This window comes from Ovis canadensis, chromosome 15 (assembly GCF_042477335.2).
Source record: "Ovis canadensis isolate MfBH-ARS-UI-01 breed Bighorn chromosome 15, ARS-UI_OviCan_v2, whole genome shotgun sequence".
In the NCBI taxonomy this organism is placed as follows: domain Eukaryota; kingdom Metazoa; phylum Chordata; class Mammalia; order Artiodactyla; family Bovidae; genus Ovis; species Ovis canadensis.
In genome coordinates, this window is record NC_091259.1 from 35,863,614 (window position 1) to 36,339,562 (window position 475,949).

At 50.2% G+C, this 475,949-nt stretch overlaps 2 protein-coding genes, 1 non-coding gene and 1 pseudogene across 12 annotated transcripts; 3 read left to right on the forward strand and 1 right to left on the reverse strand.

The window, feature by feature from the left end:
* Positions 1-5,254: 5,254 nt before the first annotated feature.
* CEP164 (centrosomal protein 164) lies at positions 5,255-75,441 on the forward strand. 10 transcript variants are annotated; one of them, XM_069555477.1, is made up of 35 exons: positions 5,306-5,439; positions 9,374-9,496; positions 11,692-12,022; positions 13,687-13,789; positions 17,782-17,893; positions 27,437-27,641; positions 35,414-35,569; positions 35,948-36,082; positions 36,704-36,781; positions 46,141-46,509; positions 47,429-47,509; positions 49,656-49,739; positions 54,044-54,129; positions 55,080-55,247; positions 55,958-56,095; positions 57,874-58,011; positions 61,519-61,728; positions 63,690-63,821; positions 63,939-64,155; positions 65,067-65,144; positions 65,377-65,508; positions 65,812-65,934; positions 67,084-67,227; positions 67,659-67,742; positions 67,853-67,921; positions 68,201-68,376; positions 68,717-68,843; positions 69,245-69,273; positions 69,718-69,925; positions 70,875-70,982; positions 71,581-71,695; positions 72,030-72,371; positions 73,089-73,155; positions 73,840-73,962; positions 74,113-75,441. In XM_069555477.1, exons 4-35 carry the CDS (start codon positions 13,708-13,710, stop codon positions 74,207-74,209), a joined length of 4,413 nt encoding a protein of 1,470 aa, XP_069411578.1. In that variant the 5' UTR covers positions 5,306-5,439; positions 9,374-9,496; positions 11,692-12,022; positions 13,687-13,707; the 3' UTR covers positions 74,210-75,441. The 10 variants fall into 10 exon arrangements, 9 of the variants coding, with proteins under 9 accessions (XP_069411577.1, XP_069411579.1, XP_069411576.1 ...); XM_069555476.1 differs by lacking the exon at positions 11,692-12,022 and having other exon boundaries at positions 5,255-5,439; XM_069555478.1 differs by lacking the exon at positions 11,692-12,022 and having other exon boundaries at positions 5,255-5,439; positions 35,957-36,082.
* A 20,664-nt stretch (positions 75,442-96,105) lies between these two features.
* On the reverse strand, positions 96,106-458,099 carry DSCAML1 (DS cell adhesion molecule like 1). The gene is made up of 33 exons (XM_069553443.1): positions 457,917-458,099; positions 440,588-440,905; positions 436,052-436,198; positions 192,953-193,099; positions 185,543-185,821; positions 181,571-181,846; positions 180,060-180,356; positions 178,143-178,415; positions 168,964-169,242; positions 168,439-168,558; positions 167,343-167,519; positions 146,827-147,026; positions 146,177-146,273; positions 145,439-145,567; positions 138,234-138,401; positions 136,981-137,051; positions 132,555-132,795; positions 129,138-129,284; positions 126,229-126,384; positions 118,174-118,313; positions 111,351-111,504; positions 109,051-109,168; positions 108,513-108,676; positions 107,990-108,088; positions 107,100-107,288; positions 106,440-106,727; positions 104,613-104,768; positions 102,597-102,627; positions 102,330-102,448; positions 101,876-102,028; positions 101,060-101,254; positions 98,971-99,282; positions 96,106-97,145 (listed from the first exon to the last, which is right to left on the reverse strand). The coding sequence occupies exons 1-33, from the start codon at positions 457,960-457,962 to the stop codon at positions 96,670-96,672; spliced, it is 6,162 nt and encodes a 2,053-aa protein (XP_069409544.1). The 5' UTR covers positions 457,963-458,099; the 3' UTR covers positions 96,106-96,669.
* Positions 289,509-289,581, forward strand: TRNAE-UUC (transfer RNA glutamic acid (anticodon UUC)). The gene has a single exon. It is a non-coding gene; the product is annotated as a tRNA-Glu (tRNA).
* Positions 389,504-390,418, forward strand: LOC138420979 (PDZ and LIM domain protein 7 pseudogene; annotated as a pseudogene).
* Positions 458,100-475,949: the final 17,850 nt, after the last annotated feature.

Here is a 475,949-nt window from a genome sequence, read left to right on the forward strand (position 1 = left end):
GATACCATCATCATTAATTTTTTTTGCCTCTCACACTGGTAATATTTGATGTTGGTGAAGGTATTGGTTGGACTGTAAATTACTCCATTTTTAGAGAGAAATTTGGCAATGTTGGTAAAAACATAAAAAGTGTGAACTCTGAGCAGTGTCACTTCTAGAATCCTATCCAACAAAAATCCAACAGTATCAGCACTATGTACAACATCAAAACTCTGGAAGCAAAAAATTGATTATCAATAGGGACTTGAGACATTCAATCAATGGAATCTTATATAACCATTATAAGGAGTGGAGTAACTTCTATGAGCTCACCCTGGAATATGTTTATGACATGTTCAGTTGTTTGACATTGTAGAATAATATGTATCTTTGATCTCATTTCTGTAAAAATTAGCATGTATGCACATGTGCATATACATGTTTGCACATAAATTTACATCTGCATAGACATTAAAATGTCTTCAGCAAAGGTGGGGACTGAAATGTCAACAGTGGTTTCCTCTGTCTGAAGTGTGGGATTCTTTCCTTCCTTCTTTTGCTCACTCGTTCATTCAGCAAATTTGTTTAATGCCTACTATATGCTAAGCACTGTTTTAGGCACTGTGGACACAATAAATAAAATGGACAGAATCCCTATCCTCATGTAGCTTATGCATTCTAAGGTAGGAAGACAGACAAGAAATAAAAATTATAGCATTTCAGATGGTGCTATGTGCTTTGAAGATAAAGCAGAGAAGGAAGATGGAGAAGCAGTTTGAAATTTTATTTTTTTTAAGGTTATTACTTTATTTATTGGCCCCCCAGCATGCAGGATCTTACTTCCTTGACCAGGGATTGAACCCACACCCCCAACAGTGGAAGCAAGCATGGAGTCTTAACCACTGGATCACCAGGGAAGTCTCCAGTTTGTCATGTTATTTATTTCTTTAAAAAAATATTTATTTATTTGGTGGCACCATCTTAGTTGCAGCAGGCAGGATCTTTGGTAGGGGCATCTGGGATCTAGTTCCCTGACCGGGGGTTGAACCCAAGCTTCCTGCACTAGGAGGATGGACTCTTAGCCTCTAGGCCACCAGGGAAGTCCCCTCAGTTTGCAACTTTAAGTAAGGTGGATCAAAAGTGTAGAGGAAAATTTTTCACCTCTCTACATACTTTTTGAAAAGAAAAAGGTAGAATTGAATGTTTTTCTTATTATAAAGATGGTTTTCTGTATATTACAATAAACAGTATGAAAAGAGAAGAAAAAGTTCTAACAGTGGAGTTTCTGACTTGGGAGTGTGGCATAACACATGAGAATAATTTGTTTTTTTCTCCTCCATCTTTTTAAAAAAAATCATTCCTAAATGTTCATTCCTGACTGCAAAGGATAATTTACAATGTGTGAAATTCTGTTTCGCTTCCTCACTCATTGGATATATTATAGTAAGTCCCCTACATGTGAACCTCCAAGTTGTGAACTTACAGAGATGAGAATGTGAAGACCTGATGGAATTGGAGGCCAGGAGAAAGGACAGGAGGAGAGACAAGAGGAAGAAAAAGAACCAAAGAGATTTGTGACACAGGAAATGGTAAGAGAAGTTTGTTTCTTTGAGGAGGCACTTGGATTTTGAGGCACCAGATCTAAATGTAGAATGGTACACAAAGTTTATAGCAGTCATTCCGAATGCAGTCTGGTGCCACCATGTTATCTGTGATGAGACCGGTGTCACCATGTTATCTGTGATGAGAGAAAAAAAAAAAAGAGATACTACCCAGATGCTTGCTGCTCAGAAGAAAAGCTACAACAAACCTAGACAGTGTATTAAAAAGCAGAGACATTACTTTGCCAACAAAGGACTGTATGGTCAAAGCTATGGTTTTTCCACTAGTCATGTACAGATGTGAGAGTTGGACCATAAAGAAGGCTGAGCACCAAAGAATTGATGCTTTTGAACTGTGGTGTTGGAGAAGACTCTTGAGAGTCCCTTGGACAGCAGGGAGATCAAACCAGTCAATCCTAAAGGAAATCAGCCCTGAATATTCACTGGAAGGACTGATGCTGAAGCTGAAGCTCCAATACTGTGGCCACCTGGTGTGAAGAGCCAGCACATTAGAAAAGACCCCGAGGCTGGGAAAGATTGAAGGCGGGAGGAGAGGGGGACGACAGAGGATGAGATGGTTGGATGGCATCACCGACTCCATGGACATAAGTTTGAGTGAAATGTGGGAGATGGTGAAGGACAGGGAAACCTGGTGAGCTGCAGTCCGTGGGGTCGCAAAAAGTTGGACACGACTGAGTGACTGAACAGCCACTACCTAGACATTACTGGATTGTTTCTTCAAGAGAGTAGATAGAATTGAGTTCAGCAAGGAACCAGAAGCTGTGCCATCAGTGTCCGGTGTGACTCAGATTGCAGCTTGCCCTCTGTCTCCTATTGCTGATGACCCTTTAGCTCTACCAGCTCCCACCTCTGTCTCTCCTCTAGTCAGTAACTCTTGCTAGTTCACTCGATGCCAGCTCCTATATGCCAGCTGTTGTATTTTACTACTGTACTTTTTCAAGGTGCGATGACAGTAAAAATGTTTTATTTTTTGTCTTTTTATGTGCATATTATTTGTGTGAAAATTATTATAAACCCATTACAATACTATATTACAGTACTATACAGCTGATTCTGTTACTTAGGTACCTAGGCTAATTTTGTTGGACTTCAGAACAAATTGGGCTTACGAATGGGCTCTCAGAACTCATTCATATGTAGGGGACTTACTGTACTGGCATATCAATTGAGGTGTCATTTTTGTTATTTTCCCCCAAAGACTTGCTTTGTTAATTGTGTTTGCCTAAGGGCATTTAAAAATTAGTTTGCATTTCTGAGTACAAATCTACAGGGAAACCTGATAGAATGCAAATTGCTTATCTGTGTGGCGTAACCTCATTAATTCTATAGTAACCCTTATTTTATTAGCTTTCCCCATGAGAGAGCAAGTGACACAAGCTAAGGAACAAAAGTTAAGAATTTTGATGACAATTAATGTCAGCTAGATTAATTGCGAGTTCTTGGATGCAGGGACCAAATCTATGAATGATTTATTGAACCCCAGTTTTGTGCAAGGACCGTGGTGGATGAACTGGTGGGTTCTCAGAGTCTCTTCCCAGTCCATCCCTTGGCCTCTCTCTCAGACTTTTTTTTGGACTGTGCTGGGTCTTCACTGCGGTGCTCAGGCCTTCTCTAATTTCAGTGAGCAGAGGCTATTCTCTATTTGTGTATAGGGGCTTCTCATTGTGGTGACTTCTCTTGTTGCAGGGCACTGGGCTCTACAGTGGGCTTCAGTGGTTGTGAGACTTTTAAGGAGTGTGGAGAAGAAGAGGGAGCCATGATCTGTCATCTACAGTCAGAAAAATAAAAAGGAGTATAGGCAGGACTGCCACGGGAAAGACTTGAAGTTAAACACGAGGAATACATTCTGGATATCTGCTTTGGTATCCACAAGAACACTGGTCTGAGTTCCTCCTTCTGGGATCAGGCCCTGAGTGGTGCTGGGACTAGATTCTGGGCTTAACAGGAGCCAGATGCATCTCCCCTAGGAAGGCTGTGAGGATTTGCTCCAGGTGATCCATCTTTCTCACCAAACAAGTCACTTCACTTTTTTCGCTCCCTGGTTTTCCCATTTGTCTTGCTGATCATTGAACCCAGGGTAGCCAAGGCAAAGCTGAAAGAAGATGTAAGGAGCCATAGGAACCGCAGACATTCTTTATTCAGTGGCAAGGCAGACATGCTTTACTCTCTAACGGCTGATTCAGCAGCAAGAACTCAACTCACCCACCAGAGCTTTTCAGGCGGTGCTTATATAGGACAGCCAAGCAAGTGCACCACAATGTGCCGGGGGCGGGGGGGGGGGCACGCTCGCAGTGCCACACGTGACCTCAGCTGTAGGACATGAGTGGAGTGGGACGAGAGAGCCTGACCACCACTCAGTTCAGTTGCTCAGTCGTGTCCGACTCTTTGCAACCCCATGAATCGCAGCACGCCAGGCCTTCCTGTCCATCACCAACTCCCGGACTCACGTCCATCAAGTCAGTGATGCCATCCAGCCATCTCATCCTCTGTCGTCCCCTTCTCCTCCTGCCCTCAATCCCTCCCAGCATCAGAGTCTTTTCCAATGAGTCAACTCTTCACATGAGGTGGCCGAAGTACTGGAGTTTCAGCTTTAGCATCATTCCTTCCAAAGAAAGTCCACGGCTGCTCTCCTTCAGAATGGACTGGTTGGATCTCCTTGCCGTCCAAGGGACTCTCAAGAGTCTTCTCCAACACCCCAGTTCAAAAGCATCAATTCTTGACCACCGCTACCTGGCCAATTGTTCTTTCCCTACACCATTGATGTCGTGGCCAGCGCTGGGCTTGTCCTAAACTTCCTCAGAGGTTAAGGACATGTAAGAGAAAGGAAGATGTGCCCTTGTGAAAACAAAACTAAAGGCTTTGAAATTATATTAGTAGTAACCCTTCTGCTAGACAGGGTGTGTGGAGGGGCTACACATTATGTCACTTCATCTTAAACAGACTATTTTAAATAGTTAAGACAGATATTATTATCCTCTTCTTGCAGACATGCAAACTGAGCCCTGAGCTCCAATAAAAAGATGGGTTGCTGCTGCTAAGTCGCCTCAGTCATGTCCGACTCTGTGCGATCCCATCGATGGCAGCCCACCAGGCTCCCCCGTCCCTGGGATTCTCTAGGCAAGAACACTGGAGTGGGTTGCCATTTCCTTCTCCAATGCATGAAAGTGAAAAGTGAAAGTGAAGTCGCTCAGTCGTGTCCGACTCTTAGCGACCCCATGGATTGCAGCCCACCAGGCTCCTCCATCCGTTGGATTTTCCAGGCAAGAGTACTGGAGTGGGGTGCCATTGCCTTCTCCGAAAGATGGGTAGTGGTCTCTTAATTCATGAGTAGCACGTGAGAGTCTTTTGTTTATTAAAGCCTGTAGGTTGATTATTGAGGACCAGTGTATTATTCACCTGATGTTAATTATACTACTAAAAATGATGACAAAAAATTACCTTAGTTAATACACGTTACTGTCGATACTATGAATGATCCTTGCCTGCTCAGGAAGAAATTCCCCTCATGTCTAAATTCAGAATCCTCTTTTAAACTCACTTTTTAAATCCATCTACTATATTGGCCTACATCTCCCATCATACAACGGGAAACGTGCAGAACGCCGCCGTGATTCGACGGGACCTTTAACCAATCTGATGCTAGGCTCTCATTCAGCGACCTATTGACTCCAGGTAGAGGCGGTACCCTTAGTTGCTAGGCTGGTACCCTTTCCGGAAGTGGTTGTTGGCCGCTGCAGGGCAACACCCCGGCGTCCCTGGAAGCGGGAGCCGGGGTGGTGCTGGGGAAACCGCGTAGAGCCGGGAGCTAGCGCCCTGGGCCTCCCGGGGTGGGGGCCAGGTGAGGACGCCCTTGCGGGAGAGGTTGGTTGGCGGGGAACGGAGGGAAGCGGGAGAATCGAGGCACATTCGTGTGCCACCCAGCGGGATGTGCACGAGTGTGGGCGGGAACTGAAGGAAGAAGTGAGGATGGAGCGGCCTGATCAGTGCGGCTGTATCCAAAATCCGAGGGGCGGAAGGGCCTGGGCTGGAGTGCTGGCGGGGCAGTGAGAGCGGGCCCTGGGCCACGAGTGTCAGCTGGCGGGGCCTCTAGCTTGTTTGTCCTGTTCACAGTTTTTGTGTAAGGCCGGCCTTCTAAACCCTGCTTGAGTACTTCTCTCTTGGGGAAGCTTCCCCCATGTCCGAATCCGGGCAGGCCCAACCTTCTGCCGTCTTTCGGTCAGCTGGGGAAGATAGTAAGTTTTTTGCTTTTTTCTTTCTTTGCATTAATTAAAAAATCCACCTTCTCCCTCTGGAACTGCCCTCCTCACTTGCCTTCTAAGACTCCTTTCTCTCTGGTTTCCTAGCCCCCGCCCCCATCAGCCTTCGCAAAGCCCCTACTTTCTACCCACCACATTCCGTCTTGGGGCTATTTCACCCAGAGTTTCAATTACCATTTGTTTAACGGTTACTCCCCAATTGTCTCCCATCAGACCTCTTTTCTTGAGATCCACTTGCTTACTGATTATCCCCAGCTGAATGCTGACCCAGCCTTCCTGGTCCCTCAGATCTGCTCCTCCTTTGTAGCTCCTGTCTCAGTGAAGGACTTCACCCCTTCACTCACTCAGCCACATCTGCACTTGTAATTCATTCGTCTAGAATATGCTGCCAACATTTGTTGGACATTTCCTATATCTAGGCCGTATGCTAGGTGGGGCTATTGGGCAAGGCACAGCAGTGAACAGATGATCACAATATACTGGCCTAAGTGCTGATTGTCCTCTTGTTTCTCCCTCACTTACTGCAGACATCAGGTACTACTATTCTGCCTCCTACAACACCTAGAATCTGGCCCTTTTCATTCTCACAGCTACTGACTTCGTTTATCATTTCTTGCCTGTGTTTTCAGGATAACTTTCTAAGTGCTTTCTCTGCTTCTGTTCTTGCCCTTCTCCAATTAGTTTTACACAGCTGTCAGAATCATCTCTCTAAACTACAGATCTGATCAGGCCGGTCTCCTTTGTGAAATCCTGTGATGGCTCCTTGTTATGTCAAGATGCAGCCACAATCCTCCCAAGCCATTTATCATGTGTCCCTTGCCTTCCATTGTACGTCTTTCTCCTGCCATTGTCCCTTGTGCGCTGGTCACCCTGCTTGAACTATTATAAAGAAAGCTCACCACCGAAAAAGAATATTTCCTGGAGAAGGCCCTGAGGAAAACATGGAAGACAGTAGAGTTGATTATGCAGTGGTGATAAGCACAGAGGCTTTCCTAGTGCCTCAGTGGTAAAGAATCTGTCTGCTGACGTAGGAGACGTGGGTTTGATCCCTGGGTCCAGAAGATTCCCTGGAGAAGGAAATGGCAATCCACTCCAGTTTTCTTGCCTGGGAAATACCATGGAGAGGGGAACCTGGCGGGCTACAGTCTATGGGGTCACAAAACAGTCGGACACGACTTAGTGACTAAACAAAAACAACAAGTGAGCACAGATTTGGGAACATCTTTGGCTTTGAATCCCAGCCCTGCCATGTACCAGCTGGGCAAGTTGCCTCAGTTCCTTCATCTGTAAAATGGGAGATATAACTAGGTCTAAAAGGGTGTTTTTTAAGAGCTCAAGACTTTGGAGTCAGATAGACATGGATGCATGCATGTTTTGCTGTGCCACTTACTAGCTGTGAAACCTTGAGCAAGTTCAAGTTTTTTTAAATTTGCTTATCCTCAGATTACTTTTTTGAAAAATAAGAGATTATAAAAATCTCTATTTAGCAGAGAGGATGCGGTGAGATGATGTATACACAGCACTAGTACAGTTCTTGGAACATAGAAAGTATTCAGTGAATATAAGCTTTTGTTGTCTTCATTAATTCTCTGCACCTGCCACATACTCTCTTCTGCCTCTTTGCCTTTGTACAAGCTGTGTCTTTTGTCTCCAGATAACCTTACTCCCTCATCCTGATGAGCTCCTGCTTAACTTTCCAAAGCCATCTCTATGGTCCTCGGCAGTGTTTTTCCTGATCTCCCAAAGTAGGATAGGTCGCCGTTGCCTTTGTGTCCTGTTGCATTTTCTGTTACTTCCCTTAATGCGGCTAACACACTGCATAATCGTGTGTCTACATATGTGGCTTCACAGCTAGCTTGAGCTGAAGTGTTCCCAGCTTTGTAGCCCTGACGGCACAGTGCCTGACCAGTCAATCAGTGGTTATTGGATGTCTGAAGGGCTTTAGTTTATACTCCCCAGTGCTAGATCTGTCCTCTGGAGCAATGTAGACCATGCCCTTTAAATAAGTGAATGGTGAGACGGTTGGATGGCGTCACCGACTCAATGGATGTGAGTCTGAGCAAACTCCAGGAGGTGGGGAAGGACAGGGCAGCCTGGCGTGCTGCAGTTCATAGGGTTGCAAAGAGTCAGACACGACTTACTGACTGAACAACAATAACAACTAACATTTATTGAGATTTTACTATGTTTTGAGTATTTTACATATATTGAGTCACTTAGTCCTCATAACCCTTCTGGATAGACATGGTAGATAACCCCATTTTACAGGTGAGGAAACTGAGGCAACTTGCCCAGGTGGTAAGTGATAGAGCCGGGATTCAAAGCCAAGAATGCTCCCAAGCCTGTGCTCATTACCACTACCTAATCAGCTCTAATGGCTTCAGCGTTCTCCCCAGTGCCTTCTCCAGTAAATCTTCTCTCTTCTGGTAGTGAACTTTCCTTATAATTGTTGAAGCAGGGTGGAAGAAATGACACTCGGGGAGCCCTAAGTACGCATATGCATGTGTGTGCTGGGTGAGTATGCAGGTGTGCAGAACTTTTTGGCTTTGCCTGTTAAATTAGACCACATGCATGGGAAGGTAACCACGACGTGGGGAGACTGGGAACCAATGGCATGTGCTGAAGGGAAGGGAGCTGGGAAAACTTGACTTGGAGTAGAGACGCCTTGGGTGCTCTCTGTGGGTCCAGAGGGTGGAACAGGACAAATGGGAGGAAGTTTCTTAGAAACAGATTTTGGCTTAAGGTGAGAGAGACCGTTTACTAGTTAAGAATGATCCAACCGTGGAATTGGCAGTAATATCAGTAATACTGCTAAATTTATTTAGCGTATTTTGTGTATCAGGGACTGTGCTAGGCACAAGTATTGTTTCATCTTCAGACAGCCTTGTGAAATTTATTTAGCATATTTTGTGTATCAGGGACTGTGCTAGGTACAAGTATTGTTTCATCTTCAAACAGCCCTGTGAAGTAGATTATCATGGCTGTATGAGTTATGCGCATGAGGTTATTGAGGCTTAGAGAAGGGGAAGTACCTTGCCTAAGGTCAAACAGCTGGTAGGCAAGGGAGATGGGATTTAATTCGCGTGTTTCTGGCCCCCGAACTGGTGCTTCGACCATTAATGCTGTCTGACACAAAGCACAGAGGAGAAATTTGGCATGGGAAGGGCAGTGGGACCAAAGCTCTTGGGGTTTTCTTCTGGCTTTTGAGATTCCTCGGTTGTCTGTTAGTAGTTTAGAGCAGTGACCGGGCTTCTGCCTTTACATAGCTTATTTTAGGCTTGGTTGCAAAAGGCAAAAGGAGGCAGAGGCATGGCCTCAGACGTCTTTGGTTTAACAGGAGAGATAGAACACATTCCCATGAAAAAGGTCATGTGGAAAATAATATGCCTGTGAACACAAGAAAACCTGTGTGCTTTGTGCTGAAGTGGTTGTAAGTTGACAGGAGAGGCTGAGGTTAGTCAGGGAGGGCTTCCTGGAGGAGGTATATGAGCCATTCCTTTTTTTTTTTTTTGGTAGATTCTGGGATTGGCAGGAGATGGATGAGGACAGTTGGGTGAGCCTCCCCCAAAGCTCTGTGGCTCACAGTGAGTGCCAGGCTTGGTGGCACGCCCATGTCATCAGGTTTCATCTGCTCGGTTGGTAAGTGCTGCACGGAGTGCAGTGTTGATGGTCCTGAAGCCTCGTGAGGGGGCCAAGGTTGACAGCGCTGTCCCTCGGGGTCTCGGGCTTGGTGGGAAACGTTAGGACACGTGTCGTGTGTTTGCTGGAGCTGACCTCAGGGCTGCTTTCTTAGACCTCTCATCTCACCCCCTCTTGCCCAGGTTATCATCAGCTCTCGTCTAGATTGGCTCATGGTTTCCTTCCTAATCTCTCTGCAGCTACTCTGATTTTCTTCTTTCCAACCTGGCCTCCGTTCCTGTCTGTATTTCCAGTGGCTCCTGGAGTAACCTCCTTCAAAATGTGTATCTGGAAACACCTTTCCTCACTTCCAGCTCTCTGGACCTTCCAGGCCGAGTTCTCGGCGTGGCCTGGCTGCTACCCACCTGCCCAACATCGTCTCCGACAACCCTTCTCCTCGCCTAGTGTTCTTTCCTGTTGGAGCTTTGCACCTGCTGCTGCTTTTGTTAGAACACCTTTTCCTCCTCTTTGTCTGGTGACTGCCTATTCATTCTTCACTTCTCAGCACGGGCTTCGTCTAAATCAGGCACATTTCCTTCAGAGCTCCTCCCCAGTTAAAGCTATACGCTTTCCTATGACTGGTTTGTCTCCTTGCCTCACTAAACCAGTTCCAGGGGAGTAGCAGCTGAATCTGTTTTTAATTGCCTCTCCAGTGCCCAGCAATAAATAAATATTGGATTGGCCAAAAAGTTCATTTGGATTTTTCTGCAGGATATTAAGGGAAAATCCAAACACACATTTTGGGCTGACCCAGTATTTCTGGAATGAATAAATGATCTCCAGCTGCCATTGACGAATATGGTTTCTCTTCCACTACCTTCCTCAATCCTGCAGTTCCTGTTCTTTTTGCCCTGGCCTTGCCTACCTCTTTCCTGAAGCCAGGAAATAGACCACCCACATTTTAATTTTTTTTTTTTCCAGCAGAAGATTTGTTTGACATTTGAGTGATTCAGGAATTTAGATTTTCCACATTCTTCCCAAACTTTATAAATAGTTAAACACAGACAGTTTTGTAAGTAGCTAATGAGGCATTTTGCCAGGAAGACAAGAGATTTTACCTGCCCCCTCTTTCTGGAGATGGCACGTGTCTAGGGATAGGGAAGTCTGTTAAAGGCAGAACTTCTCAGATTCCTTGAGTTAGTTGGTGCAGTGCAGAATTCATCACTGCCTGTTGAATTGAATAAGGTACAGCCTGATGTTTAGGCCATTGTGATTCCTCCACCCCCAGAGATCTTTTCCCTTTTTCTTTCTCTCTCCTCCCTGACTCAGAGGATTAAAGATTCTGAGATCTCTTTAAGCCCCCAGCCTGTGGACCACGTTCTACTGCCCTGGTTCTTGGTACTTTCCTGCTTTGCTTTTTTCCGTATCAGGGCCCTACTTATGGCAGACTGCATGTGGGGGCATTACAAGCATTACATCCACAGGTGTTACGTGTTCTTAGGGGAGGGAGAGCGCGTCTCACTTGGGCTTAAGTACTGCGGGAAAGAATGCTTCTTTCTTTAGCCTTTCTTCCTGAGGCACTAAGTTACTGCTTGGAGGTGTCGTGGTGGGAATCAGGGGTGGCAGAAGGCTGGCTCCGTTGGGTCCAGTGATGGACAAAGGGAAGTATCTTTTTTAAAAGGCATTTTTTATCTATTTTTGGCTGCGCTGAGTCTTCGTTGCTGCTCCTGGGCTTTCTCTCGTTGTGATGAGCAGGGGCTACTCTACAGTTGCCGTGCGTGGACTTCTCATTGCAGTGGCTCCTGTTGCGGGGAACGGGCTATAGGGCACGTGGTCTTCAGTGGTTGTGGCCCTTGGGCTTAGTTGCCCCGCGGCATGTGGGATCTTGCCAGACGAGGGGGTCGAACCTGTGTCCCCGGCATTGGCAGGTGGATTCTTCTCCACTGTACCACCAGGGAAGTCTGGGAACCATCTTTTGTGAGTCCTATCACAAGACACCTCCCATGTCCATCTCTCACCTGCCAGGGTGCAGTGGGGGCCACGGAATGGTCCTTCAGATCCTTTGCGTTTATCAGGGGCCCCCTCCAGGGATCTTGGAGCAGATTCAGAGTCACTGACCTGGCTGTTTCCTGAGCATTCTTCACGAGCTGTATCCCAGCCTCCTTTCTGTTGACCAGGTCTTTCTGCTTACTCCCCTGTCATGCTTGCTGCCCCAGGTGAACAGTGCCCGTTTCTGAAGAGGCGGCTGCAGGAGACGTCAGAAAGTTCCTCCAGTCTCCTCCCTTTGGTCACAGCAGGGCGGCTGACGGTGCCTTAGTGGAGGAGGCCCTCCGAAGGGGCTGTCTACACGTGCTACAGGCTGACTTGTCCAGGCATCTTCAGGCTTCAGTGTGCGAGCTCCCACAGGGGACTGGTGCTGTGACCTGGGGTCCTGAGGTTGTTGAAGGAGCAGGAATGCGAAGGGAGGAACAGGTGTGGAGCCGCACCAGCCTGTCAGTTGAAGAATGTGATACTGCCCCCTCCCTGAGCTAAAAACCTTGCATTCAGGTTGGTTCCTTTCCACTCTTCTGCCCCCGCCCCGCCCCCATCCTGGTCCTGTTGACAGCTTAGGTGAACAGGTGTCGGATTCGTGATCTCCAAAGAAGATTTAACTTGGGGACCAGGGACCAGGAACTTTTGTGTAGTAGAGTTTCACTGAAGTGAAAAGGGACTTCGAAAGCTTCTGACATAGACATCAGAAGAGGGATGGAGAAAGCCCCCCCTTGCTAGTCTATGCAAGGGGGTTATATACTTTTTAAAATTAGTTATTACGATAAATCAGAAGAATGTCTCAAGGTTGTAAAGATCTTACTAGACCCACTCCCATAATTTACATTTTAAGATAACAGGATTAGCCAGAAGGGTTTCAGGAAGGAGAAACTGTCCTCAAGCAGGATACATTGATATATAATTCTTAGTTACAGAGTTTAAACTGAGTTTTTTGTTGTGTAATCATCAGTTCCAGGCTTAAAGAAAAAAAGTGTTTTAGGTGCCTAAGACCAAGAAATGTAGAGAAAAAAAGTGTTTGTCCTTTCTTCCTCCTTGAGAATTCCAGACCCCTATCTCCTCTTCGAGAGCCCCAGACACCCCTCTCCTCCTCAGGAACCCCGGGCTTCGTATCAACCTGCCTAGGAATTGACTCTCTCACGTTAAACCTAACATCATATCATCCCTTGTGTCTGTCCCTTTTTCTCCATTCCCACTGATTCTGCCCTAGTTTAAGCCCTCATCATCTTTCCCAGGGACCATAGCCTCTTTAGTGATTTTCCTGACGCTAGTCTCTCATCTCTCCAATCCGGCCAGGACACTCCTGCCAAAGTTCTCATCTTGGAAAAAAAAAAAAAAGGGCCACTCTGTGTCACTTTCTCCCACCAAAGCCCTCAGTGACTCCCTTTTGCTACAGGGCAGAGTCGAGGCCCTTCAGCATCGTCCACCAAGCTCTCCATGACCATGACTGGGCCTGGCTTCCCCGCGGTCCCTGCCGTGCATGCTGGCATTGGCGCTGCATAATGCCTTGCCTCAAAGGCTGTTCCCTCTGCCTGGGTTCTTCCCTCTGTCCTCAGAACTCTTGTCAGCCTTCTGAACCCAGTTCCTTAACAAAGTCTTCCTTCATCCCTGCACTGGGAGTGTGTGACTTCTTCCTTAATACTCCCCAGAGCAGGATTTTTTTTTTCTCTTCTGCCTGCTACTTCTGGTGAAGCTGTGTGCCTGCCTCCACTAGACTGTAAGCCCCCTGAGGGCTTTGCTGAATGTCAGTAGGAATGTGCAAAGAGGGCCACAGGTTGAGACAGCCTGCGCTCACCAGGGGACATTGGTGTATGGGGGTGCGTGTGCTGCCAGTTATTTTGCTGTTTAGGGTTTTCTAGCAGGGCTCGTAGACTGTTAGTTGTTACTCGTCTTTGTGGGCAAATGTATGAAGTCAAACCCTTGAGAGAGTTGGGTTTCCAGAACTTTTGTGGTCCATGGAGTCTTCAGCAAGGCTTTGGGGGAGGTGTGTCTCCAGGAACTTTCCCGGGTACAAGGGTTGTAAGTTCTGAGCTGTTGGTTCCCTGCTCCACTCTCCCCGGTGTCTGGAGAAACCTCCTATTTGGCCCAGGTGCCCCAAGACCAGCTCCAATTTCTCCCCTTCTAAGTTAGGGCACTGATTTTTCTCTTTGGGTTGGGGGATCTAGGCGTTGGAGCCCAGACTGATCATGGCTGGCAGACCCATCCGCATAGGAGACCAGCTGGTTCTGGAGGAAGACTATGATGAGAACTACATCCCCAGCGAGCATGGTAAGAGGCCCCAGGGGTGTCGTGATAGTTCTGTGAGGGTAATTGTTTCTGATTTAATTTTCGTCCTTGTAGTGCAGAGGAGGGAACGTGCACAGGGCTGCTCAGGGCTGCTCAGTATATTTGGGTTAGATCTGGGGCTGGCCTCACCTGGCCTGAAGCTTGCTTTTGTAAATAAAGTTTTATTAGGAAACGGCCACACTTCCTTGTTTATGTGTTGTGTATGGCTGCTTTCACACTGTAGGGGCAGTATTGAGTCGTTGTGACCAGAGACTGTGCAACCCACAGAACCTAAAATATTTACTGTTTGGTCTTTTATGGAAAAAGTTTGGTGACCTCGGGTCAGATCAGTGATTAATTTTAAATGAAAATATGGTTAAGAAATGAAGTGAAGTTGCTCAGTCGTGTCCGACTCTTTGCGACCCCATGGACTGTAGCCTACTACGTTCCTCTGTCCATGGGATTTTCCAGGCAAGAGTACTGGAGTGGGTTGCCATTTCCTTCTCCAGAGGATCTTCCTGGCCCAGGGATCGAACCCAGGTCTCCTGCGCTGTAGGCAGACGCTTTACTGTCTGAACCACCAGTTCAGTTCAAGAAGTTATGGTTAAGAAGATATCATAAAATACAGTATGTGCTGAGGCTAGGGGAAACTCAGTTTCTTAAAGTGTGTTAGTTGCTCAGTCTGTCCAACTCTTTGCAACCCATGGACTGTAGCCCTCCAGGCTCCTCTGTCCTGAAATTTTCCAGGCAAGAATATTGGAGTGGGTTGCCATGTCCTCCTCCAGGGGATCTTCCAAACCCAGGGATTGAACCCGGGTCTCCTGCACTGCAGGCAGACTCTTTACAGTCTGAGCCACCAGGAAGTGGTTGTGTTTTTTAAAAACAACACTAGCATTATTAGTAACAATAACAACAACATTTATTGAGTGCTACCATGTGCCAGTCTCTCTACAAAAGAACTTTACATGTTATTTCCTTTTCAACCCTCGTAGCAACTCCATGATTGAGGCACTATTATTATCCCATTTTACAGATGAGGAAACCAAGACACCAAAAGGTTAAGTCACTTCCCAGTAGTCACACAGTTTACTACAGGGCAGTTAGGACCCACACACAGGTCTTCTAGTTCCAGGGCCCTCACTGTGAAACACTAGGCTGTTTTGATGGGTGAAGATTTCTTTGAATTTCTGCTGAGTTGCAGACCTGGACACACAGATTTTGCTTATAGTTCAGATAGTTTGTAAGCCAGTTTGGGGGAAGAACTGTTGGATCTGTGGATCCCACATTAGGATAGGATAGGATTTGTTATAGCATAGGATTATTGTTTGCTTGCCATGTAGAAATTTAAATTAAAAAAATTGTTTTTTTGCCTACTCTGTGTGACACCTGGGATCTTAGTTCCCAACCAAGGACTGAACCTGCACCCCCTGCAACAGAAGCACGAGGTCTTAACCACAGGATCGCTAGGGGTAGTCCTGCCATATAGAAATTTTTAATCTTTGTGTTAAATATATAAGCCAGTTCTCATATGGCCCCTGAATTTTGATCATAGTTAGAAAAGCTCCCCTGCTCTCAGGTTTTCCTCGGGTTCGTCTCCACACCGTTCACTGAATAGCTCATCCTTTGCCCACTGGTTGAGTGCTGCGTGTGTATGAGGGTCTACTTTCTCTCCTATTCTTTGAGGCTGTCTGTTCATACAGAGCTGTGTTCTGAATTACTGAGGCTCGGTTATAAGCCTTCCAGTGTCTAGTAAGGCTGAAATGCCCTTCTTTTTCTTCTTCTTTTTTCAAAGTTTTCTTGGTTATCTTGTCTGCTTTATCTCCTCATGGATTTTATAATCACCCTATCTTTCTGGGGAGGGCTGTGTATTAGGGGACTGTTAGTAGAAAAAAATTAGAGAAAATTGTGTTAAATTTATGAATGAGCCTGTGGAGGATTGCCATCTCTGCAGTTAAGTTATACATCCAGGTCAACCTGGGGGTTACTATCAAAGAACATCTGTTCCTTTCCGTTTGCATCTTTTTTGTTTTGTTCAGGGGTAACTGGAAGTTTTCTTCATTTTGATTTTGCACACTTCTTGCTCAGTTCTTTTTTTTTTTTTGCCGGGGGGGTAGGGGGCGGGGTGCTGTGCTATATGGCTTGTGGGATCTTAGTTCCTCAACCAGGGATTGAACCCACATCTCCTGCTTTGAAAGTATGGAGTCTTAACCACTGATCATCAGGGAAGTCCCCTCAGTTTGTTTCTTAAATATTTTATTCTTTTTGGTTTGCTATTGTGAAAGGGGTCTAACTTTTTTTCGGGATTTTTATTAAAAAAACCTCTCTTCTGCTCAGTCACATGCAGACATCCTGAGTTCGAGCCCCCGTTTTCTGTTCCTGGGCTTGCAGCCGCTTCCTAGTCTGCCTCCCTGCTTCTCCTCCTCCGCCTCCAGTCTGTGCTCCACTTAGCGCCAGAGTGAACGCGCAGTGTGAAGCAGATCCTATCAGGGCTCTGCTTTTCATAATCTTCCATATAATCTTGCATTGTACTCAGCACAGTGCCCTTAGTGGGATGTGCAGGACTCTGTATGACCCGGCCCTGCCTCCTGGCCAGGCTGACTCACTGCCTGCCTTTCCCTCCCTCTACTGGTCACATGGCCTTTCTGACCATGCCCAGACAGGTCAGGCTGCTACGTGTTGCAGGCCCTTTGAACCTACTCTTCTGCCTGAGAGCTCATTTCTCGGTGTTTTGCACGCCTGGCTTCTTTGCTTCCCACAGAATTGGTTAAGCGTCACCATTCTGAGAGATTTTTGGCCCATTCATTCTAAAGGAGTGCCCCTCTACCTCAACATTCTCAGTCTCATACCTCACTTACTGCCTTCATTATGTTTATCAGAAGCTTTAATTCCTTGTATATTTATCTGTTTATGTCATTCCTGGCTGTTTCTTCTACCAGCATGTAAGCTCCATAGGGACAGAGGCCATTTCTCTTGTAGTCTTGGCACATGGTGACTGGCACATAGAAGGCACTCAGAAGATATTTGTGAAATTAATGAACACACAGTCCTTGGCTAGCTATATTTCAGCTGGTCCTTTTTGCCTTTCCTAGTCCCTGGGTATGTCAGCATCCAAAATCCTCCACTGAGGTGACCCACAAAATGAAAGTCACTCAGCTGTCTCTGACTTTTTGCAACCCCATGGACTATAGAGTCCATGGAATTCTCCAAGCCAGAATACTGGAGTGGATAGCCTTTCCCTTCTCCAGGGGATCTTCCGAAACCAGGGATTGAACCCAGGTCTCCTACATTGCAGGTGGATTCTTTACCATTTGAGCCACAAGGGAAGCCCAGGAATACTGGAATGGGTAGCCTATCCCTTCTCCAGTGGATCTTCCTGACCCAGGAATCAAACGGGTCTCCTGCATTGCAGGTGGATTCTTTACCACCTGAGCTACCAGGGAAGCCCAAAAAGGATAGGATAAAGGGTAGAGGTGAATAGCCAGATGAAGAGGTACATAGGGCAAGACCTGAGAGGGTCCCAAGTGCTGGAGCTCCTGTCCTGGTGGAGCTGGGATGTGATACTCTACTGGCACGTGGAAGTGTTGGGAGCTCTTTGAACCCGAGTTTAGGGATTTTTATGGAGGCTTCATCATGTAGGTATGATCGCCTACTAACTCATTTTATAGCCCCTCCCTAGAGAATGGAGGCAGTGAGACTGAAAGTTCCAAGCTTCTACTCATGACTGGTCTTCCTGGTGACCAGGTTGCACCCAGGAGCCCACCCAGAGTCACCTCACTGGGACGGAAGACCCTCCCATCACTCAGGAAATTGCACAAGATGTAGGAGCTCAGTGTCAGGAACTAGGGCCAGAGACCAAGTATTAGCTGGAACAGGGGCAGAGAGCAGTATATCTCTCTCATTATCTCCCAAGACTGATTGTGATTTTTCCTTCTTTGTACCCACCCCCTCCCACCCCCATCTCTCTTACCTTGCCACCTCCCTGCCCCTCCTTGCAGAAATTCTTGAATTTGCCAGAGAGATTGGTATTGACCCCATAAAGGAACCACAGCTGATGTGGCTAGCGCGGGAGGGCATTGTGGCCCCACTGCCTGTGGAGTGGAAACCATGGTGAGTTCAGCGTGGGTGTGGTCCTCTGGCTTGGCCTGTGTGGCAGAGGGGGGAGATCAGCTTTAACTGGCTACCTTTTTTTGTTTTTAATGTTCATTTTTATTTATTTATTTTGCTGTATCAGGTCTTAGTTGTGGGTCTTTAATCTTAGTTGTGGCGTGTGGGATCTGGTTCCTTGACCAGGGATTGAACCTGGGCCCCCCTGCTTTGGGAGCATGGAGTCTTAGCCACTGGACCACCAGGGAAATCCTTTGGCCACCTTTTGAAGCCTGTCCTGCATAGAATTGGAAACAGCAGTGGGCCATCCCTCTGCTGAGCTGCCTGATGCTTTGGGCCAGAGCCCAGGTCACCTTTCTTTTTTTTCCCAAAGAATGTTCAAACTACTGCACAGTTACTCATTTCATATGCTAGCAAAGTAATGCCCAAAATTCTCCAAGTTAGGCTTCAATAGTACATGAACCAAGAACTTCCACATGTTCAAACTGGATTTAGAAAAGGCAGAGGAACCAGAGATCAAATTGCCAACATCTGTTGGATCATAGAAAAGGTAAGGGAATTCCAGAAAAAACATCTACTTCATTGACTACACTAAAACCTTTGACTGTGTGGATCACAAAAAACTGTGGACAATTCTTAGAGATAGAAATACCTGGACCACCTTACCTGCCTTCTGAGAAATCTGTGTGCAGTTCAAGAAGCAGCACTTAAAACTGGACACGGGACTATGGACTGGTTCCAAATTGGAAAAGGAGTACGTCCAGGCTGTATATTGTCACCCTGCTTGTTCAACTTACATGCAGAGTACATCATGCGAAATGCTGGGCTAGATGAAGCACAAGCTGGAGTCAAGATTGCCGGGAGAAACATCAATAACCTCAGATATGCAGATGATACCACTCTTATGGCAGAAAGCAAAGAGGAACTAAAGAGCCTCTTGATGAAAGTGAAAGAGGAGAGTGAAAAAGCTGGTTTGAAATTCAGCATTCAAAAAAAGAAGATCATGGCATCCAGTCCCATCAGTTCTGTTCAGTCGCTCAGTCGTGTCCGACTCTTTGCGACCCCGTGGACTGCAGCACGCCAGCCCTTCCTATCCGTCACCAACTCCCAGAGCTTACTCAAATTCATGTCTATCGCGTTGGTAATGCCATCCAACCATCTCATTTTCTGTCGACCCCTTCTCCTCCCGCCTTCAATCTTTCCCAGCATCAGGGTCTTTTCCAATGAGTCACTTCTTAGCATCAGGTGACCAAAGTATTGGAGCTTCAGCATCAGTCCTTCCAGTGAATATTCAGGACTGATTTCCTTTAGGATTGACTGGTTTGATCTCCTTGCAGTCCATGGGACTCTCAACACCACAGTTTAGGAGCATCAGTTCTTCGACACTCAGCTTTCTTTATAGTCCAACTCTCACATCCATACATGACTACTGGAAAAACCATAGCTTTGACTAGATGGACAATGTAATGTCTCTGCTTTATAATATGCTGTGTAGGTTGGTCATAGCTTTTCTTCCAGGGAGCAAGCGTCTTTTAATTTTATGGCTGCAATCACCATCTGCAGTGATTTTGGAGCCCAGAAAAATAAAGTCTGACACTGTTTCCATTGTTTCCCTATCTGTTTGCCATGAAGTGATGTGACCAGATGCCATGATCTTAGTTTTCTGAATGTTGAGTTTTAAGCCAACTTTTTCGCTCTCCTCTTTCTCTCTCAAGAGGCTCTTTAGTTCTTTGCTTTCTGCCATAAGGGTGGTATCATCTGCATATCTGAGGTTATTGATATTTCTCCCAGCAATCTTGATTCCAGCTTGTCCTTCATCCAGCTTGGCATTTCGAATGATGTACTCTGCATACAAGTTAAATAAGCAGGGTGACAATATACAGCCTTGATGTACTCCTTTCCCAATTTGGAGCCAGTCTGTTGTTCCATGTCCAATTCTAACTGTTGCTTCTTGACCTGCACACAGATTTCTCAAGAGGCAGGTCAGGTGGTCTGGCATTCCCATCTCTTTAAGAATTTTCCACAGTGTGTTGTGATCCACACAGTCAAAGGCTTTGGCATAGTCAATAAAGCAGAAATAGATGTGTTTTTGGAACTCTCTTGCTTTTTCAATGATCCAGCAGATGCCAGTCCCATCTCTTCATGGTAAATAGATGAGGAAACAAGGGGAACAGTGAGAGACTTTATTTTCTTGGGTTCCAAAATCACTACAGATGGTGACTGCAGCCATGAAATTAAAAGATGCTTGCTCCTTGGAAGAAAAGCTATGCCAAATCTTAACAGTGTGTTAAAAAGAGACATTACTTTGCTGACAAAGGTCTGTATAGTCAAAGCTATGGTTTTTCCAGTAGTCATGTACAGATACGAGAGTTGGACCATAAAGAAGGCTGAGCACTGAAGAATTGATGCTTTCGAACTGTAACGTTGGAGAAGAACTGTGATGCTGGAGAGTCCTGTGGACTGCAAGATCAGAACTGTGATGCTGGAGAGTCCTGTGGACTGCAAGATCAAACCAGTCAATCCTAAAGGAAATCAACCCTGAATATTCACTGGAAGGACTGATGCTGAAACTCCTATACTCTGGCCACCTGATGTGAAGAACTGACTCAGTAGAAAAGACCCATGATGCTGGGAAAGATTGAAGGCAGGAGGAGAAGGGGCATCAGAGAATGAGATGTCTGGATGGCATCACCGATTCAATGGACATGAGTTTCAGCAAACTCCGAGAGATGGGGAAGGACAGGGAAGCCTGGTGTGCTGCAGTCCATGGAGTTGCAGAGTTGGACACGACTGAGCGACTGAACAACAGCAACCAGCCTACCTTTCTGGTCCCGGAGGGTCTCAGTGCAGACTTCCAGGGTCCCAGGATCTCAGCTGCTGCCCTGCATCAAGCTCTCGAGCGCCACCATCTGTTTCAGCACACGGAGGAGGTATCACTGTTACTCTTTGCTGACTGAGATGGAGAGTGGCAATACTGGGACCTCATCAGCGTGTCCAGAGTGGATGCTGGTGTTGGAGAGGTTTGCGTGTGGTGACACAGACCGGCAGTGGCTTCTGTCTCCCTGGACTGCCCAACCCTGAACTGTGTGACCTGTTCATGAATGGGTCCAGGTTTCCAGTTTCAGTTTGAGCTCTGAATTGTGAGGAGCAGGCATCACTTTGGTCATCTCGGGTGAACAGAGGTTGACGGTGAGGATCAGACTGGCTGAGGTGGGGCAGCCACTGCCATCCACCTCTGTCTCCCACATCCTCCCCCCAAACCAGGATTTTCACTCTTGGAGATCCAGCTCTGTCTTCCTCGTGTACACAGAGCTCTCTCTACGCTGCCTCCCTACAGTAAGTGACCCAGGTTTTTTACTAAAGGATGGGATTTCCTTTGTCCCATACTAGCCCTCAGATGCCCCGGAGGGGTTGTGTCTTCTGCTGGGATTGTGCAGTTGTGTGTACAGGGTGTGATGATTCTCTTCTTTCCTGAACCACTGAATGCATTGGCTGTGCTTCAGAAGGACTGCAGTTGTAGCCTCACTCATCGCCGCCTCAGAGGCCTAATCCTTCCAGCTTCTTCTTGCGTGGCAGGTTCCCTGTTCTCTGGACCTTTTTAGCCGCTTTTCCTTGGACCTTCTCCAGTTTATGACATCTTTCTTGTAGGAAAGCCGTCAGCACTATGCGTGGTATTCCAGGTGCTGGGGCTTCATGGTTGTATTTGTAGGGTCGTGGTTTCTGCTGGTCTCCAGTCTCCATCATGTTAGCCACATTTGCCTCATCATTAATCTCTCTATTCTTTTTCTTTCTTTCTTTTATTTTTTTTTAAAAATGTATTTATTTGGCTGTGCTGGGTCTTAGTTGCGGCGTGTGGGATCTTTATTGCTACATGCGAACTCTTAGTTGTGGCATGTGGGATCTGGTTCCCTGACCAGGAATTGAACCCAGGCCCCCTGCACTGGGGGCATGGAGTCTTAGCCAGTGGACCACCAGGGAAGTCCCAGATCTGAAATGTTCTCACCACAAAAAAGGAAAGGTGATTATGGAGGTAGTGAGGTGTTAACTAACCCTGCTGTGGTGATCATTTCATAGTAAAGAAGTTTATCAAATCATCATGCTTTATACTGAAAAAATTATCTCATTTCTATAAACTTATTTCTACTTCCTACTTAAAAGGAACCTTATGTATATGTGTCCTCTTTCACCCTTACACCCAGTCCCGTGAGTAATTGCTGTCACTTGGGAAATTCCTTCCAGGTCTCGATTCTCTGTTGTCTTCCTTTGGTCTGTCTGTCTACCTTTACACAAATACCATGCTGTCTGGGTTCAGTCAGTCAGTTCAGTCGCTCAGTCGTGTCTGACTCTGCGACCCCATGAATCACAGCACGCCAGGCCTCCCTGTCCATCACCAACTCCCGGAGTTCACTCAAACTCACGTCCATCGAGTCAGTGATGCCATCCAGCCATCTCATCCTCGATCGTCCCCTTCTCCTCCTGCCCCCAATCCCTTCCAGCATCAGAGTCTTTTCCAATGAGTCAACTCTTCACATGAGGTGGCCAAAGTACTGGAGTTTCAGCTTTAGCATCAGTCCTTCCAAAGAAATCCCAGGGCTGATCTCCTTCAGAATGGACTGGTTGGATCTCCTTGTAGTCCAAGGGACTTTCAAGAATCTTCTCCAACACCACAGTTCAAAAGCATCAATTCTTCAGCATTCAGCTTTCTTCACAGTCCAACTCTCACATCCATACATGACCACTGGAAAAACCATAGCCTTGACTAGACGGACCTTTGTTGGCAAAGTAATGTCTCTGCTTTTCAGTATTGTCTGGGTTACTGTAGCTTTGTTATACATCTTAATATCATTTAGAGTAAATTCTGCAACTTTTTTCTTCTTTTTCAAAGTTGTATTCTAGGTCCCTTGCATTTCTGTATGAATTTTAGAATCAGCTTGTCAATTTCTATAAAAAATCCTGTTTAGGGTTTTGACTGAAATTGCACTGAGTCTATAAATCAGTTTGAGAGGACTGACATCTTAAACAATATTGAGTTTTCCAACCCATGAACACGGTCTGTTTCCATTTATTTAGGCTTTCTTTAATATTGCTAAGAAATCTTTTCTAGTTTTTAGTTTACACATCTTGCTCATATTTTGTCAGATTTATCTCCTTTTTTGATGCTTCTGTAAATGGTATCTTGTATTTATTTTTGTCTTCGAAGTATAGTTGATTTATGATGTATTAATTCTGTACAGCAAAGTGATTCAGTTATAAATATACATCCATTCTTTTTCATATTCTTTTCCATTATGTTTATAAATGTTATCTTTTAAAATGTCAATTTCCAAGTGTTGGTTGCATTCATATAAAATAAAATTGATTTTTGTTTACTGATCTTCTAGCCTGCAACCTTGCTAAACTTACGTTAGTTCTAGTAGCTTTTTTTGTAGATTCTATAGAATTTTCTACACAGATAGTATGTCTTCTGGGAATGAAGACATTTTTTCATCTTCTTTTCTAACCTGGACACCTTATATTTCTATTCCTTGCCTTATTGCACTGCCTGGAACCTTTAATATAGTTGAATAGAAATGGTGACGGTGACCATTTTAGGCTTATCTCTGTTCTTAAGGGAAAGCATTCCTCTTAAGTCTTTCGCCATTGAGTGTGACATTAGCCAGTGTTAACTGTAGGGTTTTCTAAATGTCGTGTGTCAGGATGAAGTTCCCTTGTATTCCTAGCTTGTTGAGTGTAAATCCGAAATGGATATCGAATTTTGTCAAATATTTTTTCCTGCATCTATATATGCATCTGCATATACAGAAGAATCATGATTTTTCTATATTGGTCTGCTAATACGGTCAATTGATTGGCTTTCAATTGTTAGATCGACCTTGCTTTCTTGGGGTAAACTGCTTGATAATGGTTACATATTATTGGATTTCATTTATTAAAATTTTGTTAAGTATCTTTTCTCCAAAATGATAGCTTGAAGGAGATGAGATAGAGTTGGGTATTTTTTGAATTATTGATTTCCAATTTTATTTGTTCGTTATTCTATTCTTTGTTACATGCTGTTCCAGAATTCTTTTCTGGCTCAGTAATTGATCCTGCTTACCTAAATGTTTTATGTGTGCTTGATAAGAATGTGGTCTCTCATTTTTTAGAATGAAGTATAGTGATTTTCAGTTTTGTGTTAGTTTCTGGTATACAGCAAAATGATTCAGTTATGTATATATGTATATGTGTGTGTATTTATATATATATGTATAAGAAATATTTTTTATGTCCTTTTCCATTATGGCTTACTACAGAATATTGAATACAGTTCCTTGAGCTAAACACTAGGACCTTATTGTATCTGTTAATACAAACTCCTAATTTGTTCTTCCCCATCCCCTTTGGTAACCATAAGCTTATTTCCTGTCTGTGAGTCTGTTTCTGTTTCTTAAATGTCCTTTTTATCAAGCATGCTAAATGTGTTGATCTTCCTGTGTCCTGAGTAATTGTTGTCTGGTCTCGCTCTTCCCCACCCAGGGGTTGATCCGGGGCCCTGACTGTGAAAGTGCTGAGTTCTACCCACTGGACCACAAGGGAATTTCCTGGACTCACTCTTGAATAATGGTTTAGTTGCGTACAGATTTGTCAAACAGCCCTTTGACAATATTGTATATTGTGTACCATGATCTTCTGTCTGCTGGGTTTGCTAATAAGACATGTTTTTTGGCTTTATTAGTTGTTCCTCTGTAGGTAATCAGTTTTTTCCCCCTCTGGTTGTTTTCATTTTGTTTTTAATCTTTGGTGTCCTGTAATTTCACTACAGTAAATCTAGGTGTGGATTCACTTTTATTTACTGTGTACAGGAATTGGAATGCTTTCTTACTCTGAGGACTCATGTCTCTCTTCAGTTTTGAAAACTTCTCAACCATTATCATTTTCTTTTCTAGAACTCTTACTATAAATATATTAGACCTAGTTATTTTTATCCACCATGTCTCTTAACTTCTGTTTCATATTTAAAAACTGACTTTATAATTTTCTTTAGCATATATATTTCCCAAGTCACTGTTTGTTTCCTCTATGTCAAATCTGCTGCTTAATCAACGTGTTTTTGTTTGTTTGTTTTTGAATTTAATGACTACGAATTCCTACAAGTTCTCTTATGTTCTTTTCTTTTTTAAATTTTATTTTTCGTTTTGGCTGCAGTGGACCTTTGTTGTGGCATGCCCGCTTCTCCAGTTGTGGTGTGTGGGTTAGTTGTGGCATGTGGGATCTTAGTTCCCTGGCCAGGGATTGAGCCCAGGCGCCCGGCATTAGGAGCGTGGAGTCTTAACCACTGGACCACCAGGGAGGTCCCCTTAAGTTCTTTTCAATGTGTGTAGGTTTATTTATTTATTTTTAAAGAGTTCTGTTCTTTCATTATGGATTCTCCTCCTTTTATCCCTCGGATAATTTAAAATATTGTTATTTCTAGTCTTCTTTTGGTGGTTCTACTCTCAGTTCTTTTCATTGTGTTACTGATTTTCCCTCATGGTGAAGTGTCTCCTCACATGGTTTGTAATTATTCCTTGTGCATTTTGTGAATTCATTTTCTGCAGCGGTTTATTTTCTGTGAGTGTCTCATTCCTGGGTTGTTGAGTAGCCTTGCAGTGGTTTCTGCCAAGGATTTTTTAGTGCTTTAGGACTAAATTTTTACATTAATTTCCTGGGCCTGGCATTTTCTCACCACATTTGGACTCTATGTACGTATGTCTTGGGGTTTCAGTCTTTCATTAAATTTTATTTTCCCCACCTAGAACCTGGAGTGGGCGGTGTGCTGCTCTGCTACTTCCGTGCCCCACTAGGGCTTTTTATTCATGGCGAGAACAGCCTGAAGAGCCCCAGATATGTGTAGGGTCTCAGTTTTAGTTTCCAAACTTACGACCCCCTAAGGCCACATTTTGTTCTAGATTGGCATTTAAACTCAAGTTCCCTGGGCCTATATCCAGGCCAGATCCCTACCTGTCCGTTCATGCACTTATTACTCAGATTTCATGCTTTCTTTCTGTTTCTGGCCTCTGAGAATTTCTCTTTCTGTTGGCTATGTGAATAACATGCTATGAACATTGGTGTACAAATAACCTGTTTGAATTCCTGCTTTCAATTTTTTTGGATGTACACCTAGAGGTAGAATTGCTGGTTTATATGGTAATTCATATTTTTAATATGGTGCTATATCTTTAAAATTTATCTTTGTTTTTGCCTGTACTGGGTCTTCGTTGCTGTGCGCAGGCATTCTTTGGTTGCAGAGAGCAGGGGCTACTCTAGTTGTGGTGCGCAGGCACCTCATTGCGGTGGCTTCTCTTGTTGCGGGGCACGGGTTTTAGAGTGCAGGGGCTTCAGTAGGTGTGGCACAGGGCTTAGTTGTTCTGTGGCATGTGAGATCCTCCTGAACCAGGGATTGAACCCGTGTCCCCTGCATTGGCAGGCAGATTCTTAACCACTGGACCACCAGGGAACTTCGGTAATTCTAACTTTTTGAGGAGCTGTTATACTGTTGTTCACTTTGGCCGTACCATTTTACGTTCCCACCAGTAGTGTACGGGAGTTCCAGTTTCTCTACATCCTCGCCAGCGCTTGTTATTTTCTGCTCTTTTGATAATAGTTGTGTTAATGGGTGTGAAGTGGCATTTCATGGTGGTTTTAATTTTCATTTCCCTAATGTTGAGTGATGTTGAACATCTTCTCATGTGCTTCTTGGCCAAGACAAGGTCAAGTTTCATAAGGAGCCCGATTAGGATTGTATTGGATTTATATATTAATTTGAGGATTATTGTCATGTTTACAGACTTGAATCCTATTCAGGAACACGGGGTGTCTTACCAGTTGTTCCCCACCCCCACCCCCCGAATTTTCAGTGAAACTTGATGAAGGTCTTGCACACAATTTATTCCTGGGTATTTTATCTTTCACGTTGATTGCTATTGTGATGGGTTTTTTCCTATTAGCTGTCCTAATGGATTACCGATAATGGTGGATGGGATGAATGACTTATTTTAGACTTATTTTTGCCATGCTGAAACAGATTCTTGAGGCCCACCTACATTATTTTCTTTTATTATTGATTGACCACACTAACTTGGATTGTTGCCTCTTATGTGTTTAGAGTCTTTTGCAAAATCAGAACTTTCACAACATATTTTTTTCTTTAGATCATTTATGAAAATATTAAGCAACGTCTATCCTAGAATTTGTCTCCAAGACATCATAGCGTTTGTATTTATCCATCTGAAATCAAGTTTTCCTTCTTTAGTCTAGCATGAATTCTCGGGAAACCTAATGATTAAACATCTCCATGTGAGAAGTCCTTAATATCCTATTTGGTTGTTTCTATCTAACCTAACTCCTTATTCTTAGCCACATCTAGCCAGTTTTGTGTTAATTCTTTCTTCTCTTCTTCTTCCTCTCTCCCTCTTTCCCTCTCCCCACAATTCTTCCCTCTTCTCTGCTTCCTTGTTGTTTTTCTTTTTTCCTGCGTAGCTTTGGACCTGAGCAGGGACTAACTTGTGACCTCTGCTCATCCCCCAGCCAGGACATCACAGGTGATATTTACTATTTCAATTTTGCCAACGGGCAGTCCACGTGGGACCACCCCTGTGATGAACACTATCGGAACTTGGTGATCCAAGAGCGGGGCAAGCTGTCAACTCCTGGGGCCACTAAGAAGAAAGAAAAGAAAAAGAAAAAGGAAAAGAAAAACAAGAAGGATAAAGAGACCTCCAAGAGTCCCCTGGTGAGTTAGTGGGTGCCAGCTCCCAGAGAGACCAGGCCTGAAACCTGAGGGGGTATTGGGAACCTCTGGCTGTTTATAGCTGGGCGATTAAGACCAACAACAATAGTAATTTTGTGATAGTACATCATCTGAATTGTATCTGTTTTCTGGCAGATTTTCCTTTTAGCTTCTAGAACTAGTGCTTACTATTGCTAAGCAGTTTCTGCCCCCCTCCCTATTGGGAGGCATATATAACATAACGGGGGTCAGTGAGCGAGTGCCTGACTGGGGACAGGGTTTTGCAGTGGTCTGAGAACTGATGCCGTCTGCCTCTATGGAGAGCCGGGTCTCAGGGAGCAGTCGGCAGAGGGCAGAGAGCCTAGAGGAGCAAGTGCCTCCGCTCTCCTTTCCAAGCCAGGCCTGCCCCGAGTGGGTTCATTGTGTGTCCTAGTGGTACGGATTCTTGGATGTCTCATGGGCCATAATTCAGTTGTCAGAACACCAGTGGCTTCAAGATCCAAAAAGAAAAGTCTGAGACTTCATCTGCTCCCGTGGATGGTCTTTGCGGCCGATGTCCTTGGTTCGTGGTGGACACCGACGTTTGATTGCGGTGCCCTCAGCTTATTCCCCAAGCAGCTTTCTCACTCAAGACTTGAAAATACTCTTTCCCATTACTGTCTTGTGTCCCTCCAGGTGTGAGGCAGGTGGGCCACGCTGAGGAGAGGGAGGGGCTTGGGAACCCCAGTCAGCCCGGCAGGAAGCACTGGGAATACCTTCTCAACCCTCTCAGTGGTCGAGTTGATTTGCTCTCTTGTTTATGGTCATTATTGACCACCGGCGCCAGGTGCTTGCTTCTCAGCAAAAATTCCCCCATTTGCCTTCCTTCCCAAGGTGTCAGTTCTGGTGTTGGATGGTTGCTGATGAATTTATCCTTTTTATCATTTCCAAGCTCTACCGATAGGCTTCCTCCATACCCCCACCCCCACCCCATATTACTAGTCATGGTTCTAAGAAATAAGATAGCAAACCCATTTCTTCTGGTGGAGAAAAGAGGACATGTCATTTCCAAAGAGGCTGAATTTTCTAATGGCAAGTATTTGCAAGGTAAAAGATGGATAATGGGCTTTTCACTAATCTCATACTATTTTAGTTTCTTTTCTTTTTTTTCTTTTTTTGGTCGCGAGGCTTGTGGGATCTTAGTTCCCTGAGCAGGGATGGAGCCCACTCCCCTTGCACTGAAAGTGTGCAAGTGGTCTTAACCACTGGACCATTGGGGAGTTCCTGTCGGGGCCTATTTTAGATGACAGTCGGCATCTGGCTAGTCTCTGACATGGCTGCAGGTGAGAGAGGGAATTAAGTGAGGGTTCTGTGCTGGAGAGTTGGGTAATAGACCTAGTTCTGGGTATTTGACTGAGTTCCTGGAGCTCCCTGTTACAAAGGATTCCTCCTGTGGTTCAAGAGCTTAGGGCAAGTGGACAGGCCTGGGCTGCCAGTCTGGATCTTAGGGCTCAGGACAGGTGCCTGAAACCTGAGTTTTTTTGGGGCAGACCTGACCAGGTGGGTGATCTGGGCTCAGGTAGCTTGAGCTCTCTGGAGGAGAGCTGGGTGGAGTTTAGTGTGAGCATTTGAAGACTGTGGTTGATCTTTTAGGAATTTTTCTCTCTTTCTTTATGGCTGTACTAGGTCTTCGTTGCTGAATGTGGGCGTTCTTGGAGGCTACCCTCCGTCACAGTGCATAAGCTTCTCTTTGTGGTGGCTTCTCCACCACAGATGTGCACGCTCAGTAGTTGGCGACACATGGGCTGAGTTGCTCTGTGCCATGTGGGATCTTCCTGGACCAGGGATTGAACCCATGTCCCTGCACTGGCAGGTGGCTTCTTAACCACTGGACCATTAGGGAAGTCCCTAGGGTTTTTTTTTTCCTACCCTAAGATTCCCTGACTGTGTGGACCTCTCTTGAGCAGCACCAGCTCATTTGGTAGAAGACCTAGTCTGAGTGTTCAAGGCTCAGCTCGCTGCTCATGTTTCCCCTCTTCCTTCCCTTCTTAGATTATTTCTGATAGTCCTTGATAAGAGTGGTAGATTTTTATGAAATTAACCAGTGACAGAATTGAGAGCTTGATGGTACTTCCCGGATAACCTAGTTGGAGATTTTCAGACTTTTTGTTGGTAGTGATGCCATCTTCACATCAGTTCCTCTATGGAGGGCCAGTGTCTAAAGAAGCGGAGCTGCTCTGGTTGAACCTGGGAGTGGGGGTCTGGGTGATGCTCCTCCCCCACCACATACCCACTGTGGTGGCCCCAAGGTGCCATGTGGAGCAAGGTTCCTGAGCCGTGGATCTTGTCAAGTCTCTTCTTTGTAGATAAGGAAGCTAGAGCCCAGAAAACAACAAAGCCCAAGGGAGTGTTTAGCTTTTCTTCCCTCTTTGGTTTGTGTTTTTACTGTGAATGGAGGGTGGGTTTCTGCTAAGGGTTTGCCAGCAGCTGTGGTAGCCAGTGGAAGTCAGCAGTGCTTCGTCTTCGTTTTCTCTGCCTCTTTATATACCCATCTAGGAAACACAGCCTGAGCAGGGCCTTCTGCCTTCTTCCTCCTTTCTCCGTGGCCCGTCCCCTCTCCCAGCACCTGGGCTGGCTGATCTGGACCTAGATCAAGAGACACAGGCTAGAACTGAGGGCTCCCTTAAGAAAGGGAAGAGCCCATGTGTGCTGGGTGACAACCCCAGGCCTCTCACGGGCTCCCTGCCCAGCAAGCTGCAGCCACTCTTCAAAGGCCAAGCTTCCCGAACCCACCAGATCTTTGCCGATGTGGAGAAAATCTTAGGCAGGGCCCCAGCCCACTGCAGAACAGAATTAGATGACCAGCAGGGTCTGGAGAAACCCCAGCCGCTGACAGAGAAAATCTACCTGGGGTTTTCAGACCCTGAAATAGAAGAGCTGGAGATGAGGAGCAGACAGCTGAAACCTGTCACGCAGGGCCCTGACAACACTGGGCCCTTCCAGAGCAGGCAGGATGCGCTAGAGAGCAAGACGAAGGCCGCTGTCCACGCGAAGCTGTCGGAGGCCCTCAAGGGCCCGCAGCTGAGAAGGGAGGAGCACAGGCACAGCGCGGCCAAACGGAGCTCCACTGGCCCTGGGGGGGACAAGGGCCAGAGCCCCGCTCCCTCACCATCCCCCGAGGAGGCCCCCTCGCTGTCCCTTTGTTCTTCTGACCCCATGCTGCTTGCTGGGAAGGGCAAGTTCTTGTTAGACAGCAGCCCAGCTGAAGACCAGAGCTGGCAGGGCGTTTCTGGGGAAGCAGGGAGCATGGGCAGAGGCAGGAGGAGAAGAGAGCCCCCAGGACTGTGGATGGGGCAGGTGTCCAAGCTTGTCCACGAGAACGCCTCCAGGAGCGGCAAGGAAACCGAGCCTGATGACCCTGAGGCTCCAGGGGCCTCAGCTGGAGGTCCACCCCAGGGGCTGTTGCTAATACCCCCTGATACCCTAGCCTCAGAACTGGTCCAAAGTGCCCCTGCAGGGAGTGCTCCTGGGGGGCCTCCTGCCGTTGAGGAGAGCCCACCCCCAGGCTCTCCAGAGCCCCCTCAAGAGGACAGGAGGGCGAGTGCCTGTGAGCCTGACTTGGAGAGCAGCAGCAGCAGCAGCAGCCTGGCCTCTCACCTTGGCTCGGAGGTCCTGGGGGAGGTGACCAACTTCCCGTGGGACCTGCAGATCCCGCGGGGATCTGAGTGGGGCGTGGGTGAGTCAGGCCCTGGGCCCACAGAGCGGCACCCCAGCGCCTTCCTGGCGCCCCAGCTGCTCCCCATGCAGAGCTCCGCTGAGGAGTGCTCAGAGAGCGAAGACTACTCTGAGGACCAGAGGTTCTACCAGCACATCCTGCAGATGGTCAAGATCTCCCGGCGGCTAGAGGGCCTGGGGCTGCCCGAGAGCGCACAGGAGATGCCGGGCCAAGACCTGGCCAGCGTGATCTGCTGCCTGGCCACCGAGTCTTCCAGGCTGTCTAGTGAGGGTGAGCACGAGGCCGTCAGAGCCACGGACTCCGGGCTTCTGCCTTGGGGGCCGGAGCCGCGGGAGCATCCTCCAGAAGTGGACGTTGCCCCGGCCGTGCAGGAGGCCTCTCGTCTCCTGCCAGGCAGCAGCCCCCTCAGGCAGGGGCTGGTCGAGCTGAGTTCCAGCAGAGGGCTTGCGGCAGAGCCAGGCAAGATGCAGCTTCTCGACCAGGTAGGCTTCTCAGAGAGCACCACGGCCTTCAGGCCCACTGAACTCGGCAGGGAGGGAGCAGGCTGTGCTGACAGTCTTAACCCAGCCATCAGGTCAGCTTTCCTGGTGCCTGTCCTTCCTCGGTGACCAGGGAGCCCTTAGCCACCCGGGATGGCCATCTTGTGGGATGACATGCATTTCCTGTTTCTTCTACCCCATCACCTACAAGATGGGGGCGGAGGGTGTCTGGGCTTCACTTCCCTTGATCTGACCGTAATTCACGGGTGCTTTACATGCCCTGAAGATGGTCTGTTTTGAGGGTGAGTAAGGTGGCACAGGTCATGGCGTTCATGCAGGATGTGGGTACTGTTCCAGGATTCGGGACGCCTTTCCCATCAGCTGACAGTATAGAGAGGTCCTCCCCAGCAGACACCCTGCCCCCAGCCTCTGAACTTAGTCCCTTCTCAGAATCACACAGAATTAGTGAGTTGCAGTGCTTAGGGTCACAGAGACTCAGACGTGAAGTGACTTAGCACAGAGAGTTAATACCGTCCTATGGTGTGCTCACTTGCTCAGTTGTGTCCGATTCTTGGCGATCCCCTGGGCTGTAGCCCACCAGACTCCTCTGTCCATGGAATTTTCCCAGCAAGAATACTGGAGTGGGTTGCCATTCCCTACTCCTGACCCAGGAATCGAACTTGAGCTTCTCACGTCTCCTGCACTGACATGCAGGTTCTTTACCACTAGCGCCACCTGAGAGGTGAGGCTGAAGCCCGGACTCTCTTCTGCTCAGTGGCTGCTGCTGCTCCTTCCTTCCCAGGGTTTCCAGAACCATGTGAATAGCCTGTGTCAGATTTGCACAGACCACTTCCTCCCCTAGTGGGATCTACCAAAGAGTGGGCTTGCCCTGTCATTCGGGGCCCTTTGTCCCTTTAAAGAGTCACCACCTTCTTCATTCAGAAGTCAAATAGGATCACAGACCATGGGGTTTATCTGCATTTCCCTGGCTTCTTTTGCTATTGCCCAGCTGTGGCTTTACTCAGTTGTTACCTCAGTTCCTAATTGCTGTCATGCCTGGGTTCTCCATTAGCTCTAATAACCCCTGTAGCACTATAAACATCAGATAAGCTGCAGATTATCCTGCAAAGTTTTAATTAGCCCAATGGTGGCAAGTTTATCCGTTCTGAAGGACAATGCCACGCACAGCTCTTAGCCAAAGTTAATGGCCATCTATAGAAGCTGATCAGCTAGGAGCCAGGGATGTATAATTTCCCTACTAACTGCTGATGTGGTAAGGGCCTGGGAGAACAAAGCCCTCAGCGGGCATGTCCCCCTCCCTCAGGCCCCCAGCACGTTAGCAAATTAGCCATGTCAGGAGTCTGTAATTTTCCATAAATACGATGTGGGAAGAATTTTGCTCACTGATCTGCTGGGTGGGCTGGGCGGCTGGGAGGAGCCAGTCAGGTTTCCGCACAGTGCACCGCAGAGCAGCTCTCCTGGGCTCCTTTTCCGCCACAGCCAGGAGGCAGTGTGAGATACTGGCTGAGACACTGCCCTGCTTTTTATATCGACTCCTGTGGTTGCTGGCCTCGCGATTTGGGGCAGGCAGAGGCCTTGACCTCACCAATCTCCATTTGCTCTTGTGGGGACTGGGGCCTCAGATGGTTTTGAGAGTGGAATGAGACAGGTGCTTTTACCCAGGAGCCCAAGGGCTCAGGCAATGTTGGCCAGTTTTATTATTTTCGGCTCCTTTTCTGCCTCGAGAAGATACCCTGCAAACAGGCTAGATGACTGGCAATTTCTTTGGGTTGGCCAAAAAGTTGGGCTTTTTCCATAAAATGATACAGAAAACCCCAAACGAACTTTTAACCAACCCAATACAAAGATTTCGGGGGTGGGGGTGGCAGTGGGCCGTCTCATGTCGCCTTTCAGCTGGGAGTCTAATGCCCTTCCCGGGCACAAACAGATTGTGTTTCGGACCTACCCAATGGTCTGGCCTCAGACCCAGCCACAGGTAAGAAGATAGGCCACCTGAACCTCTCATCTTGACCCTCTCAGGTTCCTCTTTCTCTTTTCAGTCACTGTGGGATTAGAGAGGAATGGAATTTTTGTTTTAGACACATTTTAAGTTTAAGAAATGGATTTTGAGGAGCTCATTGTAAACCGTAACCAAAATGCTCTCCTGCCTCAGTTTCTAAGCCCAGATCATTGTAATACTAATCTGTCATGATAGCAATTCCATAGCACTGGGGTAGCCCAGGCCACACACATGCGCTGGGGTAGCCCAGGCCGCGCACACATGCTCTGGGGGAACCTGGACCTCACACACGTGCGCTGGGGTAGCCCAGGCCGCGCACACATGCTCTGGGGCAACCTGGACCTCACACACGTGCGCTGGGGTAGCCCGGGCCGCGCACACATGCTCTGGGGGAACCTGGACCTCACACACGTGCGCTGGGGTAGCCCAGGCCGCGCACACATGCTCTGGGGGAACCTGGACCTCACACACGTGCGCTGGGGTAGCCCGGGCCGCGCACACATGCTCTGGGGGAACCTGGACCTCACACACGTGCGCTGGGGTAGCCCGGGCCGCGCACACATGCTTGTTACATTCAGTATCTCATTTGAAGTTCTCAGCAGACCTTAAGTAGCATGCACATATCATCTGTGACTTGCAGATGAGTAAACCGAGAATCCAGGATTCTGTGAGTGGCCCAAGTCTCACAGATTCTGCCATCCTCTGGTGTCTCTCCCCAGTCCTCACCAGCGTGAAGCCTGCCATCCCGAGAACAGGATAGAGGAGCAGGCGCTGTAGTCCTCTGGCTGATCTCTCTCCAGCCTCTTTGCTCCTCAGTGGGGAGCAGAAAGAGTTCTTCTGTTTCTCACATTTTTTTTTTCCTTTTTTTGGCCACGCAGTGTGGCATGTGGGACCTTAGTTTCCTGAGCAGGAACTGAACCCATGCCCCCTGCAGTAGAAGCATGGGGCCCTAACCACGGGACCGCCAGGGAATTACCCTCATGAGTGTTTTTCAGAGTGAATATTTATTTTAATCAAAGTAATACATGCCCATATTAAACAATGCCAAGACAAGCCAAAAGGTGCAAAACAAAATATAGCAGTTCTCCGGTGTGGGTACCCCTCCCACCTCCACCATGGCAATGCCTTTATTCTGGTGTCCGCTTCCATATTTGCAAATGACATGCTTAGGCGGCCTTTTCTTGATTCGTCAGTTTTCAGCTTTATGTATTGAGTCTTCTCATGCTGGGAGATGAGGCTTTTGTCTCTGCTCCCCACCCCCTCCCCAGCTTCCTCTGTGGCTTCAGAAGGGAGAGTAGGGCCCTGGGCAGCTTCTCCAGACGTGGAAGAGCTGCTTGCTGGGAGATAGCAGCAGAGTTACGAGAATCTGGAAACCAGCCCGTGATTCTCACGTGGTTGGCACAATGCTGACTTCTGGATGTTGTGTTTCATTAGCAGCCTCTGAACGGAGGTGGTTTAAATTTGAGCGGGCAGGACTTAGATGTTTTATTTTTACACCCATCTCCACACTTAGAGCCCTGTGGTTGCTTGGGTTTCTAACAGGATGTTTTCTGTTGCCCAGGCCCTGGGCTCCTCGTTAGCCCCCGTCCACATTCCTCTTGGGGGCCTGGCCCCGTTAAGGGGCCTGGTGGATGCCCCGGCCTCTGCTCTTCGTGGACCTCAGAGTGTGAGCCTGGGGAGCTCGGTGGAGTCCAGTCAGCTCGGAGAACTCTTGCTGGTAAATGCTTTTTCTCTGTGTACGGTGTAGTTGGTTACCGTGGGGCCTCCATGTTCCTTGCTAGGAGCCGTGGCCCGTTGAGAAATAGAGGGCACAGGCTGAGTCCTCAACACTCATATGGTGTGGAAGAAGGTGAGTCACACCTGGGTGATGCTGAACATGGGTGCACCATGGAGGATGGTCAGAGAGACTCAGGGCTCATTTCCCAGTCCCTGCGGCCTGGGCAGTAGGAGCTGGGCAGGGAGGGACCAGTGTGAGCTGGAGCTGCTGGGTCAGCTTCTCAGACGTGGTGGCCTCGCTCTAGGCGCCATCTTGACGGACGTGAAAGCATGCTGAGGGTCTTCCCGCTAAGTGCCCTGACCTTCCTTCCTTTTGGAGCCGTCACAGGGTCTCAAGCCTTCTGCTTATGCAAAAGGTCTCCTGGGCTCCATCCACGAGGACAAGAACGCTCTCAGCCTCTTGGCTTTAGGGGAGGAGACCAACGAGGAGGATGAAGCAGAGAGAGACAACCAGGTAAGAGCGAATCCTTTTCTTGGCCTGAAAATCCTCTGGGCCGTTAAAAAAACATTTTTTAAAAAAATTGTGGTCAACTATATACACCGTGAAAGTTACCATTTTAACCACTTTTAAGTGTACAGTTCAGTGGCCTTAACTACCCTCACAGTGTTATACAGTCTTCATCACCATCTGTCTCCAAATCTTGTTCATAATCCCAGAGACGCTCTGTACCCCCCAGTCCCTGATCTGCTCCCTGTCTCTGTGGATTTGCCTGCTCTAGATATTTCATATACTTGGCATCATACTGTCTTTGTCCTCTTGTGTGTCTGTCTTCCTTCATATAGCGTAGTGTTTTGTAGCATGTGTGACTGGATAGTATTTCGTTGTATGAAATTACCACATTCCATTCAGCCGTTCATCTGTTGGTGGGTGCTTGAGCTGTTTTAACCTTCTGGTTTAACCTCTGTGCTACTTTGAAAATCAGTGAAAGCAGTTTTCCAGCCCACGGCTTCATTGTTTGCCCAGCCTGTATCCCTGCTGGGTCTGACCCAGGAAGTGGAGCTCTTGCACCTGTGAGGAGCTTCTGGTCCTGCACCCGGGGCTGACCAGTTTCCTTGTGATCCTTTTCATTTTCAGAGTGTCCGCAGCTCAAGTGAGCTTCTTAGGAACCTGCACCTGGACATCGGGGCGCTGGGGGGTGACTTTGAGTATGAGGTAAGAGCCTGAAGCACCTGCAGACAGACGTCTCAGCCTGGCAGGCTCCCCCCTTCCTTCCTAAGCCTTTCTTCTCAGGGAGACATATTTGGAAAGAGAATTCTTTAGTCCCCGTCCTGTCCAGATGGGGTTCCTAGGGTTGGGGGAAGTACAAGCGGGGAAAGGAATTCATCCATTTATACATTTATCAAAGAACTGCCATTTATCAGCTCTTTCTATGTGAGGCACTTCACTCTCAGCCGTACAAGCCTCAGTTAGCTGTGATTCCTGCCCTCGAAGAGTTTATAGTCTCATAAAAGACCCAGAACACAAGAGTAGAATGCAGGGAGTCCATCCGGGGAGTAAACCGCAGTGCTGTTGGGGGGCAGAATTTGGGGGTGTCCCGTCTGGAAAGGCTGTAGTGAGAATCTGACACCTGAGGTGAGCCAGGAAGAACGGTAGCATGGCTGGGTGTACAGAGGCGAGCGGTGAGGAGAGAGCCTGCTGCAGGGCACTGAATGGGCAGAGGCAGGAGGGGAGGACGAGGGCCATTCTTTCACCTGGAGCTCAGGCACATGTGGCGGAGGGTCGGGAGGTGGGGCTGTGGAGGTGGGTTGGGCTGGGTCATGGAAGGCCTGAGTGCTGGGTGAGAAGCTGGGACTGAATTACACAGGCGTTGGGAGCCATCGGAGGGTGTGAATGGAAGTGTAATGCCATCTGGATTCATTCTTTTTTTTTTTTAATTAAAAAATTTTTTTTATTTGGCTGTGTTCGATCTTGGTTGTAGCACTCAGGATCTTCAGACTTCATTGTGGTATGCAGGCTCTTTAGTTTCAGCACGTGGGATGTAGTTCCCAACCAGGGATCAAACCCGGGCTCCCTGAATTGGGAGTCTTAGCCACTGGACTGCCAGGGAAGTCCCGCCATCCAGATTCTTAACGTCCATTGAGTGCTGGCTGTGGGGCAGCCGTGTGCTGGACTCTGTGGGCGACCCGAACACTGGTAAGGTGTGGTCCAGGGTGGCCTCCAGGCGTGTGCGGTCAGAGAGGAAGGTTGCTGGGTACTCTGGTGAGCCCTCAGTATGTGCTGAATAAATGAATATTTAGGAAGTTTTCAAGCAGGGGAGGGTGTGTAAAGAGCTCTAGCACAGCTACGCTGTTCAGAATTTATTTATTTATTTGGTTGCACCAGGTCTTGGTTGTGGCACAGGGAATCTTTTAGTTGAGGCGTGCGGAATCTAGTTCCCTGATCAGAGATTGAACGGGGGCCCCTGCACTGGGAGAGCAGAGGCTTAGCCACCAGGCCATCAGGGAAGTCCTTAGAGGGGAGAGAAATTACCTGCCGAGAGATCAGGGAGAACTTGGAAGAGACGACATTTGACCTGGATCTTGAAGAGAAATAGTTAAGTTTTAGACGTGGGAGTGGAAGGGATGTTTTAGGCAAGTGAACAGCTTGGACAAAGACGCAAGGCCTGGGAACCACAGACTGTGGACGGGAAGAGCTTCCAGGCTGTGCCCCCAGCAGTTGTGTTGCTTCTCATCTCTTTCCTCGGTCTGGCCTCCACTCCCACCAGAATGTTCTTTAAAATGAACAGACAAAACCTAAACTCATCATGTCATTGTAATAGCTAAAGCCTCCAATGCAGTTTTCTACTGAAAAAGGCACATTGCCTACTATTTGTTCTTGGCCTACTGTCTAATTTAGTAATTTTTTGACAATTAAGCTTTCTCTAAAGGTCCGTCTAGTCAAGGCTATGGTTTTTCCAGCGGTCACATATGGATGTGAGAGTCAGACTGTAAAGAAAGCTGAGTGCCAAAGAATTGATGGTTTTGAACTATGATGTTTGAGAAGACTCTTAAGAGTCCCCTGGACTGTGGGGAGATCCAGCCAGTCCATCCTAAAGGAGATCAGTCCTGGGTGTCCATTGGAAGGACTGATGCAAAAGCTGAAACTCCAATACTTTGGCCACCTGATGTGAAGAGTTGACTCATTGGAAAAGACCCTGATGCTGGGAGGCATTGGGGGCAGGAGGAGAAGGGGATGACAGAGGATGAGGTGGCTGGATGGCATCACCCACTTGATGGACATGAATCTGAGTGAACTCCAGGAGTTGGTGATGGACAGGGAGGCCTGGCGTGCTGTGATTCATGGAGTCGCAGAGTTGGACACGACTGAGCGACTGGGCACCCTTCAGTTCAGTTCAGTTCAAAGTATTCAAACAACCAATACATCATGAAGTCAGCAACTCAGATTTCCCCAAACATTGAAATATTGATTGCCAGGTCAGTTAAACTTTCCATAAAGTAGAAAATTCTCTTAGACTTTAAATACTTTCAAATGAAGAGATCACTCACATTTATTAGAATGGTCATAAAACTGACCAATGAAACAATAGTGTGTGTATCATGGATTTCACTGTTTCCTTATTATCTTGTGTGTATCATGGATTTCACTGTTTCCTTATTATCTTTTAGTATTATATCCTTATCATCCCTTTTCACGCCCTTACTGTTTCTGACTTTTGCTTTGTTGTCGTCAGCTCTCCTCGAGAGCCAGGGGAAGGTCTCAGGCTGGCAGAGACTGAGGATGCTCGCTGACCCCTGAGGTGTTGTTTAGCCTCTCAGTTGTGCTCGACTCTTTGCCCCCATGGACTGCAGCATTTCAGGCTTCGCTGTCCTTCACCATCTTCTGGAGGTTGCTTAAATTTTTGTCCTGAGATGTAGGTGGGCTTTTTCAGCTGACCCCACTCTAGCCATTAGGTGGGTCCCATTTTATACTTAGGCTGTCTGGCTTTATTTTTTAAGGTTACTTTTGGCTGTGCTGGGTCTTCGTTGCAGGGTGCAGGGGTTTCTCTAGTTGTGGCATGCAGGCTTATAGTTGCCCCACAACATGTGGGATCTTAGTTCCCCAACCAGGGTTCGAACCCATGTCCCTTGATTTGGAAGGCGGATTCTTAACCCTTGGACCACCTGGGGAGTCCCCGAGCTGTCTCTGTTGCCTCAGAAACTGTCTCCGTTTTGGGCTCTGCTCAATCATGTATGCTTTGATTATGACTATGACGCTTTCTGCCATGTGTGACACTTTTTTCTGAGTGTCATCAACCTAATTTGGGTGTACTTTGAAACTCTTCCTTTCAAGTGGGGCATGGTCTGTTGGCATTAAATCCATAGCCTTCTGTCTCTTTGATGCTTTTGAAATGATAACTTTTTTTGTTCTCATTTGCCATTAAGATGTTACGATGCTGTTGGAAGCAGTAGGTCAGGTTCTGAGCCTGGAAGGATGACCATGAATAGGAATACAGTGTCAGGAGGACTCACTGGCTTTTGGAGAAAGGGCAGTCTCCCCGAGACCGAGCAAATCGAGAGTAAAGATTCTGGCCTATTCATGCCTGTGTGTCCTTCACCTGGCTTGTTGTGGTACTTAGGAAATACATGGGTGTATTTTGCTGAGCAGTTGAGAGGATGAAGGGCTTCCCTGGTGAAGAATTCTGGTGAAGATTCTGGTGAAGAATCCACTGCAGTGCAGGAGACCCCAGTTCGATTCCTGGGTTGGGAAGAGTCACTGGAGAAGGGATAGGCTACCCACTCCAGTATTCTGGCTTGGAGAATTCCATGGACAGAGGAGCCTTGTAGCTAAGTCCATGGGGTCGCGAAGAGTCAGACACAACTGAGTGACTTTCACTTTCTCTTGAGAGGATGAATAGGTGAGTGATTGAGCCACGCTGGGACCGGAGGATATGCTGGCAGGTCTCACTGTGCTTCTTTCTTCCCTGGGTTTTCCCAGGTTCTGGCTAGAGTGGATACTTGGTCCCTGCTTCAGCTGGTGAATTGAAAATCCCCATATGGACCTATGATAATGTACTATGACTTGGAAGAGTTAATTTTTACTTTATAATATAAATGTCAACAAAAAAAGGGATTTTCTTCTTTGACATGTCCTGGATTTTCATACGCTTCCCTTCTGATCTTTATGTGCTTCTTTGAAGGAGTGGGAGTTTTTAAGCGCATTTTTTTTTATAACCTCTTTAATATAAATAGGCAACTCAGTGTGATGAGGGGAAATGTCTGGAGTGGGAGGTGTTACATACACTCCCCACCTCTGTCTCTAGTGTCCCAGCAGATTTCGTTCTTTTTGCCACATGGAGTGTTGGAATCCTGTGTTCTAGCCTCAGGCAGGAATTGGGGCTTTGCGTGGTGGGGAAAGTTCGTGTTGGGGATGAATGGGAGTTTCAGGACAGACAAAGCTGTCTCTGATTGCCATACCCTTTAAAATGGCTTTTGTCCCAGTTTATTGGTAGGGCTCAGACGGTAAAGAATCTGCCTGCAGTGCAGGAGACCCAGGTTTGATCCCTGGGTCAGGAAGATCCCCTTGAGAATGAAATGGCAACCCACTCCAGTATTCCTACCTGGAGAATCCCATGGACAGAGGAGCCGGGCAGGCTACGCTCCATGGGGTTGCAGAGAGTTGGACACAACTTGGTGGCTGAACAGCAGTAGTGTAGACCGTGGGTCCTCTGAGCTGCCTACCTCTTCCAGCTCTCGGGCATCTCAGGCTGCCCGAGATGGAGAGCTTATCCTATAGTTTGTTCTACCCTGTCTCGCTGTGAGCAGTCACTTTGCTCATGATTCCATGAGAGGGCAGTAGGGTGGCGAGAATGCCTCTCTCTCTCCATCCCCCTCCTCTCCTGTCTTCAGCTTAAACCCATTTCTAGTCTATTACAGAATCAAAAGCACTAGGTTCCTGGAACAGACGCTAAGAATGGAAGGGAGTGAAAGAGGGGAGGCTGAAGGGTAGGCGAGCAGGCAGCAGGTGGCCTTGTGGAGCTGGTGAAAAGCCCATCAGCAGATCAAAGGGGAGGGAGGGAGCTGCGCTTAGAAATAACAGGATGATGTCAGTGTGATTGGAAAGCGCTAACCACACCACCGGGGAGCAGTGCAAAGAGCTGGGTGGGAATGAGATGTGGGAAAGAAACCAGACTGACGTTTGGCTTGGTGGGGGTCTCCCCAGCACGGGATCAGTGCAAGGATGTGGTATTCAGCTCCCTCATTCCCCATCCTTGAGCCCCCGTGTAGATTGTAGGGCCCCTGCCTTTGTGTTCTGGGCTGCAGGAGGGGGACTGTGGTGTGGGAGACCTCAGAGCTTTTGGAGGGGTATGTTCAATATTCATGAACCGATTCTTACAGGCACTCTCCTGCACTCTCCCCCACCCCCCTTTATGCAGATGGCAAGATCTTTTTGGAATAAACAGCAGGAATGTGCCTTGAGACACTCAAGGACCAGGGGCTGTGACAGGAGGAGACAGAAGGAGCGCGAGCATGGTTGAACTGGGAGTAGGGCCACGCTGGGGGTGTGTCCCCGTTCTCACCCATAGGACGCTGGTGCAGGGGGCCATGTGCAGGGGCCTGGGCGTGCGTCCTGGGTGGGGCCTCAGGCCGTGGGCCCCGAGGTGGGGTGAGGAGCAGGGGTGGAGAAGAGCATGGAGGTGGCTGGGTTTTCCAGACACTCAGCTCCCGTTCATCCATTTGTGGATAATCCACAACAGATGCCTCTACCATCTTCCCCCACAAGATGTCCCTCCGCCAGCCCTGTCACTGCAGTTAGTTGACATGGGCACGGGGAATGCAAGTTCATTTATTTTAATGTTAGCCATGTTTTAATATTTTACTATTTCGATAGACAGAATAGGTTCAGCTCTGTCATGAAACGCTCTTCGTTTGAAGGCTTGAGAGTGGCGTAGCCTGGGCCTGACATTCTTGCCGTCTGGCCGTATTCTCTCATGTGTAAGAATGGGAATCTCCACGTGGATCTGGTGTCCTCTGGTTTTTGATAGCGTACTTGTTTTTCCATCATTGTGAATATCCATAGTTGACTTTTGTCTAGCTATTTTCCATCTCATAACCACCGTGACAAATATAATCTGATCTCTGTATAGCTTTGTAAAGTAGGTACCACTTTACAGAGTAGGAATTCCTCTCTCTGTGTTGACGCACTTAATCATTTTTAAAAATTGCATCCCAAACACTGACTGAGCAATTTGTATGTGCCAGAAGGCACTGAGGATATTAGGGAGCTGATGTGGTGGGGGTCACAGGCAAGGAAGTCAGCCGTTATAGTACAGTAGCGGTTGTGCAAAAGGGTGGGGCAGGCTGAATTCAGGAAGGCTTCCTGGAAGAGGTGATGCTGTCAGGACCAGTGGGAGCTTGTCAGGGTAGATTCTGTGTGTATGTTAAGGATACGCATGGCAGAGCAGGGAAATAGCGTGATGTTTGTTTGCAGGCAGGATGTGTGTGGCTTCAGATGACCTCAGAGGAGCAGGCAGGGCTGGGTGAGAAGGGCTGTGAGCCGTGCGAGGAGACGTGAACTTGTGGTCCGATACCCTCTCTGTCCTCCGATCAGAGGTCTATTGCCCATCTTTCATCAGGAGATGAGCATGGCCAGGGAGGATTGGTCCTGCTCACTGGGCCAGACACCTTTCACTCCCCCCAAGACACCCCCACATTCTTCTCCTCCGTAAGATTTTTCATTAATTTTTGTTGGATTATAGTTGCTTTACAGTGTTGTGTTTGTTTCCGCCGTACGGCAGAGTGAATTGGCTCTGTGTTTACATGGACTCCCTCCCTTGGATTTGCCTCCCATTTAGGCCACCGCGGAGCACTGAGCTGTGCTGTGCAGCACGCCCCTGTTCCCTGTGCTGTGCAGTGGGTCCTCATTAGTTGCCTGCTGTTTACGTAGTATCAATAGAGTATATATGTCAGTCCCAACCCCCACTCCCTGCTTGGTATCCATACGTTTGTCCTCTGTGTCTGTCTCTCTTTCTGCTTTGCAAAGAAGACTACCTATACCCTTTTTCTAGATTATACATAAATGCATTAATATACACTGTTTGTTTTTCTCTTTCTGACTGACTGCACTCTGTGTAACAGTCTCTGGGTCCGTCCACGTCTCTGCATATGGCGCGGTTTCATTCCTTTCATGGCTGAGTAATAGAGAGTCCGTGATAGACACGTGCCACACCTTTTTTACCCACATCCTCCGTGAGCCCGCGACCAGTCACCGCATGCTGGCCACTGCTGAGAGCTGGCCGCTGTGGGGACACTGAGGTGAGGAGGCCTGGCCTTGCCCTGCAGATGCCTCTCAAAGAGGAGGGAGGAGCCGACTGTGCGGACTTCCTCCACGCTGCAGTTGGGGTGTTGGGAGGGCGGGCAGCACTGGAGGGCACCGTGCTTTGGTGCGGCCAGGGCATGAGGGAAGCCCACCCCTTCTCTGTTCAGCCTTCGCTTCCCTCCCTGGGTACAGGCTGGGGCTGATGACAGCAGCAGCACCGTGTCCCATGCCCTCTGCTTCCGGCAGTCAAGGCTCATAGCCAGGGCCACCAGGGATGTTTCACTTTTCTCCAGACCCAGCTGAAGTCCTTGAGGGCAGGATAGGTCTTCATATTTGGGACCCCATGGCAGGGTTGAGAAGAGGCTCAGTGATTGAACGTGTGGGTCTCATCATAAAACATGAGGTTTCAAGAGCTCCCTGGTGGTCTAGTGCCTAAGAGTGCACGTGCTCCCAACACACGGGGCCTCGGTTTGATCCCTGGTCAGGGAACTAAGATCCTACTTGCCACAACTAAGAGTTCACATGCTGCAATTTAAAAAAATTGAAAAAGATCTTGCATGCTGCAATGAAGATGCAAGATCCTGCCTGCCACAGTAAGACTGGTACAGCCAAATAAGCACACGAAAAAATGAGTTAGCGTTTACAGAGCGCTTGCAGTGTCCAGGTACAGTTCTCTGCTCTTTACTCATTTGATGAGCATTAACTCATTTAATCTTCCCTACAATCCCATGAGATAGGCCTTAGGATACCCCCTCATTTTAGGGGGAGAAACTGAGGCACAGAAAATTTAGTTTGCACGAGGTCCCTGGAAGCATGGAGCCAAGATTTGAAACCTGGGTGTTCTGTCCCCCGAAGGTGGGCTCTGAAGGCGCTCTGCTGCTTCTCTCTCTTAACCATCCTTGGAAAGTTTGGGTGGGCTGGTTGGTCGGCTGCCAGACCCACAGTGGGTGGTCACAGCTCTGAGTTCAGTGGATCCTTTAACAGACGGCATGGGTGAATGCTGGATTTGGGGCTTCTCCTTGGCCCTCTGTACTTTGGTTATCGGGCTTCTTGTTGGAGTCTCCAGAGTCAGCGGTTAAGAGGTCTCAAAAGTCCCTGCCTATAAGCTGTTCTCACTGACGGCCCAAGTGTCAGGCCAGATGTTTTCTGGGAGGAGGTCTTCTCTGCCTGAGCCCAGGAGGGATCGCTGGCTGTGCTTCCAAGGGTGGGGGTTCCTTTTCTTCTTGTGGCAGCTCTTAGCGTTTTCCTAGGCCTCGTCTCTAGGTCTTTCCCATGGGCTTTGTGAGTGAGAAGCAGGGTGGGCAGCTGTAGAGGGGTGCTGCTCCCATCTCCTGTGAGGAGACCCTGCAGAGGGGACCTTGGTGGACTGACGGCCTACAGCTCCTGCACCTTTGATCTGCCCCGGCTCGTGCCAAGGCTCGGCTTGTTGACGGCGTCGGTGGTGGTGCAGCAGGCCCCAGAGCAGGGCCATTCTGCCTGATGACTGCGGGACTCTCCACAGGGCTGGAGACCCTCTCAGACCTGGGCTGTGGCCCGAGGCTCTCCTCCTCCGGCCCCCTCCTTCCCTTTCTCCTGCCACAGATCTCAGACCTGTGTTGCCAGGCCTCTCCCCACCTTCCGTGTCCTCTTATGGGCGTTTCCCCCCGTCAGTCTCCTACACACCTCACCCCATCTGGCACCTCTTGCCCAGAGGACTCACTTGAGAGTCCTCCAGCAGAGGAGCCTGGCTCCCGGGCTGCTTGTGTGGCCTCCTGGTGGCAGGTGGGAGGGTGGTGCTTTAGGGAGAGAGCTACCCTCATTGCTATGGAGAAGGGGCACCCTCTCGATATTTCTTCCCTGCTACCTTTTAAAAATGAAAAACACAAGCTCTGGACTTTTCTCTCATGCGGTTCTCTGTTATCATTATCGGAAACAAGTATTGACTTCTGAGCCTGCAATCTTATGGTTTGGCCAGTGGGACTAGAATGAGACAGATTTATTACTTGAGGATGTGATGGGTTGTCACAGAGTCAGGCACTGTCCAGCGCCCTGGATTCCAAGCCCTTCAGTGGAGGGGCGTCAGGTTGGGTGTATCCAAGTTCACATGGAAGTTCAGAGTCAGTGGATCTGGGCTGGAGCCAGGAGTCTGTTTTTAAAAGCTTTTGAGGTATGGGATAACCACTGGTTTCAGAACTGCAGGCCTCAGGGAACAATGGCAGTTCTGTTTTATCAAGTCTCCAAACTCCTTGCGTTAATTCCTGACATCTTCCCTTCTGACGCTGTTGGCTGCTCCTTAGGAGTCTCCAAGAGCAAGCCAGCCAGAGGAGAAGGACGTTTCTCTTGATTCCGATGCTGCCGGCCCCCTTACTTCAGGCAAGCCCTTCAGCCAAGGTGCAGACAGCAGCCTGAGCAGTGCTGATGGCAAAGAGCAACAGCGAGGAGAGGCAAGTTGGCCCCCAGAAAAAGGAAAGAATGAGAAGAAGGATCCTGGGACGTCCGGAAGTGTGGTGGACCCCGGAGGTGATCAGGCTGCCAATACCACTAAAAAAGAGGCACCAGAGAACCTGGTGGGCACAGGAGAGGAGGGTTCCAGGAAGGAAGAGGCAGCAGAGGAGCCAACGGAGGAGGCCTCTGTCCCGAAAGAGAGCGGATCAGAGGCGAGTGAAGTAAGTCACTCGGTCCCGCGGGCAGTTGCTGGCTCCAGCCCTCTCTGCTCTCTTGAGCCCAGAGCACATTTCTCTCTTTTCATCTTTATTACTGAGTCAGAAGCTTCATTTGCAGACCCTGCAATGGGCTGTCAACATCAGCCAGAACCCTTAATTGTGACAAATATGCCCAGACCCAGCAGGCAGTAAAATTCTGAATGAAACTCCATACCTGCTGGCACTAGAAATTCAGAGCAGACATTTGCTCTTCCACGGGCACCCTCCTGGGATATTCATGCTCTTCTGGGCTCCCACTTACTTCCTCTCGCCATTTCCCACCTCCCTCTCCTACTTCTTGACATCAGTTTTGAGTTATTCCTGGTTGCATCTTATGTCCCTATAAAGAGAGGAGGCATTGAGGGAGGTCGGGGGCGGGGGGCACATTTGGGCGTGTCCTGCCCCAGCACTGGTCAGTCAGGTTACAGGAAGTCTTGCTTGGCAAGATGAGGCCAGTGACCCAGATGGACAGACATAGGAGCCAGGGGCGAGAGCATTTGGTGTCTTCATTTTCCAACCCTCAGTCCTGCTCCTCCTCCAGGGGGATCGTGAGGGAATTCATTAAAGAGCTTTTCACTGCTTTCTGGAAAAGATGCTCTCGTCATGTTTTTCTAGGAGAGCAGCAGACTTCTCCACCGCTGACTTTCTAACCACCTCCCACTCTGCTTCACTTGGCTGTCCCTCCACGTCTAGAGTGTTGCCCCTACTGGGCTGCCCAGCCTGAATGGGCTGGGGGCTGGGAATGGGAAGGTCCACAGGCCTCTTTCAGGTTTTCCAGAGGAGGTGGATTTCAGTTTGGGTTCAGCCCTGTGTGGGTGCTGTGGAGGCTGGTAACGACCCTCTGTCTTCTGCTCTGGGGACTTCTCTGTGTCTGTTTTCCCAGGAGTCGGAGATCAGTGAACCCGGGAAGCAACTACAGCTCTCAGACTCTGCTGCTTCTGACCCCAGGTCCTTCCTTGGCTTGGTGAGTCTGAGTCTGAGATGGGAGTTGGGGGTGGGGCGGTGGGCAGCAGAGTAGTGATAAAGAACATAGATATGCGAGTTACTGTGGTTAAATAATTTGCTGAGCATCTCACAGCTTGTAAGTGGGGAAGTTAGGACTCAAACTTGGGTCTTGTCTAACTCCATTTCCTCAGCTCGCCCTACCAAGGATAACACTGCCTACTTTTTAGGTTTGTTGTGAGAAGAAGGTGGGGTAAAGCGTATATACATTATTAGCATATGAATATTGAACAAGTATAGTTGTTATTACTACTACTGCTACTGCTGCATGAACTGCCTGTGAGATCATATGAGATCATGGCCTCTGGGCTCTTAACAAGAGCATCGTATGAGTGTAGGAGATTGGAGACTGTGTGTATATGTGTTTATGGGATCACTGAACTGTGGCAAGGAAGGACCAGTCCTCAGGCTCTGACCAAGAAGTGTGTTGAAGTGTGGTCATTTCCAAAGTGAAGACTCCTCTGGAATGCCATTATCCACGGTGTCTTTGTTCCAGCCCTTTCACCTTCCACTGAGCCTCCCGAATCCTGGCTTCACTTGCCAGGTTTGTATCTAAGGGGAGTAGTCTGGGGTGCTTTTTGGCAGAGAGTTTCTTCCAGAAATCATGCTCCATCTGTTTGGAGGAGGCAGATCAAAGGGAAGGGATTAGTGGGAGAGGGTCAGGGATGAGCAGTAGTGATACGAGGGGGTGCAGAGGAATTAGGAGGCTGTGTGCGCTCAAGCCCCTCGCTGAGCCATGGGCTTAAGGAGCCAGATGGCAGCTGCATTGAGTGGAGTAGAACTCACGCTGAAAGGAAAATGTCATCCACAAAGAAAACCCACAAGCTAGGAAGGGGAGGCAAAGTCACTGTTGGCGGAAACCATCACGAAGAGTCACCGTGCCACAGAGCTCTCTGAAGCAAGGGCCCTGGCCCTTCTCGGGGAGTCGCCCTGTGGAGAAGTGTGTCCGTCAGCATTTTTCTTCTTTACGGGAGTGGGTGGAGGAGGAAGCCACGGCCAGCAGGACCAGACCTTGGCTGGGCGTCCTGCCATTCATCAGGGCTGATGACAGAACTGTCCCTGTTAGCGTGCTGTCGGGTAGCAATCCATCACCTAGCCCAGAGGGGCTCCTGGGTTCGGAGGGGGCGGGGTCCTGGCTCTGCAGCAGCCAGAGGGCAGCGGGGAGCTGGCACCTGCGTGGGCCCTTGCTGCCCATCCCAAAGAGAAGCCAGTGGAGAAAGTGGTGCTGATCCATCCCCATTGTCCAGAGGGGCACCTGTATGGGAAGGGGAAAGAACCCGCTGGGAGGGGCCTGGCAAGCCCTGTTTCCTACCTGCCCACGGATCTTCTGGGCACTTAGGCCTCCTGTCAGGCGCCAGGAGGGAGAGACAGCTGGAAAGTGACATGCTTTGCAGCACATGTCAGGCAAAGAGCTTGGGCTCTGGAGTCGGCCCAGGACACATCTGACCCCCGGCCCTGCTGCTTAACAGATGCATGACCTTGGGCAAGTTACATGGGCTCTCAAACGGCTTCCTACTCTGTGAGATAAAAATAAGAGGACAGTCTCATTGGGTTACTTTCTTCCCCTGTAATTTGATTATGAAAAATTTCAACCGTATGGAAAAATTAAAAGAATTTTATAGCGAATACCTACATTCTTACCCCCTAGAGTCTTCAGTGAGCAGTATACCGTAGTTGCTTTACCCCATACCTTTCCATCCAGTCGCAGAGTTATTTTGAAGGAAAGCGAAAGTGTTAGTCACTCTGTCGTGTCCTCCTCTTTGTGACTCCATGGGCTGTAGCCCCTCCAGGCTCCTCTGTCCATAAGATTCTCCAGGCAAGAATGCTGGAATGGGTTGTCATTTTCTGCTCCAGGGGATCTTCCTGACCCAGGGATCAAACCTGGGTCTCCTGCATTGTAGGCAGATTCTTTACTGTCTGAGCCACCAGGGAAGCCCAGTGTTATTTTAAAGATGAGGTTAGTGAGTAGGTGTTGGAATGCTTGGCACGGTGTCTGGCACGTGGTAGGCGTCTTTCGGGAAGGTGGGGGTGGAGGAGAGGCCCTGATCTCTGGTGGGCACTGACTGTGATGAGGGGAGAGCTGACCTTCCTGTCTCCACCATCTCTAGGACTTCGGTTTCCTCAGCCAGATCTCAGAGCACCTGCTGAATGTGGACGTGCACTCCTCTGTCCTGGATGGAGCCCACTGGGAGGTGAGTCTCTCTGGGGCTGGGCTGGGGCCTCATTTTGGGGGATAATCAAGAGCTGAGGCTTGCCCATCCCAGGGTGCATTTCTGGGAGTTCTCTCCCTTCTGATTCATCAAGGCAAGGCCCTGACTGTGCCTGCGATGGGGCATTCATGCTCGGTTGCTGCCGTGAATTAAGGGCCCCCTGACTCCCTGTTTTTGTCTCTTCATCTATTCATTTAGCACCTGAGGGCTGACCATTTGAAACTGTGCAAAAAAGCACTGTGCAGCTTGTGGACTTCAGGGCACTTCCTAACCTGGCCCATTCAACCTCTGCAGTCATGTCCTCAGCCCACTTGCCATGCCCTGGCTGTGCCCACCACTCACCATTCCCCGGGGCCACACTGTCCACTGCTTCACCACCCTGCCTGCCAGCTGCCTCCCCTTGTGCCCTGAGAGCTCTTTCTTGGTCTCGGAGGCCCACCTGTGACGTCCCCTCCTGCATGCAGGATGACTCGGTCCTTCCCTCTGCTTCCCTTAGTGCCGCTGTTTCTGTTTTCTGGTTCTCTGTCTCCCCTGCCAGATGTAAGCTCTGGGCAGGCGTGGGTGTCATTGAACCCAGAGTAGGGGAGAAAGAGGACTCAGACACAGGTCCTATCCGCAAGGAGCTTGAAGCCAACGTCATTTTTTAATTTTTTCTTTTAGTATTGAAGGATGGTTTAATATTATGAATCTTCTAAATATATTTCATGATATCTGTGAATCAGAGGATAAAGCCTTCTGATCACTTTGAGATCAAAAGGTATTTGACAAAAATTTAATACTGATTTCTAAAAATAATAGCATTAAGGAAGCCATTTATTTAACATGACTAAAATTTTTTTTATTTTTTCAAAACAAGCACCAATATCATGGTGAAACACTAGCAAATATTTGCTAACAAAACTGACAAGGGATTAATCTCTAAAATATACAAAACAGCTCATGTAGCTCAACAACCAAAAAAATCAAACAACCCAATCAAAAAATGGGCAGAAGACCTAAACAGACATTTCTTCAAAGAAGACAGACAGATGGTCAACAAATACATGAAAAGGTACTCGGTATCATTAATTATTAGAGAAATGCAAATCAAAACTACAATGAGGTATCACTTCAGACTGGCTGGAATGGCCATTCGAAAAAAAATCTGTAAAACATAAATGCCAGCATCACTTTCGCCTCCTCTGTGGGATTATTGAGAGGAGAGAGGTTCTGACATGCGGTCTCTGCAGGTTTGAGGGGGCATTTGGTTTGGGTGAAACAAACAAAGTATTTAATGTGAATCAAGCCTGGGAGCCCTTAGTGAAGCCAGTCCTGAGTCGGGGTAGAGTTGTGAGTCCGGTTGATTGGAGCCTGACATGTTCCTCTCAGCTCTGGCTGATAAGCCTTCCCGGGCCACTGCTTAGCCACCGGGTCCCTGCTGGACACTGGATCTCTTCCCCTCACTGCCTGCCCACCATTTGCCGCACTGGAGGTCTGTAAAGGCACAGACAAGGCCAGGTGGTGTTCGTCAGGAAGGGTTTGGAGCAGGTGATTGGTGAGGTACCTTTGGCAGCAGGTTAAGTGGGAAAGTTACCTAGTTGGCCAGGCAAGGTGATTTTCCATTGCTCTGACTCTAAAATCTGGCCCATATTAGAATCCTTAAGTGAAAGAAAGTGAAAGTCACTCGGTCATGTCCGACTCAGTCATGTCCAACTCTTTGTGACCCCGTGGACTACACAGTCTGTGGAATTCTCTAGGCCAGAATACTGGAGTGGGTAGCCTTTCCCTTCTCCAGGGGATCTTCCCAACCCTGGGATCGAACCCAGATCTCCCGCATTGCAGGCGGATTCTTTACCAGCTGAGCCACAAGGCAAAAAAAAAACAGATTTCCTTGGGAGGCTTTTAAAAAGAGTGGACCACCAGGGAAGTCCCTGTGATTTACTTAAAGTGAAGACTGAATCGTGAACGAAAACAGAACCCCAGAGCTGAGTTTAGGTTAGGGAAGGGGTGTCCTGAGCAGTCTTAGGCCAGAGGCTTAGAACAGGCATGTGTCTCCTCGTTCTGAAGAATGCCGATGTGCCTTATGGCCTTGTCTGGTTCCTTTGACTCCCTTTCTGGGGCAGAAAGTTCTAGGGAGCAAGTAAAACTCTGCTCAAAGGGCCTCTGTGTGGGTACTTGCCCAAGGTGTCCCCTTTTCTCTGCCTCAGGGCTGGTTGAGTCTCTAGCAGAAAGGTGAATCAAGAAGGAAACAGACATTGTCCGCAGCTCATCCTTTCTGATTCAGGGCTCAGCCCTTCAATATTTATTACGACCACTGTACTTTGTTACCCATCTTATATTTTAGTTTGTGAAATAGATTGGCCTGTGGGAGGGGGGTGCTCTCTGCTGAGTGTGGTGTGATCTGTAGGGAAGACAAGTTGCAAGTTGAGCCCTGGAAGGGGAGGAGGCAGGGCGGGAGAAGGACGCCCGCCCCGCCATTGTCTGTGGGCTCTGCCCGGCTGATGCGATCAGGAATGGCAGCGCTGGCAGGGAGCCCTTCTGCTGCAGGCACCGGGAGGCACTCCCAGGCAGCGTTTCTATTTTTAATGTAATTTGGGGGAGCTGGCTTTTAGTTCAGACCCTGCCCTTCCTCACCCATCCAGATGGCAGAGTCGGCCACAGCTGCCGGGGCTCAGGCTGCCAGTGGAGAGGCGTGGGGGGCTGCGGGCACGGGGGTGGGGACACGGAGGTGTGCCAGCCTGGCCGGAACCCCGCCGGAGAAGATGGAGTGGGCTGTCTCCAGCCCCACCTCTCCTGTTAACCCTCGTGTCCCGGAACAGACGGGGCCCCTGCGAGTGTGGCAGGAGGAGTGCAGGTCCTAGGATGGGGACTGGCACTGGCGAAGCTGGGTTTCTTTCTTTCTTTTTTTTTTTTTTTTTTTACCCCCAGGCTGGGGGAGAGGGGGAGGAGTGTGAGGAGAGCTGTGTTTGTGGCTTGCCTTTTTTGGGCCAGAGTTGGGCCCCACTAGAAGCCCTGTGCACTGTGGCTCACTATCTCATTTTTTAAAAAATAATTTTATTCATTTACCTTTGGCTGTGCTGGGTCTTCACTGCTGTGCGGGCTCTTCTCTTGTTGTGGCGAGAGGGGCCCCTCTCTAGCTGCAGGCTCTGGGCTTCTCATTGTGGTGACTTCTCCTGTTGCATGTAGCACGGGCTCTAGGGCGCGGGGGCTTCAGAAGTTGCGGCTCCCGGGCCCTAGGGCACAGTCTCAATAGTTGTGGCGCACAGGCTTAGTTACTCTGGGTGTGTGGGATCTTCCCGGTTCAGGGACGGAACCTGTGTCTCCTGCACTGGCAGACGAATTCTTTACCACTGAGCCACCCGACCTGGGGATCGAACCCATGTCTCTTCTCCTCCACTGCAGGCGAATTCTTTACCATGGAGCCACCAGGGAAACCCAAGGGAAGCTCTGCGATCCCATTTTGCAGTGGAGGAGGTGCTGGAACTAAGGGTTAAGTCCAGGCTGACAGCACTGCTCCACCCCTGTAACCTTACCCCTGCAGAAAATTGGTGAATGTATTAAGAGCAGTCCTTTTCACCAGCTTGCTAACTTTGCCCAGAAACCCAAACTTTAAAACGAGGTTTGGGCTGACTCTTTTCGTTTCTTTTTTGCACTGTCTGGCAGGTATAATTCCTGAGTAGGAAGAGGGCATCATTGTCTACTGAGGGCACCTGGGTGTCGGGGATCTCAGAATGGTGCAAAGGAGCTCTCCGTCTTCCTCCCTTCAGGTTGCCCTCGCAGTGCCCTTCTCATCTGGAGTATAGCTGTCTCTCGTTTTACCACGTCTCCATCTCTCCGGGATCCTTCCTCTTTGATGCCCTTTGTCTGCTGTCCCCAGTCCTGCTCACTGAATTTCAGCATTCCTGATGACCGGTGGCTCTGGTGGTCGGGGGCCCGTGGATTTGGGTTGTTCACGGACGTCTCTGCTTTCTCTCTGCAGCTGGCAGTGAATGTTTCCACCTGCAGGAGGCAGGATTTTCTTTTTCTTGTGTGTCCTCCTTCAGCCTGTGGCTTCTGACTCTGCCTGCAGTGGCTGTGTTGTCTGACTCATCCTCCCCAGGGCAGCAAGGCCAGCCCTGGGAGCAGCTGTGAGCCTCGGGGCTTAGCCAGAGCTGCAGGGGCTTCACTGTACAGCAGACAGGCCTTCTCTTCTGCATTCCAAGTGGCCCTCCCTCACCAAGAGCCACCTCTCAGTGGCCCCTCCTGGCATGGGCGTCAGTATAGACCCCCCACCCCAGTGAGCACTTTCCAATGCTACTTGTCTGCAGGCCCAGAGGTTGGGAAGAGAAGACAAGGATGCCAGCCAGTCCAGCCAAGAGGCGCTGCAGAGCAAGCGGTCCGGAGGCTCAGAGAGGTACCGTGCATGGGAGGCGGCCTCTGGGGACTTTGGGATGGCGTGGACTTGGGGCCAGAATTCCTGCCTTTGGTCTACGTGTCTGTGTGCTCCTGGCTGAAGGCAGGTGAGGAACTGAGTGGATGGCCTTGCAGAGTTTGTGTGTGTGTGCGCGTCACGCAGACCAAGACAGAAGTGGGAGGTATTGCCGCAGCGTTTGGTGGGACTTTGTGTCCACAGCACCGTTGTGGGCCAGGGCTCTGTCCTCTTCACTCGATTGGATGCAGCCTCGTGTGTCCTTGGTCATGGGTCAGGGCTGGATACTCTGCTGGAGGTCTGGGGGACCATGCTAGAGGATCGGTGCTGCAGCTTAGAGCTCTGAGCCAGGCCTAGCCACTTCAGAAATGGCTGCAGCTGTGTGTGTGTGTGTGTGTGTGTGTGTGTCTGTGTGATTGAGAGACAGGGGCTTCCAGCTTCTCAGGCCTGGGCCCATGAAAGAGACGGGTTGCCACCCTGGCAGGGGAAGGGGGTGGTCATTCTACTTTTTGAACCTTTGAAAGCTATCAGCATTTTTACTTCCTCAAAGCTACGGCTTCATGCATTTTCTAGAGTGACCATTTGAGCCTGGCTTCTGTTTTTCTCCCTCTTTCTGCTCAATTCTTCCATCACTTCCCCAACTCTCAGACCCCAGAGATGGTGGGGATAGATACACCTGTGAGTGTGGCCAGATGTCACTCCTGGGCCACGCAAATGCAGCCCATGGTCCTGGGAGGGCTGAGTCCAGTGCAGGCAGAGCGCAAGCACAGTAGGGAGCTTCTCTGTCCTGCTTTTCTGGCTGTGTTGCCCTCCATGGAGGTGGGGCCAGGACTGGGGTCCAGCCCGGAGGAGGCATGGACCTGGGTCCACGTCCTCCACTCTGCAGTTCTGCTGCTGCTGTCTGAGTGGAGGCCCTGATTCTGCTCTCTGCTCAGGTTATCTCCCCCTCTTCTGCGTGGGGAGCGGCTCCAGAGTCTCCTTCACAGCCGGGCCACCGACGCAGGGCCTCCACAGGCCCCAGAGGGGCAGCCTGAGCAGAAGGAGGCAGCAGAGCCTGAGGAGGGCTCTCTGGGAAGCCCTCCACCCTCTGTTTCCCTGCAGAGGTAAGGGGCGGCTGGAAGCCTCCCAGGGTTGTGGGGCAGTGGGTCTGGAGAGGTGGGGCGAGCAGGGGGCAGGTTTGCAGCCTAAGCAGCAGCAGTGGAGGTTTCTGGTTAGTGCTTTACACGAACTGAGGGAGGAACTCTGCCTCTTCCTAGTCTGCAGCCTGTAGCTACAATCGGGGTGCACAGGCTGGTTAGGGGAACTTAGAAACTCTGGCACAGGAGGTGTCTCTTCTGACCCAGCTGCCCCCTGCCAGGGCCTAGGGCAGAGTCTGCTGTCACCCGGGCTGGGCCGTTCCTGCCGGGGAGTGGCCATGTCTCCCGGTCCCCACCTGCCAGCCACCTTCTTCCCCATGATCATCCCACCGCTAGTCATTCAGCAAGTCCAGCGGGTGGAGGGAGCCCTGCTAGTGCTGGGCCCCAGGTCAGGGAGGTGCAGTGCCCCGGGCTTCCCGCAGGAAGAGAAGGATGCTGGCCTTAGAGCCCACCTGGCTGAATTGAGTCACTGGGGAGGCAGAGCAGCAGCACCCCGGAGCCCCTGCTGTGTGGGGAGGTGGGGAGTAGAGCTGAGACCCGAGGCCTGAGACGGCACGTGTTGCTGGGGCTGCCTCCTCCCTTGTCCCCATCAGAGCCCTTGGACCCCAAGTGGGGTACACCTGGAGCCTCTCACCTTCCTCTGGCTTTAACGCAGTTCCTTCCTTGTTGCTGTCAAGGGAGGCGCTCCCAAGCCCACCTGCCGCCCACCAGAGGGGCGAGGAATGGCGTCCCCAGGCCGAGGGGCCGGATCCTGGGCAGGAAGAGCCCGAGGAGAAGGTGGCGGTCAGCCCCACCCCGCCAGGCTCTCCAGAGGTGTAAGGGCCAGTTTCCATGTCTGCCCCTGTCCTCCATTGTGTAGATTGCTTTAGTGCCCATCTCGTCTTGGGTGGTGGGGAGAGTGGCCCTGGCTCAAGGAGTGGAGTGGGAGGAAAGTGAGTGTACCCTTGGTTCTGTGTGCACCCTTGACCCCTAAGCAGCCCCCAGGGCTCCCCTCATCAGCACCTAGGGTATGAGGCTGGAAGCGAGGGGGCAGAGTACCTTCTGGGTCCTTAGCAGAAACCTGGTCAACCACATTTTCCGCTCTATCAAGCCCTGTTTTCCTTTAAAAAATTATTGAGGTATTTGTGTACCTGGTTGTATGTACGCATGAATTGTACAAGTCAATGAATGTTTATATACATATGCACCATGTCACAGGCTTCCCTGGTGGCTCAAGACAGTAAATAATCTGCCTACAATGCAGGAGACCTGGGTTCAACTCCTGGGTCAGGCAGATCCCCTGGGGAAGGGAATGGCTACCCACTCCAGTATCCTTGCCTGTAGAATTCCATGGACAGAGGAGCCTGGTGGGCTGCAGTCCATGGGTTGCAAAGAGTTGGGCATGACTGAGTGACTAACACGTTTCACACACCGTATCACAGCCTCCCAGATCTTTGAGAACACTTCCGTCCCTCCTGTAAGCTTCCTTGGGCTCCTTTCCTCTTAGTCCCCCTGCCCCAGGCCACCACTCTCCTCACTTGTCACATAGATTAGTTTTTCCTGTTCCCAACTTCATTTGAATGGAATTATCCAGGACGCAATATAGCTCTTCTGTGCCTGGGTTCACAGCTCACCTGCATTGTTACACTTCTGAAACTTAGAAACCTTTTAGCTCTTCTCCCCCTCTTTCACCTCTTTTACAGATGAGGAAACTGAGGTTCAGAGGGGTGAAGGGATTTGCCCAAGGTCACATTGCTAGTTGATTGTGGAATTAGATCTAGATTCTAGTCTCTGGAGCCCTTGACTTCTGTCTCTTGGTCCGCAGCCACTGTGTCTTTTCCCTGCATGGTGTCAGGGTTTCAGGGTGATAGTTTTTCCTGCCTGTGAGCTGAGCAGTACAGAAGGATTAAGAGTCTTCAGGATTGGGGCTGATTGTTGAGCAGAGACAGGTTCACGCACTGATTACTCACAGCAAGTGTCTCCAAGGGCTGGCGGGACCCAAGAACGCATGTTCTCCTGTAGTGCTGAAGGAGTGATGTGGAGAAGGTCTGGCCCCCTTTTCAGGTGGTGGTCCAGCCCACCGTGACAGCGCTGCCCCTGAGGAACGACAGGGCTTTCCCTGATCTCCTTGGTGGCTGTGGACAGCCAGATCAGGGTGCTTACGATGAGGACAGGAGGTGAGCGGGCTTCAGAAACAGGACCCTCTGGGCAGAGGTCTGGGGTCAGAGGGTTTTCCCAGGGCCTCTGGGAGAGAAGTTGTGCAGTGAGGCTCCTCCCGGCCGCCCAGGCTGACAAGACTTCCTCTCTGTGTCTCCTCCCGTCCCTGCGAGGCTGTCCCCGCTGGGCCGCCCTCTCCTTGACCCCACAGTTTCAGTTTACACGGTGCTCTTAGGAGATGTCTTCTGCTCCTTTCCTGGAGTCTTCTCAGGCTCGAGAACTTCCTTGCAATTGACCTTTACAGCTGCCTTAAGAATGGATTTGTTCTCTGGGTTTCTCAGGGGAGTGACTCTGTGCCTCATTTGTATCCATGGAATTTTAATTTGCAGAGGTGACTGAGTGACAACACGAAGAGGCCGATGCCACTGAAAGAAGAATTTATTCCTTATATTTCCAGAGAGAAGAGGGCATGCCATGCCAGGCGGGGCCACGTGGGGAAGGACCAGAGTTGGTCAGGAGGGGAAAGAAGCGAGAAGGAAGAGCATGACCCGGAGCTGTTATTGGGGTTTTCGTGGGAAGCAATGGGTGAGGCGGGGTGAGTACTTGAGCGAGTGTGGGGGTGAAGTTTGGATAATTTTGGATGGCTTTGGGCTCTGGCATGGTCTCTGGTTGCCTGGGGCTCGGTCCTGGGTGATCTGGGGCATGGGAAATAGATTAGGAGATGGTAGGGTGGGTTTGCTTAGGAAAGACATATCCCTGTGCTCTCTATAAGGATTGCCTGGTCTGGGGAGGGGCACCCTCTCCTTGACCAGCCAACTTCTTCAGATATTGTAACACTGTAAAATATAGAGAATAAAAAACATGATTGGGAGGGTCTGTCACCTACATGGATGTTGGCAAGCTGAATCAGGAGGAGTTTGGAGCACAGACAGGTCAGAGTGCAGGCGGGTCCAGCAAGCAGCGACTGCTGTGTGGGCTCTATGGCTGGAAGGCCTGGGTCTGGGAAATAAGCATATCTTTCCCTCTGTCTTCCCAGCATCCTTCTTGAAGTGTTTGTAGAGAGAGAAGGCAAATGGGTTAAAACCACTGCGCTGAAGAGAGAGACTCGCAGACAGAGAGTGAACTTATGGTTGCGGAGAAGGGATAGTTAAGAGAGTTTGGGATGGACAGGTACATGCTGCTATATTTACAATGAATAACCAGCAAGGACCTACTGTATAGCACAAGAAGCTCTGCTCAGTGTTATATGGCAGCCTGGATGGGAGGGGAGTTTAGGGGAGTATGGCTGAGTCCTTTTGCTGTCCACCTGAAACTGTCACAGCACTGTTGATTGATTATACCGCAATATAAAATGGGCTTCCCTTGTGGCTCAGACAGTGAAGAATCTGCCTGCAATGCAGGAGACGTGGGTTTGATCCCTGGGTCAGGAAGATCCTCTGGAGAAGGGAGGCTACCCACTCCAGTGTTCTTGCCTGGAGAATAGAAGAACCTGGTCGGCACAGTCTGTGGGGTCGCAAAGAGTCGGACACAACTGAGGGACTAACTAACACTTCAATGTAAAATAAAAAGTAAAAAAAAAAAACACAAACTACTGGGTTGAAAATTAGTGGAGACAGAATCCCTGATAGTGATCTGAGTTTTAGTGGTGGCACGGCCCTGTCAGGACTGTGGGTACCACAGCCCTCTTCCCTCTCCTCCCTCCCTGCCCGTCCCTCCTCGTTTTCCCTCATATATCTCAGAGTAACTCGGCTGGCAGCCTGAAACGACATTCTGCTGAGCCTCCTCTTGGCCACTCGCTGCTGGAAACTGGGTCTCACTGATGGTGATACCTGAGGAGTGGCCTAGAAATCAGACCTGCCTCTTTTCCTGGAGGCTTTGACTTCCCAGGCATGTCATAGATCTTTCAGGCTCACTGTTGACAGTGTTGGACCTAAGCTGGGAGTTTGGGATACTCAGTCTTGAAAACAGGGACACGGTGAAGAGGCCCGCTGAAAAGCAGCCCCAATCTGCCTGCATGCCAGGCGTGCAGGCAGGGTCAGCGGTGCGTGCAGCCTGGGTGCGTGCTGTCACGCCGGCTGGTGCTCCGTCTCTCCGCAGCATCTGTCCCTAGGGCCCCACATAGCTCTGCAGCCCACAGGGGAGGGAGACATTAAAAGGTACTATCTCAGGGAAAAAAAAGATGTTTTCAGCTCAGGTTGGAAATGAGTTGGAGGGTTGATGAGGCGGAGAGCTGCGGTGGTGGCAGGGTTGGGGGGAGGCTCTTTCCCGGGCGGGATTCTCAGAGGAGGTGGTGGCTACATCTTACATCTGCATCAGTCTGGGCTGTGTCAGGGGACTGAGAGGAAGTGGGAATTGAAAGGAGGGAGATGGGCTTGGGAGCAGAAGGGGACTGAAGACAGAGCTCAGGACCATTTCTGGTCCGAGTCACGATTTTAGGAAGGATCTTAATGGTATTTCAGAGACTTCGGTAGCCTTTTGTCTGTTTCCTCGGTCTCTGGCCTCAAGGGGCTGGAAGGGAATTCCAGAGCCCTCGTTTCCTTCTGCTGTGCTAGTCTGATCCCACCCTCTGCCTTCCATCTGCTGCAGAGCGGGGGTTGAGGGCGGAGGGTGTTCTGCATCCCCTGCAGGCTGGCTCCCCTTCTCGAACTCTGGCCCCACCCCTCCTTGATTCAGACCCTGCCTGCGTGCTGCTGTGGTCCACTTGGCCACGGGGCCAGGCCTGCCACAGGCTGAGCATCGCAGGAGAAGGTGGTGCTTCGGTGGCCAGACCAATTTCTAATGTAAGATTTAAGGACCTGGGCCTGCACGCGCGCCCTTGGCTTTAGGAAAGCCACTCTGGGAAGCAAAATACTTTATCCTACTTACGTTTAAGGACCTGGGCCTGCACGCGCGCCCTTGGCTTTAGGAAAGCCACTCTGGGAAGCAAAATACTTTATCCTACTTACGTTTCCATTGCTTAAAGTGTTTTTGGGTTTACTCTTTGGCTATTTCCTTCAAGAGCCAAAATGTGCTCAACAGAACAGCCTTCATGACTTTGTAGACATCTCTTTAACCAATCCCATTGTTCCTTATCTCACCACCTGCCTTTTGCATCCCAGTTAGAGTTCCTTTTACCCATTTCCACACGGTGAAGTCACTCTAAGCAGATGAAGCTGTGGCAGTGTTGAGGTACCCATTTCCACGTGGTGAATTCACTCTAAGCAGATGAAGCTGTGGCAGTGTTGAGAAACAGAGCCTGGCCTTTCAGATGTGCTGCTGCTGCTCTCTCTGGCTTAGGGAAGGGTCTCCTGCCTGGCTCCCTTGGCATTGTGGAAAGAGGTTGTGCACTCCTGGGCCTCCAAGGACTATTCTGGGCCTCAGGGCTAGGAGACATGCTGCTGCTTCTCCTGCCGACTCATAAGCATTGACCTCTGTTCAGTTTTGAGAGTCAGGGAGTAGCCTCTGGGGACTTCCTAAACTGCCGGCATGACCCTCAAGTAACAGGGAGAACCCTGGTAGGAGATGGAACCAGGGCCATGAATCCACTCGGGAGGAGTCCACAAGGGACAGAAGTTTGCCCTCTTCTCCTCCCGCCAGCCCCTGAGCCATGTCTCGGGGTGTTTACTCAGGCCACAACCTACCCAGTCCCCTGAGAGCCTCCTATGCGTCACCCCGCTCCTTAGGCACTCAGGCCCTCCCTCACACAGCCACAGTGGGGCTTACTGTATAGAGCAGGGGTCTCCAACCTCCAGGATCTAATGCCTGATGACCTGAGGTGGAGCTGATACAGTAGTAATAGAAATAAAGTGCCCAGTAAATGTAACGCCCGTGAATCATCGCCAGACCATCCCCGCACCCCTGGTTTGTGGAAGAATTGTCTTGCATGAAACCAGCTCCTGATGCCAAAAAGGTTGGGGGCCACTGCTGTGGAACAGATGCTGCCCTTGTGTTCGAGAGGGTAGCCTTGCTGCTCGCCCTCGGGTGACCTGACGTGCATGTACGACTCCTGACCAGGGGCCCTCCGTTACGGCTCCGTGTGGGATGTTCGGTATCTGTATAAACCCTGGTGCCAGAAGGTGGGTGAACAGTAGACCGAGTGAAACGCTGCTCCTGCCCTTGGCAGGCGATCTGCAGAGCCCGCAGCTCCCTGGGAGCAGCTCTCAGAGGCCGCGCTGGAGGCCACGAAAGAGGCGGTGGCCCAAGAACTCGAGCAAGAACAGACACGGCTCCTGGAGTCCAAGCGAGAGAAGATGCAGCGACTGCGGGAGAAGCTGTGGCAGGAGGAGGAGGCGGAGGCCCTGCAACTTCACCAGCAGAAAGAGAAGGCGCTCAGGTCCTGCCGCCCCCCGGCCCAGCCACCCTGGCTGCCACTGGGATGCCCGGCCCCTCCAGAATGACTCCTCTGTGGCCCGGGTGGAGGAGGGGTGTGGGCTCCCTGGCCGAGACCCGTGCCCAACACAGGCTCTGCTGACCAGAGTCCATCCTATGTCACCCCTCCCGGATCCCCCTGCCAGAGAGCACCCCAAAGAATAGATGGTCCCAGGCATCCTCCTCTTCCAGCCGCCTGGAACTTGGGGTAGGGGGCCTCCCCAAACAGAGTGCTACTCAGCTTACCTCGAGAGGCAGTGCCTAGGAAGAAATACTGGTGATGTCTCCCTACCAGGCTCCTCTCTCTCCCTGGCCACCCTGGGCTGTGCTGACTGCTTTCTGTCCCTTCCTGAACCCCCCAACTTCAAAGCGGCCTCCTATAGCCTTCCTAAATTGCAGTGAAAACCAGCCTGTTGAAAAGTATCTGACTCAGGGCCTGAAACCTGATAGTTGCTCAATAAAGCTGGTTCTTGGCTGTATTTTCAGTTGAAATCAGTACAGTGTTAGTGGTCTTGACCAAGTGATTTCTCTGTGGGCAGTGCCTTGCCTGGCTCTCTTCAAAGTAGTAATGAGAACCCTGTTTCTATTTACACATGAGCCTTTTTGAGAGGTAGGGTCTCCTCTCTACTGGGAAATTACCACTTGGTAGAAAGTTCTGGAAGCCACAACTGACCTTGTAGCAAATATTTCTTGAATGAGAAGGCAGGCAGGCAGATGCTTAGTTTCTTTAGTTATAAAACAGAGTTTGGTTGTAAGATGAAGAGAGGAGAGCATTGTAAAATGCAGGACTTAACTGCTAAAGACCCTTCCATTCTGTGGCAATATGTGTAAAATTTAGCCTTGGGACAAAGAGAAAGGGTTTCTGGGGGAATCTAGCAGGAAGAATCTTTAAATTTTCTGTCATTACGGAAGAGAGCAGTGGTGTTGATAGCTGAAAATAGAAAACTATCTGAAGTCTTTTCTGGCTCTGGAATTCACTGCAGAAGCTTTTCCGAGAGATTGTCTTCTGAATCATGTTTTTCTCAGGCTTGAACTCCCTGAGTGTGCAGCACTGGTCACGTGACAGCCCCTGGTCACGTGGGGGCCACGCAAGGGTTGTCTGCTTGGGATGAGGTAGTCACCACCTCGGTCTGTGAATAAGGGACCCCTCACAGATAATTTGCTTGTAGTTTGGGCCTGGGTGATACTGCCCAAATTCAACCAGCATTTATGGAGTCCCTACTTCCATTTCTGTTACTGTGCTTGGCACTTGGGAGATAGCAGATTTTAAGACAAGATTCCTTCTCTGGAGATGTTCCCATACTTGTAAGGAAAACACATATACAAAGGCTGAATTATGGTGTGATGTTATGCATGGCAGGGAGCGGCATGGATAAGAAAGGTCCTCATATAAAGTGTGATGGGAGCTGAAAGGGGATTGATGAGCTTGGAGAGAGTTGGAAAGGCTTCTCCGAGAGGAGGGAGTTGGGTGTTGAACATGGAACATGGGTTCGTCAGGTAGGAAATGGGATTCTCAATGGGAGAGCTGGCTTGAACAAAGGCCAGGAGGCAGGGAGGAGTATGGTGGGGTTTGGAGATGCTGGCTCATGTGATGTGGCCAGAGCTGGGTTGGGGTCAGACAGAATCCGACCTTAAGTAAATGCCTCCCACCTGGTTGCAGAGGAGAACCTTTGGCAGAAATGCTATTTTGGGATTATGGAGCTTGTGATCTGCTTCCTGTGGCAAAGGGCAGGTGGAGTTCATAGCCCCTCTCGCCCTGGGAGGTATTAAAGGCAGCAGGACCCAGAAGCTAAGGTTAGGCTTGTCCTTAAGACGTAGGAAGCTTCACAAGCAGGCTCCAGGCTTTTGGAGGCTGAGAGCCAGGGGTTAGGTGTAGAAAGGGGAAGGCCTTGTGGTCCCGCCAGCAAACTTGTCTTTGCCTTGCAGTTCCCTGAAGGAGCAGCTGCAGAGAGCCACCGAGGAGGAGGAGACCCGGATGAGAGAGCAGGAGCGCCAGAGGCTGTCCCAGCTCCGCGCCCAGGTGCAGTCCAGCTCGGAGGCCGATGAGGACCAAATCAGGTGAGTGCGGACTGTGGGCTGCCTGGCCTCCCCGGAGGCTCACCCCTCTTGGCACCCCCCACCTCACCCCGACCAACACAAGTGCCCAGACCCACCCCCACGTCCTTTTCTGCCCAGGGCCGAGCAAGAGGCTTCCCTGCAGAGGCTGCGAGAAGAGCTGGAGTCTCTGCAGAAGGCCGAGAGGGCCAGCTTGGAAGAGAGAAGCAGGCAGACCCTGGAGCAGCTCAGGGAAGAGACGGAGGCTTCAGAGAAGAGAGAGCAGGCTGCCCTGAAGGTGGAGAAGGAGAGGGCCTTGCAGCAGCTGAGGGAGCAGCTGGAAGGGGAGAGGAAAGAAGTGAGTGCCCCTCTCCACCCCTGTGTGTCCCTGGGGAGGGCTGCGTGCTGAGGAAGAACAAGAGCCAGCCTTGGCGCCCAGGGGAGCCAGCAGCGCGGGGTCTGTGTGGAAGGGCATGGCAAGGGCCGGCCGTCTGGGCCCATGTAGAGCCCGCTCGACTCAGAGCAGATGCTGCCCTGGTCTCCACGGTGGGGTCCAGAGGGCCCCCTCCAGGGCCTGTTGGGAGTTGTCAGCAGCAGAGAAGAAGTTTGAAGGGAAAGGACCCGGGGGTTTGGGAAGACTCCATGACTGAAGGAGTTGAAACCAGACCAGAGGCCTTGAGACGGAGGTGCAGTGTCCCCGTCCTTGTCCCTGAGGGCAGCTGTGATGACCTCTCGTCTCTCCTTCCCTCCCCTGCCTCAGAGTGAGAGGCTGGCTCACTCAGGGGAGTTTGTTCTTTATCCTTACTCACTATCCCTCCCATCCAGTGGTCTGTCTCTAGGTAGTAGGCCAAGTGGAACTGGTGTTCTATTTTGGTTCTGGGTGGAGTGTCAGTTCCCAGACCAAGGGAACCTACGGGGGAGGTCACTGTGTTGCACGTGCTCAGGGAGACGGTGCTGAGCCTCCAGGCCTCCTGGCCTTTATTCACAGGCAGGAGTGTGGCCTGTGTGCGGTGGTTTGGCCCAGAGGCCGGAGAGTGGAAGGGCCATGGCCGAGCCTCACTGAAGCTTTCCCTCCACGTCGGCCTCCACGTCCCCGTTTGCTTGCAGACTTGAGGGACAGCTGTTTTGGAGGAATACAGATGTGCCTGTGGTTCCCCTTGGCCCCTGAGCTCGAGGGCCTTGGGGATGGTCTTCCTGGCTCTTCCTCTCCCCAGAGTCAGAGCCTGGCCAGCCTGCCCTGGTCCTCACAGGCCCTGTGTTGCACCCTAGGCAGCGGCAGCGCTGGAGAGGGAGCACAGAGAGGAGCTGGAGCGGCTCTCCTCCTCGCTGGAGGCCAAGCACAGGGAGGTGAGGGGCGGCGGCCCTGCCTGCCCGGCACAGCCTGGTGTGCTGGGCCCCGGGCTCTGAGCCTTCACGGCTGGCTGGTCGGCAGAACTCCACCCCAATCCCGGCCCTGCCACTAGCTTCCCTCTCCTGCAGCCCCGGGGGCTGGGGGCTGGGTCCCTGGGAAGCGAGTTGCCGGCGGCCACTCTGTAGGGCCCTCTGAGGGTCACGCTCCCCGGTGCGGGCGCCTCCTCAGGTGGTCTCCAGCCTCCAGAAGAAGATGCAGGAAGCTCACCAGAGAGAGGAGGCCCAGCTGCAGGAGAGCCTTGGGCGGGCGGAGCAGCGAGCCCATCACAAGGCGTACCAGGTGCTGGAGTACGAACAGGAGGTGCGTGCCGGTCTGCTCCTTTCGCCCTAGGGGCCCGGAGTCGTGGGCGGCCGGCCAAGCCGTCCTGGCCCGAGGGGCCTCTGCTTTGCTTTGGACGGCTCAGCTGGGGCTCTGTTTTTGTGCCTTAGTTCCCTGGAGGCCAAGTCCTTCTCCACCCTGTGCCCTGTACGTGAGTGGAGTGGGAGGGGGTGCTGGGTGTGGCCACGTGTGAATGTAGGGGGAGGTGGGCGTGTGTTGCACACGTGTGTGAGTCCTTCAAGTGCCTCAGTCCTGCATGTCGCATCTCTGCCTCCTGCCCGGCAGCTCAGTGGCCTCCTGAGAGAGAAGCGCCAGGAGGTGGAGCGGGAGCACGAGCGGAAGATGGACAGGATGAAGGAGGAGCACCAGCAGGTGGTGGCTGAGGCCAGGCAGCAGTACGAGGCCGAGGTGACTGGGCCACCTCCCCTGGCGCATGCGTGTGTGTGCGCGCACACACACCCACTTCCACCCACCCACCCCTTGGGGTCCTTCCCAGATGTCCGGAGGGCCTTGGAAGGAGTCAGGTGTGGTGGGAAGTGTTCTTCCCTGGCCCCCAGCAGTGGTGAAATTCAGTTTTGTACTAAAGCATTACGGGAAGCCTGCTCCTCCCCGCCATCAGGCTGCACTTTGCTCTCCTGTTAATAACAGCCAAGGTGCACTGAGCTTATACGCTGTGCCGGGTGCATCCTGAGCTCTTCGCACGTTAACCTCATTTAGTCTTCACAATACCCTTGGGTGGGGGGCATCCGTACTATCCTCCTCTCCATTTTAAAAAGAGGAAACTGAGACTTGAGCTTAAGCAACTCCCTTAAGCCTCCCTGGCTGATAAGTAAAGGAGCTAGGATTCAAGCCACGGCTATCTGACTCCAGAGCCTTCGACTTTTAACCACCAACGCTGTGCCTCCAGGCCTACAGAAATTCCAGGACTCCCGGAAATAGATTGGCAAGAGCCAACCACTATTTAGATATTACCTGCCCATCTTCAGTCTCTGGCTTGGAGGGGAAAGTTCAGTGACTAAGTGGACCCGATGGCACGCTCACGTTGGGGTAAACAACTGGGAGGGCTGGTGGCTGACTTTAGCCCAGAGCTGGATGGGCTTCTGTCCCCAGTTTCTAGGCTTCGCCTCCAGAAACTTGAACCAGTATCCCAGACTCTGCACCAGGGCAGAAATAGCAGCCCAGAGGAAAATGTAGTTGACTCCTTTCCTAAACCAATTCTGCCCTTGTTGAAGAATAATGACATTTTAGTAATAACCCCTTCCCTTAAGGAAGGAAGGCTGTGTGTGTGGGGAGTGGTAAGAGAGGCAGGTGTCCACACCAGGGATTTCTCAGGACATCTGTCCAGTGTTGTTTCAGCAGCAGAGAGGGGGTTGCAGGCGTTCTGGGGATGAGACCACGTGGTCCTGGGCACTATCTCCAGGAGCCGGCCTTAGAGGCCTGGTGGGGTCCCTGATCTTACTGACCTGAGGCGGCAGGGCAGGGGGTAGGGGGCAGCTCTGGTTGAAGGGTTGGGAAGGGCTGCCGTGGTTTCCCACCAACGGCCCCACCCTCTGTCAGGAGAGGAAGCAGCGGGCTGAGCTCCTGGGGCACCTGACGGGAGAGCTGGAGCGCCTGCACAGGGCCCATGAGCGAGAGCTGGAGTCGGCGAGGCAGGAGCAGGACAGGCAGCTGGAGGACCTGCGGCGGCGGCACCGGGAGCAGGTGGGCACCGGGCTGACGGTGCTTGGGGCCCACCCTCCCCAACCCCTCCCCAACCCCTCCCCCCAGGGTAGAAGAGTGCTGGGGGCCGGCACTGCCACAGCGGTGGGGTGGAGCCTGACGGCTTCAGGGGTGGGGAGGTCTCTCGCTGGCCATCCCCAAGCTGGGGCATCCTTGCTCTTTTGGTTTCTGGGCCAAGGAGCATCCCCAGGACTAGAAGAAGCAGAGGTCAGTGCACCTCGGGCCTTGGGGTTGGTGTCTTTGCCTATGCTCACCATTCCCCCTGAAATAAGCAAGGGGTGATGCTCTGCTGGGGGAGCCCAGCCCAGCTTGGAGCACGTGGTATGGGGCACACTCGCGAACTCCTCCTGGCCCTCAGCTCGGGCCTGGGCACTGGCTGCACGCCTGTCTTTCTCTACGTACACTCCGTGCAGGAAAGGAAGCTCCAAGATTTAGAGGTGGAACTTGAAACCAGAACCAAGGATGTCAAGGCCCGATTGGCTCAGCTGGATGTCCAGGTGCGGGAGTAGGGGCAGAGGACAGGCTCTCGGGTACTCTTGACCTGGAAGTCCGCTCCCCCAGGGGAGGCCGGAGTCGGCCTGACGGCCAGACCTTCTGTGCTCCGCAGAAGGAGGCGGCCCGAAAAGAGAAGCAGCAGCTCCTCGATGCGCAGAGGCAGGTCGCGCTGGAGAGCGAGGTTCGTCTGCTGCTTCTCCTGTCCTCCCTTGTTGCACTTCCTTCCGCCCCCAGCCCCCCTGGTCTGTCGGGGAATTGGGTTCCAAACTCTGTTGGCTAGCATCCCATGGATAGCCTCTCTGTGGGAGACTAGCTCGGGCAACCCTGGGGGGCGGGGCTGCTGAGGGGAGGGGCCTGGCCCAGCCTCTCCCCCAGTGCTTCCCCGTTGTCTGCTCTGTGACTCCCCCGTCCACTCCCTCCCACGTCTCCAGGTCCTTCTGTCTTTCCTTCTGCCCCCCAGGAAGCCACAGCCACCCATCAACACCTGGAGGAGGCAAAGAAGGAGCACGCCCACCTGCTGGAGTCAAACCGGCAGCTCCGAAGAATCCTCGAGGAGCTTCAGGCCCGCAAGTTGGAGCTGGAGTCCCAGGTGGAGCTGCTGCAGGCCCAGAGTCAGAGGCTGCAGAAGCATGTCAGGTGGTCTGGACCCCTGCGCTCTGCCACCCCTGTGCCTCCCGCCTGCCTTCTGACCTCTGCCGCTTGGGGGCTCTGTCTCTTCATGGCCCAGTTAGCAGGCAGAGGTGGAGCCAGACGGAGGGGCTGTGTTTTGCAGGGACTTAGCGGGGGCGTTAAGAGGCTGGGACTAGCCCGGGTCCCCCGGTTCTGGGGTCCCTGCCCCAGCATCTTTGGCAGGATTGAAAGGGTGGAGGTGGTTCTGCCCCTTCCCCGCTAGGAGTCCTGAAAGGTGCTGCCAGGCCTGCTACAACATGTGACCCTGCCTCACCAACTCCCCCCACTCCCCAATTTCCCATCACAGCGACCTGGAGGTCCAGGCTCAGAAGCAGCAGGACTTGTTGAAAGAGCTGGAGGTAAAGGACAGTAACGCTTCCCCACATTTGGAGCCCAGTCTCCTCCTTGAGGACCTGAGGAGATCCCCCCGGACGGTGAGCTTCTCTTGGAAGGGTCAGGGTGGCTGGAGTTGGGCAGGGCTCCACGAGGGGCGGGGCTCTCGGAGGGGTTGAGGTCCAGGAGGGATGGGGCTGCATCGGGGGGAGAGTGGGTAGGAGGGCCCCTGGGCGGGGGGGGCTCCAGGAAGGGTCCTGACTGTTCTGCCCAGGACTTTTTAGTCTCCTATTACCATTCCTAGCCCTACTTCTGCATCAGTCAAATTATATCTGTAAGTGACTGGTGCTCGGTGGCTGGCAGAACCATCATCTGGGCCTCTAGGAGGGACTTCGGGGTCTATTGAGCCTGTAGTTACCTGATGTTGTTACATTCAGTGGGCGTTTTCTACTGCGTGTGTCTTAGAACCAGACTAAAGAGGTATCCTTCTCTCTCTTCCCAGAGCAAGGAGACTGACCTATCCTTGGACAGGTGCGTTCCAATAACCTGTCCTGTTTTGGGTTGAGGATCCAGGAATGGTTGAGTGAGGACGTGTGTCAGGGCCGGGGACTGACCTGGACCCATGGTCTCCAGTGGGGCTTGGTTCGAGGATAGGGGCTGGGGCACTGAGGAGTCTTCTGTGACAAGCCAGGAAGGTGCCCAGGGTGATCACTGACACAGCACGCTGGCATGGACTGACCTTGCACGAGGGTCAGGCTGATGGGAGGGTCTGGCCGTCTCTGGAGGCTTCAGGTGCGGCTCCTGTCAGGGTCTGGGTGGGAGGACTGGCATGCACAGTGCCCGTGCCGCATGCCATGGGTCTTGAGCAGCGGTGTCCCCACCCTCTCCTAGCCCTGCGGTCTGTGCTCAGGCTGGACACCTGAGCAGGAGTCCATAGTGCGTGTGTCCCCGCTCCACCCCTGCCCTGTTCTGCAGCGCTCGGCACTACCTCTCTGCTGAAGGGGTGGCTCTCCGCAATGCCAAAGAGTTCCTCGTGCGACAGTCACGCTCCATGCGGAGGCGGCAGACAGCTCTGAAGGCTGCCCAGCAGCACTGGCGCCAGGAGCTGGCCAGCGCTCAGGAGGCGGCCAAAGACCCACCAGGCACCAAGGCCCTGGAGGACATGTGCAAGGACCTGGAGGAGGTCAGGAGCCCCGGGGGGACTCAGCCACGCTGGGGAGGCCGGGGGCAGGAAGCTGGCCCTCCCTTTGGGCTTGCCCTCAGTAGATCATGCCCAGGTAGGCGCAGAGTCACTGGACAAGTCTAGGGAGACCAGACAGGAGGAGATGGAGGTTATGGATTGCCACAAGGATGGAAGCTCCTTACACTCACTTGGCAGTGCAGAATGCTTTCTCTATTAGGAAGTCATTTGGGCCTCACAGTAACCAGAGACAATGTACAGGGTTGTAGTGGTGTTCCCATTTTTTAGAAGTTCCACATTGCTTGGCCATTCCATCACACTCAAGACTTTACTCATAAGTGAAAATCTTTTGAGCACACTCAGCATAAGCCGAATTCCCTGTTTTCTTTCTCTGAGAGCCTAATTTGTAATGAAAAGGACATGTCTTCATGGTTATTAGTGGGATCACACATCTCTTTGCCATGTGAGGATCTTGGCAGATTATGCCTGGTCCCTTAGAGTTCTGATGATGCTCAGAGCTGGTGAGGGATTGCGGGCCCTGTGGCCCCTAAGTCTGGCTGGGGGGCAGCAGAGGGTCAAAGGTCAGTACCTTTGGAGGGGCAGCCTTCCAGGGGCATCTGCATTCCACCCGCAGGGCCTGGAACTGCTCTGCTGAATCCCTCCTGTTGAGGATGGGGGTAGTAATGGTAGTTGGAACAGTGATGATAATAATAACCATTTGTTTAATAGTAACTGTTTTGAGAATTTTATTAGGTGTGGGCATAGTGCAGGGCATGTATCATGTTATCTCTTCTAATCTTCAAGACCCTATGAGAAGTTTTTTTTTTTAAGATGAATATCCAGAGTTCGGTAATTTAAGCTCACCCAGATCACCCAGCCAACAAACGGCAGAGCAGGGGGGACTCCTCTATGTGCCGGTGTGGTTAGTCACCGTCTTCCTCCTTCGCTGCAGGAGACCAGGCATCTGGATGAGATGAAGTCAGCCATGCGGAAAGGCCACGACCTCCTGAAGAAGAAGGAGGAGAAGCTGCATCAGCTGGAGTCCTCTCTCCAGGAAGAGGTGCAGCCCAGCCTGGCCCCAGCCTCCCTCTTCTGTTCCTGGGATTCGGTGGGGGTTCTTGGGTCCCGTGTCAGGGTAGCTTAGGTCCAGGATTGGCAGTAGGCTTGGGGATTCTGAGCTGCTGAAAGTGGCTGGGACTTCAGCTTTGACTGTCAAGCACATTTGGGGGTTTGGGTCTGTGCTGAGACATCCTGAGCAGACTTGGATCCTCTTGCTGAAGGTTCTCAGGAGAGGACTGGTCCTGCCCTGGTGCCCGAGGAGAGGTGTGCCTTGAGGGCCAGGAATAGAGGCTCCTTGGTTTCGCTACCTTCCCTGGGCCTCGTAGGCTTTCCTCTGGATGCCTGAGATATGGGTGCAGCAGGAGCTGGAAAGAAACTGTGGGGAGTGTTTACTTGGGTGAGGGTGGGGGCCTGCCTGACCCTGGTGGCCTTACTGGCTATATCTCCAGTGGCTGAGTTCTCTCAGCCTCACCTGCAAGGCAGCCTGTGCCTCCCCCAGAACTTGGGACCCAAAGAGCCTATCCACCAAGTCCTCAGCTGTCACGAGGGCAGGAAGCACAGAGCAGGTGCCGCCCTCAACTGCTGTGTCTTCCCACCAGGCTTCGGATGAGGACACGCTGAGAGGACCCCCCACGAAGAAGGTGGTGACCTTTGACCTTAGCGACCTGGAAGATGGGAGCAGTGACAGTTCTGACTCCTGCCCCCTGCCTCGCTGTGAGTGGGCTGGGGGAGGACCAGAGATGCAGCCCCTCCCCACAGCCCAGCAAGAGAGGGCCCCCTTGCTGTGCCAGTGTCTGGAGCAAGTGGTCAGCAAATGCCCTGGCAGGAGTGAGCTGGCTGGGTTTGCAGGGCCCAGAGGCTCGGGGGACTCGCAGCAAGAGGAGCGTCCCTCTTGGCCTTTCCCGGAGGGCCTCTCCCTATAGACGCTCTGAAACACTGAAGCTGTGGGGCTTTTGTTGAGAGGAACAGGGGAAGGGGTAGGAATGTGGGCCAGTAGGGTGCAGTACCAGCCAGGCTGTTCTCCACCCTCCGCCTCTTCCCTTTGCAGTCAACCTGGCCCCAAGCCCCACCTTCCCCAACAAGATCCACTACCTGAGCAGCTCCCTGCAGAGCATCAGCAGCCAGCTCAACGGGGTGCTCGGTGTCCTGGGCAGCCTCAACGCCCAGCCGCCACCGCTCTTCTCCATGCCCGTGCCGCTCCCCACCCAGGCCTCCAGGAGCACCCCGGCTCCCCCCAACCCCTCCCTGGCCCGGGGCTCAGCCTCATCCCTGGCTCAGCCCACATCTGCCCAGTGGACCTGGGACCCGGGGCTGGGCCCCAGGCTCTCTTCCTCTGCGGCTCAGACCGTGGACGACTTCCTGGTGGAGAAGTGGCGCAAGTATTTTCCAAGTAAGCCTCCCTCCGGGCTGTGCACAGTTCTGGCTCAGCCTCCCCGCCTCCCTCCTCTGCCTGCCCCTCACCCCCAGCTTTGGCATGGCCCCCGGACTCTCAGGGTCCCTGGGAGGACCTTGCTGCTCGCCCTCTGGGTCAAGGACAGGTTACCTGATGGGGCCTTTATGATGGATTCTAGAGCTCAGCTGAACCTGAGGAGGTCACTTGTCAGAGTTGTGATCACTGCCATCTTGAGTGTTCTACATTATGGGCCCGGCGTTTTATATATGGTTTTTCACTGAGTCCTTATAATCATCCTCTGAGGTTATTTCACACTTTCATCCCCATTTTACAGATGGGGAAACAGACTCAGAGGTTAAGTAATATCCTCCAGGGTACCCAGGGAGCAAGCAACAGACTGGATTTTGACCCCATGTCTGTGACTCCGGGGTTTGTAACCCTTTGGCTATATGTGGCTTCCTCTGGTCTCATGGCCCTGCTGAGGAATGTGAAAATCCATAAAAACAGTTATTTGAAGGAATAGCTTCTAATTTCAGTTTTAGAAATAAGTAGGACAGTTTCTGGGTACCATCTCTCTCACCTCCAACCTCAGAAGCTTTTCCTGTCTTTGGTTTGGGGCACTGCCGTTGCAGTTTCTGGGCTGGGGGCGGCAAGAGGGGGCTGGCTTGGCTAAACTGCTGCTCATTTCTGACTGCTTCCCTCACACTTTTCCAGCTGGCATCCCATTCCTCAACAGTGGTCCTGCCCCCTTGGAAAACAGGCTGGGCTATGTGTCTGCCAGGTAAGCCTCCCTGTGGGCTCAGGGTGGAGCCACTCCATTCAGCTGCAGCTCCCAGGGCAGGTGGGACCTGGTGAAGGGACCAGAAGGCCCTATCACGTCACCCAGACATTAGGCAGGTCCCCCAGGCCATGAAGCTGCTGAGGTCCCAGTGGGGCCAGGCTGGCCTTACCTGAGCCAGCCCCATGAGGAAACTGCCCAGTGGCACCCTGGGGAGAAATGGGATCTGGCTGTGGAGTGAGGCGTTCGTCTCTGCCCTGAGCTCTTTGTCTGCTGTGCACAGCTCCATTCTTCCCCCAGACCTGCTGAGCAACATCTGGAGGGAGTGGGGGCTCCCTGTGGGGGAGATAGATGGGCAATTATTGAAACCTGTTATTAATTTCCCCTTCATCTTATTCCTTGCCAAATGTACCCCCCCTTGATGTGTCCCTGCAGGGCCCCAACCATAAGCACAGCCCCTCTCACCCTTTGGCCAGCTTGGGAGCTGATGCTGGGAAGGTATTTGAGTTGATAGAGAGGAAAGTGTTTACTGATGAGATTGGCTGGGCACAGGCAGACATGGGAGCCCTGAAGTCAGGTGCATTCACCCAGGGTAGAGGCTTCACCCTCTTCCCTTCTGGAAATAGATGCTCCTCACCCCAGAGGGGCACTCTTGCCATGCTCCTGCCTCCTCTCCCCTCCCCGCAGTGAGCAGCTCCGCCTCCTGCAGCGTCCCTATTCCCGAGCCCCTCAGGTGGGCACCTCCAACTTGCAGGACCTGATCGCGGCTAACCGAAAGTGGCTAGAACATTACAAGAACGACCCCAAGTTGTATCCTTTTACCTGCCTCCCAAACCCTGATCCCTTCCCGCTCTAACTGCCAGGGCAGGTGGGGGTGTCCCAGGAGGGTCCCGTCTGGTCCATGACTCCTCCCCAACAGTGCTCAGCTGACTGTGGAGTTCTCCTTCACCTTGTGGCCAGACCTCTCTTCTCCTTGGTGCCCAAGCCAGCAGCTGGTTCCAGCCTCCTACAGCTGGACCTGGATGGGAACAACAGACTGAAAGTCTATCACTACTGAGGCGCTGAGCCGGGGGGCAGCCTGGCCTCTCCTGCACCCAGACCATGTGCCCTACTTGCTGCCTGCACGTTACTCCCTGATAAAGCATCCTCCTGGCCCCTCTCTGTGCTGCTTGCCTCACTTGGAACTTAGAGGAGCCCCGGGGCACCAGGGGAAACAGAGGGTGTGACCAGGAACAGTAAGCCACCCCTAGACTGTAGCATCTCAGGCTGCCCTGTGTGGCCTGTGCGTGAGCCTTGCGACACTGATGTGGGGCAGAGGTGGCGCTGGGGGAGCTCCTGCTTCAGAGGCCAGGGGACTCCATTGGAGTGGAGTCGGTCTCTTGGACCTATGGGGCCCGCTTGGAGCTCCCAGGGTCACATATGTGGTCCCTCACTCCCCAGAACAAAGCCCCCCCGCCCCCCCCCCCCGGGCATGTTTGTCCTCTGGGACCAGGGCTCGCCTTTCTAATACCTCAGCCCTGTAGATCAAGCCTTTTTTTTTTTTTAACGTCCCCTCTCCTGAGCACTCTGTCTCACCTTTTGACTTATCTCAGGATTGGGCCCAGAGCCCTGTGGGCGGTGGCTGGCCCCAGAAGTTTTGCCACTTGTCTTCCCTCTGCTGGTCCTGGGCTTTCCTCAGGGGCTGTCCTCAGGAGCACTTCCTTCCCCCCGCCCTGGGGCTCCTCCCCAGAGCATCCCAGCTACATTCTCAGGTCTCAGGAAGCCGGTGAGCCACAGAAGAGACTGGGAGGGCTCACCATGGCTTCCTCTTCCTGGAGCACTCGGGTGTATATGTGCGTTATATCCGTCCGTCTTTTCCACCTGTGCCGTCCCTGCCGCCCCTTCTCAGAGCCTGGAGACTTGTTCTGAAGGAGGTGAGGGGCTGGGCCCATGCCTGCCGTCTGGCACAGCACCCTGCCACCCTTCCCACGTCAGCGGGCTCCTTGAGGGGACATGCAGGCAGTGCTTAACATCTGCCCCATCGTTTAAATAAAATGCCCCCCACCTTTTCTTGTCTTGAAAGCGGTGGGGGTTCCCCTGCCTCTCCACCTCTCATTTCTTTGGATAAGGAACTGAGATCCCATTGGCTTGTTTACCCCCAGGTACTTTTTTGGCATCAGTCTACCGCATAGGATATCCACTTTTGTTCATCTGTGTGCTTTGGGACTAGCTCATGTGCTGCAACCAACTTTGGTGACAATCCTGTGTTTTCTACATCAATTAAATCTCTGCAGGTCCATTTGCTACACAGTAGCTGTGTGAACGTGTCTCCTTTCGAAGGCCTTTGCTTCCTTCTGCTTAAGGGTAGAGGGAAGGAAATGAATATTCACAGAATACCCAGGGCTCCCCTGGTGGCTCAGTGATAAAGAACCTGCCTGCCGGTGCAGGAGACACAGCCTGGATCCCTGGTCTAGGAAGACCCCACATGCTGCAGAGCGGCTAAGCCTGTGAGCCACAGTTCCTGAGCCTGTGCTTTGCAACGAGAAGTCACCGCAACGAGAAGCCCATGCACAGCAACGAAGACCCAGCAAAGCCACGCATACAATATTTTTCAAAAAGAATACCACAGTATCGAACCTAGTCACAACAAATCTGTTTCGTAGTTTCAGCTCCATTTCTGTGAGTGAGAAAACCAGGGCCTGAAGTCCTGGAGTTGAACTCCTGGGGTTTAAATGCCTGAAGCTCCCTACAAGAACGGAGCCTTATACCTCGTGGCTGTGTCCTTAGAGCACCCTGCCCCCTGGAGCAGTGCTGGGGGCACTCAGCCCCCAGCTGGGTTCTCCCTTATCACACCCTAGCTCCACCTACCAGCTGGAGACTCACCATGCCATTTCCCAGGGGCTACTTGACCCTGTTTCTTCACGCAAAGGTGAGCTCCCTGAAGTTCTAAGCTGGCAAAGTCAGGTGGTTTTTTTTCCTGCTCCAGTGGTGTGAATAGCCTATGTGGTCTTGGATTTATAGCAACAAAATTGCCAGAAGAACCAGCTGAGAAAGTTGCATTTCATGGACTTGCAAAAGAAAACCAACTTAAAGACAAACATACAAAGGTACCAAGCCTTTTGAGTCTGAGCTGCTCTGAGGATGGGAGGGAGAAAGGTGCTGAGAGGAGCCTGCAGATAACTTGTTCAGTCCACTCTAATCTCACAGCGGAGGAGGTGGCCCAGAGAGATTCTGGGAGAGGCCAAAAGTACAGTTGGTGCAGCAGAGGTGAGACCAGACCTGAGCAGTCCTGACTGGGGCTTCAGGAAAGAGGGTTTTAAAAAGGATATTTATTTTGAACAGCCTCTGCATTCACATGGCTTCGTATTTAACTGGTACAAAAGTCAGTTCATCCCTGGGCCATCTTGAAGGTAACAAATATACCAGTTCTTTCTGGAGATTTTATGCAAATAGAAAAAAAAAAAAAAGGAAACTGCTCTTACTTCCCTTTTACAGGTGGGATAAGGGTCATTCCTACTGTGGGGATCAGACAGTTTCCCAGAGCTCTTCTGTGATAGGTTTATTTCCTTTTTTTCTTAAGGGAGACCCATTAGGCATGATTATAGCCCCTCTACCATGGAAGCTTCCACACAAAATGGCTGTATGGGGAGTGGGGAAATAACCCTAGCCTTAGGACACCTGGGTTGACTTTTCGCTCTGACATTTACAAGCTCTGTGACCTCAACAGGTCCTTTCTGGGCTCATGTCTTCCTTGGTCAAAAGCTTGAAGCCTGAATGCACAGTCCAGGGATGAAGCAGGGTGGCTGTCTTAGATTTGGTGACTGAGAGGTCTGCCCTGGGTGGGGAGCTGCCTCATCCAGTGGCCTAACTCAGAGCTGGGGTGGGCAGGGGTGCTGGCAGCTGTTGCTGCCTGTTCCTCCAGCGGCTTCTTTGGGGAAGGCAGGGAAGTGATGGTTTAAACAAAAATAGCACCCGCCCTCAGCGGTGTTGATGAACTGGAACATCTCCTCATTCCTCCTTTCCTCCTGCACCTCCAGTCCTCCTCTCCTGCCTCCCTGATTGGCTTTGCCACCTCCAGCAGGTACATACACAGAGGGCCCAGGGAAGGGGAGGGTAATGCCATTTTTCATCATGGGGGAGAAGGGCATCTGCTCTTGAGGGGTCCTGCTCAGGTTTAAATGCAGTGGAAGTGTGAATCAAAAGGTTCACTTTATCCTCTCTGTGCCTTGAGTCTCATATCTTTAAAATGAGGTTAAATAGCAAAATCTAGCCAAACTGAACAACAAAACACTAAACAACCCAACTCAAAAATGGGCAGAAGACCTAAAGAGACATTTCTACAAAGATGCTCATTATCACTAAGTATTAAGAGAAATACAAACCAAATCTACCATGAGGTACCACCTCACATCAGTCAGAATGGTCACCACTAAAAAGTCTACAAATAGCAGATGTTGGAGGGGGGTGTGGAGAAAAAGGAACCCTCCTACACTGTTGGTGGGAATGTAAACTGGTGCAGTCAGTATGGAAAATAGTACGGTGGTTCCTCAAAAAAACTAGAAATAGAGTTGCTGTATGATCCAGCAGTCCCACTCCTGGGCATATATCCAGACGAAACTATAATTCAAAAAGATAACAGGCACCCTTATGTTCACAGCAGCACTATTCACAATAGCCAAGAGATGGGGACAACCTAATATCCATCAACAGATGAATGGATAAAGAAGATGTGGTGCCTATATACAATGGATACTACTCAGCCACAGAAACAGTGAGATAATTTCGTTTGCAGCAACATGAATAGATGTAGAGGTTATCATACTAAATGAAGTCAGTAAGCAAAAGGCAAATACCATGTGATATCACTTATATGTAGACTCTAAAATATGACACAGTTGAACTTATCTATGAAACAGAAACAGACTCACAGAGCAGATTTGTGGGATTGGGAGTTTGGGATTACAGATGCAAATGAGTATATATAGGATAGATAAGTAGCAGGGTCCTACTATGTAGCACAGGAACTATGTTCAATATTCTGTTTTAAACCATAACAGAAAAGAATTTGAGAAATATATAGCTCAGTCACTTTGCTGGATAGCAGAAATTAACATTGTAAATCAACTATTAAAATTTAAAAATAAAAAAAAATTAAAAAATAGGAGTATCTAGCCCATAAAGTTGTTACGGGAATTAAAGAAGTTAATCCATGTAAAGTTCTCAGAACAGTGTTCAACACATAGTAAGGGGAATGATGTCACCAACATGGTGAATAGGGTATTCCTGACTCCCCCATTCACAATAGCAACTATCAACTATTCATGGATAAGGGACTACTGAGAGAATCCTAGAACCTGGGAGCAAGGCTGAAGCACCCTCTGTACCACAAAGACCCAGGCATATTGCCTTAGAGGGGGTGAGGGGAACAGCTCTACACACTGACCACACTGCCCCTCCCCTAAGCTGGCACAGCCCCACACGGAGAGGTCTCCCCTGAGACTACGGTTCTTCCAGAGGGAAAGAGCCCGGGGATGACATCCAGCACCTCCAGCACTGTGGGTCAGTTCATGGGAGTCCTCGCTCTGGTTTCACCCCACTGGGGTCACAGGAGACTGCAAGGCTCAGCCACTGGGAATCCGATGGAGAAGGTGGAGGGGCTTCCAGTACTGGGTCTTGGCAGATCACATTTGTACCTGCAGAGACCAATTATAGTCCCAACCTGTGGCTTTGCTCATCTGCAGAGCAAATCAATGGTGCCACATGGCCAGGGAACTTGGCAGAGTGCATGCAGGTCTGCGTGACTCAGGTCCTCAAAAGAGGAGTTCCACCAGCCCCGGAGCCTGGTCAGCTCACTTCAAGATGGAAGAGTTGAGTTATATAGTCCTACCAGCTGTGGAGTGCCTCTCAGCCTGTCCCAGCCAGAAAGCCTGGAAAAATCTGGGAGTTGTCTGAAGTGGGCCTCCCAGTTGCACCCAGGCAGGAGAACAGACATAGCCTTACCTGCTGCCAATTTGTTTTATGCCCATTAAGAAGAAGGGCTGCTTGAGAACACCTGAAAACTGCTATGTAATCCATCAATGCTTGAGCCCAGAGGCAGGTGGGCAGAGCTGATCACCCCTAGAGCAAGGGTAGTAGCCCTGGTCAGGCCAGGGAACTTGGGGCACAGGTTGGTTTCAGTCAAGACCACAGACAGCCTTCCCGGCCTTGGAGCTGTCCTCCCAAGAACAGCTGGGTAGAGAAACTGATATTGCTAAATGCAGCCATTGGCCCACCTGACCAGGGAATCCCCCCAGAGAGAGGCTGCATAGAGCCCATCCAACAGTCCTGCTTACAGTGTCACTTGGACAAAGAGCACAGCCCGTGGCTTTCCCTGTCTTAAGAGCAAAGCTACTGGCCTTACCTGATAATGATATCCAGTGCACAACTTTTGCCTGATTTGGGTCCCCAAATGAGGAGCCATGCAGGCCCTGGGTCCCATTCCTCTGTCCCATGAGGGCAAGGGAAGCTAAGCTATAGCCCCACCAACTGCTAAGTATAGTACCCAGCCCCACCATGTAGGAAGCCTGACAAGAGAATTCAGGCAACCGCAGAGCCTATCCTACAGGCTCCTTTGGCTAGAGAACCATGCCAGCAGTCTTATCCAACTGTTCTTAGCCAGTGGCACCTCCTCCCCCAGTTTCAGAGCTTAAACAGTTGCCTCAAACAGGAATAGATCCTATTAGCAGGCCCCACCTGCCCAAGGACATTACCAACAGATATATCCAGAGCTAAACTGAGCTGACAGGTGAATTGTCTCTGCCAAGACAAATCTGCAAAGACTGGGAGACCTTACTCATGTGGGAAGATAGCAACATACATAATCAAGGATCATTAGCAGATAAGTATGAGACCAAAGGAAACTAATAAAGTTCTAAAAACAGACCTTAGAGAAATGGAGATCTATATTCTGTCAGACAAAGAATTCAGAATAATGTTCTTAAAGGAGTTTAGTGAGCTACAAGAATACACGATGACTAAATGGAATTAGGAAAACAATGCATGAACCCAACAAATTCAGCAAAGAAACAGAAACCATCAAAAACAAAGGAATCAGAGCTGAAAAATATAATGGAAGAATTCAATGTAGAGTAAAAAAAAAAAGAAAAAAAAGCAGACAGCATTCAGAAGAATCAGTAACCTGGAAGGTAAGAAATTTGAAACTATACAGTCAGAGAAGGAAAAAGAAAGTGAAGAAAGCCTATGGAACTTATGGGACTCAATAAAAAGAAAAAATATCCACATTATGGGAATTCTGGAATGATAAAAAGAAATGGATAGAAGGTATATTTTAAGCAATAATGGCTGAAAACTTCCCAAACCTGGGGATAGAAATAGCCAGATCCAAGAGAACTTCAAATAGGTTGAACCTGAATAGGGCTGCAGTGAGACACATTATAATTAAATTGTCAAAAGTCAAATAATTTTTAAAGCAGCAAGAGAAAAGTTATGTATAAGGGGAGACTGTTTGCAAATTTCTCCACATAAAATTTTTAGGTCAGAAAAGAATGAGATAATATATTTAAAATATTGAAAGGAAAAAAAAACCCTGTCAACCAAGAGTACTGTATTAGATGAAACTGTCCTTCAGAAATGGAAGGATAAAGACTTTCCTGAACAAACAAAAGCTGAGGGAATTCACCATTAGCCCTTGCCCTATAAGAAAAGTTAAAAGGAATTCTTTGAGTGGAAATTAAAGGACTCTAGTTAGCATCATAAACAGTAAATATACAGTCAGATTCAGTAATAGTAGTGTGTAATTCACAACTCTAGTTTAAAAGTTAGAAAACAAATGTAGTAATAACCATTTTAACAATATCTTTTAGTTATACAATATAGAAACATGTAAATTGCAACATCAATACTCTAAAATGTGAGGGGAAGAAGTAAAACTGGCAAGCTTTGAAATTCTATTGAAGTAATCAGTTTAAAACAGAATGTTACCACTGCTATATTTAACCAATAAGGACCTACGGTATAGCACAGGGAATGTTGCTCAATACACTTTAATAATCTAAATGGGAAAAGGATTTGAAAAATAGGTACGTGTATATGTATCACTGAATCACCTTGCTGTATACCTGAAATTAAAACATTGTTAATCAGCTATACTTTAATATAAAAATGTAAAGAAATAGGGAATTACGATTTTAAGATATTTTGTTTAAGCCTCATGGTAACCACAGGGAAAAACCTGTAGTAATTATACACAAGAACGTGATAAAGAAGTCAAAACATTTTGATACCAGAAGACATCAAAACACACAAAAAGACAGCAGGATAAGAAACAATGAACAATAGATCTAGAAAATGAAATGGCAGCAGTAGTCCTTATTTATCATCAATTACTTTAAATGTAAACAGATTGAACTCTTCAGTTAGAAGACACAGAATGACTGAATGGGAAAAAAAAGATCCAAAGATGTGCTGCCTTCAGGAGAATCATTTTAGCCTTAAAGCCATATGGACTAAGAGTAAAGGGATGGAAAAATGTTTCAAACAGATTGTAAGAACAACAACAAAGTAGGGGTAACTATACTTAAATCAGACAAAACAGACTTTAAAAGTGATAAAGAGACAAAAATCATTATATAATGATCAGAGGGCCAGTATATCAAGAAGATAAAGTAATTGGAAATATTTATGTGCCCAACACTGGAGCACATAAACACATAAAGCAAAAGTTAAGAGCTAAAAGGAGAAATAAACAGCAATATAGTAATAGTTGGGGTCTTTAATACCCCACTCTCAACAATGGATAGATCATCTAGACAGAGAATTAGTAACAGTGAATTTGAATAAGACTAGCCCAAGTGAACCTAACAGACATATACAGATGTTCTGCTGGACAATAGAATATACATCCTTCTCAAGTGCACATGAAGATTTTCTAGGATAGGCCACGTATTAGGTCACAAAACAAGTCTCAGAAAATTCATGAAGACGGAAATCATACCAAGTATTTTCACTGACCACAACGGTATGAAACTAGAAATCAGTAAGAGGAGGAAAATGGAAAATTCACAAATACATTGAAATTTGCCAACACTCTTCTAAACAACTATGGATCAAAGAAGAAATTAAAAGGGAAATAAGAGTACCTTGAGACAAATGAAACTAGAAACACAATGTATCAAAAACTTATGCAAGGCAACAAAAGCAATTCTAAGGAGGAAATTCATAACAATAAATGCCTACATTAAGATGCAAAAAAAAAAAAAAGAATCCAAAGAAACAACTTTATGCTTACTGTAAAGGGGGCATTGCAGAGCTGTCCAGTGAAAGGTCCATTCAAAGGTGAAACGTGCTGGCTTGGGAAGTGATGCATTCTCTATCAGGAGGTAAAGCATGTGAAGGCCAGATAATCCTTACTTTTTGCAGAAGAGATTCAAGATTTGGGTGGAAGTCTGAACTAGGTAAACTTGAAGGCATTTTTGAATCCTGAGAGTCAATGATTCTTAGAGACACTAAAACCAAACATGGATTACACCTCCAGGGTAACACACATCTGACAGCTGTTGCCCTTTCTTCCTAGGAGTATTCCTGCCACTGCCCAGAAGATATGGATTCTAGGAGGAAAGACAGAGCCCTGATTCTCTCTCACCCTCATCCTGCAATCCTGCAATTGGTTCTCTCATCCTCAATCCTCCCCTTTCTAAAGTCATCAGCTGCTGTTCCCCAACACTTCGCCTGCATAGGTGTGGATGAAGCAGAGATGGCTTTTGTGGAGATGTTCTTCATCTGAGTTATGGAAGGAAGGTTTCTATGGGGGGTCAAGTTCCTCCTCATCTTCTGCGTAGGTTAAGATGGTGCTTGCCATTGTAAAGGTAAGCTCTGAAATCTCAGTGACTTAACACAAGTCAGTTGTCTTGCCCATAGGAAGTCCGGTTAGCATTGGTGGGGGTGGGGGGGCACAATCTGCATAGATGGATAGGAACCCAGGCTGATTGAGGCTCTGCCACCCATAGTAAGTGGTTTCTGCTATCGATAGTAAGTGGCTTCTGAGCTCACCTTGACATCCAGTTGGAGAAAAGTGATGGGAGGCCAAGTCAGGCCTGAAAATAGCATGCATCACTTCTACCACATTCCACTGGACAGAACGTAGTCTTAGGGCCCCACCCAGAAGTCAGGGAACTAGGAACTGTAGTCACCAGCAGACTTCCCAGCACCTATGCAGAGTGTGATTGTGTGTGTGTATAGTTGGACAAGCAAGAGGCTTTGGCAGACAGCTAGCTGTCTATGATATATTCTCTTCCCCCAGGCTTCCATTTGCAGGATTCTGACAGTTTGGACACATGGCAGATAGAGAGCCTTTTGAACATTAGAAGAGATCCACTGGCCCTTTGCACCCCCAGTTCTTAGCTCAGTGGTAGGGCATAAGAAGGGTTTCAGGGTGTTTGGTGAGTAAATGGATGTTTGAATATCATTTTTTGGCTACAAATACTTAATCAGATGTCTGGCAGAAAACCACTGGGCAGTTCTTCAAAAATTAAACACAGAATTACCATTTGATCCAGCAATTCTACTTAGTTGTATACCCAAAAGAATTGAAAGCAGGGATTTAAATAATCAGTTATACACCAATGTTCATAGCAGCAGTATTCACAGTTAACAAAAGGAAACAACTCAAGTGTCCATCAATAAGTGAAGGGGACAAAAAGTGTAATATATACACACAATGGAATGTTATTTGGCCTTAAAAAGGAATGAAATTTTGATACATGCTTCAACATGGGGGAACCAGGTAAACATTATGCCAATTAAAAAAAAAACAGACAAAAAGACAAACACTCTGATTCCACTTACATGTTTTTTCTGGATTAGTCACATTAATAGAAATGAACACAGAATGGTGGTTACCAGAGGCTGGGTGAAGGGAAAAGCAGAACTAGTGCTTAACAGGTATAGAGTTTTTCTTTGGGAAGATGAAAAAGTTCTGGAATTGGAGAGTGGTGATGCACAACATTGTAAGTGTATTTAATGCCACTGAACTGTACATCTAAAGATGGTTAAAATGATCCAAGAAGAAAACTGGACAATTCACAGATATGTGAAGATTAACCAACATGCTGAGCAACGAATGGGTCAATGAAGAAGTCAAATGAGAAATTAAAAAATGCCTTGAGGCAAATGAAATGGAAATATACCCAAATTTACAGAATGCAGCAAAAGCAGTTGTAAGAGGGAAGTTCAGAGAGATAAATGCCTACCTCAAGAAATGAGAAAAATCTCAGTACAATCTAAATTTACACCTAAAGGAACCAGAAAATGAACAAATGAAGACCAAAGTTAGTGGAAGGAAGGAAATAAAGATCAAAGTAGAACGAAATAAAATAGAGACAAAAAGACAACAGAAAAGAGCTGGTTCTCTGAAAAGAAAACAAGAAAGGGCTCAAATAAATACAATCAGGAATGAATGGAGGTATTACAACTGATGCCACAGAACAGAGGATCTTAAGAGACTAATATGAACAATTACATGCCAAATTGGACAACCAAGACAAAATGGATATATTCCTAGAAACAAATACAAACTTTCAAGGCTGAATCATGGAGAAACAAAACTTAAATAGACCAATTACTAGAAAGGAGATTGAATCAGGAATTAAATGATACCACCTGAATGGTAGAAAGCAAAGAGGAACTAAATAGCCTCTTGAAGAAGGTGAAGTAGGTGCGTGAAAAAGCTGGCTTAAAACTCAACATTCAGAAAACTAAGATTATGGCATCTGGTCTCATTGCTTCAAGGCATATAGGTGGGGAAAAAATGAAAACAGTGGCAGATTTTATTTTCCTGGGCTCCAAAATCACTGCAGATGGTGACTGCAGCCATGAAATTAAAAGACACTTGCCCCTTGGAAGAAAAGCTGTGACAAACCTAGACAGTGTATTAAAAAGCAGAGACATCACTTGAATGACAATGGTCTGTACAGTCAAAGTTAGGATTTTTCCAGTAGTTGTGTACAGATATGAGAGCTGAATGATAAAGAAGGCTGAGTGCTGAAGAATTGATGCTTTCAAACTGTGGTGTTGGATAAGACTCTTGAGGATCCCTTGGACAGCAAAGAGATCAAACCAGTCAATCCTAAAGAAAATCAACCATAAATATTTATGTGAAGGGCTGATGCTAGAGCTCCAATACTTTGACCACCTGATGCGAAGAGGCTGACTCATTGGAAAAGACCCTGATGCTGGGAAAGATTGAGGGCAAGAGAAGAAGGGGGTGACAGAGGATGAGATGGTTGGATGGCATCACCAACTCAATGGACGAGTTTGAGCAAACCCTAGGAGATACCAAAGGACAGGGAAGCCTGGCATGATGCAGTCCATGGAGTCACAAAGAGTTGGACATGACTTAGTGACTGAACAATAACAACAAACTAAAGTCCAGGACCAGATGGTTCCCTGGTGAATTCTACTGAACCTTCTTATAAGAATTAATACCAATCCTTCTCAAAAATCTTCCAAAAAATAGAAAAGAAGGGAACAATTCCAAACTCATTGTTAGGCCAGCTTTACCCCACTACCAAAACCAGGTGAGTACACCACAAGAAAATTACAGGGCAAAACTCCTGATGAATATAGATGCAAAAATCCAACAAAGTATTAGCAAAAGAATTCAACAGTACATTGAAAGAATCCTACATCACAATCAAGTGAGATTTATTCCAGGGATTCAAGGATGGTTCAACATCTGCAAATCAGTCAACATTATACACCACATTAACACAGTAAATTCTTGGGCTTCCCTTGTGGCTCAGCTGGTGAAGAATCTGCCTGAAATGCAGGAGACCTGGGCTTGATCCCTAGGTTGGGAAGATCCCCTGGAGAAGGGAAAGGCTACCCACTCCAGTATTCTGGCCTGGAGAATTCCATGGACTGTATAGTCCATGGGGCTGCAAAGAGTCAGACACGACTGAGCAACTGTCACTTTAACACATTAAAGGATAAGAGTCATATGATCATCAATAGATGTAGGAAAAGCATTTGACAAAATCCAACATTCATTTATGATAAAAATTCTCAGTAAAGTGGGTATGCAGGGAATATACTGCAACACAGTAAAAGCCATATATGACAAACCCACAGTTAACAAAATAGTGATAAGTTGAAAGCTTTTCCTCTAAGATGAGGAACAAGACAAGGATGCCCATTCTCTCCACTTTTATTCAATATAGTGTGGAAGTCCTATGCAGAGCAATTAGGCAAGAAAAAGAAATAAAAGGCACCCAAATTGGAAAGGAAGAAGTAAAACTGTCCTTCTTTGTAGATGAGATGATTTCATATATAGAAAACCCTAAAGACTCTGCCAAAATAAAACCTGTTAGAATAAACAATTCAGTAAAGTTTCAGGATATAATCAATATACAAAATCTGTTATGTTCACATACACTATTAACAAACTATCAGAAAGAGAAATCAGAAGGCAACCTCATTTACAATTGCATCAAAAAGAATAAAATACCTAGGAATAAACTTAACCAAGGAGGTGAAAGACCTGTACTCTGGAAACTACAAGACACTGATGAAAGAAATTGAAGACATAAATGGAAAGATATTCTATTTGGAATACGGATCGGAAGAATACTGTTAAAATGTTAATACTATCCAAAGAGACTTAAAGATTTAATGTAATCCCTATCAAAATTCCAGTAGCATTTTTTCACAGAAATAGAACCAACCACCAACCCTAAAATTTGTGTAGAATCACAAAAGATACCAAAGAGTCAAATCAATCTTGAAAAATAAGGACAAAGCTGGAGACAACACCCTCCCTGACGTCAACCTATATTTCAAAGCTATAGTAATAAAAACAGAATGGCATAAAAATAGACACATGGATCACTGGGCCAGAATAGAGAGCCCAAAAATAAACCCACACAGACATGCTCAATTAATTTATGACAATGGCACCAAGAACACATGATGGGGTGCCGGGAGCCAGTGTGAGGAACCCCGCCCATGGCAATAGGTCATGAGGAAGGAGGCTTGGCATACACAAAGGCGTGATCAAGCCTCAGGAAAACCCCTGTTCCCGAACATCTACCCCCAAAACCACAGTCTATCCACTTTACTGTTTCGTGCTCTCGCCTACACTTCTGACTTTATGGGGGGCTGTTCCCCACCGGTTCTCTCGGAGAAGGAGTAAACGTGCAGCTCCAAGTCAATAAAAATTCCTGGGCGTGACAAGAGTGTTTCAACTTACGAACTCCTCTGAAGGTTATCTAGCCTGCCTGTATAGGTTCTTCCGGCCACATGTGATTGTTTACAGCCTCCCAACCTGAGAGGCACGAGATGTTTTAGACTTAATAAAGGCAAATTCTTTTGGGAAATTGTCAGTATAGTGGGTTGGTTAGGAATTATATCCGTGAAGGGTTTTTCATTTGTTGTGCCAATAACTGTTGCTAATTCCCTGCCCTGGGTGGGACAAGGGTATCTCAAGTCAAACCTCTCTGCTGGCAAACTAGCTTGTGTGACAGGATTATCCATACTCCTGCCTCTATGCACATGATTGTTTACTACCTCTCAACCATAAACAGCACAGAGTTTGAGTATTTTGAGAGTCTTAATTAGCATAGGGCTTTTCTCATTGTCGAGTCCATGATTGCCGCCAGGCCTCCATATACTTAGGCACCTGGGGATATATTAATCAATGTATTTGGAATATAGAAAAGGAAATATAGTAATTTTTAAGGTTAACAATATTAGACTTTTTGAGTTAATGAATTTTCTGTTTTGTAATAGATCACTGTACTTTGTTATAAATCACTGTGTCCTTGCTATGTAAAAATGTAACTTTATCACTATCTTAAGACTAAATAGATCTTAAGGGGAGCATTGGTGAAAGGATTTTCATTTGTTGGGCTGATGTTTGCTGCTAAATCTCCATATTCCCTGCCCTTATTTCTCCTATATGCTAGTTATATTCATTATAAGTATTAACCTTTAAGATTAATCATGTTAACCTTGGGTTAAATAAATTCCTTTCTTGATTGTAACTCACTACACCCTCACCCTATAGGAATGCAACTTTATTCGGAGGGTGGTGCCTGGTTTAAGAAAAAACACCATTGGAAAAAATAAGTTTTTTGGTTATCAGAAAGAAAGGGTCATAAAATGTCAGCAGGCCTCATGGCCAGAAGATGATGTAAAACCCCTAAGATCTTTTTTTATGTAAAGCACCTGATTTTGATAAAGGTCAGGACTGCTGACCCCCACATGACTCTGTATTCATCCCTATGTGTAACAAAAGGTATATAAGCAAACCCCAAAATAAAGAAATCGGATCAGTTCCCAGAAAGACTGATTCCCCCATGTCGTTCTTTCTTGCTCCCCATTTTTCTGGCTGAATTCCCATCTGGAGCGTGGGTGCTCGCCGTGTCTACTTACTTGTCCCGGCTTTCAAACCCATGCGAGGAGGAGCACCTTCTGATATTCAAGTGGCACCGGTGGCCCAATGTAGATGGTGCAAATTCCTTGTCTTGGAATTTTATTGGTATCCCACATAAACCAAGTTATTCAGCCTCTTTTTCTCTCCTACTATTTTCTGGCCAAATTCCCATCTGGTTCATGGGTACCCACCAAGCCTGCTAATTTTGCCTGGGCTTCTGATCAGACCAGGGGTGGGGGGGCCTCAGTGCCTCCTCTCCTTCAGGAGAACAGGAAGACGCCTGCGGCCTATGTAGGTGGTGATTGGTATTCCATGTAAACCAAGTTACTTGGCCTCTTTTTCTCTGCTAATTTTCGAATCCCTCTCTATCTGTAATTAAATAAGTTATCTCCAAGGACGCTGACTCCATCCCCACCTTCGAATCACCCTGGATCCATTGGGGCTGGACCCCGGCAATGGGGAAATGACAGTCTCATAAATAAATGTTGGGAAAACTGGACAGCCATATGCAACAGAATGAACCTTGACCACTGTCTTATACCATACACAAAAAATTAACTCAAAATGAGTTAGAGACTTAAATGGAAGACTTGAAATCATAAAACTCCTACAAGAAAGCATAGGCAGCAAGCTCCTTGATTTCATTTTTGGTGATAATTTTTTTGGATCTGACTTCAAAGGGAAGCCAATAAAAGCAAAAATTAAAAAGTGGGATTGTGTTGTTGTTCAGTCGCTCAGTCGTGTCCAACTCTTTGCGACCCCATGGAGTGCAGCACACCAGGCTTCCCTGTCCTTCACCATCTCCTGGAGCTTGCTCAAACTCATGTCCATTAAGTCCGTAATGCCATCCAACCATCTCATCCTCTGTCATCGTCCCCTTCTCCTTTCTTCAACTTTTTCCAACTTCAGGGCTTTTCTGATTATATCAAAATAAAAAGTGGGATTACATCAAAGTAAAATGTTGCTACACAGCAAAGGGAACCTTAACAGAATGAAAAGGCAACCTACTAAATGGGAGAAAATATTTGCAAATCATATACCTGATAAGGGGTTAATATCCAAAATAGAGAACTCATACATATTGAATGAAAAAATCTGATTTAAAATGGGTTAGATTCAATGCTATGTGGCAGTATGGGAGTTTGAAGGAGAATGGATACATGTATATGCATGGCTGAGTCGCTTTGATGTCCACTTGGAACTATTACATTGTTAATCATCTATACTCTAATATAAAATAAAGTTTTAAAAAATGGGCAGGAAAATCTGAATATTTTTCTAAAGGACACACATAGATGGCCAACAGGTACATGAAAATATGCTCAGCGTCATTAATGAGAGAAATAAAAATAAAAATAAAAATCACAATAAGACAGCACAGCACACTCATCAGAATGGCTATTATCAAAAAGAAATAACAAGTGTTGGTAAGGATATGGAGAAAAGTATACTCTTGTACACTGTTAATGGGACTTTAAATTGGTATAGCCACTATGGAAAACAGTACAGAGTTTCCTCAAAAAAATTAAAAATTGAGCTATCACACAGTCCAACAAGTCTACCTCTATGTGTTTATCCAAAGAAAATGGAAAACACTAATTTGAAAATATATCTATATCCCCATGCTCCTTGTAGCATTATTTACAGTAGCTAGGACATGGAAGCAACCTAAGCGTCCACTAATGCTAAATAAAGGAGATGCAACATACACAGTGGGACACTATTCAATATCATAGAAAGCATAGAATCTCACCATTTGTGATGATATGAATGCATCTTGAGGACATTACGTGAGAAAGTCAGAGAAAGACAAATACTGTATGGCATCACTTATGCATGGACTATTAAAGCAACAGCAACAAAACCCTAAAACTCTAAGCTCATAGATACAGACAACAGGATAATGGTTGCCAGAGGTGGGGCTTGGGGAGGTGGTGGTGGAGTGGGCTAAATGGATGAAAGGGGGTCAAAAAAGTATAAACTTCAGTCATAAAATAAGTAAGGCATGGGGATATAACATACAGCATGGTAACTATAGCTAATAATACTGTATTGACAGCTGAAAGAGTAGATCTTAAAAGTCACAAGAAAAAAATCTGGTAACTCTGTATTGAGACAGATATTAGCTAGACTTATTGTGGTGATCATTTCAGTGTATACAAATATCAAATCATATACATACAATATTATATGTCAACTATACCGCAATAAAAATAAATATGCTCTTCATCTTAAAAAGTTAAGTATGGAATTACCATTTGATCCAGCAGTTCCACCCCTAGTTATCTGCCTAGAAGAACTGAAAGCAGGGAGCCAAGCAAGTACTCATATACCAGTGCTTACAGCAGCAGTATTCACAGACAAAAGGAAGCAACCCAAGTGTCCATCAAGAAGTGAACGGGATAAAAGTGTGTTATACACATGCAATGGTACATTATTCAGTCTTAAAAATGAATGACTTTCTTTCTGGCCGCTCTGCACAGCACGAAGAACTTCCCCAACTGGGGATCAAACCTGTGCTCCTCTGCAGTGGAAGCATGGAGTCTTAACCACTACGCTGCCAAGGAAGTCCAAAAGGAATGAAATTGTGATACGTGTTACAACATGGATGAACCTTGAAAACGTGATGAGATAAGCCAGTTGAAAGGACAAATGTGTGATGCCGCTGACATGAGGTATCCAGAGTAGTCAAGTTATTAATATTAGAAAGTAGAATGGTGGTTGCCAGGGGCTGGGGGAGGGGAAAATGAGGAATTCGTGTTTAATAGGTACAGAGTTTTTGTTTGGGAAGATGAAAAAAGTTCTGGAAATGAATAATGGTGATGATTACACCGCAAGGTGAATATACTTAACGCTACTGAATTGTGCACTTAAAAATGGCTTAAAATGTTAAGGAAACAACCTCATTTACCACTGCATCAAAAAAATAAAATATCTACCAATAAATCTACCTAAGGAGGCAAGAGACCTGTAGTCTGAAAAAGTATAAGATGCTGATAAAGGAACTAGAAGAAAACAGAAGACAACATATACCATATTCTTGGACTGGAAGGAAAAACATTGTCAAAATATACTACCCAAGGCAATCTACACATTCAGTGAAATTCCTACCCAGTTACCAATGGCATTTTTCACAGAACTAGAATAAAACATTTTAAAATTTGTATGGAAACTCAAAAGACCCTGAATAGCCAAAGCAATTCTGAGAAAGAAAAATGGAGCTGGGGGAATCAGGCTCCCTGACATTAGACTATATTACAAAGCTACAGTAATCAAAACAGTATGATATTGGCATAAATCAGAAATATAGATCAATGGAACAAGGTACAAAGTCCAGAAAAAAACCCACACATCTATGGTTAATTAATTATGACACAGGAGGCAAGACGCAATCTTTTCTCTGGAGAAAAGACGATCTCTTCAATAAGTGGTGCTGGGAAAACTGAAAAATTACATGTAAAAGAATGAAAATTAGAACACCCTCTAACACCATACACAAAAATAAACCCAAAATGGATTAAAGACTTAAATGTAAGATCGGATACTATAAAACTCTTACAGGAAAACATAGGAAGAACACTTCTGACTAAATCGTAGCAAAATCTTCAGATCCACCTTCTAATGAGAATAAAAACAAAAATAAACAAAGAGGACCTAATTAAACTTAGAAGCTTCTGCACAGCAAAGGAAACCACAAACAAAAAGACAATCCATAGGAGAAAATACTTGCAAACGAAACGACTGACAAAGGATTGATCTCCAAAATATATGAACAGTTCATGTAGCTCAATATTAAAAAAAAAACAACCAGATCAAAAAATGGGCAGAAGACCTAAGTAGACATTTCTCCAAAGAAGACATATAGATGGTCAAAAAAAAAAAAAAAAGTGAAAAGATGCTCAACATCACTAAATATTAGAGAAACACAAATTAAAACTACAATAAGGTTATCACCTCACACTGATCAGAATGGTCATCAGAAAGTCAAGGTACAATAAATGCTGGGGCAGGTGTGCAGAAAGGGGAGCCCACCCACACTATTGGTGGGGATATAAATTGATAGTCACTATGGAGACCAGTATGGAGGTTCCTTAAAAAACAGAGCTACCATGTGATCCAGCAATCCCACCCTCGGGCATATATCCAGAGAAAAGCAAAATCTCCCAGTGTTCACTGCAGCACTACTGGCAAGAGCCAAGACATAGAAGCAACCTAAATGTCCATCGTCAGAGGACATATACGCAATGGAATATTACTCAGTCACAAGCAAGAAGGAAATACTGCCACTTGCAGAGACATGGGTGCACCTAGAGATTATTATACTAAGTGACATCAAAAACAAATATGATATCACCTATATGTGGAATAAAAAATGATACAAGTGAACTTATTTACAAAACAGGAACAGATTCACAGACTTTGAAAACAAACTTATGGTTACCAAAGAGAAAAGGTAGGTGGAGGGATAAATTAGGAGTTTGGGATTAAAATATGCACACCACTATATATAAAATAATCAATGAGGACCTACTGTAGAACACTTCCCTCATAGCTCAGTTGGAATAGGCCTGCAATGCAGGACACCTGGGTTTGATTCCTGGGATAGGAAGATCCCCTGGAGGAGGAAATGGCAACCCACTCCAGTATTCTTGCCTGGAGAATCCCAGGGACTGGGCAGCCTGGTGGGCTGCCGTCTCTGGGGTCGCACAGAGTTGGATACAACTGAAGTGACTTAGCAGCAGCATATGGGAAAATAATCTAAAAAAGGATGAATGTGTGTACATCTGAATCACTTTGCTGTTCACCTGAAACACAACATTGTAAATCAATTATACTCTAATATAAAATAAAATTAAAAAAATTAAAAATGGTTAAAATGGTAAATGTTAGGTTGTATCTTTTTCCACATGTACAAAAAATACAAATGCCTGGGTTGCATGTCCACAAATTGTGATTCAGTTGGAATTGGTGAATTCTGGGTTGCTTGTTTTTTCTTTTTAACAAGCTTCTCAGGTGAATCTGATGTGCAACTAAGACCCACAGGTCTAGCTCTGGTTTTTAGCAGAAGGGAGAGAGCAGGGGCATGCTCTCTCAGAAGCCCTTCTAGAGGAGGGCTTCTTGAATTCTAGGGCACGTATGAATCCTCTAGGGATTTTGCTAAACTATATTCTCATCCAGTGGTTCAAGGGCGGGGCCTGAGATTTCACATTTCTAACACGCTCTTAGGTGATGCTGCTGGTCCGTGGACCACAATTTGAGTATCTAGATTCTAGAGACACATGGTGGCCTTATCTGTGGTAGAGATCATGGAGATCTGAAAAGGAACTAGAAATATTTAAGACAGCTGCTCCAGACAAAGTTCAGTGATGTGGAGCTGGGGATGTGTGAGCAGGGGGTGATCTGAGGAATGAACTAGCTCCTGCGTACCCATCCTACCAGGCAACCTTGCGGTTTAGCTGAAAAACCCATCAAAGGTAGAAATAATCAACTTACAAAACTGTGTGGATTTTGCCCAAGTCTGTCTGAATTTCCAGGACTTGTGTTTCTTAGTAAGTGGCCCAACTCCACTGAGCACAAGTGAAGCTGGCTCGTGCTTCATTGTCTCATGCCTCTTTAAGCCCTTTTCCTCCTACATGGTCCACCCTGGTCCCAGGCCTTCCCCAAGAGACCCCCCCACCCAGAGCCAAATCTCTCCCCTCCTATTGCTGTCCCCTGCCAGAGTCAGTCCATCAGAGATGCTCCTTCACTCCCGCCCACCCAGTGCGTTGCATTGGTTCTCGTCTCTGAATGGCTCATGAACAGTTCCACAGTGGCCACCTTCCTGCCAGTAAGTCCAGCTGGGTCCCCTGGACCTGGCGGACTGTTCACCAGGCATCATCCTCAGCGTAGAACTGAAACTCAGTCTCTGAACAGTGGAACACAGGGCAGGGCGGCTCACTGATTAAGGACTCAGCTCTTGAGTTTGAACCTCATCTCCATCCTTCCCTGCTCCTCTGACTTTGGATAACTTACTCAGCCCTCCAGGGCTCCAGCTTTCTCGCCTGCCTGGTGGAGATCGTGATGCCTACTTCCCTAACCTGCCGTGAATTTATTAGCCCGCCCTCAGCGAGAATTCGGGGCTTGATCACTGTGCCTACAGTTTGGGAGGTGACCTGCAGATGGCATGTGCAGCCCTGGTAGGCAGCCCTGTCCTCCAGTCACGCAAGGAGCCTGGAGGGCCTTTTCTCACAAATGCCGACATCAGCTGGTTCCCCCACCCCCTGGTGGATCCTGTGGGCCTGAAACAGAGTCTCCCCAAGGGTCTAGAAGTCACCCAGGAACACATAACCTTTGCCTTCTCCCCTCTTTCATGCTAACAGCATGAGCTACCTGACATGTAGCTACCCAGGGCTGGAGTTCCTGTGTCTGCATTTGCGAGAGCTCAGGAAATGTTTGAGGAATGAGCTGTTTTTTGGAAAGCGCTTCTATTCAAGGTTATGCATCCCAGGGGAGGCTCTCTGGTGGCCCAGACTGACGGATACTACTCCTACCCTGCACAAACCTTCCTTTCCTCCCTCCCCACCCACCCCTGGGGTCCCCTTCTCACTTCCTCCTCTGGAGGGAAGGGCAGTGGGACCAGCAAGGCCCAGACTCACCTTCCTTCCAGATTCGGGGTCCACAAGTCAGCCATGACTTGGGGTGCTGAGTGCAGGACCTTCCTGTGCACTTCTGAGGGGCCCTTCCTTCTCACCCAGGGGGCCGGGCCACCATGGAGGGAGACTTCCAGAAGCCTTGGCGTCTTCTGGGTCTATGCCCTCCCCTCGCCTATCCAAACTCTTATGTACTCTGGCCCAGCTTACATGCTCTTTGACCCTCTCTGCGCGTCTGCACGTGGGCGTGATTGCTTCCACCTGAATCTAACTCTACGTAACTCCTCTGACAGTAGCTGTGGCGCCTGGTATGCTCACTGGCCTCATTCTCGCTGGCTGAACCCTGTTCCCCTCCTTGTGAGCCCTTTTCACCTCTTGGACCTCTGATGACCTCACTCCTTCTCCCTTTGGGCTCATCTTGCCCTAACAAGAGTTAGCTGAGAACTTCAAGCTTTGGCTGGTCCCTGCCAGGATAACACAATCTCTCCCTCCCAGTTTAGAGGCACCGTTTACACAACTTAACAGCCCACTAGCTGTTAGAGTAGCTTTGTTCACCTGGCTACACTGCATTCTCCCAAAGGGCAGAAGCCAGTAAATACAGTCCCCTATCCCCATATCGGTTCCCCAGTGCTCTCACCGAGGTTGCCTCATTTTACCGACAAGTGAACTGTGGTTCAGAGAGGTTTAGGAAACCAAAGACACACAGCTGGTCCCTTGTAGGGCCCAGCACAGAACAGAGAATGGAACAGGTGCCCAAGGAGGCAGCTTGGCTAATGGAAAGCTTTTTAAAAAGTTTAACGTGCTGAGCTTAAGCTGGGCTTCTCAAAGTCTCTCCCCCTAGAGACCGAAGGCCTGTAGAGGGGCCTCTTGTCCCTGCCTCCTCACTGACCCTTGCCAGATGGGAAAAAAGCCACCACATAGAAACATAACCTTTATTGCACACGGCGCTGGGTCTTTTTTCATAGAAAAAGGTATTAACACATAAGCATCTGCAAATTGAAGCAACTCCTGGTTTTTTTTTTTTGGAACAGTAAAATCGCATGCAGTGTCTCTGAGTTGGGATCTTGGTCTTTGTCAAAACCACCTAGATCGGAGGGAGGGTGAGTAGGAGGGAAAAACTGCTGAGTCTTTGTGCCTCTGTCTCAAAATAAGGTGAGAGAAATATATAGATATATAGCTCATCGCTGTGCTCCTATCTCTCTATATAGGTATATATCTCTCCACACAGATTTTGTGGGGTGGGGGGATTTGACGTGTACTGTCAAATTCTTTGTGCCCTGGCTTCATGGAGAAGAAGAAAATAGTTTGATTTGTACAAAAGAGTTCTATGTACAGGCGTTCATGACTCGGGGGGTTGTTTTCTCCTTGTTGGTGGGTTTTTGTCAGTTTGATATAAATAATGCAGGAAATCAGCCAAGTTGTTGTGTGAGGGCCGGAGGTGCAGACAGGTCCAGGCTCGTGGCTGCCCTTCCGGCTGCGCCCCTACACCAGGGTGTAGGACTTGGAGTAGGCCCCGGCCCCCTGCTTCTGAGACCTCCCCACCCCCGACGTGCTCATCTCAAGAAGTGAGTCCCTGGAGCCCCCCATTTTGGTGTGTGGGCCCCCGGCCCGCGGAGGCTCGGTGCTGGGGGCCGGAGGGGCGGTGCTGGGGGGCGCCGGGGGCTCGGCGGGGGTGGGACCGGGGGCTGCGGGGGCCGGGCCGGCGGGGGGTGCCGGCATGGCCAGAGTCCTCTGAGGTAAGGTGGCGGTGGAGGCGGCCGTGGGGGCCCCGGGGTGCGGAAGGCCCAGGGGCTTGCTGGCAGGGTCCAGGGTCAGGTGGCGAGCCTGGGGGTGGTAGGTTCGAGTCACGTTCCTGATGGAGGCCTCGCGGGGCGGGACCACGGGGCAGGGCTCACGCCCCTCTGCCTTTCGGAAGAAGGCCTCCGACTTGGCGTACAGGGGCAGGTTACAGTAGTCACCTGGAAGGGAGGAAGTGCGCTGTGTCAGCGGCAGACACCTCTTGGAAGCAGCCTGTTCCCCCACCCCCAGCCCTCAATCAGTCCCTCCACCCATGGGCAGTAACCAGTCAAGGAAAGATCAGTCACTTGGCCTCTCTGAGCCTTGGTTTCCTCATCTATGAAATGGGGATAATCTCATCTCCCTACAGTAATTCTGTGAGGAGGGAATGAGACAAAGTAGGGAAAAGGCTCCTTATTGGAATTAACCAGAAAAATCGCTCCATGAAGGCCATGCACCACCATCCACAGAATCCAGAAAGAGCTATCAATCAGTCAATCCTGCCCATGTTGGGGCTGGGTGAGGTTTCCAGTGTTGAGTCAAATTTCCTGTGTTGGGCTTCCCTGGTGTCTCTGACGGTAAGGAATCTGCCTGCAGTGCAGAAGACCCAGGTTCAATCCCTGGGTCGGGAGGATCCCCTGGAGAAGGAAATGGCAACCCATTCCAGTATTCTTGCCTGGAGAATTCCATGGACAGAGGAGCCTGGATAGCTATAGTCAGTCCATGGGGGTCACAAAGAGTTGGACACAACTGAGCGACTAACACACAGGGAAAAGGCTGCAATACAGAGGCACAGTATTGCTCAACAGATTGATCCCTATTGTTAATTGTTCACTATAACTGATCAGCTTCAGCTGCGGGTGGGCTCATTTTTTAAACATTGTCATCCTAAAAGCTCTGGCTGTTAGAAAGCTTTCCTATACCCTGAGAAGGAAAGGAATGTCACTTCTTGTCAATTCCCCACATTCAACCTGATTCTGTCCGCTGAGGGCCACCAGAGCAGGCCTCCCCCCTCTCCCAAGCCTCCTTTCAGATGTCTGAGTCCGCTTCGTTTCTGCATCCCTCTCCTCCGTCCTCCTCCTCCAGGCAGAATGTTCCTCCTTTCTCACAGTGCCTCCATAGGACACGCTTCCAGGACCCCACATCCTGATCCCTCCCCACTGTGAGCACCCTGTGCACAGGCCCCTCTCCTGTCCACTATGCCAGGCACTCTTCAGGTCATTTCATTTAGACCCCGCAGACCCCTGGATACATTAATACCTGCTTGGATTTTGCAAATGAGGAAACTGAGGTTCAGAGAGATTAAGTAATTTACCCAAATTCACAGAGCTGGATGGGGAGGGGGAGTCGTAAAGGGCTGCTGGACTCCTAGGTCTCTATTCTTTCTGTTAACCTGTGCTCTTCTCTAGATGACCCTGAACCCCTAGTTCTGCGTGGCCCCTTAGCAAGGCCAGTGCCGGGCAGACCAGACTGCCTGGTTTGACAGCCTGTGCCTTGCATATGGCCCTGATGTCTACTGGTGGGCACCCTTGCTTCCCTCCCCCTGGTTATCCTAGACCTGCCCTGCTGACCTCAGAGGGCATATACTCTGGCCAGGGCCCTGGAATCAGATGTTCCCTGTCAGGCTGGGTCACTGCCCACCATGAGGTTTGACCACCATGGACGTAGCTGCCAGGATTGCTCCTTAACTCTGTGCCAGGCACGTACATCATTTTTAATGCTCATTATAACAATGCAAAGTATATGCTCTCGTTTGCATTTCAAAAACAATAAAATTAAGACCAGAGAGGTTCCATGACTTGCCTGAGGTCACAGAGGTATTAAGCATTTGAGACAGAATGTGAACCCAGATCTGCTTGCTCCCAAGTCCTTGCTCTCTGCACTATACCCCACTGCCAAGGAGCCGTGCTGGGCGGGTGGGTAGGGTGCAGGCAGGGCTAGGTTCTAGCCTAGGCTCAGGGGGTTGGAAGGTGGGGACACAGCAAGGGAGGTGGTCTGAGCACTCACTCTTGTTGGCCCGGTGAGGGATGGGCACAGCCACGTTCTTCCCCCGGTCAGCGTCCTGGGGCTTGGGTGGGGAGGCGGTGAAGCGGCAGATGCCGGGCTCTGAGGGTGTGCTCATGGATGTCATGCTGTCCGCATTCTCGTTGGTGCCCGTGGTCATCTGGTCAGAGGAGCTGTCGGAGATGAAGCATTCGGTGATCTCAAACTTGGCGTGCTGCAGTTGCTCCTCCAGCTTGGCGTGCTCGTAGGCCCGGGCCAGCTCCTCGTAGGTGGAAGAGGCACTCTCAGTGGACACCATGCTGTTCCGTCCTTTGTCTTGGGAGATGGCGGGCACAAAGTTAAAAGGGAATGAGTGGCGCCCCCATATTCATTGCAGCATTATTTACAAGAGCCAGGACACGGAGGCACCTGTGTGTCCATGAGTGGGTAAAGAGACTAAAAAGACACACACATAATTGCACACAGTGAGATACAGTGTTCATTCATAAAAAAGGCAGTCTTGCCATTTGAGAAGATATGCATGGACCTCAAAGGCATCATGCTCAGTGAAATAAACCAAAGAAAGAAAAACACAGCTTGATAGCACTTATATATGTACGGACTCTAACAACACCCCAAAATAACAACAAACAAAACCCCTAAGCTCACAGTTACAGAGAATAGATTAGTGGTTGCCAGAGGTGGTGGCAGGGGGCGGGAGTTGGGGGAGATGGGTGAAGGTGGTCAAGAGGTACAAACGTCCAGTTATAAAATAAGCAAGTCATGGGAATATGAGGTACAGGATGATAACTACCGTTAATCACACTGTATTGAATATTTGAAAGTTACTAAGAGAGTAGTTCTTTAAAGTCCTCATTATAAGAAAAAAACCTGTAATTGTATGTGGTAAAGGATGTTAACTACACTTATTGTGGCGATCATTTTGCACTGTATACAAATATCGGATCATTATGTTGTACACCTGAAACTAAATGTATAAGTTATATAAGTTATAGCTCAATAAAAAATAAAGTGGGCTTATGGGGAGAGGGTGTAAATGAGACCAGGTTGAGCAGTTACCTTAACCATAACCCCAGTAGCCATCTGAAAGCCTGACTACGGAGTGGATGAGGCTCACATGACCCTGCTCTCTCTCCCTGTGAAGGTAGTGGTGGTGGCAAACGTGGGATAATAAAGAACAGACTTTTAGACTATGTGGGAGAAGGTGAGGGTGGGGTGATTTGAGAGAATAGCATTGAAACATGTACATTACCATATGTAGAACACATGACCAGTGCAAGTTCGATGTATGCAGCAGGGCACTCAAAGCCGGTGCTCTGGGACAACTCAGAGGGAGGAAGGGAGGTGAGAGGGGGGTTCAGGATGGGGGACACGTGTACCCGTGGGCGATTCATATCAATATATGGCAAAACCCGCCACAATATTGTAAACTAATTAGCTTCCAATTAAAATTAATTAAAAAAGTGGGATCGTTGACTAACAAAAAGCGAAACATCTTTCATTCTTTTTGAAGTCTATTTATTTATGGCTGTGCTGGGTCTTTGTTGCTGTGCAGGCAAGTGAGGGCTATTCTCTAGTTGCGATGTGTGGACTTCTCATTGTGGTGGCTTCTCTTGTTGTGGAGCACAGGCTCTAGGGTGCTCAGGCTTCAGTAGCTGCAACAAAATAGTTGTGGCACGTGGGCTTTGTTGCTCTGCAGCATGTGGGATCTTCCAAGATCAGGGATGGAACTCGTGTTTCCTGCATTGGCAGGTGGATTCTTTATGCCTGAGCCACCAGGGAAGCCCACCCACAGCTTTTGTTCTTGATAATAAGCATCACCCTCTGGGCAAGCCTTAACCTCTTCTCCAACAAACATCATGTACACCATTTTCTCCATCATCTTTTGGGAGAGCAAAGTGAAATCCTTGACAAGCAGAGCTGTTAGGTCAAGAGTTTTTGTTATAGCCACAGGGTAAGTCAGTGACCAGCTGGAAATGAAACTGACTGGTCCCTTGGACTCCATGAGCTGGTGGGTAGGAGTGGGGAAAATAGAAGATAGGGAATGGGGGAGCCTGAGGAGAGTGAGCAGGAACCAGGTCCCTGGGCTTACCTGTGTCCTGGGAGAGGCTGGCACTGTAGCTGTCACTCTCGGTGACAGTAACACCATGCTGGGAGCCCACAGTGCGCCAGTCGGAGGTCAGGGTACGGGCAGGGGTGGAGGCCTGACACTTGGTCAGAGTCCACTGGCTTGAGTACCGGTTCCGGGTGCTGTGGGCTGACTTCACATTCTTTCTGGAGACTGGATCTGCACAGAGGAAGCAAGAGCTAGCACCCTCCAGCTGTAGCCACTCAGGCTTGGGCAGCTGGCACTTACCAGAAAGGGTGGCAGGGAGCAAGGGAAGAGGCAGGAGCAGCCGCAGAAGCTCCCTTGGGAAAGCTGAGTGTGCTGCCTTTCCTGAACACAGAGCTATCCACAGAGGAGGAGGGCAGCACTGTCAGGGATACGGGCAGTGGGCAGCACCCCAGTCCTCCCTGGCCACCCCATCTTTTCTACAGCCTGGGAAGAATGTAACCTCCTCTCCTGCTGCCTCGTGACTGTCCATTCATTCCCTACAGGCCTGTATGTATCCTGTCCTTACGTCCAGAGTCTCAGTGAAAAATGCAGAGGCCCTTGGAGAGAAAGAACCACTAACCCTCTCAAGATTTCTAGGGAGAGAAAGTGAGGCCCAGAGAGATAAGGTGAGTGATATGCCCAAGGCCACAGCTAGTGGGTCTGTAATCAAGGTTTCTAGATTCTACTTCCAGTGCTCTTTCCATTCTTCCATGCTGCTCCTCTCCTTTAAAAAAAAAAAGTCACCTCTGCATTAGGCTGTGCCCAAGAAACCTCATCTGGGAGGTGGGCTGTCTCCCTGGGGATGGTGCTTACTGGTGCCAGGCCGGATGTCAGACATGTCGATCAGGGGTCCTGAGCTCTGGATGAGGGCTGGGTGGTGCAAGGAGACTCCAGTGCAGAAACTCTGAGGATTGACAGCCTGGCTGAACTCGGCATCGGTCACAGGGATGGTGGCCTTGTCATCTCCTGGAGGAAGAAGCACAATCAGCAGGAGGCCTTCTGTTTGGGCACCATCTTTGCTTCCCAAATTTTCTTTGTCTTTATCTGACATTGAACACAATAAAGGTCAGGTGAGGTCTCCCCATGAACAGAGGAGGCAACCCAGTCCTTAAGAGAAGCTGCAGTGAGTTCTGAGGTTGTGGAGTTGTTGACTGGGCTGCTTCTAGAACCTTGGGCACTGTCTGAGGACTGGTGGTCGCCCTTCATGAGATGTGGCCTGGGAAAGCCCCCTCAGCAGGACACAGAGCTCGTGGCCCCTGTCACTCACCCAGCTGCTTGATGCCCTCCTTGTCCTCGATGAGCAGCTGGACCCTGGGGATGTCAATGTGTAGCCGTGGGCCCTGGGGTGGCCCCTTCACGGGGGTGTCAAAGCTTCGGTTGTTCTTGCTGTGGGGAGAAGGGCTGGAGGTGTGTGACAAGGCAGGCACAAGGGGTTGGGGGAGAGGTTTTTCAGGATAGTGGGGTCTTAGAAGCCTCTACCCTGGGTGAGGGGAGGGAAATAGGAGGAGAGAGGAAGTAGTGGTGTGACACCCACCTTATCAACATTTCTGCCAAACTCTTTGCATCTGCAAAACAGTAGAGAGAGGGGACTGAGTGAGAATGGGGTCTGAGCAGGATCAGAATTGGAAGAGGTATGGGGAGCAAGGTGAGAGAATTCCCTAAAATGGGGCCAGGGCTGGTTTCTTGGGAAGAAATGTAAGGACCTTGGAGACAATCCAAAACATGGTAAGGTCTCACTGCTCCCAATTCAGGATTCGACTCAGGTCTGTTTTCCTTTTCTCAGACTTTTATCTAATAGGGAGACAGTATATAAAGTATTCCATCTGCTTCCTGAACTGACTCTAATCAAACAAGACATCAGAGCAGGTTGGAAATAGGCATCAGTGGTAGATCTATCCTCAGTTATCTGTTGGAGAGAGGAGCGAGTTGGGGATGAAGTACAGGTGGTCAGTGGGCACTTCTAGATGACATCAACCAAGAAGGTTTATTTCCATCTCTAGGGCATCTGTCCCCAAAAGTACATGGATGGATTTGAAGGTCACAGTTTTATCTCAGGCATGCATGAGCTAAGTTGCTTCAGTTGTGTTGAACTCTTGGCAACCCTATGAACCACAGCCCACCAGGCTCCTCAGTCCATGGGATTCTTCAGGCAAGAATATTGGAGTGGGTTGCCATGCCCTTATCCAGGGGATTTTCCTGACACAGGGATCGAACTGGTATCTCTTATGTCTCCTACACTGGCAGGTGGGTTCTTTATCACTGAGCCACTCAGGGAGCCTGTTCTATCTCATAGGGACCCTGAATAGATTTGGGACTCTAAGGTTAGGAATCGACAAGAAAGGAGAAACAAAGGACATGGGTAATCTACTAGACCTCTGATAACTGAGAATGACTGGTTAGAGTGAATCTAGCTTTATGAATACATTCAACCATCTATCTAGCCACCCATTCATCCAGTGATCCACCCACCAGGAGTTGGGTAGATAAATGGATGGTTCAGTGAGTGGCTGATGGCTTTTAAATGGTTGGATGGATGGATGATTGGATGTTTGATGGGCTTCCCAATGAATACCAACCATTCATCCATTCAGCTATCAACCCATCCAAGCATCTATCCAACCATTCACCTAATTATCCATTCATCTATTCAACCATTCATCCAATCAGCCATTCATACAACCATACAATCATCTACCCATTTTATCATCCATCTGTTCTTCAAATATTCATCCATCCTCCATTGAGCCAACCATCTAGTGATTCAACTATCAGTCCATCAGACATCCAATCATCCATCCATCCAACCACTTAACAACTATCAACCACCCAATGAACCATCCTTTTATCTACCCAGCTCCTAAATACCCTAGGCAGCCTTAGTTATTGCCTCTTTTGTGCTTTTATTGTGCCTTGGCTGTGAACTCTATAAGGGCATGGGCTGCTCTTTCTCATTCATTTTTATATCTCTAATGTCCGGCAGTATCTACAATATAGCAGATACTCAATAAATATTTTCCAAATACGTGAACAGACATTTATTTAGAAACTTGTTGGTCTTGGGCAAATCAAGCCCATTCATGCCAGACTGTGGTATCAGGTGTTGTGACAGGGGAGGATACTAAAAATATTTAACACTTGACAAGGCATGGAAACAGCTCAGTCAAAGCTGAGCAAGGTCCTAGAGACCACGTGCATGTCTTTAGTGGCTGGGCCCTAGGAAAGTTGCAGAGGTCCTATATGAGAGAATGGAGCATCCAGGGCGGAAGGGAACAACATCTATTTACCAGCCAGCTATGGAATTGTTCACATGTCTTAACCAGCAACATGGTTTTACCAGTGTGGACCGCTAAAAGTCAACCTGGTGAGGGCAGGCACAAAGTCTTGGGGACACAGAGGAAGAAGCAGTGAACAGCTAAGGAGATTTCAGAAGTGACAGCTGGAGTGAGTGCTCCCTTCAAGGGGACACAGACACCCTCTCTCATCCAGACAGTGCTCCAGGCCAGTGCAGAGTGGCCAGCGCAGCTGAGGAAGCACAAAGAAACTCCCCTACCTCGGAGCCGCTTCAGCCGCTTCTCTTTCCTCTTCTTGCGAACGATGAAGAGCAGTGCCACCCCCAGTGTGGCCAGGATGACCGGGCAGCCGATGGTGAACAGCTTCTTCACGTCATCCCCCTCGCCTTCTGCAGACTTGATGGGCGGGATGGTGCCTGAACGGGGGTGAGGAGGGGAGTCAGATGTCCCCAGGAGTCGAGCGTTATGCAGAGTCTCGTGGGCAACATAGCCCTTGGACCTCTCCTGCTGCCTTTGGTCTTCCTCCGATCTCTGCTTCGCAGTTCAGAGCCCCAACTCTCCCCTCTGCTTCCCCCAGGTTCTGGTCCCATCAGGACAGCCATGAATGGTTGTGTAGTTTTTATATTGCATATGATATTAAAGACTCCTAGGCCTGCTTTAGAATCATCCTGAACCCTTTCAGAGATAGTCTCCTGCCTGTTGGAGTTCAGTATTCATTTCTAGAGGGTAGCTGATGGGCTTAGATTCCCACATCCAGCTGGTAAGGTTGAGGGATGGTGATGATGAGGATCACAGGAGACAGAAGTCAGGGCAGTGGGATCCTGTGTTCTCTTTCCCAGATGGGGGCAAAAGCCACTCAACACCCCACAGTCTCTCCCTGCCCCCTCTCCCCCATGGGTGATATCTGCTAACCCTGGGGGCTGCTAGGAGATATGATAAGTTCTCCCACTGACAGAGCCTTCTGCCAAGCCCTGATGTTTACTTGTTTCAAAACCTCAGCTAAGAGTCATCTTCTTCACGAAGTCTTCCTTCTTTGAGCAAATACCCTGAAGATGCCACTTTTATTCTGTTTCCTTAACACACAGGTAGATTCAGTTAAGCTTGTGACAGCTGGTCCCCATGAATTCAGCCTTCTATGTGCCTTAAACATGTGATGCATGACTGTGAGGTATCCACATGTGGCCGACACCAGTTGGTGCTCATCAAAACACCCGTGGGCTCAGCTACATTCCCCAGACTTCCTGGCAGTTAGGTTAGAGCCATGTTACTAGTTACGCACAACAGAATGCGAATAGAAATGATGAGTGTCTGTCACCCCCTGGCCAGGGCAGTTGGGAACTGCGGTGTCTTTTCTGTCTCTCTCTTGCTCGTGACCTTGGAAGCTGCATGTTCAAGATGGCATAGCTAACATGGCTAAATGGTGGTGGCCAGCCAACCCTCACAAGATGTTATGAGAGTGAGAAATCTTCATTGGATCAAGCTATGAAGCTTTTAGTGTTCGTTACTGCAGCATAGGTTACCCCATCCTGGCTAATGTACCATCTTAGCAGAGTGTTCTTATAGAGCAGGACATCAACTACCTCTCTGCCTCCTCTCATCTCTTTAAGGCAATGGAGAGCAAGGGTTGCACCTTCAAAGACCCTCTATTTTTTTTTTTTTTTCAATTTTATTATTTATTTGGCTTGCTGGGTCTTAGTTGTGGTATGTGAACTCTTAGGTGCGGCATGTGGGATCTAGTTCTCTGACCAGGATAGAAGCTGGCCCCATCTCCCTGCATTGGGAGCGTGGAGTCTTAGCTGCTGGACCACCAGGGAAGTCCCAAAGATCCCCGGTCTTCAGTGTTACTGAAGTCAGTGTTACTAACCTGATGCCTGCCTATCCATCTGTGTGGTCACAGGTGCATCTACCCACTTATCTGCCTACCTGTCTGCTGCTCCTTTTGCCTGTCCTTTGCTTGATTACTCACCCATCTGCCTTTGTCCCTGACTAGAGTCATACCTCTTTGCAATTTGCTGTCTATCTCTTTACGTGTCTGCCTCTTGGCCAGCTTCCCCAGCAGCAGCCCCCGCCTGCCCTTGCCGACTCACTGCCATCGTAGTCCAGGGTGGCAAACTGGGCAGTCTCGTTGCCGCAGCCAGCGCTGTTGCAAGCCCTCATGCGCAGCTCGTACCACGTGGCCTCCCGCAGCTCGGTCAGAAACACCTCCCCGGAGCTGTTGGCGCGCAGGCCCTGCCAGGCCCAGGTGCCCTTGGGCCGGTACTCCAGCATGATGGCAGTGATGGGGCAGCCCCCGTTGTTCCAGCCCTGCAGGTTAAGCCGAGCATGCGTGGAGTTGATGTGGGTGAAGAGGTGCTGGTCTTTGCTGAAGGAGGGCTCTGGGGGGCCAGAGGGAGAGACAGAGGTTAGAGAGACTGGGAAGGATTTCCCTGGGGTGGCTTGGGACCGGGGGATCGGTGGGAGGTGTGGATGGGAGTAGGGATGCTCCAGGGGACAGAAGGGGAGTAAGAAGAGAAGAGGGAGAGAGACAAGGAGAGCAAGGCCTGGCCCAGGAGGAAGACAGAGGAAGGAAAAAGGAAGAGGTGAGCCATCTGTCTGCCACCCCCTGCAGGGAAGTGGGGCCAATTTTTCCTACTATGATTCATCCAGATGCTGCAGCGATGGAACTAGGTGGGGTCTCCCTGGAGTCTCTGTGCTTCCTGTGCCCTTCTACCCCATCCCAGCACTTGCCACCCTGTCCTGGGCCTTACCCCGCCCGTGGGTCTTGGCCTCGATGATCTCACTGATGCGCCCGGAGCCCACGCTGTTCTTGGCCGCCAGCTTCACCTTGTACCACGTGCCGCACTTGAGGCTGTCCAGCCTGAAGGACCGCTCACTCGAGCTGACGAACACATCCTTCCACTCCTCACTGTTGTCCACCGAGTACTGTAGCACGAAGCCTGGCCGGGAGGTTTGCCTGGCTCAGGAGGGGCAGCGTGGGGCCTGGGGTCCCTCAACAGCTGTCATGGGACTGGGCTCTGCAGGGGGCCAGCAGGGGGAACTTTTGGCCGTTAGGATGGGGTGGATGCCAATTAGATGCAAAAGTGGAAGGATCTTGGGTGAGTTGTAGGACTCGCTCCCATTGGCTCTTGTGTTAGGGTTTAGAAGCCAGGATGGGGAGGGGAGCAGAAACCGGAGCCGTGAGACTTCAAAGGGGTCCTATTGAGACCCTGCTACTCTGTGTACGGTCCCCTGGCCCCAAAGCATCACTTGGGAGCTTGTTAGACATGCAGATTCTCAGCTCCCCCGAATCAGAATCTGTGTTCTTACAAGATCCCCTGGTGATTCATATGCATATTTAAGTTTAAGTATCTAGAACATTTGTTGATTTTATAGGTTTGGAAACTAAGACCCAGAGAAGAAAACAGACTTCCTCAGGTTCACACAGCTCACCATTGGCAATGCGGGGGTGGGTGTTCTAAAGTCCAGCTGTCTAGGCTGGTATATTTTCCATGGCGCTTAGGTAACTCCCCCGTGGTCCAAACCACCCCTCCTCCCATCACTTCTAAAGCCTTATGAGGACAAGCAGTGGGAGTAAGTGAAACAATTCCTCTGCCCCTGGCCCGGAATTCTCCGCACTCCTCCTCCAGGCCCCCCTCACCTCGGATGGAGCTGCCCCCATTGTCACCCGGAATCCAGGTCAGAGTGATGGACGAAGCCGAGGTTTTGGAGACAGTGAGACGGGGCTGGTCCGGGGGAACTGTGAGGGGAGAGTCAGGAGCCCACAAAGGGTTAACCTCTGATGATGGGGGATAGGGGTGCCCTCTTGCTTCCTCCCCAATGCCTACTCATTCTCCCCTCTACCCCTCCTGCCTCCTCTCCCACGTGGCCCCTCTGATCCACCAAGGGTCTGTCTCCCTGGTGGCTGGTCTTTTTTATTTAACAACTCCTCTGTCTCTGTCTTTCTCTCTCTGTCTCTCTCTTGATGGAATTCCTCCCACTTAGCTATCCCTGTCCCCACCAGAGCCCCGCCCACCTCGTAGAGTCTCAACTCTCAGAGCCCCGCCCACCTCAGGGTCTCACCTCTCAAGTCCCGCCCACTTCGCAGGGTCCTACCTCTCAGAGCCCCGCCCACTTCACAGGGTCCCACCTCTCAGAGCCCCGCCCACCTCGCAGGCTCTCACCTTGCACCAGAAGGTTGACAATGATGGTGTCGAAGCCACCAGTGTTGGTGGCCGTGCACGTGTAGTAGCCTGAGTCCTCAGCCTTCACTGCGCGCAGCAGCAACGTGCCATTGGTGTGGATGAGCCGGTGCCCGTCCATGGACACGGGGATGGCCGAGTCCTCACTGTGGGGGGTGGGGACGGCTTATGGCAGGCATCCCCTCCCAGAGCCTCCCCCAGGTTTGCAAGCAGTTAGAGCTGGGAGCAGTAAGGCACTGGCTCCAGGACCCTAGATTCTTGGGTTTTCACTCAGCGCTTCCTGGGGATATCTAGTAACCATGGCCTCTTCAACCACCCAGGGAAGGGAGATCCATGGCAGCCGACAGGGGCAGCCAGGGAGGCCAGGCTAGCACGAGGGTGTAGCCATGTACCCAGCAAGGGCCTCCCCAGGGCTGGAGATGACTGAGTCAGCCGGAAGGGAGGGACATTAGTTCTCTTCATGGCTCTTCTGCAGTGCCCATCTTTGGGGGTCACCATCCCTAAAGGGTCCTGCACACACCTGTCCTTGGTCCACTTCACCGCAGGGGCTGGGTCTCCCACTGAATTGCAAGGTAGCCGCACATCTCTCATCCAGGGTGTTGTCACGGTGCCCCCGAAAGAAATGATCTTTGCTGGGGCTAGAGGGAAGAGAGGATGAGAAGGACCCCATGTTTTCATTTTCATTTTCAGAGGGGAAATCGTTCATTCAGCAAACATTTATCAGATACCTGTTTGGACCAGGTATCATAGGAGGCTCTGAGGAGCCACAGAATGAATACAATCTAGTCCCTGTCTTCGAGTTGCTTACCATCCAAGAGGGAGACAGACACTTCAGATCATTAGAGTGAAAAATACTATGGTGGGGTGGGTACAATAGCCCTGAGAGCAGGAAGGAGGAATGGAGGAGGTGAAGAAGGCCTGGGGTGACTTCTGCAATCGGAAGCTTGGACTTGAATCTTGAAAGCAAAGAAGGAATTCACTAGCTACCAGGGGATAAGAATGGGGGGAAGGGATAGTCAGGGGATTTGGGATCAACATGTACACACCGCTGTATTTAAAATGGATAACCAACAAGGACCTACTGTATAGCACAGGGAACTCTGGTCAGTGTTATGTGGCAGCCTGGATGGGAAGGGAGTTTGGTGGAGAATGGATACATGTATATATTTGGCTGGGTCACCTTGCTGTCCACCTGAAACTATCACAACATTGTTAATGGACTGTAAGCAGAAAAGGAAGGTGTGTCGGAAGGGGGAACAGAACTGAGAGAGGCATGGGGGCCTGAAACCCATGGTGAGTGGGAGGGGCTCCAGCCTCCGGGGTGATCCAAGCCCAGGATGAGTGAAGAGAGGGCAGCAGAGTAGGGGTCGGAGCAGTGAGCGGGAGGAGAAGCTTCTGGGGCTCTGTTGGCACCTCGAGGAGGCTGGGCTTCCTCCTAACGTCACGAGGAGGGTCACAAGGAAGTAGTGACATGTTCAAAGTGGAGTTTTAGAGGAACCCCCAGCTGCCTGCCAAGGATGTTTGATGGCGCTCTAGAGACACTGTTCTAGAGCCAGTTCTGCCCTGTGGCTGGGGTTGGTCCTGGGACCTCTCAGTGGGGTGTGTGTGTGTGTGTCTTATGTCTGTGTCTGTGTGTGTGTCTGTGGCGGGGGTGGGGTGGGGGTCCCAGGTCCTTTCCCTCCTGGAAGGAGATAAGTTCAGGAGAAGGGGTTGGCTGCACTGCTGGGAGGAGGGATCAGGGGAGGGAGGAAACTTGAGACTTTGTAGAAAGAGCCCCCAGGTGGAGCCAGAAGGGCTGGCCCACCACTCTGCTGTGTTTGAGGGCTGTGCCACTCCGCCTCAGAGTGTCTCCTGGAAAATGGGATGACAACCCTCACGTCAGGGCAGCTGCAGGCCCTCCATTCAGTGCCCGCTGACTCCGAGTTTGAGGCGGGGAGGGCTGACGCCTCTTGTATCTCATCCAGAGGAAGCCGGTTACCCCAGGAGTTGGGCTGGGCTGAGGCAGGCACCAGCCGTCCGAGTCCTAGGCTTGGGGCCTCAGGGTTATAGACACAGGTGGCTGTGGGAGGAGGCAGGGCCAGGAGGGAGGGCCCAGGGAGGCCCAGAGTCAAGGTAGAAGCTGGAAGTCTTAGGCTTGTGTGGCTAAATCCAGTGCCCCAGGGTTGGCATGGGGGAGCCTGGCAGCTCTGTGAGGTGGCCTCTGTCTTCGTCTTGGGTTAAGGCCTCAGAACTATCACTGCCTGTAGAGTAGGGGTACACATGCCCCCATGCCACACTTATGCCCAGGTCAGGGGTTCAGTGGGGCACGCTTGAGAGCAATCATGTTCTTATTCACCCCATACACCCCAACCAGCCCACAGCCTCCTTTGAGGCATGCCCTCTGTAACGTCTGTGATCAGTGGGCTCATGTCAGCCTGAGATGACCAGGGTTTGGAACAAGGGGGCTGTCTTTGCAGCCCTCTGCTCCATGGAAGCAGCATACCCCACCTCCGTCCCCTCTGGAGGAGCTGAGCTGGGGGTAGGGCTAACACCCCTTTCTTTCACCCCCAGAGAAGAGTCTGGAGTGGGGGACCAGGGTACATTCTGCTGGGCACCCTGACTAGTGGCGTGGCCTCGAGGCTGTTGTGAGCCTTTCTGGGAGTCAGGGGGCAGCAGAGGCCCAGTCTTGATGGGTGCAGGAGGGAGGCAAGAGGCCAGCCAGCTCCTTACAGCCAGGCCACAGACAGGGTGGAGGGAGACTACTCGTGTTGGGGAGAACCATCATTCTAGAAGGGGCCTTCTGGCTGTTTCTGCCCTCAACCCTCGCCCCAGGCTGCTCACCCTTGCCAGCAGGCTCGATGGTCACCTTCTCGCTGCTGTTGCCCCGGCCGGCGGAGGTGACGGCGGCCACCCACAGCAGGTACTGCTGCCCGCGATTTAGGTGGGCAATCCGGTAGAAGAGCTGCTCCGGACTCGTCTCATACTCGCTGGGCGCCTGCAGGGCAGAGGCAAACGCGTACTAAGAGCCAAGGCCCCTGGGTCTCCACCTCCACCCTTCCTGGGGGACCTGGGCTCAGTGGGGGCGATGGCCAGGGAGATGGGCGGTGGAAACAGGATCCTGCCTAGTTGGCCCTTTCTGATTTTGGAGCAACACTGAACAGCTTGCCCTAGACTTGACCCTGGGCTCGGCCCTGGGCACTGATGGGCCGGCTCTGGCGGTTTGCTGGGTCAGTTTCAGTTCGCCTCTTGGACTGATCCAGTCGCTGGCTGCGATGGCTTCAGGCCAGGAAATGTGAGTGTTTCCGGTGGGTGAGAGATGGCGGGAGACAGGAGAAGGGAGAATGGAGGGTAGGCGTGCAGTCCCAGGAAAACCCTGAGGAAAGGGTCTCTGAGAAGAAGCTAAATGACTGCGTTTGCCTTATTAGGGTTGTAGACAGGCTCCCCCAGCCTGTCCCCACTCAGAGTCACCTCTCGGCCCTACTGCCTAATGTCTCCTTCATTCCTACCACCTGTTATCACCACCCCCCCCCTCCATTCTGGGGGAGGAAGGGGAGGGAGAGAGAACTATAAGAGCTTCATGGGGCAGCACTTTATTAATGATTATTAGTGGTATAGATCACTGTATATATTTGTAGGTTATATAAATCTATAAAAATTTTTTTAACCAAATGACAGTTTTGACAAGTTGCCAACAAAACAATATCGGATCCCAGTGGTTTTACCAGTTGCTTTGATGAAAAGATTATGTTGCCTTGGAAACCAGAGGCTCAGATATTGAAATGAATTTGAGAAGGAGCTTTTGATAAGCGCTAGTTTGCAGACCTCCTGTCAGCCCCTTCCCTGGTGCAGGCGGGATGGGGCTGACTTTCATTCCATTTTATTTTTTGGTCAGCCGCGGGGAAGGGAAAGCAGGACAGCACCAGGGCCTCTTTGAAATCAGGGCGGAAGTCTAGGGAGGGGGAGCAGCCCCTGGAACAGATGGGGGGCCCCGAGGCCAGAGGGAGCTAATAATTAGTTATTTTTGCAGTCAGGGGATGTTGCACACGCATGCCCCCATGCACACACTCTCATGCACACGGACGTGTAGACACATTCAAGCACATGTTGAGGGACAGATCTCCAGACAGACATGGGGTCACAGAGGGACATTCTTTGCCACCCATGGGAGGGCTGAGGGGCCCAGTGACTTGTAACAGGAGAAAACATCCTTTCTGGTCCCAGACCATCTGTAAGAAGATGCTCAGGAGAGGGCACAGGCATCCCCGCCATACACACAGAGCTCACTGGCAGACCCCTCCTGCTGTCTCTCTTGTGGGGAGCTGGCCTTGGGCCCAGGAGCTCCCTGAAAGCCACCTTGAGCCCTGGTAGCTGGGAAGTCTTTTCGGGGTGCAGCGCTCGGGGACCGTGTGGGTATCTGCAGGTCATATCTGAGCACGAGGCAGGGCAATAAGGTGGCTTTGATGCCTGCCTGCCTTTCTTACCATATGGACCCCAGTGTCTCTCACGGCTCCTGGGGCCTCAGTTTTCCCTCCTGCAAACTAAGGAAGCAATCCAGCTCTGCCTGCCCTGACTGGTCGCAGTGAGGACACCTGAGGCAAGGGGTGCACAAGTCCTTTGTAAGTGGGGGCATGGTCTTCTCCTCTGTAAATGGGGGCATGTGTTTCTGTGAGGGTGGAAGTGTGTGTGCACGTGTAGAGAAAAGTTAAGTATACTTGCTTGTGTCTGTCAGTGTGTACCTGACTGTACATTTGTGTCTACACAGGGCAGGAAAGCTTTGGCTTCCCCTTGAAGGTATTAGCATCTTACCCAGGTCCTGGGTGCCTTCCTTTTCACCCCCCTAATCTCCTGAAATCACTTTCAAAAACATACAACTACACTCCAAAATAAAATCACAGTAATCAAAGGTAAAAGGTTAAAAAAAAAAAAAAGGTAAACCTATGCAAGGAGAAACTATAGATTAATTATTTACCCATCTTTCTAATCAAAAAATAAAAAAATAGAAAATCACAAATAGAAAAGTCATAACTAAAGTGATTTATAAATTTGAGTTATATGAAAAGAAAACCTATGGTATAATAAAAACTAGAATAAAAAGGCAAGCAATGAGCTGGCAAACACCTGCAACCTATATGAGCAAAAATGGTTATTATCTTTAATATGGAAAGAGCACTTACAAATCAATAAGAAGAAAACCATGGTCTACCCAAATAAAAAATGTAGAAAGGACATGAATTGACAATGATCCAAAGATGCAAAAAGCCAAAAATCACATAACACACAACAATAATCAGCCTAACTAGTTTAGAATCCAACTGACAGAAAATGAAAAATATATAATATCTTAGATTAGCATGTGCACAAGGGAAAAATATATGCTACTCATAATGCAGGTGGAAGTGTAAGTTGGTACAAACTTTCTGAAGAGTAGTTTGCAAATGTGCATGCAAACCTCAAAAATATTTATACTTTTTGTGATCTATGGATGCCTATAAAAATTTATCCTGAGAAAATAATAAAACAATGAGCATAAGGACTTTTATGAAGAATTCTCCAAGAAAAATTATTTATAATGGTGAAAACTGAAAATAGATTAAACATAGAACAATTCAGGGACTGGTTAAATAGATTATGTATATACAGGCACTCAAGATAATATTTTAAAAGAATATTTGATGTCAACTCTATCTCAATAAAAAGAATATTTAATGGTGTAGAAAAGTGCCTACATTTACTACATGAAAAATGGAGATTATATAACATTTTATACACTTTTATCTTAATTTTATAAAAACCAAAACAAAACCATAGTGTACATGCAGGTCAAGGACTGGAAGATTATACCCCAACTTATTGCCAGTGGTTATCTTTAGAGAGTGAGAATGCAAGTAATTTTTATTTTCTTCTCTATTCTTCTATATGTTTATAGAATTTTCTACAATAAAATTGTATTATTTTGATAATCAGAAAAAAACAGCAAATGTATTAAACTGGAAACATTTCTAACAGGACTCAGTGCAGCTCTGGCTAGCCTTGGCCAGCCCCAGGGTGGAATTCCTGGTATCTTGCACCTTATGCAGTTTCCCACCTCTATTCTGAGAATTCTGCACACACAAGATCACGCATTCCAGTATGTATGCACACACTCAGACTCAGACACACGTGCATCTGCCTCTCATCCCACAATCATTCCCACAGTCTTGCTTCATCCCATGTACATGAGTGTGTCCTCAATCCTGGAGCTCTTTCATAAATGAATTTGTGATGCAGTTGCTTGGAACCTGGAGTATATTTCCGTAAAACGATCGCATCCCATAACTGCAGGTGGTGGTTAGGTTCCCTGGCTCCTTGTTCAGCCCAGTCCTTGCTTTGCAACATGGCTGAACTGAGTTCTCATCACGCCAGCACATCTGCCCCCCACCGGCAGGAGAGAGGTGGTTCCTCCATGCTTGGGACATGAAGGGGAAGAAGGGAGGGTCCCCGGATCTGCAGTAGCAGGAGGAGGGCATGGGGACCAGGGGCTCTGCTGTGGAGCCTGGGAGAGGTGTCCCCACCAGTGGATTGGGGCTCTTGGAGACTGAGTTAACGAGGACGCTCTGCTCCCAGACACCAATCCCTTTGAAAGACTTCATTATCAGAGGAGGTAATGCGCATACAGACCCAAGCTGGAGAAGGAGTTCCCACCCTCTCAAAACTTTATGAAGGGAAATTTGCCCAATGTCTAAGACTTCACCATTGCTAGGCTGCTAGCAATTCATTCATCAAATGTATGTCCTGGACAAGGATGTTCCAGGCACAGTGTTCTACGGCTGGGGACCTGAAGATGAAAAGATGCCGCCCTTGTCCTCACAGGGCCCCGCAGACCAGTGCGGGAGACAGGTGAGTGAGCGGGCAACTGCCGTTTAACACATTCAGCATGTGCTAGAGGATGAAGAACATGCCGTGGCTGGTAGGATCAGTAGGGGCAGAGGTGCAGGGGTGTGAAAGGCAGAGCAGGTGTCCAGAATGGTGACCAGCCTAGTGTAAAAAGAGCCTGGAAGGTATGTGTGTACTGGGGGGAGGGGCGGGGTGGGGCAAAGAGGGGCAGAAAACACAGCTGAACACGTTAACTGGAAAACTGTCACACACACACCCCCCCCCACAACGACAGAGTTTTTAACCTAACATCTGCAGACCCCATGACCCAGCAGTTCCTTTCACAGGCCCAACAGGAATATATACACAAGAGCACCAAGAGACATGGAGTTCACAATAGCACCAACTGCAGTAGCCCCAAACGGAAAACTATTCAAATGCCTGTCAGTGGAGAATTATAAATAAACTGAGATATATACATGTAATTGAAAACTATACAGAAGTGAGAGTGAATAATCTCTAACCACACACAACAATATGGATGAAATTCACAAATTCAAACTAATGTTGGGTCAAAGAAGTCAGGCAGATTTTATATATATATATAATCCCAGGGACGGGGGAGCCTGGTGGGAGGCCATCTATTGGGTCGCACAGAGTCGGACACAACTGAAGCAACTTAGCAGCATATATATATATATATATATATATATATATAAATAAAAATATATAAAATGCACGCATGTATACATACATATAATGCACGCATGTAAACACACATATAATGCACGCATGTATGTGTACATATAATGCATGCATGTATACACACATAATGCATCACATAAAATGCACGCGTGTATGCACACATATAATGCACACATGTATACACACATAATGCACATATGTATACGCACATATAATGCACGCGTGTATGTGCACATAAAATGCACGCATGTATGCACACATACACGCATGTTGTGCACACATAATGCACGCGTGTATGCACACATATAATGCACACGTGTATACACACAATGCACATGTGTATATGCACATATAATGCACGTGTGTATACACACACATAATGCACGTGTGTATACACACATAATGCACGCGTGTATACACACATATAATGCACGTGTGTATGCGCACATATAATGCACACGTGTATACACACATATAATGCACGCAGATATATAATGCATGCATCCATGCGTGCTCAGTCACTTCAGTCATGTCCAACACTTTGAGACCCCATGGACTGGAGCCTGCCAGGCTCCTCTGTCCATGGGATTCTCCAGGCAAGAGTATTGGAATGAGTTTCCATGTCCTGCTCCAGGGGATATTCCTAACCCAGGGATCAAAACCAAATCTCCTGCATTGCAGGCAGATTCTTTACCCACGAAGCCAACTGGGAAGCCCATATATATTGTGTATTTGTACTTCATATCGTATTCACCTGAAGTCAGGATGATGGTTATACCTGTAGGGGGAGGGTTTCTGGGGTGTTGCCCTATTTCCTGCTCTGGGAATCCCCCCACTCAGTGCCTGGAAGTGCTATGAAAATTCATGGAGCTGTACAGGCATCATATGTGTACTTTCCTGCATGTGAAATAGTGACGGTGAGGATGGAGAGGAGGGGGCGGAGTCACTGAAAAGACATTACTGGGCTTCTCCTCTGGGAATAGAGCTATGGCCTCACTGGCGAGGAGTGGGGCTGCCTATGGCTCAGAGGGTAATTCAGAAAGACCACAGGAAAGCGGAGAGCGGGGGACGAGATGATGACACAATTACCGAGCAATTTCAGGGCGGCTTTCTGGGCTGTCAGAAGCTTGTCTGCAGGTGCTGGGGCTGCTGTCACATCACTAGTTGCTGAAGGAGAGAGCAGCCGGCCTTCTCCTGCTCCCTGATCTCCCCCATCCTGAGTACATCTCTCAACAGTACTCACGCCCCCACCCCCGGGAGCATCCCCTCTGCTCCCCTCACTAGCCTGGAAGCATCCCAAGGGCACGTGTTTCTTTGCACTTGCTCTCACAACTAGAACAGGTATACTACAGATCAGCCACCAGCAGAACTCTGTGACTGAGTGGCTGGAGATAAGGAAAGGGGCAGAGGGGAAGATGCCTGTTATGGGATGTGGGTGCATGGCCACCTGCATGAGATGAGAACCTGGATGAGAACCTGCCCTCATCCTATCCTCCCTCTTAGCAGCCCTTGGTGGAGGGCAGGGGCCAGCCCCCCGCACTGTGCCCCAGTGCCAGGAGGCTCCTTACTTTAAACTCCCAGGTTTGGGAAGGCAGCGCCCAGAGAGAGATGCCCTGGTCTTCCCCCAGCTGTCCCCCGTCTTTTCCCCTCTTTAACTGGATCCATGCTGAGCGGGCCACTTGGGGCAGACCTTCAGCAGCCCTCTAAGCCCAGACTGGCCATGCTGAAAAGCTGAGTCACCTCCAAAAGCCATGGGCTAGCAAGTGCTCAGTCCAGAGCTCTGGGATCTGCTAGGAGCTTCCTTGGTCAGCCAGACCAGAAGAGCTGAGGCCCTGTCCTCCCTCTCCCACCTGCTTGAAGAAGACCCCTACTCAAATAAGCCTCCAGGGCTTGTGATAATCTTGCAGTCCCTGGAACAGAGGACTGACCCAAGATGGACTTGGGTAAGGCTTCAACCACTCTTGGGTGACCAGTGCCCATACTTATCCATGAATCAAGTCGAAACACAGATATAAGCAGCCCCAGGATTTGGCCCAGAAGCAGCTGATCTATAGGGTACTTTCCTTTTCCCCTGCCCTGCTCAACATTCAGCCCTGGGCCCACTTACCGGCTGGCCAGACCCGGGGCTGGAGCAGAAGATGGTGTACTTGCGGATCACCCCGTTGGGCTTGGTTGGGGGGAGCCACGACACGACCACACTGCTGGCGGATGAAGGAACAGCCTTGATGCCAGCAGGGGGACCTGGAACTGAGCAGGGGGAAGGTGGGGTCAGTTCAGCGAACGGAGGAACAAAGCCTTTAGGAAACAATGACAAGGTGGAGAGAGTAAGGCAGATTAATCTGGGAGAGCTCCCTAAAGGAGGCATTTTTGAGCTCTGGTTTAAAGGAGGAGGTTCTAGCATGGCAAACAGGTGAGAGGATAAAGGTGATCATTAGGGGCTTGGAACAAAATCTCTGAGATGGAGGCATTGGGAGCAGCCAGCTGCAGAACTCTTTGGCCAGAACCAAGAACTTAAGATACACAGGAAAGAAACAGAGCCCATAATGAATTCATCTTGATCCCAGTGGTCCTAACCTGATCCCCTAGCCAATGCTCTACTAACTAAGCTTGTATTTAGGCCAGATATACTGGTCACTTTGCTCTTTTTGGCCTGTGAGCTCCTTGAGGCTGGGGACTCTAGAGACTCACAGAGCAGGCCTCCTCCTGAGGGTCAAAGGTCAGTGGTCAGCCAGTGGGTGACTATGCTTCCTGCCATGTACTCGGGATACTGCCCTTGGGGTGCTAGGCAGGCTCCTTCTCTTTTCAGGAGGGAAAATCTACTTTAGAATTGGCTGAGAAACCCATCCCAAGTGGATCTGAGCCATATGGATCTGAGCCATGTGACCTCCCCTTGCTCCCGTGCTGGGCCTGCCTGGCCTGGCTGGGACCCCAGGGCCTGGAGCCTAGCAGCATCCTGTTTCCAGCCCATACTCTCCTTCATCTTTTCCTTGTATTGCTGTAACTTGTCTTCTCTCCTGGGAGCTTTCATGCTCCTTTGAAGGTTGTGATGGTATCCTATTCAACTTATTTTATCTCTCTGAGCCTCAGTTTCTCCATCTATATGGACATAAGAACCACATTAAAGGTTTGTAGTGAGAATCAGTGCTAATTAAGATAAAGCACCTGGCAGGGTGCCTAACACAGAAGAGACTCAATAAATCGTAACAGTACTTTTGCACTCCCTTCCTGCGCTGTCAGCTTTTAACACCTACCACAATTTTTAAAAAAGCTAATAAGTGGTCAACAATTCTAGGTTAAATAAAATAATTAGAAACAGCATCATCCATCCAGGGGCCTGAGCCCAGAAGCTGGCAGTCATCCTTGACTCTGCCATTCCTCACTACTACAGCCTTGCCATTTACTTCTGCTAGAGGTCTCTGCTGTTCTGGGACGCAGGGGGTGGGTGTCTATGGATGGCCACTGGGGCACCTGCCCTGCTCAAGTCTTCTCTGTCCTTGCACACTTCTTACCAGTAATTAACAGAAATATGTTGGAATCTCCCACCGTGATTGTAGATTTATCTATTTATCCTTGTTGTTCTGTTGGGTTTTGTTTTTGTGTATTTTGAGGTTATGTTATTAGGTTCGTAAAAATTTACAACTGTTTTATTTGCCTGGTAAATTAAGTCTTTTATCGTAACAAAAGTGTCCTTCTAAGAATGATTTTTGCCTTAAAGCATACTATATCTGATATTAATATTCCAGTTTTCTCTTAGTTTTGTATGGTACATCTTTTATCTTTTTCCATGCTTAACTTTTCTACACCTTTATGTTTTGATGTCTCCTAAAAACAGCACATATTTGAGTTTTGCTAAACTGCTAGCCAGTCTGGCAGTCTTTATCTTTTAACTGGAGAATTTAGCCAATTTATCTTACTACTGATACATTTGAGTTTAACTATCCCACCTTACTGACTATTTTCTATTTGTCCCAGTTCAGTTCAGTTCAGTCGCTCAGTCATGTCCGACTCTTTGCGACCCCATGAATCGCAGCACACCAGGCCTCCCTGTCCATCATCAACTCCCGGAGTTCACTCAAACTCACGTCCATCGAGTCAATGATGCCATCCAGCCATCTCATCCTCTGTCGTCCCCTTCTCCTCCTGCCCCCAATCCCTCCCAGCATCAGAGTCTTTTCCGATGAGTCAATTCTTCGCATGAGGTGGCCAAAGTACTGGAGTTTCAGCTTTAGCATCATTCCTTCCAAAGAAATCCCAGGGCTGATCTCCTTCAGAATGGACTGGTTGGATCTCCTTGCCCACCTACTGTTTTACTTTCTACTGTCCTTTGTGCCCTCCTTTGGACTGTGCATTAAAAGAAACTCTGTTTCCCCCTTCTATTTGCTATTATGCACTTTCATAACTTTTAGATTATGTGAGTCTCTGACTTACCAAAGTCTAGTAACTGTGGCTTTTCTTCACAGATAATGCAAGGACTTGGAATTTCCATTTACTGTCTCTCAATTTACATGCCATTGTTATATATTTTAATTCTGTAAATATTGGGACACCCCTTTCAAGGTAATTATATCATCATCATTTTATGCAATCAATATTGATTTCAATTTACCCATATATCCACCATTAATTGCTCTTCTTTCCTTTCTTCCCACATCACTGAGCTCCTATCCGGGATCCTTTTCCTTCTAGTTAAAGAATACCCTTTAGTATTTCTTTCAGGGCAGCTATGTTGGTGATAAGTTCTCTCAGTTTTTTTTTTTTTTTTGTCTGAAAACGCCTTGATTTCACCTTAATCTTGAAAAATATTTTTAAAAGGTATAAAGTCACAGGTTAATAAGTACTTTTTTTTTTCATACATACTTTAAATATCTCATTGTGTTGTTTGCTGGCTTCCGCTGTTTCTGATAAGTTAGCGGACAGTCTTATTTTTGCTCCTTTGAAGGTGACTGGTTTTTTCATCCTCTGGTGGCTTTTAAGATTTTTCTCTATTTGTTTATTTTTCAGTAGCTTTATTATGATAAGCCTGGGTGTGGACTTTAAGTTATTCCTTGTGAAGGTGGTAGAGCTTCTTGCATTTGGGCTTGATATGGTTCACAGCTTTGAAAAGTTTGCAGACGCTTTATCTTCTCGTCCATTTTCTTTATCCTCTTTGGGCTATCTTCTCACATCTTCTATGTCCTTGATATTCAGAATGTGGTCCATGGACTAGCAGCAGTGTCTCCTGGGAGCATGTTAGAAATGCAGAATCTCAGGTTGCACCCTAGACCCACTAAATCAGAATCTAAATTTTAGCATGATTCCTCAAGTGATTTGTATGCACAGTAAAGGTTGGAAATCATTGCTCTATGTCTTATTCGCTCTTTTATTTTCCATTCATTCGTCCTTTTGTGCTTCATTGGATATTATCTTCTGACCTGTCTTCTAGTTCACTAGTTATCTCTTTAGCTGTGTCTAATTTGTTATTAAGCCCATCTAGTGAGTTCTTAATTTCAGATATTAGTAGTTTTTGTTTCTAGATTTTTTTATTTCACAGCTTCCAATGCTCTTAAAATTTAATGAAACCCATTTGGAACTCTTGCAGAGCGGCTGCTTTTGTCTTTTTCTGCTGGCGTTTATTCACATTGTCCCCATTGTTTTTATGGTATGCCAGACACACTATTTGCAAAGTTGTTTGTGGAAATAATTTGAGGTCTCAGATGATATAATCGTCCTAAAGAGAGAATTCATGTTTGCGTCCAACAGGCACCTTCACTCTGGGACACTAGCAACCTGAGGTCACCTCATTCTAATTTCTAGGACTGAGAGGATCTGAGGCTGAGCTGTTTACTTTTGGTCCACTTTTAGAGTTCTGCCCTTCATGATCTCAGCTCAAAGCAGGCTGGGGTGGGGAGCAGAGGAGGGTCTGCGCAGTAGCAGGCCCTGGCCTCCAGTGCATGTCTTTCTGGCACTGCTCAGCTTCTCAGTCACTGCCTCTAGACTCAGCAAGCATCCCCCGGGGGAGCAGCTGTCCCAAATACCAAGATCACCTCCTGGGCCTCTATTCTCCCCTGGATCCTGGCCCAGTAACTCTTCACTTTCCTGCCAGCTCTCTGATTACCATCAAGCAAGTATGTAAAAATATTTTATTCAGATTTCCTAGTGTCATCAACAAGGAGGAGAGTGGACTGGAGTTACACTCTCTACCATTCCTGGAAGTGGAACCCTTTGATATGTTTCCCTAAACCTGCCCCTCCTCCCTTCATCCTCATTGCTGCTGCCCTTCCACACACCTTCCTTTTCTTTTCCTGGAGGCCCACAGGTTCTAAGAGGCCTCTCCCAACCCGGTCCTTATCCCCTATTCCCTTCCCATGACCAATCCTCAGTGCTTCTACAAGAGTTATCATCTAGTTCATGCCTCTTCCTCAGTTACAAACCTTTAAAGTGGTCCTAAGTCAAACCCAACTTTGCACTCTGAGGCCATATAGATAGGTCTGGTATTCACAGGGCAGATGAGCAGCAGGCAAGAGGTTTCGAGCTAAAGAACTGAGTATAGCCAAGCCAGCCTGAAACCAAGCTCAGACTGAGAGATCTGGACTTAAGAAGTGAGCTTGAATTGATATGCTTGCATTTTATCTTGCTTTTCTCTAAATTCCCTGTCAATTTTTTTTTCCTTTGGCAAAATCCTGAGGGGGCCTGGTGGGGGTGGTGTGTGGGAAGTTGCAGTGTCTTCTGATTAGGATATTTGTCCAAGGTGCCATGGCAGAGTTGGAACTAGAACATGGATCTGTCTGCTTTCCAAGTCAGCTGAGTAATAACTATGACTGCTACCTACAAACTGCAGAACCTGGTAGCAGTGGAGCAGTAAAGGTGGGGTGGGCTCGCTCGTCTGCCTACTCCTCTGCCAACTCCTCTGCCATCATTTCTCCCTAATCCTTGCAAACAGAGTCTCACTCTTGCTTGGGTCACCCATGCTCCTCCACCCTTCAGAGAAAGCCGTCTCCATCACCCACACCAGAGGATTTATCATGCTTAGAGTAAGTCAGCCATGATAATTCCATTCTCCTCTCAGTGACTGGCTTCGCGAGAGGCATATTGCCCTGCTGTTGTTGATGGGAAATGAGCATAAGTCTGCTGAGGGGGTTTCTGGGAAAGGTTTCTTTTACTCCCAAGAGACGCACGCCCATAGGAAGAGACTGCTTCTCTCTGAACTCTGTCTTGTCTGGCGTGATGCCTGGAGCTGCAGGCATCTTGAAATCATGGGAGGAACAGCTGACAGGCTGAGGATGGCAGAGCAGAAAAGATGGGAACCAGTGAGTTACCCAACCCCAGAGCTGCCCTACTCGAGACTTCTTGTTATGTGCGATAATAAATGTGCTTATTGCGTCAATCTTTTTTTAGTTGCCTTACTCACAACCAGAAGCTTCCTAACTGACACAAATGGTATGATGGAAAGTTAGAGGCTGGGGAGGCAGGAAAGCTCTCCTTTGCCACCCGTCAGTTTTGTGACCTGCAGCAAGTTGTTTTAGCTCTCAAGGCCTCCGTTTTCTCATCTCTAAAATGGAAATAATACCCTCCCCAAAGGGCTATTGGAAGGTTGCTGCTGCTGCTCAGATGTGAGTCGTGTCTGACTCTTTGCAACTCCATGGACTGTAGCCCGCCAGGCTCCTCTGTCCATGGGATTCTCCTGGCAAGAATACTGGAGTGGGCTGCCACTTCCTCCTCCAGGGGATCTTCCCAACCCAGGAATCAAACCTGCATCTCTTACACCGGGAGGCAAATTCTTTACCATTACCATTCTTTGCCACCCAGGAAGCCAGGTGCTGGAAAGTTAAATCACGCTTATGATGGCATATCACACACATGTCAAGTTATGACCATTGTCCTGGATGAGATCTCATCTGACAGTGGGTTCCTTTCGGCTTAGGCTTCCCCCAAGGGCACCTGGGTCCACCGGAAGTAGTCATTTCATTGCCAGCTCTGGGTAAACCAACTACCATTTGCCAGCACCTGACATTTTAGAAAGGATTCTATGGTTAGGCTGTTTCTTACATCTAGATGAGGCGAACCAGCTGACAGGTTTTATCATGAGGAAACTGAGGGGCAGAGAGGTTAGTGTCTTGCCAACAAGTGGCAGGGCTGGGGTACCCATATCTGCTCCCCCCACCCCATGAAGCTGCCACCTTAGGAGCCTGGCCCCTGCTGTGTGTGCCCCTGTGACTCCATAGGCAGCTCTGGGGTGGGGGGGACAGCTTCTTGGAGGGAGGGTTATGCTCCTCGACTTTGGGTTCCCTCCTGGGTCTCACCTTGGTCAGTCAAACACGTGGAGATGCTTCTAACTCAGGCCTTTGGAATTGTCATGGTTATTTAGTCACTAAGTCATGTCCAACTCTTCCGCAACCCCGTGAACCATAGCCCACCAGGCTCCTCTGTCCCTGGAATTTCCCAAGCAAGATTACCAGAGTGGGTTGCTATTTCCTTCTCCAGGGGATCTTCCTGACCTGGGGATTGAACCCAAGTCTCTTGATTGGCAGGTGGATTCTTTTTCCACTGAGCCTCCTGGGCAGCCCCTTGCATCAGAATAGGATGCAAGAAAGTCTGGAGGTCTGGGTGATTGATTTCTAGAGGCCAGAAGGTGCCAGTGTGTATGTGTGTCCCTGAGGCCCTTGAAAGGGGGCAGGCTCCGAGCACCATCCCCGGTAGGTCTCCACACAAGAGCAGGTGGCTCTGCCTGGAGCTGTCCCAGGAAACCTTGATGCGGGGATTAATGACAGGAAAAGTAGGGCAGGCAGGTTGGTAAATATTTAATTGCTAAGAGCTTAAGTGGGGGGAGGGGGCTGATCTGGTGGAAAGGGAGGGACTGAGGGAGAGTGGGGAGCATTAATCACAGCTAGTCCCGTCACCAAGTCACCAAGCTGGTCTGCACTGGGAGAGGTCCACTATCACTCCCAGCCTGAGCTGCCCCTCTGTAACTCCTCTCACCCCTCCAGCTCCTTCTGCCAAATAGGACCTAGACCACAGGACCACAGGTCTCTGTATCCTTTGAAAAAACCAAGGCTGAATTGGAAAGAGACCAAAATGCCAGCCTTCGTTACTGTTTATGAAGCACCCACTGGATGCAAGGCATGTCATATCAATTGACTCTTTAACCACATTGCACCTGGCTAAGGAGAATTAGAATCAACTAAGTGTTGGGGTTGGTGGGGTGAGGAAGGAAGTGGAAGAGGAGCCCAGAGCTGCAAAGGGTCACATATGGTACCTCCTCTCCCCAGTGAGGCCCCTTGAGGGGTACAACTCTGACCTGGGTGGGAAGTCTGACCCTTGTCTGGACCTGATCCCTCCTGGGCTGACTCAGCTCCCAGCCTCTCCCCATCTGGCTAAATCACTCTACCCTGGGGGTTTGGCTCCTTATCTCCCTTTTCTTCCAGGGGCGGGGCTTTGAGATCACAGATCCAAATGCAGGCACATCCCAGTCCTGAGAGTGTCCCCCCCAATCACACACCCATCAGAGTCTAGGGCCTGGCCCATTCACTCTGGGGCCTCTGTAGCATGATCACCAAGTCCCTAACCTGGGTGATGTTCCCATTCCTGGCATCCCCAACCATCTGTATCCAGAGAAGACCATGCTGAACCCTGCAGGGGAGCAGATGCCACAAAGAGGATGCTCTTGGGATGGGGGTGGGAGGAGAGGCTGTGTCTAGCCTCTGACCCCAGTGCTGCAGGGGGAAAGGGTTATGGTGGCTTGTATGTTTAGGCATGAGTCCTGGGGCACTTCACCACCACCTGTGGTAAGCTGTACTCTTCCAAAGCAGCGCTCCCAGAATTCTCAGTCACCCTTGTTGTTCAGTTGCTACGTAGTGTCTGACACTTTGAAACACCATAGACTGCAGCATGCCAGGCTTCCTTGTCTTTCACTGTCTCCCAGAGTTTGCTCAAGTTCATGTCCACTGAGTTGGTGATGCTATCTAACCATCTCATCCTCTGCCACCCTCTCTCCTTTTGCCTTCAATCTTTCCCAGCATCATGGTCTTTTCCAATGAGTCACTCTATAGAGAATTAAGGGATAGGAGAAAGGACGGGGCTCTGCTCTCCCCCTTAACTGTGGGTGGGGTGAGCAGTGGAAGGCTGGAGCAACAAGCCCTGGGAGCTGGCCCCGAGTGCCGGGGCTGGGTGGGAGGAGCGCACTCACCGTCCTCCTTGGTCTGGATGTAGAGCACACTGCTGCGCACGCCATCCCCGGCCTGGGTGTAGGCCAGCACCTGCACGCTGTAGTTGGTGAACTTCTCCATGCCTCGCAGCTCCACCCGCTCCCGTGTCGTGGTGATGTTCTGCATCTCGCCCCACTCTGCCGGACATGAGCATCCTCTGAGTGTGGCCCAGGCTGGCCAGGCCAGGCCACGGTCCCCCAGCCACTGCCCCTCCACCAGCCTGGGCTCGGACCTTGACTCCATGGTGGTGGCAACGAGGGGGACCTTTCACCTCAAGGTCATGGTTGCAGACTTGCGACACTGCTCCTAGGCTGTATCTCTCCCCAAGTGGCCCAACCAGGGTGACCCACAAATGCCAGCTGGGCCTCAGCCCCTAGTCAACCCTGTACCAAATTCAACTTAATACTCTCTCTATAAAATACTTCTACCTCTCTATCTCTCCGAACCTCACTTCCCTGTCCTCCACCCACCCCTCTCTCCATGTGAGGGACCCCAGGAGTGACTTGAACCCAGAAGGAGCCTTGGCCAGGTGGACAGTTGGCAGCTGTTTCTCTTGGCTGCCCAGCACCTCTGAGAAATGGAGTATTTCCTGCCATATCAGTAAAGAAGGATTTCACAATCATCATTCTAGCCCTCCAAACCCTTGAATCCCTGAGCCCTATGGGCACTCAGGAAAGAGAAGAATACCTGGGTGACATGGCAGATAGGTTGTAGCCACTCCCTACAGTAAACACTGAGGAGCTCAGGATGTGAAAAAATGCAGGATAGGGAGCTGCATATGAAAGGAATGATTTCCCTGAGTTCAGACTCTTGCATCTTCCCATACACAGAAAAGGGCTAAATTCCTTAACTTGGAATGTCTGGCTTTCTTTCATTCACAAAAATACTTTTGACCTTCAGACTACCTGGCCTTTGTGGCAAAACTTCTATATTACCTCCCCCCACCTCCTTGGAGCAGTTCTCTCAGGGCTACTTGAGATGCTATCTCCCAGGCTTGAAGTCCTGAAAATTCCCACCCGAAATATTAATAACTCTCAACTTTCAGGTTGTGACCGCTCTTGAAGTAGACACCTCCTCGGGTTCTTGGCTCTCACAGGCAACAGATCCAGGTGGTGTGACCTGTGACAGGCTGGGCATACCTGGACTGGCACCCTGAACTCTTGAGAGGGTAAATGGTTAAGTCCCCATTCCCTTCCCCCCACATCAAGGACATCTTGTCTGCAAAGAACCCGTAGAGAGAACATAGGTGAGGCTGCTGGAGTGACAGCCGTGGCCGGGAGGGCCAGGCCTTCCTCGGGCTCAGCGAGGACCCGTCACCCTGGATCTGCGAAGAACTTGCTGTAGACACTGAGGAGCTTAGGGAGAGCATCCCGTGGGACAGCAGGGTCTCAGGAGGAGGAAAGAGGCTTCTGCGCTGACAACCGTCCCCCTGAGACTACTGGGAATTTTTAGAAAACAGCCCCAGACACCAGCTGAGGACAGGCCGTGTGGAAGACAAGTGCCAGCAAACCCACCCTGGCGCCTCGCGAGGGACCCGGGGCAGGCAGAGGCCTGGTCTTGGGCCTAGCCGCAGAACGGCCACAGTTTGCCAGGGTCCAGAGGGTGAGGACTCCAGGCCCAGCCTGAGGGGACTCTGGGTCAGTGGAGGAGGGCCTCAGAGGCCCAAGAAGTGGGACTTCCCTTTTCCAGGAGGTCAGAAACCAGAGGGGACCTGTCTAGGATTAGAGCCAGAGAAAGACGCAAGAGGAGGGCAGCCTGGCCGTCAATTCTGGGGCCTTTGGAGACTAGCGAAGCTGATGCCTTCCTCACCTGAGGGCTGAACTGGGGAGCCACAGGGTTCGAAAAGGGGGAGCGAGTTCTGGAAAATGAGGACCCTTCGGTTTTGTGGCTCAGCACAGATAAGATGAGGCCATCTCATCGCATAAGGCCCGGGAAGACCTGCCGGCCTCCGCACTCCTAGAGGAGAAGGTGGAGGCGTGGCAGGGAGAGAGAATTCCTATCAGCAGTGCCTCTGTGCAGACCAGAACCTGGGTGGGGGCCTGGGAGGACAGCTGGCCCAGGGGGCTGGCTGTGAGCTGGAGTCCCAGATCCTCCAGGAGAGAAGGAACGGGCCAGGCGACCAGTGGCAGAAGGCTCAGGATATGGCGAGGCAAACTCACGTCCACAGTTTGGGATGCTGGGCCTCTAGCTTGTGTGACTTCCTGGTCCAGGGCTCTGCTGCACCAGTGGGCAGGGGCTGCTGTGTCTGCGGGGCTACGCTGGCCCCTACCGTGGGAAGGCACCCAAAGGGCTGGGCCACTGTCTTGGCTCTCCTCCCTCTGCCGTTCCTTCCCCCAGCTCCACTGTGCATGCTTCCCCGCTCGTCTCCAGGTCCTGGGCAGCTCAGCTGCACAGAACACAGGCCTCGCCATCCATCTGGCCAAGGGACCCTGCTTCCTCCTCTTGCCCCTCAGTCCTAGGAGGTGACAGCTACCTGCTGGTGCTAGTCCCCGGGGCCCTAGCTTCCCTCCACACTCCTCCGAATGCAGCACCTTCATGAAAGTCTCAGTTGCCCCGTTTGAGTATACCACCTGTTTCCTGACTGACATGGCCACAAAGTCCTCGTACCAACACATTCTATCAGAAAAGCCAATGTGTCCCTCTCACCCCTTAAGCCACTGCCCAACATCCTGCTGAACAGGGGCAGCTGGTGTCTGTCCCCAGCAGAAAGGTGACCATGCACACCACCTCTCACTCTGGTCCCTGGCTCTGGCACGGGAATAACAGGTGCAGGGGAGAGGCTGGACCTCCGCTTGACATCCCACGGGAAGATGCTCAGCTCTAAGTGTGGGCCTCCAGCAACCCCTGGCCTCTCACCCCATGAGCCGGCCACCACCCCCAGTAGACTCACCCCCGTCAACGTAGAGGGACCAGAAGATGACCCGATAGCCTTTGAGGACGCCATTGAGAGTGCTGCGTGGGGGCTCCGACCAGGAGATGACAGCCACGTCGGAAGTGATGGACAGGGCCCGGACGTTCTCAGGGGGCTGGCTGGGAACTGTGGAGGGGAGAGCCAAAGGGCCTGGTCAGGGAGGTACAGGACAACACGCACGTGCAGGCAGGACCCTGCAGCCCGGCCAGAGGAACCTCGGGTCACACAAGTGGGAGGCCCTCCTGACTCAATGAGTCTCGAGAGTTTGGGCTGGTGGCTGCAAAGGGAAACCAGTCTCCTTCCCTGAAAATCTGGGTGAATAGAGATCTTTCCAGCTTGGTTCCTGGGCTCTGGCTGGCATGTTCCTGATTCTGGGTAAGTGCTCAGGGAAGAAGGTGACACACTCCAGGCATAGCCCTGGGGGTTCGCCAGTGGGCACCGTAGCCCAGGGAGCCCACCTCCACTGCACGTAACCGAATGTGGAAGACCAAGCCTGCCCTGGGGGGGAATCTGTAACTGGCGCTCTTACCTGATGGCTGCCAGCCATGTGTGTCCCTGCCCCTGCGCCAAACTGAAGGGAAGGAAAAGAAGGAAAGAAGCTCTCAAATAACCCTGAGGCAGGACACAAGAGGGCCCTCAGACACCTTTAGGACTTCTGGAATCACTGCACTTTTGTCCCTTGTCCCTGCACCCAACACACCGAAATGCGCTGGGTGAGGGAAAACACTAAGACCAGCCTGGGTGGCCCACCCTGCCTTTAACCCTCTGCATCTGAGAACTTCACCTAAGTCCCAGCCTCTGGGGGTGGCCCAGCTGCAGCTCGCCCGTCTGAGACGAGAGACAGGAGCAACACCAGGCCCCAAGGAGCCACCTGGGCCAGGGACAACTCTGGTGGCACTTCCACTGGTTTCCGAGGAGCTCGGGGCAAAAGGGAAGGCCACGTCTGCTTCGCTCTGAGTGGGAGAAAGGAGGCACAGGCTGGATGGGAGGTAATTAGATCCCATTGCCCCACAAGAGGCAACTCTAATTTTTATGAGCATTTAAATGATAATACATCATCCTAACGATCCTCTCTGAGAATGATTATTGTTTCATATTACTTAGGTGTAAAAATATAAGCACCATGTAATTAGGGACCCAGTGTAATAAACTAATACAGATCGCCCGTTCGAACAAAATGAAGGTAATATAATTATGGAAAAGACACTATTGCTAAGGCAGGGGCCCTTGAATACCCCAGGAGGAGTGCTAATATTGCCAGGAAACGATCAGGATCTGACAGGCTAACGAGGGCCTTAATTAAGTATGAAAAACTGCTGAGCAAATGCTGCTGGAAACTTTCTTCCCCCTCTCCTCCTTTGTTTGGAAAATGTCTCCACAGCCCATGCTGGTCTCTCCCTGTTGGTGATACCAGACCCCCTGTAGCCCCCTCAAAAGCAAGGGATGTGGGGCCCTGATGGAAGCAAGGGTGGGCCTGCCCGGGTTGGGATGGCCCTGGAGGATGGTGTTTGGTCAGGTGTGCTGATGTGGACTTGGGGCAGCTGTTCCCCCTGGAGGTGACTTCCCTGAGCATCCTGCATCCATGTCGTTTGGTCTTGCATCCAGCCTCGCTCCCAAGCAAGAGGGTAACAACAGGGTGAAGCAGAAAAGAGTATGGGATTCAGGGTCAGGTCTGGATTTTGACCTGGGCTCTTCTTCATCAGATGGGCAATTCTGGACAGGTTCTTAACCTCCGTGAGTCTTGGGTCCTTTTATGGGCAATAACCTGGCTGTTAGTGCTCAGGTTCTCACAGGTGCTCCTTGCACAAGCAGCATCAGCATCACCTAGGAATTTATTAGACATGCACATTTTTGGCTCCCACCCCAGACCTGCTCAAACAGAGCTCTGGGGGAGGGCCCAGCAATCTGTTTACAACCCTCTGATGTGCGCTCAGGTTTGAGAATCACTGTGTCAGAGTACTGCTTGGGATGGCACCGCTGGTACTTAATGGTGACAGGCTGGTCTTCCTCTATCCAGCCAGGCCTGTGGCCAGCAGCGGGCGGTGGGGGATGGGCTGGTGAGGATGTGGGTTGGTGGAGGGGGTGAGGGAGCGGATGGTGTGTCGCTCAGGTGCTTCTCTGGACCTCTCTGCATTCTATGCACCTTTCCCTGCTTCTGTGTTCTCCCTTTCCCCCAGGGGCTCAGTGCACTGACATCTGCTCCCTCTCATAGCCTAGCTTGAGCCCCAGAGCAATTAAATGGGAATCTCTGGGGATGAGGCCAGGCATCAGGATGTTTAAACTCCGCAGATAATTCCAACTTGTAGCCAAAGTTAAGAACAACTGATATGAGTTAATCTACTGATGTTAACCTTCTGGTGTTTCTGATGCATCCTCCCTCCCAAGGGTGTCTGCGTTTTCAGAGAGAATGAGGTAGGGAGAGGACACTGCTTAGCAAAAGGAATGACTCTCTAATGGTAGAATTCTGGGTAGAATGGTAGAATTCCATGGGGCAATGGCACCATGTTTCCAGGGCAGTCAGTTCTCTCCCTTTGCTGGGGGAAGGCTCACACTCAGTGACAGGTTTTAATCTCATATCTTGGTCTTAGGCTGGGGTATCACTAAGGAAGCTCTATGTATTCTGCTCTTTGGAGGGCTGTGTCCAGCCTGGCTCCATCTCCTGGGGTGGGTATCAAGGGTCATGTCTCCTTTCGTTTCCTAGCACAAGCTCAGGTAACAGTGGGCTCTTCTCTGTGCTTGGAGAGCAGGCACGCTCCTGCTGCCTCTCAACCCTCTCCTCCTGAGAAACCAGGCCCCATCATTCACTCAAAGTTGGAGTCCTCTCCAATCCTCAAAGAATTCAGTTTTAGAAACTGGGCTCCAAATCCTCTGTCCACGGACCTTGGGACTTTGTCACTCCACAGCCTCGTCTCAGGTCCCTAAAACAGATGGTGGGCAGCTTCTAGCTCAGAAGTACAGAGGTAACTTGGCTTCTGCCCCTTTTCCAACCTGGAGGGCCTATAGGAGGAGAAACAGGACCCAGGGTGTAGAGGAAAGAGCTTGGGGAGAGAGATCGCTGAGAGGCCAGGATGAGGCAGGAGGGAAAGGTGGAGGGAGAACATGGATGGAGAGTCAGAGATGCACAGACAGGCACTCAGACAGACCAGCAGCTCAATAGTGAGACCGATGGGCAGAGCATTAGAAAGCGATGGATAGAGAGCCAGCCAACGGATGGAGAGGCCCGGAGGCCTAAATGGACCAAGCATCCCTTGAGAAGCCAATGGGTGAGAGGAGATAGAGGGGTCCACAGGATGATGGGGCCCAGGAGCAGGGAAGGGCCCCCAGCCCTCCCTGGCAGCCCTGTGGCTCTGCCCACAGCTGAGATCTGTACCCACGACCCTCTACTGGTGCCCTCACCGTCCTCCAGGGTGGTGGCATTGATCTCGCTGGATGAGGGCCCCGTGCCAGCCCGATTGAAGGCCTGGACCACCACGCCATATTGGGCGAACTTCTTGAGGTTGTCCAGGGTGTAGACCTCGCTGTCCCCAGTGGCCTTCATCTCCACGATGCTGTACTGCCCGTTGCTGCCCGGGCTGTTTTCTCTGTAGCCGATCTGGTAGCCACGGATGACGCCGTTCTGCAGCTCCTTCTTGGGTGCCTGTGAGTGTGGGGTCGGAGGGTGGTGGGGGGAGACCAAGACACAGTGACATTCTGAGGGGATGCTCTTAAACCCAAAGGCAGGTCATGTCACTCGCTTGCTCCCAAGCCTTCCAAGGCTCCCATCTCACCCAAAGTCAAGGCCAAAGGAAAAGCAACCCAAGTGTGCACAGACAGGTGAATGGATACAGACGATGTGGTCCATACATGCAACGTGATATTATTCGGCCTTAAAAAGGAATGAAACTTTGATAAACTCTACAGCATGGATGAACCTCGAAAATACATTAAGTGACATAAACCAGACACAAAAGGAGCAATACTGCATGACGCTTCTCGGAGGTGCCCAGAGTTCCCAAATTTATAGAAACAGAAAGTAGAACAGAGGTTACTGGGGGCTAGGATGGCTGGGCCAGCAGAGTTTCTGTTTGGGATCACGAGAAAGTTCTAGAGATGGACAGTGGTGACGGCTGCTCAACGCTGTAAGTGTATAATGCCACTGACCTCTACCTATGAGCATGGTTAAAATGATCTGTTTTATGTACATAAAATGGTATGGTACCACAAGTTAAAAAATAAGAGTCCTTGACTTTGATGCGAGCCCAGCCCCTCTTGGAACGGGACTGCCCTTGACATCCTGGCCAGCGGCTGGGGTGCGTGGAGAGCCCAGGCCTAAAGCCGGCTTCCGGATGGAGGGACAGAGATGGAGTGACAAGGAGGGTGACGGGGGGACCTCGGAGCTCTGCGGGAATGAAGGGCTGATCCCAAGGGGGTAGGCCAAGGGAGAAGACTCCACTGGCGTTAGTCTTGGGGTGGAAAATACACTCTCACCCCCAGCAGGAACCCTGATACACAACCAGCCACACACACAGGTGTTCTGAGAGAGAAAACATCAACAGGGAAACAGAGACACAGACATTCTCACTATGATCGCACACACACACAGAGGATCTTGATACGTCCCCTTACATCTGAACCATGCACGCACACATCCAGACCCATCAAAGCAAACATCCCAGTACACACCTACCCACGGCCAGAAACATACAGACTCACAAACAGAAACCAGCTCCTTTAAAGAGGGGACATGCCCATCTATATACTGAGAGAGAGCACACACACCAGTACATAGAAAAACAGCTTGAATCAGGGTTTTAAAGACGATGCAGTTAATTTAAAAGCCCACCTTTTACTGTACTAAAAAATAGTGTGATCAAAAACAATTAAGTTAGTAAAACAGCTCATTTTTTAAAATTCAATGAATGTTTTAAATGAACTGCATTTTTCAGCTCACTGTTAACTCAATATAATGAAGTTTTAAATTTAACTTAATTGTTTTGAACTCACTAACTAGGTGTGTGTGTATTTAATTGACTTGACTTTTTGCTGATGCCTGAATAATGTTTCTCTCTGCACTTGGACAGTCCTGTTTGCTAGTTGGTAAGAGGGAGAATTTCTGAATGTGGGTGTTGTATCTACACACTCAGGCTTCCCAGGTGGCTAAGTGGTAAAGAATCCACTTGCCAGTACAGGAGAGGAGGGTTCAATCCCTGGTGGGGAAGATTCCCCTGGAGAAGGAAATGGCAACCCCCTCCAGTATTCTTGCCAGGGAGATCCCATGGACAGAAGAGCCTGGCAGGCTACAGTCCATTGGTTCACAAAGTCAGACACGATTTAGTGATTAAACAACAGATAATCTACACACTCACACACTCAGGCACTTATTATAGACACAAACATATCTTCAGAGTGTTCTTGTCCTCACACTGACATATACTGTATTACACATCTGTGCAATATACAGATATATACAGTGATGTATACAGCAGTGCACAGTGACACACACCTACACACCCAGAGCCGCCTGTACCACAATATTCACATCAACATATACTGGCAGAGGCCTTGGGTAGGCATTCAGGCATACCTTGCTACATACATATAGATATTCACACATTTTTACAAATCTTGACATATCTTCCCTCCCTCCCTCTCTCTCCCTTCTCCCTGTACAGCCCCACCCCCTTAAACAGGCACACTCAGGATTTAAATCAATCTTAACAATATTTCTCTGAAGCATTAAGAAATCAATAGAGCTGATTGCAAATTTATGTCATAAAGCAGTGGTGATCCATCTCAAGGAAAGAGTCTTAAAATGAAGTGACTTATCTTTCAAGTGAATCTTTATTTTTCATTAATCTGTTTCTTGGTGTTAAAAAAAATTCCCTTGAGAAGTCAGCCCCAAAATTTATTGATAGGCTGGTTTATTCTGAAGTTCTAACTTTCTAATCAATTTTATTTTTCATTATGAGACTTTGGAGAAATAAATCTGATTCTAAATTTTTATCGACCTCCGGGTTGGAGCTTTGTAGCCAAATGTCTCAGAGGTTTACACACTTATTCATTCCCACCTCCTCCTCCAGGCTTCCTTGGAGTATTCTTAGGAAATGGATGCAGAGTCAGGATGCAGATAAGACTCGGGGTCTAGACTCCAGGCTTCACTCCCAGTTTCTGAGGGAAGCTCTGGCAACCAGATCTGAACCTGGAGGGAACCAGGGCTCCAGGTATCTATCTACCAGGAGGGCTGGTACCCAGGGAGGACCAACTGCCCGGCCTCTGTCCCACTTTTGTCCTGGTTATTTCTCTGGGGCGGGAAGGAACCAGGCTCTGCTGCCGCGTGTGTGTGTGTGTGTGTGTGCGTGTATGCGTGTGTGTGTGTATGTGTGTGTGAGTGTGTGTCTGTGTGTGTGTCTCTGTGTGTGTGTGTGTGTGTGTGTGTGCATGCCAAGACATACAGTCTTTTTTCCCTTGTTTTTTTTTTTTAAAGAATTGTTTAATTTTTTGGCCACATCACACAGCATGTGGGATCTTAGTTCCTTGATCACGGACTGAACCCGGATCCCTTGCAGTGGAGGTGTGACGTCTTAACCCCTGGACCACCAAGGAGGTCCCAAACATACAGTTTTTTTTAGGGAAAATACTACTAGACCCTTTTGAATCTCTCTGAATCTCAAGCCTACCTTTATGAAGGGACCAGGAGGAGGACTAAAGTGCCTGGACTTTTTCTACCAGGAGTTAGAGTCAGAAAATGACCTTGGCCTCAGAGCCCAGATGTAGATGAGGTAGCCCCCTAAACCCTGCTGTTCAAGAAGAAGAGCATGAATGGGCCTCAGGAAACTCTGTGTTCCTGACCTCTGGACAGTGGGCTTCTGCGGGCGATATGGCTCCAGACTATGTGCAGTGAAGCTCTGCACCTGGCATGGCTTGAATGACCACGGCGGTCACCTTGCGTGGCCTCCTCTGATAGGAAGGAGAAATATCTCTTCTGTCCATTCCACAGGAACAGATAAGTTAGTGCAAGAAAACACCCCAACACTGGAAAATGCAGCAGGAAGCCATCAGAATGGGCAGCCCTTCTGCGCCCATGCCAGGGATGTGGTGATGAGGCCAGGGTTTCCCAGGAAAGCGTTCCTCAGTCATGCTCAAGGTTATGCTGTTCCTCTGCCCTGCTGTGGAACTGCCTCTAATATTTCCCATCAGTGACAGTCTTCGGATACCTTCTAGATCTGCAAGTTTCTTCCCCTTAGAAATGGCTGTGGCACGTAATGGTTTGTTTTCTCTACCGCTCCCCCTCTCCCAGAGTTAGGGAGGGCAGTTATTTTTCCATCCTGATTTTACAGAGGAGGAAATCAAGAAAAGACCAAGCTCCCTGTTGAAGTCTTGACCATGAGAACACAGGGTATGGTTTCACCCTACTTCCCAGCTCTAGTCACAGGGCCAAGACAAGGGTGAGACCCTGTCATTTCATCTCCTGTTATCCATAGAGCCCCTTTGAAATGTACAAATCAATTCCAGCTCTAGATATATTACAACCTGTGGGGTTTGTAGGACAGACCAGCATGGTAAAAGAATCATCTTCTCTCCTTGACACTGACAAATTCTTCATCCCACTCCAAGCACAGGCCTCCATCAGAAAGCCATGGTGGAGAAGGGAGTGGGGATCGGTGGGGGACCAGTTCCTCTATCCTCCTCTCTTTCCACTCCTTCAACCTCACGTATTTAGCAATAAACAGGCATGGGCATTGCAAGACACCAGACACTAGCAAGTCTGTTGGGGCTTCATTTGAAGATTAAGGATGGGGAAGGGAGAGAGGCATTTAGGGGAAATGCTTTTGACTTTGCTTACCTTCCAGGTCACTTGGATGCTCTGTGAGGTCACTGGCTGCAAGGTCACATCCATGGGAGGCCCATCAGGAGCTGGGGTGGGGTCAGGAGAAACAATGTTATGAGTCACATCTTGGAAGAAAAGAGCCCTATGCCCTCGGTCCCATCCTTAAGCTGGAGGGCTGCTGCAGAGAAAGAAAAAGCTTGTCTAAGGCAGCAGAGAACTTCTGTTTGAGTCCCTCTTAAGATGATCATAGGGTTTAAATTTCCTACTCATTCTCCATAATTTGCTGAAAACATAGCAAATAATGACTATTAAGTATGACTCCACATTCAGCAGGTTGGCAAATTTTTTTTTAAAGTTTGATAGTACAAAGTGCAGACCAAAATATGAAGTGGCAGGAACTCTTATACACTAACCATGGGAGAGAAAGTTGGTGCAACACTTTGGAAAACATTTTGGCTTTTTTTTTTTCCTTTCAGTTAAAGGGAGAAGTTTGTCCATCTGCTAAGTCTGTAATTCTGCAACTGTTTCTATTCCTTGGATGGGGAATGAAAATAGCCAAATCATGCAGCTATACTGAAGCTCACAAAAAGAATCTAGACTACAACAAGGAAAACACAAGAGAATATATGAAGTATTATTTCATGCATACATTCTATTAGAACAGGCAAAACTAAACTGTATGGCTATATGTACATATACTAGTGAAATGTATGAAAAAGAAAACAAGGAAGCTGGGATGTTTGTTACTTCAGGGGAAAGGATGGGGTTGTGGTTGAGAAGAGGTATATAGAAGGCCTCTGGGAAGTGATAATGAGTGTTGGTTATACTAGTTTTTGCTTTATTATTATTATTATGTGTAAACTGCACAGGTATATGTACTTTTAGGTATTAATTTCTATTTTGCAATGACAATAAGGGAAATCTCTCTTAAATTTTCAGGAAAACTTCATGACAAAAGTCACAGGAGATAATCCAGGGCACTGGTACCCCCATCCTTCGCAGATCTGTCCTTGCCAGACAGGCTGGGGCCAGTGGAGTGGAAGCAGAACCATGGACAGCTCCTGGGAGCATTGCGTCTAGAACCCCATTTGGAAAAGGTCAGGCATAAGAGTCTCCTGATCCACAGGGAGACACAAACACACACCTTGGAATCTCCCCCCTCTCTTCTTCTAATTGCAAATCCGCTGCCAATGGACAGGGTGGGTGAGGGCCCCAGATGTCCCTGATCTCTGAGCCCATGGGCAGGGGTGACAGGGCGAGGTGCTCACCAGCCTCCTCAGTGCTGATGGTGAGCTCCTTGCTCGGCTCGCTGCGGCCAATCTTGTTGAAGGAGTACATGCGGATGCTATACACGGAGGCCGGATGCAAGTCCACGATGTTGGCCTGGTTGATGGTTGGGGAGATGTTGCGTGTGGACTGCTTGAAGTCCCAGGAATCTGGAGAGAGGACACCCACTTCTAACCTCAGCCAGACAAACTCCAGGACCCCTCTCCAGCCTCAAGCAGCAGCAACATCCTAATCTCAACCTAGATGCCCAGAGAGGTCCTGTTTACAGAGATGGCAGCAAGAGAATTTCAGAGAGAACTGTTCTGTTCCATGAAGTTCAAGAGATCAAGGGATACCTGAGGATGGGAACAGGAAGTCCACTGCTTGGGGAATCAGGAAGCTTAACCCTTCTCTACCCAGGGCCGCCTGGTAAACTCAGACCTCAGGTGAGATGTTTCCTATGGCCCCTGCCAAGGTCACCAATGCTTGCTATCTCTTAAGGTCTCATTGGCCAATGCCCTTTTCCTGGTCTCTCACACCACATCAGTGATGTGTTGTAACTGTGAGACAGCACCTCCACCCACGATTCCAGTGCAAGTGGGGAAGCCAGGTCTTATCCCCCTTTCTCCTCCTCTGTGTGTGCTTCTGTATTTCTTTTTCCTGCGCATTTGTGTGGTGGTGGTCTTGAACCTAGGCTGTTGAGGGGAATAAACCAAGTGGCAGAGTCCCTAGGCAAACCCCTTCCTCTCTCACCAGCAAGAGAATGGTCTCTGAATCTCTAGAGTCAGAAGCCAACAAAGCGATGAGCATGTTCCCAATTCATCCAGGGGGACTGGCAGCCCATTCCAGGGCTAATGTTTAGCGAAACTGTAGAATGTGAAAGATACCCGATAAATACCACTCAGGGATACTGTGACAGGAAACATTCTGCATCTCCAGAGGAACCCAGTCATTCATTCAATGCATTTTTTCCTGTGCACCTACCAGGGGATTCCAGAGAGAAATGGAAGGGGTTGCAGTTACAGCAATGTCTCAGCTAGTACCTTCCAAACCCAGAATTCATAACCAGATTACATGATTGGCACTTTGCTTTGAAAAGACAAAAAAAAAAGGCAAAGCACAAGGAAACTAGCTGATAGTGAGGCTTAAAAATCTTCCCAGGGCATGTCCTGATGTGACTATTCAGTCTAATTTTTCATGTCTTTTAAATCCACAGTAGAGGATTCTGAAAATTGTCAGTAGAAAAGATTAAATTATATTCACTACAGTCTAATCCCTGAATCAGGGAGGGAGGATGGCATATTCCAGAATTTTTTAGGAAGACTCTTTTTTAAGCTAATGCCTGGTAAACCAGGGGCATCAGTTCACCCAAAGAGACTATCCCATCCCCCAGGTTCTGGCTAATTGAGGTCTTGATGCTTTTCGAAACATCTCTTTCAGCCACACCAGCTTGGCATCTGTGAAGAGCACTGGCCCAGTTCCCCATCTGCAGTTTTGCATTTAATTCTTTGGTTTCATGAGCCAAAGTCACAAATGGCAGACTGTGGATGCTCAGAAAAACTGTTTATTCTCCTTGTCTTTTCAAAACACCCCAACTGCCCGAAAGTCACTGGGGATGGGAGGTTAAGCCAGAGTCTCAAACATGCAGACTCCTTCCTGCCGAGGGTACTACTTTGGTTTGGGAGGAAATGGGTTAGTAATGCGGAGACAGGTGTTCACTTCTCTCTGTGGCATCCTGGGAACTGGTGCCAGCTCACACATCATATTTGATTTGCCCATGTTTATAGGAGAGGGACAGCGATCATGAGTCAGTGCATTCATTTTTGATGAGTGCAGGCAGAGGAAGGAGACCCAAATGATGTGTCTGAAAACTAAGAGGCTAAAAAAAGAGGTGCTAATATTTACCAAGCACTTGTGATGTGCCAGGTGCAGTGATGACACCATTTACTCCTCATACCTTTCTATGACGTCAGCACCATGTCTCCATTGTACAGGTGACGCTGATGTCATCAAGTCCGATTTCTCACTTGGCCTTCCAGGTATGTTCAACACTTAAACCCGTCCCTTCCCCAAACACTCTTCTCTTGGGTGCCTATTAAAACTGTCTCTAGCTTTTCCTAGGGAGTCCCTGGTAGCTCAGCTGGTAAAGAATCCACCTGAAATGCAGGAGACTCTGGTTCAATTCCTGGGTTGGGAAGATCTGCTGGAGAAGAGAACGGCTACCCACTCTAGTATTTTGGCCTGGAGAAACTCCATGGACTGTATAGTCAATGGGGTCACAAAGAATCACACGCAACTGAGCGAATTTCACTTTCTAGCTTTTCCTAATCTCTTGGGTTATCTCTTCACTTTGCAGGTACATCTTTCTTACCTTGTGGTTCAAGTTCTTCAAGGCTCCATCCTATGTTCTCCTCTCACTCCATACATTTTTCCCACCCCTGGATTCTATTTCCGTCTACACACAGAGAAGCTCCCTGAAGGCAGGAACCTTATATACAACTTTGCCCATCTCACCCACTTGGCACACGCTGGGCACTTAAAACCTACTGTTGGTTTTAGATCAGAGCCCACTTTGTGGTCCTGGATGTTGGACTTGTGGTTCCTCCACATTTTGCAGTCACAGTAAATACCCTTTGCTTTCCCCTTGCTTGCCTCCTCCCTAGCTGCCAGTCATAGGAAGACTGGGGGGTCCCAGAGAGGGGCCCCCTTTTTTCTGCTATTGCCAGTGATTTGCAGGTGGATTTGTCCTTGTGTTCCCAGATCCCCTTTGATGTTGGCACAAAACAGCTCTCTCCCCACAGCCCCTGCAGGCTCATGCATCAGAGTCAAATTTGGAGGTCTCTCGCTGATTTTCCAAACTTGATCGCTGCCATCTCTCTGACCTGAATAGCTGAAATCAGTGGCCCTATTTTCTTCCCTTTCCTTTTCAGCTCTCAGAGTACTGAGCTGGCTTTGGTGAATATTGTCTCTTTTAATATTCCCTTTCATATGAGCCTGGCTTACCCAGATTAACATATTTCATTAAGGGCTCTCTCTCCCTTTCTTCATCAAAGGGTTTATGATGCAAAATATTCTTCTTAAAAAATAAGGAAGCGGCTGGGGAGATGTCAGTGCCTTCTAGTCAGTGGGCTGCTTGCTGGGAGGGGACCTGGGGGCTTTGGTATTTCAGGAGACACATTCACTGTGGAAGGGAGAGCGTTTGGACAAAAGCCACATCTGGAGCATTCAGCTGCCTGTGCTGGGGAAACAAGTCCACCCTGCGTCTCTGATTTCCTCCTTGCATCACAGCTCTGAGCCCACCGCGGTGATCTCCACTGCACCAAGAAGGGGTTTCCTGGATCACCGCAACCACTCACCACATCCCAACACCAGACCCTCTGGCAGCCCCACTCCCACACAACGCCATGCTGCATGGGGCTGGCTCAGCCCATGATGGCTGATGGCTCCCACCATGAGGCTGCCTTCAGGGCCATCCTCAAAGAACCCATCCCTGCTCCTTGCTTGGAAAACAGGGGCGAAATGTGGTATCTGCATTTTTAAATCTGCGCAGCGCTGTCTGATAGATTTGTGTGGACGGTGCTATTTATCATTCAGCATTCATGTATTATTACTCTGCTGCCTAGGGCCAGGAGAAGTCAGCGTGAGCACGATGGCTTAGAAAGGGCAGACGTGGTAATTTCCCTGGGAAAATTAGCATGATGAGCAACATGGCAGAAAACCTGGCAAAGACGCAGTTGTGACAAAGAAAGGGGGTCAGGGACAGATGTTCCAGCCACAGGAGGGTGCGGTCTGGGGCAAGAGGGAGAGGGAAGGGACAGGAGTCACAGCGCGGGGACCTGTGCGCCAGGCTCTGTGTTAGGCATGGGCACATAAATCTTCACTCTCACATATTTCTCGCAGCCACCTTGGATTATGCGCCGTTGTCTGTACTGACAGAGATGCACAAAGACCTTAAGTAGCTTGCTAAAGATCACACAACCCTGACACTTGGTCAACCCAAGTCTTCTGCTTTGAAACTTGTTCTTGTTCTACTATTCTCCATGCAGGCAGAAGATCTACTTAGACACACACACACACACACACGCACACACACGCCCCTCCTTTCTTTGAGTCACCCATCCGTTCCCTAGGATACCTTTTTCAGTTGTCACGTAATTTAGTTTGTGGTATATTACATGTGATTGGAGAGTGCTTTGTAATGGTCCTGAAAGTACCTGCGTGCGTGTGTGTGTGTGTGTGTGCGCGCGCGCGCTCAAGTGTGTGTACATCTCTATATTCTCACTGCAGCTGCATTATCAGCTCCAAGGGCAATGCTCTGTCTCCTGGTTCTTTCTCTTTTCTACCACATGGCTGAAGCATGACTCTGCTACAGAATTACTGGCACTCAGTACATGCTGCTGACTGACAGACACACATTTCAGCCTGCAAGTCCCACAGGACTATAAATTGCCACACGAGCTATTTCAGTTAGAAGGGGGAGAGGAACTACGGCCCCATGCTAGCTGCTTTCTCTTCAGTCCTCAAGACAATCCCACAAGACAGGCATTCTATTTCCACCTCTCAGATGAGGAAGCGATGCTGTGTTCACGGCCTCTGCCTGACTCCAGTGGTAACGCTCACCAGTTCCCATGGGACTCCTTTTCCTCGATACCAGCACAGATGCCTGTCTGAGTGGCATGGCCCAGAGTAGGCCAACTTGAAGACCGGAGAAAGGACCAGCCCAGCTTCTCTGGGCTCTTGATCCTGTGATTTTTTTTTTTTTTTTTACAGGTGCAAAGCTCCTGTGGATGGGAGAGTCTGAGGCTGAGTTTCATTACCCTCCCCTCTCCCTTCTGTCCATCCTGGTACCCCAGTGCTGGGGTGGGTATGATGGTTCCTTCTCTTTCAGGAGAGCCAGACAGGGTTGGGGGAAGATGTGGATGAGCTCTGAAAATAGCATCTTCCCTGCCCATCTCTCCTCTGCACAGCTCTCCAGATGTGTGATGTTCTCAGTTTTGCCTGGCTGAGCAGCGCCCCAGGAAAGGTTTCCACACATTAGAAGGTGGTCAGTGGAGGAGGGGGACGGTGGGCAATGGGGCAGCATGGGGGAGGAGGGCAGGGAGGCAGTCCCAATGAGCAGTAGGGGAGGGGCCCGAGTGACAGCCTGGGCATCCACTCCCCCAACAGGAACGGAGCCCTGCCAGCTACATCAACCAGGCAGGGAGATGCTGGCTATGGACAGACCTGCCCTTTCTTGTCTGGCTCCTAGGAAGCTTGTATCCAGCCTTGGGAAGCCCTGAGATGTGAGATGAGCCCAGCGAGCTTCCTCTCCTCTCTGTGCCCTCTGCCTGCACCACTGCCCAGCCCCTGCTTATCACCTGTCCCAGCTACAGGACAGTGGCAGCCTGCTCACTCACTTCTTGGACACCCCTCCTCCCCACTGACGCCTGATGACCCCTGCCAAGGTGCTTAAGTCTCTCACTAGGATCTTAGACATGGCTAGTGGTTTTCAATGACCTTCCCCAAGGAAATAAAAGCTTAGTCCACAGGCCCCCTCCCAACCTGGAGCCCAGAGCACTTTTTAGTCTAATAAGACTAAAAACCCAGAAACTGGGTCTGTGTGCTTAGTCATTCAGGCATGTCCACCTCTCTGTGGCCCCTTGGACTGTAGCCTGCCAGGCTGTTCTGTCCATAGGATTCTCCAGGCAAGAATACTAGAGTGGGTTGCCGTTTCCTCCTCCAGGGGATCCTCCTGACCCAGGGATCGAACCCACGTCTCCTGCACTGGCAGGCGGATTCCTCACCACTAGCGCCAGTGGGTCTGTGAACCCTCTGCCAGACCCTCCACTCCCCGGAGTGCCCTGCACTTGCTGGGGTTCGGCCCTGTCCCTCTCCCTGAGTCTAGGCCCTGTTAGCTCCCCATCTTCTCCCAAATCAAGGCAGCGTCTGCAAGGACGGGAGAGATGCTGCTCTGACGACCCCTGTTGTGCAGCGCCCCCTTCCCTCTGTGGCCCTCCTTCTGCACTGACAGTGACCTAGGGAGGTCTGGCTCTGAGCTGACTTTTCTCCCCAATTAGACTGTAATCTTCTGAGGGAAGGGCTCCTTCCTGTAGAAACCTGCATCAGGAATGATGAACCCAGTGCCCTGGACGGAGCGGCTTCTCAAGAGGTAAACACAGCTGTGCATGCCATCCTGGGGCTAACACTTTGGTGGAGCGGACAGTCAGCCAGCCAATGACTGTGTGCTGTGCTAAGGAGGAGAGGAAGGGTCTGGAAGGCTTTTGAGGAAACAAAACCTTGGATCTATGCTGAGGCCTGGAAGATGAGTTGGAGTTGGTGGGAGAAGGGCGGTTGGGGAGGCTTCAGTTTTCTGGATTTGCTTTCTGTGTTTTATTTTAAAATTATTTTGAAAGGCTTATATGGGCTTATGGTCTTGAATTCTGAAAGTATGAAAGGACCCAAGAGGAGGGGTATGTTTCTCCTTCTCTCACCTGCACTGAAGCCACCCTGAGGCCCTTTCTGGGGCAGACCCCTGTCGCTTGTACCTTTTAGAAATAGTCACACAGATACAAACGTGATCACCTACGGCTTGGCCTCTTATCCAGGTCATCTGTCCCCTCCTTGCCATTCTTGCCACTTGATTGTGGGTCCCTGGTTTCCCCAGAGACACAGAGGTCCATTGTTCACTTTGCTCTAAGTGGCTTCACAGTAGAAGGCAACCTCTTAGAAGCTATTAATAGAGTCCCAAGGGAGGGGTTTTGGAGGGCTTCTAAGAAGAAACTTAGATCTAAACTTTCCAGGGACTCCTACCTCCCCAGTGACTCATTCTTGGGAAAAGACCAGCTTCTCTGACTCCCAAGCAACCCCATCATCCCAAACCCGGAGTGCCTAGATGATCCAGTGAAATTGTGATGTCTCTGACCCCACAGATACAGCCAGTAGCTCCTGGCTCAGGGCCTTTTAAGTTGCTTTAAATGAGACCACCCTATGGATCTGCCCAGGGTCAGTCCTGGGAAGAATGGACTGACATTTCCTCCCTATCAACTGGAGAGGTCCTTCCATCTGCCCCCTGGTTTCCTAACCCGACCAATGTCCCTCCCTTTGGAAGACACAGGGCTTGTGTGTCTGTCTGAGATGGGCAGCCCTGACAGCCAGGGGCCGTCCCACTGGAAGGACACTGTCCAGGCAGGTGGTGCAAGGCGCCATGGTGGGCCGAGCCCTCACCTACCTGTTTTGTTCTTGTACTCAATATCAAAGCCTGTGATAATGCTGTTCCCGTCGAATCGCTGGGTCCAGCGCAGGTTCATGCTCCGGGCCTTCACTTCTCGGATTTCCAGCTCTGGGGGGTCAGGGGGCTCTGGGGAGTGGCAAGGGAGGGGGCAGGGGTGAGGATGGCAGCAGAGAGCTCAGCCTCCTGCTGACCCTCTGCAGAGATCAAGGGATCTGTGCTGGGAGGACTGGTGACACAAGGGTCTGTCTGAGGGTCCTGAGCCCTGGAGTTTGGGCAAGGCAGCATGAGGGTGGAGGGGCTTGGCAGCAGGGCGCAGAGGCAGAGGCGGGCGTGCTGGGTCTCCGCTCTGTTCCCCTCTCTTCCTCAGCCCCTTCTGGAGGGACCCCTCACAGCTGATGGCCTGGTTCCCTCCATGCAGAGCTCCCAGGTTTTCCATCTCGACTTTCCCTCCTCACACCTCCCCCAGGGTCCCGGCCCACAAAGCCAGGTCCCCCACTTCTGGGGGCAACAGTGTGCTCCATGGGGGCTACAGCCATCACAGACCTCGCTGTCTGCAGTGTCCTGGAAGGACCCTATGGCACCACTCTGGGCAAGAGGGAGAGTGGACTGAGGCTTTTTTCCAGAGCTGTTTCCTGTCACCTCCCCTGGGTGTGGAGTGTCCCCCACTCTTGCGGGGAGTTGGCAATGAGCACCGGGGCCCAGAGGAGGGGGCTGGGCCGTGGGGCAGGTGGGTACCTTGCACAGTGAGCTGGATCAGGCCCCGGTCCTCCCCATATGAGTTGATGGCATGGCAGCTGAAGAACACAGAGTCCCCACGGTCAGCAGGCTTGAGCTGGGAGGCAGGCAGAAGGGCGGAAGGTACGGAGAGAGGAAGGAATGAGGAGAGTCTTTTACAGCCCATCTGCTGAAGGGGGCCCATCTAGTGGGGGATCAGCAAGACCACCTTCTTCTCGGAGGGGACCCACCCAGGGTTTGTCAAGAGCAAACCTCTTCCCAGAAAGTTCAATGGATGGAAGTGTGGAAGAGTCTGGGCAGGGAGAGGTCAAGGGGTTCTAGGAGGCGGGGAGGCTGGGGGTCCATGAGAGAGGGGGCGCTGAGGGGTCCCAGGATGGAGGGAGGATCCCAGGGGTCCAGGAAGGAGGGGAGAGGGAGGGCGTGGCTGAGGATCCCATACATTTAAAGTGCAGAGTTGTCAGAAAGGAGACAGGATGAGGCTCAAGGCGTTGGCTGGTGGGTGAAGGAGGGAAATAGGTAGGAAAGGAGAGGTATTTTTCGGGGTGGGGCTCCCAGACTCCTGTTTACTTCTTTTGGATTCAGATGCAATAGCTGTGGGCTCCCCACTTTCTGAGAGTTGGGTTCCCCCTGAGACGGGCATGGGTGCTTACCTTCAGCGTGGAGACAACCTCATCGCCGTTGTCCTTGGTGGCGATGGCATACCGCATGACGCGGTCGGGGTCGATGACCGTGTCCCCTTTCTCCCATCGTATAATGATGGGCCGCTCGCCTCGTGCTGTGCAGTTGAGCTCCTTGGCGTGGCCCTTGATGGCGATGGTGGTGTTGGGGTGGGAGGTGATCATGGCTGGGACTGGGGAAGGAAGGAGGTGCAGGAGGTCCCAGTGAGTGGGGAAAGCCAGCCCTGGGAGGGCACTTGCCCTGCGCAGAGGCCCCGCCACTGGCTGCCCCGCCCCCTGGCTGCCCCGCCCCCTGGCTGCCCTGCTCCCTGGATGACCCGCCCCTTGAATGACCCCACCCCGTGGCTGCCCCGACCCCGTGGCTGCCGCTCTCCCAGGAGCACGTCATCCACGGATTGTTGTTTAGCTGCTCAGTGGTGTCTGACTGTTCTGCAACCCCACAAACTGTAGCCCGCCAGGCTCATCTGTCCATGGGACTTCCCAGGCAAGAATACTGGAGTGGGTTGCCATTTCCCTCTCCAGGGGACCTTCCCAGCCCAGAGATGGAACCAGAGTCTCCTGCATTGGCAGCTGGATTCTTTACCACTGAGCCTCTAGAGAAGCCCCATCTGCCCTAGGGAGAGGGTCTAATAATGGTTGGAGGTGGGTACAGAAAACCTCACTGCCTGTCCCCTTCTCCCCGCCCACCCATGACCTGAGCAGCCTCTGTCTTCATCAGGGGTTCTGATATTCCATGGACCCCTTCTCAAATCAGTCTATCTGTCTATTCATTCATTCACTTTAAGGCAATAAACAGAATCCTTTGAAATGTATATCATACATAAAATGACAAAGGAAACCAGATACACCAAAGTATGGTTATACAAATAACATTCAAAAGCAAACTTTTGATATAGTTCATCACATAATATATATTCTTCACTATTCTTTATGAAATAAGTTCTAGTGGTGAGTTATATTAGAACAATTTCATAACAGTGATGAGTATGAATGATATTTTCAGATATCTGCCACAGCTGTGATGCAAAAATACCTATTAATGACAGTCACAGGTGCCGCTACCACTGTGGTTTGTTGCTTATGGTTCAGAATGGAAGTACAAAATTTCAGTTAGAAGTTAGTGAAAAACAAATGCCATTTTACCCCAGCCCCAATTCATGGATCCCTTGAACTGGATCCACGCACCTTCGACAGGGAGGCCTGTGACCCCAGATGACATGCCTGAGGTCTCTGCCTTGTGTCCTTGGCTCAAGCTCTCACAGAGGTCAGCTGGTTTAGCCCCTGCTTCTAGACAGCAGGGCCCTCCCAGGCAGCTGAGAAACTCCCCAGTTCTTCCCAACAAAATGCAACAGAAAACCCTGGCCAGCAGCATCATAATTAAATCCTACAAGCGCATTAAGAGGTTCCCCCACTCCACCCGTCACCACTGACCTGAAAATAATCGTCATGAAACAATCAAGGCCCTGGCTGGCCATCAGGAGAGCCTCCCACTACCGTGAGCAGAGGCCTCTCATTCTTGACCCTCCTCTGAGCCTGAGCATCAGCAGCAGGAGGAAGGTGGGGCAGAGGGAAAGACGGTCTCGGCCCCAGGATCCTTGTCTCCTGGGAGGAGGGGGTAAGGGGGGCAGAGGTAGAGACCTGCTTAAGCAACATGAACATGAAGAAAACCTGAGTTTTTCAGGGAGGTATTAGGAGAAATTGATTTTGACGAAGGAGCATCTGCAAGGGCATCACCCAGCCATTCAACAAACACTGATGGTGCACCTACTAGGCAACAGGGCTACACTGGGTTTTGGAGCTATGGTGAGCGGGACGAACCTGACCTCTGGGAGCTTCGCTGCAGTGGTGAGAACAGACAGCACAACAGCAGCTCCAGGAAAGGTTGCTAAGCACTGTGCTAGGAGAACTGCTCACCGTCTGACGTGCAGTGATACAAATGGGGAGAGCAGAGGCAAGGGAACCCTTGGGGGTGGAAACTGCTGGAACAAAGGCCCAGAGGCAACGATGTGCAGGGCAGTTCCCAGAGAGGTAGGAGATCCAATACAGCTGGAGGACCGTCCCTGTCCTTGCCATTTCCTCACCAATTTCCCAGGAGACCTTGCTTCTTAGAGTACAAGTCCCCAGGACTCTCTTCCTAGGAGGACCCATGAGCCACGCTAGAGCACATTAGGGGGCGCTGCATTCTCCACCCCTGCCATTAGGGGAGGCCCTCTGCTCACACTGAGCATCCTCCCCTCACTGGCCTGCTTGGGTTATGGCACACGAGGAACCTGTCTTCTCTCTCTTTATGCTCCTCACCCTGCGGACTCCCCTCTGGGTACTGCATCCCTGATCCACTGCAGTGGCTGCCCCTTCCTTTCCCTCCTAGCATCCTCAGGAGTTCTCTGCCCTCCAGTTTTTTTTTTTTTTTTGGCTGGGCATGCAGGATCTTAGTTCTCTGACCAGGGATGGAACCCAGGACCCCTGCAGTGGAAGCTCAGAGTCCTAACCACTGGACCATCAGGGAATTCCTTCCTCTCCAGTTTTAAACACCTACTCAGACAACATTCTTGCCAGCATACTCTCCAGGGTCATCTGACTTCTAAGGACACGCAAGCCTTTGGAGAAAGAAATGAAGGCAAGGCGCTGTAATGGTGTGACCTGGGATGCTAGTCAGTGCATGAGGGGACATCTGGAACCAGTGTGGGGGGTGAAGGGTGGTTTCAGGTGGCCCCTGAAGTCACCATGCAGCCAGCCGCCTCCTCTACCTTCTCTCACATGGGGCTGGATCCTGAAGGCAGTCCTGGTCCCCCGGCCCCTACACCAACATCTTAGCACAATCCTCAGCCCTGGCTCATCAAATAATGAAGCAGATAAATTTTATAATGCACGGCATTACACCAAGATATACAATAAAACTCGGAAGACAAATAACGAGGTGCAAGTTATAATGAAGAAAAAGCCTGCAGTCAGAGACATGCGAGTATGAATTATTGACTAAGGTTTTACACTCTCAAGGATGTGCGGAGGAATATTTTTCCATCAAAGATTTGCATAATTCACTCGTATAAACCTGGGTGGAATATAGAGTAAGATTTTACATCAACAAGTCGGGCCTTGCATTGCAGAAGCCTCCATTTTTCCTGAAGGATTAAAATGCCGGGATGTGGGGGTGGGGAGGGGCCTTAGGGCTGTTTCTGCTTCTCAGACGTGAATGGCCAGAGCCTGTGACCTGGCACCCCTGGGAGGCCTGAGCCCTGAGAGGCTCAGCCCCTTAGGCAAGAGGGCCTAGCCCCTAGGCAAGGGGAATCCCTGCTATCAAGAAGCTGCTGCTGAAACTGAAGAGGAGGCCAGGGGATGTTCATGACAAGGCGTGTGTGTCTGTGTGTCTGTGTGTGTGTGTCTGTGTGTCTGTGTGTGTGTGTCTGTGTGTGTCTGTGTGTGTGTCTGTGTGTGTGCGTGTGTGTGTGTGTGTTGCTCTCCAGGTGGGGCTGCACCCGCCTGTCCAGGGCCTGTATGTGAATTACAAAGGCATTCCTCTGGCTGGTTGCCCCATGGTGCCAGGAGCCACAGCTTGGCCAGCAGAGTAGGAACTGGGTTCCAGACTCTACCTGTCCCTTAGGCTATGCACCTTTGAGCAGTGCACAGCCTGTGCGTCCATACATGCCAGTCCTGCCTCACAGAGTCTTCCCATGCAGGCTTGTTAAGAGACAGACACAGAGACAATCAGAGACAACAAGACCTCAAGAGCCTAACTGGTCCTTCAGCCCTGAGCATTAACGGCACCTGCGGTCAGGGGTGGGCTCTCTTCACCATTGTTATGGCAAAGAGCAGCACACAACAGCCCCAGTGTTCTCAGAGCCCCACAGCTCAGGGCAGGTTCAGGGGAGCCCGTCTGTCAAGAAGAAGAGACTGTTTCTGTGGACTCCCCCAGCTTGAAGAGCTCAGGGGCCAAGTGGATGCATTTCTACCCAGCTATGAGGTCTTTAACACAGGCAACTTGACTTCTCCAAGCCTCAGACTCACCATCTGTGATGTGGAGACAAGGGTGTTAATCCCGCAGAGCTGTTATGGGGGCAATCAATCAGGGTTTGTATATATGAAGTGCTTGCCATGTAGCAACTCCTCAAGAAACCTGGATACTGTTCCCACCCTAAGGGTCTCATGTCCCTCTCCTGTTCTGAGAAAGGCATCAGATAAATACATGCACACCTTAAGATGTCACTTGCCAGCTATTTTACAGAATCACAAAGTCTTAGAATTGCAGAACCCAGATAGCAGTCACTATAGCAGCCACTAGCCACAGGGCTCTTGGCCATTAGAAACATGGCCGGTCCAAAGTAGGTTGTGCTGTGATGTAAAGTGTATCCTGGATTTCAAAAACACAGGAAGAAAAGAAAAAGAATGTAAAACAGCTCCTTAATAATTTTATGTTGATCACACGTTAATATTTTAGATATACTGGGTTACATAAAATATACAATCACAGTGAATCTCACCTGTTTCTTTTTATTTTTTGAACATGTGACAACTAGAAGATTTTAAATTATATAGCCAGCTTGCATTTTGTTTCTACTGAAGGGCATGGGTATAGATGATCCATGGGCTTCCCTGGTGGCTCAGATGGTAAAGAACGACCCTGCAATGTGGGAGATGTGGATTCGATCCCTGGGTTGGGTGATCCCCTTGAGAAGGGAATGGCAACCCACTCCAGTAGTCTTGGCTAGAGAATTCCCATGCACAGAGGAGCCTGGTGGGCTACAGTCCCTGGGGTCGCAGAGTTGGGCACAACTGAGTGACTAAGTACACAGATGATCTACACAGACCCTTCCTTTTACAAATGAAGAAACTGAGCTAAAGGCAAAGGAGAAAAGGAAAGGTATACCCATCTGAATGCAGAGTTCCAAAGAATAGCAAGGAGAGATAAGAAAGCCTTCCTCAGCAATCAGTGCAAAGAAACAGAGGAAAACAATAGAATGGGAAAGACTAGAGGTCTCTTCAAGAAAATTAGAGATACCAAGGGAATATTTCATGCAAAGATGGGCTCGATAAAGGACAGAAATGGTATGGACCTAACAGAAGCAGAAGATATTAAGAAGAGGTGGCAAGAATACATGGAAGAACTGTACAAAAAAGGTCTTCATGACGCAGATAACCACGATGGTTTAGATGGTTCAGATAACCACCTAGAGCCAGACATCTGGGAATGTGAAGTCAAGTGGGCCTTAGAAAGCATCACAACAAAGCTAGTGGAGGTGATGGAATTCCAGTTGAGCTGTTTCAAATCCTGAAAGATGATGCTGTGAAAGTGCTGCACGCAATATGCCAGAAAATTTGGAAAACTCAGCAGTAGCCACAGGACTGGAAAAGGTCAGTTTTCATTCCAATCACAAAGAAAGGCAATGCCAAAGAATGCTCAAACTACTGCACAATTGCACTCATCTCACATGCTAGTAAAGTAATGCTCAAAATTCTCCAAGCCAGGCTTCAGCGATACATGAACTGTGAACTTCCAGATGTTCAAGCTGGTTTTAGAAAAGGCAGAGGAACCAGAGATCAAATTGCCAACAACCTCTGGATCATGGAAAAAGCAAGAGAGTTCCAGAAAAACATCTATTTCTGCTTTATTGACTATGCCAAAGCCTTTGACTGTGTGGATCACAATAAACTGTGGAAAATTCTGAAAGAGATGGGAATACCAGACCATCTGACCTGCCTCTTGAGAAACCTGTATGCAGGTCAGGAAGCAACAGTTAGAGCTGGACATGGAACAACAGACTGGTTCCAAACAGGGAAAGGAGTACGTCAAGGCTGTATATTGTCACCCTGCTTATTTAACTTCTATGCAGAGTACATTATGAGAAACGCTGGACTAGAAGAAGCACCAGCTGGAATCAAGATTGCCAGGAGAAATATCAATAACCTCAGATATGCAGATGACACCACCCTTATGGCAGAAAGTGAAGAGGAACTAAAAAGCCTCTTGATGAAAGTGAAAGTGGAGAGTGAAAAAGTTGGCTTAAAGCTCAACATTCAGAAAACGAAGATCATGGCATTTGGTCCCATCACTTCATGGGAAATAGATGGGGAAACAGTGGAAACAGTGTCAGACTTTATTTTTGGGGGCTCCAAAATCACTGCAGATGGTGACTGCAGCCATGAAATTAAGACCCTTACTCCTTGGAAGAAAAGTTATGACCAACCTAGATAGCATATTGAAAAGCAGAGACATTACTTTTCCAACAAAGGTTCATCTAGTCAAGGCTATGGTTTTTCCAGTGGTCATGTATGGATGTGAGAGTTGGACTTTGAAGAAAGCTGAGTGCCAAAGAATTGATGCTTTTGAACTGTGGTGTTGGAGAAGACTCTTGAGAGTCCCTTGGACTGCAAGGAGATCCAACCAGTCCATTCTGAAGGAGATCAGCCCTGGGATTTCTTTGGAAGGAATGATGCTAAAGCTGAAACTCCAATACTTTGGCCACCTCATGTGAAGAGTTGACTCATTGGAAAAGACTCTGATGCTGGGAGGGATTGGGAGCAGGAGGAGAAGGGGACGACCGAGGATGAGATGGCTGGATGGCATCACTGACTCTATGGACGTGAGTCTGAGTGAACTCCGGGAGTTGGTGATGGACAAGAAGGCCTGGCATGCTGAGATTCATGGGGTTGCAAAGAGTCAGACACAATTGAGCGACTGAACTGAACTGAACCCACTCCAGTATTCTTAGGCTTCCCTTGTGGCTCAGATGGTAAATAACTTACCTGCAATGTGGGAGACCTGGGTTCAATCCCCGGGTTGGGAAGATCGCCTGGAGACGGGAAAGGCTACCCACTCCAGTATTCTGGCCTGGAGGATTCCATGGACTGTGTAGTCCATGGGGTCACAAAGAGTCAGACATGACTGAACAACTTTCACTTTCAATCTCCACTATTAGAGATATTAGGGAAGAGATGATTCTTAACACATGAAGCTCTGTTACTAATGGTGGAAGGTGAGCTGATGCCATGAAAACTAGTGCTCAGGTCTTCAGAACATAGAATGGCAAGCTCCAGATCACTTGTGAAGCATCATGTCTTGTTCTGGGCTCTCTACTTGACGGAGGACATTGACAAGCTGGAGTGTGATCAGGAAGACTGACTTCATGCAGTTTGAAGGGAGGCCGAAAACAGCAGCTCTTTACAAAGGGAGAAGGCAGGCTTCTTGTTTGGCCCAAGAAGCAGTTTTCCAGGGGTGTTTGCTGTTTAGGGAAAGGGCTGCAGCAGAGGCAGTCGGCTCCCCACACTAGACCGCCTAGGCAGCACAGAGAAGATTCCAGTGAGACCTGGAGAGATGCTCATGCTTTGGGCCTCCGTGGATGTCCAGGTTTCAGGAGAGATGAAAGGTGGTGGGCAGTCTGGCTCACTGGGCAAGCTCTTCTTGCTTATAGGGGTCTGCAGCCCCTCGTCCTGGGCAAGAAACAGGGGACTTGCCTCCTCTTTCCTGCCTGTCAACCACAGACAGGACTCTGCTGCTGCGCCCCTCCTCCCAGGCCCTGTCCAGGTCTCCCAGGTCCTGGATGCCCTCCTGAGTCACACATTGGGGGCCTCCGCCTTTGTGGCTGCTGCACTTAATGAGGCAGCCCCCTAACAGAGCGGAGCCCAGGGCGACAGTTGCCCCGCCCCATCTGCTCTCCAGTCCCCTGGTCTCCCCCTTGCTTCTTGCTCTGGATCAGAAGGTCTCTCTGCTCCACTGAATCGCACTGGTAAACACAATTGAACCCTCACTGCACTGAGACCCGGCTGTGCCCCAGAGCGCTTTCTGGGTGGAAGGCAGACCCAGAGAAGTCCTGAGAGAGATGTTCAGGTGTAGCCACCTGGAGGGGCACATATATGCAATGTGTGCATTGCACACAGACAATGTCAAAAACACGCCCCCAATGGACCGTCACAAACACAGTCACCCTCACAGCCTGCACTCGATGCTTTTACTGCAAACTCACAGGTTGTGTGACACACGTGTAACCTGATGTAGTTTTCAGTTGCATGTCAACAGCCTGATGTAATTGCCTAACACATATCTACCCACAGCCCTGCATTACAAAAGCGTACCCTCCCTCTACACACACACACACACACACACACACACATTTTTACGGCTGCCTTTTACTGAGAATGTCCTTGTACTGCGTGCTGGCAGTATTCTAGTACTTTACATGAATTAAGTCATCTGGGGTAGGTACTGTTATTGTTCCCCAGCTCCAAAGCCTGGGTCCCAATGTATTTCTTGACCAAGTACCACGGCCTCCCTATGCCCACAGTACCCCTGATGGAGCAGGCTATCTGACGGATGCTCTGGCCTCTTGGCTCATGGCTCACTAGCCACCACTACCACCAATGACCGTGAGAAGTAAGACTTACCAGCCTCACTGTCCACGCGAGAGATGGGCAGGAGGGTGGGGGGTGCTGCACACACACAGGGCTGAGTTCTACATGACAAGCGCTAATAGCAGCCACAGAGGCAACACAGAGCCCCAGCAGGACCCAGGAGGCTTTAATGAGATACAACTTCTCTGCTTTCCTGCAGTGTGATTCAATTAACAGCCAAGGAAACTTAATTTCTTTTTACAAAGAAGGGTGTGGTGGGAGATTCTCTGGGGACTGGGCAACAGGGAGAGGCCAGGCTTGAGGGCATCAGGGAGACCCAAGTGGGTGAGCTGCCCCTGAACACACAACCGCTTTAGGTAGGGAGGGTGGGTTCTTCCCTGGGGTCCTGTGGGAGGTCCTGGGGGGAGCTGGGCCAGTCTGATTAGAACTTTACAACCTTGGTGCCAACCTCCAGCACTGGGCCAGATTGGGGCAAACCCTGGTAGAACCCAAAGGGGCTTCCTGATGACTCCCAAGGCCCTCCCCTGACACCCATGTCACTGCAGATACCCCTCCTATGGGCATCAAGCGTTCCTGGCACGGTGCATGTCATACTGCCGTGTCCTCATCTCTGATTGTGAGACTCTCTGGGGTACAAGCACCTGCTTAGGACCTAGCATGTATACGTGGGAAGGATGCAGGATCCCAGGCCCTGGGCGCCTCTCCTGTGGCCTTAGAGCCTTGCAGAACTCCCAAATTTCCTCCTCCCGGGCCTGATGGGGCTTTACTGGCAGGAGCCACAGCGAGGAGAAAGGCACTGGCTGCCCCGCCCTACCGCAGCGGACTCAACCCCCTCCCCGCGCTCCAGGGCCCTCCTGGGGCAGCAAGGCGAGGGGAGAGGAAATCAATTTCAGAAACAAGACAGTTGTCAGAATCCGATGGAACCGCTTCTCGTCTGTGAAATTACTCGCAGGCCGGCTCCTGTCACCCCCAGGTCCTGCCCAGACCAGCTGCTATTTACATTTTAATTTGATGTGAGAGGCTGATAGATTTTTAAAACACCAGGAGACAGCTCTGCTTCCTCTCACCCCCAGCATCCACAGACTTTCTGACCAGCCCCTCAGGCTTGGGGATGGAGTCCTAGGGCCCCTGGACCCTGCTTTGAGGATTATAAACTCTGCACCTACTTGGACTCTCCTTGGCCCCTCCAGCTTCCCCCTTCTCTGGGGTCCCATGCATAAGCTGGGTTGGGCTGATCTTTGCAGTTTAAGAGCAAGAAGGTGGCCTGGGGGATTTTAGCACCAAGAGTACCAGTGAGGCAATGGAAGCTCAGAGAGGTGACGTGGTTTGTCTAAATAGTCACACAGCTGAGGAGTGCCAAGAAGACGCCCCAAGTCCCAACAGCTCACCAGCATCCCTTCCTCTGGTTTGATCCAGACTTCTCTCCTGCTGCCCTGGTGGGCTGTTCTCCCATCGTGGGCTTTGTCCCAGAAGTGGGAAGCTGGGTGGGAGTGGCATGGCATGGAGGAATTCCAAAGGGAGAGCTGGAAGCTGAGAACTGGAGGAGGGCGGGGCCAGGGGGCCAGTCCAGGGCTGGCCGGGCCTGGGGGCAGGAGTCAGGGAGGCGATGAGTTGGCCTTCTCTGTCTCTGTGGCCCTCCCTCTCTTCCGCTGGTGATTGGAGCTCAGCTGGTGTTTCTGACAGTCCCCAAATCACCAGGGAGGGAAGATTCAGTTCCCAATACCCAGAGGAGAAGAGCAGTGCGTGTGGGAAGGAGGATGTGGAAGAAAAAGGACGTGAATGCCACCAGCTGTTGGGAGAAGCCTGATAAAATGGGGAAGGGGTGTGGAATGCTACGCTTCAAAGGGAAGCTTGGGGGACTTCCCTGGCGGTCCAGTGGCTAAGACTCCACACTCCCAATGCAGGGGGCCTGAGTTTGATCCCTGGTAGGGAATTAGATCCCGCATGGTACAACTAAGACCCGGCGCAGCCAATAATAAATAAAATAAATATGTATTTAAAGATTAAAAAAAAAAAAAAGAAGCTTGAGGCACCAGTACAGGATAATCCTGGAAGTTTACGTTATTGAGGGCTTACTATTTGCTAGACACTATTCTGCATTCCTTCAAATGCATTAACTCATTTAATCCTCACAACAACAACCCTGTTTTTACTCCCACTTTACTCAGATGGTAAAGAATCTGCTCACAATGCAGGAGACCCCGATTCCATCACTGAGTTGGGAAGATCCCCTGGAGAAGGGAATGGCAATGCCCTTCAGTATTCTTGCTTGGAGAACTCCATGGACAGAAGAGCCTGGCAGGGGTCTCAGAGTTTGGACACGGCTGAGCGTCTAACACTTTCACTTATAGATGGGCAAACTGAGGCTTAGAGAAGTAAACCGCCCAAGGCCACACAGCTAGAGAGCAGCAAAGCCAGGATCCAGGGCACCTGTGATTTTACCGCTGATGTGACGCTGGTTGAAGAAGGGCAGGAGGTGGGGGAGCAGAAGGAGCATGCAAAGACCGCCGTGTCCCTGAAGAGAAGTGCAGCCAAACTGGGGGTGAGGCAGATGGGTCTGGGAGCCAGGACACCCAGGGGTTAGGCTGCTCTGTTTTTCCAGGTGGATGGCCTGGGAGAGGGGCTTCAGGAGCTACTCACAAGGTCTGAGGGAAGAACCACAGGGCTGGATGGTTCTCCTCTCCCCATTCAAGTGGATGCCCCTCTGGTCCCTCCTCTCCTCAGGGAGGACGACCTCAAGGCCAGGAGGGTTGGAAGAGCAGCAAAGTCACAGTATTCTTCATCAACCCCAAGGACCTGACTTGACTGTTTCAGGAAGTCCTTCTGAGAGTCTAACTGAAATCTCTCCAGGAGTCCCGTAGTTTTTTTTTTTTTTTTTTTTGCTAAAAAGGATGCACTCTCTGACATGTTAAAATGCTTTTCTGGATGGACTCCTTCTCCAGGGGACAGCACATGCCCTGAAGGCTCAAGAGAGTTCTGCAGGCCCTCCTCCCCAGGGGAGAAGGGAGCTGCCCAGCTGGGAGGCTCGCATCTCCTTTTGTTTCTGAAAGGAATACAGGCACCCATTCACCCATTCGAGGTGAGTGGGCCCCTCCTTCCCCCCAACTCAGCCCACTTCCTCCCCTCCCCGCAAAGGCTTGTGTCTCTGCTCCTTGTTAACAAGATGCCGACAAGAACCACAGGCTGTTTGGCGGTGTGAGATAAGCTGCCACAAAGGGGCATTGTTGGCGCGTGGGGTGGTCGGCCCAGGGTGGGGTAGGGTGGGAGAAGCTCTGCTCAGCCCTGGCAGCCATGTCAGGCTTCCCCAGGGAAGAGCTGGCTGGGGTGGGGGGAGGTGCCTTCTGGTGCCTGCTTTGTTTTCTCCTTCTTAAAGAGCCAGGGCCTAGCGTTGTTAATTTGATTGCACCCACTTCGGCTTCTTGTCTCCCCTGATTAGCCAAGCTCCACCTGAAGCATGAGATTAATTCAAATTGCATGGAAGCAATCAGCCTTGGCTCCAAGAGCTGGTGGGGAGGTGCCGGGGGGACCCTAGCCATCCACTGCCCGTGTGCATGGGGCACAGAACTGACAAACAGCGTGTGTGTTGAAGGGGGTGGGGTGCGGGTCATGGAGAACCGTGGAGCCTTTGACATTTGGACTGCAGCCCTGTTTCTGCTGCCTGGTGGGCCGGCCAAGGCCTTCAAACTCACCAGGCCTCGCTTTCTCCAGCCAGAAAATGGATCAGTCAGTCCCTCTCTTGGCTGCTTGCTGAGAAGCAGAAGCACAGGGTCAGGGGTCAGGAGGTGGGGGCTAGTTTTCTCATGTGAGGGTGAGACCTGGTTTTCCCTCACCTTTGGTCTTCTACACTTCCCAGAATAACAGGAAAATGACAGCAATAATGAAAATAGCTGATGTTTATTGATTGTTCATTATGTGCTATGCACCCTGGTTAATGCTCTATTTGAATTATTTCATTAAATCCACCAGCTCCAACCCAAGGGGGTGGGTAGTACTTTTATCCCCACCTTAGAGATGAGAAAACACTCCACTCTGAAATGAGCCTGAACATCAGAATCCTTTTAGAGGCAAAAGGAGACATTGCCCCATCTTTCTTTAATTACTCAGAAGGTAGTATTTTGGGGTCATTGTTGTGAATACCCTAAACTTTCCTGCAAAAGACCCACAGTACTTACACATATGCTAAGCTTTGAAGGCCACAGGTCTGTGTTTCAGTGACTCAATTCAGTGCCTGTAGCTCTGAAAGCAGCCACAGGTAATAGGGTGTGAAGGATGGGCACGGCTGTGCTCCAGCAGAAGGGGCAGCTGGCCAGATACGGCCACTGGCCATTTGCTGACCCCTGCTCTAGGGCTAATGCACAGGGGAGGCTGGGTTCGTCAGCTCTCGCTCGACCAAGAAAGAGTTTTGGTGAGGAGGCTGGGTGTATTCAGACAAGGGCAGTGGTGGCATCCTGAAAAGGAGGGCACTTCTGCTCCCAGAGTTCTAGGAAGCAGCTGTGAACACTAAACCACTGGGCCTGGGGATTGTTGTGGTTTGACTCATGTTCCCCCCAAAGATATCTCGAGTCCTAGACTCTGGTACCTGTGAACATGGCCTTATTTGGAAATAGGATCTTTGTAGATATCAGCTATTAGTAATGTCTTGGGACTTCCCTGGTGGTCCAGTGGCTCAGACTCCAGGCTCCCACACTGCAGGGGTCCCCGACTTCGATCCCTGGTCAGGGAACTAGATCCCACATGCTGCAACTAAAGATCCCGTGTGCCACAACAAAGATGGAAGACCCTGTGTGCCACAGCTAAGACCCCGCACAGCCAAGTAAATACACATAAATAGATATTTTTTAAAGAGATGTCTTCCTGGAGTAGGAAGGGCCCGTAGTCCACTATGACTGGTGTCCTTATAAGAAGGAGAGGGGAGACACACACAGAGGGAAGCTGGCATGAAGACACCCAGGGAGATGCAGGCAGAGACTCCCATCTGAGGGAGCGATGCCAAGGATGGCTGGCAGCCACCGGCAGAGGCAAGAAAAACAGGTTTCCTTAGAGCCTGCAGAGACAGCACAGCCCTACTGGCACCTGGAATTTCGAGCCTTCAAGAACTGTGGGAGAATATAATTCTGTTCTTTTAAGCTACCTGGTTTGTGGAACTCTGTTACAGCGGCTCTAGGGAGCAAATACAAGGTTCCAGTGTGTGACAGAAATTCCCTACGCTGAGTCCAGGAGGACAGTCACAGCCAGTCCCCGTGGAACTGGAGGGGCTGCTTGAGGTGGGAGGTTGTGGGCGTTACTGCCCTTGCCCTGTGGGGAGCTCACCCCTATCACACTCTCAGCTCTGTGGACAGCACCTGGCCCTGGGGTGGGCACCTGCTGCCTGTGGGAGTGGCAGGCCTGGGCGTGAATCACACGAGCAGGAGGAAGTTTTCTCAGAATCTTGACTTTGCAGGTCTCAAGTCTCTGTAGACCCGAGAGGCCCAGACGGGAGCCTGAGGGTTGGTGGGGACGAAGGGCAGGGAATGCAAGGAGTCGGGGCTACAGTCCATGGGCCTGCAAGAGTTGTAGGACACGACTGAGCGTCAACCCCTGGGATCTAAGACCAGCTGACCTGAGGTGGAGCTGATGTAAAAATGATGGAAATAAAGTGTACAATAAATGTAATATGCTCGAATCATTCTGAAACCACCCCCCACCCCAGTCCATGGAAAAACTGTCTTCCATGAAAGCGGTCCCTGGGGCCAAAGAAGTTGGTGGCCGCTGCCCTGAAACACCAAGGGCTTCTGCAAGGTAGGTTCTGGAGCTGTGCTCACACGCCCCACTGGGTCTTCACTGGCACAGCAAGTATCACTCACTTGTTGAGCTCTGTTAACGCCTCAGGGGCTGAGGCAAAGGGAGAGGAAGGTCATGACTTCTCTGAACAGAGGAGCAATCTGAGCCTCAGGGAGAGAGAGGGACTGACCCCGGTTTATCCGGAAGCAGTGGGGCACATGGGGACGGGAAGTCGGGACTCTTGTCTCCCTGGTCAGGATCTTCCTGTCTGCTAAGCTACGGCTACTCATTTTGGCCTCCCTGGGTCCTGCGTAGGGTGGGTGTGCTCAGACTGGGACCTCCTGACCAGGGTTCCGTGGGGGCCGTAGGAGGGAGCCTGGCCTGGTGACGGGACGTCTCCAGCCTGGGTGCCTGGAGCATGGTCGAGAAAGGGAGGAGTGGGTTCTGGACAGCCGTGCCCTTTGGTCATAGGTTCCTTGCCCCGTGGGAAGGGTAGGGGCTGAGGAGGGCAGAAGAAGCTCTAGACCAGGAGCCCTGGCCACCAGGTCCAAGGGAGGGGCTGCTTCTGCCCAACAGAAGGAGTTACCTTTGAGCAAATGTGAAATTAGGAACATCTCAGGTCACTGGATACACAATTGTCTTTCCAAGGTTCGGCATCCCAGCCTCTGCACCAATGGTCAACCGCTGGTAGATGACCTGGTCTACCCAGGCCCGGGACTTCCTTCCACCAGGGTGGGTCCCCCTCCCTCCACTCCCCCCTTCTCCCCACTTGGCTCCTCCTCTCCTCCCTCTTGAATTCTGTGGTTCTGCAGCTGCCTGCGAGCTCTGGAGGGCTCTTGGATCTGGCTTTAATTGGTCTGACATTTTGCTAAACAAACAAATCAAAACCCAGACCAAACAAAGAGCCCTTATAGGTTTAATCGGCCGTGGGCTTTGCCTTGGGCCCATCACTGGAGCCTTCACAGAGTGGAGGGGAGTCTGGGGGTGTAACAGAACCTGTCTAGTCAGGTAACCTGTGGCACAAAGGGACGACTGAGCCCCATGCAGCAGTGGCATCAGAACACAGCCGGCTCTTGCACCTCAGACTAAGCGGCCCTTCTTTGTCCCTGCCTCTTGGTGAAGCATTCTCTCTGAAGATGCTTTACTTCTGCCCCACTGTCAGATGGAGGGGGACTGCCTCCTCCTCCTTTTGGTCATTATCTTTCTTGTTTCATTTTACATTTTAACAGGGAGATAAAAGGTAGTCCCGTGGATGCAGTATTTTCATCTGTTAATTACATTTATTTTCAACCAAGTTCTGGGAGGTGGTCTGGTGCCCTAAAAGGACCATGCACATAGCTAGAATCACAGACTGTCTGAGCTGATGGGGACCCTGGGATCAGCTATGCCCTAGATTCTAGTGCAGGGGTCACTGTACAAATGAGGAAACTGACGCCCAGAGAAGGGAAAGGATGGCTCGTGGATACAGAGCCAGTGAGTCACAGAGCCGGGATCAGCAACCAGTCTTCCATCTCTTGGTCTGTGCTGTCTCTATCAAAACATGAGTCCACAGAGGCAAGCACCTGTCTCAGTTGGGATTTTATCACTCAGTCACTTTGATCTGGGATCTTTCCTTTCCTGAGAAGGACTACTGTGCGCCAACATCACAGGCTGGGTATGGGCTTTGTAAACTGTCAAGCGCTGTGCTGTGACAGTGCTGAGGCTGGGATGTATGCTCAGGTACGCATGGCCTCAGCAGCACCCACATTCTGGGGGTCAGGGAGGACTGGGGACCAGCTGGGCCTGGATGGTTGCCAACAAGCGTATCCAGAGACTAGGAAAGCCTTTTGCTTCCTCTAACAAATTCTTAGAAATCTGGGGCCTTGAGGAAAGGAATTCTCCAAGAACCAGTTCTGGAATCCCAACCTACACCAGACCCCTGGGCTTCTGCAACTCTGGTTTGGTGCCTGATATCAAGAGTCAACACAGCATAGAAAGAAAACCTTTTGCTTCCAAAACCCACAAGCACCTCATGTGTATTCTCCCTGCCTATCCTCCCTTCACTCTCCACCAGAAACCCTAAGTTCCACCTGGAATGCATGGACTTGTCTGCCTTCCACACTCTTGCAATACTTTGTCCTCATCCTGGAATGGAAAGACCTTGGCTTCCTTTGGATCTTGTCAGCATCCTTCTCATCCTTCAAGTCCTACTTAGCAACTGCTCCTTTTTTGGAACTTTTCTTAATATTCCCTTAATGGCTACCTGAATTAAAATTGATCCTGATTCTCTTTGTATCCCCTTGTTTGTAGCTTTTTAAGGCACGTATGGGCTTTCCTGGTGGCTCAGATGGTAAAGAATCTGCCTGCAATGTTGGAGACTCGGGTTAGATCCTGGTTGGGAAGACCTGGTGAAGGGAATGGCTACCCAATACAGTAATCTTTGCCTTGAGAATTCCATGGACAAAGGAACCTGGTGGACTATAGTCCAAGGGGGTCACAAAGAGTCAGACATGACTGAGTGACTAACACTTTCACACTTTCCTATCACTTCATGTACCATAGCTATTTTGGGTATATGTCTATGTCCTCTTCAAGATTCTAAATTGCCTGAGGATAGCATCTCCATTTTATCCATCTCTAGATCTTCAGCACCTAAAACTAATGATTGCTAATGATTATTGGATGTGAGTTTTGCGCCAGGTACTGTCTTAATGTTCTAAGTGCGTGTCTCACTTGAATTTCACCAATGAATAAATGGCATTATAGCTTCAAACTTACAGAGGAGGAATCTGGGGCTTACAGAGACCATTTCTTGTCCAAGATCCCACAACCATCAAGTGGCAGAGTTGGAGTTTGAACCCCGGTTTGTCTGGTTCTAAAGTCTGTGCTCTAATCCACAGAGTTTTATGGATTATTTAGTGAGGGCCCAGAGAGCCTCTGTTATCATCGGAAACCATCAGGGTCAATGGTGAGGACACTTTCCAACAGAGGCCAACCACAAAAGTCCAGTTTGACCCGTGAATGCTTTTTATGATGTATGTCCCTTAGCTATATTACTTTCTTACTTCTACTTGGCTAATGTAGGGATGAAGTTCAGTTTGCCCTCTGACAGGTCACACGAGTGTGAGGTCTGACAATGTGGAGCCGTATAGGGGCAACATTTTCCTGAGAGTGTTAGAGGCATCAAGGAAAGCCGTGCCATTGACTTAGCAAATGGCAGGTTTTTCCGTAGCTAGCCTGCAGGTGAGTGGGGGAGTATTGGTGCGGGCTGTCTGAGATGGACTGAGGGATGACCAGGAGGCGCTTTGCCCTGGCAATCCCTTGTGTGACCCACGCACTCAGATCCTGTGGGGTTTTTCCCCATCTACCTGTGTCCTGTGGGGAGGTGGGAGAGGTTGAGGGACAATGAAGGAGGAAGAGGGCAGAGGAGGTGGAGGTGGGGGTCGGGGGGGAAGGATGTTCTCCGGGAGGAGCTGAGCGTGGGTTGCCTGGAGCAATGTGCCCACAGAAAAGCAGCAGGAGGCACAGCGGAATTTCCCAAAGAAGGTTGGGAGCTCTTGGCCCCTTTCCTGCCCCCTCCCACGCCCCGGCAGTGCCCCATGGTCACAGGAGCCTCTTCTGGCAGCCGGGCGCTGTGTGAATGATTGAGGACACCACTGAAAAGCAGTCAGACCTTCAACCCCCAGCAGAGGCCCTGGCCACACTCAGCCTCCACACTGACTGCCCTTGGACCTCAAATGCCCCAGCCCCTGCTTCCCCCTCTCCTGCCGGCTTTTGGGGTGGTGTAGGGGCCTTTAGAGTGGCTGGCGGGTCACTGGGGAGAGCAGAAGTGGAAAGAGAAGGAGGCACTGTGATGGAGAAAGGGTGTGAAGAAAGGGCCATCTGAGGCAGCACCTGTGGGTGATGGTTTGGGGGACCCCAGGTGTGCAGAGGGCGTGGGGGCGCAGCTGAACAGCAGCCTGTGGGGAGTTTGGAGGAGGAGAGGGCAGAGGGCTGGATGAGCAGGGCAGAGAGACTGTGTCACGGGCGGCAGATGAGGGAGGCGCAGTGAGAGGGAAAAACCCGGAGGAGTTTGTGGGTCAGGGCGGACGCAGACCTAGGGAGAGCCCCGTGCGTGCGCCTTACTATGGAAGGAGGCGGAGCCAAGTGACAAAGCGGCTGAAACAGGACAAGGCTAGGGGGCGGGAGGATCAAGGGCCAGATTCTGCCCACAAGTGACAAGGAGTGCGGAGCTGCCGGCATCCCTTGGAAGAGGGGCCAGAGGTGGACACTCCTGTGAATGTGGGTGGCTGAGCGTGTGATCTGCTGCTGCACGTGCTCATGAGGCTGCCCTGGATTTTTACAAAACACGCTTTTGTAGCTCCTGCCTGGGCTGTGAAGTGAGGATGGACGGCCCGGAAAAATGCAGGTCTGGGGGGTGGGGGGAGGTGACTTGCCCAGGACCCCAGGACATCAGAGACAGCCTGATGTGAACTGTTTCTCCCCACACATCTCCCACCTCCTGATCACCACATCTCCCATCACCCACGTCTGCCTCATTGACACAGAGGAACCATGGGCCCAAAGATACAGCCACGCTTGCCCAGTGCAATCCTTTAACTTAGAGGAAAAGAGCAAAAACCAAAAAAAAAAAGAAAAGGCTGAGAGTTTGAGCTCTTTTTTTCCTGCTGACAGTGGGGAGATAAGGATCAAAGAGCCAGGCTAGTTCCGCGAGGTGCCTACTATTCCTCTCACCTCACGCAGGCAGAATTAGCAGTGTTCTCCTCTCCCTGGCTGAGGGATGTAGATTGATTGCCTGGTTTTATTAAGGACAAAGTGCTTTTTGATAGTGTGAGGGAAGCAGCTCCCCAGGGCGGGGATTCCGGCGCCCGGAGCTCCCTGAGCATCGATCGATGGCCGGGGCTTCCCCGTCTTGTGCTGAGCTGAACATGGGTTTGGCAAGCGATAAAGAAACTATGACTCTTAAAGGCGGGGCCTCCAGGGAGATGCAGGGCAGACCGTACACTGGGCACTGCTTTCATCAGCCTTTCCTACACGTACCCTGGAGGGTCTCCCATTAAAACCAAAACTGGTGGCTGAATCTCTGTTGGCCTACTGGGTGCCAGGTACCATACTGGTTGCGTTACACACGTCATCTGCCCTACTTTTGATACAAAATATAACAGGTAAGGTGCTCTCGTGACTCTCATTTTTGTACAGCAGGAACGTGAGATACAGAGCCCAAGAAAACCCAGAGAGGTCACAGTGATTATGCCCAGATTCACAGCTGGCTTGGCCAGATGCTAAAACTCAGGGTTTAACTGCTCTTCTCTGTGGCCTGTGGTCTGTTTCAGACACTGCCCTGACATGACTCTTAGGTCAGTTCAGTTCAGTCGCTCAGTCGTGTCCGACTCTTTGCGACCCCATGAATCATAAGTATAGACCCCTAACAGCATGAAGGGATAGGTTTGTCCAGTAGGAATGTCTGTGGGTAACTTAACAGAACTCAAGGCTATTCCAGACTTCAAGGCGATTGATTCTGACTCTAGGTCTGGGGATTTAGAAGCCAGAGGTATGGCACCGAGCTAAGGTGAGTTGTATTGCTTTTTGGCCCTTTCTGAATTGTCTTCCCTTTTCCATGATCATTTCCTGGGTTAAGCACAATGATTTTGTGAGCCTAGTGGTCTGGGAACGAACCTCTAGCACAGGTGAGGAAAGGAGCTTAAAGATGTTAAGTCACTTGCCCAAAGCCAGGAAGATCAAAAGGTGGACCTGGAATCAGAACCCAGATCCCACAGGCTTTTCTCCTATACTGTGTATATGCTCTCTTCTTTTCTAAGCCACTAATAGGTTATACACAAGCAGGCATTTAAATAACAGAAAAAAAAAAAGATTGTTCGACATGACTATTCAGATGGAATTGCCAACCTACAGAGCAAAATAAATAGGCTGCCACATGATACTTTGGTATAGGAAATGCTTCCCTAGTGGCTGAGTGAGTAGAGAGTCTGCCTGCAATGCAGGAGACCCGAATTTGATCCCTGGGTTGGGAAGATCCCCTGGAGAAGGGCATGGCAGCCCACTTCAGTATTCTTGCCTGGGAAATCCCATGGACAGAGGAGCCTGGTGGGCTACAGTCCATGGGGTCACAAAGAGTCAGACGTGACTTAGTGACTTAACCTAACCTGTTTATCATGTTAAGAGCAGAGTGAGCTGGGGCCATTCACAGTGAGGCCACTGTCTCAGATAAGAGTGATTTTGAATCCCTCCTCAGAGTTCCTAAGCCCACCTCTGCCTAGGAATCCTTCCTGCTTCCCTCTCCCAGAAGGAGCAATGGAGACCAGGCGGGGAGGCAGGGTGAGTGCAGGCATGGGCCCTTGGCCTGTGATCAGGGAGTGCTAGGAGGGGCTCACGGGGGCAAAACTCACTCTTCACGGTGAGGAACATGGACTTGCTGATGTCGGTGCCCACGCCGTTGCTGGCCTGGCAGAGGTAGTAGCCGATGTCCTCTTCCAGGACGTGGCGGATCAGCAGCGAGCTGTTGGGCAGGATCTGGATGCGGCCGGTGAGGGGCACTGGGTGGTATTGCTGGGGGTTCCCGCTCCCTGCAAGGAGGCAGAAGAGAGGAGGGCCGGTGGCCGGGTCAGGGAGTGAGCTGGGGGGATCACAGTGCCTCAAGGAACAGCCCCGACACCTTTCTTTTGCTGATTTAGGGCCGTTTTGAAGCATCCCCAAAGGGCTGGGAGCTCACACAGTTCCTGTTTCCTGGGAAACAGGAAAGACCCTCACAGAGGGTGAGCCTGCCCCAGATCTGAGGAATGAGACGGGCTCGGGGGCCTCAGCTTGATGCCCGCCTTAGCACTGAGCTTCCTTTGGGCTGAATTCCTTGGAGAGGAAGAAAGAGTTATCTTTGGGCCACTTGGCAAACGGCAAAGGGAAGACTGATCCCTCGTGCGGTACTTGCCTGGTCTTAGGCAGTCAGGCCTGGGAAAGAGACCAGCCACCCTCCAAGGCTGGGGATGGGTAGGGCTTCAAGTCTCTCCTCCCCTTCCTCCAGAGTCAGCCATGGACACAGTAAGGATAAGAGGTTGGTGTGGGACTTTGTCAGATACCAAACGCATCCTTGGGATGAAGTCGGGTTCCAAGAGGGACCGAGATCCCAGAATAGGTTTGACAGGTGAGGAGCAGGGGTCGATGAGGCTCTGGGATCCCAGGGTGGGCTGGGGAGACTTGGGGAGGAATAGGGAAAGTGGACTGGATTGAGTTCTAGAGCTGGAGAGAAGACGGCAGAGGTCAATCTATGGGGACAACAGGAAATTCAGAACTAGCTTGACCCCAGCTGTTCCTCGTCCATAGACCCTTGGGGGTGGCTGGGAAGGACCTCCTGTTCAGGTATAGCCTGGGGTCCCTGAGAGCTCAGAACCTAGGACCAGGAGTCCTGCATAGGGACTAGGCTTCAGTCACATTAGCATCCTCCCCTCCCCACCCGGCTGTGTCAGAGATGCTGGCTGGCCAGGGACTTACCTTTGGCATGCTTCCACATGACCTTGGGTGGGGGGTAGCCATCCACTGAGCAGTTGAGCACACCAGCCTTGCCATAGATGCCATCCTGGTTGTTGGGCTGCACCACGAATCGAGGGGGCACTACAGAAAGAGGGGGGTGGGGGGAGGAACAGATCATCTTGGTCCCTGATAGGTTTCCTGGGGCTCTAGGCACCTTCTAGCTAACGTCAACCCTCCTGGACCATTACAAAGTTGGGGAGCAGACACCTCTGAAACCCAAGATGTTGAGAGCTTTTGCCAGTCATATCAGGTTGGACACTGGGAATTCTGAGCGCCAATTCTGACATCACCAGTGACCAACTGAGTCCTCCCCTCATCCTCAGTTTCCCGGAGAGTAAGAGGTTTGAACTTCTTGATCCTTAAGGTCCCTGCTGGAGTCAACTTTCTCTGAGCCTGTGATTCAGACTGGAAATCTAGAGAGCCTGTATCCAGCCACAGCAGAGCTGGGGCCCTGCTCCCCCGACGGGGCTGGCCTGTCCCACTCACCACGCACAATGAGCTGGCGCTCCCTGCTCACGGTGGCCGCTGCGTTGCTGGCGATGCACGTATAGTTGCCGTTGTGCTTGAGGGAGACGCTGGAGATCTGCAGGGAGCTCATGAACTCCTTGCTCTCGATGGTCACGCCCGAGCCCGAGATGATCACCTGCCCGTCTTTCCTCCACGTGATGCGGATGGGCATGTCCCCCGAGGACACCACACAGGGGATGTAGAGCAGCTGGCCGATGGAGGCAGGCGGGAACTCGAAGGGCTGGATGAGAGGGGGCACTGGGAAGGCAGGGGAGTGCTGCAGTCAGGCCCCCGTGTGCCCCAGCCTGGCTGGCAGCACGCCCGCCCCTGCCTGGCCTTCCGGCTCCTCCCAACCCTGTGGGCTGCAGTCAGAGTCCCCTGGGCACGGGTGCCTGTTCTCCTATATATATATAAATGCAGAATCTCCCGGGTGCCCTGACATCATCCCCTGGCTTCCATCCGCTTGCCTACCCGGGCCTGGAATCTGCTCTCTCTCCAGGGCCTGGGCTGGCCTGCATTCATCATCACCTTCAGCTTTGTCCTGGAACTTGAATGGTGACGACTCCTGTGCTTCTTGACTCCTGTCTGCTTGCTGACACACTGCTCAGCTTGTACCCTGACTTGCCTGCCATCCCTCGCTGCCCCTGTGCTCACCGTGGTATCCCAGAGCTGCATCTCCAGCTGTCTGGGGGCCTGGCATGGGTAAAGATGAGGTGCCCAGGTGCTCGGGCTGTCCCCCAGCCAGGCTGCTGTATCCTCACCTCCTCCTGCGGAGGCCCTGTCACCCAGCCCATCCCTTTCCATTGCCATCAGGTGCTAGGACAGGAGGGTGGAAGCTCCCGTCACTGGTTGTTTCAGCTGCTTTATCCACACCTTGTTGAATCCTCCCACCAAGAATGAGGTGTGAGCTGAGCTGTCTCCATTTCACAGATGAGAGAACTGAGTTCAGAGCAATCATTTGCCTTCCATCATCCAGCTTATAAGAGGGGACTGTGGGATTTAAAACCTGGTCTCTCTATTCTCCAAGTCCAAAACCTCTTCTTTATGCTACCTTGTTGCCTTGTTGAGAAAGCCCCAAACATGCCCAGATCAGAGACTCTTTTGTCTCATTCATAAGCTCTCCTTGGGTGGCAGGAAAGAGCAGAGGGGGAGCCCTGTCATCTGTGAGTAGACTCATCTGGCTAAGCATCATCCACTCAGCCTCCCCACCCCCTCCTCCACCTACTGCCCACATCTCAGCTCCTGGGTGGAGGTGGGTGCCTGTCTGGAGCCTGAGCCGCTGTAAGAGGGATCCTCCTTTCTCAGCCCTGGCTAGAGCATCAGCCATTATCTTTATGATAACTCAATTAGGCCACAGCGACTTCCCCGGCAAGTGGGGGGAGAAGAGAGAGAAGGAGACAGACAATTAGCTTAACAAGGATGAGCACCCAGTAGATGAGATCTCCTTCTGCAGTCAAATAATTAAATTACCAAGCCGTCCACAGTCCTCCGGCCTCCTCCCAGGCACCAGCCCCATCCCTCCTGGAAGCCTGCTATCCTCCCCACCCAGCTTATCCTCCCCACCCAGAGTGGACACAGCAGGTGAGGGTGGGGTGATCAACCTAGAGGGGAAAGGGGTGAGTGACATCATACGTATGTCCCAGTCTCTCCCTGCACCCCAAGGATTTTCAGGGTTCAGTAGGGAGCAGCCCCTGAGAAGCAACCAGGTGTGGCAAAACCCTTGGCAGCCCTTTGGACCTTTGGGAAAGTTCCTGGTCAAGAGTTCTAGGTCTAGAGGAAGTGACACTGTGGAGAGACATTATCCCCAAGGCCTATGGGATGGAGCAGGGGCCTTTACTGACCTGACCTTCTCAACGCCACCTCCCACCATACCCTTCACTCTGACCATGAGGGCTCCATTAGCTCACCATGAACACCCACAGCTCCGAAATCTCAGCCCAGGCCTAGTGAACACAGCTGGGCACTGGGTGGAAATAACTACCATGGGGGCTCCACCATGAGCCCCAGTCCAGGTCCTCAGTCTAGCCAGCTTTTCTGGGACTCTGGTCATGGTTTGGATCTCTGCGTCCCAACCTCTGGCTGCAGCTGCTCTCTGGGTCGGGGTCTTATCCCCATATTCTGAGTGGTTTGGATCTTGCATATCTCCAATGAGATGTCTCTGGATCCCTGACTCTAGAAATGGCCCAGTGCTCATTGCTGAAGTTTCCCAGAGATTCCTTGTTGGGTTCCGCTGACCTTCCTGGGAGGTTCCATCCTCCCTTCGCTGGGAACTTAGATCAGATTGAGTACTCTGGCCACCATGGACTTTTTGATGGAACTGTTGCACAGACCCAGATCTGCCAGCCAGTGTGTCTCCTTTGGCTTAGCAGAACCAGTTCTGGTCCAGCCTTTCTTCCCACAAAGGCTCAAAGCTAGAGTCGAGGAGGCCTCATGGGAAACTCCTCTTCATCCTTTCAGACCTGGCTCCATACCACCTCCTCTGTGAAGCCTGCTCTCCTCCTGCACAGCCCTGCAGCATTTGGTCCACACTTGATCATGGCCCTGATCACAAGCCAGTGAGGTCAGTGTTCTAAGTACCACCTTCCCTGGGAGGTCTGAGAGCCCCTACAGGGCAGTATTTATTATACCTGGCAAATTGAAAGAGCCCAGTAAGTGCTTGTCAGATGAGTAAATATATGTCTGGCTATAATTTCTTGTGTGGACCTTAGAGGGGGGCAAGGGGTGGGGAAAGCACAGGATGGGGGTTGGTCCAGAAAAGAGGGAGCTCTACCGTGTGTCTCAAGATGCTGTATTTATGCGACATGATTTGGGAGCCAGGAGCTTCTCCCTTAGTTCTTCCCCGGGGGTCAGGCACTTGCTGTCCTAGAATAAGAGCCGGCTCCATGGATGAGAGGAGACTCAAACAGTTATGAAAGAAGTCTGTGGGGCAAGCAAGGCATGGGGCAGGTGGCTCTACCTAGGAGGAGAGGGCCGTGCCTCAGGGATGGATGGCCAAGCACTCCATTTCCATCGAGAACAGAGCAAGTGGAGACTGCAATGAGGCAGGAAGATTTAGCTCAGGCAAGGGGAAGATCATCTCTCTCAGTAAGAAGGGAGTTAGATAACGGAACAAGTTACTAAGGCAGGTTAATTCATTAATTAACTAGTTCATCAAATATTTATGAAATGCCTGCACTGTGAAGGCATTATGTTCCTTGTGGGCTGGGGAAAGTAGGAACATGCTTTGAATTGTGGATAGTACCTCCGGAAGCTTAGCATTTGCTTGGGAAGGTAAGACATCTCCCTTGGTGGTTACTGAACAAGCTCCACCTGAAAACACAGATGCTGAACTCAGAGCAGAGAGCGTGTCATCTGGTTGCATCTGCAGCTGCATGGAGGAAGTGGCATTTGGACAGAGTTAAAGGACACATGTGCTCTACAAAATATATGAATGAGAATGCAGGAGAAGGCTGAGCCGAGAGGCAGGGGCCAATCACAGGCTATTGTTCCCTTCTGGTCTCCCAGAATCATACTGATGGCAATATGAGCGTCCATGGAAGGAGAGAGCGATCAACATCCATCCTGGGGGTTAGACAGTCACCTGGGATGGCCAGAGCTCTCCTGCACTGATGCCCTGCAGGAGGCAGATGACCAGACAACCCCCCGGGGGTCCAAAGAGTAAGGTTCCTTGCTCCCCTCGCCACTGCCCCCTGCTGCAGTAGATGGGCAGGTATGGTATTGTGGGGGATAAATGTCCCCTGAGAAGCTCCTTGGACAGGGTGGTAGAGGCCAGAGCTGCTCACAGAATTCCTCGGCTCCAGGATGGCATTCCTACAACCCCATAAATCCAGGCACACAAGGACTGCCTGGAGGAGAAGAAAGCCTAGGGACCCTGGCTCCGTCACGGGCTTGCTGAACACCGTGAGGAGGCTGTGAGTGGGAGGTTCTGAGAATCAGGGCAGGGGCCCTGCAATGTGGACGGGGGCTGTGGTGGTGTCTCCCCCGCACTCAGAGGCGGACACAGGCTCCTTGAGTGTGTGGGGTGTGTGTGTCCATCCCCACATCTGAGAAAGAAGAAGCTGAGGATTAGATCACCTCCATGGCAGTGATGCCCAGGAATTTCTTCAGGGACCCTCCTGCCCTGACTCCTAGCATCTCCCTAGCACACAGTCTGAAGGTAGGGGACATGAATGCCATGTAATGAAGGGATTTCTCTCTGGAAGCCCTGCTCTGGCCACAGTCATCTTTGGTGAGAGGGCAACTCTCAGCTGTGTGGGACACAGGGTCGGAGCAAGCTGTTGTGATGGCGAAGAAGTCAGAGGCTCACGTGGCTCAGACGACAGAGCAGTCGTGGCAGTCCCTGGCGTCCCCGGCCACCATAAAGCTGTTACGGCTGCGTGTGTGGGGGCGCTGTGCAGAGGAGGCCACGCTGACCACCAGCCCAGCCCATAAACACTTTATGGTGTCTCTCATGAGCTCTCTTCAAGACTGAATCTTTTTATTTATTACACTATTTGGCAGAGAATGGACACTGTGCAAAGCTGGAGCTTCCCTGCTTGTGCAGCATGGAGATGGGGAAAGACTCTGTTATCCAAGAGCAATGTGGGCATGCTGCCCTCTAGCCACCACCCTGCTCTGCCCCCGAGCCTCAGTTTTTCATCTGCAAAATGGGGCAGCTGGACCCAACAGGCACTAAAGCCTGACACTGATCTTCCAGTTGTAACAAGTCTCATATTTTAGGAATATGGTCACTTCAGTTTTTTTTTAAACATAGCCCCCCTCTTCTCCAGAAGGCCTTCCCTGACCGCCCTATTTAAAACTGCAAACCCCTCTCCACGCCCCTTGGCATTCTGCTCCCCACTCCCTGTTTGCCATGAAGCATCTTTCACCTATTGCACACACTAACCATTTCCCCACCAGAATGTAAGTTCCCCAAGGGCAGGAATTTTGCCTGTCTTGAGCACAATGGTGTTCATAGCATAGTGCCTGGAAGAGAGTGGGGGCACAGTCAACCTCTCCGAATGGACAGATAGACGCTGCTTCATCCTCAGCACTGCCGTCGCGTGAGCCCTGTCTGTCCAGTGAGGAGGAGGCTTGCTCCGGTGCCCCTGGCTTCCTCTGCTGAGGAACAGGGCTGTGGGCAGCAGCATTCTCGGTGTCCTTCCCCCAGTGCATTGGGCAACTTGCCCCTGGGAACCCGTCATGCCCAGTTCCTGTGGATTCCAGGGGGTTCCTTCTAAATCTCCATCTGTGCCAATGGCATGCATTTGGCCAGGGAACCAGCTCTCTCTTAAGCCCCACGATCGACCGTAGAAACCCCCCAAGCACACAGCAGGGACTGGTTGAGCAGCGAGGGAAGGCGTGTGGGTGAGGAGTGTGCTTGGGAGAGTGTGTGCCTGCATGTGTGTGTTCTCTGCTATCCAGAGGGACCTGGCACTGCCTCCGGGTCCTGGCCTTACTGAGAATGGGCAGAGAGCAACTCATGCCCTTGTTTTGAAGGGCCTCCGGAGGCTCAGATGTGGGGATGGAGATGTTCCTTTGCTGGGCCAAAGCCAAGGAGCTCCTGTTACAGCCCTGCTTTCTTAGGTAATTAAACATTCAGCCTGCGTGCCCAGAGATGCTTTTATGCTACATTATTTTTCAGCTACAGGGGGCCCTAAAGACACCAAATCTAGGTTGAATCTCCATGCCTTCCTCTCAGCATCCTACTAAGACTCTTTCTGGATGCCCAGAGATAAACCTCGCCTTTCTCACAGCCTGGCTCTCCCCTGCCAGTCAGGGTCACACGCACCCGAGTCCAGGCAGCCGTGGAAGCACCCTCACCCTCTCTGCCTTGCTGGTCACAGCAGGCTCACTTGGGGGATCTCCTCTACGGTAGCACCTGCAGCTACCGTCCGTGGCTCAGGAATGTCGCTTCACGGGAGGATGTGGACAGAGGGAACCTTTGGAGTATATACCACTGCGTGTGGTATGTGTGAAGTGTGGACAGGCTGACGTGCGTCTGTCTGTTGCAGGCACACGCATACAAACATACAGTGTGTCCATGCGTGTGTACCCATGCACACAGCTCTCTGCACATGCGTGGGCATGCATGTGTGTCTGGTGTGTTCTGCTTGTCTCACCCCAGTGTTTGGAAAATTCATCAGAAGACAAGCAGTCCCAGAAGGAATAGAGTCAACAGGGGTTTTACCAGCTCACGGAGTAGTGTGGGGTTTTGCCCTGCCCTGCCCTGCCTGCAGGTACTTGGCCCTACAGAGAGATGAGGGGGTAGGACTTCCATCTGATCCCAAGCTTCCAGTGCCCCATCTCACCCCTATGCACCCATCCCTACACTCTAAATCTCTGCTCTGATCCTCTGGGTGGGACGCATGTCCCAGGCAGAGAGGCAGGAGTGGGTCTAGAGGTCTGCCCTTGGGTCTCCTCCCCCGCCAGAATTGGGTCCCCTTTCCACACCCAGAGGCGCCTACTCCACCCTCCTCCTCCTCGAGTAGCTCTTCGAACAGCACATCAGCTAATCAAGCAGCGTGCTCACAATCAGCTCTGATGGATTCTTCTGCAAAAGCGCATTCTAATGAGGTGGGGAGAGGGAGTCTGGGAAGGAGGGGGAGAATGGATTTAAGCTTTCGGATGGGCAGGGGCACAGGGTCACAGAGCCCCTGCACTGGTCTGGAGAGAAAACGGAGGACTGTACCCCTTCTGTGGCTGGATTTGCAGACCCTGCGGGCAGGGAAGGGGCCGCGTGTGCACACGCACCTGTGCACTATACACACACATCACATCTCTGCTTGTGAACGCCAAGCTCGCGCTGCATGCTGGGAGCCAGACGTGCCGAGTGCAGTGGCTCTGCGCTCTGGGATTACACACACACACACACACACACACACACACACACCCCTTCCCTCGCCCTGGGCCCGGAGACACTGTCGCTCAGCACAATCACAACAGGCCCAGCGAGTCGCTGAGACGGAATGCATCAGATTCAATTCATTAGGGCTGATCGCTCCCTGAATGGGGTTGAATAATTGATGAGCAGAAGCAGCTTTCAGGATGTTCTGTGTACTACGAGGCTCACTGGAGCCCTGTTATTATTTTTTTTTTAAGTCAACAAATCCGGCCGAATGCTCACTGGTGCGGCTGGGCGAAGGGAATAGAGCAAAGGTTAGATGTTTTAATATGTGATGTTTACACTGTGAACTCTCAGTCCACTGCGTGTAACAGAAATGGATACAGGCAGGTTGCCCCGTGATGCCGGGAGCCAGGCTGGGGATGGGCACGGGGGTTGGGAGGTTCCTGCTGGCATGAGGACGCTGGGCTGGGCAGAGGTTTCAGGCTGAGAGAGGGGCCAGAATGGCCCTCTGCCTGTCTGGGGTGCAGCAGTGAGGAGGCAGGAGGCAGATGCTGTTGAGGTCTCTCGCCGCCAAGCCTGAAAGGGCCACCAGGACGGCCCCTCCCCCAGTTCGCAGGCTCAGAGCCAGGCTTCCCGGAAAGTCACCGCAACCCAGACTAAAGTCTGAGTTTTGGCTCCAGCAGCACACACTGTCTGGCACTGCGACAGGTGGTGTGTGCACGAGGGGGCATGTGACGTGGTCCCGGTGGGCCGACAGGAGAGCCCGGGTGACAGGCAGCGGAGGAGCGAAGCCCTGACTGCGCCCTTTGCTGCACCTTCCATCTCCCCAGCGGTTCTGACATTGCCCCCTGGATGGCCCATCTTCACCGCACGCTTGGAGGGGTCTAAACCAGAGGCAGCACCTGTTTCCCCAAACCAGTCCTTCCCCTAGACTCCTCTCTTCCTGTCCACAAGGCCCAGATGCCCCCGAGACCCCCTCTTCCTGTCCACAAGGCCCAGATGCCCCCGAGACCCCCTCTTCCTGTCCACAAGACCTCCACTCCATCTCGCTTCAGAAATCTGGGCCCCCTGGACCCTCCCCCCGTGTTAGAGCCCTTTTCAAGCCCGGAGCCCACAGCTTTCTCCTTCCTGTGGGCTCGAGGGCCCAGGCTGGCTTCCTCTCTGGGTTCATGTTTCGCATTTGGGGATATGCTGGAGCCTGCCCCGGCTCTTCAGAAAGGGACAGATGCCCTTATCCGTCACGGCCACCACTGGCCCAATGACCCTGCACCCCAGCTGCCTGGCTTTCAGGGACCTCTCCTCAGCCAGGAGGCAGGCCCCACCTCTCCACCCTGCCCCCTGGGAAACCAGGCCACCCAGCTCTCACCCACCATCCAGACAATCTCCAGGCCTGTCAGTTTCAAAGAATGTGTTTGAGAGGGAGCTTCGCAGTGCCACACAGGCCCTGACCCAGGGGGACGTCTGTCTCAGTCAGGCATTCATATATTTGCTTGCGTATATGCCTTCATTGCTTTAATCCACAAACATTTACTGAATGGCTGCCGTGTGCCAGGCACAGTATCAAGTGTCTGAGCAGAACACAGACCTCGCCCGGGTGAGCGTGGAGGGCCTGGGAGGGATGAGGGCTTTAGGTTCCAGGCCTCTAGCAGCATTAGCTGAAAGTGTTAGTCGCTCAGCTGTGTCTGACTCCTAGTGACCTCATGGACTTGTAGCCCCCCAGGCTCCTCTGTCCATGGGATTTCCCAGGCAAGAATACTGGAGTGGGTTGCCATATCCTTCTCCTGGGGATCTTCCTGACTGAGAGATTGAACTTGTGTCTCCTGCACTGCGGGCAGATTCTCTACCATATGAGTCACCAGTGAAGCCCTTAGCAGCTGAAAGGTCCTTGTCAATTATGGAAAAGCAGCCTCGCCTGTCTGAGCCCCGGAAGAGAGTCAGGGCACCCAGCGCCTGCGCCTTCCACCCTACCTCCTGCTGCTTCCATTCTGAGTCCTGCCCCTTGTGCGCCTGCTGGTCTCTAATGGGCCCAGCTGAGTTCTGGGTGGCTCCATGCTGACACAGGGGAAAAATATAGCTGATCACCTCTGGGGCCAGCGTGGCCTTGACCTGCAGCCCACAGCCAGAACTGGATGTAGAGGTACCCATGGCCTTCTTGTGCCCCTGCCCCTGTGCAATCTCCCTGCCCCACTTTTTCCAAACTCCAGGCCAGAGCCTTCTCTTTCTTGGAGTCCACTCAGGAGTGCCGCCAGCTGAGCGGCTGCGGAGAGGAGCCTGCAGTCCTGGGTGACCACGGGGGTGCTCCGGTTCCGGGTGGCAGCAGGGGAAAGCCTACCTTTGACAGCCACGTGGACGCTCTGGCTGATGGAGAGCTGCGGCTGGATGAGGACGCTGCACAGGTACTCCCCCTCGTCCATGCCCTTCTGCACATCCGTCAGCTTGAGGGTCCCGTTCTCGAACACCACCTGCCGGTGGTTGTCGGGCAGCAGGAGGGCGTCTTTATACCACTTGATGGAGTAGTAGGGGTAGCCGATGACCCTGCAGTTGACAAGGGTGTCCCGCCCAGCCACGGCCGTGATGTTCCTCATCGCCCGGATGCTGGGGGGGCCTGGGCAGGAGTCGGGAAGGAGGAGGAGAGGACGGGTGATGGTGCGGTTAGCCAGGGACAGCCAGGCATCGCCCTGGGGTGCTCTTCTCAGTTGTTTGGCCTTGGAAACTCTTAGGGGATGGAAATTCGGCAGGGAGAAAGGGAGGCCTTTTTTTTTTTTTTTTTTTACGAGGCAGCGGCTGGAACTGGGGGCACCTGGGGTCTCTCCAGGATTCACTGTTACTAGCTTCAAACAGTTGCAGAGACAGTTCATTCATGCCCTGGGGCGAGAATCCATTCCCCTACTGGGATGGGCTAGATGAGCAAACCGAAGCCTCACCAAGAAGTCATGGGGATCTCGGAGGGTGAGTCCTCATTTAGGAGGAGATTAAGATGAGATGCTGTTACTTTCATTCGATTTGCTCACAATGGTCTTAGACCTCATGTGTATTAACTACTTAAAGGACAATAGGAAGGTCTTCCTTGGATGCTCTTCTTTCAACAATAAATGTGTTCTGTGCGCCCCTGGGAAGGGGCTACAAAGAGGGGCTCTGATCACACTGGCAGAAGTGGGGAGGGTCATAGGCTGGGTCAGTGGGCAGCTGGCTTCATGGGAATTGCAAAGGGGGCTCAGAGGCTACCAGGCAGGGTTAGTGCTGGAGCAGGTAAATAAAACTCTGGGCTTCCAGCTGCCCCCTCACCCAGCAGATGAGGGGCTGGACCAAGGCATCTCCCATGACTGGGCAGCCTGTCCCCTTCCAATTCAGAGGGCAGGAGGGTGGTCAAAGGGAGACCCCGTTTCTCATGTCAGGGTCAGAGACCTGGCACAGATGAATTCTGCATGACCTCGCCACTCCCCTTCCCTGTTTCCATGGCAGCCACCAGCGCCCCTGGACCAGGGCCCTCCCACTCCCCTGCGCCTCCTCTGCTCTTGGGTCAGGGCTCACTGGTAGGGTCAGACGAGGACTAGTCTGACCCCACGTGGCTACAGAGCGCTTCAGAGGAGCCTCTGTTCTCACCACAGCAAGTTGGAGACCTGAGGCACGGGGAAGGCGGCCATGAGGCCTCCTTCCTCCACTCATGGAGGTGCCTGCCTTGGGGCACCCTCACCCAGCCTGAACCCCCTAGTCTTCATGGCTGGGGTCTTAGAGGGTAGCCAGGAGATGGTGGATTGAGAGAAGATGGTTCCCTGGCTCCTGGCTGCTCGCAGCTCCTGGAGCACCTCAGGGGTGGCTCCGTAGGGGTACATGGGGATAAAGCTTTGGTGGACATCTCTATCAAAGGGCACACTGGGCCACCGCCCCCTGCCCTGTGCCTGTCCTTGCAAGGCCTGGGTGGGACGCAGATGCCAGTGGAGTGCTCAATGTACCTGGAGCCAGAGAGACTGAGGGGAGGGACGGGGTAGGGGGCAGGATTGTGGGAGGTGTGAAGGGAGGAGGAGAATGGGAATGCAAAGAGGGTGAACAGTACCAGACACACACACACACACACACAAATGGATGATGGCATTTGCGGGGGGCAGGGAGAGGAGGACAGGAGAGAGACCTCTACTAAAATCAAAATGACGAATAATAATAAGTACTAATCACCACAAGAATAATGGTAACCACAGAGATGGCAAAGGAACTTAAAAGCCTATTCTGATATTTAAATGTAGACAGGCACCTCTTACGTTTATTCGCGCCTGATATTCAGCACTGCCCACCGAGTTCCGTGCCGTGCACCGGTACACGCCCCCGTCACGGATCTGGGGCCCCGTGACGTTCATGTGGCTGACGGTGGTGCCATCAGACATGGTGTACTGGTTGGTGCGGTGGCTGCCATCCCGCACGATGGGCTCGTCGTCCAGGGCCCAGGTGATGGTGGGGGGCGGGGCGCCCTTGGCCGCGCACATCAGTGAGAACTGCTCCCCGGGGTTGACCACCTTCTCGCTGAAGGATGAGACGATGCGGGGCGTGCCATCTGCAGGGAGTGAGGAGCACCCTTCAGGGTCACTGAGTCGTGGAGAGACTGTCCCGACCAGGCCACCCCACCTCATCACGTGCTATCCATAAAACCCTGCTGGGTGCCCTATTACTATTGCATATGAATGAAGACCCTTGGATTTGAATCCAGTCTCAGTCGCTTGGTTAGCTCTGTGTCTTTGGGCAAGTTATTTAACATCTCTGAGTCTTGCCAGCTTCCCTCCACGGACGATGGAGATCATGGAGGCAATGATTATATCCTTATATGGATGTGAGGAGTAAATGAATTAATGCATTAAAGATGCTTACACAGCACTTTGTAAGTGCTTAATAAATGTTAGATCCTCTCAACTTTTCCTTTTCCACCTCTTTCTTCTAACTTTATTAATAAAGACATAGAGGCTCAGAGGTTAACTATGTGTGGAACCAGGACTTGAAGGGACTGGACCTGAAGAATCTAATTCCAGCTTATTTCAGTGGGAGGGGTGGCGTCAAAAAGCTGAAAGTTTGAGGCTTAAGATGCAAGCTGCCCAGAGGCTGCCATGGTGGGGGGAGGTGTCTGTGATGGGGCTTAAATCTTAGTTAACGGAAGACTGGGCCCCCAGGCCCCCACTTCCTCCATGGATCATGGGTATGTAGTCATTAACACTGGCCATCCTTCCACGCAGGAATGCTATAAAGGATTGGTGGTGGTTTAGTTGCTAAGTCATATCCGACTCTTTGAGACCCCATGGATTATAGCCTGCCAGGCTACTCTGTTCATGGGATTCTCCAGGCAAGAACCCTGGAGTGGGTTGCCACTTCCTTCTCCAGGGGGTCTTCCCAACCCAGGGATAGAACCAGTGTCTCCTGCCTTGTCAGGTGGATTCTTTGCCAGCAGCGTCACCTGGGAAACCCTCTAATAGTGCAGTTCTAGTAATTTTGTAGAGGCAATGGAGTTGTTGAAGAGACTTGAGTTCAAACCCAGTTCCTTGGCAGAACTGTGTGACCTTGGGCAAGTGACCAAAGCCTCAGTTTCCTCAATTGCAAAATAGATATTATTTTTTAAAAAATACCTCCAAGCAGGGCCCGTGGGAGGATGAAACGAGGCAGGGCATCTCCTTGGTGTGTAGTGAGCGCTGGATGAATGCTTCCTGTTGGGAGGGCGGGGTACCTCCTGGCCTGGCTGCAGGAATCCGGAACCCGCCCAGCTGCCCCCCTCCCCCAACTCACCTTCCAGCACGATGATGGCGAAGTCCTGGGCAGTCTGGGTCTTGCGCGTGGCGAAGCACTGGTAGGCCCCTGAGTGGCTCTTCTGGGCCGAGGTGATGAGCAGCGTCTCGTTGCTGAGCCCGCGGATGGAAATGGCCTCGCTGGGCAGCACCAGCTCGGTGTTGCGGTACCAGCGGATGGTGAACTCCGGGGAGCCCAGGAGGGCACAGGAGAGGATGACCGTGCTGCCGATGCCAGTCTTCAGGTTCTTTGGTGTCAGGGTCACGTGAAGGGGGTCTGGGCCGGACCAGGCAGGGGAAAGGCAAGGGGAAATGGGGAGGAAAAGAAAAGCAAAAGGACTCAGTGTGAGTGGAGTGTGGTTGTGGGTGGGCGGCGATCATAAAAGGCCCTGGGAGTCAGGAGACCCTGGCTTTGTCTCCAAGATGTCTTGCGTGTGTGTCGGGGCGGGGCGGGGGAGGGGGTGGCGCATGGGTGGGAACCAGGCTGAGTGAATTCCTAGGGCTCAGTTTACCCATCTGTGAAATGGCAGGGTCAGGCCAGAGGATGTCTTGGCACCTGTTGTTCTGATGGCTCGTGTTGTCCTGATGTGGGGTCCTTGCTGGGGCAGGGTTGGAAAGCACCCTCTGGCTCATGAGGAGGATGGGAGCTTGGCTGGCTCATTGTTCTCACTGTCACCCACCCTAGAAACCAGGGAGACACCCACAGCCCGCCACCTGTCTCCCGTGCTTATCCAGATAACCAGCCGCTACCTTCTGCTGGTCTGACTTCTTCTATACGCATCAGTCAACTCCCTACTCTTCACCTCCACTGCCCCTGTCCAGCTGCAGGCCCAGAGCTCCAGGCCTGGACCCATGCGGTACTTCTCCATTCCTCCTTTTTCCTCATGACCTTCCATCGGTCTTCTTCACTGCAGCCAGCCACTGCCCTGCTCATAACTTCCATGGCACCCAACAACTCTCAGCTCGGCATCCAAGGCCATGGAGGCCCTTGAGACCTGGCCCCCTTCTCAGCTATGCAGTCTCTAGAGCAGCATCCTGCCTGTGGTTCCCGCACACCCAGGGCACTCTTGGCCCCCTTTGCCTATTTCCTACTCATCCTTCACACCAAACTCAGGTGCCACCCCTTCCAAGAAGCCTTCCTGGATACTATTCCCCTCCCAGACTGGGCTAAGGATTCCTCTTCCAAGGCTCCCTGTGTGTAACTAACAGAACACCAAGCTCACGTCTTCCAATCGCCACTTTGTTTCTCTTTCTCCCTCTGGACTGTGAGCCACTTGAAAGCAGGGCAGAGACTCTCATCTTTGTATCACAACTGCTGTCTGAGTCATGTTTATTGATTGACTGGCTGGCTGGTTACCAGCCCCAAGCTGGCCTCTCTCCCTTGATCTCCATGGGCTTGGGGATTTCAGGAGCCAGAGACCTGCAGGAGCCTTCAGTTCAGTTCAGTTCTGTCGCTCAGTTGTGTCCGACTCTTTGCAAACCCATGAATTGCAGCACGCCAGGCCTCCCTGTCTAGACCCCCAGTAATGGAGCCTGCAGGAGAGGGGCATACGGCAGGCCTGCCTGGGTGGGCACAGTCAAAGCATGCAGGAGTCTGCTCACACTATGCTTAGCCTGTTCACTCCCAGACCCTCTGCCTGCTACCCAGGGAACATCAGTGCGCCATGATGCAGGTGGCATTCCACTCGCCCCAGGTACCAGCCAGGGCTCCCAGGACCTGCCAGCCAGCAGCTCTCTCCTCATTGCTTCTGCACAGGGCCTCACGGAGGATGGGTGGGAGGTTGGGTGGCAGAATGAGGGGGATATGAAAACAAACACTGCTTTCCTCTCCATGAACCTGGCAAAGAGGTGCTATCAGAGGGGAAGGAAGACAGAGAAAAGCCATGTCACTTCCTCTTGAACCTGGTTATCCAGCCCAGCCCAGTGAGGGGGAGGGTGGGGAGCTCTGCATCTCAGAGCGTCAGGATTATCCATGCCCACAGGGGCAGAGCGTGTGCACACAGCTCTAGGCAGTTACTTACTGTGTGTCCATGTGCTCTAGGATGAGTGTGTGTGCCTGTGGGTGCACACAGACACCATGTATGTCTGCATGTGTGTGCAGGGAAGTGGGCATGTGAGCTTCCAACACATCTGCCTGGATGTGTGCGTGTAAGTACTTGCTTGCCTGTCTGTACTGAAGCTGGAGCTTGGAACATCAAATTAACTCAGAGTGAGGTGTGCTAATTTTCAAGGATGGGGGTACACAGCCCTCCTGACCTGTTCCCTGAGATAGTGTGAGTGTGTGAGTGTGCGTATGTGTTTGAGTGTAGCAGAAGAGGTTGAAGGGGGTGAAGGTAATACTGTGTGCTTGGGGATTTCACGAGCCAGAGACCTGCAAGAGCCTTCAGTTCAGTTCAGTTCAGATCTGTCGCTCAGTTATGTCTGACTCTGCGACCCCATGGACTGTAGCCCACCAGACTCTTCTGTCCACGGGGATTCTCCAGGCAAGAATACTGGAGTGGGTTGCCATGCCCTCCTCCAGGGGATCTTCCCAACCCGGGGATCAAACCCAGGTCCCCTGCATTGCAGGCCAAACAGTTTAGGATGGAGCTTAGAAGAGGGTATGGATCCCGGTCCTCCTACCTGCCTACTCTGTGGTCCACATCTTGTTTGTATGAGAGGACCTTCCCCCGCCCCTAAGCTTCCAGCATTTTAACCTAAGTGTTTGTATCACAAACTGTTGCTCCCAGAGCATTTCTTGGGGGCTCTTTCTGCTCTTCCAGCTTCACAGTGAATTCACATGGGGAGGGTCTCCTCCCTGTACTGCAGATAAACATGCCCCAACTGCCAAGATCCCTGCGGTTATGGGGAGGAGACTGGGCCCATATCTGGGCTGAGGGTGACAGAATGTTAGGCCCAGAAGGTCAGTCCAGAGGAGGTGGGCTCTGTGCGGTCCCCTGGTCCAGCTGAGGGTCTGCAGACCTGCAGCTCTGTGCTTATGAGACAGGGGGTGAGCTGAGCAGAGAGTCTCTTTGGTCAATCTCAATGGCAGAGGTGGGGGATGGGGACGGGACCACCTCTGGATAGCCTCTTTCCACTGCCCAGGCTGAATCCCCCATGATGTCATTAGGTTCAGAGTTCATGGACTCAGGCTCTTGCTGCCCCACAGGACTGGGATTCCACAGGGTCTCCAAGTCTCAGCCCCTCTGCTGCCAACACCTTCCCTGAAGCCCCAAGAGCAGGGAACCCTAGAGAGAGATGAGGCTGGGTGGGGGAAGAATGCTCCGGGTCTCATCACTTCCCCTCCAGGGGTTTCCCCCTCCCCCACCCCGATCTCAGCCCCTCTGCCCTTCCAGGGGCTCAGCAGCAGCAGGGGTCTGTGAAGGCCTCCTGCTCTCCACCCGTGCTCCCTGGACCCTGGGGCTCTGGAATGGGAGGAGCAACAGGAAGGACCAGAGTTCATGCCCAACTGGCAGGTCCTGGAAAGGCTGCCCTGGGTGTTTACCCCCAATGTCTCCCTAGAAGTTATCCCTAAATACTCTGAATGTCGCCACTGATGGGTTCATATGTCCTCTACTAGATTCACATCAGTGTCGTTCCCTTTAGTATAGACACTGCCTCCTCCCAAGAAGCTGAGAAGCCCCATGAGATTGTCACATCACCGTCATTGTTCCCTATGACCCTCGTGACCTCTAGGATGTAGGAGGGGCAGTGTTATTATCCTCTTCGACAGAAAAGGGCACAGAGGTGATGCTCATGGTTATATGATTTTCCCCAGGTCAGTTACTATCTGATGACATCAAAGGCAGGTCTTTTTAAAGGCAGGTCTTCTGATTTCAAATCCAGTGCTTTTCTCAGGGCACCAACCTGCCTTCCCAACGAGGGGATCATCTCTGTGGCCAGCCAGAAGCATTGGGCTGCCCTCATGTCCCTCCCCACCAGAGGCATTGCTCTCAAAGCTTACTGGGGCTGGAAGAGGGGCTCCCCCACTCACCAATGACCGTGAGGGTGCCTGTGACCTCTGCTGATCCGAAGGTGTTGGTGACCTCACAAATGTAGGTGCCGCTGTCCTCGGTCCGCAGGTCACTGATGGTCAGCCCCGTGATGCGCTTGGTCCAGCGGCTGTCAGCTGGGAGGGGTCGGCCATCCTTGAGCCAGCGGATGGCAGGGATGGGGTAACCAGAGGCGGTGCAGGGCAGCTCCATGGTGTGGCCGGCCCACACTTCCTGGGAGTGGAAGCCGTCCAGGATGGTGGGGATTGACTCGGCAGGATCTGGAAGGCAGAGAGCGTGAGTGGTCCTGGGCAGTCCTGAGAAGGGTGGGGTGGGGGTCGGGGTGGGAAGGCAGGCACCCAGAACTTGCTGCCCACTGGTGCCCGGAGTGAGTGATGCCCAGTGGGATGGCTCACTGGATCCCCTGGTGCTCCAGACTCTGGCCCAGACTCTCCTGCTCAGCCAGATGGAGGCCCTGGAAAGCATGGCTGGGAGCGGGGGCTGAGGGAGGTGAGGATGTGGTGGGCAGACTAGGTTAGAATGACAAACAGAGGGAGAAAGCAAAACCACAAGAGGGAGGGAGAGACGTTCATATACACAGTCCCCGTGGCATGAAGATCACGACCTCTTGGGACTATAATTCTGGTCCATTTTGGTCTGGGTCTGTCAAGGATGGGCACCTCGGTTCTGTCCTGTCTGCTCCCACCTGCAATCTGGGTGGGCTCAGAGGAGGTAGTGTTTTTCTCCCCAAGCCCAGAAAGATTTAGAAGTTAAGCCTTCTGTAAAATACACCTGCCATCCACCAACGCTCCTCTCTTTTGTGTTCCCAAACCACAAGCAAGCAGTGACTGTGGGCCTGCGGCCCCACACTCCAGGAGACCAGGCCCTCATTGGTGGGATTCGGTGTGCCGCATCCCTGCCATCTGAGCAACATTCTGGCTGCTGCCTCAGTCTAGTTCTCACCCTGAAAGGCCTGCCTGGGTGTTCTGCCCACTAGGGACCTTCCCCTGATGTACACCCCACAGGCTCCCTTTACCTACATATTACAATCCCCACTTCCTATCCTGAGTTAGGCCTCTGTGATCTGTGATCTCACCCCAACCAGGTTCCCTGGCCTGGCCTGCCCCAACCTTCTGATGTCACCACTTCCCCACACCAGGCACGTTGTCAGCACACTGCCTGACACCTGAGTGCCCTACCAGCCCGTTCTGCTTGGCCAACTCCTGCTGATCTTTCAGAAAAAGCTTCAATCTCACCCTTTCTGGACATCTCCCCCAGGCCACCCTCACTGGACTCCCATAGGGTTTTCTTTTTCTTTCATTTTATTTTCAAGCAAATTTTTCTTTTTAAAAGATTAAAAAAAAAGCACAATACACACACATGGCAAAAGTTCTGAAAGTAGACAAGATCATATAGTGAAAAGGGGGGCCCCTCACTGCGCTTCCAGTTGCCCCGTTTCCCTCCCAGAGGCAACCACTGTTGCTGCCCCCTCCCCTCACCCCGACCGCTCTTGCCAGCAGCTGTCTGCACCAGGCCGTGTATCCGGTTTCCCTGGAAGCTCCTTGAGGCAGTGCTGATCCCCTGTGGCATCCCCACGTGCCTGGGCTGCCCGAGCCATAGACATCCGAGGGAGGGAGAATGGAGGCACACGGGCAGGGGGTGGGCCAGCGGTCTGCCTTTCCCACATCGCGGAACTTCATAGGCTCATGGAACAGTAGAGCCGACTTATGGACTTGGAAAGTGAAAGTGAAGTCGCGCAGTTGTGTCCCACTCTTTGCAACCCCATGGACTGTAGCCCGCCAGGTTCTGTTGTCCATGGGATTCTCCAGGCAAGAATACCAGCATGGGTTGCCATTTCCTTCTCCAGGGCATCTTCCCAACCCAGGGATCGAACCTGGGTCTCCCGCATTGCAGGATTCTTTACCCTCTGAGCCACCAGGGGGAGGTCCTTAGGGACTTGGGGGGCATACACAGATGGGGACCCTGAGACCAGAGAAGTGCAGTGACCTGCCCAGGATCTGACTGCAGAGCCAGGATCTAAAACCAGGTCTCCCCACGCTTGTTCAGTAAATGCGCTCTGAGACGGAAGAATCTAACACTGGATCCGGCTCCAGGGTGAATGGTGAGAGCGCTGACACCCCGCTGGCCCCTCCTGACGAAATGGGAAATGTCCTCTGTTCTCGGCTCACCCTGTGACTGCCCCCTACCCACCCCCTTGGAGAGGGGCTGCGCTTGGAAGGCTCCTCCCTGCAGAAAGACTTTCTAGAAGACTCTGCTCTTTTCCCACCCTCCAGGGCTTCTCATGAGGAGCTGGGGAGTGGGAATCAGGCGACCCTGATGTCAGTGGCCGGCATCACTGCTGAGCTGGGTGACCTTGGGTGAGTGGGTGGGGGTGTCTTATGACCTCCCAGAGTCTGTACCTCCTGCACGCAGAGGTGACACTGCCATCTCCAGATCTCCCCAGGCTGTGGTGGGCAACAAAGCACAGCGTATGTCAAAGAGCCAGGCTGACGCTGAGCTGCCACGCAGATGCGCTGGGCGATTACTATTCCGTGCCCGCCCACCCTCCCCGCCAGCTTCTGCGGCCTCTTCCCCTACAACCCTGTGGGAACGGTTGGGATAAACAAACCCGGTGCCAGGGAAGAATTACTCAACGTGACACTTAATTGATGCAAAATACACAAATTCCGTGGCACATCGCAGAATTTACAAGCGGAGGGGCCGACGGGGCGGTGGAAGAAGGGGCGGTGGTGGTGGGGGGCGGTGGGAGGGAATTAATCACCGAGTCTCAGGCGTGAAATTAAATTCTGAAGGAAAGAAACCTCTTTCATTACTCGGGAGCAGAAGTAAAATGCCGTGGCGTGTACGGTGATAGCCTGGGGGGATCGGGTGCTGCCAGGGCTGGGGGAGACAGATGGCCAGGCCCCGAGAAATCTCTGGGGCCGAGGCAGGGCTGGTGTGAGGGGGTCAGGGTGCCCCGGAGTTGGGGGGATGCTGCTGGGACCTCCCTCAGCTGGCTGGACAATGCCGCCCTGGAACATGGCTTCTGCACCCGGCTTGGCATCCTGTGAGCTGGGGAACCCAGGTGTGGCCTCTCAGCCTCTCTGGTTGCTCTTTATGAATGGAGGTCCCCTCCTTTATGAATGCAGATGAAGGTGCCTCCTCCACAGAGAAGATGCTCACGACAGCACTGGGTAATAAAGTCTAAAGAGCACCTCAATGTGTCGAATGGTTATTAGGCCTTTTTTGAGGGGGCTCAGACTTTCCTTAAGTCTGCCTCTGCTCAGGTGAAAGCTGATTCCTACCCTTGACTCAGGGAATGGATCTGAGAATTGAGGTTGGGGGGCTGCGGCCTGAGCACCCCCTGGCACGAATTCCCCTCTGCACTGCCTTGCCTGGGTATCAGTCGCATTTCTGCCAAGACAAGCAGTGTGTAGATTTCCTCGTCACGTCGTATCACGTCAGGGCCTGCGTCAGTCCCGGGGCCCCTTCCCTGGGCGCCCCTGTGCTGCCAGCGGCTTCCTCTGGGTCTCTGTCTCCCTGCCGCTGTCGTCTTGTCTACCTCATCTCTCTGGTAGGTTTCTGTTTTCCTCCATCCCCGTCTTGCTCCCTCTGAGCCCACGTCTCTCCTCTTTTGTCATCCGGGTGCCTCCCTGTCTTTGCTTCTCTGTTTCTCTGGGCTTTATCTCTGAGTCTCTGAGTGGCATCTCCCATTCTCCACATCCCCCAGCCCCAACTGGCAGGCACTCACCACAGCCCCCCAGAGGAAGAAGGGTTGGCATATTCTCCAGTTCCCCACCCCCCATTTTTTGGCAGCACCATGTGGCATGTGGGATTTTCATTTCCCTACCAGGGATTGAACCTGCACCCCCTGCGCTGGAAGTGCGGAGTCTAACCACTGGACCACCAGGAAAGTCCCTTCTCTAGTTTAAAGGGTATCTTTTTGGAGGGCCAAGAGCAGAAGTAAGATTAGTAGGATGAAGGGGCTAAATATTCATGCAAGGGAAAGCAGCAGACCAGCAGGATGGGGGATTCTGTGCCGGATGAGAGGCATGCAAATGAGATGCAAAACACCACACACACAAGTCCCTATAATTTGGAAGGGAACCACTGGCACATTTGGGAACTGGGCTGCAGATGGCAAGGTCTAGCCACAAAGATGGGGCCACATTGTGCAGTCCCATCTCCTCCCCATGTGACAGTGCAGTTTCATTTGGCATTGGTTAGTTTTAACCATAAATATTGACTTAGCACCTACTATGTGCCAGGCACAGGTCCAAGCTTTGGAGACACAAGGGAGAAAAAGAGAGCCCGATCCTTGCTCTTCTGGCTTCTGGTCTTGCCCCCAAAATGCACCAGGCAAATAAGAGGGGGCCCTTGATACAGTCACCTGCTGGTCAGGGTAATCCTCCCCAAATCACAGGAGAGAGATAGACGGAATCCAAGAAGTCATCTCACAGAGATAGAGAACAAACATATGGGCACCAAGAGGGGAAGGAGGGTGGGATGGACTGGGAGACTGGGATCGGCAAACACACACTGCTGCTGCTGCTGCTGCTGAGTCGCTTCAGTCGTGTCCGACTCTGTGCGAACCCATAGATGTCAGCCCACCAGGCTCCCCCGTCCCTGAGATTCTCTAGGCAAGAATACTGGAGTGGGTTGCCATTTCCTTCTCCAGTGCATGAAAGTGAAACGTGAAAGTGAAGTCGCTCAGTCGTGTCCGACTCTTCGCGACCCCATGGACTGCAGCCCACCAGGCTCCTCCGTCCGTGGGATTTTCCAGGCGAGAGCACTGGAGTGGGGGCCATCGCCTTCTCTGAGACATACACTACTGTGTATAAGACAGATAACTAATGAGAACCTATTGTGTGGCACAGGAAACTACTCAGTGCTCGGTGGTGACCTAAATGGGAAAGAAATCCAAAAAAAGCTGAGATATGTGTATACACACAGCTGATTCACTTTGCTGTGGAGTAGACACTAACACTAGAAAGCAGCTATATGAGCTATGTGTTAGCTGCTCAGTCGTGTCTAACTCTTTGCAACCCCATCGACTGTAGAATGCCAGGCTCCTCTGTCCATGGAATTCTCCAGGCAAGAATACTGGAGTGGGTTGCCATTTTCTCCTCCAGGGGATCTTCCAGACCCAGGGATCGAACCCAGGTCTCCTGCATAGCGGGCATATTCTCTACCTTCTGAGCCACCAGGGAAGCCCAAAGCAACTATACTCAAAAAAAAAAAAAAAAAAGAAAGAAAGAAAGAAAAGGAATTTGAGAAGTCACCTAATCTAGCTCGTTTTTACGGAGACCCAAAGGGTTGAGCGATTTGGTGGTACTAGTCCCCAAACCAGGTGTTCTGACAATCAGTTCATGTTCCTTCCAGAAGCTACTCTGACCCCACTTCCATAAGAGCAGGAATCTTCAAACTGCAGGTCACACACGGTTGGGAAGTGATGGAATCCACATGGTGAGTGGTGACCAGCATTTAGATAAACTGAGACAGGATAGAGTAGAATAGGAACTATCAGAGTGCGTCACAGGGTGTGTGGTAGGAAACACCATGCATGCATGGCATCGCTGATGATGTCTGAGGATCACTGTCAAGAGTCTGAAAAGCGCTATTCCAGGAGGCCTCCCTTGAAGAGCACCAGGTGACCTTCTTTCCTCTGTAACCGGAGCATCTGTATGGTGTTCGATTAGCCCCTTCCATGGGGGGTCTGTGGCTGGAGGATGTGAATTCTGGCTGTGCCTCCCACTGGTTAAACAGTTGGGATAAGTGGCCTGGCTTCCCTAAGGTCTGATTTTCTTACCTATAGAAATACGAAGTGCAGTGCACACCTTACCCGGCTATGATAGTGCCTAAGAAACAGTACATACATGAAATTTCTGGCACTTGGAGATTCAGGAAACAGCAGCTTCCATCCTTCTGTAAGAAGCCACTCCAGAATAAAGATCCTTTATTTAATTTAGAGATTTTTTTTTTTACCTTGTGTTTGCCTACTTTCAAATCTTGTGAGGTAGGCTGTAATAAAAACATGCAGGAGCGCTCAGTCGCTCCAGTCGTATCCGACTCTGTGACGCTGTGGACTAGAGCCCACCAGGCTCCTCTGTCTACGGGATTCTCCAGGCAAGAATACTGGAGTGGGTCACCATGCCCTTCTCCAGTGGATATTCTCCACCCAGAGATCAAACCTGTGCCTCCTGAAGCCATTGCATTGCAGACTAATTCTTAACTGCTGACCCACTGGGGAAGCCCCTAACGAAAGGTATATATGTATTCAAAAATAAATAAACTAATAGAATCTTAAAAAAAAAAAAGAAGAGACACAAGGAAATACAAAATCTCCCTAATCCAATCCAATCCAATCATTACTGCGTTGGAGCAGTAGATTATATCTATGAGCTTCCAGGAGGCAAAGGCAAAAAAGCAGAGAGGGGATGGGCTCCATATCCCCCATTATTTGATAAATGGTACAGTGGTCTAGTCAAGGCTATGGTTTTTCCAGTGGTCATGTATGGATGTGAGAGTTGGACTGTGAAGAAAGCTGAGTGCCAAAGAATTGATGCTTTTGAAATGTGGTGTTGAAGAAGACTCTTGAGAGTCCCTTGGACCGCAAGGAGATCCAACCAGTCCATTCTGAAGGAGATCAGCCCTGGGATTTCTTTGGAGGGAATGATGCTGAAGCTGAAACTCCGGTACTTTGGGCACCTCATGTGAAGAGTTGACTCATTGGAAAAGACTCTGATGCTGGGAGGGATTGGGGGCAGGAGGAGAAGGGGACGGCCGAGGATGAGATGGCTGGATGGCATCATGGACTGGATGGACGCGAGTCTGAGTGAACTCCAGGAGTTGGTGATGGACAGGGAGGCCTGTCGTGCTGCGATTCATGGGGTCGCAAAGAGTCGGACACGACTGAGCGACTGAACTGAACTGAACTGAACTGAACTGGACTGAACTGAACAGGGGTAAAGAATCCGCCTGCCAATGCAGGAGATGCAGGTTCGATCCCTGGGTCAGAAAGAGCCCCTGGAGAAGGAAATGGCAACCCACTCCAGGATTCTTGCCTGGAAAATCCCATGGACAGAGGAGCCTGGAGGCTACAGTCCATGGGGTTACAAAGAAATGGACATGACTGAGCGACTAAACAAAAACAGCAAACAGCTCTTCAGGGGCCTTCAGCTTTCTCAGGCAGACTCCTGAAAAGAACTGAACTGTAGAGTTCTGGATATGAAAAACATCCCCAATCAAGCCAGACAAGGTCTGCTCAATGCTTTCTGTACCTGTGTTCTTGAATCTGCTTCTCTTGAATGCCCTGATTACACGGCAGACTCCCTGATCCATGGAGCCGACATGCCCACCCGGTCTTGGGGTCGGGCTGGTACCCTCCCTTCGTCTGCAGCCCTCCGGCCTACCTGTCACAGAGAGGCGGGCCCCGTTGCTCTGCCGGGTCTCCCCGCTATACTTGTGCTTGGTGATGCAGCGGTAGGTGGAGAGGGCGTCCTCCTTCTGCACGTCAGAGATGTACAGCCCGCCGTGGGAAGTGATAAAAAACCTGTTCTCTGGAGACATAATCAGGACACAGTTGATTACTTCTCTGGCTGGACCTGCCACCAGAAGCAACTCGGGCCAGGTTGCCCTGTTGCCCAGGGGATGGGAGATGATGGGGAAAAGGGGCTGAAGCTGTGAGGAGAGCATCTCTCACAGATGAGCATTTTCCACGTGTAAACAAAGAGAAATCACAATAATTATTTCTTTAAGTGTAGATGCTTCAGCTTTTCGCAGAAAGATGCAGGGCTTTGGAGTCAAGATCTGGGTTCCAATCTGACTCTTCCACTTATTAGCTGTGTGACTGTGGGGAAGTTAATTAAGCTGTCTGAGTCTTATCTGCACAACAGAGTGCAAACAATACTTCATGGAGTGGATATTATGATGACAAAAATAATAAAGTGTCTGGCACTCAGCAAGTGCTCACTTACGGAGTATCAGTCCTCCTCTTTCCTATCTCTTGGCGAGAGTTTGCAAAGCTTTAACAATCGTTGCTTGTTTGTTCTTACAACTGTCTGAGGTGTCATCCCCATTTTAAAATCACACAGGCAGTAAGTGGATCAGAACTCAGGCCTTTTGCCAGCACCTAGCTCTCCCCCTGCACTGAGCCAAACAAGCCTAAATTCTTTTCTTTCAATGTCAGCTATTTATTCACTCAAGAAACAATTACTGAGACTAAGTTATACTAAGGGTGGGGGTGCGGAGATGCAGAGCTACGATGCTAATTCATCATGCAGTTCTTTTTTATTTGTTTATTTATTTTGCTTATTTGGCTGTGCCAGGTCTTAGTTGTAGTAGCATGCAGGATCCTTACTTGTGGCATGGGGGATCCAGTTCCCTAATCAAGGATCGAACGCAGGCCCCTTGCATTGGGAACACAGAGTCTCAGCCAGTGGACCGCCAGGGAAGCCCTCATCGTGCAAGGCCAAGGCGCTTGTACTGTGTTTTACTTTCCCTGCCCTCTCTGTGGTCTCCCTGTGGTGACTTGGCTGGGAAGCGGGAAGGAAAGAGTAGTTTCACCCATTTGGCTGATTATAAGATAAGACTCCACTCAGAGGTAGAGTGGATTTCCTCGTCCAAGATCCTAAGGCAAACCCTGAACTTGAGCTTGGTCAGGGCTGTTTTGTTTTATTTATTTTTTTAGGGCTGATTTTAAAATGGGGAGAATATGGACTCAAAGTTGGGGAAAGGCTTGTATTTGGCTTTGGGACTCTCTAAGCTTATGGTCTCCCACCCAAGATCCAGCCAGACTGAGATGGAAAAGCTAACCTAGGGTCCCTCATCCTTGCTCTCTGAGGGCGTAGCTGCTTCCCCAGGCAGACACAGAAGAGCCCAGGCTGCCATTTCTACAAGAGGGGGCATCAGAATCAGGACAGTGATGATGACTTACAAGAAAGCTGCTGGAGAGAGGGTAATGCTGACCTCAGACAAAGGACTTGCTAACACCAGACTGCCAGGCTTTCACAAGGAAACATTTTGGGGAGCCCCATCCACTTCAAATCCTGTTATTTGAGGTCTGCTTCCTCCCACCTGGGGGCTGAGTGAACCCTCTCAGTCAAGAGCTCTGACACTCTCTGGTTAGGAGTATTTTGCGGTGTCTCATCCTGCCAAGCAAAAGCCCAAGATCTCAGCACCATGGACAGGGACCTCCTGAAAGGACATTTTCCAACAATGAAACCTGGAGAACCGCAGGGTTGAAAAGCTGAATGCATTTGACTGCTTCTTTGACAAAGCTTCTCTGGCTTTCATCTGAATACCTCCAGGGCTGGGGAACTCACTACCTCATTCAGCGACCCATTGTGAAGTTGACCATGCTGACTTTGAGAAAGGTCTTCCTTGGTCACAACTGGTCTCCATGGATCCTGGTTTCTACTCCTTGGAGTAGCCCTACAGAGCAGCCTAAACTCATGTGACTGACACACTCCCTCACACACTGGAAGGCAGCAATCAGGCTCTTTGACTTTTCAAGAGTCTTAAGGATTATATTTTTTAATTGTTATGTAGTAGGGTTTCAAATAGCTTCTTCAATCTAGCTGGTCTCTGGCTTCTTAATACATTTTGGTTTATCTACAAATCTCTTAAATTTTCCTCCCTCTTTCCCACTTCCCCACGCCCCTTCTCTTCTCTCCTTCCCATATATCTTTGTACATGACTAGGCCTCCTGGAGAAGGAAATGGCAGCCCACTCCAGTATGCTTGCTGGGAAATACCATGGACAGAAGAGCCTGGAGAGCTATAGTCCAAGGGGTCACAAAGACTCAGACATGATTTAGAGACTGCTAGGTGCCCGGCATTTTGCTGAGGGTGGGGATCTATCTGAGGAGGGCAGAATAGAGCAGGGCTACCAACCACCCACCTAAGCTGCATTAACTTTTCAGGGGGGATTGAGTAGGGATGAGGGGCAGATCAATTTTACTACTGCTTCATACTCTGATTTAAAGGTCCTTGTTATGTGTCCACAAGCTATTTCTAGGCTACCTTCCCTCTCTCCACTCTTGGACACCCTCGGCTAATTGGATCTGGGTCCAGGACTTCATGCAGATCCCTACTGAGTAACATCTTGTTGAATCTCCTTAGAGGAACACTTGGCCAGCTGGCAGGCTGCCTGGAGCTTGCGGACCCCCGCCCTGCCCCCTGCAACACGAAGACCACGCTCTATAGACCCCCACTCAGCGCTGTGGGTAAAAGAAGAAAAAGAGGCAGGAAGGAGCCCGGCTCTGCTGCTGGCAGTCAGAGGACCCGCAGGAAGCACGGAGGAAGCCAGTCTCTCCACCCAGACTCTGCACCTGCCGCTTTGTCTCCATGTTGTGACATCCCAAAGTCAAACGTGGAAGCGCTCTTGTAATTTATTATGTAACTGCGGCTGGAATGCAGGACGACTGGAGGGTGTTGCTGCCAATCAGAAGTACGAGGGTTGGAGGTGGTGGGATGAGGAAAAACAGGAAACGTCCGAAAATCAGCCTTAGTGGCCCACAGGTGCTCCAGCCTGGACAGCCAGGACCCTGTTATCCTCAGATCGACACCAGCAATGGTGCACTTGGCCCTGAGGAATTTTAAGTTGGGGAGGGGTGCTGTGGTGATGGTGGTGGGGATCTGGGGTTTCTATAGCAACAAGCAGCTGCTGCATCTGATGTTTCACATCCTTCATTGTCCTCATTTTCCCCCTCCCTTCCCCCCTTCTTGTGCATATTTAATTGCAGTAACATTTCCAGATACAGTGTATCGCTCCTCCTGAAACAAAGGCAGGCTGCAGTCAGGGGGATGCATGGCGAGCAAGAGGGGAAGGAGAAATCAGGGGTATTATGTTAATCCCCACTGGGGGGATGTGTGCGACATCAGTTCTGCATGTTTGATGAGAATCAGATGATGGGCCCCGCTGGGGAAGGATGGAGAAGGGGGCCTGCAGAGTGAAAGGCATTCGGTGTGGAGGGGGAGGAGGCATAGTCTGCTGGTGGGGGGTGGGTCTGGGACTCCAAACACGGCTAGCCTCCGAGGCTGGCTCCAGGGGGCTGCCCTGGCAGTCTGGCAGCTCATCCTCTGCAGCCCAGTGGGACCACCTGTCCTTGGATTGGGGAGAGGAGCCATTACCATCCCAATGTCTTGGTTTCTCCTCCTTGGGGTAGGCTGCGTCCAGCTGGAGGAAGGATGGAGTGGCAGGCAGGACCACCAGGTCTGGCCTCCACCCTGAGGCCACTTGGACATGTGTGTCTGGGAGCATTTTTGGTTGTTACCAAAACTTGAGGGTGTACTAATGACATTTAGTGGTCAAGTCAGAGTGACAACAACTGTTCTACTCTAAATTCGAAGAGTGTGCCCATGGAGGGTCATTTTCCCTTAGGCTCTAGGACGAGGACATGGAACTGTGCTCCAGTGTGGACTCTGCCTTTGGCGCTGCCTGTCTGTTACATCTCAAAGTCTGCAGTGTCATCTGTGAACACACCCAAGACCAGGGGAGTGCTGTGCGTGGTTAATGAATCCTTTTCTTTTTATTATTACTTGAATACTCTATTATCCTTTCTCCTGGTGATCTGGTTTACGGAGCACCCATTACATGTTAGGCCAAGGGCTTTATGAACATTATCTCATTTAATCCCCACACTCCTTTGAAATGGACATTATTGTTGTTTCTAGCCAAGGAACAGAGAGGTTAAATAAACCACCCACAGTCACCCAGAAAATAAGGGGTAGCGCCTAGACCATTAGCCTACTTGCTACATTCCTCTAAAGCTCTGTGCTATGCTGACTCTCCCAGAATAACAGCACCTCTTATAGAGACATACATTTAGCCAGCCTCTGCTTGATTGCTTCTATCGGAAGGGTCTTCACTTCCTCACAAAGGCACAGGCATCCATTCGATTCAGTTTGGCCCCATTTATCAAGTCTCCATGGAGCATCCCTGTGTGCTCAACTGGGCTCCACGGGGAAGTCCTGAATTTGCCCTCTGCCCTCTGGGATTCCACAGTTAGAAGAATGTTCTTCTACCAGGGAAGCTTGAGCCTTTAGTAATGGGGACTGGTAGAGGGTGACAAGGGGGCTCAGTGGAAGCCATTAGTGAGAAGAGGAAGATAAAGAGGGGCCAAGCCACCCAGCATTGGGGACAAGCCCAGGACTGAGACTTAGGAGACTGAATTGGCACCCTAACTCTGCCACTAATGAGGAGGCATATCCTCGGTGGAATAGCGTCCCCTACAAAAGTGTCCATACAGAGCTTGTGAATGCAAATAGAATCAAGTTAAAATGAGACCATAATGGAATAAAGTCGACCCCAAATCCAGTATGACTGATGTCCTTACACAGGCAGGGACACACAGGGGGAAGGCCTGTGAAGATGGAGGTGGAGACTGCAGTGATGTAACTGTGAGCAGAGAAAACCAAGGGCTGGGCTTCCCTGGTGGTCCGGTGGTTAAGCCTCCATGCTTCCAATGCATGGGTTTGATATCTGGTTGGGGAACTAAGATCTCATATGTTGGGTGGCATGGTAAAAAAAAAAAATGCCAAGGATTCCCAGTGACCCCAGAAACCAGCAAGAGGCAAGAAAAGATCCTCACCCCCTCCTACCATCCCCACCTCTGTGAGCCTGCAGAGGGAGCAGGGCCCTGCCCACACCTTGATTTTGGACTTTTGACCTCCAGAATCGTGACAGTGAATCTCTGTGGTTTTAAGCCACCCATTTGTGGTCATTTGTTAAGGCAGCCCTGGGAAATGGATGCAGGGTGACCTGAAGGAAGTCCAGTCCTCTCTCAGGCCCTCAGCTTCCCCACCTGTACAAGGAGGGAAGAGGTGGAGGAGATATGTATTTTTAACTATGTTTGTACATTAGAATCATCTAAGGAGCTTTTAAAATTAAACTCAGAATCTCTAGGGGTGTGGCCTGGAAATTGGTATTTTTAAAAAGCTTTTTGGCTGATGTAATGTGAAGCCAGGGTGGAGAACCCCTGGATTAACCAAACTGTAAGGCCCTTCACTCTGACAGTGGATGTCTCTATAATTACACCAGACTTCTCTGAGTCCCATTCCTGCTTCAGGAAAATGCAGATAATAAATAGGACTTAGGTCACACAGTTGTTGGGAGTATTGGAAGAACTGGATGAAAGACAAGTTACTGCAGGGAACCGTCTCCAGCACTTGGGTGGTACTCGTTAAATGTCAGCACAAGCAGCTCCATCTCAAGAGATGGAGGGCTGGCTGCTGTTAGGGGGCTCTCTGCCCCCTCCCATGGCCAGGTTTCTTGCAGTCTCCCCCTTCCTCCCAGGAACCTGGAACTAAAGGAGGCCCTCCTTGGCAATTCAGAGGCCCTGGACACAAGTGATAACTGAGCTGACAGCAACTTTTCTGTCTTTTTCCAAGAGGTCAGAGAGCTGGGCCTTGGAGACTCCCTGGAGCTGTAGTAATCACAGAAAGGTAATGGTCAGAAACCTCAGGGCTCCTGGCGGCCCTTGAAGGCTGGGGGAGAAAAATCTGCCTTCTGCAATGGTGGGCCCCTCTCTCTCCCTGCTCTCAGGAGGCACGAGCTGGTCGGGAGAGGGTCCTGGGCAGAGGAGCGGGGGTGGTGAGGGTTTGCTGGAAGGTGTGAACTGGACAGATCCTACCCAGCCTCTAGAGCAAAGGAAGGGAATTAAGGATGGAGCAGGACAGCAGCTTCTTTACTGGCCTCCCTGCTTCTGCTCCCACCCCTTCTGCTCCCAGCAGGCAGCCAGAGTGATGCTTTAAAGTCTCAGTCAGATTCACGCAGCTCCTTTGCTTAAAGCCCTCCAATAGTTTCCCATTTCATTCAGTGCGAAAGCAGTGCTGGTCACAAAATAGACCCTTGATAAATATCTCCAGAATGAAATGAATAAATACATGAATGAACAAATGAAAGAAACTTCCCCAAATTCTACCATTGTTTAATCCTCATGTGCAACTCAGAAAAAGCAGCTCCCAGCTCTAAATTTGCCTCCTCCAGGAAGCCTTCCCAGATTAGCCCACTCCCATTTCTGAGTGTTTCTACGTCTGGCAAACCTCTTGCCACTGCTAATCATTTCCTCTACTCTACTCAATTAGACCTTCAAAAATAACGATTTTGAACATTCAAAAGTCAAGATTTAATAGTATGGTAGTTCCTTAAAAAATTAAAAATAGAATTACTATATGATCCAGCAATTCCACTTCTGGGAAAATATCCTAAAGAATTGAAAGCAGGGTGTTGAAAAGATACCTGTTTACCCCTGTTCACAGCAGCATTACTCACAATAGCCAAGAGAAGGAAGCAACACAAGTGTCCGTTGATGGGTGAATGGATAAAGAAAATGTGGTCTATATATACAATGGAATATTACTCAGCCTTTAAAAGGAAGGAAATTCTGTCACATTGCTGTAACATGGACAAACCTTGAGGACATGAGGCTAAGTGAAATAAACCAGACGCAAAGGGACAAATACAGTGTGACTCTACTTATAAAAGGTACCTAGAATAGTGAGATTCCTAGACACAAAGTGAATGCTGGTTGCCAAGGGCTAGAGGGAGGGTGGAATGAGGAGCTGTTTAACGTGCTTGTTGTTGTTGTTCAGCCAGCAAGTCGTGTCCAACTCTTTGGAACCCCATGGATTGCAGCACGCCAGGCCTCCCTGTCCCTCACCAATTCCCGGAGTTTGCCCAAGTTCATGTCCATAGAATCGGTGATACCATGCAACCATCTCATCCATAATGTTAAACAGTAGTGAACTGTAAGCTGAAACACTACTGAACACTTAAAATGGTTAAGATGGAAAATTTTACATTATATGTATTTTACCACAATTAAAATGTTAAAAGTCAAGATTATGAAGAACTGGAATGAGTGTGTTTGTGACGTAGTGAGTTTCTTGCTACCAGAGGTAATTCAGTAGAGGCTGAAGAAGCACTGAGATACTGCATAGAAGACTTAAGTATTAAATGAGGGAAATAAACTGATACTTTTTAAGTTTCCTTCCTCCTAGCAATTTAAAAATTCTTAGCTTAAAGAAAGCTGAGTAGCGAGACCTCGTGAACATCATCTGTTACAGTGGTTTTCCAAGTCAAATCAGTGGGCACGTGCTCATTTCTACCCCCGGGCCTTTTGGGGTAGAAATGGCATGCTCTTTCCTTGACTCACACCCCGTCCCATTCAGTCTCAGCTGAAATGCCAGCTCCTTGGAGAGGCCTTGCCTGACCCCTTTATCAAAATTCTTGTCTTCAGAGCACATGGTGTTGAGAGGAGTTATTTTAGCATCCCAACTCCAGAACGTGCCTGGCTCCCTAGATGCTCAGTGAACACGTGCTGACTGAATGAATCCTGCCGTAGAGCAGGCACTTCCAACGGGCTGAGACTGCTGCACCTCAGGCCTGGGTCCTGCGCCGAGGTCCCTCCCACCCTGGGGTCTCTTCCCTCTCTAACCCCTGCTGCCACGCTGCAATGATTTGGGCCGCTGCTCCCCCGTGAGGCCACCGATCCTTGTCTCCGTCTCTTAGCTCCAGGCTGAGACACTAAAACCAGACGGAGCTAAAGGAAAAAATAAAAAAAGGAGATAAACAGTGGCCAGAGCTGGGCAGTCTGGAGTGCACACCCTGGCTGACTCATCTTCAGGGAGAGCCCCCTAGCCAGGGGGTGGCTCTACACTGCCCAGGAGCTCCTAAAACACGTGGAGACCCATGGAGGCTGGGCCCAGGGAAAGGGAGGGACAAGGACACCTCTTCTCCAGCCGACCTGAGGCTCGACCCCCATTACCCATCCCTGATCAAGACCTGCCTCCTCCTTAGGAGACTGGAGCAGAAATGTTGCCCTTGCCCACTAACAGAGCTCGCTGTTCCCAGATGGAACCACATGAGAGTCCCGGGGCCGACAATCAGACGAGGCAATGTAACGCAGCCATGGTGGCAGCGTGGCACCCCGCCCCTCTGCAAAGAGGCGAGCTCAGGAACTGAACTGCCCTGAGTGACTCCATCTCAGCCTGCCTTGGGGTGAGTTCAGCCTGCTGCATCTTAGAGGTTTCCAGAGTTGGGCCTTTGAGAAAGGAAACTTGTGTCCAGGGACCTGTAGCAGCTTGCTGTTGTTGCTCAGCTGCTCAGTCGTGTCTGACTCTTTGTGACCCCATGGACTGCAGCCTGCCAGGCTCCTCTGTCCATGGGGATTCTCCAGGCAAGAGTACTGGAGTGGGTTGCCATTTCCTCCTTCAGGGGATCTTCCCCAGGACCGACCCCACGTCTTCAGCATTTGCAGGTGGGAGCCAGCAGGGAAGCCCCAGGCAGCAGCTCAGGAGGGGCCTGTGCTACAGTGGGTGTATGGGGCATTGTATTTGGAGTCAGAAATGGGAGATTTGAGACCCACCAACCTACCGACTGTGTGGATTTAGGAAAATCCCTTAACCTTTCTGGGATTCTGATCTCTTAGCTCCAAACTGGGGACCCTAACCCCTGGTTTTTCTGGGCTCACAGGGTTCTTTTGTAGTGCCCACGTGATGATGGCCGTGGAAGGGCTTTGTGGCCTGCACGGCACTGTATACATGTAAGGAGAGGCTACTGCCATAATAAGCAATAAGGTAATAACTTCATGCTATTGTGTAATATGAAGTATGTAAAAGCGCAGGGTGTATGTGTCCATAACATGTATGTGGGGTGTAGGTGTTTGTGTTGGCATTGTGTTGAATGAATAAGTCCTGGCAGTAGAGAGGAGCTGGGGGTGGGCGACCCTGACAAGGAAGGCCCCAGGAAGCACTGGGAGGTGTGTAGGGGAAGAGAGGCAGGAGGAATGTATGAAGCTTTTCACTGAGATCAGGCTTCGGTCTCCGGTTCTCTTGTGTGAAAAGAGATCGTCTGTCAAGCCCAGAGTTTCCCCAGGTGGCCTCAGGATGCCTCACTTGGCCCCCAAGGAACCCCCACTTCCCCCTCCCCAGCCCTCCCAAAAAAACTGCAGTCAGTACAGGTCACTAGTTCCTGTTCCATCCAATGGAGATTTACAAAAACAGTGGGGGCCTCCTGCTGCTTGGAGCCTGTGGGTGGTTCGTGACACCAATGAGATGACTCACCCCAGTGGCAGGACCGCTGTCTCCTCCCAGGGCAGGTGGGTGGGGGTGATCAGCTCTTCTGGGCTGGCAGGGTTAGCCCTGCTGGGGGCCCAGCACCAGGGCAGCCTACAGGCACCTATTGGAGGCTGACTCTGCGGAGCACACTCCTCTCACTCCTTTGTGATTCCTGCTGATGGTGAGGGACCTGGGGGAACCTGCCAGCCTGGGTTTGGAAAGCCCAAAGGAAGCCAAGGCCTGGTTCTGCCTCCTCCGCTTTCCTTGGACTCTTGGACCCCAGGGTTGTAATCCCATCACCTGAGATCCCAGGGAGAGAGCTACAGCAGAGTGGAGACGCTACGGGGGAATCGAGTCAAGTCCTGGCTCTGGCTTGCCTGCTTTAAGTCCTAGATCCTCCCAGTCATGGACTGTTTGTGTCCCCACAAAATTCCCCAGTTGAAGCCTTACCCCACAGTGGGACTGTTTTGGAAGATTGGGCCTTAAGGGTCCCTAATACAATATGACAGGCATCCTGATAGGAAGAAGAGAGATGCCAGGGATGTGAGGGCACAGAAGGTGGACCATGTGGGGGAGGGCGGCCTTCTCAAAGCCAGGCAGAGAGGGCCCAGTACTGCGAACTTGGACTTCCAGCATCCAGAGCTATGAGACCTGCATTTCTGTTGTTCCAGCCACCTGGTCTGGCATTTTGTCATGAAAGCCCTAGAAGATGAATGTACTCCCCCTCCTGACACGCGATTCCCTGAGGACCCTCAGTGCTAAGATTCTGGAGTTGGCTCTTGCTCCATAAGACACTGGGGTGAGGACTGGAGGGCAGGAATGGGGAGGAGGACAGGGACGAGCTGGTCCTGACGGGCATCAGGTGGACCTCACAGGCTGGGTCAGAGAGTGAGAGCGTGAGGGGTGGGGAGAGACTGGTCCCCAGACCCCTCAGGGCGCTGATAGCAGAGGGAGGGATGAGGTGGGCTGGGCGCCAGAGCAGGGAATGGGGCTGCGATCACTCAGGGAGCCTCGTCCACACTCGGCATCAACCACTCAGCCTGACCCACTGCTGCACGGGGCATCCGAGGGAGCTGAGAGAGGGTCACATAGCCAGTCTGGGTCAGAGTGGCGCTGTCGGGAGAGGGCTCCTGTCTCCAGACCCACTGCTCTTTCCCCACAGAACTGAAATCAGGCAGAGCGAGCATATCTGGGTCGTAGGGAGCCTGGATGGACGGAGGTGGGGCCTTTGGTATGCAGCTTAACAGCCTCTGAGGGACAGGTTACAGGTCCACTGTCTGCTTTCTGGCACAGGGGCTCTCAGGTGCTTGGGAAGACACCATGATCTTGTGTTCATCTCCAAAGCTGTGATGCCAGGCTGGGCGGGGGGCTAGTGTGACGGGCTCCAAGTGGGTGGCCCCAGCTCCCACATGTGTCCCCAGGGGCCTGTGGGAACGGCCTCTGCCCCTCCTCTATCTCCACCACCTCTGAGATGACATGGCGAGTGGTCAGGGAAGAAGATGTGGAACTAGGGGGCGATGCCCCTTTCTACCCCATAGGAGGGATCAGCCAGAGGAGGAAACAGCAACCCACTCTGGTATTCTTGCCTGGAGAATCCCAGGGGCAGAGGAGCCTGGCGGGCTACAGTCCATGGGGTCGCAAGGGGTCAGACACAGTGAGCGAACCGAGGAAGAGGGACTAGCCAGGTCCCCATCTTCAGCTCTGCCTTTGGGGCTCTACAGGAGAGGGGTTCCGGTGGGGGGGGGCAGGTGTCTGAAACCGCGGGGGGAACCGGCAAGCCAACAGCATGATGGAGCAAACACAGTCTGGCCTGAGTGAGATGCAGGGTTGGAACTGTACTCCTCTCTCAAGTTGAATGATGCTGGATGAATCACTGAACCTCTCTGAACCTGTTTGCTAGGAGAGTGAAAAACGTCAATGAACATGCCCAGCACAGTACCTGGCACACAAAAGGTCAGTGGTTACTGAAGGTCTGAATGATTGAATGAATGAATGTATAACCCCTGTAAGGGGGGCAGACTCAGAACTTGACTGAGGTCTCAGCCTCCAAGCCTCCCAACTGCCCACAACTGGCCTCTCACAGGTGGGAGAATGTAAATTTCCAGGAAGACCAGGCTCAGCTCCCCAGGAGCCTGCCAACTGACCGCTCTGGGCAGCGGAGATCTAGAAGGGGGTCTGTGCTGTGTCTAGAGCAGTGCCCAGGGAGCTGGGGTTACTACAGCGGGAGCGTGGATGGAGGGTCTCGGGAAGGGGATCCTGGAGAAGGCCAGGGGCTAGCTTCTCTCTCTGCCTGAGTCCTTTCCTCTAAACACAGCTCTATCTCCCTGCACCACAGGATTAGCACACATCTCTCATTCTCCTATTGCAACAAGATTTTATTTCTAATTATGCTGTAATAAAACTGGAGCGCTCCCAGGCTTCCTTTCAAATGACTTGTACACACACCGCCGATCGGATCCTCCTCGGCCCCATTGTAATAGCATTTCCCTGACATTCATTAGACATGCATGAGAGGGGCGCTTTAAGAATAGAATTGCATTTAAATGGATTTGCTGAGAGAGGAAGATGAAAAAAAAAAGAGGCGAGCGGTGGGGGGAGACGGAGAGGGAGAGAGGTTTGTTGAACAAACTATGAAAACAAGATGCCATAATAACAGGGTGCTGAAATAAGCCTCTTTCTTCTCAGCCCTCCTCCTGCTGCACATGGTGGAGCCCAGCCGGGGAGCGGCGGCCTCCAACCCTCCCCCTGGAGCCCCCACCCCCACTTTTATGGTGCCCACTGCGGGGGTTACATAGCTCCTTGTGCCCTGTGGCAGATGCTTGTGGTGTAATAGAAATAACTGTTATTAAAATTTGGGAAGGCTGCCTTGCTTCGACAGAACCCCAGTAGCCAGGCCATCGCCTGCAGGAGCGGGGAGGGATGGTCACCGTCTCCCCGCCTCCACCAACCTCCATGCTTGGCTTCCAGACCCTCACCCCACTGTCCCTCCCTCTGAATGACCACCCACACCCAGAATCCCCATGGGCTGCTGAGTAGCTGGCATTTTTCTTTTACCCTGGTTGGCTCTGAAGGGTCAGATGCAAGAGATCCATTCTGACCCCAGGGCCTTGCTCCATGTTCCCCACCCCCTCCCCAGAGCACGGACTCTCTCCACAGCACACACACTGGGTGTACCATAAATGGCCTACTATGGATCAAGGGCCTGCCTACTAGGTGTCCATACCTACTGGTGGTCTCATCTAATTTATTCCCCTTCACTATAGCCAGATTTTCTTAAAATGGACATCTAATCCCACTGAAAACCATCCTGTGGCTTCCCATTTTTCTTAGGACGAAGACCCAAATGCTTAACAGGGCGGTTGAAACCCGCCATCCTTCCCCTGGCCCTCCTTCATTCCACCTCTGGCCCTGGCCCCAGCTCCAGGCACCACGGCCTTCCTCCGTCCTCTACAGTGCCCAGCTTCTGCCTCCTCCCGTGCCTTGCTGCTGCTCAGAACACTTCTCTCACCTCCTTCCCAAAGTTCCCGCTGCCCCCATCCCCCAGGGCTCAGCTCACACTCCCTTCCGCAAGAAGACGCTTCCACATGTCTTCTGTCTCCCATCCTCTTCCCTGAACACTTGTCGCTCAAGACCTGGCACTGTCCCTAGACTGCAAGCCCGTTGAGGGCAGGGCAGGGTGGGTCCTGGCTGCTGCTCTGGGGTAAAGGCTCAAAACAATGGGAAGGAAACCAGGCACTGTGCCGGGGGCTTTCTCCTTTCATCTCGCCTTACTGTGGCAGAGGATTTTTCTTCTCTAAAGGATGAAGACACTGAGAATCAGAGGGTTCAAAGCAATTAGCCCCAAGTCACAAAGCAGAGCTATCTGAACCCAAAGCTGTGCTTTCGCTCTGATGCATCCTGGTACCACGGGCATTCCCACTGGTCCCTTTCTGCATGGAGGGCCATCCACTCCCCTGCACTCAGCGAGGTCCTTCTCAAGCCTTCCTTCTAGAAGGCCCCTTGGAGAGTCCAGCTAGTGCAAACCCTCTCCCCTTCTGCAGACTCAGATTCTGGGGCTGCACCCTGGGACCTGGAAGGGCCTCTAGTTTCCCATTTGGATGTTCCCACCTGTTCTGCGGGGTCATTCTTCTATCCCCAGTAGATTGCAGGTGCCTTAAAGAGCGCATACATGACTCTTCTGAACTCCCAGTACCTTTGGGCTAGGGCTGCAAATACACAACTGACAGAGCACCGGATCTGCCGGTGGGAGAGCTGCTCTGCCACTTAGTATCTGCAGGGCCCGAGAGGGACCCTCTGAGCCTCAGCCCCTCGTCCAGGAGGTGGTGCTGATGATACTGGGGCCTGTGAGGCCTCTGGTCTGCAGCAGAGATAGTGCCCCACAGAAGCTCATGCCTCCTCTTGTCCTGTCCCTTCCTTGGGGCTCTGTTTGGTGACGATGGGGAGGAGAAAGCTGGTCTGACAGTGTCCCAGAAGGAGGTGTGGCTAAAAGGGACACAGTACCATGGCCTCTCGAAGTCATCTTATGTGGCTCCAGGGGCCCTGCCACAGCAGTGGAGACATCCCTCCATCCTTCCTGTGTTTGCCTCCAGACTCACCACCTTCCCGCCCCCAGGCCTGGTTCAGAGGCCTTCCGTGTCCACACGCTGCAGAGACGATGCTCCCATGATGAGCGGCTGAGAGCAGCTGGCAGGCTGTCCACCTCTGCCTTCCAGTCCCCAGCACTGCCCAGGCCTGGCCCAGGGCATGTTCACGAATGAGACCATGACCTCCATGAAGGCAGCGACTGCTCAGTTTTGTGTACAGCAACCTGCACGTGGTGATGCTCAAAAACATATCTGTTGAGCGAATGCATGATGAATGGAGCGAGCACATGGGTCTCAGCCTTTTTACCCCATGGTAAGTACTTAGGCTCTGAAGTCAGCCAAACTTTGGCTCCATCCGTGTGATCTTCACAACATACCTCGTCCCTCTGATTCCATTTATTCTTATCTAAAATTCTGCCAGTGATAGTTCCAACCACACAGAGTTGGAGTTGTTGCAAGAATTAAAGCACCTGACTGGTGCCTGCATGGTGAAAGTTCAAATAAGCAATAGCTCTCATTGCTATGACTACCCAGCTTCCAGGGAAGGGAGATCCATCTAATGTCTACTTCAACCCACTTGGGAGCTTGGAGTGACCACTCATGTTGGTGGTTCTAGATTGTTCCCTAGGCAGTTTTGCTATTTTGAACATCTGTTTTTGTTATTTACAGGCTAATCAACATGACTCTATGACACACCAGCGCTGCCAGCTTATCAGGAAAGGTAGAAATGCTCACAGTCCCATCCACATTTGTATCTCATCAGTTCTCAAAACAAGTCTGTCTCAAAGAAGTGATGTTAACACAGAAGCACTTGCCCCAACTCCACCAGCGCATTCACTGTCCCCCAAAGCCCTGCAATCTCAGCACCTCTGGGCTCTAAATTACATCCTATGTACCTAGGAACCTCCTCTCCCCCATCTAGCTCTCTCTCATCTCTTCCTCCCCTAACTTGTAAGATCTGTACCCCTTATCCAGCTTTCATCAGACACTTGCTTTTTGTTGTTGATTTGAATTATGCATCAGTGGCGTCTTCCTTGGTGGCAGCACACAGAGGGGAGGAAAAGGGGAGGGTGATAGGGAGGTACTTCTCATTTAAGGACTTCCATTATGTGAAGCCAGAGGGTTAGATAGCTCACAGGCATGGCTCCAGTTTAACCCCGAGAGCAGCAGTAGCATTCCCATTTCACAGATGAGAAAAGTGGGCTCACAGAGACACAGAAGCTTGCCCAAGTCACTCAGCTGAAAACAACATAATTGGGAGTTGGACCCAGCTTGTCTGACTGCACAGCTCCTTGAGGACAGACACCTCAGATCCCCCATGGGATTTCATGGGTCTGGCCTGGTAGGTCTGTTACTGACGTGAGCTGCTGACCATAGCCATCTTTCAGGGACATACAAACATTAAACGAGAAATGAGAAATAAACAAGGTAAATGCTTCCCCCTTGGCCCGGCGCACGGGGAGGCTACGCTCCTGGTGTGTGTATGTTCTGAGCGCGACACTGGCTCCGGCTACACACAAGGCCTCTCAGCACAGCTCTGGCCCTGCCAGCTCCCCTGGGCACGCACTGCTACACTCACCTTGCCCAGAGTGGCGCCAACTCCCTGGCTTCCCCACACAATTGGAATTCTGAGCTCATTCCCCACATAGGTGCAATTTCCCACCTCTTGCTCTCTGGCACTTTCTGTGTAATTGATCACAAAATTGTTTCCAAATTAACCTAGATTTAGCTCTAGTCACCCCTCTTCCAACTCCAGTGATTTCCTCTCTACCTCCTGGGTAGGTTACATCCTCCTGGCACCGCCCCCCTGTGCCTCTGCCTCTCCCTGAAAATCACTGATGCAGAGGCCGGCTTTCTGCCTAGCATGACCCTCTGCTTTGCCCTCAACCATGGTTTAGGGGCACAGGACAGGCAATTCCTTTCTTCTCCCGCTGTCTTTTCTTGGGATTCACCTTATATGCTGCACTTTCTTTTAATTAATGTTGAAGGGGCCATCAAGATTCCTCTGCACAAGTCCCTAAAAGAGTGTAAAGAGAAAGAAATTTGGGAGGACAAAGGTCAGAAGGAATTGGTATTAGGAAAGAATCTGGGGATATGAGTCAAAGCCAAAACAATAATTTCTTGGTAAATCCCAAGTATGCCCCACCCTCAGGAGCATTCCTGTCTTGAAAGAGCAGAGAAGGAAGAGCATGAACTGAGTTGCTATTATGTATCAGGTACTATACTCCGTGCGTTGCAGATGAGCATCATCATTCCCAGTGTACAGATGAGAAAACTGAGGCCCAAAGAGGCTGGGGAAATTGTCTGTGCCACAGACCCAGGAAGTGAACCCAGGTTCAAAGCTTGACACTGTCATCCACCGTACCAAACACTTCTGTATTCTCCTTTTCTAGAATCTTCTGAGGGATACATGTAGGGGGAAGGGTAGAAAGGAGGCCATGGGGGTGGGGCATTCATCTAGCACTCTTCTGCCAGGTAAGCTCCAGCATGCGCCTTTGGCTCAGTGGTAAAGAACCCGCCTGCCAGTGCAGGAGACTGGGTTTGATCTCTAGGTCAGGAAGATTCCGCCTGGGAAATCCCATGGACAGAGAAGCCTGGCAGGCTGCAGTCCACAAGGCTGCAAAAGAGTAGGACACGACTTGGCAACTAAAACAAACAAAACAAAGCTTTGGTGTAACATCTGCCTCCTTGGTCTTTAAGCTAAAGACCAATAGAACTGGCAGCTGAGGTGGGAAGGAGTTGGGGTGGGAGGGGGTGGGTCACAGCAGCAGAAAATCTGAAAGCCGCTGGCTCTGGAGGGAGTGAGCCAGTGAGGGCCTCGGTGTAATTTCACAAGGCCTCGGTGGCCCAGCGGCTGTGGGGGGTGTCCTGGCATATCAGCAGTCACACGATCAAAGAACAAGTAGAAATGAATATTCCTGAGGTGGTCCGGGGCCTCTGATACCAGCAGAAAATTACAGGACATGAGACAGGAGCATTACAGAATGAATGGGAGGGGACGAGAGATTTCCGTGGCTAATCCTGTTAACAAGACAATTTCTTATCAAACTCATTATGCTTCTCGAAAGGAGGAAGCAAGAAGGGGAAGGGGAGGTAGGGAGAGTGTGATGGGGGCTGAGCCCTGGAGAAGGAAGGAGAGCTGTGGTTATAGAGATGCAGGTTCCAGGGAAGAAGGCCTGTGAGAGGCAGGCATTCGGGGAGAGAGAACTCTGCTCCATCCCTGCCCTGGGGGCCAGGAGCAACCCCCTCCCTGACAGCTAAGTCCCTGCTGGGAATACCCTCCGTGCCCTGCCAATTGTCTGAACCCATAAGTGCCCAATAGTTTGGCCACCTGATACGAAGAGCTGACTCATTGGAAAAGACCCTGATGCTGGGAAAGATTGAGGGCAGGAGGAGAAGGGGACGACAGAGGACGAGATGGTTGGATGGCATCACTGATTGAATGGACATGAGTTTGAGCAAACTGCAGGAGAGAGTGAAGGACAGGGAACCGTGGAGTGCTGCAGCCCATGGGGTTGCAAAGAGCTGGACACGACTGAGTGACCGAACAACAGGTGCTTGGAGAAAAGCAGGCTCTCAATCCTCTTTCTTTCGCCAAATCCCCATCTCGCTGTATCTCTCATGGGTCAAAGAGGACCATCCCTGTCTATGCAGCTGCGGATCGAGCAAAGAACACCCTGGGTTTGCCAAGCATGTTTCTGTCCAGCTTCTCACTTCTCTCCCTGATTCTGCCTCCATGAGAGAGGCAGAGAGGGAACTACAGGGCTCAGAGCTCAGTGGGTCCTTGCTGGCACTTAATAGCTTACGCTTTTGGGCCAATCACTTAACCTCCTTGAGCAATCATTTTCTCATCTTGAGTATGAAGTGAAGTGAAGTCGCTCAGTCATGTCCGACTCTTTGTGACCCCATGGACAGTAGCCTACCAGGCTCCGCCGTCCATGGGATTTTCCAGGCAAGAATACTGGAGTGGGCTGCCATTTCCTTCTCCAGGGGATCTTTCCAACCCAGGGATTGAACCCGGGTCTCCTCATTGCAGACAGACGCTTTACCGTTTGAGCCACAAGGGAAGCCCAAACCCTGCCCTACCTACTTCACAGGGTCCTTGTCAGGATTAAAAGGACAACGTGGACAAGAGGACCTTGCAATCTGTGAACCATTTACATGAATAGAGGTGACTGTCAGGGTCATTCTGAAGTCGAGATAACAAGGTTAAGTGTCTTACTGGAGGTAAGGACGTGCAAGTAGGAAGCCAGGGCTTGAAACTTTAGTTTCAAATCCAGTCATTTCTGCTGCCAGGAGATCACTCCATGGCTTTGTCTTTGACTAGACAAGGGACTTCATTTGGCACAAACCTAGTATCTGTGTATTAAGGGCCCATGACGCACTCAGAATTCTCCCAGGCTGGCCTGGGGAAACAAAGAGTGAGGTCAAGGACAGAGTCCTAATCCTTAAGAAGCTTGGCATCCAGGTGAGAAGGAGATGTCACATCCACGGAGCAACGAAAACAGTTCAAGTCAGGGTGTCTCCCTCATTCCCACAAAGACCCAAGGGCACAGCAAGAAGGGCCAGACAAAAAGTCATGGAGGAGGGAGGGCTTCCTGGAGGACTCAGGACTCTCAGTAGGTGCTAAAGGATGTGTGGGGTATAGATAGATAAAGAGAAGTCAGGGGAACATTCAACATTTATGGAGCACTTATTATATACCTGGAGCTGTGATAAATTAGGGACAGATAGAAAGATGCTGACAAAGGTCCTTATAGTCAAAGCTATGGTTTTTCCAGTAGTCACGTATGGATGTGAGAGTTGGACAATAAAGAAAGCTAAGTGCTGAAGAATTGATGCTTTTGACCTGTGGTGTTGGAGAAGACTCTTGAGAGTCCCTTGGACTGCAAGGGCAGAGGAAAATGGGGAGTTGTTGTTTAGTGGGTACAGAATTTCAGTTTTGCAAACTGAACTTAAACATTACTATTTAGAAGACGGATGCACAACAGTGTGAATGTACTTAATGCCACCGCTGCTGCTGCTGCTGCTGCTAAGTCGCTTCAGTTGTGTCCGACTCTGTGCGACCCCATAGACGGCAGCCCACCAGGCTCCCCCGTCCCTGGGATTCTCCAGGCAAGAACACTGGAGTGGGTTGCCATTTCCTTCTCCTATACACTTACAAATGATGAAGATGGCAGATTTTATGTTATGTGTATTCTAGCATAATGAAAAATAATAACAAAAGGGCGGATTCTACTGGCACAAAACTTTTAGCCTTTGCCCTTCCTCGTTTTCCTGCTAAAAAGATGGATATATGGCTCAGAAGCACAGAGCCTGTCTGGTAGTCATGAGGGTGGCAAAGCAGGAAGGGAAAAGAAGTCTGGTTTCTTAGCAACTGGGCCAGCCCTGAGCTGCCTACTCCCAGGCTCTGGTATATGAGGAAAACAACTCTCCAACTTGGCTGAGCCATTGCTGATGACTTCTTGTTACATGCAGCCAAATGCCGTCCTAACGGAGGCAGTTTCTGAAGCTCATTGCCTCTGGCTGCTTCCACCCCTCCAGCCTCTAGTTTTCCTGCTCCAGCTTCTCTGACATGATGGGGCCCTGTATCTTCTAGAAACATCTGGCCCTGTGCCTTTGTGCCCCCCAGGTCCTCTGCAAGCCCTTCCTTCTGAGTGGGCTCCTTTATTGGCCCAAAGGCATCCTCCATGGCCTGTTGCATTTAGGGTGGGCACTGCCCTGGATGGGTGAGTTACCTTTTGTCCAGACTGCCCTAGTACTCCATGCCCAGCTCTCTCATGGGATTTATCACTTTTCTCAAGAGGGGCTATTTTCGTGTTCTCTCCCCTTTAGACAGTGAGCTCCTTGAAGGGCGAGATCTAAGGTCTGGACCCCTAGTCTTTCGAGGCAGGTGATGGGTAAGATGAGTGGACCAGCACCTTCGTGATTTCCAAGGGCTCATAACTGGATGAGGAGGATTCAGACCCATAGAAACGGTTCCCTGAGAGGGGTGGCCTGAGGCTCTGGGGAACCCAGAGGACCAAGTGACCACTCTCTCAGAGACAAGGTCACCATTGAGCTGAGGTCTGAAGGACACCTCTCGGAGTTGGGGTGTCTGCCTCCTGGTGTGGGGGTTCCTGCTTCCCAGTGTGGGGGTGAAGGCATAAGGCATGACAGGGCTGGGGGCCTCTGGGAATCAGGGCAGAGCAGGGGGCGATGACGTGAAGGGGCCAGAGTGTCAAGAGCTTGCCTTGTAGTCTCTGCATGGAGGGGCTGCTGAGGAGAGAGTGTCATCGTGGCTGGGCGCTCAGGAGCCAGGCACACAGTCAGCGCTGCACACCCGTCAGCTGAACCACCACGATCCACTCTGATTCATGAAAAGCTCTCTGGCAAAAGTGTGGGGGGCGGCAGCAGGCAATCCAGAGATGGCAGCAGCAGGAAGCCTTTGCAGGAATCCTGGTACCTGACAGAAGACGGGGCAGGGACGGGGAGGAAAGGGAGGAGGGAGGGGTCTGCTGGAGAGAGAGAGGAGACGGCAGTCTGGGGCCAAGACCTGACTCTGTCCCTTACTGATGTCACTTAGGCCAGGTTCCAAGGCCTCCATGCTAGTTTCCACATGAGCCAAAGAGGGTTCATCGTGGGACCTATCTCAGGCATGCCATGTCAATTACATGAGACTAATTCACTCACTCACTCACTCATTCACTCAAAGGTTACAAGTGATAAGCACGAGGCCAGGCACACAGGTGCTCTGTGACCCTGAAGGAAGCTGGGGGAGCGGGCTCGTCCTTAGCTCCAGTGGGAGGTTTATGGACCAAAAAACCTGTGCATGGAGCTGAGGGGTAAACTGGGGGCTACAGGAGGTCCAGGGGGTTGACAGGGGAGGGCTGGAAGGCAGAGCCTTTGAAGACCAGGGCAAGGAGTCTGGGCTTATCTGAAGGTTTCTGGGTGGTGGTGTGTAGGATGGGAAGAGTGCTTTAGAAGGATGAATTGGGCTGTGTCTACAGAGGAGAGAAGGGGAGGGAGAAGGAGAGGGAGGGAAAGGGGAGGGAGGGAGAAAGAGGGAAGGGGAGAGAGAGAGAGGCTAGGGACTGGGAGGTGAGTGAGAGAGAACCAGACTTTTTCCTTTCCAAGCTCACAGTCATCAAAGTCCTGCCCAGTCTCTCCCATCCTCCAACTTGGCCCTACTAGTGGGTCCAAGAGGAAGCAGGTAGAGGGGACATGGAGAAAAGCTAGAGACAACAAGATCCTATCAACATGCCCTACATGAGATCCTGCTTGACTCCAGAGCCCAGGTAGCAGAGACTCTGCCTGGCGCTGCAGGCACACCACCCGTGTGCCCGCATGAAGGCCGGGAGCTGAAGAGATGGATGTGGTCATGTCCTCCGCCTCCAAGTGAAGGTCAAGTGCTCTGAGGAATAAACTTGTCCAGCAGGATTTACATGCACTGGAGGAAGTGTTGGCATCATTTTGCAGCCAGCCACCTAGAACTTAACAGTCCATTTACCTGCATCTTCTTAGCTGTGATGCTGATCCACTTTTGTTGGGTTAAATTGGTTTTGTGGGGCAGAGAGTGCTGATAAAGAGGTGAGATGTTGGCATCTCCCCAGTAAGTGGGGAGCATTGTCTTTCCTGCACATGGATGCAGGGAAGGGCCTGTCTAGACAGGACCAGCTGGGCTTGAAGCTGGATTAGACCTTGGATGAGGGATCCTTTAAAACAAGCAAGAGGATTTCTTTGGAGGCCTTCATGGTAATACTAAAAGAAGTGAAAATGTTCCCTAGAAACTCTAGTGAGGGTCAAGTGTCACGGATGGGAGGTCAACTGCCATGGATGGGAGGTCAAGTGCATGGGGACCTGGGGAAGCAAGAGCAGAGACAGTTTGGCAGAGGAGGCGCTGACAGGAGACAGAAGGGACCTCCTGGATGAGGCTGCAAGTGCCCCTGCCATTGCCGGCCGCTTCCCTGGGACAGACATGGACTTGGGATCCCTGGCTTCCAGGGAGAAGGCTTAGCCTCGCTCCCACCTGCCTTCTGCACCTTTGCAGAGCATGGAACTGGCTCAGGCCGCCTGTCCTGGAGGAAACTAGGCCCCTTTGGGCCCGCAGTCCCAGTCCCACTCCCTGCTCCCCCCCCACCCCTCCCCTCAATTCCAGGCCCCGGGGTCAACAGTGGGGTTGGGTGCAGTGGAAGTCGGGAGGGAGTGGAGCTTCAGCTTCCCAGAGCCCCAGTCCATCTTCCTCCCTTTCATCTGAGCAGAAAACAAAGGATAGGCCCCAGGCTCCAACAAAGCATTTTTCTACGTGCAATCTGCATCTGCTATCTCCATCTTGAGTGGCCTGGCTTTAGGCAACTGGAGGAAAGAGCAGTGGCTCTAGCTAGAGAAGGTGATTAGTCCAGTCTGGGGTGTAAAGTGTTGTTGGTGGTAATGGGAGGGGAGGGGGCATGGCTCTGAGATGAGGAGAAGGCCAGAGGGGACAGTCCCCGGGAAGACAGCATTAGGGACCAAGGGGGGAAAGGCCTAGAATGGTGGTTTCCATGGTGGGGGGTGACTCTGCCCCTCAGGGGACAGGAACAGTGTTAGGAGACATTTCGGTTGTCACACCTGGGTAGGGGGAGTTGTCACTGGCATCCGATAGGTAGAGGCCAGGGATGCTACTAAACATCCCACAAGCACAGGGCAGCCCCTCAACAAAGGGTGATCAGGTCCAAGATGTCAACAGTGATGAGGCTGAGAAGTCCTGGTTGGGTGGAATCAGAGGAGAGAGGGGGGGGGGGGGAAAGCAGGGAGGAGGGGGATGGGGAGTCAGCTCTAACCAGTGTCTCAGACTCAGGGCAGCACCCGGTGCTGTGGGGTCAGCAGAAGCAGCAGTGGCCATTCAGCTGTGAACAAGCTGAGAAGCTGCCATCAGGACCCACTACACCAGGTCCAGGTGCCCTGGAGAAATGCAAGGTAAGGAGGAGGCCAGGCTGAAGAAGGGCAGAGAGAGAGAGGTCTGAGCAAGGTCAAAGGCCACGTGAAGGGTGCTGTTCAGGTGCAGAGATGTGCGGGCTGGCCGGGGTGAGTCAGGGCCAGGTTAGCAGGAGCTGGGGTGTAGGGTTGGGGTAGGGGAAGGGTCTGCCCCAAGCTCAAGGAAGCTGCAGCCCGGGTTAGAGCTCCTGAGGCCAGTTCCCCAAGTGAACAGGTCTGGCTGTTGGGAGGGAGGGGGCAAGCAGAATGAGCAAAGGAGGGGCTGAAGTCGGCCTCTTCTTGGAAGGGAGGAGGGACCACTCTGACCAGGGACATATTGAAGGAGTCAGGGGCTGGAGAAGACTGCATTCTGTTAGCAATGAGGATGATGCTGATGGTGGAAATTCTAATAGCTCTAACACAGCTGCTGGCCGTCGAGCATCTGCTTCGTGCCAGGCACAGTGGTAGATGTTTTAATAAAGTATCTCATTTGATCAACATGATAACTCAGTGTAGTACACAAAGAAGCCCAGAGGGGTGAAGTGATGGTCCAAGCTGGTGAGAAGCAGCCTTGTCATCATTGCAGAGTCCCTGTCTCTACTGTCACATCCTTTCAATACCTTATATTGGTCCTCTCTCATCTGATACGCACATGGCCCAGTGAAGCGGACAGGGCAAAGACCACTAATCCTCTTTACGTTGAAGAAAAGTGAGGACACCCAGTTTACTAGTGGGAAAGCCAGAATTAGAACTCAGCCTGTTGACTCCTAGCTGAGGCTATTTCCAGAACTCTCTAGAACTTGGAGAGGGCAAGCATTCCTGCAGCGCTTCTGCCTCTGCTTCTTCACGATAGGGGTGCTGCATCTAGCTTCTGTGCAGCTTGCCGGAGCCACCCCACCAGCTCCCTGGACCAGGCCTGGGAGAGGCCCATGGGCTGGGAGCACATTGGCGTAAGATTCTGCCCAGCCATCCTGGCCTATGGGGCATGGGCTTTCATCTTGGGCATGCCAGCACTGCTTCTTCCCCACTGCCCATCCCCTCGAGGCTTTCCTTATTATTGCAAAATTAATCTTCATTTACTAAATAATTCATGAGGCAGTGACAGGAAATGCTTAACAAAGCGTAAACTCCCCAGTCCTGGCTGGCCTGGACCATGAACTGCCTCGAAGCCTGGGCTCCGTGGCTGCCCATGGACAGAGATTGGAGGGTGGGTACCAGGGCTCCTGGGCACAGCCACAGGTGAGCAGAACAGCTCAGGCTGCAGAAGCAGATGCTCCAGGCGATTGGGGTACAGGGATCACTAGGGAACATGTAGCAAACTGGGCATGTGTGCTGTGTGGGATGGCACCCCTCTACCCCGGGGAACAAGACCCTCCTCTCACTCGAGCAATGCAAGGTAGGCAGATGCCCTTTTCCTCGTGCGCCTTCAGATCACCCCTTAACAGGAAGTTAGACTGCACCCGGGGTAGTGAGCGCTGAGCTCTGCATCAGGAGGCTGTGTCCTGACCACTTCAGCCAAGAGATCCTGGACCCTTGCTTCCCATTTCCCAGCTCTGGCTTCTTTGTGCAGAATGAGGACTAGGCCAGATGACTTTTTAGACCTCGCCCAATTGGGGCACTTTGATGCCACCACTACTGTTAAACCCCGCTGTGGCATTGTGCTGCCGTCGGGATGAAAGCTGAACTCCTTTGTAACTTCCATGAGCCCTTTCCTGATGAGGGTACTGCCCACATGTCCAGCTGTCCCCTGCCGCTCACCTTAGTCCATCTGCTCAGAACCACATAGCCTTCCCCAGTTCTCTCCTTCTCCTTGGGGTCTCTGCCCAGGAAACCCCTTCCCCCACCTGCCAGTGAAGGTTGGGGCCTCTGATTCCTACCCCATCTGCTCCCTCCACTAACATCCTGTCTTTAGTAATAGCTTAGCTTTCACTTCCACTGAACACTCTGCAGGAACCATCTGGGACAGGCTGGACGCCTCTTGTACACGCGGCAGAGCCCCTGGGCTCCTTGCACACCACTGTGTGCATTTGCCTTTGACACGTTTCTCTGTTCAAGCATGTGCTCCCTGAGGATGGGATAAGCACTAGCTTATCCCCAGTGCCTTGCACAGCGTGGCTTGGTGGATGCGGAATGAATAGATGATTGCATGCAATGATTCCACGGGCTTAGAAGCCCAGGAGGCGCATGTTTCAGGGCAAGGATGGGGGGTGAGGGAAGGAAGGGGGTGGGGAAGCAGCCAGAATAGCCTTACAGCCTCTGCTGGCGAGAGTGCGGGAGAGAATGGGCTATCATAAATGGCTGATGAGGTAAGCCCTTCCGCCTTCAGCCTTGGTTCAGAGGGGCAGGCGTTCTGGGACTGTGGGGACGTGGCCCTCTAAGGTGCCGTCCTTCCAGGAGGGGCTGAAGAGCTCAAGCTCCCATTAGTAACATATCATGAGTCCCCAGGCAGCCCATTGAGCCCCACGAATGCTCCCCACCTAGGGCATGCCTCTCCCTAAACACATCACAGCCCTTCTCCCCTTGTGCTTGGACTCCATGCAACCCTCTGTGGGAACACCGCCTCCTCTGTGTACTTCTCAGATCTCCTTAGAACTGTTTCTTGCTCTGAGACCTCATACCTCATGGCATGCGTTTAATGCTATTGTGAGTTGCACTGAAATGTTGACATGTGGGTGTCCTTGGTGGAAGGTAAGTTCTCTGAGGCCCAAGGTCAAGGAAGAATCAATTAGTGGAAACCAACAGAGTTGGGCTGAACGTTAGTTCTCTGCCAGTAACTGACACAGAGTAGGCACTTTGTGAATAAATGAATGAGTGAATGAGTGAAGGTGCTTCACTTTTCAGGACTCAAGTTCCTTCTTTCCCATATTATAGGAATGTTGTAAGGCTGACAGACACAGCATAGAAAGGTCCAATGTAGAAAATAAAGGGCTGCTATTATTGCTACTCATTGGGACTTCCCTGATGGTCCAGTGGTTAAGAATCTGCCTGCCAATGCAGGGGACACAGGTTCGATCCCTGGTCCTGGAAGATCCCACATGCCATGCGGCAGCTATACCCATATGCCACAACTACTGAGCCTGCACTCTCGAAGCTACGCTCACAACAAAAGCCACTGCAGAGAGAAGCTGCACGTAGCAACGAAGACCCAGTGCAGCCCAAAATAAATAGATAAAATTATTGCTATTCATCAGCGTGCCCCACCCACACCTCCCATCCCAGACAACTGCTTACTGACATGAGATGAATGTCAAAAATCATTCCTGAGCACCAAACCCAATTCCTGGTTGGTGTGTCATCCACCCCAACACCAGTCCTGGGGGGCAATTGGCTGCTTTATTATAGTGTGCTTATTTCTTGCACATAGAAGGAAAGTTTAAAAAAAAAATTCAGGAAAATGAGGATAAAGGAAAGAGAGGAAAAAGCACACCCAAAGAACAAACCAGCATCGTACAAGGTAGACAGCGCGGCAGGATCCGCGGTGCAGGCAGCCCGGCTTACCCCTCACCCCCAAAGCTCCAGCTCTAGAAGCTTGTTAAATACTCAACCCCGACTGTGGCGGAAACCAGGCAGGGCTGGGAAGGAGGGTTCGGGGGCCAGCTGCATTTTAAAAACAAGGGATAAAAGCTCCTCTCCTTGTGAACTTTCTACCTCCAAACTTTCACAGATGTGAACAAAGCTACGCGCCAGAGGGAAATTGAGTCTCATCGGCTGCCCTGAGGTCCTTAACGCCCTCCTGTGTCATCTGGGCCTCCTCTGTCACGGCGTGTGTGCCTCTCACACTTGCTGTTTGTGCTTAGTTTTGAGGCATTTCACCACCATCACGTTAACTCCTTCTTGTTTGGAAAATGTAAAAGCAGCAAGAGTTAGTAAGTGCTGGGCCGAAGAAGAAACCTATTAGCGTGGGTACTGACGTGCGGAGAATCTGGAAAATGAGAAGCCGAGAGAAAATGACAAATGTTGCCCTGCTTCCCCAGGGGATGAACTGTGCAACAGAGAGGACCATACCGAGGGCAGAGAGGAAACCACACAAGGCGTGAAAAAGGCAGCCGGAAGTTGCAGGCAGGGCCAGGTCAGGGATGGGGGAGACGCCCCACCCAACCCCCACCCCGTGTGCAGGAGCTCGAAGCTGCAGAAGAGTCAGTTCATCTGTGAGACGGGCAGGCGTCTCCTGGGGAACTGTGTCCCCCGCCCCAGGGTCTGATGACCTGACCCAGTTTTCAGTGCTTATGCTAGTCACAGATAGTATTTTTGAATGCTCACTATGGCTCAGGCACTTCACGTGGATTGAGTTACTCTATCCTTCCAGGTGATTTTTATCATCATCATCATCTATTTTATATGATATTTGTTTTAGGGAATGGAGACCTACAGAGTAACTTGTGCAAAGTTAAGAGAGCTGGGCAAGTGAGGGAGTCAGAAGGTAGGTTACCCTCCACCCCTGCAAGCAAACTGCAGAGATAGAACATGAACCCAGGCCTCTTAATTCCCATCCTGCCTCCCATCACACTAAACTACCACCTTTAGTTTATTCTGTACTAATTTTTGCTAAGGATAAGTCAGACAGGCTTCATGGAAGTGGTGACATTTGAACTGGGTCTTGGTGGCTCAGATAACTGTTACTGGCCAAGAGAAAACTACATTCCCCAGCCTTCCCTGCAGCCAAGTAGGCCTGTATGACTGAACAGTGGGATGCAGGCTGAAATGATGCACCCACTCCAGGCCTGGCTCCCAAGAGCTGCTGCATGTTCCTCCGCACTCGCCTCTTCTTCTCCACTTATTGGCCGCATACCTGGATTTCAGTGGAAGGCTCTGAGACCTCAGGAGAAGAACTTGGCCCCCATTGACTCAGAGGGATGTGATGTGAGAAATAAACTTGTAAGGTACTAAGTTATTGAGATCTTGGAGCTGTTTATTACAGCAGATTGCTTACCTTCTATTAGAGCCCTGAAGGATATGTTTGCAAAGAGAAAGAAAGTGGAGAGGACTTTCTGAGAAGTGAGACCACCCTGGACAAACTTAGGAATGTGAGGGAGCATGTCAAACCAGCAACCTTTAGAGAGGGAAGGAGACAAATGAGCTAGAATGGTGGGGGTCAGCCAAGAGGAAGACCTTGCATGCTGTTTTGGAGATGACGGGGAACTCAGGGGGTTTAACGCTAAAGACTGACATGTTTAATTTGAGTTTTAGAAAGATCATTCTAGCGCTTGTTTCCTCAAGACCTTTCCAAGGAATCCTGGTCTTAAGAACTGTTCATAGAAAATTCGGTCCTGCCTGCCCCTGGGGATTCACAACACACACTAACCCATCAATCAATTTCTAGCCTTTACTGGTTTACCTGCTTCATAGCGCTTGCCACTATTTAAAGCTCTCATTTGCTTATCTTCTATCTCCTTCCACTAGAATGTAAGCCCCGTGAGAGCACAAAACTTGTCTGTCTTATTCTCCATCCATTCCCAGCAGCTAGTTGCAGACCCGGCACTTGGCAGGTGCTCATTGTATTTTTGGTGACTGAGCGATTAAAGGCTCTGAGAAGTCCTGCGTAAAGAATGGGTTCCTGTGTGTATGAGACCAATTACAATTTTCCTGACTATCACACTTTGGAAATGCTGCTCTAGTGGCCAGTGGCAGATGGTGGAGTTCTTTGCTGACTATGCCTACCGACCCTAGGGACCACTGAGGGCCGTGACCCTTCATGTGTTGGGGGTGGGGAGGTTCAGCTAAAATACAGGGACATCCCTGGCCAAGGCGGCTGGAAGCTGGTGCTGAGGCTGGGGCCTTCCTCCCTGAAGAGCTCAAAGTGGGATTAGGTCTGCTCCCCGCCAGCCTGGCTCCATGCCAGCTGCAAGGCCAGCTTTCCACACATGGCAGCTGAGGGGAGAGGCTAAGCTCTGAGGATTAATGCCGGCCTTGGGCAGGACCCAGCTCCTGAATCAAATGATCTTCAGCTGGACACCAGGAGCTCAGGCAAATGAGATAATGAAATCCAAGCTTCATCAGGGGAAGAGGCAGGGTCCAGTGACCCGAGCCCTGGTGGGGAAGGTATGGGGAGACCAGAGCTCTGGAGGGAGGACAGGGGCTGTACCCAGCTCAGTTTGCTCAAGCACCTGTGGTTGTCAGTGTCTGAGAGGCATCTCTGTGGTGGGAGCAGGGACTGCAGAGCAGGAAGGGGTTTTGTAGAGGACCCTCATCACTGCAGTCATTGCTACCATTTACTGAGCAGCTACTATGCACGAGACATTGGTAAGAGTACTCTCAACATCGTAGAGGTAGGGATTGATGTCCTTATTTGACAGATGTTGACACTGAAGCACACGGGGTGGGGAGGGGTGGGGTGGAGGTGGAGGGGAGCAGGCGAGGGAGAGAGGGAGATTTGCCCAGGATCCTGGAGTGAGTGATGGCCAGGCTGGGAGGAGGAACCCAGTCCTGGACTCGCTGCCCAGTGTTCTTCCCTCCACTCTCTGTGGCTTCCTGGAACCCTAGAGCCTGCCCTTCTGTGCTCCTGTGATCCAGGCCTTCCCGGGTGAAGACTCGGCCCTGGGGCCTGGCAAGTCCTCTGCTCTCCTGCTCAAAATAGCTCAGTGAGAGGACGGTGGAGGAAGACCGGGCCTCACGCCATGCTCCCCCAGCTCCAGCTGTGCGCACTGGCCTTGCTCTTCAAGTCAAAGTCCTCACATGGCAGAAGCTCGTTGCGGCTCCACAAGGGTTCCCTCAGCTGTGGCCTCGTTGGCCTCCCAGCCTAGTCCTGGGAGGTGAGGTGAGTGAGGCTGAGGAGGGGCCGCAGGTGGTCCCAGGGCAGCCAGCTGGTGGCGGAGAAGCCAGGAGGAAAAGCCAGATTCCTGACTGGTGTTTCCCAGTCGTCATTGTTAGCATGGATTTTAAGCTATGAGGTATGGTCCTTGGGGACCTCCCCTCCCCATCCCTGGGTTCCCTGCCAGGGCCTTCCTGCCCTACCCCCGTTTTGTCCTGGGGTGTGTACTCAGCTCATGCTGGCCCTATTTCCAATCTAACACCAATGCTGGGCCTTTAGAAGGTGGTCAGTAAGTACCTGCTGGTGAATTATTATGAAGACCACTGTCTGCCGGAATGGGCCTTGCAAAGAGCTGGTCCTCAAAATTCAGTCGCGTGAAGGTGAGCAAGCCATTCTTGCCCACTGAAAGGGAAATAAAGTCGGGTTACCTGCTGTACTTCTTTCATTAGATAAGAGATCATTGCTCAAGTTCCCCTCGGCTCATTCAAGTGCAGGTAGAACCAGACCCTGCAGGAGAGCCTCAGAGTCCCTGTTCTCACAAACTCTGGGGTCAACTAGGTTTTGCCCTGGGCGGAGGGAGGGGAAAAGACACCTCTCTGTGTTGGTCTCTTCCAGCCTTTGCGGTCACAGTGGTGACTTCGGTAATGTCAGCTAACAGTTTGGAAGCCCGGCACCTTCACTGATACTGTCTTAGCTGTTCTTCAGAACAGCATGTGAAAGAACTGTTTCAGCAGCCCCTTCCCCAAATGGGGAGATGAAGTCAGGGGACACATTCAGGGTCACTCTGCTGCTACTGCTAAGGGGCTCTAGCCAGCACCCAAAGCTCACACACATATCCTGGAGCAGACAGAAGGGATGTGAACATCCAAACCCGATCTGCTCCTATCAGAGGGTCATGCCCAGAGCTGACTGTCCACCTGCTCTCTGCAAGCCTGTGTCCGGCCTCCAGGGGTCCTTACTGATGGGTACTGATGTTGACCAATCAGATTCCAGTCTGGAGGAATCTCTCAAGACCACTCCTGAGCTCCTGGCTTCAGTGAGGAGGCAGTCTACTCTCCATTCCTGAGAGCCTTCCCCTGAGCCCTTCATCCCTGGCCCCAGAGAATGTCACACCTGTGCTCCATCAGCCCCAGCTGATCCCCCCTCAGTGGAAATCCTGGAGTCCCAACACCCAAGGGCTCTGCAGAGATTGCAGCTCCCAGTGAAGCCAGCAACCTCTTTGCCCTGCAGCTTCTGCTGCCCATCATGCCAGCTCCATGTGGGTGGTTCAGACGCCCTTAGAGTGCTAGGTTCTCTCTTAGGCCAAGCTCTCCCCTATACCTTCTCAAGGGAGAGCCAAGGGCAACATCCCAAGGAGACTTTTGGAGGGGGGCAGGCAGCCGCCCCTTTCCCAATGAAGGAGAGCATTGACTTCCTCCCTGTGACCCAGCCTATCACACCCTTCTGGGAACCCCGGCATAGCAGGAGAAGACCCTGCACCTGCCAGCTATGACCGCCTTCCTCTGATGTATGGTCCCTCACACTTGGCGGAACATTCGAGAGGCGAATGCTGTTGGAGACCAGGAGCCAAAGAGGAGGCAGGACCCATCAGTGCCAATAACAGCACAAAAGCCCTCCCGCTTGTCAAGTATGAAACCCTCGTAGGGGCTGTTCCATCTTTTGGGTCCCATCACCATCCTGTTTGTGGGAAAGCCAGGTGCTTTATGGTCACTTATTTGCAAAGAAACTGAGGGCCAAAGGGAGGAGAGACCCCTGCTGGGCTCCCTCAGCCCTGAACTTGAACTGATCACTTGGGCTGGGCATCTCATCCAGGCTGTGGTGGGCAGCCTGGTGGCCACTAATGCTTACTCAGTAGCATCCTCCCTGCTTCCTGGGCATTAGACAGAACTCACTTCCCAGCCCTCTCTGAGCTGTTGTGGGGCCAAGACTTCTCCAAAGCAGTGGATATCCAAGTTCTAGTTCCCCTTCTGTGGTGGGATGCAGCCAACGTGAGACCCCAGGGGTGGGGGAACCGTAAGATGGGAGAGGGCCTGGGTGCCTAGAGTCACCTACAGACCAGGCCATCACCTTGGACATAAACCTCTACTGTGTTTGAGCCAATATAACTTTGAAGATCCATAGCCTGGCCCACCCTGTTGTGTGTGCTCGTGTGCACACACACACATAGACACACACATATACACGAAGTAATCATATGTGTTTTGTGCATTCAGGGCAAGGGGGAGAAAATGATGTAAAGCTGCCTATTTAACAGTCCCTGCCCTCAAGGAGGATACAGTATAGTTGGAGAGATGAGGCTGACACGGGTGACAGGTGTTTAGCCAGGTTCCACTAAGCGTGATTGAAACAAGTAAGTCTGCTGACTTAGGGAAGGCATCTCTGATTCTGCTGAATATCAGGTGCTCAGGCTTTAAAGACAGGGGCGATTTGGTTAACAGAGTGGAGGGGCTGGGCCTTCCTGGAAGGAAGGACAGTGGAATAAAGGCTTGTCTGCAGACACATGCATTCCAGGGCTTCTCTGGATCAGCTGAAGCCCCCAGGCTGTTGCGCTAGGTCCTCCTTCTGGCCTTCATGCAGGACACGCCTCGGGGGTGAGGCTGCTACGGCTGGAAGCTGGGGAGCCAGGGTGTCTTGGGCTTCGACCTCACACACCTCTTGGGGTCCTGGGTCCTTCCCGTCCCTCCAGGACAGCCATTCCCCTGGGTGCCCAGGGCTGCTGTGGCACGAGCTTGGTGAGGAGTCGGCTTACTCCAAGAGCTCCTCCAGACCCAGGCTTTCTAGGGGAAATCCCTCCATCCCTGGAGTGGAGGGCTGGCTCCAAAGCTGCTTTAAGGTGGACTTATGTTGGTCCCCTTCTCCCTCCTGGGTCCCTCCAGCTCTAAAATCCCAGGGTTTTCTGGAGCTAGGAAGGAGGGCCAAAACTCTTGTTCCAGGAATTGGTTGGATGGGAGGGAGGTTTAGAGCACCCACCTGACCTCTGACCTCGACTCCCAGGCCACCCTGGGCGGGCCTCTTTTTGGCCCTTGGGTCTCAGGTATCCCCTGTGGGATCCAGCTCCACAGCAGGACCAGTGGGCGCTGTGTCATTAGCCGGGGAAGGAAGAGCACGTTATGATTCCCTGGCTGGTCCCCAGAGGCCTGTGCCCGGGGGTGTTTGTGCTGCTCTCAGAAGATCCTAGAGACCCTCCAGTGTGAGGAGGAGACAAGGTAGGTGGGCTCAGGACGGGGCTGCCTGCTGTTATTACCTGGAAGCTGAGCTGCTGTGGTCTGCTTGCCCCCTGCCCTCTGTCTCAGACAAGCCTCCACCAGACAGCTGTGGGGTAGCCTGTCCCCCGGCCCGCAGGCTCTCTAGCATCAGCCCTCACATGGGAACCCCAGGAACCCGCATCCTCTCTGCTGTGATCTCTCCTCTGAGGACCGTCCCAGGCATGTGGCCCCTGAACCTGGCTCCCTCCCACCCCCCAAGGACAGAGGTCGAGGCCCCAGATCAGGTGAGCACTAGGGCATCAGGTCCTCTGGGCTCTCACCTGCCTTGGGGCCCATGGCAAACCTGGGAACTCCTTGGGCACCAGCACCAACCGTGCCACGTGAAGCAAAAATGGAGTCCACTGCACAGGCCTGGAAGGGGGGGCCTGGCCCGGCAGACCTGGCCACATGAAACCGCAGGGGCCCAGGTCCATGTGAGCCAATGGGGTTTCAAGGGAAGCTCAGTTATGATGAGTTGCCTGGAAGGGGAAAGGCTTCCAGGGGACCTGATGATCGACTTTAAATCAGTAGTTCTTGGGGCTTTCCTGGTGGCCCAGTGGTGAATCCATCTGCCAAGGTAGGAGACACAAGTTCAATCCCTGATCCGAGAAGATCCCACATGTCGGGGAGCAACCAGGTCTGTGCACCACTACTGAGCCTGTGCTCCAGAGTCCGGGGACTGCAACTGCTGAGCCCACATGCCACAACCACGGAAGCCTGTGTGCCTCAGAGCCTGTGCTCCACAGCCGGAGAAGCCAGCATAGTGAGAAGCCCGCGACCACAGCCAGATAACAGCCCCTGCTTGCCACAACTAGCGACATGCCCTCGCAGCAACAAAGACCCAGCACAGCCAAAAATAGTTTTAAAATAATAGATCTAATGGTTCTCAATCTTTGCGTATTAGCGTCACTTTTCAAAGTTTGGAAGCCTTGGCTCTACCTGTGAAGTTTGAGTTTGTAGGCTGCGGTGGGGTCCTGGCATCTGCTTTTGCTGGAGATGCTGGTGCACAACGGGGGCTGAGGGGCTTGTACCTGGCCTCCCTCCCCCCTAATTAAGGTGCTGTGATTCGTGGTCTCTATAGCAGGCAGGGCTCTTCTCTCCACACACGGCGGTGTACTGTAGGGTGGCTTTCAGAAAGTAAAGTCTGTGTCCACATGGCTAGGGAGAGAGGCCTGTCTGAACTGTAGAACAGAGAGAGGGTGGCTGGTCCTGGGGTTCTTGTCTGGTCCCTGAGTCCTTGCCTGGGCTCTGGGTAGGATGCACAGAAGTCTGGAATTCCCAGACTCTGCCTCCGTGAAGGCCAGCCTGTCTCCAGTGATGCTCCTGTCCTGTCCTTTGTCAGCAGAGGCCGGCTCTAAGCTGGATCCCACCAGCTCCCTGTGATGACTCCAGTGATGAGGCGTCCGGGCCCTTCACCCAGATCCTCCGGGGCCACCTGCTTCCACTTAACAACAGGGCCTGCGGGCAAGTTGCCATGGGAGGGCAGCTGGCCTGCTGGGGGCGAGGGCCTCATTCTCAGCTTTGCTAACTCCACATTGGTCCACGAGGGGGTTTTCATCCACGGGGAAGGGTCAACCATCTTTCCAGGGTGCGAGGGGGCTGCCACCGTGGAGCATAATCACTGACCTGGCTCACCCAGCGGGTGTGGCCTTCCCCTTCCCCACCCTACGAGCGAGCAGGTGACTTTCTCAGCACTGGAACCTACTCACGTTTACTTGGATGCTTTCTACTTCATCCCCCCTCATTTTACTGCCAACATTTTTTATCACTCTCCAACTTCCAGAGTCTTTTCAGTCAACAGAAATGAATTAGAGAGCTAAGATACTGTGCTTATTAAGGAAGAGAGTATCCAGGAAGCTCCTAACACAGTGCCTCGCACCTGAGACATGGTTAGAGAAGGAAGCCTCCCCATCACCCCTTCCCAAAGCCTCATACAACACAAGCGAAGCCTGACTGTTCTCAGCGAGCTCTTTTCTCTCTGTACCCTAAACCCTTCTTGCTTTCAGTTCCTGATCAGGCAGGAGCTAATGGAGAGAAGGATCCCGCTGTGTCCTGAGTGTCAGGAAACAATCAGCTGCAGAGTCAACATCTTCATCACTGCAAGTGGATAATCCAAGTGCAGGTAATTGAGAACTGGGTTGCAGGCACAGCAACGATCGCCTTCAAAGGCTAATTACCATTGACTTGAATATTCTAGGCATCTTACACAGAGGCAATACATTTTACACATGGCTGGGACTTCATTTTGAAACTGAGTCCCTGATTTAAATTTATCTTACAACTTATTTCTACACAGTAAACCCTATCCTCACTCCCTCAAATCCACAGTAACATTGCTGTGAAATGGACAGAGCACCAAACCATGTAATAGGCAGCGTGGTCTAACCCTAGAGTCTCCTAGTACGGGTATCACCCAAGGTTACTGAGTCTCTCTGGCCTCTGGCCCAGGAGCTGGACCTGGAGTAGTGTTCCCTGGTCCTGGTCCATGGCCTGGCTGGACCAAAATCACCTGGAGGATGTTTTACAAAGTACTGATATTCCGGTCCTGCCTTTAGATTGCCTAATTCAAAAGCTCTTGGTAGGGCCTGAGCATCAATATGTTAAAAAAAAAACAAAACCACAGTGATTTTCATGCTTGGGAACTGTGGGGCCAGGGAAGACCTTTTTGTCCTACTTGTCCCATCGGAGGCCTTTACCCCTCCTTACTGAGACCCTTACTTCTCTTGGCTTCCATGATGGCATTTTATCCTGATTCCGACGCCCTCCCCATCGCCACACCTTCTCCCTCTCCTTTCCTGATTCCGTTCTTCTGTTCTACGTCTAAACAGGGGTGCTCCACAATGTCCTAAACCTCCTTCTCTATCTAGACTCTGCTTTGGTTTCCGTATCTACTTTCATGGCTTTAAACCCCACCCATCTGCCAACGACTTCCCACGTCTGAATCTGTAGCCCTAATCGTCCCAAAGTAAGAAAAGAACTGCCTCCTTTTCCCCTCTACCTGGATGTCTAACAGTCATTTCAAGGCAACATGTCCACAACAGAACCTAGCGTTCCAACCTGTTTCTTCCAGCCTTCCTAGTCTCCATAAATCTACTCTATTTCCATTTTAACCTAGTCAGATGCTAATCCCCAAATACACACATTAGCCTTTTTTCTTTCTGCCCTTATCCAGTCATTGGCAAGTCTTGTTGACTTGATCAACAAAGGTATCCCAGATCCACCTGCTTCTCTCCAAGTTATCGCTGCCTCTGCTGCAACAAGGAGAGATCTTGGGTGCTGCGAGACCCAGCACAGCCAAATAAATTTCAAAACTGAGTCAAATAAATAAATGAATATTAAAAAAATACCCAAAACCCCACTAAAATATTTTTTCAAATTGTGTAACAAGTTAAAAAAAACTAAAAATGAACATTCTTTATCCAAAAAAAGAATATTGAATAATTAACTATGTTATTCCGTGTACAAGTTTTGTGGAGCGCAAGAAGGTGGCTTTGAATATAGAGTAATTGAGGAAGAGCTTCACTGCTTCCTGTAGCCACTGAGCTTTCTGGATGTTTCCAGCTTCAAAGCTCTGCTTCTAGGAGACACGGTGAATTCCATGGAAACAGGGACCAGGCCTCACTCATCTTTAGATGCTCCCAGAGCTCAGGGTTGTGCTGAGCTCCGCAGATGTTGGTGAAGAGCATGAGCGGATAGTCTTCTCCTGGGCTAAGGAAGGAACTGGACGAGGAGGAGGAAGGAATGTGATAAGGATGTGGGGGGATGCTATGCACACTTGGCTGGCTCTCGGTCAGCTTTGTTCTCTACTGGCTGGGTTGGCTGCCTCCAAAGCTTCTTTCCATCCTTCCTTGTACATAGTGAGATCAATGCGAAGTCCCCAGCACCTGTCCCACTTGGTTGCCACCTCCAGGAACTTGAGGTCAACGTTAGCTCTAAGGGCGGTCTGGCCAGGAGGCAGAGTGAGACCAATGAGTTGTTAAGTCTGGACTGTGTGTGCACTCTGTGACCTCGGGCAGGTGCTCATCTCTCTGTTTCATTTCTTTCTTCAGAAAAAGGAATGATTCATAGTCAGAGGTGCTCATGGGGTTGCTGTGATGACGAACTGAGAAAATGCACGGAAAGATCTTTGTGGGGTCCCCTGCACACTGTAGTTGCTCAGTAAATGTTGGTCATTTTAATCATTACTGAGAGTTGCAGCCTTGAACTGGGACCTGGGTCCCAGGATCCTCTGCCTAGAATTTCCTCGTCCCTTCCTACCCTTTGCAGCCACAGGCAAGTCACCTGGAGCCTTCCTCGTCTCTGCTGCTTCTTTTTTTTTTTTTTTATAACCAGGATAATGATAGCTCCCCTTCCTTCCAGCACTGCTGTGTGGATTAATTAGTGTTAATTAATGGGCTTTGAAAATGAAAAGCACCTAGGTAAGTGCTGATCATGATTATTAATGGGAACCATGAGCCTAGAGAAGGCGCCGTACAGGGTCCTAAAATTATACAGATTACAGAACAATGACAGTTGAGAAAGTGGCTATTAAGCTCTGAGGCTGGGGCCCCGGGTCTGCCAGCCTGCCAAGGTCTTCAAACCAGAACAAAAAACTCGCAGTCATTCGCACGCAAAATTCCGTGGTGAGCCAAGGAGGTGGAGTACCTTTAGCAAATGTCACAGACTGGAAGGGACCACTGAAGGTGGCTGAATCAAGGCTGTCTCCTCGGAGAACTCGGCCCTTCCGCCCCTTTGAAGAACGTGCGGTGCCTGTGGGCTTTGAGGCAGGAAGGGACTCCCCACCAGAGTGATCATGAGAAGAGTCACCATATATTGCCTACTACCCGTGAAAGTGTAGTTTTCTAGTAAACAACACGCATCTAGGGTTTTCCATGAACGCATCCTCTCTTTTTTTGGAGAAGTCAGGTTGAACGAGGTACAATCCACATTCAGTATAACTCACCCTTTCAGTGTGCAGTTCTAAAAATCTGGACTAACGCCGATAGTCTTGTAAACACCATAATCAAGGTCCAGAAGAACGCCATCACCTGCTGGACGCCTTCATTCCCTTTGTGGTCATCCTCACCACCCGCTCCCGGGAGCCACTGATCTGGTTTCTGTCCTTGTAGTCTTGCCCTTTCTGGAATGTCATATAAATGGAATTATACAGCAGGTAGCCTTTCGAGACTGGCTTCTTTCACCGAGTACAATGCATCTGAGCATAATGCATTGAGATTAATGCATGTAAAATTCGCACACTGACGATTTCACGTGCACGCGTTATCTCTTTTCATCCTCAAGACGATTCTGAATTACGTGCTGTTCTTATCCCCATTTTATAGACGTGGAAATTGAGGCTTAGAAATGTTAGTTAACTTGATGAAGGTCACTCAGCTGGTAAGGTAACTGGAACCAGGATTTCAACTCAGATTTTTGATCTCAGAGCCCATGGATTTAATCACTGTGACACTTCCTCAGCAGAGCAGGGCAGAGTCTTTCTAGGAAACCAACACAGCAGACTTGGCTCATGGTTTGAATTGATCCTGCTCTCTTTTTCCAGAGGCCCTTCTTGTTCTCTGAGTTCATTCCTGTTGCCTCAAAATTCACCTCTTGTGTATGCATTAGAGACCCGCACCTGACCCGAAGGTTACAACTTCCTGTAAGACACAGCACAGTTCTCAAGGAGGTCTCTGGATCAAGTAAGAGCAAGCTCATTTTGAGAAGACAGGGTGAGTGCAGGGGACAAGAAAGGCGTCAAGGACTTGCAGAAGAGAAAGGTTAAGTTCCCTTTCTTGGGAGAATCACAGCCTGCTTTCTTTTGGACTCAGTGTCTAAATTCATCTCAGCTGATGCTTTGTTGATTTGGGGCTCTGCATCCATTTACAAGTCCAATGGGATCTGGGGGTGCAATGCGGTTTGAAACCACAAAACCCTCCTCCATTTCTTTGGAGAAGTGCTGACGGGAGCTGTGGAAGGCAGCGTTGATACGGACTCAGCAATTAGTACACAAACAAAGGCATTTTCCTTGCACTGGGTCCCTGATGACCTCGCTGGTGGAGAGGGATGAGTCGGTTTCCACAGCCCATGTGACCCTTTTCTCTACCCACCCCTCCCACTATATCAACAATTATTAAGATGTGCATGAAAGTGCATTGACCTAGTTGGAGGTTTCATAAATATAAATAAATTAAATGGTTATGCCTAAGGATGCCCAGGGAAGCATGTGGGGAGGAAGGGGGAGGGTTGCTCATGGTTGGATGGAGAATGAGGGGCCCGCAAGCCTACTGAGTGAAAACCAGAGAGGACCAGACTCTAAGGGAAAGGAAGGCAGCCACAGGGCCCAGCCTCAGTGCCAGGACCCTCCGTTTCTGTGGCTGGCTGAGCTTGGTGCCCTGGCTAGCGGATCATGTCTGTGCCTGGATGCAGATTCCCATGGGCCCCAGTGCTGCTGGGTGAGGCCCGCACAGTGGAGTGAGCCCGTAAAAGCCCCGACTAACAACTTCTGGCCACCAGGAGTCTGGTTAGTTTATCCCAGTGTGCTGGAAAGAAAGAGGTTCTATTTGTGCTTTGAAATAAATAAGGTTGAATGTGCTGAAGTTTAGGATGTGAGCATAGCTTTTCAGTACTGATTTTCAAGAGGGAAAGGGGACCAGAAGATGTTCCCAGCCCTTCACTCTTTCCAGAATCCATTCACACATCATGATCTCATTTCGTTCTTACAACTTTGCACAGGAGGCAGGGATATTATTAACACAGTCATTCCCATTTTACAGATGAGGACGCTGAGGCCCAGAAAGATGAAGCGAGTGATTCACGGCCAGCCAGTGACTAGGTGGTTTTCTGATTCATGAAACCATGGCCTTTTCCTTCTCCACATTGCTCTGGGGGTCTGGAGAGTCTTGGGATCCTTGCCCCTCATTTCTTCTTTCCTATCAGTGCCTCTTCCATCACCAGACTGCTCACGTCTGAGTCTCCTTGCCTCTGTGTCTGTCCCTTTCCAGTTCCTTCTGCTTACCCTTCTGCCACCCGTATCTTCTCAACACTGCTCCCACCTCAGCAACCCTCTAAAGAGTCCTCTGCTCCCCTCTCTCTAAGGGATGCTCTCCGAAGTGTAAGCCTGCCTGTTCAGCCTCCACGGCCTAATCCACCTCACTCCTGTGTGAATTCTCTACCCATCTCAATCCAAATACCCGCCAGCCTGCATGGCTCAGCTGCAGCCCCAGCTCTTTGGGTGACTTTCCTGATGGTGCCAGGCCACACCGCTGTCTCCCTTATCCCCTGTCACAGTGCCATTACCCTTGGCCGTGCATTGTTAGCCACCCCATTCCAAGTCCCTGTCTGCCTCCGCCCCCCGATTAGCCTGTGATCTGTAAGCCTCTGACACCATAGCTCCAGACCCCTCCTTAACCCCACTTTCTGTGGCAGGTCATGCCCTCTCCACATCTTCCCCCACTACATGGGAGCGGGCTGAGCCCAGAGATCTTAGAGGTCCTTTCCAACCCCACATTCCCTATGATTGGTGAGGGATGCTGGACCCCTTCAGACAGAGGGCAAAAAGGGCTGATGGTCCAGCACAGCTCTTCTCCAGGAATTTGCATTTTAACAGGCGTGCCGCTTTCAGGAAAGGAAAGAAGCTCTGACGTTTTGGGGTGGGGTTGGGGGCTTCCTGGTACCCTGTTGGGGGTCATCTCCTCATGGCCAAGGGCCAAGCCTGCTTTGTGGAGATTATTCTACTCCCTACTGCCTTTCCCCTACCTCCCCCTGCAAAATGAAGGGACCCTCTGGGAACTAAGAAAATAGAAACACATTTAAATTCTTTTCCGCCTCTGTCCTCTTGCATTCAGATGACTGACTCACGCTGGCCTCATCTCCCTCGTCTCTAACTTTGGGCTCTAACCCTGAGGGGCAGGGATCCCAGCTTTGTTCTAGCTCCATTTCTACATGGAGACTCAGATGCCAGGATCTCAGTCTAATTCACTACTTGCCCTACACCCCCACTCCCACCCCACCAGATGAAGAGTCCTACCAGTTCCTGGAGGGTGTGGAACAGGAGGAGGAGAGGGAAACTCAATCCTGAGATGGGGCATTTGGTGGCTCGGATGGTAAAGAATATGCCTGCAAAGCAGAAGACCCAGAAGACCTGCTGGGTCAGAAAGATCCCCTGAGAAGGGAATGGCTACCTGCTCTAGTATTCTTGCCTGGAGAATTTCATGGACAGAGGAGCCTGTGGGCTACAGTCCATGGTGTCACAAAGAGTTGGACAGGACTGAGCAACTAACATTTTCTCTTTCCTTTTCACTAACCAATCTCAAAGCTGAGCTGGGAAGCAAGGTATCTGTCTGCCATTGGACTTGTATCAAGGAATTGCCTGGGACCAGGTTTCCCCAGATCCAGAGAGTGCCCCTTGGATGCCTGGTGGAATCAATGAGACTTGCTTAGGGTAAAACTAGATCGCTTCTGTCTCCACCTTTCAGGGTCCTCAGAGGAACCTTCTCAGGGTCTGGGTGGCTCCTGGCATGTCTACTATTTGTCCCATGTTCTAAATCAGGAAAAATCAATATGCAATCATCCCGAGTGAACAGAGAGGGTATGGTACATTCACGTGCAGCACAGAGGAAAAGAGCATGGGCCCAGGTCAGGGCACTCGGTCTCCTCCTCTGTAGACTGGTTTGACAGCAGGACCGACCTCACTGAGTTGTTGGGAGGATGAGGCACAGGGCTGGTCGGAAGGAAATGTTACCTCTTGTTATTATAACGTGACTTAGAGCCAGAGCGAAGATTACGAGTTAGTAATGGATGGCCTGACTATTTGCTACTGTTTCATTTTGATGATACCGTCCAGATAATTTCTGCCAATATTCTACCCCGAGATTATTCTGGGCTTCCTCTCTTCACAGTCATTCAGTGTTTCCATGTGACTCATCTCATCCTGATGCTCAGCAAAACAGAATTAGGAATTCATATTTTCGACCCCCTAAAGTGCATTTCAAATCAAATGGAGATGATTTGGGGGGAGTCATCTGTTGTCTCAAGTGAGCGGTTTCATAGTTTCTACAAATACATCTGTACGAGTACATAAACAGTGGCACTGGCATTTTGGGGATGTCATCGGGACTCTGGGGTCGTACAGCTGACTTCTAAGAGCACCCCCTGTTGGTCTTCACCGAGCCGTGCCGTAGGAGACGGCAGCAGGACAAGACTGGGAGCAAAACTGGTGCATTCTGTCGAGGAGCTCAGGGCATGCGAGTCACCAGGGCAGGGGGCCCCCATTCATTCCTGGAGGCTGAGCTGAAATGTCACTTCCTCTGTGAAACCTTCTTGGCCAATTTCCTGTCAGAATGAATCATACCTTTCCACGTTCTCATAGCATTTGCCTTTATACCATGGGTCTGTCCCCTCTAGCGCCCTGAGGGCAGGATGCTCCCTGATTTATCCGGGTGTTCTGAGTATCCAGCACCATGCCTGCAGCCAGGGAGCCTCTCAGTAAACGTTTGCTGATAATGGCATGAATGCCCTTGGTGTGACTGGCCACTTTTAGAAGCTTAGCATCCAGGAGGAGAGACCTGAGAGCCAGCTGGACCAACCTCCTCCTTTTATAGAAACCAGGGAGGGGAAGGGACATCCCCAAGGTCGCACAGTTGGTGGCAGAGCTAGGATGAGAATGCAGGGCTCTTGACTCTGGACCCGGAGTGCTGTTCTCTGCACCTTGCAGCTGCCTGCTTCCCACCTTACCCGCTCTTCCATCTGTGGACATGAGGGCATGATCGGGGCTCCGTGGGAGCATGGATGGGGAAACTGGGGACCCCACCCCCAAGGTACAGGACACAGGCATTCTTTCATATCTCCCATTGTGACCCAACAAGGTAGCCATCTGAGTGTGGGAGGGCCCCCTACCCCCTTGCAACATCCCAGTGGGAAGACCAACATTTGTAACTTCCCAGCCCCTAGGTTTAGGGCAGCCTGAGCTTTAACCCCCACCAAAGTTGGGTACCACTTCTAATAAAGCTCACCCTGGGCTAAGAATGCATCTCACCCCTTCTCCTTCCCCCTCAGGTCAGTCCTGGCAAAGACACCCTCTTTTTTCCAGTGTTCTCTTTCCAGACACCCTATTGCCTATGCTCCAAATACACATCCCACTGGTCCTTTGGGCAGACTGAAGCTTGCCATGAGACACAAAATCTAAATCCTGAACCTTTTCAGGAGATCAGAGAGTCCACAGCAGCGCTGGGTTGAACCATGTTCTCCCCAGTTCCCATTTCCCTTCCTGAAGCAACAGCTGGGGTCTCTGTGGTGCTGGGGAAGGGGCTGACAGCACAGGGTAGGCAGAACTCTCCCCGGGGTTCTTTCCTGACAGGCCTTCCTGCTTCCCTCCTCTTCCAGGGATGTCCTGGCAACTGCAGAGGGACTTTCCCTTGATGCCTGCCCCTTCCAGCTCCCCAGTCTTTGGCCTCACTTCTCTTTGGCTAGAGGGGAAATGCTGGAGGGGAGGGGCCCAAAGTGCTCAATCAAGACAACTGGGGGAAGGTCTCCTGCAAGGCTCTTTGGATGTAGGGAGCCAGTCAGAACTTTCCAGAGAGGCAGGCTACCCTCTCTCCGTCCAGCCAATGCTTCTGTGATGGGTTTCTAAGGGCAGGGAAGAGGCTTCAGAATGCAGCCTTTACATGAGCTGGGTGATAGAGTGCTTTCTTATCCACTAAAGGGCATTGACTGAGGTTGATTCCTGGAGGAGAAACCATTTTCTGGACCTAGGATGACATCTCCCTGGGTTTCAGTGATCTGGCATCTGGCACCTTGGTTTTGGAGGGTAAAGATCGCCCAGTGCCAAGGCCAAGCTCACCTTTCTGGAGCACAGTGATTATTACAAGGTGTGAGGCCCCTTGGGGTTCTAGCCAACAGCCTCCTACAGTCCTATCTGATCTCGTCCTCCAGGACAGACATACAGTCAGGATGGCTGTTTACTTGACAAGTTCTTTGGGCAGGTGGCCACATGCCATGGCATCCACTCAACTTTTTCCAAGAGTCATTCCTATTGCTGCCACCCCTGGGGATGCCTTCTGAGGCCAAGACTTGTCACCACTGCCTTCACTTGTCTGGGTAACCAAGATAGCTGACGTGCCAGGCAATGAATCAGAGCTACAAACATCTCATTTAATTCTCTCTCAAAAGACCAGTCCTGTGATACAGACACTATTATCATCTCTATTTAATAGTGGAGGAAATTGAGAGTGAAAGGAGGTGAGTAACTTGCTCAAAGTCAGCCAGTTAGGAGATGCTGAAGCCTGGGTTCCCGTGAGACAGGCTCTTGACACCCAGATCCATGCCCCTTCCAACCTCCCTCATGCTGCCACCCTCCACTCTCCCTTTCCCCGCCACCACCTCGCTTCTCTGTGATCCTGTGATTTGCCTCCCAGCACCTGCTCCGCTCCCCAGCCCTACTGCAGGTCTGAGGGATGTAAAAAGTGCCGTCAGCCTGGTCCCGGCTCTGAGTGTTGATGACATCTCCATGTCATCCCCCGCCCCCCCCCACCTCCTCCAGGGAGCCTGGGACCCCAGATGGAGGAGCTGCCTGTCAGAGCTGAGTCAGGCCAATGTTCTCCAAGTCTCTCTGCAGCCTGGAGCCCTGGCTGTCCCGCAGAGCCGTCTCCGAGATGATGAGCGAACGGGGCAGGGGACAGAATCGGAGCAGTTATTCCTCTGGGAGCAGAGATTGAAAGGGAAGGAATTGCAAATTTTAAAAAAGGCTCCCTTGGTTTTCAGGATTTCACACCGCCTCTGTGTCCCTTATTCCCACCTGACCGAGAGTCAGAGGCAGAGCAAGCCTGCACAATGGGGGCCTTTCGAGGGCTCCCTCCTCGGTGGGGTAGGGGGTCACTGGGAGGGCTGTGCAGAGACTCCTTGGGCCTGAAGGTCCCTGCCCTTCTTTATCCAGGATTCAGATCTTGAGGTCTAACCTCTGTGACTTGGTGACACTATCGTTCTAAACCTCCGGGTAACCTTTCACCACTGGGGGTGACAAAGTACATTATATTTACTTCACAAACACGGACATTGCACTTTAGCGAGGCAGGTGCCATGCTAAGCACATTGGTGATATGAACTCACTTAATCCCACGACAACCCTCTGGGCCAGGTTCCCACTGTTACCCTCATTTCAAGAGTGAGGAAGCTGAGGCACTCAGGGGACATAGCTTGAAGCTAGCAGGTCTGGGAGTGGCCCAGGCCATCTGGCATCGGGGTCTGGATATTACACACCCCTGAGGCTGCTGTTTTTGTCAGTGACTCCTCCTGGGAGGGGGCTGTGTGCTGGTATTGCAGCCTTCCCTTCTCTGGGACAAAGGGGTGCATTCATTGAGGTCCAAGTGCCCCCCCTGGTCATGGGAGGCCCCATTCTTATCACTTCTGGTTTCCTTTCTGACCTTAGGTAGCCCATGCAAACTGCAGGGGCAAATTAATCCAGGCTAACACAGGCTGCAGTTCCCACACAAAGCTGTGATGACAAAGCCCTCCTCCCCAAGGCCCCTGAGCAGGCACATCGAGGGGCAAGAAGGATTTTGTGGGTTATTATGCAAACGCACATGTACCCTGGATGCTGGCGAGGCAGAGCCGGAGCCTTCACACCCCACAGCCTCAGCTCGGCTACTGGAGAAAGCTCTGAAGTACATTGTCATCAAGGGACTGTCGAGCACGAAACATCTGAGACGCTTGTAGCCAAACAGAAGGATCCAGTAGGGTGGCGTGGGGGAGGTTGCGACCCAAATGTTGACATCAATGCCCAGGATGGGAAGCGGATGTGTGAGGTTGCCTGTCCCCAAATTCACAGCCCCCGACCCCCTTGGATCCTTCTCCCCCTCTTCTTCTTCCTCCCATCTCCCTCCTGCTCTGACAATCGGGGAACATCATGCAGGATCAGGGGACCCTGCTGCCATCTGTAGAGAGGAAAATGAGCCTCATCGACCCAAATAAATAAAATAAGCACACACAGGGGGAGAGTGGCTGCTGCAAAGAACAGGGCATGGTTTTCAGAGATTCATGCAGGGAGGGCTGGGGTTGTGGACTCAGAGGCCCCCACCTGGGCTGACACCAAGCCTTGGATGTGACTTGGGAAGGGGGTGGCAGCTTCCTCCTCCACCATGATCAAATGCAAGCGTGAGGGGGTCGTAAATACAGAGAAGCAGATGACAGACATCATCGTGTATTAAAATGTACGCAACCGGCCCTGTCTCCTGCCCACGTCCCCAGCCACCCTGGAGAGGACTGCTAGACCAGGTTGGATCAGATGCACAGGCAGACCTTCCTCCTGTCACCCAGCTATTCATTTATTCAAAACAAACACGCATGCAAACTCTTTTTATTCTAGGTGAACAAAGCAAACATATTCTGCAGGCAGAACACCCCCCGCCAACCTCCCCCAACTCAATGTGTTTTCATTAATATAAATTGTTTGCAGTAGGCAAATTAATTCTAGAAATGGTTTTTAGACACGGCAAATTGTTCTTGTAAAGCAGAAGATGCGGGAGAGCCCTCTGCATTTCCGTATGCACCAGGGAACTTGGGTAAATATAATAATGTTGCTAATGGTAATCAATGCTTATTACAATGGCCAGGCTTAACGACCTGAAGCACTTAGAGCTGATGGGAGTGGATGGATCCAGGTTTTGTGTTGCATAGACCCTTGGGAGTGGGGTAAGCGACAGGAGGTACAGAAGGCTTAAATCAGGAGCATTCCTAGCCTATTTTTAAAACTTGTCTTTGTCTTAGTTGCCCTCTTTGAGGTTGACATCAACAAGGCACACAGGCATATAGCCCCATTGTACAGGTGAAAGAGTGAGGCCACAAGAGGAGAAGTGGTTTGCTTGCTGGCTAATAATTAAGCAGGGGTCTTAGTAAAGCCTGGACTAATATGACCTTAGTTTAAACCTCCTCTCCTTCCATTGTACCAGGGCTCTTAGACTTCAGGGACTGGGTCACACTAGGAATTTTTTTTCCTTATCCAAATACCTCTGTATGATTATTTATTTAACATTTTTTTCCAAATCGACCTTAAAATTGCCAAACATTTTTGCCTGGCTTCGTTGACTGTAATGATATATATGAAATCATGGGCTTGATGTACAATTCTGACATTTTGAAATGAAGATGAAAATAAATACATTAGTTCTTTTTTTGTTGTTGTAATGCTTATCTATCCGATAGAATTGCCCATGTGCACCACATTTTGGGAAGCACTGACTTATACCCCAAAGCAGTAGCCTGGCATGTCTCAGCTGTCATTAACTGACTTCCCTGCCCCAACACCTGCCAGGAAGGATCATTCCTCCCACAGAAGTCTTCCCAGGGGTTAGCAGTAGGTCCTCTTCATACCTATGACCCTGCCATAGCCTAGAGGGAGGGCATGAGGCTGAAGGCAGAATACTGCCTGAGTTCCTGGTGGGTCTGGGGATCGGAGAGTTAAGAGCTGCTGTAGAAAGATCACACTCTAATAGGAGAGTGCCGTTGGCGGGTGGGGGGCCAAGGTTGGGGAAGTCACAGAGCAATGGTTAAGAGACATGTGGCCATAAATCCCAAAGACCCTCAATTTCAGGCTGACTACTGCACGAAGACAATGGAGTACTGTTGATTCTATAAGCAGTGATAATGACCTCATGGTTCCACGCGTGCGTGCTCAGTCACTTCAGTCGTGTTTGACTCTGTGACCCTGTGGACCGCAGCCCACCAGGCTCCTCTGTCCATGGGATTCTCCAAGCGAGAATACTGGAGCAGTTCCATGCCCTCCTCCAGGGGATCTTCCCTACCCAGGGACGGAACCTGAGTCTCCTGCATCTCCTACACTGCGGGTGGATTCTTTGCCTGGGAAGCCCATGGTTCTATGGGAAATGGCCATATTTGAAAGATTCACAATGAGTTATAGAAGCAAAATCATAGGAGGCCTGGGGGTAACTTTCAAACACTTGAGCATGAAGTTGGGGGGAGGCAAGAAGCCAAGGTGGACACATCTTAACAGTTGTTGAATCTGCATGATGGGGTGATGGGCATCTGCAATTCATTTTTTCACACCCTTTGAAATGCTTCATAATCATTATTTTTTGAAGGGCGTAAAAAAACAACCCTAGCTTAGCTAGTGTAGGAAACAGGGTTTTAAGACTTAGAAGGAGGCAGCAGGGAGGAGGAGTGATGCAGGGTCTTTGGGCAGAGGAGGTGGTCCCAGCATCCCCAGGACCCAGTGGGCATCCCAGCTCCCCCAGAGTTTGCCCTGCACTCCTCAGTCTGGCTGGGTGTCTCACCTAGCCATGCACGCCGTCATGAGCGCCTGCCTCTGTAATGAGGAGTGATGTATAATTGATGAAAGCACAATGTGATACAGTCACAGAAACCTCGTCTGCTAGAAGACATCTGTTCAGCACGTAGAATCCACTCAGCTACTGTCACAATGCATTTGCTGTACCATATCCGAGCGGCAGGATTATGCGAGCGCCATGCAAGCCGCAACCGGTAATATTATATGTCTGGGGACGTGCAGAGGTAGGAACCCACGCTTCTGGTTTTGATATTTATGTGTCTGGGCTGCGTTCCTTCTGCTTCCCCTGCTCTGCCTGCATTGCTTCAGCGTCCTCCTCATAAATTACCTCTGCTTTCTGACGGACTCTGGTGCTGGCGTCTAACTTCTCTCCTTCAGGTTCCTGTGTCACTGAAGCCTCGGGGAGCCCTGCTCACTGCACATTCTGGAAAGAGGGAGGTGCGCTTGCTAGGGAGGCGGCTCCGGGAGTTTCTTCTTTCCCTAGGACTCTGCCTCCTGGTGTAGCCAGGACTGTTCCTGGGGTCCACCTCCATGCTGAACACTCCTAATCAGAGACTACAGGCTCTCAGGTCTTTGATCTCGGTTCTAAGTGGGTTTCTCTAGGTCTGGACAAAGGGGAGGCAGGGCTGGGTCAAGGGGGCATCCCACAAGGACCTGGCAGGAGAGGCCACAGCTTGGGGGTTGGGCCATAGGCCTCGGCTCAGATACCCTGGGTCAGGTTGGGCCCAGGCTTCTGATCTGAGCTGGTCATCTCCACCAGGGGGGCAGGCGGAGGACCCCTGGGCCAGGGTGGGAACTGTGCCGATTGTGAGTGCCGGGGCCTCAGACACCAGTCATCAGGGGCCCAGCATACCCAGCATACCAGGTTCCCCACAGCTCTGGGCTGCTGGGTTTGCCATCTCACATTCTCTCCTAAGCCCTAGCCTATCACCCCTCTGCTCCCTAACTCACAGTGTACCTCCTCCTGGACACCGAGTCAGCTGAGAACACCAGCCAGCCCGGATGGAGCCATGGTTCCACGGCTCCTGGAGTGAAGTCGTCCAGCAGGCACACCCAGAGCTCACACTATCATCATTCAGTGTCTTCAGCATTCTGAGAGTGTGTGTGTGTGTGTGTGTCCTGGCACGCATGTCCAGGGTCTTTCATTTTCCTGAAAGCCCCCTGAGAGCTGGGCCTGTGTCTTTTCCTTCCCTGTATCTTCCCAGAGTCTGTCACAGGTCTACAAAGACCCCTCCACCCTGACACCTAACTGTGAGGGTCTCTCACTATCGAAGACTGGATAAGGAAGCCTGGGCTCCCTAATGGACTGCAGCCGCTGTATTAATAGCTAATAGTCTGCAGCACCCACTGTGTGTTGAGCAGTGTTCTAAGGGCTTTACAGTATTCAATGATACAGTCCCTTCAATAACCCTATGAGGTAGGTACTATTATTAGCCCATTTTTCAGATGGGAAAACTGAGGTATAAAGAGGTTGATTTCAGGCCTCAGGGTCACACAGCTAGCAAATGGAGAAGCAGGATTTGAACCCAGGCAGCCTGGTCCCAGAGCCCAAGCTCCGGCTGCTGCAGCAGCCTGGCAGGGCTCGGGAGGAAGGGCTCAGCATCTGGCAGCTCTGCGCATGAACTCCAGCACTGCCACCTTGTGTGGTCACCTCCTCCAGGCTCAGTGTTCTCTCCTACAAAGGGCCAAGAGCGCCCACCTCAGGGGGTGCATGAAGATGAGATGAACATAAGTCTCCAAAGTGTCCAGCACAGGACCTGGCACTCCTGAGTCACTTATGAGGGGAGAAGAGACAGCGGTGGGAGGAGCCCAGCTTCCCAATCCACTGATAGACGGTCAAAGGTCATGTGTTTGTCTGTCCCACCCTTGGCAGTATCTGGCCAAATTGTTCTACACAGAGATGCTCGGTGGTGGGCAAACTCTGGCCTCGGACCCGAGTAAAACAGCCGTCCTGTGCCCTCCAGCACAGCTATCTGCTCCACCCCCACACCTGTCTCTGGCACACCTTCCCTAGAAAGGCAGATTCCCCACCCCCGGCAGCCACGAAGCTGCCTCTCCGCGCGCCTCACTGGGGCTGTGGGCCCTGCGGCACCCCAGGGCTGCTGTGCGGGTCCCTTGATTAGAAAATGGGAGAGTGGAAGAGGCTCCCAGGCTCCCTGCAGTGGGAGCGTCAGGCTCTCACCCCGGTTGGCCCACAGGCTTCTTACCACCCCTGGTGCCAGAGGTCTCGTGCTAGGCCAGCACGAGAACCTCGTTTACTAGGCAAAGGCCAGGGTTGGGTTTGAGGTCCTCACAGAAGCAAAGTGGGGAGCCTCCTTTCGCTCATCACAGAGATGCGGGGCTCCCATACTCCTCACAGCACTGAACTGTATCAGCTGTATTTCTAAGTGCCCTTTAAGCAGGCAGCCCAGCCTCCCCTGGCATGGTTATCCAGGGAGGTGAGACTCCAGCCTTCCTCATCCTTGCCACAGGAGAGAAAAGGAGCAAGGGGCTCTAAAGGTAAGCCTCAAGGAACTGCAGGAGAGGTGCACGGATACTGGGCCCCCTCTCGAGTCCATTTCAGCGCTAAATTTCCCATTCCCAGTATGGAATGCTGGCATTTGGGCAGGCACCTTCCCCCGTGAGTCTACCCCATCTTCACGCACTGAACGTGGGGCGCACCTTCAGTCATTTGGGACAATAAGATGTGCCGCCTGTTCCACCCCCACCCTGTTCAGACACCCACGTGGGTTGGGGTGTGGGGGTGAGTGATGCTACCCCTGGTGGAGAAGCCCATCCGACTCGTGGTGCTCTTAGCAGGGTGGGCATATCTGCTTGGGCCTCTCATCCTAAGGCTCCAGGAATAGTCACATCTTCCCTCTAAGCATCAGCCTCTTCCACAAAACAGGGGGCTGCGCCGTGGCTTTGACATCTGTCTAACCCTCACCTTAACTCTAGGGGTCCCCAGCGGGTCAGACGACCACCACCCAAGGTCCTGAAGCAGCCCCAGCTCCCTCTCTGACTCCAGCTTTTGGTCCTCTCTCTCCGGCTGGCTTCCCCAGGCCCCTCCCTGGATTGTGGCATCCTCCCTCGACTCCCAAGACGTCTTATCCTTAGTCCTCTGAGGTTGGAGCCTAAAGAAGGAAGCGGGCCAGGGAAGGGTCGAGGGCGTGTCCCTTTCCCCTCTGGATAGACCTTCTCTGTTATCCAGTTCTCCTGTCATCCTTGCCTCCTGACAGCTTCTCTGGCGGGATTCTGACTCCTCACTGTTATCTTTGTCAAGGTGCGACTCCTCTGTAGTTCACCCATAGCCTTTCTCTTTATTGCTCTGTTTTGCATTTCTATGGTAAGTTTCTTCCTTCCTTATTTAATGATTACTCTGTCTTTCTCTTTCACTCACACAGATGTGCACGTGCATATATACAACACACACGCACACAATGCACACACACGCATCCTTTGATATTTCCTTAAGATACTTCTCTGAAGACATGAGGGCAAGGGGAGGCTGTAGGGGGGCCTTAAATGAGAAAGGCCTTCTTCCAAGTGGAGCTGGGGCAGGATTGGGGAGCAACTCAGTAGAATACGAATCAAGGAAGTCAGTGGAGCCGCTGTCTCTAAAGTGCTTTTAAAAATATCTACTCCCCTCACTGATTAAAATATACAAATTCAGTGTAAGACATCTGGAAAATTTAGAAAAGCAGAAATAAGAAAATAAAATTATTTGTAGTTCCACCAACATGAGATAAAAGTTGATTTTTTGGGATGCATTTGGTACATTTTCTTCCACTCTTTATTTATTTTTTTTTTTGCACAGGGGAGGGAGATGGGTCAAGATCAGGCTGCATATACAATTTTATATGTTGCTTTTTCCTTTTAGAGTAAGAGCTTTTATTATGTATCACTAAATCATCTTCAAAGCCCTCATTTTAAGGACTACATAATATTTCCTTCTATGGATAGGCTGTGATAAGCCTTCCAGGCATCCCAGAACCCTAAGATGTTAGGACTGACCCCACCTAATGTTTCCACAATAACCTCGTGAGACAAAGCATTAACTCCTCTCCCGGTGATGTAGTCCACCCCCTCACTTCGCAGTCATAAAGAGCTTGGCAGCGTCCATCTTTACCCTTGTGTAGGCCACCCTGAGATGTATTTTTGTCAACCCCATGTGTGGTAACAAAAACAATCTTTCAAGCATGACAACTGACATAAGACCAACTTTTCTCAACAACAAATTTTTCCCAAAGTGAAGGGATAAAAGGAGGCAGATATGGAAATATGCAAATAAAAGTGGCTAAGGAACAAAATGTCACATCTTAAGCTCTAAGACAAATTACGTGGCAGCAGGAAACTTAACAATAAATTCTTTTTGGTTCTGTATTATCTGTGATAAATGACCACACTCAGCATCAATAAGTGCAGACATACCTGGAAAAGAGATGTACACACAAGCCCATAGCTCCTGCTGAAAACAGTAGATTGAATTCAATTTTGGGCTTGAAGGTAAATCTCACAACCCTAAGCAAAATTACTCTAGTGACCTGCTACCACCACACATGTACTAAAAGTAAGACCACCTCAGCTAAAACGGGGGGGGGGGGCATTATAAAAGATCTCAAGGTACTAGACGGTGAAGAGTGCCACTCTTAAGTCCAGATTTTAAAAAACTATTGGTTGACCCCAGAGTTTGGGTTTTTCATACCATCTTATGGACACATCTGAACAAACTTTTTGGTCAACTCAATATAAGCTCTATGCTGAAGAGGATTACAACCAGGAGACACAACCTCTCTGGAAGCTCAGAGTTTCTTCTGATCAGTCAGATTTGCAATTCTTCTCAGGGGAAAAAAAAAATCTCAGGATGTGCCAAAGGCCTGGGAAATAGCAGATTGTGAGGAGAGATAGCGGTATTGGAGAACCCACTGCATGTGCAATAATGTATTTTTATGCTTGAGTGAAATTCAACAAGAGAAAATGCTGGAAACATGCAAGATGAATAACAGGATGTGTCTCAGTTACTGCCCCTGGAACACGCTTTACTATGCTCACAGAAAGCATTCTAGAAAAGTAAGATGAGGCATGGGAGATAGGAGACAAGGACACAGGGAGAAAGATGTGAAAGGGAAAGACATAGGTATACTCTTCAAAAAGCTAATCCCTATGAACCAACATCAGCCGAGGTGAATGCACGTGCATTTAACGCATAAAAAGGAAACTCCAAAAGGAGCTCCTTGTTTTGAATGCAGAGGCAAACCTGGACACCCCGTCTGTTACCATAAAAGGTTCATAGGAAAAAAGAGGAGGAAACCCAGGAGCTAGCTTTAGCTTTGGAATCAACTAGTTTGGCATTTGCAAGGTTTCCACGTCCGTGAATTTGTCACTGCTGTGGGCTTTCTTTTCCCTTGGCATAGAACGGTTATGTGATGAGCGGTCACATAAAGCACAATATAAATTTTTATTATTATTGGATGGTGCCGTGGCTGCAACTGCACTGTTCTGCATGGAGGTTTTCAGACATATTATAATTACATTCTGTAGGTTTGCAAATAATGACATAACCCAGTCACCTTACTGTGGGTATGATTTATTACAAATAACAAAATGTTATTATATGGAAATTAGTTTCCACACAACAGCTGACTAGAGGGGAGCGCTCTGGAACCACTTTAATCACCAAGCCGAGAACCCGTGACATTTCAGGACCTGGGACAGCACCAGAAGGGCCACGGGCACCTTACTTGCCAGAGAGACCGCTGCAAGGGAAACTGAAAGGTGTATGGCAACAGCGCCCTGAGCAGTTAAGACCCAAGCTGAGTTCAAGGCCAGGGCTTTTGTCAGCTTGGGAGAAGGAACTGCCATGGATTACTTCTGATTTTTCATTAGGGTGCGGCCTTCTCCTGACCTCCTCTTTTAGCAGCTTAAATGTGCCTTCTCTAATTTGAAAAGAAAACTGCCAACCCCAGAATCATCACCCATAAACTCACTTTTTTCCCCCCCACCTTTGGGAACATCATCATTATTTAAAGAAAAAAAAAATTCAACCAAAGATACATTAAGCCTGTTGAGTGTATGGGCACACTGAGCCCTATCCGCAAACTTAGGTTGGGCGCTGGAGGAGGCATACATTTAATATATAGTTGATAAATTTCTTGGTCATTTAGTTGTTAAAAAAATATTCTCTTAACAGGGTGGATGGTTGCTGCTTATGACAGAACGTAGAATATAACACTTTCAAACATTCTCTCCATCTCTCCTTTCTCCCACTGTCTATGTAAAAGAGATCTAGAGTGACAGTTACCTTTTGGTGTAACGCATTTTTACAACACAAAAATAAAAAACAATAATAGCCTTCATAGAACCTTAATGTTTCCCCATATCCTAAAGGGAGAACTTATTACCCAATTTAGCTGAAGAGTAGGAGTTAGTTCAGCAATTTGCCCCAGACTGAAGAGCAAAGGAAGGAACAGAACTCAGGTTTCCGATTATCCCAATCCCAGATACATCCTGCTACGTCATGCGTGTCTAGGGTGACTTAGGAGATGGTAGCTAGTTGACGTGCAGCACTGGAAACTAGGTCGAACTCGGTTCGGGCTCCATTATGCTTTCTGCTCACGTTAGAAGCTCTTGACTCTAAAGAAACTCGGCTTTTTCATCTCTGTTTACATTCAGGATCATCAAAACCGATGATCTCTTACTCCCCAAACGTAAGCTCCAAATGTCTCTTTGTCCTGTCTCTATCATTTCAGGGTTTGGGGCAGGGGTGGGGGGGGGGGTAGGGCTTGAAGAAGGGGCAAGGGGAGCTCTTTGCTTGGTGAGGAAGAGCAGTGCCAGCTTTCACTACAGCAACCTGGGGGCACAATTAGAACCCAAGGTATGTTTGTCACCATCTCAAAATCAGGGCTGAACTGCTTTGGCTTAAACTGATTAAGAGCTCTGAGTTTGGAGGAAGGCTTCTGACTATCCCATTTTTGGAGTAGGGTCTCTGGTGTTGTCTTTTTTATTTGACATTGGTGCCCAAAGTTTTGAAAGGATAAAAACATTAAGAATTTAAACACCTGGGGAGTAATCACTCAGTGAACTCAAATAACACTAACATGGTGGAGTCACAGAATTATCACAGTGATAAGGCTCTTGTCGCGTCTCCTTTCAGTGGTGAGAGAACTATCTAATGTGAACTATTTTGTTGCAGCTTGGGGTGAACTTTGGGGGTGGTTTCTGGTTTTGCAGGCTTCCAGCCCTTGGCCACTGGATGTCCAGCTTTAGTTCTGGTCCATACTCTTTCCTAACCTTGGGATACTAGTGACTGGAAGGAGATTTCCAGATGATTTTCCCTAATCAAAAGTCTTCAGTGATTCCTTATTACTTAGGCTCTAGAATTATGGAATAGGTTCTTAGAAACCCTCTAGTGTTGGAAACTTTTCTTTGGGGGTACGGATGCTTTTCTCCAAATGAAATTCTACATGGAACCCCAAGGTATTGAATGAGTGAAAAAGGTGATGCCCTAGATAAGGCCCCTGTTAGGGGTTCAGAGCTCTCTCTGCTTAGCAGCACCCCTAATCCCTCCATACTGGGTGAACATGTTCACTGACTTCTCCAGACTTCTCCCCTGAACACTAGGCAACTGCTACCACCCCATGCTTCTTTATCAAGATATATTCCGGACTCCAATTCAGAAGCCAACAGAGTAAAGGCTGCAGGACCCTGGCTCGAGGTTGGGTCAAATGACTTTTAGCTGGGTCAGAAGATGGGCACAGAACACACACAGATGTACAAACATCAGATCAACAATGCTGTGTCCTCAGAGACAGACACCACAGTAGCATTTAGGACTGACCAGTAACTCTAGGAGGACTGGGGTCGGGCGGTGGGGCTTTACTACATGGAGGGGAATGGCAGGGTGCAAAGTGTAGGGCCAGGGTCTGTATATGAATCGGCCCTGCCACAGTGTGTGATCTGGAGCAAGTTACACTTGGTCCTCTGTATCCATAGATTTTGGAGTGGGACCCTTGAAGCTATCCCAGAGATACCGAGGGATGACTGTACTTAACTTCTCTATGCCTCATTTTATTTACCTGCAAACATGGGTGCTGGTGACAGATCCAACATTATAGAAATATGGTGAGAAGGGGATGAGTTTATTCTGAGAATAAGCGTTGGTTTAAGAAAATGCCTAAAATGAAGGAAGCAGCCCATACTTATCGGCTGTCTCTACTACTGATCACCCTCGCATTTTCCCTGTTTAGTCTTTGTGCCCTGTTCTGCCAGCACTCGCGCCAGAGTCCCAGAGGGTGGGCTGGGGCAGGGCTGCGTGCGTACACAAGGAGAGCGTTTATTGCCTGTTCTTTGCAGCCCCTCCCCTTTCTTCTGGGGCTTGGCTGGCCAAGCGGGAACGTCTTGCAGGCACATGACAGCCTCTCGCGGCTGAGCTGCGATGCGTAAAGGGATTTACGGTTGTAGAGCTACATCTCACTCCGGATCGTGTCTGGGGGTGAATCCCTGCTCCCTGCTCACAGCTGTGCACTAGCAGGCTGGCCCCACAGAGGGGAAATGCCAGCTTCTCTTGCCCTCGGGCTCTGGGTCCCACTGATCATTCTGAGCCATCCCTCTCCAAACCGCAGGATCCCCTTTGCTCCCCGCTGTCTCCTCCCCCCAACCAGGGGAGGGAGGAGGGGTGGTCTGAGCCACCACATTAGGCAGTGACAATTAAATTCATTCAGAGCTGAGTCATTTGCATGCAACTCCTCACCAGGCGGAGAACACTCAACCTGTCATTATCTCCTGGCATTGCTGGTAACTGTGCCACGTGGCCGTGGAGATGGCGACTCCTCTCCCTGGTACTGCCAGCCAGGGAGAGGTGACTGATGAAGGACCAAGCACCTTTCTTCCCACCCTAGGTGGCCTCTGCAGGAGGCTGGGAGCCAGGGCTGGAGGAGGAGGAGGGGGCAGAGACAAGGTGATAGGTCCCCATAGACCCAACTGGTTGGAGGCCGGTGGGGGTCTTGGCAGGCCATGGTGAGGGGGATGGAGGGAGGGCAGGAATCATCTGAGGGTAGTCCCCACCCCCTCAGCTGGAATTTATTGAATGCGATTATCCCTTGAAAAGTATTAAAAGCCACAATTTTGCTGTATATCCAGAGAGCAGGCTCTGTAGCAGCTGTTCCCTTCCCCCACCCCTCCCACCCACTAATTCTCCCCTCTGTCCCTCCCCCATCTCCAGCTCTAAATAAACCACAGTGTGATCCAAAGGCTACGATGTCTAGTTATGCTGGTCCAGCATTTCTGGTTTAGGAAACATAGAAACAAAAAAGACTTAAAGGCTGAGAATCTCACACTGATGCCCCAACCCTGATCATAAACCCTTCGCAGCAGAACAGGAGACTGAGATCCAAAGGTCAGATTCCTATGGCTGGTGCGGGGAGGGGACAGAAACGCTTTGGCAAGGAGACCTACTTTAACCTTCAGAGGCCAAGCTGAGATGCCTAGAGCAGGTGGGACCATTAGGAAAGATCCAGAAGCACTCCACCATCCAAAACACTGTTCAGCATCCACTACGATCTAAAATCCCACTGTCTGTGTTTTATTCCTTTCACTTAAACCCTTGATCCTGGTTTCAGTGCAAATACCCCCAAGAGAGACAACATGATAAAATGTATTCAGTTATTTACTCTTTAGGAAGGATAAATTCCTCCAGCCTTTTCTGAGAGTAAGAACCAATTATAAAGGAAGGAAGAAGGACACAAGAGTCTTATTCCCTGGAATGGGTGGAAACAGCTTTCACCAGCCGAAGGGAAAATGAAGAGCAAGGAATCTGTGTGCGGAAGGCCCTCATATTTTCCCCCAGAGCCAGTTCTGATTCATCGGTTCCTGGGTGGAGAGAACTGGGCACACTGGGGTTCAGGCCAACTCAGCCGAATGTCCTCTCTCTGAATTTAGGTTTCCCAGGACAGTGCAGCCCTGGGTTCAATCCCTGGACAGACAAGCGCTGGAAGGACTGCTTTTTAGTCTCACTGCATTTCCTGCTTCTGTGATGAGGCCACCCACCAGCGAAGCCCCAGCTCGTTTCCCTTTTAAAGGCACGGATTTACCGAGAGGACCGCTGCATTTCCTGTGTCTGTTCCCATCTCACAACTGGCATCTTTGTTGGGGGCATGCCCAGAAGGGCTGCCTTTAGGTGATGTCCAAACACAGAACTTCACTTTGTGCCCCCAGATACAGGCAGATGGTTAATCTGGTGCTGGGACTAGAGTGCTCCCTCTGCTCCACATCAGGCCCTGGGACTAGAGTGCTCCCTCTGCTCCACATCAGGCCCTGGGCATAGGTGGCCTGGTGTCTTGGCACATGCGCACATACGTCTGTTCTTTCTCTGCCTGTGATTCCTCGCAGGCAAGGTCCCTCTCTTTAAACTCTGCAGCACTCAGCACAAGGCAAGGCACATAGCTGGTGCCTAATAAGTGCTAGTTGTGGGACTTCCCTGGTGGTCCAGTGGCTAAGACTCCATGCCCCCTGCAGGGGCCCCAGGTTTAATCCCTGGTCAGGGAACTAGATCCCACATACCAAAACAAAGAGTTCCCACGCTGCAACTAAAGATCCCACATGCTGCAACTAAAACCCGGCACGGCCAAATAAAATAAATAAACAAATGCTGGTTGTTGGTTGCCAGTCCCTGACTTTGAGTAATTCATAGTCTTCAGCAAGGCAAGTATGTCACACACAGCTAAGCAAAGAGAGCAGTGAGGCCCCACAGGAGAGGGAGCAGACAGTCTACCGGCTTACCTATGGACGGGGAATCTTCCAGCTCCTGCCCTGGGAATTCTCAGTGTGCTACAACACTCACCCTGAAACTGCTACCAAACTTGGCCCGAATTTCGTCCATCAGTGGTGTCCCAATCCTGCATCACGTGCTATCCACATGGCTTCCAAGCTGAAGGAAACCCACGTGTCAACAGCCCGGTGGCTGAGTGCTCAGGGTCAGGCGTACCCGAACCTTCACTCCATCACTTGCCGTGTGACTGTAGGCAAATGAACCTCTCTGGGTCTCAGTCTCATCATCTGTAAAAGGGTGACAGAGCACTACCTGTGTCAGAGCTTGCTGTAAAGATTAAATAAGATGGAGGCCATAAGAGACTTAGCCTAGCGCCTGACACATAGCGAGCACCCAGCAAATGTTAGCGATTTACTTGTATCATTTCCTAAAGCCTAAGGCGCATGTCATAAGCTCATGCAGCAGGATCCATCCCGCAGGAAGACTTTTACACTCAAAGAAGTCAGATGCACGCCTTTCCTCCTGCGAGGTACAAGAGTGGAATCATTCGGGGTAAGGAGGGCTACTCTGAGAAATGTCAAACCTTCGGCTAGAAACAGAAAGCATTAGACAATTTCCTGAATGATCTTGAAGATCGAGATATTGGGGAAGTTCCCTGGTGGTCTAGTGGTTAGGACTCCACACTTCCATTGCCAAGGATGCCAGTTTGATCCCCGATCAGAGAACTAAGATGCTGTACGGCACGGCCAAAAAAAAAAAAGAGAGAGAGAGATTTGTGGGAAGGTCAAATTCTTTTACTATCATCAGCAGCTCTAATATACTGAGCATCTACCATGTGTCAGGAATTGTGCCTAAACATTATTCATTAATATAATCCTCAAAATGATATTTCAAAGGAGGCGGGCTTATCCCCATTTAACTGACAAGGAAGCTCTGATGAGCAGGTACCATGGCTGGTGCGCTGGGAGAGCTGGTGTTCAAACCCAAGCCCGTCTGAATCAAAGCTTGGTCTTTCTCCTAAGCAGACTGCCTTCCACACCCTGGCAGCCCTCGAGCATAAGCTCCTTGTGGGTAATGCAGGCGTCTCACTCATCTTCAGGAGCCCTGCATGTGTGCACAGTGTCTGGCCACGGCAGGTGTTCAGTACCTGACAATGAACTGAACATTTGGTGGCATAAACTAGTTCATGTACTGGGCGGTGGAGAGAGAGGTACTGTGTGTGATCCAACAGGGCCACAGCTCCCCTGCTGTTGTCAGAGAGGAGGGCAAACTGCACTGACCGTGAACTTGGCCATGGGGCTGCTTCTGTGAACTTGGCCCCTTAACGCATTTGGCTGATGCACAGAGATCTACCTCTCTGCCTGTGTCCCCCCGCCCTCCCTCTCCATCAAGGCCTGTGTTAAATTGCAACAAACAACAGAGGCCCCCACCTTGGAGGGCGCTGCTCATGAATAATGAACCCGCACCGGCTCTGTTCTTTTGAAGGAATTCTCTCTTGGCTGTGGAGCTGCGTGGCAAGGCGGCTGCCTCATTATTGCAGTTGTTTACTTATTCATGCTCAAATGGGGTGGGCCAAGCCCGTTCACAGACAGCTTTCCCCGCGTCGAATCCTGCTCTCCACCCTCTTTCCTTCCACTTCTAGCTTCTCTCTGAGGGCTCCAGTGGAGGATTGAGTGAGGAGCCACGGAGCTTGATTGTCCTGGGAGCCCAGGATGGAGGAACCAGAGATGGAAATGGAAGGAGAGCCCTTCCCATGCCAGTCTGCCCGCCCTGCCTTTCTGGCAACCAGGCCTGTCTGGGATCCAGGGCGCCCTGCCACGGGGACACGAGGCAGGTGCTCTGGGAACCACGGCAGCTGAAGAGCATCCTCTCCCTTCTGCTCTGCCTCGCTCACCCTCCTGGATTTTAGATCAGCATGACCTTTCTCCATGCCTGTGTTCGCTTCCCTACCCCAGGGCAGAGCTGGTCTGACCAACACTTCTCAGGGACACTAATTAGGCTGGGAAAGCTGGGGCTGACCTTGCCCTTGTCTCCGGGAGCTCAGCTCAGGCCTCCTACACCCTTGTATCAATTCCCCATCACAACTCAGAAAGCTTCCCTCTGCAGCAAGCACGGCGCTCTCTCTCTGCCCATGGAGTCACATGCAACTCAGCGCAGCCCAGAATGCGGAGACGAGGCAGAATGGAAAAGCACTTAAGCAGAGGCCCTCAGCCAACTTTCATTTACTCTGCCACCTGGCTTCTTTTAGTTCTGGGCACACGGAGTCTGTCTTTGTTGGACTAGATTTCCGCAGTAGGTCAGGGTGGCCTGCAGGAGGAAGGTGCTTGGGAGGGAGGGCTGGACAAATGGCAGGGAGGTTGGGGTGATGGGGAGAGATGAGAGGGTGTGGAAGGAGGCTTTAGTTCAAGCTGTCTAGGTGAGGCTCTCCTGCCCCAGGGAGCATTGTGATGGGCTGGAATCAGGCAGACCTGGATTGGAACCCTAGCGTGGGTTCTCTCCTGCCATGCCATCAGGGTGGGGCAGTCACCTAATCTCCTCGAGCCTTAGTTTCCTCATCTGTCAACAGGGCAAATGCCGGCCTCCCTGTAGGCAGTTATATGGGTCAGTGGCTGTACATACACAATGCCTGGCCCAGGGCCTGTAAGTGCTCAGAATACAGCAATGGTTTATTATCCTTTCCAATCTCTAGTCTCAGTCTTCCCTTCTGTGTATTGGGGAGAGCAAGGGTGGGGCTTTTCTGTGGGCAATGTGGGGAATCACTGTTGGAGTAGTGATGACCCCTTCTCATTGAACTCTAGGTCTGCTGGGGGCTCCTCTTTCCTTCCTCCTGAGGTTCTCCCATGAGTAGATAATGAGGAGCAGAGAGGAAACCAGGGGATAGGAGTACCTTCTCTTCCTTTCTGGACCTCTGTGGCCTCCAGAAGGAGTCTTCAGTATTCCTGGAGAACTCAGCCTTTGTTCAAACCCTGCCTCCAGCCTGCCTGTTCCACTTGAGAACAGCTCTGGGAATCAAACAACTCCCCTTCCCTAAATGTTTACCCACTGCTAGTAGCTATAACTTGAAATAAGTGTAATCTGTTTTCCATATGATACCCCTTCAAGTGTTGGAGATAGCTATAGTCTTTCCACCCTTAGATATAACATACTTGTTGTTGTTCAGTGCTAAGTCGTGTCCAACTCTTTTGTGACCCTATGGACTGTGGTCCACCAGGCTCCTGTGTCCAAGGGATTTTTCAGGCAAGCATACTGGAGTGGGTTGCCATCTCCTCCCCCAGGGGACCTTTCTGACCCACCCCTGCACCTCCTGCATTGGCAGGTGGATTCTTTACTGGTGAACCACCAGGGAAGCCAAATATACTCTTACAAGAAGTCATTCTTAATTAACACAGGTTCCATTCATCCCACCCATCCCAACCCCACTCTGGTTCCATAGATAATACCCCCTTTCTCTGGACCACCAGGGGAGTCCCCCCATGCCTTGTCTTTGCTGAGAGAATACACTTTGGGTCACACCAGCTGTGAAGACCTTAGCAGGACAGGCGGTGAGGACAGAACTTTGCAGCGAGAGGGAGTGCAGGACCCAGAGGGGTCAATTCCAAATGCCAGAAGGTGAACATTTTCCTGTGCCCAGAAGCCATCTTGGATAGGACGAATCCAGAGGCCACATCAGTGGGGAGGAAAGATTCCTGACAAAGCACGGGAACTCATAAGAGGATTTACTCATTAAGTCCCAACAGACTATTTTAAACTGGAAGAGACCGCAGTCTCTTTAAGTGGTGACTTTAAAACTTTCTCTCTGGAAGCAACCTAAACGTTCATCAATATATGAATGGATAAATAAGACGTGGTATATTTACAGAACACAATATTGTACGTCTGTGCTAAGTTGCTTCAGTCGTGTCCTACTCTGTGTGACCCTATGGATGATAGCCCTCCAGGCTTCTCTGTCCATGGGATTCTCCAGGCAAGAATACTGGAGTGGATTGCCATGCCCTCCTCCAGAGGATCTTCCCAACCCAGGAATGGAACCTGCATCTCCTGCGACTCCTGCCTTGCAGGCAGATTCTTCACAGCTGCAATATTTACAGGATGGAATATTACTCAGCCATAAAAAGAATGAAATCATGTCATAGGCAGCAACATGGATGGACCTGGAGGTGATCATATTACATGAAGTAATTAGACAGAGACAAATATATATTATAAAATATGTGGAATATTACCATATGATACCATATATCCATATGGTATCCAGATATTACCATACGTGGAATCTAAAAACTCCAATAAGTTCATTGGATACAAATGAACTTACTTACAAGACAGAAATACACTCACAGATGTGGAAAACAAACTTATGGTTACCAAAGGGCGAAGGGGGGTAGGGGTAAATAATGAGTTTGGGATTAGCATATACACTCTGCTATATATCAAATAGATAAACAACAGATAGATAATAGATAAAATAGATAAACAATAGATAAAATAGATGCTTGTTGACAAATTCTCTGTTGACTCATAACAACAATAGATAAAATAAACAAGGACCTACAGTATAGCACAAGGAACTATACTCAATATCTTTTAAAAACCTATAATGAAGAAGAAATCTGAAAAAGAATATACATGTCCGTATAACTGAGTCACTTTGCTGTACACTTGAAACTAACACAACGTCCCTAATTAACTACACTTCAATAAAAATAACTGAAATAAAACTTCCTCTCTCCATTTACATTAGAAGGAAAGCAGATCTTGAGAAATGAGGTCGCTCATGGAAACTAACAGAAGTTTCATCAGCATCATGGTGTATACATTTGACCCCACAACATGTGCTTTGAGACCTCCTGTGTAAGGACACGGAGTGAAGACTGTGGGTGAGGCAGGTGGATGAGGCCTCAGAGGAAATCTGGGTGGGAAATATGCATGAACAAACGAAAAGTTTAGCAGCAGTGTGATTGTGGAATATAGCAGTTCCACAATGGAGGGATGACATCAATACTTAATGGTCTGGTATGGTTAACACAGCCTTGCAAATAGATGTAACTTTTATTGAGTCATTTTTTTCTGATCATAAAAAGAAAGTATACTTATTATAAAAAATTGAAACATATTGAAAAATATAAAAAAAAGAATTGAAATCCACAATCCAACTTTCCCTATTAATGGTTTGGTGAATTTCCTTAAATTATATATGTTTTAAACAAACACATACCTGCATATACACATTTCATACATACATATACACACTTCAGTATAGCTGAGATCAGATTGTACATAGTCATATTTCCTGCTCATTTTTCTTCAGATTCAACTGAGAACATTTTATCATTATTTTTTTCTTCATTTTAATAGCTTTAAACAGTCTTTATAAACTATTAATAGTATATTTCATGCCCAGGTGACAGTCCATTATACTGATGCACTGTGATATATTTAAATAATCCCTGTTGATATTTATACCATTTCTGATTTTTCATCATTAAAAATACTTATCTATATTTTTCTGGTTATTTTCTTAGGATAAATTCCCAGAAATGAAATTATTATTAGATCTACAGGAGACATTATTTTTAAGGCTCTTTGACAAATATTGCCATAAGTATTGACACATATCACTGTAAATATTGTACCAATTTTTGCTATCATCTGCAGTTTACTGAAGAGTCCTTCTGACCTTTGCCAACACTGAGCATTATATATTTAAAAAGATGTGCTACACTGAAAGGGCAAAAATGGCAGCTTGCTTTAATTTGCATTTTTGATTACTAGTGAGGTTGATTCTTAAATATATTTGTATCAACGGTTTTTATTTCTTTGTGACTCTCTGTCATGTTCTTTGTTCCTTTTTCTTCTCAGGTGTTAGTGTTTTCTTAATGATCTAGAAGAGTGCTCTATCTGAAGAGTTTTATGGGGTCACAAAGAGTCAGACACAACTTACCAACTGAACAACAATTTTGACCATTGCTGTATTTGTTCCAGATAGTTTTTTGACTTGTAGTTTGCCTTTTAACTTCATATACAGTACATGTTGGATGAAGTGAAGTGGTAGATATAATGTTTAAGAGTCTGGAAGACTGTCTTTGTACTCTGACCTTCTCCTGTGGCAGTAATGGGACAGTGCAGAGAGCTGTATGCATCCGACCTGGTCGCCTTGTGATCCTCAAGCCCTAATGAACTTCTCTTTAAGAATTTCTAAGGGAGCCCCAGTGATCACTCTTGACCTGGAAACCATCCCATTCCCACCTCCCTCTAAAAGAGGAATAAACCCTCAGCACACCCAACAGTGCATCCTGCCCACTCAAAGAGGCACCAGTTTGTAACTGGACTGTCAAACAGTTCCCAGCCAGTGGCTTGGGGACTGAAACTGGCTAGTCCCCATGGACTGGGCACATTCTTCATGCCAGCAAGACACTTGATCACTCCGCTCCTTTCCTGTGGAGTCCACAGAGAATGCCGCCACCCCTTTTGGTTGCTACAACTGTATTTTCTGGTCACACCTTCTTTCTCCCACCGGCTACATATTACGTGCACACCTCCTCACCCCTTAAATGTACAGTGTTGGGCAGGTGGTGGAAGCTCTTTCCTGACCTTCTAAGGGATTAATGAGTCAACAAAGAACTTGTCAACAAGCATCTCTAGTTAGTTTATGGGGGTGACCTCTCCTCTCCCCAGCCCTAAACGTAGTGACACCATGAAGAAGTGCCGAAGAATTGATGTTTTCGAATTGTGGTGCTAGAGGAGACTCTTGAGACTTCCTGGGATAGCAAGAAGATCAAACCAGTCAGTCCTAAAGGAAATCAACCCTGAATATTCACTGGAAGGACTGATGCTGAAGCTGAAGCTCCAATACTTTGGCCACCTGATGCAAAGAGCCTACTCACTGGAAAAGACCTTGATGCTGGGAAAGACTGAGGGCAGGAGGAGAAGGGGGTGACAGAGGATGAAATGGTTGGATGGTATCATCATCTCAATGGACATGAGTTTTGAGCAAACTCCGGGAGTTGGTGAAGGACAGGGAAGTCTGGCGTGCTGCAGTCCATGGGGTTGCAAAGAGTCAGACACGACTGAGCTACTGAACAACAACAAAAACATGCATCAGTTAGCAGGAGCCAGGCCTGCTGGGGATGAGCAGGAAGGACAGACTGGAAGGAACGGGTGATGGAGGTGTGGTCTTCGCCATGAACCTCTCAGAGGAGTCCACTGTACCTTCTGCCTCCTCTTTTCTGCGTTTCTTTTCCCTGTACCTTCTGCCTCCTCTTTTCTGCGTTTCTTTCCCAAGTAAAATATCCTGGGGGAGTTATTTCTTACAGGCATGCAGTGAGTCACTCTATTCTTTGTAATGGTTGCCCAGTATTTAGTGACACACAGTTATGTCCATTTATTTAACCAGTTCTCTATTCTGGAGAATTGAAGTTGCTTCTAGGTTTCTGCAACTACAAGTAATACTGCAAAACAAAACAAAACCAAACCCCAAACCCAAACAAACTTACATAAATCTCTTTCGAGCTATGTGTTGTGCTCAGTCATGTCCCACTCTTTGTGACCTCATGGACTGTAGTCCACCAGGCTCCTCTGTCCATGCGATTTTCCAGGCAAGAATACTGCAGTGAGTTGCTATACCCTTCTCCAGGGGGTCTTCCTGACCCAGGGATCGAACCCCTGTCTCCTCTATTGGCAGCCAGATTCTTTATCACTGTAGCCACCTGGGAAGACTTATGGATCTCTTTGCACATGTGCTAATGGATACTTAACATCTCTGTAGTGGGGATTCCTAGAAGCAGAATGGCTGAGTCAAAGGGCGCATTCCCAGTATTTCTGTCTCCTGGCAAGTTACACATCCCACCCCCCTACAGGGAGGATGTGCCTGTTTACCCCCTTTCCGACTAGCTGCACAAGGGACATTTTGCCCACATCAGCCAGCGCAATCAGAAAAAGACACAACTCTCAACATGGCCCATGAGACATCTCCCAGGTCTGGCCCCCACCTGCCTCTTCTCAATGTCCACAGGGTGACCCCTCTCCCTCCCCTCCTTCCTTGCTGGCCATGGTCCTTGCACACACTATCCGCTTCCCCGGATGCTCCTCTCTGTCTTTTACGCATCCTTCAGATCTCAGCCACCCATCATTTCTTTAGCGAGTTCTTCAACCCCTGAGCTCTTGGAGCACAGTGCCCCATACTGTGGCTTGAGGGATTATTTGATAAATGTCTGTGCCTCGGCTGGACTCTAAACTCCATGAGGACAGGCACCATGTCTGATCACCATAGTATTCCATGAGCAGGACGCAGTAACTGGTCTACAGGAGAGACCAACATGTTTACTGGATGACTGAACAGAAGTCAAACTAACTCATCATTTCCCTCCCTACATTTCTCATCCTGTGCTCATTTCTGGGTAAGGATTAGTACCCTTGATGAGACTCATCAGTTCCTTGGTGAGACACGCTATCGTTTTCTTTGTCAAATCGTTTCACATGGCTATAGAAACTCCACTTTCCTTTCTAAGCTTTTACTTAAATCATTTCCTTCCCTGAAGTGCCCTCTCCTCCTCCCTTTGCCTCATGAAGTCCTATTCAGTCTTTGAAACACACTGCAGCTTTTCTAAGAAATTGCTAAGTTGAATTTAACCTCGCCCACAGCCCCATAGTGGCTCAGATGGTAAAGAATGCAATGCAGAAGACCCTGGTTTGATCCAGAGAAGGGAACAGCAACCCAGTATTCCTGCCTGGAGAATCCATAGACAGAGAGCCTCTTTCCTCCTTCCCCTGTTCCTCAGCACAGGCATGCCAAACCCCACGGCTCGCCAACTTTCAAACTGCATTATCCCCATCCCAGAACTCAGGAAATATCATCAGACAAGGCAGATGTTTCCCATCACGTCTGGAAGGTTTCTATTTTCATTTTCCACATCAGCATCATGCTATCAATCTCTTCTCCAGCTTGCTTCCTTCTCCTGCCTCCCCACTCCCACCCCTAACATGCCAACCACTAGCCCTGCTGTGGATCGATTTCTGTGTTGCAGATACAAAGGTAGTTGTGCTTGACAAATGAAGCTGCCCTTCCAGGAGGGAATAGAGAGATCAATACTGGTTACCCTGGACTGCCCAGGAGTGAGCGGGCCAGCGTCCACCACCAGAACCACTGCACAGCCCACCCTGTCCAAAATGCCATACCTCCCTTCTTCCACGCCCTGGGCATCTGCAGAGGCTCAGTGAGCCCAGGACCAAATCAGCCTGTCTCTCCTCACTGTCTTTGTCAAGAGGTGAGCATCCTCTGAATGCACAGCCTGCTGCCCTGGGCCTTGTGGGCTGATGTTCTGGGGGATGGGGGTTCAGGAGCCCATGAAAAGGCACTGCTGAGTGGTGCTGATAGAAGCAGCCCAGTGGGCTGAGGGGCTCAGAGAAGAAGCCAGAGTTCAAGTCCTAGTTCTGCCACCCACTGGCTGTGTGACCTTGAGCAAATCACTTTCCATCTCTAATTTGGTCTTACCTTCTACCATGAGTCAAGGAGGTTGGACTAGATCACCTAGGGTCCATGGATGGGGTTTTGAGGGTCCAAGTACCCCTGAAATTGTATTCACATTTTGTGCAGATGCATATTTTTTCTGGGTACAGGGTCCGCGTTCCCTGTCATCAATACCCCCATTTCCGCCACCCCACACACCAGCCTTTGAAAGGATTCTTGACCCTAGATGGTCAAGTCAGCTGTAACATGCTTTGATTCCAAAGAGGAGACAGGCATTCTTATGCTGCTGCTGCTGGAAACATGTGGCAGGCACCTTAGCAAAAGACTCAAGGGCACTTTTGGAGTCACAGTAAGGAGATGGCTGGAGGTAAGTGGGTATATCTGGGAAGACTTCTTGGAAGAGGTGAATTTCTCCCAGAAAGCAAAGTTGTCAGGTGAGGCTGAAATCTAAAAGGAAAAGGGGACATTGAGAAATAATATTCTCTCCTCTTCCCCATGTTCAAAAAATAGGATGCTTTGTGAAGGGGGGGGACCCCTAATTAGCTGAGGCAGCTCACAGTCCTCCACCAAGAACAAGAAATCAAAAAGTCAAACACCAGCTCATTAAATGCTCGGGGCTGGCTGGCTATTAAAAGAATTTCCATTTCAGAACAGGATGCCTACCAGGGAATGCCAGACCTAAATATAAGCCAGCCCCCTCCCTGCCAGGAGACTTCACCGTGTTAGGCAGGAAGGAGGGAGGACTTTGTGGAGACGTGTCATTACTTTAACAACCAAATATAACTGGCCCCAGGGGGTCTGGGACTCAGGCTGCTTTCCTCAGCTGCCTCCTGCCGGAGCCAGGGGAGGGGACCAGTGGAGGGTGGGAGCAGGCCCAGAAGAGTACCGAGGTTTGGGCTGCAGGCAGCCCCCTGGCCACCCCTTCTCTTATCCAAATGCGGGGAGTCGAGAGGGCGGCCCACTTCGTCCTGATCCAGATGCTGGGGTGGGCAGGGCTTTGGGGAAGTTTAGGGGCTCTCTGGATATTTAGGGTCACTTTTCCTGCATGCTTCCCCAGAAAGAGCAGAGGGAAGATGCCACAGGGAAGAAAAGACCCCCAAGATTTGCAGGTCTCTGCAAGCCTTTCCCACAGAGCCTGCTCCCCATCAGGCGCCCTGCACCCATGCGGATGGTTATCCGTCTGATGTCTGCTTTCTTCATACACTAGGGCTCTTTAAGAACAAGAGTCCTGTGCCTGCTTCCTTTTCACACCCCCAGAATCTAGCCCAGTGCTGGGTGTGGGGAGGTCCTTGGTGAGCAGATTAACAGATGAAATGCCAATCTTGCCAACACCGCTCAGGTGGGCAGAAGACCACACCACTGGTTCTCAACTCCCTGGTGCTCAATGGAACCACCTGGATGCCTGGATTCTGATCTGTCTGGGGTGTGACATGAGCATCCGGAATTTTAAAAGCTCCCCGGGTGATTCTAAAGTGAAGCTACGTTATCTAACGAAAAAGCTTTCCTTCTCTCAGCTGATTCTGGGTTCCTCCTCCTCCCCACTTTAATGCCCTCTTGTTGAATCTTAAAACAATCTCCTGAGGTAGGCAGGGCAGGGATTATTATTCCTGTGGGACTTAAGGGGAACCCAGGCTCCAAAGAACTGAGTGACTTGTTCAAGTTTGCACAGTAGATGGACGATGATGCTGGGACAGAGGCCTGGGGCCTGGCACTGCCCAGCCCAGGCTGCTCTTCCAGTGGAAATTGTAAGAGGGGTCGGCACACTCAGGGAGTTGACCTGCAACAGAGGGCAGCTCATTTCTTGGAGTCAAGGAAAGAGACACCTAGGTGGCCAAGGAGAAGCCACACGAGACTCGGCATCTGTCCCTTTATAGCATGGCGGGCACTGGCTCAGCACGGAGCCTGGCCTGGGGCAGCATCAGGCTGGAGGCCAGCCCAGGCCAAGAGGGTGGGTACAGGGCTGACAGACAGAGGGAACAGTTTGCGGTCACATAACCGAGCCTGGCAGAAAGTTGGCAAAGAACCAACAGTGGGACAGCCCATCCCAAGCTGCCTCTGGTTCATGCAGCAGGAAGATATGTCCATCGAGGGGAAGTAACAGGCCCCCAGCAGCACTGTTTTCCTGCTCTGGGGAATAGGAACAAAACTGCCCTCTGGATGGGCCACTGCAATGGTGAAATCAGAAAACAGGGACAAAGATGCTGACATGGAAAGAAGCTGCTCCTCTGTGCCCTTCATCCTGGGGAAGAGCTGTTGGCCTCTGCCTCCTTTTCCTACACCCCATCACACCCTGAAGTCTGGGATGCCAGGCCTGCCAGAGGAGCCAGCTAATCCTATTTGCAACCTATTCGCACCATGTGTGAACTTTGGACCAGCATGAGTTTGCTTTCTTAGAGCTGGGAAAGATCTCACAGAAACAGGCATGTATATAGGGGAGTGGCTGGGGTGAAGTCCAATGACCTGAACCTGTTGGTCTCCAAGGTCAGTTTTGGGGAGAGGTGCGGGCACGTCTCTCCCGTCAGGGTGGCAGCTCCCCAGATGTTCTCCATCCTCTTTGAGGCCATGTGGCTGGCCGGGTGACAGAGACGGAAGTACACCTGGGCAGCGGACCTCATTAAGTCCCAAGCAGGTACTGTTGGTGTGTGGGAAGGCAGCATCTTCTTCCTGGGAAAGAAATCCTCACAAATGCAACTTCCCGCACGTGACTGGGCCAGCTGACCAAGTGGCTACTGGATAAAGGTCCTCATCCGTGACCCTCAGGTCATTCATCGCTGAGTGTTCTTTCACTGAGCATTGCTCCCACGACCAGGGGTGGGGCAGCATGGAGAATCCCAGCAGAGGAGGGACATGCAGATTCTTGCTAGAAAGCTATGGTCACTTGGATGCAGCTGGGACTGGCAGCCAGCTAGCAAACATCATTTTTATCTAATCCAAGTAGCCCTGAGATTGTCTCACGGCTAGGCTTTGTGCCTGAAGACCCCTTTTTAGCCCTTTGGGGCTTGAATGTCCCTTTACAAGCAGGTTTCTAGCATCTCCTTCAGGCCTCTGGTGATGGGGTGCTCATCACCTACCAAGTTTTCCACTCCAATTCACTACCGACTGTCCTACTGGATTGGAGCATGGTGCGGCACTCTCAGCAGTCTGAAAAGTCACCAGGAGAGACAAAACTTGAGAAACTGGCTCTGCTGCTGGAGCTGCCACTGGGGCTCAGGAAGGTGGCCACAGTTGGTGGCCCAAGAATCTCAGTGATCTCCGGTCAGTGTCAGGGCTGACAAATAGCCTCAAGTCCTCAGCGGGGAGGCTGCACTGCCGCTGGTGTACATAAGTGTATCGCTTTCCATTGCTGTGCAGTATTTCATTGCATCAATATAGAATAGTTTATTCTATTGCTGATGGATACTGGAGTTTGTTCCAGTCTGAATGAACGAATCTCATATGAATGTAAATCACAAATATAAGTTTGAGCAAAGGAAGTCAGACTCCTCAAAAGAATATACTTTGCATAACGTGCTTTTTTTCAGGAAGGGGGAAGTTAGTGACTGGAAGGAGAACACAAAGGGTATCTGGCGTGCTGGTGATGTTAGTGATCATAAAAATGTTTACTTTGCGAAAAACCATCAAGCCATACATCTGCAACCTATGTCCTTTGACACATGTATGTTACACCAGTATAAGTACAACAAACTAAAAAGCTTCTGCACAGCAAAGGGAATAGTCAACAAAATGAAAAGGAAGTCTACAAATGGAAGAAAATATTTGCAAACCACATACTGACAGGGGATTAATATTCCAAAATATAAGAAACTCAGAGAACTCAACAGCAAAACCAGAGATAATCTAATTACAAAATGGGCAAAGGAACTGAACAGACATTTTCTCAAAGAAATAGTAGTCAACAGGCACATGAAAAGATCCTCAATATTACTAATCAGGGAATCACAAATCAAAACCACATTTAGGGGGAACTTCCCTGGGTCCAGTGATTAAGACTCTGTGCTTCCAATGTTGGGGGTGAAGTTTAGATCCCTGATGGAAGAACTAAGATCCACATGTCTCGGGGACAAAATAAAACAAAACTACATTGAGCGAGCACCTCCACCTCACACCCACTAGAATGGCTACCCTGGAAAAGACAAGATATAACAACTGCTCTGGAGGATGTGGAGAAAGGGGAACCCTGTGTGCTGTTGGCGGGAATGTAAATTGGTACAGACACTTCGGAAAACACTACGGAAGTTCCTCAAACTATTCATAACAGAATAAAAGTATGATCCAGCAATATCACTGCGGGGTATTTATCTGAAGGAATTAAAATCACCATCTCACATTCATATCTGCACCTCTGTGTCCACTGCAGCATTAGTAACAACAGCCAAAACGTGGAAACAATCTAAGTGTCCATCCATGGATAAAAGATGAATGGAATACTCTTCAGCCATCAGAGAGAATACCACGTTGCTTTTGGTGACAAAGATGACCTTGACAAAATTATGCTACTTAACATAAGAGAGAGAAAAATATTGTATGATCTGACTTACATGTGGACGCTAAAAAAGTCACAATTATAGAAATAGATTTGCGGTTGCTAGAGCTTGGACAGTGAGGAAAATGAGGAGATACTGGCCAAAGGTTACAAGCGTCCAGTTAAAAGATGATAAAATTTGGGAATCTAACACAAAAACTGAAGACTATAGCTACAAATACTGTGTTGTAGATGGTAGATCTTAAATGTTCTCACCATAACAACAACAAAAAATGGTATTTATGTGAGGTGAGGAATGTGTTAACTACCTTGATTGTGGTAATCATTTCAGATGCCTAAAATCATCACATTGTACATCTTAAACTCATTCAATCTTAGGTGTTATATATATCGCAATAAACCTGGAAAAAAGATTAACAAAAAATTCAGCCCAACCATGATTGATCTTGCAATAATAATACTATAATGGAATAATGGAACTTTACAATTTCTTACTGCGATACAACAGAGGAGAACTTTACGGGAAACACTGACCCTTTCACAGAATTATAGTGAAAAGTCTAGCAATTATAAAGATACCCTTATTCACCAAAATTTGTTGACTATTACATGTTGTAGCTCAGATGGCAAAGAATCGGCCTGCAATGAGGAGATCCAGGTTCGATTCCTGGGTTGGGAAGATGCTCTGGAGAAGGGCATGGCAACCCTCTCCAGTATTCTTGCCTGGAGAATCCCATGGACAGAGAAGCCTGGCAGGCTACAGTCTGTGGGGTCATAGAGAGTCGAACACGACTGAGCGACTATCACTACTACTGCTACCACATGTCAGGTATGACTCCAAAGGTTTTCTGTGTATTAATTCACTGAGTCCTTCAGATAACACTAGGAAGTCAGTATTCCCATCTTGCAAAGAAAGAAATGGAGGCTCAGAGAGGTTAGGTAGGCACTAAAAGGTCACACAGCTGATGAGCGGTGGAGCTGATAAGTCTGCTGGGAACCCTGTCTGAGCTCCTGGATGCCTCAAGGAAAAATACCTCAGGTAAGTTCTAGGGAAGCTCGGTCAGGTTGGGAAGCCCTCCAGGCTCAGCCACTGGCCCAGGTATTTCTGGTCAACTGAGAGGAAACACCCCCACAGTGTAGATGTTGCTGTACTTTTAAAAAGAAGTAAATAAGCCTCCTCATTTGCATGATATTTCACGCTGACTCTGCCTCTCAAACTGTTATTCCATCTACACACGGCACTGTGGGATGCCTGCGATATTTTATAAAGTTAATAACTTTCTCTTAATTGGATGAGTTTATAGAATAGTCTAAGCAATTAACAATAATTACGCCAAAGACACTTTGATTCCAAGGATGCTCCACAAACATTGGCGTATTAAGCCATTTGGGGGAAAAAAAGAAAACCTACCACACACTGTCACAAGACAACATACAGGCATACACACACACTCACATGCTCCCTGCGGTCCTGTGACCCACAAGTAGTCCCCATTTCCAGCATACAGGATGGAGGGGATTCTCTGAGATACTAGAAAAGAAATGGCCCCTGCCACATTTCCGCATACTGCCTGCACCTCCCTCCCCCCACCTAGCTAGGCAGAGGGGTTGCAAGGCCAGGTCGTGCTGGCACTTGTTGAAGGACACACTGTCTATCCACGCCCATACAGGACAAGGCCCCCTGGGCGACTGGCAAGGACTCTTAATAAACTAGGTCTATCATAGTATAATAGCCTCTGCCTCTCCCTCTCTCTTTCTCCCCCTCTTCTCTCACTCTCTCTCATGTTAGCTTTGATCTCTACAATACCTTTCCCAGGATGATGTCTCATTCAAAAAGGACAATTGCCAACGTATGTAGAATTCAACACTTCTTGAATCATATTTTTAAGCTATTCAATATAGCTCCTTTCATACCATTAAAAACATGCAGGGTTGGAAGGGTCTTAATCTCATTCAATGGTTGGATGGCTTCTCCAACATTCTAGCAGGTGGCTGCTCAGTCTTTGCTAGAGTACCTCCAGCGATGGGGAGTTTACTACCTTCTAAAGGCATCATTCCATCTTAAGGTAGCTTTAATTATGAGAACAAAATTCCACGTAATGGAACTTAAATTTATCTCTCTGGAACTTCCACCTGGTGGTTCTACTCTAAGTGAATTCATTTTTTCACATGAAAGTTCTTCAGTTTTTCAATACCTATGAGTCCTATTTCCCCCCAAACACCCCAAGTCTTCCCTTCTGCAGTCTGGTGATCCCCTGTTCTTATAACCTTTCCTCCCATTCCAAGCCAACTTCAGAAACTCATCCATCTAAATATATACAAAGTCTAGCTCGAAAGCAAAATAGGTCCCTAGTTTTAAAATGTTCATGTGGCTGTCAACCTCTCTTTTATAGGTTTTGTTTGCTTAAAAAAATAAACTTCCCTGGTGGTCCAGTGGTTAAGACTCTGCACTTCCAGCGCAGGGTGGGGGGCGTGTATGGGTTTGAACCCTGGTCAGGGAACTAAGATCCCACATGCTGCATGGAGTAACCAAAAAAAAAAAAAAAAAAAAAGACCAGGTCTTTGCAGGCAGCGATGCTTGCATTTGGGCTGGAGAAAATGAGCAGCAGGGAGTAGAGAGACACATCAATGGGGCAAAGGAGAGTATCAGATTGAGAAATAGGACCTCTTGCTACTAAGGCTGCTGTAGGCAGCCCAAGACTGCCTGGTATCTGCAGGCATGTCCCTCACTTGGGACGGCCTTGAGTGCCATTACCACTCGCTGGGGAGGGTGTCCCTGGGAAAGCAGGACTCTCCAGTACAGGACTGTTGAATAATGCAGAGGCTGTATCTTCCGTCTGCACCATCCTAGCATCAAGCCTGCCCCAGAGTGGCTCGCCAAGGCTGGCCCAGCTCCTGACCCATGCTCTTTGCCTTTCTGTCCCCTGCCCAGCTCCATTCCTGCCTTCATATTTCTGGCTTGGGGGTGCCCGTGCCAGCCCATCTGTTCAGCCCCATATGCTGCCCGCAAGAGTTGCCAAGTCAGGCCCAGGGCTCAGTGACTCTACTCCAGCCTGGGCAGCGGGTCGGAGGCCTTCTCTGCCCAACCTGGTCGCTAGGAAACAGCCTGGCTGCCGCGCTGGGGCCGGGCGTCGATGCGGCGGTGGTGTGGCAGGGCCGTGGCCACTGGCTGAGGACACCGGATGGGCATCCAGGCCAGATTTCTTCAGGAACTGCCCCTGGTCAGGACCCAGGTCCTTGGAGAAGCACAGATGATTAAGACCTTCCCGGGCCGGAGAGTCTCACTCATTGTGAATTTATAGACCACAGGGTGGAGATCCTTTCCAGAAAAATTTAGATTTGGAGGATAAGGGAAAAGATGTTTAATCTTTTTTTGTGCCCTTTGCAAATCTGTAGTTCCTTTTTAGCTAAAGAACTTAAAAGTGGATTATGGATAACATATTTTGATTCCAAAATGTTCATGTTGGTATACTTACAGGGTATAAATGAAGATTTGAAAAACATGGCTACATTTTGGGAAATGCAAAGTTTCCCTTATTTTATCTTACTTTTTTTTTTTTTTTTGCTAGTAAAGTAGTTTATAGATACATCTTCATATGTTTTCACACATCCACCGCAGGTCACAGGGCATCTAATTTTCTTCCCCCTCCCTTAGGAAATTCTTTTGGCAGGGTACTAAATAGCATGATGCAGGGGAAATAATTTCCAGAACCTGAGTATTTATTATCTTTGTGATCCTGGGCAACTTCTCAGAGCCTCAGTTTCCCAGCTGTAAAATAGAGATAATAATTTCAATCCCGTATAAATTCGGCGACAGAATTAGTTAAAACCAATTTGGTCACACACTCAGCACAGTGCTTAACTCACTGGAAACAATAAATCACTGCTTGAACGAAGACTAGCCTGGTCAATTACAGCCATGTGATTCTGAGGTCCCAAATGTCAATGGTCCCAAAACAGTGTCCTAGCTTTCCGGAACAGCAGGTAAAGCCTGGCAACAGCTCTGAAAGTAGATGAGGAAGCAGCTCATACCAGCAGATGTGGGGACATGATCCAGCTTCCCTGCACACACCAGAACTAGGTCTGAATTTCATCAGCCACCAACAGCGGAGAACTAACAAACTGCTCTCTTTACCCCACCGGTACATGCACACCCTGCCAGCTCCCTCCTCTTTCCCTTTCCCTCCCCTCTCCTTCCCACCTCTTCTCTCTCTCACACACACATGCTTCCCTCCCCCTCAGATTAGATTGGATTCCAGTTTTATAAGTCCATTCTGACACCTACAGCCAACCAACTGCTCCATTTAATAGGAAAGACACTGTGACTGAAATTAACTCCAGAGGGGGAGATTTCCAAGCCATTGCGCAGACAGGCTTGTCTGCTTGCCAGCAGTGTGGACTAGGCGGCCCCAACTTTGCCACACCTCCTTGTTTCCCTCCCCCATGCCACAGAGGAAACACCCTTGCCTCTGTAAATCCATCTTAAGTCCAGACGGGCTGGGTGGGGTACCCACCCCCACAGGGATAAGTGCAGACCAAATACACAGAATTAAGAGTCAGTGTGGAAGCTAGATGGAGTGGACTTGGAGTTGGATAGATTGAGCTACAATGCCATCTCCACTGCTTATTAGCTGTGCGACTCTGGGGGATCTTCCATTGTGGTGTGCATTGTGGTGACTTTGGGGGATCTTTCTAGTTGTGGCAGTGGGCTCAGTAGTTGCAGCACACCAGCCTAGCCGCCCCATAGCCTATGGGATCCTAGCTCCCTGACCAGGGATTGAACCCATGTCCCTTGCATTGGAAGGCAGATTCTCAACCACTGGATCACCAGGGAAGTCCTGACCCTCATTCCATTTCTGCTGGATGAATGAATAGCAGATTGAGAGCTCATTTGCCTAGGTTAGGCTCTGATGTTTGCCAAAATGAGGACTTCCTTAGAAAGAGAAGAGGTTTGACCAGCTACTACCAGACTGGTTTTCCCCATTAGATCCATGTTCAGCTATGCTTAAGCCAGAGGGCCAGCAGCCTGGAAGCTCTGTAGACAAGATGAACTTGATTTTGCTAAAATCCCTGGGTCCTGGCATCCCCCCATCCTTTGTGGGTTAGGACTCTGGTCCTTCAGAACTGAATATAGTAGGATGAACCAGACATGAGATAGGAAGCTTCATCCAGGACTGAGCAGTGGAGTGAAATTCCAGAACACACACATGAAAATATTCCAGGTGAGGATGGAGGGAATAGTGGCTGGGTTGGTTAGGACAGTGTTCCCCAAAGCCCGAGCTGACTGCATGTCTGATCTACACATGACCTATCAGTTTGTCAGGCTCACCACCACTGCCAGCCAGCTCCCTCCTACCAGTGCCCCATCCATCCCAGGAGAAAATAAGAAATAAGAGGGGGCAACTTTGTATAACCTGTCCCTGCTCCTGGAAGACAAATCAAAATCACATCTTATAGATGGTGGCTTCTCCGCTTCATCGTCTCATGCCAAAGAGGGTGTGTATCTCCATGGTGGCGCTAGGGCCCAGGGCTTGTAGTAAAACCAGGTTCATCTTAACGACATATACTTTGGTGCTCCTCATACTCCTAAGGCACTCAGCATGCATGATGCTTCCTAGGCTGATTCTATAGGATCCTACGGGTAACAGAGTCAGTAAATAATCTATAATTATTTATATATTAATATTCAGAGTCCATTCTGCGTATCAGACTCCGAAAGTTGGGCACACACACACACATATACCACACACACACACACACACACACACACACACACAAGCTCTACTGCTGGGCTAAAGAGTGTAGCCATCGTGAGCACTGACTTGACAGTAGGCTAGTCTGAGCTTACATCCTGATTCTACCCTTACTGGCCATGTGGCCTCAGGCATGTCATTCAATATCCTGAAGCTCTAGTTCCACCCCTCCTTACTCTTAAAGGACATGAGAACCCTGCTTTTCATCAGCGAACACCAGTTGGAAACCCTCATGATGTTAAAGTATATCCGCTCGTCTAAAATGCTAAACTCTTTCAGTGAAAGATGCCTTAGCATGGGACCTGAGTCAGTTCATCTCAAGCTCCATCACTCACCTGTTTTGGGGCCTTGAGGAAGTTGAATAATCTGAGAGTCAGTTTCCTCGCCTCTAAAATGGGGATAATCTTAACACCAATCTCATTGTATTGTTGTGAAGATTAAATAAGACAAATGCCTCGAAAACACGTAACTCAGTGCCTGGAACATGATAAATGTTTGACAAATCTTAGCTGTCATTATTAATTAAACTCCTAACAGAAGAGGAAGCAGAGGCTCAAGAAGTTAAGTAGCTTGAGGAGGGACAAATGAGAAGTTTGAGGCTAACATATATACAATACTTACATAAAATAGATGATAGCAAAGGAGAAAGACGGGTGTAGGCTGAAATGGGATATTGGGATTGACATATTTACCCTACTATGTATAAAATAGACAACTAATGAAAACCCACTGTATAACTCACAAAAGCTACTCAGTGCTCTGTGGTGACTTAAATGGGAAGGAAATCCAAAAAAGGGGTATATGTGTATACATATAGCTGATTTACTTTGCTGTACAGTAGAAAGTAACACAACATTGTAAACAAGTATATTCTAATAAAAATGAAAAGAGAAGATAACCAATAAGGACCTACCGTCCAGTACAGGGAACTACACTCCGTATTTTGTAATAACCCACAGGGGAAAATAATCTGATAAATATGTATGTGTATGTATTTACATGGTACACCAGAAACTAACACTGTAAATCAACTATACTTCAATTCAAAAAAAAAAAGAAACAAGTATCTTGCCGAGAGACACGCCTGGGATCTGAATCCAGGTCTCTGACATGGAGACCAGTTTGGGCACCCGAGTGGCAGTGGCTCAGTGTTCCCACGCACGAAGCCAGAGCTCCAGTGTCCACCAAACAGCAGGACGGCGGGCATTCAGGTACCACCAAGGACAGGGGGAGACAGCTCTCTGGACAGAAGGCAGAGTGAAGAGACAGAGCAGCTTATTAAATGATGAACTTTTTACCGTTTGTTGATTCTAAATTAAAGCAAGTCTAGCCAACTTGCAGAGCCACCCACCAGCTTCGGCTTGATTGAAGTGAGCTGGATTGGAGTGACAGCGTCACGGGTGCTCACAGAGAAGGCTGAGAAAGGTCAGGAACAGAGGCTTATGGAGCGACCAACAGCCAGAGGGGGGCCCTTCAGCAAGGCCTGGGAAGAGGAGGTGCCTCTGCCTGAACCCCCAGAGAATGACTGCAGCCATTCTTGACCTTGTGGCCCTTGACAGAAGGATGAATAGTAAGGTGATCTTAACCTCCAAATCAAAGGGGATCTGGAGGTTCCAAGCCGATCTGTAAATGGGCTTCGAGAGAGACAGTAGAAAGTAAGTCCATTATGAGATCAAAAGAATGCATCAGGGGCACCTGGGCTTTGCCCTTTTTGTTCTATATTCTGGCCTTTTTATTCATGGTCTGTTCATATCTGGATGAGATAATCCTTTATCGTGATAGACATCGGCAGGTACTCCGGTGGCCCAGAATACAGCCTGCAGCCCCTCCTCAGCCCTTTAACTCCTTCACTCCCCAGGCGGGTCCAGGGGGCACCCATATCCACTTCTCACGGAGAAGCATCATAACCCTCAGGTTCTAATGCAAACCTTGGCTGGAATCACAGTTTTGGGAGCCAGCTCGTGGGGCAGAGAAACCTTCTAGGAAGGCTTTCTGTGGCAGGGGCATGGATGAATGTGTGGCCTGGCAGATGACAGAGAAAAAGTTTGGGAGGCAGGTTTGGCTTTTGGGTCAAGGTCAGTGGTTTCCAAACTTGTCTGCAACTGGAATCAGCCCCCTGGCACCCAGACTCACCCCACACACTGTATTGTCATTAGTCTCCTTGCAGCTTGGGCTTTGGATGTTTTAACCCACTCCCGTGGGGGATTTGGGATCCCTGGGAGGAGGAGTTCTATGCACACCCAGACTCCACCTCTCCCACCGCAAGCACACAGTTCATCTCTGCGGGGGTCTCGCAGGTTGCTAGGCTAGGGGCGTCCGGCTCAGCACGACCACTTTCTGAGAAGGCAGTGTCTAAGAAAGGGATTTCAGAGCCCTGGCAAAGTGCCCCCTGGCTTTTAAAATACCTCTTCCGCCTACTCCCTGACACCTGCAGCCCCCTTTGCTGCGACAAAGCTCTTTATTCCACAGTGAGAGTGAAGGCTTAGAACAGCAACGCCCCTGGGAGAAGAAAGAGTGACTCCAATTCATGCTACGCTCTACAGGCCTGATGAGGAGGAAGAGGGGAGGCTCAGCCATGTCACCTGCCTGTGAGAACAGGAAAGCTGGAGGGAGGTCCCTTATTTTAGAAATGAGGAAGCGGGGTCCCAGGGGTGTGCTGTGATCCCGCCAAACCCATCTGTCCAGCAGGTCAGCCATTGAGCCTGGGGGCAGAGGAGACCCTTTTCACTCTCAACACAACTTGGTGAGGGGCTGGCGCTGACTGTGAAGAATGAAGGCGCATCCCGTAGGTGTCCACAGTGGATCTTTGTATGAGACACCATGCTGCCCCCGAAACTGTTTGGAAGTATATAGGGGCATTTTTTTCATTGTCAACAATGTGCTTCCCAGATGGCACTAGTGGTAAAGAATGCTCCTGCCAATGCAGGGGACATAAGAGGAGGTGTAAGAGACACGGATTTGATCCCTGGGTTAGGAAGATACCCTGGATACACTCTAGTATTATTGCCTGGAGAATCCCATGGACAGAGAATCCTATGGACAGAGGAGCCTGGCAGGCTATGGCCCACAGGGTCGCAGAGAGTCGGATATGACTGAAGCGACTCAGCACAGCACGCAGCACAACAGTGTCTATGGGTGTTGCTGGCATTGATGAGCGGGGTCCAGAGACACTAAATACCCTGTGGTGCATGGGCCAGTGCTGCCCAAGGAAGAATGGTCCAGCCCCAAGTGCCATCAGTGTCCCCTTGGAAACACTACTTTTCCTTTTTTCTTTTTTTTGCCATGCCACGTGGCATACAGGATCTTAGTTCCCCAACCAGGGATCGAACCCATGCCCCCTGCAGTGGAAGCACAGTGTCTTAACCACCAGACCACCTGGGAAATCCCAAGAAACATTATTAACCCCTGGGCTGCAGTGGCTTCTGAGGCCCTTCTTCCCCCAAACCCCCCACTGGTCCCACATTGAGAGCTCTGCCATTGGGAAAGGCCGAGAGCGAGCCATTGGGAAAGGCCATTGCGAGCTTCCACGTTGGCAAAGGAAGCAACTACCCCCAGGGAGGCTCCACAGGCACTGTGTGCCCCATGCCCGAGCAGTGGGGTTTCCCACAGCTGCCACTCTGCCCCATTATCTGGAGTTAAGCCTTGGGTACAAGGGAGGCTGGAGATGCCCCCACAGCAGCTTCAGGTCAGAGGGTAAAAATGCCCCCTGGATGGTGTGCAACACAGCCTGCTCCTGCTGGGACACTCTGCGCTTCTGGCTTTGCTTGCTTGCTTGCTGAGTTGCTTCAGTCGTGTCCAACTCTTTGCAACCCTATGGACTGTAACCTGCCAGGTTTCTCTGCCCATAGACCTAGACAAAGAGTCAGACCAAATAACCATCTGCCCCATGCTCAGCCCAAGCAGCCTTGGGCCCCTGTGGGTGCCACACAGAGCCAAGGGCTTGCGGGAGGGCTGCCCTTTCTTGATCAGAGAGGACACTAAGTGGTGAATTTGGGTACTCATGCTGCTGCCTGGCTGCCTACTGTGGGTACCACTTGCCCCTTAATCTAGGGTGCTTATCCCTCTCCTTCAAATCAAGGTTTCTTGATCTGACAGCGAGGCGAGGTTAGATTGACAGGCCATTACCAGGTAAAGCGTCCAGGGCCATTTTATTTATTCACTGGGCTTCCTGTATCCTCTTGAGCCTCAGTTTCCTCATCCATAAAGGGGGTGGTCCAGCTCCTTCCCTGATGGCTCAGTGGTAAAGAACCCACCTGCCAAGCAGGAGACACAGGAGATGTGGGTTCAATCCCTGGGTCAGGAAAATCCCCTGGAGGAAGAAATGGCAACCCACTCTAGTAGTATTCTTGCCTGGGAAATCCCATGGACAGAGGAGCCTGGCGGGCTAGTCTATGGGCTTGCAAAGAGTTGAACGTAACTTAGCGACTAAACAACCACCACCAGCTGCTTACCCCATCACAGTGAGCAGCAAATGAGGCAGAGCATGTGAAAGTATGTGGTGGAATCTAAAGCTCTACGCAAAACAGTCCCTCTGTGCAGGGGGTACATGGAGGAGAGCATGGCAACCCACTCCAGTATTCTAGCCTGGAGAATCCTACAGACAGAGGGGCCTGGCGAGCTACAGTCCATGGGGTCGCAAAGAGTTGGACACAGGTGAATGACTTAGCATGCATGCCTGCATGCTGAGGGTACTGATTTTCTCATCACCTTTCTAGGCACTCAATGCCCCTCTGATTCCAGGGCCCATGCCTGCACACCTTGGGCCTGCCAGGTCCTAGCTCCCCTGGCCTGCTGTTCCAAGGACTGTCTCCCACACCTTGCCCGTCTGAGGCAGGGTCCAGAGGGCCTGGCAATAAGCAGCAGACACACAGTAGGGCAAATCTCATATGTACCCCATGGTGCCTGCTGCCTGCCCATGAGGACACCTTCATTTCCTAGGAAGAAAGATAGAGGGGAAAAAATCTGCAAAAGATATCAGCCAGGCCTGTCAGCAATGGTTCCTGCGAGACTTTATATGTAGGAAGATGAGCTGACATTTATGGTGGAAAGTTTTATTTCTGTGGTAAATAACCTCTAATGGTGTAGGTCATTACACTAATTACAGCAGATAATTAATTTTCTAATTCTTTTTTTTTTTTTAGGTGGCCACATATTACAAGAGAAACATAATTTATCCCTTTTCTTCCTGGGCAGATATGACAGGGCTTGTCTCGTCATCCTGAGATTGGAAGGCAAGCTTTCCTCCAGCCCCTCTTCCACCAAGAGGCTCCCCGGGGTCCCAGTGGCTCCTAGCCCTCCTCTCCCAGTGAAACTGTTCTCATGCAAAAGCTCTTTCCTTGCCACCATCTGGGGATGATTTTCCTTAGATCTGCCCAGCTTCCCTAAGGCCTCGGGCACTTGGGCTGGTGTTGATCTTCAAAGCTTTGACTGGAGGCCTGTCTCATGCCCTTCATGGGGGAGAATCGGCTACAGCCAGCCAGGCCCCCATCACCACACACACTCCCACCTCCGAGCCACGGCACTCATGTTCCCTACCATCTGGATGCTCAGGCACCCCTTTCTATTAAAGCCCATCTGGGACCATGGCTCCTCTTGGCTTTCAGCTCAGTAACCATAACTCTGTGCATGAGTGTACCCATTCAGCACCCAACAGGGAACATGGGCGACTCCAGAACCAGGCACACTGCACATGTTACCTCATTAAATTTTTGAAGGAGGTTTCCATATCCTTATTTTGGAGCTGAGAAAACTAAGGCTCAATGAAGTTAAGTGCCTTGTCCAGGATCAAGCACCTGGGGATGCAGCCAAGTTGGACAGGCATCTGGCTTAGAGCCCATGCACTTTCTCTTGCTCCCTTGACCCCATGGTTGACATTCCTCTCTTTTTTATCAGGAATTAGGCTCCTTGTGTTCCTCTGGGTGGTGCAGTGGTAAAGAATCCACCTGCCAATGCAGCAGACGCAGAAGACACGGGTTTGATCCCCGGGTCAGAAAGATCCCCTGCAGGAGAAAACGGCAACCACTCCAGTATTCTTGCCTGGAGAAGTGTATGGGCAGAGGAGCCTGGTGGGCTACAGTCCATAGGGTCGCAGAGTTGGACACAACTGAGCACGCATGCACGTCCCTCTCACACCTGAGTGTTTCATTTTCCAAACTCCCGCAGCTCTGGTCAGGACCACTCTTTTTCTCCAAGGAGACTGTAAGTGCCACCTCTGTATACTCCATTGTCCCAGATTTCCACAGAGACCACCATGGGCTGGACACCTGGGACTTCTCAGTTGTTATCCTGATATATTTTTTAAATTAATTTTTATTGGAGTATACTTGTTATCCTGACATTTTAAAGGGATTTATGTTTTATAAGGGCTTCCCAGGTAGCACAGAGGTAAAGAATCTGCCTGCCAGTGCAAGAGACGCAAGAGCTGAATCCCTCCGTCAGGAAGATCCCCTGGAGGAGGAAACGGCAACGCACTCCAGTATTCTTGCCTGGAAAATTCCATGGACAGAGGAGCCTGGTGGGCTACAGTCCACAAGTTCACAAAGAATTGAACATGACCAAGTACACAAACACATGTTTTATAATATAAAGCCTGTCCATCCCATATGGGGGCTTCCCTCATAGCTCAGTCGGTAAAGAATCTGCCTGCAATGCAGGAGACCCATGTTTGATTCCTGGGTTGGGAAGATTCCCTGGAGAACGAAATGGCAGCCCATTCCAGTATCCTTGCCTGGAGAATCCCATGGACAGGGGAGCCTGGTGGGCTACAGTCCATGTGGTGGCAAGTGTCGAACACGACTCAGCGCCTAAACCACTACCACCCCAGATTGCATGTGAACCTTGCAACATGAGGGAGACATCCTTACATCGTTATTCCAGTTCTAAGGATAAGAGACAGAGGCACCCAGGAGGACACAGCTAGGTGGACATACAGACAGAAATAGAATCAGATCTGCACCCTGTCCCGAGACATCGCTGCCACAATGCCAGCTTATGGAACTGAGGACAGGATGGCACGAATGAACCCACAGGGGCAGCCTCTGCTCAGGGCCTTTCCTGGGGCACGAGAGCGTATGCTCCCCGTATCCTCTGAGCTCAGGAGGAAGCAGCAGGAGCCTGAGTCCCTGGGGGCCTTGCGTGCCCTGTCCACCTTCCTGGTACAGTTAGAACCACTGGTTTCAGAGCAGGACAAGCCTCCCCATCTCAGCATGCACTCACCCACTTCAGTTGTCACCACTGCACGGTCGGGCCCTCACCCTGAGTCTAGCCCCAGCCTCGCCCCTGAGCTTCAGCCTGTCCCTCAAATATATCTCTCCCTACTCCTCACAGCTCCTCCTTGAGCTTTCATTCATTCATTCGCTCATTCAAAAAAGTCCTCATTGACTCAAACAGATACTTGTACACTCATGTTCACAGCAGCATTATTTGCAATGGCCAAAAGGTGGGAGCAACTCAAGTGTCCACTGACACTTAGATAAGCTGAATATGGCATATAAATACAAAGGAATATTATTCAGCCTTAAAAAGGAAAAAATTCTGACTGCATGCTACAACATGGATGCACCTCGAAGCACTATGTTAAGTGAAATAAGCTGAACACGAAAGAATGTCTGTTATATGATGCCGCTTACATAAGACGCTGAGAGTAGTCAAATTCAGAGGCATGGGAAGCAGAAGGGTGGTTGCCAGGTGCTGGCGGAGCAGGGAAAGGGGAGTTACTGATAAAAAGTTCAGAGTTTCACTTCGGGATGATGGAAAAATTCTGGAGATGGTGGTGGTGATGGTTGTACAACAAGGCAAATGTACCTAATGCTACGGAACTGGACCCTTCAGATGGTTAAAATGGCAAATTCTATGTTGTGTATATTTTACCACTATTTTAAAAAAGCTTTACTGTGTGCCCATTATGTGCCAGGGACTCATTCTAGCTGGAGAAGAGAGACAATCAACACATAAGGAAACTGACGCTGTAGGTCAAGCAGTTGATAAGTGCTATGAAGAGAAATAAAGGGAGCAAAGAGGGAAGGAGAATGATGGGGAGGGGCTGCTATTTCATACAGGGGGTAAGGGACAGCCTCTGTTCTAAGGTGATGCTGGAGCACACACTGGAAGGCAGTTTGGAGTGAGCCACGTGGATGGCTGGGAGGAAGGTGTCCCTGATGGAAAACCAGCAAGTTCAAGGGCCCTGAGGCTGCGGCCAGCGAGACTGGAGCAGAGTGAGCCAGGATTGGTCTGCGGGGGGAGGGGGCGGCAGTGGGGGGGGTGGCGGGGGGGGGGGAGGCGCAGTGGCTAGATCATACAATGCTTGTAGGCCAGACTTTGCATTTCACCAGTATAAACTTCTTATTGTGTTTCTTGGATTTCAGACCTTAGACTAACTTAGATGTCATGACTAAGAGCCTGGACTCTGATGTCAGTCTTCCTGTTCACATTCCAGCCTCTGCTTCCCAGATGTAAATCCTTGAGCAACACACTCACCATCTCAGGGTTATTTTCCTCATCTGTAAAATGGGGATGATGACGCCAAGATCGTGTTGGTGTCCTTCATGTAGTAAGCACTCAATTCATGTCAGCTTTTATTATTCTGGCTTGCTTTGATTTTTCCTCTCTTGCCCGCAACAGCTGATCTGTTGCCAACTTCTAAGCACCCTTCAGCTGGCCTGGAGGGGCTCCTCACATGGCCACACATCTCCAGCACAGGGGCCAGATTGCTTGAAGAACAGCTAGGCTCCTGACACGAGACCCACCTGTGCCTGCACAGACCCTCTTCCACACACTTCTTCCTTTCTTTGACCGTTTACTCCTCTCCCCTTGGTTCCAGGCTGACTTCTCCCAGGCTGCCTGCTCCCAGACAGGACCTGACTGCCTACCCAGCCTGGCATCCCCCCAGGCCACCTCCTTGCAGAGGTTCTCCCAGCCTGCTCACCTGGCCCTCCCAGGATGCACATACCTCCACAAAGCCTCGCCCATCCATCCATCTACCTTTCTTTTCTTCCACTTTCTGAGTTCAGGTCTGGTGTGTCTTCTCCATGCCTAGCTAGGTCACTACTTGGTTTCCCAGGCAGTGCTTCTGCCTCTTCCCTGCAGTCGCATATACCTGTGTGGCTATCACATCAGTCCTGCTCCTGCTCCATCTGCTAAAGTCCCTCCAAGTCCCTCCAGAGTGGCCCCAGCCTGGCCCCGAGCATGGCAAACCCACATGGAACATGCACTTTCCAGACTTAGATGGAAATTAGAAATGGCAGATTGATCAGTGCTAATGAGGCTTAAAAAACCCAAAAATATAGACCTAGAGATTAGAAAAAAAAAAAAAGATGAAGAAGAATCAGCTCTACTTCAAGTGTAAATCTGCTCCACAGAGAGGAGGTCTAGGGGTTTTTACTGATATAGGTCATACTCTGGAAGCGGGGAGGGGGATGTGTCTGTGCTGGGTACCCCGGGGGTGTGAGGTCTGGTTTGGAGGCTCAGCAATGCTGACAGGCAAGTGCCTCTGGCCAGGCAGCTTCCCTGGTGCCAAGACCCCAGCGCCCCCAGTTATCCCTCTGGGTCTGTTCTAAGAGGTCTGCATGACTGCCGGGCAGACTGGGCCAGGAAGCTCCAAGGTTACTCCTCCCTGAGCCAGGGGGCCGCAGAGCTGATGGCTGCCAGGCTGAGCCCCGGGCTGGGCGTGTGGGTGGCCACGTGCCAGCGGGAGGCCTGCTCTGGGACCTGGGACAGCCCCCAGGGAGCCCTGGGGACAGAAGACAGTGCTCTTCCCACCCAGGAGGCAGCAGCGAGAGGGGCCTAGATAGGCAGAGGGAGCCGCGGAAACGGCAAGTGACAGACACAGACAATGGAAGACACCGAGCCGGTTGGGGAGACGCAGCAGAGGCTCTGAAATGTGGGGGAGGGGAGGGAAGCGAGAAAGAAGAGAAGAGAGCCCAGTGCAGCCTCACGGGACCAGGGGACGGCAAATTGAGGCGGGGGACAACTGACTGCAGAGACTCACTCAGAGTCGGGTGGAACAGTGGCCAGACTGCTCCCCCACCCTCCCGGCACTGCGGCAGGGCACGGGGGTGACGTCTCCCACCCCGGGGCCCCTCTGTCCTCCTTCTCACAGTCCCCGAGCTTGCTGGAAAGAGAGAAAGAGACAGCAAGACAGGCCAAAGGGGGCCCAGCCACATGGCCTGTGGATGGGTCATTGAATGCACTTAATAGGCCTGCTGCTAATTGGCCTAACAAACAAAACACACATCTGCTCAGCTCAGAGGCCAGGGAGCCGTGTAGATCTCCACTCTTAAGACCCTGCAGCGAGTCCTGCCATTTCAGGTGAAGGCTTGGTAGAACACACTGGGGTGGGTGGGGGTGACGGGGTCTGGAGGGCAGGAGGCACACAGCCCACCCTGCCAAGCGGCTTCCCACAAGGGCTAAGGGAGGTCTGGGCTATGTCTCTACTACCACTAACCCATGTGACCACATGCTTGGTCTGGCAGAAACTGATGGCCCCGCTGCACCAAGGCTCACAGCAGCCATGAGAAATAAGAATGGTGTTGCCCCCAATTTATAGGTTCGAAGACTGAGGCAGAGAGGGGCAACTACACTGCCCAAGCTTAGAGAGCAGGCAGAGTGTGGAGCCGGGGTCTGAAAACAGGCATCTGGGCTCCAGATGCTAGGCCCTGGGAGAGAGGAGTTTGTCCTACACATCGTCCATATTTGACTGCTTTAGGGTGTGACTGGAGCACAATCGGAGAAGAGTGTCTGGTTCAAATTCCCGCTCTGATCTGCTTCCCAGATGTACAACCTTGAGCAGGTCATATGACTACTGTGGGCCTGTTCCCTCATCTATAAAACTGGGAAACCAGCGCTGAAGTCCCAGGGTTGAGATGACTAAATGAAATAGGGCACATAATGTGCTCAGAAGGGTGGCTGGCACATCACAGGCACTCAGTAAATGAGAGCCATTTATATTTTATAGGCAGAAGAGCTCTGGTGTCAGAGGTGGGGCAGGGATGGGTGACAGGCAAGGAAGGGGCCCTTGGAAAGACACCCTGTCCACCCCAGAGCCCTCTGGCTGGAGGTCCATCCAGGAGGAGCCCCCCACCAGGGTTCCTGGGCCTTTTGCTGCTGCCCTGTTTATCCTCCCTCAGCGGAGAGGATGGGCCCATCTGAGAGCTCTCCTGAAGACACCTGCCCTGCTGGACCAGGGGAGGGGCTCCAGCAGGGCTTCTGGAAGCAGGACCTCACCTGCTTCTACACCCGGTGCTCCCTGGGAAGCAAAGGAGGAGACCCCCAGAGCTGCAGCCCAGCCAGTGTTCACTAGCAACAGTCATCATGCCCAAGCTATTATTTCATGGCCCAGTACTGGACCCCAGGATGCTCAGAGACTAGAGAAAGGCAGTCAGTTCAGCCTAAAGTGCAGTCTCTGGGGACATTTGTATGTTGAAAGAAGCCCGAAGGAAGAGAACATTGTTTATCAGGAAAGAATATATCAGAATATCAGTCATCGGGGGCAGGCAACTATTTTAGTGAGCTTCTGTGTGTGCATGTGTGTCTGTGTGTGCATGTGTGGACATGTATGCACGTATGTGTGCATGTATGTGTGTGTGTACAGATATATGTGTGCGACTGTGTGTTCGGGTGTTCTTAAGACAAATATCTGCCCATCTAACCTCCAACAACCTCCACTTAAAATAAATTTTTTTAAAAAATTTATTTTAATTGGAGGCTAATTACTGATGTTGAAGCTGAAACTCCAATACTTTGGCCACCTGATGTAAAGAGCTGACTCATTGGAAAAGACCCTGATGCTGAGAAAGATTGAGGGCAGAAGGAGAAGGGGATGACAGAGGATGAGATGGCTGGAGGGCATCACCAACTCAATGGACATGGATTTGGGTGGACTCTGGGAGCTGGTGATGGACAGGGAGGCCTGGCGTGCTGTGGTTCATGGAGTTGCAAAGAGTCGGACACAACTGAGTGACTGAACTGAACTGAACTGAATTACTTTACAATATAGTGATGGTTTTTGCCATACATTCACATGAATCAGCCATGGGTGTACATGTGTTCCCCATCCCGAACCCCCCTCCCACCTCCCTCCCCATCCTATCCCTCAGGGTCATCCCAGTGCACCAGCCCCGAGCATCCTGCCTCATGCATCTAACCTGGACTAACAACCTCCACTTTTGAGGCTTTTCCTCAGCCTTCTCCTGTGGCCAGTCCCTGAGCTAAGCTCTGGGGTGACAGAGGACAGCAACCTGGTCCCTGACCCTGGGGAGAAGCCCCCAAGCAGAGGGGGAGGGTCTATAGACAGAGGAGCTGGCTGGAGGGAGCCATGCGGAGGCACCGAAGTGTCTCATTTGTAGCCTAGAGAGGGCACAGCCCTGGGGCCTGATGCACTGTTGGAGGGACGCTAGAAGTAAACTTGCTGCAGCCTCTAGTCCAGAGAGTGACGCCTTCTACAGCCTGGTTATCACAGGCTAGCCACATGCAGTCTGAGATGCTCCCAAGGATGGGAAGCTCACCACCTCTCCAGAGAGGCCACTGTGTCCTCAGGCCACTTGAGTGGTCAGGTTATAGTAAACAGTCGGATGTCTCCAACCCCCACCCCTTGGCACTGGTTCTGCTTCCTCCTGGGCCTTAAGGCAGCTGAAGGCAGGCACTGTGTTTCCTCAAAGCCTTCTCTTCTAAACCTTTCCATCCCCTTACCAGCCTGAACCCCTTATCCTAGCAGGGAGCAGGTCATCAAAGGGATTGGTTCTGAGAGCTGACATGCCACCAGGCAATTTGGTCAAAAGACAAGGGCTCACAAAGTCACTCTGGGGGTGGCCAACACTTACATTGAGTTTCATGACACAGGTCCAGCATGTGGCCGATAGCTGGACTTTGTTGAAGGGAATGAACCCAAGAACTCTCAAAAAATTCAGGCTAACGTGAATCTCTCTTCCTTCAATTTCTCCATATGTAAGAGCAATACTAATTCAGAGTAACCATCACTACCCATTTAGTAAGCACTTACTATATGCCAGGCACCATGAAAAGGGCTCTACATGTATCATCTCATTAAATTCTCCCAACAAAGCTAGAGGCAGACACTGTCTATGAAAGAAAAGGAAGCTAAATATTTAAAATGGAAAACCAACAAGGAGCTACTCTAGAGCACAGGGAACTCTGCTCAATGTTATGTGGCAGCCTGGATGGGAGGGGGGTTTGGGGGAGAATGGAGGCATGTATACATATGGTTGAATCCCTTTGTTGTCCGCCTGAAATGATCACAATATTGTTAATGGACTATACTCCAATATAAAATAAAAAGTTAAAAAGGAAGCTGAAGCTTATACAGATTAACTTGCCTATGTTTACTCTAATAGGGAGTGTCTACTTCAAAGCCAGATTTCCTACCAGGCTCAGGAGCAGGCTGATCCAGGTGGGTGCTAAGCATCTTAACTTTGCTGGAGACAATATCACCTTGTCCTTCAGCCTCCTGATCAGAAAAGACAACACAAAGCATCTAGCATTTGGGGTGACAACTGTACCAAGAGGGGTAGGCTGCTGGGAACAGTCAGTATCACCTGGTGGCCTGTGGGAATCCAGGTACCCGTCGGCTAAGAGGTCCAGCAGGAGACACCTCCGCCAGCCAGGGGTCCAGCCACTCTTCAGAGAAGGGGACCCTTGTCCTCCCACTAAAAACGGGTCTCCCAGCTGTGAGGGCCAGAGGGCCAGGGAAGATACAGATGCAACTAAATCCAGCCCTTGCTCCCTGTCAGCGCAGAAGGAGGGCTCTGGGTGCTCTAAAAACTGGGTTAAAAATGGCTTGACTGTACCTATCTTATCTGCTTTGGACTGAAAGCCTTCAGCACGTGGCAGGTTTTCACGTAGAATTTTCCTTGCTAATCCCCCTTTGTTAGCTCTGATGCCGACATTGCAATACCAACCTCGTCTGGGTGATTTGAGAGGGATTACAGACCCTCAATCCTTCAGCGTGTGGGAGAAGAATGTTTTCTCAAATCAAATTTTACACAAACCTGTTTTCAAAAATAATCAAAGTGCAAATCCCTCCTCGGGATTGAAGGGTTGGGGAAGACACTTGTCTCTTCAAAATTCAACACGGCAAGTGGAAGCTCGTCCTCCTGGAGGGCGAGGGGAAGGTACAGAGCCACCTGGCTGTTTAACGGCATTGACCCTTCTTGTCTTCCAGACTCTCACGCTCACTAAGTGGGGCTCTGCGCATAGGAGGGAGGGTCAGACACTTTGGCATAGGTTGACACCAACCTGTGCTCAGAGGGGTACCATGAGCAAGGCGGGGAAGCAATGGGAAAGGTTCAAGTTCAAGTTCAATGAGCATCTACCAGTAACCTATGGTGTGCCATGCAGTGTGCTGGGCATTGTGAGTGATGTGATGATGAATAAAGTCTGAGCCTTGCCTTGGGGAAATTACAGTCGAGCAGGGAAGGCAATTATACATCTAGAGAATCCTGAAATAGGACGGATCGGGGCAAGGGCTCTAACAGAGCAGCAAGGGACAGAGAAAGAAGATAGTTCTGCTCTTGTACAAGGCTTCCTGGAAGCATGGGGGAACATGGATGGGGTTGTGCTTCTTGTGGGCTGGCACCCTGGAGGTCTCAAAGGCGGTCCCATATTAAACAGGAAGCGGGCCAGCGGGACTCAGGCAGACCCATTCCGGGCCAGACTGTCACCTGCTGTGTGGCACTCAGGTGCCCTACACCCTTCTCAGCCTCTGCTTCCATGCTGCGGCATCACACTGCCCTGGCACTCCTTTCTGCCTGGCTTGGCAGAACAGGCCGTCTTGAATGCTCCTTCCAGCTCCTATGTGAGGCTTTATTTAGAAGATCAGGAAAAGGTAACAAACTATATAAGATGCTGCAGGCCTGCAGGCTTCATCCAAGTTGCTCAGGGCCCGGAGTCTGTGCTGCCTGGAATTGCTCTGGTGGCCGTGGCTGATCAGCTGGGCCCCAAAGCCACCTCCACTTGCAAATCCTCTTCCCTCTCGTCAGCCCTTCCCACCGCCTCCACTCTCACCAACATCTGGGTTCCTCTGCAAGGTGGCCGCCTGCCCCTCAAGGCTGATCTTTGTCACAGATCAGAGTTGGGTGGTTCCTGAGCCTGGCTAGTCCCAGGAGCTGGGCTCTCCTCTCCTAGTCCCCGAGGGAGCTGCAGTGGGATACCTCTGGAAAGCCAAGCAAGGCCCCTGGTTATAAAGGGGCCTTGAAGTCGGATTTCGTCTGGGCTGTAACCAGGTACAGGCAGCAATGTGGCCAAGCCATAAACCCTCTCCTCCCTTGGCTGGCAAGGCCATGCCTGCCACCCACCGAGCCCCCGTCAGGCTGTTCAACAGTGAGCAAATCACCCTTATGGGGGCTGATTAAAGATGGATGTGCGGTCCCTAAGGTTACTGGAAGCTCAGGCTGCTCTCGAATGCATAACCCTGATATTTTCTTCTTAAGCAATTCTTCTGCTCTTTGATGTTCTGCGGCAGCAAACAATCACATTCGGTTTGGTGCACAGGAAGGGGGAGGGGGAGGGCGGAGAGAGGGCTGGGGGAGGGGGAGAGCCAGCCCAGCTCCGTCTGCCCATGCTTTCCGGGCAAATTCGGCCTTACCATTTCATCCCTGGCTGGTCAGGAATGCAGCAAGCTGTGGGTTGTTTTCCACAGCACCCGAATCACGGGTATACGAGGGAAGTGGTGCCGGTGGTTGGGTTTTATGGGTTTAAATGCAGAACTTCCCAACCGCTTTTTAAAAAAATTCCTGTGACTCACTTGTGAATTTCCCTTTGCCAGAATGCCCTGGAGGCTCAGGGGAAGGAACAAGGATGAGCTTTGGAATGGCTGTGTCTGGGAGAGGGGAGAAGGAAAGGGAAAGAGGAAAAGGGAGGACAGAGGGGCCCAGAAGAAGAAGGGAAGGAAGAGAGAAGGCACGAAGGAGATGGATGGAGGTGGGAGAGAAGAGCAGAGAATCTAAGAGAAGAAATGGGAAAAAGAAGAATCCATCCTTTACGACACGCAAGAGAGGAGGTGATGATACAGCAAAGTCGTGATGTTGACTCGGAAAGGTCACTTTAGCCGAAACTGGGTTAAAATCATGGAAACCTGCTTCGGGGAGCAGAGCAAGTAGTGGAGGCTCAGATCATTTAAACCAGTGGTCCCCAACCCTTTTGGGACCAGGGACTGATTTCATAGAAGACAGTTTTTCCAGGGACCGGGATGAGGGGAATGGTTTTGGGTTGATTCAAGGGCATCACATTTATTGTGTATTTATTTCTATGACTATCACATCAGCTGTACCTTAGATCATCAGGCATTAGATCCTGGGGGTTGGGGACCCCTGATTCAAACAACTTGTTCCAGGGTTGACCCCCTTCTCTGGGCTCCCCACCCTTCCTTTCTTTCATCCCTACCCCTTCCAAAGAGTAGCCAACCAAACTGTATTCCGATGCAGGGGCTTTTGTAATTTCTCTTCTGTGCACACCCAAATCATAGCCAGTGCCCTGCTCCCCGAAGCCAGGGGCCTTGTCCTGGCAGGTGGGGGAGGAATCAGAACTGGTTCCTGTGATACTGATGGGGGGCAGCGTGTCCAAGGAAAAGCCGAGCCCTTTGCTGGCATTACGGCTACAGTGAATAAAATTACACCCGTGTTTCTCCTGGCCAGACATCTGGGGAATAGGTGAGTATTTTCAAGTATTCCTTTTTAAGAGTGAAGCAGTAGGTTTCATTATCATATTTTAATTAAAAGGAAAAATCCTATTAAACAATTCCCAATGTATTGGGATTAGCAAAAACCAGCACCTGAGACCCAGTAACTCAGCATGTAGGAACACACTAACCAGACTTATTTTCCTCAGAAATTGTCTCTACACCTGCCCCTCCCCTCCCAGCCAAGGAAACGGCTTCCAGCAGGCTCCGGCCGTCCATCTGGGGAGGGCCAGGATGGGCGTAGCACGCTTTCCTCTCTCTCTAAGGGACACGGTAGGAAGCCATGTGTGTGCATGCTAAGTCACTTCAGTCGTGTCCAACTCTTTGAGACCCTACAGACTGTAGCTCACCAGGCTCCTCTGTCCATGGGATTGTCCAGGCAAGAATACTGGAGTGGGTTGCCGTTCCCTCGTCCAGGGGACCTTCCCAACCCAAGGATCGAACCCAAATCTCTTAGGCTTCTTGCAAGGGCAGGCACATTCTTTACCAGTAGCACCACCCGGTAGGAGCCATGTCTCCCCAAAACATGTTGATACCCCCAAAACTTCCTACTCAAAGCACTGCTGGCAAGACACTGGTGTTAGAATGGGGTAGTTGTGGGTTTAAAACCCACTGTCCGCACTTCTTATATGTGTGACTCTAGGTGATTCCTTGATTTTTCCTGAGCTCTAATTTCCTAACTTTAAATGTGAATTTTATATCCTCTCTGTAGGGCTGCTGAAAGGATTAGAACTTACATATGAAAAGAAATTGTGGCTCAGCTGGTTAAAAATCCGCCTGCAATGTGGGAGACCTGGGTTGGATCCCTGAGTTGGAAAGATCCCCTGGAGAAGGGAAAGGCAACCCACTCCAGTATTCTGGCCTGGAGAATTCCATGGACTGTATAGTCCATGGGGTCGCAAAGAGTCAGACACAACTAAGCGACTTTCACTTCATGAAAAGAAATTAGTACAGTGCCTAAGTCGTAGTTAGTAAGTGGATCAGAGCTGGGACTTCCCTGGTGGTCCAGCGGCTAGGACTCTGAGCTTTCAACTCAGGGGGCCTGGGTTCAATCCCTGCTCAGGGAACTAGATCCTTGCCCCCATATGTCACAACTAGGAGTCTTCACGGTACAACTGAAAAAGATCATGCATGCCGCAGCTAAGACCCAGTGCAGCCAAATAATAACTTTTTTAAAATATTAAAAAACAAATCGGAGCTGTTATCTATTACCATTACTATTACCTATTCTTATTTTATTAGTAGACAAGATAGAGGAACCACTTCCAGGAGTTCCTGATAAAACATATCCTATTTCATGAAAACAGGAGTCTCTTCAATTAACCATTATAGCGGGCGGGTCATACTTCCTCTTGCATCCTGGCCTTTGCACATGACACTCCCTGACTGGGAACCCACTTTCTACCCCTGTATCCCTACCGCTTTGCCTGGTTAACTCCTGCTCATCCATCAACTCTGGATTTGGAAGTCACTTCCCCGGAGAAGCCTTCCCTGTCAGGCGTGGAGGCCTGCCGCAGTTATACCCAGGTTTCTGGGTCTCTGCAGTTCCAGAGTTTCTCTCAGAGCATCCATAATGTCTGTGTGAGGGTCTGGAAAGCTCCTCTGAGACTGTGTGCTCCCTAAGAGCAGGGTCCAAGTCTTAGAGCATCCAGACCTTGAGCGTGCGTACAGACCCATGTCACTGTATACAGCAGATGCTCAAAAACAGATACATGAGAGAAATGGGAGAAAATGAGATACAGCTAGAGAAAAACGGGGAGGGAAAAGTGGCAACGGAAACGACCGTTGCACACGTAGACCACGCGATCTCACTAGGGTCACACATAAGATAGGGCTTTCCCGCCCAAAGGCAATGCAAGGCGGAGGCTCTTACTTTACACACAGGCTTAAGTTTATTTGAATGATTCCCTCCGAATCCTTCAGGGCAAATGCCATGGTCAGGGCTCAAAGCCAGCCTCTGGGTTCTGGTCTGTTCATACACTTTCCAAAAAACTTGAGCATTAATCCCCGGCCCATCTCACCCACTGGAAAACCTTCCTCATTCTGCCTTCAAAATGCCCCTTGAATCTGATCACGTCTCATCCCCCACACCAACATTCATTTCCTCTTACACAGACCTTGCCCCCATGCCTGCCTGTGCCCCTTCCTGGCCTCTGCGAGCAGGCCAGCCCCTGCCTCCTCCTCTGTGTCTGTCTCCGTTTCTTCTCCACCCTCCATTTCCCCCTGCACAGTGCAGGCCTGGAGCTGCAACTCACTGAGACGTGTCGCATAAGAGAACTGAGATGAGATCTGTTTCCCGCTGTGTGTGTGTGTGCGCGCGCACGAGTGTGTCCATGAACACAGATGTGTTCTGGCTTCAACGAAAAGAATATGAAACCCAGGCACATAGCCATACTTTTATCAAAAGCTTATTTATTCCACCCCTACTTTATTTTTTATAATAGAGAGAGGGAAATACACACACTGCGTTCTGTAGCTAATCAGGTTAGAACCACTCCAACTGGCAAGATGAGATTGTGTGTTTCCAGTCGGGGCGAGGCCGCATCTCAGTCCCTCCTGCCATCCTGCCAAGCAATTCTGGTCTGATCGGATGCCAGGACTGGGAGCTGGTTGACCCAAGGGTCCTGAATCGAGATCACTTGTGACATAGATGGCTAAGCGCCACCTTCTTTCCCAACCCTAACAATGGAGGCTGATCACTCCGAAGGCTGCAGGGCTGCTGGGGAGGGGGCAATCCTAGTCTCAGCTCTTTATCTTTCAAGTCTAATTTCAGCATCCTCTGCGAGCACATTAGTGCGAGAATGCCTCTTACAGTTAGTTGTCTGCATCCAAGACAAGCCTATAATGACCTCCCTGGTGTCTCACGCACGCGTACACTCAGCCCCCCAAGCAGACACCCTCTCTGCCTCTGCACACAGCTGTCTGTGACTGCGGCAGCTTTCCCATGTGACCCGGCCAGTGGGGACCTATGTGGAGGCTTTTTAATTGTCTAGGGAGGAAAGGAGGGGGGTCGGGTCAGCATCAGCTCCAGAGTGACAGCCCAGAACCTCCTCCAGCTCCCAGATGGGAGGGTCCTGACTCAGAAGAGAGACATGGACTCGGAAGAGAGAGCAGAGACTGAGGCTGGAGGCAATGGCAGCAGCATCACTGATTGCTGATTCCTGCCCCAGGAAGCAGAGGGAACCAAGGCCAAGGATGTGACCTTGCACTGCCATCAGCCCACTGCCTCATTCCAGGGTGTGCGACCCCCACCCCCACTGGAACACAGGAGAAGGAAACAAGCAATGACGCTTATAATTCACAGCTCAGCCCTTCATGTGCCCTGAAGAGGCATAATTGCGTCCATTTTACCAATCAGGTAAACTGAGGCTTGAGAGCCTGGTGTTTCGTAGCTGGTAAGTAGAAGAACTCGGATTCCAGCTCATGTCTTTGGCCACCCAGCCTGTGCTCTCCTGCCACACCAGCCTGCCTCTCTCCCCAGCCTGCCTCTTTCTCCCCAGCAGCTTTCCCCACTCCCCCAGTCCCTCCCCTGCACCTCCCACTGTGTTCATTTCCACCTCTCACCTAGCCCTTGCAATCACCCTTGAGCTGTTTCTGGTTTGTAAACCCCACTCTCAACCCCACTGGATCATAAGCTCCTAAAAGGCAGAAACCGTGGACTCAGGATCCTGTCGTATCTGAGTCTTAGGATGCTCTGGACACCATAGTGCTGTTCACTAAGCAGATTCTGGGCTTTATAAACAGCTATCAGGTAAGGCTCACAGTGCCTGCCAGAGTGAACCAGGACCAGCACAAGCACGTGTCAGGGGGGGACGTCAACCAGATTCTGCCCTTATTTCCCAGGCCATCCCACCCCCAGCCTGGCATCAGGAGAGCACGTGGGCAAGGCACACACTGGCAGGGCTCGGCTGATTCCTGGTGGGTGGGGACCTGGCACACTATGTAACCTTTCTGACTTATGGGTCACTGGGAGCACGCATCCTGACTTAACAGGGAGGTGATAAGGATAAAGAGCAACGTGTTTAAAGCTGGGGGAATGGGGACTTCCCTGGTGATCCAGTGGCTAAGACTCTGTGCTCCCAATGCAGGGGCCTCTGAGTTCGATCCCTGGTCAGGGAGCTGACCAGGAACCGACCTAAGACTCAGATACGACAGGATCCCAAGTCCATGGTTGCTGCCTTTTAGGAGCTTATGATCCAGTGGGGTTGAGAGTGGGGCTTACAAACCAGAAGCAGCTCAGGGGCTGTTTCTTGATGGCAAGGGCTGAGTGAGAGGTGGAAATGAACATAGATGGTAAAATTCCAGTAACTGTTAAAACTAGGTAGATGAGCATAAGGGCATTCATTGGCTAACCTCTATCCTTCTGTGTATATTTGAAAAAATTTTTCATAATTACAATACCCCAAAGAGGCAAAATAATACATGCAAAAAGGTGATGATGCTAAAAGCATTGAGGACTTTGTCCTGGCATATGCGTGATGCTTGTGTGCTTGTGATCGACTCTCTGAGATGCAACGGACGGTAGCCCACCAGGCTCCTCTGTCCCTGGGATTTTCCAGGCAAGAATACTGGAGTGAGTTGCCCTTTCCTCCTCCAGGGGATCTTCCCCACGCAGGGACCAAACCTGCGTCTCCAGTATCTCCTGCATTGGCAGGCAGATTCTTTACGACTGAACCACTTGGGAAGCCCGGCACACGCAAAGTGCTCACTAAATCATTTTCCATTTTGCATTTCTCCTTTTCCACGCTCCCCAGAGATCGAGCTTCCTTCCCTTAGTAGAAAGCCCACCTTTGACAGCCCCCAGTAGCAGAAAACACACAAGAAGTAGCTGAGCTCTGTTAAGTACAGAAATCCCACCTCAGTTGTCAGATGACTGAAGCCAGGTGACTCCTCCAGGGCTCCAAGCTACTGGCTTCCATTCACTAGGCACTTTACAAGCTAGCCCCTGTGCTAAGCTCTGAAAGTGCATCCTCTCTTTAATCCGCCCAGTCCCCAGTGGGTGAACAGTATAACTATCTCCATCTGTCCAGCTCTGAGCTCTCTTTCTCCTTTGGTCTTCCCTGAGCTCTGGAACTGTCTGCGAGAATCTGCATTTTTATACAAATTGGTGCCTTGCCCCCACTGGCCACAGTCCCTGGGTACAGTCTGGGGGACAAACTCGAGAACAATCTGGCCCCCAGGCCAAGGTGTCTGGTGGGACCCCAGGTTCACAAGGTCACATGGTCGCTGCTGGGAGAGCAGGAGCACCACGGCACCGGGTGGTGGTTTGGAAAGGAGTGACCCTGAGACAAGGAGGGCTGTGAGCCTGCGGATGGGAAGGAGTACCTGGGGGCCACGGCTGTGGTGGTCCAGAACTGGTTCTGCGGGTCCTGCTTCCTTTGTGGGCCAAGGGGTCATCATGATCCCAGGTCTTGCTGCTGCTAGGATGAGGCCATCAGAGTGGAGGGGCCACGAAATACCCATCCTGCCGGTGGCAATGCCCCTCCTGTTCTCGGATTCCGTCTTCCTCCTTCCACCTCCAGCTCTCTGTCTACAACGCTCTTCCCGGCCCTGGCTGCCAGAGCCACTCTGTGTTCTGGCAGCTTAGGAAGTGTAGCCTCCTCCAGGGTGCCCTTGAGGAGCAATGGGAGGACAAGGCAGGACGGCTCTCCTGGCCTTGCTCTCCAGAAACACAAAACTCCTCTGATTTACCCGTGCTAAACTCCACTCAACCCTTAACCCTCAACCTGCAGGGATTTCAGATGTCACTTCTGGTGGGCTTGTTGCCTACTTCTGAGTCCAAATGTACCCACCCTGTGTGCTCTTTATATCTGCTTGTTTCCACATAGCTCCCTTTGAAGATTCTATGGGGGCTAGTTTAAGATTGAGAGAGAAAGGGTGACTTCATACGGAAGCTTGTAAACTTAGGGGTCATTTAGCCCCTAGAGGTGGGACAAGCTGAAAATACGGTTTCTGAAAGGGTTGAGCTTATTTCATGGATGTCAGATGATGATGGATAATTGAAGAAGACCAAGTATCTGATCTTGTGTATGTGATTGTGAGTTTGTGCGTGTCTGTGGTGGGGGAGTACATCCCATCATCCCCAATAAATATTCCCGTCTTTAGCTTGGTCCATGTTCCTACTCTTTGAGGCTAGTATGGGGAGGAAAATTCAAGGCTGATCCCTTAAAGACTTCTGCAAGTTTCCCTTTTAATTGTCCAGAGGGTGAGGATTCTTCTCTGTAGCCTTTCACTCATCCAAAAACAGTTGCTGAATCACCTGCCTAGTTTATAGTTAGTTGGGCGGCCCAGCCTAAGCCTCTGGACTGACTCAGATGCTCACTGTCTGATGGCGTCCCCACTCCATAGAAACAAATGCTTGGGTGGCCATCCATACACCTGCCAACACCAACAATCATCACCCTGCAGTAGGCTCAGAGACCCCGAAGACCTCGGTTCCTGTGATCCTCCCCTTGTCCTGTGGCGTAATATGGACAACTGTATTTTGCATTCCACAGGTGAGGAAAATGGTTTGAAAAGTAGCAAGGCTAGTCTACAGGCAGAAGGTGGGCAGAGGACAGAGTGAAATGCTATGTACAAACCTGTGTAGATGGGCGGTGTGGACAGGTGAGCTATGATACTAATGTTGGGGTAGAGCTTTTGAACCATGGTGCTGGAGAAGACTCTTGAGAGTCCCTTGCAAGGAGATCAAACCAGTCAATCCTAAAGAAATCAACCCTGTATATTCACTGGAAGGACGGATGCTGAGGCTGAAGCTCTAATACTTTGGTCACCTGATGTGAAGAACCAGCTCATTGGAAAAGACCTTGATGCTGGGAAAGGTTGAGGGGAGGAGGAGTAGGGGACGACAGAGAATGAGATGGTTGGATAGCATCACTGACCCAGTGGACATAAACTTGAGCATACTCCAGGAGATGGGGAGGACAGGAAAGCCTGGCATGCTGCCATCCATGGGATCACAAAGAGTTGGACATGACTTACCAACTGAACAACAGAGAGGCTGATTGGATACCTGCCTGGTTCTCCCAGTTCCTACCCAAAGAATTTTCCTTTCCTCTGGGTCACAGCTCTTCAAAGAAGTCTGCAAAGACAGACCCAGTTGGGGGCCCATGGTCATATCCTAGGCTCAGGTCACACAGTCCTTCTGACCCCTCGCCTTGCATGCTTCTTCTTTTCTAAGAGAAATATATTTGGCAGTCACATCTCCCCACATCTTGCAAGTTTCCCGTACAAGATGCAAAGCCTCCTCTTGGGAAAAAAGGAGGTGATTTTAGAATCCCAAAGTACCAGGCATCATCCTTTATTTTTTTTTTAATTAAATAATTTATTTTTGCCTGCCCTAGGTCTTTGTTGCCGTGTGAGGGCTTTCTCTGGTTGCGGCGAGTGGGGGCTACTCTAATTGCGGCGGGTGGGCTTCTCACTGTGGTGCCTTCTCTTGTTGCAGCTCGAGGACTCCCGGAGTTGCGGCTCATGGGCCTGGTTGCCCCATGCAAGTGGATCAAACCTGTGTCCCCTGCACTGGCAGATGGATTCTTAACGGCTGAATCCCCTGACCCGCACTTTAAAGTCCTGTGTGGAGAAGAGTTTTCCAGGGCCTGCCTGGTTCCCCAGGTGCTGCTCACTTATCCTGGGCACGGAGGTGAGCACAGATAAGCGTAGACTATGGCTCCCAGGAGTTTCTAGCTCCAGCCAGGGCTCCAAAGATGCTTATCCTTCACTGCACATTCACGCGTACGTGGCTCACACCCAAAAAACTCCCTCCACACCGCTTTCCTTCCTTAAATTGAGCCCATTTAGAAAGTTTTCTTTCCTCTCCCCACTGAAGACATCCATCACCTTCCCCAGCAGAGGCAAGACGGCCACGACTCCTTCCCCGGGTTTATTAAATCCGTTCAAGAGCCTATTTGTAGCTGTCACAGGGAAGCCGAGGGGGAGGCTGGGAGCGCTCTCAGCCGTGCAGCCGGCATCACAACCTCTGGGTCGGGGATCACCCTACATATGTTTCTCCGTAACAGGCAGAGCTAAAGGGGCACCGCAAAGTCTAATGCGCTTGACACTGGGGATTATGGTTGGGGGGAGGGGGTTAAGGAAACTCAGCTAGGGCTGGCCGGTCAAGGATGGAGCCCACCCAGCAGGTCACCCACCTCCTACGTACTGGACCCCACCTCAAATGGCACAGTGAAGAGCAAATACACTGCCTCCCTGTCCCAAACCCCAAGCAGCCACTTTGGTGTCACAGATGGGAGCTGGGAGTGCGAGGTGTGGGGACCATCATGCCCCCGTGCGGGCTGTCCTGGCTTAGACAGACAGGGACACGGTTTGAGAGATCCTGCCACTTGGTGGTTCACCTTGGAGCATGGAAGCACTTTTCACAGCAGTCTGCAGGGCTCATCTGGCCCAAGGAAGGAGTTTAGGAGAGTGGCCACAGCCCCAAAGGACCTCAAAGGACCCAGATGCCCTCGAAACTCTGTCCCCGACTTGATGACTGGGGACAATGAGTGACAGAGGCAGGAGGGGTTTGCTTGGGGTCCCCCACCTACCCACCCAAGAGGACCCACCCTTCCACCTACTGGGACCCAGGGTCCCTTCTGTGCCCCTTTATTGGAGGACAAGGACAGCTGAGGCTAATCTCCTCCTCCCCACCATGTGATTTAAAGGGGGTGGGAAGAGGAATTCCTGGGAGGATTGGGACTGAGATTAGGAGAGTCAAGCTTCTTGAGTAATTTCTTTTTGCTTATGAACTATCTCTAATGTACAGAAGAGCATCAAGAATTATATAACCCATATCTGTGCGCCCACTACCCAGTATTAACAAATCCTAATAACTTGAGCGATTTCTATTTTCAAATATGGTATTAGCTGCTATATGGTTAGCTGAATTTTTATAGCTCTATTCAAATGTAAAATAATTGTATTCTTTTTAATAAAGGCATTTCATTAAGTACATAACCAGGATTTAATTTTTAGACCCTGGAAGACTTCATTTAAAAAGTCAAAATGAGGGGTGGGGAAAGCTCCCTGTGAGACCAGGGTCCTGATTTTTTTTGCTATTGTTGTTGGAAAGACAGTCTCTGAGGCCGTGGTCCGGCATGACTGAAAGGGAGGGAAGTTGTAACAGATTCCCCAGACTCTGGAGAGGTGGAACCCGAGAGAAATGCTTTCTTTTGAACTTTCAAGGTGGACCCCCACCCATCAGCATGACTGATGACCAATGAGGAGTTTGAAAGAAAGGGAGATGGGGTAGAAAGTCCAATCTTGGGGGAGCTCCGCCAGGTTCCCTGTCCTGCCCAGACTCCCTCCTCTTCCCTTACTGCCCTGCATTACATGCCTCTGCACCCCCTCTCACAGGCTGTGCTCCTGGCTGTGTGCATGCATGCGAAGTCGCTTCAGCCTCATCCCACTCTGTGCGACCCTATGGGCCATAACCTGCAGGCTCCCCTGTCCATGGGATTCTCCAGGCAAGAACACTAGAGCAGGTTGCTGTGCCCTCCTCCGGGGATCTTCCCAACCCAGGGATCAAACCTGTGTCTCTTACATCTCCTGCATTGGCAGGCGGGCTCTAATTTCACCACTAGCCCCACCTGGGGGGCCTGTGCTCCTGGCTACTGCCAGCTGCTTCTTACCTTACAGGCCTTATTTAGCATCTAATCTGTGCACCTGTCAAGGTGCCCACACATCATTAACTGCAGGTGCTGGGGATGTTCATACTGGCTCAGAGAGTCTATTTTGTGCCTCTCTTCCCAACTCCTCATTCAGTGATATCATATTGGTAGCTTGCAACTGGCCACCATAAGGGTATCTAACTTGTGAAAACCAAGCTGGAAACACTACACACTGGGGCTTCTCCTCTCCCTGAGAGCTGGTTGTTCACCATTTGCCAGTACCCCAGTGGTATTAACTGGCCCAAGAATACTTGCATTCAAAGGTTTCTCCTGGAGAAGAAAAACGTCCCATAGCCAAAGGAATGAATCACAAATGGTTGAATTTCAGATATGAGAGAAGCATTTTACCTCAGCAAAGCATCCACAGCTTAGCATTTTGTGGCTAGACAGGTCCCTAGAAGTTATTTTGTCCAAGCCTCTCATGCTAGGAAACAAAATGAAATCCAGAGAGGCAATGTGACTTGCCCAAGGTCACAAAGCTCACTAACGTCACAGATGGTCTTACAATGCTCAGCATCCTTTCCGAATACATTTTACACCACATCTGATGCCTTGTCCCTAGCCTGCTCTGCTGCTGGAGCTAGGGATGAAGTTCCCTGAGGGAGAGCCCAAGAGGTATCAGCAAAGCCACCGAGACGGGAATGACGGGGCACTGAGGTGCTTCCTGTCCCTTTGGCCTCTCTCGGCTTTCCCAGGAAAGGGCCAGTAGGCACTCAGCAAACTCCCGAATGGACCGAGGCTAACAAGGCAGGTGGGCAGTGTCGAGAAGGGGTCCACTCCCCAGACCGAGGTATGAGCCAAGAGGCAGAGGGACATGAGGAAGACGGGAGCAAGCAAACCGGTGCCTCCCCAGGTTTTCATGTCATTAGGGTGTGAGCATGGCACCCAAGACTAAGAAAGAGGCAGATGCTTAGACAAAAACAGAGAGAAGGGGAGAAAGAAAGGGAATGGGGAGAGAAGGGGGATAGGGAGGACAATTGAAGAAAGTGGGGGGGAGATGGGGAGAGGAGAGCCCTCTGGCTGGTACTGGGTTGGCCACAAAGTTCACTCAGGTTTTTCTATAAGATGATGATGTTACGGGAAAAACCTGAATGAACTTTGTGGCCAACCCCATAGAAAGCAAAGACAAGGCAGGGTCCTGAGAGAGCAAAGCAGAGCAGAGAAGGTGGAGGAGGATGAGCAGGAGCAGCTGAGGGAGTCCCAGAGAGAAAGAGGGAGTAAGGGGGGGCTTGTACCCAAGATCCTTTCTTGACCTGCCTTCTCCTTGGACACCCTCCCCTCCCTCACGGCAGCACGGGTGGCCCTGTGCCCTAGCAGCCTGCCTGTTGGGGCTTCCAGTCCAGCGGTCCACACACAAGCTCAGAGAGGTGCCCTGACAGTTGCCGGGGCCCAGAAGCATCCCAGAAGGCCACGCCACCCAGCCCTGCACGGGGGTGCTGCCCAGCCCTCACCCCATCCCCAGCCCTCTGCACCCCTCTCCCGCCAGCACCATCTGTGCCCAGCTTCATACCCTCGCCCTCTGCAGCAGGAGCTGCAGTGACCTGGAAAACTGGAGGGCTGGTTTTTCTGCCCAGCTGTGTGTCCTTGGGGTAAATTAGTTCCACACTGGAAACCGAGGGGAAGGATGGGGCAGGGTGTGAGGGGGTGCTCCTGGGCTCCCCTGAGGGGCAGGCTCAAGGCTGAGTTGGCAGCCACGGCCCAAGCCCCAGAGCCCTTCCTGAAGAGGACAGTGCCCAGAGTGGAACAGACCTCCCTGTGGCTCACCTCAGCTGGCCTCCTGTCACTCAGAAGCTGAGCTCAATTCCTTGCGTGTCAGAAGAAATCAAATGTGAGCAAGGAAGAGAAGAAAGGATGATGGGGGGGCAAAGGACATGGGGGACAATGAGGGGAGTGAGGGAGGCGGGCTCTGGAGTCAGCAGACACTGGGTGTGTGTCCTTATCTCTGGTCACAGCGTGACCCAGGTGTGACTCACTTCTCTGCAGGATGGGGACAGTGGTGACCCCTGGCTGGGGGTTGCGTGGAGTGAGAGAGAGAAATGGCACACAACACAGGCCTGGGGCAGACTCACTCCCAGGAGCTGCTCAATAAAAAGGTCTCGCCCCTGCTCTCTGGCTCCTTCCAGGCTCGACAATCCCGGGTGGCCCCGGCTCCAGGCAGCCTCCTCCAGAGATGGGGTAAAACCTCTGCAAAGTCAAAGGTCTGGTGGTTCCCAGGAAGGTGAGCTGCCAGGGAGAGCGAACCAACCACGGTGGGGAACGTGAGAGTCCTCAGGCTCAGACTTGAGCTGGCAGCAGAACAAGGAACAGCAGCAAATTCTTCAGCATTTTCTCAGGCCGGGAACTGTGATCATGCTTTACTTATATCAACTCAGCTGAACACCCAAAGGAGAAGTCTTTCCCTTAAAGTCCATCTCTCGCCCCAGACAGGCCCCCCAGCTCCACCTGTCACATTTCCAGACACAAAAGGTTCACACCATCACATCTTTGACCCAGCGTCACCTTCGGTCTCTGGGCCTGGCTCCCCGGCCCACTGCAGCCCCCACCCCCCACCCAGAGGTCAGACTTGGGTTCCCTCCTTACTGATCTCCCTGCTCACAACTGGCTCCCCTTGAACTAAGCACTCACAGTGTTGTGAGCATAATTGTTTCAAACATACCACTGGCTAAAAAACACCTTCCCAATGCCTCCTGAATAATGGATGAGTTCCCTGGTCCCAAGTTTGCCCCAATCTACTTTTCTGGACCTATCTCCTAGTTCTTACACTCTCACCCTGCCCCAAAGTCCCAGGGAATTCTCACCTTGAGACTTTTGTCCCCTCCATGTCCCCTGAGCCTCCAAAGTCCTTCCTCCTTCCTCTCTCTGAAATACAGCCCTTCCAAGCGCTGTCCGTTGGGAAACCTTTTAGATCAGTGGTCCCCAACCTTTTTGGCACCAGGGACCAGTTTCATGGAAGACAGTTTGTCTGCGGATGGGGGGATGGTTTCAGTCTTGCCTGCCACTGCTTACCTCCCGCTGTGCAGCCTGGTTCCTAACAGGCCATGGACCGGTACTGGTTTGTGGCTCTGGGGGGAGGTGGGGACCCCTGTTTTAGATGGTCTCTTGCCAGAGTCACTTGCTTGGCTCATCCTGTCCTTCCTTTGGCTGGCAGGACATCCTGGAAATGGTGCTGATGAGAGGTTTGTGCCTCTAACCAGGCAAGGTAATAAATCCTCTGTGTGTCTCAGTTTCCTGATTTGAGAAATCAGGGAATAGATGACATCAGGGGTCCTTGGAGATAGCTCTCTCTGGCATCATCTGGAAAATTCCAGAAAGCCCAGATTTCCAGGCCCCACCCTGGGCCTTCAGAGTCTGGATCTGTAGGGTGGGACCCAGGAATCTGAGAACACTTCCCAGGTGATTCTGAGTCACAGCCAGTCTGGGGAGTCCCTGAACTAGAGAAGCTGTAAATGTGGATTGGTTTAGTACAGATAGCTCTTGCAGATTTCACATGCAAGAGTATAGGACCCGTGTCTTTACTGCAGGCTCCCAAGGCCTCGTTGTGGAATTCAGATGCTCAATATATGTTAGTTGAACAAATGAGTAATGCCCTGAAGAGAGGCGACTATAACTCTTTATAAACCCTCCCCTCCAGTTTCTTTAGGATAATTAGGTAGAAAGCCAGAAAGGATCATATGGAATCTCATGCAGAGGGGCTGCTGGGCCTCTTAGAGCCGGAACACACACCTAAAGGAAGGCCATGGCGCTGAAACGGGCATCAGAGGCTGTCCTCAGAGCCGGTGTGAATCACCCTGTGTAAAGTGTGTGTAAAGTGTGTGTGTGTATGTGGTATATGTGGGGAGGGGGTTGTGGGGGGGGTGGGGATGAGGCTTGGGGTTCCAGGTGGATGGCCTGCTAGGATTATCAGGATTAGGGGGACTGGCAGAGGGCTGCTCAGGTGAGGCAGCTAATTGCCCAGCTTCCCACTGCGGCTATGGTCAGGGGCTGGAACCCCAAGGGAACCTGCAATGTGGGCTCACAGTGGCTTCTCTACATCAGCCCAGACCGGCCCCAAGAAAGTCCAGGCAGTGAGGAGTCCCCAGGGGCCTCCAGGGCACGAGCAGGAATGTGTCCAGTGGGTGGGTGAGGGACCCTGGAGGTCAACCCCATGACTGTGGGCAAATAGAAACAGCCTAGTGGGTCATGTCCCAGAATTTCAGGGTGTGGATGAAGGCCACATTCAGATCAAAGCCTCAGTCCAAAGTGCTTTGCTATCACAGCCTGTCCCAGCTGCCACTGTCCACAGCTGCCGGCCTAGTGTCCCACGGCTCTGGTCTCAGCCCGGGGAGGGGACCAGGAAGAGAAACAGACGCTGTGACCCTGGCAGAGACTGCAGCAGCAGCATGTCTGTCCTGCGGCCCCCGTTTGCCCAGCTCCAAAGCTCATGGATTCTTTGCTCAGCCGTCTGAACCCTGCGTTGCACTTGAGCAAAGTAAGAAGAATTGGACCCTTAAAATGTTGTCCCTCAGAGTTTCAAAGTACTTTCTTGACATGATCTGGTCTTAGAGTCACAGCATCCCTTCAAGGCTGATGTTCTCATTCCCTCACGTGGCCCAGAGAGTCATCAGGGACGCCAGCGTCTACACCATGTCCCAGCGTGGTTATCACCACCTCTTATCGCCCAGGGCAGCCCAGGCTTACCCCTGTCTGTCTTCAGAGTAGTTCCTCTAAACCAGCAAGACCTGGGCTTCTGGCTCTGGTGCCTCCTTGAATCTCCTTCCTCACCAGAGCTCTCATATTATAAGGCTGAATGTGAACCCTTGGACCAAGGTGGACTCCAGCAGGGAAGCCCCCGACTTCGAAACAGATACTCAGTAGGGTGTTTTCGGGGAGACAGCATCGGTGGGATTAGTCTCAGGTGTGCTGCCTATTGAGGTCTTCCTCTCAGTTATCAGAGGTCACCTGGGCTGTGGAAATGTAACTAGAGACTGCCATGAGGTCACTCCTGGGCCATGGAAGGCAGCCGTGCTGATCCCCTTAGAAAAGGGCCAGGAGATGGAGCAAGAACACATGCCCGCTCCTCCAGAGTTGCTGCCCCACCGCTGCCATCCCCTCCCAGCTCCTCCCTCCCCATTGGTGACTGAGGGTGTGGGCAAGGAGGCCCCTGGGGCTCCTCTAGCTCCACTGAGCTCCCGTTTATAGGAGAGATGCTCACACTCTCATCAGCCATGGCTCTGGTCTCACCCAGGGTGGCTAGACGGGGTGGTGGAGAGATGGGGACCCACGCAAGTCTGAACCTACATGCTCAGCTTCAGAATACCATGAGACCCTTGCTTTTCCCTCCAGAAGCATCTGGATTAGCAGATGAAGGACTAGGACAGTCATAAAATACTGTCACGTTTATAACCCGTGTGCTGGGGAGGTGGCAGGAAGCAGGGTGTTCGCCTGTTCCCATTTCCCCAGCCCCACTGAAGGCGTGAACGGATTCAGGACATCTTTTCACAGCCACAGGAAGCTTGGGGCCATTTTTCTACCATGATGCTTCGCCTTCTTGCTCCATTTTTTTGATTCAGTATGAGTTTTCTTTTTCTCTCTCCAACACTAGCCTACACCCTGGTTCTTTAGAGTTCGGTGTCTAGCTTTGCTTAACTCTGGGGTAATAACGTATGACCCTGGCATCTAAATGGCGATGGGAGAAGAAATGCATACAGGTGGAGCTGTTGCTTCCCCATGGCACCCCACCTCCGCCACTGCTTGGGACAATTAGCCAGCTCCCTGGCCTTGCTGGAAAGTTTTGAATTACCAGAACTAGAAGCAGAGTTTTCCCCATTCACTCAGGTCCCCTGCCAGGCCTCTCTGGGGACAAGTGGCCAGTTCGCACACAAAATCTACAATCCTGAAGTCATCAGCTATACAGGAAACTACAGTCACCTTTCTTGTGATTTCTCCCCAGCCACTAAGTGAATCCAATATTCTGGAGATCTGAGTTGATCTCCATGGAGACCATCACCGATCCCTGGTCAAGCCTGATAAGAGAATGCCTTCTGGAAGGCTGGACACAGAGCTCTCTAGAAGAGATTCCTACTCCCTCTCCCCCAGCTCACTCATCTATCACTTGGCCTAAATCGGCCTTGTCTCATTTCATCCTCACCTCCCCAAAGATTCCCTGGCTTGCTTGTAAGCCAGATAAAGATTTAAGAGAACATTGATATTGGCAAGATTTAGAGAAATTGCAGATGTGGAGAAATTGCAATCTTCATATACTGCTGGTGGGATGTAAATGCCAGCCACTTTGGGAAACAGTCTGGCAGTTCCTCAAATGGCTAAACATCAAGTTGCCATTGATCTAGCAATTCCGATCCTGGGTAGATACCCAAAAGAAACGAAAACATATGTCTACACAAAAACCTATACAGGAATGTTTATAGCTACATTATTCATAACAGCCAAAAAGATGGAAACAGCCCAAATGTCCATTAACTGATGAATAAATAATATGTAGTATATCCACGTAAGGGAATATTATTCGGCAATAAAAAGGAATGAAGTATTGACACATATTACTATGTGGATGAATCTTGAAAGCATTATACTAAGTGAAAGAAGCCAGTCACAAAAGGCCACATATTACAGGATTCCATTTACATGAAATTTCCAAAACAGGCACACCCATAGAGATAGAAAATAGATTGCTTGCTGCTTAGGGCTTGGGGATATTGGGGGGCAGTTGGGGTGCTGTCTAAAGTGGCATGGCTTTCTTTTCAAGGTGATGAAAATGTTTGCAAATTGTAGTCACAGCTGTACATATCTGTGAACATACTAAAAGCCACGTATTGAATTCACTCATTGAATCACATATTTTCAATGGGTGAATTGTGAAGTATGTGTATCATATCTCAATAAAGCTGGTATAAAAAAAAATTAGAACATCCAACTGGAACCAGGAGGCATAGGCTGACATTCTGGATACTCCACCAGTTTGCTCTGTGACCCTGGGAAAGCCCTTGACTTCTCTGAGCCCCACTGGCCCATCCATGAGACAGGAGAGACTAATGCCTACCTCTGCGGAGCATCAGCAGGGATCAGGGGATGGCAGGTACCCTGGCAAGTGGAACAGGAACAGAGGCATTATTTAAATGGGCAAGATTTACTGCCGAGCTGTCACTGCTCGAGGAAGCTGCTGTGTCCTTGAGCAACGAGCTCTGAGTCCTGCAGAATGCTAAGTTGCGGGGCACCTTAGAGAGCCATCAGGAACTCAGCTAGGTCAGTCCTGTTCTTGTCCAAGTGTGCGTGCCCCCCACCATCGCCGTCCACAAATGTTCATCTGAAGCTTGGGTCGGGGGGGTCCTGAGCCCAGGGGAGAAAGAAGAAGCGTCAGGAAGGAGTGGCAATGCTTTTCTTAGGGTACTCTGGGGGGCCGCCTGGAAGAGTGTTTCTTCCCATTTCAACCCCAGGATGTAAAATATAGAATTAGAAGCAACAAGCTCCCTGAAAGAGAAAACCCTCCTCCCACGCGTGCCTCCCAGCCCCAGTGCCAGGTGTCCAGATGTTGCGACAGCTGCCAGCACTCCCTCCCTCCAAACCCTAAGTGCACAGCCCAGGGCTGAGCCGTGACGTGAGCTTTCCTGCCACCCCTGGACCCAGCTCCAGGCCTGAAGTCCCAGCTGCCTTCTTGCTATCCTCATACTGGGGTCTGTTTGCAGTGGGGATCCACTCCTGCTGGGGCTTGTGTATCAAAGGGATCTGAGTGTACCCTGGTTTAGAACAGCGGTACGTTCAATGTAGAGGCAGAAGACAGCTGGCTACTTCAGGGTTTGAATTCTGGGGCAGCAGCATATAATAATGATAATGATCATACTAACAAAAAATAATAATAAATAGTTTCTATTTTATTATAGGCTTAGACTTCCAGGTATTACAATTCAGTACTTACAAGAAACCTATGAGGGGCATATTACCATCTTCATTTTATAGATGAGGAAAGTGAGGCTCAGAGAGGTTAAGAATTTGCCCAAACTCACACAGCTCGCTAACAGTAAACACAGGATTTAAAACTAGGTCTGTTTGATGCAAAACTGGTAGAAAAGTCTAATCCATACCCTAGGCCCTTCAGGTCTTCTACCAGGAGCCCCCAGTGACAGAAAGCTCAGGGGTCCTGAAAGCCATTGCTCTCTGGAGGGCCATCTCAGCTCTGTCTCAGCCCCTGCATGAGTTGGGTCCAATCTCAAACCACATTTGTCAAGTGCCAAGAGGGGATTTTTGTTTAATGGATGTAGACACTGGGGAGCGGAGGTATATTTTTCAGGGCCAAGCCTGGAAGGCAAACCTGGATTCAGCAGGAGCCTGGCCCACCCCCCCAGCCCTATCCCTCAATTCCCCGTGTCACGCCTGCTGAGACTGCCTTGGCCTCTCCCAATCCGGTGTCCTGGGCTAACCCTTCTGAGCCTCAATTTTTCATCTATAAAAGGGGAAGAAAAATAATACCTTACTGAGTGGACCTGAGCTCTGATCCAGGTGCTGGGTCAGAGCAGGCAGTACTCTGTGGGACCAGAGTACAGGGCAGAGATGCCCGTTACCTCAGAAGACTGATTGTACTCTTCAGAACAGGGTCGAGGTCCAGAGTAAGGCAGGGCTAGATCCCAATCCTGGCTCCACACTTAGTGGTGTTGCCTTCAAGCAACTTAGCTCTTCCCAGCCTCAGTTTACTCAGCTGTAAAATGGGGCTAATAATGCCAACACCTCTGAGACGTTCTGAGGAAGAGGAAGAGGATAATTGTAGGTCTGTATAACATTTACTGTGTGCCAGCAACAACTGTTTTAAATAACTACCGAAACATCTATCTATCTGCCTATACACCTATCAATTTCACTTCTCAACCACCCAGTAAGGTATTATTTTTTGCGTGTGTGAAGTTGCTCAGTCGTGTCCGACTATTCACGACCCCATGGACTGTAGCCTACCAGGCTCCTCCATCCATGGGATTCTCCAGGCAAGAATACTGGAGTGGGCTGCCATTTCCTTCTCCAGAGGATATTCCCGACCCAGGGATCGAACCCGGGTCTCCTGCATTGCAGGCAGGCACTTTAACCTCTGAGGCACCAGGGAAGCCAAGGTATTATTATTCTTCCCCTTTTGTAGATGAAAAATTGAGGCTCAGAAGGGTTAACCCAGGACACAGAACCAAGTCAGTGGGGGTGCTGGGATATGAGCCCTGTGTAGACTGACTATAGTCTGTGGTCTTCATCACCACATTGTATGGCCTCTAAGGATGACACACGGAGGGTCTAGCCGTGGTGCCCAGAGCATGCCCAGGACACTGCCACACTTAGTAGGGACAGTACATGGTCCTCAAACATCCCAGGCCCCCCCAAGGAACTGGAGGCTTGCCAGGAGGTGCCAGAGTCACATCAGGGATGCCACCATTGACTAATGAAGAACTAGAAATGTATTTATTACTCTAAGAGAAAAAAAAATTAAACAGCGTATCTGTTGACTCACACAAGGAGTCTTTACACCAGCCACTGGAGGCTGGCAGAACCCCCGAGCTGGGTAGGTCTGTGGGCTGCACTGCCAGGAACGCTGCATGCCACCCGGGCCTCGCAGGGCGCCCAGGCTTCAGGGCGGCTGGTCCTTGCAGGTGACGCGCCCTCCCTGCCCTGTCTATCAGCATCAACATCCCAAGTCAAACTCCTCCCAGAGCTTCAAAAACCCCTGGAATTTCCAAAGAGGATCTGGCTCCCCAGGACTTCAGGTTCACACATAACAGGCTCTTGAAAGAAGAAATGAAGAAAAACGAGCTGATCAGAGTAAGCCTTGAGAAGTCATATAGAATCTCGGAACATACAGCAATAGGGTAGGAAAAGGGAAACAGAAATGAAATCCCAACCTCCAGGGTCACCTTCCCTGGCCAGTAAATGACTGTGGCTTGCTTTAGAATTTAGTACCAGGGAAAAGAATGTCTCTCCTGCCATGAGTCCTTTTGCCAGACACCCATATAACAATCATATTTCCATTTTCGCCCCTGCTGCCAGAAGAGCTCAGATTTGAATTTAGTGCTCACCGTCAGTAACCATCTAATCCCAGGTCCCTGGCAGCGTGAGCTCCTCCTCACCCCAACCTTTCATCGAAGCGGGATCTCCTTTTCTGACTTTCTTTGTAACCGTCAGTGGGCTCACTTCTCCTTTCTGGAAGCTGATAGGACACACATCATAGATGGCCGCTGGACCACAGAGGGAGATTTTCGCATCAAAAGGGAACTGGATGGGTGGCCTTGTAAGACCCCGTTTTCACTCTGAGATTCTGGGACTGGGCTCAACAGTCTGCCACACTCGTCTTCCACACACACAAAAAGCCAAACCTCTTGTTTCGCCTCCTGGAAAAGGATGCGTGCTTCCGGAATGTCGAGGAGTGACTGACTCTGGTGTGTGGCTGGTGCCGCACAATGAACGCACACCTGCTCTTGCCGGCATCACCTTATGGCCCTGGAGCTGGGCTTGGCTGCCGGATGCCAGCTGGCACGAGACACAGCGAGCTGACTGCTTGAGAACAGTGGTCCTTCCACAACGCAACTGCCTGCTAACTGGCAACAAAGGCTTGGCGGGGACCGTGGAGTCACCGGGCTGTCTTTCCAACGAGCACAGAACAGAAAGCCAGGCTCCGTTAGGATCCATGTTTAACCATAAATGGAAACCACCACGGTGTCCCTTCAGCAGCCTTAGTCTTCGGCACTTACGCCACACGCTCACCTGAGGCTCAGTATCAGATGATGGTCTCAGCTTGACAGGTTTGGCGACCAGGCCCATGTGATCAGCTGCCCCCTCTCTGTCACTGTCTGGTGTCAAAGGGGCCTTCCTGATCCACTGAGAAGGGGATGAAGGGTGATGAAGTTCAATCCCCTCATTTTACAGGCTACCAAGCTGAAGTCCAGAAAAGTTGGGAAAGACCCTGATGCTGGCAAAGACTGAAGGCAGGAGGAGAAGGGGATGACAGAGGATGAGATAGTTGGATGGCATCACCAACTTGATGAACATGATTTTGAGCAAACTTCAGGAGACAGTGAAGGACAGGGAAGCCTGGGGTGTTGCAGTCCATGGGGCTGCAAAGAGTAGGACATGAAGGAAGTGACTTAGACATCCAGGCTTCAGTCTTAAAACTGACAGGTTGGATCCTATAATCTCTGAATTTCTTCCTGTTCCCTGAGTCTCTGTGAGGACTCATTTGACAAGCAGTGAGAGGAAAGCCTTAGTATAAATTTCATCCTCTGAAATGACTTTGCTATAAAGGGGAGGCTGTAGCAGGGGCTAATAGATTCATGGAAACTCTGGAGAGTCCAGAAGGGTTTTAATTAAAATGTAAATATTGTCAACATTCAAACTCACTCCACCCTGGAAGCTGGGCCCCAGCTGCTGAGAGGGGTCAGGGCATTATTTGCCACTGTAAGCATAGCATATAGTTGCCTGTATAGTTGACGATGCAAAATTCTATTAGGGATCTCGAGTGCATGGAACACCCATGCAAGAATGCAGGGTGTCCTCTAGTAACCTGAATCTCTAGATTTTGAGGCTTGATTTTGAGAAAGAGCCCTGGTTCCCAAATACCTTTCCATCCCATCGTGTACACATCTATACATATTTTATATATACATTTTATATAAAATCCTATCACTAGGGGTTCCTTTGAGTTAGGGATGGTGATCCTGTTAGATAAATAGCGCAGAAGAGGTAACATGTTTTGTTTCTGGTCACTTTCTAGCTGTGCAGTCTTGAGCACAGGTCCTATTTTTTCCTTGAAAAAGTGATGAAGCTGCTTAGGCCTCTTCTCTAGGTGGCTCAGTCAGTAAAGAATCTGCCTGCAATGCAGGAGACCCAGGTTTGATCCCTGGGTTGGGAAGATTCCCTGGAGAAGGGAAGGGCAAACCACTCCAGTATTCTTGCCTGGAGAATCCCCATGGACAGGGGAGCCTGGCACCGAGCTGCAGTCCATGGGGTTGCAAAGAGTCAGACATGACTGAGCGACTGACACTTTTACTAGGGATGAGGGGTGCTATAATGGTCCAGTCTCTGGACTTTCTCCTTCTTGGGACCAAGAATCCTAGGCTTGTGCTCAGCCTTCTTCGGGTTGATGATCTTTGGGACTTAACCCAAGTGGCAGGAGGAAATCCAAGGGCTGGAAACCAAAGGGAGGTGACTCACAGGACAGCAGAGCCTGGCCAAGCGAAAAACAGACAGCGGAGGAGGTGACCACAGCCACGGAAGTCCTCCCCCTGGGGCTTCCAACACAGGGAGGAGGGAAATAAGAGCACAACAGGCGCCTGAGAACAGTGAGTTCCACTGCTGGTTGGGTTTCCATTCATTCTACTCACTGCAACTTTTGGTGATTGTCTAATTATGGCTCATTACAAACATCAGCTTACATTTTGCAAGGTCGTAACTACAGGGGAAGGATACAATTATTATAATGAACCTTCCCCAGCCCCAGACTTTCTCCCCTCCAATCAGTCCCAAATGCCACTGCTCAAGTCATTTTCCTCGCCTGCCACCTGGTCTTTCTAGGTCTCCTCTCCCGCATCCCTCTCCAAGGCCAAGGTGACAGCACAATCCAGGGCATAGTCCTTTCTGAGGCTTGTCTCCATCAAAAGGTACTGTTCTCCCTTTTGCCTTCCTGGCTAATGAGCAGCTTTCTCCTGGTGTAGCCTCTGTGGAGGGCAAGAATGGAGGACGTCAAATGGTGATGAACAGAGCTGTGGAGACTGGGTCTATGAAGAAGAAGGGCGGGAGTCAGCACCTCCCAGCCCAGTCTGGGGGTGCAGCCCACCTGCTGGCTGGAGCTGGGAAATGTGCACATACCTGTGTTAGTTGCTTAGCTGTGTCCAACTCTTGGTGACCCCATGGGCTGTAGCCCACTGGATTCCTCTGTCCATGGGACTCTCCAGGCAAGAATACTGGAATGGGTTGCCATTCCCTTCTCTAGGGGATCTTCCTGACCCAGGGATTGAACCCAGGTCTCCTCCATTGCAGGCAGATTCTTTCCTGTCTGAGCCACCAGGGAAGCCATCTCCTTTGAGGAAGCCCTTTGAAAGGAGGGCAAAAGGCTTCTCAAAGGCTGGATGCTGTTATAGAAACTCAAGGCCGGTGAGTTTCTGGGAGAGATGAAGGCTTGGAGTGGCCTGGTTCCACTTTCTCCTGACTCCTCCTACCCCTCAAAAGTTATCCTAGGAAGAAATCGCCTCCCTCTTCCAAGGGAAACTTTCCAGGGAAAGGCTGATCTGTATCCAGAAAAGGGAGAGAGGGACTTGTCTCACTCCTTCCCTTCTGTTGGTCAGCCTTCTTCCAGGAACAAGGTGCCTCCCTTGGAGAAGGTCAGCCACCACCCCAAGGACTCAGAGAAGGGCAGCCAGAAGGTCAAAGGTCTGGACAAATTCTCCCTTTAAGGGAACTGGTAGTTTCTCTTCTGGAAAAGAGATTCCAGGGGAACGTGACAGCCAGCTGTTGTGTATGAGGGAGCAGATTTGGCCTCTGGGCATGGAAGCAGACTCGAGACCTGCAAGTCAACCAACCATGAACTTGGCCACCTCACCAAGTAGTGAGTTCGTGGATGGCCAGTCTTCAGGAAGGCCATAGAAGATGCTCTCTCTGGGTGGCTGATGATTTCTGAGGTCTCTTTAACTCTAAGGGACCCTGATGCTGGGAAAGATTGCGGGCAGGAGGAGAAGGGGGCAACAGAGGATGAGATGGTTGGATGGCATCCCTGGCTCAAAGGACAAGAGTTGAGCAGATTCCAGGATAGTGAAGGACAGGGAAGCCTGGTGTGCTGTAATCCATGGGGGTCGCAAAGAGTCAGACTGGACTTAGCAGCTGAACAACAATAACCACCCTAAGACTCTGTCTTTGACCCCAGGCAAAACCCCTGGCATAGCACCTTGTACACAAGCACTCAATGTTTCCAGACTGTCAGATGGATAATATTATATTTCACAGGAAATCAGCTTTCAAGTACAGGGTAAAGACCTTCTCCAGCAAACCACTTTCTGATCAAAGGAAATGAATGTAGCTCCTAAGAAGGGTTATTGAAATCCATATAAATAGGAGTTATGTACATATTTATTTAAAGTGCAGATTCTTGGGCCCCATCCCAAATTTGGATTCAGTAGATCTCAAATGGGAGAAAGAAATCTGTATTTTAAAATAAGCTCCAGATGATTTCTATGCCTAGGATTGCCAGCCTGCACTTTAAGAAATGCAGACCTACACGAAAAAGCCCTGGGTCCTTCTGGTTCCCTGATATCAACATCATCAGAGCCACTATTGCCTTTGAATTTCCACATCCAATTGTCCCTGAAGCTGGAAGAGATCCCCATCTCATCTGATTGGACCCCAGGAAACTCTGAGGCCAAGCAGCCAGAAGATAAAGGCATCTTTCAGCATGAGACCTGCCCCCAAACAATACATCTGCTGTCAGAGAAAAGCTGGCCTCCAGTACCCTGCCACATCATAGACTCGTCCCTGAGAGCTCGCCAGTCTCCTGGATGCTTCTGGCCTTGCATATCGCCCCATCCAAGGCTCCACCTGGCTCTCCTCCCGGGGTTCTGTCTTTGGCTCCCATCTTTCCCTGGATCTGGGCTCCGTTTCTGGCTCCATCACCTTGGCTACCCAGCCCCCTACACCTTTGGGGCTGTCCCCCATCACTTCCTTTGCCATTTTTTGCTCCAGTCCTGCAAGCAGAACCCAGCCAGAGCTCTCCCACTTGCTGGGCTGAGAAAGAAAGATGAAAGGTCTAGAATCTCATCCCCACCCTCCTTTTTCAGGCAGCTCTCCCTGCCAGTGGTACTTCCTCTCTACTCCCATCCCTTGCCAGCATGAATGACACCGGGCCTTGTCCGGGAGGTTCTCTCTTTCAGTCCCCAAATCACTGCCAAGGGCCGGGCTGGGCCAGACCTCCCCTCCCCTCTGCCTTTTCTCTACAGGGATTGATTTGTTTAGTTTCAACAGTTTAAGCTTCTCCTTCCCTTGGAATAGGGCTGTTTTCCTCTGATCCCTGGTGGGAGGCATTCTGTACCGGACTGAATAAAGGCAGGGCGGCGGTGGTGGGGTGGGGGTGGGGGTGGGGGGGGGCGTGGGCGGCTAGGGGAGGAAGGTAAAAGGGGGGGGGGGAGAAAGAAAGAAAGAAGGAAAACATACCTCCTGGCAAAACCCAGAGCACCACTTTCACAACATCTTTCCTTGCTACATTATTTATAGCGTGACTGAAACATTTATTCCTCCCCTGCTCTTCCAAAGAGCATGGTGTTTCCACTGAGCTGTAACAAGTACAGCGAGCATTTGCTACACAACAGTGCACCCCAGACAGTGCTGTGGCTCACAGCATCCAGAGACCAGGGGCAGAGGGGCAGGGCCTGGGAAGAGAGAGGCTGAGATGGTGGGTTCTCCAGGCAAATGGCTAAGGGGTCTACAGGAAGCCAGGATTGCAGAGAACCACAGACCTGGACCCACGAGGGGCCTGTGGCACACTGGTAGCCAAATCAACAGCGACACTCAGTAAAGCACACTGGCTTCATGAGAAGGTATTTTAATTATCTCACAATTTAAATAAATCCGTACATTTATACACTGCGGTGGGATGGAAAGGGTATGGATTTTGGACTCGGACAAAACTATGCTCCCATGCCTCTTTGGATACCTCCCTGCTGTGTGACTTGGCGCATGTCACACCATGCCTCTGAGGTTCAGTTTCCATTTCTGCAGAAATAAGGATACACATACCCACTTGGTGTTGCTGTTTGGGAGCTTTGAGTTCATGTCTAAAAAGTACCTAGCACTTTAGGTGAATTTTGGCTCAATTAACAAAACCAAGTACCCGGCACAATGCCTGCACCTAGTGGATATGCCAGAAAGATCGTCCAGTGGCTTTCTGGTTGGCAAACACTGTGAATACTCATAGGTTCGGCAGAACCATTTCCCAACGGCTTGGTATACTGGCTAATAAGAATATACAGAGCCATGAGGGACAGCTGACATTCTCGAAGGTTTCCACTCTCTTTGAAAGAAAAGGGGAGTTGGGGAAGAATGGATCCATGTATATGTATGGCTGAGTCCCTGTGCCCCTTTGCTGTTCATCTGAAACCATCACTACATTGTTAACCGTCTATACTCTAATAATAATAATAACAGTAAACAGAGTAAGCCCACAGATCCATGACAGCGGAGTTCTGTATCCCCACGCATCCTGGCTTCACTTTAGCCGAGCCAGCAGCTTAACACGTCCCCTTCTGGCTGCAGTTTGCTGGGCACCTTCAGAGCCACAGCTTCTATGGGTCACTCAGTGCCCTAGGGACCTCCCTCCCAGGCCCAGTGCCCTTTGCTGCCTTGACTGATTCCTCGCGCTTGAAGGAGGAGATACCGATTCCCAACCATTTTTTTCCCCCAAAGCTTTCCCCAGTGTTTGTTCCTGTCTAGGAGCCACCTGAATTCAAACACAGTTAAAGCCACATTTATTTTTATGACTGCTTTCCTGGATAAGAAGGGATACAGGACCCAGCCTCAGAAGATCCACTATTCACTAGGCGTCTGACATTGGCGCAAGTAACTTAATCCTCTGGGGAAAAGCTAACCACCAAACACCATTAGCATTTATTCTGTGTGAAGAGCTTTAGACACATTATCTCATTTATTCCTACACCAATCCTGGGAGGTGGATATTATTATCCCTACAGCAATCCTGGGAGGTGGATATTATTATCCCTATTTTCTTTGCTTCATTTTTCATGTATTCATCCCTTTACAAAGTCTATGACGGGCCGGAAATGGAACCAGGAGTACACTGATGATGAGACAGCTGTCCTCCTGGGAGCTCACGGGCCACAGGAGGAAAGGCTGGCACCTCTCCGCAGGGTGCTTTACAGCCTACAAATCCCGTGGGGCCAGTTCATGCCAGAGCGCATCCCCCCAGCCCCCCACCCCAGCGCCCAGCAGCTGGATGTCTCAGGAGTCTGGGCAAGCTCTCGGCAGGAACTGGCTCTCACACACGGATGTGTGAAGGCGTCTTGTAAGCCACAGAGCACAGTGTGCTGTTGTTTTCTGCCTCATGATGCTGGAGTCCAGTGGGTCCTTACAAGGCTGGCCAAGTCCCCTTCTAAATGTGGGGCCCCAGCAGGTGCACCCAGGAAGGCACCTGGGCCGGACTCTGAACAACACTGGGCTCTAGGCAGAAAGAGCTGGCCCTCCCTGGCCCCTCCACCACTGCTCCGCTACTGGCTTCCATCTGACTGTAGGGCATCCTGGGCTCACACCAGGCACTTCTGCAGCTTAATGCCATCTCCTTCTGGCTGTTCCTGCTGCTTCAAAGTGTGGGGAGTAGAGAGGAGAGGAGTGTGGCTCGAACAATAGCCAACTTGCCTAAAACCCCAACGTTGGAGTTAACAAAAGGAAACGAACCCATTCAGGTTAGCACTGAAATTACAGTCTCAGTTTCACTGTGGGGATAGAAGGCGGGTACTTGAGAAAGGAGCTCCGTTGGGCCTGGTGGGGGCAGTGGGGATGGGGGTGGGGAGTGGGTCCCCTGCTGCAGACGGTAAGCCAGGGACTTTGATTTGTTTCCTCTCCTCCTTTCCAGCCACCCCTCCTCTCCAGGTCCCAGTCTATGAATATATTTGTTTGTTTATTCCTATTGATTTCCAAAGGCCTAGGTGCCCCCAGGGCCTCTCGCTGCAGGTGTACGAAATGCAAATCCGACAATTACAGCCAATCCAGCAGCAAAGATTCCCCATAAAAGGAGAGAGCCAGAGGGCTCCCCACTAGGGAGAGCAGCCCTCAAAGCAAGCCTCTTCACTGAAGGGCAGCCTCAATGGCCCTGGCAGTACTGGCCTGGGTGGGCATATGACTGGGCAGAACCCCTGGGCAGGCTCTGAGAAAACCCTGCTGCACGTGGCTGGCTGCAGCATCTGGTCCTGGGAGAACTTCAGGGTCTCCATCTGCCTGAGCTGGGTGAGGATGAGAGATGGAGGCAGGCCAGAGCTGATGTAGCTTCTTCCAGTCCAAGCTGTCTACGTTGGCTTGCTTGTTCATTCAACAACTTTTTAAAGGACTTTCTTGATGCCATGGGGAAATACCAGTGCCCAAGACAGACAGAGGTCAGATGGAGCCAGTGGGGAAGTGTGTAGGGGAAGGGCTTTCCAGGCAGAAGAACAGTCTATGCAAAGGCCCTGGGGTTGATGAAACACCCTGGTTTGACTGAGAAATTAAGAGATAGGTGTGGCTATTGCTCAATGAGCCAGGAGAACTGTGGCACAAGATGGGGTCAGAGAATGGTACGGGCCAGACCATGGGGGCCCTGGGCCCCAGAGAGACATCTGGATTTAACAGTGGAAGTGTCAAACTAGGGCTGATGGCCTGACCAAGCCTGTGATGCTAGACCTGCTTTAGCGGAGGGAACCTTTCTGGCCCCTAGGTCTTCAGGGACCTTTGCTTACCTTTCAGAAAGGAAAATTAAGACAGCAGTTGTGATGCATGTCGCCGTAATCTCAGGTACGTTCTATGTGCCTTAACCTTATCATTTAAGACCAAACTCTCTCATTCACTGTTTTATTCTCTCCAGTAAATACTGAATACCTACTAAGTGCAGGGCAGAAAGATAGGTGGACAGGAGGCAAGCGGCAAGTTCAGCTGGATCAGGACAGGCCTTGGGTGTCACGTCAGGGAGCCTGGACTTGATTATAAACCCTGGCGATCCTTTGAACAAAGGTTTTAAAATGAAGGAAGTGGTGTCCTCGAGTCTGAACTACACAAGGAGGTTCTGGCTGCAGTGTGGAAGTGACACAGGAGGGAAGGGGGCAGGGCACAGCCTTCAAAAGGATGACATTAGCGATCGAGGATATGATGAAAACTGATTAGAACCGATTCAGTCCAAGATGGTCCGCTAGACCTTGAGCCTCATTATTTGCTCACTGTAATACATTAGCATATGTAATACATTAGCATATGCCAAATGACACACCCACAGGTGCCATGACAATTCCAAGGCTGACCATAAAAGGCCCAAAAGCGGGTGGTGGTTCAATTCCTAGAAATCCCCATCTCTTCCTTGAAATGATTGGAATAATCCTTCTACCTATTAGCATATGAAATTACCCAGCCCATAAAAACTAATCATCCTGTTTTTCAGAGCCTCTTGCCTCTGACATGGCCAACACCCTGTCTATGAAGTGTGTACCTCCCTAAATAAACCTGTTTTCCCACCTAATTCTCAGGGCAGACCCCACTTGCCTGCCTGCCTGTACATTTTACAAGACTCCTATATTAATAAATCTACTTCTTACCTATCCTTTTGCATCCTGTTGAATTCCTGTGACCAGGTGTGCAGTTTCAGCGGGGAGGTTGTGAATTAACATCCCCTCCCAAGCCAGAGATTATGGGTTCAAGTCCCATCTGAAATGTGCCTGGGTTTGAGCCCCAACCAAAGGAGTGTGGTTAGAAGATTGTGGGTTCGAGTCCCGGTCTGAGGTGTGTGGCTTTAGTGGGAACTACATGGGTTCACCAAGGCTACAGTCAAAGGCCATGATGATGGGCAGCAATTCCTCCTGGAGGCGTTTGCCAGCTCCCAGGACAGAATGAAAGCTTTGCACCTCTGTGCTAGGCTGATGTTCTGTTCCTAACTTCTAGTGTATTCCTGTTTCTCATATGCCCTAATCTGATACTGTGATCCAACAGATAATCCAAGGACCTCTTTTCTTGACTTTAGAATCCACTAAAGGTTTGCAGTGGAGAAGGCAATGGCAACCCACTCCAGTACTCTTGCCTGGTAAATCCCATGGATGGAGGAGCCTGGTGGGCTGCAGTCCATGGGGTCACACAGAGTTGGACACGACTAAAGGGACTTAGCAAAGGTTTGCGGAGAGGCACAGAGGAAGAAGGGACAGACATGTCCTGTAGTGTCATTTTGCCAATGTTGACGATGAAATGAATTTGTCCTCCTGGGCACACAAGGACTAGACAGAAGGGGAGGAGCCCAGAGGACAGGGTAGATGAAGTGCGCCTGCAGTTCCTTCCTCCATGCTTCTGTCTACATGGGTAACTAAGAGCTAGCTGTGCCTTGAAAGTGGTACACACTTGAAAACTGTGGGGCCAATTCCCTGTGGCCTGTGCCTGGCATAAAGAATGCACTTAATGCTCACACTTCAAAGCACCAACTGGGTCCACATCTTCCCCAAGAGGAATAAAGACTGGGTAACCTGAGCCAGCAGCAGCATTTGATATGCAAATCCTCATCTCTTTAAGTTAGATTGTTTGTGAAACAGAGAGTTAGAATCAGAGTTAAGGAATCTGAGCCTTTAGGCATCATGGAGCCCCACAAACTCATTTTATAAACTTCCTATAGACCTGCTACAGAGAAGGCAATGGCACCCCACTCCAGTACTCTTGCCTGGAAAATCCCATGGATGGAGGAGCCTGGTGGGCTGCAGTCCATGGGGTCGCTAAGAGGCGGGCACGACTGAGCGACTTCACTTTCGCTTTTCACTTTCATGCACTGGAGAAGGAAATGGCAACCCACTCCAGTATTCTTGCCTGGAGAATCCCAGAGACAGAGGAGCCTAGTGGGCTGCTGTCTATGGGGTCGCACAGAGTCGGACACAATTGAAGCGACTTAGCAGCAGCAGCAGTAGCATAGACCTGCTATCAGAGGCAAGGGCTTCCCTGGAATCCCTGCGTCAGGAAGATACCCTGGAGAAGGAAAGGGCAACCCATTCCAGTATTTTTGCCTGGGAATTCCCATGGACAGAGGAGCCTGGTGGGCTACAGTCCATAGCATCACAAAAGAGTCAGACACAGCTTAGCAACTAAACAACAACAACCAGAGGCACACTGAGCTGAAACGACTTATCCTGAGACCCTCAGTTAAACAGGGTCTGACTCTCTCGCACTGAATGTCAGGCAGTCATGTGGAGTCTATGTTTATATATCAGGGCTTACCTGCTAAACCCAGTGCACACATAAAATGTCTCCCAACAGCAGTCCTGGGATCTGAGAAATACATACTTTAAAAAAGCCATTTACCAAGACCCAAATGCCTTTTAACAGAGGCTGTGCACCTGGCAGCATAAGCCAATTACCAAAGGATTGCGCTTCAAATGCAGCCTGCCTGTCTCAGAGCTACGTCGGGGGGGGGGGGGGGGCGGGGGCGCGGGGAATCAATAAGTAGTTAATCAATGGATTGATTGATTGTTTACTGCTACTAATTAAATTTTGAGAAAGTACAAATTCTATTACACCTACAGTCAGTCAAAAGTGATACTCAGATCCTGGAACATGAGAGGAAATAAAAATAGAAGGCCCGTGGCCACAGTATCAGAAAGTCAGAGAGCGGAGGGGGGGAGGTGGGGGGACTTTATTTCACAGCATCACAGGTCTTCAGAGACAAAAGAAACTTTGAGGATCATCCAATCTGGTTCCTTCATTTTGGAGATGAGGAACCAGGGCTCTCAGAGGTCAAGGTTGTACCCAAGGGAACCAGCCCTTTTGTGTTAAAGCAAGGACCAGATCTAGACCTCCTGCCTCCCAGCCAAGTGCCGCTTAAGAGAAGGGCAGGCAGTCCTCGTTGTACAGTTCAGAGTGTGGAAGTAACATCAATGCCTTGCCAGCAGCTCTTCCCTTGGGGGCACTCAGATTTCCAAGTGGCCATTTTCCCCTCACCCCAAACACATGACTTGTCCATTAACACACAGATTCATGGAGGCACCTTGTACACCAAGGCCCTTCTTTTGGCAAAGTTGGAAGGAAAAATGCTCCCTGAACAAGGGTTTGCCACTCAAGAAATTCAACAGTTAAGCACACGCGCACGACAGTTTCTGCGGAAGCAATTGCAGCAAACTCAGAACAAGCCCACGGCATCCAGGGCAATCCCACGAGCGGACAGCTCATACGGACGGACGCACGCTGCTCTGTTTGTCAAAGGTGTCTCATTTTCTCCTACAGCCCATGTCTTTAAACATTAGGGTTCTGCGTGATGCTTCCCCTGCAGCCCTTAGAGTGAGCGCCACTACGGGCCTGGCATACTTGTTGAACCGATTCAAAGACTTGACGGTGTGATGTGACAAGCTTAAAGGCGATCATCCATGCCGGATGGGCAGTCTGCATGCCAGGCAGGGCGTCGAATGCCATTTGGTTTACCTACATCTAGAGAGAGGAAGTGGAAGTGGAGGAGGGGACATCTGGGTGAACAGTGAGTTTCTGTGTTTGTTCCTACAGGCAGGTAGAAACTCCTCCAGGAAGCCGCCCTAGACTGCCCACCAGCGTCCCATCTCTCCCGACCATTTGTACTCTACTGAGCTCGTCTATCTCCCCAGGCGGTTTTCATTGCCTGCTTTTATGGCTCTCAATGGACAAGCTGTAAACCCAAAGTACCTTTCTCCAGCCAGCCAGCAGGATTTGGAGCCCCCTTGCCCCTCACTGCCAGTCTAAATGTGATCAAGAAAGGCAAACACATTTTTATTACTTGCTTAAGCCAAGCGGAATTAGGTAGGTAAATCTTCTGGGAGGAAAATCAATACGTTCCAAAGCCAACTATCAATGATTTGTGAATCACCCTCTGCTTTTGCAAGATCTGTGCTGGTGTTTCTGTTTATGTTAAGCGCCTTCCTGAGACATCCTGTGTGTAGGATTCTCCGACCAGAAGCTGGGCGGCTCCCCCTGGGCAGGAATGCTGCCTTTTCCTCTGCCTTTCTCCCCATAGTGTTTGAGAGCATTTGCACCAGGGCTTACCCCAAGTGTGGATGGCCAAATGCCCTATTTTCCTCTGGAGTCTGTCCCTACCTTCATCCTTTCCGCCCCACCCTCCCCCAACCAAATCCACCCCCGGCCCCAAGGCCAGGGTAGCAAATCAGAGAGATGAAGGATCACTGGACGTGGCCTGTGCAGTCATTGGTAACATCCAAGCTCCCGCTCCCCACTAATTGGATCCGCTGCTGAGAAGAAGTCTGATTTAATCAGCCTGTGATCACCACTTGGGGGAGGGGGTGGTTGGAGAAAAGGATGAGCCTCCCAGACCTCGGCTTGCTCTGTTTGCTGGCCCAGCTGTGTGTGTACAATCAGCCTTTATTAACTATTACACTTCATTCGGACAGCTGCCTGGGGAGAGCATCGATTCATTCCCCAACCTTTTAGGCTGCCCTGGAACTCGGGCATTTATTTATCTATTTCCGTGCACTTTCACAAAGTTAGACCGGAACTGGGAAGGCGGTGCCGAGAAACGGATTCAACTGGAAGCGTATACTCCACTTTCTTCCCTTAAACTCCTTTCTTTCCTTGAGTCTCACCCATGTGGTGGGTTTCCCTCCATCCCCTCACCTTGCCAGCCCTAAATAGGAGGTTCTCCATGGAAAGAAGGAAGGATGGCACTTCCATCCAGGGCAGTTTACTTTGTCAGTGTTCTGTGTGGATGCCAGTCTGCCCCATCCACTCTGACTCACGCCCACGTGTGTGCAAGGCTGTGGGCAGTGCCTGGCACAAAGCTGGGGCTCCCTCCTGAGGCTTCCCAGTCATGCCTGCCTCTACGGATGGGGGCCCCTAGGCTGGCAGTGGGGTGCAGTTATTCCTGACTAGCGGATATTTCAGGTTCTCAGTGGAGGGGGAGGCAGGAGTCGTAGCCCCACTTGGTGACAAGGTGAGAGGGTTACAGGTACAGGTGTCTCTGATGGGCCAGACAGAGCTGACACGGTTGTCTCGGTGAACCGGGCCCCCAGTGGCAAGCACACCCTGTCTTCATGCTGTGTGCCACCCGGCCCACGTGCTAAGCCTCTCTTGGATACACACTCTTGTTTAGTGGTGGCATGCAGAATCTTTAGCTATGGCATGTGAGCATGCAGGATCTAGTTCCCCGACCAGGGATCAAACCCCAGACCCCCTCCACTGGGAGCTCAGAGTCTTAGCCACTAGACCACCAGGGAACTCTCCCTCCCTTGGATATTAATGGGATACTCACCAAGGTAGTGTCCCCACACTACTGGGTGCGTGTTATTGCAACCCGGTTACCCCCATCTAGATCCAGGAGCCCCACCCTCCACAGGGCCCCCCTACCAAGCCCCGCTTTCTTCTGAGTGCACTGAAGAGGGGTGATTATACCTACAGAGGGCTGAGCGGGTAGCACAAGAGAAACAATATACTCAAAGTCCACAAAGAAACGGCACTTTAAATCTCTTCCACCTGTGTCCTCTGGGTTCCTCAGCTGCTCCCTGCCAAGTGACTTTTGGGCAAATTAGATGATCTCGCTGAACCTGTATTTCTACACTTGGAGTGAATCGGCCCTGGCTGCTTGCCCTAGGCGGGTATTTACGACCAGAGGAGAGGATAAGCGTATAGATTTGTGGAATGTCAAGTATCTTATCGCGTGGACAGCGGAATGGTTAAGAGAACAGATGCCAGAGCCAGATGCCTAGGCTCCGGTCCTGACAGTGCTATTGCCCAGCTGTGTGGCCTTAGGTAAGTTTTTGCCCATTCTGTGCCTCACACTTCACTTCTGTACAATGAAGATAATAAGAGCCTCACACTTCACTTCTGTACAATGAAGATAATAAGAGCCACATTCCTCCCAAGGCTGCAGACTTGATGAATTGTTAGACATGAAGGACACAGAGTAGCTTTTGTAATTACCCATGTGGACAGCCCATCTCCTCACTGTGCTGCTCTCAAAACACACATTCACAGCATGGCCAGGCTCTGGACACTTCTAAACATATCACAAAATATCAGAGTTGAACTCTGTACCCCTGGCCAGGCAGGGGCCGCCTTTTTCGTTCAGCCTGGCTCCCAGTCTGCAGCCAGACTTGTGGGAGGAAACCTTTCCTGGATGGGATCACTAAACGGATGCGCCTGGCTGGGAGGCTGGTTTCCTAAGTACCAGTTCCCCCTCACTCCCCAGCAGAGAAGCTGGAGGACCCCGGGCATCGCTCCTTGGTCGGTGTAAAGGTCAGCTATCGACATCAGCTCTCATCCCTCCCCAACCAGTAACCCTGAAAGTAACCCACAGACTCTCAGTTGCCCAGTTCAGTCTCTATCTTATCAATACTCGCTCCCGGTAAAATGCAAACTGCATCGAACGGTTGACTCTCCTGATTATGATTCTGTCTCCATGCTGATCACTCTCCTGCAGTGATCCCCGCTCCAGGGACATCTCTTTATGAGTGGAGGGCTAGGGGTCTGAGGGAGGGACCAGGAAGTAGAGGTGGAAATAGGGTTTTGAGTTGCGATTCTGCTAATGGGTTCCAAACTCACCAGATTTTCTCATTAAAAAGTTCATGATGCTTGAAAAGATAAAATAGAGCAGAGAGCCAAGGGAAGGACTGGCAATAGTATTGCAAGTTGGCCAAAAAAAAAAAAAAATCACTGCTATTAATAGTTTTGATTACGAGAAAAAAAATCAATCTAAGGGAGGAAGGGAGAAAAAAGTGACACCATTACACCACTAGATAGTAGAGGTTTATGAATCAAACCTTACAAAAGGGTCTAGAAAGAGGTTGGACCAGGGTTAGGAAAACTCTTCTGCCGGTCAATATCTTAACCCTGCATTTCAAATGCAAGTACCTCCAACAACTGTAGGGCACGAAATGGGTCTCTTTTTTCTAGTCCCATGGCCCCAGACACAGCATGCACCAAACCCACTCTTCACAGTCTGGGCTCCTCTCCCCCGAAGGGCCCGAGGGTTACATCCCCACCGTTGCTCAGATGGGGGCTGTTCCCAAGACCTGCCCTTCTGTGCTGGCCTCAGTTGCTGCCTCCCCCAGGCAGCCTGCATTATGGGTGCCTGGGAGGGCCTGGAGCTGTCTGGAGGGACCAGAATCTGCTCAGCAGACATCCTGTCAAACGAGCAGCCCATGTTGGGGGTTCACTTCACAAAGCCAGGGAGCAGGGCAGGACTAGACTCCCCACAGGGCAGCACCCAGGGCCACAGGCTTTCCAGCAGGCCCGAGGCCTCAGTCACTGGGAAGCAAGGCATGTGGGTGGGCTGTGAGCTCTGCCCAGTCCGGCCAGTCCCCCGCCGAAGTTCCTTCTCGAAGGGTGGGGACAAGCCGCAGGGACTCTGCTAGCCAAAGGAAGGCCGTTCGTGGAGACAGGGTTGGCCCATTCTGCTTGAGAGGCAGGTTGCAAAGCACTGACCAGTGGAGCACTCTTGGCTCCCTCATTTCATCTCTCCAGGCCTTGGTTTCTTCACATCTGCCAGGAAGGTCTGAACTTGAACATCAAGCCTCCCTTCTGCTCTAACAACCCAAATGCATTACCACACTCCAGAGGGTCAGTAGGAAAGAATCTGCCTGCAAGGCAGGAGACAAGGGAGATGCAGGTTCGATCCCTGGGTTGGGAAGATCCCCTGGAGGAGGAAATGGCAACCCACTCCAGAATTCTTGCCTGGAAAAACCCATGTACAGAGGAGCCTGGAGAGCTACAGTCCATAGGGTCTCAAAGAGTCAGACACAATTGAGCAACTGAGCAGGAGCAGGATAACAAAAACAGGATGCTTCCCATGGTCTCATCATTCCCCGCGAAGCCCAGAGCTGAGCATCGCAGGACAAGGGCATCCTAAGGAGAGGTCCTAGGCTCTCCATGAGGGGCTTGCTTAGGGGTGGGGGGAGCTGGCCCTGAGGCTCTGGGCTCCTCCTTGCTCCTGCCTGGGAAAGTAGCGAAAACTTCCAGTGAGATGACAGAAGGGGGGTCTCTCTGAAGAAAGCGGAGCACTCTGTGGGTCTCTGCATGTGTCTGAAGACTACATGTCACCCATGGTCTGAGTGAGGGGTTTGTGAATCCATGCAGCCCTGAGAATCTGGGGGTAGGTGCAGGGGGAGTTCAAGGCGAACTAGACATGAACTCTAGGGTTGCAGGCAGGGGCTGGTGGTGATCCTGGCCCAGGGCAGAGGCAGCAGAGAAGACTCTGGAGGGCTGCCGTGGAGGCATGGGGCTTCCGCTTATTGAGGGGTCCTTAGACACTATGGAGGGCACAAGGGACCATTACCAGGGTTCATTTTTATTAAGCACCTCCTATGGGTCAGGCTCTGTTTCAAGAACCTTACACACAGAATCTCACTTAAACATCACACTAAGAAGATCCTGCTATTAACTCCATTTTAGAGAGAAGGTAACAGAGGCTCAGACAAGTGCAGGGACTTGCTTAAGGTCACCGAGGGACTGAGCATCTGGTTGGTGTGAGAACCCAGGCATCCTTGCTCCTGAGCCCTGTTGGTACCCTCCCTGCTGCTCTGCTCCCCCGAGGAACTGGCTTAAAGGAAACTGCTCCCCAGAACTGCCAGCCGGGGCCGAAGGAAAAGGCTGCGGAGCACGTCTAGAACAAGTGCTGAAGAGGATGCAGGAGACGTCAGCCTTAAGGGTCACCACCTGCACGGGGGAAGGATGAGGTGTTAGTGGCCCAGAGAATTCACTCAGTCATCTGCGAGGGAGGGGGCACTGCAGGGGCTACAGCAGCACCCCAGTAAGTGACGCAACCCGTCAGCCCATTCCTCACCTCCCTCCCTCAGTGAAGCCAGGAGTGTGCAAAAACAATTCACCCCACCTTTTCCTTGGGGGTTGCCCAGCCCAGGTGGGGCCCAGGCTTCAGGGCGGGAGGAGAGCAGAAGCCCTGATGAGCGGCACACTGAAGTTTTGACGGAGACTCGTTAACAAATATTCACTGAGCATCTACAATGTGTAGAAACTCTCTCAGGTCCTACAGCAGTAAGGCAAACGGACAATCTCTCTGTCCTCTTGGGGCTTACCACCCAGCGGAGGGAGTGCAGAAAGTAAATGAAGGCGTAAACACTGTGTGTGTTGGAGGGCGTTTAGTACGAGGATGGGGCAAGGGCTGGGCAGGGCAAGTGTGGGTGGGGAGGGGTTGTTACTTTATAGAGGGGTGAGAGAAGGCATTTCTAATAACTCCTGATATTTTAGAGAGTCCCAAAGGCAGTAAGGGAGTGAGGCTTGGGGATATCTGGCAGAAGGAGGGCCAGAGGTCAGCGCGAACCCCATGTCAGACATAGTGAGGAGCTACGGTGCTGGGACAGGGCATGGGGAGGGTGGGAACAGATGAAGGTGGTCAGGCAGAGCAGGGCTGGGGTCTGCAGGCAAGGACTTCAACTTGGACTCCGAATGAGAGGGGAGCCGCGTTAGAGGGTTTTAAGTGCGGGAGCAACTGGAGATTTTAATACTAGAAAGCTAGAGAGCAGAAATGCTGCAGGATCGGCTGAGAGGTCGTGCAGAGAAGGAAAATGTAACAGAGCAGGTTGGAAGGGCAGAGATGGGGAAAGAAAATCAAGCGATTTCCTGAGTACACTCTGAGTCCAGCCTGTTCAATAAAGTGAAGATGTTGGCACTGATTGATGTGGTTCTGAGAAGGCTTTTCAGCAAATCTTTACCGAGCACTTCTTGGTACCAGGCAGTGTATTGAGTATTTACACTTCCTGTCTCATTGAATTATAACACTGAGAAGTAGAGGATAGCTCCCCCCCTCCCATTTTACAGATGAGCAGAGTGAGACTCAGAGACGTGAAGCGCAGGATTCAAGGCAAGGTCACCTGCAGCCAAAGCTAACATACACGGGAGAGCTTTGGGTCTCTGTGGCTGCAAGACCTTCAGATGGATGGGAGGACTGCTTCTGGGTCTGCACCAGGGTAGAGATAGGGTCACTGCCATCCCACCGCTGACGTGGGGTCTGGCTACTCTCTGGTGCTCAAGGCTAGGCAGGAGCACAGGGAGCACTCCAGGCGTTGTTAGATCTGAGGTGGCAGGGACAGGGCCCTGGCGGGCACCAGGATTCACGAACCAGGTCCTGGCCTCTAGCAAAGGTATCACGGGTCAGAGCTGCAGGAGGGGGCTCAGCTGTGGGCAGCAGGAAAGGGCAGTCACCTTCCTCCCTGAGAGGATCAGGGAAAACCTCCAAGAGGGGGAATACTTGAGAATGCCTTGAGATTGGGCCACATTAAAAAAAAAAAAGTATGGATATGTACATATAACTGAACCATTTTGCTGTAAAGCAGAAATTAATACAACATTGTAAGTCAACTATACTTCAGTTAAAAAAATACATATATATTGGTAAGAAAAAAGCTGGTAACTACCCAACAGCTGTTCTGAAATCTTGTTGCTGGGGGGTGATGGGTACTTTATCTGGACCTTGATGAGCAGCCATGCCCCCATGACCTTGGCCATGCCCCTCACCCCCAAAGTCCCATCTACTCCAGGGACTCCTCCCAGTCTGGTTGTCCTTGTCGAGGTCCTGGGTGTCTGTGGCCGACACCTTCACCTTCTCTATTGTCTGGGCCCAAAGCCCATTCTACCATAACCTATTGAATGCAACCTACCGAAAACCTGCCTGAGTTCTCCTGGATCTGAGGACAACAGCGGAGGCCTGTGGACTCACCAGCTCATTCTGCAGAGGAAAGCTAAGCTTCACAAACTCCAGGGAGAATGATTACCAGGTGCTCACCATGAAGACTGTCCCCACCAATGGTTGTAAAGGGTTTTGAAGCTGGATCAGAGTCCCTCTTCTCCATGACACAGACGTGCAGGGGATGGTGAGGCTGGCAAGTTACACCTCATAATCCTCTGGATACGGACAGTCCTCACCCGGCAAGAGCTCTCAGTGCTGGACTCCATCTCTTCACTCTCAGCATCTCAGTTAACCTGTCTGGGCCTCCCGCATCCCGCGCTCATCCCGCAGGTGAACATGCCATCATCTTAAGGCTGAAGACAGGAGTCTCAACACGTGAGCACTCGGGCACTGGCTCAGCTCTACCACCTGGCATTCTTTCTCCCACCATCTTCCTGAACTAAAAGGGCATGTTGCGCAAATGAGATCCGAGCCAGAAAAGCCAAATGATTCGTCCCAGACCACACTGCCAGCAAGAACCAGAACCAGCGTCTAACCTCCAAGCCTGGTGGGCCCCCATCTGGGGAGGCCCCACCTGCCACTTCCCACACAAGGTCCCCTCAGACCCCCTCAGTGAGCATGAAGTGCGGAAGTCTTCCTGGAGGGGGGCTCCGAGAGCTGCAGAGGCCTCCCAGGGATCTAGAAAGTTCTCCCCACCAAGGCACGGAAGCAGGGTCCCAGGGCTGAAAGGGACTTTCTAGTTTACTGTTGGGAATTGTCTGGGATGTGTGCGTGGTGACTCAGGCCAGAGTCTGGAACAAGGCAGCTGACTGCCCTGCCTTGTGCTCAATCCTGCCAGCCTCACCACGCGGCCAGGCTGCTGTCCGTGGTTACACGCCTCCATCTCTCTGTGGGATCACCAGAGCTGTCCTGTCCCTCCCTCGTGCTTTGCAAATCCACCTGAAAAGTGGGAAGATCAAGCAGGGCACCTTGAGAGGGTTTCACAGCTCAGACAGCCCAGCTCACCCCACCGGGCAGGTCCTCTGGGGACCCTCCCCTCCAAAGGAGCATGGGCGGGGCTTGTAGCAGCTTGAGATTGCATTTATTTATCCTTCCTGAGAAGGATCTCAGGAACTGACCAGCTCCGGGAGTACAGGGGTGAGGAAGGTAAAGCCCACAGGGTGGCATGGAGAGGAGGCACTGTCCCGGGGGGGCTCTGCTCTCTGATTTCTCTTCCATCCTCCTTCTGAGACCAGTTTGTCATTTGACATTTTCTAGACCGGAGGTGAAAATCCCACACAGATTCAGACCTGCCCTTCTCTTTCCCTCCCAGGACCTTCAATCTTTGCTAACACCCAGCAACCCCTCTGCAAATGGATGGGCCTGGTGGAATCATCAAGGCTTCTGGGTCTTGTCACACAAAAGTGTGGTCCTTGGACCTGCCACACCTGGGAAGCTTGTTAGAAACGTAGAACCTCGGACCTCTCCCGAGAAAGCAAATGACCAGCCTCTGCACGATCCCCAGGTGCACTGAAGTTTGGGGAGCCTTGCTGGGCTGTGGGCACATGGGCTTCCCCAGTTTGAAGACCCCCCCCCTCGGCTGGACCACAGGACAATGAGGTCCTGCAGAGCCTAGGAAAGCAAGCACCCCTTCCCTTTCACAGACTGTACCATGCCAGGCCCCCTGGATGTGTGTGTGAGAGGATTTCAAGTTGAGGCAGGAAAAAAAAAATCTCTTGACTTGCTGGGCTGTTATTGAATTTCTTTTTTTTTTTTTTTTTAATTTGCAGAGTTGTGATGGCTGATCAGAGACTGCCTTCTCCTTCAGTTTCTCCCCCACCTCACCCCCAGCATCCTCCCCTCCTTCCCTCTAAAAAGAAAACAGAAAACCCAGGTGAGGACTTTATGAATGGATACCATTTCTTTAATTAATTTAATAAATGAATCCTTGGGCTTTTTCTTTACTGCCTCCTTGGGAATCCTCCTAAGGCACCAGCCAGAACCACAAACACCCACATAAAACCCTTTGGCTCACAAGAGCCTCTTCTATTAATATCACCACAAATTCATAGAATTATTTAAGCTCCTAACTGGCCACCCAGCTTCCACCATCCCCACTCGGGCACTGCTGTGAGCTTTTGAAGGCCAAGGCTTCATCCTTCAGGGGCCCCTCATCACCTACAGAGTGGGTCTCAGTGAGGGCAAGCCCCTTCCCCTTGGGCAGGATTTGGAAACTGGGGTGTTTTTGTTGTCACAAAGACAGGGTGTCTGGGTGTTAAGGGTCACCCCTCAAATGCTAGTGGTGCCCCATGGAGAAAGGTGTGAGAGGAGGTTGCTGACCCAGCCTGTCCAGTGTCTTTCTAGTCCGGTCCCCCCATGATTTTTGTCTGCCCCCTACCTCTGCTGCCTTCCTGCTTTCCCACCTGCTCCAGCTGTGAGCCTGAACCTGAAGGTTCCCTCACAGGAACCACTCTCTCCCGCTCCCCCAAAAGCGTCTCCACCCTCCCCGCCGGCCTTGAAAGTTCCTCTTCTTTCTCCTTCAAGATCCCACACAAACGCCACTTCTCATGCCCCTGGTTAAGCAGGTCTTTTCAGTGTGCATGTGAATTTCAGCTGAAGCCAAACTCTGAACATAACAGGTGAAAAGAACTCCCACATCCTAATGAGAGGCGACAGACCTTCCTCTGCAGACCTCCTTGCAACCAGGCAGACAGGATGTACGCAGTAACCCTGACCCAAAGCCCACCTCCCATTTAAAAGGCTGGAAAGGGTTTCTTTTAAGAGAGTGATGGCTGGTAATGAGTTCTTCAGTGTTCTCTTTCCCTGTGGGGGCAACAAGGAGAATGCACCCCTTACCCTAGCCCCTAACCCTAGCCAATACCAGAAAGCCCCCATGAGCTGCAGAGTTCTGGAGGGAGTCTGATCCATGACCCAGAGACTAGGGGTGACAGATGGGTTTGCAACAGGCATGTGCCTCTCCCAGGAAAGTCTGAAGGCTCAAGGCTACCTGGAGTAGCCATGGAGGGAAGCAGGAGGGGAGACAGCTCCCTGAGCAGGCTTCTCTGTCCTTCCCCACTGTCTCCTCTGTTTCTCAGATGAGGATACTGAGGCTCAAAGCAGAAGGCAACTTGTCCAAGATCCCATTGTTATTAAACGGCTGAAATGGAAATCAGACCCATAATTACTCACTCCCCATCATGCCCCAATAACTTGCCATCCTCTGGAGAGGACGTGCCCCTTTTCTGGATGGTCCACTCACCAACTTATTCATTCAGTCTCATTCCATTATTCCTTTATTCCATCAGTTAAGACGTATTTATTGACCACCAGCTATGTTATTTGTTTTACCAATTTGTAGCTTATCCTGCTCCAATAAGAATTAGAAGCAGCTTACAAAGACAACTACACTATCATGACCTCTGATGACATGATGGATGATGTATGAAATGAGGGGATGCTGACCTTTTGAATGGCCAGGACAATGGCACAGAGGCCAGAGCATGGCTGGTCCCCAGGACATCCAGGCCTAGATCGCGCCAAAGATCAACGGAAGCTGGACCGCACTGCTTCTAAGTGAAAAAGCGACAGGCCTACTGTGTAAAGCATACATCAAGTATGTGGATCCCTTTGGAACATAGTGATGAAAGCCTGGGCTCAGTTATTCAGAAGTCATCAATATCCCTTCAAAATCGGCAAAGTACATTGATGTGCACTTCTGTCTTTGAGTCTCCTAGTAACCCAGTAAGGAATGGAAGGTCAGAGAGATAAGTGACCGGCCTAAGGCCACACAGCAGACAGGCCACAGAGGCATCTGCTGCCAGGCCCTTTCCTGTAGAGCACAGGAGTTAAGTATGTGGACACCAGGGCCAAACTACCCAAGTTCATGTCCTGGATCCACTACTTAAAAGCTGTGTGACTTTGGGAAAGTTACTCAACCTCTCTATTTCCCCATACAGAAAATAGGGGGAAATAAGGTACCTCTCAGGAGTGAGCACTGCACTTACGAAGACTCCTGGCTGGCATGAGGAATCAGAAAAATGTTTGCTTCTATTATCTGATCACACAGCTGGCTATCACCTGTCCATTACCCCCATCAAAGTCCCAATAGGGGTTTCAAAGAGGGACAGAAGGGTGGACACCAATGCACACAGATACATATATGCTGCTGGTACCCTCGAGCCAGACAATAAGAACTTTTTTATCCATCCTTGCCTTCTCTCCCAAGGAATGGACAGCAGGGAATACACCCTTAGGAGGATTTTTCTTCCCATGAACGCCATCCCAGCATCAATCCCTTTCTCCTGGGCCATGGATGTGCCAATTCATTTCCAAAAGGGGGTGGGCCCTGTCCCAGTCCCTGTGCCCACGGCAGGGCCCGGACACGGGGAGCATTCAGGTGGACACACCACACACGGAGCTCCGTCCTGACCTTTCCCCTGCCTCCCCCACTGCCAGCCAGCGCCTCCATCAGGACCTGCCTCTCCCTCCGACATGGAAAGCTATGAACCCCACGGAACTTGCTCTCAGCTGGGAACGAACTGTTCACACACTTCGTTAATGGACAAAAAGAGAAAGGGGGTGTGCAGGGTGACAATGCCAGCATAACAAATCCATTTAACTAAATTATACACGGAGACTCGGCGTCAACCAGGAGCAGGGTGGAGGGGAGGGACGGAGTTTCATTAAGAAAAGACCAGGTTCGGAAGAGGGTGGCCCATTCTGTCTTTGTGCTGGTTTTTCTACACTGATAAGATGTCTCTGCGTAATTTAAAATGTATTACTGAATGTTAAACACTTTTAGTCAATAATGTGAAATTGAAGGGTATTTGTGTGAGAGCCTGAGAACAAATACAGAACTCAGCGTTGAGTGAGTAACCCTCTCTTTATATATTGCTGGGGCTTGCTGAGCGCTCAGATCTTTAGCCAAAGGGTGGGATTGGAATTTGCTTGCCTAATTGCAATTCTTTAGGAGGGGAAGAAGGCTCAAAAATTCACTCCCAGTGGAGGTCAAGACCAGTCCAGCCAGCACCCAGAGTACATCACAAGGAATGTGGCAATGGAGCTGGTTCCCCCATCCAAAGGGAGGTATATAGGGATCTCCAAGAGGCTTCCTTCAATCTCTCAACATTAACTGATGTCACACACTGGGCAATATAACTGTGGGAGAAATTGTAGGCATCAGGATTTCAGAGTTTGAAGGAAACTTAGGGATCATTCAGTCTGGCCCTTTTCTAATGAGGAAAGTGAAGCTCAGAGAGGTTGTATGACTTAGACAAGGTCACCCAGGAAATGAATGGCCAAAGGTAGAATCCAGGCCTTCTGGTACCCAGGCAGCTGCTCTTTTCATCACCCCACCTCTCTCTCATCCCCACCTTTTCTGGCCAGGTCAGTGAATACCAGGGTCATGGGAAAGGCATGCAGAGTTGAGTTCAGGCAGAGTGATGGGGCATTCATGACCCCAGGGCAGGTCTGAGGCCCCATCACCTCCAGTTGCAGGGCCTGTGGTAGGATGCAAGGCCTGCTGCCCGAGGGGATGAGATTTCTGCATAGGCACCTACAAATGCTCTGGACAAGGAAATGGCAACCTACTCCAGTATTCATGGAGCTGTTGTGAGCTCTGAGTTCCCCAAGAGGAGATAGAAAGCATGTCCCGCTGGGTAGCAACTCCACCTCTCTAAGTCTCCCCTTATCTGCCCTACTGCCAAGGTTGTGACAAGGTAGCTATGAACGGGATAGTCTTGAAAGTTACACAGCCAGGTCATGGTGAAGGAAGATGTTGATGGCTAGCAGTGGTATGACGAGCACCCCATGGGCAGCAAGCCTGGATACTTTGAAATCACCTCAAGTTTTACTTTTGGAAAGCAGAAGCTAGGGAGAGCCAATCCCTGAAAGATGTGCTGTGACCTCTTTCCTTGAGACCAGGAGGAATTTTTCCACTGGTGGATTCTCTATTTGCAGCTGTATCTGTCCTGCTGGCCGACGAGCATGCTCAGAGGCAATAGCTTGCTGAGACAGGGCTAGGGAGAAGCTGAGACCCAGAATCGAGGCTCCAAGTTCCCTTCCCCACTTCACAGGGGTGCCAGCTCCTGGCCTGAGGCTTGCAAGGCAGGCAGAACTGAGCCTGACTCTGAAAGGCAGCCTGGGATGGGGGAGAGCAGGGGTGGGGGAGGGAACAGTTGGCTTACTCCAGGAGCTGGAGGAAATCCCCCACGCTGACCTGCCCCTCACGTTGGCAGAGGTGCAGTAAAAGGGCTCATACAGCCCTTCATGAGGATCAGGCATGAGCAACTTATAGAGCACAGCATGGCATGGACTGGGCTCAACCCTGCCTTTTGGGAAAAGAGTAACTGGGCACGATTATGCCGCTGATGGGGCCGAGAACAGAGCCTAGTTCAGGGCTATTCCCCAGCCTCTGCACCTGGGGTCCCTGCCTCCCTCTGCAGGGGCTCCATTATGAGCTCCTCTGAAACTTGGTGTCTCCTTTCTGAGCCAAGTTCTCCCTCCACTGCCTGTGGCCAGTTCAGAATCCCTCAGGGGTAAATGACTGTAGAGCCTTCCAGTAGCCTCTCTTGGGAGCACATGCGTGCACAGTGAATTCAGAGTTTTAAGGATGAGGCAGACATATACCTTGGAGAAGGAAATGGGAACCCACTACAGCATTCTTGCCTGGAAAACCCCATGGACAGAGGAGCTTGGCGGGTTACAGTCCGCAGGTTTGCAAAAGAGTCAGACATCACTTAGTGACCAAACAACCACAAGCATATACCTAGGGATGGAGAAAGAAGCAGTGTGGTCACCAGGACCCCAGGACCTCTGAAATTTAACCACAGTGACAAGGACCACCCTCCACCAACCCGGCAACAATGATTCACATGATGGTCATGAGGACCCCCACTGATTTAGCTGTGTCTTTTCAAAGTCTTCATAAGTTGGCTCCAGAAACGTGTGATTCAGGCACAGGGGAGAAAAGTGGACGGTGACGCACCAGATGTGTCTTCCACTCTTTAAGAGCCTGTGACTGTGAGGAGCTTGCTGGTTGGGGATAGTCTCTTACTGATCCTCTCTCTCCAGAGGCTGCAGGCACGGGGAAGCAGAAAGTCATGCAGAATGCGGAGCAGTGAGAGGAAGGCCCAGGACTGGGTATAGAAGAAGATGTACAGGAAGTGGAGAGAAAGGAGAAGTGACTACAGGGGGAGGAAACCGTAGAGCTCACAGTAGAAGACATGAATGGAGGAGGGAGAGGTCAAGGGCTACCTGGATTGGGGAACCAATCTGAACTTAAATCCCTAATTCTTCTGCAGCATTTTGTTCCAATAACCATTCACTGAGCATCCGCTGTGTGCCTAGCAGTGTATGGTACATGGAACACTCCCTCAGACCCTGGGAGGTTAATATTACCATTTTGAAAAGTGGTTTGAAAAGTGAAGGAATCAAAGCCTAGAAGAGCAGTCTCTCTAGGTTGCAAGGGAAGGAATCATGGCTCTGAAAAATTAGCAAAACTGTTAAGGGAAGCTTAGAGAGGCAGGTGGCCTGCACTCCCACACAAAGGTGCCCAGGGACCTCAGGAAAAAGATAGCTGTGTAGCATGGACCTGGATCTGACCAGAGCTGTCCTGTGGCCTCACAGGCCCCGGCATTCCAGCCATAAGGGGGTCTCGGGGAAGCCCTGAGACAGAACCCAGGTCCGGAAGAGGCACAGGCCACCCAATGCCCCTTCTTCTTGCCAGCTGTCAGAGGAAGGAGAAACTCATTTGGACACCCCCCTACCCCCAGGGGAAAGAAGGCCAGTGCTGGGAGAAGCGGGGCAGAAGGGTGAATTCTTAGCAGCAGCAACATCAAGGAAGAAAAGAATGGTGTCTGGGAAGATAATGACTCAGAGAATTTGGAGCGTAGACGTGCCACGGAGGTGTCAACCCCAGGGGGCTGAGTGGGAGGACCATGGCTGACTGTGCTCATGAACCACTGCACATGGCCCCTGGGTTCATGAGGGACCGGCAGCCCATGATCCCCTCTCATCTCCAGCCAGGGGAGTGTGGGGGCTCTGCTCCCTAAGCTGGACCCAGGCCAGGCCTGAGTACCCCAACAAGAGTCCTGAGTCCCAGCAGGACAAGAGTCAGGAAACGCTGGGGAGGGGAGGGGCTGCCCTTGGTCAATGTCAGAGCAAAGAGCTACCCTCTTCCTTGCCTCTTCCCATCATACACGGGCAGCCCCCATCTTTCAGGGCAGCAGGAAGAACGCGGAACAGGAGGCAGGGGTCTGGGCTAGGCTTCATCAAAGACAACCCACCTGACCTTGGGCATGTCCCTGAACCCTTCCACGTCTTGTGTCATACACAGGGTGGGAATGATTAACATCTGTGTTACCTGCCTTAAAGGGCTGTGAAGAGAAGGCATGGGAAAAAACTTTGAAAGGAATAAAAACCCCAAATGAATGTCCAATCTAATTGCCAGCATCGTCTTCAAATCTGTTAAGTGCTATTAAGATACTCTAAGCTACAGAGTTGGACACAACTGAAGCAACTTAGCAGCAGCAGCAGCAAGCTACACAAAGTCCTTTATTTCCTTTTAAATCAAGGCCAACCTAAGCAGATTGGCACCCTCCAAACTCACTATGGAAGCTGAGTAACGTTTTCAGCACTTGGTTACCAGGTATCATTGAGGATTGGTCCATGTGAAGGACGGACTTCCGGGTTGCATGGATCCCTTTCTTACCTAATAACCCCAGGAAGTGGCATAGCTACCCTCCTTCCTCTTTCTGGGGGCTTCTGTTTCAACACGTACCGTCCGCAGGTGCCGAGTTCTCCCTCTGGGCCAGGTACCGAACCTTAACCCTCATCACGACTCTGGAGAGAATTGCTTCACTGTTTCACTAATGAGGAAATCAAGACCCACAGAGGCTAAGGAATTGGCAGACAAGGAGTAGTTTCCAGCAGAAATGGAAATGTTTAAGGGACCGTACAAATAAACTCAAATCAGCAAGGCTATTTGCTTTTATGTTTGTTTTGCCTTCTGTCTTTTTTGCCCATCTAATTTTTAAAACCTTGCTACTTGGAGTGTGCTTTGCAGAACAGCATCACCACAGAGCTGGTTGGAAATGCAGAATCTCAGGCCTTACCCCAGAATCTGTTTTTTAAATGAGATCCTCCAGTACTTTGGAGGCAGATTGCAATCTGAGAAGTATGTATTTAAAGGAGAGTAGCACATCGCAAGAAAGATCAGGTTAACTGCAAAGAAAAATTTCCTGCCAGCTGGTTATAAAATATGCTTACGGAGGGGAGGGAAGAGGCCAGGGCAGAGATCCTCAGCTTTCTAGATGCTCAGTTGAGCGATGAGGGATGATCGTGATGACTGCTCAAGACTGCCTCCCACCCTTGGGAGCCACGTCTGAGACTCCTGAGGAGGCTCTGGGAGGGGTCACACACACCCCTCAAGCCAGCTTTCCTGACTGCTAGGGACCTGGATTCAAATGCAGCCGCTTCTGCTGAGCTGAGACCAGCAGGCTTAATTCACACTCTCCTGGAGGACAGGTATTTGCATCTGAAATTACCCTGGAACTTAATTCTGCATAATGTTGCTCAGACAAACGACACCCCTGAAACTCTTTGCCAAGGCCAATAATAACATAACTGCAGAGAGGAATAATGAATAGGAGCAGAGGGAAAGGGAAAATCTAGGAGGCGGGGGATAGAGGAAGGGGGAAGAAAAGAGACCACTTCCAGCCAGAGGCATTGCTGTCTTTTTTCTAAAGTCAGTGGCACAGTGCCGGCACATAGTAGGCATTCAATAAATAGTTCATGAAATCACAGACTATACTGAAAGCAATAACAAAGTAAAAAGAAAGCCGCTCAGTTCATTAACTAATCTATAACCAATTCATTAGTCCAACGGATCATTTGTGCAAGATTCTATTAGGCACCTGCTCTCAGCCAGGCACTATGCTGGGCACTGTGGTCCCTGTCCTCCTGGGCTGAGCCTGCTGTGGGCAAACACCACAATGCGGGGGTGGGGGGCGGCAATCAAAGTCCCAGCCGGGGAGGCTTAAAGTCCAAGGGCAGAACTTGGGCAAGTGACTGATGGCCTCACAAGGTGTGGAGGTATCAACAGGTCTTCAGGTTATCCCTTGCTGGCCTCAACACCTGTCGCCTTGGATACTGCCCTGGAAAATATAAGTTTCTTGCTTATATAAAATATAACCTCAGAGCTGGAAAGGAACATGACAGGTCATCTTACTGTCTTATTCATTCTACAGATGGGAAAGGGAGGTTCAGAGATGCGACGAGATTTGTTCAGGCCACCAGCCAGGTAGGTAATGGCAGAGCTGGAGGAAGAATCCAGCTCCCACTCCTTGACCAAGCTGTCCCTCCTAGAAGATGGGGGAACCTGGGTCCTAGTCCAGGGACAGGCAGGTCACCTCTCTGGAAATCAGTTCTGTCATCTGGAAACAGACAGGGGGAATCTTTCAGTAGTCCCCCACACTGTGTTCCACCAAGGTGATTCTGGAGGCTCCTGGAAGAGGAGGGGTTGGCTGGGGGGGGTGCTCTCGGCCCCTCCCCTGCTTTAGTCAGAGAAACTCTCTTGTCCACTGGCCTCCCATGAAATGGTTGGTTTGAACCAAAGGTCCCATGGCTAAAAACTCAAACCAAAACAATTAACCAAATATATATGCATATATGTGGTAAAGAATTCACCTGCAATGCAGGAGACATGAGTTTGATCCCTAGATTGGGAAGATCCCCTGGAGAAGGACGTGGCAATCCACTCCAGTATTCTTGCCTGGAAAAGTCCCATGGACGGAGGAGCCTGGTGGGCTACAGTCCATGGGGTCACAAAGAGTTGGGACACGACTTAGTGACTACACAACAACACACACACACATATGTGCGTATTGATATAGGGTTCCTGCAACACACAGGAATTTGGCACTTGGCACACACAAGTCACAGAAGACAGGCTCTCCATCCTTCAGATGCATACACTACCTTAAGTGGGAGGAAACACATATTTGAACAGACTTAAAAGCCCCAGAAAGCAGCATTTGGCCTCATAATTGCCCATCCCCAGAGTACTTAAAGTCTAAACAGCCCAGCGCCAAAGGATGCTGTATATGGTGTGGGATCAATGGCGGCCTCCCAGCCCATGGGGGTCCCCGAGACATAGGCTTGCCTGAAAACACGCAGCGGCAGGAAGAGGAGAAACTGGTGACAGAAGCCCTGGGGCTGCCGACTCTCTGTCTTTGGGGCCCCACCCAGCACCCTTAGAGCCACCCTGTGCCCACTGCCCCCAGCCTCCCCTCCTCCCACCACCCCAACCTAATTATGCGTGTTTACATTACAGTTACGTATAATCTGCCATTTACATTCAGTTGCCGGCTTCTCTGTGTGCTCATAAAATATTAACACTGGAGGGCCGCTTGTTGCAGAAATGTTTATAATTTCTCTTCCCCATTATGGGCTTATTAATGATAATAATGCCGTTTCCCTGCTTAGGAGCCGGGGCTACCGAAAGGCAATCACTCACCGGAGCTGAAATATGACAGTGGGAAGTCGGATTCCGTTCCCTGCTCGGCATTTAATCTTAATAACATTTTATCTCGGACGACAAGTGTGTGTAATGTTGTTTAAAAGCCATGACTACATCGACACTCCATGTTCAGGGAAAAGGATGGGGGAGGGGCGGCCAGGCCTGACCTCCCAGTTTCCCTCCCCTCGTCCACCTCCTTTCCCCGCTGCTTTAGTCACAACTTTCCTTTCCACCATCCCTGGCTCTCTGGGGTGGGCGTGAGCCTCCCCCCTCAGTGAGTCAGGCTGCAGCGGGCTGCGGGGTACCTCCCTCCACCCAGCTCCCCCGGCTCAGCATGAAAGGAATTTTTTTCAACCTGTGAGAATGAAAAGTACTTACGAGGACATCAGCCTTTGAAAACACAACTACCTCAAATGGGCTCTATTAAAAATAAATAAGTCCATTTCGGCTGGAGAGCCGGGCCTGAGGGGTTGTGAAGTCTTTAAGCTGCGTTGCAGCTGTTCGCACACGCTCTCCCCATCCTGGGGCAAGGTTCCTAATGATACAAGTCCTCGGGCGCCACTCCCTCAGCCTCGCCTCCGATTCACCCATGCTGCTTGGGGCACCTCCCTGGCCCCCTTTCTCAGCCTTCTCTTCCCTTCGCTAAACCAGCCCCCTCTGTCTAATGCTTACTGTGGCTGCCGCTGCCCCCCTTGCCCATCGCATCCGCCACCCCCACCGTCTCATCCCTTACTCTGGGGTACAGGAGGGTGCAGGCTGTTTCTCCTGTATTTCCCTCCTCTTTAGAGGGACACTAAGGAGGGAACTTTCAGAGAAGACGGATGTGTTTGGCATGAACTGTGGTGATGGTTTCTCAGGAGCATATGCATCTCTAAATGCATTAAGTCGTGCATATTACAAACATGTACAGTTTCTGTCAATCACATCTCAATAAGGTGGTTTTTTTTTTTTAAATAAAGGGTCAAGGGAAGGAAAGAGGCTATAGGTATAAGTGGTACAGTGTGCCCAGAACACATAGTTTCCTTCCTCATTTCTAAGTCATCTACTAAAGTAACTTTATTCAGGGTTTCCCTGTGGTCTAGTGGTTAAGAATTCACCTGCCAATGCAGGGGACATGGGTTTGATCCCTGGTCCAGGAAGATCCCCCATGCCAGGAAGCAACTAAGCCCATGCACGACTACTGAGCTGAGCTCTAAAGCCGGAGAGCTACAACTACTGAGCCCACAAGCCCAAACTACTGAAGCCCACGCACCTAGGACTCTGTCCATAGTAGGTGGACACTCAGGATTCTGTTCATAGAAGGTGCTCAGTGACTAACTATTGGCTGGAATTTGAAACTAAAACTACCAGTTATCCTGAGAAGAATTGTGTTTTCAAGTCTAGCTTTTTTTTTTCCCCCAAGGTGACTCTTCTCTGCTTCTCTGATAGGGGGTCATGCCTCCAGCCCACAGAGCTCATGATTTGTATGGATGTATTGCTGGACATGGAAACCCAGTTGAAATGTTTTCCCTGAGTGGAACTAAAATCTGTGAGCCTCCAGCTCCCAAGTTCTGCCCTCTAGAGCTCACAGAGCCAGGCCTCCAGTTCTGAGCATCACACTTACAGAGGAATTTTGACAAACTGAGGTGGAAGCGCTACAGCCTCCGTTTTGGAATCTCACTTTCATCATTTCATAACACGGCATCTTGCCGTGGCTATTTTAGCAGTTAAGAGGCCCTAAGATCCTCTTGTACTCAACTCAGACACACAGGTCTTTACTTTTGAACCTACGTCAAGTCGAGTTTTCCCCAGCCCGTACTTACGGAATTGATTTTTTCGGAAACCTCAGCGCAAGACTTCCCATTTATTCCTGTTAAGTTTCAACTCCTTACTTTCGGCCCATCATTCCAGTCTGAAAGGTATTTTGGATCCCAATTCTGCAGTCCCACGTATCAGCCAGCCCTTCTGCATCTGTGTCATTCACTTATTTTTTTAAAGAATATTTTTATTTACTTGTTTAGTTGACTGGGCTGGGTCTTAGCTGTGGCCCTCGAAATCTTCGATCTTCCTTGCGGCATGGGGGATCATTTTTAGTTGGGGCATGCAAAATCTTACCTGAGGCATGTGGGATCTAGTTCCCTGACCAGGGACTGAACCCAGGGCCCCTGTGTTGGGAGTGCAGAGTCTTAGTCACTGGACCACCAGGGACGTCCCTCATTCACTTACTTGCAAAACATGCCTTCAGGGTTACACTCTGAAGTCTGATAAATTACTGAATGGGCAGACAGCATATCATCTGACATCTCCCATCAGGCAGACTTCAGCCAGAGAGAAAGCTTTCTTTGGGCATGATTGCTCAGAAGGCCACAAACCAACAGACTCTAGGAAACGTCTAGTGTCAGCAGAGGCTCTGGAAATGGAAGAAATAGACCATGGGCTCTGTTCTGCTGCTAATAAGCTGTTTTTCTTTAGAAAAACGAGCCTTTTAGGGTCTCAGTTTCTTCATCTGCAATGTGAGCGGGTTAGATCGGATGGCTCCAAGTTCTCTTCCAATTCAGCACTTTAATGGATCAATGACTACGCTGCAACTATGCGTCTCAGCCTTGTGCACAAGGAGCAGTGAAAGGTTCTGGCAAAAAGCTTTATTCAAACCAAGGTATCTTGTGGTTCCAAAGTTTTCTTCTCCTACCAGTCCAGCTTCCTTATGCAAACAGGAGATGAGGTTTTTTTTGACATGACTTGTTTTGACTGAACACAAGCTGGTTCTTCTCTAAAGACAGTGTGGCTTCATGTGGAAGGGAAGGGCTTCCCTCCCCCACACCGTCATTTTTAGTCTCTATCTTTTCCCAGTTTTTGAAAATTATTCTATGATTCTATCTACAGTCTCCTGGCACCTGTTCCACTTATGTGTCAAAACAAAAGAAAACTAACATTTAGAGGGTGCCTAAGATGTGCTACACGCCCATGCCACCCACTTTCACGGCAGAACTGGTCTCTGGGGAGGTCCCTGCAAGGTCCCTGCCCCATGTAGCCAAGGACAGGTACACTTAAACAACTCACCATAAAAATGGTGTGTGAGGTGTCTTGGTGGTTTGATCCAAGTTTGAGGAGGAGGGAGCCATCCATTACTGTTGAAGAAAGCACGCTGCAACAGATAGATCTTGAATTGCCTGCTCTGTGGTGCTGGCGTGGATATGTTTTCCTTCTATGAGGAGCTAATGTGAATGAAGGCTAAAGGTGCAGGTGGGTGGCAGGTGGGGTGTGTTGTGGAAGATGAGACCAGCACACAGGAGCCAGGTGGTAGGCACCCTTGAATGCCTGTCAGGACTTGAACTTGAGCCTCTAGATGATCAGAAGACAGGGCATGTCCAGAGCAGAATGATAGACCTCATTTTAGAAAGCTCCTGGCAGCTGTGTGGCGGATGGACTAGAGGGGACAATCACAGAAGCAGGACAATAAGCTGTCAAGGGAAATATTATAAGGTCTTAAACCAGGGTGGTGACAACAGCAGGAATAAAGAGAAAGAAAGAGGGCCTGTAGTTGCTTAGACAATAAACTCAACAGGACTTGGTTATCCATTAGGGTTAGCTGCTGCTGCCGCTAAGTCGCTTTAGTCGTGTCCAACCCTGTGCGACCCCATAGACGGCAGCCCACCAGGCTCCCCCGTCCCTGGGATTCTCCAGGCCAGAACACTGGAGTGGGTTGCCATTTCCTTCTCCAATGAATGAAAGTGAAAAGTGAAAGTGAAGTTGCTCAGTCGTGTCTGACTCTTAGCGACACCATGGACTGCAGCCTACCAGCCTCCTCCGTCCATGGGATTTTCAAGGCAAGAGTACTGGAGAGGGTTGCCATTGCCTTCTCCGATTAGAGTTAGAGACGAGAGCAAGATATCATCGGTGATGTTTTCCATGATTTCTAGCTTAAATGATTTTGCTAACCAATCTCAGGAAGAAAGGAGCAAGAATAGATTGAAACAAGGGAGGTCATGGGTCCATTTTGAGACTCTGGGCATAGTGGGGCTGCAGATACAGGGCATGGTTAAAATCACCCAGAGGGCATGTGCAGAACAAGACAAGAGGCTAAGGACAGAGCCTGGGCAGAGACTGATGTGTGTGGGGGCGGGGCTGAGGGGACAAGGGAAGAAGAGCTGCTACAGATACACAAGGCACTGCGTAGAGGGAGCCAGGAGAGCGGTATCTGGGACGCAAAGGAGCAAATCCCCAGGGCTTCTTACTGAGGGGTTACAGAGCTCCAGATCACGGATGCAACGAGCGTGAACTGGGGCAGACTCCGGGAGATGGTGAGGGACAGGGCGGTCTGGCGTGCTGCAGTCCATGGGGCCACAGTCAGACGTGACTGGACAGCTGAGCACCACCACCACCACAGAGCTGCACAGGACAAGGCCACAAGGAGAGGCGCTGGGAGAGTTGGTGGGCGTGACTGACAGGCTTCTTTCATGGCTGTAGGACGGGGTAGCTGTAATGAACCCGGGCCACAATCCTGGCTTCACCACTTACCAGCCGTGTCACCCTGGGCAAGCGCTGAACTCACTGAGCCTCAGTTTCATCAACTATAGAATGGGGATTATAACAAGATTTATGTCGTAGGTTGTTGTTATGATCAGATATAATAGAGGTAAAGCACTTAGCATATACGATAGATGTTCAATAAGTGTTAGCCAAAAATTCAGAAATTTGGAGGTTTAGTGAAAAGGGTAATAGAAGAATAGCTTTAAAAAAAGACTAAAAATATTTCTTTCGATGAGAGGTTTTAAACGTGGCTGAAAACAGGGGGTAAGGGAAAGTGAGGCTGGCAAGGCAGAGAGGTAATCTGTAATAATAAAGGAAGGTCCTAGATGAAACGGAAAGATGGAAGCAGGAAATTCAGCCCGAGGTATGGCCATTTCTTTTTTTCAGACAAACAAGTTTCCTTGCAGAGCACAGAAAGAAGAGTTGGTTCACACCTGACGGGCTTTCTCATGTCAGTGAAGGTGTGTCTTCACTGAAGGCATAGCTGGCTTGGAGGGCTTCGCAGGCGGCACAGTGGTAAAGAAACTGCCTGCCAATGCATGAAATGCAAGAGACACAGGTTCGATCCTTGGAGAAGGAAATGGCAACCCACTCCAGTATTCTTGCCTGGAAAATTCCATGGACAGAGGAGACTGGTGGGCTACACAGTCCATGGGGTCGCAGAGTCAGACATGCATGCACGCAGAGCTGGCTTGGGGTGCTGAGAGAGGGAAAGGCCTGGAATGGGGCTGAGAAGAATGAAGTAGGCATTGAAGACAAGAATTGCAAGGAGCCCGGGGGGCACAGCTCAGACTGTAAACCATACATTTATAGCATGTTCTTTGAAATTATTTACTAAGGAGAAATAGAAGTGAGAGAGTTCTGCCATTCTGGTTTCGATCACCCATCAATGACACCAGACACGGAAGAGGCTACATCTGTTTTCTCAAAGCCCCCCAGGGTGGCTGTTGACTCTCCATCTCACACTGTTCCCACTGCCGAGCCTGGGAGCAGCTGGCGGCGGGGGCAGGACCCATCTCCTCCCATCTGTGCCCCCTCCCTCAGCACAGAGCAGAGGCTCCCGAGCCTTTATGTAATTCTTGTCCTTTCAAAGGCACCAGGATCCACATGCAGGCTAAGAGTGTGCGTCTCCTAACAGTTAGGCCACAAGCTTCATCCTCACTATTCAGCTCACTTCCAACACGTTAGATTTCTGCTCAGCACCATGGAAAAGGACATCTCACATGCTCGCCCATTAATAGTACAACCTCCCCTGTCATCGGAGGCAGCCGCTGGCATTTAAACAGCCTGAAAACCCTACCTCCTCCGCAGAAACTTCAGGGACTAATACGGGAGCTAACATTTAACAAGAGCCTTCTATTTGCTAGGGACCTCCTTATGTACCCATCCCACAAACAGACTGCACTTAGCTTGACATCAGCTCCGGTGTTGTTAGCACTGTTGCCCTATTTTACCGGTGCTATACAGAAACAAAGGCTCAGAGAGGTATGATCACTTATCCAAAGTCACACAGCACTGGGTTGGCAGCACAGAGATCCAACCACAGTTGGCTGACTGTTGTTCCTCACGTACTCAGCTGCCTGCCCTGGTGTAGCCCATTGTCCACAAGGATAACCTCTGGCAGCCCTTCCTGGTTTCTAACCTGGGATCAGGACTTTGATCCTGCTTTGTCATATGCCCTGATTGCAAGATACAGAGTAGAGCTCCTCACCCAAATCTGGGTTAACCTATTTATCTTTCTTCTCTTATGATAAATCATGACTTCTTTTTCAAAAATTTTTACTGTGGTAAAAATATACATAAAGTTTACCATCTTAACTATCTTAAGGGTACAGTTTAGTGGTATTAGTACATTTACATTGTTATGCAACTGTTACCACCATCCATCTCTAGAACCTTCTCATCTTCCCAAACTGAAACTCCATACTTTATGGAACAATAATTCCCTACCACACTCCCCGACTTCTGGCAATTACCACTTTACTTTCCGTCTCCCTGAACCTGACTACTGGAAGAACCTCTTATACGTGGAATCATACTGTATTTGCCCTTTTGTGACTGGCTTATTTCACTGGGCACAGTGTCTTCAAGATCCATCCATGCTGTAGTACGTGTCAGAATTTCCTTCTTTTGGGGGGCTGAAATGTGTCCACTGCATGGGCGCATCATCTTTTTCTTTATCCAGTCATCTGTTCTTGGACACTTGAGTTGCCGTCATCTTGTGTCTACAGTGAATAATGCTGCTGTGAACACTGGTGTACAAACATCTCTCCAAGACCTTGGTTTTAATTCCTCTGGGTGTATCCCCTTTAGTGGAATTCCTGGGTCATACGGTAATTCTAGGTTTGACTTTTTGATGAACCACCATCCTGTTTTCCAGAACAGTTGCACTGTTTTCCACAACAGTTGTACTGTTTATATTCCCACCAATGATGCACACGGGTTCTTATTTCTCTGCCCCCTCACCAATACTTATTTTCTCTTTTGCTGATAGCCGCCATTCTAATGGGTATGAAGTGGTATCTCATGGTGGTTTTGATTTGTGTTTCCCATCCAGTGGTCCTGTATGGATGTGAGAGTTGGACTGAAGAAAGCTGAGCACTGAAGAATTGATGCTTTTGAACTGCAGTGTTGGAGAAGACTCTTGAGAGTCCCTTGGACTACAAGGAGATCCAACCAGTCCATTCTAAAGGAGATCAGTCCTGGGTGTTCATTGGAAGGACTGATGCTGAAGCTGAAACTCCAATACTTTGGCCACCTCATGCAAAGAGTTGACTCACTGGAAAAGACCCTGATGTTGGGAGGGATTGGGGGCAGGAGGAGAAGGAGACGACAGAGGATGAGATGGCTGGATGGCATCACGAACTCGATGGACATGAGTTTGCGTGAACTCCAGGAGTTGGTGATGGACAGGGAGGCCCGGCATGCTATGATTATCGGATCGCAGTCAGACATGACTGAGCGACTGAACTGAATGATTAGTGATGTTGAGTGTCTTTTCAATTGCTTACTGACCACTTTTATGTCTCCTTTGGAGATATGTCTATTCAACTCATTTTTTAATCTGGTTGCTTTAAACCACAACATAAAAAAAAAAAAAATCCTGACCCTCTGTATCTCTACACACATTCCTAGGACAGTTCATTGGCAGTGCTCTAAGGGAGCAAAAAGGAATTCCCCTGCCCCACCCCATCTGACTAGGTATGCCAGCACAGAACATTTATGTACAACACCGCACTCCTTTGGACTGAAGCACTGAAAAGGTCCGTCAGTGTGTGAATGTTACCCAGAAGAGGTAATTTATCAAGTCACTATGACTCATTAACACTCTAGCTTAGATTCTTTAACCTGTGTAGCTACCTGGTCATCCATCAAGGAGAGGGCCACCAGACAGACAGCTCCCGACAGGTTGAAGGCAGGTCCTGGTGGAAAGGGGTGGTGGGTAAAGGAGAGGGACTAGACCGAAAGTGTCTGAGCAAACAGGGTAGGGCTCAGCCAAGGTGGCGGGGTGGCAGCCCCTGCCTTGGTGTGCAGAGTGTGGGGGGATTATTATGTAGGGAGCAGGCAGGAACACAGGCTCTGTCTCAGACGGGAAGAGGAAGGTAAGGATGTGCTTAAGGGTTAAGACCTTTGGTCCAGGTGAGTGTATGAGAATCTTTTTTTAAATTGGAGGAAAATTGCTTTACAATGTTGTGTGGGTTTCTGCCATACATCAGTGTGAATCAGCCATAAGTATACATACGTCCCCTCCCTCTTGAATGTCCCTCCCACCTCTCTACGGGAGCTTTTGTCTTTATCCCAGAGCACAGGTTAGGGAGTTGCAGTAAAAGAGGAGGAGTCAGAGGCCAGCAGGGAGAGGGTGTGGGAAAACAGGATGTTGCGGCCCTGGAGGATGCTGCTTGGACCTCCCTTTGCAAGAAGAGTGCCAAGAAGCCTGCAGCTGCTGCGCCTTCGCACCCAGCCCTGCTTTCACACCAACACCGGCTCTCTCCAGGCTACTGCTACCCAGCAAAGGATCTCAGTCCAGTTCCTAGAGATGGGCCTTTCCTGCCCAAACACAGGACTCCTGGCTGCAAGAGGGGGCCTTGGCTGGAAGAGAGGAGCTTCGCTCAAGCATGGGGGAGAAACAGCCCCTCTTCCCTGGCTGTAGGTTCTCAAGCTGCTGTGCCCTCCAGGGCCCTTCTGCCCACTCCCCTCGATGTCCCTCACTGTCCCTCTGTAAGTCCAATTTGTTCGCAAGTCCAACAAAGTTAGCCTAGGTACCCAACTAACACAATCGGCTATATCGTACTGTACTCTAATAGGTTTCTAATACTTTCCATGCAAATAACACATAAAAACACAAACACAAGAAATGAAGAAAACATTTTTATTCTTATAGTACAGTACCTTGAAAAGTACAATAGTACCAGCTACATCACCGCCACGTTTACACTTGCTTCTGGGCTTGAAATAAAGACACTGTACTATTACACTCTACACAGCACTGTACAAAGTACACGTAAGCACAACCACTCATAGAGGATGCACACACGTGACCATGTACACCAGACACGCGGACTAACTTACGAAGCTGGACACGCTAACGCACGTCTGTATCTTTGAAAGTTCCATCATGTACACCAGACACGTGGACTAACTTACGAAGCTGGACTTGCTAACGCACGTCTGCATCCTTGAAAGTTCCTGACTTGAAGATTCATATATAGAGGACTCATTGTAAAACCCACTTCCCTCCTGGGCTTGATCTCACCATCACTTCTAGAGGCTGAATGGTAGTCCAAATAAAGGTGGCCTTAGTTTACAGACACTGGAGAGCTAGCAACAGAAGGTACAAAGGCGTGCACGGACCGTTTCGTTCATTCTTCAGGGAGCAGGATGGCACATAATAAGGAGACCTCCCACTTGGGTGCTGTCCTTCTCCTGCTGGGAACTCATGAGTTGGGCGGAGGGTAATTCAGAAACCTGACTATATTCAACTCTGAATCCACAGGGCCTTGGACAGTGCCTGGCTTCTGCTCAATAGGTATTTAAAGAATGAATGAGTTTATTCATCATAATAGTGCTCTAAAATTTCCTCAGATCGTCCCCAAATGAAATCTCTCATTTCATTTTCTACGCTGGGCAAAGACTGTCTTGAAGATGCTAAACTGAGGTGCAGAGAAGTTGAAGAAGTGGACCTCAGCCTCGAGGCACTTTCTATAAGATTAGACCACCCTATTTCCTGTTTCTCCTTCATGCTCAGAAAAACACTTTGGTCCAGAGCCCCCCAGACAGCAATGCATAGCTCTCGCTCCCCTTCCCCCTTGTGACATCCCAGCCAATTCCAACCCACACCCACAGAAGCAGCAGCTCAGAGCACAAGGCCAGAATTAGGTCCAAAATAGGGTGTGTGAGGCCAACTAGCAATTGGCTGACCTGCAATATCTTAGGACATATCTGAAGGGCAGTGGCCAAGTGAGGAGAAGCAAGGGGCACACACTCCCCGATAGGGTTGACCACGTGATCGAGGTGAATTCTTGCCAGACTTGGTCCCACCTAAGCAGTGCTATGTTGGGTGCCGGGGCTCCCCTCTCCAGCCGGCCAGAAGCAGAGCAGCCCTTTCTATAACACTCTCACCAAACGGTGCAGCCCCAGATTGCCATTAGGGACACAGCCATTCAGAGTTCCCTGCCAGTACTTAAACCACATCAGGTCCTGCCTTCTGAGACGCAGCAGGAGTGGCTTTAGTTTTACTTTTAAGTGAGACAAAACGAAGACGAGAGAAGCGATGGCGGGGTGGGGAACATGTGCTTGTCGAGCGGTGACACCACTCTGGGTGGGATCGTCCCCTGGAGAATAAACAACCGCCAGAGACAAACAGGCTTTGATAACCTGCTTATGGTCAATTAAAAATCCCAATTAACACTTCTGAAAAGTAGTTCAATATTTGCCACTGAACTCAAGATGAGGTGCCTCCGGTGGCAGGTGGGAGGCGAGGAGGAGGAAGAGATGGCTGCTCTCTGGGGAAGGGCTCCCCCTCCCCTCACCGGGACTGTAGTCAGCCAAGCCAGAGGGGGTGGGGGATGGGCAGCCTGCTTCTCCATCCTTCTCGCTTCCAAACTCTTGTTCCTGCATCTTTAAACGAAAATGCCACCTTAGGCACTCACTCCTGCCATTTGGACACAGAGCTCTGCCGTCCCGCCCTATCATCACCCCGCTGCTTCAGCTCCGGGCTCAGGTCTTCACCCCCTACTCGGAGGCCTGACCGTCCCAGGAATGTCGCAGGACGCGCCCCCCCACTCCCAAGGCATTCAGCCCGCGCTAACCGTCTGGAAGGCAAACAGCGTGGCACCGGCCAGGGTAAACACACCGTGCCTTGCAGCTGTGACTGCTGCCCCGTGGTTCCTGTACTGGCCTTCCCCTCCCTCGTGTCCACACCCTCCAGTGACACAGTGCCGAGGTCTTGGCTATCTCCTCTGTCCCAGAGCCTGCTTCTCCGCCGTGGCCAGGCCCTTGCCACTTCTTTGCCAGCTTGCCTCTTTTCTGTCTGGCCCCCCAGTCGACCCTCCTTACTGCTGCCAGAATAATCTTCCTAGAATAACAGTAGGATCATCTTAGTGCCCTCACTGGAAACAATTCAACAGCCCCCATTGCTTTTAGGAAAAGTTCAGTCTTCGGTCAGTCATGGAACATCTCTCCTACCCTGGCTCGCTCCTCTGCCCTCCTTCTTAACCTAATTGTCCTCTATGTACTGGCCACTGGGGTCTCCTCCTAGAGCATGCTATCTTCCTGTGGGATCTTCCCTCTGTCAGAATTGCCCTTTCCCCTCTTCTTCAGCTAGCAAACACCGACTCTCTACAGCTGCAGCTTCACCTCCTCCAGGAAGCCTTCCCTGACTGCTTCTCCTCCAGTTTGATTCAGATCCTCATGAGCCCACTGTGTTTACTTATCCTCTTCACAGCAATTCCCATTCTGCACCATCAAGACTGATTTATTGTTCCTTGAAGCTTTCTCAAACACAAGGATTATATCTTATTCACATCATACTTCCTGGCAAATAAGTAGGTATTTATGTTTACTGCATGGATGGAAGAACAAATACAACTCTATAAAAACTGTGTAATTATCAAGTTTTTGTGACTCAAGCAGTGTTTCCCATTGAGCTTCATTATTAATATCAGAAGTGCTTTATTTTCACTTCCAATTTTTGAGATACCAACAGTGGTTCTAACTCTTTATGTATCTTCCCCCAAAATCTCTGTCAGGGATAACTCAAGCCCAGAACCATCTAGTAGATACTGATAGTTAAAGGATGCTTGTAGTTAAGCATCAATGTGAAATAGAAGATTTTTCTGGAATGCACATAACCACCTCCTAATATATCTACCTGGTGAATATGAATTCGGAGGTTTCCTTAAATTAGCAGAGCCAACTTGCATTTTCCTGGAAAATGTGACTGCGTCTGTGGCTCATCCCACAGAGGTAAGGGAGCTCAGAGAAAGTACGGCAGCCAGTGGAGAGGGCAAAGGGTGGGGAAAGGAGGCGGGAGGGTGCAGAGAATTCAGGGCTACTCAGCAACCGCCTTCTGCAAACCAGCGATTTTGAAGGAATATAGCTTGGAGCTCAGGCCTCCAACTCTCTATCACCCCAGGGCTATTTCATCTTGAGATGAGCCTGGCTGCCTTCGCCACCCACCTATTGCTCTAAGGGGGAACTGCAAAGATATTTCTTGTTCTCCATCCCATTGGATCCTTCCGTCTGCAATTCAGAGAACTGCCTGTTTGACACTGTGATCCCTGCCTGCAGCCCTCTCTCCTTCCCAGACGCTGGATTCCGACCTGAGAGACTGTTTACTCACCCCTGGTGGCAAATATTGACACTGAAAGCAACTCTGCTTCTGTGGTTGCTAGTTTTCTGGTCCCAGGAAACCTCGGTTCCCAAGTGACAGCTACATTTTAGGCCCATTAGCGAGCCTACCACCAAAACACAGGATATGAATCTCTGTTCTACTCCTGACCTTTTCCAATCCCTGGAAATCAAGGTTTCTTCTTCTTTGGTCGCCAGCCTTACTCCACCGAGAATCTTCTCTCTCTAAAGGCAGCTGAGTGGAAGTGGAAGCCAACCTGTTACCCTAGGAGACGGTGGGTGCCCTGGAGAAAGTGACTTTACTCGATGGTCTATAGGCCAGGCCTGGAATCTATACCTAGAGGCAGCCCAATAAATGATGGGGTAAAGAGAAACGATGACGACGATGATGAGGATAATAACAACTTACCACTACCCCCACCCCATCCCTTCCCCGCATTATACAGGGCACACGTTAGGTGCTGGTTCAGTTCAGTTGCTCAGTCGTTTCAGACTCTTTGCGACCCCAAGGACTGTAGCATGTCAGGGTTCCCCTGTGCTAAATTCTTCACTTGTATTACCTGGGTTAATTCTTACAAGAATTATTACGCCCATTTATAGATGAGGAAACTGAGCTATAGGAGGTTAAATAACTTGTCTAGGATCACACAGCAGACCTCAAGCTTCTTGCTTCTCACTCCTACAAAGAAAGAGAAAGTGAGAGGAAGAAAGAGAAAAAAGAAAGGATAGGAAAAGAAAATGATGGAGGAAGGAAGGGGGAAGGAAGGAAGGATTTCTCAATAGGCTGACCTGAAGCAAGCCAGAGAAGACGATGATAATGAAATTTACTAAAAAAAAAAAAAAGATAAAGACTTAATTATCATTCCTCAGACTTACTCCCTGAAAACCTCAAAGCACCCTCACATCTCTTCCTTTTTCTTCTTACAACCCAACAAGGTGGGTCAGAGTATCTGCCAGTCTCTCTGCTCCTTTCATCCTCTTCAGCCCCCATCCCTACCTTCACCCCCTTCCACACTATACATACACTTTAAAAAAAACCTGTTTAGACTGATGGCAAAATTGACGTCCAGAAAAGTCTTACGGTTAAAACTCAAACATCCCCAGCCCAGATGTCACAGGCCAGGCCAGGCCAGGCAGCTTGGCGGAGACCCCAAGAGGACGGGTCTGGGCTGGAGGAGGGGCTGGGCTTTCCTATACTTTTTCTTCCTGCCAGTGTCTGGGCTGGGAGTCCCAGCAATGAGAACATATGTTCTCTTGTTTCGCTCCAGCCGAAGTGAAAAGGTAGATGTCACGTACACCCACACCCCAGGAACAACGTGAGTATTAATAACTGTTTGAATTGTACGCGAGTCTCAGCATATTCCTCTGCGATGCCTCAAAAGCCATTTATTTTGGTACCTCATTGTGGGGATGGTACTGGCGGCCAAGCCAGGCTGCTGGTGACTAACAGAGAGCTCTTCATTCAGGGGAACGTTGGAAAAGCGCTTCCGTTTCCCCGTGTGCATTAGGTGGGTGGTGAAGGCAGTGAGCTAAGTAGAGCACTGTCAAGGTCTGTCTGTGCGCCCCGGATGTGTGTGCGGCGTGCCAACCTCCGTACCCACACCATGGGAGGGAAGTCTGGGGGCGGGGGAGAGGTGGAGAATGCAGATAACCCCCTACAATGCATAACCTAAAAATAGTGTGCGTTTGCCTTTGACTGGCAGTCTATGAGTTCCCCCGGCAGCAGAATCATCTTTCTCATTTTATTTTGCTTCAGCTGTTATTAAAATGAGCTTGCATTCTCAGAGAAGATGGCAACAGAAGCCAGGTTTATGCTGGTTTTTTTTGTTTTTTTGTTTTTTGGTAGCTAAGTCATGTCCAACTCTTTGTGACCCCACGGACTGTGGCCCGCCAGGCTCCTCTGTCCTTGGAATTCTCCAGGCAAGGATACTAGAGTGGGTTACCATTTCCTTCTCTAGGGGATCTTCCCGACCCAGGGACTAAACTCAGGTTTCCTGCATTGGCAGGCACGTTCTTTACCAACTCTTTCTTGAGACACCAGGGATTAGGTTTGTGCTTAGGAGGGGGTGGGGTGCAGGTAAATCCAACCTGAGAGTCTAAATTTGTCTTGGGCACTCCTAATCCAAAGGCAATTCACTTTAAGTAGTGATGTTGTTTTCCTTTTAAGATTATTTCAAATACTTACGTTTTGTTAGAAACTAGACACTTCTACCGGAGAAGGCAATGGCAACCCACTCCAGCACTCTTGCCTGGAGAATCCCAGGGACAGAGGAGCCTGGTGGGCTGCTGTCTATGGGGTCGCACAGAGTCAAACACGACTGAAGCGACTTAGCAGCAGCAGACACTTCTACCCTCCAGAGACATGCTAAAATTCCTCTAAATTTTGGAATGCTAAATTTTTTCTCTGCTAAAAAAAATCCCTCTTTTCACTGCCACCCTCTATCATGATTAACATATATTCTGTACAGTGATACCCTCTGTGATAAACAAGGGACTTCTTCATGGCTCTAAGTAATCCTGGGAGCAGGCTGGAATTATCTCATTAGGATTGGAAAAATGGAGACTCAAAGAGCCAGGTAAGGATCCAGATCACCTCAATCACATGACTTATCCATCCACCTGTCTTTAAGCAGAACGATAACTAAATAATCCCACACAGGTGAATATCTTATTACTTCCACCCACTTCCTCCGAGAGTCTCAGAATATTTTGCCTCGTTAGTAGTGAAGTTTGGAATTCTAAATTCCCATGTGTTCAGCAGTGGGGGAGGTGGGAAGCGGGCAAGGAAGGGAAGCATGACCTTAGTTCAGTGCTTTATCTGAGTCTCAACTTTCTCATCTGTACAATGGGGATGGAATATGTCCCACTCAGAGTGATGTGCTTAGTACTCTGCCTGGCATGGAAGAGTTGTGCTTATGAGTGCAACTTACCCTCACCCTCTGCTAGTGAACTTGGGTAGTCAGAGTGACCTCGGAAGGTATGCCTCTTCCTCCATCTCACTGGTCCTGATAGAGTTGGAAACATGAGGGAGTCTTGGCCCAGTGAGTATTATTTGGAGAGGCCACTAGGAATGAAGGATTATCTCTCAACCACTGAGTTCCCCTTTCCTCATAAGGATCCAGACTTCTCCATGCTGGCTATGGACACCAAAGTCACCCTTCTCCAGCAGGCTCACCTTTTATCTTCCAACTGACACGAGCAGCCTCTGCTAGTGGGAGGTTTGCCTGGGTTTTAATTTTATTTGTTGGTTTCAAATCAGCCTCTGTCTCACACAGGGAGAAACTGAAGCTTACAGGCAGATAGAGATCAGAGTTCAGATCACTCCTAACTCTCCTGCAACTCAGTGTGGGCCTATTCCCAGAGAGGAAAGCAATAAGAGTTCAGTGTTTAGTTTAGATAATCCAGCAGGATCAAAGGCTAGAACAGGGGTGTAAGCAGAAAGACCCTCTGCACGGCGAATCCCTTTATCACACACGTTCTGGGCCAGACTGACTTTTCCTGGTGAGCTGCGAGCCAGGAGGGTGGCAGCTGTCCACAGAGGCAGATGCATTTGTGCAGATGCCTGTGTCTGAGCAAACTCTCTCATCTGCATACACACGAGTAGTGTGACCGGAGGCAGGAGGCCTTGTGTCTGGCCCCACTTTGACCACTAGTACTTTGCATGCATGCTCAGTTGCATCCAACTCTTTATAACCCCATGGACTGTGGCTCGCCAGGCTCTTCTGTGCATAGGATTTCCCAGGCAAGAATACTGGAGTGGGTTGCCATTCTCTTCTCCAGGGGATCTTCCCGGCCCAGGGATCTGCATTTCTTGCATCTCCTGCATTAACAGGAAGATTCTGTACTTCTGTGCCACTTGGGAAGCTGGGAATCCCTTAATTCAGCTTTCCCAAACTCCCTCAACTATAAACACCACTTGGGTCTGTTACTTTAAAGTGTGGATTCTTGGAGTCTTCACAGAATTACTGATTAGAATCAAATCCCACAGTATCTCAAGGAGTTCATAAACCATAGGCTGACAGTCCTGCTTCTTAACTTTTGTTCTCTCTTTTTCAATAAAGGGGGAAATCAAAGGCCTTCTGAAGCAACATCGTGAGGCCAGTGTTCCAGGTCTGAAGCCACATGCCTCTCTGAGCAACTCACATGTGGAAATATATCATTGCAAATAGACCTGGATTCATGTACGCACGGATGCACAAGTTCATGGGTGCAAACAGAATCTAGTTCTCTTCTTGCTCCAACATGTAGTATTGCTTGGCTTTGGATGGGCTTCCAGTGGTGACTTGGGGGTTTTAAAGTTGTCTATAAAGCCTGTACTTTCTGGGAGTCAAGGTTCGAGGTCTGCAGCATGATTGACCCTCAGCCTAGCAGGTGTGTGATAATAGGCAAGTGGAAGCTTGTGATGAAGAACACTATTTAGGGGCAGTTACTTCCCTGCCCAGAGTCAGCTGAAATCTCGAGTGACTAAACACCACCTTTTGAAAGCGAGGAAAATGGTGGAACCAGAGTCCTGGATTCTAGAGAAAAGAGGAGAAAGTGAATGACCTTGGAGGTTCTCTTGACTATCTCTCCTCTCTGTTCCTCCATCCTCCTCCCAAAGGAACTGCCTCCCAAGCTAGTCTTCCAGTTGTCTTCCCAAGCCAGCACACTCAGACCACTTCCAGGCACGTCAAAATGCAGGCGGAAGCAGATGTCTGAGCTGTCTAAAGGCAGGTAGACCAGATGCTTCTAAAGCAGTATCATGAGGCTATCTTTCAAGTCTTGAGGAGTGGGCTTGAGTACCCTCTCCATCCCTGAGAGATTCAAGCAGAGACTTGAATAGACTTACCTTGAGTAGACTTAGCAAGAGGTGGAGACATAGAATGGATTAGGGTGTTGGTGAACTTGAGAACTGAGAGCTGCCCAGGACAAACTATGTCTCCAATATATCCTGTCCCCGCTCTCTGCCCCCTGCTTCTGGCTCCCATGAATAGGACAGTGTGACCTCCATATTCCACACTAACTGTGCAGAGTCAATGAGACTCACAGTTGGAAGGGACCAAACCTGTCCAATTTAATCCCAACACATAAAGCTACAGCTGTGTCATGTCATCCCCAACCCCATAAAGGGAGTGTCTCCCTTCGCTGGACCACCTGTAGGGACAAGAAACTCACTACTTGCAAAGATGCCAAATCTCTTTGGGAGCCCTGCTGTAAAGCGGGCTTGATGTCAAACCTCTTAGTTGGGTAAGATTCTCCTGCTCTTCTCAAACCAATTAAATTCTGTTTGACTTTGGGCAGGTTTCTTAAGCTTCTCTCAGCTTCAATATCCCTTTCTGTAAAGTGGGGATAATAGTAATACTTAATTCAAAGGACTGCTATGGTGACTGTCTCATGTGACTCACATGAGTTAGTACATATACAGTGCCTGGCACACAGTAAACCTTCAAAAAATGTTAGAGGTTAATATTTTGTTTTTGAGGAATTGATATGTTCCTTTGCACCTAAGGCATTCCTGATATTTTCATTTTCAGAAGGGATATGCACTGTCTAAAGAGTCGTGTTCTCAGGCACTCAGGAGACATGGGAGGGGTGTGTGTCAGAGGTGGCACATGGCATCGGCCAGAGCAACACTGGTCCATCAGGGCCGCAAGGTTCAGGGGGTCCTGCTGGAGGCCTGGAGAGCCCCCAAGGAGCACACCCCTCTACCCATTCCCAGGTTCCCTCTTCCTTTCTACAGGGACTCTCTCTTTCTGCAGGGACCTAGACGCCTGGCAGAGTATGAGCTGGGCGTGGGTAGGCGTGCAGGCTCCTAGGATGCACCATCCAGTCAATCCTCCTGATTTCATGCAAGCCAGAGTCCCAGCCCAGAACCAGCCTATCAGAGGTGGAGAAGCTCCTTCAGGTGCGCTCACTAGCTGTTTGATACGGGCAGGAAGTCCAAACTCTCTGAGCTTCAGTTTCCTCCTCTGTGAAGTGGGGATATTGATAAAACTCAGCTCATGGACTTTCCATTCCAAGATAAACTGAGATGAGGTACTTGAATTATGCCAAACTTGGTACCTTACTAAAGGACTTCAGATACAGCCTAGTATTGATCTGTGGTCCAGTCAGCTATTAACCATCGTAAAACAGATGCTACCTGTCTTAATCTGCTTGGGCTACCACAACAAAATAGCACAGGCTGGGTGGTCTAAATCTCAGAAATTTGTTTTCTCACAGTTTTGGAGACTGGAGTTCAAGATCTAGGTGCCGGGTCAGGGTCAGGGTCTGGTGAGGGTGGTCTTCCTGGGTTGATGGAAATCAAGGAGATGGCTGCTTTTTTCCTCATGTGGCAGAGGGAGGAGTGAGCAATTTTCTGGACCTCTTCTTAAAAGGTCACTAGCCCTGTTGAATGAGGGCCCCATCCTTATGACCTCATTTAACCTTAATTATTTCCTTAGAGGTTCCCTCTCCAAATACAGTCACATGGAGGGGGTGTGTGCAGAGCTTCAATATATGAATTTGGTGGGGAAGGTGAGGGGAATATTCAGTCCAAAAAACTAATCAGAAGGGGTTTTTAAGTGGCTATTTATTTCAACAGACTTCATGGAGAAGGAGATGGCTGCATGATCACAGCGCCTACTCCCTTCCCACTAGCCTCTTCTTTCTCAGTTCACTGGCTCTGGAGTAAGGCTTCATAAAGGAGAGGCCAGCAGGTCACCATCTTCAAGCAACAAGTGTTTCTTGATCCCTTAGCTTCAGCAGGAGTTGTGAGAAAGGTGAGACCCTCCAATGAGCTGGTCCAGCCAGGCATGGGACCCCCATGAGTCAATCCCCAAAGGTGATAATGACGATGGGACAGACCCAGACCAAAGGAGCAGGGAGCCGGCTCAGAGTCTCTGCTCCCTGGCCAGGCCCTCTCGGTAATACGCACAAAGAATAAACAGCTGGACTTGGCCCAGCCTCGGTGCAGTTCTGCCCTTGGTGCAAGGATGGCCGTCCCTTCCACAACGGGCCGAGTGGAGAAGGCCACGCCCTGCTGACAGACGACTGTTCTGATGGCCCGGGACCTGCTTTTACTTGGCTTCCTCTAACGCTGCCTTGTTTACTACATGGATATTTCACCTCCCAGATTCATCTTGGGATTACCGTTAAAGATTCCTTCTCTGCTCACTGAGATGTCCCTGCTAATCACAAAAATCTATGTTGCAATTTCAGATTAATTAAAGCTGTAAACCAGGCGAGGGACTGTAAGTCATATTCCCTACTTCTCTGTACCCTCTCAAAAATCATATCATTTTGTGATACTCTCCCTAAAAATGATTTTATTCCCCCAAATCTTCCTTTAGCCAAAAAGCAGCCTTCCTTGGACTGGGCAATCCTCCAGTTAAGGCTTCTTAGCTGTTGGCAGTGGGATATGACATACTTTTGGGGCAAAGAACCCCTTCCCCCAACATTAGCAACCCAAAATGCATCCAGCACAATCCTGAGACTAGAACCAGTGAAGCAGACTCCTGGTTTTGAGCCCAGCTCTGCACTTTCCAAGCTGTGAGATTTAACCTCCCCATGACTCAGTTTCTCCACCTGTCAAATGGGGGTAATTATGAAATGCGTTTTGTAAAGCACTTAGAAGTTCAGTAAATAGTCACTGTTAGTGTCGGCTGAGCCCAGTAGCTGGATGGGGCCCCGTGAACAACACCATTGATACAGTATCATCCTTGGCCTCTACGAGTTGACAATCTAATTGGGAAATGGAACACACTCAAAAGAAAGAGCATGCCAAGTGCTGACCCACAAGGTATCTTCACTAGCTCAGTGAGTGAGGGCTGTTCTCCATCTACATCCACCCCTGCTCCCAAGATGCACAGACTCTTAGAGAAGTGTATCCAGTGGCTCCAGCTTTGCTGCTCCTACCTTCTCTAGAGAAAACTAGAACATTGAGTGCACCCTTGAGTGACCGCAGAGGAGCCCTCCAGGATGGCATTCTTGAACAGACTTTTTTCTTTGTGTATCAAAGTCGTAGTTATGATTTCTGCCTTGTGGGGCAGGCTGAGCTCAATCAAAGGCAAAGAAAAATCATGTTGGAAGAAGTTATGGCTGCTCTGCTTTGTGCCACCCTTCTTTCTTTTTGAAATTAAGATGTGAACCCCATAACCCTCAAAAATGTGCTATGAGTACCCGTTGCTGCACCATTTCACAGAAGAGAAAAACTGATGGGCAGAACAGCTTACTGAAGTCCCTGAATGGAACCAGTGTGGAGCTTGCTAAAATAACTCAGGATCTCACAGAGCAAGCCAGCCTGGGTGAAGGCCCAGGACTTTTCTTGTACTCATCACCCCTTTCTCCCTGCCCCAGCTTCTAAAACCAGGTTTAGAAGTCCCCTCCCTTCTATCCAGGGATTTCCAGGTGGTACAATGGTAAATGGTAAATGGTAAAACGTCTCCTGCCAATGGAGACGTAGGAGACACAAGTTTGATCCCTGGGTCGAGAAAAGGAAACAGCAGTCCACTCCAGTATTCTTGCCTGGGAGATCCCATGGACAGAGGAGCCTGATGGGCTACAGTCCACGTGGTGGCAAAGAGTCAGACATGACTTAGCGGCTGAGCACATATGCACATACACCCTTCTATGCACCAGGAACAGGTCTCCAGTCTCTGGCACAGACAACTCCAGGGATAACACCCATGTTATCTGGAGGCTTCCAAATTCAAACATCTGCAATTCCAGGCTCAAGAAAAGATTCGATTCTGCAGTTGTTGGTTTTTTTTAAATTTCATCTTCATCACCTTAACAATTGCATCTCCGGATTGTTCAGTTCCACAGTGAAGCCGCTTCTGCTTACTACTGGCCTATCATTAGCTAGGATTAAGATTCATTTCAAATAGGAGGGTTTTTTTCCCTCCCCATTACCCCCCTTTCATTCCCAAACTAATTTGCATTACAAAAAATTAAACAAAAGCAGCTTTTTGAATCTCCACTCATTACTCCCATTACATTTGTTAACATCATTATCCTCAACTGAAGATGGCAACTATTATCAAATGTTGTAGTGCTTTTGTGGACTTCTCGCTATATTAGTTTAGAAAATTGCTTTAATGCATATGCTTTTAGAGGTTTAAAATCTACCATGGCATTATGAGCTATATAATGCTATACATTTTTAATCTAATAGTGCATTTATTTTATTTCATTTTTTGAAAGCATGTTGCACTGAAATAAAATGTATACCTATGGTATGGAAAAATACAAATGCAATTGGGAAAATGCAGAACTAGGCTCCTGACTGGCAGGCCCTCTCCCACTCCCTTCTTTCCCTGGAGGAAAAAAAAAAAAAAATCACTTCTCCTGAAACCCAAGCCCTGAGGCCCTAATGGGTGTGATGAGTGTGATGGTGGGGGAGGGGGGGAAGAGGGGGGGGGAGGTGGGTGCTCAGTGACCCAGTGATGGGGAAGGAAACCGGTCCATTTGGGGCTGTAAGCAAAAGCAAGCTCCTGCTATTCATTAACAGAGAAAAGCAGTTTCAGGGGCAATTACCAAATTTCTATATTCATAGAAATCCAGTTTCCCTGGAGAGAAAGGCTCAGGTTGGAACATTTATGAAGTGCTGGTTTCTTATGGAAATAAGAATTTTTGGTAATTACACAGGAGCTGCTCTTTATCTGCTTCTGCATTTTAATGATGGAGAGTGGTATTTTGTTAGTTTCTTTACTATTATTACTAAAGCACATGCAGACCCATAGCATCCTTGCTGGTATCCCAGGGATCCATTCATCCTGATAGCCAAGAATGAGCTTCTGCCACCCTGCTCAATCATGCTCAGTGACTGCTCACCAAACCAGAAAAGAGATGGAATGAGAGACACCGTGATCACGGCTTCATGCTCTGGGCTGGCGGCTCAGCACCTCCAGTGCCTCCTCGGGCTCCTCTGTCTTCTCCCTGCCTCTCGCCTCCCTGCACCCAGCTCCCATCTTGGGCTGTGTGGAGTGTGTGCATCACTCAGGGAGTCATTTGTAGGATGAAGAGGTTAAATGTGAGATTCTGTTGCTTACATGCCTTTCTGCAGCAAACGCCTGACCCAAGACTCAGAAACATGATTGATGAAGGCTCCCTAGAGCAGGGCTCACACAAGTCCCCCTGCCTCAGTCTCCCCATGGTTCCTTTCCCTTCTGCTCCCAATGCCCTGCTGATAGTCTGACCCTATCCCTAATCAGTCTCTGGGAGACCCATTCCAGACTCCTCCCTCCCCCTGCCCAGTACCCCATTTCTGAGACCTCACTCCAGAGAATGACCACTCCTGCCCAGGGAGGCCTGCAAAATGACACCAGCCTCCCCTCCCAGAGCTACTTGGGGTGATTTATAATGGTTATAAAAGAAGTCAGACCTTGATTAAGCTTAATAGATCCATTAATTACACCAAACAAAACAAACATAATGAACATAAAAATTTACGACCTCCGGCACCGGCTCAGATGTGCCCCCTTGTTGGGCCTTGACAGATATTGTAGAGCCCATCCATCTCCCCTGTTTGTAGAATCAGCGGCCTGTGCCCGTATGGAGGTGGTGGAGGTGGAATCTCCCAGTGTCTCAGACTCTGCTGCTGACTACAGTACCTAGACCCACATCCCCGGCCACTCATCTTTGCATCTGTCTCTCTGGCAGTCCCTTGGACAGCAAGGAGATCAAAACAGTCAACCTTAAAGGAAATCAACCCTCAACACTCATTGGAAGGACTGATGATGAAGCTGAAGCTCAAAATACTTTGGTCACCTGATGTAAAGAGCCTATTCACTGGAATAGACCCTGATGCTGGGAAAAACTGAGGGCAGGAGGAGAAGAGGGCGACAGAGGATGAGATGGTTGGGTAGCATCACTGACTCAATGGACATGAGTTTGAGCAAACTCTGCGAGATGGTAAAGGACAGGGAAGCCTTGTGTGCTGCAGTTCATGGGGTCAGAAAGAGTTGGACATGACTTAGTGGCTGAAAAATAACTCCCTCAGTCGCGGGGCAGGTTAGCATGGCCACAGCAACCAGGTTGGCAGATCAGCCTCTTGGGTCTGACTGCCTGGTCCAAACCTGGCTTCACCACTTACTAACTACATGGTGCTGGACAAGCTAGCCCATCTGTCTGGGGCTGTGAAGTGGGGATAATAATGATAGCACCTATCCCCTAGGGTTCTTATTGGGATTAATTGACCTAATGCATCTAAGGGTCTTTGACTAGTGCCTGGTACATGGTACACAGCAATGTTACCTGTATTTATTTATTACCTCATTATCACTGCACTTTGGATAAAGACTAGAGACCATCTATAGCTTCAGTGTATCTTGGGGAACTTCATCTTTCTACCTTTTTGGAAAGGCAGGGAAATCTGCCCTAAGTAAGCCATCATTGGATATTTATTAAAGTCTACTAAGTGCCTAACCTTTAGTTAGGGGTTGAAAGAGCATTTTAGCCTCGGCAGGTGGTATCTGTCCAGAAATGATTTAAAGCATCAGCAAGAACCCTTGCTGATCTAATAGAACCCTTCAGATCTCACCATTTTCCACAGGAGGGAAAGAAGAACCAGAAAGGTTCAAAGGGACATGCCCAGGGCCAAAGAGCTACATAATAGGGCCTCTGGACTAGAACCCTAGGGACCTGACCAGCCCAAGTGTCCTTCTATTACACCACGCCTTGCAACTGTGTCTACCTGCCACCCACTTGGATTATCGCAAACTAAGAAAACCACATGACGAGTGCTTGGTGAAAAGAAAGTTGTGTAGGGAAATATGAATTGGAATTGGAAACCATAACCCGCTGGCTTAGCATCACCTTTCTTCAAGATCCCAACATTGTTTGGTTTCAGAATTAGCAATGATAGCTTCTCCAGGTCTTTGCACAGGCTGTTCCCTCCACCTGGAGGGCCCTGCTCCCATCCCTGGTCCCCTGACCACCTCCACTCCTATCTCAAGACTCAACCCAGGTTTCACCACTTTCAGCTTTCCCACCCCTCCCAAGATTTCCCAGAAATAACAGTATCCTCACCACTTCTTGGCTCCCCTGCCACAGTGCATTCTCTGTAGAGTAGTTAATGTACTTCATTGTGACTTTGGGGGCACAGCTTGACCAGTCTCTTATCCACCAAGAAATATATCGAGCATCTGCTACATGCCAGGCACAGTCCCAGGCAGGGCAGCTACAGTGGTAGACTAGACAGCCACGGCCCTTGACCTCAGGGAACTTAGATCCTGTAGCGTTAATTTCGTCTTGGGCATCTTCGAATCTGTGCTCAGCACAGGGCCTCACCAAGAGTCCCTGCATGAAGAGTAATGAGGAAGGGATGCCTGGAGGAGGAGCAGAGGCTTTTCTGTGGGTGGGATGGCAGGGGAAGAAGGCAGGTGGGCTGATTACAGAGGGATGTCTTTACAGAGCAGAGACAGGAGTTATGGTTCTGCCTGGAGCCCACCCACAGAGCTTGCGACAAGCTGGGGGAGTACGGACATATCCACTTGGTGTGGTTTAACCATCTATAACCCTCCCCTATCTATTATTCCATCCTCGGATATCAATTCCTGGTCAGTCGCTCAGCCTACAAGACCCTGAAAATAGATTTAAATTATTGCTTTATTTCCCATCCGGCTTGGGGTGTTGATTTATGCTGCCCAAACAATCAAGCCTTTATCTCAGTCACCCAGCAGCATTAGTAGCAATTTATCATGGTTTACTTCTTCCTTTACCGCCGACACTGGGGCTCGTTGGTTGTGGCCTTCTTTTCTCAGAAATATGAAGCAAGCAGGCATGAGCGATCATGATAGCAAAGGCCAGGGTCACTTCCTGACAGTCTAGAGTTGGGGAACAAGAGGATGCTTAACCTGGAGACTTTTATCTCATGTCAAGTGGAAAGAATCCAGTCTTGGAGGGGAGGGGTCCTGTCCCAGCTGTGCTATGAGCCAGCTGAGCAACCTTGAGCAAATCAGTTCCCCTCTCTGGGCCTTCATCTCCTCATCTTTGACCCCACTGTGACCAATGAGGTCTTAGGAAAGGACATCGCTAGCCTGGAGAGCTGTCCCTCTACAAGGGGTCTGGCTTTTGCTTTTTAAACGCCTAACCCGGCCAACTCAACTCTAGCCTCTCTACCCCACATTAGGGCAGGAGCTCTGCAAAACCAGCCCTCCTGTGGGAACAGGTGAGCACACCGAACAAGAGTGGGGCGGGGGGCAGCCCAGAGGAGCCAGAAGGCAGGGTGCTAATCAAGTTTCAGACAAGATGGTCCAAGCACATCAGGGGTCCAAGTTCTGCCCACTCCCAGCTGCAACCTGGGAGCTAAAATGGTTTTTATGTGGCTCAAATGGTTGGAAAAAAAAAAAGTCAAAAGAAGAATAATATTCCATCACACACAAATATTACATTATTGGACTTCCCTTGCAGTCCAGTGGTTAAGAATCTGCCTGCCAATGTAGGAGACACAGATTCAGTCCCTGGTCTGGGGAGATCCCATATGCCATGGGGCAACTAAGCCTGTGCACCTCTACTGAAGCCCACTTGCCCTAGAGGCTGTGCTCTGCAACAAGAGAAGTCGCCACCACGAGAAGGCTGGGCTCCACAGCAGCTAGAGAGTAGCCCCCACTCGCCACAACTAGAGAAAACCCACACACAGCAATGAAGACCCAGCACAGCCAGAAAAATAAATACATAAAAAATTCTAGATATTAAATTATTAAATTTTGATGTCCATAAATGAAGTTTTTGGGGGGCACCTGGCCACGCTTGCTGGTTCAGATTGTCTTCAACTGTTTTTGCTCCGCATAGCAGAGATGAAGAGTTGTGATAGAGACCTTATGGCCTGCAAAGCCTGAAATATTTACTCTCTGATCCTTTAGAGAAAATGTCTGCCAACCCTTGGGTAGATGATTGGCGAGGCCAGACGTCTCCATCCTAGACGTGCCAGAGTCTGAGTTTGTGTCATTTGCTTTTTCTGTTTAGTTTGGATGGAGACTCAACTCCAAGCAGGAAGAAAGGATCTCCTGAGGTTTTGATCCGTGAAAGAGACTCTGCTGGGAAAAGCCAGAGATGAGAGACAGCCCTGAGCTTCCACCACCAGGATGGTTGGGCAGGTTGGCCCCTGCCTTGTGGTAGAGCCAAGGACGCTGCTTGCCAATTCTGCTCTCACGCTGCGCAGTCCTGCCTCTGAGCCTTTGCTGAATGCACCCTCCACCTGTGCTGTCCTTCTTCCCCACCCCACAGGTCACCTCCCCCAGGAAGCCCTGTCTTTCCCCCTCCCAGGGGCTCTGTCCCCCCGGAGCCCTTCTGGCACTTCATCAGAACTTCCCTGCTGTCACTCTTTCCTCTACCGAGGACAGCAAATTAGTCTCATGTCAGCTGCTTCCAGCTGACTGGAGATGGCCTCCTGTAGGAGGAAGGTGGAGCTGCTTGGAGATCAGCTAAACAGACTGTCCCGATGAGCCAGCGATGGCCGCTCTGAGCACAGGAGGCTCAGACCCCACTGTGGGCGTCTTGCCTTCCTGGCTCTGCTGTGGGCTAGGCACTGGGGCATTGTGTCAACCCCTTCATGAGCTGAATTCCTGGCTGGCAGTGGCCATGTCCACCTCCCACTGTGCCTGGTCCAGAGCTGGTCTCAGGGCACCCCCCCTGCCCCACCCCACCACGGGGAGCTGCCAGCGACAACACCCTGACACCAGCCCTTCCAAAAGTCTCCTGGTAACTGACACTATGTGGCTTGTTCCCAAAGAACCGCCCCAGGAGGCACTGCTGGGGCAGGAAACAAGCTTGCCCCACCAATCAGGTCAGAGGAGGACGGGAGAGGCCAGGACAGAAGAGCAGTTTCCAACTTTGGGGAGGAATCCTTGGTATTTACCTAGCAAACAACACCCAGGTGAGGCAGTGTGTCAACAAGGCCGGCTCAGCAGCTCTCCCCATCTTAGCATTTTTTAAATGTTTGCCACACGCCAGACATTAATATTTTAACGGCCGCACTCCGCTGGTAGGCAGCGCAGTGTCCAGAACACAGCGTAAAAAATTGAGTGATAATAGCCTGGCTGTGTGTGAGGTCAGCACTGGCCCCAGCCTCTTCCCAGACACACACACCCCCAGGACCCTCCCCGAGTCCGCTGAACTGCAGTGAATGGGCAGGATTCTTCCAGCCTGAATGACCCTGAGGCAGCTCCCAGGACCCCTCACAAGCCCCCCCACTGGAAGAACAAATTGTGTAGAGGGGACCATGTACCAAGTTCTAAGCCCAGAGGCAGTGGCCTTGGATTATCCAGACAGCTTTGGCTATCTGAAATCTAGCATGGGCTTTCTTGGGACCCCTCACTAACAGAATTCATCAATGAGATTAATTGATTAATCTCAAAGTACTCCCAAATTACTGATATCCCTTAAAAGAGAAAATCTATGACTCAGGGGGAAGGTATATAGCTACCCTAAATAGCACAACCAGTTTTCCTTTCTAAAAATGCAAGTCAGATCAACGTTTAAAAAAAAAAAAAAATCCCTAGGACGTCCCTGGTGGTCCAGAATCCACCTGCCAGTGTAGGGGACACAGGTTCAATACCTGGTCTGGGAAGGGTTCATGTACCACAGAGCAACCAAACCTGTGAGCCACAACTACTGAAGCCCGAACACCTAGAGCTGGTGCCCCGCAACGAGAAGCCACTGCAAAGAGAGAAGCCCGCTCTTTCAAGTAGAGAAAGCCTGCACTCAGCAACAGAGAGCCTGCCCAGCCAAAAAAAAATCCCCTCCACTATGTAAGACCTTTGGGGGAAACAACTTTCTCTGGTTAGAAAATCTTAGAGTAGGAGGATCCTCGTGTAAACACGAGGATTACAATGACACTACCTGTCAATAACAACAGCTAGCACTGATGCTGCTGCTGCTGCTAAGTTGCTTCAGTCGTGTCCGACTCTGTGCGACCCCATAGACAGCAGCCCACTAGGCTCCTCTGCCTCTGGGATTCTCCAGGCAAGAACACTGGAGTGGGTTGCCATTTCCTTCTCCAATGCATGAAAGTGAAAAGGGAAAGTGAAGTCACTCAGTCTCTTAGCGACCCCATGGACTGCAACCTACTAGGCTTCTCCATCCATGGGATTTTCCAGGTGGGATTTCCCAGGCAAAAATAGTGGAGTGGGTTGCCACTTCCTTCTCCATGGGATCTTCCTGACTCAGGGATCAAACCTGCATCTTCTGCATTAGCAGGGGAATTCTTTACACTGAGTCACCAAGGAAGGCTAATCTCTAGCCATGCACTATTCTTAATTACCTAGTTTAATGGCACCAAATGAGCACTTACTAAGTTCTAGGCCAGGGATTGGTAAACCTTTTCTATAATGGGGCAGGATAAGAAATATATTCAGTTTTGTGCTGCTGCTGCTGCTAAGTCACTTCAGTCGTGTCCGACTCTGTGCAACCCCATAGACAGCAGCCCACCAGGCTCCGCCGTCCCTGGGATTCTCCAGGCAAGAACACTGGAGTGGGTTGCCATTTCCTTCTCCAATGCATGAAAGTGAAAGGTGAAAGTGAAGTCGCTCGGTCGTGTCCAACTCTTCTCGACCCCACGGACTGCAGCCTACCAGGCTCCTCCATCCATGGGATTCTCCAGGCAAGAGTACTGGAGTGGATTGCCATTGCTTTCTCCGCCAGATTCAATTCTACCATTGCAGCCCAAAAGCAGCAGAGACAGTCCTTACAGGAAGGAGCACGGCTGTGTTCAGACAAAAGGTTTACGTGTCAGGTGATGGGCCTAATTAGGTCCATAGGCTATAATTTGCTGATTTCTATTTTGAGGGCTGTGCTAAGTGTTTTAGGGACATAATCTCATTTAATCTTCATAATAACTCTAGGAGATGGGTACTGTTTTTATACTCACTTTTAGAAATAAATTCGGGATCAGAGTTAGAGTTCTTGCCCAAGATCATAAATTTAATATGCAGTATGGCTGGAATTCAAACTGCTTCATTATATTGTAAAAATAATAATACTCCTAGCTGACATCTGAAGAATGCCTACTAGGAATCAGATACTATTATGAAGTTTTTAATTTAATCCTTCCAACTCTATTATCACTCCCATTTTACAGATGATGAAACTAAGTCTAGAGGGACGAAATGATTTGCCCAAAGGCACACACTTTATCACAGAGATTTGAAGCCAGGTTGTCCAGCTTCATAGCTTTGTGTGATAACTGTTTAACTCTCAAGGCATTCTTCAAGGCAGGTCAATAAGCAGAAAAGTCCAGGGGGTTAGGCCTCTGCTAGATCATTCTCTCATAGCTGAAAAAAATTTAGCATCCAACCCCACCTTCCACTGTGCCCACCTGTAATAGGTCTCGAGGAAAAAAAGCCTCCTGTGCTACAAGCCCATTGCTTCAATGTCTACACATCCATTCTCTACATCTGCATCTCCATTCCTGCCCTGCAGACAGGTTAATCAGTACTATTTTTCTAGATTCTGTATATATGCATCAATATACACTACTTGTTTTCCTCTTTCTGCGTTACTTCACTCTGTATGAGAGACTAGGTTCATCGTCATCACTACAGATGAACTTACGGACACAGAGGGGCAGGAGAGGGTGGGACGAATTCAGAGAGTAGTATATACATATATATATACACACATGTACATTACCCCGTGTAAAATACACAGCCTGTGGGAAGCTGCTATATGGCACAGAAGCTAAGCTCAGTGCTCTGATGACCTAGAGGGTGATGATCTATACGGGGGGTGGAAGAGAAGCTCAAGAAGGAGGGGATATACGTGTACCTAGAGATGATTCATGCTGTAGGGCAGAAACTAACACAACACTATACAGCAATTATACTCCAATGAAAATAAAAATAAAATTTCAAACAAAGGCCTCCTATGCTCTGTGGCCTTCTGGCCCTGAACTCACATGGAGGACTTAAAATCTGGATACGAAAGTCCCAGCAGTCTGCCTCGCTCCCCTTCAAGGCTGTATCAAGTCTCAATCAATAGGTCCCTCCTGGTCCAGGCACTGGAGCCCTGGGTGGACCCTGGAGGGACACAGGCCCCGCCTGGGCTGCTGATGCAGAGTCAGCACAGAACAGGAGTCCCAGAACAGGAGCAGCCAGTGAGCACCCGCTGCCTGCACACACCGCTCAGAATGACACCCAGGCCTCCAGGTGTGGGGCAGACAGCAATTTTCCTTTTTACTTATTGGTGCAAGGCCAGTCAGAGAGCCTGACAGGGCCCCAAACAAGCTGTCAGGAACTTCTAATTAGGGCTGAACAGCATCACGAGTGCACACGCCCTCCACTCTCGGAATTAGCAGGACAAAGTGCCTGGATAGATAGAGTCAGACAGGCTGAAAGAGGAACTCCCCCCAGCGGGGCTGGCAGAGGCGGGGGTGGGGAGCCAGGGGCTGAGTCAGGAGGTGGGCTGAGCTTCCCGCGCCAGGGCTCTGCTCTAATAAAGCACAGTAAAGTGCTAGAATAAAGAGGGAAACCTGGAGCAGACCCCCTGAACCTTCAAACTCCACTCTGCCTCCATCTCATGTGCCGAGTAATTCATTGAGTCCCAGGGAGGCAGCAGAGTGGTGTTGATGTTATGCACTTGAATAAGCCAGACCTAGATTGAAACTTAGGCTCTCCTTTCATGCGAATTCCAGTTTCCTTACTTACCTTGTGAGGATCAAAGGAGAGAGCGCTTTCCAGCCGTTTAGCATGGCCCCTGACACAGAATAAGCGCTTAAGAAAGAAATGGCCCCTATTATAGTTACTGTTCCTCAAATTTACAGTCACTCAATTCAGTTCAGTTCAGTTGCTCAGTCGTGTCCGACTCTTTGCGACCCCATGAATCACAGCACGACAGACCTCCCTGTCCATCACCATCTCCCAGAGTTCATCCAAACTCATGTCTATCGAGTCGGTGATGCCATTCAGCCATCGCATCCTCTGTCATCCCCTTTTCCTCCTGCCCCCAATCCCTCCCAGCATCAGGGTCTTTTCCAATGAGTCAACTCTTCGCATGAGGTGGCCAAAGTATTGGAGTTTCAGCTTCAGCATCAGTCCTTCCAATGAACACCCAGAACTGATCTCCTTTAGGAAGGACTGGTTGGATCTCCTTGCAGTCCAAGGGACTCTTAAGAGTCTTCTCCAACACCATAGTTCAAAAGCATCAATTCTTCAGTGCTCAGCTTTCTTCACACTCCAACTCTGACACCCATACATGACCACTGGGAAAACCATAGCCTTGACTAGACGGATATTTGTCGGTAATGTCTCTGCTTTTGAATATGCTATCTAGGTTGGTCATAACTTTCCTTCCAAGGAGTAAGCATCTTTTAATTTCAAGGCTGCAATCACCATCTGCAGTGATTTTGGAGCCCCCAAAAATAAAGTCTGACACTGTTTCCACTGTTTCCCCATCTATTTCCCATGAAGTGATGGGACCAGATGCCATGATCTTAGTTTTCTGAATGTTGAGCTTTAAGCCAACTTTGTCACTCTCCTCTTTCACTTTCATCAGGAGGCTTTTTAGCTCCTCTTCACTTTCTGCCATAAGGGTGGTGTCATCTGCATATCTGAGGTTATTGATATTTCTCCCGGCAATCTTGATTCCAGCTGGTGCTTCTTCTAGTCCAGCGTTTCTCATGACGTACTCTGCATAGAAGTTAAATAAGCAGGGTGACAATATACAGCCTTGACGTACTCCTTTTCCTATTTGGAACCAGTCTGTTGTTCCATGTCCAGTTCTAACTGTTGCTTCCTGACCTGCATATAGGTTTCTCAAGAGGCAGGTCAGGTGCTCTGGTATTCCCATCTCTTTCAGAGTTTTCCACAGTTTATTGTGATCCACACAGTCAAAGGCTTTGGCATAGTCCATAAAGCAGAAATAGATGTTTTTTTTTTGGAACTCTCTTGCTCTTTCAATGATCCAGCAGATGTTGGCAATTTGATCTCTGGTTCCTCTGCTTTTTCTAAAACCAGCTTGAACATCAGGAAGTTCACGGTTCATGTACTGCTGAAGCCTGGCTTGGAGAATTTTGAGCATTACTTTGTTAGCGTGTGAGATGAGTGCAGTTGTGCAGTTCTCCCACGTTGCAGGCAGATTCTTTATCATCTGAGCCACCAGGGAAGAGCACCTATTATACACATTAGGCTTTTAATTAGGCTCCCAAGACAGACAGACTCATTGAATTTTCATCCTCAACAATTGTCTGATTAAGGCCTTATCACCCCCATTTTACAGATGAGGAGACTGAGGCTCAGAGGTGAAAGGGTATGCCTGGAACCATACACCCAACCAGCGGTAGATTCTGGATTCTCACGCTGAAGTTAGATATCATAACCACAATCACCACCACCACTTTTTGCACACGTATAATGCATCAAGCACTGTGCTAAGCAAGGTGGGTGCTATTCCCCCAGACAATGCAAGAGCTGGCAAGTGTTTCTTTGTCCTGAGCTGAAATGCTCCTCCCTTACCATCTGCTGTGGGTCCTGGGGCTTCCCTTTAGAGATGGGCAGCCAGTCCAGCCCTGTTACTGGAGTAACCTGTCTCCAGTTACTCTAACCATCCCTCAGTGTCTGACATCATTTATTCAGTTGGTTATAGTCGGAGCTATCTGTACTCTCCTGACCCCCTACCTTTCTGCCATGGCCTGTCTGTTCCATGACCTGCTTCATTTTCTCAACATCCTTTTACAAACACGAGCCTGGAGTGCACAGCTATGGACTGACCGGCCTGTCACTGCCCAGGGATCTCTTGGGAGCCTTGTCGCCTTGTTGATTTAGGTTGAGATGCAGCCAACAAAAACTCTTCCTAAGAGTTTTTCGGACATGCTGGTAACAAGCCTGACACCCCATTCTGTCTTAATAGCCTTTGCTTCTAGAAACAGTACTTCCCATGTTTTCCTACTAGATTTCATCTCATGTTCTGCCGATAATTTTAGTCCACTGAAATTGCTTTGTATCATGTTTCTATCTTAGCAAGGAGTTAAGAGCATAGGGTCTGAGGTCAGACAGCCTGGAATAAATCCTGGTTCTGCAACTGGTTACCTCAATTTTCATCCTCAGTTTGCTTATCTGTAAAATGGTAATAATGTTATGCCTACCTCACTGGGATGCTGCAAAAATTAAATGTTAACACATGGAATCTGTTTAGAACAAAGCCTGGCACATAGTGCTATACAGTATGAGCTATTATTTTTTATCACTATTATACAAGGTATTTGTTACCCTCTTGTAGCTTTATATACCATTCACAAACATTTCTTAAAAATATGTATTTATTTGGCTTCCTCAGGTCTTAATTGCAGCACACGGGATCTTTTGTTGTGACATGTGGTTACAGTGCCTCTGTAGTTGCAGTGTTCTGTCTTAGCTGTTCCTCAGCATATGGAATCTTCATTCCCTGACCAGGGATCAAACCCGTGTCCCCTGCATTGCAAGGCGGATTCTTAACCACTGACCACCAGGGATGTCCCCACAAACCTTAGTTAGTATGTCCTCCACGACTTCACCAAAGCAACAGAAAACACATTTTGGAGCACGTAAAAGGTTGTCTGGTTTCATTGTGGCTCCTGTAAATAATTCCACAGCCTTGGTGGAAACGTCATTTTATAACTTGCCAGACCTGATATCCCGTAGTGAACTGGAAGAGATATTCCTGCATCACCTCAGCTGTCTTCTCTCTAACGCCCAGGCTTCTAGAACCACTACGCTCCTCCCTAGTCCTTCAACACTGGGCTCCTCCAGAGCCATGCGGGGAATGCAGGAGAACACAGGGCTTATCTCCCTGAATGTGTCAGCCACACAGACAGAGGGGACATGGGAAACACATCCTGGTCCCCACGTCTTCAGAGCTTTCCCTCCAGATTGATCTCAACCATTGGGGCTCCATCCGCCATGGTCTTGGTCCTGGTCCAAATGCTCCTCACTGGATACTGTCCAGCTTGTCCACAGGGGGTGCCATGAAAGGGTATGACAAGTGCCACACTGAAATCCTCATCCTAGGTCCAGGACACTCTTTTGACCTACCCGTACTTCTCAGAAGAAAGAGGTGTGTCTGTCTGGTGCAGCCAGTCTTCAGGCAGCCCACTCTTCATTTGCTTCACGTCCACAGTCATCCGCACCCCATCTGTGCAAGAAGCTTGCCCGGGGCTGCTGTTGAGCCCCTCTGTGGACCATCTGCCACCGTCTCCTGCCTTCTCCCTTGGAAAGCAAAACCTTATTCTTTCTCCCCTTATGGCCCTCTCCAGGTCTCTGCAGGCCCCCTGGGAGGCCTGCAGTGGTTCAGCAAGCTCACCTGAGCATCTCCCCACAGTGCCCCCCTGGTGACCTGCTCAGGGCTCTGTGCCACCTTGGGCTCTCTCAGGCCAGGTCCTTCTTTCCCAGCCCAGCCATTCTGCTCAGACAGGGCTACCTGCCCTCCAACCCCCATGAATGCCACACCATCTGCCCCCATCTGCACACCTGCACCTCGTCCTTGCTACAAATGCCACTTTGAAAGTCCCTTAAGGCCCTATTGTCATTTTTCCCTCACACTGCACCTCATCTGCAGTTCAGCCTGCTTGACCCTTGCCTTATGGAGTGCAATAGACAGACTCCAAAGACTCCTTCCAGTCTGTTGAGAGTGTGAATCTCTCAGAGGCTGGATATACAGTGCTGAGGTCATGGGGCTGGTTATCTGAACCCTGGTCCCGCTGGCCTGTCCACAGGCATCACCACTGAGGGTGGGAGGTGGGAGGGACACAGCCTGGCGCTGTCACCTGGGCCTCATCCGTCTGCAGGCCGGGAATGTGCGGCAGCTCCCTGCTCCCCAGGCCCGCCTGCTACTCTTTATTCATTAAAATGCTCAGATGCCGACTAACTTTATTTGCTCAGTATTTATTTTGCCAGCCTTGAAGCAGGAACAACAGGCAGCTTGACTGAAAGGTTGTCTGGTTTCATTGTGGCTCCTGTAAGTAATTCCACAGCCTCAGTGGAAATGGTATTTTATAACTTGCCAGAGCAGATATCCCTTCGCGAATTGGAATAGATATTCCTGCGTCACCTAGGCTGTCTTGTGACACCCAGGCCTCTAGAATCACTGCCCTCCTCCCCAGGCCCTTGATACCAGGTTTCCTCCAGGGCCATGCAGGGCATGTGGGAGAACACAGGGCTTGTCTCCCTGGAATGTGGCAGCCACGCAGACAGAGGGGACAAGGCCTGGAAATGCAGTGGGAGGGCCCAGGTTAGATCTGGGCTCATCCCAAGGGGCGAGACTCCGGGATGGGGATGTGGTGGTGGGAGGGCGTGGAGAGGCAGAGAGATAGGGTGACTTCTCCTTCCTGGACGGCCTCAAAGACCAGGCTGGAAGAGTTGGCCCAGTCCTGCCTGGAAAAATAGGAAGCTAAGCTGTGTTCTGGAGAGCATTAAACATAGGGGGAATTAGACTGCGCCAGCACTTCCCCTGCTCTCCCACCAACGCTGACTGCCTCCCACCGGGCAGTTCAATAGGCAGAGTGCTTCCCCAGCAGAACTGGGCAGGGGTCTTCATGGACGGGAGGTGGGCTGGGGCTGGGCCCTCACATGGCTGTGTTCCCTTTGTCTGCCCCCTTGGAGGGCAGAGGCTTATTGGGCAGAGCAGGCACCTGTCTGTGCCACGGGGCTCCCAGCAAGCTCAGAGTGGGCCCAGGACAGCCCCCTGCCCCACCTCTGAGCCTGCAGCCCCTCCTTCTGTGGGGCGCTTCAGAAGGTCGGTGCGGAGCAGAGAGAGCTCCATCTCCGGCCCCTGGAGCGCTGATTGCAGCCCTGATAGCGGCTCGGCAATCACCCTCTCCTTACTATTATGACTAAATCAAGTTGGGTGATTTATTTCCCACTTATCTTTCCTGTTTCCGCTCCCTGTCCGATCCGCACTGTTGCACACACCAGAGGGAAAACAGATCATGCGTTCAGATCAGCGGCGGCGGAGTCAAAAAGCACACCCCTCCTGCTGCCGTGGGGCAGAGAGATCCACAGACGTCGGGGAGACCCTCCCTGAGAGTGGGCTGGTGCCAGACCCCAGCTTCAGAGGGTGGGAGGTGGAATGTCAAGGTTTTTGGAGCCTCTGCAGAGGGAATGAGCCACAGTTAGGCTAAAAGTTAAAACGAGGCGGTAGGTGGTAGCTGGCAAGAGACAGTAGACCTCACCTTGAAGCAGTCCCAGCTCCCAGGGCTTCACACCATCCAGGCTTCTCTCTGCTCCAGGGTGCCTCGAGGCCCCAGAGCTGCTCCGCTGGGCCTGACCCACCACCCCACACCTTCGCTGCCCTGCCCCTGGGTCCATACTGAGGAAACAGAAGAAACCCAGCCAGGCCTGCCATCCTCAGCCTGGGCTCCTGCAGCCAGACTGGCCACCCTCCCTGGATGCACCACCCCTGGAAGGAACTGCACCACACAAACTACCCCTCGTGAGGGTAGGACACCATGGAGACCCAGAGCTCTGGCTCCAAAAGCTTGGCAACCTACTCGGCTTCTTTGGGCCTCGGCCTCCTTATCTGTTAGAAGCGTAACAATAAGCACTGTTGGGAGGATTAAATGGACTTGGGCACCCCTGGGTGCTTTAGGAGGTGGTATTTAAACCAATAAGCCAGTTCTTCTGTGTTGGGGAAGGGAGAGGAGGTGCATTACCTTGAGAGCAATTTGTTGTTGTTAGGGTAGAAAAATCCCTTAGGTGGCTTATTTATATTTATTTCACATTATATTTTGTATTTACTGATATAAGGCCGTGGGATGCTCCTGACCCAAGCAAAGGGTACATCGGGAAGTTTGCTCTGAGTATGAGAATGGCTGCCCCTCTCCAGATGTACAGACTGTGGGAAGGTGGGCCACACACAGGAGGAACTCAGGGGCCTTCTGGGAGGGAGAAGACCAGGACTTCAGCTCTTTTTCTCTGTGAGGTCCGAAGTGAAAGCCATGTATGAAGTAAGCTAGGCAGCACCGCAAAAGCTGTGATGGCAGGATAGGACCCCGCTAGCCACAACACAGGACTGAGGGAGGGAAGAGGGCAGTAGAGAAAGCAACCTGTTCAACCACCAGCGTCAGCATCTCCTGTTGCTGCCAGCCCTTCAGCTCTCCCATCTCTCACCTCTTCCTCTTCCTCCAGTGAGTAACTCCTCTTGCCTGCTCACGCGATGCCAACCCCTGTATGCCAGCTGCTGTACTGTACTACTGTACTTTTCAAGGTGAAAAGTGAAAGTGCTACTCGCTCAGTCATGTCCCATTCTTTGTGACCCCGTGAACTGTAGCCCACCAGGCTCCTCTGTCCATGGAATTCTCCAGGCAAGAATACTGGAGTGGGTTGCCATGCCCTTCTCTAGGGGACCTTCCTGAGCCAAGGATTGAACTTGGGTCTCCTGCAATTATAGGCAGATTCTTTACCATCCGAGGCCCCAGGGAAGCTCCACTTTTCAAGGTACTGTAAGATTAAAAGTGTTTATTTTTGTGTTTGTTTGTGTATTATTTGTATAAAAAGTATTATAAACCTACAGTACAGTACCATAGAGCCGATTGTGTCAGTTGGGTACTCAGGTTAACGTTGCAGGACTTATAAACAAATTGGACTTAGGAATGTGCTTTCAGAAGAGAACTCATTCATATGTGGGGGACTTAGTGCACCTCTCCTGATGCATCTGCATTTTAACTTGGGATAAATTCTTAAGTCAAAGGAATTCTCTCTCTAATGGTAGAACATCAGAACCCAATGAGGTAAGGGATTACAGCCAGGCAAACGTCGGCAGGGATCAAAAGTCCCGTCAAGCATGTCTAGACACAGTCCATATCTGAAGCAGAGCCCGGTCCACTTGGAGAAGTTGGTCCTGGCTCGTCCTGCAGCAAGTTATGTATAAAGAGTGAAGACGCGTGAGAGCACAGGTGAGCGGGGGGCTAGCAGTCCTACTGGGATGGGCGGTGGGGAGCCACTGCGAAGGCCTCCTACCCAAGGTAATATCTGAGCCAACACTTAAAGATGGTGGACTCGGGATTATCATTCCCACCGTCATCAGTTAACAGTCCATGGGCCAACACAGGAAAGGGAAGCCAAGGGCAGGAGAGTTCTTGAGGATGATTTTGTGGGATGGTCTGGGAAGAGGGAGCAGATAGTAGGCTTTCCCCAGAGAACCTTGACATCACAATAGTTGCTTAATACTAGCAAACTGAGTGCAGAAAGGCATAAAAGATGATTCTATACCATGACCAGGTGGGATTTATCCCACGAATGCAATGCTGGTTTAACATTAGAAAATCCAGAAAAACATAAAAGATGATTCTATACCATGACCAGGTGGGATTTATCCCACGAATGCAATGCTAGTTTAACATTAGAAAATCAATTAATGTAATATACCACATCAATCAAATAAAGGACAAAACCCACATGATCATCTCAATTGACAGAAAAAGCATTTGACAAAATTTAAAACACTCAGCCAACTAAAAATAGAGGGAAATTTCCTCAGTCTAATAAAGAAGATCTCCAAAATATCTAGTTAACCTCATAATTAATGGTGAAAGAGCACATGCTTCCCCCTAAGGTCAGGAGCAAGACAAGGATGTCGCCTCTCACCACATCTATCAACATTGTACTAGAGGTTCTAGCCAGGGCGATTAAGCAGGATAAAAGATAAAGAGCGACCATATTAAGAAGGAAGAAATAAAACTCTCCTCCTCCTATTTCCTTCTAGGGCTTCCCAGGCACTAGTGGTAAAGAATCCATCTGCCAATGCAGGAGACATAGGAGATGTGGGTTCAATCCCTGGGCTGGGAAGATCCCCTGGAGTAGGAAATGGCCACCTGCTCCAGTATTCTTGCCTGGAAAATTCCACGGACAGAGGAGCCTGGTGGGCAACAGTTCATGGGACTATAAAGAGTCGGACACAACTGAGCAACTGAATACACAACACACCTTCTATGTGTAGATGACATAATTCTATACAGAGAAAATCCCAAGGTTTCTACTGAATATTATCAGAACTAATAGATGAATTCAACAAGGGTGCAGGGTAAAAAAAGACATACACAAAAGCCCATTGTATTTCCACAAACTAGCTATAAACAGCAGCATCAGAAAGAATGAAATACTTAGGAATAAATTTAACAAAAGAGGTACCTAATGTATACTCTGAAAAGTACAAAACATCCTTGAAAGAAATTAAAGAAGACCTAACTAAATTGAAAGATACCCCTGTTCATAGACTGAAATACTTAATACTGTTAAGATGGCAATATTCCCCAAATTGCTCTATATATTCAACACAGTCCATATCAGAATTCCAATTGGCTTTTTTTTTTTTAAGAAATCCACAAGTTGATCTTAGAATTAATAAGGAATTGGGAGGAACCCAGATTAACCAAAACAATCTTCAAAAAGAACAAGGCTGGAGGATTCACGATTCCTGATTTCAAAATTTACAAACAGCTACAGGAAGCAAGACAGTGTGGTGCTGGCATAAGTGTAGAAATTCAGGTGAGTGGAAAAGAAACAGGACTCTATAAAATAATCTCTATAATCTCTCACAATTAGGGTCAATTGATTTTTTGGTAAGGGAGTCAAGATCAGTCAATTTGGGGAAAGAATAATCTTGTCAACAAATGGTGCTAGGACAACTGGATATCCACATGCAAAAGAATGGAGTTGGACCCCTACCTTACAGCGTATGCAAAAAAACCTGACTCAGACCAAAGACCTGAACGTAAGACCTAAAAATAGAAAACTCCTAGATGGAAACATAGCAGTAAATCTTCATCACCCTTTGCCCATATTTTAATTGGGTTATTTATCTTTTTATTATTCGGTTGTAAGAATTCTTTATATATGCTAGATATAAGTCACTTTCCAGTGCATGATTTGCAAATATTTTCTCCCATTCTATTTGTTGTCTTTTCCCTTTTTGATAGTGTCCTTTGAAGCATAAAACATTTTAATTTGATGAAATCTGATTTATCTGTTTCTCCTTTTGTTGTTTGTGCTTTGGGTGTCATATCTAAGAAACTAGTGCCTACTTTCTTCAAAGAAAATATACAAATGACCAATAAGCACGTGAAAAGGTGCCCAACATCATTTGCCAGGAGGGAATTAGAAATTAAAACCATGAGATACCACTTCACACCCATTATCGACGTTAGACAGAATAATGGTCCTCCAAAGATGTCCGTCATCTTAATCCCTGCAACTTGTGAATATGTCACCTTGGATGGCATAAGGAGTATTGCAGATGCAATTAACTCAAGGATCTTGTGATGGGGGAGGAGCTTGGATTATCCACACGAGCCCAGTGCCATCACAAGAATTCCTTTAAGTTTAAGAGAGAGGCAAGAGGGATGGAGTCAGAAAACAAGATGTGATAACAGCAGCAGAGGTCAAAGTGATGGCCACTGCTGGTTTTGAAGACAGACAGGGCCGTGAACTCAGAAATACAGGACGGTCTCCAGAAGCTGGAAAGGGTTAGGAGACAGATTCTCCCCTAAAGTCTCCAGAAAGAAATACAGCCCTGCCAACACCTTGATTTTAGACCCATGAGATCCATTTCAGACCTCTGACCTCCAAAACTGTAAGATAATAAATGTGTGTTGTTTTAAGTCACTAGGTTGCTGGTAATCTGTTACAGCAGCAACAGGATACCAAGACAGCTATAATAAAAAAAAGTCAGATAATAACAAGAGTTGGCAAGGATGTGGAGAAATTGGAACCTTCAGACACTGCTGGTGGGAGTGCAAAATGGTACGGCTACTTTGGAGAATGGTATTGCAGTTTCTCAAGAGGTAAATCAAGAATCACTGTTTGACCCAGCAATTCCACTCCCAGGTATCTATCAAGAGGAATGAAAACATACACCCACATACAAACTTGTATATAAATGTTCACAGCAGTATTCTTCACAACAGCCAAAAAGCAGAAACAAATCAAATGTCCGTCAATGGATGAATGGATCAAGAAAACACTGACATCACAGTGGAAGTGAAGTCACTCAGTCGTGTCCGACTCTTTGCGACCCTGTGGACTGTAGCCCATCAGGTTCCTCCGTCCATGGGATTCTCCAGGCAAGAATACTGGAGTGGGTTGCCATTCCCTTCTCCAGGGGAATCTTCCCGACCCAGGGATCGAACTCAGGTCTCCTGTATTGCAGGCAGATGCTTTAACCTCTGAACCACCAGGGAAGCCTACATCATAGGTGAACCTCAAAAAAAAAAACCTCAGTGAAAAGAGCCAGATGCAAAAGGCCACATACTATATGATTCCATTTGTGCGAAATGTCCAGAATAGGCAATTCTATATAGGCACAGAACAGGATTTGTTGAAGTCAGGGTGTGGGTGGGAGGAAGAATGGAGAATAATTAATAACAGGGAAGGTGTTTCTTTTTAGGGTGATGAAAATGTTCTAAAATTGATGATGGTGACAGCTGTACAAATCTGTGAATATACTAACACCATTTAACCGTACACTTTATAATCATAAACTGTAAATTATATGATATGTGAATTACATCTCAATCATTGTGAAAGTACTAGCCTCTCAGTTGTAGCCAACTCTTTGTGACCCCATGGACTGTAGTCCACCAGGCTTCTCTGTCCGTGGAATTCTCCAGGCAAGAATACTGGAGCGGGTTGCCATTTCCTCCTCCAGGGGACCTTCCCGACCCAGGGATCAAACCTGAGACTCCTGCATTGCAGGCAGATTCTTTACTGTCTGACCCACCAGGGAAGCCCTTCATCTCAATAAAGCTCTCATTAAAAAGAAAAAAAAAGACTCCTACCTCGTCCTACCCTAGGAAGGTAGTTAATTATGGAACGGCCTCTTATATCCACTTTAGCAAAGCAAGTCCAGTAGACAATATGCAGCCCTCTGTTTTAGCTGAGTTGTGATTCCAGAGAAGGGTAGGTGTTGCCTTCCGATGGCCCAGTGTCCCCAACATGGACACTGGAAAACCAGCCACCCAGAGCCTCGCAGAACACAAGCATAATTCTGAACCATCGAGATCACCTACACATCCAGCCTGCCCCTTCTCCTTGCAAACCTGCTTCACCCAACTCTTGCATATCCTTCAAGACCCCACTCAGGTGAGGCTTCCCTAAATGGCTTTTCTGAACCCCAGAGTCTGGGCAGTTTGCCCAGGCTCCCAGCTCCTTGAAGATCCTCTTCAGATCATTTAACATCACAGTAAACACAACCAATCCATGACTCTGTCAATGCAGCCTCCAAGCTCCTTGAAGGTCAAAGCTCCCTCTTACTTGCTTTTGTAGTATTAGTATCTCTAGTGTCTGGCACACAGTAGGTGCTCAGTAGTGTGGATTAAACAGCCCGACAGGCCACTTTTCCAGCCTAGAGGCGGGAGGACTCAGCCGGGACACACAGCAGTGAGGATGCTGACACACAGCATCAGGACTTGGGGAGGAACACAGGGGGTCTCCACACAGCCCACACAAGGCCAGGATGGAGTGCCATCCTCTTCTTCCTCTCAGTAGGCACCCTCCATGCTCAATGGCCTCTTTCTCCTCCTCACTGGCTTCTAGCCCCAATGTCAAAGCCGCTAACCCTCCCAGGGATCGTTGCATACTTGGTCCAGCTGACTCAAAGACTGAAGAATACTGGAAAGAAGAGAAAAGAAGGCAAACATCAATTAAGCATCTCCCATGTGCAGGGCTTGTGCTGGAAGCCTTCACGTAGACTATATTCTTCATTCCTCAAAATAAGCAAGCATTATTATTTCTCATTCTTTCCAGATTAAGAAATCTGCACAGTTGTCAGCGGGGGTGGGGGTGGCAATCTAGGAGTGTGAGATACAGACTACTGGGTATAAGACAGGCTATTGGAGGAGGGCATGGCAAACCACTCTAGTGTTCTTGCCCGGAGAATCCTCATAGACAGAGGAGCCTGACAGACTACAGTCCATGGGGTTACAAAGAGTCGGACACGACTGAGCAACTAAGCACAGCACAGCATAAAGATGTATTATACAATATGAGGAATACAGCCAACATTTTGGGAGTTATACACTCCATATCATTGGAAAAGACTCTGATGCTGGGAGAGATTGCGGGCAGGAGGAGAAGGAGACGACCCAGGATGAGATGGCTGGATGGCATCACGGACTCGATGGACGTGAGTCTGAGTGAACTCTGGGAGATGGTGATGGACAGGGAGGCCTGGTGTGCTGCGATTCACGGGGTCACAAAGAGTTGGACACGACTGAGCAACTGAACTGAACTGACACTCTATGGAGTGTAACCTTTAAAAATTATATAAAACTTTAAAAATAAATTTTAAAAATTTTTGTTAATTCCTCAAACTGCTTGAACCAATTTGAATTTTAACATAAATTAAAATTCTTTTAACTTTAGCCATTTTGACACCAACCCAATATTCTTAACTAATTTAAAGAAAGAAATGTGCCCAGGATAGTACATATCATGATAAGCAGGACAGGAATTCAATTCTAGGTCTGCCTGGTCCTAAGGACCCTGCTCTCATATTTCATACACAAAGGCCTCTTTTTGGTTCTGTTATTAATAAGCTTTGTGATCTGAGGGCCCCAGTTTCCTCCATCATACAAAGAGGACTGTACATGACCTCTAGGGCCCCATCCAGTTCTTAACGCTGAATGTAGAATGAATGGGAGAATTTTAGACACAGTGAAGGTCCCTGAGGATAGAGTACTGAACTTGCCCAGAACTTCTCAGAACGTTATGTGTTAGGTCAGCCCAGCCCACATCAAACCCAGTACCCCAACAGGAAGGGCCAGGGCCTGGGTTCCTTCTCGGGGTCTGTGGGAGGCGGCTGGAGCTGCTCTCACCCTCTCCTGCGGCAAAGTGCACAGTGACTCCTCCGCTTCCTTGGGAGCCAAGTACGAAATCCGGGGAAAGCCAGGAATTATTATTATCATTATTATTGTTATTATTGCATGTAAATTGTGCATGACTAACTCAGAAGAAAGGACACACTTTCTTTTTCCAGATCCTGCAAACATCGGTATGATAATAATAAAAAAAATAATTATATGCTTGAAAACCTGCACCCAGCACTGCCCTCTGTTTTCTTCTAATTGTTCCCAGAGCCTCCAAGAGCCACATTTAAATAAAATGAAGCAATTATTTAGTCTGCAATTAAAGATCTCAGCGATTTATTTTTAAGTAGGAATCTCATCATTGGGGGTGAACTGGCAAGAGAGGAGGACAGGAAGGGCTGTGGCAGAGGTGGGGGCAGGAAGGAGGAGTAGGGACCCAGAGACAGCCAGGCTGGGGTGGGTGGGGAGGGAAGGGAGCAGCTGACTTGCCTGAGGCTCAAAGGCCACGCCCCTGGGAAATTCAAAAGGAGTGGATGGGGCATCAGGAGAAGGAAATGGCAACCCACTCCACTGTTCTTGCCTGGAGAATCCCAGGGACAGGGGAGCCCGGTGGGTTGCCGTCTATGAGGTCGCACAGAGTTGGACACGACTGAAGTGACTTAGCAGCAGCAGGGGCATCGGGAGTAATTCCTTGGCCCTGCAAAGTCCAGGCAATCAGAGCAGCGAGCCTTATCCAGCTCTATATTGTGAAACTCTGGTTGAACATGGTTAAAAATGCTCCCCATCTAGACCCATGCAGTGCCAGCACGAGGTAGACTTCCTACAAATCACTGCTGAAAGGTAAGGGAAGCAGAGGTCTGGACCCCACACCCTGGCTTAGAGGTCCCGGGTGGGGCTAAGTGTCCTCGTGGGTCTCTGCTCCAAGCAAAGGACCGCTTCTCCCTCTGAGCACCCAGGTGGTGGACTCAGGTGGCAGCAGGCTGTTTGGCTGACTCTAGGGTTGGCCAAAAATTTTGTTCAGGTTTTTCCATACGGCACCTATGGAAAAACCTGAATGAACTTTTTGGCCATCCCAATACCAAAGGATTATAGATGAACTGCCAATGACTGTTGCCCTAATCCTATAGTCAAATGATCCTCAGGGTAAAGCAGTCTGGTACAGGGTCCTCAACAAGTCCCGGAAGGAAATGTGGAGCCGGGGAGGGGGTAGGCAGAGAGTCCCCCTAGGTCTCGGGATTCTGGAGTATGAGGCTTTCCTTTTAGGGGACCAACTGGAAAAGTCACCTCTTCTCCTGCCTCCTCGAGCTGCTACCCAGTCTTTGCAGCTGCTGGGACATCCTCAAAAGGCACAGGCTGTCACCCAGGTTTGCTTGGTCCTGAGGTGATACCAGGAGAATTGCCCACCCAGCGGAAAAGTACTGGGTAGGGGGGCTCGACTGGGGAAAAAAAAATCGAGGAATACCCCAGGCTTGGTTGAAAGGTGCCGTGGTTGCTTCATTGTAGGGGACTGAATGGTCTTGGCTGAGTAGTTAAGAGGCTGATCTGACACTTTTCCTCAATTTGACTGCCATTATAGAATTTGTCAGGATAAAAGAGAGGAAAATATATGAGAGTGGCCGGTTTCAGTTTCCTCAGATGACTGAGAAATTTACGGGAGTGGTAGAGACCTAGTCCTCATACCGTGCAGTGGTCCCATAGGGAAACCCACTATTAATTAAAATACTTGCTCATCTGGGGGTCGCACATAAGAACTGGCCATTCAGCAACCTGAGCAGTCACAGTGGTCTTAAATTGCCGGAGGCAGAATCCGAGACACGTAAGATCAGCTGAAATGACTCTGGGATGACTCCTGGAGGAGTTAAGCTCACAAACAGCACATGGGCCTACTTCACAAGTTCGCTAGTGATTTTTATCCCCAATAAATTCAGCTTAAAATGTGAAGCAGAATCTCTCAAAAACAGAAACAAAGAGGTGTCAAAAAGCCAGCCTCTGACTAACACTCTAGCCAGATTCATGTACAATATGTACAGAGCTCATACTTGCAAGTACCTAGTTAATTACAGAAATTATACTAAAAGAGATCTCAACCTAAAATGGCCAAATTGGGGTTCTTTTGATACTCCAAAATTGATATTTTTGTGTGCACAATTAGAAAAGGCTGCCATGCTTACTTGGACTGGTATCCTAGATGAAGCTTCTAAAACAAAATGATAGAGTAACTTCTTTGCAGGAAACCAACAAGAAATTGCTTGAAACTATATCAGAACTAAAAAAGGCTGCCAGGTCACAGACCTAGTGGAACTGGGAAGTCACGTTTGGCATTTACGCCATTTGGCTTTTGATTTCTGGGCATCACTTTACCATCTTATGGGGGAACTCTTGCCACTAGGCTTTTGATTTCTGGGCATCTCTTTGCCTTTTGTTTCATTTGGAGTGTGCCTCCTGGCTAGTGAAGCTCTGGTTCGTTTTGGTTTGTTGGTTTGGTTTGAATGGACAGACATCTGGTGCAAACCGCTCGAGTAATATGGGAATTGCTCACTCTAATTCCACACTCCACTTGGGAACCCCTAGGGAAAAAAAAAATTTTTTTTAAACTGGTCCATCTATAGCTATGACCCAATGACAAGAAAAATGGCCTAAAAATATAAGATCTTTATTGACACAGGATAGGAAAATGGACTGAAGTTCTCTTACATCCAGCACTTCCTCCTGTAATCAACAGCCTGGGTCTTATCAAACTATGACCCCCACTTCCGCAGAGGAACAATCCCTGCTGGGACCAATCTGCCCTTTTTATCAGGGCCAAGTTGGGCACTATCTGGTCTAAATTTTGGCTATAAAACTATGGTCACAGAAAAATATTTTTGACAATGTGGTCACAATATTCTTTAGACTCCAGAGAAAGCTTGAAGAAAAAAATTATCTCTTTAAGAATTCCTGCCCCGAGGAAATACCTCCTTCTGTACTTTAGACCAGAGCTCTCTGGATCACTTATCTAAACCATCTCTAATTCCTGAAACCAAAAGGGGAAAAAAGCCTTTTAAAATCTTACTCCAACCATTTTTTACAACTAGTGTTCATAGCTAAGTTTGAAAAACAAAGCTAAAGGATCTCTGTCTATTTGGATATATGTATGTCTCAGCGTGTGTCTTTTTTTTGGATAATATTGCTGATTGCTGAGATCAGTTAGTAAATGAGCTCTAATCTAGTGGGCCTTCAAAAAAAAAGTTTAAGCACTTACAAATCAAATAATTCTAAATACAAGAGAAATTAACCTAAATGAATTTCAGGTTCACGTGAACTGGGAAACATTCAATATTAAATACATGATATTAATGTTTGTTTGTTGATCTAACTAATGTAGACATGTCTAAGAGTAATTAACATTAAGCAGAATATTTTCATTATACCTAGGTTTAATATAAGTTAAATATTATTATATCTGTTACAAGTTTGTCAGCAAGGAAATCACCTCCAGTGAAGAAACTTCTAAAACAAATGTAAATGAGATATGAGCTTTTAGATGAACTATTAAGAATAATTGTGCTTTAGGAATGTCTGTCTAAAATAGTCTCTCCAGATTGGGGTAACTTAAATTTCTAAGGGTTATACTAATCTAAGTGTTGGAAGTCTGTTGAGTAGCTAAGTCATTGCCAAATAAAATAACATTTTGGAGCATTTACTACTGAACACTTATTTCCTCTTACAGAGAAACTAAAGAGGTTTGAGATTAAAAATGAATGATGCTTGGTGCCATCTTAAAATGTTCTATGAAAGCAAAGGTTTTAGAAATTATCACTGGTATTTATGCTCACCAATCTATAAAACACTAATAATAAAAGTCAGTTCTTGGTTGCTTAAGGAAAGTAGGAAGTGTGTTTTCAGTAAAGAAGGTATGAGGAATGGAACTGCATTTTGTGAAGAGAAAAGGAAGTAAGCCTGACTTACAGGTGGCTTTTTTGGTGGAAGAACACAGTAATGGATGCAGAAAGTGAAAAGGCTTGTGAAAAGTGAACCAAACAGTGAAGGGGAAAGTTTTGTACACGGTTTAAACTTAGGACTAAGTTTAAAATGAAGTTAATTAAGTTTACCTTGTGAATAAAGTAAGCTGGTGCAAAAACTTGAATTTAGCTTTTCTCTCTGTTAAGAGGACATCTTTTCTTCAGATGCCTTTGATAAGGCATCTGAACTGAACTGCCTTTGATAACAGATTTAAGTTGATTTCTTAAATGATCTGTTCTGAAATCCTTTATTGTTACTTTGGCTAAGTGAATATTGTTTTCCAATAACCTACGATCCTATCTGACTGAGTGTCCTAAACCTTTTTGATATTTGTTGACAAAACTTCCCGGATCATTCTAATGAAGATGATTTATAGCTTACTTTGGGGTGCTTCAGAGGGCCCCTGAAACATCCCTAAAAGGGATATTACTAATTAGGTTCATTCTGTAAATGGGGAGTATCGTCAAGTGAGAAATGCCTCGGGTTATATTGTATGGTAAATGTTACTAATATAGATATCCTAGAAACTGTAGGCAGCACCTAAAATTCTGATAGTGTAGTGAAGTCGCCCAGTTGTGTCCGACTCTTTGCAACCCCATGCACTGGGGCCTACCAGGCTCCTCGGTCCATGGGATTTTCCAGGTCTAAGAGTACTGGAGTGGGTTGCCTTTTCAGGTAAACTGTTATCAGGCATAATTCTAGTTACCATCTCAAAATATTGTCATAGCACTAACCAAGTTTTGCAAAAATGCTTCCTCTTCAAGAAGATTTATAAAAAAGAATTTTGGATAAATACCAGTTTCTGAGCTGGGTAAGGAATCTAATGGAAAACCTGATGACTTCACAAAGGTTAAGAAAAGGACTGAATGAACTGGTGAATATGCTTATAACTTTCATGGTTTCTATCTGAAAAAATGACTGATTTGAACCTGTGTTTTCCAAGTGTAAGAAAAAAAAAAAAACCTTTCCCTCAAACTAATTATGACAGTAAAATTTTATAAACAAATTGAAACATTTATCTTTTCTATCTGAACCCTCCAGAGATTGGAAGCTCTTAGTTTCCAGTAACTTTATCAAATAAGTTAGGAAGGTTATCTCACTAACAGGTACAGAAATCTCAAGGAATTTTGGAGACCCTGAAAAGGGAGAAACTTACTTAGATCTGTTAGGCAAAATCTGTGATAAGCCTTTGGGATGACTTTCCTAGCCCTGAAAGGTTTTATTTTAAAAGTTCAGTCTGAGATTATAAAAGCCTCAGCAAAGCAAAAAAGTCTATGATCAACTATGGTTATATAAATCATCAGGCCAAGTTTATTGAGACCAAACCTATATTACAAACAAGTCTTAATTTGGTTTATTTGGTAAAAATGACAGTGATTTTAGGGAGAAAGAGATGTTTCAATGAATGTTAAATCCAGTTTGTTAATGGAAGTCTGTACCTACTAAGACTCATTTCCTGGATAGTTCTTTGCTGTTAGGGTATATTAATGTAAAATTTAATTGAATTATTAAAGGACATTCTAGGATTGTTTCTGAAGCTTATCTCAGTAATCTGTCTTTGGATGAAGATCAGATGCCTCACATATGACCTGTAACCAACCCTGGAAGAAGACATAATTTAAGGAACTGTCTCCAACCTGGATGGAAAGACCTTTCTATCAGGTACTCTTCACTAGTTCATGCCCAGTGAAATTGAAGGGAAATTGATTCAGATTAACTGCTTCTTTCAAAGACCCCTAAGCTGGACTGGTCTATAGAGAGGCCTGCTTACCTCAAACTCACCTTAAAACAATGCTCAAACAGAGAAAACTACACTATACCAGGACAAGAAGAAGACATCAGAAGCATACAGCTTGCCCAAGATACTGATCTGACTTGTATGATCATTTATGTTTTCTTGATTCCTTGGACCTGTGCCTACCAATCAAATGTTTTCTATCATGGACATGATTCTATGCTAGTTTAAAATTCAATCCAATTGTTGGGTTGTGGCCAATTACCTGTGTCTAGTACTTCTGGATTACCTTGGTGGATTTCTGTTTTCTAGGGCTCTGATTGGATACCCCCTAGGAAATTTATTTTAGATGAATGTTCAGTCCTGTTCTACCTATTCATGATATTACTAGATGGGATCCTCTCACCTGGACAATTAATAAGACCTGCTCTGATGCTGGCCATAGATTTACGTTTTCTCTTAGGGTCATTCAAACTCAATCAGAGTGACCAGCTAAGTCTCAATAAAAGAAATTAATAGCTCATCTATTAAAAGGAAAACTCCCACAGTTATGGGGTGGATCTACATACCAGGCTATGGTCATTTAAGTTTAAAAGCTCCTCTATGTCGGGAAGGGTTAAATCATACTAAAAATGATCAAACTGGTCATTACGAGACAGGCTGGATGTTTTATGAACTATGCCCATTATTACCTTAGAGAGAGTGATTGGTATGGAACCCAGTGGATTTGTGGTACTAATTTATAGCCTTCACATCTACAGTGATGGATACGAAGGTGTAGCCTGGGATTCCCATGAATTTAAGGTCATACATGTTGCACCCAGTGCCTCCCTCAACAAGACAGCCCAACCCTTTGGGGCAAACCTGCCTGCAGACAGCACCCCGCAGCAGAATGGACAGCTGCTCTGACCGCTGATTCCAGATGCCAGCAAGCAGTGGCTGATGGAGGACATGGAGGACTGGTGGGCAAGGCCTGGGACAGGCCAGTCCCGTTCCTTCCGCATCCTCGCCCACCTCACGGGCACCGAGTTCATGCAAGACCCAGATGAGGAGCACCTGAAGAAATCAAGCCAGGTGCCCAGGACGGAAGCCCCAACCCCAGCCTCAGCTACACCTCAGGAACCCTGGCCTGGCCCTACCACCCCCAGTCCCAAGAGCCACCCACCCTGGGCTGTGGACCCTGCATTTGCTGAGCGCTATGCCCTGGACAAGACCAGCACAGTGCTGACCCGGCACACCCAGCCAGCCACACCCACACCTATGCAGAACCGCACCTCCATCCTGCAGGCTGCCGCTGGAGGCCATGGTGGGGACGGTGGCAGCAATGGCAAGACTCCCACGTGCCACCAGCACCACAAGGTCATCTGGAGCCACTACCTGGTGGCGCTGGGCCACGCATACTCCCCTGAGGAGTTTGTGTGCAGCCAGTGTGGGAAGGTTCTGGAAAAGGGTGGCTTCTTCGAGGAGAAAGGGGCCATCTTCTGCCCACCCTGCTACAATGTGTGCTACACATCCAGCTGTGCCAAGTGCAAGAAGAAGATCACCAGTGTCAGAGGTGCCCAAGGCTCACATTCCACATCAGGGAGGCTGTGAGAAGTGGCCAGTATCTCGATGTATCTTGAAGGAGAGCCCGGCCGGATTTCAGAGTGGACCCGAAATAAGGGACAAAGCAAGGAATTTGGCCCGTGCAGATGGAGTCACCATCCACTGAGACAGACGCTGTGGGAATGTGCCAGGCGGAGTGTGTGGAGATTGGGAGCAGAACTTCACATGTAGCATAGTGAACAGCCACCAGGCTTCCCTGGCAGCTCAGCTGGCAAAGACTCCTCCTGCAAGGCAGGAGATCCCAGTTCAATTCCTGGGTTGGGAAGATCACCTGGAGAAGAGATAGGCTGCCCACTCCAGTACTCATGGGCTTCCCTGGTGGCTCAGATGGTAAAGAATCTGCCTGCAATGAGGGAGACCTAGGTTTGATCCCTGGGTTGGGAAGATCCCCTGGAGGAGGGCATGGCAACCCACTCCGGTGTTCTTGCCTGGAGAATCCCATGGACAGAGGAGCCTGGCGGGCTACAGTCCACGGGGTCACAAAGAGTTGGACACGACTGAGTGACTAAGCACATGTTAACAAATTAGAGGTAATTCCAACCAATCTACCATTGATATGATCCCAGTGGGTCAAGGATCTGTATTCTACTGGTATGACCATTTAGCAGCGTGTGCGTGCGCATGCGCACGCGCGTGTGTGTGCGTGTGTGTGTCTTCAATAGGGTTAGAGGATATAATTGACCATATTAAAGCCTTAACAACTTTCATAAGCTTTAAATGATATTAACCAGGCTATTTAGCCTATTGACTTCTGAGATCTCTATGAGAAAGGCAGTGCTACACAACTGCAAGGCCCTTGACACCTTACAGCATCTCAGGGAAATATCTGTGCTATAATTCAAAGTGCATACTATACTTTCATAAATCCTTTAATGTAACGCATTTGATGAACCATATGAGAAACCAGACTTCTGCTTTAAGTGACCCATTCCCTAGTCTTGATGATCTTTTAAAAACTGGTTTGGTGTGGGAGGCTCATGGCTAAAATATTTACTTTTAATTTCACTAATGGTATTAACTATACCATTTGTATTTTGTTTGTTTCACAAGATTATTTCTTCTTGTATTACCAAATGCATGACTGAGCCGCCAGTGAAAATAGTAATGACTAGACTTGAAGCAGTTGATCAAATGTATAGCTCAATATACAATCAATGATTGCGATAGTGTAACTCTAGGTATGGGAAGATGCAATGAAAGGGAATACTTTCCTGGACCATAACTAGAAGACAGGAGTCCAGAGATCTTTGACTGTTAAGACCTAGTCCAGCACAGCACATTGAGTGGCCTACCAACAAAATCCTTCTTCAGAACTGGGAATGAGCCTTCCCAGCAACACGGGACAAAATGGTCATGAAATGCCCCCCAAAGTATGGTTGGATTTATGACCACAAGGGGGTCGTGTCAACTAAAAACTGGCACGTACCAAGAGCATTGCCAATGACTGAACAACAAAGGCGTTTGCCATCTGCCTCTACAGAGACTGAACCCCATGCTACTATAGCAGTTGACTTTCAACAATCCCTGAGGGAATGCAGGGTGGAGTGAGGCTCTCTGTGCTCCAGGGAATCTGGTGGGACAGGTCTTTAGATAGTTGGATATTTTTAGGAACAGATTTTATGATCTCAATCCTTGCATCTCCTGATATCTAGAGAAGCCCTAAATCCCTTCATGGTGACATCAGATCCTCATGACTAACAAAAAAAAAACCTTTTGTAAAATGAATGCTTCATGGTATTGAACTCCCCCTTCACCAAAACCTTATATATTGACTTCCCCCCACTGCCACTTTGGAGCAGTCTCTCAGAGCTATCTGAGATGCTGCCTCCTGGGCTACAGTCCTCATTTTGCCCCAAATAAAACTTAACTCGCAACTCCCAAGTTGTACGTCTTTTTCAGTTGATAGAAGCAACACCATGTGAGGGATGGGGAACACAGCTGGGAAAGGTATAGAGAGAGGAAAGGCCAGGTGGGGTCCCCCTAAATCTCTGAAATACCTGAGATCTCCAGAAAGTCTTGCTTGCCTCTCCCCCTCACCCTGGTTTCTCTCACCTCCTGAACTCACCTCCCCAGCCCTAGCTCCCCCATTCCTAGCCAGTCCCAAGCTCTCAGTGGGCCAGCCTTGGACTCTTCCTCTCATTCCTTCTGGCCAACTCCTACTCATCTTTGAAGCCTCTGCCTCAAAAGCAGGTCTACAGAAAAGTCTCCTGGGACCCCCACCCCTCCACTCCTCTCCCCATGAACTCTTTCTACTCAGGACTTGTGTTTGAAAAAGTGAAAGTTAAAAGTTAGTTGCTAAGATGTGTCCAGCTGTTTGCAACCCCATGGACTCTAGCCTGCCAGGCTCCTCTGTGCGTGAAATTCTCCAGGCAAGAATACTAGAGTGGGTTGCCATTCCTATCTGCAGGAGATCTTCCCAATCCAGGGTTGGGACCCAGGTCTCCAGCATTGCAGGGGGATTCTTTACCAGCTGAGCCACCTTTGGTTAACATCCATTTCCTGTTCTCTTCTGTAAGCTCCATGAGGGCAGGCACGTGACTGTTTTGTTCCATAACTTTTGTGAGTAAATGATCTGTGTGTGAGAGAACATGTCTGAGGAGGGCAAGGCTGGGACTGAGTTTGGGAGGGCAGGGACTCAGACATGGCAATCCGCAAAGTCTGGTGGACCTGCTGCTGTGGCCTCTCTGGGTGGCTGGTCACCTTTGCGTAAGAAAGCCAGGGGCCTTGGCTATTTAATGGGAATCAGGTCATGTTGCCAAAGCACTCACTGCCCCTCCTCACTCCACACAGGGGGCTCCTCCGAAGAGTCCAGAACCACAGTGCGTATCTGGGGAGGCAGAGGGTTGGGGAGATGGACTGTCTCGGTCCCACAGTGTGTCCCTTCCTGGGTGCTCCCACCCACCGCCACCACCGGGAGGCCAGGGAGGAAGGAGGCCAACCAAGAGAACTCTGCCTGGACGGGCCAAGCGCTGTGTCCAGGTTGTGAGAACACCAGAAGCAGAAGCACTATGAAAGAAAGAAAGTGAAGTCGCTCAGTTGTGTCTGACTCTTTGCAACCCCATGGACTGTAGCCTACCAGGCTCCTCCGTCCATGGGATTTTCCAGGCAAGAGTACTGGAGTGGCCTGTCTTTTCCTTCTCCAGGGGATCTTCCCAACCCAGGGGTCAAACGTGGGTCTGCTGCATTGCAGGCAGACGCTTTATTGTCTGAGCCATGGGGGAAGCCCCAAGAGCCACTGCGGTAGTTTCTAGAAGACCTCCACATTCATTATCTTATTCTGAAGCGCACAGGGCAGGTAGGACTATCCTCATTTTATAAATGAAAGAACTAAAGCTCAGAGAAGACGCAACATTTACTCAAGGTCACACAAGTGAAAGGGGCAGATCCAAGACACCTGTCCCTGGAGAGAGTGGTGGCTGTGTGTATACATCTGTGTCCAAGAGGGGAACAATCACCCGTTTAAAAAACACATGAAAAAAAATAAAGCAAGAAGAAGCCTGGACCTCCATAGGAAGTGAGGGGAACACAAACTCTCTTTTTCCTTTTCCCAGAACGGCAGCCTGTGTGAGCCTGCAAGGCCCTCACATCTGTCCCCTCATACAAAATGAAAGAGGTTCTGAAAAACAAGAGGGGCTGTAATAAAGCAGAGACTGTGTTGGCAATGGAGCTGTGCCCAGCGTGTCCTGTCACTGTCACCACTGAGGAGACAGCAGCCGGGTTGTTCCCACACCCAGGCTTCTCTCCAACTCCGGAGCTCCCAGGGAGGGGCACACAGGAGGACACACTCGGGCAAGACCAAGGGAGGAGCCAGGAGGCCCAAAGACCAGCTACGCAGGAGCAAACACAGCTCCTACTGTGAGCAATCAGGGACCCACACTCCTACAGTAACATCACTATTGTTAATCGGAATCCAACCCCAACCATAGGGCTCCTTAGAGCCCTCCCGGAAATCACAGACTGGCAGTGTCTCTTAACAGGGCTGTATTGGGTACCCACTGCTGCATGACAAGGGCTTGCTAGGTGGCTCAGTGGGTAAAGAATTTGCTCGCGATGCAGGAGATGCAGGAGACGCAGGTTTGATTCCTGGGTTGGGAAGATTCCCTGAAGGAGGGGATGGCAACCCACTCCCAGTACTCTTGCCTGAAGAATCCCATGGACAGAGGAGTCTGGCGGGCTATACACAGTCCATGGGGTCGCAAAGAGTCAGGCACAACTGAAGTGACTGAACATTCACGCATGCTGCATAACAAACCACCCCCAGACTGAGCAGCTTAAGACCACAACCATCTAAACTACACACAGTCTGTGAGGCCAGGAGTCGGGAGTGGCCAGGCTGGGTGATTCTGGCTCCTGTGGTTGGCCAGGCCTTCTGGCTGTGGGCTAGAGGCTTCAGTTCTTCACCACGTGGGCCTCTTCCTATGGCCACTCGCAACTGGCTGGTGGCCCTTCCCCAGAGCCAGTGACCCACAGGCAGAGATGAAGTCAAAAGCCACAGTCATTTAAGACCCAACCCCAGTGGGACTTCCCTAGTGGTCCAGTGGTTAAGACTCCAAGCTCCCAACGCAGGGGATCCAGGTTTGATCCTTGGTCAAGGCACTAGAGCCCACACAGCACAGTGAAGACCCGGAAGGGCAAAAAACCAAACCAAAACAACAACAGTCTCGGAAGGGACCTCATACTCTTGTCACATGTTGCCACCCAGGTACAAAGTGGGAGGGCATGACACAAGGGTGTGGATACGGGGAGGGGAGGACTTGGGGGCCATCCCAGAGGCTGGCTACCACGGGAAGGCTGCAGTATTAGGGCTGAGTCAACTCTACACTGGGTTGGGCATCCTCGGCCCGACCTCTGAATGCCAGTAACTTCTTCCAGTGCCAGTCATACTGCAGCTAAAACACCTCCCTTCTCTCTTTCCTACTCCCCTACTCCCCCCACACCACCCAACTCCCATACTTCCAAAGCATCACAGGACCACTGGCTTCATCCCTTGATTTTACCAGTGAGTGAATGGCTTTGGCAGTAATGCAGAGGACATCTATAACGTGAGAGGGCAGAACCACAACCACGGTCGCTCAGGTGCACAGCCCACTTCACTGAGCTTTTGAAAATGTGGGCAAGTTATTTGTCTCCTTCCCCTTAAGGTTCCTGATCTGGGAAACGGAGGCAAAAGACCTAGCTCGGAGAGCTGTTGTGAGGGATAAATGAGATCCTGTGTGTTGAGCCCCTGGCACACAGTAGGAACCCGTAAAACACTGTACATGGCATAGTTGCTGGACTCCTGCCAGAGATGTGCTGTTTCTTTAATATCCACTGCTTTAAGGGGGTGACCCTGGCGAGCTGAGAAAGAACACTCTCTTCTGAATCAGGAAGTTCAACCTCTGCTCTTGGTTTTGGATGAGTTGCTTTAAATTTTCCTGAGCCTCAAGTTCCCCAGTTTTAAATTAGAAAAAAAAAATCATTTCCTGTTATTTTTTTCCTTTCCAGTGATGCTATGATGAAAAAGAAAGAATAGGTGTAAAAAGTCTTTCAGGATTTCAAGGTGGAAAGTAGGGAACAATGGCCAAGTTCTGTGTCTGCTTCATTTTATGTCCCCATAGAGGTGGGTCCACAAGCATACACTGAGCGCCCACTATGTGCCAGGCACTAGGCAAGTCAGCCACTCCCAAAGCAGATCACAGGATGATGCTTTCTGTGACTAGAACAGGCAACTTTGAGCTTACAGCACAGAAAACTACCATTCTAGGAGGCTTGCTAGTCCACATGAGGAAGTTCTAGTATCTGGGATACATGGTACTATGGTGGATACATATAGTTCAGTTCAGTCGCTCATTCGTGTACGACTCTTTGCGACCCCATGAATTGCAGCACACCAGGCCTCCCTGTCCATCACCATCTCGTGGAGTTCACTCAGACTCACGTCCATCGAGTCCGTGATGCCATCCAGCCATCTCATCCTGGGTTGTCCCCTTCTCCTCCTGCCCCCAATCTCTCCCAGCATCATAGTCTTTTCCAATTAGTCAACTCTTCACATGAGGTGGCCAAAGTACTGGAGCTTCAGCTTTAGCATCATTCCTTCCAAAGAAATCCCAGGGCTGATCTCCTTCAGAATGGACTAGTCGGATCTCCTTGCAGTCCAAGGGACTCTCAAGAGTCTTCTCCAACACCACCGTTCAAACGTATCAATTATTTGGTGCTCAGCCTTCTTCACAGTCCAACTCTCACATCCATACAGGACCACAGGAAAAACCATAGCCTTGACTAGACGGACCTTAGTAGGCAAAGTAATGTCTCTGCTTTTGAATATATTATCTAGGTTGGTCATAACTTTCCTTCCAAGGAGTAAGCGTCTTAATTCCATGGCTGCAGTCACCATCTGCAGTGATTTTGGAGCCCCCCAAAAATAAAGTCTGACACTGTTTCTACTGTTTCTCCATCTATTTCCCATGAAGTGATGGGACCAGATGCCATGATCTTCGTTTTCTGAATGTTGAGCTTTAAGCCAACTTTGTCACTCTCCTCTTTCACTTTCATCAAGGGGCTTTTTAGCTCCTCTTCACTTTCTGCCATAAGGGTGGTGTCATCTGCATATCTGAGGTTATTGATATTTCTCCCGGCAATCTTGATTCCAGCTGCTGCTTCTTCCAGTCCAGCATTTCTCATGATGTACTCTGCATAGAAGTTAGATAAGCAGGGTGACAATATACAGCCTTGACATACTCCTTTTCCTATTTGGAACCAGTCTGTTGTTCCATGTCCAGTTCTAACTGCTGCTTTCTGACCTGCATACAGAGTCCTCAAGAGGCAGGTTAGGTGGTCTGGTATTCCCATCTCTTTCAGAGTTTTCCACAGTTTATTGTGATCCACACAGTCAAAGGCTTTGGCATAGTCAATAAAGCAGAAATAGATGTTTTTTCTGGAACTTTCTTGCTTTTTCCATGATCCAGTGGATGTTGGCAATTTGATCTCTGGTTCCTCTGCCTTTTCTAAAACCAGTGTGAACGTCAGGGAGTTCATGGTTCACGTATTGCTGAAGTCTGGCTTGGAGAATTTTGAGCATGACTTTACTAGCATGTGAGATGAGTGCAATTGTGCGGTAGTTTGAGCATTCTTTGGCATTGCCTTTCTTTGGAATTGGAATGAAAACTGACCTTTTCCAGTCCTGTGGCCACTGCTGAGTTTTCCAAACTTGCTGGCATACTGAGTGCAGCACTTTCACAGCATCATCTTTCAGGATTTGAAACAGCTCAACTGGAATTTTATCATCTCCACTAGCTTTGTTCGTAGTGATGCTTTCTAAGGCCCACTTGACTTCACATTCCAGGATGTCTGGCTCTAGATTAGTGATCACATCATCATGACTATCTGGGTCATGAAGATCTTTTTTGTACAGTTCTTCTGTGTATTCTTGCCACCTCTTCTTAATATCTTCTCCTTCTGTTAGGTCCAGACCATTTCTGTCCTTTATTGAGCCCATCTTTGCATGAAATGTTCCCTTGGTATCTCTAATTTTCTTGAAGAGATCTCTAGTCTTTCCCATTCTGTTCTTTTCCTCTATTTCTTTGCATTGATCGCTGAAGGTGGCTTTCTTATTTCTTCTTGCTATTCTTTGGAACTCTGCATTCAGATGCTTATATCTTTCCTTTTCACTTCTCTTCTTTTCACAGCCATTTGTAAGGCCTCCCCAGACAGCCATTTTGCTTTTTTTCATTTCTTTTCCATGGGGATGGTCTTGATCTCTGTCTCCTGTACAATGTCACGAACCTCATTTCATAGTCCATCAGGCACCCTATCTATCAGATCTAGACCGTTAAATCTATTTCTCACTTCCACTGTATCATCATAAGGGATTTGATTTTGGTCATACCTGAATGGTCTAGTGGTTTTCCCTACTTTCTTCAATTTAAGTCTGAATTTGGCAATAAGGGGTTCATGATCTGAGCCACAGTCAGCTCCCAGTCTTGTTTTTGTTGACTGTATAGAGCTTCTCCATCTTTGGCTGCAAAGAATATACTCAATCTGATTTCAGTGTTGACCATCTGGTGATGTCCATGTGTAGAGTCTTCTCACGTGTTGTTCGAAGAGGGCATTTGCTATGACCAGTGCATTTTCTTGGCAAAACTCTATTAGTCTTTGCCCTGCTTCATTCTGCATTCCAAGGCCAAATTTGCCTGTTACTCCAGGTGTTTCTTGACTTCCTACTTTTGCATTCCAGTCCCCTATAATGAAAAGGACATCTTCTTTGGGTGTTAGTTCTAAAAGATCTTGTAGGTCTTCATAAAACCGTTCAACTTCAGTTTCTTCAGCGTTACTGGTTGGGGCATAGACTTGGATAACTGTGATACTGAATGGTTTGCCTTGGAGACGAACAGAGATCATTCTGTCGTTTTTGAGATTGCATCCAAGTACTGCATTTCGGACACTTTTGTTGACCATGATGGCTACTCCATTTCTTCTGAGGGATTCCTGCCCGCAGTAGTAGATGTAATGGTCATCTGAGTTAAATTCACCCATTCCAGTCCATTTTAGTTCACTGATTCCTAGAATGTCGACGTTCACCCTTGCCATCTCTTGTTTGACCACTTCCAGTTTGCCTTGATTCATGGACCTGACATTCCAGGTTCCTATGCAATATTGCTCTTTACAGCATTGATCTTGCTTCTATCACCAGTCACATCCACAACTGGGTATTGTTTTTGCTTTGGCTCCATCCCTTCATTCTTTCTAGAGTTATTTCTCCACTGATCTCCAGTAGCATATTGGGCACCTAATGACCTGGGGAGTTCCTCTTTTGGTATCCTATCATTTTGCCTTTTGATACTGTTCATGGGGTTCTCAAGGCAAGAATACTGAAGTGGTTTGCCATTCCCTTCTCCAGTGGACCACATTCTGTCAGGCCTCTCCACCATGACCCGCCCATCTTGGGTTGGCGACTGCGGGCCGGCTCACTAAGCGTGGGCAGCTGTGGGCTGGCTCACTAAGCGCCGGCGAGAGGAGCTACCCCACATCCGAGGTCAGGGGCAGCGGCCTAGAGTGCCAGGCTGCGACGGTGCAGGAACGGCCAAGAGGGGCTGCCCTGCGTCCGAGGTCAGTGGCGGCGGCCGAGAGGAGCTACCCTGTGTCCGAGGTCAGTGGCTGCGGCCGGGAGGAGCTACCCCGCATCTGAGGTCAGGGGCGGTGGCCGAGAGGAGCTACCCGGCGTCCGAGGCCAGTGGCGGCCAGGAGAAGCCACCTCGCTCCCGAGGCCAGGGGCGGTGACCTTGAGGAGCCACCCGGAGCCCAAGGCCAGGGCCGGCGGCCGGGAGGAGCAACCCGAGGAGTGGTGGCTGCGCAGCACAGGAGGGCCTAGAGGAGCCATCCCACGTTGAAGGTCAGGAACAGTGGCGGTAAGGAGATACCCCTCGTCCAAGGTAAGGAGCAGCAGTTGTGCTTTGCTGGAGCAGCCGTGAAGAGATACCCCACGCCAAGGTAAGAGAAACTCAAGTAAGATGGTAAGTGTTGCAAGAGGGCATCAGAGGGCAGACACACTGAAACCATATTCACAGAAAACTAGTCAATCTAATCACACTAGGACCACAGCCTTGTCTAACTCAATGAAACCAAGCCATGCCTGCTGGGATACATATAAGATGCTGCTTATTATGATGAAAAGGATGGTAGCCCTGCTCAGAATCAATGACATTCTACAATCCAGTAACTGTAACAGATTCATTTGCTGGCCCCTGGGAAGGCTTCATTGAGAGATGCATGCAAAGAAGGATTTATGAAAGATGTCTTAGGCTTCTCACATCAAGAAGCTTTCCAGGCAACAGGAACAACTAGAGGGCATCCAGGGAGGCATGAGATGATATGGTCAGTGGGAAGTGGGAGAAGTCCAGTGGGTGGAGATATTTATTACCTAGACATCCAGGAGTCATGAAAGGTTTAAAGTCAGGCAGCAATATGATCAGATCTCTATTTCAGATAGAGGTGGAAAGAAATTGGAGGCACCGAAATCAGTTAGGAAGCGATTGCAGGTTGCATGGGTGAAAGATGGTGGCTGCCTGCAACCTGCCGAGTGTAGGTTACTCAACAGCTGTTTACGGTGAATGACTGCGTGAGTATACATCTATATACAGGGAGGTGTTATGCATTGTTCTAGAACAGGATGGTTTCAAATAGCTTCTGTTCATTTCTTCACCACCCACACACTCTGAGCTCCTTCCTCACCTTCTGCCGGCAGCCCAGCAATTCCTGCCCCGTCAGTACTTTTCTCGCTAGAATCTTCCCAGTTTTCCAAACAGGATGAAACCTATTTTGCATTTCAGGTCATTTCCTCCCTAGGAAGAATTTCTGTGAGTCTAGCAGTAATTACCTCACTACTTTTCAAGTCTTCCCCTGGATCCCGGCAGCAGCCAGAGCCCTCTGTGTGATGTCAGTATTAGTCCTACCACGTCAGTGTCAATCACACTTCATCCTCACGGGCTATCCCGTGACTGTGTACATTTAGTCCCTCGTACTCTGCTCAGAATCTCTCTACAAAATGTACTTACGTGAGTGTTCATAAAAATATGGTCTATCGGTTTCTCCATTGAGATTCCAGGTCCAAAGGCTTGGGTGTCCTGGGCGTTTCTCCCTGGCTTTACAAGGATTTTCAAGGTCCCCAAAGGAGAAGTTCAGGACACGTCTCCTGCAGACTAACCTTCATGACCTGCAGCAGCCCCACACAGGTGCCGTCTGAGGGTTTCCAACAACATAATCATATCTCTGTTTAGGGAAAGTGACTTGGATGGCTACCAGGGATGCAGCCAGCAGTCACCCTGTGCCACCAGTCCCTTATTCCACATCTTGGTAACTTCTATGATAAGCGATGAACAGGTATGCTGTTACATCCTAAAAGGAGGCAACTAGAAGAAGATTCCACCAGAAGACAGAGGGGAAACACCTGCAGCCCAGCTGAAAACCACACTACACAGCTAGCAAACAGCTCGCAGCTCTTGAACACATGTTGTCTCATCTGATCCTCCAACCACCACCACAGGGTACCGAAGGCAGGCATTTCTGCTCCTAACTGATCAAAGAATTAAAGCACAGCAAGGTGAGGTGACAGGCTTAAACTGCTGCCACTAAGAGGAGGCAGTAAAGAGATATGAATCCTAGAATCCTGTCTCCCATCACACAGGTTATTACGAATTGTCAGACCAGGACAGTGGTCCTCAAAGGTGGCCCTCAACCAGCAGCACCAGCATCCCCTGAGCTATTGATAGAAATGTCACCCCAGGGCCACTCAGATATTCTGAGGCTGGGATCCACCAGTCTGTGTTTTAACAAACTCTCCAGCCAATGCGGATGCACACATAAGTTTGAGAACACTCTCCTGGGACCTGGAGATGGACAACATGATAACACAGACAAAAGGATTTTAATCCCACAAAGCCTGGGTGTCAGTAGGACATGCCTGGGAGGAACTGGCTCAACTGTACACAGTGCAAGCTCTCTTGCTGAAGTCAACCTTAGTTCCCCCTGTACCCCAGCATGTACTGGACCCTGTGTGTGGTTATTCAGCTTGTGCACTGCACAACTCAAAGGAACAGTGCCCTTGGAGATGCGCTGCCCAACCACGTGCGGTGGCCACACTGCTGGTCTCACGTGGTGGTGGCAACGAGCAAGATAGATTGACCAGAAACAGGAGGAAAAGTGAAAGTGAAAGGCACTCAGATGTGTCCGGCTCTCTGCGACCCCATGGACTGTATAGCCCATGAAATTCTCCAGGCTAGAATACTGGAGTGGGTTGCTGTTCCATTCTCCATCCAACCCAGGGACTGAACCCAGGTCTCCCACGTTGCAGGTGGATTCTTTACCAGCCGAGCCACCAGGGAGGCCCCAAAACAGGGTAAGAAGGTGGGACTCCGTCATCACATATGCAGAGTCATTTGTTTCTAATTCTAGAGCCCCTGGGCCCCTCACCACAGACCCAGCGCCAGTCCCCTGAGAGATGGTATATCTCAACTCCTACACTGATTCGTCTTTCCCCACAATAGGGCACATGATCATGTGATATGGACCAGAGTTCAGAAGAATCAGTGAGTAGAGATTGCTGAAAGAGCTAAGTGAAGAGAGAACAGGAGAGACAGGGGCTCCTGGCCACAGGGAAGATTCAGAAAGAAGCTGGACAATTACTAATACCCATAGCAAGAGAGGATCAGTCTCCTTTCATAGACTATTTTATCTAATCATGGAAATGAAAGTGAAAGTGTTAGTTGCTCAGTCAAGTCCTACTCTTTGTGACCCCATGGACTGTGGCCCCCCCAGGCTCCTCTGTCCATGGGATTTCCAGGCAAGAACCCTGGAGTGAGTTGCCATTCCTTTCTCCAGGGGATCTTCCCCACCCAGGAATCAAACACAGTCTCCTGAATCTTAGGTGGATTCTTTACCATCTGAGCCACCAGTAAAGTCCAGTCATGGAAATGGATCTGTGCAATCCACAAGGAAACTGAGGTATAGATAGCATACAGCACTTGCCCTAGGTTGTACAACCACTAAATACCTAGTCGGAATTTAGACTTGGGCTGTTCAACACTAGGGTGACCAACTGTCTCAGGGATAGCTCCTGGGACAGAGAGCTTTCAGTACTAAACCACGAAATGTGGGTAAACCAGGATGAGTGGTCACTTTGCCTAACACCGAGAGTTCTCTAGCTCCAGCCACAGTCAGTGGACCGCATTGCTGATGCCGAAAACCTCTGTCCAGCTGCATGCTGCATCCTGGGAGAAGCTTGTTCCTAATACCTGCCTCCACATCTCAGGCAAAGTTGGCTGACCTGTATCACCTTCACGGTGGGACAGGGGGACAAGAGTGGAAAGGTGAGGCAGGGTCGAAAACCTCTGTCCAGCTGCACGCTGCATCCTGGGAGAAGCTCGTTCCTGATACTTCCTCCACATCTCAGGCAAAGTTGGTTGACCTGTATCACCTTCACGGCAGGACAGGGGGACAAGAGTGGAAAGGTGAGGCAGGGTTCACACTGGCATCCACTGGGTTTTCTCTCTACTGGATGGTCACCGTCTGCTTCCACACTGCGAAGGGGTTACTCTGGAGGAAGCAAAACAAGGCGTCATCTCTCCTGGGCTCTGGCCCCCTGACAATGGGCCTTTGGAGGGTCCTCTGGCCGCCTGTAAGGTGACAGGGCATCCTCTCATACTGCGTTCCCAGGGATCTAAGCGGGTCTCAGAGAAGCATGGGTAACGGAATGCCCTAACCCAAGGTCATACACTACATTCAAGGGAAAGCCTAGATTCGAACCTGAACTCCTGACCCCAAATCTGAGGACGACGGAATAAACACGGAGCTGATTCACCAACAGAGCTGAGGATCCAGGCGTGGCAGAGGCTCATCTGAGGATGGTGGGGGTCCCACCTCAAGTCTGGCTGTGGCACACTCCTGCTCACAAACATGGAATCTCAAATGCTCTGAAAAGCAATGGGATCCCATCTACCTGGTGACACCCTGGGCTTGTAGGGAGCAGAGGTGTCCGGGGGGAGTGTGCCCGGGGTGAGCCACTCCTTGCTGGGAGCCACGGGGAGGCCCTGCAGCTGGAAGCCCCTGGGGCCCCTGCACTGCGCACACATCCAGTCATGCCCAGGATTCTCCCAGTAAACTGAGTTCCTAGTTACTCCATTTACCAACAAATGCATGTGGTATTTGGGCTGGTTTTACCCCTCAGCTACTAATCTATCTTTAGAGTTAATACATTTGGATCAGAGAAATATATCTGGTGAAGAAGGCCACTGGGGAGAGGGCAGGGTCAGGTCTTATCTCTGAGAACTGCTGTCTAGAATCTGTCCTTGGCACACCAAGGGACCCAAGTCAGACGACAGTGATGAACACCAGGGAACTGTGGCCGCAAGTGGCCTCTCCCAGTCTCTGAGTGTCCCTTCTGGGAGGGCATCTATGGAAATGCTCTCTCTACTCTTCCCTTTATCCAGCCAGCCAGCATCAAAAAGCCTGCCTTGTGCCAAGCCTTGTGCCAGGATGAGCGAATAGAGAGGAAACTAAGACACAGGCTCTTGCCCTCAAGGCACTCACAGTCAGCAGAAGAGACAGACAAGCAAACACGCGGTGCAACACAGCCTCAGGTACTGCAGGCGAGGAGCAGATCTGGGAGAAGGTGGTGAGAAAGAACAGAAGGCAGATGGAGGCTGGGAGGGAGCGGCAGGAGACAGCCAGGCCCAGAGACGGGGGCTAGGAGCTGGGGATGCTGGGCAGGAGGACCACAGACAGGCACACACGTGTCTGCGGGAACAGACACAGAGCCTGGTGGTGACCTGTCTGCACCAACGCCCCACAGAGACCCCTCAGCCCTGGACATCTCCAACCACACCTGTGTGCAACCAGGGCCCTGGGTCGTCTCAGGCTCCCCAGGAAGCCAGCTGCTCACAGGCCCATTGGCCCACCAGTCCCCTGAGATGCATGATGCTTGAGTGGAGCTCAGTACCCCTGTATCTCCTGTTCTTCAGCATAACCATGCACTTGACCCCTGGCCTGGTTCTGTGGGAGAGCAGGTCCTTTCTGAAACCCAGATCCTCTGAGTATTCTCTCTCTTCTTTTCCAAGAGGCCTCTGCCTCCCTCTTTCTCATATAAGTTAGAGCTTGTTGGGAGAGAAAAACCTTGTGCTTATCCTTAACAACTAATCCTTCGTGATTAACAGGCAGAATTTACTACCCATCAGCACACCAGCAGCCTGTTCCTGGCCTGCCATGTATCAATCCCATCTCTAACCTATGTGAGCAGAAAGTGGCTACTGGCCACCCCTCCACTCTACCCCACCTGAGAAGAGAACTCCTCTTTCAGACTTTGGCTCCTTCTGCCTCCTGGACAGGGCAGCTCCTCAGCCTCAGTTTCCTCATCTGGAAAACGAATGTAATCACACTGCTTACTCTAAGGCTGTTGTGTGGTTCGTGAACAGCACCCTGGCTTCTCTAGATAATATGTGTGGCTAATCATGTCTTACATACGGGTTAGTGTTGCACATGGGTTATCTCAATGAAATCTCACAACAACCTCTTGAGGTATGTACTATCATTATCCTCATTTTATAGAAAGATCAGAGAGGTTAAGCACCTTCTCAAAGGTCACACAGTAAGTGGCTGAGCCAGTATCCAAACCCAGACAGCCTGGCTCCAGAGTCCAAGTTCTTGACCACCTCAATGTGCTGCTTAAAGCAAAACGTATCACACTGCAATATGCTACAGCAACCAGTCATATTAGATGCAGATGCCGATGCTGCAGGGCATGTGGGGCCTGAGATTCTGCATTTTGACAAGCCCCGGGGATGCCAGATGAGGCCTCAGGATACACACTAGCATCTTTCCTTCTGTAGAAAGACTATCTTTATAAGAAACCTGGATCCCTGGGATTTCTGAGCTGGAAGGGACCTTTGCAATCCTTCAGTTCCCCTCAGCATCCCACCAGGCTTTGGCTGGTGGGTATTCCCTCCACTCTTCAACTAGATCCAGCCACAAGTCACCCTGGTAACCAGGGCCCCAGGGGGACAAAGTCCACACCGACCTCACCCAATGCCTGCTCTGTGCCTCCCATTCAGGCCTGAGCCAGAGGCTGAGAGATGGAGCCTCAGCCCTCAAGGCCTGGTTTTGATTCTAGACAGTGGTTTCCTATTAGAAAAGTAAGACCAAGGTCTCAGAACTACAGATGAGAATAAAGGACATCACAGAATCAAGGCGGGTCATCTCTGAGACTAACAGGTCCTGTGCCCAACCTCACCTCCCCACCCCACGGAGGGTGGAGGAACCAGAGCGGGTATAGGTGGGCAAGATCAGGAGCTGCCTGCCAGCCGGGGTGATTAAAGACCAGGACGACAATGCAATTCACAGGTGAACCTCCTAGACGGCATGCTGAGTCCAAGAGCCCAGGCTGAGAACACACGTGCTTCCCTTCCCGTGAAGTTCAAGATCACGCAACGCTGATCCATGGTGACAGGCATCAGGAGGGTGGTCACCTTGGCGGTGGAGGGACCAGCTGCAGGAACACACGAGAGGCTTCTGGGGTGCTGGGGAGGGGCATCTAGAGGGTGGCTACACAGGTGCGTTCATTTTGTAAGGATTCATTGAACCATACGCTTAAGGTCTGTGTGCTTTTCTGTATGTCATACTTCATTTAAGAGGCAATTAAAAAAAAAAAAACCCAACCTAACTGGAAAACAAAAACAACAGAAAACAGAACCAGGGCAGGCTACCAAGGGAGTCTGGGCTGCTCCACCCCAGGGAGGCTTCCTTCCCTGAAGGAAAAGGCGGGGTGGGATGTGGGAACAGGGACGGGGTAGCAGGAACCCTGCCACTCTCTGTCCTTCACGTGGAGTTGGACCAGCACTGACCAGGCGGAGCCGTCCTGGGTGCCCTAAGCGTGTATCCCTTTCACTCCCATGAGCCAGAGGGCATCCCTTTCACCAGGGCTGGTGGCTGCGGACATCAGCCCCCAGAGAGACTCATGTCACCCATGCAAGACAGGCTCCCAGCATCTTCCTCCTCTTTCAACAGGCTAGTTCTTAAAGAGCTTATCTTCTGTTTCATGATCCGAAGTCAACCAAGCAAGCAGACTCTGAGCTCCACTGCCTAGAGGCAGGTCCCCACTGGGCCGCTTAGTGGCATGAGGCCCAGGCAGCCCTTTAACTTCTCTGTGCCTCAGGGGTCTTCATTTGTAAGGTGAGGATAATAAGAGCACCTTCTTCAGACTTTCCTAGTGGTCCAGTGGTTAAAACTCCACACACCTAACGCAGAGTGCAAGTTTGATCCCTGGTTGGGGAAGATCCTGCAAGCTTAATGGCACAGCCAAAAAAAAAAAGAGCACCATCCTCATACCATTACTCTGGTTATTTAATTAATATATGTGAAGTGCTTAGAACAGTGCCAGGTCCACAGTAAGGACTACGGAAGTGGATCTGTGCTGTCATACTGTAGCATTTTGCAGACATGTTAGGCACTACAGATGTGGGCCTTGGGGAGCAGGCCAGAGGTCAGGCAGCCAGGGCCACCTGGGTCCGGTGTGGCTGAGAAGAAGTGCCCTGGCAGAGGGCTCTGGGGCTCCCTGTCTGTGCCCCTGGCCCTGTCACAGGGAGCCGGGAGGTTGAGGGAAGCACAGTGGTACCCAGGGAGGTGCAGGGAGCCCGCAGGAGTGGGGTCATTTTCCTAAGGTCCAAGCCACCCTCCCGCTGCCATCAGGGCATCTTTCTGAAACAGACGCCCGATCATGCTGCCTCCTCCTTAGGTCCCCAGGCAGCTCTGAGCATGCTGCTGGCAACCTGGGGCCACAGGGCGCTCTCTTCTGCTTCCAGCCCCTTGCACAGTCCTGTCCCCTCCTCACCAGACAAGCTCTTACTTCTGTCTCGGGACTCAGCAGAAATGTCAGGACTCTCCTGGCACCTCCATCCCTGGGCAGGCCTGGTCCCCTCGTCCTCTCTCGTTGGGGCTCCCTAAGCACCCCGGACATGCCTCCATCTCGACACACGACCCTGGCTTAGAGTCCGTGGGTCTGCTAGGTGCATCTCACCTCTGGGTGGTGACTCCCGAGAGCGCACAGTGAGTCACAGATGAGTGAGCAAACAAACCCAAGCCAAGGGCCACCCGGATATCGCACACCCGGGGCTGCGACGCCAGGCCCCCTGCCACCCTGTTGCCTTCTCTGCCCACCTCCCTTCCTCCCCCACCCCACTCCATCCCACACCCACAGGCTATGTTGGCTCTTATTCCTTCCTGAGACCCCTGCCTCTGGACCCCGACCTTCCCGACCTAGAGTCCTTCTCCCCGTAACAACCCTGATGCAATGAAGTTTTTCTCTTTTCATCAGTCTCAAACCCTCAGCCCCGGGAGTGGGTTTCCTCAGATTTTAGGTACTTCTTGATGTAATCCTAGCCAGGGTGTACTTACGGACCCCTGCCAAGCAGCCTGGGGACTTCAGTGACCTCGGTGCCCAGGGGTCAGTCGATCAATAAGCACTCACCGCCCTCTTCCCACTCCTCAGCCCACCATTGGCACAAACACCAAGGGCAGGGCTGGAGCTCCAGATGGCTCCACAAAAACCCATCCCATCAGAAAAAATACCTGAACAAATAAAAACAGCCCTCCCTACTGAGCTGCCCCGAGGAAGGAGAGCCGGGCACCCCAGGGCAGCCAGAGGGCAAGCTGAACTCTCAAGGAGGCAGGGGTCTTCCTAGTCATGGAACTTGGGGCCTCAGGGTCTAGGACAGACCACCCAAATCCTCGGACCTCGGGTCCCTCAGGTAACGTGGGAGAAGGATGAGGCCTGACTCACACCACTGCAGTGTGTCCGGAATACAGCGCCCTGTGGGAGAGAGTCTTATAAGCTGCTGTGGCCATGCCCTGAAGGTCCAGGAGAGCCTCAGTGTTGAGGTCAGACTGAAACGCCAGGTGAGCAGAGGCAAAGGGCTAAGCAAAGATGACTTCCCTGTGAAGTCAGCCACCACATCTTTAGTGAGAAGGTTCTTAGAGGTCATCTGGTGACCCCTTCCCCCACACCAGAGGCTTCCCCTCCACAAGCCCCATAAGGTGCCAGTAAGAGCACAGGCTCCGCAGGACAAGTCTGCTCTGCTTATTTATAAGCTGTGTGATCCTGGGCAGATTACTTAACCTCTCTGAGCTTACTGCCACCAGTGCCTCATGGGGACAATGGTACCTCTAGCGTGTTATTCGGAGACAGTGAATACAGAACCAGAACCCCTGGCCCATAGCAGGCACTCAGTAAATGGTAACTAGCGTTACCACCTGGCTCTGCCATAGACTCACTCAGTAGTGGTGAGCTCACTGCCTTACCAGGGAATCCGAGCCACTGCTTGAGCACTTTGTTAGAAAAACCACGTCGGTACTGAAGCACCTCCATCCTCGCCATGATTCCTGCCCCCTGAAGCTGGGTACACAAGGGAGGTAGGCCTGCCCCTCCCCCTCTGATCACACCTCCCATTAGAAGGCAGGCTGGAAGCATGTCCTTCAAAGTCTTGTCTCCACCCACACAGTCTGATTCCACCAGCTTTTTCACAAGACCTGACTCTCCCTGGTCACCAGCCACCAGCACGCTCCTGGAGTAGCTCAGAGCAGAGGACAGGATCCAGCTGGTGTAGGTCACAGGGCCGGGGCCTCTCTGGTCCGCAGTCCACTTTGTCGATGGATGGGGCTTGGAGGAGAGGAGGGCTGGGGCTCCATTCAGGCTGGCGGTGTCGCTTGGAGTCCACCCCAAGTGCGTTGAGACTTGGATTCCCCTCTGAACCCCCACTCAGGGAGACTCAGCCACACAGGGAGGCTGAGAAAGGCCTGCATCAACTACACCTTCCCAGTCCATCTCAATCACCATCACCCACCACTGCGGGCGGCAGCAGGAGAGGCAGGGGTGCTATGGGCGGTAACTTCTCAGGGCCCCACTGCGTCTGCCCAGCCGCTGGCAGGGTGGAGCAGGTCAGATCTGGCTCCAGTTAGCTCTGTGTTCCCATAGCCCAGGACCAACCCTCACATATTCCCTGGGGGTCCTGCCAGGCTCTGAGGGAGGGCTCTGTGGTCTTCCTCAGCCTTGCCCTAGGTAGGTGGAACAGGCACATTCCCAGAGGGGACCCACACCCCAAGCTTGTAGGAGGGGGAAAGATTAAGCCTAGAACGAAGGGTTCCTTCTCCAGACCCCCCACCCCATTTCCCTGGTCTCCTCTGAGCCAGATGGGACATGAGCCAGGATGAGAGCCTAAAAACATGCTGGAAACCAGATGCTGCCGTGGAACTGTGCCTTCCCAGGTAAATAAATTACATACCGAACACAAACAATCTGCTGCCTGCCTCTTCCCATTCAGAGGGCGGCAAGCACGGGGAGAGTGAACCATCCTTGAGCAGCTTTACTTCCTTGTGAGGGGTGGGGGCAGGGACTGGCCCCATGTCTAGAGTGCTCTGCACCCTGTCACCTGAACATCTCAGGTAAATTATGGGAAAAGGAACTTTCTGAGTGTCTGCTGAGAGGGCAGCAGAGAACAGGACCAGGTGGGCAGCAGACTGTAGCCTGAAGAACCAGCCCATCTGCTGGGGAGGTGGCAGTGGGCGACCTGGACCCTTCCTGGCAAGATGCTGAGGCCCAGACACGGATGGACCCAGCCTACTCCTGGGGCTTGTGAACGGACCGGAACCCAGGCTAAGCTGCATTGCAGGAAGGGCAGGTCTGCCAGGAGCTCTCCCTGGGCAAGAAGGGCGTGTGACCCACAGCAAATGATGGAAAGAACCCACCTTCCAGCCAAGAGACTTGAGGTTACTCTCTGAGAAGGATGGCTGAACAGGAGGTGTTAGAAAAGACAGCCCCAAGGGGCTGTGCAAACTTGAGTTCTGGTGGGTTTCACAATAGCGGACAGCCAGGCCAGTAGGGACCCTGAGGGGGCACATGGCACACAGGGCAACAGGCCTGTGCCTGGCCACTGTCTAACACATCAGGGTTTGATGTGGTTGACAAGAGGCACCGAGGAATGACAGCTCAGAGGCTGGAACACCTGTGTCTGTATTCTCGCTTTGCACCCAAAGAGCCCCGTGACCCTTTGGGGCCTGCGTTTCTCATTTGGGACATGTCAGTTCAGGGGAGGAGAGAGAATGATGGAGGATGCATCCCCCAGCAAGAAGTGGGAGCAGAGCTGGGGGGACCCCCCACTAAGCCCTAAGGGGCTCCGTCTCCCTCCTCCCACTCCCCCCATCCTGCTGCCTGCCCCGGCACTGCGCTGACTCTTTCCTGGGGGGAGCTGGCAAGGGCTGGCCTGGGCAGGTAGACGCCTGTGTCTTTGTGGGGCCTGGGGTGGACACGGCTGGGGGCGGGGTGTCTTTACTCCTGCGGCAGAATGGGAGGAAGACTGAGTCTCCACCAGGGCAGTGGATTATGAAGGTGATCCCATTAGTGGAACTTCCAATGGCTCGAGACCATGAGACCTAGAGAAACTGTCAGCTGCTGAAAGATGGTACCTGCGGGCACATGTGTCAGGCAGAGAAGGGGTAGATAACGCCCAGTAAACACTGATGACACGTCTCCTGGGTGTGGCTACGCTGCCAAGCACGGGGGCCACTGCATGCATGCCAGTCTTCCCCAGAGGGAGCGAGATGAGGATGAAAGAAAACAGCGCAGGTCTTGGTGGTGATGGTGGTTTAATCACTCAGTCACGTCCACGTACTGCAGCCCGCCAGGCTCCTCTGGCCGTGGGATTTCCCAGGCAAGAGGTGATCCTTATCCCAGATGAAGCCTTTAGCGGAAAAGTGCCTGGCCTGGGAGTCAGCAGACCCGTTCAGACCAGATGGGACCTTGAACAAATGTGCAGAACCACGTACTTTATGAAAATACCTGAATTAACCCCCCAGGTTGGACAGACATGGTTCAGCAAGATCATCCAGCCCCAGTGCCTGCCCCCCGAGGGTTTACATGCTATAAAATGGCAGGAGGCTCACGTGGGTGGGATGAAGGGAGAAGGGGGGGCCCTTCACCCCACATCAGCTGGGACTCTTCCCTTCCGGGGTAGAATCTGAGCTGTCCTGCCCGGCCCTTCGGTTACAGCCTTCCCTTACTGAGACCTCGTGCCTTTTTTTGGGCGCCTTCCGAGGTTTCTGTTTGGGGGAGGCCAGCGGCTGGGGGCGGGGGCTGGGGCTACCCATGCATGCGTGTTTGTGTGTGTTTGTGTGTGCGCAGGCGTGTTGTTGGCACGGACGTGACTCTGCATTATCCAGGCCCGTAATGAGTCCTCATTGCAATGGGTTTGATGGAATAATTATATTCTGGAAAAACTGCAGGAAACTGCGTTCCACTTCTTAAAGGGCAGGATCATCAAACATTTGTGCTACATTATTTGCAGTCACACCTTCTGCTGCATCTGCTCCCTTAAAAAAAAAAATCTCCAACTCCAATCTGATCTGAATATATAAATCTGAATTATCACAGCAAAGGCGATATGCTCACACCTTTTTTCTTTTTTTTTTATCTGTTGCCATGGTGATTAGATAAAATTCACGCCAAGTCTCCAGGGAAGGATGGAATTATTTCAGACAGTTTCTCACCCCTCTCAAGCTACTTCTCTCTGTAACATGCCTGGGCACCATCTCTGGGCTTGGGCAGAAGAGCAGCAAGAAGAGAAGGCGCCACTTCTTTGGGAAGCCCTGGACAAGCAGCAGAAAGCACTCCTCTTTCAGAGATTCTCTTGGTGCCAAACTCTGCCCTTAGCCACAGAGCCAGAAACAGGTCCTCAATTCACAGCTTTCCTGACCATCCCTGAAGCCACCTGGGGAGAAAAATGGAGACCCAGACTGGGAAAAGATAGCATCCATGTTCAAGGTCAAGGCAAAAAGAGTTGCAGAAATTGACCCAGAGCTGTGACTCTGTCTTTCCCAAGAAGAGCTGAACAGGGAAAGCTTTTCCTGGGAAAGCAGAGTCTCAACTCCCAGCACTGGGTCTGAGTCTGGATCCAATTTCCATCATGGCTGTCCCAGACTAAGATTCTCACAGGGGCTAATTATCAATGGATGCAGTTTATTAAAAGGTTTTTTGCAAAGGGCATTATTGACCTAATTGTTATTTAACACCACCAGTTCACGAACCTCTTCTGTGTGTGTGCGTGCGCGCGTGTGACTTAAAAGATCCAGCGTGTATTACAGAACGCAGAGTCTCCTTTTCTAGCATAAGCTTTCTCTTTTTGATCAAAAGTCTGAGTTCCAGGGTAGAGGAGGTAGGAGCACTGATTCCTGGAGACCTCTTTCACTGAATCCTCAGGGGCCTGAACTCACACCCATAAAAGCTAAGAGAAGTTCATCATCAAAACCACAGCTGAGCAAGAAGGGGAAAGCTTCGTCAGTCCAGACCTACAGGGCGGGACGATGATTTGTGTTCGTCTACTCCAGTGACTCACGTTAGGGTCTCATTAGCAGTCCCATCAATAAAGAGGAAGGCATTGGGGCACATATAATGTTGAGTGTTATCTCACAGCAGCATTTTACCTGATGAAGTGTTAGGAGAGTGAACCCTGGTTGTGGGGCAGGGGGCGGATAGGTGCCAGCTCTTTCAGGGGGCTTACTCCCAACCCCTCAGGGCCAGGACACATGGAAGAAGCACACCACAAGCAGGTCACTAGAACAAAGATTTCTTTGAGTATTAGGCAGAGAATGTGTCTTTTGGGGCTGCTCACCAGGACCAGGACTCTCCAGCAGAGCGGCCTGGGGAGATGGCGGGGTCTGGCAACCCACAGGTTGGGATTTGCTAGAGCCTCTGTGTGAGAGCCTGCTGTTTCTCTCTGGGCCTCAATTTTCTACTCTGACAACAGGGGAGACAATGCCTATTTCTGTCCCTATTGGGAAATGCTGCAAGATCTGAAGTCAGGAATGGTATTGTCATGTGGGGCCAGTGGAGAAGCAAGGACACCAGGAGGACCAGACAGGTCCCCCCTCCCAACCTCTCCACCCTGGGCTAACACAGAGCCTGATACATGAGCCAGCAAGAGCCAGTCCCTAAGCCTGTCCTGTCACTCAGCCCACAGCTGTCCCAGGAGCGCTGTGACCCCAGGATGGTGGCAGGAGGGGTGGGGACACAGGAGTGATGGCATGGGTGGGGAGTCCAGCGGGCCTGGTTGCAAATACTGCAGAGAGCACTCAATAGCTCTTCACCCCAGGCCATGCAGCCACACCGAGCCTCTGTTTCCTCAACTGTGAAATGGGAATACATTTAAAACCTATCTCCCTCTTGTAGTCAGATTTGAATGGTATGAAATCCATAAAGCGCTCAGCAGAGGGTTTGGACCAAAGCAAAGTCTCAACACATGGTAGCTGAGATGACGATGAGGATGCTGGAGGAGGAGGAGGAGGATGGCAGCGTCACTGTAGCAAAAGGTGGTGCAAACATAGTACAGAGGAGCCCTGCGCTCTGGTTCCCACTTTGCCACTCACTGCCACTCTGTTGGGGGCATGTCACTTCATCTCAGATCCTTATCCTTTATCCACAAAATGAGAGTCTACTCTGTCATGAACTTGTGCAATAAGTGTTATTATTCTTGATTTTCAAACGAGACAAGGAGGCTTCGAGAAGATAAGCACTAGAAGTTGCCCAAGGTCACATATTAGTTAGTGGCTGAGTTGGGACTCAAACGCAAGTGTAAGCAAGTGCTGGCTTTCAGTGCAGCACGCACAACATAAGATGGGGAGCGTACACTTTTGTTGTCAAGTGTGATATGTGGCTAAGTTACCATGGTTGTGGGCATCGCTTTGAACTGGCAGCTGGGACCTGTGACTTAGTGGGGCTTAGATGCAGCTGTGGCTCACTCTGCGTGCTGCCAGAAGAGATGCAAACCAGGGAGATGGCCTCAGAGAGCCTGGTTCTAAGTCCCAACTATCACTGATTATGGGACTCTGCCAGGTCCCCTCCCAGTGCCAAGCCTCTGTGATTGTAGGATTCAGTCACTGGAGGCCAAGTGAATAGGCACTGTTTGCAAAGGAGAGGCTGGGGCTTTGCCTAAGGACAGCTAAGGGAGATGAGAGAAGGAAAGGGTCACCAAAGACACATGTGCACAGCTAAAAAAGATCCTGGAGTCCTTTCCCTTTAAGAGAATCAAAGATCCCTGACTTTTGGATGAGGGCTGTGCATGCCTGGAAGGGGGAGGGGGGCAAAGTCCCCTAGTCTAGAGATTCAAAGGCACCCCAGGCCCTGCAAGATGCAGAAACTCTTAATTGGAGCTGTGCGTGCATCCAGCACCGATCACGCCATGATGTGCCTTTCTGAGGCGGCACAGAAGGCAGCCCTTCATTAAATCTGACACCAGGGAATTAATGCAGCTCGCTGCCGTCACTCTGCCTCCATCACCCTTTCCCCTCAACAGCCAGCTCCTTGATCTTCCCCACCTTCATGTCGAGAGTTCCCCTTGAGAAGGGAAGATTCCCCTGACTGTCACCTGAGCTATGACTATATTGAGGGCCAAGACCCAGGACCCAGATCCAGAGGGTGCGGTGGAGACGGATGGGTGAGTGTATGGATCAACACACACACACCTTCCTAGAAGGTAGCTGAAGGAAGGACCATGGGCCAGGATGGTTCCTTTCCACCACTGGCAGAAGAAACAAGGATTTGAAAGCTGCCAGTGACAGCTCGCTGGCTCACCTCCTTTTAGCTATTCTTGAAAACATTGACTTTATAATTAAAGTCCCTTTGGGAGGAGTCATGTAGAGACAGAGGAGGAAGAAAAAGAGAAGGGGCCGGCGGGGAAGCTACCAGGGCTGCTCTGCACTGTCAGGGCACTTTCTTGCCCACTGAAAATCACAGCTTCCAAACTGACCCCCCCACCTCCACCTACAGGTACCTTCCTACCCACTACATTCCCCCACGGTCTCCTCGTGACTTCACAGGTGGCTAACCTGTGTGCAGAGCTCCTCAGCTCAAGATGAGTCAGGGCGGGTCCCAGGCAGGTACAGCCTCACTACTAGCCGTGAGAACCAGTCACTTCCCTAATAGGCAACCTTATTCTTTTGCCCCAATATGCCAGGTCGATATTATCTTTGTTCTACTCACGATGAAAAGTGAAAACAGTTGGGAAGCACTGCCCTAGGGCTCCAGACTCTGTGATCTGTCTGTCCAAGGAAACAAAGCCTCAAAAGCCTTCAGTAACTTCTATTGTAAGTCACTAGACAGGACTTGAGTTTAATTCCTCTTTCTCTATGCAGTCCCCAAAGATTTGTCCAGGGCTGGTAAGGAAAACTATAACACAAATAAGACCAGGGAGAGGGACCATGGATTATGTGAATGCTGATTTACGACAGAAGAGAGATTTAAGGAAGAGGTGCCCTAAAGGAAAGAGGCAGATTCCCCAGGGAAGTATTAGGAGCTGACTGGGGCTCCTGGCTAAGGCAGGTATTATTCACTCGCTAAGTCACAGGTGTGGCCTCCTGGACTGTAGCACACCAGGCTCCTCTGTCCTCTACTATCTCCCAGAGTTTGCTCAGATTCATGTGTATTGAGCCAGTGAGGCTATCTAACCATCTCATCCTCTGCTGTCCCCTTCTCCTTTTGCCTTCAATCTTTCCAGCATCAGGTAGGTATAGCCAAGGAAATAACACCAGTAAAGTAATAATTCCCATTAGCATTTTATACAGGTTGATCAAAACATCCATTCGGATTTTTCCATTCAATATTACACAAAAACGTGAATGAACTTTTTGGCCAACCCAATAGACGAGGAAGTTCCAAGAGGTAAGTAAGTGCCTCAAGTGAGACCCATCTGAGGCCCAGGCCCAGTCTGCCGCTTCGTCCAGTGTATCCTCTCTCCCCTACATCAGAGCTTCCTGCCTTTGGAAGAGTCCCACTTGCTCAGGAATGCCAACTAGACAAAGTCTCCTCTTGACTACAATCAAACTGCAGGGTCAAGTCAGAAACACAAAATGAGCCATTTTATTTTTCTGAAATTCTCTTGCTTTTTCTTTTTTTTAAATTTATTTTTATTTTTTTAAATTTTAATTTTTACTTTATTTTACTTTACAATACTGTATTGGTTTTGCCATACACTGACATGAATCCACCACGGGTGTACATGCGTTCCCAAACATGAACCCCCCCCTCCCACCTCCCTCCCCATAACATCTCAAAATGAGCCATTTTAAAGAGTTCTTGATTTTTTTTTTTAAACATTCTTGAGGAATTCTGACATTCCCTTTTCATTAAGTCACAAAATCAGATTGTAAATTTTTCCCCTCCCAAGGTAGGGTAGGAAGACTCTGCGTGTTGGGGCTGAAACCATGGTAACAAAGGAGCATCTGGTCGCGGACTGACAGCCTGTTGGCCACCCATCATTAAGATGAGACATCACACCTGTACGCTTCTCACCAAAACCACAGCCACCAATATGTCTGGAGTCTCTGTTACACCCCCTACCACCTGGGGGAAAGGCCCTTTGTCCTGGGAGCAGGAGTGCCCTGCTCTTTGGTGAAGCATCAGAGGAGGGAAAGGGAAGCAAATCAGCTCTCCTGGGTTTTCTCACTTTTAAAGGTATTAATATGGGCTTCCCTGGTGGCTAGTTGTAAAGAATCCACCTGAAATGTAGGAGACGTGGATTCAATTCCTGGGTCAGGAAGATCCCCTGGAGAAGGAAATGCCAACCCACTCCAATATTCTTGCCTGGAGAATTCTGTGGACAGAGGAACCCGATGCAAAGAGTTCCTCTGGGGTCACAAAGAGTTGGACATGAATTAGTGACTAAAACAATAAAAAGGTATTAATATACATCAATATCAACATACTCCCTGTGTGAAAGGTCCTAGTGACCCTCTGAATCCCCTGTTAGAAGGTTAATTTAGGAAGTTGAAAAGGGAAAAATGATGCTGAGCTCCTCTCAGAGATGGGACTGGAGGTTCAGAGCTAGGGACAGGAGGAAGGCCGCTTAACATGGCAGGTGCCCAATGAACCCTTAGGGAGTGCAGTACATTTCTGCAGTCCGTCACCCAAAAGTTCCTAGAAAGGTCTACAAGATACATGCGGACCTATGTGAGGGTGGGACTTTTGTGAAAATTAGGAAGTCGAGGCTACATCTGGTCAGCAGCAGGACAGAGTATCCCTGAAACAAAGGGCAAAGAACGGAGATTCAGAATAGTTGGGGAGCAGGAGTCAGTGATTCTATGAGACCATAAACCTTCCCAGAATTTGTAGACATCTTGGGAAGGACACAGGACATTCCTAAGGGTGTGGAATTAAAATTAGAGACAACTTTCAGAGCTTTAGGAGGAGGGACCATTGGAATGATATCTGGGTTGTGGAGTAATATTATTACTCCTATATTAGAAATGAGGAAGTTGAGAAATTCAGGTTAAAGGGCCCAGGGCTATTGAGGGCCAGGAGGCTCAGAAGCAGCCAACATCATGAGTGGATAATAAAAAGGGAGACTCCAGGCTGTACTAGCGGAGACAGCATGTTCCAACCAAGGAGGGGGCGAGGGTGTCATTGAACCCTCTGTTCCTACCATCTGTGGTGCAGGGCACTCACTCTGAGTGTGGGTTTTGAGAAAGACATTGACAAACTGGAGTTTGACCAGAGGTGGTACCCAGGATGCGATGAGATCAGATCAAATACACAAGGGCCTGCTGCAGAAATAGGCTGCATGAGCCAGGGGGATGGGACACCGGGGGAATGGAGGATAGACAGGAGAGGATGGCAGCTGTCCTGTTACAGAGAGTACTACAGAGAGAGAAGGAAACTGTGCAATTCTGTGGAAGTTTGGGGGGGGGGGGCAAGGGACTGGGTGAGGACCTAAGGGATGAATTTCATGAAAGAAGATTTTAGCCCAACCTAAGAAGGAACTTATAAAGGAGGAACTTCCTAAATTAGCGAGAGCAGCAGCTACTTTGCAAGGTACCTATACTTAAATATGGCTTTTCAAAACCACTTCACATTTAATCTTCTCAAAATGTACTTGCAGAGTGTAGAAAACTATAAAAGAGAAAACAGAAATCACTCCTAATCTCACCACCCAGAAAGAACCATAGCAATCACTAACAGCTTTGAAGTAGGTCAAGATATCCATCTAAGATATAAGTGTGAATGTATGTGTTTGTGTGTGTATTTTTTAACCAGTTGGGATCCTGCCATACGTATATAATGTGTTTGCAACTTAAGATCATATTCTGATCTTTTTTCATGTAATTGAAAATATATTAGAGTGTTTCACTTCTATTATTGTATGATTAATTATTTAATCATTCTCCTATCACTGGATATGTAGGATTTTTTTTTTCACTTTTGTAAATAACACAGCAGTTAACAGAAATCTTCATTGCCATCTTTGGTTACTTTTCAAGGATAGAGCCCAAAGGATATGGACATTTACGGCTTCAGCTACCTACTGCCAAATTGCTTCCCAGAAAGGCTGTCCTGGTGTCTCCTCCTATCAGCAGAGGCTGCCCAACTCTTCCCTTGCTTGCCAACATCACCTCAAGGTTTTTCCTAAAAAGAGCACTCCTCCGTATTCAGAGGAGAATTGAGACCTCACTTTTCAGGAACACGTCTGTTATCTGCCTGCTTATGATAAACAAGGTACAGACGCTGTCCTGCGCACACACCCTGATACACACACACGCTAGACCATCTTGCAACCCTTGCAGACCTTGGGGAATCTCACCCGAGATCCACCTTGTTGAGGATGACATCTGCCCTCATCCTGCAGTGGGATGCTTCTTGAGGACTGGGTCTCAGCTCCTTCAAGGCTACCAAGGGCATCTATATCATGAGCAGGGGGCTGGGCTCCAGGGCTTCCAAGGCCCCTCCCAGCCCTGACACATCAATTCTACCATCCGCACGTGCCACCTGGGAACTTGGGTACGTAAGAGGGTCGGGGAAGCAGAGGAAAGGCAGGACGGGAAATCATTGTTTCCAGGCAAACTGGAACAGAACTCAGTGTTCTAGAAGGCAGCATCCGCTGATCCCTGCCTGCCCTCTCTCCAGCACACCCCATGTTCTCCAGGCCCCAGGAGCACTGGGAGATCACTTTTCTCTCTCGGGTTTCCCTGTTGACATGACCTGGCCTCCCAGCCTTCTCTTGTAATTTGAGCTGGAATTGGGAGTAAACTTCTCAAAATGGGTAATTATCTCAGCACTTCCCTCTTCCACCCCCAAGTCACTTGTCCCTACCCAGCTGGCCTGTGACATTGATCAACTGCCCCTCAGGACAGAAGGACAGAGGAAAGACTGCCAGAATGCTCCTTGGTTCCCAGCTTCAGAGAGCAAGGGGGTCTCACAGCCCTATGAATACTCCTGGTATTCTTAATTTTTCTCACTCTGGGTCTCCTGGCTCTCATTAAATCGGGAAATGGATTACAGTGGGATCTCAAGGCAGACACATCTCCCCACCTCTTAAATTTACACCGTTTCATTGTTGTTATTTAATAGCTGCTGAGCACCAAGCCTGGCCAAGGTGGCCCAGGCAGAGGGGGCAGGAACTAGGTCACAGAGGGCATAGCTGAGATGTGGGCTGTGTACTTGCCCCTCCTCAATCCCACCAACTCAGGCCCCCCAGGATCAACCCCCAAATCTCACTTTCACCACCCACTTCTGCTCTCTGCTCCCAATCCCCCAGACCTAGACTATCACAGAGGCACCCAGCCTGTAACCTCATCCCTCTCCTGGCATTTTGCCTATGATGTTGAAATGGGTACTTCTCTAATGAAATCTATCATGCCTACAGAAAAAGGAAGAAAATAATATGAAAATATCCAAGCTTCCTTTGACAATATTTTCTTGTGATCTGTTTTAGAAGAAACATTTTAAGAACTAAGACATTCTGAAAGCAGTTATGTTTCTCTCCGTGAGCCCATTGCCTCCTTCGTCAGAGGTAAGCGCTGCCCTAAATATGGTGTTTATCATTCTCCTGCGTGTTTTGGTACTTTTGCTACATATTCATGTAGCCAGAAGCAACACGGGATACTGTTCTGCGTGTTTTCAAACTTTATGCAAATGGTACCATAATGTACGCCTCCTTCTGCACTGTGCTTTTTCCATTCAGCATGTTTCAATGACATGTCCAGGTTGATTTGTAAAGCTCTGGTTCATGCGTTTCCCTTGCAGTATAGTATTTCATTGTTGGAATATAACAGATTTAATTTATCCATATTGGTTTCCGTTGTTTTGCTATCACAAACACGGCTGCCGTGACAATTCCTGTCTTGCACCTGTGCAAGAATTTCTTTAAGGAATATATGTGTTGGAGCTCATTTCTTAACATGCCTGTCTCCCCAGGAGGACACAGACCTATCACTGTTTGATGGAGGGCACGTGGAGCTCAGTAGAATTTGTTAAATTGAACCGACCTGGAAGGGGTCTACGGGGTCATCCATTTTAGCTCCTTCACTTACAGGTGAGGAAACTGACATCCAGTAAGGGAGCATAAAATCATTTTGTGAGAGAGCTGGAACTGAAACCGTAGGCCCCTGCCCATCTTTCCAGCCTGATCCTTACCAGACTCTAGGGGAGTTGGTGACCATTACACAAATGATCCAAAAGAAAGAGGGAAGAGGCAGAGAGCAGAATGGTCCTTAAAGGGGTCACACCTGGACACCTGGCCTCCAGATGTAGTCGTCACACCTGGACATGCTCCCTCCAGATGAGGTCGCCTCGGATCTGCACACCCAGGGCCCAGACTGCAGCTTGCCTTTTGTGTTTTCCCTCCTGACTCCTAACCCAGTCCAGGGGAACAACCTGGAACAGAAAAACAGGAGACCTGGATTTCATGGTTGAAAAGTGAAGAGTGGGCTCAGGGGCCAGGCGCCTTGGGATGGAGTTTCCACTCCACTTCTTACCAGTCGTGTGGCCTTAGGTGAGTCACTGTTGTTTTTCAGTTGCCTAGTCATGTCCGACTCTTTGTGACCCCAAGGACTGCAGCATGCCAGGCTTCTATGTCCCTCCCCATCTCCCAGAGTTTGCCCAAGTTCATGTCCATTGTATCGGTGATGCCATCCAACCATCTTATCCTCTGTCACCCTATTCTCCTGTTGCCCCCAATCTTTCCCAGCATCGAGGTCTTTTCCAGTGAGTTGACTGCTTGGAGCAGGTGGCTAAAGTGTTGGACCTTCAGCATCAGTCCTTCCCATGAATATTCAGGGTTGACCTCCTTTAGGATGGACTGGTTGGATCTCCTTGCAGTCCAAGGGCCTCTCCAGAGTCTTCTCCAGCACCACAGTTTGGAAGCATCAATTCTTCAGTGCTCTGTCTTCTTTATGGTCTAGCTCTCACAACCACGCACAACTATACGTAAAGCCCTGACTATATGGACCTTTGTTGGCAAAGTGATCTTTGCTTTTTAGCACGCTGTCTAGCTTTGCCATAGCTTTCCTCTAATTCTACCTCCTGTTACTTCAACTCTACATATGCCTCATTTCTTTCAACTTTAAAATGGGGATGATCATTCTACCTACTGTAACATGATATTGGGAGGACTAAACAAGTTAGTTTATACAAACTGAATAATTTGAATTGGATAGGCACAATTGGAATAGTGCCTAGCACACAGCAGACACTATACGGATATTTTTAAATTGAAGTATAGTTGTTTTTTAACATTGTAATAGTTTCAGGTGTACAATAAAGTGATTCAGTTATATATATTTTTCAGATTATTTTCTATTGTAGGTTATTACAAGATGTTGAATATTGTTCCCTCTGTTTTCCGGTAAATCCTTAGCTTATTCTATTTGATATTTGGTAGTTTGTGTCTCGGAGAAGGCAATGGCAACCCACTCCAGTACTCTTGCCTGGAAAAATCTCATGGATGGAGGAGCCTGGTAGGCTGCAATCCATGGGGTCGCTAAGAGTTGGGCATGACTGAGCGACTTCACTTTCATGCATTGGAGAAGGAAATGGCAACCCACTCCAGTGTTCTTGGCCTATAGAATCCCAGGGACGGGGAGCCTGACGGGCTGCGTCTATGGGGTCGCACAGAGTTGGACACGACTGAAGTGACTTAGCAGCAGCAGCAGCTTATGTCTATTAATCCCGTACTACTCATCTATCCTCCCTTCAGTAACCTTAAGTTTGTCTTCTGTGTCTGTGAGTGTACTTCTGTTTTGTATACAAGTTCATTTGTATTACTTTTTAGATTCCACATATAAATGATGGCATATAATACTTGTCCTCCTCCGTCTGACGTACTTCATTTAGTGTGATCATCTCTAGGTCCATCCACGTTGTTGCAAACGGCATTACTTCATTCTTTTTCATGGCTGAGCAATATTCCTGTGAGTGAGTGAGTGAGTGTGTGTGTGTCTGTGTGTATGTGTCTTACATACACAACCGTCTTAAACCAATCATCTCCTGACGGGCATTTAGGCTGTCTCCATGTCTTGACCCTCGTGATGGTGGTGCTATGACCTTTGAGGTACATGTATCTTTTCAAATTAGAACTCTAATTCTTCTCTGGATATATGCCCAGGAGCGAGATTGCTGGATCACAGGCTAACTCTATTTTTAGTTTTTAAGGACTCCATCCTGCTCTTCATAGTGGCAGGGCAGGTGTTGTGTGTTTTACTATCCCCACAACTCCACGCGAGGAGTCAGGGCAGCGTCAATGCACTCCACGCAGCATGGCCTTCCTTGCCATCTGACTCTGCTGCCTGGCCAGAGGAAGGTGTTTCTCTGAGCCTCAGTTTCCTCATTTGAAAGTGGAGGTGATACCACCTCTCACAAGAATAAAATGAGATACCACAAAAGGGTCTTGATGAGGCATACTCCCCAAACAGACCTGGAGCAGTGGTCCCGTGGTTTTATTTATCCAGTCATATCGCTGCTGGTGAAGCTAAGTATCTTCCCATTCTTCCCAGGCCACAGACCGTGAGAAAACAGAAAAGAGATTCTGTCTTTAAAACATGAGGTCACCGCTGTGACAGCGCCTGGCACAGTGTCTGGCCCGCAGGCCAGTGGCTGAATAAATGCTGGCCCGAAGTGCTCCCTACTGTGTCCCAGAGGTTTTCTTCTCCCAAGGACAGAGAAATCAGAGAGGCTGCAGAGAAAGGTTCCTGAAAGCCTCGAGCCTCTGTGTACTCATCTGTAAGTCGGGACATCTGTTTTACACAGAACTGTGCTGAGTCAAAGTGAACATACACAAAAGTGTACTGTAAACTCTAAAAGCACAATATAAATTCATTCACACGTATTATAAAGAGAATGTTGAGCCTGCCTCAGATCCCCATCCTGCTTAAACTCTGGGTGTGACATCACGGGGCCTTTCCTCCCACAGGCCTCGCTGGCAAGCTCCCGCGTCCACCTTGCCAGTGCCCTGGGTTATGGGATAGCCGCCTGGGGAACGGCAGGAAAAAGAGGGAGAGTGTGGGGTGAGGGACAGCCATCAGCCTGAAGGAGGCCCAGTGGTCGTTCCTAGGAAATTCAAGGGCTGACCTCGGTTCCAGGAGGCGGAGCAAGGATGACCGCCGTGTCTCTAGGAACATCCTTCATCATAGAAGACTCACTCCCAAAAGTCCTTCCAGAATATTCCATATCAAAATCCTCAGTGGCTCCCCACTGCCCTTCAATTACACACAACTCAATGCAGCGTCAACCACACCCTACTCTGTCGTGGACTCTGAGCTCTGGCCAAACTAGGCTTCTCCCCACAAAGAGTGCAGCCTTGTTCTTGGTGCTCCTGGATTTTACATCCGCTCCCCCATACCATGGTCTCCTAAACAGAGGTTTGCAACCCAGCTGCTCACTAGATTCACCCAGGGCGCTTTCACAAATACAGGTGCCAGGGGCTTCCCCAAGGATCCTGACTTGACTGTTAGGAGTTGGGCTGGCCATTGGTGTTTGTTTTTTTTTTAAATCTCCCCAGGCGACTCTAAACTTGAGAGCTGACAGGTCTAGAACAGTCTCCCCCGCAGGAGCTCCTCCTGCCAAAACATCCATCCTCCATGACCCACGGGAATTGCCGCCCTGCACGGCGCCTATGCTAATCACAGAAGGCAGGGCGCCCGCCTCTGAGCCCCCAGAGGCCGTGCGTCTGCACATCACACTCTGCCTCGTGGTGGGCTCACCTGTGTCCCCAGTTCATCCCACCTGTTAGACAGCAAGCACTCTGCAGATAAGTAGATCATGCCCCACATCATTCTAGCTTCCGTTCACCCTTCCTGGACCAAACAGGCCTCATTAAATCACGATCCATTCAAAACTGTCCATGAAATTCAGAACACGTGGACCACTCCCAGCCCAACCCAGAAGACTGTGAGCTGAATGAGGAGTCGTGGAGGGAATAAGGATTTGTTTTCTCTGTTCAGGAGAAAAGGCCCAGAGTCACTCACTCACCCAGACACACCTTTGACCTTTATGCTCCCATGGCGATGCGCTGTCCTATAGACAGTGGGCCAAGGTGTCTGCCCTGGCCCCTGCTCTGGGGTGCTTCTGGTCTATATAGGTGAATCTCTCACCCCTTCACATAGGCAAGGAAAAGTGAGGATGAGTGTGTGAGTACATGTGTGTGCACACTCAACTTGTACAAGTTATACCGTGCATATTATTTGTATACACACACATATTTATTTTAATTAATATGAGTTTCTTTGGTGTGCAGGAAGAGGAATTTCTTCACATCCCCTGAGATCCTCAAGCAAAGACCCTCGGGAATCACTGTCTATATAACACGGCATCTTGCGCACAGGAAGTGCTCAAAAACATTTGCTAGATTAAATAATGAACTGAAAATTCAACCACCTGACTGTTGCTGATGCCAACACAGCCACCTAGAGAGATGCAGAGAATGAAGTCAGTGTAGGCCCTGAGACCACCAGGAGCAGTCCAACAGAGTCTGTGCCTCCTCCTGCATGTAGACCTGACGGGGACAACTAGCCCCTCGAACTTCTCACAGCTGCGTCCCTCAGCCGGTGTCAGGACAGACAGCTCTGGAATATTCCAGATAGAAGTCCTTCCCTTTTCTGCGTCCCATTCTGAAAGGCAGCGAAGAGGGACCCCTGCCACATGCTCTCAGAAGGGATTCCTTTGCTTCACAAAGTCCAAGAGCCCATTGGAACACCGCACAGAGGACAAAGGTTACCCAACGCCTGGCTGCACACTCTACCACTTGCCATCAGAGGCTTCTGTCCCCCACTCTCATCTGTTTCCCGGCTGACTGTCCAGATTCTTGGGGATCCCAGCCCTGGCCTTGAAATGGAAGAGGGGAATCTCCATGTGTGAGAGGAAAACATTCCCAATTTACAGGAAGCCTCTGAATACTCCCTGCCCCGTGTACTGGAAGGCAGAGGGTTGTTCTACTTCCGACTGGCTTTGCATTTATTTCATTACGAAAGGCAGGCTCGGCAGCTCCAAAAGACTCATGCCTAGACTCCTGAGGATTCTGCCCACAGCAAGATGCTGGGTAGACGGCAAAGTGAAAGTGAAAGTCGCTCAGTCGTGTCCGACTCTTTGGGACCCCATGGACTGTACAGCCCACGGAATTCTCCAGGCCAGAATACTGGAGTAGGTAGCATTTCCCTTCTCCGGGGGATCTTCCCAACCCAGGGATGGAACCCACAACTCCCGCATTGAAGGCAGATTCTTTACCAGCTGAGCCACAAGGGAAGCCCAGACTACAAAAGCCGAGGTTAAATGTTAGGGAGCAGGCGTCAGCCATGCAGGGTAACAACGAAGGACTTACCCTGCCTCTGCCCCCATCTGAGAGTTGTCTCCTGATCTTTCCAATCTTGTGCCCTTCACCCTGAAGGCTAAGTGACCTCCAGGGTAATAAGAGCCAAGACCATCCTTCTGCATACTTATTCCTGGCTGTTCAACCTTGTCTGCTCACCCCAAGCTGCTCATCCCTGGATGCTCGCTTTTGTATACACACGAGACAATGCTCACACCTGGATGCTCACTCCTGGAATCTCATTCCTCACAGAGATCTTCTGGGTCTCAAGAAGATGACTAATCCTGGTACAGTTAATCATGTGCCTGCTCAGAACCAGGAAAAATGGAAAACTTACATATAGAGAACGGATCTATATATAGGAGGTAGGTCTATATAGGAAAATATAAACTATACATGGAAAATATGTTTTCCCTATATAGAAAAAGTACACAATTTCTCTTGCTCTCATGTGAGGACACTGAAGCTCAGAGAGGTTAAAGGACTTAACTAAGGTCACATGGCAAGCAAGGAGCAAGACAGTATCTGAGCCCAAGTATCTCGGAGGCCAGAGCCCACACCCTTTCAGCTTTGCTACATAGCATCACTGCACCACAAAGGGGCTGCAAGTAGGTCTGGCAGATGTCAGGCATCCCAGGAGCCAACAAAGGCTTTATTCTAGCAGCCACAGGACCACATCTTTCCCATCATTTAAATCTATTTCAGGGACTTCCCTGGTGGTCCAGTGCTTAAGACTCTGTACTTCCACTGCAGGGGGCACAGGTTCAATCCCAGGTTGGGGAACTAAGATCCCACATGGTACGCAGTGTGGCCAAAAAAAAAAAAAAAAACCATTTCATTTACAACCTAATCCAAAGGTCAGTCACCTTCCTGGTTAAACATTTTCCAGGTACTCAACAGTCATTGTCTGAGCACCTACTATGTGCTCGTGCAGTGAGGCTTGTGGGGTGATGAATGCCAGCTCTCCTCCCACCGCTGGCCTCTGCTCTGGCCAGTCCCACGTGGCTCCAGCTCTGGCGGCAAAGTCTCACTGATACGCAACAGAGTTCAAAATCACAGGCTTGGCAGGAAGTGCCATCTATACATAGCTCTACCATTCTGTAAGCACCGTTGGCTTCTTCTGAATAAATGCTACCCTACATTAAATGCCAGAATTCGGCGAGCCATACTGCATGTTTGCAATGAGATTGAGAACTAAAGGCAAGATTGATTCTGATGTGAGCACCAGCAAAGCAAATGGGTTTTTGAAAACCCTATAATTTCCCTGCAACCCTTGACTTCACTAAACACACATTTTTAGACTCCAGCACAGTTAGGTAGGCATTAAACAAAAATGAGGTAGTCTAATGATGATTTATGTGTAGGATAACCTTCTATAAAGAATTCTGCTCTGATTTCAGGGTAACTTACAGAGGTGCCAACTTAAGCAAACAATGCTGCTTGTTCTGTGTCCATTGCCACGGCGTGATCCCAGGGCAGAGCATTCATCTGCAATTGTCTTAAATCTCCTGAAATTCACCCAGTGGGTGCTCGGGAAATGCAGCACCTGCCACGAACTAAATGGAAAAGCAAAATACGACACATGCACACACCGCCAGAGGCACCTGTGAACACAGACATTTCTGCTTGACTGAGGAGCTGCGGCTGACGGTTCTGGAGCCAACCAACTGGCACGCAAACGCAGAGCAGCCCGCCTGCAGGGAGACAGGAAGGGGTGCTGGGGAGCTGCGGGCATGCGCTCCAGGTGGGAGCCTCAAGAGCTCCTGGGATGCGAGCATCAAACCAGAGATCTGGTGCACCCATCCCTGGCTGTGTAACCTCGGGAGGGGCCCCTCCGCTCTCCCCAAGCCTGGCTTCTTAAGTGCGGTTAAGAATGTGTCTCCCACAGATGGGTTGGAAGGATTCAGTAAGATGCTGCCCGTGAACTGGCTTTATAAACCTGAGAGCAATATATAAGTGAAAGATGACACAGACGTCAGGGTCCAGTGCAAGGTGACCCAGGTCACCTCTAAGAGCTGAAATTGAACCATCTGGGCTCAGATCCTGCCCTACTATGCCCTCTATGGCCTTGGGCAGGGGACTGGCTTCTCTGCCTCAGGCTGCTCATCTGCAAAATGGAGCTAGTCATGCCATCTCCTCCACAGGGCACTGACTTATGAAGATGAAATGAGTGACTCATGAAGAGCACTTATCACACAAGCTCTCAATCACTGACCGCTCATTTTCTTACTATTACTATCACTGTGATTATCATTTCACCTTAGGCCATCTGACTTAGGAGAGAATTCCTTGGCTGCTTCAAAATCGTTCCCTGTAACCTCTAACCTTCAAAGGGTCTGTTAAGGCAGGGTCCCCCAACCTCTGAGATCTAATGCCTGCTGATCTGAGGTGAAGCTGACGTAATAATAATAGGAATAAAGTGCACAATAAATGTAGTACGCTTGAATCATCCCAAAACCATGCCCCCTCCACCGCCAGTCCATGGAAAAATCGTCTTCCATAAAAATGGTCCCTTTTGCCAAAAAGGTTGGGGACTGCAGTAGGCACTGAAGGTGGATTTTTCTCTCTGCCCTCAGAAGAGGAAGATGAGGGAGTCTGAATCCGATGTTCCCTTCCCCATAAAAGCAAACAATAAGCAACAACAACAAAATAAAGGATCAGTTGCCTTTTCCTCTTACAACTGCTTGGACAAGAGAAAGAGTAATTGTCGTGAGTCCCTGGGTCAGCCTTCAGGGTGAAGTCATTAAAGTATGTTACCGAAATGGAGCTTGGGCTTTGGGGAAAAAAGCTCTGGGTCTAAGCATAGGCTCTGCCACTGAGAAGCTGTGTACCCTGGAGCAAACTGCTTGGCCTCTCTGAATCTCATTTCTTTGTACTTAAAAATGGGGGTAAGCACGCCTCTCTCAAAGGGTTAAGAGGAAAATTAAATGTAACTGATATCCAGGTACGTGCCAGGGCCCTGCATAAAAGTATATCTTAATACATGTTTATCTCCTCCTTCTGACTTTTCTTCTAATTATACAAGTCCCAGAACCTCACTGCATCTCTTTCCTCATCTGTAAAAGGGAGAAAGGAATGGGGTTCCTTTGAGGAGTCAATGAGATCGTGTAAAAGCACCTTATAAACTGCTTAGTGTTATTCCTGAGCCAGGGTTCGAGACTCAGTGGATGAGACCCAGGTAGTTTGTGGGGCTGATCTTTGCTGTGCTGATACCACCACACGCCTTCCTTCTTTCCTCAACATCATTCTGATCCGGCACCATGCAAGGCATAAGCGATACAGAGATTAATAAAACAACAGCCGTTTTGTTTCTCTCATTCTGCCCAGATATCATGATGGCCTATTTGAGTTAAAAGCACTGCAGTGGTCATCCACCTGGCCCCAGCTATTTACAGCTTTCTCAAGATCATGTTCAGGGGAAACCATTCTCCAGTGATCCCAGTATCACAGATCCTCTGGGAGGCTGCATCCCCGGCTGACCTGTGTCCTGTCTCCAGCCCGGTACCCAGAGAAGGTACCATGGCCCATGGTTGGACCACATCATGAAGCTGGGTGGGCAATTTCCCTTCTGAGCTTAGCCCACTCTCTTTCCATCTGAGAATCCAAGTCTTGTCAGAGGTCTAATGTTCATCTAAAGGATTCCATATACAGTAGGTTTCATGGTCCCCATTTCATAGGTCAAAGAACTGAAGCTTTGTAAGTAAGTTGCTCCAGGTCACAGATTAGAACTAGCAGACTCCACAGCCTGACTTCTTTCTGCCACATTCCCCTGCCTCTCCCTCTTCGGTAAATTGTCTGCTCGTATCTGTCACCCTTTTTTTTTATTGTGTTGTCTTTTTCTTGTTGATTTGCAGCAGTTTTTAAAATATATATATATTCTGTATATTAATTTTTTATGAGACAACACAGTAAAGGGTTCAGAAGCACAAATAATGGAGTCTGGATGCAAAAGTTTAAATTGTGGCTCTACTGCTGACTAACTTGGCAATTCAATTAGCTTCCTTGTGCCTTAGTTTGTTCATCTATAAAATGGAGAATGCTTATTTACTCAGCTTCAGATTTCTGTGAAGGTTAAATGAGCTAAGCATATAAAATGTTTAGAACAGAGCCTGGAAACTTAGTAGGTGCTCCATAAACATTAGTCTTTATTATCAGGCTGCCATTTTTTTTCTAGAACTAGATAGAACCTTTATGAGTTAGATGTCCTTTCCAGACTGACTTCTCTCTCACTGCTTCTATTTACCCTCCAGCCACATCCTCAGGTCACCCCATCCTCTCCTTGTCTTTCCACATTGTGACCTTACCCAACATGCTATTTCTGCTCCAAGGCCTCCCTCTCCTTCAAGAACCTTTCTGAGCAGACATCATCAGAAAGAATCCCCAGTCTCTGATAAATCATCTATTATTGGGAAGATACTAAAACCCCTAGATATGAGCTGCTGAAGGCAAGAAACAGGTCATAGTTAAGCTTAATTCCTCCGTAAGGCATGAGACTCTGCCCAGCACCCACTCGTTAAATCACCTTGAGCATACCATCTATTTCATATTAGTACAGGCGACAATCCCAGCGCATTTTCTCCAAGCCCTTAAGTAGTCAAGAGCTGAGATCCCCAATTTTGCACCTAAACAGCAGAGTGTCACAGAAGGAATCTACAGAAGTGGTCTCTCTCAATGTAGCTCTGAAGCAGCTCAGTGTAATAGAGATCAAATGCCGTCAAGCCTAGATTTTGTAAAGTATCATTTTTCCATGTGACCTTAGGCAGGTCTCCTTCCTTCCTGCCTGCCACAGGGCAGTCCAGCAGGGGAGAGAGAGAGAATCTGTCATTTCATCACCATCATTAATCATCTTCTCTGAATACTGGAGGGGTCTGAATGAAACACAGTTCCCGCTCTTGCTGATTAGACATTCTCATAGTGGGGATAACACAGATTTTAAAATATTATACGACAAAATACGATTAGCGTCTTGAGCAAGGAACTGATAAATTTCGGATGGAGTTCAGAAAAGGATCCCCTGGAAGGAGGTTAATCTGGATGATTTTTAAATCCATTCTTAGCAGAAATCAGGAAAGACATCATGGGGAAAAAGAGGGTATTTGAACCAGACTTTGAAAGATGGGTAGGTTAGACAGACAAAGAAGGAAAGAAGTCTGATAGTAAAAGAAAAGCATCCCATGAGTAGTTAAGATGTTATGCCAGGCAGATACATCTGGTCCACACATCTGAGCCGTGGCCAAAACTCCCCACTGGGGCCCAGACAACCAGTCAGGATGCTGGTGAAGAGCATGCTGGGAAACTCCCACAAGGAGCCCACATCAATATAATCAGGTCTGGTGGAAATTAAAAGCTATTAGGAACAGGGCCGGATTTATCTTTATATCCAGTAACATGCATTGTAATGGTGATCATGCAGATGGGAAATTAAACCACATCTCAGCTTCACTGGAGGTCTTAATTTTAATTTATGTTTACACACAGCCTTTTGCCCTATTACCCCCGACTCCACACACTCTGTAGAGCCAGTTTACTTCAGACCAAGTCTCCCAGGAGAGAAGTAAGAGGTAGCACTCTGCCAGCTCCTAGGTGAGAGGCTCTGTGTTATTTTACATACATCACTGAAGAGCCTGATGGGAGGAAGTTGACCAGCTCGGGGGGGGGGGGGGGGGGGGCCAGGAAGGAGGAGGAAGAGATGGGCGGGGTGGTAGGTCATGTTGGGGAAGGTAGCAGTTTGGGCTGTCTCTCCAGCCTCTACCTATCTGTGCAAAGCACAGCCCCAAAGAGGCTCAGAGTTTCAGCAGTGGCTCCAGGAGGCTTACCTGCCCCTCCCAGTGGGTACAACTGGAAAGGCCAACCCATGAGCCAATACCAACCCATAGGGCTTGCTTAGGGCCCTGGCCTCTGATTCCTTCAACCACTCTCAGAGAGGCCTTGGAGGGCCCCCTCCTCATTTATAGGGGTCTGCAACCACCCCTTCCTCCCAGAGCACCCATCCTCCTAAGGGAGGTGTCTCCTGGGCCCTGAATGGCCCACACAAGCCTCTTGTTCCTCCTTCTGCTCTCTCGCCTGTACCTACTGGCCCTGTGGTTGAAGGATCTGAGACCAGCCCTGCAGACCCAGAGATCAAAGTCAGCACCATTTTCCCTGCTCCAGAAGCTGCCCCAAAGTGTCAGAGGAAAGTCACTCGAGCTGCTAAGGAAATGCATCCTTAACCTCAAGGCAACCCCATCATTATATCTCCCCCATCACCATGAAAAGCCGCTGTCCAACATCCCAGCTGAAGCGCGTGCGCACACACATGGACACACACACACACACACCAGTGTGGTATGGATAGCAAAGTATCCTGTTTTCATGAAAAAATCAATAAGCAATTTGCATTTTCCAAAATTAAAGCCTGGGGCAGGTAGACCCAAGTTCTGGCCCTTTATCTACAGAGCCTGAAGGATGCAAAACTCTACTCTTTCTGGTTCTCATGAATTCCTCTGTGAGGCTGTTCTAATTGGCTGCATGTGCTTTGGGAAGTCCATCCCTGGATCTAAAACGTAGCTACAGAGGATCTAGAATGATGCTGGGTGGAGTTGGAGAACTGGGCAGGGGGTGGGGGGGGATTTCTCTGAGGCTCAAGGCAAGGAAGAGGTCTGTAGAACCGATGTGCACAAAGCCCAGCAGACTGGCGTCTAGCCCACTTCCCTGATAATTATGCCCTTTGGGGCCACCAGCCCAGGCTTGACATCAAAGACAGCCCTGAAGCACCAGCAACAGTGAGCCTGGGGGAAGCTCACTGCCTCCAGCTCCTCCACACAGGAGCCAGGTTAACCTTCGTCTCTCCTGTCTGCGATGAGCGTCTGCCTACCTCACGCCCCCCACGCTCAGCCTATCCCAATGCCTCTGTGCATGCAGTTCCCACATTCTTTCAGAACCCTGCCAATCATCCCTTCACATATCCACGGGACATTTGTCCTGCGGTGCAAGGTGGTGTGTTAGGAGCCAGAGGGGTGTGTGCATGAAAACAACCCAGGTTCCACCCTTGGGAAACACAGTCTGGTGGGGCACACAGACCCTGATACACAGAAATATACACCCCACAACAGGAAGCAGCAGGACAGAGAGGAGAACGCTCTCGTCCCCTTATAATTATCATCACAGTCCCAACCCTTCCTCGGTGTGTGGCAGGCAGTATTTGAAACATCTGACACATGAGCTACTTTCATTCTTACTTGATCCTTGTGAAGTGGGTCAATCATCACCCCATTTTATTATTGTTGGGGGAAATGAGCCACCGTGGAGGTAAAAGTTACCCAGAGGGTTGAGTTTCAAGCTCTGGCAGTCTGATCCTAGATTCTGAGCTCTTGGTCATTACACTTCACTCAGTTCTATGAACCTTTCCCAAATACCAGCACTGACTTTTTCACCTTCCTGAGGCCAGGATCCCCCTTGTTTACAGCACACAAGCCTCTGTTGTACTCAGAGTAACTCTTCTTGGATACATTTGTATGGGTGCCAGGAGGCAGTTCCATGTGGGGTTCAGGGCACAGGCTATCCTGGGTTCAGCCCTGCCCTCTGCATGATAAGATGTATAACCCAAAGTCTCTTTACTTCTTGGAGCCTCAGTTTCCTCTTCAGAAAAGTGAAGGGGAAAAAAATACACTTACAGGCTTTTTGTGAGAATAAAATGAGGTCATATATAAAAGTTTCTTAGCCCAGTGCTGAGCATATAGTAAACACTCAAAAATTATTATTATCTTAATGAATATAATTCTTGGTCTATAAATTCATGTCTATGAGAAAATACCACATTTCTTTATATTCTTTAGATCATCCTTCCATGTGACTACTGGAGAGACAGGACATTCAATCTCCATCCTTACTGGGGCTTCCCCCAGGAGGCACCAAGGTCCAGGGTCCTTCTGGTGCTCACCAGCCTGTTGTCCCTGCCTGCATCAACACTCTGGGTCAAAGGCTGTGTACTTTATGCCTCCTTTGAATATAAGAACCCTATCCTCAGTCTCAGACCCCATGGAGCCACCCACAGCGGACCCTGTGAAGTCCAGCCACTTCCTCCAGCCATACCCACTGAGCAGCCCACAGCACCACCCTGCCTCTGGCATCTGTCTCCTGCTTGTTCACTGCCCTCGGAGGCTCTCCTCCTCAGCCAGAACACCCATCCTAATCTTTTCTGTTCACTTATGGTTTTACAAAAGGCAGGAAGACCAGATATCATCAAGTAGTTTCTGATTCCTGTACAAGATCTGAGACCAGGAGATATAATGGCCTGCCCATTGGCTTGGGACTGGAAAAAGTTCCAAAGGCAAAACAAAAATTAATGTCTCAAAAAATATCATACCACCTTGGCTGTCAAGATGCTGAAGCACTGGTCTCCCAGCTTCACCTTGGAGCCACTCTAGGAGGAGGAGGTTTAAAACTGCTCATGTCCAGGTTCTACCCCTAGAGTTTCTGATCTGGGATGGGGCCCAGGCACTGGTGTTTTTTCAAAAAGCTCCCCTGGACTTCAGCTGTGTAGCAAGATTAGGAACCCCAGCTTTACTGGTGTCATGAACAGAAGTCTGTCTTCTCCAACTCACCTGCAGAACTCAAGCAACTAGAACCATTTCCTATACACCAGAGATGAGCCCTCAGTGCTGGAGGGGCACTCAGCGAGCAATCTGGTCAAGTGCCTCCATTTGACAGAAAGGAAAACCAAGGCCCTTGATGGAGAAAGGAAGAAAAAGTGGCAGGGCCTCTGCAATGTACAGCAATGCAGGGAGAAATGTTGGAGCAATGGAAAAACCCCACGGTTTTGTAACTGGAGGCCTGGAGGTATTCTGAGGATCTGAGGTCCTCTCTTGGGGTTTCCAGACCTGTTTTCCTGTGGAAGGGACAACTCTGCATAGGGAAAAGGAACCAGCAATGAAGGGACTGCAATCACAGTGCCTGTAACAAAGAGACCCTACAACACAGAATTAACCCCTTTTTCCAACTCCTGGCACAGCATGAGGCCAGCTAGGATTCTGAAGGGACGTCTAGCTCATGAAATAAGAGTCCCACATGCATGCTCACTCAAGTCTGGTCCCCTGAGAATCCTGGGAACATGGACCATATACCAGCCTCTCATCCCTCCTCTCCCCACAGTCTTTCATAGGTAAGGTCTTTCAGCCTTGCCTTTCATCCCTAAGGCCATGGGCCATCACAGACCCATCAGTGTGGTCAGGAAAGAAGGTGAGCCCACTCCTTCGGGGGAGCAGGACCAGCCTGTGTCTTATGGGACCTTCGCGCACACAGGCCACTGGCACATGGGTTTTCAATAGCTCACACGGAGACGCATCAAGCCAAGACTGAAGACACTTTTTTGCCGAAGCATCACCAGAACAATAAAAACTGCTCGCCAGAACCAACCTCAAGAGCTGGGTGAGCTCAACCACCAACTCGGCTCCTCTGATTTTGCACCCCACCTCTGCGCCCTTGCCTGTGCAGCGCCCCGGTCCTTTCTTACCTGGGACGATGGCGACTGTGTCTTTCTCCCAGGACACAACGCTAACGTATTCCTGCACTGAAGAGGGGATGAGGCACTTGAAGACGGCCACGCTACCACGCATCGACCTTTGATCCTCCACCCGGACGGTGTAGGGTTCCCTGAAAACTGCAGACAGATTGCAGGGCGGAAAGAAGAGGGTGTCACAGGCTGGGCTGGGACAGGGTGGGGGACCTGAGAAAGCCAATTCTCAGCGCCCCAGGCCTCACCCACCATCACTTCTTCTCCCACATCCCACCTGGCCCACCCAAAAGTTCCTGCCAGGGAACTCATTCCTGCCTTGTCCAGCAACCTCCTCCACTCCCCACTCTCCCTCAGAAACACCCAGCCTCCCTCTACAAGACCGTAACTCCACCTTCTAGCCTTTCCAGTTTTGGTGAGTTTTAACAAAGTGCATTAGGTTGCACAGGCCTGGAGGGCAGCACCTCCACCCTGCAATAGGATCATTTCAATAAGGGGATGTGTGCTTTATAAGGAAAAGTACAAGAACGCCTCTAAGGAAACCACACTCAACTTTCTATGTTATTCCCGGACCCAGGGTGGTAACGGTTTGGGGCCCGGTGACCATCACATGCCGAAACAAGAACCGTGAGACACGATCTAACAACAGATGTTTCTGTATGCCACTTCAAAGTGAAAGGCAGCCTGGGAAAACGTAGTTAACATGCACAACTTTCTGTAAGGCTCAGGGGTTTATAAGAACAATGAGAGAGAATATTTGAAACAGTGAAGATCTCTGAAAATGTGGAACGCCAGTGACATGGGCAATCTCCAAGATTCTCCCAAAAGAAGCACCTTGCTGCTCTCTCTCCTGACCTGACACCACCTACAGCCTGACCTCCAATCCTGGTCCTGCCTTCAGATGACCCCTGCTGCACCGTGTGCAGTGGAGGCCTCCTGCCTCGGTCCCAGGGCTGGTTTCTGGGGCACGGTCACCTGCAGGTGCTCTGCCTGTCCGGGTCCCTGGGTGGGCTGGACCAGCCTTGGGGTAGAGCTGAGGGGCCCGCCTCTGCCTCTCTCTGATCCTCCCCTGCTTGGCCTCTCCCCAGGGCCCTTCTCCATCCTTCCATGTCTCCTCTGCCAAGCAGAGCTGGTACAGCCAGAGCCCCACTGCCTCCCGACCTTGTCCCTCAGCAGGCACCTGGGCAGCGTGCCCTCCTGCTCTCCCTGCCATGGTTGCCAGGGTGATGCTCAGGGCCCAGCAACCCCTCCGGCTGTGCACCTGCAGCCCCTGTGGCTTCATCAAGAGCTTCTTAATTGGCTGCGTTTCCCATCAGGCCAGCCCCGTCCAGTCCTCTCCTGGCCTTTTTTCTTTCCCTCCCCGTGGCTGTGATGGGAAGACGCACAGTTGAAATGGAGGAGAGTGGCGTGGAGGGAGGCACCCCCAGCTCTGTGGGGCTATGGTCCCCCCGCCCTTCTGTGCGCTGGACGTGGCACTGCCTGCGGATGTGAGGAGAGCACAGAGAGACTAAAGAGAGGGAGCAGAGAGGAGGGGGAAGGGCTGGGGCAGTCCCCCAGGGCCAGCAGAGGCCCATGGCTAGCAGAGGCCCATGGCTAGCAGCATCAAACAAGCCACCCCTGCCGCCATCTCTGAGCAGCGCTGTAACCCTGGACAAGAGCTAATGATCATTCTGAAGCCTCTCCTCATTCATAAAAGGAAACAATACCAGCAGCATAGAGCAGGCCTGGCACATGGAAAATACTAAAGCAGTGCTGCTTGTCATTACAGCTACACCTCTGGGATCAACTGGTGAGATGACCTTGGGCAAGTGGCTTAACCTTTGTCTTAGACACCTCACTGTAAGAAACACCAGACAGGATTATTGTGAAAACTGACATCTAACCCAGTAACATTCAGGTAAACAGGAAATAGGGCATCGCTTGCTGTTAGCTCAATCCTCCAGGCTGTGGAGGCCAGAACAGGCCTCCAAACCATGGCCTCAGGGCTCCCAGTCCAGCACCTGGGCCCTCTTAGGGGAAGAGTACTGGCCCCAAAGAGAGGGTCCACGTGGAGCCCCAGAGGAGATAGCTAAGCATGGCCCTGGGGTGCTGAGAGCTCAGACTCTTCCTCTAAACAAACCAGCAGGATGAAGTCTGCGCTCAGTTACTTGGTCGTATCTAACTCTTTGTGGTCTCATGGACTGTAGCCCAGCAGGCTCCTCTGTCCATGGAATTTTCCAGGCAAGAACACTGGTGCAGGCTGCCATTTCCTCCTCCAGGGGATCATCTTCCCAATCCAGGGATCAAACCTACATCTCTTACATCTCCTGCATTGGCAGGCGGATTCTTTACCACTGAGCCACTTGGAAAGACCAATGGGGTAAAGATCAGCTCTTTAATTGAAAACTGTCAACCCAGCTCACCCCCTGTATACACCCATTTCCTACTACTTGGAACTTCGTACATGTGAGAGGCTGCTGTAAGGCAGAAGGATCTCAATGCAACTGAGCATTGTCTCACTGGACCATCACACAGTGATGAATGGGGTGAAGTGAAGTGAATTCGCTCAGTTGTGTCCGACTCTTTACAACCCCACAGACTGTAGCCCACCAGGCTCCTCTGTCCATGGAATTCTCCAGGCAAGAATACTGAAGTGGGTTGCCATTTCCTTCTCCAGGGGATCTTCCCGACCCAGGGATCAGACCCAGGGATCGAACCCGGCTCTCCCGCATTGCGGGCAGACGCTTTTAAGCTTTGAGCCAGCAGGGAAGCCCTACGAATGGGGTAGGTGCTGGCAATTAGCTTTGCAGAGGCAAAGCTGAGGCTCAGAAAGGTGTGTTTTGCACCTAAGGTAAGTTGCTAAGAGTCCCAAGAATAAAACAACTTTTCTTGAGGGGCTGACTCTTTGCTAGGCCAGGAAGTCAGAGCAGGATCCATCCCTAGGCAGGCAGATCCAGAAGACTTCCCTGAAAACCTCTCTCTGCTGCCCAAAACAATCACCAGGAAATATGGTGCACCTAAGGCTGGGGGCCATTGTAATGGGCTAGCTAGAACACTACCTGTCCTCTCCCACCCAAAATGCCTAAGAATCATTCACGAAACCTCAGTGTTTTATTACTATTTCCGGCACACTGCACAATGGATTAGAACACACCAGCATATCATGACATCCTAGTAGAGACTGGCTAATCTAAGCCACTGTCTTGTCTCCAGACCTAACAAAGAGAAATGAGACTTTCTAGTTTCTATAAAGAGACCAGTTGAAAAGCCCTCACTTCCTTGCCTCCGTCAACTCTTCCCAAGACCAAAATCCTTCACTGCTAAGTTTTCCATCATGGATTTTACCTAAATGTCTGTCCTCATGAGACACCTTATAGTCAGATGTCCATCAGCAGTGGAATGGATAGGTAAAGTGCAGGATGGTCAGACGAGACTCCACGGCAATGAGAATGAACAACCAATAACTTTGCACAGCAGTAGGGCTAAACCCTGTACTCTTGCCTGGAAAATCCCATGGATGGAAGAGCCTGGTGGGCTACAGTCCATGGGGTCGCTGGGAGTCGGACAGGACTGAGCGACCTCACTTTCACTTTTCACTTTCATGCATTGGAGAAGGAAATGGCAACCCACTCCAGTGTTCTTGCCTGGAGAATCCCAGGGATGGGGGAGCCTGGTGGGCTGCCGTCTATGGGGTTGCAAAGAGTCGGACACGACTGAAGTGACTTAGCAGCAGCAGCAGCAGCAGGGCTAAGCCCTACAAACAACAGTGAGCAAAAGACTCAAGAGAACAGGTGCTATAGGACTCCAGTTAGAAAAAGTGCAGCAACAGCAAGCATCTATCTTGTTAGAAGTCAGGACTGTGGTTTCCCCAAAGGGTGGAGTGACTGAAAAAAGGCACGAACAGGCTTCTGAAATGCTGATACCATCATCTGGATATTAAACTTGGTGAAAATTCATCAATCTATATACTTAGGCACATTTCTTTTTATATATTCTATTTCAATAAAGGGTTTTTTTTTTTTGAAGTTACTGAATGTTTTTCATGAATCGAGTACTAAAATGAACACATTACTTAATTTAAACAGGTGTTCTCTCATTGAACCAACACACATAGTGATGAATGGGTAGATGCTTACACCAGCTTTGCAGGTGAGGAAGCTGAGGCTCAGAAAGGTGTGTTCTCTGCCCAAGGACACACAGTGCTCAGTTGCTCAGTCATGTCTGACTGTTTGCAACACCATGGTCTGTAGCCCGCCAGACTCCTGTGTCCATGGGATTCTCCAGGAAAGCATAACTGGAGTGGGTTGTCATTTCCTCCTCCAGGGGATATTCCAGACCCAGGGATCAAACCTGAGGCTCCTGTGGCTCCTGCACTGCAAGCAGATTCTTTATCCCTGAGCCACCTAGGAAGCCTTCAGAACACACAAGAAGTGTCAGAGCTAAACAACACAACCTTCCTTGAAGGGCTGCCTTCTTCCCTGTTATACTCGTCCTCAGAATGGATGCTGCCTGCTCCCCATTCCTGCCACGTAGGGGAGCCCGTGTCTGGTCCTTTACCTGCTTTGACGCGGATGTTGGGGCTCCGGATCTTGCCGGCAGCGTTCTCCGCGGTGCAGAAGTAGTCATTGTCGTGGATAAAGCTATTGAAGGCGGAGGGGGAGAAGGGGTAGAGCTGCAGCGTCCCGTTGGCATGGACGTGCCGGATGTGCGGCACGTCGTAGATGTCGTCCCCCGTGGCCAGGTACCATCGAAGGGCCGCGCTGGGGGAGCCCGCGGCCGGGCAGGGCACCACCACCCCCACGGAGCTGGAGAAGGTCACCTGCTGCAAGGAGTCATTTACAAAGTAGAGGCTGGTGCCGACATCTTCAGGGCGGGCTGCGGGAGGGGAGAGAGGAGGAGAGCAGAGAGGCCAGTTAGTGAAGCTAAGGATACCCTCAGGGTCCACAAAGCCTGCAAAGGCCGGCACGCATTCATAAGACGTCGGAGCACCAGCCATTCAGTAAGTACTGCTAAGCACTGACTATACACCAGGCATTGGCAAGGATGAGAAAGACAGTTCCCACCCTGCAGATGCTTCCAGCCTAGCACAGGGACTGCAAAATGTTGAAACGGCTCATTCTCCACACCAAGCCAAGTCCAAAGCCATGGTCCACTCCCAGGCATCCACAGTATGAGAGATGCTGACATTGCTTAGATACGGGATGTTTATTGAGCACCTATTAGATGCAAAGATGTTCACACCCAGTCCCCCAGTCCATCTTCATAATCCTGAGAGGGGCTGGCACGGTGTTACAGAAATTAAAATGGAGGAAGTCTTGTTCAGGCTTCAGAAGCTGGAGAGCAGGCCTCTGACCTGCCTGGACACTGCCCGGATTCTGTGCCTGCCTGGAAACACAACTAGTCAGGCAACATTTTAGGTAAGAAAGGGTGTGGGTCTTGGAATTCTTGAGCACTTGGAGGGCAGGCCAACCTCTTGGGGGGTCTAACAAAATCTTATGACTCACAATGTGAAACAAACAGTGTTGTAAAAAAGGTTAACGGAGAGCCAGAGCTGCATTTTTGTGCAAACTGATGATGACATCAGTTTGTGGCCCAGGATTATAAGCAGGAACCCCCTGCAAGTTGTAGTCTCACCTGTGGAGCGGACACGTTGCCCAGGACCTTTTCCTCATCGGGACTCCAGATTGCTGTTACTTGGGACTTCCCAGCATGCCGTTTTAAGCCTGAATGTTGGTGGGCCCAATTTGGTGGTGTAGTGCTGCTGTTGTTATTGCTGTTTAGCTGCTAAATCATGTTGACTCTTTGCGACCTCATGGACTACAGCCCACCAGGCTCCTCTGTCCATGGGATTTCCCGGACAAGAATACTAGAGTAGGTGGCCATTTCCTTCTCCAGGGGAGTCTCCCTGATCCAGGTGGGTTCTTTAACACTGAGCCACCAGGGAAACCTGTACATGCTGTTCTCTACTGTTTCTCTTTCTCTTTTCTTTTAATGACTGTACATTGAAATTAAGTTAAATAATTCTCTATTAAATATTGAAGTCATGTATTTGTATGTAATGAGTGGTTTCCTTTGTTAACAAATCCTTCAAACCTAAAATAAAGTAAAACTTTTGGCAAAACATATGGCCTCTTTTTTATCATTCCCTTTTGGAGGCTAAGCACAGTTACGTGATTTGCCTGAGATGACAGAGCTAATAAGCTATAGAATTGGAATCTGAACCCAGTGCTCTACATAGGATCTTAGCACACTTTCTAACATACCAGAGCCACAAGGTAAAAGGTCTGAGACCATGTTCTAAGAGGAAGGGCTCACAACGTGGGATGCTGCCCGGATGAGAGAAGACTGCAGAAGACGCTGGGAGCCGTCTTTCCCCTCCAGAGCTCAATTTGGAAAATGTGTTGTCCCGAGGGATGGGATGAGGATTGGTTGCACCATGAGGAGATCAATCCAAGCTTAGGAATAAGAGATATCACCACCTCCCGCAGGTTCTAAAACCATCCCTGACACTGACCGACTATGGAATATACTTCCCCTCTCTGACCATCCGTTCCTTCACTCATGAAATGGAGGGAGGATCCATGAGACTGCAAAGACCCCATGAGTCTCTGACACATCGCCGCTGCAACACTCGATCACACAGGTGAACATGCTCACGACAGCAGCTACCTGACAACGTCAAGGCCGCCTGACAAGGAGGACAGCTGTCTGCAACACTCAGCCCAGCACAGGACCTCGGTCTCGCCTGCCGTTGTGGGTAACAGCCCTGCCTGATGGAATCAGGACCTTCCCTCCCTACCAAGCAGCCTGCCTCCTTAGGAAGGGCCACCTCTCAGCAGGTGGAGGCAAACCCAGAGGAAGAGGGGCCCAGTCCCAGGTCTCCAGCTGGAAGCCACTCCTTCTCTACCAGGAAGATCAAGGAGCAACCAAACGATTCTACTGCTTGTTTAAAGAACGTTGCAGGGGACCCAACTTGACCTCAATTTCCACAACTTTATCAGGAGGGGGAGGGCCTGCATCCAGACCATATTAATATTCTCAGCTTAACTCTGAGCGAGCCTCCGGGGAGAATATACCGGGCAGCTAGTTGAGGAAGGCCATTAAGGCTCATTGGTCAGAGCAATTCACATCAGCTCATAAAAAGCCGTGATGAAGCCATTAGCAGCAGAGCTGGAAAACACATCCCTGGGCTCCTTGCTGTGGTGTCAGGGGCATCCTCTTAGCAGCAAATGCATTTGCTTTCCCCACCCAGCACTGCACCCTTATTGGCTACAGGGGAGCAACGGGATGAGGGGACTACTCACTGCCTCCACTGAGCAAGTCTGCTCTGTGAAAGAGGAAAGGGACCCTCAGAAGCCTGTCCCCCAATTCACAGGGGCTTGGGTGTTCTCCAAGGCCATGAAATTATACCATTCGCAAGTAAGCAGGCTATGGCTTAGGAAGTTTCTTCTCTGATCCACTCTCCCCAGATTCCCAGAAGCCTGCTCACCTTCCAAAGGTTTCTTTACAGATATTTGATCAACAATTATTCATTAAGCACCTTCTTCCTGCTGGGCCCTGTTGTAAGCCCTTTACTTGTATGACCTCTTTTCATCCTCCCAACAACTCTTTGAGGGAGATACTGTTATTATTCCAGTTCACAGATGAGGAAACTAAGGCACTGAGAGATTAAAGCGACTTTCCCAAGATCGCACGACTGGTAACCAAGGGCTCAGGATGCAGATGAAGCAATCTGAGTCCAGATTCTGATTTCTTAACCCTCAGATGATGGTAACCAGTGCAACAATAAAGAGGGGGCTTATACCGTTCCGGAAAAAAAAAAAAACACCTGGCCACCAACTTCCCTACTCAGCTGACCACCACCAAGATTTATACATCTGCACACCTGTGCGTACACACACATCCTGGGAGGGGGCCCTGGCAGACTCAACACTTCAGACGACGCTCAGCCTGTGGGAACAGGAGCATCACTCTGGGGTTCTGGGCACTTCCTGAGACGACCTAGTTAATCAGACACACTCACCATGGCAGCTTTATGGGTTTTGGAAGCCAAAATCCATCAAGAAACAGAAAGACTCTACATTATGCCTGACAAATGGACTTAGGAAACTGAGAAAGATCTCTGACAGAGAGGAACTCAGGAACTGTCTGATTTAAGGGGCCGGGTAAGAAAATGTTTAAGGATCTGTGTGACACAGCCTCAGTGATAAGACCAACTGCAGTAACACTAGCAGCCACGGATCTCACTACCTGCAGGCCGGGCTGGGTGCTAGACCTGTTATAGGTGTTCTCTCACTTAACCTCATGACTCTCCAGGTGAGGTTACAATTCCCATGGTTGTTGTTTGGTTGCTAAGTAGTGTCCAACTCTTTGTGACCGCATGGACTGTAGTCTGCCAGGCTCCTCTGTCCATGGGATTTCCCAGGCAAGAATACTGGAGGGGGTTGCCATCCTCTTCTCCAGGGGATCCTCCCCACCCAGGGGTCAAACCTGCATTGGCAGGTGGATTCTTTACCAGGTGCCACCTGGGAAATATTCCCATTGCACAGATAAGGAAATTAAGGCTCCAAGAAGTTAACTAACTCATACAGCGTAACCCAGAGTGTAAGTGTTGGAGGTGGGCCGAGACCCAACTTTGCCTGACTTCAGATCCTGAGAATGAAACTGCTCTATTGTATGAAACATGCTGAAGAGAAGAGGAATCAAGCCACAGAATCTGGTTTTCCAGGTTGGGTATCGCTCCCCATCCTTTCTTCCCTCCCAAACCTACCCTAAATACATATTCCTAGTCTCCTCATCCCTGCCTGCAGAGACAACCCCTGGCCCGGGCTTCCCTTGGCTCCAGGCTTCTGGAAGGACCATCAGCCACAATAGCAACAGCCTTCCTGCCCTCTGGGCCTTGGATCCTGCCAGAGCCAAGGACGTGAGGTTCTCAGGAACTACAAATGGGTGGATGTAATTGATGAATGGACTGGGATTGTCCAGCCACCTGTCAGGGCTGAAGAAACATCAGATTGATAGCAGAAGGTGAGTAGCCTCATATTTCTCCTACCCTGGGATATGAGCCGCTGTCTTCCGAGTCTGGGGGAGCTGGGGAGGATTAGACAAACCATTCATTTCTGCTTACGGCTCTGACAGTGCATTGCCATTATGAAGCATCACCCTCAGGTGTAAAACAATAGCATTTTGCACTTACGTCGGGTTCATATTTTACCATCACAAGGCACCTGTCAGCCCAGAATGCAGAAGCCCTTAAATAAACATTAATTCAGCCTCACCCCATCTGCCAAGAGAAAGGAGTAAGCAAATCTATAAAGGGGAAACTGAGGCACCAACTCCCTCAAGTCTCCACCACGTGCCCAGATGGTGGCGGGCACAGTGAGCAGCAATGAGCACACTCAGGCACCAGCCATGGGAAGGGGAGTCGCGAGGGCCTGGGGGCCTTGACCCCACCTCACAGTCTGGAGAGGATTTGATGGTGCTGGTTTTCCCTCCTTCTCAGGCTCCTGTTTGAATCTTCAGAGCAGTGACAGAGCCCCAGCCAGCTCTGGGGAGCACAGAAGTGTGGGACAATAGTCAGAGACCTGGGATAAGTCTTCACTCCTGGGGCTCATGCCTGAAGTGCTGTGTGACCTCAGGTAAACCACTTCGCCTTTCTGAGCCTCCAATGTCCTCATTCACAAAAGGGGGAGGACTGTACCACCTTACCTGTCCTCCAGGTGAGACAGAATGTGAAATGGTTCCACATAATGAGGATGCAGGACCAGGAGGGATGGGAGTCCCAGAGATTCTCCGAGAAGACCAGGGAGATGAAAGATACAGCAAAGGGTGGCCGGGGCCCAGCTCCCCTCTGCAGCTCTGCATTTGCGGGCGACTCCTGCGCCCTCCAACAATCTCCTCTCCCAGGTCCTTCCTGACTTGGGGCCAGGAGACACTCCTTCAGCAGGTCTTTACCCAGCACCAGCCATGTGCTCAACAGGACCCTAGGTGTGGTGAAAAGCATCAAACTCCAGAGAACGTTCCCGCCCCCTCCCCACCACCACCACCATTCAAGAGCCTGCACAGGAGACAGGAGCAGGAAAGGGTTAACCCTTTACCCAGGGCAGAGTCTGCAGAAGGGCTCACAGCCCTTTCTCTAATTTCATTTTGGCTGTACACTACTCCCCTGAAGGCTCCCTCTGGCTGATGGTACACAGTTCTCAAAAGAAAGGAGACTAACACTGATTGAGTGCCTACTGTGTGCTTCAGGGGCATTTTCTCACGGAATGCCCATTTTCTCATGGAATGCCCACGCAGATGTCCAAGGTGGGCCCTGTGGATCTCATCTCACGTGCACATTGTCACTTAGTCGTGCCCAACTCTTTGCAGCCCCCCAGACTGGAGCCCGCCATGCTCCTCTGTCCATGGGATTTCCCAGGCAAGAATCCTGGAGCAGGCTGCCATTTCCTCCTCCAGGGGCTCCTCCTGACCCAGGGATCGAATCCCCATCTCCTGCACTGGCAGGTGGGTTCTTTACCACTGAGCCACCTGGGAGACCCAAGTCTCATCCTGCAAGTGAGGAAAAAGACAGTAGAGCCAGGAGGCCACCAAGCCAACCCTCAGTCAAGGTCTGCCTGGCTCCCAAGCCTGAGATTTTTTGAAACATGACGCTGAAGAGTTCAGAGTTTGAGGCCTTATGAGAATTCTCTCTTTCATTTCTCCTCTGGAAGCCGGTCCTAATTTGGAAAGCAAATCCTTGGACAGGAAACTCCGACTTTCCCCTTAAATCTCAGCCATCTCCCCCAGCTCTTTCTTTCCTCTGCCGACAGAACCAGGCAGATTTACAGAGAGAATGAGAGGAGGGGGAAACACTTCATAAATAAAGAGAGAGAGATCAGATCAACAGCAAAGCTTTTTCTGGTCAAAGGGGGAAATGGATTTTTAATAGAAAATGGAAGTTATGGGCTTGGTTGTGATGTGACAGACGCCCATACTTAAACCCATTTAATCTTCTCCGCCGGTTAACATTGAGCACCACCCCGATGCCGCATTTCATAAAACAGGCTCCAAATGGCTGGGAGATTAGAAGTGTAGAAATAGCACGGCAATATTTTTAAACCAGAAATCGCCCCCAGGCATTTGGGCTGCCCCAGGGTCACCCCTGAAACCTAAATATCCATCATATCAACTCGTCCTCCTGCCCTGTGCTGTCTGGCCACCGGGATTAGTTTGACGAAGGAAACTCGACATGCGTGCAGTCGACACCCAGGGGCCCCCACCCCACCTGCCTGACTTGGGATGGAGGTGTCTGGCCAGCTGAGGCTTCCTCCCAGGTGCACACTGAATGGTCCCCATGTCATCATCTCCAATCATCATAAATGACAACCTGAGGGGACTGACATATTAACGCCTCACCACCTCCACCGGAAGAAGTGTCATTAGTTTTTTTCTCTTCCTTTACAATATTTACCCATCTCTTTCACTGCATATTTCATCCAGGAGCATCTGCTGATGCTGGGGCCCCTACCGCCTGCCACCCCCTACACCCAGAGATGGACAAGAACCCCCAAGGGGTATCCAGACCTGGGCACAGGCAGTGGGGCTGGACAGGAGCGGGGAGAGGAGGAGTGGGCAGGGCTTCCCTGCAGGACTGTGAGCTGTCTCGGTCACCACTCCGTCCCCTGGGCCGAGCACAGCACCAGGCGCGTAGCACAGAGGTTAAACACCCAGACTCTGATGCCCTTTGCTCTCCCCCCTGACAAGCAATGTAACCTCAGGCAAGATGACCTCACCTCTCTCTGCTCCTTGGTTTTCTCATCTATATTATGGGGGTGACCATATCTACTTCAGGGGTTGTTAGAATTAGACGAGTTAATATGTAAGTGGTATAGGTAACCACCTAAGTGTTCACTGCTGTTGTAAGTATTATCATGAGAGTGAGCAGACAGGAAGTATTTGTGGAATAAATATCCCTCAGCAAATACTTACCGCTCACCAACAATGATGATGACGGTGACAACTTCAGACAGTATCTCCAACATTATTGTGTGTCAGAACCACCTGGAGAGCTTGTTACCATGCGCATCCTTAGATACCAGATCCACCACGTCTGTTAAAGGGCCAGGGAACTCCATTTCTGAGGCAGGTGGTCCTCTGTCTACACTCACAATAATGCTCCATAGATCTGCCATACTGGATTTCTACCCACTCTCCCAACAACAGGCCGTTCTCCTGGGCTTGGCTGACAATATCTTAGCCCTGCATTAATTTCCTTAATTTGGCGATCAAGTTAATAAAATAATAACGGTGTGATCGACAGACAGGCCATTGCCATACCCACATCTGCCGCAGCTCCTCCGGCCTCACGCAGAGCTGTTGTTTTAATGCAGATGTGGCCCCTTGAGGTTTCTTGGATTAATTTGCAAGGTTGATTACTCCGCTGCAGCTCCACACAAAGGTTTTCATAAAAGAGATGTATCATTTGACTTCACTCTGTTCTTGTTCCATAGTTGGAAAAACAGATCTCAGAGAGGATCAACCAATGGGGCCTCAGCTTAATCACCATGTCTATCCAAAACTCAGGCAAGGACCAGAGAGACAAGGTCCAGCCCACCGTCGGAAAGCCCCCCATGCTGTATTCACACTTTGGAGACAACCTGAGCTTAGCCCCTGAGGCGGAGAAGGGCCAGTCTCCCCGGACAGCATCCGAGCATTGATACTTTTCTGGGACAGGATGGTGCAGCTGGGACCAAGTCCCATACCCTCCGTCCCCAAACCTGGCATACCTGCTTCATGTCTATACTCACCATCATCATGGTCACCGTTGCTTTTTTTTTTTTTTAGCATTTATTGTGTGCCAGGTGCTGTGAGAAGCCCCTTCCTTGCATTATGGTGCATTTAATCGCTATAAGCACCCTCTAATGGAGCTACTGCCCAAGACCCCATTTTACAGCTGAGACAACAGGGTCTTCGAGAGATCAAGTAATTTCCTCAGCAGCACAGCCAGGGCTGGCAGAGCAGCATTTCCAAATGACCTTACACCCACCAGCTGTGTTTCTCTACGGGAGCATTGCATTCTACTCTCAGAATGTCTCCAAGATGTGATCATCCTTACATGGGGGTTTTCTGATGAACGAGAGCCATCTGGGGGATGACAATTCTGAATTATTTGGGACCGCCCCAGGCATCAGACATTTCATCCCTAATCATCCCTCCCCACCCACCCCCACTATATACTCCCTACCCTCCTCACTATAACAACCCCAAAGTATCTCCTCCAACTTCTGAACAGTCCTAAGAAAGCAGTACCACCCCAATGAGAAGCAATGCCCCAAGGCCCAAGTGGCCACCTCTGTCCATCAGAAACATGGGGTTTTTTTCTTTCCCCCTTAGGATTCTTAGCACAAACATAGATCCTATAACCAGCAATCAGAAAGCTCTGAGATCCAGTAAAGATCCTTCAACCTACAAGGCCCCTCACCATCAGCTCCATATGGAACTCCAGGAGGAGTTATGAGCAACAGCTGACAGTCAAACAGACTCTAATCTTCCAGCCCCTCCTAGACAGGGCCTGTCAAAAGAAGGCCCCTTATGGCCAGAAAGGTCTTTCCCAGGAGTCAGCTCAGACAGCACAGTTGTCCCCAGAGATTCCTAGATTTAGATTGTTCACGCTGGAGGGACTTAAGAGATTATTTTGTCCAATCTCCTCCATTTACAGATGGGGAGAGTGAGGCCTAGAGAGTCATACACTCCCAGATACACAGCTGGCCAGAGTCCTGGCTGGGACCCAAGCCCTGTCTCCACCGATCTTGCAGTTCTGGCTGCTCCAGCAACCCAGGCATGGCAGGCATCATGGAGAAAGGAAGCCACAGCACAGGAGCGAGCGTTAGAGGGGCCAGGGCTGCTGGTTGGCTGCCTAGAGGAGAGGGCTCAGGTGGGCAGGACATCTGTGTGTCGCCAAGTAGGAGAGGATCCATAGATCCCGCCTCCATGTGGCCTAAAAGGTAGGAGCAAGAGTCAGTGAGGAGGAGGTCAGGACCAAGACAGAACTGGCTGATCACAAGGGTGAGCTCTGTAGACTCAGAGACGTCTGGCGGGGAATGGGGTGCCTTGAAAGGAAGGAGTTTCCTGTGCCTGGAAGTGCTGGAGCAGAGGAAGAACACTGCTGGGGGGAAAGCGCAGAGGGGATCAGGCAGCTGATGAGGGGATGAATTCAGCATCTCTGAATGTGACATCCAACCTGGAAGACTTGGACCCACGGCAGTCACACCTTCAAGGCAGGTCCCCTGTCCTCCTCACCCAGGGCTCCAGGAGGCCACTCTAGATCCAGATCCAAGGTGACCATGGCCCTGACTCAGCTGGGTTCTCAAGGCCTGTTTTTGTTCAGTCGCTCAGTCGTATCCGATGCTTCGCGACCGCATGGACTGCAGCACACCAGGCCCAGTCCACCATTTCCCAGAGTCTGCTCACACTCATGTCCATTGAGTCAGTGATGCCATCCAACCATCTCATCCTCTGTCACCCCTTTCTCCTCCTGCCCTCAATCTTTCCCAGCACCGCAGTCTTTTCCAATGAGTCAGCTCAGGGCCTGGACCTCAAACAAGGTCCCACAAGATGGGACCCTGTGCCTACTCTCCTTCCCACACACACACACAAAAGTATGGATTCCCAGCAGGGAAAATACCCTCAAGGAAACGTCCAGAGGACTATGGAGTAAACAGACATCTAAGCACCTAGGGATGGAGGAGAGGTAAGCTCCTTCCACACCCCCGGGGCACTGGGGCCACAGGGAATCTGCCAAGACTGCTCCATGAAGATAGTTGCCAGCCCTGCTGGGTCACATTGGCTGTTCCCCACACTGATGAAAAGGCTAGAAAATTCTCCATATGTGGGGCGCCCAGGAAGGGGGAGACAGCCACACATAGCTGTGAGACCTTCGCTGTTCCTGAATGATGAGATGACAGTAATTATACCTCACGTTTCGGCAGAGCATTTATAAGGCTAAAACTGGTCTGCTGTGGTTTTTCACACGCGTGTGTTTATATGTGGCCCTCGTCAGCTTTCAAGGCATTGTCACAGGCTCTACAATTGTATGGCTTTCATCCTTCCTGTGCCCAGGCAATAACAACCAACCCTGGGGGGATGGTCAGGACTGGGATTATTTTGCCCATTTTACAGATTAGGAAGTAGAGGCACATGAACTATTAGGTAACGTGCCTAAATTAGACTGAGCATAGTTTTCTAGGCTTACGATTAATGCTTCTTCACAGACACACACAGAGTGTAACAGATGCAACTAGCCTTTGAATAACTGTTCTTAATGAAGATGGTGACCTTGGAAACCGTCAACACAAGCATCAAGGAGAGCAAGGGCATAGGGAAGTGGGGCAGGAGGTGGCTGAACGGATGAGGGGAGGGCAGCTGAACGGCAGGGGTGGTGCCCAAGGCTAATGCTATTCACGCTAAAGTAGCGTGGGACAAACATCTGTTAAACAGGGCACACCGGCTGTGCCACAGCACCACCCCCACTCGCGAGCCCGCAGGCCACAGCCTGCCACGAGCAGCACCTGACCTCTGGCTCACCGGCTGCCTCCTGGTGACTGGATGGGTTATGGAGGGAGGAGTGGTCTGGGGATCCCCAAGGTCTAGAGCTGTCAGTTGTGTTCTCTCTACATGAAACTACCTGAAAACAGCGAAATCCATCCAGCTACAAGGTGGAGGGGGAGGTGCTCACCCTGAGCAGCACATTTACACAGGTTTATTGCCTGGCAAATCCCATGGAAGGAGGAGCCTGGAAGGCTGCAGTCCATGGGGTCGCTAGGAGTCAGACACGACTGAGCAACTTCACTTTCACTTTTCACTTTCATGCATTGGAGAAGGAAATGGCGACCCACTCCAGTGTTCTTGCCTGGAGAATCCCAGGGACAGGGGAGCCTGGTGGGCTGCCGTCTCCGGGGTCGCAAAGAGTCGGACACGACTGAAGCTACTTAGCAGCAGCAGCATGGCATTAAATCCAGGCTAGTTCTTACTCTGTCCAATCACAGTCGAGATTTATCAGCCAACCCCAACCTTCCTCAGGCAAATATGAGACTGGCCTTTGCCTCACCCTCAAATCCAAATCTGGAGCCCACCTGTGCCCTCACCTTTTCCACAGCTGCCAGTAGTTGTGGCTGGGGAATGGGAGTGTGCTGGACACCCGTCTCCTAGGGAAACCCAGGTGCCTGCATGGCCCCAGCTACCTGGCTGAGGATGGATCCTCCCGGCTACCCAACTGATAGATGATAGGAGGAGGCTGTGACGTTCCCTGCCCTGGACACCACTCAGTCTTCTTACTGCTACAAAGTCTAAGTCAGTTGGCTTGGCCAGAACTGTGGCTCATTAGTACAACTGACAGAACCTAATAATCAAGCAGGAGATGTGGGTTTGATCCCTGGGTGGGAAAGATTCCCAGATCCCCTGGAGAAGGAAATGGCAACCCACTCCAGTATTCTTAGCTGAGAAATCTCATGGACAGAGGAGCCTGGCGGGCTACAGAAGAGTCAGACTTGACTTAGTGACTAAAGAACAGCAGTGGTGGGGTGGGAGTGAGTAGTCCAGAAAAAAAGAAGAGATCTAAGCTTTATTGAGAATCAGCTATATTCTAGCTATGCTGTATACATCATCTCCTTTAATCCCATTTCAGAGCTGGAGAAAGTAAGGCTCAGAGGCCAAATGTCCCCTATTAAGGGCAGAACCAGGATGTGAATGAAGGGTTTGCCTTGACTCAGAATATCCACGACACCATCAAGTTGCAATCTCATTTTTCTTTACAATTCTAATATACAAAATGCTCTGGTTGGAAGAATTGAGGGAGGGGAGCTTGAAGCTCTGCCCACTGGCCTTCTCTCCCTCTAGCCATCCCCTGAGGCTACACCCCCACATTCTTCAGAAATATCTGTGGGACCAGAGCCCTCCCAGATCACTGCCAGCGTCTGACTCTTTGCAACCCCACAACTGCAGCCTGCCAGGCTCCTCTGTCCATGGGATTCTCCAGGCAAGAATACTGGAGTGGGTTGCCATTTCCTCCTCCAGGGGATCTTCCCAACTTCCCAACCCAGGAATCGAACCTCATCTCCTGCGATGGCAGGCACATTCTTTACCACTGAGCCACCTGGGAAGCCCCTCCCAGATCATTAGATGTGCAGAAAAGCACTCTGGGAGGCCTTGGAGCTGCACCTGCCAGGGTGGGTTTGCCCAAGGCCCTGGAGGTGCAGACAAAATAATTCTCGAAGCCACCTCCCTACCTTGGACATCCCAGCTGGCTCTCTGGGAAGGAGCACAGTAGCTGCCACAAACTGTTGGCTCTTCAAGCATTACTCCCAGCTCTTTATTCATCAGTCCTCTGACCACAGCGCCTGCCTTCCTACTGCCCCCCACTCCAACCGCTGCATGTGACAGCAGGCACCTTAACGAAGGGAGAAGAAGCGGGGGCCTCTTCCTCTCAGAGGCCACAACCCCCTCCCAGACTGGACACTGACAAACCAAGAGGGTGAAAGGGCATTTTGTCTCACTTGATATTCCCTGCCCATCAGCTGCAGCTTCTCCACCTACTGACCACAGCCCTAAGCTGCCTCCATCCTGAGGGTGCGCACACCAGAAGGCGAATGTTGGCGCTGGATTCCCATGGCTGGTGCGCCCCTCTCTCCTTTCTGCAGCTCAGGTGGGACAACCCACAGCCCAAGTCTGGTCCGCCTTCAGGCATCTCTGCCACTGCCACACATTCCATCCCCGTTGCAAGCTAGAGGGTCTGCCTTGCCAGGAGGAGGACTCAGTGCTAAACCCCTGGGGGGCTAAAACTTGGAAGAAAGAAGCACCCCTGAAAACACCCTCCTTCTCCACACTCTTGCCCCACTCCCACTCCACCCAAGGAAAGAAGTCACTGCCTGGCTTCTACTGAGGCCAAGATCAAGATGCTATCAAGATGCTACCCAAGGCTCCTGGCCTGGCGAGGTGAGCATGCAAATCTATATGCAAATTACATGCAAATCCAGGGCCTGCCCTTGGGTCCCTGGCACCCTGCCATGTCTGCTGCCTGTGGCTCACCCCATTCAGGCACCTGGATGGTGGCTAGAATCTACTGAGCTAGGGGCTGAGAAAGCACTTTGGAAGTGGGGGGCTTTTCTTGACTGCTTCCATTGCCCCCAAGAAACACCTCCTCCAGGATCACATGGGAGGGGAGAATCTCTCCCAGTCTGGTACCCACTCCCCTGAAAATAAAAAGAAAAGAAAGCTCTCTGAACATCCACCCTCCCTTCAACTCATCCATAAATAAAATCATCCTTCATCAGGCTAAGCAGGGGACCAAGCAAGTCACAAGGATGGAATCTCCAAAGACCAGGAGAAGGTCAGGGGGCCACGAAGTCTGCACCCCTCTGTTAAAAGCCAACAGAGTTACCCTGTGTCTGGACACTCCTAGTCACCCTGTTGGTGGGGATGGGCTTGCTGCTTTAGCAAAGCATGGCTGGGCCAACCCCCACCCCTGCCGCCATTTGCTTGCCCACCTCCTCTTCATTCCTCAATCTGAGAAAAATAAGCCTCTTCAGCCAGTCTCCTGGGATCTGCTCAACGTAAGCGCTGCCTTTGGGTCAACTGCTTACTTGCTTTTTGTTTCTAATTGAGCTCCCCAGTCTGCTGCAGAAATACATTCAAGGCAGCTGACTTTGATGCCCAGAAATACGAAACATCTGAAAGGTTTGTCAGGCATCATGACAACCCCATTCTCCCCCTGTGTTATCCAGGCACCCAGGGCTTCTCTGCCTACCTACCCTCTCCCCAATGCTCATGGGTCCTTCACCTGCTTCCCAAAGTTGTGTTTGCCAGGTCGAGATTTTAAAAACACACTCGCTGAGTGCCCCCCCCTCCCGCCTTTAATTAGACTCTGAACAGAGTGTTAGAGATTTTTCTTAATGGTTTGACGAAGCCTTTTAATTTGGTCTTCTCAAGAGAGAGGAACCAGGAGTCCCCATCCAAGAGGTTGGGGTGGGAAATGAAAAAATCAATGCAACCCATTATTTTGGCTTTTAGAAAACAGGAATTTTAGTGCCGGGGAAGCTTGTTCTTTTGCACAGTAAAAATGCAAATGCAGGCAACACAGATGCTGGCACGCTGGATGAAACAACAGAGAGCGCCTCACTGGGGTTCATCTGGCTGCCCAAACCTGGATGCGTTTGGCAATAATAAGGTAGTTATTGGAGACTTGATAACCGATTATTAAAACACCTTCCCACTTTAGTTCTGGGGAATCAGTCTGAAGCTCAGGCTTCATCAAAAAGAAAAAAAAAAAAGGTATTTCGAGAGGAATGGAAATAACAGAAGCTTAAAACACATTCAATAACTGCTTAATTCCATCCAGAGGACGCTTCAGCTCATCTTGTTTTCTCCTCTTTCTCTCTCCCTGCCTCCTCCCGCTCCTCACAGATGGACGTACAAATTATTGCAAGAGGATATTGTTTTCTGTAACAGGCTCGAACATTCACATTTACATTTTCCTTGGTGCCGCGGGGGTGACTGGCAACGGGAGAGAAAAATACACCAAACCCCATCTTCGCTGCTCTCGCCTCCTCAACATCTCCCCCAGCCGCCTTCGTCACCCCCACCACCTTGCCACCCCAAGCAGAACAGGCCCCCGGGACCAGCCTGGCACCTAAGATCCAATTAAGGCACGAAGGAAAAGAAAGGCCTGTCTGGCAAGTCGCCCTGGCGCCCAGCACAGACGCTGGAGACTGAATGGCAGGGGCACCCCGGGCTCTGCAGATCCAAGGCCGCTTAGGTGTCCCTCACCTGGCACCTCCAGCCTCCCACAGGCCCAAGGCCAGAGCGACTTCCTTCTCCGCTGGGAAAAGATTTTGCCCCTCGGGTTGTCCTGTGCCTCCTGGGCCTTTCTCCACCCCCACCCCCATCTGCCCCTTCCCTATCAAATAGCTTGGGCTTCATTTATTAATGCCCGCCTTCTGAAGGGGGGAGGGGAGAGTCCATCAGGTCTTCGCTAAGGGGCCTCGCCTTCGGGGATGGGCCACGCGGGAAGAGGTCTCCAGAAGCGGCGGGGGGCCTGGGGGCGTGTGTGGACCGAGCTGGGCAACAGTGTGGTGGCGGCCTGTGCTTTCTCGTCTGACAAAATGCAAAGGGGTGGCGGGTGGAGAGAGACCGAGAGAGAGAAAGCTGCTGCTCTTCACCTTATGTATTTTTAATATTAATGTAATTAAAGCTGCGAGCCGAGCCAGCCTGCGGGGGCGGAGGGAGGCAGGAAGAGCCTGGGGAGAAGGGAGACTGGGGTGGGTGGGGGCGCGGTTGAACGAGAGGCGGGCTTCTGGCTCCATTGAGGTGATGTGAGAGGGTGCTGTGCAGGGGGCAAGGGGTTAATCAATCTAGACCAGCCTTGGTGTGTCACCCCGTGGACCCCACTGGGTCAGAGAAACTCAACTACTTTGTCCACGGTTCAGAGGCCGCCCCTCGCCCCGCACCCCGGTCTCCAGGCAAACCTCAGCAGCATCTCGGCCATCAATCTGGCTTTGACCCGGCGGTATTTACAGATAAGATAAGGGTCACCTTTCTCCCCCAAAGCCACAAGATACTGCACCCAGTTCCAGCAGGTTGCAGACTCCATACCACTGGGGCTCGGGCAATGAAGGACTAGAGACCGCTCCGGGAGCGCCAACCCTGGGCTGGATTGCCCTTCCCCCATCGCCTAGGGGTCAAGAGTTGCAGCTGGGCCAGCGCAGCCGCCTGGGCAAAGTGGGGGAGAGGCTGTCCCCCAGGGCGCGGAGGAGAAAAGTTGGAGGGCTGAACAGGTAAAGCTGAGCTCGAAAGAGCGAGCGTGTGTGCTCCGCCGCGCAAGGGCGCGGAGTTCGGCCGCCTCCTCTCCCGCCATCCGCGCGCCTGGGGGCACGTCCTCTGCAAACGCCTGGAAGTCCGAGCTCCGGGGACGGCCTGATGCCGACTTGGTGACCAGGTGACTCTGGTCGAAGATGTGTGACCACTTCCAACCCCCAACCCCGGCTGCCTCAAGGATCAGGTGCGCAGAGCCCCAGCAGCAGGTCTGGACATGCCGGACACCTGGACCCACCCCTAGCAACGCCTTCTCTCCGGGGAAAGCGACACGCCCCCGCCCCAACCCAAGTCTTGTCCCAGGTCGGCTGACCAGGCGCCGAAGCGTAGAATCTCGCACCTTGGGGCGCGCTGCCCGAGGTGGCCAGGTGTCTTAGCGAAGAAGCCGAGGCTAGTGCCCTGGGGCAGGGGTGGGGGGTGAGATGGGGCTGGGAGAAGGCTACCTCTAGGTTTGGAGAAGAAACTTGGTATCCGAGGGACCCCAAGTCTCGGGACCCCTAGCTCTCCTCGCCCTGCATCCAGCCAGGGCAAGGATAAGCGCCATGCGGTGCGGTGCAGGGGGTCCGGGGCGGCGGAGGGGCACCCGGCGGCAGAGGGGAAGTAAGCCGCGGCCCGGTTCCACCAGGACTTCCAGGTGAACCGTCACGGCCGGAGGACCTCTCGACTCGGAGGGCACCCCGGGGTCCCAGCGCCACCCAGCCGCAGGCGGCGGGCAAGGGGCTGGGGGAGGGGTCCGGGCAGAACAGCAGCCCAGCAGGGAGCGGGGAGCTGAGGGGCTCTCTCACCATCACCCCGCCGGGCGCGCCCCGAAACGGCAGGCGCGGGTGGCTGGCCGAGCGGTCCAGGGCGGACTCTCACCTGGCCGCTCTCCGGCTGCCTGCCCCGCCCCCGGTGCAACCCACCCGGGGCCGAGGTGCGTCCCCCAGCCCCGAGTACCTGGAGGCCTCCCACCCAGCCGCCCACCCCCGGGCACCCCGCCTCGCCGCCAGCCTCGCGCACCCCGGCGCCGCCGCCTCCGCCGCCCTGAAGCCCGCGCGGGTCTCACCTTTGTGTAAAGAGTCCAGGAGCAGGAGGAAAGTTACCAGCCACATGCCATAAAGAGGCCCTATTCTCCGGGGAGGTGGTCCTGTGGCCGGCCGTGCGGCAGCGCCTCTCCCCCGCTCAGCGCGCTCCCAGCCGCCCGCACTCCGCGCCCCGCTCTCTCCGCTCCTCAGCCCAGCGCTCGGCGGCGGCGGCTCCTCCCTCCTCGGCTCCCTCGCTCCTGTCATCCGCGGGGCTGGGCTAGGCGGCCGCTCTCCCCGCCCCCCCGCGGCACCCGGGCTGGGGAGCGCCGCGCGAGCCCCGAGCCCAGACGCCCCCCTACCCACCCCCGCAAGCCCAGGCACAGGGGCGAGGGCCCGGACCCCACGACCCGGACCAGGGCTCGCCGTCTGAGAGGCGAGGGGTCCCTGCCACCCACCGGCTCGCAGCCTGCGGTCGCGCACAGGCGTGTGCCATACGTGTGCTAAGAGCCCGCCCTGCTCGGGCCAAGGGCGCCCCGGGTCTCCCCGGCCGGGTCACCTGGGTCCAAGGCTTCGTGCTTCCTCCCAACTCAGTTTACCACTTGGGTGGGGGAACCTGATTCTGGGAGTAAAAGCCAGACGAAGATCCTTTGGTGCCGCCCCGGGTGACTGTCCATCTCAGAGCTGAAAACTGCACGCCCTTCCAGCCCCTAGTTCCCTCTGCAAGCCTGCCTCGTGGGAAGCCCTAGGTGAGCCCAGACACCCTAGCACTCTGGGAATTTTCCTCCCACCACGCACATTGTGATTACTCAGACATTATTTGCAACGAATAGTTTTTATGTCAGCTGTATCTCCTGTATCTTCCTCCTTTATCTTCCTCCATCTCCGCTACCCCACAGCTTTGTCACTAAGCAGAAACTGGTTTATTCCTTAAAGCAATCTGCCTAAAGTTGGCATGGAATTGACTAGGGCTTGAGTGAGGGTATCCTCTCAGTTATAAAATGGATGTTGAGTACCCGCTGTGTGCCAGGCAGTGGGTTAGGCACTGGGGCCCAAGGCATTTACTTTTTAAAATACATTGACATCTACATGATAGAAAAGTTACCATTTCATTTTTACGTGTTGCGCTGCCATCACCACTGTTCATTTCCAGAACTTTTCACCATCCAAACAGAAAGGTACCCATTAAAAACTCTGTATTCCCCAGCTCCTGGTAAGCATGAATCTACTTTTCCGTCGTTATGAATTTGCACGTAAGCGGAATCGTACAGCTTTGTATCTTCTTTCACTTAGCATAATGTCTTTAAGTTTCATCCATGTTGTAACGTGTCAGAATTGTATTCCTTTTCATAGCTGAATAATATTCCACAGTATATATAGACTTGTTTTGTCTATTCATTTGTCAGTGGACACTTGCGTTGCCCCCACCCTTTGGCGATTATGGACAATTGCTGCCTTGAACATAGGTGTTTGGGTATCTCTTTGAGACTCTGCTTTCAACTCTTTGGGGAGTGGTAATTGCTGGATCCTATGGTAATTCAATTTTTAACTTTCTGAGGACCTGCCAGGTGCGTTTACTTTTCTCCTATAGTGCTTTTAGAGTTTAAAGGGCTCTCACCTGCGACTGCTGTGCCGTCCTCACAATACTGTTTGAAGCTTTATCACGCCCTTTTAAACAGGTGAGAAAATGAGGTTTGGCTTGTTCAAGGTCACCCAGTTTGTATCACAAGCAAGACTGGAACCCAGGTCTCCTGATTCTGGGGCAGAAGTGCTTGCTCTGTGCGGGGCTGCCTCCCCTGGTGGCCCTACTCCGTGACACCAACTCACCACTCCACAGAAGATGCTTTTTCACTAGGTGTTTTGCCCTCTGGAAACACAAGTATCGGCTTTCCCAGGTGGTGCTAATGGTAAAGAATCTGCCTGCCAATGCAGGAGACCCAAAAGACACAGGTTCCATTCCTGGGTTGGGAAGATCCCCTAGAGTAGGAAATGGCAACCCACTCCAGTATTCTTGTGTGGAGAATCCCATGGACAGAGGAGGATGGCAGGCTACAGTCCATGAGGTCACAAAGAGTCGGACACCACTGAGTGACTGAACACACACACAGGTCTAGATCAGAGACAAGGGGCAGACTGCAACAGGTGTTTGAGAGGACACAGCCCGCCCTCCACTTGACAGGTGAGGAAGCTGAGACCCGGAGCGAGGAAGCAGGGGACCTGCCGGGGCTCAGGCAGCCACAGAGCCCAGGAATCTCCAGTCTGCTGGGAGGAAGCGGGGGGCCTGCCGGGGCTCAGGCAGCCACAGAGCCCAGGAATCTCCAGTCTGCTGGCAGAGAGCGTCCTTCAGCACTGCCAGCCTGCTGGGCTCATTCGTCTGCCCTGTTCCTCCCCTTCTGAAGGAGACCATTGCCGACAGGAATCCAGTTATTTAAAACTAAGCCTATTGACCCAGAGCACCTGGTCAGGCCGTGCCTAAAATAAACTGCTAAGTCAGACAGGATGAAAGGGGCTGCTGTCTGTCGGGAGGGGCAGCCTCTGAGTAGGGCCTGGGGGTGTCAGCACAGCTGCTCGGGCCCCACATGCTGGAAAGAGAGAGGGGGACCCCCTTCTCTCCATTTACCTGAAGTACCTCCTCTAACCTGAGTGTCCCTTTTATGCTGGTTACACCTGAGGGCCTTTCAGGGACCACAGTATCCTGTGGAGAGAGTCAGGTGTGACCTGAAGGGTGAAGTCATTTGCTGACTGTCTCCTGAAGAGGCTGCGAGGATATGGGGAGCGGGGGTGGGCAGGTGAGGAGGGCAGACTCCCTCTAGCACAAGGAAGCTCTCTAAATGTATAATGTGGTGGTTAAGAGAGTGGTTTTGAAGCCAGAGCTAAGATCTCAGCCCAACTCTGCTCCTCACTAGCTGTACAGCTTTGGGGAATTCATGGGCACTAAGCCCCTGTTCCCTCACCTGTAATGTGGGGACAGCCACAGTATCCGCCTCGGAGAGCTATCGTGAGGATTAAATAAGACTAGCCCGGTGGCTGGCGTGTAGCAAGCAAATACGTCTATCGCTAATGTTATTGGCTTTGCTCAGAGGACCTTGACCTGTGCGGGGGAGGGGAGGGAAGAGCTGGATGGGAGAGGATACTGGGGGGACGTTCTGCAGTCCATATGGCAGCGAGGCCAGAGTTCAGGCGTTGTGAATCCAGGAAGCAGCCACAGAAACACGGAAGGAAGGTGCATTGGAGGCTGGAAAAGCGTGGCGTGGTGGTCCTCAAGGAAGGACCTGAAAACAGGCGGTCCTTCTGCTTTCGTATTTTCTATTTCCTAGGTTTTGTCCCTCAGTGTTTAGGAAAACATCCTTGAAAGTGACAGTCTGGCTCCGCGATGTTCCGAAGTCCCCTCTTAACAGGAGACGGAGGTGGGGAGTAGCCTGGCAGAGTCAGCAAGAATCCCAGCAAGGGAACCCCCAGGGAAAAGCGACAGGAAAGTGGGACGCGTGCTTCACCTCCGCCCACACCAAACCCTGATGCTTTCCTCCCACAGCTGACATTTTGAAGGGGCTCTTTTTTAATTTTGATAGGAGGGACAATTCCTTTAGAGTCCCAACTTGGAAAGGAGCCCTCACACCCCCACAGAAATGTATGCTCACCGACGTGAGAACAAACACAGTTGCCCAGGCAAACATCCATGTGTACAGGTAAACATAAACACTTAATGACAGGCACACCTGTGCTCAGATGCAATTTGAATACAATCCAAAAATCCTGCATTGACACCTATGCATATGCCCTAATTTGTGGGATTCATTGCCAGTAGAGACACACCGTTCATTTAAAACCAGTGATTAATTTCAATATTTTATTGCATTAGAATGGTGGGTGATGAAGTAGCTGGTGTGCGTGTGAGTGTTTTACCAATGCCAGTTGAAGCAGCTATATGAAGACGCTGGGAGGTGAACCCTTTCCAATTCAGGTTAATCATGGATATTTTGGGGGGTTTTATTTTGCCATGTTATATTAGGACTAGAGCCATCATGAGAAACCACAGATGTTTTTATTGTTTAATTCAAACAACAGCTTATATATTTTGGATACTTTTCTTCAAAAACAAAGGCGTATAATTATTTTAGTAGAGCCTTCCTATGTGCTCTGAAATTCTTTAACAACTCAGTATGATCATGGTTTTCATAAAAGGAATCAATACTGAACCAGGTCAGTGGTACAAACTTGATATTTGGGGTTATATAGCTAATTCAGGATTGACCTTCTTAGTACTTATTCCTTGGTTGGAGGAGAAAAAAACAAATAAGGATTTCCTTGGCTTTTTTTTCCCCTCCAATCTGTAATTGATTTTAATGTTCTATGAAGAGTTCTGGGTTCTAGTCCTATTTTTGCCACTGTAGTCAGCTGTGATCTTGGACAAGTCATTATCTTTCTGGGGCCTCGGTTTCTTCCCCTCTGCATGTTCTCTAGTGTAGGCAGAGACAGAAACATGTATTTTCACACACACATACTCAGACGTAAACCACACAAAGTAAACCATTTTTGCTGCAAATGCATGCACGTGTATCTAGAATACTTCTGTCTTTTTGAGACAAGCTTGTTGTTATTGTGCAGTTGCTAAGTCTGTCCGACTCCTTGCAACCCCGTGAACTGCAGCACGCCAGGCTTCCCTGTCCTTCACCATCTCCCAGAGCTTGCTCAAACTCATGTCATTGACCCGATGATGCCATCCAACCATCTCATCCTCTGTCTCCCCCTTCTCCTTTTGCCCTCAATCTTTCCCAGCATCAGGGTCTTGAGACAAGGTGAATCATTGCAATTCATAGACTATGATGCTTATATAAAGAGGCAGTACTGTCATTAAATTACCTGGGCATTTCTTAAACCAAAGTTCTGTATGCTTAACTCTGAGGATGTCTAGGTACATTTTGTCACTTACCCTCTCCACATCTTGTATTCTAGTATCATGGTCCTAAGCTCTCTGAACAAAGGACTCCAATCTTTGAGGCTCCCCACCACCGACAGATGGCACCTCTGGGGGCCCGCAGACCTTGTACAGGCCACTGTCTCAGGAGGTTTGGTCAGGGGGTGCAGAAACCCCCTCAATAACCGCAGCCACTTCACCGTAGTCCTCTCTCTGCTCCCCACTCTGAAAATGGCTAAGAATTGAACCCAAAGAGGTTCCATGAAGCCCAAATTCTGTGCAGCTGAAGCTCATTGCCAGCTCTTTCTCGAGGGGTGGGGGCGGGGGAAGGTGGGAGGAATCCAACCGAAGCGAGAAAGAAAAACAGGAAAATTCCGTGAGTGGGAGCTCACTTTGCTAGCTTTCCAGGTTATGCTGCAGCTCTCCTGACCCACAAGGCACCCACAAATGTGTTCATCAAATTGTACGGGAACATCTTCTCTCTGGAAAGCCTGAGTGAGATGTTTTTCACTCCTCCTTCCTCAAGTGCCCGGTGCCCCTTCTCCACCTGTGTGAGCCTCCTTTAGCAGCAAGGCCTGGTCAGGCACCCGCAGCTCTCCCCAGCCAGCACGGACCAGCCCTTCTCCGGACTCGGCTTGCCCCAGACTTCTCCTTGGCCTGTGGCTCTTACCCCTTCCTCCCGCATTATGGCTACTACTTATGTACACATCTGACTTGTCTCCTCTTCCAAATACTAGGCTGCTCCGAACCTGTTTGGTTTGTACCTGCAGAGCCTGATGCTTCCTTGCACTAAGAGGCACTTGATGCTGATTTCATGATCAGGCAAGCTCATTCTTACAGGGCTACAAATACCCAATTACAACTTCATGGGTCATGTCTTGCAGCAGTGTGTCCTTTAACTGGAATCAAAGCCTTAAGCTTTCCCCTTATCAGATGAGAGTTTCTGGCCTGGACAGGTGAGCGCCAGAGATTCAAGAACTCTGACCCTAAAGCCAGGTCTCAGCAGATCCCCGGGCAGCCAGCCTCACTGTGGTCTTTCTCATGTTTATCACCACGCGGGACTTTGGGGATCACAAAGGCTTCGCGTTTTCTTTCATTTCAGATCCTTGTCCATAACAGACCAGATGAGGCCAGAAAGGTCTTGTTCACTTTTCAGATGAAGAAACGGGAACTCTGAGAGGCTTGTGATGTGCCCAGAGGCAGAGCTACCGTGAATCTAATACAATTGACGTCCCAGAGTTCTACAGGGTCTCAGCAATGAGTTCACATAGTCAGATGGTATTGGTAACTTGGTAGAATACTATAGTTGATCTGCAGTCAATTATGGCTTCTGCTCTTTTCCACTGGTGTGCATTTGGGGTTCCGGTGTGCATTTGGGGATCTGACTCAGGATCCCACAAAGCGAGTGAGAGATGAACCTATAGCTCACTCATTAGATCTGGGATTGGTGAGGTATGTTTTTTCGCAGCCATCCCAGCATAGGGAATGGCTGTAGGAATACGACCACCCCTTGAATCAACTTACTTGGCTTTGCGACACAAAGTTGCAGGGCCCGAGTCGAATCACAGCATGATATGGCCTAAGATGTCTATACTAGAAATGTGCGTCATGGAAGAGAAACCAGGTCGGAAATGTATGGAGCCAGGAGCTGGTTGGTAAAATTGTGAGCAGAAAAATTGTTTAAGAAAAATGTTTTCAAGGCATTATAGAAGTGTGTCAGGTAGTGAGGTCACATAAATATTGTTATTTCCCCAGATTGTGTGACGTCTATGGTATTTGCCAGTTGTTTCAAAATTTGTAATTTGCAGCAATTTTTCTTTTTAGCATCCTAAATAACCATGTTTGTCCCTCATTTTGAATTCATAGCTGTGTATTGTTTTCCTGAAGGAAGGCCCTCCAAATGGTCTAAGCTTCAGGTCCTACAGAGCCTGAGTCTATCCTAGGGGGTGGGTCACACCGTGGAGGCTGAGATGAGTCAAGAAGCAGGTTTTCTGGATTCTGGCACAGGAATCCAGGACTGGATTCCCATCACAGTCCCTTGCCTCAGAGATGTCACACACCATGTAATTTATGTGTTTGTCCAGTGCTACATGCACAGAGGACACTTTGAAAGGCCACAGCCCCTGAAGAGATTTTCCTCTACTCTGCAGGGGAGGTCAAGGTCCCAGCTGTGGAACTGGCCCTGACTTACATGCTCAAAGCCCTCTTCCTAAGAAATCTGGCCACTTCATTCTCTGAGCAGAGCATCTCAGGGGAAGAAGGTCACTTAGAGTCCCCTCTGCACCCTCTCTGGGGGACAATGCCCCTCCCATCCCTGGGGTAGGGACACCAGCATGGAGGACTGAAGTGCCCCTCAAAGCCCAAGGGTCATGGAAGACACCAGGAAGCCCCTCCAGCCTCGCTGAGCACAGAAAGTCCACGTGCTGGCGGGCAAAGTCTGGAGTACTGTAGCAGTGGGTAAAATGCTGTTTGGGGTTGCCAGGGGAAATGGCAACATTGTGGGAACGGTGAGAAGGGTGGAGGGTACCAGCCCAACAGCCATAGACTAGGCGAGGGGCCCAGCGGTGTCTGAGAACCCCCCTGAGCAGCCCCACTTCACACCCACATGCTCTCTCTACACCACCAGACAGGTGCTGACAGTCTGGTTAAATTCTTCCAGGACGAGGGGCTCCCTACCCACACAGAAGTTCATCCTAACCTTACCCTCTGTGATCACACTCACTCTTTTCTTTATGGGGCCCGCTCTGCCTTAGCCCTCTGGAGTTCAAAGGATCGGCCAGATGACAGTCTTGGAAATATTTGAGAAGAGCCTCCACAGTGCCCTCCTCGCCTCAAGCCTGCCTTTTGCCAGGCTAAATATCACAGTTCTGTCCATCTCTCCTGTTCCAGCATAATTTCCAGAACTTTCCCTCTCCTGATCTTCCCCTTTGCACATATTCAACTTTCAAAACATCTCCTTTGTTAAAAAAAAACTTTTTATTTTGTACTGGGGTATAGCCGATTAACAAGCTGTGTTGTGATAGTTTCAGGTGGACAGCAAAGGGCCTCTGCCTTACATAAGCTTGTGTCCATTCTCCCCCAAGCTCCCCTCCCCTCCAGGCTGCCATGTAACATTTAGCAGAGTTCCCTGTGCTATATAATGGGTCCTTATTGGTTATCTGCTTTAAATATAGCAGTGTGTGCATGCCCATCCCAAACTCCCTAACTACCCCTGCATGCAAGTTAAGTCGTTTCAGTCATGTCCGACTCTTTGTGACCCCATGGACTGTAGCCCCCCAGGCTCCTGTCCATGGGATTCTCCAGGCCAGAATATTGGAGTGGGTTGCCATGCCCTCCTCCAGGGGATCTTTCTGACCCAGGGATGGAACCCACAGTTCCTGGGCCTCCTGCATTGTAGGCAGATTATTTACCACTAGCACCACCTGGGAAGCCCCTAACTATCCCTGCATCTCCCTTAAAAGCAGAATGGCCCCAATACTCCACATGAGGTCTGAGCAGTTCTGAGGACAGAAATTGACACTCCCTAGATAGGTATTGGACCTTCTCTGTTGCCCAAGATTTGATTGGCTCTTTGGGGCTGACACACCAATGATGCTAGACCTCTTTCCCATGAGCTGCTGCTGCCCTGTGACCCTGTGTGGATTATCGGGGGTTGCAGGGCGTGACTAGACACACTTTTTCCAGAATGTTTGGAGAGGAAATGCTGCCTAGGTCAAATGGCATCATTTACACACACCGGGTAAGACTCTGCGTGTGTGTGTGCTAAGTCACTTCAGTCGTGTCTGACTCTGTGCGACCCTGTGGACTGTAGCCCTCCAGGCTCCTCTGTCCGGATTCTCCAGGCAAGAATACTGGAGTGGGTTGCCATACCTTCCTCCAGGGGATCTTCCCAACACAGGGGTCAAACCAGTATCTCTTAAGTTTCCTGCATTGGTAGGCAGGTTCTTTACCAGTAGCACCACCTGGGAAGCCCCAGTAAGACTCTGAACAACCCCTGAAGGCCCAGCCCAGTCCAGTGTGGGTCGCAGGCTCAGCTGAGAATGTAGGCATGAGGAGCGGGAGGCCCAATCTCAGACTACATGGCACTGAAAGTGTAGCATCTCTACCACATGTGATCGTACTTAAACAAACCCAGCTGACAAGGCAGAATGATCTTATACTGCATTTCCCAAGAGTTTCATGAGCAGGAAATAGGTGACATGCAAAAACTGAGTTCTGGTCAAATAGGCTTGGAAAACACTGGCATACCCAAGGCAAATAGGTTTCTTTCACTGCAAGGACTTCCCAGAACCATTCAAACACTGTAGGATGCATTGGGAACCTCCAAGTTGTGGATAAAGTGTGGTATTTGGGGAGGTTTCCCATTTCTCCTAGTCTGAAATCTCTGTCCTTTCACTGGCCACTGCTCACACTCAACTCAGAGGAAGCATGTGTTGTCAGCTTATTTGCACTCTCAGCAAGTTTTTGCCTGGCCCTGTGCAAGGAGCTCCCAGTGTCCCTGAAAGCCCCCAGGTGGGTCCCTACCCTGGTGAACTGGCACTCGGAGGGGAAGGAGACAGAGAGAGGTCAGCATGCGGAGGTCTGCACACTGACTCTAAAGGTCAGAGTGGGAAGTGGTCTGGAGGCCATCTATTGGGAGCGCCTTGTGTCACAGAGGAGGAAACTGTGGCTGTGCAGGTGAAGAACACCCAGGCCACATGGCCTGAGGGTCAGTGGCAGCTCTTGCAGGCAGGACTCCTTACCCCCAGGCCTGCTCTCCATCTACCGAGGCATTCAGGACCCAGGTTGTATTGTCTGCTGTCTCCCGCCCGTCATCTGGGTAGCCCTGCCTGCCACTCTATCCTCCACAGCCATAGTGTTCAGTTAGAAGACATTTAAGATTCTACCTAGGGCTGAGATTCAGTGAGACCGTGAAGACAGATGCTTCAGCTCAGAGAAAGGAGTGGTTAGGAAAAATCAAGGCAGGATGTGAGTGGGCTTTGTGATGGGAAGAGCCTGGAGAGTAAAAGCTGGATAGAAATAGATGTACCAGGAGCTGGGACATCTCAAATTCCCTGTGGGGGTTTCATGAACCTGGCTCTGTGGGGTGTGTTTGCCCATCTGAGATACGGGTGCGTGAGATACCCACACACCTGGCACGAGGTGGTTTAAGGCTGAGCCTTCCAAGACTCATTGGTCAGAACCTGAACTGAATTGGCCAGTTGTTTGTCTGAGTCAGCCAAAGTAGCTTTTTCTTTTGGCAAATTATAACCAGAGCCATGGGCTCCTAATAACGATTATTATCATTAAACCCTATTATGATCCAGCACTATGCCAAGTACTTTAGATGCATGATCTTAGTTAACCCTCCAAACAACCTGTAAGACTAATATCATTAGGATCATCCCCATTTTACAGACAGCGAAACTGAGACATAGGGAAATTCACACAGCTAGGAAGTGTCAGAGGCCCAAGCCTTGAGCAGGACTGGCCACAGGGTCTCCTTCCTCTTTATTGCCATTCGTGGAGGTTGGTAGCATCTCTGTTGTCAAGTTTTCAGAAAGGTTTTAATGTGGACATTTGCAAACGTATCACAAGCAGAGAGAAGAGTGTAATGAACTGCCCTGCGCCCATCTTCTAGGGCAAACAATCAGTGACTCGTGGCCAATCTTGTCTTATCTGTATTCCCCCTCCACCCTCACTTCCCATCAGCAAGGATATTTTTAAGCAAATCTCATGCATTATATAAGTTCATCTGCAGACCCTTCAGGGCGCATCTCTAAGAGATAAGGCTGAATCCTCATTCTCAACCACTACACTTGATGCTGTCCTGACTGAGAAGTAGCTTAGACCACACATACACACACACGCGCACGTGCGCTGCACTTCAGGCCAGCCACTGCCCAGAACAACTGAGCTCACAGAGGGCTGTTCCAAAGCCCTCAGCTCACAGCCTGGCCAAACAGCCTCCCCGAGCCTCCTCAGAGGGTCTCGCTGCAGCTGCAGCCCCTGCCATCAGTCTAGCTTCTCTGGAGACGGGGAACACCAGGTCTTCTGCCTGGTGGGGTTGTTGCCACTAGGACAACAATCTAGACCAGCCTGGACCTGGCCCCCCAACTCAGGCCATGCCCCTAATCCCAGTTCCTATTCGAGGTGGTTTAGGGTGCTCTCCTGCCCACCCTGCTCAGTCTAAGAGCAAGAGGTAAGGAAGAGATGGAGCTGAGCAAAGGACCTGGAATCAGAGATTCACTGTGCCTAGCAGGAACTCACTTTCCTTACCTGTAAAATGGGAGCATAACACCTATCACGTGGGGTGGCAGTGAGTGTCCAAGGAGACAATATTCCCCACGGTTGTTTGGTGACAGGATTGTGCAGTACCTGATATGGCCAGCAGGTGTCACCCAAAGACTAGCACCCGAAACCTTGGACTGGGGCAGGGTGAGGTGGGACGGCTGCTGCTCCATTCAGGGGATTGTTTTTCCATATTAGATCTGGTTGAACTTCAGGGAAGTGGATGACAGTTCGGTCTGTGGGACTTCTCCTTGGAAAAGTCAGGTTTGGCTCTGTCCAGAATTAAAAAGTAGAGCTTTGCAGGCTTTAAAGCATGCTCCCTGGAAGACACCAGTGAGACAGGTATCAATACTCACATTTTATAGATGAGGAAATTGAGGTTGCAAGAAGCAAGTGACCTGCTAAAGGTTAAGCAGTCACTAAATGCAGAGCTGAGACTCCAGCTCAAGTCCTCTGCTTCCCTATTCTAGACGCTCTGCTGAGGTACCTCCTCAGAGGACAAGCCTTCGAGGGGACCTGGGACTGGCCTGGCCTCTGATTGCTGTCCTCTGAGAGTATCTCCCTCTTTGGGGCTCAGATTTCACTGCTCAGCAAAGACTGAACTAGATCAGTGGTTCCTAAATTCAACTAATCAACCACACACACACACACACACACACACACACACACACACACACACACGACCATGGAGACAGAGAGAAAGAGAGATCCAAGACTGCAGAAGCAGGGATCTGTATTCTACATTTCCCAGGGGCTTGAATCCCAGCTGCTCAGCACAGGTATTAGGACTGGCACTTAGGAAACACCAGACAGGCAGGTCTATGGGTTTGCGTTCTGCAGTTTCATAAACAACTTCCACTTAAGCTTATTAAAATACTTAACATGGTGCCTGGCACATACTTGATATTCAAATATCCAATACATATTTTGCTGAATTATATTGAAATGCATGTAATCACCCAACCCAGTGAAAACCTTGATTGATATTGCTTCACACTGAAATTAAAACCCACATTGCACTTCTCTAGTGCTTTATGGCTTACCGATCTTGTTTTTTTAATATAATTTTTATTTATTTTATTTTTGGCTGCCCTGGGACTTTGTTGCTGCAGGTAGGCTTTCTCTAGCTGTGGTGCCAGGGCTTCTCACTGCTCTTGCTTCTCTTGTTGCAGAGCACAGGCTGTAGGGTCCACGGGCTTCAGTTGCTTGTGCCTCCCAAGCTCTAGAGCACAGACTCAATAGTTGTGGTGCAGGAGCTCAGTTGCTCTGTGACACGTGGGATCTTCCCGGGTCAGGGATCGAATTCATGTTTCCTGCATTGATGGGTGGATTCTTTACCACTGAGCCACCAGTGAAGTCCCCGATCTTGTTTACACAGAAGATCTCGCTCAATCTCTTTAATGCATTGGGCATTGTGACCCCCATTTTGCAGATGAGAAAACTGAGGGTCAGAGACACTAAGGAGCGGGCCCCGTGCTGCCCAGCTAGTCAGTGGCAGAGCCAGGCTCCAGACCCAAGTCTGTGCTCCATCACCCCCCGCGCCTCTTCCGCTGCAATTCCTACTCTGATTGTTTTCACTGCGTGGTTTGAGAGGAGGAAAAACATCAGATGGAGAGGAGGGCAGGGCAGTGTGAAGTCCAGGAGCTGCCTCCCCCTCCCTCTCCTGGGCCCTGGCAGCTGTGTGGTTCTGGAGGGGACAGTCCGCTGTCTTGGCACTGTAGTCAGTCTCCAGTTCCCTGTGGACACCTCCATTTCCAGCCACTGCACGGGGAATCTGGTTATCTGCCTCCCCCTAGTGCCACAAGAAGGGACGGGGCAGGCTCGGATTCTACACCACACGGCCGCCCGTCACCCCAAGCCCTGCCTCACAGTGAAGCTGGGCTCCACGCTCACTCCCTGCCTAGCTGTGTGCGTGTCCTCTAAGAACCACTGGGAGTGATGGATGTGACCTCCAACCCAGCCCTCATGCTCAGCTGAGGGGTCGTGGTCCAGAGAGTGGCTGGCAAGGTGGAGCCACCGGTTCCCCATGCCCCAGATACTAGGCACAGCCTCTTGGGTCCACGCAGGCCACCCGCCACCTGGCCTGTCTGGCTTCTCCCCAGTTCTAACATACAGGCACACACACTCACACACACTCACACTCCCAACACACCCACAAAGTTTTTCCACAGACCCTCCCTGGTCCCCACACAGCAGCCATTGACCTCCCTCCACTGTTCTCAGGGGGGCTGGTGAGCCCAGTCAAGCTGGCAGAGGGTCCAAAGGTGGTGGGGCCTCCCAGGACGGGTCAGGCCATGTCCACACTGTGGCCCAAATCGCGCTCCAGGGTGTCGGGCTGAGCGTGGACTCAGGGCCTCTGCCTCCTGGCCCTGAACGGTGTCCTAGAAGAATGCACTGGCATGCTGCGATTCATGGGGTCACAAAGAGTCGGACACGACTGAGCAACTGAACTGAACTGAACTGTAGGCATTAAGGACAGGGCTGGGGTGCCTGCAGAGTTCAGGAGCACCAGGTGTCCACACTGGGAGAATCTTCGAGAGTATAAACAAAGCAGCCGCTGGTCTGCGAGGACCATTCTGGAGCCCAGACTCCTCAAGTCAGACGTTGTTTCTCCATCTGGGGGAAACTGAGATTGGGGGTGGGCGGGGACATAGCCACCATCCCATAGTTCACAACTGGTCAGGCCAGGGCTCACATCCAGGTGGGTTGATTCCATAGCCTGTGATCTTAACTGTCATCAGGGACAAAATGCTGGCTGTCGCTGGGACAGGCCCCTAGTAGCCCCTTCCTGGTTCAGGCTCCAGGGGTGCACACAGACACACCACCGGCCTCCTGACCGGACTGCAATGCCCAGCAGCTCTCCCTGCCCCCTGAGAAGCTGGGAAGCAGCAGGCACAAGTGGTCCCTCATTCGTTCCTCTGGTTGGCCAGGCACGAGCTCAGTCAACATGCATTTACTGAGCGCGTACTACACGCCTCTGATGGGTGCGGCACTGGGGGCTGGTGGGTAAACCATTAGATGCCGCGCCCACCCTCATGTGGTTTGCAGACGGAGGCAGACAGACATGAAGGAATGGTCAGAGTCTCAAGAGACGCAGCATCTCTAACAGGTCCCCTGGGAGCAGGGTTCAGGAAGGGTCTGGGAGCCGCTGAGACCCCGCGGGACCCATCGCATCCTGCTCAGGGCAGGCGACTGAGGGCTGAGGCCGCTCCCCAGTGATGTGACTCACTGCTTCAGGAGCAGATGGTCCTCGGACAGGAGACCTGAAATGTTATTTACTTCAGGGCGGGGCCACTTGGCTCCAGGCAGCTGGGTTTGGCACGACTCTGTTACTGATTGATAGGCCTTTCAGGAAACAAAGACCACGAGAGAATGCAACACGCTCCTGGCTCTGGGCCGAGCCGGCCTCCTCTCCTTTGCTTTGTCAAGTGTATCTTTTTTGTCTGCCTTCATCACTTGCTGGGCACCTCTGTTTTAACTGCTAGGAGGGAGTGAGCGTGTGTGTGTGTGTACCCCCAGCCTCCCTGGGCACTGTTCATCTAGGGGCTGGGGGTAACAAGGGGACCAGCTACAGGTCCCACTTACCCCTTCCTAGAGCCCCTTGACTCTGAAGTCAACACCTGCAATTTTGGTCATGTGTTCGCTTTTTCCAAAGCCAAGTCCAGAGACAGACGAGGGCGTTTCAGGGTCACACAGGAGGCAGAGGCCAAAGCTGGCAGGGAGACCAGCATCCCCAGCATGGACGGTACTGGGCTGCCGATGAGGTTCTGGGCCTCAAACTGCTGCCCCAGCCTGAAACTTCCCCTCCTATAACCTCCCCTTGGCCGCCTCACCTGGGGAATTCCTCCTGGTGATACCAAGGGAGCCCTTCGGGGAAGCAACAGCAAGAATTTCTTGTAACAGGAACCAAGTTTAAGAGCTCCAGAGGCCAACGGCAGCCAGGGGTGCCCCGGGGCCTCTGGGAGAGTGGGGAGGTCAGTAGGGTCAGCGCAGGCAGCCTGAAAGTCCCCCTAAATAAGTCACCGAATCAGAGCCTGGGGAGCCACCACCCTGGGTGCAGCTGGTTCCAGTGCTGTCCGGGCCTGAGGCCCGTCCACCCCTGGGGAAAAGCCCCCACCTGGTTTCCCATGGCGACCTCCCTAGGCGCCCCCCACCCCCGGGGCCCCCAGAGTCAAGCTGAGGTCATGGACCCCAAGGTCCCATGTTCTAAAAAGGTTTCCTTCCCATGCTCTCAGCCACTCAACTGCAGAGGATATTGAGTGTCCCCAGTGGGGGCGGGGAACACCGAGGCCGAGCTGAGGGTTTCTTCTAAGGCTGGGTCACTCGGCCATCTCCCTGGCTGTCTCAGCACAGTCCCTGGCTCCGTGATTCCCCTCCCAAGGCCCTGTGGCTGCTGCGGTCCTGGCTCCAAGGCCCGGGCCCGATCCATCTTCCCAGCCAGAGGCTCACTGTGACGACAGGACAAGGCCAGGCGGCTGTGGCATTGGCCTCTGATCTCCACCTCCCCCCTCCCCCCCCCCGGGGGGTTTGTCAGGCAGATGATGAAGAATGAGCGCCTGGCAAGGAGCGGGTCACCACTGCGCAGAGCCCTGCTGAACTGCAGTTCAGACCTCAGCTGCCCGGAGCCGAGGATCAACAGGGAGGCCATTAATCTCTCCAGCAGGGGTGAGTGGGAGGAGGGCCTGGGTCTGGGGGAGCCTCAACAGCCCCCTCTGCCCTGGACCCCTCTTCAGCTCAGCACCCCCAGCCCCACCCCATCCCTATCGGCCCCGGGAACCCACCCCCTAGGACAGGTTGGGCCAGTGGGGATGCTCAGGGTGGGCTCTTGGGGACTCCCCTTTCTTGCTTGCCTCTCTGCAGGTCCTGCTCATGATACTGATTAAATCAAAGTATGTGGTTAGAGGCTACATAACTACCCCAAGCCGAGGAGTCCGTGCAGGCCACAGAGGGTCTCTACCTTCCAGGAGGAATGAGGGCTCAAGACCCCAGAGCAGGGCAAATTACACCACAGGGGTGTGCACACAGAATGGAAATAACCCAGGGCGCTCCTGGGAAACCAGGGCACCGGGTAGACCCGGAGGCCTCTTCCGGCAAAGGACGCCCAGCCCTTTGTTCAGTCGCTCCTTCGTGTTCGACTCTTTGCGACACCATAGACTGCAGCTTTCCAGGCTTCCCTATCCTTCACCATCTCCCAGAGTTCGCTCAAACTCACGACCGTCAAGTCGGTGATGCCATCCAGCCACCTCATCCTCTGTCTCCCTCTTCTCTCAGCCCTTAGACTGAGTTGAAAACACCGTTTGAATAGGATTCGGGGTAAGACACATCCTCCCTCTGGTGGTGACAAACGGAATTGCATCCCCTCAGACTAAGGCTGTTTTTGTCTCTCTTGCGTGATTGAAAGTAATTCATTCAATCACGTCCCAGTCTTGGTGTTCATTCGTGACTTAATCTGTGTATGAATTGTGGAAAATCCCAAAGTGAAGTGAAAGTTCAGTAGCTCCCAGTCCTTGTGACGTTCATGGAGAGGGAGGGGGAGAGTGTTCATGAGGACATTGAAGGTTACCTGGATCCGTGGCTTTCAGCAGCGGCTGCTCTCCTGGGAGCTGGTTAAGTAACAGCTGGCATGGGCCCACCCCAAGGTTAATATTTGACAGTTCTGGAGGGGACACTGAGTAGTTTGCACAGCACCCCAGGTGCTCCAGGGTGACAGCCTGGGATCCAGGGAAGCCTCACGGTTCACGGGGATGGAGGGCTTACAGCAGGGGTTAGAGGCTGAAGTGACTCACCCAGGACCAGCCCCCTCCAAGGCAGCTGGGTTGGCAGGCTCGGGGCCTGTGTACAGAAGCTTCTAGAAACACGACTCCTCTCCACAGCTCTTCTCCTCAGGTGAGCCTCAGGCCCGGAATACCCTTCTTCCTGTTTGCCTTGCTGCTACATCCAAGAAATTTCAGGAGCGCCCCCTCCCTGAAATCCCCCACGGCTGGGCCTGCCTCATCCTGTTCATCTCTCCCACTGTTGTGGGCAGCTCCAGTGTCTTGGAAGTCCTGAATTCTGTTTAGGGGGTTGGCCTGTCAGGTTTTATTTGTCATCCATGAGCCCACATTCAGAGGAGGATGTCACAAATACCTTGGCCCTGAGTTGCAAGAGCCAAGTTTTCCAGTCTGTGTCTCACTGGAGTGTCTCCTCCCAACCCACGGGGTCAATGAGAAGGACTCTGAAATGGACCCAGAGACCTGGGTTGTTGCTCTGTCTCTGACACCGGCTGGCTGTGTCACCTGGACAAGTCGCTGCCTTTCTCAGGACCTCAGTTTCTCTTTCTGAAAATTAAGGATTGTCTATTTTGCTCCCTACAGGCCTTTGGTGGCCAAGCCTTCTGTGACTCTGTGAGGGCTGGTGGTCCTGGGGACAGTGGATTAAGACAAAGAACTCAATTCTCAAGCCGAGTGTGGCCTACACTGCCTCCAGTGCCCTGCATGTTCATTTCAAACTCTGCTGACTTGCTGTTGTCTTGGTTTCCTGGTCCAATCTCCCCTGCTTCCCTTGGACGCTCAAAAGCTCAGATGAGGAAATGGACACTGGGTGGTGCCATGATCCCACTGTCCCATCCAGCCTCAGAGCCGCCTCTCTCCTCTCACCAAGGGAAGGGAGGGAAAGGGGAGACAGGCTCCTTCCAGAGGGCAGAAAGTGCACTGTGCTGTCTGGGGGCTGCAGGCATCAGTAATTCAGGGGCTGGTGGAAGGGCTAGCCTGACACCATCTCGGGTTGAGGTAGGGTGGAGGCCTACCAGCATGGATGGGGGCTAGGGAAAAGATTACAGAGGCCCCACCCTCACTGTCCACTCTCTGGCCTCTGGCCCTGAAATTAACCAAGCCAGCACTGAAAGAGGTGGATA

What these genes read in the sequence shown, in the direction of transcription:
- CEP164 (XM_069555476.1), top strand. Translation starts at nt 13,708, where the DNA reads ATGGCTGGCAGACCCATCCGCATAGGAGACCAGCTGGTTCTGGAGGAA. An exon ending in TGGATGGAGCCCACTGGGAG is followed by an intron (nt 49,740 to 54,043) that starts GTGAGTCTCTCT and finishes ACTTGTCTGCAG; the next exon opens with GCCCAGAGGTTGGGAAGAGA. An exon ending in GGCGGCGGCACCGGGAGCAG is followed by an intron (nt 67,228 to 67,658) that starts GTGGGCACCGGG and finishes CACTCCGTGCAG; the next exon opens with GAAAGGAAGCTCCAAGATTT.
- DSCAML1 (XM_069553443.1), bottom strand. Translation starts at nt 457,962, where the DNA reads ATGTGGCTGGTAACTTTCCTCCTGCTCCTGGACTCTTTACACAAAG. An exon ending in CATCAGCACTGAGGAGGCTG is followed by an intron (nt 137,052 to 138,233) that starts GTGAGCACCTCG and finishes ACCCCACCCCAG; the next exon opens with CTCCTGATGGGCCTCCCATG. An exon ending in GGCCAAGACCCACGGGCGGG is followed by an intron (nt 106,728 to 107,099) that starts GTAAGGCCCAGG and finishes CTGGCCCCCCAG; the next exon opens with AGCCCTCCTTCAGCAAAGAC.